Source organism: Geotrypetes seraphini, chromosome 13 (genome assembly GCF_902459505.1).
Source record: "Geotrypetes seraphini chromosome 13, aGeoSer1.1, whole genome shotgun sequence".
NCBI lineage: Eukaryota > Metazoa > Chordata > Amphibia > Gymnophiona > Dermophiidae > Geotrypetes > Geotrypetes seraphini.
This window is the reverse complement of record NC_047096.1, coordinates 49998124-50574839: the sequence shown is the minus strand read 5'-3', so window position 1 is coordinate 50574839 and position 576716 is coordinate 49998124. Positions and strand designations below refer to the sequence as shown.

The 576716-nt window shown below is 43.7% G+C and overlaps 1 protein-coding gene and 1 long non-coding RNA gene across 6 annotated transcripts; both read right to left on the bottom strand.

Moving 5' to 3' along the window:
• Window positions 1–163305: 163305 nt before the first annotated feature.
• Window positions 163306–172594, bottom strand: LOC117347841. 2 transcript variants are annotated; one of them, XR_004536854.1, is made up of 5 exons: window positions 172452–172594; window positions 166618–166766; window positions 165629–165695; window positions 164835–165040; window positions 163306–164386 (listed from the first exon to the last, which is right to left on the bottom strand). It is a non-coding gene; the product is annotated as an uncharacterized LOC117347841 (long non-coding RNA). The 2 variants fall into 2 exon arrangements; XR_004536853.1 differs by lacking the exon at window positions 163306–164386 and having other exon boundaries at window positions 164475–165040.
• A 79613-nt stretch (window positions 172595–252207) lies between these two features.
• On the bottom strand, window positions 252208–547539 carry ETS1 (ETS proto-oncogene 1, transcription factor). Of its 4 annotated transcripts, none has more exons than XM_033918930.1 (10): window positions 547521–547539; window positions 527481–527563; window positions 508606–508750; window positions 323960–324079; window positions 321855–322055; window positions 309775–309852; window positions 305851–306099; window positions 296135–296395; window positions 259303–259421; window positions 252208–252781 (listed from the first exon to the last, which is right to left on the bottom strand). In XM_033918930.1, exons 2-10 carry the CDS (start codon window positions 527550–527552, stop codon window positions 252566–252568), a joined length of 1461 nt encoding a protein of 486 aa, XP_033774821.1. In that variant the 5' UTR covers window positions 527553–527563; window positions 547521–547539; the 3' UTR covers window positions 252208–252565. The 4 variants fall into 4 exon arrangements, with proteins under 4 accessions (XP_033774821.1, XP_033774820.1, XP_033774823.1 ...); XM_033918929.1 differs by lacking the exon at window positions 547521–547539 and adding an exon at window positions 546645–546777; XM_033918932.1 differs by lacking the exons at window positions 527481–527563; window positions 547521–547539 and adding an exon at window positions 508010–508065 and having other exon boundaries at window positions 508606–508706.
• Between the last annotated feature and the right edge of the window lie 29177 nt (window positions 547540–576716).

Below are 576716 nucleotides of genomic sequence, written 5' to 3'. Positions count from 1 at the left end.
GATATTAAAATGTATATGTTTATATTTTATTATAATCCACTTGTTGAAAGTATAAAAATGAATAAAGAATTTTTAAAAAAAAGAAAGTTTCTCTGTTTTTTTCACAAAGTTTACTCTTTTGCCCCAGAAATTTTCAGAACATTCAGTTATTTGTTTATTTCAGAAATTTACACTAGTTTCTACAATATCGGGTTCAATATTCAGAAAAACTTCTAGGGAATAATGTGAAATATATAATCTTGATGTTTCAAATTATTCCTATAGCACTCCTGAATATGCCAGTATAAATTATAGAGTCAATATTCAAAGGGCTGCTTTTATAAAGTCGCAGCAGAAGTTTCTACCATGGGCCGGCAAGATAAATGATCCAATTCTCATAGGAATTCTATGAGCATCGGAGCATTAACTTCACCGGCCGGCTGTAGAAACCTCTACCGCAGCTTTGTAAAGACTAGAGAGGCTTTGAGCTGTTTAAATTATTACAATATACACTACTTAACAGGTGACAGAATGGATCAAAATACTACTTCACACCAGAAAACCATTCAAAAAATAAAGATCGAAGACTTCAGGTTATTCAGGGAGAAAAAAACAAACAAACCTCAGTGTTGCACAGAATGAGTGAAGGGCTATAACAAACCTCTACTGCAAGCCACTGACTTCTGATATTAAAATCAGAAGAGGCAAACACTTCACAGGTTAAAAAAAACTCCCATGTGCTGCTATAAATACAATCACCAAGTCCCCAATGTCTCATATTTCTTTTCAAATCAACACTACTTCAATCTTATCTATCATTTAAATAGGTAAATGTAACAAAAGTACAGTAAAACCTTGCAGTGGCGTACCTAGCATATGTGACACCGGGGGCCCATCATTTTTTGACATCCCCCATCTGTATGAAAACATGATTTTTAGTAACAAGCCACATGTCACACATGAGTACCTAGGAAAAGGCAGCATCTTACATACTGCAGTGAGCAGTACAACATCAATACACCCATTGTAAAACTAAACAAGCCAGACTAGTACAGATCAATCCTGCAGGCAATCCTAACAAAAAACCATGTCTTTCGAATACACAGAACACAGAAAACACCTTCGCCTAGTATGGAATATGTCATCACAAACTAACCCCTCCCCCTTTTACAAAACTGTAGTGTAAATTTTAGCCATGGTGGTAACAGCTCTGATGCTCATAGAATTCTGAGCATCAGAGCTGCTACCACCACGGCTGGCGCTAAAAAACGCTCCACAGTTTTGTAGAAGGGGGGATAAAATAGAAATACATAGACAAAGGTTAAATTGAACCAGCAAGAAGCTGGACTCTGCATACAATGCTCCACAGAAACAGTGACACATGTCTCCTAAAGCAATAAATAAATAGAATTTTTTTTTCTACCTTTGTCTTCTGTGGTTTCTGCTTTCCTCATCTTCTTGTAACTCTCTTCCTTCCATCCACTGTCTGCCGTCTCTCTTCCCCTATATGGCATCTTCTCTCCTTCTATGCCCCTTCCAGAAACTGTATGCCTCCCCCTTCCATATCTCCTTTCACCCCCATTGGTCTGGCATCTCTCTCCTCTCCTTCCCTCTCCCACACCTCTCCTCTGCAATCCCTTTCCATTTTTTCCTTCATTTTCCTTTTCAATTTATTTTCTGCATCTGTCTAGATTATGTTCTTACTACCCTCTCATCAATGTCCTTTTTTACTGTCTACCTAAAGCTTGCCACCTCTTTCCCTCACCCCTCCAGTGTCTCCCTAACTCAATCCTTTTCTCCCCATCATGTGCCCTCCTTTTATTTATTCCCTCCTACCATCATGTACCCTCTTTCTCCAACCCTTCCATCTAGTACCTTCTCCTCCCTCTGTCCACTTCCATCCAGCATCTGCTCCCTTCTTTCTCTCCTCCCATTTCTTTCCAGCATTTGCTCCCTTATCTCTCCCATCTGCACTTCCATCCAGCATAGGCTCCCCACTACCATCCAATGTCTGCCCTTTCTCTCTCCATCCACCCCTCTTCAATCAGCATCTGCCCCCTTTCTTTCCCTCCAATATCCTTCCCCCTTATGTCTCTCCCCTTTTCTCTGTACATCAGTTCCATCAGCACTACCCTTCCATACCACCCTGCCCCCTTTCTTTCCCTCCACCACTCTTCCATTCCAGCAATCCTGCTCATTTCTCTCCCTTCATGCAGCAAGGTCCCGCGATGACTGTAGCTGCCGGCTGCCAGTCCACCCCACTCCAACGTACTTGCTCTGGAGTGGACTCGGCATCCGCATGCTGGAAGGTCCCGCGATGACTCGTCTGCTGGCTCTGCTTTGGAAGAAGTAAGTTATGTCGGAGGCGGTGGACCCGGCAGACGCAGGGAGTTGCAGCAAAGTCCCGCAATGACTGCGTCTGCCGGATCCACCCCCTCCGACGTAACTTACTTTTTCCGGAGCAGAGCCAGCAAACAAGTCATCGCAGGACCTTCCTGCACCTCAGTGCAGCTGCCGACTCTGCTGAAAAGAAAGTAAGTCAGAGGTAACGTGACCGTTTATTTTTTTAATCAAAAGGGGACATCTATTAATTGACTGTTTATCTTTTCTTTCATTTCTTTCTTTCTGCACTTAGGCCCAACAATTGTCCCTTTCTATTCCCTCCCTCCCTCCTTCCTTCCCATGTCCTTAGTGCCCCCAGTGCCTCCTTCCCATGTCTTTAGTGTCCCCAGTGCCTCCTTCTTATGTCCCCCCACTGCCTTCCAGATTTTGCCCATCCCCAAAGCCAGCCAGCCTGCCTGCCTGCCTGCCTGCCAACCTATCTCCCTCCCTCCCTGCCGCGCTAAAGCCAGCCAGCTTGCCTGCCTACATCCTTCCCTCCCTTCCGCGGAAAAAAAAGCCTCTCTCCTTCCTTTCCTCCGGTCCGCGCCGCTGCAGTCTTACCTCTCCACTGCTGCTGCTAATCACCGACAAGAAGTCTTCTTTCCGACGTCAATTCTGATGTTGGAGAGGACGTTCCAGGCCAGCCAGGCAGTGATTGGCTGGCCCAGAACGTCCTCTCCGACGTCAGAATTGACATCAGAAAGAAGATTTCTTGTCGGCGATTAGCAGCAGCAGCAGGGAGGTAAGACTAATGTGACCATTTATTTTTTTCATCATAACGGGACATCTATTAATATTCAGTCCCGCCCTAGTAGCACCCCCAAGCCCCTCCCCCAATTTCTTCCATTCATTTTCATGTACACACAATATCTTATTAATTCATAATAGTAAACATAAAATATATTTAAAAAAACACAAAGCACATGGTACGCAGAGAAAATGTTAATTATTCGGAGAAACTGAAGGGAGATAGGTTCAAAACAAATGCAAGGAAGTTTTTTTTCACCCAAAGGGTCATGGACACCTGGAATGCGCTACCGGAGGAATTGATCAGGCAGAGTACGGTACAGGGATTCAAACAGGGATTGGACGGATTCCTGAGGGATAAGGGGATCGTGGGATACTGAGAGAGGTGCTGGGATGTAACATAGGTATAGAAAGCTAACCAGGTAATAAGTATAGAAACCCAACCAGCTCGTGCATGTGCAAGACCGAAGGGTTAGGACTTCGATGGGAAGATAGGACTCAATGGGAAACCAAGGTGGCAAGGGGGCCCCTTCTAGTGATTTAGACAGGTCGTGACCTGTTTGGGCCACCGCGGGAGCGGACTGCTGGGCAGGATGGACCTATGGTCTGACCCGGCGGAGGCACTGCTTATGTTCTTATGTTCTTATCATTTACGAGTTTCAGAGATTTTTTCAAAGATGTCAAACAGATTACTTTAAAATATGCAATGTCACCTCAGTAACTATAGAAAAATAGACACATATAGTGCAAAATATAGACAGCAGATATAAATTCTCAAAACAGACACATTTTGATTACTAAATTGAAAATAAAATTATTTTTCCTACCTTTGTTGTCTTGTAATTTCTTTCTTTCTTTTGCATCCAACATTTCTTTCACAATCCAGCCCCATCCCCTTTCGGTACAGGTCTCTCTCTCTCTTTTCCCTCTATTACCCTCCCCAGATCCAGTGTCAGTTCTCCTTTGTACCGTTGTTCCAGGTCTCCCTCTCTGTCTGAACCTCCCATAGTCCTGCATCTTCCTCCTGTCTTTCCCCTTTCATCCAGGCCTTTCTCTCTATAGTCTTTCTAATCTGCTTACAACACCCCAACCCCTTTCTCTGCCTCTTTCTCTCCTTCTTTCCTTCCTTCCTCCCAGCAGATTTTAGCATATCTCCTCCTTTTTCCCCCTCAGATCCAGTATCAGTCTCCTTCCTCTTTTCCTCCTCCTAGGTCTGGTATCTGTCTCCTCCCCTTCCCCCTGCTCTGGCATCTCTCTCTCCGTTCCCTTCCTCCCGTTCTTCCCTGGTCTTCCTTCTCAATTTATTTTCTGTCCTCAATTTCCCTCTTTCACTGTGTCTACCTATAGCTTGCCACTTCTTTCCCTCACCCCTTCCAGTATCTAACTCTATCCTCGTCCCTCAATCCAGCATGTGCCCTTTTTTCTTTCTCCTCCCCACTTCCTTCCAGCGTCTGCTGCCCCTCTCCCTCACACTTCCATTCAGTGGCTGTCCCTCCTCTCCCCTACACTTCCATTCAGTGTCTGGCCTTCTCTCTACCCCTTCCATCTACTGTTCACCTTGTGTCTCGCCCCTTCCAATCACTGCCCTCTCTGCCATTTCCATCCAATGTCTGCCTTCTCTCTCTCTCTCTCCCATATGACATCTTCCTTCTTTCTGTGCTCCTTTCATAACTATCTATCCTGTGCCCTTTCTCTCCTTTGTACATGATTGATTTCAGCTCTGCCACCTCTCCATTTTTTCTCTCTGTCACCACCCCATCCCCTATGCTCTGGAATCTCTCTCTTCTCCTTTCTTTCCTTCGCACCCCACAGTCTGGTATCTTCCCTTCCCTGATTCTCTGGCATCTCTCTCCTTTCCTTTTCTTCCATCTTCCCTCCCCCTCCATGCTCTAACATCTTCCCCTTCCTTTTCCCTTAGTCTGGCATACCTTCCTCCTTCCCTCCAAGCCCTGGCATCTCCTTTCATTCCCTCCCTCATCTTCCTTCTCCCTCCAGCTGGGTACAGCAACACTCTACCCTGCAGCTCTGGACTTCCCCACACCTGCTCCCCCAAAATTGCCATGCTTTGGTTCCTCTTCTTTCTTTCTCCCTCCCCCCGCAGGACCCTGTGGCACCATCAACTCTTACTCCCTCTAACGCTGGCCCTGCAGCTCCAGACTTCCCCACACCTGCTCCTTCCCCCCCAGATCGCTATTATTTTAAATGTTATGGCATCCGCGGCGCTGTATCCATCAGAGGAGACTTCTAACCTCGGCCTTCCCCGGAACTCTTACTGTAGCAGCCGCCCATCTAGGCGGGAACAGGAAGTCACCATTGCAGTAAGAGTTCCGAGGCAGGCCGAGGTTAGAAGTCTCCTCTGATGGATACAGCGCCGCAGCTGCCATAACATTTAAAATAATAGTGATCCTGGGGGGGGGAACAGGTGTGGGGAAGTCCGGAGCTGCAGGGCTGGCGTTAGATGCAGTGAGAACAGGAGAGCTAAGCGACCGACGTCGCTTTCAAAACCGGGCCGGCTGTGCACCCCCCCAAGGCGTGCATCCGGGGTGGACCACCCCCCCCCCCCCGCCACGCCGCTGAAACCTTGGATTTCAGGTAACTTGGTTTCAATACAAGCAAAACATTTTATTAAATTTTAACTTGATATACAAGCAATGTCTTGCAATATAAGTACATACAGTATACACACATCACATCTGAGCCAATGCTCTTCTCTCTCTGACACTGGAAGAGTGTAGTGACTGTTCTAAATGAGCGAGGTCTTGCAATACAAGTACTGTACGCATAGTATTTTGTATTAAAGTTTTTGGGTTGTGGAATGAATCGTCTGAGTTTCCATTATTTCCTTTGGGGAAATTCACTTTGATATACAAGTGCTTTGGATTACAAGTATGGTTCTGGAACGAAGCTCGCAAACCAAGGTTTTACTATACTTATCTTTGCCCATAGAAAACGAAGTCTTCAACTACTCCAATGCAAGGATGTCAGAACTCCAGTTTGCAAAATCTCTGCAGTAATCCAAACTGCAAAGTCCTAAATATAGGCAATTTTCACGCATTGCGAAGTAAGGAAAGGCTTCCTAAAAGATGTAAAACTACTTTGGGTTCCTGGCAAGGGCCCCTGTTTTGCTACCGCTGCATCAGGGGACCCTAGAACACTGCCAACCAGCAAGCGCTCAATTATTATGCAAGGTTATGCATTAGTATTCAGTGACACTTAGGTTCCCTTTTACTGAGGCGATTAGCACGGGCCGGCGCAGTAACCGCACCAAAGCCCTTTAAATCCATATGGGACTTTGGCACTGGTGCTATGCGGCACTCACTAACGCTGCTTAGTAAAACGGAGCCTTAGGTGGGCTTTTACAAAGTTGCATTATCGAGCAGCGCACACTAAGCGCCAAGCTGCCCATAGGACGGTGGTTCATCATTTAGAATGCGCAGCTCAGCAGCGCAGCTTTGCAAAAGGACCGGTTAACTGGTTAGCGCTGCTTAGGGCTACCATATTTTTCTCTGGGAAACCCCGGACACATGACCACCCCGTTCCACCTCCAACCCCACCCCATTCTGCCTAAGCCCCTCCCCCCCAGTTCCACCTCCAGCTGCGTCTGGAGGGCATAGAGCATGTGTGGATGTGTGTGATGTCACCCGCGCATGCTCAGAGGCTCTCCAGATGTGGCCGGAGCTCATCGGAGCTTCCAAAACCGGCTTCCAAATGCCGGGTTTGGGAAAGTCCACCCAGGAGCCCAGAAAGTCCTCTAAAAAGAAGTCATGTCTGGGTTTTCCCGGACATCTGGTAACCCTACTGCTGCTGAATATCAGTACTAATCATCAGGGAGAAAACTATTTTGTGGTCAGTCTGGGAGTGGAGTTGGCACATATCTCGTTAAGCGCTGACTGCCTAACGGATCTTTCTGCAAAGGTGTGTAAAGCCAAGCCACACGTACTATTCTGGCTTGGCATTTAACAGCACTGCCTCAGCGTACCTAAGTAACTGTACAAATTGGACCACATAAAACACAATTCTGTTTATCTGGTTTCTTTGAAGCAGTTAAGAACAGAATATCACTCTTAACTGGATAAAAGATGGTCCGTTGCATAAACTCTGATATCCATGCTGTACCTAGACATGGCCCATCACTGAACATCTGGTCATATCAGAGAAGAATATGGGCAATTTATTTATTCAATTTTCTATACTGTTCTCCCAGGGGAGCTCAGAATGGTTTACATCAGGGGTGTCAAACTCAATTACATAAGAGGCCGAAATCTAAAACATAGGCTAAGTCGCGGGCCATATTTTTTTATTAAGATACTTAGGGGTCCTTTTATTAAGATACCCTAACCGATTCAGCGCGCGCTAAATGCACACCTTAATAAAAGGACCCCTTAGTCTTAGCAGAAGTATAGGGTTACAACCTCTCCAACCCCACGCCGGCTCTGCGATGTAAACAAAATAAATAAAAAAGACTTTTCCTCTCTCTTTTAGGCCCTAGTTCACACCTGCTGTCTAACACCAGCTCTGGCAGGATACACATTTCAAATCTGACATATTGTAATCACAAATCAGAAAATAAAATTATTTTTTCTTTCTTTTGTTGTCTGGTCATTATTCAAATCATGTTGTGGTCCCAGGCTTCTGATAACTCACTTGCCAGGGTCTCCTTCTTTCTTCTTTCGTTCCGTTTCCCTTCCCTCCCCTGGAGGTCTGGCCTCTTTCCTTTTGGCCCGAGACCTGGCCCTCCATCTTGGCTTTCCAGTCTCACATTAAAGCAGCCTGCAGAAGATTGCTGGTCAGCCGTAGCAATCCTAGCAGGCTGCTGTCGGCCTCCGCAGCACATTCCCTCTGCCTTGGTCCCGCCCCTCCTCTGACGTACGGGACTGCGACAGAGGGAATGTGCTGAGGCTACGGCAGCCTTCTGGGATTACTATAGCCGACCAGCTGCTTTAATGTGAGACTGAGAAGTTGCATGAACCTACAGCTGATGCGGTGCTTGTACTGGTGGGCCAGTTTAAGTGCAAAGTTGAAATTGTCTGGCAGGCCAAATTTTATTACACTGTGGGCCAGATTTGGTCCGTGGGCCAGAGTTTGACATGTTTGGTTTACATAATTTATTCAGTTACTCAATCATTTTTACCTGTCTGTCCCAGTGGGTTCATAATCTATCTAGTGTACCTGGGGCAATGGGAGGATTAGGTGACTTGTCCAGTGTCACAGAGAGCAGTGTGGGTTTGAACCCATGACCTTAGGGTACTGAGGCTGTAGCTTTAACTGCTGTGCCACACTCTCCCCCTTTAAGGCACTTATGGGTTTATGAATGTGTAAAATTAATTCAGTGCGTCATGAACTTTTTAAGCTGTGGCACTAATCTCGGGGCTGCGGCTGGAAGACATCCAAAAATGCGTGGACGTTAACATGATGATGTCATCACGTCGACGTCCACGCATGGGCAGATGTCCTCCAGCTGCGGTCCTGAGCCTCCTATTGCTGCCGGTGCTGCAGAAAGAGAGGTGAGGAGAAAGAGCAGAAGTGCCGGCAAGAAGGAGAGGCGCCGGCACTGGCTGACTGACTACAGGATGCGGGAGACGTATGTGTGTGGTGGTGGATTTGGGGAAGGAAAGGGAAAGCAAGCGAGAGATGCTGGGGTAGATGGAGTGATTTGGTTGCTCAGTGCCTAGCGTTCATCCATGTTAAGCTTTGCTCTCCTCCCCCTCCCCCTATCCCCCCCCACACACACACACACATCATAGTAACATAGTAGATGACCGCAGTTAAAGACCCAAATGGTCCACATCAGTTCTGGTTACACCATTATCTTTAACTGCAAAGCTTTTGTAGTTCCTTTATTTATTCTCTCGCAAGAGTGCTTTCTCTGCTGCAGGTCTTCATCAACATTTTTTTTTAAATGATTCCTTTGTACTGCTCTGCAATACTGCTCACAAAAATATCGAATGGAACCAGTCCCCAGAGAGAACCCAGAGATGCTCTGTCAATTACTAGTATAGCTACAGTGTTCAGATGCTTTTCAAACCTGTTTTAACTTTAAGATAACTGCAGATTTTTCCTTTTCTAGTTCTAAGCTAGTTTGAACTTAGTTTTAAAGCTAGTAGGTGAAGATTAGAGACTTTTACTGTGATCTTTCTCTTGTCTGTTACACTGTGACCTTAGGGAATAAACTCATTTGATCTTCAGGCCATCTTCAAAATCACAAGTCTCTGTAGAGGGGGAGCAGAGACCTCCCCATCTTTTCCTAGTAAACAATCATGTGGTACCTCTATGCAAGTTACACATTAAATGGCTTCCCTCTCCCCCCCCCCCCCCCCCCCGCCAGTCTGTGTTTCTTGGCACAATGCAGTGCTCCAATTAAGTAGAAAAATGGTTTAGGTCATTGTATAATGACCCTCACATATCAGTTTCTACACACAGAGGCCCCAAAGTTAATTGTATTCTCATTTGTTCTGCAGTACACTGCCCTCTGGCACATGTTCAAATGCAGAGAGATAATACAAGTCAATAAGAGGAAGTTTTGTGCTCCCGCCTAAGAACAAATTGAGCACAATATTCAGCAGGGTGGGCAGGGTATAATTTGCAATGTCTACTGTGAATATTTCAAAATATATGTATATTCACTTTGAGGTCACTTTGAGATCACTGATTTGTCGTTATCAGCCACAGAGAGCTCTGCGTTCTGAGAATCAGATGTGACTTGAAGATCACCAAAAATTTGTCAATCTATGGTGTCAGTACAGGGACGAGTATTATGAAACTTGTTACCTAATGAAATTAAACAGGCCACTAATGTGTTACAAGTGACGTCGGAGGGGGCCGGACCGGCAGAAGCAGTCATCGCGGGACCTTCCAGTAACACATCCAGCCACATTGCCGTTGTTGCGGGCAGGTGGTCCGTTGCTGTTACTGCGGGGGGGGGGGCGTTGCCATTGAAAAATAGCAAGGTGAGTCGCCCTCCTTCACTGGGCCCCCTCACAGTTTTGGGCCCTAGGCACGTGCCTAGTTGGCCTAGTGATTAATCCGGCCCTGTCCACACGCATTCAGTGTCATTCCTCTGAAGAATGACTTCATACATGCATGTGAAGTCACTCATACATATTAAAACTCCTCTGTTGTGTGCTGTGCATTTATAAAGCTCCTGAAGTTTTGTATAATGGAATCATAGCAGGTCTTTTGTTGACCTGGGGTTACGTGAAAGGGAGGCATTGTATCCTCATCTGGCATAACATGTATCACTTGATCAGTGTGTATTCGACTGACCAAACATCGAAGTTGTTTGAAAACAAAAAAACCCAGAATGCTTCCATAGCATAGAATGCAACCATCATTTTGATCATATGAGGTGGTGCATTCTAGAACAAATGACTTCTCCATTTGAGGGAAACAGAGGAGCACTGAGACCAGTTTTGGATTTATAATTTACAGACTTACCAACTATATGGCATGAATAATAACGTGGAGTGGTTGATAGCAGGACGCTACAAGCATGACTGATCTGTGCCGTATAGACACAGTCAGTGTTGTCATCACATAGTCATGATAAAAAGTGCGTTGCTCTGCCGGAAACCCTGGCATTTAAAACAGTAAATCGCTAATTGATTCTTTACGCCACTAGTCTGAACTGCTGGATGGAGAATGTGAAAGCTTTATTTAACAATAGGAGGTCGTGAGCCTGAGTTTGCCCCTGATGGAGGAAACGAAACGGGGTGCTCTGTTGGGCAATCAGTTTTGAACGCCCTTTGGTAGATAAGCACAAACTTTATTATTACAGTGGTACCTTGGATTACTAGCATAATCCATTCCAGGAGCATGCTCGTAATCCAAAATGCTCGTTTATCAAAACAAAGTTCCCCATAGACAATAGTGGCAACAGCAAGGATTGGTTCCAGAACCCGGGGTTTGTACTTGTCGGGGCCGGGTGCTGCAGCGCCGTCTCCTCCGTCTGCCTCCTCTGTCTGTCATCGGAAGAAGAACCCGACAGTGCCGCTTCGGGGGGGGGGATGCCAGCCGCCGGAGAACCCCAAAGTGCCATTTCGGGGGGGGATGCCAGCCGCCAGAGAACCTCGCAGTGCCTTCAGAGAGATGCCTCCTCCATCCGCCGGCCAGCCCTCCACATCGGATGCCCCTCGCATGCTGGAGAGCCCCCACCCGAGCCCACACAGCCGAGCGCTGCCCCACCCGCACGCCACGTACAATGCCGATGATTGACGCTGTGCGCGTCACACGCAACACACAGGAGGGACAGCACCCGGCCGCACAGGCCCAGACAGAGGTCCTCCAACCTGTGGAAGGCACCCGATGTAGAAGGCTGGCCGGAAGATGGAAAAGGAATCCCCTGTAAGTGCTCGTTGATCGGGGCAGTGCTCGGTTTGCGAGTCAAAAGTTTGCTGAGTGTTTTGCTCGTCTTACAAAACCCTCGCAAACCGAGGTACCACTGTATTTATATTACATTCTACAGTTCATTGATATTTTTGCTTACAAGGCACTTTAGTGATGTCAGTGATTATTCTTGTTTAAGTCTCCATTTTTGAATGATTTATTTTGATTTAGGTATACTATATGCATGTGTATATACAGTATATTGTGGATGAATATGATGTGAGGGGCATACCTACTGTGCACCTGTGTTGGGTACACGATTTGTGGGAAAAGTCCTGGTGGACTCTGTTTGATTATTTAATAAGATCCCCCAACAACTGATAAATATCCATATTGTGTATGTGCAGTGGTATATTCGCATATTGAGGGAATTAATAAAGCTCTACCACACATTAACGAGGAGCCATAGGGCAGGTTTTTCTAGTTTAGGGCCTCATGTCACAAAGAATGATTGGAGATTTTGTACAAAGTCCAGAGAGCAAAAATCAGAAGTCTGGAGAATATCCCATATGAGAAAAGATTAAGGGCCTCTTTTATCAAGTTGAATAACGCAGGCCAGCACTCGCTACTGTCGCTTGATAAAAGAGGCCCCAAGAGTTAGATTAATAGACTGAATGGTGATTTCATAGCAGTATTATGAAGCATTATAAGAGAATAAATTATTCCCCATCTCCACAGCGATAGGTTTTATCACAGCCTATGTAGAAGAAATGCAATATGTAAATGTGAATATGAGCATGTATTTTATTCTGTATATTACTTGGATGTTAAAATTATTATGATTGATTGTATTATATTTTATGATCTTTGTTCTTTGGTACTATTGATTTGGCTTGCCACTATTTTGATGTGAGTTTTTTGAAGAGTAGTATATCCAGATTAATAAACATTAAACAGCTACAGTGCTTAAAGTAGTCTATGAACTAGTATAAACAGATGAAAAATAAAAATTAAAACCACAGAGTTAGTGATTCAAAGTAGCCCTGACGTTGGTAGTATTGTCAATGGGGAGGAGAGCCCTAAGAGAGGGAAATGTCCTGGGAGCACCCCATTCATTTTCCCAATGTGGTTGGGACAAGGCATTTCATTCCTTTTAGATCTGACGGTAGGGAATCCCCTCCATTGGGAAAAAAAAAAAAAAGGATATTAATTCTAATCAGAACTTAGGAAGTGGAGGTAACCTAACAAGTTGATTCAAACAGTGGGAGCATGTCAGTCTAGCAAATTGATAAGGAATTAATATGTTGGAAACAGACTAAACAGCCAGTATACAGACCCTTGTATACAATGACAAGACCTCAAAATGAACTCTAAAGCCTATTAGTAATTGATGAAGATTCTTTAATATAGGTGTAAATTGTATTAATCCCTGGATGGTAAGAGAGCCATAGCAGCATCACAAGGGCTATGATTTTGGTATCAACTGCTGAAGGAGAAGCTGGAATGCTGAAGAAGAGACAGGGCCATCTCTACCATTAGGCCATGGTACGACCCCCACCTGTAATACTGTGTCTAGCACTGGTCACCGTACATGAAGAAGGACACAGTACTACTCAAAAGGGTCCAGAGAAGAGCGACTAAAATGGTTAAGGGGCTGAAGGAGTTGCCCTACAGTGAGAGATTAGAGAAATGGGCCTCTTCTCCCTTGAAAAGAGGAGACTGAGGGGACATGATTGAAACATTCAAGATACTGAAGGGAATAGACTTAGTAGATAAAGACAGGTTGTTCACCCTCTCCAAGGTAGAGAGAACGAGAGGGCACTCTCTAAAGTTAAAAGGGGATAGATTCCGTACAAACGTAAGGAAGTTCTTCTTCACCCAGAGAGTGGTAGAAAACTGGAACACTTTTCCGGAGGCTGTTATAGGGGAAAACACCCTCTAGGGATTCAAGATAAAGTTAGACAAGTTCCTTCTGAACCAGAATGTACAGAGGTAAGGCTAGTCTCAGTTATTGCACTGGTTTTTGACCTAAGAACCGCCGAAGGAGCGGACTGCTGGGCACAATGGACCACTGGCCTGACTCAGCAGCAGCAATTCTTATGTTCTAAATAGGCATTTGCCTAGGGCAGCAACTTTTGAGGGATGTGAAGGAGCAGCTGCAGTCAAAGCAGAACAAATCCTGAGAGACACAACTTGAATGGGACATCAGAAGATACTTTCATCAACAGATAGGGTGGGCAGTTTTCAAATATTACCCAGATTATTTGGGGAATGGTGGTGTTGGGGCAATTATGATTGTTGGGCGAGGGGGCAAAAGTTCCTAAAAGTTAATAGGGGGCACAAGACTGATGGTTTTCCTAGGGTGCCTAATATCTTTCTGCCTGCCCTGCATTGGGGAGTGGCTAGGAGTTGGAGCATTGGCAGTGGTGAGAGACATGGAGTAGGAAAACGCCCTCTGCAGCAGAATCTGGGCAACTGGACCAAGGCTGCTGTCACTACAGGACCCCACTAAAAAAGATCTCCCTAACCCCGTTCAATGCGGGATAGCAGCGGCCATAATTTACTTAGCCTTATAAATGTAAATAACTGAGTGTGCAGGATGGTCCTCAGTTCTCACAGCTAGCCTGGGAAGCCTCCCTAAGGCACTGCTGCCACAATAGTACACTCAAAAGGGTATCACTTACAGGGCAGGATTAACCAATAGGCCAAGTAGGCACGTGCCTAGGGCCCGAAATGGTCAGGGGGGCCCGATGAAGGAGGGCATCAACATTGTTTTTTTCCAAATGGCGATGGGCCCCTCCAGCATCGATTGGCAATGCGCCCCCCCCATCGGTAATGCGGGACCCTCCCCATCGACGGAAAGACAAGCAAGCAACGCGGGTAAGAAAGGCAACGGGAACTGTAATTGTGCAAGTGGTGCTGGTTGCCCAAAGCTTCCCTTTGATGCAGCTTCAGCCTGGGCACATGGTGAGGTAGGGTGGGGCAGGGGGGCCCAGTGTACTTGTGTGCCTAGGGGCCCTTGATGAATTAATCCTTATCCCTAGTGAGAAATAAATGTGAATTCTAGTGAATGCAGATAACTTAAAGTGCTTAAAACAATTAAATCCGCTGCTCCCGGATTGAAAGGGTAGTACAGCAGCCAAAGTTCATGTCTATGCCAAGACTGGCTACAAATTCGAAAGTCACAACCTGCTGGTTCTTAAGGTGTAATAAGGCGCAGTACTTATCTGCTATGATTTAATCACCACAATGCCATAAATAATATCGCATGCTGTAAAAATCCAGATGATCTGTGTACCGTATAAGTCCAATAGGACCAGCAGCAGCACTGGATTATACCCAGACTAGCACGAAACAGGAGTTCAAGGAATGTGCATTCATTTACAACTGCATGGGAGATGCCAGTGGCATTTGCTTCATGCCATTCTTAGGCTGAAACAGGAAGACACCTGCAATTTTTTTTTTCCTTATGTTGGAAATAGTGTACCTCCTTTGTCTACAGGTATAGTTGCCAACATTTCAAAATGCTTGGGAAAGCCAAACAATACAAATTACCCCTTCCAGGACACAATGAAGGAGCTTGTTCAATATTGGGGGTGCTTGGCACACACTGATACCCACAGAGCTGAATGCTGTGTCCAGTGTTACAGCAGTAATTAAACCAAAGGGTTTCTGGCTACAGATCTCCTGCCTTCCACCTTCTATTCTCACCCCATTCCTTGTTATTCTCCTTCTCTTTATTAAAAACTCTTCTTTTTTTCTTGCCAGGCTCCTTGCTTTGGTATGGTGTAAGTTTCTGTCTGTGGATGTTTGTACCATGCTGACCCAGCAAACTGCCATCTTTCTCCTTGGCTTGTGGTTCATACTTAAGGGTTGCTGGCTGGCACTAGGAATGTGTTAGTAACAACCAACAGATGTTAGATGTTCACCCTCATCTCCCTGTCCCTGTCTCTGTGTTCACATTATCTGTCTCACTCATGTATTTCTCATTCACTACTGATTGCCCCTCTTTTTACAAGGCTTTTAATAGTACATTGAGTTATACTATGGCTAAAGAATGTGATTTATTGTGCCATATAATGTATATATAATAAAGCAACTGTAGCATGATAAATAATGATGCAGACTGTGCTTTGCTAGTAGAGAAATGACTCACCTGGTAACAGGATCTAATATGTTCTGTTCTTTTTCCCTTCAAACAGATCTTGAGCTGTTCCTCTTTTCTGTACCAGTAAAAGAACACAAGCTTTTCATCTGTCTTAAGGTGTTTTCTCAGAACAGTGCAAGTTGTATTTTAAATATTTGATGTACTGCCTTTCTCTGATGCAACCACATTAGTTGAGATATTATGTACAGGTACATTTTGCTCTCCCTAGTGATCTCACAATCTAAGTTTTGCACCTGAAGCAACGGAGGGGCTAAGTGATTTGTGCAGGTTCACAAGGAGCTCACGTCGGGTGAGGTGGTGCTGCAAGATAAGTCTACTGCTTCTTTTATTACACATTAAAAATTGAGTAAATTGGAAAAAGTTGATAAAAAGTAGTAGTAAGATAACGTTTAGCAGAAGACTGTATTGGATAATAAGAGTTCAAAGTAATAAGAACATCGCAGGAAGTTACCAATTGGGATCAATGAGGATTGTAGCCAGCCTGGGTTATGCTACCTGAGTGGCAGTCTGGAGATCCCTATACCTAACATAAGAACATAAGCATTGCCTCTGCCAGGTCAGACCAGGGGTCCATCGTGCCCAGCAGTCCGCTCCCGCGGCAGGTCCAGGACCTGTAAGTGATCCTTTACCTAAACCTTTTATTCCCTAATCATTTAATATCCTCTGTCTATCCCCTTCTCTTTCAGGAAATCATCCAATCCCTTTTTGAAACCCAATATCGTACTCTGTCCTATTACCTCTTCTGGAAGCGCATTCCAGGTGTCTACCACCCTCTGAGTGAAGAAGAACTTCTTAGCATTGTTCTGAATCTGTCTCCTTTCAATTTTTCTGAATGCCCTCTTGTTTTTGTTGTCCCCGCTAGTCTGAAGAATCTGTCCCTCTCCACCTTCTGACAACCGTGCGAGTGTGGTTATAAGCAGCCAGGATTCTTGCTTGGAATGCTATAAGGCAGGGCACCTAACTCCGCTAGTAACTCAGGGCTCCTTTTACTAAGGTGCGCTAGCGTTTTTAGCACACGCAGCATATTAGCGCACACTAACCCCGCGCTACACAGCTAGAACTAACACCAGCTCAATGCTGGCGTTAGCGTCTAGCATGCACGGCATTGTAGCGTGCGCTATTCCGCGCATTAATGCCCTAATGCTGCTTAGTAAAAGGAGCCCTCAGTTTAGTTTTGAGACCAACGTTGGACTATCAGATTGCTATATAAGATAAGTGTTGCTGATTTAATAAGGAAGTAATATTATTTAGCAAGGAAGCAACATTTATAGCTTTAACATTGATGGAGCAGTTTGATTAAAAATTAAAATTATTGAGTAATTGATATACACCAATAAAATATAAAAATATTTTAATATTAAGTAAGAGACACACATAAATAAAAGCATTTTAAAGTATTAAGGCAAAGTGAGTCGACTCACTTTGTCTTCGCGATCTATCGGGCCGATCAGTCGGAGAGGAAGTTCGGGCCAGCCAATCGCTGCCTGGCTGGGCGGAACTTCCTCTCCGACGGCAGAATTGACGTCAGGGAGAGGAATGCTGGTCGGCCCGAAGCAGGGAGAGCATGGGGCGGCGGCGGCTTTGGGGCCTGTTATCCATTGGTGGCAGTTTGGGTCCTGTTCCCCGATGGCAGCGGCAGTGGCTTGGGGAAGGGCAGGGAGAAAGAAAGAAAGGGGCAGGCAGGGAGACAGAAGGAAAGAAGAGAAACAGAAAAAAAGAAAGGGGGCATGAAGAGAGAAAGAAAGAAAGGTCAGGGAGAGAGGAAGAAAAAGTTGGGGAAGGGAATGAGGTGTGGAGGAGAGGAAGCATACAGGCTGAAAGAAAGATTGGATGCACAGTCAGAAGAAGAAAGTGCAACCAGAGACTCATGAAATCACCAGACAAGGTAGGAAAAATGATTTTATTTTAAATTTAGTGATCAAAATGTGTCTGAATTTATATCTGCTGTCTATATTTTACAATATGGTCCCCTTTTACTAAACCACAATAGTGGTTTTTAGCGCAGGGAGCCTATGAGCGTCGAGAGCAGCGCTGGGCATTCAGCGCAGCTCCCTGCGCTAAAAACTGCTATTGTGGTTTAGTAAAAAGGGAGGGGGGTGGGTATTTGTCTATTTTTGTATGGTTGTTACTGAGGTGATAGTGCATAGAGTCATCTGTTTTGATCTCTTTCAAAAAACCCCGGAATAGGAATGATAATTAACAATTCTATGCGTACAGTGTGCGTTGTGTTTTTTTAAAATTTTATTGTTGGTAGATCATTTTGACTGGTTATTTTAAAAGTAGCTCGCGAGTCAAAAAAGTGTGGTCACCCCTGGTATAGATGATTTTTCATTTTGGACAGAATGTGGACTTGGGATAATGTATGTTATGTGAGTCCTATGCACGGAGAACTGCCGATATTGTATGATATACCATCCTCCTAGTTGACCACCTGAGGGATGAATAAATGGTTCTTTGATTTAAAAAAGGAGAGAAAAAGATGAGAAATTTGAGTAATTAAATATGGAAATAGTTTATAACCAAATATTATTACATAAAATGATTATTAAATTTCCAGTAACCCTATTAGCTTGAAAGTAACTCAAAAGGGGGCATGACTGTGGTTGTGGCCAGGGTATTCTAAAAAACTGCTTGCTTAAAGTAGCAGCATTTACATCAGGTTTCAGCAGGTGCAAATCTGGTGCCTAAAGTCAGGCATGGGAATCAGCGCTAAGTGTAATTGTGAAAAGGGCATGCACCCTTTATAGAATCAATATCTCAAACAAATAAAGCACCCCTAACTGGTTCCTTATCGACTGGAAAAAGGTGCTCAGAACCGTTCTTGGTGAAAAGACCACAAACCGGAGTCAAGCCCCTGAATGTAGCTTTCTTGATAAATCATAGCACTGTTCACAGTCACTTTAGCTGGCATATAGCCACTACTATTTTTTTATAACATGTTGCTTGAAAAAAATAAAACCTTCGGGGGTACTTATCTTAAGCTGCTGAAATGTGTGCTGTTATGGATTCTCATACATTTTGCCAGATCAGGCTTCCTCAGAGAACCCATGAATACTTCAATTTTCATTGCGTGATCAACTTATCCCTCATGTTACTTCCACTTCCTGTTTGATGACGTTTCCTGTTTGGGGACCCTTTTTAGAATCACCTTTAGCACAGATCTTTTTTTGTGTGTGTGATGAATTTTGAGTACCATTTACTGAATCCAGCCTATGGCAACCTCTTTCAACAAAGTGCACACCAAACAGTTTTGTTCCCGTGATTTTAAAAAAATGGTCAATAAAACCTACAAATAAAATAAACATTTGCAGAAACAACATGAGGATTGACAAGAAATTACATTTTCTGGCTCCTCATCCATAGCCTACATGTTATATTGCCACTTGTGAAACATTTTTGGAAACTGTATCTTAACAGATTTACAATCCGTACACTAACTGGGGCAAGTGACTCTGAGAGTCATGGAAATTTCTCCTGTGAAGTAGAGTCTCTATTTTGTGGGCCAATTATGAAGGCTATACTGTATAGCTTGGCCTCACCTATTTGCTTTTCTAGAACCTTCAGAAGGCATTGCTTCTTACCTAGTAATTCAGTTGATATACTCTGAGGAATAGGATAACTGACTGTTACTGCTGATTCCATTCCATCATCTAGTAAGTTGAAAATTTTCCAGTTACTTCTTCAGTGAAGTTATAGAAGTCAAAAAGCAAACTGACATAAGAATATAAGAACTGCCGTACTGGCTTAGACCACAGATACATCAAGTTCTGAATACTGTTTCTAACAAAGGCCAATCCAGGTCACAAGTACCTGGCAGAATCCCAACCAGTAGCAGGATTCCATGTTGCTTACCCCCAGAAATAAGCACTGGGGAATCAGAACTCTACCAGCATGCTGACTTTTCCCACTCCTGTTTCTCTTCATGCCAACACACAAAAAAGGAAGAAAAAAAATGCCTGCACCAAATGACAAGAAGAACACACACACACTAAAAAAGCAGAGATGACCATGTAATCAAGCTGGCAAAAAAATTTAGTAAAATACAAATCATAAGCAATTGAAACAGTAGATCAATGAGGACTGTGTTTCGGCTATTATATCGCCTGCATCAGGGATCCATGGGAATCTTGAGCTGGTTTTGCAGTTTGCTGACCTGGCATATCGGATCTTATTGAATGCCACTTATCTTTATTTATATTTTTAAAGATTCATTAGCTTAGTTGGATATATCAAGATTCCTTTGGACTCTTGATGCAGGCGATTTAGACAAAGCACGGTCCCTGTTCTACTACTGTTTCATTTGCATATGAATTGTATTTTATTAAATTTATTTGCCAGCTTGATTACTGGTCATCCCAGCTCTTTTTATTTTTCTCTTCATGTCATGGCAGATGGTAACTCCATGGTACTTCAGTAGCATGAAGTTTTAGAAGAGCATGCATGCAGATGGACAGACAGAAAGACAGAGCCTCAGTAATAGGTGAGCTCTCTGGAACAAAACATACCATTAAAAAGTAGCTATTTGTTCACTGTGCCTGTTGTGAAATATTTTCTTGTGTATAGCGGGTATCATAACTTGCATACAACCTCATTTTCTCCAGAACCTTCTACAACTACCAGAACTCTGTTCTACTAAATGTTTCATTAAATACCTGAAAAAAAAGGAAACCAGTGGAGTAAATTCATGATGTACAAGTTTTCTTGCCAACTACAACTTCTCTGCCAAGACCAGACTTGACATGCATACAAGAGTGATAACAGAAATACAATCCCATCACAGACACCAAACCTTAGTCCTATAGTCCCTGTCTGCATTACCGGCCAAAGCTCCTCTATAGCTCTATATCATCTCAGCTTTATAGGAAACAGCTGTTGCTATGTGAGGAGGAGGATAGATAAGTGAAAGGAGGTAGGTCAGGGAGATGAATCATTTATCATTTTCATCATAATACTAGAAAGTGCTGGTGGGGGGGGGGTCCTTAGAGGAGATAATAGTGCTAGCTCTTTTTAGATATTTCATCTAGTACTTTTTGAAAAATCAGACATTAAACTCACTCTCAGCTGACAGCACTCGTACCACATGCGGCATGACACTCTTCTTTGATTGATTGGTGGTCAAATCCATTTGAGTGTCAGCATACCTCGCATATCATCATTTGCAACTTTTAAGACTCCTGAAGCAGGCCTGATGGCCGAAACATGTGCATGTCGAGTCAATGTGTCATTTTGATGTTTGAACAATAAAGATCTTCATATTACCAGACGAATTGGAGGACACTTTTTTAGTGCACATCATTCTTATCTGGACAATTCCACTCTGTTTTCTGCATATTTGTGTTTGTGGTGTTGTTTTTTCCCCTGTTTCTTTCTTAACTAGCTGTTCCTTGCCATTATGAATCTAAAACAGTAAATCATCGGTGCTGCTTTGCTGATCACCATCAAAACTGCTATGTACGCAACAGGCTGATGCATGCAAAGCAGGAGAATAGTATAAACAGCTTAAGAGCTAATCTTCATCACAAATGCATGTAGGCATCACATGCTGATATATGTGAAACATGAATACTGCATGGACACCTGCAGAAATGATTTTCATTAGAGTCCTATGCAGTGGCATAGCCAAAAGTCAACTTTTGGGCGGGTCAACAGGTGGGCGGGCACATATTTCTTCTCTCGGTTCTCCTCCCTTGGATCCTTGGTTCCCCATCCTCACACTACCATCCGCACTGCTCTTCCATGAAACTTTAAAATTAAATACCTTACTTGTCAGAGATACCTAAACCCCACCAGCTAAAGAAATTGGCAATTCCCTGAAGTTGTGTATCCCCATCACAAACTGTAGCAGTCCTTTATGCATTTTCACTTCTCACACATGAGCTGAGTATGAATGAAATCTGGATTTGGTACCCTCTATAGCAGGGATTTCAAAGACCCTCCTTGAAGGCTGCAATCCAGTCAGGTTTTCAGGATTTCCCCAATGAATATGCATTGAAAGCTGTGCATGCACATAGATCTCATACATATTCATTGCGGAAATCCTGAAAACCCGACTGGATTGCGGCCCTCAAGGAGGGACTTTGAGACCCCTGCTCTATAGTATTCCTAACTTGCAAACAGTCCACCCAATTTTCAGGGAAAGGGATTGGAACTTGTATACCACCTTTTAGAGGTTACACAACCACACTAGGAGTTTCATTCCAATTCCATAACTTTTCTGAAGTTCATTGTTCTTTCCCTTCCTGTTGGTTTTTTTTTTTTACCTTAATTGTCTTCTCTTCTATCAACAATTTGTATTTCTTTTCCCATCCTTTCCTCTTGTTTTAATATGTTTGTAAAGTTAGTCCTCAATATATTTTGTAAGGTTTAGTTTTTTTGTTTGTTTTGTTGCCCCCCTTAATTTTATAATTTTACTGATATGTTCATCGCTTAGAATTTTGAATAAGCGATCAATCAAATTTATAATAAACTTGAAACTTGAGGTACTTCAAGCATTTTCCCTGTCCTGTCTTGATGGGCTCACAATATATCTAAGGTACCTGGGGCAGTAGAGGGCCAAGTAGCTTGCCCAGGGTCACAAGGAGCAGCGTGGGATTTGAATTCACATCTTCAGGGTGCTGAGGCTATAGCTCTAACCACTGTGTTACACTCTCTTCAGAAATTTAGTGCCATGACATATCCGTCAACCAGCATTGAATTTCCAGGAGTTTTTGGCCAGCTGAGATATAGCAGGCTAAGCCGATATTCATCAGCTGTCCAGCTAAGTCATAGAGGTCAAAAATAGACTTGATTTTTACATGGGTCTATATAGCTGCTGGGCTTAGCCAGCTAGCCAATGAATACTGGTGGTGACCGGCTGCGTCGTGTGACATAGACAGTCACCAAGCTACCTGTTGAACAAAATATTCAATGGGAGATAGCTGGCAATGTCCTGCTGATTATGCTGTTCAACGGATACTATGTGCTACTCATATTTAGCCAGCTAGAAGTCATTCCAGGCTAGCTAAATAGTGCTGAATATTGGGTCCAATAACTGCAAATTTGGTAATGATATTTGATTGGTATTATTTAGTTTTGTAAATATCCAAAACATTTGGTGGCCTTAGAGAATAGGATTCACCAACTCTTCTGCTGATGATTTTTCTTTATGAATGTCACTTTATCAGATTTTCCAAAACAAAGACAAGAGTCATCTCCAAATTAAAAACATGACAAAGATGGGACCAGCACTGATTGATTTATATCCTTGGTTCTCCCTCCCAGTCCTCAATCTCAGTGTATTTCAGAATATTAAAAGGGAGAGGGGACTACTCACATAAAAAATGTATTGGCTTGGGACCGAGCCAAGGCCCAACAAAAGCTGGTAGGCCTTAGGCAGTTTCACCACAGAGTCTTCACACTCTGTTTACTCCAGTTTTGGCAATATAGTAAATGATGGCAGTTAATGTTATCTATTTTTGTCCTTATCAGGAGGAGATGCTTGATAGCAACTTCTTTGCTCCAGACTATTTCCATTTCAGTGAGAAGGCTCATGCACAAGGTGTTTGTGGCCTTTGGAACAACATGGTGAGCTGGGAGCTGCTCTTTGCTTTACATTTGTATCTCTGTTCTCCCTTTTTTTCTCCCTTCTTTGGTCTGCAAGGCATGAATGCATAGAGCCATTCACCATTCACTAAGATCCCAGGATTTTGCATCAAAAAGAGGGATTGTTGGAGAAGGAAGTAGTGCTGCCCGATTCAGGAAAAAAAAAGATTTGATTCGATTCGATTTAGCCTATTGAATTGGTTTTTCGATTCGATTCGATTTTCCTGCCCAATTGGATATTTTTTTTCAAACATCCTGGTGGGTTTATTTTACAGCCTCTTCACCCCCTTTGCCTTCTCCTAACCACTGTGGTGTAAACAAAATAAACAAAAAAGACTTTTCCTCTCTCTGTTAAATCCTAGCTCACGTTTGCGGTCTAACACTAGCTCTGGCAGGATACACATTTCATATCTGACATTGTAATCACAAAACAGAAAATAAAATTATTTTTTCTACCTTTTGTTGTCTGGTCATTATTCAAATTTTGTTGGTCTCAGACTCTGGTTGTCTTCTGATAACTTGCTTGCCAGGGTCTCCTTTTTTCTTCTTTCTCCCTGCTAACCATCCATCTTCCATCTCTGTCCTCCTCTTCCATTTCTCTTCCCTCCCCAGGAGGTCTGGCATCTTTCCTTTTTTTCGTCTCCCTCCACAGATTCACCTTTTCTTAACTATCCTTTCATCCAGCATCTCTCCTTCCTTCCCCACCACTCCAGGGTCCACCATCTCTCCCTTTCTTTTCCCAACTACCCTCCTATCCAGTATCTCTATCCCCCCCTCCACACCATCCCTTGTGTCCAACTTCTCTCCCTTTCTGTTCCTTCCCTCCCTAAATCCCATTGTCCATCATCTCTCTCCCTCGCTCCATCTCCTCTATTTTCAGACCCATTTCTTCCTCCTCAAAGTCCAGCATATGCTCATCTCTTTGAACCCCCCTTCCCTCCCTCCGTGTACTTCTATACCAGGGCCCCCCTACCCTGAAGGTCTGTCCCCCTTTGAAGGTCTGTCCCCCCTTTGAAGGCCTGCCTCCCCCCTTGAAGGCTTGTCCCCCCCCCTTGAAGACCTATCCCACCCCTGAAGGCCTGCCTCTCCCCCCTTGAAGACCTGTCCCCTTTTGAAGGCCTGCCTCCCCCCTTGAAGGCTTGTCCCCCCTTGAAACCCTATCCCACCCCTGAAGGCCTGCCTGTTCCCCCTAAAGGCATGTCCCCCCCCTTGAAGACTTGTCCCCCCCTTTGAAGGCCTGCCTCCCCCCTTGAAGGCTTGTCCCCTCTTGAAAGCCTATCCCACCCCTGAAGTCCTGCCTGTCCCCCCTAAAGGCCTGTCCCCCCCCCCTTGAAGACCTGTCCCCCCGTTGAAGGCCTGTCTCCCCCCCCCTTGAAGGCTTGTCCCCCCCTTGAAAGCCTATCCTACCTCTTTGAAGGCCTGCCTGCCTGTCCCACCCCGAAGGACTGCTCACTCCCCAAATCCCACCGGCATCCAGCTTCCACCCCCCTGGCCTTCTGCTTCCCCCCCCCCCGGCCTCCCCGCACTGTTTACCTTCCAGCCGGAACAGCCTGCAAGCAAGATCACAGTGTTAGCGATCTTAGTACCGCTTTCGGAGATAGTTCCTCCATCAAGGTCCCGCCCCTTCTCTGACATCAGAGGAGGGGCAGGACCATGACGGAGGAACCAGCTCCGAAGTGGTACTAAGATCGCTAACACTGCGATCTTGCTTGCAGGCTGTTCTGGCTGGAAGGTAAACAGTGTGGGGAGGCCGGGGGAGCAGAAGGCCGAGGGGGTGGGAGTCGGGAGCCGGAAGCCGGACGCCGAGGGGGGGGAGCCGACAGCAGCACTTCCCGACTGACCCTCCCCCCTCGCCTTCTAAAGCAGGTGCGGCAGCTACCGCTCCTGCTTTAGGGGGCGAGGGGGGGAGGGTCAGGCGAATCGGGAAGCCTTTTTTTTTGTTTTGAACCGATTTGAATCGATTCACCCGAAGTGAATCGGTGAACCGATTCGAATCGTAAATTGGACAGCACTAGAAGGAAGGTGCATAGACCAACATGATCACGAGGATCATGAGGTGCATAGACCAACATGCTCATATTTGTACTAAGAGCAGTACAAACCTGTTTCTGTCCTTATTTCAAAAACATGGTGCACCTCTTTAAGGGGTCCTTTTACTAAGGCACACAAGCCGTTTTAGCAGGTGCTAAACACTATAGCATCCATATTCTATGGACGCATTAGTATTTAGCGTGCGCTAAAACGGCTAACATGCCTTAGTAAAAGGACCCCTAAACATGCTCCTGTGTATGCTGGAGAGGTAGTCAAAGGTTGTTTTTTTATTGTTGTTTTGTTTTTATGTTCAATATTTTTATTGGTTATGATATGTATAAAACATAAATATTCACGAAACAGATTCATGTCCAATAATGAGTGAAATATAACAATCAATTAAGACAAAACAAAACAATACAGATGACAGCCCATTATGACAAGAGGACATAAACTGAAGCTGAAGGGGGACAGGTCCAGGATGAATATCAGGAAGTTCTGTTTCACGCAGCGAGTGGTGGACACCTGGAATGCTCTCCCAGAGGAAGTAATTGCAGAATCCACCGTTCTAGGTTTTAAATGTAAACTAGATGCACATCCCCTTAAGAGTGGCATAGAGTGATACGGGTAAGGGTAAATTAGATGCACATCTCCCTTGAGAAGCATACGGTGATATGGGGACTAAAATTAGGCCAGGATACACCTGGTGGGGCCTCCGCATGTGCGGATCACCGGACTTGATTGACCCAGGGTCTGATCCGGAGATGGCAATTCTTATGTTCTTATGTAGCATACCTACTGATGCAAACCGTATTTTCATTTAGAACGAGTACAGAATTATAAACATCCTACAATTATTGTCATTACAGCGATTCACAATACCTTGTCAAAGGATGCCATATTTTATCGTAAGAATGGATATGACCATGAAGCTCATAATCAAAAAGAAAAAATGTCCTAAAACCAGCCTAAGTTGGTACTTGGATGATCAAAAAGACAGGTCGTCCAAGTACCGATAATCAAAATGTATCTAAAACCAGCTTAGGCCTTTTCACTGCCTCTATACGCCCAGAGCAAAAAGGGGCATTTTTAGAGGAGTGGATAGGGCAGGAGGTGCGCGGGATGTGGGCTGACCTAGACTTAGTTGTCTGGCAGCCATAACCAAAAAACTTTGACAAGTTGTCAGATGGAACTTATACATTTTGACTTAGATGAAGTCAAAACAGGCATAAGTTCCAGATCGTCCCCCTGCACCCATAAAGATCACGCCGGCAGGAGAGATGCCCACTCTCCCGAAGTGATGCAATCTTTGCTGACAGGAGAGATGCCCAGTCCTTCCTGCTGGACACCCCCCCCCAAAGCAGTGCGATCCTTGTGACACCCCCATCCCCTTGCCAGACCATCCAGCCCACCTTGTGGAGCCCCCTCCACCCCCAACCATATTTTGTAATCATGCAAACATTGTTTCACCATAAATTGTGAGATAGTTTGGAACTATTTTTCCAGTTGGTCAGGATGGTTTTAATAGTGATAAGTAAGAGACTTTTCAGAAGTCTGACCAATTATCATTGATGGCCGTTTTCAGTCCATGCCACCCATATATAACAATAGCCAAAGTTATGTCTTCTTGGACTTCAGTGATCGAGCATATGGTTTCCCAAATTCTCAGCCAATATCTGTTGATCAGGGCACAGTTGAAGATCATGTGATCTAGGGTACAAACAGGATTTACATGACCAACAGAAATTTTGACTCTTATTTGGTAGTTTGGATAATTTATAGGGTGTCCAGACCACTTTATTCAGCATGAAATAAGCTGAATGAGAAATTGCTGAAGAGTTTAACGATTATATCGACTCCAAACAGACCTTTTCCCATGTATCCGAGTCAATTTGTTTTTCAGTATCTTTAATCCTGATATCTCTCACTGTTGACGAGGTGACAAATTTATTTTTAAGGATGAACCTATACCATGTAGCTGACTTACCTCTACGACTTTGCGCTATCTGTTCACTAAGCATCAGCAGTGAGGGTCTATCAACTTGGAGTGAGGGGACATCAGTATATGTTTTGTTTGAGTGATATAACGACAACCATTTAAATGTTGAGTGCTTGGAATGTTGTAAGTAGTTTGTAGTTCATCAAAAGAGAGCCAGTTCTTATTAGTATACAATTGATTCAGGGACCCTATGCCTGCATTTTTCCATACAGGCCAATTGCTTTGTTTTCCGTGAATTAGAATCTTAGGATTGCTCCATATGCGAATGTGATCAGTGTCATTCCACCATATCTTTGACAGCCTAGCTACTTCTTTAATTGCCAATTTGGTAGAGTGAACAGGTTCTCTAAGGTTGGCTGCATTTGAATTATTCGTAAAGGCAACAAAACATAGTTCTGATTTACCCACTTTATATGCCTCTATCAACATCCAAGGAGATGAGTATTGAGTAGCAGCTTTAGTAAACCAATGAGAACTTTGTCGTAGAATAAATGCTGGGTGGTTGAAGCAGGAGTGGCTAATGCTGTAAAAGACCATAGGCATCCTTTGGTTCCTCCATAGACACAATTCACTTCAAACATAGGCATCGAACATAAGTCCATAATGGTATATATTGAAGAACTAAGGCCAGTACTGTGTAGACTTGCACAGTCTGTGTCATGTATATGACCATTCGGTTGCATTTGTCGACATTAAATTTAATATGCCACTTGGACGCCCAGTCTTCCAATTTTCTAAGGTCTGCCTGCAATTTTTCACAATCTGCCTTCATTTTAACAACTTTGAACAGTTTAGTGTCATCTGCCCATTTAATCACCTCACTCGTCGTTCCAATTTCCAGATCATTAATAAGTTAAATAGCGCCGGTCCCAGTAAAGGACTTGACACCATGGCCTACATTTCCGGCAGCTATATTTGAGATAGCTGTGATTCTACAAATGGTGCCATTGTGTAATTGACTCACAATCTGCAGCCATAGTTTAGGCAGCCACCGATACAGGCACCATTTGCATAATCCGGCCCTAACCGGTTAAATGTTGCTGAGTATCAATATATAGCCCTGTGCAAGTGATTTAACCAGCCTCTCCTGCCTTGTTCAATCACTTTGAATGTTGACCTCGTCGAATAAGCATTTATGCGGTCAGCTCTAGCAAAATGTATACAATTTTCCAAAATCTCAAAATTAGGAGCACAAATCCTTTGAATATCAAACCCAATGGGTCAAATACCATTTTAAAATTGGAGGGATTGCATGTCAGTTCAAATCTGCATTTTTAGTGCAGAATAAAATATTTAACTTAACCCAAAAGGACTACTGCTCCAAAATAGTCTTTTTTTTAACTTGATTTCTACTTCAGATTATGAATGGTTGGTGACTTTGTGCTGCCACCCCTTTAAAGACCCCCCCCCCCAAGCCCTGGTAAAAATTCCCATTTTCCCAGAGATGGTCAAATGAACCTTGAATTAGAAGCAGATGTGTGAGTGGCACATTATTACATGAGGGACTGGAGAGAGAGAAAGGGAGGAGGAGGAGGCCTGGATAGAAAGAGGGAGAATGAAGAGTCCTGCGTGTGAGAGTGGACCTGCCACAGCCCACAGCCTCATGCTCTCATCACTCGAGGGGGTCTGAAGTCAGCCAGCCCCCAGCTCAGAGAATGGCTAATAGGAGCCAGATGGAAAGGAGCGAGGAGAGAAGAGAAGCATTGTTTCAGCTCAGTTCACAGAAATACGCATTCTGCAAAATAAAAAAAATGACAAGGGAAAGAAGAAAGGAATCATCTTTAGAGAGCTTTAGTTAGACTAATTGAGGGTAATATTTAAACATCACAGTCAGCATTGACTTCGGTGTTGCCCTATTTTATTCAGGTACCAGCATTCGGTGTTAGTAGTGTCCAAATAACTTTCAGCTCTGCTTTGGTTCAATCCCCAGAATTTTTGCCCCTCCCCCCTCCAAACAAAATGTGTTCCGCTGCCTATACATTAAGCTACATATCAATACATGTGATCAATCTGCTTCCATTTATTACTACTACTACTTATCATTTCTTTTTTTGTAATTCTGTATTTAAACGCAGCGCTGTACATTAAACCTATAAAAGACAATCCCTGCTCAATAGAGCTTACAATCTAAAACAAACATGACAAATAGGGGTTAGGGAATTTCTCATGAGGGAATGAGCAAACAGACGTGGGTACTTTACAACTGAGTGGGAGTTAAAAGCAGCCTCGGAAAAGTGGGCTTTGAGCCTAGATTTGAATACTACCAGAGACGGAGCACTTCATTAAGAAGTTTTCACGCCCGTTACCTAAAATTGTTTGCAATGTCTGAAACAAGCTAAAAAAAAAAAGAGGGGGGGGAGTCCAAAAACCTTCCAAACACAAATATAAAATGCTTTGTCTGTGCACATCTCTGATGTGATTAAAACTACACAGCTGCAGAGTAAGTGCATGACATTTACAGAACAGGATGTGTGAGACAGGTACATAGAGCAGGTAACGCCGCTCCAGAAACCACAAAAATTGAGAAGCACAACCACAAGTACATTGCAGACCCATAGGAAACCAGAGATATACAGGAGTTATATTCAGTCATAGCAGCACAAATAACTAGGCGTACAGTGCTGTCTGCCAACAACATCAACACTATTCACTTAGCCCAGATTCTGTGTACTGCGGCCAAAGTTGTGCATGCAAATCTGTGCACATTGCTGATTTGATCACACAACTTAATTGTTTATCAAGCCAATCAGCACAATAATTGCCAATTAACAAGCAGTTATTGGAAGTAATTGGCACTCAGAATTTATGTGCACAAATTTCTAAGCATATTCTATAAAGTGGTGCATATAAATTCTAGTGCATGGATCTCAAAGGGGACGTGGCCAGGGGAGGAGCATGGGCAGGTTGTGGGTGTTCCTAAAAGTTAGGAGCGCCTTCCCTGGCTTCCCCCTCCCCCCCCCCCCACTGCCGTACGTGCATGCCACTTCCCTTGCTCCGTACCTCTGTAACATTCCTGGAGTGAGCATCAACTCCCAACCTGCTGTCGCACCTGCATTGGCTTTTCTTCTGATGTCACTTCCTGGACCCGCGCTTAGGAAGTGATGTTAAAGGGAGAGCCCACGCAGGTTGGGGGGGGTTGTTGCTTGCGCTAGGAACATTACAGAGGGATGGCGGAAGGGAAGCAGTGTGCATGGCAGTGGGAGAGGCGGGGAAGGAGCATGTAGGGATGGGGCGGAGAAGAGGGTGGGGGAGGGGCACCACCACCCCAGGCACCTCTCACCCTTGCTACACCACTGGATAGGAGGAAATTAAAACCTGAAGTTCACAATAGAAACACTCACTAGTAAGTTTTTAATTAGCCAATGCACACAGGGCAGGATTAATTCGTCGAGGGCCCTTAGGCACACAAGTACACTGGGCCCCCTGCCCCGCCCCACCCCACCATGCGCCTAGGCAGAAACCGGAAGCTGCATCAGAGGGAAGCTTTGGGCAAGCAGCAACGCTTGCAAAATTACAGTTCTCGTTGCCTTTCTTATCTGCGTTGCTTGCTTGTCTTATTTTCCGTCAATAGGGGGGGCCGAGTTGCTGAATGGGGGGCCCGCGTTGCCAATCGGCGGGGGCCCGCATTGCCGATCGATGCTGGAGGGGCCCATCGCTGTTTGGAAAAAACAATGTTGATGCCCTCCTTCATCAGGCCCCCCTGACCATTTCGGGTCCTAGGCACGTGCCTACTGGGCCTATTGGTTAATCCTGCCCTGAATGCACATGGCACAAGCACTTCTGCAGCCTGTGTTCTCTGGAACCATTCATTCCCACCCCACCTCCACCCCTCTTTGTAAACACAGTCCTCATGCTCTGATAAGAGCATTTTGCTAAAGAAAAATGAATGTTTCCCTATTATGGAGGAGAGTCTAGCGGTCCAAGAATGGGCTGAGGGAATAACTCTCAAGGTGGGGCAAATCTTTGGCTCCACTGTAGGACATTAGGCTTCCAGTTTCTCAGCTACAATGGCAATTAAAAGTGTAGCTATAAAAGGTCTTAAGACAGAGGAGGGTGGTGGCCTCTGCTTTTCCAGGTGTGGTTCTGAAAAGCATCAGTCACAAACTGGGGGAGATGGATGTTGGAGAAGTAAAGACTAGCTTTCTTTCTCTTTTAATAAATAGGGTGCTTGGACTTGGCTTAAAACATATTTTCTTCCTGTGATGTTTATTTATTTTTATTTGGATTTATTAACTGCCTAAGGTAGTGATATTCATACGATAATTTTAATAAAATGTAGTGCAAATTGTAAACTATTAACTGTATATTGTATATGTTTAACCTGTAACATGTTCTAAGCAGGATAGAAAACAAATTAAATAAAAATAAATTAATTAAATATTAAATAATTAAATAGTTTGGTGAGATACAGATGCCTCCATTACCTCCAGGCATCCCTTCAGGCTCCCCCTAGGAACTATCTTTGACTTTTGGACTCCACTGTATCTGGATCTCCTTGATTTGTTTTCTGTGCGATTTTCCCATTTCCTTTTGTTTCAATTCACTGGCACTGGAACATTTCTCTCAATGTCTTCTTGCTCGGGATTACAGGCAGGGCCGGTCTTAGCAATTGCAGGGCCTGGTGCAAACTCAGTGGGGTCCCTCGCCACACTTAGCCCTTCCCTGCACAAAATGTTGACTTTTTTTCTTGACATTTTCATATGAGATTGACATGAAATGGAAAAGTACATTGCAAAGAAAAAAAGGGGGAACACAAAACCACAAATACAAATGCAAGAAAAACAGGAGTGCAAATGTCCAGATCAGAATGATGTGCACTAAAAAAGTGTCCTGCAATACATTTGATGGTATGAAGATTTTTATTCCTCCAATGATGCAATTGTACATTCAATAACTCAATAGCTCAATGATTCGACTTGACATGTACATGTTTCGGCCCTCAGGCCTGCCTCAGGAGTCTTCAATCCAGAGAGTGTTAACCAGACCAAAACGAATGGTGTATCATATCTCCGATGGTACGAAACGTCCAAGGTAGTGGAGTCGAGTCATTGAGCTATTGAGTTATTGAATGTACCATTGCATCATTGGAGGAATAAAAATCTTCATACCATCAGATGTATTGCAGGACACTTTTTTAGTGCACATCATTCTCAAAAGTACATTGCAAGACACTTAACAGGGATGAAAAGCTATACACCAAAGAGCCACAATGCATTATTTGTATCTGGTACAATATTGGTTGAAGTTGTTCTAAGGCCATATTGTTCTTTCTCTTCTTGTTTATATTCAATAAATTGATTTTTATTTTTTTTTTAAATGACATGAAAGAACATGAGAAATGAAATTGACATTTCCCTTGTCTAACATGACCATTTATTTTTTTCCTCAAAACGGGACAGGACCCCCCCTCCCCCCAGTATCTTTTTTTAAACCTGGCGGCTGCCTCCTGTCCTGATGTCTTCCGGACTCGTGCGAACTGAAGGCAGCCATTCAGTGAGAAGCGCAGGACCAGGCAGGCACACTGCTCTGCTGCTGCCGGAAGACATCAGGACAGGAGGCAGCCTCCAGGATTAAAAAAGATACTGAAGGGGGGAGGGCTGTATTTGCTACGGTACTTGTTTCTTCAATGGGCCCCTGAAAACAGACATTTCGACATCCCAAAGCTGTGCTTGGGGACAACAGAAAAGGCTACCTTAAAACGGGATTATCCAGTTCAAGACGGGACATATGGTCACATTACCCTTGTCTCTACCGTGGTTTACTTCCCCACAACCTATGGTAACGGCACTCCTCCTCAGAACATAAGAATTGCCGCTGCTGGGTCAGACCAGTGGTCCATCCTGCCCAGCAGTCCACTCACGCGGCGGCCCCAAGGTCAAAGACCAACCTCACCTGAATACATTTCAGTTTAGCAGGAACTTGTCCAACTTTGTCTTGAAACCCTAGAGGGTGTTTTCCCCTATAACAGATTCCAGAAGAGTGTTCCAGTTTTCCACCACTCTCTGGGTGAAGAAGAATTTCCTTATATTTGTACGGAATCTATCCCTTTTCAACTTTAGAGAGTGCTTTTCGTTCTCCCTACCTTGGAAAGGGTGAACAGTCTGTCTTTATCTACTAAGCCTATTCCCTTCAGTATTTTGAACGTTTCAATCAAGTCCCCTCTCAATCTCCTCTTTTCAAGGGAGAAGAGGCCCAGTTTCTCCAATCTCTCATTGTATGGCAACTCCTCCAGCCCCTTAACCATTTTAGTCGCTCTTCTCTGGACCCTTTCGAGTAGTACCATGTCCTTCTTGTACGGCGACCAGTGCTGGACGCAGTACTCCAGGTGAGGGCGCAGATCTCTAAGATTTATTAAAAGTCATAAATATATATCCTAGAGGAAAGAAGGAACAAGGGACATATGATACAGACATTTAAATAATTGAAGGGCATTATTCAAAAAGAAACAAACCTTTTCCTAAAGAAATTGTAGCGGTAGGGTGCATGATATGAAGGAGGGACATTCAGGAGCAACACCAGGAAGTTTTTTGGTTGTTTTTTTTTTGTGGAAAGGCAGATAGATGTCAGGAATGTCCTCTCAGAGGAGGTGCTAGACTCAAAAATGGAAAACTTCACACATTGCCATTTTAATCCTAAAACTTGAAACTTAAAAGAAAGCATGGCAGGTACAGCTCAAGATAAGTAGGCATGAGTAGGTTATCTGCTTGAGGTGGCAATGGGGAAGTTATAATTAGAGAATGACACAGTGACAAAATTTTCCCCGTCCCTGCAGGAACTCAATTTCCCCCGTCCCGTCCCCGTGAGTTTTGTTGCTGTCCCTGTCCCTGCCCCATTCCTGTAAGCTCTGCCTTAACCACACAAGCCTCGGCCACTTATGATTTTAACGTGTTTGAGGCTTGTGCAGATGAGGACAGAGCTTGCAGGAAATGGGCAGGGGCAGGAAAAGAACTCAAGGGGATGGGACAGGGAAAAATTTGTCCCCGTATCATTCTCTAGTTACAATCCTAAGCATCTTACTGGGAAGACTGAATAGGACAGTGTAGTTTTTATTTGCTGTCATTTTTATGTTGCTATGCAGTTAATATTCATCATAGTTTAAGCAGGAAGGAGAGGCCAGTAATTGATGTTCACACATTAGTGCCTGTTTTCTGTGCTTTTATATATATATATATAAGAATATCTAAAGGCGCAGAAGAGCGGCACCGACACGTATCAAGTTTATCTGGTGCATGCGCAGACGAACTATGTAAACTCTGATCCCACAAATTCAAATAACCTTTAAAAATTGTGTCTATCATCTTTGACAACTATGAAATCTCTCTCCATATATTGAAAAGACAAGTCTGACCACAGTGGTCCATGCCATGATAACACCACAAGTAGACTACTGCAATGCCCGTACACTGGTCTAACCAAAAAACAGTTTGCATCAGCTGCAACTAATTCAGAATGATGCAGCACCACTGACAGAAGGCTGCAAGCAGCGTGATCACATCATACTCTTTCTGCAAAAACTACACTGGCTACTAGTGCCTTACATTTGTACATTTAAATCTCTACTATATGTTTGGTTTTCAAGTCTTCGGACAAAATGGGTCAGAATACTTAAAGAAAAAGCTAACCCTTTACATGCCTCTGAGACATCTGATGTCCTCTCAAGAAGCATCACTATCTGTATCACATCATACAAAAGATATTATACAAAGTGATACCCGCCAATGAGCCTTCTCAGGAGTAGCCCCCATTATCTGGAATTTGCTCCCAGAAGAGCTATGACTATCTGTACTTTAGAAAGCAGGTGAAAGCCTAGCTTTTCCTGTAAGTCTTCAAAACATAGGGTGATTGACTATACACTCATTCTGCACCAGGACTAGCTTGCCACACACACTAACTAATGCTGGCTTTTACAAGGTTGTGGTAGAGATTTCTACTGCGGGCCAGCAAGGCTTTGATGCTCATAGGATTCTTATGAGCATAGGAGCATTTACCTCGCCAGCCCACAGTAGAAACCTGTACCGTGGCTTTATAAAAGGAGCCATAAGAAGGGGGGGAGGGGATGGAGGGCTGTGGCTCACTAGTTGAGAGGAAGGGCTGTGGCTCATTGGTTGAGCTGCTGCCTCTACACCCAGAGGTTGTGACCCTGGGCAAGTCACTTAATCCTCCAGTGCTCACCACTTTGAATGTCAGTTTTGAAATGCCAAATAGAGAATGACACAGTGTGACAGAATTCATCACCGTTCTCATCCCCATGGGAAACTGTACCATGTCATTCTTTTGTGTCTATCTCAACCTCAGTCCTTTTACACCAGCATTTTTCAATGCTAGGCTTGAAGATCAGTGGCTGTGCCCATTCATACTCTGATTCTTATGTGAGCCAAGTATAGGATAATGAAGCCATTGTGACATCACTGATATGATTGGCTCTTAGGCATTGGTGGAATGAGGCATTATGACAACGCAATATCTGCTCTGGATACCAGAGACCGTCATTCTTTAGAGTTTCTCTCAACCTCAGTCTTTCTACATCAGCATTCTTCAATGCAAGGCCTGAGGGTCAGTGGTTGTGCCCACTCATACTCTTCCCTCTCTCCTTAAAGAATGACATGGGGATGGTTCCTACGGCTATACGCAAGGACGGGAATGATGATGAACTCTATCACCATGCCATTCTCTAATGCCAAAGCAACAAAAAAAGGCAGTATACAAATCCCTTTCCCTCAATCAGTTCCTTATACTGTACCTTGTTTAGCTGTGTAAACAACTTACCTTGAGTTTAGCCTCCCATGTGTTCATTCCAACACACTCTGTACTACCCATCTTGTCCCCATTTAATATCTGCATTTGGCTCAGTATGTCATTTGAATGTTCTTTTTTTCTTTTTATATCTTTATTCATTTTGAAGTCAAAAGCAAGTGCAATCTGATTTGTGCGTATTAGCTGTTTCATAAGTTTTATACTGACCTTATATCTCATTCATTGTATTTATGTTTATATTTTGTCTTGTTATGCTGTTAACAACACTGTACGTTTTATGTTGAATTATACCATGGCTTGGATGAATGCCTTCATAAAGGTGGTTAATAAATCCCAATAAATAAATAAAAAGACCACAAAACAAACACATTCCTCCCCCTTGCTTTCACTTTTACAGTATGCATATAATTTGAATATCATTTCCCTTGAGCATTGGAAAGCTATTTTTCTGTTCTGTTTTGGCGGTATGGGATCTGCATAAGAACATAAGAATTGCCATCTCCGGATCAGACCCTGGGTCCATCAAGTCCGGTGATCTGCACACGTGGAGGCCCCGCCAGGTGTACCCTGGCATAGTTTTAGTCCCCATATCACTGTATGCTTCTCAAGGGAGATGTGCATCTAATTTACCCTTACCCATATCACTCTATGCCACTCTTAAGGAGATGTGCATCTAGTTTACCCTTAAATCCTAGAACGGTGGATTCTGCAATTACTTCCTTTGGGAGAGCATTCCAGGTGTCCACCACTCGCTGCGTGACACAGAACTTCCTGATATTCGTCCTGGACCTGTCCCCCCTCAGCTTCAGTCTATGTCCTCTTGTCCGTGTCACATTGGACATTGGACAATAACTGCTTTCCCTGCTCCATTTTGTCAAATCCTTTCAGTATTTTGAAAGTCTCGATCAGATCCCCTTGTAGTCTCCTCTTCTCAAGGGAGAACAATCCCAGTCTCCTAAGTTGTTCCTCGTAGTCCAGCTTCTCCATGCCTTTCACTAGCTTCGTTGCTCATCTCTGCACTGTTGACTTTACTGTGGGATTTCTAAAAATTGGTCTGAGGGCAGATTGGACTACATAAAAGGATTTTCCTATGGTTGACCAGTTATGTTTATTAAAATTTGATAATCCACTTTAACTTACAACAGATCAAACGGTTACATTCAAAATATAAAAGAAAGGAACTCTATAACATTGATAGGATAGACCTCAAACCACCCATACGGAGCTAAAAAAGGTAAGTACAAATGTGCCTCTGCTATATCCTTCTGAACCAGTTAATGGTGCACCAGACCTGTATCGATAGATGTGATAATCTTGTGACATCTCTATATTAAACGCTTGTTAATAGGTGCAGCACTGAATATCAGCCCATATCCTTATAACTTCCAGACACTGCAGATGACCTAGATGATCAGTGCTGATACCTGTTTATGGCCTGGAACTGAATATCTGGATCTAATTTAGCTGCTGAATATCGACCCATATATTTGCTGATCCTGCTTAAGGCAGCAGAAGTTCCAATAGGCTGTTATACAGAATATTACCACTAGGGGGAAGCCCAGGTCATTAAACCTAAGACTTGGCCTTTTGCAAATACATTCAGATGTCAAATATTTTCCCTTCTTCAAGCACATTTTTAGTTGTGTTTTTAGGTATTCAAAAAAAAGAGAGAGAACATCTGTGTCTAGTGTTCTGCTGTTAAAAATATTTTCAAGATTGTTTTTATTTTCAGCTATTTTTTTCCTAAGTATGGTTATTTTGATAGAGTGGTGCTGCTGATATATAGGAAAATAATAAAAGCAGTAACTTAGAAAATGAGAGCAGAAAAAAGACCTGAATGGTCTATTCAGTCTGCTCAATAGTTACACGTTATAAGCTTGTGGAAATAAAATATAATGTATACTGGGCTGGGGGATGTTTTACTGATGCTGGATGGGAACAGAACCTGATTGGACTATCAGAGGCGCCAGGTAAACCAGGCTAAACCAATCCTACTCTTGCACTATGGCATACATGTTCTATCTAGATTTCCATGCAAGTAACGCAAGTTCCAGCACAATTTATTTATTTAAAAATTAATATACCACATAAAAACTAGAAACCTGCATGCATAATTTAATGCTTATCATGCAAAGTTGTACACACAAGTTATAGAATTGTGACAGCTGCGTGAGTGACTTAATTGGCAAATTAGCTGCTAATTGACATTAACAACCAATAATTGCTATAAATGGTGTTAATTTATTTCCTCCTCCCTCTCGGGTTATTCTAGTCCTCTAAATTTTCTCTTCGTTTTGCCTCTTCCCTCTACTGGAGTTCCTTTCTACCTTAACTCTTGTTAACCGTGTCGAGCTTTACGAATGTAGAGATGATGCGGTATACAAACCTAAGGTTTAGATTAGATTAGATTTTGTATTTATATAATCACCTATCAAAGTTATCTAAGCGGTATGCAATTAGGTACTCAAGCATTTTCTGCCTGTCCTGGTGGGCTCACAATCTATCTAATGTACCTGGGGCAATGGAGGATCGAGGGACTTGCCCAGGGTCACAAGGAGCAGCACGGGATTTGAACCCACAACCTCAGGGTGCTGAAGCTGTTGCTTTAACCACTACGCCACTCCTTAGCCAATAATCTACTAACTGAAAACACAAAATTCATGGTTTGGACTTCAGAGGGGCATGGGCAGGTCAGAGGTGTTTATGAATGCAGGTTATAGAATAGTATCAGTTAAGCACCAAAATAACAGCAGTCAGATTTGAGCATTTACACCAGCCGTTGAGCTAGCATAAGTGCTCAGTGCTCACACTTTAAATGAGGTATGTAACTGTGGATTTTCATTAGTACACTATAATGACAATTACATGTGTAATTCCCAGTATAGAATTTGTATATCATCTATAGAAACATATAAACTTAATGGCAGATAAAGGCCAATGGCCCTTCTAGTCTGCACATCTACAGCATCCACTATCTCCTCCTCTCCTTAAGAGATCCCATGAGCCTGTCCCGCCCTTTCTTGAATTCAGGCACAGTCTTTGTCTCCACCACCTCTGCTAAAGACTGTTCTACCCATCTACCTCCCTTTCAGTAAAAAAGTATTTCCTTAGATTGCTCCTGAGCCTATCACCTCTCAACTTCATCCTATGCCCTCTCACTCTGGAATTACCTTTCATTTATGGAGTCAGTCCAGAGGAAGGCTACTAAAATGGTGTGTGGTCTTCATCATAAGGCGTATGGGGATAGACTTAAAGATCTCAATCTGTATACTTTGGAGGAAAGGCGGAAGAGGGGAGATATGATAGAGATGTTTAAATGACTATGTAATGTAAATGCGCATGAGTCAAGTCTCTTTCATTTGAAAGGACACTCTGCAATGAGAGGGCATAGGATGACTCCGGAGTAATCTAAGGAAATACTTTTGTTACAAAAAGGGTGGTAGATGCATGGAAAAGTCTCCTGGAAGAGGTGGTAGAGACAGAAACTGTGTATGAATTCAAATGGGCCTGGGATATGCACGTGGGATCTCTCAGAGAGTGAAAGAGATAATGGTTACTGCAGATGGGCAGACTAGATGGGCCATTTGGCCTTTATCTGCCATCATGTTTCTATGTAGATATTTAAACTTCTCTATGATATCTTTGTCTCCAAAGTATACATATTGAGATCTTTAAGTTTCTCCCCATATGCCTAATGATGAAGACTACCTACCATTTTTGTAGCCTTCCTCTGGACTAACTCCTTCCTGTTTATATTCTGGTGCTTTTCTTTAGTCTACCTATAGAGAATTGCCCTCCAATCTGCCCCTAATAACCTTCTAGAATTATTGCTTTTAGATCTAGTTTTTAGGATAAATCAAATTCCTTCCCCCCACCCCACCCCGGTATGACCTGTGGCTGCTTTTAATGGGGTTGAGGAAAAATTATGAGGCAAGGCATGTCCTTTGTGATGACATCACTGATAATTTCACAGTTCTGAGCATGAAAAAATGAGTAGGAAGGTCTCTTCTAACCTATATTTCCTACTGGATCTGTCATCCTTCCTTAAGCCAAGCTGCTGTCTCCTGCAGTTTCCAAATATTTAAAATACATTGGCATTTATCCAAGCTCATCATCTCTCTTTCCCCATGCTCTCTCGAACAATCCATTGGAACAGACTCGTATTTCTGCAACATTCCACCCTGACAGTTACTTTACTTTCAATGGCTATAAAATAGTTCAAAAACATTCTCACTAGGAAGTGAATTCTGAAGTGGGGGGGGGCGGGGGGGGGGACTTATTTAAGATGTTTGATCTTGCTTCAGTAGACGGAGGTTACAGCAAAAGGGATGTAGAGGCAGGATCACTCTAGAAGAGTTGTGGAATTGCAGAGGACAGAAGGGAGAAAGACAGGACATTACAAAGGTAATTCTATAAATACACAAATTTCTGCATGCATAAGAACATACGAAGTTGCCTCCACCGGGATCAGACCAGAGGTCCATCGTGCCCAGCGGTCTGCACCGTGGCGGCCCATCAGGTCCATGACCTGTCAAGTGTTCCCTGCCTCATCCTAAAAAACCTATCATTACTTCTATCCGTATCCCTCAATCCTCTTATCCTTCAGGAATTTATCCAAACCTTCTTTGATTCCCTGTATTGTCTTCTGCCCTACCACAACCTCCGGGAGTGCGTTCCATGTGTCCACCAACTTCCTGGCATTGGTTCTAAACCTATCCCCTTTCAGTTTCTCCGAGTGTCCCCTTGTCCCCACAGTCTGAAGAATCTGTCCCTGTCTACCCTATCTAAGCCTTTCAGGATCTTGAAAGTTTGTATCATGTCTCCTCTAAGTCTCCTCTTTTCCAGGGAGAACAGCCCCAGCTGTTCTAGCCTGTCAGCATACGAAAGGTTTTCCATACCTCTTATCATTTTCGTCGCTCTTCTCTGGACCCCCTCAAGCATTGCCATGTCCTTCTTGAGGTACGGCGACCAATACTGCACACAGTACTCCAGATGCGGGCGCACCATTGCACGATACAGTGGCATGATGACTTCCTTTGTCCTGGTCGTGATACCCTTCTTGATGATACCCAGCATTCTGTTTGCTTTCTTTGAGGCTGTCGCGCATTGTGCCGATGCTTTCATTATTGTATCCACCAGCACACCCAGGTCTCTTTCAAGGGTACTTACCCCTAGCAATGTTCCCCCCATTGTATAGCTGAACATCGGGTTCTTTTTCCCAACATGCATGACCTTGCATTTCTCTATATTAAAACGCATCTGCCACTTTTTGGCCCACTCTTCCAGTTTCGTTAGGTCCCTTTGCAGGTCTTCACAGTCTTCTGTGGTTCTAACCCTGCTGCAGAGTTTGGTGTCATCTGCAAATTTGATAACCTCACATTTCGTCCCTGTCTCCAGATCGTTTATAAATATATTGAACAGGAGCGGTCCCAACACCGACCCCTGCGGAACTCCGCTCGTGACCCGTTGCCAGTCTGAGTATTCGCCCTTCACTCCAACCCTCTGTTTTCTGCCCGCTAACCAGTGTTTAATCCATCGGTATTGATCCCCCTCCACTCCGTGGTTCCACAGCTTCTTAAGCAGCCGTTCGTGGGGTACCTTGTCGAAAGCTTTTTGGAAGTCGAGGTAAATGATGTCTATGGGTTCCCCTTTGTCTATCTGGCTGTTTATTCCCTCAAAGAAGTGTAGTAAGTTTGTGAGACAAGATCTTCTCTTGCAGAAGCCATGTTGGCTCGCCCTCAGCTGCCCATTTTTTTTTTCTATGTGCTCGCAGATGCTGTCCTTAATCAGTGCTTCCATCATCTTACCCAGAACTGAAGTCAAGCTCACCGGCCTGTAGTTTCCCGGGTCACCTCTTGAGCCTTTCTTAAAGATAGGCGTGACATTTGCTATTTTCCAGTCCTCCGGGATCTCCCCAGTTTTCAATGATAGGTTACATATTTGCCGGAGTGTTTCCGCTATTTCCTTTCTCAGTTCTTTTAGTACCCTTGGGTGGATTCCATCCGGGCCCGGTGATTTGTCGCTTTTCAATCTATCTATCTGTCGTAGGACTTCCTCATCGCTTACCTCTATTCGCCCCACTTATGTTATCCTGAGATGTAAATGTGAGTAATTGGCAAACAGCACCAATAATTGGCTGCTATGAATTCATTGTTGAAGTTGATTGGGAACAGTTTGGATTTGCACACACATCTTGCTAAGCATTATTCTATGAAGATCACCATGAAAATTATATAGTGCAAACCTCAAAGGGGCATGGGAGAGAAATGGGCAGGTCAGAGACATTCACCAAATACTGGGGTTCTGCACCTAAATTATGCACCAGCATTTACACCAGGTTTCAGTTGGTATAAATCCTTGCACTCAAAGTTTGGCATGGATATCAGTTCTACACACTGTTCTATAAACAGGGGCCAACTTGGAGTGCCATATATAGAAAAGCACTTTGCATAGATTTCTTTTTCAGTGAAGTTTTTTGAGCATCATTTACAATTACAGAGTCTAAAAAAGCATGGGATGAGCACAGAGGATCTTGAATCAGAAAATAATAGTAAATATTGAAGAACTAAGGCCAGTACTGGGCAGACTTGCATGGTCTGTGCCTGTATATTGCCAATTGGTTAAGTATGGGCTGGGGAGGGCTTCGAAGACTAGGATGGGTTAGATGACATGGAGGAGCTTTGATGGAGACTTCAGTAGATGGAACCTAAGCACAGTACTGGCCAGAGCTTTGGGTTCTGGCCCAGAAATAGCTTAGAAGAAAGAGAATTTAAATTAAGTTAGTAATTTAAAGAGTAGGTAAGGTTGGGCAGACTGGATGGACCATTCGGGTCTTTATCTGCCGTCATCTATAATGTTACTATGAATCTAGACCTATATGTATGAGTTAATTACAGAAGCATAGAAGCATAGAAAAATGAAGGCAGCCAAATACCATGTGACCTATCTGGTCTATCCACGCCATCTACTATTTCTTCCTCTCCCTTAAAGATCCAATGTACTTATCCAAAACTGTGTTGAGTTCAGAAACATTTTTCATCTCACCTCCTTCACCGGGAGACCATTCCTTGCAAGCATTCACCACCCTTACCATGAAAATTTTTTTTTTTGTGATCTTACTTCTGAGTCCCCTTTCACCTTCATCCTAAGCCCCCTCATTCCAGAGTTTCCTTTCGATTGAAAGAGATTTACCTCTTGTGCATTTATGCCATAGAGGTATTTGGACGTCTCTATCATATCTCCCCTCTCCTGCCTTTCCTACAAAGTATACATCCTGAGATCTTTAAGTCTGTCTCCATATGCTTTATGACGAAGGCCACTGATCATTTTAGTAGCCATCCTGTGGTGCAACTCCATCCATCCATTATATACCCTTTTATTATAGGTTACTATAATTATTAAGGTTTCTGCGCCTTTCATCTTTAATGAGCATAATAGAAGGCCTCTTCTATTCAGAAAGCACTATCAGCATTTCTTAAATTCACACCCTCTTCTCCTCCATAGCTGCCTCTAGCACTGCTTATCCCTATCAATCTATAGGAAATTTCATGAACTTAAATTTTTAAATTGCGGCAATGAAATCTCACCACCTCCTCTCCTTCTCTTTTTTTAGTGTATCAATATATTTTAGACTTTAGGAACCAGCTGCAGGTCTGTCATTGATGTCTTCAGTATGTGAGAGCTACATTAAAATCCCCTTTCTAAGAGAACACCCTCCAGAGTCTTATACAACAGAGGTGATGACCTTGTCAGTAAACAGAAGCTGTGATCCCTTATGTTTCTACCAGCCAATATATCCCTGAAAGCTACCTCTGGAGTAGAAGACTAAAAGGCTTGATCTAGGTAGTGTGGTTCCCTGTGTCGGATATTTGAAACTGCTTCTGGGGAAGAGAAAATTCATTATTGGTAGTCTTTTCAAATTATAACTGAGCAAGATAAAGATTAGAGAGCTAAAGAGATCTGCTGAGGATCACTGAGGCTGCTAGCAGAGCTGAGATTAGTATTGACTCACAGAAAGATCCATGGACTTGCCCCTGGACTCATAGGCCCAGATTTTCTATACGGTGCTGATATTGGCGGCCACCTAAAAAGCAGCCGTTGATCTCGTGATGGCGCCAAATAGATAATCGTGCCTCAGGGAAAGATAGGTGCCAAAAATATAGACCAGGATTTTCCATGCCTACATTTCTGGCGCCTTTGTCATGAATTGTAGATGTGTAGGTACTTTAAGCCGTCTAACACCGCTTCCAGCATTAGCCACTCCCCCAGTAGCGTTAAGCGACCTAAAGTATCTACGGAGGTGTGATTCTGGTGCTGATATTTTAGGCATAAGAACATAAGAAGTGCCGCTGCAGGGTCAGTGGTGTATCATGCCCAGCAGTCTGCTCACGCAGCGGCCCTTTTGATCAAAGACCAGCGCCCTAACTGAGACTAACCGTACCAGCTTACATCCTTGTTCAGTAGGAACTTGTCTAACTTTGTCTTGAATCCATGGAGGGTGTTTTCCCCTATGACAGCCTTCGGGAGAACGTTCCAGTTTTCCACCACTCTCTGGGTAAAGAAGAACTTCCTTACGTTTGTATGGAATCTATCCCCTTTCAACTTTAAAGAGTGTCCTCTCGTTCTCCCTACCTTGGAGAGGGTGAACAACCTGTCCTTATCTACTAAATCCTTCAGTACCTTGAATGTTTCGATCATGTCCCCTCTCTATCTCCTCTGTTCGAGGGAGAAGAGGCCCAGTTTCTCTAATCTTTCGCTGTATGGCAGCTCCTCCAATCCCTTAACCATCTTAGTCGCTCTTCTCTGGACCCTCTCGAGCAGTACCGTGTCCTTCTTCATGTACGGCGATCAGTGCTGTACGCAATACTCTAGGTGAAGGCGCACCATGACCCGGTACAGCGGCATGATAACCTTCTCCGATCTGTTCGTGATCCCCCATCTTTATCATTCCTAGCATTTTGTTCGCCCTTTTCACTGCCGCCGCACATAGTGTAGACGGCTTCATCGACTTGTCGATCAGAACTCCCAAGTCCTTTTCCTGGGAGGTCTCTCCAAGTACCACCCCGGACATTCTGTACTCGTGCTTGAGATTTTTGTTACCGACATGCATCACTTTACACTTATCCACGTTGAACCTCATCTGCCAGGTCGATGCCCATTCCTCGAGCCTGATTATGTCACGTTGTAAATCTTCACAATCCCCCGCGTCTTCACTACTCTGAATAACTTTATGTCGTCCGCAAATTTAATCACCTCGCTCGTCGTACCTATGTCCAGATCATTTATAAAGATGTTGAAGAGTATGGGTCCAAGCACCGAGCCCTGCGGCACCCCACTGGTGACACTTTTCCAGTCCGAGTATTGTCCATTTACCCCCACTCTCTGTTTCCTATGCTCCAGCCAGTTTTTTTATCCAAATGAGTATTTCTCCCTCGATTCCATGGCTCGCAATTTTCTGAAGTAGTCGTTCATGCGGAACCTTGTCGAAAGCCTTCTGAAAGTCCAGATATACAATGTCGATCGGGTTGCCCTTGTCTATCTGTCTGTTTAATCCCTCGAAGAAGTGCAGCAAGTTTGTCAAACAAGATCTGCCTTTGATGAAACCGTGCTGGCTGGTTCTCATCAGACCATGTCCGTCAAGATGATCAATGATGCGGTATCTTTCCGGTACCGAGGTCAGACTCACCAGTCTGTAGTTTCCCAGGTCTCCCCTCGAACCTTTTTTGAAGATCGATGTAACATTCGCCACCTTCCAGTCCTCCAGAATCGTTCCTGTTTTGAGTGACAGATTGACTATTATTTGAAGCAGTTCAGCTATGATCCCTTTCAGTTTCTTGATGACCCTTGGATGGATGCCATCCGGTCCCGTGGATTTATCGCTCTTAAGCCTATCGATCTGCCTGTATACTTCTTCTAGACTGACCTTAAACCCTGTCAGTTTCCCGTTTTCGCTTCCAGCATATAGCCTGATGGGTTCCGGTATGCTCTGTATATCCTCTTTGGTAAATACAGACGCAAAAAATGTGTTCAGTCTATCAGCGATTGCTTTGTCCTCCTTTAGCGCTCCCTTTATTCCTTGGTCATCTAATGGTCCCACCGCTTCCTTCGCGGGTCATTTCCCTTTAATATATCAAAAAAAAGGCTTGAAGTTTTTTGCCTCCTTGGCTATTTTTTCCTCGTAGTCTCTTTTTGCCACTTTTACCGCTTTATGGCACCTGTGTCTTGAAAACATCATTTAAACAATGGGGTGTTTTTTTTTTTACCGAGCTTGGGCACCTACCAGCGCCTAAAAAATCTGTGCCATTTAGAGAGTCCAGACCTTAGTGACAGAACTAAAATTAATAGAAAAGCACAGGGAAATAAGTGGATCAATTCAGGCCATATAGAAAGCATATAGAAATATGGCCTTTCTTGTCTGTCTGCTTCTGCTCATCAGCACTCACTGCACCCTAGAGACCTCGCCATACGCCTACCAGCTCCTTCCCAGTCTGTTATTATGAGTGCCCTGCTGCCTCCAAACTTTTGTTATTGATAGAATCTGGCTGTCATGACAACTGTCAGGTTTGGCATCTCTTGTTGCTCCACAGATGAGATGCCGTGGTTTCCAAAACAGGTGTGAAAATAAGCCCTTTCCGAGTAAAAGCTGTAACCGCACATTTGCAGGCCTACATCAGTCTGACTCAGAGGCACATGATCTTCTCTCCTGAGGACTTTGTGCAGAAAGCAGGTCACAATGCTGTGGGCCTCACTGCAACCCTTTGCTGTCAGGCATGCATTAGACAGCAAAGGCTCCGTCACAGCAAAGGCTTTCTGGAACTTAGAACCACAGGCTGAGAACTAAAAATTAGTAAGGTTCAAATCTGAATTTTCCCCATCCCTCTGATCTTGGAGAAGTTACTTCACAATCCATTGCCTCAGATACAACTCAACTACACAAAAACCAGCCACCGAACCCAGCAGGTTTCTTTAAACACCAGCTTCAGCTTTTAAAAGAATACATATAGCCACAATATTCAGTTGTTACTTAGAGAGAGCTGAGCAATCTAATTTAGGACAGCCCTTTGAATGGCCTAAAATAAACTGCTTCACTATGCATTATTAGCAGCTGAAAATCATTGCTATACATATTACTTGGGTAGAATACCCTCAATTCACCCTAATTCTCCTGCCACCAACTGGATAGTACTGGGGCATTTAGAAGGATTTTCTGTAGCCTTAGGAAATAATGCCAAAGGAAATCAATAAATAAGGGATTTATATATTTGAATATTGGGATCTTATGTTATAAACACACTTCGTTTTATTACTTGGGATCTATCTAGGTACATGAGATCTGGGTTGGCCACTGTTGGAAACAGTATATTTGGCTTGATGGACCTTCGGTCTCTCCCAGTATGGCAATTCTTATGTTCATATGTGATCGCTTAACTTGTGTAATGGAATGTCACCTGGGTGTGTAATTAAATCCAAATCCATATGCAGTATATTCAGCAACTGAAAACCTGGGTGTGATGTAATTTTATTAACTATATGAAATAAAACACCCCTCTTCCACAATGCATAATGTAAAGGATCATGGATTTGATATATTGCCTTTCTGTGGTATAACCAAAGTGGTTTATATATGTTATATTTGCAGGTGCTTTCTCTGTTCCTAGTGGGTTTGGTTTTTTTTTTGTTGTTGTAACTTGAGCAATGGAAGTTTAGGCAGCTTGCCCAGGGTCAGAAGGACCTGCAGTGGGAACTGAACCAGTTCCCTAGAGTCTTAACCCGCCATACTATCCATTAGGCCTACTCCTCCACCTTCAACTTTGAGAGGTCATTTGAAGGGAAACACTCTCTTATTTGTTGAGTTGCGCTCTCATAATTAAAATAAAAATATATTTCTAAGGATGTCAATTTAGAGAAAATAGCATGCAAACAAGAAAGCTTCAAAAATATACATACATAGGAATCCCCATACTTTGTTTTCCCATCTGAGATGTCCACCTGACCACACAATCTCCAGACATAACATTTGGATAACTTGTGACTAAAGATCAGTTTTTGAAAGCTGAAAAGTACATGTGCACTTTATTAGAGTGGCTTAATAAAAGTTCACCCTCTGATTTCTTTTGTTTATTTAAAGGAAGTGCTGCCCACTGTTCCCTCTAAGCTGAGTTGGAGTCCTCCGGCTACACTGATACCGTTGAGGACTGGTGCTTCAATACTGTATGTTCAGTCCCTAGGGACAGGCAGGTTCCCTGGAGTCCTGCAGTGCTTGCCTGCCCCTCACTATTGAAAATGTGATAGTGAAACTGCATCAGTGGCGTACCTAGGGTATGTGGCACCCGGGGCCCATCATTTTTTGACACCCCCCCCCCCCCATGTAAAAAAATATTTTTTGTAATGACCATGAAACGGAATAAATGGTCAGAATAGAAACAGGCAGTGAAAATTTTCTTATATTCCAAACATAACATAACATAAATTATGTCTGAATTGTCATGACATCAGAAGTACATATGGAGTAGTTGCAGGTGATGCTTGGGACAGTTCTGATTGTGTTAGTTCGGTTTTATGTGTTTTTTGAATAGAAGGGTTTTTATTTCTTTTTGAAGGTTTTGCAGTCTGTGGTCGATGTCAATTGGTTGTAGGGTTGGGGGTCGAGTGTTGCAGCTTGAATGGCTAGGAGGTAGTCGAACAGTTTTTTTCTTTTGACGTTTTTGGTTGGAGGGTGTGTGAATGGTGCGTGAGTTCTCCTATGTCTGTTTGAAGTGGATTGAATTATTTAGCTGAAGAAATTAGTTACCCCTCATCCCACACACATTAATTCTCTTCCATTTTTGTTCCCATTATAAAAAACACTGATAAGTTCCCAGAAAAAAAATACATTAAAATAAGAAGTGAAAACAAAGGCCCCTACAGATGAGAACATAACATAAGAACAGCCTAACTGGGTCAGACCAATGGTCCATCATGCCCAGTAGCCCATTCTCATGGTAGCCAATCCAGGATACTAATACCTGGTCAAAACCCAAAGAGTAGCAACATTCCATGCTACCGATCCAGGGCAAGCAGACACTTCCCCCATGTCTTAATAACAGATTATGGACTTTTCCTCCAGGAATTTGTCCAAATCTTTCTTAAAACCAGCTACACTATCTGCTTTTACCATAACTTCTGGCCACTTCATTTTTAAGTTTAGATCTTTCCTTTCAAACAGAGACCTTGCTAGATGTCAAATACAGCACAAGGTAACTTCACATGGACTTAGCTGTGCAGGAAATGTGAATCTCCTCATATACCCACCATATAGTGCAAAAATGTGCAAAGGTCTGTTTTTTTCTTTCGATCACTACATAGCCTAATGCCACACAAGCAGCGCTGTTACAAACATATTCTGTAGGTCAATGCTAAGGATAACAAAGTTTCCTTCCTTGGACCAGAAGGAGATACTGATAAACCACTGGAAGAGATCCCAACACAACACCCAAAGACCCACTCAGTGTGTGAACCAGTTGAGTGGAGTGGACTAACTGGGGGGTGGAAATGGGCCCGGAGTTTGCTCAGCAGAATTTCCCAGACCACCTCTTCCTCTCAACACATTGACACGCTGCCACCACCACCACTAGAAACACCTCACTGGATAGGCCAGCTATGCTATAAACTTTATAAAACACATTATTATATTTTCTTATAAAGCACATATTTTAACTGAACTCTCTGACATCCTCAGCCTTTCCATTCACAAAAATAGAAGGAAGAAAAGTTCCCATTTCCTGCTGTTTCATGTCCCCGGCCTATACAATATTTTTTTTCTGCAGACCCTTCAAAAGTCTGACCAAATCCTCGTTTCACTTGCATTATAAAGTTCTGAGGATGCCATCTCTCCCTAATCCCAGGTCCTAAAGTCTAAGACAGTAGCGCAAACTAATGCTGCCAGATTCAGGAAAAAAAATTTCGATTCGATTCAGCCTATTGAATTGGTTTTTCAATTCGATTTTCCTGCCCAGTTGGGTGATTTTTTTCAAAACTTCTGGTGGGTTTTATAGCTTTTTCACCCCCTTTGGCTTCTCCTAAGCACACTGGCGCTGTGGTGTAAATAAAATAAAGAAACAAAAAGGACTTTTCCTCTCTCTGTTAAATCCTAGCTCACGTTTGCAGTCCAACACCAGCTCTGTCAGGATACACATTTCAAATCTGACATATTATAATCACAAAACAGAAAATAAAATTAATTTTTCTACCTTTTGTTGTCTGGTTATATTTCAAATCTTGTTGGTCCAAGGCTCTGGTTTTCTTCTGATAACTTGCTTGCCAGGGTCTCCTTCTTTCTTCTTTCTGCGTGTTAACCATCCATCTGCCAACTCTGTCCTCCCTTTCCATTTCTCTTCCCTCCCCAGGAAGTCTGGTATCTTTCCTTTTTTTCATCTCCCTCCACAGATCCACCTTTTCTTAACTACCCTTTCATCTGGCATCTCTCCCTCCTTCCCCACCACCCCAGAGTCTACCATCTCTCCCTTTCTTTTCCCAATTACCCTCCTATCCAGTATCTCTATCACTCCTCCACACCATCCCTTGTGTCCAATTTCTCTCCCTTTCAGTTCCTTCCCTCCCTAAATCCCATGGTCCATCATTTCTCTCCCTCTCCTCTATTTTCAGACCCATTATTTCTTCATCCCCCCCCCCAAAGTTTGGCATATGCACGTCTCTTTGAACACCCCCTTCCCTCTGTGTACTTCTAAACCAGGGTCCCCCCCAAAGGCCTGTCCCCCCTTAAAGGTCTGCCTGTCCCCCCTTGAAGGCCTGCACCCCCCTTGAAGGCCTGTCCCACCCCCTTGTAGACCTGTCCCCCCCTTGAAGGCCTGTCCCTCCCCCTGGTAGGCCTGTCCCCCCACCTTGAAGACCTGCCTGCCTGTCCCCCCCTTGAAGGCCTGTCCCCCCCCCTTGAAGGTCTGCACCCCCCCGAAGGCCTGCACCCCCCTGAAGGCCTGTCCCCCCCTTGAAGGCCTGTCCCTCCCCCTTGTAGGCCTGTCCCCCCCTTGAAGGCCTGCCTGCCTGTCCCCCCCTTGAAGGCCTGTCCCCCCCTTGAAGGCCTGTCTCCCCCTTGAAGGCCTGCACCTCCCTGAAGGCCTGCACCCCCCCTGAAGGCCTGTCCCACCCCCTTGTAGGCCTGCCCCCCCCCTTGTAGACCTGTCCCCCCTTGTAGACCTGTCCCCCCTTGAAGGCCTGCCTGCCCCCCCCCCTTGAAGGCCTGTCCCTCCCCCTTGAAGGTCTGCACCCCCCCGAAGGCCTGTCCCCCCCCTTGAAGGCCTGCCTGCCTGTCACCCCCCCTCCCCCTTGAATGCCTGCCTGCCTGCCCACCCGCCCCACCCCGAAGGACCGCTCGCCCCCCTGGCCTCCCCGCACCACCTATGAAGCAGCACTACCTATGCTCCCGGCCTTGCCGTTCAGTCCCCACCACCCCCACCACCCCCGAAGGACCGCTCGCCCCACTGACCTTCCTGCACCACCTATGAAGCAGCCGCAGATGTCAGAGGAGGGGCGGGACCGCGGCGCAGGAAGCAGCACCCAAGCAGCTCAGGGATAGCTGACCTCGCGATCCTGCTGCTTGCTGCTTCACAGGTGGTGTAGGAAGGTCAGTGGGGCGAGCGGTCCTTCGGGGGTGTGGGGGGACTGAACGGCAAGGCCGGGAGCACCCCTTCAGGGCTGGCACCCGGGGCGGACTGCCCCTCCCGCCCCCCCTTGGTACGCCACTGAACTGCATCCCCCCCCCCCCCCCCCACTCACCCACACTGACAGGGATGTAGGTGGAGGACTCCAGTTCAGCTTAGAGCAGTGGTTTCAAACTCAAACCCTTTGCAGGGCCACATTTAGGATTTGTAGGTACTTGGAGGGTTTCAGAAAAAAAATAGTTAATGTCTTATTAAAGAAATGACAATTTTACATAAGATAAAGCTCTTTATAGTTTATAAATCTTTCCTTTTGGCTAAGTCTTAATAATAATATTGTAGTTTATAACTAAAGAGACATATGATCAAGAAACTGTTTTATTTTACTTTTGTGATTATGATAAACATACCGAGGGCCTCAAAATAGTACCTGACAGGCTGCATGTGGCCCCCGAGCCGCGAGTTTGAGGCCACTGGCTTAGATGGAACATTGGTGTTTCCTATTTTATTGAATTTTATTTTATTTATAGGAAGCACCATATGATTTCAAATATCTTCTTACACGAGTACATCCTAAATGGATGTGATTCCCTTTTCAATAGGAGAATGCAACCAGAATTTTTCTGTTTCATTGATTTTTTTTTCACTTTTTTTGTTTTAACATAAATGTTAACCCCCCTCCCTTTTTTTTTTCTCCCCGGTTCTATATAGGGTATGCATGATTAGGTGAAATTACACACCCAGTTATAAATTCAATTTCATGCAAAACTACCCCCCCTCCCCCGCGGAAGTGGTTTTTAGTGCATGCTGGTGTGCTTAATGCTCTACACTGCTCCCGATGCTTGGTGTCTGGAGCAGCGCAGAGCATTCAGTGTGCTGGCCTGCACTAAAAACTGCTTCAGCAGTTTTGTAAAAAGGTAGGGGAGAAGTGTTAGTATGCTTTAATTGGCCCTAATTTATAGTTACCCATGTAACTGGCTTAAATCAGTGCCTAATTTCTATTCATTTGTATGTTTACTATGGGAAAAATACCAGTGCCTAAGTTAAGTAACAAATGCTGTTTAAAATGGCATCCTTAAAGTGCCTAAATAATACATGCTGGAATCACATCTATGTAGGCACTTTAGACCGCTAAAAGCCACTATGGATGTGGCTAACACCAGATGTGGTATAAGGTGGCCTAAAGTGCCTACGGAGGCACAATTCAAGACAAAGAAAGGCACTGGAAATGTAGGCCCACAAAACCCTGGCCTACATTTCTGGCACCTATCTTTCGCTGAGGTGCGATTCTCTATAGCAGTGGTTCCCAACCCTGTCCTGGAGGACCACCAGGCCAATCGAGTTTTCAGGCTAGCCCTAATGAAATATGCATGAAAGAGAGTTGCATATAATGGAAGTGACAGATATGCAAATCTGCTACATGCATATTCATTAGGGCAATCCTGAAAACCCGATTGGCCTGTTGGTCCTTCAGAACAGGGTTGGGAACCACTGCTCTATAAGGTCCTATTACATGTAAAATTGTGCACTTATCTGTGTCACAAAGCCACTACCATGTAAAAGGCAGGTGCAAATTTTTAGTGTGTATATGTTGGTATCTAACCAATCAACTTATAGTGGGTTCATGCTTCATGACACAAATAAGTGCACTTTTTTTTCATGTTTGCAATATGGAAGAAGGCATTTCAAATACAAAAGTATACAAAAAATTTGGGACCAATGATGAACAAAATTGACTGCCAGATAATGAATTATGGCTGACTAAAAGATATGGGGCTCATAATCGAAAGAGAAAAATGTCCCAAAACTGGCCTAAGTCGGCACTTGGACGAACATTTCCCAAGTACGTCCAAGTGCCGATAATAAAAACGGGTTTTGGACGTATTTCTAAACAACCTAGGCCTACATAGTGCCGCTGAACGACCAAAGCTAAACGGAGTGTTTCAGGAGGAGTGTCGAGGGCGGGAGTTGGGCGGGACGTGGGCCAGCTTAGACTTAGTCGTACAGCATGTATAAACGAAAGTTATACAGCCCACGATCAACGGAACTTGGACGTTGTGACTTAGACCATGTAAAAGATGGTCTAAGTCACAAAAACCCACCTAAACTCACAAGATAAGCGCTGAAAACACATGACACAGATTCCCACACACTACCCCAGTGATCACAACCCCCCCTCATCTCCATAAAAATATTAATCACACCTTTAAAATTCAGCCTCCAGACCATCATCACCTGGCCGACTGGCATAGGAAACCTTAATCATCCAGCACAGAGGTGGCTTAAGCCTTCTTGGGGGTGGGTTAGGAACTCTTGCAGAGGAGAACCCATGCCCATAAGCCCCTGTAATCACTGCATTGATACTTAAACATGTGCACTCTCCTATACACCCCCAAAACCCTTTTTTACTGGCAGCCATGAAGGCTATTGGGGTGGTAGATAAGTGGGTCTAAGGGATTTTAGAGGTGGTTTGGGGGACTCACCATGACCTATAAGGGAGCTGTAGTGAGGAGAAGACATGGCACCCTTTTTGTGAAGTTCACATCAGTGCCCTGTAAGGTACTCCACTATTTAGGTGCCATGTCTGAGTGTTTAGTCCATCACTTTGCAGACCCCTCCCACGTCCAACAGGGCTTGTTCTAGGCATTTTTGACTTGGACGAAAAGTTGGATGGAAATGTGGAATAAAGAGGGACGATTTAGCGGCTTGGATGATCAGATCAGCAGGATGTATAATTAAAAGATTTTCAAAACAAAAAAATTCTGGATGCATTTTTCGAAAATGTAGTCTTAGGCTGTTTTTTTACTTTGGACGACTTGTGACTTAGACGCAAACGGACTTAGACGTCCTTTTCAATTATGCCCCTGCACATCTCTGAAGGTTCTTGTTATATTAATTATTCTCTCCCCCCAACCCCCTTTTTATCAAGTTGCGCTAGATGTTTTTAGCACAGGCCAGTGAGGTAAGTGTTTTGACGCTCCTATGAATTCTAAGAGCATTGGATCATTTACCGTGCCAGCTCATGCTAAAAACCTCTTTCACAGCTTGATAAAAGGGGCCCTATATGCTCAATGATGATTTAAAGGAAAAATTATTGTGGAAGTTCACAGTACACAGATTTACTTATAGTAAAAGCATTTGGATGTGAGCATTTACACCAACCATTGACAGGACATAAGTGCTTGTGACTAAAGTTAGATGCTAAAAAGTTGACTTACAAAAACTGGACTGCTATGCAAAGCCCACCTAGTTCATAGGCGTCGGAACGGGGGGGAGGCCCAAGAGCCATGGCATTCCTAAAAATTGGCAGCCAGAAGAGTCAATTAAGGCTCCATTCCCCCACCCACCTCCTCCTGGTCACTGTAATTTTACATTTTGGGGGCAGCTGTCACGCAGCGTCACTGCAGAATGAAGACTTTTAGGGTAGGCCTGCTTGATGCTGTGTGGTGGCAGCCAGAAGATTTAAAATTACAGCAACTGGGAAGGTAGATAGGGGAGTTGGAACCTGGAGAGAGAAGTCATACCACAGGATCCTACTGGACCTTGGGTGGAGCCTTTGGCCCCCCTCCCAAAAAATAAAAATGAAAAAGCGTTCTGCTGCCTATGACCGTCCTAGATAATGAAAAGAGCCCCCCCAAAACTTAGAGCACCTAGGCCTGGAGATAAAAGCACCTGTGCAATTTGAAGTTATGCAGATTATTTGAAAATTGCTCCCCTTGTTGCTTACAAATAAATACTTAAAATGAGATAGCCCAAAATGAACATAAAATAACACTTAATATAATCTAAATTTAGGCTCCTGGACTCTGCCAGGAACAGGAACTGCAAAGCAAAAGAGGAAGTATGTGCATTTTTAAGACATTTATTACTTATACCTCCCTCTTTCTAGCTTGGTGACTCTCCCTTCCTTCCTTCACCTGTATTCTTTCATCTACTTTTCGCTGTTTTACGTCCCTTTTCAGTTTTTTTATTCATCTTGTTTTCCTGCTCATAGCATGTTTGTCATCACTGTTCTACTATTTCTGTTGCTTCCCCCACACTGTGCATTTCTGTATTTTCCCCTCGCCCTCCTACTATTTTATTTCTTTCTCTCTGCAACACCAGCATTCACCCTCATATAAACTGATCTTTTAACTGGTGGAAAGAGGTCTGTGGACATGGGTCTTAACAGTGTGAAAAGTTTAGACTGAAAGCTGGCTCTGAGTTAAGTCCCACTGTAGTTAATTCACACATCCTCCATGTGTAAATAGTCTCCCTCGCTGCAGGACTGTGTCAATATAAACATCTCAATAAGAGTTGGTGTGAAAGGGACCCTCAGACATGCAAGGCATTAATAAGGAAGGCAAAGAGAGACCTTGAAAAGAAGATTGTGCTGGAAGCAAAAACACACTACAAAAAAGTTTTTAGGTATATTAAAAGCAAGAAGCCAAGAAGAGAATTGATTGGACCGTTAGATGACAGGTTTCAGGTTTATTAAAAATTTGATATACCGCCTTATTAAAAATTCAAAGTGGTTTTACATAATATAAAAACAGAGTATAATAAAAACGTACATGAAAAACAAATTACAAACAATGCTACAGACAATCAAACGCACTGACGAACATAAACTTACCGATACAAGATGGAGAAGGGCAGAAATACAATTTGTATGAAGAGAAAGAGAGGGGAAGAGGGATCAAGACAAAAGGAAGGGGAACAAAATATAAAAAGTCTAGAATTATGTAAAATAAGCTTAAATGATTAAAAGATGGCAAGGGATAATAGGGGCTCTCTAGAAAGACATGTTATTAGCAGATAGATTAAATGAATGCTTTGCTTTGTTCTTCACTGAGGAAAATGTAGGGGAGTTGTGCCAGAAATGGTATTCAATTCTAATGAATCAGAGAAATTCAAACAAATCTCTGTAACACTGGAAGATGTAATGGGCAATTTGACAAACTGAACAGCAGCAAATCACCTGGACTGAGTGGTATACATCCCAGAGTGCTGATAGAATTGAAAAAGGAATGAACTTGCAGAGCTATTAGTAATTTATAATTTTTCTCTAAAATCCAGCATAGTACTGGAAGCCTGGAGGTTAGCCAATGTGATGCCAATTTTTAAAAAGGTGATCCGGGAAATGGACCGGTGAGTCTGATGTCTGTGCCAGGCAAAATGGTGGAGAGTATTATAAAGAACAAAATGACAGAACATATACATAAGCATGGACTAATGAGAGAAAGCCAACGTGGATTTAGTCATGGGAAATCTTACTTCACCAATCTATTGCATTTCTTTGAAGGTGTGAATGATCATGTGGATGAAGGTGAACCGGTTATATCATGGATTTGGATTTTAAAAAGGCATTTGACAAAGTACCTCATGTAAGACTTCTGAGGAAATTAGAGAGTCATAGGATAGAAGGTAATGTCCTATTATGGATTAAGAACTGGCTGAAAGACAGAAAACAGAGAGTAGGTTTAAATGGTCAACATTCTCAATGAGAAGGGTAAATAGTGGGGTTCAGTACATTCAAACTGCATAAAATAGTTATACATACACTGGTGGAGACCTGAAAGCAGAATTATAATCAAAGGAAAAGCCTCAGAACTCCATTAGAGATGAGGAAAAACCTCCTTTAACTGGAGAGGGTAAATCATTTCGGGACAGATTCTCAATACAAAATCTGCCTTTAACGTTCTCGCTAAATAGGTTCCAAGTGTTTTAGCAGCGGATTATCAAAACGGCTTACCCAGGTCTTTTGCGAGCTTTCTAGCAGTCTCCAACACTGTTATGCAAATATTTAAATGAGCATTCCGGTGGATTCTTAAAAATTGCTGAGCCATTCTCCAAGAGCAGCGTTGGCTTTTGGTGACAAAAATCAACGACTAGTCCAGGGGTGCCGGTAAAGTGCCAGCACTGTGAAAAACACATCTCTGCATGTATTTTGACATTCAATTAAATATTTTTAAAAAAAATTTTTTATTAGTTTTCCAAACTTACCAACAAGTGCATACAAATAAACATACAGATATAAACAATTAACAGCACTTATATTTGCACAAATATTAAATATGAAATACCCTATATCCTCCCCCTTCCCTATCTGGATGTGTATGGAAAATTAAGGAATTCTGAGAATTAAGGTTCTTATCAATTAATCACTCTACAATTTAACAAATGTTTCTAATGGACCCATTTCCTTTTATATATAGGTACTATCAAATAGAAAATTAATATTCTTTTTTTTTGAAATTATAACTAATCTTTCCAAACACATCCAGAATCCTAAACTGAAAGCCCCTCCCACTCCCTCCCTTAACCCATCCCTATAATTATCTTAAAAATCCTGAATCAACCATCCCTCATTTACTGGAATTGATTAATCGATTTGGCAAATTTTTGGGTTACAAAATAAATTGGAGCAAATCAGAGGTTCTTCCATTAAATGTCCATTGTGTAAAAGGTTTATTTGACCCATTCCCTTTCCTTTGGAAGGAAGAGGGAATAAAATATTTGGGTATAATGATTCAATGAATATTGGAAGATACAATGACAGTAAATGAAAAATTTTTATTGTTGAAGGTTAAAGAAATGTGTGAGCATTGGAATCCATTAGATCTTTCTTGGTGGGGGAGAGTCCAAACCATCAAAATGATGATCTTGCCTGTAGTTTGTTACAAAATGAGTATGTTGCCAGTTTATTTTCAAAGCTCCTTTTATAAAAAACTGAATAGGATTCTTACAAAATTCCTTTGGCTTGGTAAAACTCCTAGAATCACCTTAGTATCTTTGCAAAAATCACAATCGGCGGGGTGGGGTGGGGGATAAATTTTCAAAATTTCTACAGATATCACCAAGCTTTTATTTTGTGTCAGGGTATGTATTGGATCCTTCCTGAACTCATGGAGAATCTGCCGGATTGGCTGATATTGGAAAGTCATCTTATGGCTCCATTACGTCTTACTAACTACACCTTGGGAACAATAATAATATATAATTGTGATTTATAATCAACTACATTGACATCACAATATTATAAATATTATATTAATTATTACATTAATTTATAAATAGTGCTCAGACCCACAACTTATAATGTTCAGTTGTATAAAACAGAACACAGGCTGCCATCAGACCATCATAGCACTACTTACCATATTTTTCGCTCCATAAGACTCACCTGACTATAAGACGCACCCTAAACTTAGAGGAGGAAAACAAGAAAAAAAACATTCTGAACCAAATTCTCCCTGCCAGGCTCTGCACCCAACCCCACACGCATTGCCAGGCTCTGTACCCGGTCCTCCCTCTGGTGGTCTAGTGGTAGGCTGGGACAGGGCACAGGGTGGGCAGGAAAAGGACACAGATGTCAAGGCAGATGACTTTTTAAAATATGCAATGTCACCTCAGTAACAACTATGGAAAAATAGACAAATATAGGGCAAAATATAGACAGCAGATATAAATTCTCCAAACTGACACATTTTGATTACTAAATTGCAAATAAAATCATTTTTCCTACCTTTGTTGTCTAGTGATTTCTTTCTTTCTTTCCTTCCTTCAATCCTCAGGCCCAACAATTGTCCCTTTTTCCCTCCCTCCTGTGTTCCCCTCATTGCCTTTGTTATCTCCCCCCCCCCCCACCTCAGGTCCAACAATTGTCCCTTCCTCCCTCCCTCCTATGTTCCCTTCACTGCCTTCTAGCCTGTCCTCTTCCACCCCACTCAAGCCTGCCCGCCTGCTAGTTTTAATTGCCTCCCGCTGCTTCCGCTATGAGAACACCTCCACAAAGCAGCAGTGGCAGGGAGGGACTCCTGTCTAAAGCACCAAGAGCGTAGCACCAAGAGTGAAGGATGAGCAAGGACCCAGCGGCACTTCACTCCCTATAGTGGCTTTTCACTCCCTACAAAGAAACAAATTGCTGGGAAGGGTCAGGCGGATGCAGCGATTGCATGCTGCTGGCCCAGAAGCCTTACCCCCGATATTAATTCTGACGTCAGAGAGAAGGTTCGGGCCAGCCATTGGCCAGCCCGGACCTTCAGTCCGACGTCAAAATTGATGTTGGGGTTAAGACACTGGGCCGGCGACGTGCAATCGCTGCACCCGCCTTGCCTTTCCCTTTCTCTTTTTATGGCAGCCAGGAGCAGCAGCAGGAGCAGAGAGCGTCCCTTCCTCTACTTGCAGGAGCCACCAGTAGCAGCAGTGGTGGCAGCGGGTGTGGGGCGGGCGCCGATCTAAATAAGGTAATGGGTGGGGGGGTTGGGTATTCGTTCCATAGGACGCACCCTTTTTTCCATCCACATTTTTTGGGGAAAAAAGTACATCTTATGGAGCGAAAAATACGGTATGTCTGTACCACCACATAAATCTCTAACCACACTCTGTAAATAATAACACAGTGACTTATCTCTTATGGTGGTAAACTTGCAGTTGACGGTCACGAAACAGGCACCTCTGTGTTGTAAAGTCTCATGCAACTTATTAAAAAGCTCCTGGAAGCTGAGAAACAAAAGTTTTTCCCTTTGACTTCGACTGTTTTATACACTTGAACACCATAGGTAGTAGTTCTGAGCACTATTCATAAATTAATGTAATAATTATTATAATATTTATAATATTGTGATGTCAATGTAGTTATCCATTATGTCTTTTAACCATATTTTGAGTATCAAGCTTCCTCGAATATACAAGTGCAATATTATTCTTCATTCCACCTGGAATACATTAAAATTTATTAATACCTTAACTCCTGATCCAGTACAACACTCTACATGGCAATCCCTATGGTTAAACTCCAAGATACATATCGGCGAGTCTAAAATCCTCTGGAAACACTGGTTGCAGGCAGGCATACGTACTTTATATGATGTGATTTCAAATGGGAAAATGGGAAATTTATTACAACTGCAACAATCATTTGGCATATCAAAGTCTCAAGCTTATAAATGGTTGCAGTTGAAGCAGGCCATTCAGAAGGGGTTCCCTGACTGGCGAAATTTAAAAAATCAGTATAGCTTGCCAGTCCTATGTTTCAAGGCAGATTTTCAAGGACATCAAGCTGCCAAGTGGTACAAATTAATATCTGAATATTTGGGGGGAAAAAAACCCTAAAACCAGCTTGAAAGACATTTGGAGTATAGAAACAAAGCAGCATATTTCTGCTACACAATGGCCACGGATTTGGAGGATGAGATGTACAGTGTCAGCATCTATAAGACAAACTTGGGTTTTTTTGTTATAAGAATTTTTGGACTCCAGTTCATTTGGATAATTTGGATAATAAGTTGGATAATTCAAAGTCTAATAGATGCTGGCATTGTCATCTTGTTGTTTTACTGTCCCTTGATACTCAATTTTTGGAAATCAATATGGGGAAAGATTAATATGATACTCGGTGTTTCTATGCCTTTGACATACGAGGTGCTTTTATTTGGAACATTATTGAGACCTAAGAATCCAATTGACAAACATAAAAGCAGACTTCTTTTGATTATGACCGAGGTTGCTATGCAAATGATAACCAGGAACTGGAAAAATTATGACAGGTTAAACCTTTCCTTGTGGTGGGAAACATTATGCTTATATTACAGGTATGAGAGAATGAATGCGGAACAGGTGGGAAACAATAAAAAGTTTAAAGAAGTCTGGGGTCCATTCAGGGAAGGATTAATTTGTCGATGGCCCCTAGGCACACAAGTACACTGGGCCTCCTTCCCCGCCCCACCCCATCATGCGCCCAGGTGAAAACAGGAAGCTGTGTCAGAGGGAAGCTTTGGGCAAGCAGCACCGCTTGCACAATTACAGTTCCCTTTGCCTTTCTTACCGTTGCTTGCTTTTCTTACTTTCCGTTGATGGGGGGGGGCCGCATTGCTGATCGGGGTGGGGCCTGCGTTGCAATCGATGCTGGAGGGGCCCATCACCGTTTGGAAAAAACAATGTTGATGCCCTTCTTCATCGGGCCCCCTGACCATTTCAGGCCCTAGGCACTTGCCTACTTGGCTTATTGGTTAATCTGCCTTGGGTCCATTAGAAACATTTGTTAAATTGTAGAGTGATTAATTAATAAGATCCTTAATTCTCGGAATTCCTTAATTTTCCACACACATCCAGATAGGGAGGGAGGGTAAAGGAGGGGGGAGGATGTAGGGTATTTCATTTTTAATATTTGTGCAAATATAAGTGCTGTTAATTGTTTATATCTGTATGCTTATGTGTATTCACTTGGCAAGTTTGGAAAACTAATTAAGAATTTTTTTAAAAAAAGATGACTTTCAAATATGCAATGTCACCTCAGTAACTATAGAAAAATAGACAAATATAGTGCAAAATATAGACAGCAGATATAAATTCTCAAAACTGACACATTTTGATCACTAAATTGAAAATAAAATCATTTTTCCTACCTTTGCTGTCTGGTGATTTCATGAGTCTCTGGTTACATTTCCTTCTGCTGTGCATCCTTTCTTTCATTTCTTTCTTTCTGCACTCTGGCCAACAATTGTCCCTTTCTATTCCCTCCCTCATTCCTTCCTATGTCCTAAGTACCCCCAGTGCTCCTTCCTGTGTCCTTAGTACCCCTTCCCATGTCGTTAGTACCCCCGGTGCTTCCTTCCTATGTACTTAGTGCCCCTTCCTATGTCCTTAGTGCCCCCAGTCCCTCCTTCCTATGTCTTTAATACCCCCAGTTCCTCCTTCCTATGTCCTTAGTGCCCCTTCCTATATCCTTAGTGCCCTCATTGCCTCCTTCCTATGTCCTTAGTGCCCCCAGTGCTCCTTCCTATGTCCTTAGAGCCCCTTCCCATGTACTTAGTGCTCTCAGTGCCTCCTTCCTATGTCTTTAATACCCCCAGTGCTTCCTTCTTATGTCCTTAGTGCCCCTTCCTATATCCTTAGTGCCCTCATTGCCTCTTTCTTATGTCCTTAGTGCCAACATTGCTCCTTCCTATGTCCTCAGTGCCTCCTTCCTATGTCCTTAGTGCCCCCAGTGCCTCCTTCCTATGTACCTAGTGCCCCTCCTATGTCCCTAGTGTCCCCAGTCCCTCCTTCCTATGTCTTTAATACCCCCAGTGCTTCCTTCTTATGTCCTTAGTGCCCCTTCCTATATCCTTAGTGCCCTCATTGCCTCTTTCTTATGTCCTTAGTGCCAACATTGCTCCTTCCTATGTCCTCAGTGCCTCCTTCCCATGTCCTTAGTGCCCCCAGTGCCTCCTTGTTATTTCCTTAGTGCCCATTCCTATATTCTTAGTGCCCTCAGTACCTCCTTCCTATGTCCTTAGTGCCCCAGTGCTCCTTCCTATGTCGTTAGTGCCCCTTCTCATGCCCTTAGTGCCCCCAGTGCCTCCTTCCTATGCCCTTAATGCCCGTTCCTATATCCTTAGTGCCCCCAGTGCTCCCTCCTATGTCCTTAGTGCCTCTTCTCATTTCCTTAGTTCAGCCAGTGCCTCCTTCTTATATCCTTAGTGTTCCTTCCTATGTCCTTAGTGCCCCCAGTGCCTCCTTCCTATGTCCTTAGTGCCCCTTCCTATGTCCTTAGTGCCCCCAGTGCTCCTTCCTAAGTCCTTAGTGCCCCAGTGCCACCTTCCTATGTCCTTAGTGCCCCTTCCTATGTCCTTAGTGCCCGCAGTGCCTCCTCCCCATGTCCTTAGTGCCTCCTTCCTATGTCCTTAGTTGCCCTTCCTATATCCTTAGTGCTTTCAGTGCCTCCTTCCTATGTCCTTAGTGCCCCCAGATCCATTGTCAGTTCTCCTTTGTACCTTTGTTCCAGATCTCCCTCTCTCTCTCTCTCCTCTGTTATGATCTTGCCTCTCTCTGCTCTTTCTCAGGGTCTCGCCCCCTCTGTCTGCACCTCCCATAGTCCTGCATCTGCCTCCTGTCTTTCCCCTTTGGTCCAGGCCTTTCTCTCTCTAGTCTTTCTTCTGCTTACAAATCCCCCCCCTTTCTCTGCCTCTTTATCTCCTTCCTTCCTCCCTCCCTCCTTCCTATGTTCCCCTCACTGCCTTCCAGCCTTTGTCCCACCCCCTCCCCCGAAGCCAGCCTGCCTGCCTACCTCCCTCCCTCCCTGCCGTGGCTTGCCAGCCTCCCTCCTTTCCTCCCTCTAGCGCCGATTCAAACCCCCCACCCCCGGTCCACCACCGATGCTTGCCACCCAAAAAAAGAAGGTCCAGGTGCCAGCCCACAAACCTTCCTCCCAACGTCAATTCTGGTGGAAAATGTGAGCCCACCAAAAAACAAACAACCCTACTGTACTGCTATATAGTTGCCACCTGCAGCCATAAGGGCTATTGGGGTTGTAGACAGGAGGGTATAGTGTGTTTTGGGGGATTCACCATAAACTATAAGGGAGTTCTGGTGAGATGTTTATGTGGCACCCTTTTTGTGAAGTTCACAGCAGTGCTCTTTAAGGTGCCCCTTTGCTCTGTTGCCATGTCTGGGTGGGCAGTCCATCACAATGTTGGCCTATCCTACGTCCAAAAGGTCTTGTTCTGTGCGTTTGGGACTTGGACACATTTTTGGTTCAGAATATGGTATAAAGATAGACGTAATGGTGGTATGGATGATCAAATGCTTGGATGTACAGATAGACAATTTTTAAACATACATTTTGAGAATGAACATTTTGTCGCTGCCGACTTTGGGTGACTAGCATCCTTTGGGTCCTACATCCAAATCGGACTTAGACTTTTTTAAAAACATTATGCCCCTCTATGTGTTTTTTGAATCATTACAATTAGATAATTTTCTTCAGGGATTAGATTCTTGATTAGGTTGAAGTGATTGTATTAGGAGTCAAGAAGAATATTTAGCCCGTTAATCTTTCTTTCAAAATTTTGAATTTTGTATAGTTCCTTAAATTTTCTAGATGGCAAGAATTTCTCTCACCCTTGGCATGGGCTAATATTTGTAGTATTTACTTTTGTGGTTTCGGTATATCTTTGATATTGAAAGCTTTCCAGATGTTTCCTTTGTTATTATGGGAAATATCCAAGAGTCAATTGAAAAGTTTCTGACCTAATCAAGAAAACATTTCCTCCATTTTCCCAGGCCTTTCATGCCTTCAGTAAAATTCAAAATGTCTAAACTGGAAAAAATAGTTATTTACAGCATCTATGACCACAGAATTTGAAGAAAATTTCTTCCCAGATAGCCATATTTTCAGGTCCGGAAACAAAAAGAAGTCACATGGGACCAAATCCAGAGATTACGGTGGATGGGGAATTAATTTGAGCCACAATTCATGCAATTTCGCCATCACAATTGTTGATGTGTGAGCCAGTGTGCTGTCCTGGTGGAAGAGAATTTTCTTCTTGGCAAAATGAGGATGTTTTGCCTTACTTTGGTGCTTAGACGTTGCAATAAGCCAGCATACTATTCATCATTAATGGTTTTTCCTTTTTCCAGGTAATAAAATTATCCCATGGAAATCCCACAAGACGGTTGCCATCACTGTCCCAGCCGACAGAGCTGTTTCAATTTCTTCGGAGTGGATTCATCTCTTAGGGCTCCTTTTAACGAGCCGCGCTAGCGGTTTAAAGCGCGTAATAGCATGTGTTAAACCACCGGCCGCGCTAGCCGCTAACGCCTGCCTTGAGAAGGCGGTAGTTTTTTGGCCAGCGCAGAGGTTAGCGCGTGATTAAAAGTCGCGCATGCTAACCCTGCTAGCGTGGCTTGATAAAAGGAGCCCTTAAAGTCCATTGCTTGGCTTGTTGTTTGTCTCAGGAGTATAGCGATGAACCCCAGTCTCATCCACGGTCACAAAATGCTGCAAAAAGTCACTCTCAAGATACTTTTTTGAAATGTCCAATTGAACTCATGAGCGTCGGAGCAGCGTCAGAGCATTTAGCATTCCAGGCTGTGGTAAAAACCTCTACTACAGCTCAGTTAAAGGGGGGTGGGGGAGTATATATTTTTTCCTATATTCTTGTGTAATCTTGACTTTCCAATTGTGGACTATAATGTTTAATATTACCTTTTCATCTTTAATATATTTGATCTTATTTCACATTACTGTTCATGCATTTCTCTGAATGTATAAAAGTTTCATAAATAAAAATAAAATAATAAAAAATAAAATAAAAAACTTACATGACAAAACTAGATGTCAGATTGACTTGAAAATCTAGCCATAGACATTTGTCAGTGCCATCTGCCAGACAGCTTTAAAATTGTGATGATAATTTTTCTTTTTCTTGGTTAGGCCAGAAAGTTTTCAATTGACCCTCATAAATTTCTAAAAAGTGAATTAAAAAAAAAATCTCAAAAGCAAATTGCATGACTTTTCCACATAATAACCTTGTTGCCTGACTGACTAGTCACATGACATTCTACAACACACCCTCTTACCATTTCTCCCGCCCCAACCATTTCCCGAGAAAATATAAAAGTGTAGAAACTTTTTGAAGAGCCCTCATTTATGAAGCAGATACATAAACAATTTTCTTATTTAGAATGCTAAGAAAAGGAATACTGAGGGGGGGTGGTAATTAGAATAGCATCCCAAAAAGTATAAACAAATGAGAGCTTATTCCATTCCACTGAGAAATGGGGAAGCGATAGTTTTGTCTGGTTTTATTGAGTGAAATGGCAGAGCCTGCCTGCTATTAAAAATCATGTTGCAGTCAAAATTATATTACATGTCAAAACAGATTTGACATTGCATTTTTCTGTGGATAAGAAATTGCCTCTTGTAAATAATGTTTGCATTGTTTGGTTTATTTATATAGCTATCAGCACTTTGCCTCCCACAGTCTTTCTCTGTTTTACTGCACTTTCCCATATCTGATCGTGGCGTAGCATTCCGCTGGGCCTCTCTTCCCAGGAGAGGAGAGGCAGCTAGCTAAAAAGTTTTCTTCACTGCTTTTCTGCTATATTTGGAGAACAAGAGAAATGGCTTTGAGATTCACACTCCACTCCTATTCCTTTCCATGGTCTGTGCCAGCAGGAGAACTTGTAGCTCTGCTTTCGGCTGCTTAACTGATTCCACATTCCTGAGAAAGGAGGGGGACTGTCCCACGTGTTATCATACCACCCCCCCCCCATGTTCTTTCACCCCCATCCCCAAGAAACAAAATTCACATGTTCTTTTCACTTAATTCTGTTAGCCTTTTTCATTCTCCCACTCATCTGGCTCACACTATGGTTGCTTGCGTAAGTCTAACTTGCAAACATCTGGCTACTATTACCCTATGTTTTGAGTCCTGTCAAGAGGATCACTAGCCATGATATATAGTGTCAGTAGCCCTGGAATGGCATCTGTGAGGCTGAATCCTTTTGGAGTTACCACTAAGACATGTACAGCCTTACTCTGAATTTTCTGATTTGTATTAGAACCTGTAATATCAAGACTACAACAACAGATATAGCCAATCTTCTCTCCAAACCATAATCATACGTCTACATGAACACAAACCAAGGGGTCCTTTTATTAAAGGTGTGCTAACCGATTTAGCACGCGCTAAATGTCCATAGGAATGTAATGGATGTCTTAGCATTTAGCGCACACTAATCTTTACCATTTGCTAAATCGGTTAGCTCACCTTACTAAAAGGACCCCCAAGTTATCTGTGCTATGAACCCTGAGATAATGCAATCCCTGGATATGGCCAGGCTCTTCTAAGTTGATGATGCTTATTTAATAACTGTTATTCTGAACTGTTTTATTGGCTGATAATATCGCCATGGGTGACATCTGATGTTAAAGTTACATGTATGATGTCTTTGAGTTTTTTGTTTTAGTGTATTTGTATTTTATATTTTTACTAGTTTTTTAGCCCGTTACATTAACGGGTGCTAGAATAAATGTGTAGACTTAGGCATTTATTTATTTATTTCTGTCTCTTTCCCTGGCCCCCTGTCTGTCTTTCTTTCTGTCTTTCTCCCACTGTTTCAAGACAATAGTTTCTATGCCTCCCCTATTTTTGGTATTAGAAGTTCTTGCAAAATATTTTTTTCTTCCCTTTTCACGTAGTACGGTAGTGCTACTCCTTAGGATGCTCCACACGGTCAGTGCAGCAACAGAAAGAAAGACATACAGGCGGAAGGGAAAGCAACAGAAAGAAAGACAGACAGGGGACCAGGGAAAGAGACAGAAAGAAAGACAGAGCCTCAAAATAGACCTGGTGGGCCGCGAGTTTGAGACCACTGATCTATAGCAACAGATGATCATAGTGTCCAAAAAGCACCTTATGCCTGGCCTTTTAAGTTTTCTGTGGATATGATATATCTGTTCTTCATAGTAACATAGAAGATGACGGCAGATAAAGAACAGAATGGTCCATTCACCTGCCCAACCTTACTCACTCTTTAAATTACTGATTTAATTTCATTTCCCTTCTCCTTAGCTATTTCTGGGCCAGAACCCAAAGCTGTGCCCAGTACTTTGCTTAGGTTCCATCTACTGAGGTCTCCATCAAAGCTCACTCCAGCCCATCTAAACTATCCCAACCATTCTTCAGTTCTTCATGTGAAGATATATGCACATGCATCAATTTCACTCACATCACACTTCTATTAAACATTCCTACTTTATTCCCTGATAGACTCCCCCCCCCTCTTTTTCTAAACTGCGATAGTGGTTCTTAGCACAGGGAGCCGGGCTGAATGCTCCACGCTGGTCCTGACATTCATAGGAAATCTATGAGCCTTGGGAGCAGCGCAGGGCATTCAGCACGGCTCCCTGCGCTAAAAAACGTGGTTTAGTAAAAGAGGGAGAAACAATTAAACTTTACAGGGAATAATAACTGGTACAAATTACTATTTCAGAGCTTCAAATTTTCCTGCTCAGTCCTAACTGCAGCCTCACTGAAGATTTATTTTCCCCTGTCAAACAAATCAAAAAACACCTGTAAATTGGTGCTCAAACTTTATCAATACTCAATGTTTGATTAAAGGTTTTATTCAAATAATTCATTTTTTTCCTTAGAAACTCTTTCTCACACACAAAGCATAACCAAAAACGTTTCTCTTCTTTCCTAATCTTCTACAACTCTCCCAACTGCCACAAGTCAGTAAAGGTTCTTACAGGATAGTGCAGCCAATCAGGGAAGTCCTTTCATAAGTACAGGATCTTATGCATTCTAGCTACAGTTCTGAATTTGCTTTAACCATTAAAACTTTCATTTTTGAGATAAAATCACTGAATGCAACTCCCCAGGCCTGCCCAGTTCTACCCATCCCTGCCCCATCATGCCCCAGCCCCGCTCCCAATCCCGCCTCAGCCCCCCCCCCCCTTCTGCCTGCCCGGCCGTCCCCGCTACCAGGTGGCCGGCACGCTTCATGGAGAGGTGGCTCCCTTCGCGGGGGCGGGGCGAATGCCGACCAGAGCACGCGAGGCGGGCGGCTACACGGATCGATCATCGGGGACTGCTGGAGCTGGAGCTGCCGTGCGAGCTGCCGGAGGGGGTGGCGGCGGGTGTGCTGTGGCGCTGTTGTTGGTGTCAGAGCTCGCCGCCTTCTCCAACCTTTACCGGGCCCTTTGAAAGCAGCGCGAGGTGGAGAGCAGGGAGGCTGTTGTGAGGTAATACGCGCGCATGCGCACTCGTGCGGCCACATCTCGACAGAAAAGGGATCAGGGAACACGCGTCGCGAGTGCGCATGCGCGGGCTAGCATTTTATTATTTATGATGAGTGTCAATTCTGGAAACCACTGAGTTTTTTGGCGGTATAAATTTTTTTTTAAATAAATCTCATTGAACTCCTTCTGGGGCATATTAGTGATCCATAAATACTAATGTAATGCATTTTTCCTTACATAGCTTCTCTTCTCACATTTCATTTGTCTCTCATCAATAAGCTGTTGCACATAGCCATTTTCATCCTTCTCATCTAGTTATCACAATGACCTTTCTTTCTCATCTGACTAAGGTGGGTTGGGGGTCATCAAACATACCCCCTCTTTTACTAAGGTGCCCTAACCGATTAACGTGTGCTAAACGCTAAAGCGTCCATAAACTAACATGCACGTGTTAGCATTTAGCGCACCTTAGTAAAAGAGGGCCATAGTTTCTTACCCCATCATCTTTCTTTTTTTCATTGGAGTCATTAAATAGGCCAGTTGCTTTTATCTGCTGTGATTAGGGAGCCATTGAATATGGCTCCTTTTCTGACTTTTTCCCATTCAGCTCTAACAAGGAAGGAGCCTATAATGCATAACCCCAGCCATCACTTACATCTTTCCATTTGACTTAAATCAAGGAAACATTAATACATTTCTAGTGCTTCTTCTGCATCCTTTCTCCTATTCAGGACACTACAGTCACCTGATACTAGGAAGATAGGATGCAACTCCCAAAGCAATGGGTCTAAAACCTGTCCTGGATACCCCCCTCTGTCTGTCAGATGTTCAGCACATTGGCAATAAATATGCTTACATATGTTGGAGAATCAGTATATCTCATGTATATTCACTGTGAAACCCAGCTAATGATGGGTTCATCAAGACACGTTTGGAAAACCTTGCTCTGAGGAACTGATCCCATTGCTGTTTTCAACTGATCACTACATGGAAGACATATCAGGACTTTCAGCCTTTCCCCTAGGATTTGTCAGTACAACTTTGGCAGCACTGCCTGAAGAACAGAGTCAGGCACTGAATCCAAATCAGGCTTAGTCCTAATAATTCTGCGTTCACAATGGACCTGGAGAGAGCCAAGCAGGTCTTGATTGACAGGGCTTCCATCATGTTGTGCACTTCATAATATCTTGACCCTCACAGTGACCTGTTGATCAGAATCATTTGACCTCCAGCCTCTAATGCCTATATAAGCTGAGAGTAATGGAATGGAGCCACATCTCTAATCAGCAAAGAGATTGTATGAGACATATAGGATGAATGTCACTGACCCAATTGCCTCAATACTGTCAGGAGTGATTTCTCAAAGGCAGTGAAGCTTCCTGTTGTAATTGATCTGTGAGATGGGCAGACATTTATAACTTCTCCAGGGTAATGACACTATGATGTGAGAAAGCAAATTAGTCTTGACTCTGTTTTAAAGCCTCATTACTCTGCTGAAGTGTGGTGAGGCTGGGTAAAAGGCAACTGGCCTAAGTAATGACTCCCTGAAAAGAGACAGATGATGAGAAAAGAAACTTTTGGTGAACCCCTCCCTCCCCCCCCCCCCCCCCCAACTCACACACTGATTTATAAGATAGCTGTAAAGTTCTGCTGGATGAAAATTTCTATACAGAAAGGCACAATAAGTTGGCACATCTCATCCACTGGAAACTTTCTGGATGGTATTCAGCATCAGCAATTTATTTCCGCCACTGGCTGTACTCCTGGATAACCAAAGAAACACTGTTCCGGCTATTGAAGGGTCTTCACGCGGAGCTTCTGCGTATTCATATTTTTGGATTGTTTAGCTTTTCCATGTATCTCCCACTCCAGGACTAGCAGGGAACCCTGAAGAAACACAGACCGTTTTGGGTCCAACACTTTCAATGGACTGGTTCCTGAGGGTTTTTATGTGGATTGCTATGTTGATTTTTTAATAAAATCGTTTCTCCACAGTGTTTCTTTGGTTTTCCTTAGATTTATTCTCTGTGGACTCTTTAGGGTCAATTTTTTTGTTTTTGTTGTGCTCCTGGATATTCAATGCTGGGCCCTGTCTGGGCATCGGCATTGAATATCTGGTTGCATGTTGCAATATTCAGTCATTAATCGCATAAGATAGGACTGCTTTTTATGTGGCTCAATTTATGCATTTAAGGGCTGAAAGTCAGCGACTCCACCTCTGGAATACCCACAAGTTAGTCGTGAAGAGAGAGAGCCTAAGAAAAGTCATACTGGGTCAGACCAATGGTCCATCTAGCCCAGTATCCTGCTTCCAGCAGTGGCAAATCCAGGTCACAAGTACCTGACAGAACCCCAAATATTAGCACGATTCCATGCTTCTGATCCCAGAGCAAGCAGTGGCTTCCCTCTCGTATATCTCAATATGAACTTTTCCTTCAGGAACTTGTCCAAACCTTTTTAAACTCAGATATGCTAATCTCCTCCAGCAACAAGTTCCATAGCTTAACTATTCATTGAATGAAAAAATATTTCCTGTTATCTGTTTTAAAAGTATTCCCATGTAACTTCATTGAGTGTCCCCTAGTCTTTGTACATTTTGAAAGAGTAAAAAATTTATTCACTTTTACCCACTCAGGATTTTGTAGACTTCCATCATATCCCCCTTAGCCATCTCTTCTGAGCTGAAGAGCCCTAAGCTCCTGAGCCTCTCCTCAAATGAAGGTCCATCCCTTTATAATTTTGGTCGCTCTTCGTTTTTAAATACGGTGACCAGAATTACACCTAATACTCAAGGTGAGGTCACATCATGGAACAAAACAGAGGCATTGTAATATTCTTATTTTTCATCTCTTTCCTAATAATTCATAGTACAGTGGTGCCTCACACAACGAACTTAATTGGTTCCAGGAGCAAGTTTGTTATGCGAAAAGTTCGTTATGTGAAACGCGTTTTCCCATAACAATACATGTAAAAAAAATAATTTGTTCTGTAGCATAAAATATGCTAAGATGACATAAATAAAGATAAATTTTTTGTTATTATTTTTATCTCTGTCTGTCTTTCTGTCCCTCTCACTGCCCCTGTGTCTTTCTTTCTTTCTTTCTTTCTTTCTGTCTCCCTCCCTCCCGCTGTCTGTCTGTCATTTTTCCCCATTTCCCTGTGCAGCAGCATAAGGGGTTAGGGAGTTTCTCAGGCTGGCAAACTGTCTTCTCCTCTCCCTCTCTAATGCTCCTCCTATGCTTTCCTTTTCTGTTCTCTTCCTCCTTCACCATCCCCTCCTCTTTGTCCAATCTCTCTCTCTCTGCTTCTCTCCTCCTCTCTGATTTTCTTCTTCTACCTTGCCTCTCCTCCACCCTCTGATGCTCGTCTCTCCTGATTCCCCCCTCTGGTGCTGGCCGACTCGTGGCTGGCACCCATTGGCTGCTGCGCGCGAGACCTGCCAGCGGCCGGATGCAATGGGAAGCAGTCATCTGTTGGAGGCTGTAGTCGGGAGTCAGCGCCGTTAAAGCTGGTGGTTCTGCTTAGAAAGAACCACGCGCCTGTTTGAAAACTGTCACGCCGCTGGAGCCGGGAGGCGACAGAGAGCAACCGTTGCCAATCCAGCGCGTCTCTCCCCGTCTCCTCCCTGTGCGCGCATGCTCGTTCTCAGGCCTCCCCTCCCCACCCCACCATCCTAACTCATACCTGAGGCCGTCCACCACCAACACCACTTCTGCAGCTCGCTCGCGCTTCGATACCCCATCCCCTCTGACGCGGGCCGCCTCGCTGGAAACAGGAAGTGTTTGGGGGGGAGGGCTAGATGCTGGATAATCGGGGGAAACAAGTGAGAGAGGGCAGTTAAGCGCAGTGCCTGCACGGAAGGATGCAGCCCGGGCGACTTCGTTGTGTGAAACGAAGTCCGTTGTACGAATCAAGACAAGAAGTTCGTTGTGCGCAGCGTTCGCTGTGCGAGGCGTTCGTTATGCGAGGCACCACTGTATCCTGTTTGCTTTTTTGACCACTGCTATGCACTGGGCAGAATATTTCAGTGTATTGTTTACCGTGTGTGAGGGCAGGCTGGGACCAGATGAGACAGCCACACATACTCAACAAGTTATAGTGAAACGATACTGTATATTATTTTATTCAATGTATATGGGAAGACTGCTGTTCACGTCACAGGTGGGAAGAAAGCAATATGCAAAGCTAATTCTGTAAACACAACAGTCTTTGGATAACCTGCTCTTACAGGGCCACAGCATACACAAAGGTCTCTTGACTGAGCAGCAATTCTTATGGGTTCCTGGTCTGGTCCTTGGAGAGAGAAATTTATTTTCTCCCCCTAGGAAATATATAGCAATTGAGTAACAAGGCCCGCAGAGGGGTTAGTATTCAGCTGGCAGCAATCACCTTTTTTAGAATTTGCCATCCTTGGCCTGCACTGAATATCTGGGCAATGAATACCTGATATTCAATGGTCATACCTGAGTAGTTAGGGGTTAGCTTAGGAAAGCCTTTTTACTGCCCTAAGTTAACTAGGTAGTTATCTGTTGCTAGCAGGGATCCCTAAGTCTCATTAGGTGAAAACCTGCTTCCCCCCTCCCTTCGGCAGCCACATGTGTTCCAATTGGCAGTCGGCAGCATTTCTCCAAAATGATGCCAACACCAACCCTCCACCCCCCTCTCACCCCCACCCCCCAAGTATTCACAGTTTTTGTGCATGTGCAAATACTAAGTGAGCATGGCAATGAACATGGCCTGGGGACATTGATACAGGCTGCCTCTTGGAAGAACCTTGGCTGGCAAAGGGGAAAGGGATCTCAGCTTGGGGATCTCAGCTAGCTCAGGTATTTATATTTTGAGGGGCAGAAGCAAAGAGATAAAGAAGGGGAGCAGGAGTGGAGGAGAGACAGAGATAATCTCATGCCCACCTACCAAGGGCTCAAGCACATCCAAAATTGGCCATCTGACTTTGCCACTGGTGCCCAGATAACTCCCATTTCTTCTCTGACTCAGACCTGGATCAGACCCAAGCATTAATCAAATATTGCCACAGTGGTATCCTTGGATTTCTAGCAGCATTATATGTTTTTTTTTCCCCCATTAAACATTTGACCCCCAGAATTTATCTGGGCTTATCCAGGCACTGGTCTGATTATCAGTCTGTACTCAGATAACTTATGGTTTGGCCAGGCTCAGATTTTTAGTGCTGATGCACAAATTAGGCTCGACATTAAGTACCTGGGTAAAATTCAGCCCATGGTGGTCAGCAACTTTAAATTCACCATAGGCTCAGTACCAGGGGGTAAATGAAAATATAGCCAATTTTTCAGCTACTAATAAGAGCTTTCAGGCAGTTGCATTCAGATTGGAATTCACGTTTTCAGCAAGGTTATTTACAGACATGATATGGTCTGGGTGTGAGTCCTTGTGGTTACTGAACTGGTGTGAAGTTTTGACAACACTTTAAAAACAAAGCAAACAAAAAAAAAAATAGGCTTAATCAAAGCAGAGTTGAATTAATATCTTCAAAACAAAGTTATTTCTGAGGACACTCCCCACCCCACACTTGGACTGAGAACTGCAACCATACTGAGGAATGTGAAAGCCAAGTATTTGTGAAACTTATAGATAAGAGTCTAGAATTTTATTTAAATTTTCATGCATTTGTTATAAATCAGTTTCTGGTTTGTCACCAGGTTATCTTGTGCCTCATTTTTCTTTGAGTCACGCTAATAAGCTTACACACAGAGTGCACTTGTTTACATATCCCTCCATAAAATCATATCGTTACAAGAAGTTCCTTGAGAGAACCCTCTCATTTCAGGCCGCCAAACTGAATTTTTGGCTTGGAAAAATTATGTTAGAGGTCTCTTCCTATTTTGATTTTAGAAAATTGTTAAAGACACAACTTTTCAATAGGTTGGTATCTTAATGCATCCTGTTTTATTTCTTAACAAGTTTTTTTCAGTTTTTAACTTGATGTATTTTATCTGTATTGTATGTATCAGCTCGGCCTGTTAGGTTGGTATCTTAAATGCATTCTGTTTTTTAACTGTTAACAAGTTTCTCTTATTCTAATTTGTTGTATTTTATCTGCATTATATGTACTAGCTCTGCTTGTTATGAACCGCCTAGAACTTTTTCGGTATGGCGGTATATAAGAATAAAATTATTATTATTATTATTCTATTATCAAATGATATTTTCTACTTGCAACTGTCTATTATTATTTTTCTTCTGAACTGATAGCAGCACCATGGCCAGTGATGTAGCATGCATATTTCTATGGCCTTATGATGGAATTTTCCTGAATGCTTTTATGACTTTCAAGTCATATACACTCACTAAAACAAACACATAATACCTGTATAACAACTGGACAATGCTAAGACAAATGTTACAAAGCAAATGTCTGATAGTGATGGAACCTTTGAGTTTCACACAGGTTTATACCTTCAAAATGCATGTGTGACCCTTGAGACAGGCGTGTGATACGCTGAAACACAGGTCTATATACCTATTTGGATGGATACAATAAATTTATAATAATAATAATAAATTTATTTTTATATACCGCCATACCCGGGAGCTCTAAGCAGTTCACAACAATTGAATAAGATACAAACAGTACAAGTTATATAAAAACAGCAATTAAAAGCCAGTAAACAGAGAAATACATAAAATTATAAAATGCATAAAAAGAATGTGGAGAATTTTACATAGCAAAAAATATAAAAAGTGTTAAGACCCTAGCCTAGTAAATAATTGAGTTTTTATCTGTTTTCTGAAATCCAGATAAGAAGAGGCCTCTAACACACACCGGGCAAGCCAAATATTTAGTTTGGCTGCCTGAAAGGCAAAGATTCTTTCCCAAAACCTTTTATATTGGCAAAATTTAACTGAGGGATAGGCGAACAGATGCAATCTTCGAGAACTCTTATTTGTCTAACTTAGATTGAAGTGAGAGTTTAGGTAACTCGGAACATACCGAATGTTATGTTACGCTGGCTTAGTCAAAGCGGTTTACAAGTTAAAAACTTGAAATTAAGAAAGGAACACTAAAATAAAATTAGGAAAGAGAAACACTCACAACCAAGTGGAGATAAAGACCAAAAAAAAAGTTTAACCATCATAACTAAAAAAATATAAAAAATAAATCTTAACTACAGCTACATTTAAAAGTACAAGTCTTTCTGTGTAAATCTCTGCCTCCCCCGTTGTTCCCCAGGCTCCATTCTGAAAGGATTAAAGAGTCCGGGGGATAATCAAATTAGCAGGATATGTAATCTAGGAGGCACAAAGCCAAATGCCCTTTCAATCTTGAATTTTGGAAAACTAGATTCCAGGTGAATGTACGAAGGAAGATCGTTCCAATATTTAGGTGCCAAATTTTTTTTTAAAAATACAGTTTTTCTTGTAGATTCTAGATGGAAGAGCCATTTGATTTGTGTCGATGGATCTTAATTGCCATGTAGCCATCACCCAAGATGGAGCCTGGCCTTTTAAATGAATAAGTCTTATGTTGGTCCAATAAAGTATTTTGCAACCAGATTTCATTTTTAACAACAACAACAAAAAAATCAGACTTGTGCCTTCACATGCAGAATGGTCACTGTGCATATAACATGTCCTCCCTCTTCTTTTGATAACCAATAAAGTACACAACCCATGGGTGTAATAAGGAAATGTGAGACCAGGATACCATCAGTGGGGAAAGGGAAGGGGAAATGGATTTGGACTTGTATACTGCCTTTTTGTAGTTTTACAACCACACTCAAAAAAGTGGTTTCCATACTTCAAGCATTTCCCTATCTGTCCTGCTGAGCTCACAATCTATCTAATATACCTAGAATATATCCTGAACCAGCTCAAACTGTGTTAGACTAGAACAGGACAGAACTTGTGGCTTCTCAAGAAGCTTGTTCTGTTTTTGTGTGTGTGTATGTGTGTGTCTGGGGGGGGGGGGATTAAATGCAGTGGGGAAGACAGAAGTGGTAATTTTATGATCAGATAGGTTGTCAACACCATGTCAATGGCTTTTCCCCAAACGTAGCACCTATGGCAGTCCAGTGTGCAGAAAATCAGTTCCTGAGACTCATTATAAAGTCCAAGGGCCTGTGATCATGCATCTTCAAAGAGAAATGTGATCTTGCTAGGGCCTGGGAGCCACTGGGGGGTATAAAGTTGGCTCTAAAGAAGTTGTGATGATGACAGAGTAAGAGGGAGCCTGGTTTATTTTCCTTTCACTGAAGCCCTGTTTACAGTTGTCAGGGGTCTGCAGTGACTTCTGCTGAAAGGGTCAGCCCTGGTATCTGGCGCAACCCATGTGTTTAGTTCTCATGGACATTTCGGCAAGAGCCTCTGTGGCACACATTAGATGGGAGCTGGGAATGGGCATGGTAGTTCAAAAACCATTGGTCTCCAGTGTGACTAAAAGAAGTGATACTCATCACACACTGTCTGTTCTTCTAGTATAACTCTGTATTTGATACCTTGCAATATTTGTTTTTTCTCTCTGTTATTTAAGATTCTGCCCTGCAGCTTTCTTCACACACTAAAGGCAGTTGTACCCAGCACTGCCATCAACTGCATCACATAAGGCCCATTTTGTGTAGGGGCTCTATGTCAAAAGTGAGATGTCCAGTGGAGACATTCACATTTCCATGGTGATCTCATTTAAAATCTACACACTATTGAAGGATACTCAGTATTATGTAAAACTCAAAGATATCGGCTGTTGTTGAGGAGGTGAACAACTCTTTATAATAATTATGAAAACAACTCAAAATATCTTCATCACTAGTCATTAATATATTACTCAAACTATTTATAGCCGATATATGAGTATAGGATTTTTCTTTCCTAATCTTAAGATAACTAGCCAGTAATTTACCTGCTTTATTCTGATCGGAACAATATGTAACTGAAATAAAATTAGCAAGACCAGCTCTTTTACTCAGTCCAGCGGGTTGGGAGTTGCTGCTCGTGCCAAGAAGATTACAGAGGTATGGGGGATGGGAAGCAGCATGCATGCGTGGCAGTGGGAGAGAGGGCGGGGAAGGAGTGGGGGGAGCAGAGAGGAGGACGGGTGCCTACATCCTCACCAAGACGGCACCCAGGACAGACCGCCCCTGCCCCCACCTTTACTATGCCACTGGACAGTTGGTTTAGAGTTGAAAGGTGTCCTTATGGGTGAGAATTAGATTAAAAGGTGGTTTTCTAATGAGTGAGAATCGAACCTGGTTCATTATACAGACCTACACAGAACACAAAGGGCAGCAACTTTTTTTTTTTTTTTGGGGGGGGGGAAGTAGGGATTGATAACTCAATAACCAAGGTAAGTATGTGCTTAGGGTATCAGCATAAAAAAGGACACTGGTCGTCTGAAATAAATAATGCCCAAGAAACACCTGAGAAAGACACTGGAAGGACTCCACCAGCTCCAGTGTACGAGAATGTGTCTGCTGGAAGCAGAAGGGCATGGTCGTCATGAGGGCACCTTGCTCAAGATTGTTTAAGCTAAGAAGCTCCAATCACTTCAACCAATTTGTTGAAATGTATGATCTCAGCTCTTACAGCCCCTTCCCTTGTAATTGAAACACTTCATTATCTCAGAGGCCCTCTCAGGAGTACTGTTTCTTTCTCAGAAACAGGGAGGTATTGCGCATGGAGCAAAGAGCTTCTTTTCACAGAATTTGAAAGACGATGGAAGTATATTGAATGTTGGAAACTCATAGTGACGTGCATTATATTGCGTCAGTTGTAATATGTTGCTGAAAGTCGGAGCTGGAGTTCAGTCTTTCAGTTGGAATTGTGAAGGTAGTTCTCTGAAGATGAAGTGCACTCATGTTCCTGGCGTAACTGCTCTTGGGTAAGTGCTCATTTATTAGCAGATGGATTTGTATGTATTTCCCAGTTCTGCAATTGCTTTGCACATATTCTTAACTTTAATGTTTACAAACTGCAAAACAGAATGCTCATTTTTAATAATAATAACTTTATTTTTACGTCACAATACCTCGCAGTTCAGTGCGGTTCACACAAGTAAAAAAACCTATAAAACAGCGATAATACATTTTAAAAATGCATAATATGATAAAATTACATTCTTAAAATTGACAAGTGTCATTATACAAATTTATCAAACAAGTACTTTTTCAATGACCTTTTAAAATTTTGGAAGCAGAAGAAGTCATGATCAAACCACTTAGGGCTCCTTTTACAAAGCCGCATTAGAGGCTTTATTGCATGCAACTTTTTAGCGCGTGCTAACTCCCACGCTAGCCAAAAAACTACTGCCTGCTCAATAGCGCGGCCGGCAATTAGCACGCGCTATTACGCACGTTAAACCGCTAACGCGGCTTCGTAAAAGGAGCCCTTAGGCTCTTATTCTATTTCCCTGCTTGGAAAGATAAGGTCCTGTCTAGAAATCTTTTATATACACAACTTTTTTTTTTTTTTTTTTTTAAGTTCAAAATGATTTTATTTGTTTTGTATCAACGATACAACAGTACAGTGCAATACAAGGTACCAAACAGCAGCATATACCAACATTCACTACAGATTGAGTAACATTTCTATTACATGTGAATATAGAATGTTCAAACATAAAATATATGAGATTGATCATTAATATATTAGGTCATAGTTATAACTGGATATATTTATGATATAGCACAAAATAGAGAAAGGTCATAAGCTAGTATAATCAATTACAGGTTTCCAGATAGCATGGTATTGGGGCAATGAGTTCACCTTTTCTGCGTAAACCTTTTCATATTTATTTGTGATACACAGTGTATTCCACCATGTGTTCCAATCTGCTTTTGAAAGATCTTTCCAATTATGTAATGTAATTTGTATGGCAATGGAAATCATTATCGTTAGAAGACTTATTTCAGCTTTAGATAACACCTTAGAGAGGGCTTGATCTCTTATAATACATACATTTATCGAGAGGTTGTCAGTGATGTTCAAGATATCACATATGGATTTCCAGACTTTGTCCCAATAAGTTTGAATAAGTGGACATGCAAAGAGGAGATGTTCTAGCGTTCCTTCCTGGTGCAGGCACGACCAGCACAATGTGGAGGATGTTTTATCAATCTTGTTGACCAACACCGGTGTCCATAGAGCTCTTTGCATCATGAAAAATATAGATTGTAACAATGACGCAGATTTAATAGATTTAGAGAGTGAGGTCCACACCTCAACCCAGTCAATGGCATCAGAGGGCAGACTCAGTAATTGTTGCCATTTGTCCTCTGTTTCGAGGGGACCCCTAAAGGAAGATCTCTGCATTTGTTTGTACCAAAAGGAAGCTTTAAGATGTGTATCTTCCATGCTACTTAAAGTTGGTTGTAATCCTGGAGAGTCAAGTATCACCATATCAAATGGCATAGATTTGTTAATGCAGTGTTGTAGCTGCATCCAACGATAATGTTGTGATAAAGGTAGTCCTGTTGTGGTCGCCAATTCATGAAAAGGAATCCAATCCGTCTTTGTCCTGATGTCTTGTAATGTCCATATATTACATTTTTGCCATATTCTCCAATTTATGATTTCGTTCTGAATCTTGAATTTGTCATTGTTCCATATAGGAATTGCAGTAGAATCAGTCCACATCACTTCGTAGGTGGAGTCTACCTCTTCTATAGACTTTTTATATGATGTCAAGATGATATCAGTCTTATCGCACTTAGGCAATACAGTTCCAGCCAGGTATTTTAGCCTGTATACTCCATATATTTCGCGTTCTAAGTACCACCAAGCGGGTGGATCAAGATATCTAAGGCCATAATATCCATCAGCCCAATGCCTCATAATGAATGCGTGATGATAATGTATGAAACTCGGAAAATTCACTCCACCATGGGACCTTGGTGCTTTCAATTTATGTAATGCTATTCTCGGTTGTTTGTTGTGCCAAAGAAATTTGGAGAGTATGGAGTCAATATTCTTATAAAAACACGGTGTCAAGTGAAAAGGCAACATGCTCAAAACATAGTTGATTTTGGGAGACAGCATCATTCTAATTGTTTCAAGTCGTCCCCACCATGTCAGTGTTAATGGAGACCATCGGTTAATATTGACTTTAAGAGATTCAATGATGTATTCTTCATTCAGTCGAATGGTATCACCAACTGTGGGTCCAAAAAACACCCCTAGATATTTCATGGAGGAAGATATCCACTTTAGTCCAAATGTAGTAACATCATATTTTGCAGCAGGGCAATTAATAGGCATGGCTTCGGTTTTATTTGTGTTTAGTTTATATCCCGATACCATAGCATACTCTTTTATCGTGGATAACAGATAAGGTATTGAGGTGGGTGTAATGTATAGTAAGATATCATCAGCGTAAGCAGATATTTTTAATTCACGCTCTCGAATTTGAAATCCAGATATATCAGAGTTATGTTTTATCCGTAAAATCAATGGCTCCAATGCTAGGTTGAAAAGCAATGGTGATAGAGGGCATCCTTGTCTAGTACCTCTAGTAGGGTGGAATGCAGTAGATAGTGAACCATTAATCAGCACTCTGGTGGTGGGTTCAGAATAAAGTACCTGAAGTTTAGTTATGAATTCATCTGTTATGCCAAACCATCTCAACGTTTGAAATAGGAAAGGCCATTCTATCCTATCAAAGGCCTTTTCCGCATCGAGACCTACCGCTATTATTTCTTGATCACGTTGTTGTTGCACGCTTGAGATGACGTGTGCAAATGTTCTTGTATTGTCATTGGAGTAACGACCTGTAATAAATCCGCACTGATCAGAAGATATCAGTTTGGTGATAACAGCTTGAAGTCTACCTGAGAGTAGTTTTGCGTATATCTTTGCATCCACATTAATTAAAGATAATGGACGATAGTTAGCCACTAGTTTGTTGTCTTTCCCAGGCTTCGGTAACACAATGATGGATGCTTCCGTGAATGATCCTGTTGCTCTTCCCTTATCCATAAGATGCTCTATGAATTGTAGATAGTATGGGGCTATGTCATCCTGGAACGCTCTGTAAAACTCAACAGTCAACCCATCCGGTCCAGGAGTTTTCTTTAAGGCCATAGATTTAAGTACTGCATCAAATTCTGTTGAAGTTATCGGAGCATTCAACAAATCATTGTCCAATTGCCCTAATTGTGGGTGTGGTATATCTTCCAGGAATTCCATAGTCTTTTGGATGGTACAGGGTTCAGATGTATATAGATTTTGATAAAAGTCCATAAACGTCTTGGAAATTGCATTAGTATCAGTAACTTCCATTCCAGAATCCAAACGTATGACCTTGATATTTGATCTCTCTTTACGAATCTTAAGATAATTTGCCAATAGGTGACCACATTTGTTATTTTCTGCATAATATGATGCTGATTGCTGGAATACTGTGTGAGCTGCTTTCTGGCTTAAGGAATTGTTGTATTGGAATTTCGCTTTGTTCAGTCGAATCAGAATAGAGACATCAGATGGCGTATTTTGATGTTGCATTTCTAAGTTCTTAATATCATCTACCATCATTTTCTGTTCTTTTTCCATTTTTTATTTTTGTGAGCCGAAAAGGTAATAATCATTCCTCTCACATAAGCTTTGAAAGCATCCCAGCAGCAAGGCCATGACGTATGCTCTGGTTTATTGAATTGGAAGTATTCCGCAATTTGAGTTTTCATGTGTGCACAGAATGTCGAATCCAAAAGGAGAGTATTATTAAACCTCCATTGAGAAGCTGGTATCTTAGGTAGTTTCTGTTGAAGTTGAAGGGAAATAGCAGCATGGTCTGAGACTAGGATAGGGAGAATATCCGATCTTAATACATTGTCAGACAGTGATTCGCTTATCAGAAAAAAGTCTATACGTGAATATGATGAGTGAGGAGGGGAAAAAAATGTGTATGAGTTTACATCCGAATGCGTATGGCGCCAAATATCCAGAAGGTTAATATCTTCCATCATATTGCGCAAGGCATACCAAGCTTTAGATTTTTTGTATACACAGGAAGATTTTCTATCTTTCTCAGGGTTCAAAATCAGATTGAAGTCTCCTGCTATTATCAGTTGTGATCCAGCATCTTCTAGTATCGATTCTTGTAGGGAGTTGAAGAATTCAGGAGAGTCAACATTCGGTCCATATAGATTTAGGAGACAATAATCTGTACCTGAAAATTGAAAGTGGACCTTAACCCATCTCCCATTTAAATCTGTAGTTGCAGACATTACAGAGATCTCCCGCTTATTTCTAATTAATGTGATAACTCCACATTTCTTATCAATAGCAGGTGAATAGAACGGAGGTAAAGCCCATGAAACATTAACTTTTGCAGATGCTTTAGAGTCTAGGTGGGTCTCCTGCAACATGATAATATCTGGCTGTTGACCCTCCAAGTATGTTAAGATTTTCTTTAATTTAATTTGATTATTAAGACCTTTCGTATTCAAAGAAACAATATTAAGCGTCATTATACTGTAATAAAAAAAACAGTGAGACATATATTCACATGAACAATTTCAAAATGCATCAGTGTAGTAGAAATTGAGCATATTAACATGGTATATGTATCTGGTTTGTTAAATGTCATCATGAAATATAAGACAGTACAGGTTGGCACAGCTGTAGTAAAGCACCCTGAAGCCACTATGGCGAAAGCTACTTCGCCTCTAATAGACAATGTGAGTGTGTCTGAGTAACATCAAAACAGTGACCCGAACTAGGCCATCCCACACCCACAAGGATAAGAAATAAAAAGGAACAAAATTTTCAACACATGCCAAAATACTTCCATCCCAGTACTATAAACAGAATCATACTCCTTAAGGCTAGGTGACCTTAGTGAAACATATTAAAGAACATACACTATATTTAGCCACCTATGCCTATATACATGTATGCAATACTTTATTTTAGCAAACTTCCATTAGACCTGATTTATAGGTGTGGGAGAATGATGTTCTATGAAGGTAGCCAAATCCTCTGGGCTGGTGAAGTCTTTAGTACTGTTATTAAGGGTAACCCTCATGCGAGCTGGATACATTAGTCCAAATCTGGCATTTAGAGCTTTTAGCTGCGGTCTGTATGACAACAGGGACTTGGGTCGGTGTGCAGTGGCTTTGCTCAGATCTGGTACAAACAGCAAAGTGTTTCCTTCATGTTGAATCGGGGATTTAATCTTCGCTCTCTGCATGATCTGCAAAACATGTTGGTATCTCAGCACTTTCATTACCACTGGCCTGGGTCTCCGATCAGCAGGGGTGCGGTTAGAAGGCACACGATGAGCTCGCTCTAATTCAAAAGCACATGTGAAGGTGAGATCCAGCACTTTTGGTATGAGATCTTCCAGGAATGTAATTAGCTCAGAATCTCTGCCATTTTCCGGCAAGCCCAGCAATCTAATGTTACAGCGTCGAGACCTGTTACTCTGGTCTTCCATTTCCTGCTCCAGCTTGGTAATTCGGGTAGACTGGCGGCGCAGCTCTGATATTTGCAACGTGGTCGCCTCCATTTTGTTTTCGAGGGTATCTACCCTGGTTTGAATATGTGTGAATTCTTCCGTTAAAGTAGTGATTTTATCATTTATTTCCTCTGTACTTTGTTTAGTATCTGTCACCAGTTCTTTTAGTTCCCTGATCTCGGCGAGAATTTCGCGTGTGGAATCGGCCGCCGAGACCGGAAGCGGCGTTTTCGAGGGGGAGGCCGGGTCCGGTTTATGGCGTTTGTTAATTTTTTTTTCTGCCATCTCGCCAGCCCCTTCTATTAACCTCGACAGATATTTCTAGACCCCTGAGTAAATGGCGATTTCGGAAGCACTTGGCAGCGTTAAAGATTAGCGGTGAGAGAATTTTTAAGCTGATTCTTACATGCGGGTGTAGGAGCACGACGCTCAAGCTGCCATCTCGATCGGGCTCAAGCCACGCCCCCCTACACAACTTTTTAATGATAGAAAAGTGAACAAGAAAATACCACATGTATGGTGATTAATTTCAGATAATTCAAAAACCCTCAATATACAACAGTGTTCCAGGAAAGATTCAATGCACTGCCCCTATTGTGCATAGAAATAGGTGTTGTTTAGCAACCTAAATGTAACAAAATTATTGAAGATAAAAAGAGGATGAAAGTTTTTTTTTAAATTTTAACAAGTATAATCCTAGAGATGATAGTTCTCTCAGAAAATAAATGATATTTATTTGTAATAATATTTATTTTATGATTAATTGATTACCTTTTACTCCCTAATTTTTTCGGGACCAACATCTGGTATGGGGTGGGGGTGAGGGGGCAGCTAACTTGTCACTGCTTAAGGCTCCAGGAGGTCTTAATCTGGCCTGGGGGGGTGTATCTACATATATGAGTCTATTTCACAACTGCCTATGTACCTGCCAGCTTTTCATGGGTATGTGTCACATTTTAAACAGCTACATGTACAAGGGTAGCTTATTAAGGAAAGCACAGTAATAATGCTTTCTTCTGCATTTTTGGAGTGGTGGTAGACACTAGTGAGGTCAACACCATTGATCCCAAAATAGTGGTGGTGACCTCTGGTCCAATCAGGTAGCTGCCACTTTCACGTGCCTTGAAGCAGGTAGAAACCCACATAGACATTTCTTAAAGTAGATGTACTGTATATCCCCTCATTGTAAAATACAACATACGCACCTTTGCCCAATATTTAAAGAGCCTGCTTCAAACAGCTGTGGCTGCCTAAATATTCACCAACACTTAACCAGTCAGTACTACTGAAAATTGGCACAAAATGGCCATGAATGAAGAGGACAGGTAAGGAGCAGTACCTGGCAGGGGGGCAGACCTGGCAGTTATGCTGGCACCCTCATAGCTAACCAGGTAAACTTAGGATAACTCAAAGGTGTCCTAAAATCAGCCCATTAGCAATGCTGGTGCTGATGCTGAATATCGGCCAGCATCCATATTGGAAAAAAAAGTCCCTTCTGACCCTCCCCCTCAAGACTAGAACCTTCCACACACAGCTCCTTGCAAAGCTGGACCCTCTCCCGCTCTGATAAAGGCATCCCTGCCAACTCCCCCAGCTTTCCTCCTTCCCCCCACCCCCTGGGTCTGCCCTGGTGGCTGAATATTGGCTGGGTCCACCATGACAACTTGCCCCAGATATTCAGTGTCAGTGCCTGGACTTGGCTCAGCACTGATTATATAGGACTAAGGACTCACTAATTTTAGGAAAGCAATAAAAACCGACCTCTTCCCCTAATTCCCTGTCTTTTACTGTATCATTAAAACAAAAGAAATGTATATAATGACACTTTTTGGTTTCCTGTCATTAAGAATATAAGATATGATAGATCTTTTAACTTATCAAGCAGGAAAACTTTACTGAATAATATTAACCAATAATCTAATTTTCAAGAATTTGTTATTAATAATTCCTAAGTATTGTAATGCTATTTAATAATTTACATCGTTATAATTATTTTGTAAACCACTGTGAACTTCATGGAGGTATTGGCGGTATACAAATAAAAATTGTATTGCATTGTATATTCCTCTGTACATATTGAGCTAGGTAATAAAGATTTTGTTGTAAGTCTAGCAAATTGTAAATCATTGTCTGCTTATTATGTATGTTAACCTGTAACCCTTTCAGAGCTCGTTGGGGAGAACGGAATAGAAAACTAATTAAATAAATAATTTAGCCATCAGTGGGTCAGCTGAATATCAGCCGGGCATACGTCTTCAACCTGCTCAAACCACACCCACTTGAAACTGTGTCTCAGCGATCTACATGGGTAAATAGTGGCTTTCTGAAATTGCCATTTGCATGTGTATGCTATCTTCATGTGCAAATGCCACTACTTGCTTGTGTAGATTATTCTAAAATGACCTCCTCATAGTATCACGGTATAGCGGTATATAAGAAATCAAATCAAATAAGGTTACCAGATTTTTGGGAATGAAAATCCGGACCCAAAGCCCCGCCCCATGCCGCCTGATTCATGCCCCGTTCTGCCCGAGACATGCCCCATTTCACCACCCAGCCCCACCCCCTCAACCTGGTCACTTGTCGGGAGGTCATCTGAGCATGCGCTGGTGTGATGCAATGATGTTACACATATGCGCATGGCGTCACCATGTTGCATCTGCACACGCGCAGATGCCGTCCCGACGTCATTGCTAGTTGCAAGCTTTTCAAAACCCGGACAAAGTACCGGGTTTTGAAAAGCCATCCGGACCTCTGGAAATGTCCTTCAAAAAGGAGGACATGTCCAGGGAAATTCGGACGTCTGGTAACCCTTTTATAGTACTTCCTGATTGGTTCAAACTGTGTTTACCAGGTGCAAGTTATAACATCAGAGCTATCAATCCGTGTCTTCATGATGGAAAATAAGGCATAAACTGCTTTGGACCATCAGATAGAAAACCAGGACTGACCTTACTTCCCAGAAAACACTACATGGTAATTCTATAAGTAGGTGACCCCTTTTAAGTGCCCCAGTGCTTCTAACCCCCCACCCCCCTCAGCACAGCCTTTCTCTCTCTCTCTCTCTCTCTCCAGCTCACCACCTTGACCACCCCAGAGTCGGAGATGGCTCTTTTAGTCTCCCCTATTCTTAAGTATATCCTCCAGCACTGCTATTTCAAAATTTCAGGCAGCCGGCGGCGTTAGTGAGTGATCCTGCTGCTGTCTGCCTCACCCAGAAGCCTTCGCTTTGCAGCACTTCCTGTTCCCGCATAGGCGGGCGCTGCAGAGTGAAGGCTTCCAGGACAGGCTGATGGCAACAGAATCACTCGCTAATGCCACCAGCTGCCCAAAGTTTTGAAATTACAGCACTGGAGGAGGTATGTTGGGACATGGGAGACTCACGAGATCCATCCCCAATTATGAGATAGGGGCTGGACTGGAGAGAGTGAGTCCAAAATCCGAACAAATTCCCTCCAGTCCAGGAAACCATCTGGACACCCAGGCAGTCCTCTATAAAGAGGTCATGTCCGGATAAATCCGGATATCTAGCAACCCTATGACAATAGCTTATTCTACAATGATATCTGGATGCCAAGGTTCCATTATAGAATTCTAGCACAAACTGGTATTATTGTCACCCTTAATATTTATGTACCCAGAAGTTACAGAAGCCATAGACCTGCCATAACCGCAGTTGCAAAAATGAGGCAAAAGGCATTTAACTTACAATATTCTGCAAGTTGCATGTGCAAGAGATAGTTCGCCCATTTGCCTGCCCTTGCTCCACCCATATGAACGATGTGAATTATGTGCGCCTTTACAAAATAGTGCTGTCATTTATGTACAAGGAGACCTTTACCTACGAAAGTGCTAGGATTTTGTATGTTTATTCATGCAAGTGGCGTGTGAACACAGGCATCCAGAACACAGGCATTTGACAAGATGTTAACACAACCCTAATCAGATATTTGACATTCCAATGCAATTCTGTTTTATTTTATTACCAAATCTATTAGGACCAGAGTTATGCAATAAGGACTGGGTTGACAACCTGTGAGATGGGTTGGCAACTCTGTGATATCATAATCACTGTCAACCAATCAAATGGAACAGATGTGAAATACTTGGAGATACATAACAACTCTAAACAAAATCCTGGAAATTGGAGGAGTACATCAAGATCTCCACAAAGGGGGAGAGTGTGACGCAGTGGTTAAAGCTACAGTCTCAGCACCCTGAGGTTGTGAGTTCAAACCCATGCCGCTCCTTGTGACCCTGGGCAAGTCACTTAATCCCCACCTTGCCCCAAGTACATTAGATAGATTGTGGGCCCACCAGGACAGACAGGGAAAAATGGTTGAGTTCCTGAATAAATTCATGTAAACCATTCTGAGCTCCCCTGGGAGAGCAGTATAGAAAATTGAATAAATAAATAAATAAATAAATATGCATAAAATAGATTTGCATGGACTGTCTCTTTGACTAGTTTAGTTGCTCGTCTCTGCACCCTCTCCAGCAGTTTTATATCCTTCTTTAAGTAGGGAGACCAATGTTGGACGCAGTATTCCAAGTGGGGTCTGACCATTGCCCTATAAAGCGGCATTATAACTTTCTCCGATCTACTCGAGATTCCTTTCTTTATCATGCCCAACATTCTATTTGCCTTATTTGCCGCTGCCGCGCATTGTGCCGACGGCTTCAGGGTCCTATCTATCAGTACACCCAGATCCCTTTCTTGTTCACTTTTTCCCAGAGTTGCACCTGACATTCTGTACTCGTATTCCTTATTTTTACTGCCTAAATGCATTACCTTGCATTTCTCCACGTTGAACTTCATCTGCCATTTCTCCGCCCATTTTTCTAACCGACACAAGTCGCTCTGGAGTTCCTCACTGTCCTCCTGCGATCTGATTGTCCGGCAGAGTTTTGTGTCGTCTGCAAACTTGATGATCTCACTGGATGTTCCGTTTTCCAGGTCATTGATATAAATATTAAAAAGGATCGGCCCAAGTACCGAGCCTTGGGGTACACCACTAGTCACTTTCTCCCAGTCGGAGAACTTCCCATTTATGCCCACTCTCTGCTTCCTGTTTTCCAGCCATTTGCCTATCCATCTTTGTATATCTCCCTCTATGCCATGGCTTTGTAGTTTCCTAAGAAGTCTTTTGTGTGGAACTTTGTCAAATGCTTTCTGGAAGTCCAAGTATATTATGTCCACCGGCTTTCCACTATCAATTTGCTCGTTCACGGTCTCAAAGAATTGGAGTAAATTCGTCAAACACGATTTCCCTTTCCTGAATCCATGTTGACTGGGTTTCATCAAGTCATGTGTGTCCAAGTGCTGAACTATGCTATCCTTGATCAGTGATTCAATCATCTTGCCGGGGACAGATGTAAGACTCACAGGTCTATAGTTGCCCGGTTCTCCTCTCGATCCTTTTTTGAAAATTGGCGTGACGTTCGCTTTCCTCCAGTCGTCTGGTATCTGACCAGTTCTGATTGACAGGTTTGCAAGTTTTTGCAGTAACTCTCCGATTTCGACCTTCAATTCCTTCAAGACTCTCGGGTGAATTTCATCCGGTCCAGGGGATTTGTCACTTTTAAGTTTGTCGATCTGGTAGTATATCTGATCTAAGTTCACTTCAACTGTGGTGAGGCTGTCCTTTATTTCTCCTGTAAACAGTTTCTCCACTTCAGGTATTGTTGATGTGTCCTCCTTCGTAAAGACAGACGCAAAGAAGGAATTTAGTTTGTCTGCGATTTGTTTATCTTCCTTGATGTACCCTTTTCTTCCCATGTCGTCCAAGGGTCCCACTGCCTCTTTTGCAGGTTTTTTCCCTTTCACGTATCTAAAGAAGGGCTTGAAGTTTTTGGCCTCCCGGGCTATTTTTTCCTCATAGTCCTGTTTTGCATCCCTCACCGCCTTGTGACATTTCTTCTGTTCATCTTTATGTTTGTTCCAGGCTTCGGTTGTCTTCGTGCATTTCCATTTTTTGAAAGAGTCCTTCTTTTCTTTTATGGCTTCCTTCACCTGTATGGTAAGCCATGCTGGTTCTCCTTTGCCTTTAGTTCTCCGATCTTTGGAAATCCTCGGAATGTAGAGATCTTGTGCTTCTGCAATAGTATTTTTCAATAGGCACCATGCCTGGTCTACTGTTTCAAGTTTGTCCACCATCTTCTCGAGTCGTTTTGTTACCATGGCTCTCATGCAATCGTATTTACCCTTTTTAAAGTTTAAGGTGGTGGTTAAGGTTTTGGCATGTTTCCCTTTCCCGATGTCAAGTTTAAAGTTGATTACATTGTGATCACTCGTTCCCAGTGGAACCACGACTTCTACTTCTGTTATCGGTCCGGTGAGACCATTTAGGACCAAGTCCAAGGTGGCGTCGCCTCTTGTCGGCTCTTTTACCATTTGCTCCAGGAAGCAATCCCCTAGCACCTCCAGGAACTTGGCCTCCTTGCCGCAGTTGGAGGCTCCTAGTTTCCAGTCTATTCCTGGGAAATTGAAGTCTCCCAATATAACTACATTGCCTGTCTTGCATACTTGTTTGATTTCCTCCATCATTTCTGAGTCAGTGACCTCCGCCTGTCCTGGGGGACGATAGTAAAGGCCAATTTTTGTATCTGCGCCATTGTGACCAGGAATTTTGATCCAGAGGGACTCCAGCTTCTCTTTCCTGTCTGTTGTAATCATTCCAACAGAATCTATTCCTTCCTTAACATATAGGGCAATACCTCCACCTTTCTGCCCTTCTCGATCCCTTCTATACAGTTTGTATCCCTGTAGTACTGTGTCCCATTTGTTTTCTTCATTCCACCATGTTTCTGTTATGCCAATGATATCCATGTTCTCATGTCTTGCTATCGTCTCTAGTTCTCCCATTTTGTTTCCTAGACTTCTAGCATTTGTATACATACATCTAAGTTCCCTTCGTGTTACCTTTTTGGACCTTCTACTCTTGGCTGTCCTTACAGTTTCATTTACGGTATCCTTTACTGCTCCTGTGTTATCTCCCATGTTTGCTGTGTGGTCATCCCCTCCTGTGTCTGAGTTGTCCCTTCCTGCTTGTTCTCCTTTGTTGGCTGTGAGGTCGACCTCTCTTGTGTATGAGTAGTAGTCCTTTGTTCCTACGTCGGGGCATCCTGTTGTCCGTGCCATCGACCGGTGGTCGACTGTCGGCTTTCCCCTGTCCTTCAGTTTAAAGCCTTCTCTATTGCTTTCTTCATGTTGCCTGCCAAAACTCTTGCTCCTTCCTTGTTGAGGTGTAGTCCATCCCTTCTGTAGTATTTACTTTTTCCCCAGAACGCCGTCCAGTTGCGCACGAAGTCGAAGCCTTCGTCTTCGCACCATCGTCTCATCCAGGCGTTGATCACTTGCAATTCCCCTTGTCTCTTTCCATCTGCTCTTGGTACAGGGAGGATTTCAGAGAAGGCCACCTTCACCTCCCTGATCTTCAGTTGTCTTCCGAGTGAGCGGAGCTGGCCCTTCAGCTCTTCCCTGTCATACTTCCGCCCGCTCACATCATTTGTTCCTACGTGGATAAGCACAGCGGTGTCCACTCCCCGTGCGCCATCTATGATCCTGGAGATCCTGTTGGTCACATCCTTTACTCTTGCTCCAGGCAGACAGGTGACTACTCTGTCCTCTCTTCCTCCTGCGGTGTGGCTGTCCACGTGTCGTATAATGGAGTCGCCTACGATGATCCCCATCTTCTTTATTCAGGGAGTTCCTTGGGGGGCGTAGGTCCACGTCCTTGGAGTAGGGCCTGTCTTCTTCCTCCAATGATACTCTTGAAATTGTTTCCTGTTCTTTGGGTGGGGGGACATCTTCCTGTGCTCTCACTATTCCTCCTGGTGTGCGGTTGTCTCCTACCTCGTCTTCATTTTCTTCTGTGTTTGCATGGGTGTCTTCTCTCCTCACTTGGGTTTCCTGAGTACAGTTTTCCAGCCCTGGGATCTCTACGTGGTGCTGATGGGCTTCCTCTATGAACATTTCTAGATCCTTGACCTCGTCGTTTGGGCTGTGCTCCACTAGAATCTTCTCCTGTGCTCGGATTCTGTCTTCAAGTTCCATCACTGTTCCCTCCAATAGTCTTACCTGACATTTCAAGCTATCCATCTCCATGCATCGATCGCAAATGTATGCCTGGATCCCCGAAGGGAGGTAGTCATACATATTGCAGTCGATACAGAAGACAGGAAAGCTCATCTTCTGACTTCCTTGGGCTTCCATTTCGTGACCTACTGCTGCTCTTTTTCCTACTGATCCTACCTCCCCCTTACCTTCTGACTTCCTGACTGCAGTCTTCCTATTTGAGTGAGTCTGTTTGTGTTACAGTGCCTGTACCTTTGTGTGCTTGTGTTCCTTACCTGCTGCTTCCTTGTGTTTCTTGCCTTGTTGTCTCTCTCGTGTGTGCTGTCTCTGCTCTACCTCACCTTGATTGTATGTGCGGGTTGGTTTCTTTTGTGTCTGTCTCTTCCTTCTCTTCTGTGCTTGTCGGTTCCTTACCGGTCTGTTCTCCTCGAGGATACTCGAGATGAAGATGCATAAGAACATAAGCAATGCCTCCGCTGGGTCAGACCTGAGATCCATCGTGCCCAGCAGTCCGCTCATGCGGTGGCCCAACAGGTTCAGGACCTGTGCAGTAATCTTCTATCTATATAATCTTTTCCAGCAGGAATTTGTCCAATCCTTTCTTAAACCCCAGTATCGTACTCTGCCCTATTACATCCTCTGGAAGCGCATTCCAGGTGTCCACCACATGTTGGGCAAAGAAGAACTTCCTAGCATTGTTTTGAATCTGTCCCTTTTCAACTTTTCCGAATGCCCTCTTGTTCTTTTATTATTCGAAAGATTGAAGAATCTGTCCCTTTCTACTCTCTCTATGCCCTTCATGATCTTGTAAGTCTCTATCATATCCCCTCTAAGTCGCCTCTTCTCCAGGGAAAAGAGACCCAGTTTCTCCAATCTCTCAGCGTATGAAAGGTTTTCCATCCCTTTTATCAGACGAGTCGCTCTCCTCTGAACCTCTTGAGTAGCGCCATATCCTTCTTAAGGTACAGCGACCAGTACTGGATGCAGTACTCCAGATGCGGGCACACCATCGCCCGATACAACGGCAGGATAACTTCTTTTGTTCTGGTTGTAATACCTTTCTTGATTATACCTAGCATTTTATTCGCTCTCTTAGCGGCCGCTGCACACTGTGCCGTCGGCATCATTGTCATGTCCACCATTACTCCCAAGTCCCTTTCTTGGGTACTTTCATTCAATAAGATCCCATAGATTTGCGTGCATTCCTTCTGCTGTATGCAAATCTCTCTCATGCATATTCATTGTAGATATCCTCAAAACAAGACTGCCTGAGGGTACTCCGAACAGCTTGAGACACACTGAAGCGTTGCTTCTGTTCATCTCTTGACTCGTAACAATCCTATATAAATAAATAACATTGGATCGCTATTGGAGAGGAAGGGATAGGAGATGGCATGGATAAGGTAGGGCTGGTCTCAAGTTAGGGCACTGGTCTTTGACCTAGGGGCCACCGCGGGAGCGGAACGCTGGGCACGGACCACTAGTCTGACTCAGCAGCAGCAATTCTTATGTATAATATACAGTTAACAGGTTACAATTTGTCATGGTTATAGTACAAGTTTTTGGGTTTTTTATCTTTCCAGTACAAGTTTTTATCCTAACTCGACATATACTAATGGTTAATTTTGTTTGTTCCTTGATTTTATATTTTTTGAGAAGGCTAAGATTTAGCTTCTGATATCACAGATAACTGTGTTAGAGTTTTGGTATCAGAATGATAATATTCCCATCACAGAGGCCTTTCCTGCTGCCTATGGGACTTTCAAAGTTAATTGATGGGTATTGTCACGAGCTGTGCTCTCTGTAGCTATCAAAAGACCCAATAAAAAAGCAGAAAAACAGTCTAAGGGTTCTAAGGGTGAAGACTGCAAGAACTATGAAGACGTTTTGAAGATAAGTCGGTTGGTTCATTAATTTTTCATCTTTTGGGGGGAGTTGGCTGGGGGGGTTCTCAGAGTGATTTCTGCGATTTATTCACACCTGTGAGTTATTTGAGATTCACTGTGTTTATCACTTATTTTGATTTATGTACACGTGAGGTAACTGATGATGGTGTGCAGGTAGGGGCTTATTCGCCTTTGCCTTGTATTGTGAAGCGCCGGAGAAATTCTCCCACATCACTAATATTTATTATTGATTATTTTGCTTTTGTTAGTGTTGTTTTGCTCAGGTGTTTATTACTCGGTCTTCACCCTTAGAACCCTTAGACTGTTTTTCTGCCTTTTCATTGGGTCTTTTGAAGTATTTGTGGCAGTTTGTTTTTTGGAGTTGAGTAGTGCATACTCTGTAGTTATCAAGCACCTGCATTACTAATGAAAACTAACCTTGCCAGCCCCGTCTGATATATATCTTTCAAACTAGATGAAAATAGTTTTCTTCCATAAATAGTAATGGGGCAAAGATGGAAAAGTTTGATAGCTTTTACTTAATCAGTATTACAATGGGTCTGAAGTAGGAGAACAAATTTAAGAATGATTTATTTCTTGTTAAGACAATAGGAAGGAAAAGGAATAAAATGTAAACGGATATATTTTTTTACTATTTTAAGTTATTTATATGCTACCTATCAATGGAGATTGTTTAAGTGGTTTACATTCAGGTACTCAAACATTTTTCCCTATCTGTCCAGGCAGGCTCACCGGGGGCAATAGAGGATTAATCTCAAGAATACACACAATTGACAACAATGTGTTAGATGATTCCAATTTAATGCACATTCCCCTCGACCTTTCTGTGGTATGGGCATATCTGCTAGGTTTGCTGGTCAAAATATCCCATTCCCAGAGTCACTGCTCCCCCTAAACTGGGTGAGAGTCCTCCAACTGCATTGCTGCCAATGGGGAGGGGGGGGGGGGACAGTGCTTCAATATTATGTCTTCCATCCCTAGAGGCAGGCAGGTTCTCATTATTGAAAATGTGATCATGAACCAGCAAAGCTATAGGCGAAGAACTCAAGTTTCATAAAAAAATTGGATTATATCACATTATCATGTTTTCTAAGCAATGTACAAATTAAAAATAAAGGGAATGACAACCAGTGTGTTTGAGGGAACAAAAGACTTGAATGCAGACACATGAACAGTGACATTAAACATAGGGGAAGTAGGAGGAGCTACAAAGAGTAAAGAAAAGGAGAACAAAGAGGGAAGACCAGTAGGTTAAGACATACCTGAGTTAGTGGACTCGTAGCTTTTATAGTTCAAATGTGTCTTTAAAGCTCAGCTTAGAGGGAACAATGCCCTGTTTAGGACTTAGGTGCCAATATTTAGGCCAAGAAAACCCTGGCAAGCACAGAATGATAAACGCTTCTCTCAAAGCAAACCTCTTCCTACTGTTCTCTCTTTCCCGTTTTTTTGTTCCCTCCCTCTTTTTTTTTCTTTTTGACTTCAATATATTTTTTGCCTTCTCTCCCCCCCTTCTGTTCCAGTCAGTCTTCATTGATACATGTTCCCCTTTTTAAATGTTATTTGTCCTTTCAAATGGCATTGTATGGGATCCCCCCCCCCCTGTTTTATTTCTATTTTAAGCATATTATACAATTGTAAATCATTTACATTGATTTTTTTTAAAAAAAATAAACAGTATATCAAGTGACAAATAAACTTGGAAATAGGGTGCTCTTAAGATTCGGACACCTACTGGTGCTTAAGTCCACTTTAAGTGCTACTAGGTATGATTCTATAAATGGCGCCTAACTTAAGACTGGCATGTGCTATGTGCAACATTCCTCTATGCATGTATTTTAGGTTCCATTTATAGAATCAGGGCCTATGTGCAAAGAGGGCACATGCTTTCATAAGAACATAAGAATTGTCGCTGTTGGGTCAGACCAGTGGGCCATCGTGCCTAGCAGTCCGCTCACACGGCAGCCCTTAGTTCAAAGACCAGTACCTGAATGAGTCTAGCCTTACCTGAGTACGTTCCGGTTCATCAGGAACTTGTCTAACCTTGTCTTGAATCCTTGGATGGTGTCTTCCCCTATGACAGACTCCGGAAGAGCGTTCCAGATTTATACCACTCTCTGGGTGACGAAGAACTTCCTTACATTTGTACGGAATCTATCCCCTTTTAACTTTAGAGAGTGTCCTCTAGTTCTCTCTACCTTGGAGAGGGTGAACAACCTGTCTTTATCTACTATGGGCTCCTTTTACGAAGCCGCGTTAGTGGTTTAATGCACATAATAGTGCGTGCTAATTTGCCAGCCACGCTAGCCGCTACCACCTCCTCTTGAGCAGGCGGTAGGTTTTCGGCTAGCGAGGGGGCTAGCGCGTGCTAAAAAGGTGCATGCACTAAAGCCGCTAACGCGGCTTCATAAAAGGAGCCCTAAGTCTATTTCCTTCATTATCTGCACACTATGCCCACATGAGCAATGGGTTCCCTCTTTGCAAATAGGGTGAATTCTCTTGAAAAAGTGTGTACTATTATCAGCAAAATATATAATATTATTTTTCATATTTATTCTGATATTTCACTTGAAAACAACATGCAATGATATGGGATATGTCATTGAGCTTGCCATACATCATTGCAAATGAATGTCCATCTCTAGTCTTTCTAGGCTAAGATGCCTTATCACTGCTGCTGCTAAAGATGATACCAGTCAACCCACAGCTATTTTGTTCTACAGTACTATACTGTACTGTACATTGGCCCTGCTTTCATTCAACCAGTATCATCTTTAGCAGCAGTGCAAGAACAGTGGGGAGGAAGGACCCTTCAGTTAGATGAAGCTATAGGGTAGGGGTCTGAGGGAGAGCTAAGGGGCATGGCATGGCAGTAGTCCCTAGGGGGGAGGGTGGTGCAATATAAAAAAAAAAAAACACCTAAATGAAATGAAAGGGAAAACAAATGACATTCCATTAGTTTATTCCTTTGCTTTGTTTTGAAAATGAAATGAAATCAAGAAATAATATTGACAACTCCTATCATGTTTCAAATGACAGCAACAATTTCCATGACCCAAATTTCCTTATTTTCTATGACAGTATCCTTCATGATCTTCTGTGACCAAAGAGCCGTGCATAAGATATTTCTTGCCATTCTCGCAAGGATGGTAGGTCACTAACCTTTTGATTCATTGTCTGAACGGTTCAAGCACTCTCTGGGAGATCCAGAAGAAAAACTGTGATCTTACAAGGAAACGGAAGGCAAAAAAAAAAAAAAAAATCACCTTTTTAAATTGCTGTTTCCCAGTGAGTAAAGTGTTGCTTTCCTGCTTTATCAGACGACAGTCATTGTTTCCTTTGACGTCACAAGAAAAGAGTTTTGAAACATAAACGCAGATATGTGTACATAGAAAACTCTTGGCATTGTAAGTTGACGATACCCTTTTGTCCCCTACTTAAGTCTCCGTGATTTAGACAATTGACTCAGAGTGTTGTATCCTGTCTTAGATACATACAACTAATCAAAACAATGACCATGATTCTACATCTGGTAACATATTATCTGGGAATGAGAAAAAGAGTCATTTACTGGGTACAACAGGCTAGCTTAGGCTTTACTACTGTGGAGAGGGGATGAAGTTATTGGAGGCTGTTTGTTTCTCATTTATTTCAATTTTTAAACTTCTAACCTTATAAATGGATAATTAAAACATACACCATATAAAACATGTACATTAATAAAACCAAGATCTTATAAAACAAGACACCCTGATACGAAAGTTATTATTCTGACTTTTCTACCCTTTGTAAGTACATGTGTGTTTGCAATCTTTCACCTAGAGTTAATAGGTCCCTTGTTTGCCACAAATATGATTGAAGCAAATTCCACAATCGTGGGCCTACTGCTAAAATGGCGGGTGAATACATATTTTTATTTACTAGCCCCACCCCTTTTTACTAAACCGTGATAGCGATTGTTAGCGCAGGGAGCCACGCTGAATGCTCCGCACTGCTCCCGACGCACATAGGAACTCTATGAGTGCCGGGAGCTGCGCAAAGCATTCAGTGCAGCTCCCTGCGCTAATAACTGCTATTGCGGTTTAGTAAAAGGGGGTGGTAGATTTTACTGCTTTTTTGAAGAAATTCACTCAAAATGGCGTACAGCAAGAATAAGTAAAACATAAATAATAGACAATTACAGCAGTAAAAATGTTCAAATAATAATACAAGGCATGACATAGTTAAAAGGGTTGTCCAATGTCAGTTCCCAATGTCAGTTCTCAAGGGCCACAATCCAGTCAGGTTTTCCCTAATTAATTTGCATGCAATCTATTTGCATGCACTGCTTCCACTGCAAATAGATCTCATGCATATTCATTTGGGAAATCCTGAAAACCCGACCTGGCAAGGGCCGAGGTTGGATGCCCTGACATAGTGTGAGGGAGTCTATAGGAAATGTCCATTCCCCTTAACAGCATTTCTTTGCAGTAACAGAGCCACTTTAAAATACATGCTTTGCCTAATGTAAAACATGCAAAAACTGCTAGCTGGATAGGCTTATTCATTTCTATACCAAAAATCCCTTGGACAGTTTTAACTGTTAGACACAAGTACCTAAATTGAACATGATATCAAACAGGAAGTCAATGCAGGCCTAATAGTATATATAGTGGTATAAGAGTGGGCTGGGTGCTCTGAAGTTGATGGGAAAGCATCTGCCTTTACCATGGCTACCACTTCTAGAAAAAGGCCATCTCAAGCTCTGAGCCAGCCTAGGCTACCCAGGGCCACTCTAGCATTCTGTCTGAGCAAGAGTCAGATGCTTGAATTAGGAAAATGAAAAAATAAAGGGAGTTGTCACTTATCACACAGCAACAGAATTTGTCACCGTCCCCGCAGATAACCATGGGAAGCCATCCCGTGTCATTCTATAGTGTCTATCTCAACCTCAGTGGTTCTACGGCAGCATTCTTTAATGCAAAGCTTGAGGGGTCAGTGGTTGTATCCATTTGTACTCTGATTCTTCCCTCTCTCCTTAAAGAATGACATGGGGATGATTTCCCATGGTTATCCACAGGAGTGGGGACGGTGACAAATTCTGTCACCATGTCATTCTCAGCACATCCCCTGCATTTACTGCACAGAAAATGTCTTTATCCTATGTTAAGTTTCTTCACAATTAGGGTGGATGCACTTATTGCCTCTTCTTCAGGAGGCAGTAAATGCACCCAGACTAGGCAGCTCCTTATAAAATTGCCCCCTAAGAAAGCATGTCTATAACCAGGTACTACAATTTAAGTACCCAATTACATGGGCTGTAAGCCTATTTTATAAGAAAACTTATGCATGTAAGAGCTCATATAGAAAACTAGCATTGATTTGATTTGATATGATTTGATTTATTTACTTAATATATCACCTATTACAACAAGTTTAAGAGTGGTTTACATTCAATTGTTTAACAAACTCAATAACAAACTATATAAGAATATAAGAATAGTCTTACTGGGTCAGACCAATGGTCCATCAAGCCCAGTAGCTCATTCTCACGGTGGCCAATCTAGATCACGAGTACCTGGCTAAAACCCAAGGAGTAGCAACATTCCATGCTACTGATCAAGTTTCAAGTTTATTAGCATTTTTGATTAATCGCTTAATCATACTTCAAAGCGATGAACATAAATAAAAAACATTAAAAATTACAATATTAAAGAGTAATACAATATTTAACATAGACTTAAAAACAAACCAGATCCTATTTTGATATTCCCCTTTGGGTTTTTGTTATTGTGTGATCGATCCAGGGCAAGTAGTGGCTTCCCCCATGTCTTTCTCAATAACAGACTATGGACATTTCCTCCAGGAAATTGTTCCAACCTTTCTTAAAACCAGCTACGTTATCCGCTCTTACCACAACCTCTAGCAATGCGTTCCAGAGCTTAACTATTCCGAGTGAAAAAATATTTCCTTCTATTGGTTTTAGAAGTATTTCCCTGTAACTTCATCGAGTGTCCCTTAGTCTTTGTAATTTTTGACAGTGAAAAATCGATCCACTTATATCTGTTCTACTCTACTTAGGAGTTTGTAGATTTCAATCATATCTCCCCTCAGCCAACTCTTTTCCAAGCTGAAGGGCCCTAACCTTTTTAGTCTTTCCTTATATGACAAAAAGACTACTACATCAGTCAATGCCAGAAAACGTTGAGGAAAGCAACCATGTTTTAAAAACCTTTTAAAATGCAAAATAACTTTGTAAATCAGAAATAGTTGTGGGTAAAGTATTCCATAGTGAAGGCCCGACATAAGAAAAAGCTCTGTTCGTTATAGGGGAGATTCAGTAAACAATGCTGTGATGAACTAAGTACTCAGCTACGATTTAATTGTTTTAAATTATTATTGAGATAGCTTGGTTGCTGAATCTGAAATGCTTTGAATACAAGACATAGCAATTTGAATGGCATTCTTGCAGAAATAGGCAGTTAGTGAAGTTCCCTAAGTAAAAGCATAACATAATCATTTTTTTTCTTGAAAGTAATCAAACGCGCTACCATGTAATGAACTAACTGGAGCCTTTTTAGCTCAATCTTAGGAGGACCTACATATAGTACATTGCAGTAGTCTAATCGACTGATCACAAAGGCATAGACTAATAGTATCTATATGCCAAAATATAGGCTTGCACATTTCCAGATGTACGGTTAGTGTAAAAGTATTCACCTAAATACAACAGATGCTTAAATGGCTATTTTGTAAGTGCATAAATGTTGGGCGCGCCTGTGCTCTCCCACTGTGAAGACCCTCGTATATTTACGTGCTAGTAAAGTGGTGCCCTAAAGTTCTAGAATACCCCTGAGTGTGTGGCTTAGACAAACTACCTCAACTTTCAGAAAAAAAAACAACAAAATCTCAAAACATACTTGTTTGATAAATCCTTACAATCTAAACCTCCCCTCTAAACTAAGAATGACAAAAAACTACTGTATGACTATCCTCATCCCATGAATGGACCTGGCAACACAACATCTCAGAAAACCAAACCTATTGACTTTACAAGTCTGTATTGAACTAAATTACTTTTTCTCAGATATTGTAATACCAGTGAATCTGCGCTTTCACATCTTGTAATTGAGTAAACTGCTCTTCTATGATAATGGAACAGTAATTCCCTGTTTTCTTCATGGGCCTCTTAGCTGTGAATTGGCTTAAACCTATATTCAAGTTTCAAGTTTATGTAAAATATTTTATTTGATCGCACAATCCAAATCCAATGCGATTTACACTTATTTATAAAATTGGGTTTAAAAAACCCAAAATAGTCATAATAATTAAACTAGCCAATTAGTATTATTTGCCAAACAATACATATGAAAAAGGGAGGGAAGAAAAAAAATTAAAGGATTAAATAACAATTCATAAACAAATAAATAGGGTTAGGGAAGAGCGTTGCAGGATGCATTTGAAAGAACTGTGTTAATGCTGCTGCAGCCAGCAATGAAGACACAATGCAGATTCCAAGGTGGTTAGAACCTGTCCAGTCTTTAGTGAAGATGTCAAGATTCATGGCTTATAAACTTACCCTTTGCAGCTTCGGGCCTACTACCAGAACAGAGCGTATTTTTCCTTCACAGAGCTATGCATCCCACTGTGTTTAGTTTCATTGAAAGGAAAGTCAATGATCCCTCTCAGATCAGATTTACCAGGTGTTAAGATCAATCAAGCTAGGGGCTAGCACTCCTGTATTGAATTTTCCACTACAGGCAGGGGACCTGCTGAAACAAGGATTGGGAACAGTCAGTAATAGATCTAATCGCAGCTGGGCTTTTCCTTGTCCTTGATGACTGTCAGGCCAGCTCCTTGGCTTCTAACACAATTTCTCCCACAAATGCCCCTTCCAATTTCATGGGACACATGCTCACAAAGAAAACAGCATCACTTCTAGGCTTCGATGAAACAAACGTAGAATAAGCCTGAAGTCATAATGCCGTTGTACAGGGCCATGGTGAGACCTCATCTGGAGTACTGTGTGCAATTCTGGAGGCCACATTAAAGATGTGCGCAGAATTAAATCGGTTCAGCAGACGGCTACCAGGATGATCTCGGGGCTCAAGGGTCTCTCGTATGAAGAGAGACTGAACAAATTGCAGCTCTACACTCTCGAGGAACGTAGGCAGAGGGGAGACATGATCGAAACATTTAAGTACCTCACGGAACGTGTCGAAGTGGAAGATGATATTTTCTTTCTCAAGGGACCCTCGGCCACAAGAGGGCACCCGCTCAAACTCAGGGGCAGAAAATTTCATGGCGACACCAGAAAGTATTTCTTCACAGAGAGAGTGGTTGATCATTGGAACAAGCTTCCAGTGCAGGTGATCGAGGCAGACAGCGTGCCAGACTTTAAGAATAAATGGGATACCCATGTGGGATCCCTACGAGGGTCAAGATAAGGAAATTGGGTCATTAGGGCATAGACAGGGGGTGGGTAAGCAGAGTGGGCAGACTTGATGGGCTGTAGCCCTTTTCTGCCGTCATCTTCTATGTTTCTATGTAACCATGTTTTACTCTCAATGCCAGTCCTCTAAAGGCATGCAAATTACAGTGTCATTAAAAACTAAGCAATGACAGGAAAAAAAAAACCTCAACAACATGTATTCTGCTGTGGTAATCTGCAGAGGTTTGCTGCATTCTGAGCAGCACTTTTTTTAATATTTCAGAGAATACTCAGAGGTACTGAGTCGCAGCACCATCGGCCCCAAGAATTAATTAAATATCTAAAGTCCATGATGCCTTTTCATCGATTCTGTGACAGGTCACAGGGGGCCTGGCTGATGTGGAATGGGTCCTTCAGTTAATATCCCACCCTTGGAGGATAGCCTGGCATTTGAGCACTTTTTTGGCTGAAAAAATACACTGATCATGAGAACCATGCCTCCCTTTGTGTCAGAAAGTGATCAGGGATTGGCTCACTCACTGACAGGAAAGGAGACCAAAAAAAAAAAAGTTTATGCTCTGAAATGCAATATACTGGAACAGTTCATGTAGCAGAACATAAATGTTTTTTTTAGCCATTTTAGAAATATAAATATTTAGAATCCAATATTCAAAAGAGTTTTAACCTAAGAAGAGAGGATCCTGTCTGGTTAAATCCCACTGAGCTAGTCGTCTGCCTATATTAACTGGCATTTAGACAGGTAGGGCTGCTGAATATTGCCTCTGACCACCAAGGCTCTGGTTAGTGCAAGGGTGGTCTGGGATGGAGCTTGGGTGAAGATGGCATTTAGGGCCCCTTTTATGAAGCCACGTTAAGCTTTTTTATCGCTGGCTATGGTGGTATTAGCTCCGATGCTCATAGAATTCCTATGAGCGTCGGAGCTAATACTGCTGTGGCCTGCAATAAAAAAGCCTAGCCTAGCTTTGTAAATGGGGATTAATTGGTTAAAGGTGATATTCAATCTGCCAATTAGTTAAATAATAGCATTAAGTTAGAACAGAAATTCTAATTTGATCTGTCTAGCTAGCGAGACACCGAACTGAATACTGGTCAAAGTCTGGTTAACTTCCAGTTGACTGCACTTACCTAGATACTCAGGGTCAATTTTCAGCCGATGAGTATTTTAATCACCAGTGGTGGAGTTATTTCCAGATATTCTAAGCCGGGCCCTGTCAAGGCTTTGGCTTTGAAATATCCCTTTATTTTTGAGCCAGTTAATATGTAGTCACTTAAGTCTATATTCAGCACTTAAGCAGTCATGGGTTAGTGCATAAAGATAGAACAAAATTTGATGTCCTCTTATTTATGTGCTAAACCTGACTGCTTAAGGGCTGAAATATCAGCCCTAAATGACCAAGAGCTGAGTCTGCCCCCCAGAATGCCCCCAACATAGCCAGCTTTGAGTTAGGCACTAACTGCAAATTTCAGCAGCACTTAGTCACTTAAGTGACACTGAAAATTAGTGGCTAGCCCTGACCAAATGATTTAATCAGTCAGCGACTGTTTAAATTGCTTTTAATACTTGCCGGTCAGTGTTTACAGCCCAGACATGGCCTGGGGAAGTGCTGACCTCTACAGGCTGAAAATCAGGCTCTAAGCTGTCTTGTGTTCAGTATCCCTTGCCAGTTTAGCACTGGGGAGGGGATAACTACTACTTGCAAATCCCTCCAGTTGTTTTTTCTAAACTATAGATCTCCCACATAGTAGGTATAAACCCAGACATTTATTTATTTATTCACTTTTCTATACCGTTCTCTCAAGGGAGCTCAGAATGGTTTACATTAATTTATTCAGGTACTCAAGCATGTTTTCCTGTCTGTCCCAGCGGGCTCACAATCTACCTAATGTACCTGGGGCAATGGGGGGGGGGGGGGATTAAGTGACTTGCCCAGGGTCACGTGCTGAGGCTGTAGCTTTAACCACTGGGCCACACACTCTTGTGGCATTTATCTGTTGGACATATGAGAGGGTGCTGAAAAGTTCTCAGCCCAACAAACTAACTTCCTAAATTCTCAGTTATTTTGCCACTGTAGCTGAAATGAGTGTTATCTTATTTCATTAAGTGCCAATTTGCAGAAATGAAATCCTCTGTTTTGACCTTGTTTCAGATCATTGATTGAGCAGTATCCTCATCTTGGTTGAGCAGTATTCTCTTCTTTGTTGAGCTGAGAACTTTTCAGCACCCCTCGGAAATGTACATCTCCCTTCTAAAAATAAGGAATACACAATTATTTTTGTCCCACCCTATTGCCACCCAAAACACACCCAGACCTCTTGTGATATTACATTTTTCAGTTTTAGATGTGTATACCCAGCTTTATAATGTAACTTAGTAGTTTCATTGCTTTGGTTTCAAGCAGCGTCTTTTTCACGACTCTCCACATATCAGTTTGTTCCACTTATCTACAACCATAGGACTCTCAGGGACCCCTGAACAGTGGCGTACCTAGGGGGGGGGGGGCGGGCCGCCCCGGGTACCAGCCCTAAGGGGGTGTTCCCGGCCTTGCCGTTCAGTCCCCCGCCACCCCCGAAGGACCGCTCACCCCACTGACCTTCCTGCACCACCTGTGAAGCAGCCCGCAGCAGGATCGCGAAGTCAGCGTCAACATCCCTGCGCTGCTTCCTGCGCCGCGATCCCGCCCCTCCTCTGACGTCAGAGGAGGGGCGGGACCGTGGCGCAGGAAGCAGCGCAGGGATCGCTGACGCTGACTTCGCGATCCTGCTGCGGCTGTTCATAGGTGGTGCGGGGAGGCCAGGGGGGCGAGCGGTCCTTCGGGGTGGGTCGGGGCATCAGGCCTTCAGGGTGGGGCGGGCGGGCAGGCAAGCAGGCTTTCAAGGGGGAGGGGGTGACAGGCAGGCCTTCAAGGGGGGACAGGCCTTTGGGGGGGGGTGCAGACCTTCAAGGGGTGCAGGCCTTCAAGGGGGGCAGGCAGGCCTTCAGGGGGGTGCAGGCCTTCGGGGGGGGGGGTGTAGGCCTTTGGGGGGGTGCAGACCTTCAAGGGGGTGCAGGCCTTCAAGGGGGGGAACAGGCCTTCAAGGGGGGAAAGGCAGGCAGGCCTTCAAGGGGGGGACAGGCCTACAAGGGGGGGGGGACAGGCCTACAAGGGGGGGGACAGGCCTACAAGGGGGGGGGACAGGCCTTCAAGGGGGGGTGCAGGCCTTCAAGGGGGAGACAGGCCTTCAAGGGGGAGACAGGCAAGCAGGCAGGCCTTAAAGGGGGGACAGGCCTACAAGGGGGTGGGACAGGCCTTCGGGGGGGTGCAGACCTTCAAGGGAGTGCAGGCCTTCGGGGGGGGGGGGGGCAGTCCTTCAAGGGGGTGCAGGCCTTCAAGGGGGGGAAAGGCAGGCAGGCAGGCCTTCAAGGGGGGGGCAGGCCTACAAGGGGGGGAGAAGCTACAAGGGGGTGGTACAAGCCTTCAAGTGGGGGACAGGCCTTCGGGGGGGGGTGCAGACCTTCAAGGGAGTGCAGGCCTTCGAGGGGGGTGGTGCAGGCCTTCAAGGGGGTGCAGGCCTTCAAGGGGGGAAAGGCAGGCAGGCAGGCCTTCAAGGGGGGACAGGCCTACAAGGGGGGGGAGAAGCTACAAGGGGGTGGGACAGGCCTTCAAGTGGGGGACAGGCCTTCGGGGGGGTGCAGGCCTTCGGGGGGTGCAGACCTTCAAGGGGGGGACAGGAAGGCAGGCCTTCAAGGGGGGGACAGGCCTACAAGGGGAAGGGACAGGCCTTCAAGGGGGGTGCAGGCCTTCAAGGTGGGACAGGCAGACCTTTAAGGGGGGACAGGCCTTTGGGGGGGGACCATGATTTAGAAGTACACGGAGGGAAGGGGGTGTTCAAAGAGACATGCATATGCCAAACTTTGGGGGGGGGAAGAAATAATGGGTCTGAAAATAGAGGAGAGGGAGAGAGATGATGGACCATGGGATTTAGGGAGGGAAGGAACAGAAAGGGAGAGAAATTGGACACAAGGGATGGTGTGGAGGAGGGATAGAGATACTGGATAGGAGGGTAATTAGGAAAAGAAACAGAGAGATGGTGGACTCTGGGATGGTGGGGAAGGAGGGAGAGATGCCGGATGAAAGGGTATTTAAGAAAAGGTGGATCTGTGGAGGGAGATGAAAAAAAGGAAAGATACCAGACTTCCTGGGAAGGGAAGGGAAATGGAAAGGGAGGACAGAGTTGGCAGATGGATGGTTAGCATGCAGAAAGAAGGAGACCCTGGCAAGCAAGTTATCAGAAGAAAACCAGAGCCTTGGACCAACAAGATTTGAAATATAACCAGACAACAAAAGGTAGAAAAATTAATTTTATTTTCTGTTTTGTGATTATAACATGTCAGATTTGAAATGTGTATCCTGCCAGAGCTGGTGTTGGACTGCAAACGTGAGCTAGGATTTAACAGAAAGAGGAAAAGTCCTTTTTGTTTCTTTATTTTATTTACACCACAGCGCCAGTGTGGTTAGGAGAAGCCAAAGGGGGTGAAAAAGCTATAAAACCCACCAGGAGTTTTGAAAAAAATCACCCAACTGGGCAGGAAAATCGAATTGAAAAACCAATTCAATAGGGCTGAATCGAATCAAAATTTTTTTTTCCTGTATCTGGCAGCATTAGTTTGCGCTACTGTCTTAGACTTTAGGACCTGGGATTGGGGAGAGATGGCATCCTCAGTACTTTATAATGCAAGTGAAACGAGGATTTGGTCAGACTTTTGAAGGGTCTGCAGAAAAAAAATATTGTATAGGCCGGGGACATGAGACAGCAGGAAATGGGAACTTTTCTTCCTTCTATTTTTGTGAATGGAAAGGCTGAGGATGTCAGAGAGGTCAGTTAAAATATGTGCTTTATAAGAAAATATAATAATGTGTTTTATAAAGTTTATAGCATAGCTGGCCTACCCAGTGAGGTGTTCCTAGTGGTGATGGTGGCAGCGTGTCAATGTGTTGAGAGGAAGAGGTGGTCTGGGAAATTCTGCTGAGCAAACTCCGGGCCCATTTCCACCCCCCAGTTAGTCCACTCCACTCAACTGATTCACACACTGAGTGGGTCTTTGGGTGTTGTTTTGGGATCTCTTCCAGTGGTTTATCTCCTTCTGGTCCAAGGAAGGAAACTTTGTTATCCTTAGCATTGACCTACAGAATATGTTTGTAACAGCGCTGCTTGTGTGGCATTAGGCTATGTAGTGATCGAAAGCAAAAAACAGACCTTTGCACATTTTTGCACTATATGGTGGGTGTATGAGGAGATTCACATTTCCTGCACAGCTAAGTCCATGTGAAGTTACCTTGTGCTGTATTTGACATCTAGCAAGGTCTCTGTTTGAAAGGAAAGATCTAAACTTAAAAATGAAGTGGCCAGAAGTTATGGAAAAAGCAGATAGTGTAGCTGGTTTTAAGAAAGATTTGGACAAATTCCTGGAGGAAAAGTCCATAATCTGTTATTAAGACATGGGGGAAGTGTCTGCTTGCCCTGGATCGGTAGCATGGAATGTTGCTACTCTTTGGGTTTTGACCAGGTATTAGTGTCCTGGATTGGCTACCATGAGAATGGGCTACTGGGCATGATGGACCATTGGTCTGACCCAGTTAGGCTATTCTTATGTTATGTTCTCATCTGTAGGGGCCTTTGTTTTCACTTCTTATTTTAATGTATTTTTTTTCTGGGAACTTATCAGTGTTTTTTATAATGGGAACAAAAATGGAAGAGAATTAATGTGTGTGGAATGGGGGGTAACTAATTTCTTCAGCTAAATAATTCAATCCACTTCAAACAGACATAGGAGAACTTATGCACCATTCACACACCCTCCAACCAAAAACGTCAAAAGAAAAAAACTGTTCGACAACCTCCTAGCCATTCGAGCTGCAACACTCGACCCCCAACTCTACAACCAATTGATATCAACCACAGACTGCAAAACCTTCAAAAAGAAATAAAAACCCTTCTATTCAAAAAACACATAAAACCGAACTAACACAATCAGAACTGTCCCAAGCATCACCTGCAACTACTCCATATGTACTTCTAATGTCATGACAATTTAGACATAATTTATGTTATGTTATGTTTGGAATAATGGTTACATATATGAGGTTCAATAAAAGAAAATTTTCACTGCCTGTTTCTATTCTGACCATTTATTCCATTTCATGGTTATTGCAAAAAAAAAAAAAAAATAAAAAATAAAATTTTTACATGGGGGGGGGGGGGTGTCAAAAAATGATGGGCCCCGGGTGCCACATACCCTAGGTACGCCACTGCCCCTGAAAAAGACTTTTTATTGAAACACGGACCGTGCTGGGTCCCATGCCTTCAGTGGACTAGGTCCTTTAGGTTTTTATGTGCATTATTTTATTCTCATGTGGATTATTTTATCTTTGAGTGGATTATATTATTGTACTTTTGAACTTTGACATTTTAATAAAGTCCAGTTTAGGAACATCGTCACTCCACAGTGTTTTTTTGGTTTCTCCTGTTTTTTTCTCTGTGAATTTCCTGAGGTCAATTTTCATTGCTTTGGTTAGTAGTTTATATAACATAAACATTTAAAAGCCAGTTTAATGCATGTCTGAAATGTGGATAGTGCTTCTAAAATAAGCACCATGTTCATTTTTAAAATAAGAAAAGCTGAGAAATCTGAGAAATCATTACTTATCAGATATCATACATCATACATTATGTTGCTGGCAGTCTGGTACATTCAAGTTAGCCAAAATAAAACCTTAAGGCTTAGAGGAGTTTGTTGTCCTTTATCTTCTGCAGGACAGTGATTCTGTGTTGGGCTTTTTTTTTTTGTTACAGAAGCAATAGATATTTCAAGGCCAGAAAATAAGCCTGTTTACTGATGTATACAAGGCTATTTAGGAACGCAGGATAAGTTTTCTTGGAATGTGTTGAAAAATGACAATAAATAAAGTTATTATCAGTGAATGATGTGGTAGATACTCCGCTAGTTAACTCACTTGTAGACTATTATTGATAACGGTCCATATTCTCCATTTTTGTTTAGTTTTCTTTTTATAATAATAATTATTTATTTTTATATACTACCAAACCATCAGTTCATAGCAGTTTACACAATGATATTACACTAGGGAATTGAAATACAAAGTCATAAATAATTATTAAAATAGAAGAAAACACAATTCAGAATGAAAGCACTAGGCAAAAGATACAACCTTGTAAAACTTGTAGAAGATAGTGATTACATAGTACTATTAATTACAATATAGTAAATAGAAATTATAGAATACAGTTGATTGTACAAATAATCATAAATTGATTGGAAGCTTAATACCTTAATAAATTTTAAAAATAAAATCAATTTTGTATTTCATATTTTTTGAATAGATAAGTTTTAAGATCTTTCCGGAATTGATAATAGGTGAGGGATGGAGAGATAAGAGCGTTCAAACATGAATTCATTACTCCTGCCTGGAATGCCAAGGTCCTATCAAGAATTTTTTATAACGGCATGCTTTAATTGAGGGGAAAGAGAACCAACCTGAGCTTTGGGTATTTTTTTCTTAATAGTATAAAATCTAAAATGGGAAGAGAAATAAGTTGGTGCTAAACCAAATAAACTTTTAAAACAGATACAACCAAATTTGAATGACACTCTGACTTCAAACGGCAACCAGTGAAGCTTTTGATAATATAAACGTATGTTTCTTTGCATTGCCCTCTTTATTATTTCTTTAGACTTTCTTTCTTTTTTGTGGTATAATGGAGGGCATATGAGCCATACTTGAGCCAAACCTTGCTGGAGATGATGTTTTGATCTGCAAACCCCAAGAACATTAGCAAAGAATTTGTAAACTCAATAAAAGGAGTTCTGGAGGGCAGGGAGCGGTAGATGCCCCAAAAGTCCCAGCTACTTGAGCAGACTGGGAAAAATTAATACTGCTGTGCAGTAGATATTTGACCCCCCCCCCCTCCAATCCAGAAAGCCTGCCCTGGAGACAACAACCACAGGGGTTAAGACTGAGAGTCCTACTTTCCCCCTGGGACCTATCCAAGATGTATACTGGCCATAGTAGTGATCCCAGGAGGAAGAGGTCTCAGAATGCTGTTGCCCAGGAAGCTGCAAGTATCCAAAATGGCATCTCTGCCATACTATATACGGTACTAGTAAAGCAGACAACAGCAGAGAGGGACTGCTGCTACAAAGGAACACTGCTAAGACAAGTACATATACTGTACCTGGTAAGTCCCGGATAGGAGAGGGGCTGGAGGAGAGTAGGGCTTTCAGCACCAGCAGCTGGGAAGTCTTGGGAAGGCTTTCTTGTTGGAGGAGAATGGATTTTATTGGGGGGCCAGAGGGGGATTTGAACACATGAGAGGGACATAATGTTATTTGGAACACATGGGGAGGGGTGACAGGAGGATTTGGAACTCTTGGATGGTAGAAAGAGGATCAGGCCTCTTGGGGTGGGACTGGGAGAAGGATTGGGAACTTGTGGGGGGAATCAAAAGAGTGGAGCAATGTGTGTTTACATCCTGCAATATATCCAACAGAGTTCAGTGTGATTACAACTCAAGAGACTGGACAGCGCTCCAGGAATTGCAATTTGAAAATACGAAATGTTCGAACATAAGAGCATTTAACAAAAAAGATTAAAAATATGTGTTCTCAGCACTTCCCTGAATGTCTTATGATTGCCTAACTTCCTCATACTTGATGAAAGGATGATCCACAATTTGGGTGCTTGATAAGAAAAAAGACATTGAATAAGTAAGTGCAGTCATGACAGCTAACCCATGGTGGGGTTACCAGATTTTACTCCTGCCCCAGGCCCATCCAGTTCCACTCAGCCCCATTACACCCATGTCATACCCTGTTCTACCCCAAACTCGGCTCCCAGCCTTGACCTCCTCAACCTGTTCTCATCCTTGGGACCATGTCAGGACGGCATCTGTCCATGCATGGATGCAACATGATGACATCACATGCATGCGCATGATGTCACCTTGTTGCACCCGCACATGCGCCGATGCCTTCCCAATGTGGTCCCAAGGTGGACGCTTTTGAAAGCCCAAAGTGCCAGGTTTTGAAAGCCATCCAGACTTTTCCTCTAAAAAGAGGACATGTCTGGGTAAATCCAGATGTCTGTTAACTCTAGCCCATGGTAAGGACCCCTGCACTAACTGTCAGACCAGGTTTTGTGGCAGCATGGGTTAATATGTATATTTATTTCACAACATAGACCTCCAAGTGTTGTCAGTCATGTATTGCCCTATGTTTCTCCTAAACAAGGATGTTCCTGCTGTATGTAGCACACAGACATCCATTTCACTGTGGTTACAATCAAAGCAGTTTACATATTATATGTTAGGTGGTGTCGACTCGTGTTCAAGTTTTCATGGCAGAATACAGAAGTAGACTGTCGGGCCCTTCTTCTGCATAGTATAAATTTGATATTGTTGCTGTTGTCGCATCAAACGTGATCCTCCACCTCCAACACTGCCCATCTGCTGCTGCCCATATGGATGGTACATCATTAGTCTGACATCTCCACTGAAACCTGTCCACCTTGGGAGGCCCTGCTGGTAGTAAAACTACCGCTGGCATAGCTTTCAGCTTCATAGATGTACGCAAGCCCCAGTGGCACGACAAGCCCATGTACCATGACTGAAGACATATTATACAGTATACAGGTCCTTATTTTGTACCTAGGATAATGACGGGTTAAATGACTTGCCCAGAGTCACAAAGAATCAAACCTTGTTCATTTAACAGACCTACGCAGCAGAAAAAGAGCAGCATCACATGGGAGGTTGTATCTACATACAGTATGTATGAGCTGCAAAGGGAACTGAACCCATTTCCCTTGGTTCTCAAACCACTGTACTAACCACTTGGCTACTCCTCACCATAGAACAGTCTCTACAATGGTAGACCTGTTCCAAAACACTTCAGTCAACATATTCTAACATGCCTGGAATATGCCATTGTTTTGAAATGTGTCAGGTGCATGTGTACCTTTAGCTACACATCAACCCGATAGTCAGACACAACGAACGTGAGTCATTCGTGTATGAAGCTTGACTCATTTTATACAAATTTAAAAAGGGCAGTTATGTGTTTACTCCACCTAGTCTTTGGAAGTGCCTAATGGCTCGTTGGTGAACTGAAAAGACGTAATTGCTTCAGTTTCATGATGACATGAAAGTCGACGAGTAAGCTGCAGGGTATTTCTATTGGACTAATACAATAAACTTTGGGACTAGTTTGCGAAGGCTAGTTAATAAAGACCACACTCATGTTCAAATCACCATGAGCCTTGCCCTCTTCCCTTCCCCACCTTTTCCCCAACAAAATAATTGAAGCTGTAGACTGCAAAGATAATAGAGATTTGAAACTGAGTAGTGTGTGTTCTGGATTGACCTGAGACAGGGGGCTCAACCCTCGAAAGCTCATTATGCCTGTCTTCGAGGATGATGCCAATGATATGATTTCCTTCTCTCGCAAGATTCCTCCACCCTGTGATGGGAATGTTTGGTGCTCTTGAATTGACCACAGCTACTATTGTTAATACAGTCTTTGTGTATTGTAATGTACGGTATTGTTCATACTCTATGGCCCACTTAATCAGGTCAGCCTGATGGATGCATTCCTTATCCCTCCCCCATTACTTCCCTTATTGTTTGTCAGCGTCCGTCCCTGACCTCCTGTATATTTTTAAACTCTTGCTTTCCTGTACGTTGTTGTATAGAGAGAAGTGACATGCCACCCGCTTCCTACTGGGGGGAGAGGCCTGGACTAGGCTGGAGTAGTCTTCCTCCATTTCCTGTTTACGCTGGCTGGAAGAGCAGTCAGTCACTCATGAAACTGTCTACAAGGTCCTTTATTTATCTCTAAAGAAAGAATAAGAATTAGTTGCCAGGAAGATCAGCTGGAAAACATAAAAGATGAAGCAGGATCAGAAGATAGCTACAGTACAACTAAACTCAGAACATAACCAAGCACCAACTAGATCAGAAAGGAGTTAATTTGCTTGAGAAGTGGTAATTCCTTGGACAATCAAAGACAACTTTTATATGTGAATGAGGGGTTTCATAGTCAACCAAGCATGTTTCTCAGAGCTATCTTCATACAGAAGATACCGGTGCTGCAGTTAAATACTAGGCTTTTTTCATAGATCTAAACACACTGTGGTTTGGAGTTCGCCAAGCCAAAGAGTAAAGTCTCCAACATGAACATCGGAGCTGTTACTGCCATGGCTGATGCTAAAACTGTGCTATTTGATAGTACCCATATAGGACTGAATTATCTATATTGTGCTGTAAAAATCAGTGCTGAAAAAAAGCCTAATCGCTATTATGGTGCCTAAAGTTAGATGCAGTTTATAGAATAGCATGGGAGCCATGCCTAATTTTAGGCGCATCCATTTGACCAATGGAAATATGGTACAAAACATTTAGGCGTGGATGCCCTTTATTCTACACTTGCATGCCCCAATCCGCCCATGGCGCTTCCATGTCCATGTCCATTTTTTGATGCTGCATGTAAATTTTAGACACTGATCCCATGCCTAAATTTACGCACATAAATTTAAATTAAAACCAATTAACGCTAATAATTGCTTAAGAATCAAATTATCAGCACTAATTGACATGCTATTCAATTAAGTTGCATGCGCAAATTAGGCATGTGCCCAACTTTCCATGCTCATGTCAAAATATCATGTATAGAATTTGGATATAATGTGAGCAGGGCAGGATTAATTCGTCGAGGGCCCCTAGGCAAACAAGTACACTGAGCCCTCTGCCCCGCTCCGCCATACCATGCGCCCAGGCGGAAACAGGAAGCTGCGTCAGAGGGAAGCTTTGGGCAAGCAGCACCGCTTGCACAATTACAGTTCCCGTTGCCTTTCTTACCCGCGTTGCTTGCTTGTCTTACTTTCCGTTGATGGAGGTGGTTGCCGATCAGGGTGGAGCCCGCGTTGCCGATTTGGGGGGGGGCCCATTGCCGTTTGGAAAAAACAATGTTGATGCCTTCCGTCATCAGGCCCCTCTGACCATTTCAGGCACTAGGCATGTGCCAACTTGGCCTATTGGTTAATCCTGCCCTGAATGTAAGATGACTTTGGTGCAGGTGCTAATTATATGTTTAGTTTAGGTCTACTAAATGTCGGGTCTAAACAGCTAATACTTTTTTTTATTATTAAACTTTTTATTGATTTATAATATATCGCAAGTGGTACACTTGTTTCAGAAATACAGAACATAAAATGTGAAGAAAGAAAAAAATAACATCATTAGTGGTATACAACTTATTGTCTTTCTTAGACCACAAATTACCAGGAAGATCCATTAAGTTCATGGAGAAAATAAAAGAAAACTAATTAGCGGAAAGCTAATACTTTTATATTCAACACCACTAAATATATGGGTTAAGTTTAGCACCAGCACATTAAGTTAAGCACTGCAGCCCATTGTACACATGAGCTTGATGAGAATTGGACATCTAAATGAGATCCACACTCTAATAAGAATGAAAGTTCACTGGGGGAGATGAGTGAAGTCTACAAAATCAGAAATTACAAAGACTAGGGGACACTCGATGAAGTTACAGAGTGATACTTTTAAAACAAAGAGGAAATATTTTTTTCTCTCAGAGAATAGTTAAGCTCTGGAACGCATTGCCAGAGGATGTGGTAAGAGTGGTTAAACGTAGCTGGTTTTTAAAAAGGTTTGGGCAAGCTCCTGGAGGAAAAATCCATAGTGTGCTATTGAGACAGACATGGGGGAAGCCACTGCTTGTCCTGGATCAATAGCATGGAATGTTGCTAGTATTTGAGTTTGTGTCAAGTACTTGTGACCTGTATTTGCCACCATGAAGATGGGCTACTGGACTAGGTGGACAATTGGCCTGACACAGTAAGGCTATTCTTACGTTCTTAGGTGTTTTAGATCCCTTCCCAAGTGTCACTGGTAAACAACAAATTAGGCCTACTTTTCACTAGCAATGACTTCATCCATGAGTGGGCCTCTCATTCCTTCACCTGTCAGATAGCAAACTTCCTTTACTATCTAACCAGTGCTTTAATATTTCCTTCCTAGCACACGCACATGCAACCCAGACCTTTGTATGGCCAATAATACATTAGTTTTCAAGTTTCCTGTTTTACTTATGGTGTCTACTGCCATCGGCTTGCTGCTTCCAAGGCACAGAGCCAATGTTGCTCCAGCTGGTGACAGGATGAGTGACGTTTGCAGTGACTTATGGCAAGTCTCATGGGCACCGGTGACAGATAAGCCCTATTTTTGCCAGAAGATGACGTGTCTTTTTCACCAGTTGACCCTAGAAGACTTCTTACACATATTTAAAGCAATATGATTGCAGTGTAGGTCCAATTAAAGATAATAAATAGAAATAAAACAGAAATAGCAACAAAACAAAGAAAGGAAAATAAAACAATACCTTTTTAACTGGATTAACAATTCATTTCTGACAAGCTTTCGAAAGTAGAACCTTCTTCACGTCAGGTACGAGTAAAAGATGACTATATCAAATTCTACATGTGAAACAAAATGACAGTCTCAAAGGAAAGGCTGGGGTAGGGTGGGAGGAACAAGAAATGGGGAAGGTAGGTGGGTAATGAGAAGGTGACAAAGCAGTAAATGTCAAAATATTTCATCATTGTAAAATTTATGTAATATATTTTGATATTGGAGAAGTAGCCTAGAGGTTAGAGCATTGGGCTGACAAGCAGGAAAGCCAGGTTTAAATCCCAACGCAGTTCCTGGTGATCTTGGTCAAGTCATTCAACTCTCCATTGCCTCACATACAAACATGAAAGGCAATTCTATAAATTTGCACCTACAGGTAGATGCCAAATACCTACATATGTTATAGAATACTAGCACAGAAGCGGGTAAGAGGCACCTCTAATTGGCACTTATCTGCATATGAAGTTGGTGCTATTCTCTAACAAATGTTGGCATCAGTGGTGTAATAAGGGGAGTTGGAGGGTCCAGACTGTCCTTGGCGCCATATTGGTGGGGGCGCGGGCTCCTCTCTTGCTGCATATGTAGTTTTTCTTCCCCCACCATATTTTTTTTTCACTTCACCAGTGTGAGCAGCATGTTCATCCTGCTGCCTGTGCTGGCCTCAGTTCTCCCTTTGATGTCACTTCCTGGTCCCATGAAGAGTTAGAGGTGGGGTTACCAGATGTCTGGATTTCCCTGGACATATCCTCCTTTTGAGTACATATCCGGGGGTCCAGACGGCTTTTCAAAACCCGACACTTTGTCCGGGTTTTGAAAAGCATCCTCAAATCATGTCGGGCTAGGGCGGGACTGGGGGCGGGATTAGGGCATTACAGGGTGGGGATAGAAGGAACTTGGCAGGTCTGGGGGCGGGTCTAGGGGGGTCCGTATTTTCTGATTGGAAAATCTGGCAACCCTAGTTAGAGGTACATTGGGGTAGGGATGGTGCACACATGTGGAAGGATCGGGGGCGCTACTGCCCTGGGTGCCTCCTACCTCGCTTTACCACTGGTGGACATATGTATGAGTGGAGCATGGTTGGAATTGCCAGATTCACACATTACCTGCTCTACTGCCGGAATTTGGTAAATGGACACCAGGGGTAATATGACCATACATACTCTTCAACGGGACAGTCCTGTTTTCGGACCGACCGTCCAGTTGTCCCGACCCACCACTTCAGGACACCAAAATGGAGGGGCCAGCGGCGCTAAGGCTCATCAGCGCGTGGAGGCAGCGAGGGCGGGCAGCGGCTGAGGAAACAGGAGAGGCAAAGGGAGAGGAGAGGAGGCGTTTTTTCCTTTTTTTTCAGGTCGGAGGAGGAGGCAGGGGCTAGCGACAGAGCGGAACGGGTAGCGAGAGGTAGCTCCGCCCACCCGTGCCGCGTCACAGCAGCGTCGGTGCCTGGACTCCCCCCCTTAAAAGGAGGGGCCAGCGGCGCTAAGGCTCATCAGCGCGTGGAGGCAGCGAGGGCGGGCAGCGGCTGAGGAAACAGGAGAGGCAAAGGGAGAGGAGAGGAGGTGTTTTTTCCTTTTTTTTCAGGTCGGAGGAGGAGGCAGGGGCTAGCGACAGAGCGGAACGGGTAGCGAGAGGTAGCTCCGCCCACCCGTGCCGCGTCACAGCAGCGTCGGTGCCTGGACTCCCCCCCTTAAAAGGAGGGGCCAGCGGCGCTAAGGCTCATCAGCGCGTGGAGGCAGCGAGGGCGGGCAGCGGCTGAGGAAACAGGAGAGGCAAAGGGAGAGGAGAGGAGGCGTTTTTCCTTTTTTTTCAGGTCGGAGGAGGAGGCAGGGGCTAGCGACAGAGCGGAACGGGTAGCGAGAGGTAGCTCCGCCCACCCGTGCCGCGTCACAGCAGCGTCGGTGCCTGGACTCCCCCCCTTAAAAGGAGGGGCCAGCGGCGCTAAGGCTCATCAGCGCGTGGAGGCAGCGAGGGCGGGCAGCGGCTGAGGAAACAGGAGAGGCAAAGGGAGAGGAGAGGAGGTGTTTTTCCTTTTTTTTCAGGTCGGAGGAGGAGGCAGGGGCTAGCGACAGAGCGGAACGGGTAGCGAGAGGTAGCTCCGCCCACCCGTGCCGCGTCACAGCAGCGTCGGTGCCTGGACTCCCCCCCTTAAAAGGAGGGGCCAGCGGCGCTAAGGCTCATCAGCGCGTGGAGGCAGCGAGGGCGGGCAGCGGCTGAGGAAACAGGAGAGGCAAAGGGAGAGGAGAGGAGGCGTTTTTCCTTTTTTTTCAGGTCGGAGGAGGAGGCAGGGGCTAGCGACAGAGCGGAACGGGTAGCGAGAGGTAGCTCCGCCCACCCGTGCCGCGTCACAGCAGCGTCGGTGCCTGGACTCCCCCCCTTAAAAGGAGGGGCCAGCGGCGCTAAGGCTCATCAGCGCGTGGAGGCAGCGAGGGCGGGCAGCGGCTGAGGAAACAGGAGAGGCAAAGGGAGAGGAGAGGAGGCGTTTTTCCTTTTTTTTCAGGTCGGAGGAGGAGGCAGGGGCTAGCGACAGAGCGGAACGGGTAGCGAGAGGTAGCTCCGCCCACCCGTGCCGCGTCACAGCAGCGTCGGTGCCTGGACTCCCCCCCTTAAAAGGAGGGGCCAGCGGCGCTAAGGCTCATCAGCGCGTGGAGGCAGCGAGGGCGGGCAGCGGCTGAGGAAACAGGAGAGGCAAAGGGAGAGGAGAGGAGGCGTTTTTCCTTTTTTTTTCAGGTCGGAGGAGGAGGCAGGGGCTAGCGACAGAGCGGAACGGGTAGCGAGAGGTAGCTCCGCCCACCCGTGCCGCGTCACAGCAGCGTCGGTGCCTGGACTCCCCCCCTTAAAAGGAGGGGCCAGCGGCGCCAAGGCTCATCAGCGCGTGGAGGCAGCGAGGGCGGGCAGCGGCTGAGGAAACAGGAGAGGCAAAGGGAGAGGAGAGGAGGCGTTTTTCCTTTTTTTTCAGGTCGGAGGAGGAGGCAGGGGCTAGCGACAGAGCGGAACGGGTAGCGAGAGGTAGCTCCGCCCACCCGTGCCGCGTCACAGCAGCGTCGGTGCCTGGACTCCCCCCCTTAAAAGGAGGGGCCAGCGGCGCTAAGGCTCATCAGCGCGTGGAGGCAGCGAGGGCGGGCAGCGGCTGAGGAAACAGGAGAGGCAAAGGGAGAGGAGAGGAGGCGTTTTTCCTTTTTTTTCAGGTCGGAGGAGGAGGCAGGGGCTAGCGACAGAGCGGAACGGGTAGCGAGAGGTAGCTCCGCCCACCCGTGCCGCGTCACAGCAGCGTCGGTGCCTGGACTCCCCCCCTTAAAAGGAGGGGCCAGCGGCGCTAAGGCTCATCAGCGCGTGGAGGCAGCGAGGGCGGGCAGCGGCTGAGGAAACAGGAGAGGCAAAGGGAGAGGAGAGGAGGCGTTTTTCCTTTTTTTTCAGGTCGGAGGAGGAGGCAGGGGCTATTCTCCACTTATCACTCTTTCTCTCTCTCTACTTTTTCAGATAACTGCACAGGCACCGCTCCCAAATCACCGAGGCTACAGGAATGGAGGCTACAGGAACCCAGGGGAGCTACCCAGTTTTCTGCATCGAGTGCCATATGTATGACTACCTCCCCTCCGGGAGGCAGGTATACATTTGCAATCGATGTCAGGAACTGGATAGCCTGAAGAAGGAGGTCGGGAGACTGCAGGTTCGAGTACAAGAACTGGAGGGACTGTGCACCCTGGAAGAACAGTGTTGGACAACCGTGGACACCGCCAGAGAGAGCCACATCGCAGAACAAGTTAGGGAGCTCGAGAAATTCATTGAGGAGGCCTGCAAGAGGGTAGGGGCACAGGACCACCAACACACCAGGAGGGAACCGACAGTTGGACGACAGGAATCACCAGACACCATCGAACTAGGACCTTGCGGAGGACCTGGGCAGGCAGAGGAGGAGGAGATCCATCAGAGCCAGGAGAAAGGACTAGCGAACTGCGCAGATGACACAGACCTGAGACCAGGGGCGGAGACACAGCAGAGCCCAGAGGAAGGACAAACGGACTACATATATGACACAGATCTGAGACCAGAGAGACAGTTGAAGAAGGGGAGATCGGCTATCGTGGTCGGGGACTCAATCCTGAGAGGAGTAGACAGTCATATAGCCGGAGGGAGAGAGGACAGACTGGTAACATGTCTCCCGGGGGCAAGAACAAAAGACATCATCAACAATATCGAGAGGATCCTGGAGGGAGCCGAGACGGAGGAGACAGCAGTAGTGATCCACATCGGAACCAACGACATCAGCAGGAGAAACTTCAACAGGACTACACTAACTGACCAGTTCAGGACCCTGGGGAGGAAACTGAAACTAAGGACAAGGAAGATAGCCTTCTCAGAGATCCTGCCAGTACCGAGAGCGGACACAAAGAGACAGAGCGAACTACAATCAATTAACTTTTGGCTGAGGAGATGGTGCGAGGAGGAGGGCTTCCACTTTGTTAGGAACTGGACTACCTTCTTGGGGAAGAACAAGCTCTACAGAAGAGATGGACTGCACCTTAGCACAGCTGGGACGAGGATGCTGGCACGCAACGTCCAGAACGTCATAGACTTGGCTTTAAACTGAGAAGGGGAAAGCCGATAGTCGACCTGACCTCGACACATCGGACATCAGTACTTGACAAAGGTACTGAACTGGGACAGTGCAAAAGAGGACTCGGGTCTGAGGGTGTATGGGTTGAAAAAGGACCTAAAGACGCATTGCAGGGATCGAGGGCACAAATGGACCAGGTAAGCGGCACCAACACAGAACAACAGGAAACAGAGGGGCAAAGTCATTGTGAAAAAGAGCCCAGGACTGAGTGGGAATTAGGAGAGCAGGAGGTGCAGGGGAAACAGGCAGAGGACGTCACAAACACACAACAGGAGGAGGACGAAGCTCAGGGGCTGGCAAACCATGAGGGAAACTGCAGGAATACCAAAGCACAAGGGAAACAAAGAGAGAGTACAAAAAACTGGGTCTTAAACTGCCTATACACAAATGCTAGGAGCCTGAGGGCCAAAATGGGAGAACTGGAAATCACAGCCAGCAATAAGGACCTAGACATAATTGGAGTCACAGAAACGTGGTGGACTGAGGACAATCAATGGGATGTGGCCATACCAGGGTACAAACTATACAGGAGAGACAGGACACATAAAAAGGGTGGAGGAATAGCGCTGTACATAAAAGACTCCATACCATCAGCCAGAACGGAAACAACAGTACGGGCGGATGGCCTGGAATCACTATGGGTTAAGCTACAGGGAGGAGCAGGAGCAGACATTAAACTGGGTCTGTACTACCGCCCACCTGGACAACCGGAAGAAATCGACCAGGAGATGGAGGCTGAACTGAAGCAAGTATGCAGAAGCGGAAATGTGGTGGTGATGGGGGACTTCAACCATCCTGGGATAGACTGGAGTATTGGGCACTCAAACTGCGCAAGAGAAACAAAATTCATAGAAGTCACGAGGGACTGTTTCATGGAGCAGCTGGTCACGGAACCAACAAGGGGCGATGCCACTCTTGACCTAATCTTCAACGGACTAGGGGGGACAGCAAAGGAGGTGGCGGTATTACCCCCACTAGGTAACAGCGATCACAACATGATCCAGTGCAGGCTTGAAATTGGATCATCAAAGGGGAAAAGAACCACAACGACGGCACTCAACTTCAAAAAAGGAAATTATGATGCCATGAGAAAAATGGTGGGAAAGAAGCTCAAAAGCAACATAGGGAAGACGGAATCCGTAGAAAAGGCCTGGACCTTATTCAAGGAGACTGTGCACGAAGCACAAAGCATATGCATCCCCAAGTTCAGAAAAGGGTGCAAAAAAAATAGAACAAAAAACCCAGTGTGGATAACAAGTGCAGTAAAGAAGGCGATAAGCGACAAGAAAGCATCGTTCAGAAAATGGAAAAAAGACCAAACAGAGGAGAACCAAAAAGGGCACAAAGAACACCAGAAAGAGTGTCACCGAGTGGTTAGAAAAGCAAAAAGAGAATACGAAGAGAGACTGGCAAAGGAAGCAACAAACTTCAAGTCGTTCTTCAGATACGTCAAGGGGAAGCAACCGGCGAGAGAAGAAGTGGGACCATTGGACGATGGAGACAGAAAGGGAGTTGTAAAAGAAGAGAAAGAGATAGCTGACAGGTTAAATGAGTTCTTCACGTCAGTCTTCACGATGGAGAATATAACCACCATTCCGGAACCCGAGGAGATCGTAATAGGAGACCAAGACGATAAGCTGGTCGATTTAGAGGTAAGCCAAGAGGATGTACTCAAGCAGATCGACAGACTAAAGAGCGACAAATCGCCGGGTCCGGATGGCATTCACCCAAGGGTACTCAAGGAACTAAAAGACGTAATAGCGGAGCCACTTCGACAGATATGCAACCTATCCTTAAAAACCGGAGAGATCCCGGAGGATTGGAAAATAGCAAATGTCACGCCCATCTTCAAGAAGGGCGCAAGGGGGGACCCGGGAAACTACAGGCCGGTGAGCCTGACCTCAGTCCCGGGAAAGATGATGGAGGCACTGATTAAAGACAGCATCTATGAGCACATCGAAAAAAAATGGGCAGCTAAATCCGAGTCAACATGGCTTCTGTAAGGGTAGGTCATGCCTCACAAACTTATTGTACTTCTTTGAGGGAGTGAACAGCCAGGTGGATAAAGGGGAATCTATAGACATCATTTACCTTGATTTCCAAAAAGCCTTCGACAAGGTGCCACATGAGAGACTGCTTAAAAAGATATGGAACCACGGGGTACAAGGGGAGGTCCACCGATGGATCAAAAACTGGCTGGCAAACAGGAAGCAGAGGGTTGGCGTAAAGGGCCACTACTCAGACTGGAAAGGGGTCACGAGCGGAGTTCCGCAGGGGTCGGTGCTGGGACCACTCTTGTTCAATATCTACATAAATGACCTAGAGGCGGGAACTAAGTGTGAAGTCATTAAATTTGCAGATGACACCAAACTATACAGCAGGGCTCAAACCAAGGAAGACTGCGAGGATCTCCAAAAGGATCTAACGCAGCTGGAAAAGTGGGCCGAAAAGTGGCAGATGAGCTTCAACGTGGGGAAATGCAAGGTCATGCACGTGGGGAAAAAGAACCCGATGTTCACATACAAAATGGGGGGAACATCACTAGGGGTTAGTAACCTGGAGAGAGACCTGGGAGTGATGGTAGACGCAACACTGAAGGCATCGGCGCAATGCGCCACAGCCTCTAGGAAAGCAAACAGAATGCTGGGTATCATTAAGAAGGGTATTACGACCAGGACGAAGGAAGTCATCATGCCGCTGTATCGTGCAATGGTACGGCCGCATCTGGAGTACTGTGTCCAGTACTGGTCACCGTACCTCAAGAAAGACATGGCGGTACTTGAGGGAGTACAAAGAAGAGCAACCAAACTGATAAAGGGAATGGAAAATCTCCCATATTCTGACAGATTGAAGCAGTTGGGACTTTTCTCCCTGGAAAAGCGAAGACTTAGAGGAGACATGATAGAAACCTTCAAGATCCTGAAGGGCATAGAAAAAGTAGACAGGGACAGATTTTTCAAATTAAGGGGCACCACAAGTACAAGGGGGCACTTGGAGAAATTGAAAGGGGACAGGTTTAGAACAAACGCTAGGAAGTTCTTCTTCACTCAGAGGGTAGTGGACACATGGAACGCGCTTCCAGAGGCTGTTGTAGACAAGAAAACATTAAATGGTTTCAAAGAAGGTTTGGATAGATTCCTAGAAGAAAAAGGGATTGGGGGGTATAGATAGGTATAGACCATTGCTCAGGCAATGGGCCTGATGGGCCGCCGCGGGAGCGGACCGCTGAGCAGGATGGACCTATGGTCTGCCTCAGCGGAGGCAACTTCTTATGTTCTTATGTTCTTATGTTTTCAGGGACAGCGTCCCTGTACGCGGGGACACCAGGATGGGCGATCACTTTCCCTCCCTGCCGTGCCAATTCTAACCCTGGGCTGCCACTGCTGCTTCTTGCCTTCTTCCCGACGTCAATTTTGACATCGGAGAGAACGTTCCGGGCCAGCCAATCACTGCCTGGATGGCCCGAACTTTCTCTCCGACGTCAAAATTGATGTCGGGAAGAAGCAGCAGCTCAGGGTTTGAATCAGCGCAGGAGGCAGACTGCCAGACAGCGGCGGTACATGAGTGGACGGGCAGGTAGGCGGTTTGAATCTGGGGGGGGGGGTGTTGAATCCACAGGGGGAGGGTTGAATCGCAGGGGAGGGGGTTGAATCAGGCACTGAAGGGAGGGAAGGAGGTAGGCAGGCAGGCTAGCTTCGGGGGAGAGACAAAGGCAAAGGAAGACATAGGAAGGAAGCACTGGGAGCACTATGGACATGGGAAGGAGGCACTGGGGGCACTAGGGACAAAGGACAGGCACTGGGGGCACTATGGACATGGGAAGGAAGCACTGGGGCACTATGGACATGGGAAGGAGGCACTGGGGCACTATGGACATGGGAAGGAGGCACTGGGGTCACTAAGGACACTGGACGCACTGGGGTCACTAAGGACACAGGACAGAGGCAGTGGGGGCACTATGGACAGAGGCAGTGGGGGCACTATGGACATGGGAAGGAGGCACTAGGGCACTATGGAAATGGGAAGGAGGCACCGGGGGCACTAGGGACACAGGAAGGCAGGAGGCAAGGAATAGAAAGGGACAATTGTTGGGCCTGAGTGCAGAAAGAAAGAAATGAAAGAAAGGATACACAGTCAGAAGGAAATACAACCAGAGACTCATGAAATCACCAGACAGCAAAGGTAGGAAAAATGATTTTATTTTTAATTTAGTGAATTTATATCTGCTGTCTATATTTTGCACTATATTTATCTATTTTTCTATAGTTACTGAGGTGACATTGCATATTTTAAAGTCATTTGCCTTGACAACTTTGAAACCCCCCCAAATATAAATGATAATTAACATTTTCTCTGCCTATAGTGTTCTTTGTAGTTTTTTTAATTTTAAGGTTTCCATTATGAATTAATATGAAGATATTATGTGTACAAGAAAAATGAATGGAAGAAATTGGGGGTGGGATTGGGGGCAGGGCTAGGGCAGGGTTGGGGCGGAGCTAGGGCAGGATTGACAATTAATAGATGTCCCCTTTTGATGAAAAAAATATAAATGATCACCTTAGCCAGGGAGGAAGCTGGACACCAGCCCTTCCGGACTGAACCTCCCCCCTCGCCCTCTAAAGCAGGAGCGGCAACGGCTGGCCAACAAGAGGCAACGCTGCAGCTCCTGTTTAACGGGGGAGGGGGAGGGTCAGTCACCGAATTGGGAGGCAGACTTTTTTTTAAAAATCAATTCAAATTGATTCACCTAAAATGAATCGGTGAATCGATTCGAATCGTGAATCAGGCAGCATTAGCATACAGTAGCTGAGTTTAAAAAAAGGTTTGACCAAGTTCCTGGAAAGAAAGTTAAAAGTCTGCTATTGAGACAGACATGATAGAAACCACTGCTTGCCCTTAGATTGGTAGCATGGAATGTTGCTACTATTTGGGTTTCTGTCAGGTACTTTTAACCTAGATTGGCCACTGTAAAGATGGGATACTGGGCTAGATGGACCATTGGTCTGACCCAGTATGCACATTCTTATGTTCTTATGTGAGCCAAGTATAGGACAATCAAGCCATCGTGACATCACTGATGAGACTGGCTCTTAGGCATTGGTGGAATAAGGCATTGTGACATCACAATCTCAGCTCTGGAATGTTGCTACTGTTTGGGTTTCTGCCAGGTACATGTGGCCTGGATTGGAAACTGTTGGAAATAGGATACTGGAATAGATGTAGCATTCATTTAATCTACTTTGGCCAGTGTAATGTTCTTATGTTATAGTACAGATGTCACACTAGGAAATGGGTCTCTTAAAATTGTTCTCCTTAATCGTTGAATGGATACAAATAAACAAACTACCAAAAATAACCATTCAATAATAAAAAATGAAAAAGGTCAAAGACTTCTAGCAAGAAAGGGAGGAAAAAACCTTGGTGTAGCTCACAAGTCTTGAAGGACTCGATTTAACCTCCACTGCTGGCAAGTTACTTCTGATATTTATAAAATCAGAAGAAGCAAACATATCATTGGTCAAAAAAACTCCCTTATCATATTAAGTATGAGGACAGTAAATGTCACAGTTTAAAGTTTAACAGCATAACAATACAAAATGAATTTTAAAGGTACTCATCTCAAAAAAGAAAGTCTTAAATCCTCCAAATGTGGCATAAGAACTCTGTTAGAAATGCATACCGTCTTTCATAAATCCAAATTTTCAGTGTTCTCAAAAACAATAGAAGACAGACCAAATACCAGTTTTCAATGATGAGGTACCAACTCTGGGTTGAAGTTAAGAGGTGATAGGCCCACAAGTAATTTAAGAAAATACATGTTTTACAGAAAGGGTGTTAGATGCTTGGAATAGTCTCCTAGTAGAGGTGGTGAAGACCAACACTGTGTCTGAATTCAAGAAAGTGTGGGACAGGCACGTGGAATCTCTTATGGAGAGGAGGAAATAGTGGATTCTGCTGATGGGCACACTAGATGGGCCATTTAGCCTTTATCTGCCATCAAGTTTCACTATTTCTGTGAGATCTATTTGTGTACAATGGAGGTATGACATGCAACTAGATCTCATGCATTTTCATTGTGGAAATCCTGAAAAGCAGACTGTGTTGCAGACCTCGAGGATTGACACAGAGCACCCCTCCTTTTCCCTCTATAAAACAGGAATTTGCATCATGAGGGGAGGAAGAAGGGAAGCTGGCAGCGGCAAACAGTGTTAGAACCCCAGAGCATGTGTTAAATTTGTTTACCAGCTGTGGCAGCAGCAGGAGAGAGGGGGAGAAAAGGGAGAGAAGCTTACCTCACCTTACCAGGCAGTCAGAGGCCCTTGTAGCTGTGGGTCCCAAGGCATATGGCCTGTTTGCCCCTCCCCCCAACAATCCTGTCAGTCTATAAAATACTGAGTAGAGTGGAATGGGTAAATGTGAATTACTTGTTTACTCTTTCCAAAAATACTTGGACTAGAGAACATGAGATGAATCTATTAAGTAGTAAATTTAAAACAAACCAGAGAAAATATTTCTTCACTCAACATGTAATTAAACTCTGGAATTTATTGCCAGAGAATGTGATGAAAGCAGTTAGCTTAGCAGGGTTTAAAAAAGATTTGGCTACTTTTTTTAAAGCCAAAGTCCATAAACCACTATTAAAATGGACTTCAGGAAACCCACTGCTTATTCCTAGGATAAGCAGCAACAAAACTGTTTTACTCCTTGAGATCTTGCCAGGTTCTTGTGACCTGGGTTGGCCACTATTGGAAACAGGATACCAGGCTTGATAGACCTTTGGTCTGTCCCAGTATGGCAACTCTTATGTAGTGGGTCACAACATTATGTATACAGAGCCACTGCTTGCCCTGGATTGGTAGCATGGAATGTTGCTACTATTTGGGTTTTTGTCAGGTATGTAAGACCTAGATTGGCCACCATGAAGACAGGATATTGGGCTAGATGGACTATTGGTCTGACCCAGTATAGCTATTCTTATGAGCTCCCTAGACCTTCTGTGATAACTAAGGATAAAAGATGCTAATGAGGAGTGAATTTTTGCACCCTCCATATTTGCATCCTGTATGACTTGCAAGGCTTTTTGGTATGACACTACCTCTGAATGAAGATTCTACTTCAAAATCTATCCCAAAGCATTCCAATTGCTTTAGTCTTTTTTTCCTCATTGAGATAATAGTACTGCAGATTCCAGAATGGTCTGGGAAGAAGCTTAAAACCCCCCCCCCCCCCCCCCCAAAAAAAAAACCCCAGGACTGCAAAAGTGTTTGAGGATATCCTGGGCACTCGCTCGTGCCACCTGCTGAAAAAGGTTGAGATTGCAGGTGCTATGAGCTTGCACCAGTCTCTAGCAGAATGCAAAAATGTACCATCTGCCTTCATTTTAAGTCCTTTGCTAACCAGGATTTTAACAGCTATTATAGTTTATTGCTGTTATCTCTCCCAGGGCTTTAGCAACCCAGGTGGAAATGTTCATTCAAGAAGAATAGCCTTGGATTTTCTATAGAAACACAGGATTGTTCATATTCTTTTACAATATAAAGCTAAGCATCAAACAGTGGTCTGGCGAACAATAGCATTACGTCAAAGAAAAGAAAAACAGCTGGCTGAGGAATCAGCCTCTTGATACTGACAAACTGCAATGTTTTATTTTTGTTGTTGAGAAATATGCAGGGTTGAAGCTTGGAGCCAGAACCAAGGCCCACCTGGACTAATTTGAGCCTTTTGGCCCAATTTCGACAGATGAAGCAGACACCATTCCAGATGTTTCCTAGGCCACTGCAGCTAGACTTTGAAGCCTGAGGAAGACTGAGTCCTGGTATTTTCCTGCCCTTTTGTCATAATATGGGAAAGGACTGATTTTCCTGTTGGAAAGCATTCATTCTGATATTTTGTTACCTAGAAACAGGTTCAAACAATTCCATAGTCCTTTATCTCTTCTCCCCCACTTCCTCAAATGAAGAAGGAATGTTTGTGATGGCACTGAAATGTTTTAAGACAAGAACTGAGGTCCAAATTCTCAAAACTTTAACGCGGTCGCTAAACTGGTTTTCGATGGTTTATCCTGCATGCATTTTAGTGGCAGATTATCAAAATGGCTTATCTTGGACTTTAGCGAGCTTTCTAGCAGTCTCCGACGCTGCAATGCAAATGGGCTCCTCAGTAATGAAATGAGCACACTGGTGGATTCTTAAAAATCGCCGAGCTATTCTCCACGAGCTGTGTCGGCTTTTGGCAACTAAAATCGGCGACTGGTCCGGGGGTGCAGGTACAGTGACAGCACTGTTAAAAGTGCATCTTGTGGTGTGTGCTTTGACTGTGGCTAATGAAAAAGAAAAAAAAAAAAATTACATGAAGAATCCTAAATTGTAGTTATTTTATTTTTTAGTGGGAGTAGTAAAAGCATACTTCTTGAGCATGTACATTATAGCCCCCACCGGCAGCAGGAAAGATGCCCGGTCTCTCCCGACACACCCCCAGGCAGCGGTAGAGGTGCCAAATGTCCCATGTTGCCAACTTTAATGGCTTTATCAAGGTCTTTCCCTTTTACTTTTGCCATGACCCACCAATTACCCTCTTGATGAAGCCGCTTCTGTTTTGTGAAACATGTTGGACATATTCCCCAAGCCTGATGGACAAAAAAACCCTAAAAGTGTTTGCATTAAAAGTGTTCCTTCATTTATAAAGTTGATAAAAGTTGGTGGAGGATATTTAAGGTTGAAGCAAGAAACTGAAAATTTTTTAAAGGCTGATGTCGAGGTGGGTGTGTAAAGCTCATTGCAATGAAACAGAATTGAGCAGTAAGTGACACCGCTTAAGTCTGGGAAGCTTAAGACAGGAAAAGAAGAAAACAGAGAGTGTAAAATGTGATGTTCATTACTGAGATATCCTGGAAATAGAGATGGTGACTACAGTATATGCATCTTGTCTAAAGTGCAGATTACATTGTGATTATATATATTTGCCGGCATGTACAGTGGAGCAGCCATTAAAAAAAAAAAAATTATAAGTGCAGTAAAAGAGCAACATTAACATTATCAGTTCTACACGGAAGTGGCAATTTTGTAGCTTCAAGCCAAAGTTCAAGCACATTTTACAAACCAAATCTATACATATAAGTGTTTCCAATTAAGTAGTGAGGTCACAATTTGGGATTTTTTTTTTTTTCTTTTGGGGGGGAGGAAAAAATAAACAATGGTAGATGAAGAGAAATCACTCTGTTAACCCTTCTTTTCAAGCCTTTGATGAAACAGCCACTTTTGAAAACTGTCATGATATAAGTTAAGCAGTGGCATCTTTCATCAGAAATAATTAGAATGGCGACAGGCAGGCAGAAAGTGATGCATGAAAGGGGTCAAGCGTCAGGGGCTCAATCAAAACATCCAGATATCAAAAAATCCGCCTAATCGACAGGATGTACAAATGCTCTGGATGTCCTGTAGGACTTCTAAGCCGCTGTGCATCCACATTAGAGAATGGCACGGGGACAAATTTGTCCTCGTCCCCGCAGGAACTCAATTTCTTCATCCCGCTCCGCGAGTTTTGTCACTGTCTCTGCCCCTTTCCTGTAAGCCTTAACCGCACAAGCCTCGAACACTTACGATTTTAAAGTGTTTGAGGCTTGTGCAGATGAGGATGGAGCTTAGGCATTGGTGGAATGAGGCATTATGACATCACAGTCTGAGCTCTAGAATGTGCAGATGAGGACAGAGCTTGCAGGAATGGAGCAGGGACAAGAAAATGTCATTCTCTAATCCACATCTCAAAGGAGCATGTTGGGAGGAGTACTTTGGGTAGCATTTGGGTGTGCTCTGGGCAGACTTAGAATGTTTTGCAGGGATAATCAAATGTTTTGGCCGATGTCCAGGACAGAACTTATATGTTTTGAGTTAGACCTGTTTTAAAAAGGTACCCCAAGTGACCACGATCCTGAGGGAGGTGGACAGTGACGTAGCCGGAGGTCGAGAGGACCGGCTGGTGACATGTCTCCCTTGGGCCAGGACAAAGGACATTGCCGACAGAATCGAGAGGATCTTGGACGGAGCCGAAACTGAGGAGACAGCAGTAATTGTCCACGTCGGAACAAATGATGTGAGCCGGAGGAATTTCAGCATGCCTGCGCTAACAGACCAGCTCAGGGTCCTGGGAAGGAAGCTGAAACGGAGGTCACAGAGGATAGCATTCTCGGAGATCCTGCCGGTCCCGAGGGCAGATGCAAGGAGGCAGGTCGAGCTCCAGGAGGTGAATGCGTGGCTGAGGAGGTGGTGCAAGGAGGAGGGCTTCCACTTTGTGAGGAACTGGTCGTCCTTCTGGGGAAAGAGCAAGCTCTACAGGCGGGATGGCCTGCACCTGAGCACGGCGGGAACAAGAATACTAGCAGCCAATGTAAAAAAGGAGATCGAGAGGGCTTTAAACTACAGAGAGGGGGAAAGCCGACAGCTGACCTGATGACGCTTCGGACAGCAGTATCAAGAAAAGATGCTGAATGGGCTGACTGCAGGGAGGAGGACGGGGGTCCGATGGAACTCGCGATCAGACAGCAAGGGAAACACCAGGTAACAGCAACTTGCTGGGAGAAGTCTAAGGGTAAGAAGAAAACAGGGGATTCAGGAGGACAAGATGGCACCAGGGTGCAAACAGAAGGCAATAAGGTGGAGCCACAGGGCAAAGGGGAGACACAAGGCAAGGGGGAACAAACCAAGGCCCAGGGGACGATAGCACGGGAGGGGGCTGGTACTCCCCGGGGAAAAGCGGGGAGGTGGGGTGGAGGGGACATGGGGAGGAAGAGAGTTGCGAGGGTAAAGGCGGAGGGCACAGCAGAGGCACCGGGAGCGGGAAAACGGCCCGAGACCCAAGGGAAGGCGGCCCAGGTAAAGGCAGAGGTGGAGGACAAACACCGGGACCTACAGTGCTTATACGCAAATGCAAGAAGCCTCAAGGCTAAGATGGGTGAACTGGAAGTCATGGCCAAGGGGGAGGACCTGGATATAATAGGAATTACAGAAACCTGGTGGACAGAGGAAAATCAATGGGATGTGGCGCTGCCAGGGTACAAGCTCTACAGGAGGGACAGGACCCACAAGAAGGGGGGAGGCATAGCGCTGTATATAAAGGACTATATCTACTCGATTGGGATCAATACGGCAACAAAGGCAGAGGAGCTAGAATCGCTATGGGTCAAATTGCCGGGAAAGAAGAGTGCAGACATAAAGCTGGGGCTGTATTATCGCCCGCCTGGTGCGTCAGAAACAATAGGACAAGACTTGGAAGCAGAACTGAGACAGGAATGCAGGACTGGAAGTGTAACAGTGATGGGGGACTTCAACTACCCGGGGATAGACTGGAGTAAGGGACACTCCAACTCCACAAGGGAAGCAGGATTCGTAGAAGCTGTGAGGGACTGCTTCATGGATCAACTAGTCAAGGAACTGATGCGAGGGGATGCTACTCTTGACCTCATCCTTAACGGATTAGGGGGGCCTGCAAGAGGGGTAGAAGTGGGAGGAACACTAGGCAACAGTGATCACAACGTGATCAGATTCACATTAGAAAGGGGGTCACCCATAGTGGGGAGGACCGCAACGACTGCGCTCAACTTCAGGAAAGGGAACTATGTTGCTATGAGGAAAATGGTGGGGAGGAAGCTCAGGAACGGCTTTAGGATGAAGACTGTAGGGAGCGCCTGGACCCTTCTCAGGAACACACTGCAGGAAGCGCAAAAACTGTACATCCCCAGTTTCAGGAAAGGCCGCAAGAACAAGCGGTCAAAAGACCCGGTTTGGATGACACCTGAAGTAAAGAGGGTAATCAGTGACAAGAAAGTGTCCTTCCGGAAATGGAAGAGGGATCCAACGGAGGAAAATCACCAGGAGCACAGGAAATGCCAAAAGGAATGCCACCGAGAGATTAGAAAAGCAAAAGGGAAATACGAGGAGGGGCTGGCCAGGGAGGTGAAAAACTTCAAGGCATTCTTCAGTTACGTAAAGGGGAAGCAATCAGTGAGAGAGGAGGTGGGGCCATTGGACGATGGGGATAGGAAGGGAGTGATTAAGGAGGATAAAGAGGTAGCTGAGAGGTTGAACATGTTCTTCTCATCGGTCTTCACGAGCGAGGACACGTCCAATATACCGGACTCAGAGGAGCTCATGAGTGGGGAGCAGGGGCATATAGAGGTAAGTCGGGAGGATGTCCTCAAGCAGATTGACAGACTGAAAAGCGGCAAATCACCGGGACCGGATGGGATCCACCCAAGGGTTCTAAAGGAACTAAGTCAGGAAATAGCGGGCGCAATCCAGCATGTTTGCAACCTATCCTTGAAAACTGGAGAGGTACCAGAGGACTGGAAACTGGCGAATGTCACACCTATCTTTAAGAAGGGATCGAGAGGTGACCCCGGGAACTACAGGCCGGTGAGCCTGACTTCAGTTATAGGGAAGATGGTGGAAGCAATGATCAAGGACAGCATTTGCGAGCACATCGAGAAAAATGGCCTACTGCGGACAAGCCAGCACGGATTCTGTAAGGAAAGGTCGTGCCTGACAAACCTTCTGTACTTCTTTGAGGGAATAAACAGTCAGGTGGACAAAGGGGAACCCATAGACATCATTTACCTCGATTTTCAAAAGGCCTTTGACAAGGTGCCACATGAAAGGCTGCTTAGGAAGCTGTGGAACCACGGGGTGGGCGGGGATGTACACAGATGGATCAAGCACTGGCTGTCAGGTAGACTACAGAGGGTCGGAGTAAAGGGCCAATATTCTGACTGGCGGGGAGTCACGAGCGGTGTGCCACAGGGATCGGTGCTGGGGCCGCTACTCTTCAACATATTTATCAATGACCTGGAAACGGAGGCAAAGTGTGAGGTTATAAAATTTGCAGACGATACCAAGCTCTGCGCCAGAGTTAGGACCAGGGAGGAGTGTGAGGAACTGCAAAGGGACCTCGATAAGCTGGAGGACTGGACAAACAAATGGCAAATGCGCTTTAACGTAGATAAATGCAAGGTCATGCACATAGGGAAAAAGAACCCGTTGTTCGAGTATAAAATGGGGGGGAGATTGCTGGAAGACACCGGACTTGAGAGAGACTTGGGTGTGCTAGTGGATCCATCCATGAAACCATCCGCACAGTGTGCAGCAGCCTCGAAGAAAGCCTACAGGATGCTGGGCATCATCAAGAGGGGCATATCAACCAGGACGCGGGAAGTCATCATGCCGCTGTATCGAGCGATGGTGCGCCCACATCTGGAATACTGCGTTCAATATTGGTCGCCGCACCTCAAGAAAGACATGGCAGTTCTTGAGAGAGTCCAAAGGAGGGCAACGAAACTGGAAAGAGGGCTGGAAAAGTGCCCATATGCTGAGAGGCTGGATAAACTGGGGCTCTTCTCTCTGGAAAAGAGGAGGCTCAGGGGGGATATGATAGAGACCTTCAAAATACTTAGGGGCATAGAGAGGGTGGACAGGGACAGGTTCTTCAGACTAAAAGGGACGACAGGTACGAGGGGGCACTCAGAGAAACTGAAGGGAGATAGGTTCAAATCAAATGCAAGGAAGTTTTTCTTCACCCAAAGGGTCGTGGACAAATGGAATGCACTCCCGGAGGAAGTGATCTGGCAGAGTACAGTACAGGGATTCAAACAGGGATTGGACAGATTCCTGAGGGAAAAGGGGATCGTGGGGTACTGAGGGAGGTGCTGGGGTGTTGCATAAGTATAGACAGCTCACCAGGTCGTGCAGGTGCAAGGCCGGAGGGTTAGGACATTGATGGGAAGATAGGACTTCGATGAGAAACCTAGGGGGCAAGGGGGCCCCTTCTGGTGATTAAGGCAGGTCATGACCTGTTGGGCCGCCGCGGGGGCGGACTGCTGGGCGGGATGGACCTCTGGTCTGACCCGGCAGAGGCACTGCTTATGTTCTTATGACCACATAACCACATAAAGACCTCCTCCCCACACATCAAAGCTCACTGATCGTCTCTCACTCCTCAAAGATCAGAAAACAAAAGTACATACCTGTCTCATGAACAGCAGGACCTGGTATAGGAAAGCTTAGCAGACCTACACATAGGTATCTTAAGTAGCCTGGTAAGTGGGCTAGTGAGCCATAGAAAGGAGTAGCAAGCCCCATAAACATAAGAACATAAAAAATGCCTCTGCTGGGTCAGACCTGAGGTCCATCATGCCCAGCAGTCCGCTCACGCGGCGGTCCAACAGGTCCAGGACCTGTGCAGAAATCCTCTATTTATACCCTTCTATCCTCTTTTCCAGCAGGAAACTGTCCAATCCTTTCTTAAACCACTCTAACATTTATGGTAGAAAGCGTGAACCCACCAAAACACACCCATAACTTTTACTCCTTTTACTACGGTGCGCTAGCGTTTTTAGCGCACGCAGGAAATTACTGCATGCCACACTTCTAGAACTAACGCCAGCTCAATGCTGGCCTTAAGGTCTAGCGCGCAGCAATGTAGCGTGCACTATTCCGCGCGTTAAAGCCCATAGCGCACCTTAGTAAAAGGAGCCATTACTGTACTGCCGTATAGGTGACACGTGCAGTCATAAGGGCTATTGGGGTAGTAGGCAGGTGGATACTGTAGGTTTTTGGGGTGTTTTGGAAGGCTCACCATGCACTAAAAGAAAGTTCTGATGGACTATGTACCTGACACCTTTTGTGTGATGTGCACAGCAATGTCATCTAAGGCAGTGGTTCCCAACCCTGTCCTGGAGGACCACCAGGCCAGTCGGGTTTTCAGGATAGCCCTAATGAATATGCATGGAGCTGATTTGCATGCCTGGTACCTCCATTATATGCAGATCTCTGTCATGCATATTCATTAGGGCTATCCTAAAAACCCGACTGGCCTGGTGGTCCTCCAGGACAGGGTTGGGAACCACTGACCTAAGGCGTCTCACGGCCCTTTTGGGATATCTGCGTGACCATTATGATGCTGGTCCCTCCACATCCAATAGTAGGCACAAGAAGACATGATATGTTTTCCGTAATGGGTCCTCAATTGTGGAACTCATTACCTCAATATATTAAAGACGAAAAGGACCTTATTTCTTTTAAAAAATCCTTAAAAACTTATCTTTTTAAAGATGCTTTTAATATTTAAATTTTAAGATATGATATAATGTTTCAGGCTTTTAAATTTCTCCCCTCCCTTTTGTTTTATCCTTCTTTGTTTATTCCCTATAAGAAAGAATTGTAACTTTTCCCTCCTTTCCTCCCTGTTCTATGTTTGTTTTAATTGTAAGATTCATGTTACTTCGTAAGTTTTTTTTTTATCCTATTTTCTATTTATATGACTGTACATTGCTTAGCAAATTGATTAAGCGATTAATCAAATACCAATAAACTTGAAACTTGTATTTGGAAAATGGCCCCCAAATAGTTCATTTTCCATAAAAACATTTGGGCATCTAACTTTCGAAAAGGAGAAATTAGGTTCTTACCTGCTAATTTACTTTCTTTTAGCTTCTCCAGACCAGTAGAGGTTAACTTTACGATTGGGTATATATCTAATCATGACCAGCAGGTGGAGACTGAAAACAAAACTTTGGGACAGTATATCCTAGCCCCTCCTCTCTATTTCCCTCAGTCTGCCGAATAGCCAAGCAGAACCAAGAACTGGAAAACAACAGAGAGAAAAAACAATACTCCGAAAGGAGTAACAAATAACATACCCAAAAATGCTGTTGGAAAATGCAGAGGAGAAATTCCCGAAGGAATAAGGTCCCCACAGCTCGCCAGCTAAGCCAGCCGAGCCACAGCCGCTGTTCTTCAATTCTCCCCGGCCCTAGAAAAATACTAGAACCCGCAGCAAAAACCAAAAACTGCCCGCGCAACAGCCCCAACAACAACAACAACAGACAGGGTGGGGACCTCTACTGGTCTGGAGAAGCTAAAAGAAAGTAAATTAGCAGGTAAGAACCTAATTTCTCCTTCTTTAGCACTCTCCAGACCAGTAGAGGTTAACTTTACGATTGGGACGTACCAAAGCAGTCCCTCTCACGGGCGGGACCCCCGAAGGGCCGATACCAGAACACGCTCACCGAACACCGCGTCCCGACGCGCCTGAACATCTACCCGATAATGCCGAACAAATGAATGCAAGGAGGACCAAACCGCAGCCTTACAAATATCCACCGGAGGCACGAGCGACGACTCAGCCCAAGAAGCCGCCTGACCCCTAGTGGAATGAGCCTTGAGAAACTCCGGAACCGGCTTCTGACTCAGAAGATAAGCGGAAGCAATCATCTCCTTGATCCAACGCGCAATAGTAGCCTTAGAAGCGCCAGCCCCCCGACGAGGACCCGCCAGAAGCACAAAGAGATGATCGGAGCTCCGAAAATCCCGGGTCCGCTGCACATAAGCAAGGAGGACCCGACCGACATCCAACTTGCGCAGCTGTCGTTGCTCAGAAGAACCCTCCCGACTACCCAAGACCGGGAGGACCACCGATTGATTGACATGAAAAGGAGAAACTACCTTCGGCAGAAAGGAAGGAACAGGCCGCAAAACAACCCGCTCCTTCGAAAACTCCAGGAAGGGAGCCCTACAAGAGAAAGCCTGTAGCTCAGACACCCGTCTAGCGGAAGTAATGGCCACCAAAAAGACCGACTTCAGCGTAAGGTCCTTCAACGAACAGCCATCCAACGGCTCGAAAGGAGGGCGCACTAGAACAGAAAGAACCAGATTGAGATCCCAAGAGGGAATCGAGGGCCTTATGGGAGGCCCGATCAACTTGGCCGCCCTAAGAAAGCGAATCACATCAGGAATGGCTGACAACCGCTGACCTGTCACCAGCCCCCGAAAAGCCGACAGGGCCGCCAGATGAACCCGAAGAGAAGACCAGGCCAGGCCCCTATCCAGGCCATCCTGCAAAAACTCTAGAATGTTAGGCAGAGAAGCGCGAAAGGAGACCACTCCCCGCGCTCGGCACCATTCCTCAAAAAGACGCCAAACCCGTACATAAGCCCGAGAGGTAGAAAGCCTCCGGGACCCCAAAAGTGTAGAGATCACCTTGTCGGAATATCCCTTCTTACTCAGGCGGCCCCTTTCAAGAGCCAAGCCGTAAGACAAAAGGGAGACGGGTCGAACATGGGAATGGGACCCTGCGTCAGAAGATCGCACTCGAGAGGCAGAGGAAGAGGATCCGCCACCAGATGCCTCACCAGATCCGCATACCACGGACGACGAGGCCAATCCGGAGCCACCAAGACCACCAGCCCCGGATGGCGAACAATGCGAAGCAGTACTCTGCCCACTAATGGCCAAGGAGGGAACACATACAACAGCCCCTCCGTTGGCCACGGTTGGACCAGAGCATCCAGACCCTCGGCCAGACCGTCCCTGCGACGACTGAAGAAGCGGGGTACTTTGGCGTTGCCACTTGTAGCCATCAGATCCATCAGGGGCTGCCCCCAAGCACGCACTAGCAACTGAAACGCCTCGGCGCCGAGACACCACTCTCCCGGATCCAAGAAGTGACGACTGAGGAAGTCCGCCTGAACGTTTTCTACCCCGGCAATGTGAGAGGCCGAGAGGTCCAGAAGATGCGACTCCGCCCAAACCATGAGCCGAGCCGCCTCCTGCGCCACCAGAGTGCTCTTGGTGCCCCCCTGACGATTGACATAAGCCACCGCCGTGGCATTGTCCGACAGGACTCTGACCGACTTGCCCAACAAAAGGGAGTGGAAAGCCAACAGCGCCAGCCGGACCGCCCTGGTCTCCAACACGTTGATCGACCAGGAGGCCTCCTCCGTGGACCAGGTTCCCTGAGCTGAGTGACCCAGACACTGGGCCCCCCAACCCAGGAGACTCGCATCCGTAAGGAGCACCGTCCACTGCGGAAGATCCAGACCCACCCCCTGAACTAGGTGAGGGGTCCGGAGCCACCAACGCAGACTGCAGCGCGCCAAGCCTCGCAGGGGAACCGGAACATCCATCCCATGCCTCTGGGGAGACCACCTCCGGAGCAGAGCATACTGGAGAGGACGCATGTGGGCCCGCGCCCACCTCACCACGTCCAGGGACGCCGCCATCGACCCCAGGACCTGGAGGAAATCTCGCGCCCGAGGACACCGGGACGCCAAAAGCAGGCGAATCTGAGACTGCAATTTGCTCACCCGGGCCTCTGGGAGGAAGACCTTCCCCAAGGAGGTGTCGAACAGCACCCCGAGGTACTCCAGACGCTGAGCCGGAACCAACCGACTCTTGGAAAGGTTGACCACCCAGCCCAGCGACCGGAGAAACTCCACCACCCGAGCCGTAACCCGGGAGCTTTCCTGCAACGACTTGGCCCGAATTAACCAGTCGTCCAGGTAGGGGTGTACCAGGATGCCCTCCGACCGCAAGGCTGCCGCGACGACCACCATCACCTTGGTGAACGTCCGGGGAGCCGTGGCCAGCCCAAAGGGAAGCGCACAGAACTGATAGTGCCGACCCAAGATCGCAAAGCGCAGGAAACGCTGATGAGAGGCCCGAATAGGAACATGCAAGTAGGCCTCCGTCAGATCGAGAGAAGTGAGAAACTCCCCCGGCTGAACCGCCAGAATGACCGACCGCAGCGTTTCCATACGGAAAGAGGGAACCTTGAGAGCCCTGTTGACCCCTTTCAAATCGAGGATGGGCCGAAAAGTCCCCTCCTTCTTGGGCACCACAAAGTAAATGGAGTACCTGCCCGTGCCCCACTCCGGGGGGGGCACTGGAACTACTGCCCTGAGATCTAGCAAGCGCTGAAGGGTCTGGCGAAAAGCCTGCGTCTTCCCCGGAGTCTGACACGGAGAAGCGAGGAAAAAATCCGGCAGAGAGCGGGCGAACTCCAGGGCATAACCGTCCCGCACCACCTCCAGGACCCACTGATCGGACGTGATCTCGGCCCATTTGGGAAAAAAGTCGCGCAGCCGGGCCCCCACCGGAACCAAGGGGGGCGCCGGCAAGGCGTCATTGTGCAGGACGGGAAGCGGGGGAACCGGCGGAGGGGTTCCCTGCCCCCCGACGGGCCCCCCGAAAGGGCTGCATGCGCTGGAAGAACCGACCCCGGGAAAACCCCGGAGACTGGAAAGAAGCAGCCCCACGCCCAGGGCGATACTTGCGAAATTCCCGCAAACGCCCCCGGGCCGCACCACCCCGAGACGCCGGGCGGGCACGGTCCTCCGGCAAACGGGGAACTTTCGAGTCCGACAGAGTCTGAATCAACTTATCCAAGTCCTCTCCAAATAAAAACGACCCCCGAAAGGGAAATTTAGTAAGCTTAGCTTTGGACGCAGCATCCGCCGCCCAAGCGCGCAGCCACAACACACGCCTTGCGGCCACGCCAAAAGCCATGGACTTAGCCGAGATCCGCACCAAGTCATACAGAGCATCCGAGAGGAATGAGGCAGCCATCTCAATCTTCGCTACCTCCTGATCCACCAGAGACCAGTCGTCAGACTCGCGATCCAAGACCCGCTCCGCCCACCGAAACACGGCGCGAGCGACCAGTCCCCCACAAATAGCCGCCTGGACCCCAAAGGCAGAGACTTGAAAATTTTGCTTAAGGATGGTCTCCAATTTGCGCTCCTCAGAGTCCCGCAAGGCAGAACCGCCCTCAACAGGCACGGTATGCCGCTTGGAAATAGCCGAGACCACCGCATCCACGACTGGCGAAGCTAACGTAGCCCGATCCCCTTCAGGAATGGGATACAGGCGAGCCATGCTGCGCGCCAGCCGAAACGGCGTCTCCGGCGTTTTCCACTGCTCAAGAATAATATCCCGAATATCCTGATGCATAGGAAAAGAGCGGGAAACGGAACGGATCCCTCGTAACAGAGGGTCCCCCACACGCGGAGTCTCCGGCGGCGCGTCCTCAAAACGCAAAGCCGAAGAAACCTGTTGAATAAGGTCAGGCAGCTCATCTCTCTGAAAAAGGCGCACCACGGACGCCTCGTCACTGGAGAACGGGAAACCCGACAACCCGCCGCCAGCTTCCGTCCCCTCCAGAGGGTCCTGGAATTCCTCAGAAGGGTCCAGGTCCTCCTCCAGACCGACACGTTCCTCCGACCACAAATCCTCGTCCCACGACACCCGCGGACGCTTGGACAAGAGAGGCGGCGGAGGGGACGTCACGTCAGACGAGAGAGGCAAAGCCGCAGGGAGCGCGGAGGAAACCCCACCCCCCGAGACCCCCTGGGCGCAACCGGGACCCCCAGCCGCCTGAAAATAGGCTTTGCATAATGAAAAGAAAAAATCAGGGGAAAAACCCCCCGAGGGTCCCAAGGGACTCCCTGCCACAGCAGGGGACCCAGCAGAAACCTGCCCCTGCTTAGCCAAAACAGGGGGAAGGTCACCTGAGGTGGAAGACAAAATGGAGGGGCCAGACAGAGAAGATGGCGTCTTTCCCGCCAAAACAGCTCCCTCCATAGCCTGCAGCGGCTGAGAGACCTGAATAGTCTCAGCCGCTAAAACAGGCAAGCCGGCATCAGCTGTCAAAATATCAGCTGAGAGGGAATCCTCTAAAACCCGACCGTCGGCGGCTCGGGGAATCCCTCCGTGGGCGGACGGAGAAGACCGGGCTTCTCCACCGTTCCCTGCCGACTCGCGAGGCACCATCGGCGGGGAGCTCTGGGCGCCTGCAGCCGCTGCCGACGGAGCTCCTCCACCGCACCGGCCTGAACACCGCTTGCACAGGCCGGCCGCGAGTGCCTCGCGTCTGGAGCACAATGAGCACTTTTTCCCTTTAGAAGTGCTCATTGCTCCATACGCGACCTAGCTGTAAAAAAGTGCCGGTTAGTTGAAAAAATACAGTAAAATACAGTTTTCTTAAAGGGATACAACCCTCCAGACCAGCACTACCTCAGGATTTTTTTTTTTTTTTTTTTTTTTTTTTTTTACACAGAACAGACTCCACAGGCTCTCGAAGCAATATGCCTTGCTTGATTTAGGGGGCAAGGCTTACTGCTGAGGCTCCTCTAAAAAAATATGGGGAGGTGGAGGAAGTGGGGGGAGGGACCCCGCTCGTGACCCGCCGGGTTTGACACCCCCGAGGTCGGACGAACCCCCAAACAGAGTCCGTCCAAGCTCCGTCCGGCTAAAAACAGGGACAATAAACCTCTAAACAAATTCCAACAGCCCTACCAAGGGAGATGGGTACAGATCACTCAACACCTGCTGGAGACTGAAAGAAGACTGAGGGAAATAGAGAGGAGGGGCTAGGATATACTGTCCCAAAGTTTTGTTTTCAGTCTCCACCTGCTGGTCATGATTAGATATATACCCAATCGTAAAGTTAACCTCTACTGGTCTGGAGAGTGCTAAAGAATGGATGTTTTTCCACCCCAACTTTTGGATATCTTGAGGGAAATGTCCAAAGTTGGACTTAGATACACTACTGAAAATGTCCCTCCACATGACATTTTTGTTCATTATGCCTTCTCCCCTACCTGCCTTTATATATAATACTACAATTGCACATGTATGAACAAGTAATTTCCACACAAAACGTTCTAAGTGCCCACATGAACCAGATGTGTGCTTCTACCCAACATGGAGCTATTCCCTTTACAAAGAAAACTATTCAAAATGTGACACTGCCTCAGAAACAGCAATTACTTCTTCCACTGCCAGATACTTTACAAAAGTATTCTCAACCCTGCAAAAGGCAATCAGAACCTACAAATCCAACTTACTATCAGGACTCAAACTGCGTCAGAGCTACCTGTGAAAAGACATCATTGTAAATATTACCCAGGCCTTAGAGCACCCAACACCTCTATTAGAGGTAAATTAGACTGGATTATTTGATTCTTACATAGATGCTACACACTAACATAATCCTTTCCTTCTACCACACATGGGATAGACTTTCACCTAGGACCACAAAAAACAGAAACATGCAATCAAAAACTGAAATGGAAATCCCCAAGAAAACCAGGCTGTGAAATACTGGAAAGAGAAACAGAAATGCATTTTCTTCTATACTCTCAAAATATAAAAATAGAAAATAAGCATATTTCCCAAAGATGACACATTCCTATCCTTAAAAATTTAAATGAAATGCTTTCTTTTCTACACTTATTATCTTGACATTTACTTTTCTAATCCTGTTAGTTCGTTTCTTTTCCACGTTCTTTTGTCAGTCTTCTCCAAATTCTTTTATCAGTGTCTCCTTTCCATTTATTTCTCCTCCTGTCTTCTTCTGCTCCTTCTCTATATTTGTCTGACACTTATCTTCTTTCATTTTTTCTCAGTTTCCTTCTTCGCTGCCTTTTCATTCCTATTAAGGTTTTATCCCCCATTTTTCCCTCTTCAGTCCTGTCTCCCTTCTTTTAGCTCTCCCTTACACTGACCCACATTTGCCCCGATTCCAATTCTACTCTTGTTCTCTTTCTATGTTCCCAGCCTATTCTCCCTCTTTCAATCACATCCTAGTCCCCCAAATCCTCATTTACCCTCTTCTGACTCACATTCACTCAACAGCTACAACTTCTCTGTAACTCAATCACCCTCCTGACTCCTAGGTATTTATTTTCTCTTACCTTCTACTCACCTTTCTATTTCTACATTCTTTCTGCCCTCCCACAGTCCTGCCTCTTTATAGTATTTCTCAACATCCAGATCTTCTCTCTTTTCAAGATAACTGATTTGATTTTATTGACCTTTAAGCATACACATCCAGGGCGGGTGGGAGGGGGGAGGGTTTTGCATTGGAATTTCATTCGGGGAATATATGGAGGATTTCCTGTAGATATGTACTTTTTCTGATTATCTGGTGGGGGGTGGGGGGAAATAGTTGTACATTAATGTCTATAAGTTTAATATGCATTTCATGTAAACTTATGTATATTGAAATTATTTGCACTATGGTAGTTTGGAAATTTAATAAAGATTAAAAAAAAAAAGTTGCTTGAAGACATGTTTGGACAAATATTTGTAAATGGACATGGATTTGATTTTATGTTTAATGCAGCATATGATCTATTGTAGTTTATTTTAAGACATGGGGACTCAAGCCTGCTCTGAGGCCAGTCAAGCTTTCTATATATCTGTACTGAATATGCGTAAAAGAGACCTGTATATAATGGAGATAATAACGTATAATACTGTATATATAAAATATAAAATAAAACTATTTCTATCCCGCTGTAACAGTGCAAGTGAGCTGGGGTCTGGACCAGTATTCAAACAGCCAGACACAAGCAGAGAAGGTAAAGGAAAACTTCTTTATTAACTCAAAAAAAAAGAGAAATCCTGTACCCTGTTACTTCACAGGATCAGGCATACATGGAAGAGTCTCTTGTTCAAAACATTCTGAGAGGAACCTGTAGCTGACAGGGTCCAAAGCATGATAGAATTGAAAAATAAATTTGCAGAGCTATTATTAGTCATTTGTAATTTTTCTTTAAAATCCAGCATAGTACTAGAAGACTGGAGGGTGGCCAATATGACACAGATTTTTTTAAAGGGTTTCAGAAGTGAGTCTGACATCAGTGCTGGGCAAAATGGTAGAGACTATTATAAAGAACAAAATGACAGAACATATACATAAGCATGGATTAATGAGAGAAAGCCAGCATGGATTTAGTCAAGGGAAATCTTGCTTCATGAATCTATTGTATTTTTTTTGAGGGTGCGAATGAACATGTGAGTGAAGGTGAGCCAGTTCTTATGTTCTTACTTCATGAAAGACTTCTGAAGAAATTAAGAGTCATGAGATAGGAGGCAATGTCCTTTTATGGATTAAGAACTGGTTGAAAGACAGAAAACAGAGAGTAGGTCAATATTCTCAATGGAGAAGGGTAAATAGTGGGATTCCCAAAAAGTCACAAAAAGCAAAACCAAACACCACAGCTAGTGTATCATATATTCAAATCCCACAAATAGTTGTGACTTAAAGCAGTGAAGACAAGTCAAACTTATAAATCAAGTCCAAGTTTCCAAGTTTGTTAGTGATTTGATAAAAACGCCTATCAAATACTAACCCCCTCTTTTACTAAGGTGCGCTGTTCGCTAACGCGTCCATAGACTGACATACATGCATTAGCGTGTAGCACGCACTAAATCAATTAGCACACGCTAATCAGTTAGTGTACCTTAGGGCTCCTTTTACAAAGGTGCGCTAGTATTTTTAGCGCACGCACCGGATTAGCGTATGCTATAGCGCGTGCTACCCAAAAAACTACCACCTGGCATTTTAGTGTGCACTATTCTGCGCATTAAGGCCCTAAAGCACCTTTGTAAAAGGAGCCCTTAGTAAAAGAGGGCCTAAGCATTTTACAACAATAAAATTTAGGGAACAGACATATTAAAATTCACGAAATGGAAAAACAAGGACAATACATAATAAGATATACATAGAAATGTGATGGAAAAAGGGGAGGAACTACAATATAAAATAAGAAAGAGAACAAAAATGGAAGCAACATTTGTTTTTATTTATTTATTTTTTCTTTTGCCTCACAAAGCTAGAAGAGAAGAGCATTCTTAGCTCCAACCTTGTGTGAGATGCCACCTATGTCATGTCTGTCTTGAAGAGTAGGAAGAAGAAACAATGAAACCATGATGGAGGCTGTTTAGAGTTTGATAGGGTCCAGATATATGCGAGTATTGAGATGTCTGCCAGTACATGAAATAGCTAAAAATCTTTATTGCTCTTCTTTACGATGGGAGGGATGTTATTGAATGAGAGTACCCAAGAGAGGGACTTGGGGATAATGATGGACAGGTCAATGAAGCCGACGGCACAGTGCGCAGCAGCTGCTAAGAGAGCGAATAGAATGCTAGGTATAATCAAGAAGGGTATTATAACCAGGACAAAAGAAGTTATCCTGCCACTGTATCGGGCGATGGTGCGCCCACACCTGGAATACTGTGTCCAGTTTTGGTCGCCATACCTTAAGAAGGATATGGCGTTACTCGAGAGAGTTCAGAGAAGAGCGACACGTCTGATAAAAGGGATGGAAAACCTTTCATACGCTGAGAGATTGGAGAAACTGGGTCTCTTTTCCCTGGAGAAGAGGAGACTTAGAGGGGATATGATAGAGACTTATAAGATCATGAGGGGCATAGAGAGAGTAGAGAGGGACAGATTCTTCAAACTTTCAAAAAATAAAAGAACAAGAGGGCATTCGGAAAAGTTGAAAGGGGACAGATTCAATACGAATGCCAGGAAGTTCTTCTTTACCCAACGTGTGGTGGACACTTGGAATGCGCTGCCGGAGGACGTTATAGGGCAGAATACAGTACTGGGATTTAAGAGAGGATTGGACATTTTCCTGCTGGAAAAGGGAATAGAAGGGTATAAATAGAGGATTACTATTCAGGTCCTGGACCTGTTGGGCCGCCGCGTGAGCGGACTGCTGGGCAAGATGGACCTTAGGTCTGACCCAGCAGAGGCATTGCTTATGTTCTTATGTTTACTGTGCAATGGACAGGCTTTCCATTTGAAAAGAAAAAGAAGTGAGGGAGGAGGAGGGGGAAGAACATAGGTGGAAGATGAACCCCAGGCCTCTCTGATAAAGTTTCCGATTGCTCTTCTTTAGAAAATTAAATTGAAAAGTACTGAGAGTTTTTTATTTAGCAGAAATAACATATATTGTTGAGAGTTCATTTTTACCCAACTTTAATTTGGTTTGCTATGAACTTTGGAGACCCCATGAAAAGCTATGAACTGGACTTCAAAAAAATGCTAACATCAAAAGATTTTAAAAGCATCCTTCCTCTCCCCACCACTCCAGGTACCCTTTCCCTTTTCTATTGCCCAAATAAGGGTAAATGATTTAATCTAATGCAACTAATCAATTTCTCTAGCACTTTTAGAAATGCTCAGCATTACATACACCTGAAAGACAGATTTTGCTGTGTGGGGCTTGTAATAATTCTCTTGAGCGGATGAAAGGTTATCAGAAACTTTTATATTCGGGGACTATTTCATTCAGCCTATTTTTGAAAGAATGTTTTGATAGATACCAGACTGCTTGAAAAGCTTTCGAGTATGATCATTTCCTGGCTTGGCATCTAAGAGTTTATTTTATTTCTATCCATGCCTGAACAAGTTCTTAACTCCTGCAAAGGAAGGAAAATCTTGAATGGGGCTACAAGGACCTCATGGAAATCCATCACAACTCCTCTTCCATCATTCATCAGGTGATCTATGGGGAAATCCCTTGGTATGTTTCACAAGTTTTGACAGTCCATCAATTTGCCTATACTGTATATTATAATCAGCTAGCTTGGGATATTTAGAAATTGCACAATCTAGGGCAGTACATTACGCAAGGATGAGAGCCAATAGGATAAGAAACAGGAGAGTCAAATCCACAAAAACAAGTGGATGGAATTGACCTGACTCCAGGATATTTCATACAGAATTATTTATAGTTCTGTACCCACGATTTGATTGTTTGCACTTTTGTGGACCATTTATATCAACCACGAGATTCTTAAGACTCCTGAGGCAGGCCATCCTGGCCGAAACATGTACATGTCAAGTCATTGAGTTACCTTTGGATGAATAAAGCACAGTTACTTACCGTAACAGGTGTTATCCAGGGACAGCAGGCAGATATTCTTAACGTATGGGTGACGTCACCGACGGAGCCCCGGTACGGACCTTTTTAACTAGAAAGTTCTAGTTGGCCGCACCGCGCATGCGCGAGTGCCTTCCCGCCCGACGGAGGAGTGCGTGGTCTCCAGTTAGGATAAGCCAGCTAAGAAGCCAACCCGGGGAGGTGGGTGGGTCGTAAGAATATCTGCCTGCTGTCCCTGGATAACACCTGTTACGGTAAGTAACTGTGCTTTATCCCAGGACAAGCAGGCAGCATATTCTTAACGTATGGGTGACCTCTAAGCTAACAGAGAGGGAGGAGGGATGGTTGGCCATTAGGAAAATAAATTTTGTAACACAGATTGACCAAAGTGCCCATCCCGTCTGGAGAAGGCATCCAGACAGTAGTGAGTAGTGAATGTGTGAACTGAAGACCAAGTGGCCGCCTTGCAGATTTCCTCAATAGGTGTGGAACGGAGGAAAGCCACAGAAGCAGCCATAGCCCTGACTTTATGGGCCGTGACAGCTCCTTCCAGTGACAGGCCGGCCCGAGCATAACAGAACGCAATACAGGCAGCAAGCCAATTGGACAGCGTTCGTTTAGATACAGGGTGACCCAGACGGTTAGGATCGAAGGTCAAAAAGAGTTGAGGAGAGGAGCGGTGAGCCCTGGTACGGTCAAGGTAGTACGCCAGGGCACGCTTACAATCCAGCGTGTGAAGAGCCTGTTCCCCAGGATGAGAATGGGGTTTAGGGAAGAAGACAGGCAGCACGATGGACTGGTTGAGGTGAAAGGCTGAAACCACCTTAGGAAGGAATTTAGGATGGGTACGCAGAACCACCTTGTCATGGTGAAAAACAGTGAACGGTGGATCGGCGACCAGTGCATGTAGCTCACTAACCCTCCTGGCAGAGGTGATGGCAATGAGGAAAAGCACCTTCCATGTGAGAAGTTTGAGCGAGGTAGTAGCAAGAGGCTCAAAAGGAGGTTTAATGAGGGCTGACAAAACCACATTGAGGTCCCAGACGACCGGGGGAGGCTGAAGAGGTGGTTTGATATTGAAGAGGCCTCTCATGAACCGGGAAACCAGAGGATGAGCCGTGAGGGGTTTTCCGAGGATAGGCTCGTGAAAAGCAGTGATGGCACTGAGGTGGACTCTGATCGAGGTAGACTTGAGACCAGCGTTAGACAGAGAGAGCAAATAGTCCAGTACGGTTTCCACCGCCAATGAGGTGGGATTGTGATGATGCAGGAGGCACCAAGAGGAGAACCGGGTCCATTTCTGATGGTAACATTGGAGTGTGGAGGGTTTCCTGGAGGCATCCAAAATGCGACGGACAGGCTGAGACAGGTTTTCTGGAGAGGTCAGCCCGAGAGAAACCAAGCTGTCAGGTGGAGGGAAGACAGATTGGGATGTAGCAGAGACTGATGTTGCTGCGTAAGCAGAGAAGGAAATACAGGAAGAGGAATGGGTTCCCTGGAGCTGAGTTGAAGCAGGAGGGAGAACCAGTGTTGTCTGGGCCACCGAGGGGCGATGAGAATCATGGTGGCCCTGTCCTTGCGGAGCTTGAACAGGGTCCGCAACATCAGAGGAAGTGGAGGGAAGGCATAGAGGAACCGATCCGTCCAGTCGAGTAGGAATGCATCTGGGGCCAGACGATGTGGAGAGAAGAGTCTGGAGCAGAACTGGGGCAGCTGATGGTTGTGAGGAGCTGCAAAGAGGTCCACCTGCGGAGTGCCCCAGCGAGCAAAGATGGAGTGGAGAGTGGGAGGATCCAGGGTCCACTCGTGAGGTTGAAGGATGTGGCTGAGCTGGTCGGCCAGGGAGTTCTGTTCGCCCTGGATATAGACCGCTTTGAGATAAAGATTGTGGGCTGTGGCCCAGGTCCAAATTCGGAGGGCCTCCTGACAAAGGAGACGAGATCCGGTGCCGCCTTGCTTGTTGATGTAGTACATGGCGACCTGGTTGTCCGTGCACAGGAGAAGAACCTGAGGATAGAGAAGGTGCTGGAAGGCCTTGAGAGCATAAAACATGGCTCTGAGTTCCAGGAAATTGATGTGATGTTGACGCTCCTGAGGGGTCCAGAGTCCCTGGGTGCGTAGATCCCCTATGTGAGCTCCCCATGCATAGGGGGAGGCATCTGTGGTGATGATCATGGAATGAGGGGGTGGATGAAAAAGGAGGCCCCTGGAAAGATTTGAGGAGTTCAACCACCATTGAAGAGATCGCTGAAGAGACGATGTCACAGAGATGGGATGAGAAAGAGGATCCCTGGTCTGTGACCATTGGTTGGCGAGGGTCCATTGCGGTATCCTCAGATGGAGTCGCGCCTCAGACTGTCGAGGCCATGTGACCCAGAAGAATCATCATCTGGCGAGCAGGGATGGATGGTTGGAGGAGCACCTGTCGACAGAGGTGAAGCAGTGTCTGGTGCCGGTCGGCAGGAAGGAACGCTCTCATGAAGTTGGTATCGAGAAGTGCTCTGATGAACTGAAGGCGCTGTGTGGGAAGCAGATGCGACTTGGGATAATTGATCTCGAACCCCAAGAGATGGAGGAAAGAGATGGTGTGGTGAGTGGATTGGGTTGTTGCTTTCACCAACCAATCGTCCAAGTAGGGGAACACTTGTAGGTTGTGGGACCTGAGACAGGCCGCTACCACAATCAGGCACTTGGTGAACACCCTGGGAGATGATGCGAGACCAAAGGGTAGCACTTTGTACTGATAGTGGTGATTCAGTATCTGGAATCGGAGGTAGCGACGTGAAGCCTGATGGATTGGGATGTGAGTGTAGGCCTCCTTGAGGTCCAGGGAACATAGCCAGTCGTGTTGAGACAGAAGAGGATAAAGTGTGGCAAGTGAGAGCATCCTGAACTTTTCCTTGACCAAACACTTGTTGAGGTTCCTGAGGTCGAGGATAGGACGAAGATCCCCTGTTTTCTTGGGTACCAAGAAGTAGCGGGAGTAAAATCCCTGACCTCTTTGGTCTGGTGGAACTTCTTCGATGGCATTGAGAAGGAGGAGGGATTGGACCTCCCTGAGGAGGAGTGGAGTTTGGGAGGAGTGAGAAGCTTCATCTTCTTCTCTTTCTCGTACACAGGGTAGCTTCACATCAACCCCACAACTCACCCTGAGGAACAGATTCCAGATCTTACAGGAAGGAACGGCTGACGAGAATCAGGAAGAAGCCCATCACACGACTCCAGTTCCTGGGACATCTGATCGACATCCCCAAAGGAAGCGCAGAGTAATAGTCATAGGGGACTCCATGTTGAGGGGCACCGAGGGACCAATATGCAGACCAGATATGCAGTCGAGGGAGGTCTGCTGTCTGCCTGGAGCCAGAATACGAGATGTGACAGCCTGTCTAGATAGGCTTCTCAGGCCCAAGGACCACTTCCCAATGCTGCTCATCCACGTCGGAACGAATGATACTGCCAAGAACACTCTAGAGGGCATAGCTAGAGACTTCGGAGCTCTGGGGGAGAGGCTGAAGCAGACAGGAGCACAGGTAGTATTCTCTTCAATTCTTCCTGTTAGGGGCAAGGGAAGAGACAGGGACGAACGTATTCTGAAGACAAATGAGTGGCTACAACGATGGTGCTGGGAAATGAACTTCGGATTCCTGAATCACGGGGAGGCACTACAGGGACTCCAGGGATCAGACGGACTCCACCTGACCAACAGAGGTAAGAACGTCTTCGGACACCGAGTAGCCCGCCTGCTTCGAAGGGCTTTAAACTAGGTAAGTTGGGGGAGGGTACCCATTTATATACCGGAGCAGTAAGTAACAATCCTGATAAGGTGAACCAAAACTCCACTTCTAAGTCAGAGGTAAGTACCCTTGCTGCAAAAGATTCGCTAGGAGACACTCTAATTCAGATGGGTAACTCTCTAAAGGAGTTTAGACACAAAGAGTGGAGAGCTATGTATGTAAATGCACACAGCCTAGGGAATAAATTTCTAGAACTAGAAACAGAAATAGTAAATGCAGACCTAGATGTGGTAGCAATATCCGAAACATGGTTCACTGACTCTCATGGGTGGGATATAACTATACCAGGATATAACCTGCTTCGCCAAGATAGAGAGGGTAAGTTGGGAGGTGGGGTAGCACTTTACATCAAAGAGAACATCAAGACAACTAGGATCACAGATGTCAAGTACACTGGGGAATCCATCTGGGTAAACCTGGCCAGAGGCGGAGAAAAATGCCTATACCTCGGTGTGGTATACAGACCTCCAAGACAATCTGAGGACAAAGACACAGAATTAATTGAAGACATTGAGAATATCACCTTACGGGGGGACGTTGTCCTGTTAGGGGACTTCAACATGCCTGATGTAGACTGGAACACATTCTCAGCAACAACTTGTAGTAGCAAGAGGATATTAACATCCATGAAGGGAGTACAGCTCAAACAAATGGTACTAGAGCCCACTAGGGCCCAGGCCATCCTGGACCTGATACTTACGAACGGGGAAAGCGTCACGGAAGTCTCGGTGGGAGAAACGCTGGCAACCAGTGACCATAACATGGTATGGTTCAACCTTAGAAAGGGCTTCCCTAGATCACAAACAAAAACGAAGGTACTCAATTTCCGGGGCACTGACTTCGCAAGCATGGGCGATTTCGTCCATCAGACGCTACAGGCTCAAGAAACAACTTACGAAGTGGAAGCTATGTGGTCAACACTGAAAAGGACACTACACGAAGCAACTATCCGCTACATAAAATCGGTAAATAAACAACAAAGAAGGAAGAAACCCCGTTGGTTCACTGATGAGGTCTCACACCTAGTCAAGGACAAGAAAAAAGCATTTCTTTCATACAAACGCACCGGGGAGAAAGAAGCTAACATTGAATACAAAACAAGGTCTGCGGCGGTAAAAACAGCAGTCAGGGAGGCCAAACTTCGAGTGGAAGAAACTCTAGCAAAGAACATTAAGAAAGGGGACAAATCCTTCTTCAGGTATATTAGTGACAGGCAGAAGAACACAAACGGGATAGTACGTCTTAGAACAGCAGATGGGATTTATGTGGAAACAGATTCCGAAAAAGCCAAACTACTGAACGATTACTTCTGCTCAGTCTTTACCAGCGAGGCACCTGGACACGGGCCACAGCTGGAAGCAAAGCCAAGCAAGGAAGACCCATTTCAGAATTTTGGGTTCTCACCAGCTGATGTTTACAGCGAACTGTCAAGACTCAAGGTGAGCAAAGCCATGGGACCAGACAAATTGCACCCACGAGTACTCAGGGAGCTGTGCGATGTCCTGGCGGAACCATTAACCATGCTCTTCAATCTCTCCCTAAGTACAGGGAGAGTCCCCCTGGACTGGAAAACAGCTAACGTCGTTCCTCTGCACAAAAAGGGTTGCAGAGCGGAGGCTGCAAATTACAGACCAGTGAGTCTCACATCAATAGTGTGTAAACTCATGGAAACATTACTTAAATGTAAATTAGACACGATTTTGGATGAGGGGAATCTAAGGGATCCTAGTCAACATGGATTCACTAGGGGTAGGTCATGCCAATCCAATCTTATCAGCTTCTTTGATTGGGTAACAGGAAAGCTGGACTCGGGAGAGTCTCTGGACATAGTGTACTTAGATTTCAGTAAAGCTTTCGACAGCGTCCCACACCGTAGACTATTAAACAAGATGAAATCTATGGGGTTAGGTGAGACACTAATTGCATGGGTCAAAGATTGGCTGAGTGGAAGACGTCAGAGGGTGGTGGTCAACGGCACCCTCTCTGAGACATCGGAGGTGACCAGCGGAGTGCCACAAGGCTCGGTCCTGGGTCCACTCCTTTTTAACATATTCATAAGAGACTTGACCCAAGGGCTTCAGGGTAAAGTAACTCTATTCGCTGATGACGCCAAACTATGTAATATAGTAAGTGAAAGCAATCTGCAGGATAGTATGACGCAGGATCTGCTTACATTGGAAAACTGGTCCTCGACATGGCAGCTGGGCTTCAACGCTAAGAAATGTAAGGTTATGCATCTCGGTAGCAGAAATCCATGCAAACCTTACACCTTAAATGGAGAAACACTAGCTAGGACTTCAGAAGAAAGAGACTTGGGAGTAATCATCAGTGCAGACATGAAGGCCGCCAAACAAGTAGAGAAGGCCTCATCCAAAGCAAGGCAACTTATGGGATGTATCAATAGAAGCTTCGTTAGCCGCAAATCTGAAGTCATAATGCCACTGTACAGAACCATGGTGAGACCTCATCTGGAGTACTGTGTGCAATTCTGGAGGCCACATTACCGTAAAGACGTGCTTAGAGTTGAGTCGGTTCAGCGGATGGCCACTAGGATGATCTCGGGGCTCAAGGGTCTCTCGTACGAAGAAAGACTAAACAAATTGCAGCTCTACACTCTAGAGGAGCGCAGGGAGAGGGGGGACATGATTGAGACATTTAAATACATCACGGGACGTGTCGAGGTGGAAGAAGACATCTTCTTTCTCAGGGGACCCTCGGTCACAAGGGGGCATCCATTCAAACTCAGAGGAGGGAAATTCGATAGTGACATAAGGAAGTATTTCTTCACAGAAAGGGTTGTAGATCACTGGAACAAGCTTCCAGAGCAGGTGATCAAGGCCACCAGCGTTATTGACTTTAAGAATAAATGGGATGCCCTAGTAGGATCCTTACGAGGGTCGAGTTAAGGAACTAGGTCATTAGTACTCAGACTTAATGGGGTGGGTCAGTAGAGTGGGCAGACTTGATGGGCTATAGCCCTTTTCTGCCGTCATCTTTCTATGTTTCTATGTTTCTATGGTCTGCAGGAAGAGTCTGGAACCTTAGTGAGTATCCGTGACGGATGATGTTTAGAACCCACAGGTCTGAGGTGATGGCCTCCCAGCGTTGTAGAAAGATGGTGAGGCGGCCCCCGATAGGTTGAGGCAGAGGCAGCGAGGGTTGTAGATTGGCTATGCCCTGGAGAAAGGAGTCAAAAGGGCTGAGGAGGCTTAGTTTGAGGGAGAGGCTTGGCCGTCTGGTGAGATTGCGAGCGAGCCTGAGAGTGTTGTTGTTGTTGTTGGCGAGGCCGACGAGATTGCTGCTGAGGAGGATTAAGTGGCCTAGCAGAAAAACGACGTTGGTAGAAGGACTGAGGTCTGTACGGTCGTGTTGGCGGAGTCTTCTTCTTAGGCTTAATGAGGGTGTCCCATCTCGTCTCATGAGCCGAAAGTTTTTGTGTCGTGGTATCCAGAGACTCCCCAAAAAGTTCATCACCAAGACAGGGCGCGTTGGCAAGGCGGTCTTGGTGGTTCACATCAAGGTCAGATACCCTCAGCCAGGCAAGGCGTCGCATGGCCACTGCCAGAGCAGAGGCTCGGGAGGAGAGCTCGAAAGAGTCATAGATTGAGCGTACCATGAATTTCCTAAGCTGAAGGAGGGTGGAAATTTGTTGCTGAAACAATGGAACCTTGCGTTCAGGGATATACTTTTGCAGAGCAGAAAGTTGTTGTACCAGATATTTCATGTAAAAAGAAAAATGAAATGAGTAATTGTTGGCTCTGCTAGCCAGCATGGCATTCTGGTACAGGCGCTTTCCAAATTTGTCCATTGTTTTACCCTCTCTGCCAGGAGGGGTGGAGGCATAGACACTGGAACCATGAGATTTTTTGAGAGTGGATTCTACCAGGAGGCTCTCATGTGGCAACTGGGGTTTATCAAATCCTGGGATAGGGATGACCCGGTATAAACTGTCCAGTTTCTTAGGGGCACATGGAACAGTAAGGGGATTCTCCAAATTTTTATAAAACGTCTCCCGTAGAATATCATGGACGGGTAGTTTGAGAAACTCCTTGGGGGGTTGATCGCAGTCCAAGGCTTCTAGAAAGGCCTGGGAATTCTTGGAGTCGGACTCAAGTGGGATGGAGAGAGCCCCAGACATCTCCCGAAGGAATTTCGTAAATGAGGACTGCTCGGGTTTGGAGGTGGATTCAGCCATGGAGGGTTCCTCATCAGTGGAAGAGGCATCCTCCTCGGTACCGAGTGGGGATTGCTCCCATAAGTCAGGGTCCCTGATGGCCGGCTCAGCATGGCGGGTTTTAGAAAGGGACTTGCCAGATCTCATGGATACGGTGCCGGGAGATGAAGACCGGTGCCGATCTCTGTCCCGGGAGGAGTGGTGCCGATCCCGGTCCCGAGACGATCGATGTCGATCCTGGGGCCGGGAGGGGTCCTCCGCCGCGCAGGTCTGGAGTGTAGGCTATGCAGATAAGACCGGCATCGAAGTGTTCATCGGTACCGAGGGGGTGGCCACTGGCGTAGTGGTGCGAGGCTCGGGCCGGACCGGTACCGGAAGGAGTGGTGCCAGCATGGTTGGAAGCAGTTCCTGAAGCTGGTGCTGTAGCTGTTCCTGCAATTTGGTCTGGAGGATGGCCGAGATACGGTCCTCCAATGGGGGCACCGGTACCGTTTTACTTTTCTTCGGTACCATAGGTGCCGCTCTACGCTCCGGTGATGAGGAGGCCGATGAAGAGGCACTCACCGTTATCGGAGCGGAGCGCTTACGGGACTTGCGGGACGTCGGAAGGACCGGTGTCACCGCGGTGGCTGGAGGGCGCTCGAGGGAAGTGGAAGGCTTCTTAGCCGGCTTACCTGGCGCTATCGACCCCGCAGAAGGATCAGGTGGTGTCGATGTTGACGGTGCCGATTTCGGCGGTGCCGTCGACGTCGGGATCGGATCCATAGCAGAACCGGTGCCGAAGAGGAGATTCTGCTGGATTTGTCTATTTTTAAGTGTGCGTTTTTGGAGAGTCGCGCAGCGGGTGCAGGTGTCAGCCCGATGTTCCGGACCCAAGCACTGTAGGCACCAGTTGTGTGGGTCCGAAAGGGAAATCGGGCGTGCACACCGCTGGCACTTCTTAAAACCCGGCTGAGGGGGCATGAAGGGAAATACGGCCTCCGCGAAATCAAAGCCAGAGGCTTGTATGATGGCAACAGGCCCCGCCGGGGCCGGTTGAAAAATAAAGGAAAAAAGAAAGTTTTTTTTTTTTTTTTACCAATTAGAAAGAAAACAGAAAACCGAAGGGAAAAAGTAGAAAAAAATCAGAAATAACGCGAGCGGGAAGGCAAAAAAGGAGTGTTCAACAGCCGTTGAAACCACATGCGTCTTCTTCGCTCCGCGGAAACGAAGAAACTGGAGACCACGCACTCCTCCGTCGGGCGGGAAGGCACTCGCGCATGCGCGGTGCGGCCAACTAGAACTTTCTAGTTAAAAAGGTCCGTACCGGGGCTCCGTCGGTGACGTCACCCATACGTTAAGAATATGCTGCCTGCTTGTCCTGGGATAAAAGGATATTTTTGAAATACATTTGAGTCCACCAGTCATTTTAGGACATTTCCATTCTTTGTTTTGCAAAGATGAGAGCCAATGCATTTTCCATCATGGGCCCTAGAATATGGTTTGCTTTGCTATTTATGCCTTGTTTCCAATACGGGACAGTTTAAGAAATAATTGAAGACTCATTTATTTTGCTTAGCCTACCCATTGTCATAAAGGGCTCCTTTTACGAAGGCGCGTTAGGGCCTTAATGCGCAGAATAGTACATGCTAAAATGCCCCGCACGCTAGCCACTACTACCCCCTCTTGAGTGGGCGGTAGTTTTTTTGCTAGCGCGTGCTAATCTGGTGCGTGCACTAAAAACGCTAGCGCACCTTCGTAAAAGGACATCCTTTGGACAGAGAGACTCTGCTGTTTCTTTATAGTTTTATGTTTTGTTATGTTTTTAATATTAGTATGTAGAAATTGGTTATGAATGTTTCTATTACAATCCACGTGGAGGGGCATTTTTGATAGTACAGTGGTGCCTCGCATAACGGACGCCTCGCACAGCGAACGCTGCGCACAACGAACTTTATGTCTTGATCCGTACAACGAACTTCGTTTCACACAACGAAGTCGCCCGAGCTGCATCCTTCCGCGCAGGCACTGCTTAACTGCCCTCTCTCCGCCTGGCTCCCTCTTGCCCCCCCGACTCCCCGACACGATCGGGGCAAGAGGGAGCTCAAGCCCTCTTGCCCCCCGACTCCCCGACACGATCGGGGCAAAAGGGAGCCCAAGCCCTCTTGCCCCGCCGATTCCCCAACTCCCCGACAATATCGGGCCAGGAGGGAGCCCAAGTCCTCCTGGCCACGGCGACCCCCTAACCCCACCCTGCACTACATTACGGGCAGGAGGGATCCCAGGCCCTCCTGCCCTCGACGCAAACCCCCCTCCCCCCAACGACCGCCCCCCCCAAGAACCTCCGACCGCCCTCCCAGCCGACCCACGACCCCCCTGGCCGACCCCCACGACACCCCCAACCCCCTTCCCCGTACCTTTCTGTAGTTGGCCGGACAGACGGGAGCCAAACCCGCCTGTCCGGCAGGCAGCCATCGACGGAATGAGGCCAGATTGGCCCATCCGTCCCAAAGCTCCGCCTACTGGTGGGGCCTAAGGCGCCTGGGCCAATCAGAATAGGCCCGGGAGCCTTAGGTCCCTCCTGGGGGCGGGGCCTGAGGCACATGGGCCCAACCCGACCATGTGCCTCAGGCCCTGCCCCCAGGAGGGACCTAAGGCTCCCGGGCCTATTCTGATTGGTCCAGGCGCCTTAGGCCCCACCAGTAGGCGGAGCTTTGGGACGGATGGGCCAATCCGGCCTCATTCCGTCGATGGCTGCCTGCCGGACAGGCGGGTTTGGCTCCCGTCTGTCCGGCCAACTACAGAAAGGTACGGGGAAGGGGGATGGGGGTGTCGTGGGGGTCGGCCAGGGGGGTCGCGGGTCGGCTGGGAGGGCGGTCGGAGGTTCTTGGGGGGGGCGGTCGTTGGGGGGAGGGGGGTTTGCGTCGAGGGCAGGAGGGCCTGGGATCCCTCCTGCCCGTAATGTAGTGCAGGGTGGGGTTAGGGGGTCGCCGTGGCCAGGAGGACTTGGGCTCCCTCCTGGCCCGATATTGTCGGGGAGTTGGGGAATCGGCGGGGCAAGAGGGCTTTGGCTCCCTTTTGCCCCGATCGTGTCGGGGAGTCGGGGGGCAAGAGGGCTTGAGCTCCCTCTTGCCCCGATCGTGTCGGGGGGGCAAGAGGGCTTGAGCTCCCTCTTGCCCCGATCGTGTCGGGGGTGCCAGGGACCACACGGAGTCACCCACCGTACCACCCGATTCGGGTAAGCGCAGGTATCGGTGGGTGGCTTATTTGCGGGGGGGTGCCTTATTTTACATTTTTTTCTAAAAAGGGGGGGCTGTCTTATTTGATGGCCCTGCCTTATCGGGGAAACACGGTAGAAAAAAAAATAAAAATGAACAGTTAAGTCCCAGTTTTTGCCGCTGAGACTCTGCCCTCTCTCACTGTAAAATTAGACTCTACTTAGTCTGTCTTTAAATTTAAAAAATGTGTGTTGTTTTAAAAAACAATTATGTTTTTAGATGTATCTAAATAAAAATAATAACCAAAAATTTATCTTTTTTTATGTCATCTTAGCATATTTTATGCTGCAGAACGAATTATTTTTTTTTACATGTATTCTTATGGGAAAACGCGTTTCACATAACGAACGTTTCACATAACAAACTTGCTCCTGGAACCAATTAAGTTCGTTGTGTGAGGCACCACTGTACATCTAAGTCTGAATTTGGACATTTGGGAAAATTCAGTAGTGAAAATGTCTATTTTGAAAACAGCAAGATGTCTTTTTTTTTTTCTTTTTTAATAACCTATCTAGACATTTTGGCACTTAATATGTCTATCTTTTTTGGTCATTTTCGACTACAAAGATGTCCAAATGAAAAGCTACTGGGATGTCCAGGCAGTCAGCATTCTTAGCAGGCTGGCCCCACAAGCATCTGAGTAGAGCAGAGGGGCACTAGGGGGTACTATAGTAAATGTCACAATTAAAAGTCCCAGGTGCACGTTACTATAACCTGCTTTTATTGTATGGTGAGCCCTCTAAAACCCACCCAAAATTTACTGTACCCACAATAGCCATTATGTCTGCAGGTGTCATCTTTATGTAGGTACAGTAAGTTTTGGGTGAGTTTTGGAGGCCTTACGATACAATAGAAGCAGGTTATAGTGATGTTAACCTGGGAATTTTAAATGTGACATTCACTGCAGTACCCCCTATAATGCCCCTCTACTCTGATCTGCTCAGCTGTCTATATGACCATCTGAAGCTGTAAAAGAGGCTGGAATGTACTGGTGTGTGTAGAGGGTTCTTCACATCTTTGGGTGCTGGGAGGGGGTTGGTGATCACTGGGGAGTAAAGGGGGGGGGGGGGTCATTTCTTAATCTCTTATTCATTTTTAAAACATGTTTAGCTCCAAATGTCTAAATGATACCTTGGACATTTTGTTAAAGATTGATTATCTCTGCAGACCATCCAAGTCCTAAGCCCGTCCAAAACACACCTGTAACACATCCCCTTACGATTTAGATGCACTAGAGACAAAACAACCAAAAAGACGTCTGGAATGTCAGTTCCAAAAATGACCACATGGATGTTTTGACTAGTAAGTGTGTGGCGCAGTGGTTAAAAGCTACAACTTCAGCACCCCGAGGTTGTGGGTTCTAACCCACGCTACTCCTTGCGACCCTGGGCAAGTCACTTAATTGCCCCAAGCACATTAGATAAATTGTGAGCCCACTGGGACAGACAGGGAAAAATGCTTGAATACCCGAATAAATTCATGTAAACTGTTCTGAGCTCCTCTGGGAGAACAGTACAGAAAATCAAATAAATAAATAAGATGTTCAAGAGCCAGTTTATGCAGTGTTTTGGACATCTATCTTTTTTTTGAAAATGAGCCCCATAGTATTTAGGCAGAATATGCATTTCTAAAACACCGTACCTTAAGAAGGATATGGCAATACTTGAGAGGGTCCAGAGGAGAGCGACACGAATGATTAAGGGCATGGAAAACCTTTCATACACTGAAAGATTGGAGAGGCTGGAGCTCTTCTCCCTGGAAAAGCGGAGACTCAGAGGAGACATGATAGAGACCTACAAGATCATGAAGGGCATAGAGAAAGTCGAGAGAGATAGATTCTTCAAATTTTCAAAACATATAAGAACAAGAGGGCATTCGGAAAAATTGGAAGGGGATAGATTCAAAACAAATGCTAGGAAGTTTTTCTTTACTCAGCGGGTGGTGGACACCTGGAATGCGCTTCCAGAGGACGTAATAGGACAGAGTACGGTACTGGAGTTCAAGAAAGGATTGGACAATTTCCTGCTGAAGGAAGGGATAGAGGGGTATAGATAGGGGGCTACTGCGCAGGTCCTGGACCTGTTGGGCCGCTGCGTGAGCGGACTGCTGGGCACGATGGACCTTGGGTCTGACTCAGTGGAGGCATCGCTTATGTTCTTATGTAAATATAAATAGAGAAAGGGAGGGAAAGTGATAGAGAATAAATAATTTAAATCTTAGAGAGAACATCTAAACAAAGAGGAAGCTGGGCCTAAGAAAGGGAATTGAGCAACTTTTTTTCTACAGTTTTCAGGTTCAGTGGGTTCCATCGTAGTGATCGCATAACCAGTTGGGTTATCAGCCTATCTGCACAGAAATGCATGAAACAGGTTTGTATAGATTGGATTTGCAATGTATGCAAATATATCTTCCGATGAAAACAAAAACTGTGGATACAGATGTTCTGGAGATAATTTATTAAACACGGACATATAAAACCATGAAAATTCAATTAAAAAAGTACAATGATAAAAAATACTGTGATAAAAATCCAACCGTATTTTTTATCATTGTACTTTTTTAATTGAATTTTCATGGTTTTATGTGTCAGTGTTTAATAAATTATCTCCAGAACATCTGTATCCAATTATCTCCAGAACATCTGTATCCACAGTTTTTGGTTTTGTTTGCATCGGTGGATTGTTTTCACTGTGGATCATTGGGTCTTCCCATTTTTCTTTGTTGTGCAAATATATCTTCTACATGTTCATTATAAATACGCTACAAACATGATTGGCTGTGGGGTCACAAAGACCAGTTTGCAAATCCCAAGCCTGGGTCATGGAGTTATTATTTATTTACATAAATCTATACCAGTCCATTTTTACAACTCTACTTTACATTGCAACATACATAAGAAAACATAAAACAGTACAATCATGTATCGCAATAAAAATGCATGATAAACCAAGATAATCTATAAAATAATTTACAATGCAGTAACAAAATAAAGAAAGAAGCCTCAACCTACTGTATTTGCAAAAGTTTTAAAAATCAACCTCTTGTCATATTTGATGAATAACCCTCAATACCAAAGCCAAACAAATGGATAATCAGTGTAACATAATCAGCATAGTGAAGACATGATCAACACATCGTAAATTACTTATAATCTCTGCCATTATATTTCAAACAAGCTGCAATGACTTGATTGAAATGTCAGGCAAACTTAAGTATATCAAATTACAATAATCAAAATATTTTGACAAGCACAAAAGACTTGAATTTGGAGTACAGTACCTGAAGGGGATTAAGCCTTGAAACCGCCAGAAGCGAAACATGAATTGGTGTTGGCACATTATCCTCTAAAAGGTACAAAAACTGTTTTCTACGAAATGTGCAGATAAGTGATTTTATTTTTTTTAATGGTCAAATGAAGATTATGGAAGTTCAAGAACAAAGGAGTCTCATTTTAAAAATTATATTCATCTCCCCCCCCCCTTTTACGAAGGCAGGTTAGGCTTTTTATCGCCAGCTGCAGCAGTATTAATTCCGACACTCATATAATTCCTCACAGAATGACAATTAATATTTCCTCCCTGGTTTTATATTTGCGGTATATCAAATAAATTGAACTTGAACTTGTGAATATTTATCCTAGAGTCTTTGAGCAAAAGAGACAAATATTTATACAATAACAAAAAACTACAGACAGAGGCAAAAAACAGTAAAAAAATAAATCAGTATTACACACTTGCAGTGTTTTTCTGTTTCTTCAGTAACACACTGCAGGTTAACTGTTAAGGCAGTAGATAATACAGATTAGAGAATGATACAGGGACAAATTTTTCCCTGTCCTCACAGGAACTCAATTTCCCCATCAGTGAGTTTTGGCACTGTCCCTTGCCCATTCTTGTAAGCTCTTCCTCAACCACACCCTCAAGCCGCACAAGCCTCAAACGCATGATTTTAAAGCTTCTGCAGATGAGGACAGAGCTTGCAGGAATGGACCAGGGATAGGAAAAGAACTTGCCGGGACGGGACGGGAAAATGAGTTCCCGTGGAGATGAGGAAAAATTTGTCCCCATGTCATTCTCTAATACAGATCACTTAATACCACTTTTGTGGCATGCACTTAGCACATGGTAAATGTATTGTGTCTGCATTTGTCATATTGTTTTACCATGAGTTGTCCATATTATGTTTTGCCATGTCATCTTTTACCATTCTATCACTGGCTTTTATCAAACCATGTTAGAGCTTTTTACCGCAGCCCGGTGAGGTAAATGCACAAACGCTCATAGGAACTGAATGAGCATCAGAGCATTTACTTCACTGGCCTGCGGTAAAAAGCTTTACTGCGGTTTGATAAAAGGAGCCCTAAGTTTGCAATCACTTCACTTAAATACACTTTCCCCCTCTTTTACTAAGGCGCACTAGCCAATTTAGCATGCGCTAAACGCTAACGCGTCCATAGAATATAATGGACACGTTAGCATTTAGCATGCGCTAAATCGGCTAGCACGCCTTATTAAAAGGACCCCTTTATTATGCATGCAAACCTGTAACCCATTCTGAGCTCCTCTGGGAGGATGGGATATAAAACCAAATTAATTAATTAATTAACTGCAAAGGTCAGATATTGAAAATGCTCCTAACATTTAAACAGAAGTTTAACTTTACTATGTGGCTACTGCAAACCTTTACTGCGTCTTAGTAAAATGGCCCCATTGTCACTTTCAATGCAGGCGCCTTTCACTTGCTCATTTTCAAGAAAAAAAATTACACTTAGATTTTCTTGGGAAAATTGTACATAGTACAGATATTATTGCATTGTGTATTTTAGAAAATTGTCTCTTATTATCATTGTTGATTATTATTGTAGATTATTGGTTAGTGGGTTTTTTGTTTTGTTTTTTAATAGCATTTCTTTCTATTCCATTGACTGAAATACATCCAGACTAAGCTTTTATTTATTTTAAACTATTTTGGGTTACTTCGCAAAAGCCAAAAGTCAGAGGACAGGAAGGGATACAACTGTCTGGTTTGAATCATACCTGGCAAAGATAAAAATGGATGTCTCTCCAATTATATGATGGGCAACGCATGAAATGGATCAAAAGACTTCAAAGGGTAAAAGGGAGAGTGGCTGCAGCAGCAGTGCTGGCACACAGAAGCCAGGGAGTCACCTTGAACTTTCCGACAGTAAAAATTCCAAAATTAATATCCGCTTTGAACCGGAGAGGTTAATGTGCACATTTGTAGATGAGGCAAAGAGATTAGGCTGGGTCTCTTTTAGTGTTTGATCATATTCAGGCGTGCCCCAAAAGCAGCCATATGCCCAGCACCTGATCAAGTCTATTTATAAGCTCTGACGAGAGAGAATTTATAGCTAGACATCTAATTTTTTTAATCTCCATGAAAATTAAAAACACACTTTTTTTATTCTTAGCATCTCATCTTACTGGCAAAGTTTCTTAAAGACTCCGCTCAGATTCCCTTCCTTTTCTCTTTGAGATTCCAGTTGATTAAGTCTATATAGAGCCCCATTTTCTAGTAGGGCACAGGGATTTTTTAGGCATCTTGAGGGCACAACAGTATCACATGCTCCTGGGTTGTTTTCTGGTCTAGGGCAGAAGAAACAGTCTTTCAAAACCTTAGATTTGTGAAATGAAACACAGCCAGCCCCAAAGGAGTGTATTGTTCAAAAATAAATTATTTAATGATGATACTTGAATGCAAAAAAATGGTCTAATATGCAATGCACTTAATTCCAGTATATGCAAAGGTCCATATTACTTTGAATATTTGAGATCAGAATTCATACATTCAGGTCAGGACATGCACAATTCTAGCGGTATATTTTAAAAGGCTCTGTAAAACATAGAGCCTTGTGTAAAACACCTTTAAGACATGCAGAAATGCACATATATTTGATGGCACACTCACATCAGGAACAACATTTTACAAATATTTGTGTGTGGGCAAAGGAAAGCGATTAGTCGCTCCTATGCTGGTTCCAATATCAAATGGCTGCTATTTTGATGGCAGGGCCAGAAGTGAGGGGGTACTCACCGGTGGATCCGGGAGAGGGGGGCTCTCTGATCACTGGGGGAAGGAGAAAAAAAGACTGGCCACGGAGAGGGGGGGAAGGGAGGCTCTGTCTGGTTGCAGGAGGAGAGAGTGGGTGCTGTTCAGGGGCAGGGCCAGGTCGGTCTCCGATTCAGCTTTGGTTTTAGCCAAAACCGAGCCATGAATTTCAGCTACAGATTTGGTTTGGGCTGAAACAGAAAAACCTGGTGTCAGGCAGCCTGTAGTCAAGTATCCCCTCAATCAAATCACAAACAAAAAGACCTACTTTCAATCATGTAAAAAAACAAAAAACGATCCTTCCTCAACTGCAACCCCCAACTGGTGCCATTCATGGAGAAAACAACCCCAATCCTTCCTGACTACAAGTCCCACCATAATATCACAAGGTCCTCTCCACTTCAGGCTGCCACCATTCTCTAAAGCAGGGGTAGGGAACTCCGGTCCTCGAGAGCCGTATTCCAGTCGGGTTTTCAGGATTTCCCCAATGAATATGCATGAGATCTATTTGCATGCACTGCTTTCAATGCATATTCATTGGGGAAATCCTGAAAACCCGACTGGAATACGGCTCTCGAGGACCGGAGTTCCCTACCCCTGCTCTAAAGAAAGGTTTCCTTTCACTGCCAGCTGTTCTCTGCACTAACACTATAGTAAGCTCTAAAACAGCAACTTTAAATGCTAGTCTAAACTCTAAAACAGCTTTTATTTGAAAATCAAAATAAGCAGAGTAAAATAAAATATAGACACTGAGATTATCTATTTAACGTTAAGTTTACTTTTTCAAAGCTCAGGTACATGTGCATCCTTGAGCTTCTTCCCAGAGTGGACAGTTGTTTTCAAACCCTGTAACAGAAACAAGCATCACCATTATATATTTTACTATGTTGATCACCATTTCATCTTCCTTCCTTCATCTATGTCTGTTTTCTATTATGATAATTCGGAGGTACTGCAGCTAGATTGTGAGCCCATTGGGACAGAGAGGGAAATTACTTAAAGTGCCTGATTACCGTAGATCTTTGGCTATTGTATAAGTCTAGTTTTTATTTGTTTTCTTTGAAGCCAGTGTGATGATTTAGCAGGATATAAACTCTGCATTAACCCCCCTCGTTTACCAACGCATAGTGCGGGTTTTAGCGCCAGCAGCGGCAGTAACTGCTCCAGTGCTCATAGAATTCTTATGAGCGTCAGAGCAGTTCGGAAAAGAGGGGGTAAATTAAATATGAAAAAATTTGCATATTATAACTCTATTGCCGAGAACCTAGGTTATGAAACCGAGGGAGCAATAATAATAATGGGCCCTAACTTCTGAAATTATTAGCATGAATATTGACAATACCTTTTAGGCAATTAATAGACAGTTCTGTAAAGTAAGTATTCACGTTTATACACGCATTAAAAGTGTAAATGTTTAGAATATCAGGCTAAATGCTATTTTGCAACTACCTACTTAACCCACATAGAACCAGATTTTATATATGGCACTTTAAGTTGTTTGCGAAAACTTGGGAACACACCCAATTTGTGCATGCAACTTAATTGATTAACGAACCAATCAGCACTGATATTTGGCCACTAACAAACAATTATCAGCACTAATTGCCTACGTAGCATCTAAGCTACAACCATGCACCCCCAACCACTCTCTCCGCTCTGACTCAGAAAGACAGCTCAGCATCCCCCCAGGAAGATCACTCAAAATGGAAACAGCAGGCACACGCTCCTACAGCCACTTTCTTCCACGACTATGGAACCATTTACCTACCAAGATCAGGTCACTGGACTCACTGAAGAGCAGTGAAGACCTTCCTCTTCTGCTAAGACACCCAGTGGACAGACTCCCTTTGTATACTCCTGTCTGTACCCCTCGTGTCCTTCTGACATTGTGATTTTCTTTTTGTAACCTGCTCTGAGCTTTTGAGAGGACAGGATAAAAATTTAAATAAATAAATTAGAATTTACACACATAACTTTCTATAAAGTGGTGCACAACTTTCTATAAAGTGGTGCATGTAAATTATAGTGCATGGAAATGCTGCCCAATTCACGATTTGAATCGATTCACCGATTCACTTCAGGTGAATTAATTTTAATCGATTTAAAAACAAAAATAATTGGCCTCCTGATTCGGTGACTGACCCTTCCCCCTCGCTTCCTAAAGCAGGAGTGGCAGCACTGCCTCTTGCTGGCTGGAAGTTGCTGCTCCTGCTTTAGAGGGTGAGGGTCAGTTGGGAAGTGATGGTGTCCGGCTTCCCCCCTGGCCTACCGCTGGTGTCCATTTACCTAATTCCGGCAGCGGAGCAGCCTGCAGAGAGGATTGCTGGTACTTTAGCGATCCTTGCAGGTTGCCATCGGCCTCCGGAGCTGTTTCCTCTGCCGCTATCCTGCCTCTGATATCAGAGGAGGGGCGGGACAGCGGCAGAGGGAAGACAGCTCCGAAAGCCTATGACAACTTGCATCGATCACTAAAGTACCAGCGATCCTCTCTGCAGGCTGTTCCGCTGCTGGAATTAGGTAAATGGATGGAGGGGGGACATGCAGGCCTTCCGGGGGGGGGGGAGGGGGGGCAGTCCTTCGGAGAGGAGTGCAGTCCTTCAGGGGGACAGGTCTTCATGGGGGACAGGCAGGCCTTCAGAGGTGGGGGGACAGGCCTTCAGGGGGGACAGGCCTTCTAGGGGGTGGTACAGGCCTTCAAGAGGGTACAGGCCTTCAGGGCTGGCGGTGCAGTCATTCAGGTGTGTGGTCCAGGCCTTCAGGGGGGACAGGCAGGCCTTCAGGGGTGGGGTACAGGCCTTCAGTGGGAATGGTGCAGGCCTTTGGGGAAGGGGAGCCCTGGTGTAGAAGTACACGGAGGGAGGGAGGGAAGGAGGGGTTCAAAGTGACGTGTATATGTCGGACTTTGGGGGGAAGAAATAATGGGTCTAAAAACAGAGGAGAGGGAGAGAGATGTGGACAATGGGATTTAGAGAGGGAAGGAACAGAAAGGGAGAGAAGTTGGACACAAGGGATGATGTGGAGGGGGATAGAGATACTGGATATGAAGGTAGTTGGGAAGAGAAAGGGAGAGATTGTGGATCCTGGGGTGGTGGGAAGGAGGGAGAGATGCTGGATGAAAGGGTAGTTGAGAAAAGGTGGATCTGGGGATGAAGAAGGAAAAAAGAAAAGATGCCAGACCTCCGGGGGAGGGAAGGAAAACAGAAGGGGAGGACAGAGATAGAAGATGGATGGTTAGCACGGAGAAAGAAGAAAGAAGGAGACCCTGGTAAGCAAGTTATCAGAAGACAACCAGAGCCTGGGACCAACAAGATCTGAATAATGACCAGAAAACAAAAGGTAGATAAAATAATTTTATTTTTTATTTTGTGATTACAATATGTCAGATTTGAAATGTGTATCCTGCCAGAGGTGGTGTTAGACCTCAAACATGAGCTAGGATTTAACAGAGAGAGGAAAAGTCTTTTTTGTTTGTTTATTTTGTTTACACCACAGCGCCAGTGTTGGTAGGAAAGGGAAAATGGGGTGAAGAGGCTATAAAAGGGGTGAGGAGGCTTTAAAATAAACCCACCAGGATGTTTGAAAATAGAATCGAATAAAAAAATCAATTCAATAGGCTGAATCGAATCAAATCAAAATTTTTTTTCCTGAATCGGACAGCACTAATGCATGGATCTTAAAAGGGGGCATGGCCAAGAGAGAAGCATGGGGGCTATTGCATTCCTAAAAGTTAGGCACACTGTTATAGAATATGCCTGATCTGCGAACAACTTAGGCACATGCATTTAGACTTACCCCCTCTTTTACTAATTGCTCCTTTTACTAAGCTGCGATAGCGTCTTTAGCGCATGCGGTATTTTAGCGCGCGCTAAACCCACGCTACGTGGCTAGAACTAACGCCAGCTCAATGCTGAGGTTAAGGTCTAGCGTATGCGGCAATTCAGCGTGTGCTAAGCGTGCGCTAAAACCGCTATCGCAGCTTAGTAAAAGGAGCCCTGAGGTGCGCTAACCGATTAGCGTTAGCATTAAGCACACGCTAAATCAGTTTGCATGCACTAATTGGGGAGCGCACCTTAGTAAAAGAGGGGGTTAGTTTTCATTGGCCTAAATGTCTGTGCCTAAATGTTAGTCATGCGGTCGGGCACTTATTGAGATTCTATAAACGACACCTAACTCCTTTTTGGCACCAGTTTTTTGGGGCAATATATATAGAATTTACACCATAGTGTATATTTGCTAAGGAGTGAACATAGGATCCATTGTAGATTACTAGCATGCCCTGGAATTGATATGGCTAACATCTAGGCAACCACATTTAAGCCAGCCAGATACGCATGAAACTTAGAGCATTTTGTGAGAGTACCCAAGAAAGGAACTTGGGGGGTAATGGTGGACATGACAATGAAGCCGACGGCACAGTGCGCAGCGGCCGCTAAGAAGGCAAACAGAATGCTAGGCATAATCAAGAAGGGTATTACAACCAGAACGAAAAAAGTTATCCTGCCATTGTATCGGGCGATGGTGCGTCCACATCTGGAGTACTGCATCCAATATTGGTCACCGTACCTTAAGAAGGACATGGCGTTACTCGAGAGGGTTCAGAGGGAGAGACACATCTGATAAAAGGGATGGAAAACCTTTCATACGCTGAGAGATTGGAGAAACTGGGTCTCTTTTCCCTGGAGAAGAGGAGACTTAGAGGGTCACTACTCGGGCTGGAGGAAGGTCACGAGCAGAGTTCCGCAGGGGTCTGTACTGGGACCGCTGCTGTTTAATGTATTTATTAATGACCTGGAAACAGGGATGAAATGTGAAGTTATAAAATTTACGGATGACACTAAACTCTGTAGAAGGGTTAGAACTACGGAAGAGTGTGAAGACCTACAAAGGGACCTAAACAAACTGGAGGAGTGGGCAAATAAATGGCAGATGAACTTCAATGTAGGGAAATGTAAAGTCATGCATATAGGGAGAAAGAACCCAATGTTCAGCTACCAAATGGGGGGATTAGTATTAGAGGGAAGTAACCTTGAAAGAGATTTGGGTGTACTGGTGGATTCAACAATGAAGTCAATGGCACAATGTGCAGCAACCGCGAAGAAGGCAAACAGAATGTTGGGTATTATTAAGAAGGGTATTACGACCAGAACAAAATAAGTCATCCTGCCGTTGTACCGGGCAATGGTGCGCCCGCACCTGGAGTACTGTGTTCAGTATTGGTCACCGTACCTTAAGAAGGATATGGCAATACTTGAGAGGGTCCAGAGGAGAGCGACACGAATGATTAAGGGCATGGAAAACCTTTCATACACTGAAAGATTGGAGAGGCTGGGGCTCTTCTCCCTGGAAAAGCGGAGACTCAGAGGAGACATGATAGAGACCTACAAAATCATGAAGGGCATAGAGAAAGTAAAGAGGGACAGATTCTTCAAACTTTCAAATAATAAAAGAACAAGAGGGCATTCAGAAAAGTTGAAAGGGGACAGATTCAAAACGAATGCTAGAAAGTTCTTCTTTACCCAACGTGTGGTGGACACCTGGAATGCGCTTCCAGAGAGCGTAATAGGACAGAGTACGGTACTGGGGTTCAAGAAAGGATTGGACAAGTTCCTGCTGGAAAAGGGAATAGAGGAATATAGATAGAGGATTACTGCACAGGTCCTGGACCTATTGGGCCGCCGCATGAGCGGACTGCTGGGCCAATGGACCTCAGGTCTGACCAGCGGAGGCATTGCTTATGTTCTGCTTCTATGTAGATGCCTTGGTTTCATTATAAATAACACCAAATAAGTGTACAAGCCTACAGAACTGGGACTGAATATTCTTTATCTGCAGAGATCTGGCACTGCTAGTGTTTTGACTGAAGGCCTGCATCAGGGGTCTACAGAAATACACGAATGAATATAAATTAAAAACATGTACTGTATATAATTTAAAAAAAAATTTGTTAATAACATCATGTGAACCCATACATTTTAAATTATAAATCACAATTTAACATACATTTAAAATTATAAAACATGTACATTATTACAGTGCAATGATGTAATGACAGTACATCTTTATTCTATTAACCTGCTGGTTTTGAATAAGATACCACACTGAACACTCTAATTCTAATTTTAAATATTAGTTTGTGTACTTTATTTAATTAAACAATTCAATTCACTTTATTTGATACATTATTACATACATTTCACAAATTGATTATATACTTCACAATAATATTTAACCTTTTCATATAATAAATTGACATATCAATCATCATCATATCATCTATACTAATGAATTAGTTTAAGTGAATAATATTTATTATTTGAACCTTTCAACTGATAAATTAACATATTTATCCGTATTAAGTACACTTGTTCTGTAGGCTTGTACATTTATTTGCTTACATTTGTCTGTTTGTGGATCACTTTCTGTGTTGCCATAGTTTTCATTATAAAACATGCTCCCGCTGCATGACCTCAGGGTAGAGGTCTGCACGGGAACGGGGATCGTGGTAAAATTTGCAGGTCCCGCGGTAATCCCCCCCTAACCCACGGGACTCCCATGGGGACCCCCCTCTGGCCCACGGGACTCCCACGGGGATGGAAGGCTTTGGAAGCAGGGTTTGTCCATATAATATAATGGACACGTCAGCCTTAGTAAAAGAGGGGGTTTATAAGTTAATTACCTGAACAGAAAACAAAAAAAAGGGTTCCACCAAAGAGATTCCACAAGGAAGACAGCAACGCAAACACAAAAGAAACTGTGGAATTAATGATCCTGTCAGAAGTAATTGCTGCTTTTAATGGGGATGGGCGGGAATGGAGGTAATTCCTTGCGGGGATGGGTGGGGACGGAGAGGATCCTGACAGAGAAGGGTGGGGATGGAGAGGACTCGGGTGGGGACGGACAGGATTCTGGTGGGGATGGGTGGGATTTCTGTCCCCGCGCAACTCTCTACCTCAGGGCATCTAAACTGAGGTACCAGTTATAGAATTGTCTCCTTACTCCCAGATTCTGTATAGGTGGGCCAAATTTAGGCACTCAGTTTTTGGCATGGATCACAGATCTTCCTGCAAAATAATTAGTTAAATTGGTACTAAAAATCAATAGCTAGTGTTAACAAGCACTTAATGGGCAGTAATTAGGAGTAGTAATAATTAGAGTGAATGCTCCTTAATATAACCACCCAACAAATGCATTCAGGTACACATTAATATATGAAGAGCCAACAAGCAATTTACTGTTATTAGTTAACAAGTGGATAAAAGACGTTGGATTGAACAAACAAATCCTCCGGACCCGGCAGCTTCAAATATAACAATTTAAAGGTGCAGACACATCCTCGGTCATAAAAACTCCACTGTTTTAGTCATTCTTTTGTTTGAGTTAAAAAACTAACAACGATATAGAGCATATTACAAATCTTCCACTCTTATAAATATCTTCGTAGTCAAAAAAACTCAAAACAAAAAATAGTAAAGAACTTATCTGCTGCAAAGGTCTTCAATATATGGTGTGTGCAGAGTCTAAAGATAGTAAAGAGTCCGGATCAATCTCCTACAGACCCCTCTCAGCCAACTCCCGACAGGGCCCCTGTTTCGCTATAATTACCTTTGTCAGGGGAATAAGCTGTAACAATAAGAAACCAAATATCACAAAAAACAAATATAAAAAGCAGAAAGAACAAAAAAACAAAACCTAAAAACACAGCATGCCTATAGCTTGAACCTAACGCTTCAAAAATTCTGCCTCCAAAAATGGCCGCATGGCGTACCGGAAATAGGCTTCAGTAACGTCAAAAAACGTGATGACATAATAAATAGACCTGAAACGTGATGACATAATAGCTAGACCCAAGACAACTGATTTTATCTTTCTTTCTTTAGTTTATTACTTTATCCAGCTTATAAAGAATGCTGTCGTTTCAATAGAGCTGACTAGGAAAAAGCATTCCATTCGATATTTAAATTGAGTCTTATCAGAGCACAGGTATTCAGATCAAAGATCCAGCGCTACTCCCGCTGTCTCAGTAAAATTTTGAAATTCCTACCACGAACTGGCGGGGGTGGTGGTTCTATTATCCAGCACTTCAGGTCAGTAAAAGCTTGTTGCAGAGTCAGACAATGTTCCACTAAGGGTGCTTCTAGAAGTCTGCATGATAGGCAAGATTTGTGTTCTGTCATATTTGTCCAATATATAATTTCCTGCAAGGACATTGAATTGCATATATAATACCCATGGAGTCACATGTGGTATTATACCTAAGTGAATAACTTTTATTGTCTTTCGGATTGACAAACACAGCACCCTCTTGTGTAATTGAACAAATGTGACAGTGACCACACTTAACTCAAACAAAAGAATGACTAAAATAGTGGAGTTTTTATGACCGAGGATGTGTCTGCACCTTTAAATTGCTATATTTGAAGCTGCCGGGTCCAGAGGATTTGTTTGTTCAATCCAACTTGACGCTGAGGTCTTTTCTCCACTTGTTATCTAATAACAGTAAATTGCTTGCTGGCTTTTCATATATTGATGTATACCTGAATGCATTTGTTGGGCAGTACCGTATTTTCACGCAGATAACGCGCACCCGTGTAAAACGCGCACACGGGTATAGCGCGCAGAAACCACGATTTTATGTACAAAAACTTTTGTATACCGCGCTCACGGGTATACCGCGCATGCTGCCCGACTGTCCTTTCGCCCGCCCCGACTCTCCTCTGGCCACCCCGACTCTCCTTTCGCCCTCCCCGACTCTCCGTGCGCTGTCCGGGTTGGGCCCATGTGCCTCAGGCCATGCCCCCAGGTGGGACCTAAGGCTCCAGGGCCTATTCTGATTGGCCCACGCGCCTTAGGCCCCACCAGTAGGCGGAGCTTTGGGACGGATGGGCCAATCCGGCCTCATTCCGTCGTTGGCTGCCTGCCGGACAGGCGGGTTTGGCTCCCGTCTGTCTGGCCAACTACCAAAGGTACGGGGAAGGGGGTGGGGGTGTCGTGGGGGTCGGCCAGGGGGGTCGCGGGTCGGCTGGGGGGGCGGTCGGAGGTTCTTGGGGGGGGCGGTCGTTGGAGGGAGGGGGGGTTTGCGTCGAGGGCAGGAGGGCCTGGGATCCCTCCAGCCCGTAATGTAGTGCGGGGTGGGGGTAGGGGGTCGCCGTGGCCAGGAGGGTTTGGGCTCCCTCCTGGCCCGATATTGTCGGGGAGTTGGGGAGTCGGCCGGGCAAGAGGGCTTGGGCTCCCTCTTGCTCCGATCGTGGATGCGGGTGCAGGTGGGAGCGCGTGCGAGCGGTCGTTCGGGGTGGGGGTGCGAGCGGTCCTGCTGGGGGGGGTGAATCGGGCGTCGGGCGGGATGGGAACTATGTAAAAAAAATTTTGTATACCGCGCTCACACGTATAACGCGCGAGGGGTATGCACGGTAGGTAAAAACGCGTATAACGCGCGTGAAAATACGGTAATTAGGAGTTACACATGGATCTTCCCTATACCCTATTCTATAACATGGACACCTAAATTTCAAAAGGCCTGATACTGAACCACAGGAGGCAGCCTGACTGCCTCCCATGATCAGTGTCGATCCCGGATATTTAATGCCAGAGTTGCCAGCATTGAATATCCGGGGCAAAGGTTGGCAGCTCGTACTTCGCTGGCCAAGTCTTAGCTGCCCAGCTGATAAAAATTGGCAGTGCCCAGCTATGTTGGAGAGATATCATTCAACTCCAAAGGGGCATGTCCATAGGCGGGGCATGGATGAGTCAGGAGCACTTCCAGGATTTAGCCATACCTGCATTTCCAAGTTTAACTGCTTTCAGTTGGATGCGAGGATTTATACCAGCTTTGGACTCATGCCCCAAGTTAGGCACAAAATGCTTGCTAAGTCAGTATTCTATAAAGGCTGTTCTGCACAGAGCGCTCTTTACAGAATATTAGCTTAGCACGTATCATCCCAGTGCCTAACCTTGAGCACTATTTATTGAATCAATTTCATAATGCTCTAAGTACTATTTCACATCATTTAGGTCTGTTGAAATGTAAAAATGTAGTGTATCAGAATGCCTTACCTTGAGGTAGGGGTTAAGAATTTGATAAGAGTTAAGTATACCTGTAACACCAAAAATTGATATCTCTTTATAAGCATCTCCATCAGATTTACTTCCATGACAGCAGGAGCATTAATTTATTTATTTATTCAAGATTTACTATACTGCTTTGACTGTCAAGCAGAACTCAGAGGTTTACAAACTAATAAAAACATGCAAGAAAGGAACTCCATTTTTCATGGGAATGAAAAACAATCATATCAGATGCAGAGTGCAAAGGAGAGTTTCACAGGAGGAATGAAGAGTTCTTTCTGAAATATACAGTGCTAGCTGTTCTCTTAAATATTGTGGACCATCCTCTCTCCTGTCCCAGTGGCAGCGGAGCAGCATTGTGGAGGACAGAAGGGGTGGGGCTGGAGCAGGGATAGTGACATAGCCAGGTCTGATATATTGGTGAAGCTCGAGGATAATGTGACTGTTGACTCTACCACTAGTTGTCCTCTCGTTTGCTTGTGCTGCTGCCACTGCCTGGATGGCTGTGACTTCAAAGTGAAGGGGCCACAGTCCACCCAGGTCCATTTGTGCCTACAGCTTTGCCAGGAGCTTACATATCAGGTTATCAATTGGATCCTGATTTACCAGATAGGGTTGATCCAGTCCTGGTTTACCCTACTGCATGCAGGTTTCGTAATTCTGATTTTCCTATTGTATTCCCTGAAAAAGAGTACATGTTCCTGAATGCAGTGGATAAACCCAGGACTGGATCAACCCTGTTGGGTGAATCTGGAGCTAGCTGACAATCTTCCTAGAAATGAAGGGCAGGAAAGAACCCCCGTCCATCTTCCCGTTTTCTGTTCTTGTCCATTCTTTCTTTATGAAGGGACACATTGCCCCAGGCCTATGCTGCAGGGACTTGGAACTCATCTATCTACAGAGGGAAGAAGGGATCCAACTGGAACTCCAGTAAGATGAGAAGGGGAGAGAGCACACACATTGCCACAGCATAATGGTTAAAGCTACAGCCTCAGCACTCTGAAGTTCAGGGGTCAAACCCATGCTGCTCCTTGTGACCCTGAGCAAGTCACTTAATCCTCCCCATTGCTCCAGGTTCATTAGATAGATTGTGAGCCCAGTGGGACAGACAAGGAAAAATGCTTTAGTACCTGTATAAATTCATGTAAAGCAGCCCTGGGGGAACAGTATAGAAATCTGAATGAATAAATAAATAAAAATTATTTGTGGTGAGGGAAAAGTGGTGGATGCTGAAAGGGGCTGAGGGGAGAAGCAGATGAATTATTGGTGGTAAAAGAGGGGGGTCAGTGCTTGGGGGAGCTGTATGAATGGTGCTAAATGTTAGAAGAGGTGAGAAGAGTTATGAATGTTTTATCCCATGTTTAAAATGGCAATGGCAGTGCATTTTAGTTGGGGTCATTGCCTTCAGGGTAACTCCCACTGAAACACTGAAGGCTTCTGTTTTACATCTGTTTTTACTTCACTTGAAGTCTTATGGGTCAGTGACTATGGCTAGAAACTTTATCTCCCTCTAATAGGTCACAACAGAATCATGTGAGGGCACTGATTAAATATTGACGACCTCAGCCTTCTCTTTTCCAGCCACCCTCTGCTCTGAATATATCTTCCCTACTGAAGGTTAGTGACCGCTGCCAGGCCCAAACCACAGGCTTTTTTCAATACTGAACTGCCATTGTTCTCATTGTCATGAGGTCATGACTTGTGCCCAATGGCTTGCTTGAATTGACCTGCACAGAAATGTTAAACAGGCTCGAGTGGTAAAGAGAATGGAGTAAGATAGAAGCTTTATATTTCACCCTCACAGGACATCCAGTCAAGTCTTTTGTGTCTCTTTTTTTAAAAAAACTTTATTTAGTTTTTAATGCCTACAAAATGTGCAATACAATTTATATACAAATAATGATAATTAACCAAGCACTTATAATCAATCAGTATCTATACAAAAGATACAAATTCCCTCCCCCCATCCATCATTACCATCGGGAATAATACCAAAACAAAAGATATCTCCCCCCCCCCCCCCGCACCCAGCCCCATGGATGTATGGGTGGAAAACAATGGAAAATAAAGATATTCAGTAACCTGTCTCAACAACAAGTAAATTTATAATGGAGGTTTTGAACACCCCCCCCCCCAATTACCTTCCATATGGTATTTGTAAGAGTTAAATTCTGCTACAGAATTCCTTTTTACAAAAAAAAGAGACAGGAACCTTTCTTCCATATTCGTATTTGTAGGTCATGAGTTAAACATTCATTCTTTCCCCATATTGATGCATTTATGCCTACCATGTTGAATGCACTGGCTTGCCATATAACAATTTCAACACCATTTCTAATATTTTAGGCACTACTGAAAATGCAACTTTATATGTTTAAGAAGTTTTTTGGCTGGTTAGTTGGGTGACAGGTCAAAAACGCGCAAGACAATCGTGCGCAGACAAAAACACGCAGAAAACTCAGTGCAATGAAAATGGCGCTCACAGACAATTGCGCTAAAGACAATTGCGCGCAACTATATCTCCCCGCAAGACAATTGAGCGCAGCGATAACTGAGCGCGAGACAATTTAGCGCAAGATAACTGAGCGCAATGACAATTCAGCGCACCCCTAGATGGCGCTTGGCGAATGCAGGACACGTGCACGTAGAGCACGTTAACACGTGATCACGTCAATGCGTTTTCAGTATGATTCCCTTGACTCTTTGCGTTTTCAATATGTCACATGATTGCATTTTCGTTACTATGGTTACGTTTCCCCATTATATATGTCCTCCGAACAGCCCGCCTTCCTTTCGCTGCCTGCCGTGTCTGTTATAGGTAAAGATCTGGTTTTGCTAGTACTTGATCTATAACGAATATTTGTCTTGCACGGATTTTTCTCGCCTCTGGTGAGAGCGAATGTACTTCCACATTTCTTCATTTACAGGTATGTTTATGTTTCCTGTTAGTTGTCAATAGTTTATATGATATAGTTACAGAGGTCTGATCAGTCAACCAATGAAAAGGGTATCCAGCTATTTAGAATATCTGAGTTCATTACAGATCCATAGAAAATTAACATAAGAATTGCCATACTGGGATAGACCAAAGCTCCATCAAGCCAAGTATCCTGTTTCCAACTGTTGCCAACCCAAGTCCGAAATACCTAGCTAAATCCCAAGTAGTAAAACAGATTTTATGCTGCTTATCCCAGGAATAAGCATTGGATTTCCCTAAGCCATCTCAATAATGGCCTATGGACTTCTCTTTTAGGAAATTATCTAAATCTTTCTTAAACCCCACTAAGCTAACTGTTTTCACAACATTCTCTGGCAACACATTCCAGAGTTTAATTACATGTTGTGTTAAGAAATATTTGTTTTAAATCTACTACTTAGTAGTTTCATCCCTTGTCCCCTAGCACTAGTATTTTTGGAGAGAATGAGCGATTCAAATCTACCCTTTCCACTCCACTCATTATTTTGTAGACCTCTATCATATCACCCTTGAGCTGTCTCTTCTCCAAGTTAAAGATCCCAAGCCGCTTTAGCCTTTCCTCATAGGGAAGTCGTCCCATCCCTTTTATCATTTTATGTTAGAAGATAAAGAACACTTGATCTGCATCATCGGGGTAATTCTGTAAAGAAGGTGCTAACATTTACATACCAATTACATACAAGTATGTGGGGTAGATTCAACAAAGTGCACCAAAAATTAGCAAAAAATATGGATGCTAAGGCTCAGATTCTATAAATGGCAGCTGAAGTTAGGCACCTGGATCAGCGCACCTAGCTGATCTAGGTACCTAACTTAACTTTCTTAATTAGCTTAATTGGCACTGTTAATGGAAAACACAATTAAAAAATTAATTAGCCTGTAGGTGTCTACCACTTTTAGGTAGGTGTTTACTTTGAGGCCCCTACCAGGAAGTAGGTTGAGGTTATGGGCAGATTCTGAGTGGAGTTTGGGCATGGTTTATCTTAAACGCCAGTAGGCATCTAACTTAGGTGCACTTATTTAGGCCAATAAAACGCTGGCATAAATGGAGTATGCTTAAGGGTTTCAATGCCTCCGGTGCTTATGACCATTTAGGCACTACTAGGCAAATTCTATAAATGATGCCTAGTGGATGATTGACAATTGCGCTTATCGGCTCCTAGAAGTTAGGCATTATTTAGAGAATCAGGCCCTAAGTGCTTACTGCATCTTAAAATGGGTTACCATGGGCTGTGTTCAAGCATCCTACAGTAAATTCCAAAATTTTGTGACCCATATATAATTGTTGACTGACATGGCATATCAAATAATTTGGAAGCTTGAAACTTCAGGCATTTCTTTGGAGCAATGGTGTAGTGAGGAGGGGAGGGTTGGACCGCCCCAGGCACCATCTTATTTATTTAAAAAAATTTATATGCCACCTAAATCTAAGCGGTTCATAAAGCAAACATATATAATATAAATCAAATCAACATAGAACACATAGGCAGTATATTGCATGCCACATGGTTGCCTAGCCATTATGTATATGGCATTTCATAAAACCTCCAGTCCAGCATTAAATTGTCTACCTGCCACAGATTACATGAAGACGTCAACAAATAGTTGAGTTTTTAATAATCTTTTAAAAGTGCCACAGTTCTTATAGTCTTATATGCCCCAAAAGAGCATTCCATAGCTTGACCCTGGCAATCAAGAGCATTTTTGTTTTTGTCGCTACCTAATGCACTCCCAATTCCCTAGTTTCTTTTAGCATTATTCTTCTTTCTGACCTCAAGGTCCTGCTTGGCTGATAGACCTCCCACATTGATTGGGCACTGGCACCTTTTCTCCTCTCCACCTACCCACCTCTTCAAATATTCGCCAGCAGAAGGAAGCATCTCCCATCTGCTGCTTGTGCCAGCCTCAGCACTCCTTTGATATCACTTCCTTGTTGCAGGGTCAGGAAGTGAAGTCAGAGAGAGAGAGAGCTGGTGCTGGCGCTAGCAGCAAGTAGGAGATGCTGCTCATTGCCAGTGAAGATTTGAAGATGTTAGAACCACGGAAGACTGTGAAAACCTGCAAAGGGACCTAACGAAACTGGAAGAGTGGGCCAAAAAGTGGCAGATGCGTTTTAATATAGAGAAATGCAAGGTCATGCATGTTCGGAAAAAGAACCCGATGTTCAGCTATACAATGGGGGGAACATTGCTAGATGTAAGTACCCTTGAAAGAGACCTGGGTGTGCTGGTGGATACAACAATGAAAGCATCAGCACAATGCGCGACAGCCTCAAAGAAAGCAAACAGAATGCTGGGTATCATCAAGAAGGGTATCACGACCAGGACAAAGGAAGTCATCATGTCACTGTACCGTGCAATGGTGCGCCCGCATCTGGAGTACTGTGTCCAGTATTGGTCGCCGTACCTCAAGAAGGACATAGCATTGCTTGAGGGGGTCCAGAGAAGAGCGACGAAAATGGTAAGAGGTATGGAAAACCTTTCGTATGCCGACAGGCTAGAACAGCTGGGGCTGTTCTCCCTGGAAAAGAGGAGACTTAGAGGAGACATGATACAAACTTTCAAGATCCTGAAAGGCATAGATAAGGTAGACAGGGACAGATTCTTCAGACTGTGGGGAACAACAAGTACAAGGGGGCACTCGGAGAAACTGAAAGGGGATAGGTTTAGAACCAATGCCAGGAAGTTCTTCTTCACCCAGAGAGAGGTGGACACATGGTACGCACTCCCGGAGGTTCTGGTGGGGCAGAAGACACTACAGGGATTCAAAGAAGGTTTGGATAAATTCCTGAAGGAAAAGGGGATTGAGGGATACAGATAGAAGTAAGGATAGGTTTTTTAGGGCAAGGAACACTTGACAGGTCATGGACCTGATGGGCTGCCGCGGGTGCGGACCGCTGGGTGCGATGGACCTCTGGTCTGATCCCGGTGGAGGCAACTTCTTATGTTCTTATGTTCTTATATTGGGGAGTTGCAGCAGGGAAGTGGGCGGGGGGCGGGGGGGTGTCATGACGACACTGGGTGCCACTGCCCTGGGAACCTCCTTTCCTCGATGTGCCACTGCTTTGGAGCCTCCTTCAGTTCAGCTTCAGATGATGCACTGGTAATTAATGCATTTTCAGTTTCAGGTAGCACCTTGATGAATGGTACAGAGAAGACTGAGGAGATAATGGATTGAGATTCGATTAGATGAAGAGTTCTTAACTTTGGTCTGTGAAGGCTACATATCTTTCAAGTTTTTCAGAGCAAACAAAGCGTACATGTTACCCAGTTTATCAACCATGTGTCTGCAAATATATCTGAAGAATACAGGATACGATGCTTAAGAATACCTGGATAAGATACCTTATTTAAAAAATAACCAGGTAGAACAGCAAAGACTTTGTAGCATGCAGCCAAAGTTTTATTACTAAGCTGCAAACAAATAAGTTAATTAGTCCTTTTGGGGTTTTATGATATCAGTGTGATTTTGGCTTTTTGTACAAGTAGACCTGTCAAAGATGCAGCCCCTAGCTTGGACCTTCCATTTATGGGTTGTTGGTTTTTTGTTTTTTACAAACATGGGAAGCTCTAATGGAGGGAGATGGGCAGAGATTTCTTTCCCACCATCACTATAACTATTAATTTTGCTTCCAAACTGGAAACTTCTTTTTTTATTTTTTAATACTGGTTTTGCCAATAAAAGCTGACTATCCCACTTTTTATCAGTAAAAATTTTGGAAAAAATATAGGGCTGTGAATGCCTCTGCCCTAGTCATTATCTGGGGATGAGAGTCATTTTAAATAGCATAAATCCATCCAGTTTGCCTGCTAATTGTGCCCTGGAGATTCATAGGTCATGGCGGAGTCTCTGTGCAGACCCTCCCTATTAGGGAAGTCATAGCTTTGAGCCCTGCTCCTCCACCTCTTTCTCCAAAATGAAGTCCCTGGGGACACATTAATAGTTAACAAAAGTTCATGCCCATTGCATACCCTGCAGCTTTGTTTTCATCACTACTTTCTTTGTACTTTCCATTTTACGGGTTTGCTGACATACCAGGAATCTGGAGTCTGAAAAACAGAAATGACTTACATGTGCATCGGTCTCTTTCATGCGTTTCATTCTTCTTACTCCTATATATTGGTTTAGCACGTCCATAGTGCAGGAATGTTACCCTAAGGCACCTGGGGCATCAGCTTGCTTCCAAAGCGCCTACAGAGTAATCCTGGAATTTCCAAGAGATATCTTCCTATGTCTCAAGAGATCAACATGTATTTGATGAACATGTTGCAGAACAGAGTCAAGTGCAGCCTTCCAGGGTGAAAATACTATGAGTTGACACCACAAACTGTACCACAGAAATGATATGATAGAGATAAAGGACTTCTGTAATAGCTGGATAGGAAAGGTTAAAGAGAGATGCTGTGGGGTTGTTGTTTTTGAAGGGAGCAATACTGTTTGTATTTGGATTTTATTACTTGCCTTTCCAAATCCAAGCTCAATATCAGTTACATACAGGTACAATAGCTATTTCTATATCCAATAGGGCTAAGGAATCCTTTTACTCAAGTATGCTAACAGATTTAGAGCGTGCTCTAAATTAGTGTATGCTAAATGCTTGTACAGCCCATTGTATACCAATGAGCTGCATGACACTTAGGGCATGATTCTGTAAATGGCATCTGACTCTTAGGCACTGCTTGGTGCGGTTGTAAATCAACCGCTAGGCACCGTTTACAGAATCACACCTACTAGTGACTAACTTGACTTAAGCATCACTAGGTGTCCTAATGTAGGTGCCGGTATATTAGGCCAGGGTTTTTTCTTGGCTTAATTTATCGGCACCTAACACAGATGCCTAAGTCATAACACACCTATTCTCTACCCCTAACCATGCCTACTTTTGAGTTAGGCATCATTAGGCGCCGGTAGGCACCTTGACTTAGGCGTTGGTAGGCGCCATTCCAAGTTCTGTGTGGAACTCTTAATTCAGTTCCACATGGAACTCGGCTAGTCATCCCCAATTAGGGCACCTAGCAATGCCTAACCTAGATGCTGTTTATAGAATCTGGCCCTTAATGCGCACTAATTTGTTAGCGTGTGATAAATCCATTAGTGTACCTTAGAAAAAAGACTCCTATGTTTTCTACCTGAGCCAATAATAGGAATTTAATAGGAGAAACTGAATTTGAACCTTTTTTTAAATTTTATTTTTACTTCTTAGCCTTCTGCTCCATTTACGACTAGGCTAATATTTCACTCCACTGTTTTTGGTCATAGAAAGGAAGGGGTGAGATGAGGTAAGGGAGGGGACAGATCGTCCTCTTTTAGGTAACTCCCTTATGATATCTAATTGGCGATGAATAGGGCGAATGAGCTTGTTTGCTACCTGTGCAGTTGGGCATAGAGAGAAACCATTTGTGATGACTTTGAGGAGAGCTGGTTGGGAAAGATTAAGGAGGTGGTGATGCTTTGGTACAGATCATTAATTAGACATGACCTACTATATTGTGTCCAATTTAGAGGATGTGCCTGTGAAATAATATAGACTAGAGGTGGACAAGAAAAAAGCTAGTCAAATGGTACAATATCTACACCAAAACTCAAATGAAATGAGATTCCACAACCCAATAAGAACATATGAATAACCATACTGGGTCAGACCACTGATTCGTCTAATCCAGTATTTTGCTTCCAACACTAGCCAATATCTATACTCTAATCAAGATAACATAAGAACATAAGAACATAAGCAGTGCCTCCGCCGGGTCAGACCATAGGTCCATCCTGCCCAGCAGTCCGCTCCCGCGGCGGCCCAAACAGTTCCCGACCTGTCTAAATCACCAGAAGGGGCCCCCATGCCTCCTTGGTTTCCTAATTGAGTCCTATCTTCATATCAAAGTCCTAGCCCTCCGGTCTTGCACATGCACGACCTGGTTGGGTTTCTACATTTATTTTCTGGTTAGCTTTCTCAGTATCCCACGATCCCTTTATCCCTCAGGAATCCATCCAGTCTCTGTTTGAATCCCTGCACCGTACTCTGCCTGATCACTTCCTCCGGTAGCGCATTCCAAGTGTCCACGACCCTCTGGGTGAAAAAAAACTTCCTTGCATTCGTTTTGAACCTATCTCCCTTCAGTTTCTCCGAATGCCCCCTCGTACCTGTTGTCCCCTTCAGCCTGAAGAATCTGTCCCTATCCACCCTCTCTATGCCCCTCATGATTTTGAAGGTCTCTATCATATCACCCCTGAGCCTCCTTTTTTCCAGAGAGAAGAGCCCCAGCCTATCCAACCTCTCAGCATATGGGTAGTGTTCCAGCCCTCTTACCAGTTTTGTTGCTCTCCTTTGGACTCTCTCAAGTACCTCCATGTCTTTTTTGAGGTACGGCGACCAATATTGAACGCAGTATTCCAGATGCGGACGCACCATCGCTCGATACAGTGGCATGATGACTTCCCGCGTCCTGGTAGTTATGCCCCTCTTTATGATGCCCAGCATCCTGTTGGCTTTTTTCGAGGCCGCTGCGCACTGTGCAGATGGCTTCAGTGATGCATCCACCAGCACACCCAAGTCTCTCTCAAGATTGCTTTCTCCTAACAATGCCCCCCCCAATTTGTAGTTGAACAACGGGTTCTTTTTCCCTATATGCATAACCTTGCATTTTTCCACATTAAAGCGCATTTGCCATTTGTTTGCCCAGTCTTCCAGCTTGTCTATGTCCCTTTGCAGGTCCTCACACTCCTCCCTGGAGCTAACTCTGCCGCACAGTTTGGTATCGTCTGCAAATTTTATAACCTCGCACTTTGCCTCCTTTTCCAGGTCATTGATAAATATGTTGAAGAGTAACGGCCCCAGCACCGATCCCTGTGGCACACCGCTTGTGACTCCCCGCCAGTCAGAATATTGGCCCTTTACTCCGACCCTCTGCAGTCTACCCGACAACCAGTGCTCGATCCATCTGTGCACATCCCCTCCCACCCCGTGGTTCCACAGTTTCCTAAGCAGCCTTTCATGTGGTACCTTGTCGAAAGCCTTTTGAAAATCGAGGTAAATGATGTCGATGGGTTCCCCATTGTCCACCCGACTGCTTATTCCCTCAAAGAAGTACAGAAGGTTCGTTAGGCACGACCTTCCCTTACAGAATCCGTGCTGGCTTGTTCTCAGTAGGCCATTTCTCTCAATGTGCTCGCAAATGCCGTCCTTTATCATAGCTTCCACCATCTTCCCTATAATTGAAGTCAGGCTCACCGGCCTGTAGTTGGTAAGATGGTAGGAACATTCAAATAAATACTCAAAACTATAACAAAAGTATAAGAAGCAAATATTTTTTAGATATTTGAGATCTTTAATAAATAAGATTTTAAAAAGTAAAAGTGCAGAAACTTTTTGAAGATCTTGCATAATATACAGAGACAGCCTATTGTAGTGTGCTTAAAAGTTGCTTTTAATCAGGCATGGATACCCAATGCAAATGAGGCTCCAAATAGAATATAAGAATTGTCATACTGGTTCAGACCAAAGGCCCATATAGCCCACCTAACTGATTCCAATGGTGACGCGTCAAAACCTTGGAGGACAATCCCACACCGACATTTGAGCGCAGGCATAATTCAAAACTGTGGAGGGCAACAGTGCGCTGACAATCCTGTGCCCACATTTGAGTTTAGGAGAAAAGCGTGCCGCCACTTCAGCCATCTTGAAGTCCCTTTCCTTTCCTTTTGCGCTCTAAGAGGGGTGGTGGAGGGTGGGAGGGAACCCGAACCCCCACTACACTGAAAACTCCCGAAGACTGAAAACAGGAAGGAGAATGGGAGTTTTCAGTGTACTGGAGGGGAGGGGTTCCCCCCCCCCCCCAACTGGAGCGTGAGGACTTCTAGGAATAATTTCATTGTTTGGCATGCCCAGACATTTTGAAATGTTTGTGTCTTTGACATTTAGAATAGGGTTAGTAGAGACAAAAATAATGTAATTGAAGAAACCACGGATAAGAACATAGAAGTCTATTTGTGAAAAGGTGAAGAGAAAGCTAAAGATCAAACAGAGCTTATGGCACTGAAGCAGGAATTAAATGAGGCAATAATCCTTTTGTTCCTCTATGGCTCCTTGATGGAAGCTGAATGGGAAAGAGTAAGGAAAAAAAAGCCCTTGTGTGGTGCATCACTGGTGGAGAGAGGTGAGGCCATGTAAATTGTTTTCCGATGAGAATTAAATGGAAAGGGTGGAGAGGCAATGCATGGAGAGAAGCCACAAAAACATTCCATTAGAATGTCCTTTGGGAGGTCACTGTTGGCTAAATCTAAATTATGCACTCTGGGATTTTATCTCCATTCACAAAACTTTTCCAGGGATAAAATATATTTCAGAGCACTGCAACTGCATTGTTGGCAGAAGCTCAAAAGTCAGAACTATAAGGAGGAAGCTAGAATTCTAATGGAAAGCAAAGTTCATTCTGCAAAAAGAAGAGGTCAACCTGAACCAGTTGATGTCTAATTACTGTGGCACTCCTGTAGCTTCCCTCATTCATTCTCCAGGATAGACTATAAAGACTACTGTTGGGCAAAGATAAGGGCTGTCCCTTATCTCCTCTAGATGGCAAACTCTGACCCCATTTTACACTGGGATCAATGAGAAAAGCTGCCCCAAAAAATTAAATACAATTATAATCTCTATGTAAGTACACAAAAAGTGATAAATACAGTAGAACAGGCGAACTTAACCAGGCACCCAAAATCAGATGAAGCATATAGATTTACAAGGTGCAAGACTGAAAGGGGTCATGGTTTTATGGTCAGTTTTTCTGCTTTTCTCTTACTCCTGATCAGTGGCGTACCTAGGGTATGTGGCACCCGGGGCCCATCATTTTTTGACACCCCCCCCCCCCCATGTAAAATTTTTTTTTTTTTTTTTGCAATAACCATGAAATGGAATAAATGGTCAGAATAGAAACAGGCAGTGAAAATTTTCTTTTTTTTTTTTTTTTTTTTTTTTCCAAAGTATTTTTATTGAGAATGGCAAAAGGTCCAGACAAGCAACCATGGTCTGTACAGAAACTTATACATTATCAAAAAGAACACAGAATGAGAGTAACAGCAACAACAAGCATGAACAAGCCTCTCCCAAGAGAAAATTGCCAATGAGAGGCATAGCAATACACAACAAAAGGCCAAAACTTGGGGCAAGCAAACAAATCCCACCCCAGAACCCACAAGAATAATAAGCCGGACTAGACCCTCAGCCATATTTTATAATGAAAAAACCCCCCACAAGCAACAACACCCAGACCGCTCACCAGACACACCAATCCGCACAACAAGCACCCAAGAAACACCCAGCCACCACCCAGACAAAACTACCAGACACACCTACCCCACCAAGCCCAGACCCAACCCCCCCTCCCCAGAGAGTGCAAGCGCAAAGTGGACCGTGAAAAGGGCAGCTGCAGAAGTGGAAAGCCCCAGATAAGTAGGTTAGCTAAAGAAAGCCCACAGATAGAAGAAATCAGGATAACAGAAGTTCCAACAAATGCTCCCACAGAAAATTTTCTTTTATTGAACCTCATTTATGTAACCATTATTCCAAACATAACATAACATAAATTATGTCTGAATTGTCATGACATCAGAAGTACATATGGAGTAGTTGCAGGTGATGCTTGGGACAGTTCTGATTATGTTAGTTTGGTTTTATGTGTTTTTTTAATAGAAGGGTTTTTATTTCGTTTTTTTAAGGTTTTGTAGTTTGTGGTCGAGGTCAATAGGTTGTAGAGTTGGGGGTCAAGTGTTGCAGCTCGAATGGCTAGGAGGTTGTCGAACAGTTTTTTTCTTTTGACGTTTTTGGTTGGAGGGTGTGTGAATGGTGCGTGAGTTCTCCTATGTCTGTTTGAAGTGGATTGAATTATTTAGCTGAAGAAATTAGTTACCCCCCCCCCATTCCACACACATTAATTCTCTTCCATTTTTGTTCCCATTATAAAAAAACACTGATAAGTTCCCAGGAAAAAAATACATTAAAATAAGAAGTGAAAACAAAGGCCCCTACAGATGAGAACATAACATAAGAATAGCCTAACTGGGTCACACCAATGGTCCATCATGCCCAGTAGCCCATTCTCATGGTAGCCAATAGTGCTGCCCGATTCAGAGAAAAATATTTCATTCGATCCGATTCACCCTGTTGAATCGATTTTTCGATTAGATTCACTGTTAATGACACCGCTTTTTAAGTTTAAACAAAGTATAACAATAAATTTCACAACAACAATAAATTTCACAAAGTACTTAAAAAAAAAAAAATCACATTTTTCCATTAAAGCAGTTCTGGAGACATTTGCTTGAACAGTCTTTTTTCCCAGTCCATAAGCAAGCAATATGAAAAAGATTTCCTTAATTATCTACTCAAACATTTTTGCTATTTACTTTCATTGTACCTATACTATTATTCAGTAGAAAAAATGGACTTAACTGTGCAGGAAATGAATCTCCTCATACACCCACCATATAGTGCAAAAATGTGCAAAGGTCTGTTTTTTTCTTTCGATCACTACATAGCCTAATGCCACACAAGCAGCGCTGTTACAAACATATTCTGAAGGTCAATGCTAAGGTTGACAAAGTTTCCTTCCTTGGACCAGAAGGAGATACTGACAAACCACTGGAAGAGATTCTAAAACAACTACCCAGAAATAACACCCAAAGACCCACTCAGTGTGTGAACCAGTTGAGTGGAGTGGACTAACTGGGGGTGGAAATGGGCCCAGAGTTTGCTCAGCAGAATTTCCCAGACTACCTCTTCCTCTCAACACACTGACATGCTACCACCACCACCAACACTAGGAACACCTCACCGAGTATGCCAGCAATGCTTATAAACTTTATAAAACACATTATTATATTTTCTTATAAAGCATATATTTTAACTGAACTCAGCCTTGCCATTCACAAAAATAGAAAAGTTCCCATTTCAAGCTGTCTCATGTACACTTTTCAAATCTAACATATTGTAACCACAAAACAGAAAATAAAATTATTTTTTCTACCTTTTGTTCTCTGATCAATATTCAAATCTTGTTGGTCCCAGGCTCTTGTTGTCTTGCTTGCCAGGGTCTCCTTTCTCCGTGCTAACCATCCGTCTGCCATCTCTGTTCTCCCCTTCCGTTTCCCTTCCCTCTCCCGGAGATCTGGCATCTTTCCTTTTTTTTGTCTCCATCCACAGATTCACCTTTTCTCAACTCCCCACCACCCCAGGATCCACCATCTCTCCCTTTCTGTTCCCAACTATCCTCCTATCCAGTATCTCTATCCCCCCTCCACACCATCCCCTGTTTCCAAGTTCTCTCCCTTTCTGTTCCTTCCCTCCCTAAATCCCATTATGCACCATCTCTCTCCCACTCCTCTGTTTTTAGACCCATTATTTCTAACCCCCAAAGTCTGGCATATGCATGTATCTTTGAACCCCCCCTTCCCTCTCTCCCTCTGTGTACTTTTACACCAGGACCCCCCTCCCCCGAAGGTCTGTCCCCCCTCCGAAGGGCTACACCCCACCCCTGAAGACCTGCACCCCCCGAAGGACTTTACCTCCCACCCGAAGGTCTGTCCCCCTCTGAAGGCCTAAACCCCACCCCTGAAGGACTGCCCCCCCCCCCCCCCGAAGGCCTGCACTCCCTTGAAGGTCTGCACCCCCCCGAAGGCCTGTCCCCCCCTTGAAGGCCTGTCCCACCCCCTTGTAGGCCTGTCCCCCCTTTAAGGCCTGCCTGCCTGCCTTTCCCCCCCCTTGAAGGCCTGTCTCCCCCTTGAAGGCCTGCACCCCCCTTGAAGGCCTGCACCCCCCCTTGAAGGCCTGCACCCCCCCTTGAAGGCCTGTCCCCCCCCTTGTAGGCCTGTCCCCCCCCCTTGTAGGCCTGTCCCCCCCTTGAAGGCCTGCCTGCCTTTCCCCCCTTGAAGGCCTGCACCCCCCTTGAAGGCCTGCCCCCCCCCTTGAAGGCCTGCACCCCCCCTTGAAGGCCTGTCCCCCCCTTGTAGGCCTGTCCCCCCCCTTGTAGGCCTGTCCCCCCCCCCTTGTAGGCCTGTCCCCCCCTTGAAGGCCTGCCTGCCTTTCCCCCCTTGAAGGCCTGCACCCCCCCTTGAAGGCCTGCACCCCCCCTTGAAGGACCTGTCCCCCCCCTTGTAGGCCTGTCCCCCCCCCCTTGTAGGCCTGTCCCCCCCCCTTGTAGGCCTGTCCCCCCCTTGAAGGCCTGCCTGCCTTTCCCCCCTTGAAGGCCTGCACCCCCTTGAAGGTCTGCACCCCCCCAAAGGCCTACACCCCCCCCCCCGAAGGTCTGCACCCCCCTGAAGGCCTGCCTGCCCCCCTTGAAGGCCTGCACCCCTTGAATGTCTGCACCCCCCCCCCGAAGGCCTGTCCCCCCTTGAAGGCCTGCCTGCCTGCCTGTCACCCCCCCCCCCCTTGAAAGCCTGCTTGCCTGCCCGCCCGCCCCACCCTGCAGGCCTGATGCCCCGACCCACCCCGAAGGACCGCTCGCCCCCCCTGGCCTCCCCGCACCACCTATGAACAGCCGCAGCAGGATCGCGAAGTCAGCGTCGGGTACCAGCCCTAAGGGGGTGTTCCCGGCCTTGCCGTTCAGTCCCCCGCCACCCCCGAAGGACCGCTCGCCCCCCTGGCCTCCCCGCACCACCTATGAACAGCCGCAGCAGGATCGCGAAGTCAGCGTCAGCATCCCTGCGCTGCTTCCTACGACGCGATCCCGCCCCTCCTCTGACGTCAGAGGAGGGGCGGGACCGTGGCGCAGGAAGCAGCGCAGGGATGCTGACGCTGACTTCGCGATCCTGCTGCGGCTGTTCATAGGTGGTGCGGGGAGGCCAGGGGGGCGAGCGGTCCTTCGGGGGTGGCGGGGGACTGAACGGCAAGGCCGGGAACACCCCCTTAGGGCTGGTACCCGGGGCGGCCCGCCCCCCCCTAGGTACGCCACTGCTCCTGATAACATCACCAGCTTGAGCCCATCCTCCCTACCATAATTAGTACTGTACAAAATTGTATAACATCCCAAAAGCCCTCATGCCTGCAGATGTCACCCATTTGTCAGTACAGTAGGTTTTGGGTAAGTTTTGGAGGGTTCACAACTTCCCACCACAAGTGTACTAGTTAGAGTAGGCTATGGGCCTGGGTCCCCCTTCTCTGAAGTCCACTACACTAACTACTAGGCTACTCCAGAGAACCTGCAGCTGTCATACAAGCTGGTATGTACTGCTTCATTCACATCTTAAGGGGGAGGGTGAGAGGGGGGTCAGTGACTACTGGGAGAGTAAGGGAGGCCATGCTGTCATGCCTCCAGTGGTCATCTGGTCAGTTTGAACACTTTTTTGGCACTTGTCATTGAAACAGGTCTAACCTCAAATGTCCACGTTTTGCCCTGGACATTTTCTGCAATGTTCGATTATTGCAGAAAAAAAGTCCAAATCATAAGTCCACCCTAAACTTATCCAAAATATACCCCCTTCAGATTTAGATGCATTGCAGACAAACAGCATAGAAAACCAAACTAAACTAAACTAAACCTTAGGTTTGTATACCGCATCCTCTCCACAATCGTAGAGCTCGGCACGGTTTATAGGAGTTGGGATAGAAAGGAACTGCAATGAAGGGTTAAAGGTCAAAGTATGAAGAATATTTAGAGAGCTTAGTATGCCAGAGATGGAGTAAGTATCACATTTTTGAGAATAACCAGGTTTTCAGATTTTGGACAATTTTGGCCAATTTTCTCTTTTGAAAATGAGCTTCATAGTCATCTAAACCTCTTCAGTAACCTATTACTGGAAGCCTGTTTTGGTCCACAAAACCTCCTTTTATTTCCATTTTGATGCTGGACTTAAAATTGTTATATAACCATGTTGTTCAATCCCCACTTCATAAATGTAAATTATAATGCATGTGTCTTATGGTGCCCGTTATTTCGCAATGGCTTCCTCAGGTGCTCTTATGAAACTTACAAACAAATTGTGCTCACCTAAAAAAAATAACAAAATTAACTGTAATGAGGCGTCTAAACATTAAGGTGTCCTTTTTCTAAGCAGCACTGAAATGTGGCCTGTGCTATCCCCAGCATGGGTCTTTATCATGTGTTAAAAACCACTTTTAATGCTGCTGGGGCTTTTTCTGTTTTTCCAATAATGGCCATATGCCAATTTCCTCATTAGTGTATGACCATTATAGCATATGCGGATCACACGGTTAGTAGGTGGCAATGTAGCTGCGCTAACTGGTGCAGAGCACATCTACTCTCTGTCCCCAGATCTTCCCCAGCCCTAAAAAAAATTAAAACTAATTTACAGCACATGGGTTGCGTGCATTAATGCCAAAATTGCCACAGTACACCTGTTCTAATCAGGAATCTGTGACTATCCCCCCGCCCCACCCCCCCTTTTTTTTTTTTTTTTTTACAAAACCATAACGTAGTTTTTAGCACCAGCTGCGGCAGTAACAGCTCCGGCGCTCATAGGAATTCTATGAGCGTCGGAGGTGTAACTGCCGTGGCCAGCACTAAAAACCACACCAAGGGCTCCTTTTACAAAGGTGCGTTAGGGCCTTAATGTGCAGAATAGCACACGCTAAATTGTCACGCGCACTAGCCACTACCGCCTCCTTTTAAGCAGGCGGTAATTTTTTCAGCTAGCACGCGCTAATCCGGTGCGTGCGCTGAAAACGCTAGCGCACCTTAGTAAAAGGAGCCCTATGGTTTTGTAATAGGGGGGGATATTTTTCTTTTAAGTATGTTTCCTGGTTTATGCTGCTTTGGTGTGAGCAGGTTAGAAATATTTTAAATAATAAAATAAATTTAAAAAATAATGTTGCATTGAGGTATTTCTTGTATTGCTGGTTGACAGAGTGATTTAGTCCAGTATGTTAAGCTTCAAAATCGAATGCTAGAAGGCCAGCTTGTACATACTGGTGCTTTTTCTTGATATTGAAAAGATCTAAAGAGTGAAGCCACAGTTTTTATTATCCATAGTGATTTTGAACAACATAATCTCTTTAAAATATTAGACTTATAATTTACGGGGGAGGGTTTCTTCAAATTTAGTGGTTCAACTACAGTAAACCCTCGATTTAACGGACTGCTCGGAGGAAGGGGTGTCCATTAAATGCGATTGTCTGGAAAATCCAATTATCCCTCCCTCCAGGGGGGGGTTATGCCAAGAAAAACCCTTCTTTTCCTCTGGGAAGTGGCTTCTCAGCCCCGAACGTTGCACTGGCATCACTCGAAGAGTGTTGAAGAGCATCGCTGAAGAGGATGATGAATTGCAAACTGGGAGTTGTAGTCAGGGCGCAGTCCATTAAATCCAAAGTCTGGATAAATGAGCTCTGGATAATCGAGGGTTTACTGTATATCCCTGAAGGAGGGAGGGAGGGAGGGAGGGATTGATCGGTAGCTCTGGCTCCCCACACCATTGGACCACTAGGGCAGTACCAGAGGCACACAGTGGGTCTGGAAGAGGGGTTGGGTCCAGGAAAGGAGGTTGAACTATCTGGCTGTCGAGTCAGCAAAAAGGGCACCAGGGAAGGTAGGAGGGGGTCACTACTGCCCCAGTACCGGCACTTGAATATGAACCATCCATTTATATTTGAATTAACAATTTTCACCCTTATTTCAAGGGAAAGTTGTTATCTTGGTTTATATTTGAGTATATACGGTAGTAAGAAGAATCATTATCAAACAGTAAGAACCTTAACATCCTGCCCAGGAGTGGCTCCAAGGTCCAAGAGAAAACTGCAGGGAGTGATCCAGAGAACCCAGATTCACATATTGAATATGAAACCCTGGCTTTTTCCTCTACCAGTCCTTTAAAATTACCTGGCTCTCTCTTTTCAGAAACTCCCAGCTGAATTCCACTCTTTTCCAGCAGCTCTCAGATGGGCTGTATTGGGGAGAGGACAGGGGAGAAAAAAGAGATGAGAGGCGAGAAAGAATTACTGAGAGAGGGGTGGGGGGAGAGATGAATGGGAAGGTCCAGGAGTAGAAAGAAGGAAGAATGAAGAGGGTGATGTGGAGGAGCGATACAAGGAGGGAGGGTTGGGGGAAAGAGGTGAAGAATGAGGGAATTATGAATAGTTGGGGAGGAAGAATATGTGTGGAAAGTTGAGGAATGAGGGCAGGAGGTAGAGAGGTAAATTGAAAAATATAGGTGGGATAAAAGAAGACAGGAAAAGATGAAAACCAAAGAAAAAGAAGTGAGGGAAAAAGCTAATCAATTATCTGAGGAGAGGGGTAGAAAATTCTCCCTCCACCATTAATCTGAACTTCCTATCCCTTGTCCCCCTTTAACAAAGTAGGCAAACTATGCTACTCATCAGGATGAGGAGCAACTGAGAAATTAACTATCCAAGAGCAGCGTAAGGAGTCTCCTTTACACAGGAAGTATTATTTTTGGCATTGGATGTAACATTTAGCTGAAAAGGGACCTCACATGGTGTCCAGTGGAACTTAAAAAGACTAGAAAGGGCAGGGAAAATATTTTTTTTCTCCTAGTTTAAAAGAAACTTTGTCAGCTTTTTTAAAGCATTAAACAAATAAACATTTGCCTTAAAAAAGTTTCAGTGCTGTCTGCTAGTACATTTTTATTTTCCTTTATTCCGGTTGGCAAAGAAATCAAAGACAGGTGAAAGACATGGAATTGGACATTTCATGATGGTGATCTCATGAAGCACTTACGAGATTATTATTGCTAATAGGCTTATATGACTCATATGTATCTGCAGTGATTAACTCTGCTGCTCATTTTAGTTTGTTCCTACTATGCCTGATTTTTTTGCCCTAGGTGCAGCCAATACAGGGTACAGGGAGAAGCTGCTGGGCCGCAGTTTGGTGTGCACACCATCAACTCTGCCATCCCCTGCCCCCTCTGATGCCAACTTCCTGTTCTGAGGCAGGGGGCCAGCAGAGCCAACAGCCATGTTCTGTAGACTCCAACTGAAAATGCAAACCCAAACTCACTTTGATAATAGCGAACTAGTGCATTCCAAAGTTGCCATTGGTGCATTCAGTTTGTAAGAGTGGCCTCTAGCCTTGCAAGCTTCAAGTTTTGATCTTCAAATTTTAGCCAACTCCCTAGAAGGCATAGTCAACTGGGCTCCAAATTCTTCAAGTCCAGTAATGACACTTCATATACATACACACGCACACACATACCCCTCTTTGAGGAGACTCAAGAAGAGATCTATCCATTCAAAAGAGAATTACAACCCTGGGGGTAGGAATCCCTGGGAAAGTTATATTGTTGTAGCCAGGGCCAAGGCTAGAATCATTAGTTTCTTGGCTTAATCTACCATTAAGGAGCTAATTCCTATCTCTGAGGGGAGAAGTAGTGAAGTTCAAACTATAGGGTTTCATGATGCCCCAGATATATGGAGAGCTTCAGATAATTGAGTTACCAGAACTTGTGCAGTCTCAGGCTGCATCTGAAATAAATGATGGCTCATAAGGCTTTTAAACCCAGGAGTTGTAGCTTGATATTTATTCATTTCCACTTCAGTCGCACCAATATTGGTACTTCTTAGAACCGCACACCCCTTTGGCCATACCCCTCCAGCCACATGCCTGTGATTGAATACCACAGCTCAAATGATTTAAAGACCATGGGCTGCTGGTGCTAAGGTCGCCAGGCTAGCCTAGCTCAGGCTGTACTCTCCTTGTTGTTTGTGTGACTTACCCCTAGCAATATCCATGGCAATGACTTTTCATTGGACCCAGTGACATTACATATACTCTTCAGTGAAGGTGTAGCCTGATGGTTAGATCAGTAGGCTGAGAACAAGAAAGACAGAATTCAAATCCCACCAGTTCTTCTCATGGCCTTGGGTAAGGCACTCAATGCTCTATGGCCTCAGGTAAAACTTGCCCCTCTTCCACCCCTCTATTCAGCCTACAGTGGTCAGCATATTAAAAAAAAATATTGACCATGCAGGCAACAACAACAAAAAAATTGGATATTCAGCAACAGTACCTTGATAGTGGCTGATTCTAAATATTTGGAAACTACAGTGAGTACCCAGCACTATCTGGATAGTGCTGCTATCTGGATAGCTTATCCAGAGACACCTAGGACAATTTTTTTCATGTCTTGTTATCAGGATAGTTATTCAGGTAGTAGCACTCTACCTTGGCTCTGTCACAGCACTATCTTGATAGTGTTGTGATAATCTGTAAAGATATTCAGTGGCACTATATAGATTCCTCCATTGAATATCTTTCTCAGTGGAACTTATTCAGATAAAAAGATTTTCTACCGGGATAAGTCGTGCTAAATATTTATCCCTTACATCATAAGCTCTCTGGAGACAGAACTATCTGCTGTGCTTGGATGTAACTTGCCTTAAGCTACCACTAAAAAGGCATGAAATACGAACATAAGAATAGCCTTACTGGGTCAGACCAATAGTCCATCAAGCCCAGTAGACCATTCTCACGGTGGCCAATCCAGGTCACTAGTACCTGGCCAAAACCCAAAGAGTAGCAGCATTCCATGCTACCGATCCAGGGCAAGCAGAAGCTTCCCCCATGTCTTAAAAATAGACTATGGACTTTTACTCCAGGAATTTGTCCAAACCTTTCTTAAAACCAGCTACGATAAATCCATGCATCTATGGCTGTAAGTACATGTATGTTTAAGTTAATTAGGTTTTTTGGTGTGTTTTTTTTGCATATATTAATGGGATTAGCAATACAATTTATTTTATCTGAATGGAAGAAAAGTTCCGTATTATCTGAGGTTACATGGAGGAATGTTGTTTGCTTAGTACAAAAGTACAAAGAAGTAGCTGCTGTAAAAAAAAAAAAAGTGTAACAATTCATTTTAGAAAGGTTTGGAGATTGATAGATTTGTATTGTCAATCTATTGAGCAATGAGTAAGCTGGGGACCTGGCTTTCAAGATGTCATATTGGGTAGAAGGATATTACATGTTTATGTTGTTGAACTTGTGTATAATTGTAAAATTTAATTTAAAAAAATGTGAACATAATTAGCATTTTCTATTCTGCCATTCATATGAATAGCAGCAGGGCTGTTTAATGCCATGGTTTATGACAGAAAACAAAATAAAGAGAGAAAGCATCAGGGATTTAGATTAGGGTAAGTGCTGAAGAGAACTCATGGGAAGGTGACTGAACTGCCCAGGCACATACCAGTTCAGCACATAAAAAAAGAAATCTGTAATTTTTCTGCTTCTGTCAACTTTGTTCCTCCATAAAGAAAAACATAAGTGAGTGACCAGTGGCAACACAACTGTAAGAAACCAAAAGAACAGGGCATTCAAGTGCTGAGCCTGATTTCTGCTTTTCAGCTGACAGGATGGACTTTGATGGCCTAGTGCAAGGGTAGGCAATTCCGGTCCTCGAGAGCCGGAGCCAGGTCAGGTTTTCATGATATCCACCAAGAATATGTATGAGATGGATTTGCATGCACTGCCTCCTTGAGATGCAAATCTATCTCATGCATATTTATTGTGGATATCCTGAAAACCTGACCTGGCTCCAGCTTTAGGACCGGAATTGCCTACCGCTGGCCTAGTGTGATAGCAAATGTCAATTTGGGATGCCTGGGATACTCATACAAATGAAGTTTAACAGCTGCACACTGCATGTTGGAGAAACAAATTCACCAGGAAACTACAAATTCTGTAGGGGTCCACCCCAGGAAGGTCTGGTTGAAGAGGTACATCTTAAGGGCAGACGAGTTTTTTTTTAAAAGCAGCCTTGGTGCATTCCAAAGATTTACTACTGCAAAGAAGAAAGCATTGAATGGTGTAGCATCTAACCTTGCATACAACATAGAAGAGATAGACAACCCACAGTAAGATCACTGGACGAATGGAAAAACTGACTCGGGGAGTAGAGAGTTAGCAAACTGGATAGACAGCATAGGGTTCTGGTGTACAGAGCCTTGCGTGCAAGAGTTAGGATCTTACATTGGATTCTGAAATGAACAGGGAGTCAGTGCTCTTGAAACAGCAGTGGTGCAGCATGATCAAACTTTTTGGATGTGACGGAGCACCATAATAGCAGTGTTCTGGGAATGGGCAAGAGTGGTGAGCCCTCCCTAGGGTACAAAGACCCTTAGAGATTTAAAAAAAAACAAAAACTGAAATTTAAGAATGGTTCAGTAATGTACAAGTTGATAAGACAGGAAAAATGTAGCTATCCTACCATGGATGGGGGGGAGGGGGAGAGAGCACTGAAGGGGCCAGTGGCATACCTAGCATATGTGACACCCGGGCCCATCATTTTTTGACACACACCCCCCCCATCTATATGAAAAATATGATTTTTAGTAACAATCCACATATCGCACAACAAGAGTGTACCTAGGAAAAGGCAGCATCTTAAACAATGCAGTGAGCACTAGAACACCAACACATAAGAACATAAGCAGTGCCTCTGCCGGGTCAGACCATAGGTCCATCCTGCCCAGCAGTCCGCTCCCGCGGCGGCCCAAACAGATCACAACCTGTCTGAATCGTCTGAAGGGGCTCCCCTGCCACCTTGGCCTCCCAATTTGGTCCTGCCTTCCCATCGAAGTCCCAGCCCTCCGGTCCTGCACATGCACGACCTGGTTGGTTTATACTCATTACCTGACAAACTTTCTATACTTTTGTTACATCCCAGCTCCTCCCTCAGTATCCCATGATCCCTTTATCCCTCAGGAATCCGTCCAATCCCTGTTTGAATCCTTGGACCGTACCCTGCCTGATCACTTCCTCCGGTAGCGCATTCCAAGTGTCCACGACCCTCTGGGTGAAAAAGAACTTCCTTGCATTTGTTCTGAACCTATCTCCCTTCAGTTTCTCAGAATGCCCCCTTGTATTTGCTGTCCCCTTCAGTCTGAAGAATACATTGTAAAACTAAACAAGCCAGATCCTGCACAGTCAATTGATCCATGTTTTCAAAGAGGTCAAGGCAGATGACTTTATGCAATGTCACCTCAGTAACAACTATACAAAAATAGACAAATATATCCCCTCCCTTTTTACTAAACCGCGATAGTGGTTTTTAGCGCAGGGAACTGCGCTGAATGCCCCACGCTGCTCTCGACGCTCATAGGCTCCCTGCGCTAAAAACCGCTATTGCGGTTTAGTAAAAGGGGGCCATAGTGCAAAATATAGACAGCATATATAAATTCTCAAAACGGATACATTTTGATCACTAAATTGAAAATAAAATAATTTTTCCTTCCTTTGGTAATTTCATCAGTCTCTGGTTGCACTTTATTCTTCTGACTGTGCATCCAATATTTCTTCCCTTCTTTCAGCCTCCTGTATGCTTCCTCTCTTCCAGACCTCATTCCCTCCCCCAACTTTTTCTTTTTTCATCCTGCCCCTTCTTTATTTCTCTCTCCATGCCCCCTTTCTTTCTGTATGTCTGTCTTTCTCTCTCTCCGTGCCCCATTTTTTTCTTTCTTTCTTTGTTTCACCCTGCCCTCCCCCATGCCACTGCCATTGGGAAACATGCTGCTGCTACCACTGCCGGGAAAAGGCTGTCACTGCCGCTATCGCGAACAGGCCGGCGCCAAGTTCTCCCTCCCTGCTTTTTTTCCCCGCGGGGCTGACCAACTCTCGCCGCCCGACGTGAATTCTAACGTCAGAGAGGATGTTCTGGGCCAGCCAGGCAGCGATTGGCTGGCCCAAAACGTCCTCTCTGACATCAGAATTGACTTTGGGTGGCAAGAGTTGGCCCCGTGGGGAAGAAAAGCAGGGAGGGAGAACTCGGCGCCAGCTTGTTCCCGATGGCGGCAGTGGCAGCCTATTCTCCGATGGCAGCCTATTCCCGGTGGTTGACAGTTGTGCACCCCCTTGGGGCATGCACACAGGGCAGACCGCCCCCACCCCTTGGTATGCCACTGGAAGGGACACAGTCAAAATGTTTTTGGCTTCAGAATGGAAATGGTGGAGGGCAAAAACCTAAAATGAGGATCACTGGGGTGCCCTGAGTGCTAACATATCTACAGTATTTACAGCTCTATATAGTTGCATAACAATAGGTAACACCCAGCACAGGCTCTGAATGGCCTTTTTTTTCCAGTCCGCTTACTGCATGCTTCTCTAAAGAGAAAGTGCTGGGAAAGTGTGTCAGAGTGGAGTCCTCTATGGAACACAGCTGGCGGAGGGCCACAGCCTCCGACGTAACATCTGGCCTCCAGGGCTAGCAAGGATTGACTGAAGTTCCTGAGAATCGAGTTGTAGAAGAAGCAGATGTGTGGCGTGCCGGGGAGCTGGCCTTGAGCAATTTCTCTGTGTTATTTTAAGGAATTTGCTTTGCACTATGGCAGTTCACTACTGCCCTGACATATTTTTAAACTAGTCTTTCCCATACATCTCGATCTCCATTCTCTGGGGCTTTTTTTTTTTTTTCTGTCTTTGTTATTCCACAGCGGGGCAGAGTCGCCAATATTGTTGCCAACTTTTCCTGCTGCGTTACGCAACTCACTGGGTCAGAGCATTCATCTCGTTTTATTTTCTTGCAAACTCCTTTGGCTGCTCATTCACAGTCTCATCCACCCTCCATATTCTAAAGGTGCCTGGGAAATGGCATCTCTGTTACTTGTAAATATGAATACATTTATCAGCTGATGAATAATCTCTTCCAGGCACTTATAACTGGTTACAGATGTTTGCAGATGTGGGAAGCTGAAACAAGTTGAGTCTGTGTCCGCAGCCAGCATGACTAGAATTTTGTGAAGTAAGAATGAGTTGAGCTGACCTGATGGCTCAGCAGCATGTTGGCCCTAGTTTGATGACTATATCAGAATCTTCATCTAGGGATGCTGTTGAAGCAGAATTCATGGTTCCCAAGGGAGAAGGTATCCTAATCATCCCACATTAGTGACATCTGTGGGCTGCTTTGAGATCAGACATCTACCAAGTTTCCAGTGAGAACCGAGATACATGTCTCTCAAGCAAAGAACTGCCATTGCATGAGCTGAACAGGAGCGGGAATAAAAGTGAGAACCCTGTTTTGCTTGTGGCAAATTTTGGTTTGGGATGGCCAGCCAGAAAGTTTTAGATTTGCGTCATTTCTAGGAATGATTTGTTTCATTCATTTTAGTTTAGCCAATTTTTTTTTTCATTATAGGAACAAAGTTGCTGAGTGTGCCCTCAAAGAGTAGAGTTATCAAACGTCTGGGGAAACCCGGACATGTCCTCGTTATAGAGGTGCCCAGAGAGTTTGTCCAGGTTTTGGAAGACCCCCGACCTCAAGGCCATGTCTGGAGGACATTTGCACATGCACGAACGTCGATGCAATGACATCATACATATGCACATGATGTCAACACATCGATGTCCACGCATGTGTGCAGACTTGTCCATGCTCTCATTTTTTCCGTGGTCAATTACAGATGCTAAAGCTGAACACTATGGAAACAAGACGGAAAGAATATTGACTCATTTGAGCTTTGGTGCTGGAGAAAAATTTTTTTGCATGCTGTAGACTGCAAGAAGAACTAACAAATCGATTCTGGAAGGGATCAAACCGGCTATACCACTTGAAGTCCAAATGATAAAGTTGCGACTTTCTTATTTTGGTCACACAGTCAGAAGAGAAAGATCATTGGAGAAGGGCATTATGTTTGGGACGATTGAAGGAACCAAGTAAAGAGGGCGATCTTCAATCAGATGGTTGGACGTGTTGAAAACAACCATAGGGATTACGCTGGAGGACCTTACTGAACTAGCACAAAACCCATCTGTTTTTAGATCTGTAATTAATCAAGACACTAGGACTCTAGCACAAGTTGATGACACCTAACTAACTAGGCATACACAAAGGCAAAAACTGGGTGGAGTAGCGGCAGCATTGAGAATAACTGTATAATTTATAGAACCCTCAGTTATACCAGTATGCCAATCTGTCTTCCTTCTACAGTTTGGCGTGAGCACTAGCACCAGCTCTGTAACTGGTCTAAGTGCTCGCCCCTACGATTTATCGACATAAATAGTTCCCCAAAAGTGCTGTAGTTATTTCTTACATATTGCCTGCAAGTCATTGAAGCAGTGTATATTCAGGTACAATAGGCATTTTTCTGTCCCTAGAGGTCTTACAGTCTGAATTTGTACCTGAGGTAATAGAGGGTTAAGTCAGTGGTGTAGTAATGGGGGGGGGGGCAGTCCGCCCAGGCGCCATGTTGGTGGGGGCACTGGCACCGCTCCTCCTCTCCAGCCCCCACCTCTACCCACTCATCCCCTCACCACGCATTCACCCCCCCCCCCTTCCCTGCCTCAAACAACAACTTCAATGTACTCCTTGTGATCGCCCCATCTCTCCCGCTGAAGTCACTTCTGGTGCCGCGCATAGGAAGTGACATTAGAAGGAGAGCCGATGGGGTTGCGAGGAACATGTTGAAGTTCTTGTTGCTCACAGCAGTGAACAACTAGAGGGGAAGGAAAGGGGCGTGCAGCAGGGGGAATCAGGGAAGGAGCTGGGAGTGATGGTAGACACATCATTGAAGGCGTCGGCGCAGTGCGCCACAGCCTCAAGGAAGGCAAACAGAATGTTGGGCATCATTAAGAAGGGTATCACGACCAGGATGAAGGAAGTCATCATGCCACTGTATCGTGCAATGGTACGCCCGCACCTGGAGTACTGTGTCCAGTACTGGTCGCCGTACCTCAAGAAGGACATGGCGGTACTTGAGAGAGTCCAGAAAAGAGCAACTAAGCTAATAAAGGGTATGGAAGACCTCTCATATACTGACAGACTGAAGAAGCTGGGGCTTTTCTCCCTGGAGAAGCGGAGACTTAGAGGAGACATGATAGAAACCTTCAAGATCATGAAGGGCATAGAAAGGGTAGACAGGGACAGATTTTTCAAATTACGGGGAACCACAAGTACAAGGGGGCACTCAGAGAAATTGAAAGGGGACAGGTTTAGAACAAACGCCAGGAAGTTCTTTTTCACTCAGAGGGTGGTGGACACATGGAACGCGCTACCGGAGGATGTGATAAGCAGGAGCACGCTACAGGGCTTCAAAGAGGGTCTGGACAGGTACCTGGAGGACAAAGGGATTGAGGGGTACAGATAGTAGTAGAGGTAGGTAATAGGGATAGGATTAGAGGAATAGAGGCAGTTACAAAATTAGTCAGGGACACTGTTCAGGCAATTAGGCCTGATGGGCCGCCGCGAGAGCGGACCGCTGGGCAGGATGGACCTCTGGTCTGACTCAGCGGAGGCAACTTCTTATGTTCTTATGAGCGAGAGGGTGGAGACGAGGGCAGGGGAGGGGGGCCACCACCCCAGGTGCCTCTCACTGGGATAAGTGACTTGCCAAGATCATAAAGGAGCTGCAGTGGGATTTGAACCACGATCCCCTAGTTCTTAGCCCATTACTGTAAACATTAGGCTACTCATTCATGCCTCACACTAAATGTACTCACCCTTGGAAATGTTATGATCTAGTCATCCCTCTTTGACCCCTAGAACAGGGCATCCTTAAGGGCTACAAACCTCACTATACTGGAGGAGTGGATCATTGTTAGAGAAGCTGCCTCAGCAGCCTGAGGTTGTGAGTTTAATTCCCACTGTAGCTCTTTGTGATTCTGGGAAAGTCACTTAACATTTCATTGCCCCATGTGAACTGCTTTGATTGTGTAAACCACACAGAAAAAAAGCAGTATATCAAGTCCCATCCCTCCTTTATCCTCCAGGGGAATTCATAAATTTAAATTAACCTTCCCTTTTATTAGGTGAATTAAAGCTTTAGACATGATTTATCAATCTTTTGCTTTTTCCTTTGTAAAAATTTGAAATGATCTTCCTACAGAAGTTAGACTCTTTCCCTCTCTGAAAACTTTTTGGAAAACCTTAAAAACTTATCTCTTTCAGAAATTTCTAACTGATAAATAAGAATTACAACTGATGATACCTTTGCTCTAATAATCCGTTTTCCTTGCACTATTAGTTAATTCTTTTGTAAACCGAATCGAGCCCCACTGTTGGGATGACTTGGTATACTAAGGATTGGATTGGATTTTTTAATTTTTGGGGGGCCTCTGGGAACTTTATGGGAAGATACTAGGAATGACTGCAACAGTTACCATACTGGCTTTGCACTTGCTGCACAGGTATGTAGGCACTTGCCATGTGGTAAGTGCAAACATTTAACACACTTTGTAAAAGGAGCCTCTCAGCGTCTGTTTTGTATTAAGGTCAAAATATTTGGTCCTATTGCTGTTCTAAAGTTCTGCTTTATTATATGACCTGAAGTCAAAACAGACTGGTAGACAGTGAATTTATTTCTCCAACATGCAGTGTGCGGCTATTAAAACTTCATTTCTATGAGTATCTCAGGCATCCCAAATTGTCATCTGCTAACACACTAGGTCATCAAAGTCCATCTTGTCAGCTGAAAAGCAGAAATCAGACTCAGCACTTGAATGCCCTGTTCCTTTTGGTTTCTTGCAGTTGTATTGCCACTGGTCACTTTTTATGGCGGAACAAAGCTGACAGAAGCAGAAAAGTTACAGATTATTTTTTATGGCCAAGCACCAAATTTTATGTGCTGAACTGGTATGTGCCTGGGCAGTTCAGTCAGGCAAATTCTCAGAAGACACTCAGAGGCCAATAAGCTGAGCTCCTAAATTTTGGCACTTCAATTAGTTGCCAGGGGATGTAAATTTATAACAGGCCACCCGATCTGTGCAGCAGATATGCACATATTGGCAGTAATTCTATAAAGAGGGTGCCAAGAACTTTTGTAAATGATCATGTATGTGGACACATAAGCATGCAAATGTCAACATTCTAGTGACATGCTTTCCTACATAATGACGCCAAAATGTGATGGTGTGTAGTTTGCAGGAGGAAGAAGCAGGAGACCGAAGCTGTACAGGGCTTTCTTGAAAGATAAGACATTGGAGAATAGGTTGAGGTTTCCAGTTTCTCTCGTATGAGATTAAAAAGACTAAAAAGGTTAGGGCTCTTCAGCTTGGAAAAGGGACGACTGAGGAGAGATATGATTGAAGTCTACAAAATCCTGAGTGGAGTAGAACAGGTACAAGTGGATCGGTTTTTTACTCCATCAAAAATTACAAAGACTAGGGTGACACTCAGTGTAGTTACAGGGAAATACTTTTAAAACCAATAGGAGGAAATATTTTTTCACTCAGAGACTAGTTAAGCTCTGGAATGCATTGCCAGAGGTTGTAGTAAGAGTAGATAACGTAGCAGGTTTTAAGAAAGATTTGGATAAGTTCCTGGAAGAAAAGTCCATAGTCTGTTATTAAGACCGACATGGGGAAGAACACTGCTTGCCCTCAATTTGTAGCATGGAATGTTGCTACTCTGGGTTTTGGCCAGGTACTAGTGACCTGGATTGGCCACCGTGAGAACGGGCTATTGGACTTGATGGACCATTGATCTAACCCAGTAAGGCTATTCTTATGTTCTCTACTACTACTACTACTACTATTTATCACTTATATAGTGCTGAAAGGTGTACACATCACTGTACAATTTTTTTTTTTTTTTTTTAATATCATGTTTATTAAGACAAGAAACAATGGGACAGCCACTGCCGTCAGCAATACAAAGGTAATGTGGGTACACAAGAAAACATAGCAGAGATCATGCAGTGCTATACATCGTAACACTGTGCAGAGGTAGAAACATACAGAATCATGAGATTGCAGTTTAGATTGACGTAACGCACTCCCGCTGAAAACTTAGAACTAGCTGTGAGAGAGAACAGTACGCCTCCCAGCACCTCTCGCCTATATTTCAATGAAGAGAAACCTCACCATCGTGGATCCCCAAACGATCCAATGCATCCTCTGATCATTCATACTCCAGTCAAACCATGCAGACCGCCAATCATTCCACATTCAGCTCATCACACACACTATTCGAACTCACACGGCAAGGGCATATATTCAAAATGCAAAAATTCAAATGCTCCAATGCTCTGACACTCGAACCCGTGGCAGAACAGACAATTGGAACAAAATACAAAATAGAAAAGATATAAAAGTGAGCGTAAATATGAACATCCAGTGCATGGACCAAACCTACAAAATGTTTAGGCAACCTGGGTTAAGGTCGACCTCCAGAGTGAGCAATAAAGTTTCCAGTGAGCCTGGGGTCGGGAGGCATAAGTGTCCAGTTCAAAGTTTGCTTGCAAATGCATCCGGGATATCCACATAGTATACCTCCTCAGCAGCCCAGTATTTCAGGATGAGTTGTTTGCCCACAAGGATTGCGTGGAGCAGGTACTTATGAGCAGGGAAGTCCATGCCTTGCTGTTTGAGATCAGTAACATCTCCCATCAACAGTGCAATAGGGTTCCAAGGCACTGTGCACTGTAGGATGTTCGCTAAACAGAGCTTCACAGAGTACCAGAAATGCAGTTTGGTACAAGCAAAGAACGAGTGGACATAATCACCCCTATGAGAGTTACATTTGGGACATATATCATCACGCCACAGTCCCATATGACAGCCCCGGGCTCTAGTGATATAAGACCGATGCAATATTTTATATTGTGTTTCCTGCAGGCCCGCGGCCTTCACATGCAAGTAAAGTGTTTGAAAGAGGATCCTGAGATCGTGTATTGAAACGGACATCCCCAGCTCAGTAGACCATTCTCCCCCCAGTATATGGAGGCATCCCTCCCCAGAGCTATCTCTCCCCATCTAGTACCATGTAGAAATTTTGTTCGAAGCAGTGGATGTGGATAAGAAAACCCGATCCAAAGGGCCATATCTCCACCGATCCCCATGAGCACGCACTAAGGAATGAAAATAGTGGTGAATTTGCAAAAAAGTGTACATGTGCGCAGGTGGTATTCGCCAAGCCTCCCGCAGTTGCGCAAAGGATGGGAACTCCCCCCTCCAATTTCCAATACATCACCCATAGTCGTGGCGCGTACAGTGCGGTCCCCCAGTCCCGCCAGGTCCCCCGCTCCAGAAGCAAAATTGGGGTTACGTAGAAGTGAAAGAAACGGGGATACATTGGACAGCCGGTTCTGGAGGGCACGCCACCAGCGCCACGCCTGTTTGAAAGGGAGGAGGAAAGGCAAAGTAGCAGAACGAGGCCTCGCGTCCCCTCCCCTCGTTCCATGAAGAAAGGAAGAGAAGGACCAACGCAGGCAGCAGTCCTCGAGTAAAGATTCAGGGGAATATCGGCGCGAAGATACCAATTGCTCATGTATCCAGCGAAGGAGCGTGGCAACGTAGATTCTCAGAGCGGGCAGACCTAAGCCCCCTCGGTCTCGTCTCTGGGACAATTTAATTGAGTTGATATGTGATTTCTTCCCCCTCCACACGAAGGCACAAATGATGGATTGGTAGGCGCGTTCATCCGAGTGGGAAATCCAAACAGGTATAGTTTGCAGTGGATAGAGTAGTTTCGGGAACATCACCATTTTGACCAAGGCCACACGCCCTAAGAGCGAGAGAGGCAGCGATTGCCATTGATGACAGAGAGTTTTGATCCGTCCGATGGTGGAAGAAATGTTAGCCTCGTATAACTTGCGCGGGTCTCGGTAAAGCATGATGCCGAGATATTTCAACTTTCCCGGGGCAATACTCACGCCAAGGTCTCCACACCAAGGCTCCATTGGCGAACCCCCTAACAATAGCGCCTCCATCTTATCAAAATTAATTTTCAAACCTGAGAAGACACCATAGGCTCGAATTATGGACATCAGAACAGGCATATTCCTGTCTGCATTATTAACATATAAGAGCATGTCGTCAGCGAACATACTGATTCGAAATTCATTGTTGCCCACCCTAAGACCCTCCAACTGCTCATCCTGTCGAATTCGAGCTGCCAAAGGTTCAAGCGAGAGAAGAAAAAGGAGGGGCGAAAGGGGGCAGCCCTGACGCGTGCCCCGACCCAAAGGGAAAGGGTCAGAAACTCCGCCATTCACTAAGAGTTGCGATGTGGGGTGATGATACAGTGCCAGCAACCATGCGAGAAAATCCCCCTGGATCCCGAAGCGGCCAAGTGTCCTAAAGAGATGTGGCCAAGAGACCATGTCGAACGCCTTTTCTACGTCCAGGCTAGTGATGAGTGCCCTGTCGGAAACCGCTCTAGGGTGTTGTAACACCGCTAGCACTCTCAGTAGGTTCATGGACGCATGTCTGCCGGGTACGAAACCGACCTGGTCTTCGTGAATGAGTGTGGGCAAGAATTTATTGAGACGCGCCGCCAGAATACTAGCCAAAAGTTTCACATCTTGGTTAAGAAGGGAAATTGGGCGGTCTGACCCTAGAGTGTCTAGCGGACGCCCAGGCTCGGGGAGAACAATAACATGTGCTCTATTATGAGAATCACCTGGTGGAGTGAAACTACGCAGTCCCATAAAGTATTGTTGAAGGGAGGATAAGGCTGGCGGATCTAATAACTTATAGAATTCTGGCCCGAAGCCATCGGGGCCCGGCGTTTTAGCTAGCTTAAGCTTTTTAATAGCAACTTGCAGTTCCTCTCCCAAGATAGGTCCATTAAGGGCAAGACTCTGATCCTCTGTCAAGGAGGGGAGACGAAGCCCCTGAAAGAACCTATCGCTAGTGTCCGCGTCATAGGGTTGTGCTGCATACAGATCGGAGTAGAATTGCACAAACTGCTCCGTGACAGCCGAATGAGTGACATGCGTGACGCCCCGTTTATCTTTTATGGAAGTGATAGTATGGCGAGTCTTGTGCGGGCGCACCAGGTTAGCCAGCAACCTCCCCGTTTTGTCCCCCCAGCGGTAGAGTTTATATTTGTAACAGTATATATTGCGTCTGGCTCTTTGCTCCAAGAGGAGATTGATCTTTTCTTTGACGGCGCACATGGCCTGTTTAGAGTCGTTGTCGAGTCTGGAGATGTGAAGAGATCGGAAGCCAGCAAGATCTCACGACAGAGCAAGTAGTTCCCTGTCTCTCTTTTTGTTCAGGGACGCCGAGTAAGCCAGAACATGTCCTCGCATAATCGCTTTAGCCGCCTCCCAATAGACAACGGGGTCCACGTCCGTCACTGAGTTAGTGTTATGGAAGTCATCCCATCGCTTTTGAAAAAATTCTCGAAACTCCGCATCCTTATAAAGGAAAGGGGACATCCGCCAGACCCGTCCCACGGCTTGGGGCCCGAAATGTAAGTCAAGGCCCATCAGGGCATGGTCGGATACTAATGGTGGCGACAGGCTCGCAGTTGACAGGTTCGGAAAGAGAGAAGCAGAGATGAGAAAGTAATCAATGCGGGAGTGAGACGAATGAGGGTGAGAGTAGAAAGAGAAGTCAAGTTCGGTAGGGTGCAATGTGCGCCAGGAATCTAGCAATCCCAACTCTCTAATGAGGAAGTGTACCCCCTTGTTGAAATGGCCCTTTGGCACCGGTTTAGCTGGCCTGCGATCCCACTGAGGGTGTGCTACAAAATTAAAGTCGCCTCCCAGTATAACCGGCTGAGGCAGGAGGGGCGCCAAATGACCCACCACTGATGTAAAGAAAGCATGTGAGTAAGTGTTAGGGGCGTAAATGTTGCACAAAACTAATGGTTTGCCCCAAAGTTCACCCACCAGGATAAGAAACCTCCCATTGGGGTCACCAATTTGGTTATGCAGGTGGAAGGGTATGTTCTTGTGGATGAGGATAGCCACCCCACATTTCCGAGCTGTGAATGATGCAGAATATACCTGACCCACCCAGCCCCTACGCAGTTTCCCATGTTCCGTAGTGCTCAGATGGGTTTCTTGCAGGAATGCTATATCTGTGTGTTCACGCTTAAGATAAGCTAAAAATTTTCGTGCGTTTGATGGAAGAATGTATCCCATCAACATTTAAAGATTTAACATGCAATTGCACCATTTAACATAGCAGTAATATAGAGAAGAATCAAGGAATATAACCAGAACAAGAATGGGGGAGGCCGTCCCAGCCAATGCCTCCACCCATTCGGAAAATATAGTGACACCTTGCCCTGAAGTAAATTTAAGCCCTTTAAGAAAAAACTCAGACATACAGACATACTTACCCCAGTCATACACCCCATACAAACCCCAGTCATACCAGCAATCATGCACACATTCATTCCTTGCCAATCCCCCCTCCCGGTTCCCTCCCCATTCCCCATCCCAGCACAGAAACCCATGCTAACCCAAATGTACAAAAGACAAAGTACAACTCTGGGCCAAGCCCTCAGAAAACATAACAAAAAACAGCAGAAAATGCACATTGATCAAGGCTCACATTTGTAGAGGTGTAAATACCACATGGGGGAAGAAAGCAGCATCCCTCCGGTAGTTCTCCAGCCCAGACAGTTCCCCGTGCCACTCGGTCTTCAGGCCGAGGGGGATACGAAACCTAAGGGCACAAGATGCCAGGGGTCGAAAGAGGTCAAAAGGCAGAACAGCAGACCAGCGGTACAGCTGTACAGCGGCAAAGGGGCACCACAGGGCTCTAGCACGCCAGCGCCCGCCACACCCCGGCTTCCAGATGGATCCTCTCCACGGTCAAGGAGAGAAAAAGAGTGAAGGAGGCTCCCCAAGCATCCATCACCCGGTCACACCTCCGCCAGGTTCGCAAAGGATGAAACTCCAGCAAACCAACGTGCAGCAAGGTGCCAGGTAGGTGAAAGGTAGGTGAAAGGTCAAAGCGCCCCCACGACCAGCGCTGTTCCCACCGAGTCCCTCACAATGAAACAGGGAAATCCGGGAGGAACTTCAGTAAAATGAGGGACACTCAGTGTTCATGGAAGGTGGTGGGGTGGATCCAGAGAAAAACACCTGTCAGGCACCTCAAATCACTGTCTCATAGAACAGTACACGCTCCCCCCATCAAGAGCCATGATACTGAAGGCAGAGCAGAGGGTCGGTAGTCAGGCATTCCCAGGTCCTGCTCTCGGAGGCCCCGTCAGATCTTGAATAAAGCTCTCAAGCTCGCCTGGGGTGTCGAAATAGTGGACCTTGTTCTTAAAGGACACATGAGCTCTGGCGGGATACAGCAGGGACACCCTGATGTTCCGTTGGTAAAGGGTGTTACAGTGAGGCGCCATGGCTTTGCGCTTGGATGAAACCTGGGGAGAAAAGTCCTGGAAGACTAAGATCTTCTGCCCCTCATCAGTCCCCCGCCTGAAATGAGCGAGAACCCTCTCCTTCATGGCAAAATTCAAAAATCGAGCAAGGACTGGTCGGGGCTGCTGTTCATTTTCTCTCCAATTTCCCACACGGTGAGCGCGTTCAATGAGTACTTTCTCCCCCGAGGCGCCCAGCTCCAGGATATCTGGCAGCCATTTTTCTAGACAGGCCCGCAGGTCAACGTCCCGAATAGTGCTTGGCAGTCCAATAAATCGTAAATTATTTCTGCGGTTTCTGTTCTCATGGTCATTCAAGCGGTCGAGGCAGGCAGTTTTAGCTGTTTCCAGGACTCGTAGACGTTCTTCAAAGTTCGCTGCGCGGTCTTCCTGCTGGGCCACATGGTCTTCCACTCTTTGCAGCCTGCCTGCATGCGTCTCAAGGGTCTCCCTAAAGTCTTCCATGAAGGCTTGTATTTTTGCCAATTTGTCCTCCATAACTAAGGTCATTGATTTGGTGAGCTCTTGAATTGCAGCAGCTTGAATGGTAAATACAGGCACCTCGTGGCCCTCCGCCATCTTGGACTCGGCGTTCTTCACCTTCCCTCGTGTGTCCCGCTGCGGTCTCGCCGTCATACCGCGTGCAGGACCCTTTGAAAAAAAAGCTCCGTGTGCGCCCTGCAACTTCGGGAGATCAGCGGTGGGAGATTTTTAAATGCCCGACAGTGTCCGTGTGCTTAATAGCCGAATTTTACGCCGCTTGGCCCGGAGCTGTGCAGAGGCACGTCCGCTCAGTAACGCGGCATCACGTGACCCCCATCACTGTACATTTTAACATTTAGTAGACGGTCACTGCTCTGAAGAGCTTACAATCTAACTTGGATAGACAGACATGATATATAGGGTTCGAGATTGAGAACCCAAGGTGAGAAGAGTTAGGAGTTGAAAGCAGTCTTGAAGAGGTGGGCTTTTAACTTGGAGTTCAACACTGCCAGTGAAGGAGCATGCCATAGGGATTCAGGCATTCATAAGCTCCTCATTCCACAAGATCCATCTAGAGCCCTAAGATCCTCTACCTAACATCTTCTTCACATACGTTGTCTAAAAATCATTAGTACTCGGGCCTTTTCATTTGCTATTAGTGCTCCTACAATTTGGAATTCCTTACCATCTCATATTAGGGCTGAACAAAACCTAGATAAATTTAAGGGACATTTAAAATGCTTCCTATTCAAAGATGCATACGAATGCTGATCTGGCACAGTATTTGCCTTGGTCGATTTGTAATTGATCTTTTCTTACATCCCTTCTGTTTTTGACCCTCTATGTCTTCTTTTCTTTTAAATTGTAGTTCTCCCAACTTTCCTCTTGTTTTTTACGTTTGTCATGTTTTGTCCTGTTTTTAATTAGTCTAATGTTTCCCCCTTTTTTATTGCAAAACGCTTAGAAATTATGATTAGCATTTCATCAAAATTTTAATAAACTTGGAAACTTGAAATTGGTGGTTAAGGGCCAGATTCTATAAATGGCGCCTGAGCACACCTACATTGTAGATGCTACTCTGTGTGGTTGTCAATCAACAGCTAGGCATTCTTTAGAGAATTTCCAAATTCTAGCAGTGCCAAAACATGCATAGGCATCACTAGGCATCTTAGAGATAGGCAGCAGTACATTAGGCCAGGTTTTACTTGCCTAATGTACCAGCGTCTAACTTGGACACCTAGTCACGTCTAAGTCAACCATGCCTATTCTCCACCCCTAACCAGGCTTACTTTTCAGATAGGCATCATTAGTAAAAGAACTTCATAATTGTGTACAAGCAGCCGCCCTTGACTATGGCAGATGTTTAACTTTGGAGAGTCCTTTGGCGGTGATTAAAGTTTTACTGACCGCTATCGACATTAAATCCATAAATTCAAAGCTGGGCTATGACACTGAATTTCCAGGTTTGCAGAGCCAACAAATGCATAGCTGATTAAGTGCAATATTCAGTACTTCCCCCCCTCCCCACGCCCCTTTTTTCAAAACTGCATAATCAGTTTTTAGCACAGGCCGGCACGCTGAATGCTCTGCGCTGCTCCCGATGCTCATAGAGTTCCTATGAGCATCTGGAGCAGTGCAGAGCATTCAGCATGCCAGCCTGTGCTAAAAACCGCTTCCATGGTTTTATAAAGGGGGGGAGGGGTTTAATAAGCTATGGAGCAGCATACTTTTATGGGGCTGACTTTTATGTAGTCCTATTTTTGTGGTTAATTTGACCCAATTAAGTGCTGAATATCTGCACTTAACTGGTCAAATTCTGATCCCACCCCCAAAACAGCCAGTTTTTAGTTTGGTACTGGCTGGCTAAGCACCGCTGAAAATAAGTTGTTACCCCTGAACAGGCAGTTTAAATGGGCAGGAGCCATTTCTGCCTGGTTAAATCCCTTTGAATATTGACCCAAGAGTTTTAAAGTTTTGACTGAATGCGACATGCATTAGCATGAATTCTGCAAATACATTTCTGGGTACAAAGTAAAAGTGGTCCTGGAGCAAAGAGAGGGTCAGAAGAACAAACACCATGATTTTCAGAGATCTTTACAGTGATGTCAGGAAGTAACAATGTTGGATCTTCAAGGGCTTTTCTTGGCTTGCTATTGACTTGACAGGCTTTCCTCAAGCAGTCTCCCCTCTTAACTCTGGGATATTTAGATACTTTCACTGCTGTATTGATGTAGTGGTTTTGAAACTGATGTCCAATTGGCATGTATTAGCATTACAGCTGGCAACTCACAGTTTAGCATTCGTGGCCAAATGAAAAGTTGGCAGCTCACCAGAGATGGAGCAAATGCCCCATCCATGTGCATTACTGTATATTTCTTCCAAAACCCAAGGCAGGATGATATTCAGACCACAGGAGACAGGCCCAGTGGCGTACCGCGGGGGGGGGGGGGGGGTGCGCCCCGGGTGCCAGCCCTAAGGGGGTGCTCCCGGCCTTGCCGTTCAGTCCCCCCCACCCCCGAAGGACCGCTCGCCCCACTGACCTTCCTGCACCACCTGTGAAGCAGCCCGCAGCAGGATCGCGAAGTCAGCGTCAGCGATCCCTGCGCTGCTTAGGCGCTGCTTCCTGCGCCGTGATCCCGCCCCTCCTCTGATGTCAGAGGAGGGGCGGGACCATGGCGCAGGAAGCAGCACAGGGATCGCTGACACTGACTTCGCGATCCTGCTGCGGCTGCTTCATAGGTGGTGCGGGGAGGCCAGGGGGGCGAACGGTCCTTCGGGGTGGGTCAGGGCATCAGGCCTTCAGGGTGGGGCGGGCGGGCAGGCAGGCTTTCAAGGGGGAGGGGGTGACAGGCAGGCAGGCAGGCCTTCAAGGGGGGACAGGCCTTCGGGGGGGTGCAGACCTTCAAGGGGTGCAGGCCTTCAAGGGGGGGCAGGCAGGCCTTCAGGGGGGGTGCAGGCCTTCGGGGGGGGTGTAGGCCTTTGGGGGGGGTGCAGACCTTCAAGGGGGTGCAGGCCTTCAAGGGGGGGGACAGGCCTTCAAGGGGGAAAGGCAGGCAGGCCTTCAAGGGGGGGACAGGTTTACAAGGGGGGGACAGGCCTTCGGGGGGGGTGCAGACCTTCAAGGGAGTGCAGGCCTTCAAGGGGGGGTGCAGGCCTTCAAGGGGGGGAAAGGCAGGCAGGCAGGCCTTCAAGGGGGGACAGGCCTACAAGGGGGTGGGACAGGCCTTCGGGGGGGTGCAGACCTTCAAGGGAGTGCAGGCCTTCGGGGGGGGGGTGCAGGCCTTCAAGGGGGGACAGGCCTTCAAGGGGGGGAAAGGCAGGCAGGCCTTCAAGGAGGGACAGGCCTATAAGGGGGGGAGAAGCTACAAGGGGGTGGGACAGGCCTTCAAGTGGGGGACAGGCCTTCGGGGGGGTGCAGGCCTTTGGGGGGTGCAGACCTTCAAGGGGGGGACAGGCAGGCAGGCCTTCAAGGGGGGGACAGGCCTACAAGGGGATGGGACAGGCCTTCAAGGGGGGTGCAGGCCTTCAAGGGGGGACAGGCAGACCTTTAAGGGGGGACAGGCCTTTGGGGGGACCATGATTTAGAAGGAGGGAAGGGGGTGTTCAAAGAGACGTGCATATGCCAAACTTTGGGGGGGGGAAGAAATAATGGGTCTGAAAATAGAGGAGAGGGAGAGAGATGATGGACCATGGGATTTAGGGAGGGAAGGAACAGAAAGGGAGAGAAATTGGACACAAGGGATGGTGTGGAGGAGGGATAGAGATACTGGATAGGAGGGTAATTAGGAAAAGAAAGGGAGAGATGGTGGACTCTGGGGTGGTGGGGAAGGAGGGAGAGATGCCGGATGAAAGGGTATTTAAGAAAAGGTGGATCTGTGGAGGGAGATGAAAAAAAGGAAAGATACCAGACTTCCTGGGAAGGGAAGAGAAGGGAAATGGAAAGGGAGGACAGAGTTGGCAGATGGATGGTTAGCATGCAGAAAGAAGGAGACCCTGGCAAGCAAGTTATCAGAAGAAAACCAGAGCCTTGGACCAACAAGATTTGAAATATAACCAGACAACAAAAGGTAGAAAAATTAATTTTATTTTCTGTTTTGTGATTATAATATGTCAGATTTGAAATGTGTATCCTGCCAGAGCTGGTGTTGGACTGCAAACGTGAGCTAGGATTTAACAGAGAGAGGAAAAGTCCTTTTTGTTTCTTTATTTTATTTACACCACAGCGCCAGTGTGGTTAGGAGAAGCCAAAGGGGGTGAAAAAGCTATAAAACCCACCAGGAGTTTTGAAAAAAATCACCCAACTGGGCAGGAAAATCGAATTGAAAAACCAATTCAATAGGGCTGAATCGAATCAAAATTTTTTTTCCTGTATCTGGCAGCATTAGTTTGCGCTACTGTCTTAGACTTTAGGACCTGGGATTGGGGAGAGATGGCATCCTCAGTACTTTATAATGCAAGTGAAACGAGGATTTGGTCAGACTTTTGAAGGGTCTGCAGAAAAAAAATATTGTATAGGCCGGGGACATGAGACAGCAGGAAATGGGAACTTTTCTTCCTTCTATTTTTGTGAATGGAAAGGCTGAGGATGTCAGAGAGTTCAGTTAAAATATGTGCTTTATAAGAAAATATAATAATGTGTTTTATAAAGTTTATAGCATAGCTGGCCTACCCAGTGAGGTGTTCCTAGTGGTGATGGTGGCAGCGTGTCAATGTGTTGAGAGGAAGAGGTGGTCTGGGAAATTCTGCTGAGCAAACTCCGGGCCCATTTTCCACCCCCCAGTTAGTCCACTCCACTCAACTGGTTCACACACTGAGTGGGTCTTTGGGTGTTGTTTTGGGATCTCTTCCAGTGGTTTATCTCCTTCTGGTCCAAGGAAGGAAACTTTGTTATCCTTAGCATTGACCTACAGAATATGTTTGTAACAGCGCTGCTTGTGTGGCATTAGGCTATGTAGTGATCGAAAGAAAAAAACAGACCTTTGCACATTTTTGCACTATATGGTGGGTGTATGAGGAGATTCACATTTCCTGCACAGCTAAGTCCATGTGAAGTTACCTTGTGCTGTATTTGACATCTAGCAAGGTCTCTGTTTGAAAGGAAAGATCTAAACTTAAAAATGAAGTGGCCAGAAGTTATGGTAAAAGCAGATAGTGTAGCTGGTTTTAAGAAAGATTTGGACAAATTCCTGGAGGAAAAGTCCATAATCTGTTATTAAGACATGGGGGAAGTGTCTGCTTGCCCTGGATCGGTAGCATGAAATGTTGCTACTCTTTGGGTTTTGACCAGGTATTAGTGTCTTGGATTGGCTACCATGAGAATGGGCTATTGGGCATGATGGACCATTGGTCTGACCCAGTTAGGCTATTCTTATGTTATGTTCTCATCTGTAGGGGCCTTTGTTTTCACTTCTTATTTTAATGTATTTTTTTTCTGGGAACTTATCAGTGTTTTTTATAATGGGAACAAAAATGGAAGAGAATTAATGTGTGTGGGATGAGGGGGTAACTAATTTCTTCAGCTAAATAATTCAATCCACTTCAAACAGACATAGGAGAACTCACGCACCATTCACACACCCTCCAACCAAAAACGTCAAAAGAAAAAAACTGTTCGACAACCTCCTAGCCATTCGAGCTGCAACACTCGATCCCCAACCCTACAACCAATTGACATCGACCACATACTGCAAAACCTTCAAAAAGAAATAAAAACCCTTCTATTCAAAAAACACATAAAACCGAACTAACACAATCAGAACTGTCCCAAGCATCACCTGCAACTACTCCATATGTACTTCTGATGTCATGAGAATTCAGACATAATTTATGTTATGTTATGTTTGGAATATAAGAAAATTTTCACTGCCTGTTTCTATTCTGACCATTTATTCCGTTTCATGGTCATTACAAAAAATCTTTTTTTACATGGGGGGGGGGGGTCAAAAAATGATGGGCCCCGGGTGCCACATACCCTAGGTACGCCACTGGACAGGCCGACTATCTCTTGCAGTCGATGCTAACCGTGGATATTCAACACTGGGCCATTTCCTTGTCTGGGAGGTTTTGGGCTGGTGTAAATTTAGCCAGTTAAGTCAATATTCAATGTTTACTGGTTAAGTTTATAGCGGTCAAAGACAGGACTGCTATTTGTGTGGCCTGATTTAGCCACTAAACTTGGCTGATCAGCGCTGAAAATTGCCAGTTATCAAGCGATATTGCTAGTTAATTTTTAGCTGCTAATCACGAATATTCAACAGAGATAATCAGTTATCTCACACTGAATATTCACATTTAGCCAGTTAAGCACTATTTAACTGGTCAGTGCCATTTCTGGCCAATTAAATCACTGCTGAAAGTCAGCCAGAAATGTTAATATCATAATATATAAATCCATGTTCCATATACAGATAAGCTACAGTATTCTATTAAATTTAACCAGGTGGTCAAAGATATAACCAATTAAATCACCGCTGAATCCAACAGGTTAAAGATAATCAGATACCTTGCCTGCTATTCATGCAGTCCAATTTAACTTCATAATGCTGACTGTAGGAGGGAAGGCTCAAGTCATGGTACATGGGCTTGTCATGCCACTAGAGCTTGCACACATCTGGAAAGCTGAAAGCTGTGCCATCGGTAGTTTCATTACCTTCAGGGCTTTCCAATGTGAACAGGTTTCAGCAGAGAGGTCAGATTAACGATGTACCACCCATCTGGGCAGCAGTAACCATTAACTTTTCCTCTCTCTAAGAGATCCCACATGCCTATTCCAGGTATTCTTGAATTCAGACACAGTCTCTATCTTCACCACCTCTTCCGGGAGACTGTTCCATGCATCTACCACCCTTTTTGTAAAAAAAAGTATTTCCTTAGATTACTTCTGAACCTATCACCTCTTTTTTTTTTTTTTATTTCTATTATTCAACAAAATTTTACAAGAATACATCTTGTTACATTAAATACAGGAAAGAAAAACAATACAGAAGTATTACAGATTCATACTTATAAAAAAAAATTTTTCCTTTCTTAGACCACCATAATAGGGGGATGGTCAATCGAAACTTTTTGAGAGAAATTTAAAGAGGAATTTAATTAAACGATTAGGCTTTATGTTCTAAACACCAGCTATTAATTTCTATTTTCCCTCAGTCCTTGATGATTTTCTTTACATCCAAGAATTCCTTCAGATGATTAGGAGAGAAAAATATGTATTTAACTCCCAAATACCTAACTAAGCATTTACAGGGTATGCTAACAAGAAAGTTGCTCCCAATTTTATAATATCTTGACGCATAGAAAGAAATTATTTCCTCCGTTCTTGTGTAGTCATTGCGACATCAGGATATATCCAAACTTTTTGCTCCCCAAATAATTTCTGTGAGTTTTTAGAGAATAATTTCATAATCATATTCACGTCTTGCTCAAAAACAAATGATACTAAGAGCGTAGCTCTAGCAGTATCAGTAGTAATTGTTTGTTCAAGAAGAGCAGTCACATTAGCAAATTCTATTTCATTATTTTTCCTCCTTATCTCTTTCTCAATCTCTTTTTCTCCTTCTTCTCTTCCGGGTATCTTCTTATTTGGTAAATAGTAGATTTTATTTATAGGGGGAATACAATTTGACGAAACCTTTAAATTTTCAATCAGGTATCTTTTCAATAAGTCAAAGGGCAATATACCCGGAATTTGAGGAAAATTTAAAATACGAATGTTCAAACGCCTATTGAAATTTTCAAATTGCTCCAATTTCTTATTTATAAGGAAACTATCTTTAATTGAAGCCACCTTGAATTGTTGTAAATGCAATATATCCTCCTGCATCTGCTTAGCTTGAGCACTAGAATCCCTTTTCATTGTTTCCAGTTTTAGTTAATGAGTCCAAGTTTTCCACTATTTTTGTTACCTCCTCAGATGATTTTTCAATTTTTGTCTCCATCCGCTGAAGTAAAGACCAGATGCTTTGAAGGGAGACCTCCGTTGGAGAGGACAAATCCCCCTCTCTCTTGTAGACTTCCATCAGCAGACTGTCTCCAGACGCTGTGCCCTCGTCGGGAGACCCCGCGTCTCCACTTCCGGGATCGGGTGTCTCTCGCCACATCGTTCCGGCAGTTGCTGGACACGGAGGAGTGTGGGAAACCGGAGGAGACAATGATGTTCTATGCCCAAAAGTGCAAGTGATTCCCTCTCTTCGCCGCCCAACGCCAGGCTCTCTACTCCGGATATTGCTGGTGCCGGAAGAGCTGAAAAGAAGCTTTCCATTGTTTGCTGCCGAGGGGTAGATGCCAGGGCCGGCGAGGAAGGTCCCCTGACCACCCCTTTTCTCTTCGAATGAGGCATAAAAAACGAGGTAAAAAACTCAGGCAAAAGCTAAACACTGAGAGATCTTAACGCGTCTCTCACAGCTCCTCACATCGCCGCCATCTTGACCCCGACCATAGTTGAACCTATCACCTCTTAACTTCATCCTATGCCCTCTCATTCCAGAGCTTCCTTTCAAATGAAAGAGGCTCGACTTATGCACATTTATTCCACGTAGGTATTTAAACATCTCTATCATATCTCCCCTCTCCCACCTTTCCTCAAAAGTATACAGATTGAGATCTTTAAGTCTGTCCCCATACACCTTATGACAAAGACCATGCACCATTTTAGTAGCCTTCCTCTGGACCGACTCCATCCTTTTTATATCTTTTTAAAGTTGCAGCCTCCAGAATTGTACACAATTTTCTAAATGAGGTCTTGCCAAAGTCCTATACAGGGGTATCAATACCTCCTTTTTCCTACTGATCATAACTCTCTCTATGCACCCTAGCATCCTTCTAGCTTTCACCATCACCTTTTCAACTTATTTGGCCACCTTAAGATCACACCCAAGTCCTACTCTTCTGTCGTGCACATAAGTTCTTCACCCCCTAAACTGTACTGCTCCCTCAGGTTTTTGTCACAACATCAAATTTCTACTGTGCAGAACAAAGACCCAGCAATCTACTTCTGTATTTTACCATGAAAACTTGATGATGTTGATTAAGTCACTAGGACTTGGAAACAAGTCAATGGCACTTAACAGTAGTGAAGGAACAGCCTAAAAGTTCAAACAGCAGGTTGCTTGCCCTGGATCGGTAGCATGGAATGTTGCTACTCTTTGGGTTTTGGCCAGGTACTAGTGACCTGGATTGGCCACCGTGAGAACAGGCTACTGGGCTTGATGGACCATTGGTTTGACCCAGTAAGGCTATTCTTACGTGTTCTTACCTGAGCCAAGTACAGGACAATCAAGCCATTATAACATCACTGATGAGGTTGGCTCCGAGGCACTGTATAATGAGGCATTATGACATCACAATCTCAGCTCTGGAATGTTGCTTTCATTGGGGTTCCGGAATCTTGCTATTCTTTGAGATGCTGGAATGTTGCTATTCTTTGGGTTTTGGCCAGGTACTAGTGACCTGGATTGACCATTGTGAGAACAGGCTACTGGGCTTGTTGGACCATTGGTCTGACCCAGTAAGGCTATTCTTATGTTCTTGTGCAAGTCAGTTCATTCAGAATTGCCTTCAGTACAAATTACTGATTAGATTTAGAAGTCTGTGAATGGGGAAGAAGCAGTCAAAAAGAACTCTCCATTGACTTTCTAATGCTTTATGCTTTTCACACATGCAGCAAGAGCTAATAGCAGCATGCCTTTAAGACTGTAGCAACAGAACAGAAAAAGAGACCAGCAAAAGGAGTGTTGACTCCCCTGTGGACGTAAAATATGATGTGTAGGAGGGGTGAGAACTTTGCTGCTGGACGATGTTCAAAAGCATCCCCACAGTGGGAAAATGCTAGCAAGGAATGAAGAAAGTGAAAGGAGCAAAAAGAGTTTGCTGCAAACACTTAAAATCTCTACTTTGTACAGGGAAACAACACGAGAAATAAACTATGTATTAATTTTGTCCTGAAAATGGGATATCCAGGTCAGAATGTTCATATGAGGGTGGTTTGAAAAAATCAAGTTAAACAAATTTTTTTATTTTTATTTTTTTAATTTGACAAAACCATATTTCTCTGACGGGATGGAAAAACTAGAAACTCATTGGACAGTGTATAGCTCATGATGGAGACTATCCCCCTCTTTTACTAAGGTGCGCTAACCGATTAGCACGCGCTAATCGAATTAGCATGTGCTAAACGCTAATGCATCCATAGACTAACATGCACGCGTTAGCATTTAGCGTGAGCTAAATCAATTAGCGCTCGCTAATCGGTTAGCGAACCTTAGTAAAAGAGGGCCTATGTTGAGAAGTATAACTGTTTTTAAAAAATTATTTTAACTTGATTTTTTAATGAACATTTCAAACCACTCTCGTACTTCTCTAGTATTTTACAAAAGACTCTGCTTATGTGCAGAATATGAATGTTTCAGGTCACAAATGTATTAGTATGAACAGTGGGAATATCCATTTTACATACATGCATAATAAAAAGTGACTTCACTCGGGGCTTTCCTCATGTAAGTGCTTCATCTGGTTATCCTTTTTCAGGATATCTCATCTTCCCTTATCGACTGTGGAAAAAGGGAAATATCTGCTCTGATTGTAAATAGCCTCAACAGCTCTTTCTGATAATGGCAAGTCTTTTTGCAACTCCTTTCAGCCACAGAAAGACAAGAAAATCATTATCGGCATCAGTAAGAAACAAAGGTCTTCTCCAGAAGAAAACATTTGATAAGCATTTGAAGGAGAGAAAAAACAGGACCTAATGAAAGAGAAAGCAGCTTTTCTTTTTGCTAAAGACCTTGAGTGTTATAGATATTAGAAATCATGTCCTACCATTTACTTTAATCTCCGGTTGCTTGTAGGATATTGGTGTTGATATTTCTATTTTTCATCCCAGTAGACATTTCAAGAACTGTGTTTACTTCTGGAGACTATATCCTCATAAGAACATTGGGAGGATATGATTGGTTCAAAAGCACATTACTAAAATGATACAGGCCTGGAATACAAATCCTAAGGAGATAAACCTTTTGAGATTGTAGCGGTGCTGTCCCATAGTCCCATGTGACTCAGTGAGCCTAAAGAGAAAAGGAGATTTTTATTTTATTTTTTTTTTGGGGGGGGGGAAGATTGTTCCTAGGGGGTTTCATGAATCTAGACAAAATAAAGGAGGTAAAGGAGTTTGCAATTTGGTATTTGAAAAAATGTCTGAGAGGATTCAGAAGTTGAAGCACCAAGAAGTGAGACAATAGAAAAAGCAGCAGAGACCCATGGAAGATGAAGATTATTAAAAGTCAAAGAAGAACACAGAGACCAAGTGGCTCATAATCGAAACAGAAATACGTCTAAAATCCTGCCCAAATCGGCACTTGGACAACTTTAAAGACAGCTCGTCCAAGTGCTGATTATCGAAACGGGTTTTAGATGTATCTAAAAACAACTTAGGCCTTTTCAGTATGCCCAGAGCTGAAAGGGGTGTTTTAAAAGGAGTGGTGAGGGCGGGATTTGGGCAGGACATGGGCTGACCTAGACTTAGTTGTACTGCAAGTATAACCAAAAGTTTAACAAGACTGCCTAGACGGAACTTATACATAGTGACTTAGGCGATCTAAAAACAAGTCTTAGTGCCCAGAAGGTATCCAAAGTGATCAGATAACCACTGCAGAAAACAAAGTACAGACCCCCACACACTCCCCCAGTGATCACTGACCTCCTCCCCCCCCCCACACACACTGCCATAAAAATCGGAATAAAAACATACATACCTGCCTCCAGAACATCAGCACCTGGCAAAGAAAAGCATAGTAGAGCTGCACAGAGGTGGCTTAAGTGGGCTGGGGGGTGGGCTAGTGAACTATAGAGAGGAGGACCCAGGCCCATAAGACACTCTAATCACTGCATTCATGGTGAAACATGTGCATCCCCCAAAACCCTATTGTACTGCCATATAGGTGGCACCTACAACCATAAGGGTTATTGGGGTGGTAGACAGGTGGGTATAGTAGGTTTTTTGGGGGTATTTTGGGGGGCTTACCATGACCTATAAGGGAGTTGTGGTGAGATGTTTATGTGGCACCCTTTTTGTGAAGTTCACAGCAGTGCCCTGTAAGGTGCCCCACTACTCTGTTGCCATGTCTGGGTGGCCAGTCCATCACTTTGCTGACCCCTTCCACATCCAAAAGGTCTTGTTCTAGGCATTTTTGACTTGGATGAATTTTTTGATGAGAATGGGGTATAAAGATAGACGACTTAGTGGTATGGACGATCAAATGGCTGGATGTACAAGTAGATGATTCTCAAAAAATATATATATATTTTGGACGTATTTTTTGAGAATGGACTTTGGACATGTCCCGACTTTGGGTGACTAGCGACTTAGGCCCAAAATGGACTTAAGACGTATTTTTTTATTATGCCCCTCCATGGTTTCTGAGATGAAAACTTCCAACATCGATTAACCCAATTCCAGTGCTTGTGAACTGTGTATTCATTTTATGTTCGCACAATGAAGAGTTTAATTTTTCTTTGGACAAAAATTGGACTAGATTTTGGATTAATTTGGGTGAGTTAAGAATGAGAGCAATGAAAGGAAAATATATTCACTGAACTCAGGGTACCAGAATAGTTATCCACTAAACAGAGAAATATTTTTGCTGTTTTTGGTCAACTTTTTAATGTTTGTTTTTGTTTTGTTTTGGGTTGCTTTTTTTTTTTTTTTTGCTTATCTTCCTGTTTGCTGTATGCCTTTTATTATGCTTTGATTTTTGGGTGTTTTTGTTTTGTTTTGTTTTTTAAGGAAAGTTCCACATAAAGGTGACTTGTAGGAAAAGGTACTATTGACTGGATTTGCTTTTTGCAAGAATGGAGAAGATTGTGAGTTTTTGTAATCAGGTCAAAAGGGTCCTGGGTCCATGACCTCCGCTCATCAGGATTCCATAGTTGTACAAATTTTCCTGGTAATTTTCTGATGTGCTCAAAGTTATCCCTTGTTCACAGCTAGTAATGGTCTCGTAAAATAAAAGACTATTGTGTGGTCATCTATTAATATATAGAATCAGCAGCAGCAAGAATACAGCACAGGGCCAATGTTTATCAGTGGCAAACATTGTCCAGCTAACCAGAACCTAAGATGCTCCAAATTCTTGCTATCAATCTTTTTACTAATTTGGACATTCTGTTCACACACAACTGTAAGCCTAAGTCCCCACTGTACATGCCAGGCATATAATTTTTCATTATTATTAAGCAGGCAAGTATATTCCGCCAAGTCACTTGACTGAACATACTGCCAAGCTGATCTAGACAAAGCTAAGCTGTTACACATTCAAATGAGGAAAATGATACCTCAAATGGCACAAGCCCAGAAGGTGAAGAAGAAGGTTGCTGACCTTACTTCCATCCTCTTTCCTTTCACAACTTTTACATGTTGGAATTGTGTTTGTGGGCTTCGGTGATTTTTCCACGAGGCACTCGCTACTACAGCTTGATAAAAGAGGCCCTCAGTTCATGAATGTATGTCATGGTATTTAATCTAAATACCGTTTACATAATCTCCCCAAAAGAAAATTGAACAGCAAGCACTGAACTCTGATACCATATGAAAAAGCCTCAGTTATTCAATTATTCTCTTTTGGGGAGATTTTGTAAACGGTATTTAGATTGACTATAGCCCCATTTCCTCATTTTCAAGTTTTTATCATGGTATTTGAGGTCACGTGACGCTATGCGCCGCTAGAGACACGTTCTCTCTCGGCTCCGGGACCCCGCTCCTCCACACGCGGCTTTACTTTACCGAATCGGCACACACGAGTGTTTTTTCGGCGGCGGCATAGATCGGGCACGTATGGAAAAATACGTGACTCGTTCCCAGGAGTCAGCCCGCAAGAAAATTGCTTGTTCTGAGCGCCCCTGCTCGAAGCCCCGGGACAAGAAAATGGCGGCCGCCTCAGGTACGGCTGTGTCTGAATTCACAGACACAGCATTGGCAGATTTAAAGGGCGCTATTGCTCAAGTGCTGGGACCACATATTGACACTCTTACCTCTCATATATCAAGACTGGAACATCTGTTAACTGAGACTGCTTCCCGAACTACCGAACTAGAACAACGGGTCTCTAATGCAGAAGATACTATTAACTCACACGAAATGGACATTGCGGCCTTGCAAGAAACGGTGCAGCAACAAGCTGATAAGCTTGATGATCTTGAAAACCGGTCCCGCCGCAGCAATTTGCGTTTCTTGGGCGTCCCTGAGACAATTCCGGATGCTCGCTTGCTTAAGGAATTAGAGGACTGGCTTGAGCTGGAATTCCCTGATGCTGTGACCCCGGGCTCACTCTGTCTGGAAAGGGCTCATCGCATGGGCGTGCGGCCTGCCTGTGACGCTAGACCCCGTGTGGTGATTGCCAAATTCTTAAATTACAGACATAAGCAAGAAATTCTTCATCAATACTGGCTTCAGAAAGATCCCCTGAAACTGAGGGATTCTGTTATTCGACTCAGTCAGGACTACTCCCTGGCTCTCACTAACCGACGCAAAGCTTTCTACCCACTCTGCACGCGGCTGGTGGAACTTCATCATCGGTTCTTATTTGTGTACCCAGCCTTGTTGAAGATTCAGCATAATGGCACGTGGCACTCCTTTTCGGTGGCCACCGAGGCACAGGACTTCATCAATGTACATTTAGGTTCTTCTAAAGACCCTCCATGACTGTGCTCGACCTAGCCAGGGTCTGCTACTTAGTTAGACTGCTGTTTAACTTTATCCTGTATTGATCTCCTATATTGATATTGGTGTTAAAGCTCATTATACTTAATTCCTATTAACTTGTTAAGGAGGATTGGGGTCCCGGAGGGCTTCTTCACGGACCTCTTTCATATTCCTTCAGGGATATGTTTTTTGAATTTTCTGGGATTTGGGGGTTGGGTCGGGAACAGTCCTTTGCTTTATTTTTTTGGTTACTGGGTTTTCTGTGGTTTCTACTGTATTTTTGTTTTTTCTCTTCTGCTATACAGGTTGGGTATTATGTGACCTGCACTCAGGTGAGGCTGGGCACCTGGGTGCGGATTTTACTGGTACTGTGTTGTTTGCATTGTTTTTTTGAGCCCCCTGGGTGACAGCACACTTCGTATTATCTCTTGGAATGTTTCTGGTATTACATCACCGGTTAAGTGTTCCAAGTTGTTGCGACAGTTAAAACACCATCAAGCTGATTTGGCCTGCCTTCAAGAAACTAAATTGACCGATGAGGAACACAAGAAACTGCAGAGGGGCTGGGTGGGCTCAGTGTTTTATGCTTCCTCTGGAGGGAAGCGGGCTGGGGTTTGTTTGCTGGTCCGTAAAGGGTTGAAGTGTGCTGTTACTGTATGTCACCAGGATCCGCAGGGTCGCAACTTACTCTTACATGTTTCACTACAGGGGTCAGACTTTAGACTTTTGATTACATATGGGCCTAATTCCTATTTCCAGACTTATTTTGATTCTTTGATCACTTTAGGTCTATTGGATACTTCCTACCCCTTGATAGTGGCGGGCGACCTTAATCAAGTGATGGACGCTTCGCTTGATCGCTCTGCTCCAGCTGCCTCCCCACCAGGTACATTGACTAAGGGTATTCCCTTTCTGTGCAAGTCTCTGGGTCTGATTGACCCTTGGCGGCTCCTCCATCCCTTTGAGAGAGATTACATACACCAGTCTCGGGCGCAAGGGGCTTTTTCTCGTATAGATTACTTCCTGACTTCTGAATCTTTATTTTCTAGTATAACAGAGGCTACCATAGGGCCCTTGGAAGTTTCTGATCATTGCCCTCTGTGGATTGATATGATCTGGGGTTTTCCTCCTATGGGGTCTTCACGGTGGCGGTTTCCCTCCTATTTACACACTGACCCTGACTTTCTGACGTATCTGCACACCTGTTGGGAAGATTTTCTTCTTACTAATGGTCAGCACCAATCCACCCCTGCTCTTTTTTGGGACACGGCGAAAACGGTTCTTCGGGGGGCGATTATATCTTACGTGTCAGCCCGCCGTAAAATAATATCGCATGGTATTTTACGCTTGGAAAAACAGTATTCCCGTATAAAAACTAAATTCTTGCAACACCCTACTCGGGCCCTTCGGGAAGAGCTGCATTCCACTCAGGTGGCACTTAATGCTTTGCTCCACGATCGGATTAAACGCTCCCTTTTGTATAGGAAGTGTTTTGGAAATAGAACGGGTAAATTGTTGGCTCACCTGACCAAACATTGGCAAGACGATCGTTATATTTCCCGCATACGGGCGCCTAATTCTTCTTATCACACTAAGCCTGCGGACATTGCTGACACATTTTTCCAACATTTTTCTAACTTTTATGCCTCCCCTGGCCCCTATACTGGTCCAGATATTGTCGATTACTTAGAGGATGCTGGCATGCCTAAATTTACTGCCTTGCAGAGGTCAGCTTTAAATGGGCCTATTCAGGGCACGGAGATCCAGAAGGCGATTAAGAACTTGCGATCTTGCACGGCTCCGGGCCCTGATGGGTTTACAACTGAGTTCTATAAAATGTTATCTCTGCAGGTATGTGAACCTCTTCTGGGCTACTTTGTGGTAGCGTTGGAGAAGGGTTCCTTTCCCATCCATGCCAACCAGGCCACTATTACTCTGATTCCCAAACCGGGTAAACCTAGAGATGATGTAGAGTCTTATCGCCCCATCTCTCTCATTAATGTGGACTTAAAAATACTAGCTCGCTTGCTGGCAAATCGTCTGACCCCGTTGTTACCTACTGTTATTTCCACTGCACAGGTTGGGTTTGTTCAGGGCAGGCATTCGGTGGTAAACGTTCAACGGGTATTGTTGGCGGTGTCCAAAGCTCAATCTACCTCCACTTTGGGCATTTTGGCGAGTTTGGACGCCGCCAAAGTGTTCGATCAGGTTAATTGGCATTACCTTTTTCAGGTTCTGGACTATGTAGGGGTGGGGGGCTGGTTTTGGTCTTCTCTGCGCGCATTATATTGTGAGCCGACGGCTTCGATACTAGTAAATGGCTGCCTTACTCGTCCTTTTTCGGTTGGGCGAGGGACGCGTCAGGGTTGCCCTTAGAGAATGACACGGTGACGGTTTACCCGCGGCCACCGCATTTAAGCCGCGGGTCACCGCCGAAAATGGGGAAGAAAACTAGCAGTCGCTGCGGTGACGGGGACAAGGCCATTCACCGACCGCGGAAACGGTGAACAGGTTTGTCCCCGTGGGCCAATGTACCCCCTTCTAGGAACCGCTATTTACCGCCCGACGCCCGATTCACCCCCCCAGCAGGACCGCTCGCACCCCCACCCCGAACGACCGCTCGCACGCGCTCCCACCCGCACCCGCGATCGGAGCAAGAGGGAGCCCAAGCCCTCTTGCCCGGCCGACTCCCCGACGTCCGATACATCCCCCCCCCCCCCGGCAGGACCACTCGCACCCCCACCCCGAAGGACCGCCGACTTCCCGACAATATCGGGCCAGAAGGGAGCCCAAACCCTCCTGGCCACGGCGACCCCCTAACCCCACCCCGCACTACATTACGGGCAGGAGGGATCCCAGGCCCTCCTGCCCTCGACGCAAACCCCCTCCCCCCAACGACCGCCCCCCCCCCAAGAACCTCCGCCCGTCCCCCAGCCGACCCGCGACCCCCCTAGCCGACCCCCACGACCCCCCCACCCCCCTTCCCCGTACCTTTGGTAGTTGGCCGGACAGACGGGAGCCAAACCCGCCTGTCCGGCAGGCAGCCAACGAAGGAATGAGGCCGGATTGGCCCATCCATCCTAAAGCTCCGCCTACTGGTGGGGCCTAAGGCGCGTGGGCCAATCAGAATAGGCCCTGGAGCCTTAGGTCCCACCTGGGGGCGCGGCCTGAGGCACATGGGCCCAACCCGACCATGTGCCTTAGGCCGCGCCCCCAGGTGGGACCTAAGGCTCCAGGGCCTATTCTGATTGGCCCACGCGCCTTAGGCCCCACCAGTAGGCGGAGCTTTAGGATGGATGGGCCAATCCGGCCTCATTCCTTCGTTGGCTGCCTGCCGGACAGGCGGTTTTGGCTCCCGTCTGTCCGGCCAACTACCAAAGGTACGGGGAAGGGGGGTGGGGGGGTCGTGGGGGTCGCCAGGGGGGTCGCGGGTCGGCTGGGGGGGGCGGTCGTTGGGGGGAGGGGGGTTTGCGTCGAGGGCAGGAGGGCTGCAGTGCAGAACATAAGCCTTTCATTAAGACAATCCTGGTTCGCTTTTCCAAGTTAAAACAATTAGAAAAATATTTCTGGAGTGCTGTAATAAATTAAAATTAATAGTGCTCAGAACCCCCAAGGTAACTTCAGGCATCATTTTGAAGCTGGGGGGGGGGGCGGTCGTTGGGGGGGGGGGGGGTTTGCGTCGAGGGCAGGAGGGCCTGGGATCCCTCCTGCCCGTAATGTAGTGCGGGGTGGGGTTAGGGGGTCGCCGTGGCCAGGAGGATTTGGGCTCCCTCCTGGCCCGATATTGTTGGGGAGTCGGCGGTCCTTCGGGGGGAGGGATGTATCGGACGTCGGGGGGGGGGGCATCAGGCTTTCAGGATGGGGACAGACCTTCAAGGGGGGACAGTGCAGGGAAGTCAGGGAATTTATATTAATTAATTTTTTCTCTGCGTGTTTTGTTTTTGTATAGTTATTAACTAATATTTAACTAAGTTTTAAAGTTTTAAAGAATGTTTCCTTTATACGTAAATAAAGAAAAGTGAATGGGATTGCAGTGGCGGTGACGGGGCGGTGAATGGGGTGGCAGTGGCGGTGACGGGGCGGTGAAGAGGATGGTGAGACGGGGACGGGGCGGTGACGGGGATGGTGAGACGGGGATGGGGCGGTGACGGGGATGGTGAGACGGGGACGGGGCGGTGACGGGGACCAATTTTTTCACCGTGTCATTCTCTACTTGCCCTCTATCCCCATTACTATTTTTGCTTTATTTAGAGCCCCTCCTTCGCACTATTCAGCGAGACGATGTGTTGGTAGAGTTGCCGGAAGGTTCTTCTCAACTCCGTGTGATAGCTTTTGCTGATGATTTATTACTCACTTTAGCTCAACCTCACAAATCGTTGTCGCATGCTCTAGAGCTTTTGGACGAGTTTCATTTATTTTCTGGCCTTACCCTAAATACTCAGAAATCCCTAGTGCTCCCTCTGCAACTTTCAGTTCGTGACTCGTGGCCGGGGGTTTTTCCTTTGGTTTGGGCTTCCTCTTCTATTCGATATTTAGGCATCTTTATACCCAGGGATCTGTCCACTCTATACTCTATTAACGTTCTTCCTATGTTGTCAAGGACTGATCAGTATTTGAAGGCTTGGCGCCACTATCCTTTGACTCTGATGGGTAAGATAGCCCTGTATAACATGATGATCATTCCTCGATGGCTCTATCTTTTCCAAACGTTGCCTCTTTTTCTTCAGCACAGCCATTTTCGGCTACATCGGTGTTCCTTGCTTTTATATTTATGGGGTGGCAAACGATCTCGCATTTCTTTTCATAATTTATCTCTCTCTATTACACAGGGAGGCCTAGGGTTATTGCACATTGGTCGCCTTAATGTAGCCTGTCAACTTCGCCATGTGAATGATTGGTTTTGTGAGACTAATTACTTTTCTGCTACCCAGATAGAATGTTTAGCTTTTGTTCCCTATCATTTCAGCTATCTGATTCATGTAAAATGTTTACCCTCTAGGGAACTTCATTATGGGGATTTTCTACTCTTTCCCATCCGAAAAGCATGGAAATACCTTTGTACTCAGTTAGCTATCAGACCCGATGTGACTCCTTGTCTCCCTATTGCTGGTAATGGGGACTTTCTCCCTGGTATGGGACTGGAGTCACATCCTCGATGGGCGGGAAAGGGTCTATTTTATTTGTACTATGTACTTCAAAATGATGGTTCTATTCAGCCCTTTCAGCTGTTATGTGACTCTTCTGCCTTTGGCGCTGGTGACTGGTTCCCTTACATTCAATTACAACACTATGTACATTCCCTTCCTGGTTCTGCGTTGACTGAGGCTGTACAGGAGAAACTGTCCGAAGCTCTGTGTCTTACTGCACAATTGCCTACCCCCTTACGATTTCATCATTGTTATCTGCAGGAATTGGCTGGTGACTTGGACTATGCTGCGTTAGCTGTTAAATGGACTCAGGATTTACAAGTCCCTATCTCTGCTGATATGCTAAAGCGGAGTGTTTCCTTGGGAACGAAATACTTGGTGTCTGTAGCGGAGAGAGAACGTTACTACAAATTCCTGGTCCTGGCATATTTTGCTCCGGTTAGAGACTTCCATGCTCGTCTTTGCACTACTGATCATTGTCCCAAGTGTAGTGCGCCTAGAGCGTCATTGGGTCATATGTTTTGGCTCTGTCCGGGTATACGGGCTTTTTGGACACGTGTATGTCACCATCTTGCATCCTTTAGGAACTGCACTTGGACATCTACGGACACTTTTCTCTTCACATTGAAGCCGTCCTTGCACCCGGCCCGTCCGAGTGTTGCAGCGTTTGCTCGGAAAGCTGTAGTTATGGGCATCAAGACTATTCTACAATGTTGGCTGTCATCGAACACCCCATCCGTGTCTCATTGGAAGACTCAAATGATTCAGCTGGCAGGATTTGAACGCCTGGCTATTTCTAATATGGACTCTAAATCAGGTTCCTTTTACCTCACATGCTGGTTGCCTTTTTGTTCTACTTTACAACCCTCTGTACGTAGCAGGTTGCTCAATTAACTATCTGATTGTTTGATGTGGCATTGACTATTCCCCTGGGTGGGGGGTTGGGGGGTGGGTATGGGGGGTGATATTTCTTGTTTACTGATCTTGAGTGATTGTTTCTTTGCTGTTTTTGAAATTAATAAACAGATTTAAACATTATCATGGTATTTAAGAATTCTCTGTGGTAGATTTGCAAGACTGCAGTGAATGGCTTCCAGTCACTTTTGAGGTCCATTTTACTAAAGTGCACAATCAAAGTGAATAAACCAAAAGCTGTGTGGTAATAGAGAATGACACTATCACCTTACAAACAAACGCTGTCACACAAGTCAATACTCACTATCATATATAGGTATTATAGGTATTATATAGGTATTATACCTATATAAGATAGTGAGTATTGACTTGTGTGACAGCGTTTGTTTGTAAGGTGATAGTGTTATTCACAATACGAATTAAGAGGATGGTAATAGAGAATGACACGGGGACAAATTTTTTCCCATCTCTGCGGGAACTAATTTTCCTGTCCCGGAGAATTCTTTTCCTGTCCCTTCCCCATCCCTGCATGCTCCATCCTCATCTTCACATGCCTCAAATACTTTAAAATCATAAGTGTTCGAGACTTGTGTGGTTAAGACAGAGCTTACAGGAATGGGGCAGGGACAGGGACAGTGACAAAACTCATGGGGACGGGATGGGGAAATTGAGTTTCTGCAGGGACAGGAAAAAATTTGTCCCCGTGTCATTCTATATGTGGTAAGTATTGGGGGCGTGTCCAACATTCACCCTGCCGTTACTGCACAGAATATTTCCCAATCACCACAGACATAATAATGCTTGCCTGAGTTTGGAGGTCTATAAAATTATTTTCTGAGAGGCTTTTCTCAGCCACATGCAGAACTTTAGAAAGCAAAGAGCCAGGAAAATGAACTTTTTATGTGCTTGATCTGCATGAAGGAGAAAGGTCTTACTTTCCAGGCTTCGTTGTAGATTTCATTATACAGTCCAGCTGGCTCTGAAAAACCTTTTATCTAATTGATGGTAGCAGGAGTTAAAAGGAAAGAAGGAAGGGGAAGATAGAAGGGGGGGGGGGGGGAGCATCATATACACATGTAGCAGAAAAAAAGGATGAATGCTAAATAGCTGTGTCTAAGTTATTTTGATCCGGACTTGCCTTTCTCTGTTGCTATTGTCCACAGAAACAAAGAGGGTTTTGTTCACTGCTGAATCCCAATTGCACATTCTTTTATGTGAGTTTCATTTGATATAAACTGTTTACAAAGGCAGGCTCCCAGGTGCAGTGAGTATATATTCCAAGCAAACAGGGGGTTGTTTTTATTAAGCGAGTTAAAAAAATAATAATAAAATTTTTAAAAAAGGACAGTTTGTGATTGTGTAAGGTGAAACATGCTCTGCTAAGTTTTAGTCATAAGTAGCTCAATATTTCAATGTTAAGCAGAGGCAGCAAGCATTTTTTTTTAAACATCATCTGCAGCATTGAAAAAATGTATACACTGTAATATATAAGAACACTTAAAGATACACCAATGGGGAACACCCTGAAGTGACTATTAGTACTCATGCAAACCCCATACAATAGGGAACTGTTTGTTCATTTAATAAGGGGTAGAAAAGACCTCAGAGTTCCACGGGGTCTACACTGTGGGCTCCTTTTACTAAGGGGCGCTAGCCGAAAAATTACTGCCTGCTTAAAAGGAGGTGGTAGCGGCTAGCGTGCGTGGCATTTTAGCACTCGCTAAGCACACGCTAAAACCGCTAGCACGCTTTTGTAAAAGGAGCCCTGTGTCTTACAAAAAGACACTTGTATCACCTGTCTTGTGGACCATTCTCAATCACAGGTCAGAAAAGCCTCCTAAATACACTTTTTCAATAATTCATAACACATAATACATTTCAGAATACAATAAATTACTGTACATGTCCTAATTTTAATAATTCTGCCCCTTAATATTCAAATAACAGTATCCCACATTTATCTTAGAGCTCTTATCCTAATAGGATCCAACTCATATGAGGGGGTGCTATAAAGCTCTCAACCCAACCAACCAACTTCCTAAATTTTGAGTGTTATTTTGCCACGGGACCTGATAAGAGTGTTAGCTTATTTCATTGTGCCAATTTGCAAAAACAAAATTCTATGTTTTTGACATTGTTTCAGATCACTGATTGAACCATATTCACGACATTCTTCTCTTGGTTGCATTGAGAACTTTTCAGCACCCCATCGTACCATTAATATCTGCAGCATTTCATTGTGTACTCTCTCAGTGCTGGAACGCCCCTATTAAGTAAACAAACAGTTCCCTGTTGTATAGGTTACATAGAAAACATAGAAACATAGAAAATGACGGCAGAAAAGGGCCACGGCCCATCTAGTCTGCCCATACTAATGGCCCACCCCCTAACTACCTCCATGAAGAGATCCCACATGCCAAGCCCATCTTTTCTTAAAATCTGGCACGCTGCTGGCCTCAATTACCTGTTGTGGAAGATTATTCCAGCGGTCAACCACTCTTTCGGTGAAGAAATATTTTCTGGTGTCGCCATGAAATTTCCCACCCCTGATTTTCAACGGATGCCCTCTTGTTGCCGTGGGTCCTTTAAGGAAAAAGAGATCCTCTTCCACCTCGATACGGCCCCTGACATATTTGAATGTCTTGATCATGTCTCCCCTCTCTCTGCGTTCCTCGAGTGAGTACAGCTGCAACCTACCCAGTCGTTCCTCATACGGGAGATCCTTGAGTCCTGAGACCATCCTGGTGGCCATTCGCTGAACCAACTCAACTCTCCGCACATCTTTTTGATAATGCAGCCTCCAGAATTGTACACAGTATTCCAGATGGGGTCTCACCATGGATCTGTACAACGGCATTATGTTTTGTAGTAAACTGTAATAGGTGCTACTATGAGAGTACTATGAGAGCAAGTGCTCAATGGAAGTTAAGGGTTAATTAAGCACCAAAACAGAGGGAATCAGGAACCTAAGTGCACAGGCACCATTCTATAACTGGATACCTAAGGGGCTCATTATCTAAACTGAAATACGTCTAAAAACTGGCCTAAATCAGCACTTGGACGATCAGTATAACAAGTCGTCCAAGTGCCGATATTCAAACTGGGTTTTAGACGTATCTAAAAATGACTTAGGACTTTTCAGTGCTACTGTACGCCCAGAGCAACAAAGGGCATTTTAGGAGGAGTGGTGAGGTGGGATATCGGTGGGACATGGGCCAACCTAGACTTAGTCATACTGCAAGTATAACCGAAAGTTTAACGAGGCTGTCTAGATGGAACTTATATATAGCAACTTAAGTGATTGAAAACCAGGTCTAAGTGCTCAGGTCTCCAAAGTGACCAAATAACCACTGTAGAGACATAGTGCAAACCCCCACACACTCCCCCAGTGATCACTGACCCCCCCCCCCCCCCCGCCCTGCCATAAAAATCGTAATCAACACTTTACATATCTACCGCCAGAACATCAGCATCTGGCATAGGAAAGCCTAGTGGAGCAGCACAGAGGTGGCTTAAGTAGTCTGGACTATTGGGGTTGTAGACCTAGTAGGTTTGGGGGGGCTCACCATGACCTATAAGGGAGTTGTGGTGGGATGTTTATAAGGCACCCTTTTTGTGAAGTTCACAGCAGTGCCCTGTAAGGTGCTCCACTCCTCTCTTGCCATATCTGGGTGTCCAGTCCATCACTTTGCTAGTACTTCGCACATCCAAAAGGTCTTGTTCTAGGTGTTTTTGACTTGGATGAATTTTTGGACAGGAATGGGGTATAAAGATAGACAACTTAACGGTCTGGACAATCAAACAGCTGGTTGTATACTTAGACGATTTTTAAAAATGACAAATTATTTTGGACGTATTTTTCAGGAATTGACTTTTGACACTGCCAACTTTGGGTAACTAACGACTTAGGCACAAAACTGACTTAGACGTGTTTTTTTATTATGCCCCTCCAAGTGTTCTAGTGCATAATTGCAAAGGGGGCAGCTGCATGGGCAAGTCATGGGCATTTTATTTCAGTGAATTCTTTATTGAGTACTGTCAATTTGGTGTCTAACTGCTGCATTTAGGCATTCACATTTACCACAGAGCAGGTGTAAGTGATGGTACCTAAAATTAGGTATCTTATCTCTGACTTACGATGATATTCTACAATGCTTTAAGGGCCTGGTTCTATAAATGGCGTTGTTAGGTGCCAGTGACCTTTATAGAATCACACCTAGCGGTGCCTAAGTAGACTTAGGCATTGCTATGTGTCCCAGAAGCACCTAATTTAGGGAGAGGGATTGGGACTTGTATAATACCTTTTTGCAGTTTTACACCCACACTCAAAGTGGTTTACATACAGCATTTTCCCTATCTGTCCTGGTGGGCTCACAATCTAGCTAATGTACCTGGGGCAGTGGAGGATTAAGTAACTTGCCCAGGGTCACAAGAAGCAGCATGGGTTTGAACCCACAACCTCAGGGTGCTGAGGCTGTAGCTCTAACCACTGTGCACAACTCTCCCATGCCTATCTTGCATGCTTAGTGATGCCTAAATTTACCACATCTATTCTCTGCCCCTAATCATGCCTACTTCTCAGGAGTCAGAGCGTGCCTCGACATAGGTGTTGCTAGGCGCTGCACGGATATTTGCAAGTAAGTTCAATGATTAATTAAAAGACCACTTAGGCGCTGCTAGGCATGAGTCTTCAATTGACGCTAGGGTTGATTTACAACTGCATTGAATGGCGCCAAAATTAGACACCATTTATAGAATCAGGCTCTGTGCACAGATATGCTGAAAATTCAGGGCTAGGGGTATTCTTTTTGTAGCTGCCACTAAATGTATAAGTACCTTTGAATATCTGGCCCATAATTGTACTAGCGCCAGGCTAGTGCCCACTGTTAAACAAATTACAACCCTCTGAGATTTTTAGAATCTTTTCAAAAGTGAAACGGAATATTCAGTACTCTGAGTGCAGTAACTGCTGCCTGATTCCTAGAAACATCTACACTGGACTATACAGACACATTCTTTTAAAGAAATATTCCACACGTTGCATCATGAGTTCTTTTTCCCACATTGGAAACAGACCACAGTAATCAGAGCTGTGTTTCTGTGAGGACAAAGTCATATAATAGGGTGGTTTGAAATGTTTGGTAAAACAACAAGTTAAACGTAAGGGTCCTTTTACTAAGGCGCATTAACTGATTTAGTACGTGCTAAATCAGTTTACGCACCTTAGTAAAAGGACCACATAGTCTCCTTCGAGGGCTATATACACTTAGCCCAGCGAGTTTCCAGTTTTTTTGTATCACAGGAAAAATAGCTTACGAAAAAACTGGAAACTCGCTGGGTTAAGTATAAAGACCTCGATGGAGACTATGGAATCCTTTTACTAAGGCGCGCTAGTTGTTATAGCGCAGCGCTAAACACTAACACATCCATAGACTATAATGGACGTATAAAACGGCTAGCACACCTTAGGCCCTCTTTTACAAAGGTGCGCTAAGCATTTTAGCGCGTGTTTAACATGCACTAAATCAACACGTACGCTAACTGCTAACGCATCCACAGGATAACATGCACACATTAGCGTTTAGCGCATGTTTAACATGTGCTAATATTTAGCACACGCTAAAAAGCATAGCGCACCTTTGTAAAAGAGGGGGTAAGTAAAAGAACCCCTATGTTGTTTAACTTGCCTTTTTACTAGACATTTTAAACCACCCTCGTACATGATTAATCTTTTTGTCGAGCCAATAAAAAGGTGAGAAAGTCAACAGGACAACGCTAACGGCTAGAATTCCATTCTAAAAATGAAACTCTTACAAATATGAAGATTAAAAAAAAAAAAAAAATCAAAAGTTCAAGCTTAGTTTTGTGGCCAGTGAGTGATGATTTTTCCTGATGTCTCTAAACCAGTGGTCTCAAACACGCGGCCCGGGGACCACATGCGGCCCTCCAGGTACAGTTTTGAGGCCCTTGGTATGTTTATCATAATCACAAAAGTAAAATAAAACAGTTTCTTGATCATATGTCTCTTTAGCTATAAATTACTATTAAGACTTGGCCAAAAGGAAAGATTAATAAACTATAAAGAGTTTTACCTCATGCAAAATTGTCATTTCTTTAACAAGACATTAACTATTTTTTTCTGAGGCCCTCCAGGTACCTACAAATCCATATGTAATCCAGTTGTAAATGTGGCCCTGCAAAGAGTTTGAGACCACTGCTCTAAACAGACTCAATTCAAAAGGAAGCAATTTCTAGCGCTCAGGCCTAGAGCTTTAGCAGTGGGTGCGACCTTTTTTTAAAAAAAATTTCCCTCATATTTAAGTGATAAGTATGTCTTCACATACCCAGTCCAGTTAGATAGTTTTCTAAAGGATAAACCAGTGCAGATAGTATCTTACAGCTCTTTTTAGAAGGGTGTGCTAGTGGTTTTAGTGTGCGCGCTAGAATTTTACAGCTAGCACGCGCTATAGCCTGCGCTAATCTTGTGCATGCGCTACAAATGCTAGCGCACCTTTGTATAAGAAGCCCTTTTTGTTTTCTTATCAGGGAGGATAATTGACACGTAAAATTTATGCCACACTCTGCCTGCCAAAAAGTTTAATAGTTTTTACTTACTGAATGTGATCTGCTATAATTGGTACAACGGCCAGATAACGTGGGCTAGATCATTGAATTCTTTGGGCTCCTTTTACTAAGGTGTGCTAGCGTTTTTAGCGCACACAGGAACTTACCATGCGCTACGCTTCTAGAACTAATGCCAGCTCAATGCTGACATTAAGGTCTAGCGCAGGCGCTATTCCGCGCATTAAAGCCCTAAAGTATCTTAATAAAAGGAACCCATAGTTTCTTTAGACTGTATTATTGAGCATTTTTATGCTAATTGCTGTAATTGATATTCTTTTATGTTTGTTATATAATTTGTAACAAATTAATAAATAATAATAAAAAAGCAATGAAAGTAAATGTGCAAGTGGATAGGTACAAAGTGAGAAAAAATGCACAGGAAGCCTCACTTTTATGAATAAGTTTTAATCTCACATTGTTTAAAATACGATATGAAATAAGATTACAGTATATATAAAAACTCTCCATCAGAAACGATGTGCCAGCATCAGCCACAAAAAAGAAACAGAAGGAAAAAATACATTCCTGAATACTTTTCTTTTTTTCTTTTTTTTTACATACATTTATATAAACCCTGAACATAGAAACATCGCTACATCTCTAAGCTACCTCAGTGAAGAAAGCACCAGCTTCATTATCTTGCTTTTGCTTAAATGCCAACGCTGTTCCTTAAAAAATATAAATTATATGAAAATACAAGTTGGAAAACACTAGCACAACTTAACATTCTTTTTCCAAATGTTTATGAGCTATTAAAAAAAAAATCAACATGTAGAAAACCAAGAGTACTTCAAGCTGAGGCAGTATTCCTGGTGGTATCTTTATATCTATCTCTATATATGTATATATATAAAATTTAAAAAAAATATTTAACATGTCTTTGGAATGTAGTAAATAGCTTCTGTGTACTGTATTTTTGTACAGGTTCCATTAAAACAGCACTAATAACTATGTGTGACTGAGTAGAGTGAGCAGCTGATTTACCAGCTTCAAAAATATCCACATGCTTGAGAGAAGTATGATGACTGATCCTGTCCTTTTTATGGCTGATCATAGAAATCAACCATTTTCTTCTGATCCTGATAAAAAAAGAACTACAGGAGGCAAGTAGTCATACTCACTAGATGTTATTAAACATATATATGTACATATTCTCACAAACACACACGTGTGTAGAGATTTAAAAAGCAATTTTAGGAATTGTGCACAGCAGTTTCACAGGTTTGGTATGAGCAAGGAGGTACCTATATTGTCAATTATGCACATGAATGCATTACACACTGTTTTGTAAGGCAGCACATACATGCCCTCGCATGTACCTACAAAAGGGGCATATACATGGGCAGGGCATGGGTGGTCTATGGGTGTGTCCATCATCAACACGCACATCTTGTAGAATAGTACACTGGCTGCCAATTTAGGTATACCCACATGCAGCTGCCATTGACCCGGCATAAATGGGCATACTTTCTTTTTGGGTGAACCAATGCGGATTTGTGCTAGTATTCTCCCCCAGATTCTTTATACAGCAACATAAATTGCATGTGCACATTAAGGCACACAACTAATTTGTGCACACAACATAATTGTTTTAACAAGACCAATCGACATCGATAATTGGCAATTAAGACCTAATAATTGAAATTGAGTTGACATTAATTAGAAGTTACGTGCACAATTCTATAAAGGGGAGGAGCATGGGCATTTCTAAAAGTTAGGCACATGGTTATAGAATAAGCCCAATACATGCACAATTTAGGCTTAGGCATTTAGGCTTGGTTTCCTTGGCCTAAATGGGTGTGCCTGAATGTTATGGCATGCTTGTCAAGTGTTTACATGCACGAGTATCAGTCCTTTTTATAGGTTTGACCTTTTGATATTATTTCCATCTGCATTTGCACCTTCTACAAGTTGTGTCCTTAAAATATGGAACCCCTGAGGAAGGTATCATTTTTTGAAACACAGACCATGTTGGGTCTATAGGACTTATTGTTTTCATGCATTTTGCCTGGATATTCCTTATGGATTTTGCCTGGATGTGTTTTATCTGCTGAATCTTAATAAACGTTTGCATCAGTAACGTCTATTCTACAGTATTGTGTGTGTGTGCTTTGGGTTGCCTTGCAGGCTGTGAAATTGTTGGGTCTGTTTGGTTTTGATCACGTATGGCTATTAAGCACATACTAAGCACAATTCTGTATATAGCAGGAGCCTTTTATAGAATCGTGCTAAGCGCTGTGCTGATTGGTGTCAATTTTTTGGGCACCATATATAGATTTTGGGCCTCTATGACAAAATCAGGGCAACCTCTGCACTGCATTAGGGCATCCAAAAGGGATGTGCTAGTTTACAGAGTTGCCCTCTTTATGTCCTGGAAGCAGTTAAAACATTGCCAAACACTATCCAATTAATCTATCTCAGGTATTATGCCATTTATAATGTTCCACATTCTGTCTAAACCACATGGATTCCAGATCATGTGACAAGGCACTAAACTTGGTTGTCCCTAGAATGTTAAATCATTAAAAATGAATTTGTTTAATTCAAACTGGTTAGATCATATTGAGCGACTATTGCTAGTAACATCAGGACTTCTGAAAAATATTGTTGACCTTGGTTAAGAAATGACAAAATATATGCATAGACCCTATAAATCTCATTGCTCCCTCATTGCCTTAACTATTGACCTTCAACTAAAATCCTAACCCTATATTCCAAATAAAAACATGGACCCAGATATTCAAAAACCTGTATCTGTATAATACAGTTGCTATGTGGATAACTGCATTACCTGCCAAAATTCAGAGACCCTCAGTACTTTTCAGAGAGTACCACAATATATTTTTACAGTCTTGGTACTATTGAGATTCTGGAAGAGATCAAACTGGCTATGTCACTTGAAGCCCAAATGATGACGTTACGACTGTCTCATTTTGGTCACACCATCAGAAGAGAGAGATTACTGAAGAAGGACATCAAGTTTGGGAAGATCGAAGGAACCATGCGGAGGGTGACTGGCAATCAGTTGGCTGGACACACTGAAAACAACCATGCGGATGACGCTGGAGGACCTTTCCGGACTAGCACAAAACCAGTTTCCTTTTAGATCCTCAATTCATCAAGTCACTAGGACTCAAGCACGAGTCAATGGCACCTAACAACAACTATCGAGATAGTGTTACTGAATATTCTTACATGCCACCTCATGTATCCACATAGGACCTGATTCTGTTAATGGTGCCTAACATAGGAACTGCTAGGTGTCTAGAATGGGGATGCGTAGCCGAGTTCCACATGGAACTTAATTGGTGAAGTAATTGACCATGCCATTAAAAACTCATTAAAAAATATCGAGTTCCACACAGAACCCAGAAATGCCTAAAACTGCCTACGTTGAGGTGCCTAGTGGCACCTACCTGCAAAGTAGGCATGGTTATGGGCAGAGAATAAACATGGTATGACTTAGGCATCTGTGTTAGGTGCCGGTAAATTAAGCCAGGAAAACCCTGGCTTAATATACCAGTTTTTTGGAAAGTTTGAACAGAGAAGGAGGACAAGATCCACTCTCGTGAATTGCTGAAAATAGTTCAATCAACAATTGGGACAAAAGAAAGAAAAAATTATAGCAGCTCACTCTTAGCGCTCACCAGTTCTCAGTTTTTAACAATCAATATCACATATTTAAAGATAAAGTTAATGGTAGAATATGGCCGTTCAGATTCGGGAGTTTTGCTGCTCTATCAGGGCTTTTCACTGGTGTTTTCACAGATTTTGTGACGTTCTACAAGCACATTCTTTCAGTTCTGGTGCCTGCCAAACTATTTCTCATGCAACTGCAAAATCCCTTGGTAGGTCAAAAAATTAAGATGCAGCTCTTTTATTCACTCTGAAATTTGCTTTTCAACACTGCAGCCTCTATAAGGGCTTTTGTTTGGAAGGGGAGGTTTATTAGCACGGTTGTTTCTCAACTTTATCCTGGAAGCACACTTAGCCAGCAGAGTTTTGGGGACTACTGCAATGAACATACTGTACATGATATCCATTTGCATAAGGCAGAGACCCATTATATGCAAATCAGTCTCATGCATATTCACGGTTGCAATCCTGAAACCTGACTGGCAAGAGAAGATTAAGAATTTGGGGGTGGTAATTACAAAGCAATGGTAAAATATCACATTTTGCAACAGCAAGATTTACAGTGCAAATCACTAACCTGTGATAATTCAGTACAACAGGTTAGTTAGTATCTTGCACGGTAAATTTCATTTTGCTTTGCTGCAGCTGGGAACATTCACAGCAACACAAAAGAAAGCAGGTTGACTCTCTGTCTTTTAAAGGAGCCAGTGCATGGAAACCCCCAATCAAAATCCCACCCCTGATCATTCTTCTAGCACCTACCCTGAATTTCTCTTCTGACTAGTGGTAGGAGTAGGAATGATCCCTGTCACTTCTGTCTCATTGGTGCCAAAATTCCCCTAGTGTTAAGTCTCACAATAGTACTACTGGAGGAATTTCAGTGTTAGTTTGAAACTGGGTGCTGACTTGGAAAGAATAACCAGGGAGTGTTCCTGACCCTACCACTAGTCACTAAGGCAGGGGTAGGGAACTCCGGTCCTCGAGAGCCGTATTCCAGTCGGGTTTTCAGGATTTCCCCAATGAATATGCATTGAAAGCAGTGCATGCAAATAGATCTCCTGCATATTCATTGGGGAAATCCTGAAAACCTGACTGGAATACGGCTCTCGAGGACCGGAGTTCCCTACCCCTGCACTAAGGCGACCCCTCAGTAGGTGCTGAGGAGGGAAGAAGAAATCAAGTCTCCCAGCTCCTATTCTTTAAGAAGCACCTCAGGAGCATCAGGCCACACAGAGAGGAACGATAACATTAACTTGAAGCCGATGTTGAATGGAAAGGTGAATTTACCAGGACCTCAAAGCTATATGAACTAGCCCTGAAGCAGAGAGCATTCTCTAATTTAAAAATGCATTTATTCTGAATTATTAGTATATAAAGAGATATACGTTCTGGGTTCTTTCATTAACCACAGCGTAGCTTTTAGCGCTGGCCACAGCAGTAACAGTTCCGACGCTAATGGGAATTCTATGAGCATCAGAGCTAATACCGCCGCGGTCAGCGCTAGTTTTGTAAAAGGAAGGGTACATGAATTAAAAGAGTGATCTTTGAAAACATTTTGGACACTAGTGTCACTGAGATTTTCAGTTTTATATACTGGAACTTTGATAGTCGTTTTTTTGTGGTTTGATTATTTTAAAATTAGGGGTATGTTTTGAATTCGATATTTTATTGCACAACAACTTGTGAGGTGAAATGCAACTTGTATTATTCATTTTTCATAATAAATGATGTGTTTTGCATCTCATTATTATGTAACTTGCAATGAAAAAGTATGCATTTTGCCACATAGGAGGTACGTCTATAAATTGGCGCTTGGATATACAGTATGCACCACTTACACGTGTCAGAGGCCAATAATTAGTAGCTATGCACTAAGTGCTTTCAGAGGCCAATAATTAGTAGCTATGCACTAAGTGCTTTCAGAGGCCAATTATTAGTAGCTATGCACTAAGTGCTATTCTATAAGGTAGAACCTAAGTCACGGGTTCTTAACTGCTTTTGGTTTCCACACCCCATTAACTGACATTATTCTAGTCTTATCCATGCTCATGTGCACACATACAAGCATTAATGACCAGCAAGGGCATTCAGATGGGCATAGCATGGGTGATGTTATGCACCTTTATGGAACATTATAATATTTACACTCATCTTTTGGCAATCTATATGCAGCTCTATGGCTGACATAAGTGGTTGTGCTTAAATTATTATTGCATGCATATTATATGCATGTATTTCTGCTCCTAGGCTAGTATTCTATAAGTTCCAGATTGGTGCCACTTTATAAAACTGTCCTAGTACGTGAAGGAACTGCTTTTAAAATAGCCCTTAAAATGGAAAAAAAAGTGATTCGTTATTAAATGTTAAACACAGCTAACTGCCACATTATTGGAATTGGGTTATTTTTATGCATTTGATGACTCATTGTTTCCTCTCTTGCATCAGCTTCTGAACTCTAAAATCAGTACACAATAATTTGCTTCCTTTCAGAAGGGCACAAATACAATTGTACTTAAGTGTTTTCACAAAAAATATGTTCCTACAATGATCTCAAGTAACATCCAAATGCTCTTGCACAAAGTAACACTTGCTCCGAAGGAATAAATGTGTGCCCTGTTCTACACGGTGCCGATATTCAGACCACAGAAGTTATCGAGGCTGACTCCCGTGGTTGGCACTGAGCCTGGATATTCAATGTCGGGAAGTTTCTAGTGACTTGTATTGAATATCCGTGGATTTTATTGGCTGCTAAAAGGTTAGTCGGCTATGTGATATTCAGTGCTAACCAGTTAACTTTTTAGTGGCCAAAGATAAACCAGCTATTTAATTATCATAGACACTACACTTAGCCGGCCAACGCTTTGAAGTTCATGGATAGCCAACTATCTGCTAAGTGCTAATAATCAGCTGTCATCTCACACTGAATATTGGCGCTTAGTACGATTAATACTATTTAACTGACCAGGAGACGTTCCTGGCCAAATATCAGGTGGCATATGTACAAACATATATATATTCCCTAGAAACACCCATGGGCAGTTCACATAAAAGCAGGTGTTATTTTTCAATGTGCTACTTTTCATGTATGTAAGGAAACATGCAGAAAATGCTTTATAAATTTACCCCCAAAGTTAAATTCAATTTAAAAAAATTAAATATCCAAGCAAAGTGTAATTAAGAATACAGACCTAAAAGGAAAGAATTCAACTGCCCCTCTCCTACATATGCTGGTGACTGAATATAAAGTGGACACCCCTAATGGTGTGGAAAACATGAAAGGACCTAGTGAAGCCTGAGAAATGGTTTGAAATTTGGCAGCTAAGATTTAATTCTATGAAATGCTAAGGCCAAGCATTTGGGCTGCAAAAACGGTTCCCCAAGTTTTTCCTCATATATCTTCCCTCCCCCTTCTTTCCTATCATGATAATGTAGCTCATCCCCTGCTCCCTTCAATACTTACCCATCTGTATCTTATTTGATGTTGTTATGTATATTATAATAATTTAGTAAGTCAATCTAAGTTATTTTTACCCCATTTTTCTAATATTGTACATCACTCAGTTATACAATGAGCGGTATATCAAAACAGAAATAAACTTGGAAACTTGAGAAACTTTTGTGCACGAAAGAAGAGCAGGACGTGGGTGTGATGATGTTACGGTGGCCAAACAGGTTGAAAAGGTGACGATGAAAAGTAGAAGGATGCTTGGGTGTAGGGTTACCAGATTTTATGTCAGTAAAATCTGGACCTCTAGGCCCGCCCAGTTCCACCTACCCCACCACATTATGCCCCAGCTCCGCCCTCAGTTCTACCCCCAGCCCCGCTCCCTGCTGCCTGCTCATCGGGCAGGAAGGCATCCACGCATGCGTGGATGTGACACATCACGTGCATGCACGCGTGCACGTGACATCACTGCATTGCACACGCACATGCGTGGATGATCCCTCCTGATACGATTTCTTTTCGAAACCCGAACAAAGTGCTGGGTTTTGAAAAACCATCCGGACATGTCCAGGGAAATCCAGACGTCTGGTAGCCCTATTTGTGTGACTAGGGAGAGGAATAGCCAGTAGGAGGTATTGATTTCCCTGTATAAGATTCTGGAAAGACCTCATTTAGAAAATTGTGCACAATTCTGGAGATGTACGGGGATTGACTCAAAGATCTCAATATATATACTTTGAAGGAAAGGCAGGAGAGGGGAGATATGATAGAAATGTTTAAGTACCTGTGTGGCATAAAAAGGCATGAAGCAAGGCTCTTTCAGTTGAAAGGAAACTCCAGAGTTAGAGAGCATGGGATGAAGTTAAGAGGTGATGGGTTCAGAAGTAATTAAGGAAATACAGTGGAACCTTGGTTTATGAGCATAATTCGTTCCAGAAGCATGCTTGTAAACCAAAATACTCTTATATCAAAGCGAGTTTTCACATAGGAAATAATGAAAACTCGCTTTGATACGTTCCCCCCCCCTCAAGGCCAGCGGCGCTGCTCCCCCCAGCTCGCAAAGGCTCCCCCCCCCCGTGCGAATCAGCACCCCCGCCTGAACAACTTGAACTTACCCCCCGGTCTGGCACCGGCACGCAGCCCACAGGACGTGCCGGTGCCACTTGAAGATCTTCCTGCCTCTGTCGGGCCTTGAGCATGCATCTGCGCATGCTCAAGGCCTTCTAATTCTCCATCTCGGCGAGAGGGAAAATTAGAAGGCCTTGAGCATGCGCAGATGCATGCTCAAGACCCGGCAGAGGCAGAAAGATCTTCAAGTGGCACCGGCATGTCCTGTGGGCTACGTGCCGGTGCCAGACCGGGGGGGGGGGGTAAGTTCAAGTTGTTCAGGCGGGGGGTGCTGGTTCACGCGGGGGGGGGGGGGGTGCTTTGCTAGCGGGGGGAGAGCGATGCTGGTTCTTGGGGGGGGGCCTTGCAAATCGAGTCAACACTTGGTTTGCAAGACAAATTTTGTGAGAATGATTTGCTCGTCTTGCAAAACACTCGCAAACCGAGGTTTGACTATTCTGTTTTTTACAGAAAGGTTGGTAGATGCGTGGAATAGTCTCCCAGTAGAGGTGGTGGAGACAAAGACTATATCTGAATTCATGAAAGCGTAGGACAGGCACGTGGGATTTCTTAGGAAGAGGAGAGAATAATGGATGCTGCAGATGGGCAGACTGGAGGGGCCTTTTGGTCTTTATCTGCTGTCATGTTTCTATAGCTGCTGTTTCAGTTTTGCCCATTCCTATTGTTTAGCAGAGTGAGCACAGAAGAGACTAGAAGGAGGAGTCTTCATGGGTTAAACAGTGTCCCATCCCCCCCTCTCAGTTATATTGTCACATTGCTTTATTTTACATTTTTCCTAAAATATGGGCAAGGTATTGGGAATGCGAGACTGCAAATTTAGGCTAAGGAGCAGCTGCTGCTCTGGTTGATGTTTGCCTTGGGACAGCCTGGAGTTTATAGCTCAATGGTTAAAGGTACAAAACTTCAGAATACACTGGGAGAAGTATATACAGTATATTTCTATGCAAATTTTTAGGCACGCCTGGTCAAACGGTATGTTTCAATGAACCTCAATATGATGCAAACCTGCAAATATTAATGCATAATTACTATATATTTTGCTGATTTTAACACATTGAAAAATAAAAATTGAATGTTACATGTGCAGAAATTTGGAAATCCAGTTGATTACTACATTAAAAAAATAATAAAGGCGCAAATGTAGTTTATTACGTTTTCAGTCAGTTGATGACAATTGAACACATTGATCATTCTAGCATCTCGGCTTGGGTCTGTTTTACTGTCTACTTTCAACAACGATGGGACAGCCTGTGTGCTTTGTTCTTCACAGACTCTGTACTACTGTTCTTAACTGTTATACTGTATATGCAGTAGCTTGCTTACCAATAAAAAGAGATTTGAAAAAAAAATAAAAAATAAATGGAAGATGCAAAAGCCATGGTAAGATCTGGAAAACTACGACAAAACTGATAGAGCTGCCCAAAGACTTGTTAAACAAATGGCTTGTTTAAAGATTTAACCGACATTGAGAAGTTGCTCACAGATCCACAGTACACAATTGCTTACACAGTTGGCAGAAACAACTTTCTATGACCATCGCAAAACTAATTTATCTCAGGTATGCAAAAGAAAACATTTGCTAGACCTGAAACATTTTGGAATAAAGTGCTTTGGACTGATGAAACAAAACTGAACCACAACCACACAAGGTACTTGAATGAGAAACAGAGTGAAGCATTTGAAGAAAAGGACACCTTGACAATTGGTAGCCATAGGATTGGATCTATTATGTTTTAGGGTTGTGTGGCAGCCAGTAGCAAAGAAGATATTGATCTGAATGGGTTCAGCTAACTATCAACATTTTCATGAGGCAAATGCTCCACAACTACAAAATCATTGAAGCTGAAGAGAGTGGATTACAGCAAAGCAGCAATCTAATGCATATCTCAGAATCAACAATGAAGTATCTCGTAGAGTAACAGGAAAGAAAAATAGAGGTTTTGAAATGGCTTTCAGTATCCCCAGATATGAATATTATAGAGAATTTCTGGAGTGATAACACCTTTCAACAGCATTCAAAGTGAATTAAAAATAAAATTTTAAAATTTAAACAAATATAAAGACCACAATGCATTTTCAGAAAACACCCTAATTCAAAACCATACTAATCTCCCTCCTCACAAAACAAACTACTATAAGAACATAAGAATAGCCTTACTAGGGCAGACCAATGGTCCAGTCTAACCCAGTAGCCCGTTCTCATGGTGGCTAATCTAGGTCACTAGTACCTAGCAAAACCCCAAATACTAGCAACATTCCATGCTACTGATCCAGGGCAAGCAGTAGCTTCCCCCATATCTATCTCAAAAAAAAGACTATGGACTTTTCTTCCAGAAAATTGTCCATACCTTTCTTAAAACCTGCTATGTTAACCACTCTTACCACAACCTCTGGCAACGCATTCTAGAGCTTAACTATTCTCTGAGTAAAAACATATTTTCAACTATTGGTTTTAAAAGTGTTTCCCAGTAACTTTATTGAGTGTCTCCTAGTCTGTAATTTTTTATGGAGAAAAAAATTGATCCATTTGTACCCATTCAAAACCACTCAGGATTTTGTAGACCAGTCATATCTCTCCTCAGCTGTCTCTTTTCCAAGCTGAATAACCCAAACTTTTTAGTCTTTCCTCATACAACAGGAGTTTCATCCCCTTTATCTTCTAGTTCCGCTATATCTTTCTTGATCCCAAAACAATTTCCCAATCTAGTCAGATTCATTTAGGAAGTCATCAATTTGACCAGGGGTGGCTGATCCTTTGCACACAAGTGAATCTATACTTTGTCCCATTTGCAAATCTGTAAAGAGATAGAAAAATAGTAGATGCCCTACAAACCACTTTGCTTAGACAAATATGTAAGATTTCAAACACAAAGACTTCAGCAAAATGGAGAAGTACTTAAAGGAGAAGAGTGAGGATGGGAGCAGATAAGGAAGTGGAAAGACGGTGACCTAAACAAAATAGAGAGATTCACAAAAAGAAGGACACAAAAATGAATATCACATAAAGCAGAGAGAAATGAAAGAAACCAGGGCAGGAAAAGCATGGGCAGGAAAAAAATGGCTTCTCAGATACATTTGCAATAAATTGGAAAGCCAGAGGTACAACTACATGACTTAGAGATACTGAGAGCCAATGGAGATGACCGAAAATAAGAATTGCTCTTTAGTATTCATTGAAGAAGAACCATGGATGATTGGCCAAGATACAAATGGGGATAGCATAGATACCATACCTTTCAAGGAAGAAGGAATTTATGAAAAACTTGTAAAACATAGATAAAGCCATGGGATCAGATGAGATATTTCCCAGTATACTGAGGGAATTTAGAGAGGTTTTGGTGGCTACTCTAAAGGATGTGTTTAACAGATCCTTGAGGACCAGAGAAGTGTCATAGGATTGGAAAAAGTCTGATGTTCCTCTTCACAAGGGCATTGACAGAGAAGAGGAGAAACCACATAGTGATGAGCCTTACCATTGTGATGGGAAATGTTATGGAAATGTTGCTGAAGGAAAGGATAATCAACTTTCTATAATTCAATGAGTTTATAAGATCCAAGGCAAATTGGCTTTACCATAGGCAAATCATTTCAAACAATCTGATTTATTTCTTTGGGTACAAAAGAATTGAAGTGAGGTCATGAGCTGGATTTCATCTACTTAGAGTTCAGCATAGCCTTTGATATTATTCCTTATAAGAGGATCATAAATAAACTAAGCAGCTTGAGAATGGGACTCAAGGCAATGGAAATGGAGCAGGAACTAGGTGACTGGTAGGTGACAGAGGATAATGGTAAATGGAATTCACTCAAAAGAAATAAGGTAGAGTGCCTAAAGGATCCATCCTGGGGCTAATTCTGTTCAATATCTTTGTGAGCTTTATTGGAAATGTGAGCTAGCTTTAAAATGGTGGCTTAATACTGTTTTTGGTAAAGATGCTTTAAGTCCACAAACATACAAAGTATTAAGTATTTCACAGTGGTCTTAGCCACACATCCCCTTAACAAAGCTATGAATGTTAAATAAAATAAGCTATATCTTAAAATATAATATAAAAATATATGTTTATCTAAATGGAAATTCCAATTTACAGTATCCCAAATATGCTGAAAGGCGTCCAACTTCACATTAGGATTGGGTAAAGGAGAAGAACTGACAATTTTTGTTACTTGGGCAGCTCTTACAAGGAATAAAGAAAATATTTGAAGAAGTCACTATATTTAAAAAAACAATGCTCTGGAGAAATGAAGAAAGTAAAAATTGGAAGTTCCAAAGACACCTCCTTCACCAAAAAGGTCAAGCAAATTGGGGATACTACTGCCTTAATCAATCTCACAAACATCTCAGCACAGCACAGAAACCATCTGTGGAGAATGCAAATAACATTTGTATATCTTGCCTATAGAAAATTTTTTCCAGAAATAGACCAATGTAGAAAGACCCGGGTCAATGAATCAAAGATGCTGATAAGATATTTCTAGGACTGTAGGAAGCACTTAATAATGCTTTAATATTCCCTCTGCTCTAAGGGCTGATGGCAAAGACACAGTTTCTGTAACACTGGGATAACTGTCTTCTCTCTACTGTATTTGGTAACTATTATTCTGTATTGCCCTGGTTTTGATATACTTTCTTATAAACCTTTACTTGGATATAAGCTACATATGCATGCATGCATCTTTTGGTGGTAGATAAAGATTAGTCTGGGGGAAGGGAGGGTGGAAGAGCTAGCTGATAATGCTTCCAAGGGTTGCCACCTCATTCCTGAATAGGGTGAGCCAGTCCAGGGCTGATATTAACTGAGATTCATGGCAGAAATCTGGAAGGGGGTTTCAGAGCCCTCCAACATGCTTTACCTCCTTCAGATTCAAGCACGCTTGAACCCCCTGTGGAATAGGTCCCAGGGCAACTGTCCTGGTTTAATCCAGTCCTGATTGCCCACTCACCACATGGATCTTATTTTTCCTTTTTATTTTTTTTACAAAAATTGGTGAGGCAATTGGAATTAGAAGTCCATGCATGCAATGAGGAAAAGCCAGACTGGATTCATTAATTTGACTAGCTTGCAATGAGATGACAACCCTACTTGGATAGTGTATAAAAAAAACCAAAAACCCCAAAGGGAAGTAGGGACCAGAGAAAAGTAGAGGGGAATGTTTTTAGCACCCTTAACAGGATCTACTTAAAACCTTCAAAACAATTAATCCCAGCTGGCAAAAAGCACCTGAACAAAATTAGACACATTATATTGTAGGACAAAACATTTTAAAGAAGAGATAAAACTGTTTTACTGGCACAAATATTAAAAAAACAAAACAAAATCCAGCAACAAAATAAAATACAAATATTTATTTTGGTCCCAAAGTCTTTAGCTGGGTAGCAACAAAGCAACAAGAAACACAGTCATCTGCTCTTCTTGTTTGCCAACCTACCCCATGAGGCAGGAAGCCCAACTTTTTTACTATCCCAGAATCCTTTTCACCAGGCTTGTAACTTCCTGAGCTGTCAATTTGTGCTAGTTAGGCCATAATAACCAATAGTTATCTGGGATGTTAATTGTTTCTTTCCTTGATCATTTCAGGAGTGCTCACTTGCTTGGTCAGGGCTTTTTATTCATCTGAGTCTGGCTTGACATCAAGCATGGCATGGAGTTCCTCGGGTGTATATCCCAGCAGGCTCTGCAGGTCACACACAAAACGATAGACATAGCGCTTTCCTGCTGTCTTGTGGATGATGTTCTTATCATAATAGTAGCGAAGGCCACGGCTCAGCTTCTCATAGTTCATCTTGGGCTTGTTTTTCCTTTTGCCCCATCGTCTGGCAACCTGGCAAAGGAAAAGTAAAATTATGTCAAGACCTCAAAACACACAGGAAAGGAATACGCTGTTTACTTTGGCATATGACCACACCTGCAATAGTTGGAGCATCATCACCAAAGACCACAGAGAACATGCTCTCTGTATCCTTGGTGCCATAAGATCACCTTACAGGAACCAACTTGGTGCAACCAGTACCAATGGGATTTCATTAACTCTTACATCAGACACTAATGCAAGAGTTAATGCAGATTTATATCAATTAAAAAAATTATTGAAGAAGCATCTTTTCTGTCTGATGAAATATGCTATATCTTAATAGCTTTGATTCATGTATTGACTTGTTTTATTAACAGCATGTTGCAAGTTTATTTTTGTAGTGTGCTAATGAAAGAGCTATGTTGTGATTTGTCAAGTATTTTAATATGTGTGTAACATTTGTAATCTGCTTTGGATAAAAGTGGAATAAAAATAAACCATAATCTCTGCAGCCCAGGACATTCTAAATTGACAGATGCCAGTAAGCTGACTTGGCCAGTTATCCCACTCACATTTATCCAATCAATATTCAACCAACCATGGTTGAGTTATTATTAAACACAGACCACTTTGGGCAGAATTAGGCCTCAATATTCAATGAGAGACCAAGTCCAGGCACCAGCACTGAATATCAGGAGGTATGCTGGCCACCAGATCTAATGGGGCTTGCCGGTGATATTCAGACAGGGGTCAGTATTTTCTTTACAGGCTTCAGAAATTCTTAGCAAATAGCTTTAGCCCCTAGATCACTTCCTGTAAAATCCAGACTACTTGGTTGTGGTCCTCCTTATTCCTTTAGGGAACAATTGTGAAATTAGATGCAGATTTCCAGGTACAGGTTTGCTCTTTGAAAAATAGAGTTACCAGTGCTTAGTAGGTAGCATATTTTTTGCTTCATAAGACGCACTTTTTTTCCACCCATAATTAGGTGGAAATTTCAGTGCGTCTTATGAAGCAAAGGTAACTTTTTTAAACCCCCACCCCCACCTACCCCATTGTACCTTTTTAAAATGTCCCACTTGGAGGTACGTGGGCTGACTGCTGTCCATTCCGACCGCTGCTCCCCGCCCGCCTGCTGCTCCTGCTCACTGTCCTGGAAGGGAAGGGCCAGCGTGTAGCAATTGTACATCGCCGGCCCACAAACCTTCCCCCTATGTCAGTTCTGACGTCGGGGGAAGGCTTGTGGGCTGGCAACGTGCAATCACTGCACACTGGTCCTTCCCTTTCTAGAGTTACGGCGCAGCAGCGGCAGACCAGGGGCAGAGGAGGAAGAAATAGTGGCGGGTAAGCAGGCTTTGGCATGGCAGGGAGGGAGGAAGGCAGGCTCCAGCACGGCAGGGAGGATGAAGGACAAAGGATGAAAGGCAGTGAGGGGGCACGAACTCGGGACATGGGAGGGAGGGAGGATGAAGTACAAAGGTTGGAAGGCAGTGAGATGGAGGGGGCACAAACATGGGACATGGGAGGGAGGGAATAGAAAGGGACAATTGTTGGGCCTTAGTGAAGAAAGGAAGGAAGAAAGAAAGGAGACTCATGAAATCATCAGACAACAAAGGTAGGAAAAATGATTTTATTTTCAATGTAATGATCAAAATGTGTCAGTTTTGCTAACTTATATCTGCTGTGTGTATTGTGTGTATATGAAAAATGAAAGGAACAGCCTAGCAGGGAAGGGGAGACAAGGTGCAGAGCCTGGCAGGGAGTGAGGGGGGCTGGGTATAGAGCCTGGAATATATTAGTATACAATTTGGTTCAGAATGTTTTTTTTCTTGTTTTCCTACTCTAAATCTAGGGTGCGTCTTATGGAGCGAAAAATACGGTAATTAATGCCTACCTACATTTCTACCTTCTCAGAGCTAACACCTGCCCCTTTTTGGACATGGAGAAAAAAGTACCCACACCACTAACAGTGAATCTGCATTTATAATAGGACATCTATGGCAGGAGATTATAAAACGGGCTTACAGTAGGCACTATCTGCAAAGTAAGAGAGACATTTAAGTGTGTTTATTAAAGAGAGCCCCAACCAACCCTGTAGCATGCTACACCAGTACCAATGCAGGTATAAATGTAAGCAAGTAGTCTATGGGGGCAGTTCTATAATTGGGAACCACAGGTTAGGTGCCTAGATGCAGCACACTGAACACTGTTCTATCTGGACACCACGATTCCATTACAGAATCTAGTGTAAGTCAGCAATCTAGGTGTTCCCATTTATACCGTCAACAGCAGGGGTACATGTGCCTCCCTAAATGTGGCACTTTAGCATGTAACATACAGTATTTATATAGAAATGTTGTTCCTACCTATGTTCCTTCCCTGTGGGGACCATCGGTGTGACCCGGTATGGCTATTCTAATATTTAATGAGCCAATCGGCATCAATTGGCCACTAGTTAGCAATTATCGGCACTAATTAGAGTTTACACATACAACTTTCTATGCATATTCCATAAAGCAGTGTGCATAAATTACAATGCATAGATCTGAAAAGGAGGCATGGCCTGGAAAGGGGGAGGGCGGGCCAAATGTGTTCCTATAAAAAAAATACGCTTGATCCGTGCAGAAGTTAGGCACAGACATTTCCCCAGGTTTTAGTTGGTGTAAACAGTCATGCCTAAATTTTAGTCACAAGGCCGACTGCTACGTGTTTTCTATAAGCTGTGCCTAACTTTAAGCACGGCTTAGCGCTAAGCGCATTTTATCCACGACAATTTTTGCAGTCCCATATATAGAATCTGGCTCTTAGTGTGCATTAGCACTTAACATGGTTTAGTAAAAGGGTCCTTTATTTAATCATTAATACTTATCAACCACCATTATGAAGAGATTCACCCAAACATGTTATGTGCAGTATTATATCTCACCGAATCCTCACAAATCAAAGTTCTAGGTGGGTTACAAGTGGCATATCACTACATAGAATTATATATAAAATCATACATGCTACATTGACATTCTAAAGAGTAAACATTTATTACAAAGTCTAATACGAAACCGGGCTAGCGATTTTTCAGCACAGAGAGCCGCGCTAAATGACCCTCGCTGCTCCCGACGCTCACTGAGTTCCTATGAGCGTTGGGAGCAGCGCGGGCCATTCAGTGTGGCTCTCTGCGCTAAAAAACGTTAGCGCGGTTTCGTAGAAGAGGGGGTAAGTCTCCTTAGGCCCCTATCAGGGACTTCCTTCAAAATTCATGTTTTCAGACTTTTGCAGAACAATACATATACAGTGGTTGAATGAATTTTGATGGAAAATGAGTTCCATACTTTTGCAATTTGGTAGTTAAATGATTTGCTCTGAGATGTCTTGTATTTTATATCTTTCAGAGTTGGGAATGACAGGATCATGCAGTCAGAGTTATGATAATTAACAGATCTACCTAATAGTTTAGTAAATCTGGGGAACTAATTAGGGGTATCACCATATAGTGTTTTAAATGCCAAGCAGCATACGTAGTTTGAATTCTGTTCGCTTTTCTGTCAGTAGCCAGCGTAGATCTATAAGCAGCGGTGTGACATGGTCAAATCTTGATTTGTAATATACAGTATGAGTTTTGCTGCTGTGTTTTTTATCAACTGGAGATTTTTTTCATGTATTTCACAGAAATTCCTGAAAGTAGAGAATTGCAGTAGTCCAGTATGGACAGTACAGTCGACTCTACTAGTATCCTGTAGTGTTGGAAGAAGTAGGATCTGACTCTTGCATAAGGGGCAAAAACTTGACAAACTTACATTGTAGTAATAGCATAAAATAGTAAAATGACCAAATGTCAAAAATCATACACCACTCCTTTACAAAACTGCGCTAGAATTTTTAGCGCTGGCCATGGCGGTAACAGCTCAGACGCTCATAGGAATTCTATGAGCGTCGGAGCTGTTAACGCGGTAGCCGGTGCTAAAAACGTTAGCACAGCTATGTAAAGGAGGGAGACAATTAGTTCAGAGAGGTAAACTGGGAGATAGGCTATCCTAGTAATAACAATAATATTACACAGCATCATTAGAACTGTAGAATATGCATATCAAAACAGAAATAACAGAATGTCAGCTGAATACAAATGAATACAGTGCAAGAGAACATTCATTTAACAAATATGATATTTAGCAACCCAGGAGGCTTGGGGCAGGAAGTATACACATGCTCATTAACCCATCCCCCCCTTGTAAAATGTATGTGGTCAACAGTAGGGGCACATAAAAAATTAGAAAGAAACCCAGCTCTGAGCAGTAATACCACATCTTTGACATCTCGCAACCTATCAGGTTACATGGACTTCCCACTTATTTTCTAGTCCATTGGTGTTCAAAACATGCAATATTGTAAAACAAATACATGGTAGAATCTATTTCAAAGAAACATTTTACAAAGCTATTCTATTCCAGGTTTATTAAAGCACTTTCACCCATAATTCATCTCACCTCTGAGGGCAGTTATATTTGTAGGAGTCATATCTGATGTTTGTTACTTCCAACTGGCCTATACGTGCTATAAATCAGAAATGACTTCAGACGTATGATCCTTCAACTACATCCAAATACCAAGTGAATTAATTTGGGACATATATATCCTACAAGCACCATGGGACATATAGCAGTGGTATTCAACCTAGTCCTCAGGGACCACCTGGCCAGTCGGGTTTTCAAAGACTCTGTCATTCATATTCATTGTGGATATCCTGAAAACCCAACTGGCCCTGAGGACTGCGATGAATACCACTAATATATAGGATTTGCAGGAGAATTGCTTAAAAATAAGTCCGCGGCTGGTATCATGATTGTAGCTGCGTCTGTATATAAAGAACTGTTTCAGCCATCATTCTGTGGCCTTCTTCAGGCTATACTGGAGATCTGCAGTGTGTCTTTATATATATATATAGTGGGTCCACGGACCTGACTGAGAACAGGGCAGTCTTGACCCACAGACTGCCCTGTTCTCAATCAGATCCGTGGACCCACTATCTATAATAATAAAATGTTAGTCGTGCATGCGCACTCTAAAGTCATGTTCCCTGATCTGTCGCGGACATGAGAGTGCGCATGCGCGCTTATCACGCATCGGGCTTACCACCGCTGCAGCCAGCTGAGGTCTATGATGCAGCTCAGCCTCTTCAGACAACGCCGCTCCTCCTCTTTGGGCAGCAGGCTCCTCTCACGCGCCCAGCGCCACCGCTCGGAGGCCACCGGGACAGAGCTGCGGCGCCGATCGCCTCCACCAGTCGGGCAGCCAGCCGCCGATCTCCAGTGGGCGGGGTATCGGAGGAGAGGGATCGCGGCTGCTCAGCGCCCCCGAGGAGCCCAGCAACTTTCCGCCCGCCCGGTGGCGATTCCATTAGCGTGTGCAACAGTCTTCACACACTGCTTCCGGCCCTTCTACTGCCCTGATTTGCTCTGCCGCGTCTCTGATGAGGGCAGTAGAAGGACCTGAAGCAGCGTGTGGAGACTGCTGCACACGCTGCTGGAATCACCAGGTTTGTAGTTGGGCCCGTGGGAAGGGAAAGTGGGGTAGAGGAAACGCTAATGCTGCTGCACACGGAACTGGTGTGGGTGGAGGGAAATGGAGGGGGAGGGAATGCTGCTTTGGACAGACAGACAGAAGGAGGAAGGGAGACAGAAAGAAAAGAAGAAAGACACAGGGGCAGGGAGATACATAGAAAGACAGACAGACAAAGGGGGCCAGGGACAGAGACAGAAAGAAAGACAGTGGGAGTCGCGTCAGGGGGGGTGCGGGATGTGGCAGAGGGAACTTTTCCAATGGGTGCAACTGGGCGGCTGTCGGGAACCTCTGATCAGGGGCAGAGCAAGGTAAGTGTATCATAGGGATAAGAAGGAGGAGGGGGGAGAAAAAGGAAGGGATGCCTACTGCTGGATAGGGGGAGAAGGAAAGAGGTGCTGATGGACAGGGGGGGTGACGAAAAAGGAACAGAGGCCTAATGTTGGACAGGGGGAGAAGGAAAGAGGTGCTGCTGGACAGGGGGGAGGTAAAACAAAGGGAGAAGGGCTGCTGCTGCATAAGGAGAGCAGTGAAGGGGTAGTGGTGGACACAGGGGAGGTAAAAGGAAGGGAGAATGGACAGGGGGAGCAGGCAAGGGGTGGTGATGGGCAGCCAAGGAAAAAGAAAGACAGAAAGAAAGAAAGCGGCTAAGGAGAGAGAGAGAGAAATAAATAAAGACAGACACACACACATATATTCTAGCACCCGTTAATGTAATGGGCTATAAGACTAGTATATATATAAAGACATACTGCAGACCTCACAACATACCCTGAAGAAAGCCACAGCATGATGGCTGAAACGTCGGTTCTTTCTACACAGACACGGCAAGACTTGAAAAATTGCTGCAATGCTTAAAAATAAGCTTGACAACAGCAGCTGTAATTAATATTGAGGACCATTAGTTGTATATCGTTCCGAAATTATTAGAGAGCATGTGGAAGGAGAGGCTTTCTTTTAAAGAAGATCAATGCCTCCCTCCAAATGAAGCCAGTGCTTACCTCGTCGGGGTCAGACAGTTTGAATTCCCAGCCATCTCCCGTCCAGCTGATGAATGGCTGACAGGATTTGTCAGTGAGCAACTCCAGCAGAAACTGCCATAGCTGGATGGGTCCACTACCTGTAGGAATAAGATTCACAAGGTGATGACAGCTGGTGTACAAATCAAACCCTCCCTGGTTTTCCTCCTGCAGCATATAACTAAGGGCACCTTTTACAAAGGTGCGTTAGCATTTTTAGCGCACGCATCGGATTAGCGCACGCTATAGCACATGCTACCCGAAAAGCTAATGCCTGCTCAAGAGGAGGCGGTAGCGGCTAGCATGCCTTTGTGAAAGGAGCCCTAAGCTATGGAATCTGTTGCTTGAAGATGGGATCAAGTTGACTAACTGGGATTCAAAAGAGGTTTGGAAACTTTCCTAGAGAAAAAAAAATCCATAATAAATGATTAGCCAGGTAGATCTGCATTTTGGACGGGCTGCTGCGCTGACCCGGTGTAGCTTTTCTTATGTGTATTTTTATATATATATTTTTACTGGGATAATTTTCACTAACTGCTTTTATCACATTTTCTGGCACTTGATGTGTAATTAAATTTGTTGCCAACGAATGTGGTAAAAGCAGCTGGCTTAGCAGGGTTTAAAAAAAAAAAAAAAAAAAAAAAAGATCTGGATAATTTCCTAAAATAAAAATTCCATAAGCCATTATTAAGACAGACTTGAGACAAATCCACTTCTTGTTTCTAGGTTAAGCAGCATAAAGTCTGTTTTACTCTTTTGCGATCTTGCCAGGTATTTGTGAGCTAGGTTGATCACTGTTGGAAACAGGATACTGAGCTTGATGGGCCATCTTTCCAAATATGGCAATGCTTATATTCTTATATGTTCTAAAATCTTAAAAAGTCCACAATAAAAGAAAAGGGTGGTAGATGTGTGGAACAGTCTCCCGGAAGAGGTGGTGGAGACGGAGACTTTGTCTGAATTCAAGAAAGCCTGGGATAGGTATGTGGGATCTCTTAGAGAGAGGAAGAGATAATGGTTACTGAGGATGGGCAGATTGGATGGGCCATTTGGCCTTTATCTGCTATCATGTTTCTATGTAGGCAGTTATAAAATAATCTCCTAAATCACTGTATGGCATTACTGAGGGAACTGCTCCCAATTCAGAGTTAAAACAGCCCTTGTAGTCAGAGTGTAGTCACCTCCTACCAAAACTGCAGTGTCAACAATGGTTTAGACAGGTCCATGTTGGTTAGGGATGAAGATCATGTTTAAAAAAAACCCCCAAAAACCAACCTTGACAATAGCAGGAAAGGTATAGCTCTATGAATCAACAAAAACTAACCATTCAAAATGTAGTCCAATAAATCGTACTCCACGTCAAACGATAAAAATGTATCTATTATGTGCAGTCCTTATGGAGTTTTATTTGGAGAGGAAATTCAGTATAAGGGGTCCAATACCCTGATTAGATTCACCCCAGTGGTATCTTGTATTGGCAGTTCCAAAACTGGGTTTACCACCAGACTGCACCATTTACAATCATACCCCTCTCTATAAGGTGTCAAAATTATAAACCATGTGACAGTTTGCTGGATGAACTGTCACATGCCTATATCCGATTCTGATTTTTTTTCAGTGTGATATTTTTACATCGTTTTTCATTTAAACTGTTTTTTCATGCAAACTAAAACATGAGAAATATGATTTGCAGAACCCAGAAGAATGGACTGAAGGCAGACCTAGCTCATGCACATATTTACATACAAACCCATTCAAACTGTTACTGGGTCGACCTTAACCTACCCGTCAAATGGTTAACACCTACATACATTGCATCATTGATAGAGGAAGTTTAGTTCCTAGTCACTAGATCTTACAATTGAGAATAAGGAGAAATAGGATATGATTTTGCTGGCAGAAGGGCGGAATTCCTTCCCCACCTCTCCTGTGCTTTGACATAGTTCTCAGTTTATCTGGCAGGGAAGCCACTTTGTTTCTCCTTTTGCTGCCTTTTGTTCTGAGTTAGCAAGAGTCAGAAAAGCTTGAATCAGAGTCTGAGTCGAGGATAAATGTGGCTCAACATATGTCCAGAGCAGTGGTTTAGCTGGAACTCCGTGGGAAGCAATCAATAGTTTGGGTATAGTCATATTGGCCCAAATAAACGGTGACAGAATTTAAAAAAGAACAAGATGAACACAGAGGATCTCTAATTAGAAAATGAACAGTATAAAACAAACTACAGCCGGTACTGGGCAGTCTTGTACAGTCTGTGTCCTCTACATAGTGATTCAGTTTAGGATGGGCTGGAGAGGGCTTCGATGGAAGCTCTGATTTGGAACGTGAGGACAATATTGTGCAGACTTTTTGGTCTGTATCCTGCAAACAACAGGATGGCTAGGATAGGCTGTAGTGAGCTTTGGCAGCACCCAGAGGTTGTGGGTTCAATTCCCATGCTTCTCCTTGTGACCCTGGGCAAGTCACTTAGGCCCAAATTCTGTAACCAGCGCCTAAAGTTAGGCACCTGTTTCAGAGGCGCCCATCTAGATAAGCGCCTATCTAAAGAATAACAAGCCCAATTAAGCTTTTAAATCAGCACTGATTGAAACATAGGCGCCTATTAAGAAAAACAGGATTCTGTAACAAGGCGCCTCTAAAAATTTAGGCGGCCTTCAAAAAAATAGGCGCTATGTATGTTAGGCGTGGGCATGGCTATGTGTTAGGTGCCTTCTTACAGAATCATTGCTCTTAAGCACTCAGCTAGGCGCCTATCTTTTACGTGGGTCTAGAGCTGGCCTATTTAATGGGCGCCTCCAAAATAGGTGCCACTCAGCGGGATTCACTAAACATCACCCAATTGTACTTGAATCACGCTGAACAGTGCCTATATAGGCGCCTAACTTTTGGGCGCTTCTTATAGAATTTGCCCTTTAATCCTTCATTGCCCCAGGTACATTAGATAGATTGTGAGCCCGCCGGGACAGATAGGGACAAATGCTTGACTACCTGAATGTAAAGCGCTTAGATAACCTTCATTGATAGGCAGTATATAATTAACTTAAATAAATAAATAAATATGTGCTGTGGTCCAGACACTGCAGGTGGTAGTATGACCAAATGAGTTGAGTCAGAACAAATATGTGTTGAGTTTAAATATTTACAAGGAGCACTGGTTATCATGGCCCTAAGCTGAAAGTTGAAAACCTGGAAAATTCAGTTAGAAGGCTTAATTTTACAATTAACAAGATTTACATGAAGATATTTCAACTGCAGATATGCTCAAGTGCTGCTTAATGGAAGTTTTGTAAGACCTTCATGCAAAGCCTCTTCTAATGAGGATTTGCTGTCTTCCTCCACATATATACATACATATATCAGCCTTCTAGGCGCTGTACAAATTCATAAAAACATAGTTTTCATATACAAGTTTAAGCTGACATTGCGTCACCAAACTGTAACAATAACTTTTGAAGACTTTTAAAACCAAAGACAAACAGGAACAAAAGGTAAAAAGGCAAGAGCTACAATAGTCAAAGTAAAAGAGAACAAGTAAGGAAAAAACAATAGGAGGGGCTGAACTCAATTGCCCTTAAAAGGACAGTTAGGTCTCGAAGGCATCAAGGAAGAGAAATGTCTTTAGCTTCGTCTTAAAATTATTAAGAATTGATTCTTCGCGTAAGTAATTAGGGATACTATTCCAAAGAGAGGGGGCAGTGACAGAGAAGATAGTATGGGGGTCTTTTACTAAGGCGCACGCTACATATTAGCGTGCGCTAAATGCTAACGCATCCATAGAATATAATGGACATGGTAGCATTTAGCAGGCCTTAGTAAAAGACCCCTACATTATTAACAGGACTTGATTTAATATTGGTGTTTTCATAAAGTGTTTAAGTATTAAATAGGCACACTAGTCACACTTTGAAAATACCTGTAATAAAATTCCCCTTGAGATTGCCACATAAGTTTACTTTTGAGCCTTTTTGCGTTCCATTTATTTAATGTATTTATTTATTCAATTTTCTAGACCGTTCTCCCAGGGGAGCTTAGAATGGTTTACATGAATTTACACTCCTTGGTTGCTGCTAGAGCTTTGTGCTTTGGCTATAAATACTCATTCTATAAAACTTTGCCCATACCAGCTACAGATCGCCTCTAGCCTCAGATGACTCAACCCCAGCCACACACCAGCCCAGTTTCCTGCATCAGCTCTTTTCATGGCTGGGTCTTTTCAGGACTGAAGAAAGTAGGAAAGCTAGGACCACGACTCACAGATGCCCGAGTCTAGAGACATCCGACGTTGCATAGTGATATCCCCTGACCAAAAAAACCCTACATTTATTTATTTAAGCATTTTTATACCACTTATAGTCTAAGTGGGTTTACATTCAGGTACTCAAGCATTTTTTTCCTATCTGTCCCAGTAGGCTAACATTCTATCTAATGTATCTGGGGCAATGGGGGATTAAGTGACTTGCCCAGGGTCACAAGGAGCAGTGTGGGATTTGAACCCACAACCTCAGGGTGCCGAGGCTGTGGCTCTAAGCATTGCACCACAGCAAAAGGCAGGAGAACAGTATTTAGATCAAAGTGATGGTGAGCTGGCCCCGTGGCTCGGACTCTAGTAGGGCTGTGCACAGGAACACAGAGGCTGAGTCCGGTCTTCCAAGGCTTGTTGAATGGGTCAGTGTAACAACAGCAGAATCAAAACTTGGTCCCAGGAAGGGAAAGAAAAGATGACTGCAACTATTGTGGTCCTGTGCGCGAATTCCTTGCCATTTGAATTCTTAAAGAAGACTTCAGACATCCTAAACAGGTTCTATGGAAAGGGGCAATACATGATAAACATAGCTAAATGTAATGATATATCATTTTAAGAAAAACATTTAACGTATTTTCACGTAGATAACGCGCACCCGTGTAAAACGCGCACACGGGTATAGCGCGCGGGGAACATAAATCTATGTAAAAAAAATTTAATATAGTGTGCACACGCGTATACCGCGCATGCTAAAACCTCCTCCCGCCTACTCCGAACCGGCATCCTCCCCCCGCTCGCTTACCTGCGTTTTACAACTTTTTTTTTCAATCCGATCCGGCATCCCCCCTACGAACCAGCATCCTCCCCCCCCCCGCTCGTGTCACCCCCTCTCCCCCGCGATCCTACATCCCCCCCAGCACCGCAAAACATGTCTTACCCGATTGGGCACCGGCACCGGCACCAGCACCAATGCACAGGATGTGCCAGTGCCCGAAGATCCTCCCTCGTTGGTTTGGGTTGGTTTGGGCTGGGCTGGGCTGGGCGGTGCGGTGCAGGAGAGATCCTCCTTCTTCCTGCGCCGGGCTGGACTAGGCTTTGAGCATTTGAGCATGCTCAAAGCCTAGTCCAGCCCGGCGCAGGAAGAAGGAGGATCTCTCCTGCACCGCACCGCCCAGCCCAGCCCAGCCCAAACCAACGAGGGAGGATCTTCGGACACTGGCACATCCTGTGCATTGGTGCTGGTGCCCAATCGAGTAAGACATGTTTTGCGGTGCTGGGGGGGATGTAGGATCGCGGGGGGGAGGATGCCGGTTCGCAGGGGGGATGCCAATCGGATTGAAAAAAAAAAGTTGTAAAACATGCTCACACGTATAACGCGCACGGTTTGTAAAAATCGTGTATAACGCGCGCGTTATATGCGTGAAAATACGGTAAGTGTTTTCTGATTAGAATTGCTTCTAAAGTTAACTGCATTTTACTCTTCTGCCAGTTTGTTTATATTCCCTTACTAGGATTAGCATGCAACGGCAACATCAGATTTACAGGATTGCTGGGTAGGTTTTCTTTTCTTTATTTTAGATCTCCTGAAAACATATGAAATATTTTTACAACTTGTCATAGCTGCTAGATCACAGTTAGTGGTAAAACCAATCCTGATGCTATAAAGACCACAGTCAGTTAACACAGGCATTTCTCAAGCTCTCAGCTTAATAAAAGATGTGTATCAGCAAAACAGAGGCAGGGCTGGGGCCAGAGCTAACACAGGGGTTGGTTTTTTTTAGCTTCACTGTTGACATATTTTTTTAAAATTACCTCTTCAGCATTAGCAATGATGAACTTGCTTAAAAAACACCAAATGACAAAAATAAATCTTTTTTTTTTTTTTGTTTAGAGTGAGGTCTGCAGAGTAAGAGAAAAAACGATGGAGACATGGGACAGAACTAAAGCAACGTTTCAACCTGGCCAACTAAAAGTCAGCAAAATTATAACACAAGAGTAGAGTATTGAAATTTGTCACGACACAAAGCTGCAACACCACAAATTCTCAAATAAAAGAATCCCACTGTTATGGTACATGTAGTATGGTACATAACATCCCACTGTTATGGTACTTTTTTATTTTTTTTGGCCATTTATGGTACATGTAGACCAGTGGTCTCAAACTCGCGGCCCGGGGGCCACATGCGGCCCGCCAGGTACTATTTTGAGGCCTTCGGTATGTTTATCATAATCACAAAAGTTAAATAAAACAGTTTCTTGATCATATCTCTTTAGCTATAAATTACCATATTATTATTAAAACTTAGCCAAAAGGAAAGATTTATAAACTATAAAGAGTTTTACCTCATGCAAAATTGTCAATTCTTTAATAAGACATTAACTATTTTTTTCTGCGGCCCTCCAAGTACTGCCAAATCCAAAATGTGGCCCTGCAAAGGGTTTGAGTTTGAGACCACTGATGTAGACTGTACTGTTCTCTTACAGATAATTTACATTCTAAGCTTTAGATCCTCCAGATTACATCTGTGAAACTGATTTTCCATCTAAAGAAGTTTGTTGTAGTCACCCCTTCTCATGTTGACCTTTGTGGGTTGCCTTTACATGCTTGTATTTTATTTTATTTTTAATTGGTTTATATTATATTTAAACTTTTCAATCAGAGATCCAAATCTTCTTCATTTTCCATCTTTTTCAGGCATTCAACAGAAGGAAATTTTACCCCTCCCCCCTTTTATGAATCTGGATTAGACTTTTTTATTGCTGGCTGCAGCGGTATTAGCTCTGACACTCATAGGAATTCGTAAAAGAAGGCCCTAGATAGGTTTGTTTCCTATCAAGCAGTTAAATTCTGGCATTCTTTGCCCAAGTACCTAAGAAGTATTTTACTTATGTTGGAAAAATTTAGAGAAATATCTATTTAAAAATTTTTAATTATGATTTTCCTTTTTTTACCCCAGTTTCATTTTCTTATCTGCTTTGAATCTTTTTATGGGAGTTGGTGGCCTACATAAGCCATATTACATTATATTGTAATATAGAAACACACACATCACTTTGGGAGTGTTTTAAAATGGATGTTTTGTTGTTGTTTTCTGAATTAGAAGAATATCTAATGCACATTTTTAGCTTTGCAAACCACTTGAGCGTAATTCCTCCTAATTCACCATCTATAAAGAGATTACCAATGAATTGCTAGATTTAGGCAAACTTAGTTTATTAATACTGCCACAGATCAAGTATATTTTGCTGTATTTTTGCTACATCTCATGTGTGATCTGTAATAAGGTAATTGTCAGGCCAACATTTGCAAACTTTTCAACTAGAACATTTGGTAAGAGAATGAACAGCAGATGTCCTAATCTTCACTGGAGGCAGAAGAGTTGAGAGACAAGTGGAGAACGGAGTAAATTGACCAGAAATGTTAGGTATAGGAAAATTGTTAAGTATAGGAATGGCTCCAGAGGGGTATGAAGTATACAACTTGCCAGAAAATGCCAATTGTGCCCTAGGAGGATTACAGTGGGATCAGCTATACATTAGAGAATGGCACGGGGACAAATTTTTCCCCAGCCCAGCAAGTTCTTTTCCTGTCCCTGCTCCATTCCTGCAAGCTCCGTCCTCATCTGCACAAGCCTCAAACACTTTAAAATCATAAGTAGCAACATTCTAGAGCTCAGACTGTGATGTCATAATGCCTCATTCCACCAATGCCTAAGTTCTGTCCTCATCTGCACAAGCCTCAAACACTTTAAAATCATAAATCGAAACATTCTAGAGCTCAGATTGTGATGTCATAATGCCTCATTCCACCAATGCCTAAGTTCTGTCCTCATCTGCACAAGCCTCAAACACTTTAAAATCATAAATCGAAACATTCTAGAGCTCAGATTGTGATGTCATAATGCCTCATTCCACCAATGCCTAAGTTCTGTCCTCATCTGCACAAGCCTCAAACACTAAAATCATAAGTCGCAACATTCTAGAGCTCAGACTGTGATGTCATAATACCTCATTCCTCCAATGCCTAAGCTCTGTCCTCATCTGCACAAGCCTCAAACACTTTAAAATCATAAGTGTTCGTGGCTTACAGAGCTTACAGGAATGGAGCAGGGACAGCGACAAAACTCGCGGGGATGGGACAGGAAAATTGAGTTCCTGCGGGGATGGGGAAAAATTTGTCCCTGTGTCATTCTCTACTTTACATACAAAAGTATAGGGTACAAAGGCATGTTCATTATCATCAGTTTATTCATTTTTAATATGAGGGCAAAATGGATGGCCTATGTGTCATTTACTATGTTATTACATTGCACAGAGCCTGAGGAGATTGACTACTGTAACAGCTGAGAAAGTCTACCATGCATACCTTTTCCTTTTAGTCTTAGGTCTAATGTACTGTAACATTACAAGTTTTCACAAAGCTAAGAGGGATATTAGAGAACGCCTTTCTGCTGCATTTCACATTAACATCTGCATTTTGCTACTTTGTGGTCAAGACGATCAGACAGCGGCATTCCCTCAGTGAGCAGTTCCCCCTGCCTTGCTCTGCATGCTGCTGGTTTATCGTGACTACTAAAACTGCTGGGCAAAACCCAACTAGGACATATTGGGTGGCCAATCAGTCTTATACCAGCATGATCTACTGTCTGATAAAAAAAAAAAAGGTTCTCTCTCCCTCCTGAACACCGCCCCCCCACCAAAAAAAAAAAAAAACCTTGCCATTCAAGCAGCCTTTCCTCTGATTCTCATAAATTGAAATTCTTTGTGTCTTCTGCTAAATGTCCAAACTCAGATTTGGACGTCATATCAAGTAAAATTATGTGATAGCCATTAATCCACTTTTATAGGTAATATATAGAAACAAACTAAAACAAAAGAAATAAGGTACTAGTTTAAGCATCTATCTTGCAGGCAAGGATGCTTACAACTCACCAGAGCCTATATTATGCAAGTACACTTATAGATTAATTTATTAATGCTATACTCAAACTCTGTCTCTATTCATATCTATTGGCATAGATATTTTTTAAAAATATCTATTCATTTTGAAGCCATAAGTAACTGCAACATATAATACAATCATATTACACTATAAAAGCACTTAAATACAATTAAAATTGTAATCTATGACAAATAGATATATCACCCCCCCCCATAATTATATTCAAAAAGTACATTCAAATTAAGAAATTAAAAATATGCTCCAACCCACTCTGGACATGTATGACCAAAGAGCAAAATCAACAATCACTCTTTGCAAAACTTTGTCAATAATTCCCAAATCTTCAGAAACTTTTTGTAATGTCCCTGTTGTATAGCCATAATACATTCCATTTTAAAAACATGACAGCGATGCATACTTTTATGCCCGTTGGTATTTTATGAAAGGTCATTCACATACATATATGGTCAAATGCATGTGAAAATAGCTTTTATAAATTACCTCTTTGGAGCTTATGAACGAGCACACAAAACAGTCTGCTCCTTTGGCATACTCCTTCAGTGGCGTACCTAGAAGCAGCCTTTTTATAGTTAGAACATGAGTATTAGGCACACATAAGAACATAACACTTGTCATACTGGGTCAGACCAATGGTCCATCTAGCCCTGTATCCAGTTTCCAACAATGGACAATCCAGATATCAAGTACCCGACAGAAACCTAAAAAGAGTAGCAACATTCCATGGTACCAAACCTAGGGCAAGTAGTGGCTTCCCCCATGTCTGTCTGAATAGCAGACTCTGGACTTTTCCTTCAGGAACTTTTCTAAACCATTTTTAAACCTAATTATGCTAACTGATGTTATCAAATTCTCTGGCAATGAGTTCTAAATAGAGAGCTGCACGGGAACGGGGATGACGGGGATCCCGCGGGTTCCCCCTTCGGGTCACGGGGATCCCGTGGGGATGCCCCCTAGGGTTGCGGGGATCCTGGGACGCCTCCTAGGGTCGCGGGGATCCTGCGGGGTTCAATGTACTCGAGCTAGTCTTCTTTTTCCTACCTGCCCTGCCACAGCACAGAGCCGATTGGAACTCTTCCATGATGTCAGCGCTTAAGCCCTCCCTCCCTCCGATGTCAGCGCTGACATCGGGGAAGACTTCCGGTTGGCTATGTATGCTGGAGCAGTGCAGGCAGGAAATAAAAGTCGAGCCTCGTGGCTCGAGCTCCATTTTGCTTGCAGATGAGGGCTGGGAGGCGGAACACAAAAGGGGGGAGGGAGTGCGTTTTTGGCACAAGGCATGAAGTTGGGAGAGAGGATGGAGGAAGGGAGGGAAAGAGGTGGGAAAGGGAGTGCGTTTTGGACACAAGGCATGATCTTGGGAAAGAGGATGGAAGAAGGGAGGGAAAGTAATGTTGAGGTGGGGGAAGGAGTGCATTTCTGGACACAGATGGCATGGCCTTGGGAGAGAGGAAGAAAGGGAAAGAGATGGTTGTGTACATGGGAACGGAAGAAAGGAAAATTTTTGGTCATAGGGAGGAGTGAGGTACAGATGAGAGGGAGAAATATTGTGGTGGAAAGGGAACAGTGGGACAGATTGAAATGGATGCAAGAGGGAAGAATGTTGGACATAGTGGTGAAGGGAATGGAGGGAGAGATGTGGTATGGTGCTGGAGAGGGGTGATAGAAGGAGAAATTTTGGGCATGGGGCTGGTGGGCAGGCATGAAAGATGAGAAAGGGATAAATGCTGGACCATGGTAGGAGGAACCAATGGACAGCAACAGAAGAATTTACAGAAGATGGGAAAGCGGAAAAAAGAAACTGGGACCAACTTTATGGAAAAATAAGTCTCCAGACAACAAAGGTAAAAAACGGAATTTATTGACTAAAATATGTTAGCTTTGGGAAATGTATATAGCAGATGTCTTCGTTTTGTGTTCAAAAGAAAAGGAAATGCATTTCTGGTTTTATTTCTACAGTGTTGAAGTACTTGCTGACCCTTGTTGTGACTGGTGGGGATCCCCAAGCACCGCCAGCAGAGGACCTCCTCTAGAGACAGCCAGAACTCCCCTCCACCAAGCACAGCAGTCACTGGCAACATCCATGAGCCACTGAGATGCCAGCATCTGTGACTCAGGGATGCTACTGCTGCCTGCCAAGCTTGGCAAACGGGACCCCCGGCCAACTGCAAAGGAAGTCCTCAGCTGACAGCTTGGGGGTTCTCATCAGCTGAATATTTATATTTTATATTTACATTAGAGGTTCTGGTAGAAACCCATTTACAAAGTATGTATTCTTTCCAATTAATATTTCCAAATTAATAAAGACTCTTTGCTTATTTGTAAATGGGTCTCTACCAGAGCCTTTATTTCAGTAGCATAATTAAATGAAATAACTATTTCTGAAGTTTATAGGGACGGGTGGGGACGGAGGGGATTCCTCGTGGAGACGGGTGGGATATTGGTGGGGACTGGTGGGATTTCTGTCCCTGCGCAACTCTCTAGTTCTAAAGTTTAACTATTCGGTGAGTAAAAAATATTACCTCCTATTCTTTTAAAGGTATTTGTTTCCATGTAACTTCATTGAGTTTCGCCTAATCTTTCATAGCACTTTAACCTTTAGTTCAGCGAGCTTTGATTGGTATTGCTTTCTGTTGGATTGAAATAAAGGAACTCTTTAGAGTACGAGCAGTTCTTTGACCTTTGTCTTTTTAGTAAGTTTTCTCACTATTCTGTTTACCTTGCTAGATATTTAAAACAACAGTACATAAATAAAGGGTTATTTAAAGTATTGTTTTCTGAAGTAAATGTATCACTTATCATGACAACTTATATAAGAACAAGTAGGGGGTACCTTGATTCAGGGTAGACAAGGTAACCCCCTACATTAAATAGTTTACTATAAAGGGCCCTCATAACATTTATTTCCCTCTGTACCCCACTGTCCCCCTTTGTTCAGCATACACACACTCTTCTCCAAGGGAGCAGCTTCTGGGGAAGGGATGCCATCATTAAGCTCCTGCTATTGATTTCCTTTTTTCCAATATGAATACTAAGAGCTCCAACTACCAGAACGAAGGAAGTTATCCTGCCACTGTATCGAGCAATGGTTCGCCCACATCTGGAGTACTGTGTCCAATACTGGTCGCCGTACCTTAAGAAGGACATGGCGATACTCAAGAGGGTCCAGAGGAGAGCAACAAGGATGATAAAGGGCATGGAGAAACTTTCATATGCTGAAAGGTTGGACAAGCTGGGGCTCTTTACCCTGGAAAAGCGGAGACTGAGAGGGGACATGATAGAGACTTATAAAATCATGAAAGGCATAGAGAAGGTGGAGAGGGACAGATTCTTTAGACTAGCGGGGACAACAAAAACAAGAGGTCATGCAGAAAAACTGAGAGGAGACAGATTCAAAACGAAAGCAAGGAAGTTCTTCTTCACTCAACGGGTGGTGGACACCTGGAACGCGCTTCCAGGAGAGGTGATAGGACAGAGCACAATACTGGGGTTCAAAAAGGGACTGGATGACTTCCTGGAAGCGAAGGGGATTGCAGGGTACAGATAGAGCAGTGGTCTCAAACTCAAACCCTTTGCAGGGCCACATTTTGGATTTGTAGATACTTGGAGGGTCTCAGGAAAAAAAATAGTTAATGTCTTATTAAAGAAATGGCAATTTTGCATAAGGTAAAAACTCTTTATAGTTTATAAATCTTTCCTTTTAGCTAAGTCTTGATAATAATATTGTAATTTATAGCTATAGAGACATATGATCAAGAAACTTTTTATTTTACTTTTTATGATTATGATAAACATACCGAGGGCCTCAAAATAGTACCTGGCGGGCCGCATGTGGCCCCCGGGCCGCGAGTTTGAGACCACTGAGATAGAGGGTTACTTACAGGACATTAGGCAAATAGGGTATGAACGTTTTAGGTTAGAAGCACTTACAGGCCATGGACCTGGGGGGCCGCCGCGGGAGCGGACTGCCGGGCACGATGGACCCCTGGTCTGACCCGGCAAGGGCAATGCTTATGTTCTTAAGTATCTCTCTAAGGTTAGGATTACCAGATGTCTGTGTTTCCCCAAACATGTCTTCTTTTTGAGGACTCTTGTCAGGAGTCTGGGCGACTTTTTTTGTTTTGCTACTTTTGTCCAGGAAAACCGAACATCTAGTAACCCTAAAGTAGCAGCACCTATCAAGAGTCCCCCTCCCCTCCCCCCCGGCGAGATCTGGTGCTTGCTCACCGTTCTTTTCAGGGGCCCCGCTGTAACTCTTCAGGCCAATAGCAGCATGAATGAAGTAAATACACTGCCTTCAGTGACCCGGAAGCTTTCACTCTGCTACTGCTTCCCACCTATGGGGGGACAGGAAGCAATAGCAGAGGAAGAGCTTTAGGGAGAGCAGGGGCTGCTTTTTTTTTTTTTTTTTGACAGACAGCCAGGCAGGAAGAGGAGCTATGCAAGCAAATGATCTTCTGAGCAAGCACCAGGCACAGTTCCTCTCGCTTTTACCGGTGATGCTCCGCATGAATAGCATGCATATAATTTGCATGCTATTGTGCTGAGCATCGCTAGTTAAAAAAAAAACAAAAAAAAACACTCCACCTTTGTGCATCGAGGCCCTAGCCTTAGTACTATTAGATACTCCATCTCACCCATGATCTTATTTACCGCTATAGTATGTCAAACAATATATAAGTACTTCAAGTAGAAAAGTATGTCATATTGTAAGGCCAAGTTAAAATGCTTTCTTTTTAAAGATGGGGTGGGAAGGGAGGGAGATAAGATTTTATGATTGGTATTATTGCTGTATATTAAGTGATATTCTCAATGTGCAAATGTGTTTATGTATTATCACACTTATTGTATGTATAAAAATGAATAAAGATTAGATCCCTTATTCAAGTCCTATAGTGTCCAACTTTAGGGGCCTCTTCTATTAAACTGTGCTAACAGTTTCTAGCACGGGGAGCCGCTCTGAATGGCCCGCGCTTCTCCCGACGCTCATAGTGCGGGCCATTCAGCGCGGCTCTCTGCATTAAAAACTACTAGCACCGTTTAATAAGAAAAGGGGTTAGATATTTGACTTTTTCCAAACCCCTCCTTTGGTGTTTCCCTTATATGTCTTATTTACTATTAAATATTGTATTTCTATCCCCGCCTTCCCTAGCGGTTCTGTTTCTCTTGTAAGTCATGTCTATGGCATTTAGTTAATTCCCTTGTATATTATATAAATAATAATTTTAGCATTGTACATCGCCTTGAATATATAATTAGATGATAAAATCAAATTTTTAAATAAATTTGAAATCCGTCTTGATTGCACATTATGTATGTTCACCTGTAACCCATTCTGAGCTCGTTGGGAAGTACGGGATAGAAAACAAATTAATTAAATAAATAAAATATATAAATGCGGCTGGGGTACCAACCAACTCATTTACTGAACACCCTACAAACTTATATTACCAAAACAGTACTACGGGCTCCTTTTACACACAGGAAATTACCGCACGCTACGCTTCTAGAACTAAAGCCTGTTCAATGCTGGCATTAAGGTCTAGTGCACGCTATTCACGCGTTAAAGCCCTAGCTCACCTTAGTAAAAGGAGCCCTAAGTACTAACTTGATAGAACTAGAACCGCAGCATTTCTACCTAGGAAAATGCGGTACAGCACATATACCACAAGATCCAACTTAGAGCATCACTATGCCTCATAAGGGGGACAAGCCAAATTCTACAGATGCCTACACAGAACCTACATACTAACAGTTGACCTTAGTCATACATGTAAAACATACAGATCCCATCAAATACAAAATAAAGGACAATTTAGAAACAAATATGCAGACAAATACTAAAATGACAGCCCCACGAAGTCTATCTGCATAAAGTGCAACACTATAGAAAAAGAAAATATGCAAATTAACCCCGCTTTTTTTTACAAAACCGCAAAAATGTTTTTTAGCGCAGTCCAGGGTGCTGAATGTTCTGTGCTGCTCCTCACACTTATAGAGTTTCTATGAGCGTCGGGAGCAGCTCAGAGCATTCAATGTGCTGGCCTGAGCTAAAAACTTCTTCCATAGTTTTGTAAAAAGGGGGGGAGGGGTGTAAAATACTAGAGATGCACACTCTCAAAGGCAACATATTCCAGTTACTACAATGAAGATAGGAAAAAAAAAAAAAAATTTTCCCCTAATTCTATAAATGGCGCTTTGAGTTGCACATGCAAATTTGGACACACACCCAATTCACATGTGCAACTTAATTTTTTTTTTTATAAATCTTTATTAATTTTCCATATGAAAACAGTGCATTGAATTATACATTCAATGGACTTCAAGACAGCACTTAAAATCGTTCAAAGAAATACTACAAAACATTTCCCCCCACCCTATTCAAGAACCAGAACTCTTTCATTTGATCAATTAATACAATAAAATATAATACCCCCCTCCCTCCCACCCCTCCTCCCTGGATGTGCAAATCGGTATTACAAAATCTCAAGCATATAAGTGGTTGCAGTTAAAGCAGGCCATTCAGAAAGGGTTCCCTGATTGGCAAAGTATAAATAATCAGTATAGTTTGCCGGGCCTATGCTTCCAGACAGATTTGCTAGGGCATCAGGCTGCCAAGTAGTATAAATTAATATTGGAATATTTGAACAAGAATCCTAAAACTAGTCTAAAAGATATTTGGAGCATTGAGATAAAGCAGCAGATTTCTGCCACTCATTGGCCACGGATTTGGTCTTGGAGGATGAGATGTACAGCGTCAGCATCTATGAGACAAACTTGTTTTTTTCTGTTACTTAGAGTCTTTTGGACCCCAGTTCGTTTTATTGTCCTTTGATACTCATCTTTTGGAAATCAATATGGGGACAAATTAATTTGATTTTGGAATCTTCGATTCCGTTATCTGTGGTACATTGTTGTTACCTAAACCTCCATTAGGTAGATATAAAAGCAGACTATTTGCCATAATGAATGGAATAGCCATGCAAATGGTTACTAAAAACTGGAAAAATTGTGATAGATTTAATTTTTCCTTTTGGTGGAATTCTTTATATTTATGCTATAAATATGAAAAAATTAATGTAGAAATTTTGTGTAATAGTAAGATATTTAAATTAACGTGGGATCCGTCGACAAATTTTGTTAACACGGATTAGCTGGATTATCCTATTCGATGTGCAACCTAGTCCCCTCATTAAGAGTCATCTATTCTAGGAGAGACACGATCTTTTCCGTCACGGCTCCCCAAATCTGGAATTCGCTCCCAACTAATATAAGGGAAGAAAAATTACTTGGCAAGTTTAAAAGTCTCCTGAAAATCTGGCTTTTTAAGGATGCTTTTAACTGAGATATGCTTATTTTATATCCCCAGGATACTCGTTAGAGTAATAGCAAGGTTGATAAGCGAAAATTGAGTGGGTAACCTTCCCCCAATCCTTTTGTTTCATTACCATGCCTTTTTTTTAATTTGATTTACAAATTGTATTTAATCCTTTATTTATTTTTCCTTTTTGTGTTTGTCTGGTACACAGGTGTGTGAATTGTCTTGTTTGAGTAAGGTGTTTTTTCTTTTTTTTTTTTTTACCCCAATTTTACTAATACTTGTAAATTGCATTGAATTAAGGTTTTGTGTTCAAAATCAAAACTTTATTAAACTTGGAACTTGGAAACCAATAGCTTAACAAGCAATTATTAGTGTTAACTGCTTTTAATTTAAAATTATGCGCCTAAATTTAGGCATATGATCCACACCTAAAATTTAAGTTAGACATCAAAAAGGGAGCACAGAAGTGGAAGAGTCATAGGTGAATCAGGGTAGTCCTCATAGTTACACATGTAATTATAGAATGAGGGGCATCTGCACCTAATTTTAGGTGTGAGGTTTTGTACCATGCAAAAGACAAGTCAGGTTAGGAGAAGGGACTGCAGAATGTTCCCCACTATGGACATAAAGGGCACATTTTAATGATCCTATTACACACACACTAGGGGTCTTAAGGCCAACACTTTTTTATTTTGTTTAATTATTATTATTATTATTTTGCTGTTGGTATTTTGGGGTGTGCGGGGCAACATTGTAAAGTCATGACACTGGAAATACCCCAAATTTCACATTTAAAACTAATGCATATCTCTATTACACATACAAGAACTTGAAAAACTCCTCACATTCTTCCATATTTTTCACTTTCGCTGTCTAAGCAAAAGTACAATATAAAATTCATTAAAGTAAGAGTTTTCTTTATACAGTAAAACCTTGGATTGCAAGTAACTTGGTTTGCAAGTGTTTTGCAAGACAAGCAAAACATTTTATTAAATTTTAACTTGATATACAAGCAATGTCTTGCAATACAAGTACATACAGTATACAAGCGTCACATCATCACAACTGGTTCTTTTCTCTCTGACGCTGCAGGAGTGCAGTGATTGTTCTAAATGAGCGAGATCTTGCAATACGAGTACGTATAGTATTTTGTATTAAAGTTTTGGGGTTGTGGAACGAATCATCTGAGTTTCCATTATTTCCTATGGGAAAATTTGCTTTGATATATGGATGCTTTGGATTACAAGCATGCTTCTGGAACGAATTATGCTCGCAAACCGAGGTTTTACTGTATGTTGTATAGACCAGTGAAAAAAATCCCCACTTTAACGCTTTCTGAATTGTACTTATTTAACCAGCAGAAGTGAAAATTATAGTCTTACTAGGCCTAGGGGGTTTGTGTAGGGGTGTGTGTTTGTGTGTATAAGAGAGATTGCTTCCTTGCAATGTCACAGACAAAACAGTTAAAGCAACAACTATGCCAGCTATGAAAATGCCAAACTCCTGCTCAGTGCATGAACTTCTCCCATCAAACGTGTATTGATTCACTGCCTAACCCTATCACATACACTCTGATGAAATAAGTTTGCACATCACCACCATCAGTGTTCCAATGCCAGTTTCAGTAATGTGAAAATGATCTGGCGAAAACCATTACCACCCTAGATCCTACCTGAAAAGCTCTGATTTATTTTATTTAACAGATTTTAAAAATGGAAAATACCACATTAAAACAAATCAGAACAAAATCCCAAATGCAGCACTGCCTACGTTTCCATTTATCCACTTTGAACCTCTCCTCCTGCCCCTGTCCCCACAACTCCGAATGTCTAGGAATTTATAAACCATGCATTAAATCTTAAAATCAAAATCAAACCCCAGAGCACCACCAATATGGCATTATTGCTAGCTGGAATATATGAAAACGCACACCAAACCCCCCTCCCCACAAAAAAACAACAACCCATCAGCAGTGATGTCAATGCTATTTAGGACAGTACAGTAAGATCAAGTATTTTAGCAAAATAATTAAACTTGCAATTAATTTTTTTTTAAACTTCAATTACACTGAAAAAAATAGTAGATCTGTTGGCAACATGAGTTCTAAGTTAAGCTTAACAAAAGCTAGCATTATGTACAGAAGTCATTATTGTTGAGTTGGAAGATGATCAGTGGCCCAAAAGGGGTCAACTTTTTTACAACTTCCTTATGACCTTTGTCTTTGTAGACAGTAGACACCCAAGGGCCTAGAGTTTTCTTTCTATTTATTTAGCAAGTATGCAAATGAGGTAAAAACCATTTCAAAGACCAATCAAAGCATACCAAGCCTTTAAAAGGGAGATGGACACTGATCTACAGCTGTAGCAATACAGCTAAAGACAACCAAATCTTCAGCATAGTTCTGAATGCCTTTGAAGCATGCTGTGTGCACTTACATTTCCATTCGTTCTCCGAGCTGCCAAGCGTCACTGTGGGCAATGTGCGAGGGGCAGGGCAGGCACCCAAAAACAGCTGATACAATCAGAGATAAAGTCTAAACTTTTTTGTTCATACTCAAGAGACTGTTTTCGTGCTATCACACCCATTTCGGAAAGATCACCTACTTCTCTTTTTTTTCCACAGCTATGATCCGTACAGTTCTAAAACACAGAGGGGCTGATTCTGTTATTGGCGCTTAAATCAGCTGGCACCTAAAAAAATAATTTTGTGCCGGCCGCATGGCAATCGCACTTAGGCTCTGTTTACAGGATTGCAGCTAGTGGCACCTATGTAAAAACTTAAGCGCCTGAAATGTAGGTGAGGGTTTTAAAGGCCTACATTTTAGATGCCTAAGTTTTCAGAGAATCACGCTTAGTGGCGCCTAAGTCACGCCCCGCCCATAGAAATGCCCACTTAGGCATTAGGTGCCGCTAAGCACCATGCGATAAGCACCTATCTTTTATAGAATCAGATAGGCACCTATCATACAATTAATTTTTTTTTTTTTTTTTTTCGATTATAGAGGCTATTAAATGTATTTTGCAAATTAAGTTATGAATCAGCTCCTGGCAGCCTCAATATAATATCTGATCTCTATTGAAATGAAGTCCCCAGAGTTCTGTGTTCAACAGCTGATGCTTCATGTGAGCCTGAGCAAGTTACTTCACTCCCCATTACCTCAGGTACAAACTTCAGGACAGATTCACTAATGAGTCTTAATATGCTTTAATGCAAGTTAAGCACTTTAGTATACAGATCCCAGTGACAACAATGAAACTAAGGTTAAATTATGGTAAAGTGCATTAAGGGGGATCAATGAAAGGGTGCTAAGTGCATTAGTACACACAATCAGTGCACATTAACCACCAAAGAACTCCCTTAGGATAACGGGCATCTTTAGCACTTAGCGCCCTTTCATGAATTCCTCTCTTAATCACATTGACACACATTAATATGTTAAAGCATGCTTGTAAATATAGCCCTTATATTGTAAGCTTCCCAGATATAGGGAAATAACCTATTGTACCTGAATGTAGGGTACCTTGAGCTACCAGTAATAAGGTGTGAGTTAAAACCAAAGGAAACCAGTAAAGAGAAATCCAAAATTTGGGCTCCTACTGTACTTAGTTGTGCTGTCTACGGAAAGTAATTGTCTACATTCACCTTGTTCTATGAGAAATGAACGTCCAAGTGCTGGCTACATCTAGCATGAACATTCATTTTACAAACTGATTTGTCCAAACTATGAACAAAGCAAAACAAAGAATGTGGACGTCTTTATGGCAGCAGGGGAACAGCTATGTCATAAAATGGAGGAATAGCTTAATGGTTAGAGCATCCAAGAGAGAATCTAGACAGAGAAGTTTCAGGTTCAAATCCTACTGTAAGTGTTTATATTTTCTTTTTCTTTATTTATTTTATATAGTTATGAGCCCTCCTCCCTCTTCCAGGAACAGAAAAATACCTATTGTGGCTTCTTGCACTCCATCCAGTGCAGAATTGTTCCATTGGAGCATCCTTCTATAACCTGGACATGCCAAGTTCTAGGTCTAAATAAAGCCTTTCATCTTTTTTTGACATGGATGTCCCTTTCTCTTCTACAATCAAAGTTGGATGTCTATATTTTTGGGCCCTTCCTAATTAGGCCCAAAATATGTCTAGACTATGCCCCCTCCCCATATGGATGTACTGCAGTTTTAGACAAAAGAACACCACAGAAGCATGGTAATTGGAATTCCAGAGAACAAAAATGTATTACCACAGATAAAGAGGATCATTTCCCTTATATGGAAGGCTGACCTCTAGTGGTGGCATCACAAGTCTACCACTAGAGCTGGTGGCAGCGTTTTTAACTCAGGCAGCTGCCAGGGGCAGCAGCAAGAGGGCATTGTGGTAGAGACAAAAAGTGTGACAGAATTCAAAAAGGTGTGGGATGAACACAGAGTCTCCAATTAGAAAATGAATTGTATAAAAAACAAAACGTAAATGGTTGCATGTATGTTTTTATGTTGAGTGCTGTTTACGTGACAACTGACTGTAAAGAACCAATGCCAGTGCCGGGCAGATTTCTAGTCTTTGTCCTGTATATGGCATCCAGTTTAGGATGGGATGACAGCAAATCCAGTAGTTGGAGCCTACGGACAGTACCAAGTGGATTCCCATGGTCTATGTCCCAAGAAATGCCAAAGAGAGACCATGATCAAGCATTTTATATCACATTCATTGTCAGTTTAATCATGAATTAATATAACGAGTGTGATTGTTGGGCACAATGGATGGACCATTCGAGTCTTTATCTGCTTTCACTTACTATGTTACTATATAATGTGGGTCCCAGTTGAACCCTGGCCGAGACACACAGAAGTTCAGGTAGTCAGCAGCAGTTCAGTCAGACCTGAATATTCAATGCTGGTGCCTGGACATGGCTTGGTATCAAATATCTTGATTTAATGTAGTGAAAAACACGATGCCACTGGCTAAATATTGACCAGATTGTGTTTTAGGTCCGGTTAATTGCAGTCAGATGCTTCAGAACTTTAGTACTGCAAAAACAATATTTGCCACAGCAGAAATCAAATTAACATTAAGATCATATTCTATGGTTTTATGACTCCCCCATATAGCACTACAATCCTTAAGCAACACCAGAGAGTTTAACATTAATGATTAGCTGAGCCTAAGAGGGTCAAATCTACCATCCCAGTCCACTTTACAGTCTTACTTTTCATAAAATTGAGCATTACTGTCCAAGCATTTATATCCAGCGGGAAAATCCAGTAGTTTAGCTCATCCCAATTGACCTAAAGCTGTCTGCTAACCCTACTAAATCCAGCCTAATGTGATCCTTCCAGACTTCCTGTAGTAAGAATAGTATTCATGGTTCTGCCAGAGACCCTGCTCTGTCTAGCTTGATGCTGAAGAAGGCCACTCTTGTTCAACTGCCCCTTCTTCTCCCTGGGATTAGATGTTGACCTCAGTGAGGGCATACAGCAACAGCCGTAAAACTCCTGGGGGAATGGATGGCACAAACTGCCTTTGTGAGGGCCCACATCTGCAACTGCCAGCTTCCATTGCATCAGCCCAGACAAAGTTTGGCTGAGCCTTTTTTGTTTGGGTTTTTATGTTCAGTTTTAGAAAGGAAGGAGAGAAGAAAAAAAATACACTAAGAGCCAAGGCGAGCCTTTGAGACATGTGTACCCTCCACAAGGCACAATGACCTTTGTCTCGTGGGGTGAGAAAGACTAAGAAAAGCGTTAGTCAAAAGAACTCACATGCTAAATCTGACTCATAATGGAGGCCCTGTCTTGCCATAGGCAGTAGGGAGGGTCCTGCAAGAGAAGAATCAAGCATGTCACACATTAGGAATTTGCATGTGTCACTGGGAAAAAATGCTTCATACTCTGATCCTCAAACACTACAGAGGACCCCCTGTTATGAGTGAGGAATCTCCCTGATGGTATGCTCCACTGAGATACCAAGAGCAGGTGGGGGCTGGGCCTGCAGCACCAGAATCTGAAGGCAAATAGCACTTACCAAAAATAACTTCATTATTAATATTAATAGCAACTATTTCTATCATGACTTTCATTTGACAATGCAAGCATACAATGATGTTACTTCAAGACCCACACACATCCTTAAATGAGAATCACAGGGTGCCTGAAACATGGAAATATATGCCGGTCTTTGTGCTCACAACTGGATAGTAAAGGCTTTGTGCAGGGATCCTGAGATTATGTACCAGTCCTTCTGCTTTTATATAAAAATTAGTATCACTCAAGGACAGCTGAATCAGAACAAGAGCAGAGAAGGGAACAGAAATGAGAACCAGCCTAGGTAGGCCAGCGTGATGTGTTTTTTCACTCAACACAGACTACTTTCCCACATACATCAAGGTGTATTTTTTTCTATCATTCCTTTCCAGGGGGAAGAAGGGGCAGTTAAACAAGGGTGGCCTTTTCTGCACCAGACCAGACAATGCAGGGTCTCCGGCAGAGCCTAAAGACTATTCTTACTTCAAGAAGTCTGGAGGGATCACAAAGGGCTAGATTTAATAGGATAGGGTTAATAGAAACCTTTAGGTCAACTGGGATGAGCAAAACAAGTCCTGGATCTGCTCTACTGTGTACAGTATAAATGCTTAAACAGTAAGGCAGAATTTCCTTAAGAAAAAGTGGGACTGTAGTACTAGTCATTTCTTTCACTGGGTATTCAGAGTTGAATTGAGGGACAGCATGAGATGTGGTATTTATATTTCAGCCTTTGACAGTCCCCCACAGGAGGCCCTAAAGCAACCAACTGGGTTAGATATTGGTTGGGTGGAAGATGATAAAAGATAATGATAAAATGTTGTTCACTCAGGAGGATAAGAACATTATTAGTGATGTGCATGAGGGATCATTCCTTGGAACAGTTTGTTTTAACATTTTTATAAGCATTATTGTGGAAGGGATGTTGGGTAAGGTTTGCCTCTTTGTGATACCAGCACTCACAAAATAATAAGTCAAAACAACAGAAAACCCTTATTAGTTTCAATATTAAGTTTAAAAGGAGAGAAGGCTCCTGGTTATTAGTTGTCTCTGTGAACCATACCAAAATCTGCAATAGGGTAGATACCCTGGAAGGTGTGAATATGAGAAGGAATCTAGTAAAGCTTGAAGAATTGGTCTAGAACAGGGGTAGGGAACTCCGGTCCTCGAGAGCCATATTCCAGTCGGGTTTTCAGGATTTGTTAGAAAATATTTAATGCTATAAAATGCTGGGTCATACATTTTGGCAGAAAACCCCCCAAAGGAAAAAGGTACATTATGGGAGTAAAGTACTTCTGTGCATGATAACGGGGAGGTGAGGGGGGGTGTCATATCTGATTATCTTAAGAAGGCCAAATAGTTTAAAAGGCAACACATGCTAGAAGGATACTTAGGGAAAGGAATGGCCTCTGGCAAGACCTCAATTTGAGTACCATATTTCCCCATATATAGGCCGCGGCTCGGGTCTCCAGCGATGCAGGGCAGTTGCGATCTCTTCGGCATCCGGCCTGCTCCCACACAACTTGCTGAATGGCTGACGTCAGTTCTCGTATGTCCCGCGAGAACTGATGTCAGCCATTCAGCGGGCGGTGTGGGGCCAGGCTGGATGCCGAGGAGATCATGGACTGCCCTGCACCGCTGGAGACCCGAGCCACACGCCATCTGCTGTCTAGCAAGGGGGCTCTGAAAAAGGTACAGGGGTGGGAGTGGGGATGATTGTAAAAGGCAGGTAATGTGCCGGATGATAAGCCGCGGCTAATACCATGGGGCGGCTTATCTTCAGGTTTTTAAACATAGGTCGCCCTTTTCTGCGGCCTATACATGGGGGCGGCCTATATGCAGGGAAATACGGTACTGTGTACAACTCTTGAGACTGCGCCTTCAAAAAGAAGAAGGATGGAGCTGGTCCAGTGGATGACTACTAAAATGTTCACATACTGGACTTTCTATACTGCCTTTTGAGTGGACACACCAAAGCAAATTATAATGTAATACTAGGAAAATTAGTAAGTCTTGGAGGGCAGAGCTAAAAGATCTCAAAATGTATGCTCCAGAAGAAAGGCAGGGGAGGGGAGATATGATAAAAATGTAAATTCTTCCATGAGATAGATAGATAATAAAGTCTTTGAGGACAGACCTACATACATACAAAGGAGGTCGGCCTCTTTCAATTAAAAGGGGCCTATGATGAAAGCAAAAGAGGACAGACTCAGGGATAATGTAAGGAAATACTTCTATATGGAAAAGGTTTTAGATAGAATGGAACGACCTCCTGGTGGAGGTGGTGGAGGTTTTTGCATCCTTTACAGTCAACGTTAACCAGTTCCAATTTCCTTTTGGTCATTCAAAGTCTGATTTTTCCACATTTTGATTACTGTAACTCTTTGCTAATGGATGTTCCTAAGAAATATCTGAAATCTTGACAGGCAACTCAGAACTTTATGGTAAAGTTCATTTCTGGAACTTCTAGATGTGAACACATTACTCCTGTTCATAAAGAATTGAATTGGTTGCCAATTGAGTATCATATTCGGTATGTGCATGGACCACAGTTATGGAACCAATTACCTATGTAATTGTGAGAGCTTGGTGATGTTGACTGTTTTAAGCCTCTTTGGAACGCAAACGATTTGTGGACCTTGATTCTAGTGCGGGAGAACGCTTCCGTCTGATTTGGGAGCCTTTTTGGAGGGACCTTACACCACTTGCGAGAAATCGTCTCTTTAATACGTGATTCATTTTCTGTTCAATTGTATTTTGTGCCTCTCTTGGGTTGTGTTGGTAGGGGAGGGGGTTTGTTTCTGGTGCTCTTATACTAAGAAAATGGTTGTATTTTGCTGTTGCTGTTCTTTTATACACTTTGTTCTAATAAACACATTTAAATATAAGACTTTTTTGAAAATGATTTTTGTTTAGGGAGGTATATCAATGCTGATTTTTTAATTTTTTTTAAAGATATTAAATAATTGTTGTTTTTTATGTATTGTTCTGTTTTAAATTAAGTATGTATGTTGAAAACCACCTAGAAATGTTGAAAGTGCGGAATACTTTTCTAAAAAAATAAAAATAAAAATGAAATCAAGAAAGTTTGGGACAAGCACAGAGGATCTCAAAGGGAGAGGAAAGATAATAAAAATTAGTAAATGGTATGGATGGACAGACTGGATAGGCCATATGGGGGTCTGATACTGAACTGCAGGAAGTAGCCTGGCTGCCTCCCGTGGTTGGCAGAAATCCCCGATATCCAATGTCAGGGTTGATGGCATTGGATATCTAGGACAATGGTCAGTGGTTCACACTTAGTTGACCTGGCTCACACTTAGTTGACCAAGATGATTTTCATTGGCTGGCCAACTAAGGCTACTGGCCAAAAAATAGACCAAATAGGCAGGTCTGGGTGCTTTAGCCAGCCAGCTGATGAAAATCAGTAGTGATTGGCTATGTTGCATGACATAGCTGGTCCCTGGGATGTCTGGCAAGCCTGATATTCATTGGGAAAGAGCCAACTATCTCCCTCTGAATACTAGCAAATAGCCAGCACAATGGGGCTATCCAGCCAGGAGCCATTCCTGGCCTACTAAGTCCTGCTGAATATCAGGGGGCTAGTTTTTATCTGCCTTCATATTCACGGTCTGAATATGAGGGGGGGGGGGAGTAATTTTATAATGGTGCAAAACTTTTAATGCCTCTCAACAATAATTAATTAAAAAAAAAAAAAAAAAAAAGAGGGGACTGGCATGGTTTGGTTCACCACAAACTGACTTTCCTGAACTTATTTATTTTTTAAATTTCCTCTTTTTTTCTGATAATCCTACTTTTAAATGCTGAACACATGCTCCACTAGCTAGGACCCGTTAAGAGAGAACGATCACAGTTCCAACCAAACCAGAACCGCTACTCTGCTTTGGCCTTGCACCTGGCAACTTTTCTGTCTGTTAGCTTCAGTTTCAGATGTGTAGGCAGCAGCACAAGAAGGTAAGAAAAAACAAGACAGTTAACCTCTAAAAGACTAAAAGCTACTCACAGATATTTACAGAGCTGTAGGAGTAAAAACCTAAAGCAAATACATTATAGAGAGATGGGGTGCCGGGCCCAGGGGTTTAACAGACATGCGAGAGCTCCTCTAGTGTTACAGTAGAAGAGAACAGAGTCCACCCCATGGTGTTTTAAAGAGTTGGAGGATTACAGAGTGTTACAGCATGAGATGGGGTGGGTGAGGAAAAGAGGAGCAGAGGCTTCCTATGAAAGGGGAAATGTGATCACTGAAAAAGACACAAAATGGCCTAGTTCCCCTTACTTTTCATGCACTATTCTTTCGTGAAGAGCAAGTACCTTCCCAAAGACTGAAGGCAATTAATTCCCATACAAGTACTTCAAGGCCTGTTAGACTCTGGCCTCCTACTCATACAAAAGGGGCTTAAAATTGAATGTCCCACTGCTAATAACTTCTCGGCACCTGGATTCCCCTCAGAAAGTCATGTAATAACATTGCTCCTTGCCAATTCATTCATCTCCTCATGAGATATGCCATGCCAAGTGTCCCTTTCACCTATCCTAGCCTCTACTCTTCAGAACAGGCTGAAAAACATCCTCTAGTGACCTGCCACTATTAGTCCGAAGCTATGTTTTCATTTGAAGTGATCCTTATGGGAATATTGTGGCTAAACTATACACATTCACTATTGCCTACCTCTACTGTAGAACTCTGTGGTATCAAAAGAAACATATAGCCAGCTTCATTCCTGGTGTTGATCTCCAGCAGCTTTCCAGGATCCCCTGTGTTTATACCAGGCTTGCTTTTTTTTTTTTTTTTTTTTTTAATTCAATTTTTCTATACTGTTCTCCCAGGGGAGTTCAGAACGGTTTACATGAATTTATTCAGGTACTCAATCATTTTTCCCTGTCTGTCCCGGCGGGCTCACAATCTACCTAATGTACCTGTTAGTGTTTTTTGTCTTCACCATTCCAGTTCAGAGGCCAGTCCATGCATTCATCACCCTTTCTGTGAAGACATTTTCCGATGGTGCTTCTTTGAGTCTGGAGCCTAATCCCATGAACTCTTGCTCTAGAGCAGCTTTTCCTTTGAAGAAAGTCTGCTTCAGATGCATTGTATCATTTGGATTAACACCTACCCTATATTTCACATAGGGCTAGATTCACTAAACTCACCTAAGCGATCTGATCCGTGGCCGAGTCTTCCTGGGCAACCGATTCACCAAGCCTCCTCATGCAAATTAATCCGATTGGAGGCACGCCCCACAGCGACCTCCATGGATTGCTGCAGAGCGATCCAGACGCATGCACAGACCATCCTCTTTGCTGTAGATGATATCTGCGCATGCGCTTGCTCTCGCTCAAGGTCAAAACACAAGGGGGAGGGGTAGTTGCACTCGCTGGACTTCAGAGGAATCATTTTAAGTTTACTGCTGGACTACCTATCATTTTAAACACGACAGATGCAGCCAGAATGGAGCAGAACTTATGCAGCCCCGCTTTAAATCCACGGGTTAAAACCACGGGCTCGCACTGCATTGTGTTTTGTTTTTTTTATTTTGCACAAGGGAGATGTGTTTTGTCTTATTTTATTTCAAGGCGGTAGGGCTGAGATTTCAGGGCGGCAGACAGCAGGACAGTTGGCAAGGACATGAGCGATTGGTCCTCAGCAGTCACTTCTTTTTGGATTGGCCAGCCTAGTTGGTGTTTCTGAATTTGTTTAGTGAATCACTGCCTTCCTACTTTGCATGCCATTTCCCTTCATTTGCATGTGCGGATCGGATCGGATGGGAGGTTGATCGGCCAGGAGGTTATTGAATCGGGTCAGGGTTGGGAAACGCTCGCAAACTGGTCAGGACACGATCGGTGAGCTTAGTGAATCTAGCCCATAGATGCATACTATTTAGGTTCTTAATGGTTATACCTCACACAAGTCCTCCCCAGCACCAACACTACTCTAAGAATTCTTTACTCCAAGTGTGGGTATTGTATAATATGCATTGCAATTCACTAAGAATGATTTATCCTTGGGTACCGCAATCCCACTTTGGCTCCACCTATTCTCTGTCACTTGGAATAACTAGGCATATCTCACATAAAAGTAGACAAAGTTTTCCTAGAATCTAATTTTATGCACATAAACAATGGGGTAATTTCATGTTTCACAATCTAGTAGCTTCAAGGTTACCTTCCCCACCAAATGCATAAGCAACAATAATTCTTCTACACAGCTAATGGAGGTTTAAAGATAACATTCAAGGTTACCAAATACTCAGAAGTCTGTACATTAGGGTGGTCCAAAAAAATTAACACATTTTGTTTGTCCACAAGACTAATTTTATTCATATAAAAACAAAACACGCAAAATTTTACTTATAAACAAGTTTAGAGATCGTCCCACCTTGCTGCTGTTTTTTTTTAACTACCGTATTTTTCACTCCATAAGACGCACCCTAGATTTAGAGGAGGAAAAACCAAGAAAAATATATTCTGAACCCAGCCCCCTAGAAAAATAGACAAATATACTGCAGCAGAAAGATTTTGATCACTAAATTGAAATACTACCTTTCTTGTCTGGTGAGTTTTGATTGCACTAGATAGTTCTTTCTTTCTTTTTCTTCCTTTCCTTCCTTACTTCCTCAGGCCCAACAATTGTCTCTTTCTATTCCCTCCCTCCCTTCCTCCTTCCTTCCTGTCCTGAGTTCTTACCCCTCCCCCTCACTGCCTTTCAGCCTTTGTCCTTCCTCCCTCCCACACCAAAGCCTGCATGCCTTCCTCTCAGCCACGCCGATTCCTCCTCCCTGGTCCGCCGTTCGCCAACTGCTACCGCAACTCCACGAAGCCTGCCTTCCTCCCTGCCACGTCGATTCTTCTTCCCTGGCCCGCCAACAGACACTGCAACCGCTGCAGAATGATCCCTCCGAGCTCCACCACCCCTCCCTTCCCTGGAATTAGACTTTTTAGCAGGCGCCATAAGGAGCACAAAAAACCCCTTCACTAAATCCTGGTAAACCCCAACCTACCAACACCCCATACCCCAAATAACCAGAGGCTCAACTCTCAGACCATATATCAGTGCCACTAGCACACCCGCACCATGCTACATCCTCCCCTCCCCCCGTGAACACACACACCTGAACTCGCCACAGGAACAATCCTCAAGGCCCCACCCCAGGAACTGCAGCACTGTCCACGTCTCAGGAGTCCAAAGATCCCTCCACAGAAGATCAAAAGCCGGCTCCTCTGACCAAAACGAGGCTCCTGCACTCCTGGACCGCAACACACTCAAAATGAGGCTCCTGCACTCCTGGACCGCAGCATACACCCAACACCGCTGCCCACACGGCAGCGGCTGACTCCTGCTGCTGACAGGGCAAAGTGGCTGCTGACTCCTGTGTGCAACTCCACAAAGGGCCGGCGGCTGCAATCAGGCCCACAAGCCTTCCCCAGACATCAATTCTGACGTCAGAGATAAGGTCTGGACCAGCGATTGGCTGGCCCGGACCTTTTCTCCGATGTTGGGAATTGACATTGGGGCAAGACTTGTGGGCCCTTCTCTTCCTTTCCTGCAGTGGTGAGCAGGTAAGAGGGCAGTGAGGGGGGTGGCACAAGCAGCAACAGAACTCTGGGGGGGGGTGCAGAGCTGTATTTGCTCCATAAGAAGTACCCCCTTTTCCACCCCCTTTTAGAGGGTAGAAAAAATGAGTCTTATGGAGCGAAAAATATGGTAATGCGGTATACAAACCTAAGGATTAGATTAGATTAGATTAGATTGTGCACTCGAGAAATAAGAACCGCCTTTAATGCAGAAGGAGACTTCTTTCGGTGAAGAATAAATTCCTTCTGTTCTTCATCTTTTGTCAAAGAATCATTATATTTTTCAATGAGGCTTATCCCTTGTTCTGCTGCATCATTAACAAATGTCAGTTTGGATGCCCGATTCCAAAGTTCCTTGAAAACTGAATTGTCAGTCCACTCTGTGAGATGTTTCTTTAGGAATATTTTTGCCTTTCCTCATACCTCGCTTTTGTCATGATTTTCTTTTCCTCATGCTGCCTCTTTCTTCATTCTTTTGCAGTTTTTTGAAGGTCAACTCCAATCATACAGGAAGAAAACATGTTCTGCCTTTGCTTCTATAGGAATTCTCATTCTTCATTTTTAAGTTCAATCATAACATCTTTTTTTGAAATATCAAACTACTGAGTTCACTTTTAAAGATTTTCTTCATTCTGTCTATCACCTTCTCATTGACGAGTTCTGTGTTTCTTTAGGGACAAATACTCTTCGTGTAGTTTCTTCAACTTCCTAACACACGATTCTATGTGTTGTGTTGGTATCCTGGCTTAATCCCATACCCAACTTATAGCTTTCCGGTAAAGGTTTTCCTTCATTATAGTGATAAAAATGACTGGTCAAAGAACATCCAGTTCATGTGGCAGTCTAGCAGTTGACAGCTGACAGACTGACTTCCCATGAGTAAGACATACCAAGTGGACAAAAATAAGCCTTGTGGGGACAAGATCCGACAAGGTTGATTTTTTTGCATACTACTGTGTACCACCCTACCATCAAATATTTCTATGCTTTATAGAGAAATCACCTCTATCAAATTATTATATCCTTGTTGAATTACTGATATTTTGCAATTGTGCATAAAATGCTACTAGCTCTTTTCAGAAAAACTTGTCTTCCTGTAACAAAGACCTTGCACTCATCCCTTACTTAGTACTCACAACTGAAAAATAAATCTCTGAACAATGTGATTCTTCTCAGGCTATTAAATTGCATTGGTTGTAAAGGGTTCTGATTTTCACAGAAAAGAACTTTGCCATGACTAGGGTTGCCAGATTTTCCAATTGGAAAATCTGGACCCCTAGACCCTCCCCCCCAGTTCCATCCATCCCCATCCTGTAACGCCCTAATCCTGCTATAGCCCTGCCCCCCACTGCCTTCTCTTGCCAGACAGGAAGGAAATCCACATATGTGTGGATTCCTCTCTGCCCGATGCAATTTGAGGAGGCTGTTCAAAACCCCAAGCAAGTGCCGGGTTTTGAAAAGCCATCCAGACCCCCGGACATATCCTCAAAAGAAGGACATGTCCAGGGAAATCTGAACATCTGGTAACCTTAAAATCAATAAAAAATGGTGCTAGATGGATCTTTCTTCATTGACTATGAGACAATTATAGGAAAGTTCTGTCCTTCTCAGAAATTACCCAAGACCATGGCAAACTAAACTAAACTATACTGCGCCATCTCCACAAGTGTAGAGCTCGGCACGGTTTACAGGGTTAGGTTGAAAAGGAGCTACAATGAAGGGTTATAGGAAAGGAGCTAGGAAGATAAAGAAGGACAGGGTACTAAAGAGTGGGAGGTGTTAGATTTTTGAAAAGAGCCAAGTTTTCAGGTGTTTGCGGAAGGATTGGAGGGAACTTGAAACTCTGAGCGGGGATGCGAGGTTATTCCATAGTTCTGTGGTTCTAAAGGGGAGGGATGTTCCTAGTTTTCCTACGCGGGATATACCTTTTGTAGAGGGGAATGATAGTTTCAGTTTTTGGGAGGATCTAGTGGAATTAGGGTTAGAGGAATTCCAGAAGAGTGGGATAACGGGAGGGAGGATGCCATGTAGGATCTTGAAGGCTAAACAGGCACATTTAAAGAGGACTCTGGAGTGAACTGGGAGCCAGTGAAGTTTGGACAGGAGTGGGAAGACGTGGTCGAACTTGCCTTTTGCGAAAATAAGCTTGAGGTCCCACTGCTTCCAATGCTAGGCACCACTCAGATACATAAAGACCTGCAAATAATTCACTTTTCAAGATTACCAGAAACCAAGTTGCTCTGGTTTTAAGTTGTTAAAAGACCACTGGTATGCTTTTATCGATGTTATTAGCCTTGCACCTTACCAGGCTCCAAAAAAAGAATATGTTAATGAGAAGGTAAGAATTTCATTCTGGCAGAAACCAGCTTGCATTCAATGCTCTGTTAAAAAGCAGGTCTATTTTCTTTTCTTTTGGTTGCTGCTGTTTTGAGCAACTGTTATCTGTTCCCACATCTTGACCTAATTTTACATGTTGCCATGGGAGTGCAACCGAGGTTGAAGCAGAAGCAGCAGCATCTCTCTGGGAACAGGAGGGAGGGTGGCTACAGTAACTTAGCAGGAGCCTAGCATTTGGCATTTACTCCTTGGATTTCTAAAGCCATAAGAATCACAAAAAGGCATTTAAGGAAATGCAGACTTTGGCATCTGTACTGACTTTAGTAGAAAAATATAGTGCCCCATGAGCAGTATCCTGGCCCGAGGCTTGACCTGCCTTTTTTTGGTTTCTTGACCTGGCATCACAGCCAAGCCATCAATGATATTTTGAGGTAGCTCAATGCTTTTCACTTTATTTTGTTTATGAAATATACATAGTCTATAAAAACCCCAAACTACAACTCTCAGAATGCATGAAAACAGGACACAAGATGGAGGAGAGCTATCCTTCAGTAAAATTTTCAGTGCCCTTCCTCCATGTTTCTATTCCTTTTGCCATTCTCTTCTTCTAATGCTCCTTGCTACCATCATCCCTTTGCTTCTCTCTGCTGCCCTTTTCTAACTCATGGTCTCCTCAGTCCTTTACCCTATTTCTTTGCCCTACACCCACCGCCAACCCCACTTTTTTTAAACCTTCACCAGGGCTTCATTATTCTGGGTGAACAGCCTAGAAAGCAGTTCAACCACTTTTTCTTCAGACTCCAAAGCTATAGATAAAGTTAGACAAGTTTCTGTTGAACAAGAACGTGCGCTGGTAGGGCTAGTCTCAGTTAGGGTGATGGTCTTAGACCAGAGGGACGCTGCATGAGCGGACTGCTGGGCATGATGGACCACTGGTCTGACTCAGCAGTGGCAATTCTTATGTTCTTATATGTTCTGTTCCAGCCTACAGGGAAGAGGGGAGGAGGTGAATTTGGGGCACAGCAGAAAACGTTCATTCTGCTCCCTAATCTTCTCCTGTTGCTCTTGATCTTGGATTGCCCACCCACCCTTCTTTTGGCTCCACAGTCCCACTTCCATGTTGTCTACAAATTAAGCTCTGATCTACACCAGGCACTGTTTCTGATGCTGTGCTCCTGCTCTCTAATCTGTCTGCTCTATGCATCTCGCTCCCTCTCTGTTAAGCTCCTACCATCCCCTTATCTGCCTTCTTCAAATACTTTCTCTACTTTACTTCCTTCTCAAAAACCCTTTCAGAGTGGAGGAGTAACCTAATGGTTAGTGCAATTGCTTTGAGAACCAAGGGAATGGGGTTTGATTCCCCCTGCAGCATACTGTGACTTTGCACAAGTCACTTAAGCCTTCATTGCCTCAGGTACAAAATAAGTATCTGTACATAATATGTAAACTGCTCTGATTGTAGCCATAGAAAAGCATGTATATCAAATCCCACTCCCTTTCCTGTTTTTAACTCTCCTCTTAGTGATAGTTCCTACTTCTTTCATTCCCCCCTTGCCACTAAAGATCGTGCAGATGAGATATATCTGCATGGCTCAACCAGTCTGCTCAATACCATGCAGTGTCATGAATTTGGGCTGTAAAATCCCAAGGGAGCACTACAGTAAGGGGTGAAGTACTTCCATGTGCTCAAGGAAGAGCCAGATTTGGGGGTGATAAAATCTAAAGAATTTATGATGAACAAGGCAACAGAAGAAAAAAGTCAGAAGAATGCTTAGGTGTACGTACAGGAAGCCAAATAGCCAAAGGGGAAAAAAAATTAAAGATAGGAAGATCTCATTTGAAGTAGTTTGTGTAGCTCTGGAGACCAAATCAATTGAGAGAGTAACTATTAAAATGGTCAACAGTCTTCCCCATATATCATATGAGGATGGACTTAAAGAGCTAAATATGTACTTCCTGAATAAGAGGCAGGAAAGGAAAGATGTGAAGGAGACATTTAAATAACTCCAAGGTACAAATGCACAGGATACAGGTCTTTTTCAGATGAAAGGAAGCTCTAGAATTGTAGGTCATAGAATAATGGTAAAGGGGCAGACTCATGAATAACTTAAGGAAATATTTATCTAAGCATAGTGGACATGTAGAAAAGCCTCACAGTGAAGTAGAAGAGAGAACATAAGAATAGCCTTACTAGGTCAGACCAATGGTCCATCATGTGCAATAGCCCATTCTCATCGTAGCAAATTCAGTACCTGGCCAAAACCCAAAGAGTAGCAACATTTCATGTTACCGATCCAGGGCAAGCAATGGCATCCTCCATGTCTTTCTCAACAACACACTATGGGCTTTTCCTCCAGGAAATTGTCCAAACCTTTCTTAAAACCAGCTACGCTATCCACTCTTATCACAATCTCTGGCAATGCGTTCCGGAGCTTAACTATTCTCTGAGTGAAAAAATATTTCCTCCTATTTGTTTTAAAACTATTTCCCTGTAACTTTAACGAGGGTCCCCTAGTCTCTGTAATTTTTGATAGAGTGAAAAAATCGATCCACTTGTACCCGTTCTGCTCCACTAAGGATTTTGTAGACTTCAGTCCCCTCAACTGTCTCTTTACCAAGCTGAAGAGCCCTAACCTTTTTAGTCTTTCCTCATATGAAAGGAGTTCCATCCCCTTTATCATCTTGATCACTCTTCTTTGAGCTGCTATATCTTTCTTTAGATGAGGTGACCAGAATTGAATGCAATACACCAGGTGAGGTCGCACCATGGAGCGATACAGAGGCATTATAACATTCTTAGTCTTGTTAACCATCCCTTTTTTAATAATTCCTAGCATATTGTTTGCTTTTTTGGCCACTGTCGCACATTGGGAGGAAGGCTTCATCGTATTGTCTACAATGACACCCAGATCCTTTTGTTGGGCACTAACCCCCAAGGTGGACCCTAGCATCTGGTAACTGTGATTTGGGTCATTCTTCCCAATGTGCATTACTTTGCATTTGTCCACATTAAATTTTATCTGCCACTTAGATACTCAGTCTTCCATTTTCCTAAGGTCTGCCTGCAATTTTTCGCAATCTGCATGCATTTAAACAACTTTGAACAGTTTAGTGTCATCTATAAATTTAATCACCTCACTCATCGTTCCAATTTCTAGATCATTTATAAGTAAGTTAAATAGCACCGGCCCCAGTACAGATCCCTGTAGCACTCCACTGTTTACTCTTCTCCACTGAAAAAAAATGACCATTTAACCCTACCCTCTGTTTTCTATTTGATAACCAATTCCTAATCCACAAGTGAACTTTGTCACCTATCCCATCACTCTTTAATTTTCTCAGCTTTCTGAAAATCTAGATATACTATATCAACCGGCTCACCTTTATCCACATGTTTATTCACACTTTCAAAGAAATCAAGCAAATTGGTGAGGCAAGATCTCCCTTGACTGAACCCATGCTGACTCTGTCTCATTAATTCATGTTTGTCTACGTGTTCCACAATTTTATTTTTTATAATTGTTTCCACCATTTTGCCCAGCACTGAAGCCAGGCTTACCAGTCTGTAATTTCTCAGATCTCCCCGGAACACTTTTTAAAAATCAGCGTAACATTGGTCACTCTTCAGGAACACAAGAAAATATGGGACTCAAGAAAATATGGGACAAACACTGAGGATCTCTCCAAGGGAGAAGGGTTTGTAGATATTGGGCTGTTGGCCTAGAAGGACAGATTGGTGTTTTTCGGCTATCATTTTCTATGTTTCTTTTCCTGGTTAATACCGAAGACTCTAGTAAATCTCCAGTATTTACCAATTTATTGACAGCTTAGGATTCTTCACATTTATCAAATGATTCCTTGAATTCTAATTACTTTTTTGTCTTCTCCACCTCTATTAAAAGGCCATGTCATATATCTATTGTAAAATATTTTGAATGCTTCTTCCAGAATCTACTTCTTAGAGCCTCATCGCTTGTTCTAAAGCATCCTTTCCTCTGAATTTTAAAGACACTAGCATAGGTAATTCCATTACTCTGCAGATATAAGAAAATATAATAATTGTTCAAGAAAATGCCATCAGTGTTCCAATTGATATACTGTACACCGGCGTGCATGACCTGAAGTTTGCAGGGAAATTTCTAACCATCTCTACCTTTTTCAAAACAAGATTATCTGCTGAATCCATGGAAAGCTCAAACAAATATAGTATATCCCAAAAGCTCACCAAAATAAATTGAAGGAATGTGTTAAAATAAAATATTTATGAAATAGAAGGAAGCTGCACAATACCGCTATGGTTCATATTAAAATTATCAAGCAAGCAGCAAGTGCAGAGGACAAAATTAACACAAGCTTACCTGTGTATCCTGCAAGGGCAGCAGCAGGGATGACTGGCTTGTCTTTGTTAAGATCAGCTCGGTCCCGGACATAGTCCTTGAACGTGCCTTTTGGCTTGTGGTTCGGTAATGCTGCTGGGTAATCCTCCGACTCAAAGCTGTCATAGGAGGGGACACGTTGGAGACTGCTGAATGAGGACTGGCTGTTCCAGGACTGCGTCAAACGATCACAGCTCTCATAGCTCTCGATGCTCTCGAAGGAGTCCTGTCCACCAAGTTTACCTGAAGGGACAGAAGAGGAACCTTGTGATGTACGAACATGGTTCCATTTTAAGAAAACATTTACAATTTATTTAAAATGTGATATATTGCCTAGCCCACCAGGATACAGGCAGTGCACAAAGTAAAAAGCAAAATTAATAAACAGAAAAGAATGCCATAAAATAAAATATCAAAGACCTACGTCACTCATACAAAGAAAAAAAGAAGAAAATGTTTGTATAAACATCTACCTGCTTCCCAGTGCATTAATAAATCTTCCAGTCAACATTGGACTGAATATTATATGCCAATTCAAAGTAATACACCTTCAATAATGTCTTAAATTTCTTCAGTGTCACCTCAGCCTGAATAATTTGGGGCAATGAATTCCACAGTGCAGGAACAATCCATGCTCATGTGTTTGCATGGGTGGAATCCAAACAAGCACTAGCAACAACTGGTGTGACTATTTGATGGTCTTGTAATGATCTTAAAGGAAAACTGTCTGGTCCAAAGAGCTACAAGCAGAGGTTCAGCATAAGGAGTAGAGTAGCAGCCTAGTGGTTAGGGCACCAGGATGATATTTCCAGGGGAGCCAGGTTCCAATCCTGCCACTGCTCCTTGTGATCTTGTTGTGCCGTTGTGCCAGTTACAAAATTAGATTGTAAGCCCTCTGGGGAGAGGGAAATAACTAGTGCACCCAAATGTAGCTCACCTTGGGCTACTACTGTTAGACTCCAAACAAATAAATAAGGAACAAGAATAAGGTCATATTAAGAACCAAGTCAAAAAGAATAGGCTAAAAGTGATGCATATTACTTGTAACTGCATGGACGGGATTTAGCTCACACCTTTTTCCAGTTGTAGTTTAAGGCGAATTACACTCAGGTACAATGAGGATTTTGTCCCCAGTGGGCTTACAATCAGTCTTATCCCAGGTAATAGAGGGTTAAATGACTTACCCAAGGTTCAGCGCTATCTAACATTTATGTTGCATCAATAGGGCAGGTTCTTGAGGGGCTGGGAGTGCACGGCCGTATTTATGCAGATGATATTAATTTCTTTTTACCTGCAATAGAGGAGGTGGAGTATGCGCAGAGGAAACTGGCAGAGTGTATGGAGAAGATAACAATCTGGATGCATAAGAATAAATTGGTATTGAATTTGAAGACAGAAGCGATGTTTATTAGGAATGATGAATTACTGTTGAATTTGGGGGAGTTGAGGCTACAAGATGTGACTTTCCCTATTTCATCCTATGTTAGAATATTAGGAGTACATTTGAATGCACAGCTCACTACGCAGATGGATATTTTGCTTGTTATTAAGGGAGCTTTTTTTCAATTAAGATTATTGTCTAGAGCAGTGTCTCTCAAACTTTCTCAAGCCAGGGCACACTAAAGGTAGTGGCCATGGCTTGAGGCACCCAGAAGTGCGTGGACGTTGCCTTGATGACATCACGCATATGCTTGACATCATCACGTCTCTGTCCGCGCATATGCAGAGGCCCTCCAGATGGGCCCTGAGACGCCAGTAGGGGGTGCCAACAGGGAAGAGAGCTAGAGAGAAGGAGAGGCACTGGTGCCAGCTGATTGCCTCCAGCAGTGTTTCTCAACTATTTCAAGCTAAGTACCCCCTAAGTCTAACAAATATCAACTGAGTACCCCAACCACAGACCTCCCTAGGGTCACCTATGCTCTGCTCCAGATCTCACCCCCTTTACTAATTGTAATGCAATTTTTTCCATTCATTTTTCATACACACAATATACACAGCAGATATAAATTCTCAAAACTGACACATTTCAATCACTATATTGAAAATAAAATCATTTTACCTACTGGCGATCCTCTGCAGGCTGCAGGTGAGACTGGGAGGCCAGGGGGGAAGCCGGAGGATGCTAGAGAGAAGGGGGAAACATGCAGGCCTTCGGCGAATCGGGCAGTGCTGGCGCTGTAACGCGTAGGGAAGTCAGCTGACAGGTGCCTCTCTTCCTCCTCAGTGTGCCGTGGCACACTTGGAATCTCAGGAGGCACACTAGTGTGCCTCGGCACACAATTTGAGATACACTGGTCTAGAGCAGTGTCCCCACAAACTTTTCGGCTGGAAGGCACACTAAACCCAGTGCCCTGGCTGGAAGGCACCCGGAAGTCGCGATGTCGTCATGCACATGTGTGATGTCATTATGTCGATGTCCATGCATGCGTGAAGGCCCATCCGGCCCTGACCCAGTACCGATCGCTTCAGTGGGGGATCATGGAGGAGGGGAGGTGCGGGGAGAGGAGGAGAGATGCCAGCAAGAAGACTAGTCATCGCTGGCTGACTGCCTATAGGACGTGCCTCTTGCTGCGAGCAGCACATCTTATAAGCAGTCAGCCCGCACCGGCGCCTCTTCTCTTTACCGGTGTCTCATTGGGGCACAACTGGAATCTGCTCTGGCACACAAATGTGCCGCGGCGCACAGTTTGTGATGCACTAGTCTAGAGTGAGATCTATGATGTCACTATCTTACTTTCGAACTGCGGTACAAAGCATTGTGGTGTTGAAATTGGACTTCTGTAATTCATTGATGATGGGTATTGCGAAATTTAAAATCGAAGCGCTACAGGTGGTGCAAAACGCTGCAGCAAGAATGATTACGGGAGTAGCTTGGAATGATCACATTAGGCCAGCATTGAAACATCTACACTGGTTGCCAATTCAAGCAAGGACTGGGTATAAAGTTCGGACAATTGTACATCAGGCAATTTATGGGGTGACACCTTAGTATTTAATGCAGACATTGAAATGATATATACCTCATTTTTTTAGTCTTAGTATGTTTATTGAAAGTTTTATACAAAAGTAAAGCAGAAGAAAAGAACAAAAAACAGCATATCCATAAATATACAACCATCATACACACAAAGAAAGCATGCCATTAGACAGTGGAAACAGACTGATTTGTACAAGTGTCGGAGAACATTGACTTATATGATATGAGAGCAGACCATTTCTTCAATGAAGTCAATTGAGTGTTAGATAAACATTCATATCTATTTGTGAGGCATAGTAAGTCCAACCACTGCACATGAGAGACCTTCGAAAGGTCTTTCCAACAGGTACACACAATTTTCAAAGCTGTTGCTAACAGTGTGTCTAATAGCTGACAGGAAGACTCAGGCAGAGTGGAGGAAAAGAAAGTACAGTACCTTTCACTATTATAATTTTAAGGGAAATAGTGTCAGAGATGGGCAAAATCTCAGTGATAGTAGACTAGATGTCCATCCAGTATTTAGCTATGTGGGAGCAATCGAACAGGAGATGTTTGAGGTCACCTATGTGCAAACCACAGGACCAACAAGAGTTCGGAAAAGCAGGGTCAATTTGGTGGAAGCGCAAAGGGGTCCAAAGGGCCCTATGAAGAAGGAAAAACAGGGTCTGAAGGATAGATGCCGATTTGGAGGATTTGTGAAGAGACTTCCAGAGAGAATTCCAAACAGAGTCAGAAATATCAATATGGATGTCAGATTGCCATATCGAGCGAAGAACTGTGAGCTTTGGAGATCTACCGGTAATCAATTTAAAATGTTTGTAGATTTGAGAGGCGATGTGACCACCAGCGTGTATTTTCAAAGAAAAATCAAAGATAAAGGCTTTATCACGATATATACCTCTTAGATCACCAAGATCTCAGTCTGCAAAGAGGTTATCATGTGTCTCCTCATTTTCTCTATGTGGCTTTTTGTCACTCTCTCTTTGTTTTGTAACTGCACATTGTAACTCCATAACTGTAAATCTGTAACCCGTTCTGAGTTCTTTGGGAAGGACAGGATATAAAACCAAATAAATAAATCGAAGCCCCTGGTGAGACATATTTTAAGAAAACACAACAGCTATTTCAGTAGCAGGACCACAAGTCCACGTTTGTGGAATGCACTGCCAGGATATTTGAGATTATATAAAGCTAAGATTTCTTTTAAAAAACAATTGAAAACGTATCTATTTGTTAAAGCTTTTTATTAGCTTTGCAGTGCTAAAGTTTTTATATAGCTTTGTAATGTTCAAGCTTTTTATTAGTTTTATGGGTTGGTGGGGAGGAGTTTGAAAAGAGAACGTTTTCGTTGTGATATGTCTGTATGCATTTGACTATGTGTGTTTTACTGTAATCCGCTTAGGCATTAAGCAGAGAAGACATTTTTTAAACAAATAAATCACAACCATTAGGTCCATATTGCCTTGGGTGTGCAAAACACACATACACAATTCCTTTTAGACTCCACAGGTTTCCTGACCCTTTGGGCCACCAGCTCAAATTGAACTAGGCCACAGTTTGTTCCGAGGTTGAAAAACAGGAGCAACTGAAACTTTTAAGGGCAACTGCAAATGAAAGAAATCAGGGGATTTGTACAGGGCAAAAAATAAGCTGGCTGATACTGAAAATAACGTAACCGGCCTGAAACAGCTGTCGACAATTTATTTATTGGGATTTATTATTCACCTTTATGAAGGCAGTGTACAGTTAAATTACTTGTTTAAGGCTATCAGGCCATTTAACCAGTTATCTTTGCTGAAAATGACCAGTCAGTACTGAATTTAAAAGCAGATAACCTGTGGGTGTTCAAGAGGTGGAGTCAGGTAAAGTGCCAAAATTAGGCCACATAAATATCAACCCTATCTTTAAGTGTTTTAGCTTATGCTGTCAAGGGTTAAATATTCACTTAGTTGGCCTATGTGTTAGCCAACTCAAAAAAAAAAAAAAGGATATTCAATGGTACCGATTATCTGGGAACACCAGCAATAATGGGCAACAAAACCGCTGCTGGCTGAATACTGGGGGGACAGTTACCTACCCCACCTACTAATAGTTCTGGGATTTGTTTTATAAGGCAACGATGGGAAAAGCTAAGTCCTATCCTTAACTAGAGGTTCAAGGAATAAAGCTGAATCTAGCTGAATGGTGCCCAGAATAGCACACAAAGGAAAGCAACGCCGTTGGTAATAAATGCAAACACAAAGCAAGTCTCAAATTATTTTCTGGGGTCGATATTCAAAGCGGTTTAACTGTTCCTGGCCAGAAAAATCACACAGGGCTATCTACTGATATTCAGTGGCATAACACCAAAGACCGCTAAGCCGGCCGTTTTGCGGGTGGTCTGGCAATAGAGTCAGTTAAGTGCCAATATTCAGCACTTAACCACCTAAGTTAAGTGGCCAATCTGAACCACATAAAACACAGTCCTATCTTTATATATTGCTGCTTAGGTGGTTCTGTGCTGAATATTGCACTTAACTGTATCATAAGAGATAGCCAACTGCATAAACCAGATTTTCAATGTCAGTGCCCGGACAACGCCAAGCACTGAATATTTATTTTATTTATTTCAAGACATGCAATATTCAAAAACCTGAACAATGACTAATATTTCTGTTTTAATTCATAAAAATGCCTGAGAAAACAAACGTGCTTTTAAAATTTTTTCTAAATGAATTCAAGGACTCAATCTTTCTCAATTCCTAATACCCTAGAGGAAAGGAGAGACAGGGGAGATATGATTCAGACGTTCAAATACTTGAAGGGTATTAACGTAGAACAAAATCTTTTCTAGAGAAAGGAAAATGGTAAAACCAGAGGACATAATTTGAGGATGAGGGGTGGTAGATTCAGGGGCAATGTTAGGAAATTCTACTTTACGGAGAGGGTGGTGGATGCCTGGAATGTGCTCCCGAGAGAGGTGGTGGAGAGTAAAACTGTGACTGAGTTCAAAGAAGCGTGGGATGAACACAGAGGATTTAGAATCAGAAAATAATATTAAATATTGAACTAAGGCCAGTACTGGGCAGACTTGCACGGTCTGTGTCTGTATATGGCCGTTTGGTGGAGGATGGGCTGGGGAGGGCTTCAATGGCTGGGAGGGTGTAGATGGGCTGGAGTAAGTCTTAACAGAGATTTCGGCAGTTGGAACCCAAGCACAGTACCGGGTAAAGCTTTGGATTCTTGCCCAGAAATAGCTAAGAAGAAAATTTAAAAATTTAAATTGAATCAGGTTGGGCAGACTGGATGGACCATTCGGGTCTTTATCTGCCATCATCTACTATGTTACTATGTTCCTTTGGAATGAAAATCCATAATTGAGGTCCCTTAACCATAAAGATCAAGTCCCTATATATCTCCAATCTAATTATACCAGCAGCAGCTAAAAAAAATGCCAATTGTTCCAGCTGAATATCTATCCTTAAATGTATAAGCTGATGGAGTCACTTTCCATAGCAGCAGAAAAGGAGAAAGCAAACTCATGAAGGGCAATTCTATTAGCTAAGTGCTAAAATATACACACTCATTGTGTGCATAAATGTTGTGAATGCTACCATATATGGTATGTATGTGTAAGAATGCCATCTTAACACTATTCTATAAATATGGCCTAGTGGTTAGAGCTGCTGCCTCAGCACCCTGAGGTTGTGAGTTCAATCCCAGCCTGCTCCATGTGACTCTAGGCAAGTCACTTAATCCTCCTGTGCTCCAAGTACCACAGTTAGATTGTGAGCCTGCTGGGACAGATAGGGAAAATACTTCAGAGTACCTGATTACTATTCAATGTATTGCACAGTAAACCACGTTGGGTGAATCTCTTCATGAAAAGGCAGTTAATAAATCCCAATAACCCATGAAATCAGCCTATAATCCTTTGTATTTTGTTCCTCAGAAACTGTTTTGGACTCCTGTCAAATTACAGAAGGATCAACCAAATTTGTCCACTCTTTGCTGGAGGTGTCATCTCTCTACAGGTACTTTTCAACGTCTGTTATCTGACTGTCCATTTGTATCCAGTTTTTGGACTGAAGTATGGGACATTATAAGCTCCGTTTTATCGCTTAATGGTTCCTTACAATATGCTACAGTTGTGTTATGCTCTGTCATCCTTGTTCTATCCCTTTCTAAACATTATTACATTTTATTTGATATTAAAATTTTTTTGTTACACTAGAAGAATTCTTCCCTATCCATTTTCCAACGTTGGAACATGCTACTTAACATCTACCAGTATGAACTCCGTATTGTGGAGCATCGACAAATGAAGTATATGTCGCAACAGATTTGAAATCCCTTAATTCTATATTGTTCTGGATAATGCTCTGGGTATTGCATATTAATGCTATTGTGGAATTTTTCCTCTTCATTCTTTGTTTGTTCATTGGCTTCCCATTAAGGCTTTGCTAACCTGTACACTTCTCCCTCCGGATTCGCGGGGGATAGGGGCAGAGCCGGACCGCGAATGGTGAAAAACCGCGAATATCCAGCTCTGACCCACCCCCGCCTCTCCCTCCCACCTTCCTGGCCTTACCTGGTGGTCTAGCGGGCTTTCGGGGCAGGAGCGATCTTCCTACGCTCCTGCCCTGTGCAGATCGCCATTAGGAAATGGCTGCTGTGAGTTCCCGTAGTCTCTCGAGACTACAACGGGAACTCCCTACAGCTATTTCCTAATGGCGATCTGCACGGGGCAGGAGCGTAGGAAGATCGCTCCTGCCCCGAAAGCCCGCTAGATCACCAGGTAAGGCCGGGATGCCGGGGGAAGACTTAACAATGTTTTTTTTTTCTTTTTTCCCCCTCCCCCAAAAATCACGAATATGTGAAATCGCGATTGCCGAAACAACGAATGGGGAGGGGGAAGTGTATGTTTATCTACTACCAGCTTTCTGTGCTACTTGCATAAGAATGTACCATTTCTATTTTGGGACTTATTGCCCTTATTTGCTCATCTTTTGTTTCTATTTTGTTTTCTTCTTACCTCAAAACCTCAATGATTGATCTTAAATAAATCCCAATCAATAAATAACGTGTATATGCAAAGGGGGCTTGGGCACGTGGGCAGGAAGTAGATAGGCCTCCCGCTTACACATGGAACTTTTGCTTTGATAGAATACAGAAAGTTTCACACATCTCTGCTGCATTTGGGCACCTGCACTTATACCAGTTCTATGCCTGGTATAACAGCTCACCAATACTGGTTATGTTGGCACTCTATATTAGAAGCTAGCCGAATGCTAACAAAAGTTGACCCATGAGGCTCGGGAGGACATAGCAAGATAGAGCATGAAGGTCACGTCAAACAATCTAAAAAAACAACAAACCCCAACCCTCCAGACATTTGTGTTAAATACAGACTTACAGTGCAGCTGGCACACATCAAGTATGGCCATGCAAAACTGGCGTGACAAAGAAGCAGTTAAACATCAAAGCCAACCTATCATAAGAAAGTTGGTCTCACAACCAACAGATATATAGATGGGGAAGGTTTAAATCAGACTAAACCTTTGGTAAAGAAATTGCTACAAGGTGGGAGCCTTCTCGCTCAACTCTTCTGTTTGAGGCACTTCAGTTGACACCACCTCTCCCCTGAGGTTTCTGTGGGCTGCAGCCTACAGAAAATCAAGCTGGGTATTCAAGAGCAAAGCAGCCGCTTTCTCAGGCAAAATCAACATTTACACACATATAAAAAAGGTCACACGCAGAAAGTGTGAGAGAAAAAAAAACCTAGCATGATAAGGGCAGCAAGCATGGGAGAAATCACGAGGGTCTGAGTGAGAGAGGGGGCGGTTGCAGAAAGTATGTAAGGTGCAAAGAACCAGGCGACACAGAGACGATGATAGCACAAGAGAGGATGAGACAGACAATGCTGCAACACACCCAGAGGAGGCATGAGTGTGTATCAGAGAACGAGACAGTAGCAGAGGGTGCAAGAGAACACACAAAATAAAAACAGAACTCCAAAAATTGAGAGGTGAGAGAAGAGATCAAATGTCACTGAATTCAAGCAGAAAGAAATGCACACAAGAACCAGAAAGACTCTCAGTGACAAGCTGCAAGAAATGGTTCATGGCTGTCCCTCTGGGCTCAGTACATCTGGTTCATTTGCCTATTAGATATTCACGTTTGACCATCGCATGAAAGACGGAGAAACAAAAGCAGTTAAGTGGTGAGCTGCTAGCAAAGCATCTGAAAAAGAGTTAAAAAAAAAGGAAGAACTAGAAAAGGTATGAAAAACCAGTATACATATAAGATCTTAGCAAAACCAAATGTTTTGCATATAAAGAAGGAAAAACAATGTAAACTAAGCTGGTTTGAGACACCCCAGTGCACAGTACTCCAAAGCAGGCTTTCAGTTCCCCCCTCATGCCAGAAATGATATGCTTTTGGTGATCCACATGAGGTTGGTGATCCATGAGCTTCATGCATGTACCACAGCCCCAGGCTAAGGCACCATCTTTGGTTCTCCATAACTAGCTGCATAAAGCTCTCCGTGGAGCTCAAAAACTGAAGCCATGAGGTCTCAAGAATTAAATGATTGCTGTGCATAATATGAGCACACTCAACATTCAGTCATTTCATGTAGACAGACGCACATCCATTGTACAAAAGCCCTACTATTTTCAGAACCGAGACTGTGACTTTTTGTGACATCATTTCCTCTGACAGGGTGTCAGGTCCCACCTACCTCGACTAATGCGCCCCACACACATATGGTCGGGTGACACAACCTCCTGCTTGATGGAGAAGAAGTCTGCCTGTATGGGCTCTGTTTGCAGGGGATCTCGGAGGAGAGGTGTTGGGTAATCGCTTTCATACTTGAGGGACAGGAGTTCCTCAGAGCTGATGGGATGGAGGGTCTGGTAAGATTCTGTAATGAAGCTGGGCTCAGAGAACTCAGAAGGAGGCACACACTGAGCATGTTCAATGCCATAACCTACATGGGGGAAGGGAGAGGAGGAAGAGAGTGCATAGTCAGATAAGACTCTCAGAACAGCAAAATTAAAAGGTTATCATCCCTCTCTCTGCAACAGAAATGTAGACAGAAACAGAGACTGAGCATGTGAAGGGCAAGTTTATAAATGGCGTCTATATTTAGGTACTTACAATAAAGAAGTCTGTATTTTATAATACAAGCATTAATTATCATACAAAATCAGTAATCTTTATTGCATAAATATATCACACCACAAATATAACAACAATCACAAGCCATTTATTTAGGATTACCAGATTTTCCGACTGGAAAATCCGGACCCCTAGACCCATCCACGGACCCGCACAGTCCCACTCATCCCCACTCCGTCATGCCCTGGTTCCACCCTGTCATGCCCCCAAGCCCGTCCCAAGCCCTACCTACAATCCACCCCCCCCCCCCCTGCCTTCTCTCGTCGGACAGGACATCCGCGCAAGCAATGAGATCACACGCTGTATCCTATACGAAGGAAAGCTTCTCAAAACCCGAACAAAGTGCCGGGTTTTGAAAAACTGTCTGGACCCTCAGACATGTCCTCAAAAGGAGGACGTATCTGGTGAAATCTGGACATCTGGTAACCTTACATTTATTCACACTAATTTACAGAATAGGTACACCTATGAATGGAAGCTATATTATTAATTGGTAATTATGTATGTAGGTGCTATTCTATAAACAGTATGGCCAAATCACATACTGAGACTGTGGGACAAAGACAGCTAACTCCTGCGATCGACTCTGAGCCTGAATATTCAATACCAGGCCATTTCTGATGACTGGCACTGAATATCCAGGCTGTTTTTGGCTGGCGCAAACTTAGCCGGCTAAGTCAATTTTAAGAGCTGGCTGGTTAAGTCAAAGCGGCCAAAGATAAGACAAACTATTTGGGTGGCCTGATTTGGCCGCTTAAAATCAGCAGCAGTTGCAAGATATAGCCGGTTTCAGCCACTAAGCGCTAAAATACAGCAGAGATAGCCAGATAAGTCTTCTATCGCCCGCTGAATATTAGCGCTTAGCCAGCGCTTACCAAACGTCTCCAAGCTGGTTAAATAGCGCTGAATAGCTGGCAGATAGCGTACATCTGCAAGGAGTCATTAACGTGGGAAGATCATGGGCATGTTGTTTAGTTCACGAATTCACAATCACCTTAAGTTTTTTTTTATACTAATGAATCTCCATAAGTAAATAAATAAATAAGTGTATATGAAAAGCTCAGACCCACCAACCAACCTCTAGTGATCAACACGATGTTGATCACAAGAGCTTGGTTGTTGGGTCTGAGCTTTTCACATACACTTATTTATTTATTTACTTATGGAGATTCATTAGTATAAAAAAAAACTTAAGGTGATTGTGAATTTATGATATATATTTGGATCACCTGATTTTATTCAATTTATTTTTTTAATTTATTTGGAGTTTCATGTTGTTTAGTGACACACACAACTTATAGAGTACTATTAGTTGCACGTATCGTGAAAGACATCTATGCTTGCCCACTTGCCATGGTAGAGTTACGCTACTATTCTCTATACACTTAGGTGTGCCCCAAAGCTGTTACAGAATTGGTACTAAGCACGCCCCTTTGTGGTGTCTAGATCAGTGTTTTTCAACCTTTTTTGGGCAAAGGCACACTTGTTTCATGAAAAAAATCACGAGGCACACCACCATTAGAAAAAGTTAAAAAATTTAACTGTGCCTATATTGACTATATATAAATATATAGGAATCAAATAAACACAAAGAAAGTATTTTATAATGCTGCCACCGCCACTGGGGAATAGGCTGCCATTGCCGCCATCGGGAACAGGCCGGTACCGAGTTCTCCCTGCTTCTCTTCCCCGCAGGGCCGACCAACTCTCGCCACCCGTCGTCAATTCTAACGTCGGAGAGGACGTTCTAGGCCAGCCAGGCAGCGATTGGCTGGCCCAGAACGTCCTCTCCGACGTCAGAATTGACGCGAGTGGCGAGAGTTGGCCGGCCCCACAGGGAAAAGCAGGGAGAACTTGGCGCCGGCCTGTTCCCGATGGCGGCGGTGGCACTCAAGTGGCTAAAGAGCCGCAGTTTGCCGGCCTAGGGACAACACTGGAGGGTGGCCAGCTGTGCACCCCCTTGGGACGTAAACCCGGGGTGGGGCAGACCGCCCCCCCCCACCCTGGTATGCCACTATCTGTACCTCACTCCCTCCCTATGACCAAAAATTCTCCTTTCTTCTATTCCCCGTGTACACAACCATCTCTTTCCCTCCCTTCCTCTCTCCAAAGTCCATGCCTTCTGTGTCCAAACACTCATTCCCTCCACCACCTCAGCAGCTCTTTCCCTCCCTTCCTCTCTCCCAAGTCCATGCCTTCTGTGTCCAAAAACCCATTCCCTCCCCCACCTCAGCATCTCTTTCCCTCCCTTCCTCTCTCCCAAGTCCATTTCTTCTGTGTCCAAAAACCCATTCCCTCCCCCACCTCAGCATCTCTTTCCCTCCCTTCCTCTCTCCCAAGTCAATGCCTTCTGTGTCCAAAAACCCATTCCCTCCCCCACCTCAGCATCTCTTTCCCTCCCTTCCTCTCTCCCAAGTTCATGCCTTGTGTCCAAAACGCACTCCCTTCCTCCTTTTGTGTTCCGTGTTTGCCTCCCAGCCCATCTTTGCAACTTTCTCAGCAAAACGAAGCTCAAGCCGCGAGGCTTGTCTTCTGCTTCCTGCCTGCCCTGCCGCGCACAAATAGCCGAACGGAAGTATTCTCCGACGTCAGCGCTGACGTCGGAGGGCAGGCTTTGCTTAAGCCCTCCCTCCGACGTCAGCGCTGACATCGGGGAACGCTTGCGATCGGCTATATGTTAGCTGCAGGGCAGGCTGGAACAGAAGACGAGCCTCGCGGCTCGAGATGTATTGAACTCCGCGGGTCCCCCGTCCAGCTCTCTCCTGTCCACGTGGGGCGGACCGCCCCTCTCCCTAGACTGGTGGTACTGCCCTGATGGCGGCCCTAACCGTACGGCACACCAGGCAACATCTCGTGGCACACTAGTGTGCCGCGGAACAGCGGTTGAAAAACACTGGTCTAGATAGCACTTTACAGAATTGCCACCATAGTGTTTTTCAACTTGAATACAGATACCCAAGTGTAGATGGCAAAAGATCTACTGGGGTATCCCAGGATGATAAAAGGAAAGCACAGGCCAGAAGCCTGCAAACGTTTTCATCACCAACTAAATTGTAGATTAAGTTCTAGTTCACTGATAAAAATTACAAATCAAAAATAAATGAAAATCAGTTTTATGAGAAGTGGTACAAATCAACACAATGATGGCGTGACTGAACATGATCTTGGAACAGCACACATCAGTCCAATGTCGTTTTAAATACAGTAGGTGCTGGACCTATCTTTCCCCTTTTTCTCAAGTTTAGACAGTATCAGTGAATTTTCAGAGCAGTTATTGGGATTCCAGTAGGTCATTTTACTCTTGATATGTTAATTAAAAACCACTAACACCAAAGTAACTTGCACATTAGACTGGTTTATCATTAACGTATTTATGAACATTAATGTTCGTTAAGTAAATGTAGCACAGCAGGCTTAGCTGTAGCCTTCAAGGGACGATACCACCGAGTCTTGGAACAGAAATACCAGTATAACTCAAACTTACTGATGTAATAGTCAGAGGGGTACCGGGAGTCTGGATATTCAGGATTTCCACCATTGATTTGGTAGGGCTTGATGTCCTCTTTAGAGAGAAAAAAAAGAGAGAAGGAAAGGAGGGAACAATTGTCAGGAAAGTGTTTTACTCTTAATAAAAGACAGTAAATAACAATAAATAAACAAATACAAATAAAACCGCAAAAGATAAAAATAGATCTAATAAATAAATTCCAATAAACAAACAATAAATAAATCTCAATAACTAACTAACCAACCAGTCTTCAAGATCTAAAACCTTATGCCACCATTCTCCCTGTCTTGTATCTCATCGTTTGATTGTAAGTTTAAAGTTATTTATATATTTTCAATATGGATTCCTCATCAGCAGTGTGACATCAATGGCTGATGTTTGGATAGCTGTGTCCCCAAAGCAGCCACCAACCTATTCTAAGCAGGGCAGGATTAATTCGTCGAGGGCCCCTAGGCACCCAAATTCACTGTGCCCCCCTGCCCTGCCCCACCCCATCATGCGCCCAGGCGGAAACAGGAAGCTGCGTCAAAGGGAAGCTTTGGGCAAGCAGCACCGCTTCCAAAATTACAGTTCCCGTTGCCTTTCTTACCCGCGTTGCTTGCTTGTCTTACTTTCCGTCGATGGGGGGGGCGCCGCGTTGCCGATCGGGGAGGGGGGGCCCACGTTGCCAATTGATGCTGGAGGGGTCCTTCGCCATTTGGAAAAAGCAATGTTGATGCCCTCCTTCATCGGGCCCCCCTGACCATTTCGGGCCATAGGCACATGCCTACTTGGCCTATTGGTTAATCCTGCCCTGATTCTGAGCCCCTAGTGCCGCGAAGCATTAAGATCATTATGCAAGACAATGGCAGCAGACTCCTTGTGTAAATTGCTATTTTAAAGAGCCTCCATTTACACGTGGGGATCCACACCTGACAGAGATTTCAAAGGGGGTGTGGTTTGGGTGGAGCTTGGGCAGTGCAGAAAGATACATGTGTATTCTCTATTTTACAAAGGGATTTTGGTTTATACATCAGCTTGGCTTGGAGCCATGCACAAATTTTTAAAATGCTCAGTTTGATCAAACAGGGATTAAGGAAGGAAATCAGTCAGTCAGTCTCTTTTCCCTCTCATAGTATATTTAAGCCTCCAAAGAAAAAGCAAATTAACATTGGTGACACTTCACATGTAAATTTTAAAAATGGCGGCAGCTATGTGTGGAAGCACGGACACTTCCTTGTGGAAGCTTCTGGGCTTGTGACACTGATTTTATTCGCATGTATATCTCTGAAATGGCTTCTCCTAATTTATGTGCCAGCAATCACATGTGTTCTCCTACAGGAATTGTGTTTTTTGCTGCTGGGATTGCTGGACTAGGCATCTGCCTAGGACCTCACAGTTTGTGGGAATGATGGCACATCATTGTCATGCACTAGGACTTTCTTCCTATAGGGTCTTGTATCCCTTGCCTCCTCCCACACTGGTCATGAGTTAAAAAAGAACAAATGCAAAAAACAGACCAATGCTTGTGCCACCCATTCCAAAGCAACTTCCTGTCACAGGAAGGCGGGACACAGCAGTGCTTCAGCATGGGCCAGTACTGTACAACATTCAGTCCTCTTTGACCTCCAGATTGGCATGGCACGAGGTGGAGGGGAGGTGGTCCCAGTAGTGGTCTGGAAGCGGAGGAGGAATGGAAGATGGGATACTAACCAATTGGGGTTGGAGGGGCGGAAGAAGAAATGGGAGATGCTGAACTATGAGGGAGGGAGGAAGGAAGGAAGGAAGTTAGTATTAGGCACTTGAGCTGCCCTATGAAAGAGGGACGCATAGCTGAACTTTTGCCTAGGGCATTCAATACACTTGGGCCAGCCCTGCAGATATCAGCATGATCCAACCTGCATGTCTCAATCCTAATCTCTATGTGAAATGGACCTTCCTGTAATGCATACAAGTACAGAAACAGCACATAGAAACACTACCTGAGCAGTCATAGCCGCATGCAAGCAACCCCGAGGATCTACATAACAGCCACATTTGTCACCAGAAACTTCACAAAGAGATTGGGGCACCGGAGGATATGAATTCATCGCTGATACAGCTGCATTGTTAACATTCCTTCTTCCTCAGTGAGCTGTGGGCAGCCAAGATTCAGAGGCCACTGCTTAACCACAGAGATATTTAGAAAGCAGCGGGTGTCTGGCTTCCCTTCCAACTGAAGTCTTTAAACCAAAGGCCACTTCTCAGTTGTTCATGCTGTGTTCTATTGGTTTCTATCATCTAAGTGTAATGGTTTCTATCATCTAGGTATAATCCACCCCCCCCACCCCCACAGTCTAACCTGTTCCCTGGATGTCATCTCTCTGCAGAGCAAGAGAGGAAATTTGTTTTTTTTCTCCACACAAACACATAGAATATTAAATTCACTAGTCACTTACAGAAATTGCTACTCGCTCCTTCAGTTGCACATATCTAACCACACAGACTCAGACCAACACATTTAGACACAAGTATGCTTGTGAGTGCTTCTCAACACCACACTCTCTCTCTCCCCACCCACACCCCACTTAACACCTCAAACCCTAACAAAGTAAGAAAAAACAAGAAAGGGAGACCTAGAGAAGAAGCAACTTTAACCTATACCAGAGCTTTCCAAACTCTGTATCAGGATCCCAAATAGGATCTATGTGAGCTTTCCATCATTAGTCTACATCACCAGGGGGGGGGGGGGGGTTATACCATTTTACTTGGTTGCAATAAAGAGATCACAGTCACAAAAAGATGGAGTATATACCTTTGCATAGATGAAGAACACAGCAGCTGATGCAGAAAGCCATGTGTGGCAGCTGAATGCATGGCTTCTACCACAATATTAAAACCATGTGATGCTGTAAGCTAATGAGATGCTAATTTAAAGAGCACAGAACTTGCGTGCTAATCAAGGGAAGCCTGCCAGACACATGTGCGCAAAGGCTCCGTGGGGAGCGCAGAACATAAGCGCCAGTACATATCTGCCCCTGACATTCATCATATCTTTGATGTTCACTCTCATTATTTTTAAATATCTATTATTTTTTCTTCTTTTTAAAATTTTATTGTTAACCGGCCAGATACCTGTTGATGGTCGGTATATTAAAAGTTAATAAACTTGAAACTTGATCATATAAATATTAATCTCACAAAATTATCATACACAACGTTTTTGTGAGGCTGATAACTCTATGCAGAACAACAGGTGGAGACGTGCGCCGGCACTTTCACTAAATACATATACATGAGCTGCTGCCTTTTAAGTTGGATAAAGCCCTATAATCCTATGGCACTATCTTGAATATGTACTTACAAGTCCCCTCAAACATATAATCAATCACTATTATAGGACTTGTGCATATCACCCCTCTCTTTTATCTTTTAAAGGACGCCTCAGCCCCACCACTCCACCGCTGTATTAATTCTCGTTAGCAGGAAGAATTACGTGGCACTTCATCATTGGCTGTGCCTTTAAAGTTTTTTCATTTTTAGTACAGTGGTGCCTCGCATAACGGACGCCTCGCACAGCGAACGCTGCGCACAACGAACTTTATGTCTTGATTCGTACAACGAACTTCGTTTCACACAACGAAGTCGCCCGAGCTGCATCCTTCCGCGCAGGCACTGCGCTTAACTGCCCTCTCTCCGCCTGGCTCCCTCTTGCCCCCCCCCGACTCCCCGACACGATCGGGGCAAGAGGGAGCCCAAGCCCTCTTGCCCCCCCGACTCCCCGACACGATCGGGGCAAGAGGGAGCCCAAGCCCTCTTGCCCCCCCGACTCCCCGACACGATCGGGGCAAGAGGGAGCTCAAGCCCTCTTGCCCCCCCGACTCCCTGACACGATCGGGGCAAGAGGGAGCTCAAGCCCTCTTGCCCCCCCGACTCCCCGACACGATCGGGGCAAGAGGGAGCCCAAGCCCTCTTGCCCCCCCGACTCCCCGACACGATCGGGGCAAGAGGGAGCTCAAGCCCTCTTGCCCCCCCGACTCCCCGACATGATCGGGGCAAGAGGGAGCCCAAGCCCTCTTGCCCCCCCGACTCCCCGACACGATCGGGGCAAGAGGGAGCTCAAGCCCTCTTGCCCCCCCGACTCCCCGACACGATCGGGGCAAGAGGGAGCCCAAGCCCTCTTGCCCCCCCGACTCCCCGACACGATCGGGCCAGGAGGGAGCCCAAGTCCTCCTGGCCACGGCGACCCCCTAACCCCACCCTGCACTACATTACGGGCAGGAGGGATCCCAGGCCCTCCTGCCCTCGACGCAAACCCCCCCTCCCCCCAACGACCGCCCCCCCCCAAGAACCTCCGACCGCCCCCAGCCGACCCGCGACCCCCCTGGCCGACCCCCACGACACCCCCAACCCCCTTCCCCGTACCTTTCTGTAGTTGGCCGGACAGACGGGAGCCAAACCCGCCTGTCCGGCAGGCAGCCAACGACGGAATGAGGCCGGATTGGCCCATCCGTCCCAAAGCTCCGCCTACTGGTGGGGCCTAAGGCGCCTGGGCCAATCAGAATAGGCCCGGGAGCCTTAGGTCCCTCCTGGGGGCGGGGCCTGAGGCACATGGGCCCAACCCGACCATGTGCCTCAGGCCCTGCCCCCAGGAGGGACCTAAGGCTCCCGGGCCTATTCTGATTGGCCCAGGCGCCTTAGGCCCCACCATTAGGCGGAGCTTTGGGACGGATGGGCCAATCCGGCCTCATTCCGTCGTTGGCTGCCTGCCGGACAGGCGGGTTTGGCTCCCGTCTGTCCGGCCAACTACAGAAAGGTACGGGGAAGGGGGTTGGGGGTGTCGTGGGGGTCGGCCAGGGGGGTCGCGGGTCGGCTGGGGGGGCGGTCGGAGGTTCTTGGGGGGGGCGGTCGTTGGGGGGAGGGGGGGTTTGCGTCGAGGGCAGGAGGGCCTGGGATCCCTCCTGCCCGTAATGTATTGCAGGGTGGGGTTAGGGGGTCGCCGTGGCCAGGAGGACTTGGGCTCCCTCCTGGCCCGATATTGTCGGGGAGTTGGGGAATCGGCGGGGCAAGAGGGCTTGGGCTCCCTCTTGCCCCGATCGTGTCGGGGAGTCGGGGGGGCAAGAGGGCTTGGGCTCCCTCTTGCCCCGATCGTGTCGGGGAGTCGGGGGGGCAAGAGGGCTTGGGCTCCCTCTTGCCCCGATCGTGTCGGGGAGTCGGGGGGGCAAGAGGGCTTGGGCTCCCTCTTGCCCCGATCGTGTCGGGGAGTCGGGGGGCAAGAGGGCTTGGGCTCCCTCTTGCCCCGATCGTGTCGGGGAGTCGGGGGGGCAAGAGGGCTTGAGCTCCCTCTTGCCCCGATCGTGTCGGGGGTGCCAGGGACCACACGGAGTCACCCACCGTACCACCCGATTCGGGTAAGCGCAGGTATCGGTGGGTGGCTTATTTGCGGGGGGGTGCCTTATTTTACATTTTTTTCTAAAAAGGGGGGGCTGTCTTATTTGATGGCCCTGCCTTATCATCGGGGAAACACGGTAGAAAAAAAAAAAAATGAACAGTTAAGTCCCAGTTTTTGCCGCTGAGACTCTGCCCTCTCTCACTGTAAAATTAGACTCTACTTAGTCTGTCTTTAAATTTAAAAAATGTGTGTTGTTTTAAAAAACAATTATGTTTTTAGATGTATCTAAATAAAAATAATAACCAAAAATTTATCTTTTTTTATGTCATCTTAGCATATTTTATGCTGCAGAACGAATTATTTTTTTTTACATGTATTCTTATGGGAAAACGCGTTTCACATAACGAACGTTTCGCATAACAAACTTGCTCCTGGAACCAATTAAGTTCGTTGTGTGAGGCACCACTGTATTGTGTTTTTATATCTTTATGTCTCACTTAATAAATAAAGTTCTTTAAACATTTATCTGTGTACTTAGCTTTTCCATCAGCCAACGCCTGGGAGTCTGACCCGACATGGCATGTTTCGCACCCAAAGTGCTGTATCAAGGGTCTCCCTGTGAAACAGTGGAAAGGAACTTGTTAAGTGCCATTCACAACAACCTCCCCCACGTCTCCACGGATGACACGCACGCTCTCGGTGAGTTATTAACAGATTATGAACACAGGGGTAAGATAAGTTTTTAAGACGTGGGGGAGGTTGTTGTGAATGGCACTTAACAAGTTCCTTTCCACTGTTTCACAGGGAGACCCTTGATACAGCACTTTGGGTGCGAAACATGCCATGTCGGGTCAGACTCCCAGGCGTTGGCTGATGGAAAAGCTAAGTACACTGATAAATCTTTAAAGAACTTTATTTATTAAGTGAAACATAAAGATATAAAAACACAATACTAAAAATGAAAAAACTTTAAAGGCACAGCCAATGATGAAGTGCCACGTAATTCTTCCCGCTAACGAGAATTAATACAGTGGTGGAGTGGTGGGGCTGAGGCATCCTTTAAAAGATAAAAGAAAGTGGTGATATGCACAAGTCCTATAATAGTGATTGATTAAATGCCTTTTAAGTTGGTGGCATTTGTTTCGGTTACTGTAAAAAGACAACCTGGGCTCTTTCCAACTATTCCGTAGACACCTGAAAATTTTGCTATTTTCAAAAAGGTAAAGTTCCGCTTCCCCCTACCACCAATTCCCACTGTATTTCCCTTTTAACTTTTGAAAACCATGTTGAGCTCTATATTTATAGAGAAGATGTGCTATATAAGCTTAATGTTTAGTTTAAACTCCCCAAAACTGTCACTAAATACCCCTGACCAACCCTTCTATGGTGCTTCAGACCTGACACAAAATTTATCATGTTGAACACACATTAGAAGCCACTGTTTCCTTCTGTGCATTGTGAGGGAATATTAAATGGCCTGATTACTATATATTTTAACATAGGGTGCCCCTATGTTTACTATGGGAGTTAATTCCCATGCTGAACTCCTCTCTGCACTGTGCAGCCAGTAACTTGCATGTACACCCCATGGTAACCTCATGCATTGGCCTCCGCTTCTGCCCATGGTAACCTCGTGCATTGGCCCCCTTCTGCCTTGGCAACACAGTACGAGAAAGTGAAACTCCAGTTATCTTGTACTGGAGCAATCTTTAGAGGGGGCCCACTGAATGTGAACAAATTCTGTAAAATGCACCAAACATTAGGTGTCAAAATGTTGGGCATGGACTGTGGCGTAGTAAGGGAGCAGACTGCCCTAGATGCGGTCTTCATGGAGGTGCGCCAACACCTACATCTCTCATCTTCTCTCCCCCCCCTGCATACTTCTTTAAATGTTTCTTGGCGCGAGAAGTATCTTCCACCTGTTGCTTGCATTGGCTTTGGCTCCCTTCTGATGTCACTTCCTGACTGCGGGCCAGGATGTGATGTCAGAAGGGATCCGAGGCCGGCATGAGCAGCAGGCAGAAGATGCTGCTCATGCCAGCAAATCTTTCAAGAGCTACACAGTACGTAGGTGGACACTCAAAGTGGAGGGAAAGAGTGTTTGTAGGGGGAGGGGGGTGATGCAGCGATGCTGGACGCTACCGCCCCAGGTGCCAATTTCCCTTGCTTCGCAAATTCTATAACAGGATCTGGGTGCTCACTTTTTTTGCAGGACACTAGTGTAAGACAGTATTTACACAGCAACATTTTTGTGGGCCCGCTTAACCAATGTCTATGGTAGGAGTAAATGGCCTTCATGCATGGGGAAAACCCTGTATTAGGCCACTTTTTACTGCAGCTTAGTAAAAGGACCCCTTTAAAAATTTCCAGCAGTTAAGTTTTTTCAAACAAAAAAAAGAAGTTCACAAAGCAATGCCTTATCCAGAGAAGGCAGAGAATAATTTTTAGCCCATGATTCAGCATCTGATTTAGCAGTGCCAATTTCAGGTGAATACATTCAGCTGAAAATGAGTTTAGCTTATGCAGCTAGGTTTGTGCTGAGTAGGAGATCAAATTTAGCTGCCTAGAACTGAAGCAGCTGGAATGTGGCTCATGACTGCAGAACACTTAAAATTACAGTACCTAAATTAGGAACCTAGTGCTGAAAATTATCATCAGATATTTAGACTTCCTTACCCTGCCCCCGTGTACAACTAGGAAATTCAGTTCCAAAAAATGACTCCCCCCCAAAAAAAAAAAGCAGGGGGTAGGGTGTGACTTTTTTTTTAAAATTTTGAGGCTTATTGACTTATATACTGAAAGCTATTGAAGCACTGTACAAACGGGTATAGTATGTATTTTTCCACCCCTGGAGGGCTCACAGTATAAATCTGAACCTGAGGCAATGAAAGTTAAGTGACTTATCCAAGATTACAGGAAGCCTCAGTGGGATTTGAACCCAATGCCTCTGGGTTCTTTCTAACCACAAGCTACATCTCCCTGAAGAAAAGTCCTACGAGTATACATAGACAATTATTTTTTTATATTGTGGATTATTATATATTACATATACCGTATTTTCACGCAGATAACGCGCACCCGTGTATAACGCGCACACGGGTATAGCGCGCAGAAACCACAATATTATGTATAAAAACTTTTGTATACCGCGCTCACGGGTATAACGCGCATGCTGCCCGGCTGTCCTTTCGCCCGCCCCGACTCTCCTCTGGCCACCCCGACTCTCCTTTCGCCCGCCCCGACTCTCCTCTGGCCACCCCGACTCTCCTTTCGCCCTCCCCGACTCTCCGTGCCCTGTCCCGACTCTCCATTTACCCGCCCTGCCCTGCCCCCCCCCCCCCGGCAGGACCACTCGCACCCCCACCCCGAAGGACTGCCGACTCCCCGACAATATCGGGCCAGAAGGGAGCCCAAACCCTCCTGGCCACGGCGACCCCCTACCCCCACCCCGCACTACATTACGGGCAGGAGGGATCCCAGGCCCTCCTGCCCTCGACGCAAACCCCCCTCCCTCCAACGACCGCCCCCCCCCCAAGAACCTCCGACCGCCCCCTCATAAATGCTTTTATTAGAAGCTTATGGCTTGCCCACTAAATATCCTCCCTTCTGGAAGACACAGAATAGAGTCTAATAAGAGCCCACGAGAAACAAAAGTTTTTCTACATAGTTCCCACCCCGCCCGACACCCGATTCACCCCCCCCAGCAGGACCGCTCGCACCCCCACCCCGAACGACCGCTCGCACGCGCTCCCACCCGCACCCGCGATCGGAGCAAGAGGGAGCCCAAGCCCTCTTGCCCGGCCGACTCCCCGACAATATCGGGCCAGGAGGGAGCCCAAACCCTCCTGGCCACGGCGACCCCCTACCCCCACCCCGCACTACATTACGGGCAGGAGGGATCCCAGGCCCTCCTGCCCTCGACGCAAACCCCCCTCCCTCCAACGACCGCCCCCCCAGCCGACCCGCGACCCCCCTGGCCGACCCCCACGACACCCCCACCCCCCTTCCCCGTACCTTTGGTAGTTGGTCGGGTTGGGCCCATGTGCCTCAGGCCGCGCCCCCAGGTGGGACCTAAGGCTCCAGGGCCTATTCTGATTGGCCCACGCGCCTTAGGCCCCACCAGTAGGCGGAGCTTTGTGACGGATGGGCCAATCCGGCCTCATTCCGTCGTTGGCTGCCTGCCGGACAGGCGGGTTTGGCTCCCGTCTGTCCGGCCAACTACCAAAGGTACGGGGAAGGGGGGGGGGGGGGGCGTGGGGGGCGGCCAGGGGGGTCGCGGGTCGGCTGGGGGGGCGGTCGTAGGTTCTTGGGGGGGCGGTCGTTGGAGGGAGGGGAGTTTGCGTCGAGGGCAGGAGGGCCTGGGATCCCTCCTGCCCGTAATGTAGTGCGGGGTGGGGGTAGGGGGTCGCCGTGGCCAGGAGGGTTTGGGCTCCCTCCTGGCCCGATATTGTCGGGGAGTCGGCCGGGCAAGAGGGCTTGGGCTCCCTCTTGCTCCGATCGCGGGTGCGGGTGGGAGCGTGTGCGAGCGGTCGTTCGGGGTGGGGGTGCGAGCGGTCCTGCTGGGGGGGGTGAATCGGGCGTCGGGCGGGGTGGGAACTATGTAGAAAAACTTTTGTATACCGCGCTCACGCGTATAACGCGCGAGGGGTATGCGCGGTAGGTAAAAACACGTATAACGCGCGCGTTATATGCGTGAAAATACGGTACATACATATCCTCATCCTTTCCAGAAGCTGCAACAGCACAAGCTTTGGGCCCAAACCACAGAATTTCAGAACTGTGTGAACAAATTGCCTTGCAGTCTGAGCACTTTGCTGAAAGCTCACATTTGGTTGCAGGTCATGCTTCAGACACGTACAGCTGTGACAGCACATACGTACGTAGGCACACCAGCTGTGCACATACGTAGGCACATCAGCTGTGCAATCTGCATACGAACCCATTCTGGAAGCCTTTCCCCAGGGCAAGGACTGGTAGTGCCTTAAGGGCATGTAAAGAAAGTGTCATATTATCAGAGCACAGCAAAGTAACACTGAGGTACTTTTTCTAAGCTGCAGTAAGAATTGACTGTAACACACCCTTACGTATGTCTTTCCTGTGCGCTAAGGCCATTTTTACCTGATTTTCTCTTTCTTATCAGTGGATATTCTATCCCAGCAGGGACGGATCTCACATGGGTCTACTGGGCCCAAGCCAAAGGACTCAAAGATCTGGGGAAGAGGGGGGGAGCTCTCTCATTGTCAAGTTGGGCTTTGCTGGTGTTTGTGTTTTTCTGGAACATGATAAATCTACTTATAAACTCTGTGAAACTCTGACATTTATCATATATTAATGCTTCTTTCCATATCCTACATTACTAACAGTAACTTGACCAAGTAAAATATTGTCTTTTCTTCCATCTACCAATATCTACAGAGACTATATTTCATACTCTGCAACACAGTGGATGAGTTTTCATGGAGAAAAGCAAGATGAAAGCCTCTGTGAAGAATCTATATTCTAGGTTTAAGCTACCATATGGCTCCAGAAAAAGGAAATCAATTATAATGCAGTCAAAAAAAGGAATGTGTTCCACTGTTTAGAAATGGCTGTATAGCAGATTAATAGTAGAGTTACTGGTGGAGTACAAAACAGTGGTATGAACAACAGAGGACACAGATTTCAGCTAAGTACTGAGTACTGAATTTTCACTTTTCCGCAATATTGCCCTTGAGATATATTACTTACCAGACCACACAGACACAAGTGAGAGTTCAGTGGGTCTATATATTCGGGGTTCTTTTTACAAAGATGCATTAGGGCCTTAACGCGCGGAATAGAGCGTGCTAAAATGCCATGCGCGCTAGCCGCTACCATCTCCTCTTGAGCAGGCGGTAGTTTTTCGGGTAGCATGCGCTATAACGCACGCTAATCTGGTGCATGCGCTAAAAACGCTGGCGCACCTTTGTAAAAGGATCCCTTGATCAAGTTTGGAATTTCTTTGCAATAATTTTGTTCTGTGGAGTTTTTTTTTCTGACCAATGACGATATGAGCTCATATGGTATCATTACCGAGCGAGCGTATGATATTGAGATCTTTTATTCCACAGTTTGATGGTGAATGAATAACCCAAGTAACTCTCACTTGGGGTGTCTGAGTTGGATGTCTGTGAAACACATTCCTTTTTTTTTGCCTGCATTATAACTGATTATCTTACGGTGTGTTGGTCCGTAACACTATAGTGGTATTCCAGAAACAGGAAGACAGATTGAGACATCCAGGTTTTACTTCTATTGCTTTCATCCATTGCTTTTACTTCATTGCTTTTAATGGAAGTAAAATCCGTATGTCTCATTCCATCATCTTTTTTTTTTTTTTGGGGGGGGGACTATATGGTAACCCTATATAGGCCCTATGTCTACATGAGCAACAGGCCTATTATTAATCTGTTAGACAGCCATTACTAATTACATGTACAACAGCCAGTGAGCTAGATCCTTGATGTTATACACATATTTGTTTAACTTTAAAAGATGACTTGATGTTATATACGAACTCGTATACATTTTAAATATTCACACAGGTGCATGTATATTGTGTTCCTTGTGTGATGGATAGTAACACTATGCACTTGATAATTTGTGGCTGGGAAGAGAGAGTTGGCGCAGAGGCCCATAAACATATGAACCATCCCTGTGTCTCAGGGGATTGGCGGTAGACACTTACCTTTCTGCAAAATCTCCAGGTGCTCCCAGAGAATGTCTCCCACAAAATCTGGGGCCAGCTCCAGGAAGCAGTCCTTGCCTAGGGCGCAGAGGGCAGCACCACTCATGCAGAATTTCTGGAAATCTACTCCCTTAAGACTGAACTCATTCACAGCCCACATCACCCAGTCCCTCACGTGAGTATCCGTCCACTGCCGGGGGTCTGTTTCAAAGTGGGGGAAGGGAATGGAATGGAATGGAAAGGCGGGGAGGAGGAAAGCAGAAGAGATACAGAAGTTATTACACAGAAATACTGGCCAGGCTTACATCCCAGTCCTAACACTAGACTAAAATACAAATGGACCAATTTGAAAAAGGGAATTAATACATTAGCCACCCAATCGGCAAACACATATGGGGTCAATACTCAGCTGGAAGTACTCAGCATTTTGATGACTTTTGCCAGAGTTAAACTAGGCATTGAAGTTCAAGGTTTGCGGAGCAGGTTAACCCTCCACCTTTCATTGTGGAGCAGGCTAACCCTCCACACCCCTCATATGCCTGCAAAACTGTAGTAAAATCAGAAGGCCAATAACTGAACTCCACTGGACCAAGGTTAAAAAAAAAAATCATGAACTCACTGGTAGCTGGATAATTCATAACTTGCCTATCCATTATATGTGGGTCAGGTTAAGAACAGGGTGCGGGAGAGCCAAAAGGTTATCCAAATAGTAGCTAAATATCACTGCTATCTGGGTAATTTATCCATTCAGTGCAACCACAGTCACCAGGCAATATTTATTCACTGCTACTATTTATATACACCTGGATTCTATATAGGTTGCCCAAATTTGGGCTGGAGCCACTGTTCCCTCTAAGCTGAGCTGGGGTCCTCCATCTACAGTCCTACCAGTGAGGGGTGCTGTTTCACTATCACATATTCAATGGAGAGGGACAAGGGAGCTTTGTAAGACTCCAGGGAAGCTGCCTGTCCCTACCAATTAAAAACACATTTGAAGCCCCACCTCTTATGGACAGCAAAGCAACTGGAGGTCTCCCGCTCAGCTTAGAGGGAACAGTGTATGGAACCCAGATCCACATGCAAACTAATAAGTTAATGAGGCTGTTAATAGTCAATAATTTGTACTTATTGGCACCAGTGGTGTAGCAAGGGTGAGAGGCACCCGGGGCAGTTGCACCCCTCCCCCGACCTCTTCTCCGTCCCCCTACACTGGCACGAGTAGCAGGTTGGGGTTGCTGCTCATGCTGTGAACTTTAAACAGGTATGGGGAAGAGAAGTGGCGTGTACGCATGGTAGTGGGGGGTGAGGTGGTGATGTCACCCGGGCGGACTGCCCCCCCTCCCTACTGACTATGCCACTGATTGGCACTTATTTGGATTTATGCACAGATCCGCCCTGTATCCTACACGTCATCTACATTTTATAGCGCTCAACTCAAAAAGGCATGGCCAGGAGGATCAAGGGCAGTTCCAAGAAGTTAAGCATGATGTTATCAACTATTATCAACTGCATGTCCAGCTGCCATAAGTTGGGCAACAGCATTTACACCGGGTTTTGGCAGGCGTAAATGCCAGCACCCAAAGTTAGGTGTGAGATCAGTGCTAAGCTAGCATTTTGCAAAGGGCACAATTTCTTAATGCAGACCTTCCTGGTGCCTAATTTTGGGTGCCATTTATAGAATTCTTCCCATAATGCCACTGAATATTTGAATTAAGTTAAATGCCAATGCTTAACTAAAGATGGTGTCAGCACCAGCTGAATATTGAGCTTTAGTATATAAGCTGCTAGAAATGAAGAAGGTCATTTCATATTGAGACATCCCGTTTGAAGGGGAAAGTCAGTAGAAGAGACAGACTGATGTTTGGTGACTTCTTCAAAATTATTTTTACTATAACATTTCATACTATATCCGAAGCAAACTGACAAGCCTATGTGAGATGACAGAGAGATGGGGGTTATTTGTTACGTAAACCTTCCATCTTAATTTTGTTGGCTAGGTTGGTTGCGCACCAGCTATATCTAATACAATAAATCTGATGACCGCATCACAGCAAATGCAGGATTAATAGTGTCCTTTTATGACTTGCTCCATCCTCATACATTACCTATAGGGATCCCCAACCGCTGCTGCTCTTTGGTGAAACCGCTAAACGTTTCCTTTAATGCCTGTGACATCATCTCTTTGCTGCTGGGTGTTAAGAGTGGCACATCAGCACATTCCATGTCTAAAAGATGAAAGATGAGGGATGGAAATATTAGAACCAAGCTCTATATTACTCATCAAGAAAGAGAAATCCAATGCCATATAATGTACTACTCAACAAAGCCCATTACTCTCTATACTTCTCCCTCCGTATTTGCTGTGATAGGGGATTAACAGACCCGTGAATACAGAAAAACTGCAAATAACTTTTTCATATGTTATTCGCTGTTTTCAATTAAAAACTATCATGAATATGGTGAAACCACGACTAACATGGTGAGAGACCTGGCCTGTTCCTGAAGGAGAGGCAAAACATGGTGAAGAAAGTACTGGGAATCAGCGATTTTTCTCTGTAAACGCTTGGAATCAGTGATTTCTCTTTGCAAGCTGAAGTAATTTGGGGGGGGGGTGGGGGGAGCCAGCAAGCTAAAAACATTACATTAGTGATTTTTATTCCGCCATTACCTTGCGGCTCAAGGCGGATTACAGACGAGGATTTCTGGACATGTCCAGAGGTGTTACAGAGTAGAGCAGGTTGCTTCAGAGGATTGAAATGTTTCATACGATGTTAGTTAGTCTTCATGGATTACTTGAATAGCAGGGGTTTTATTTCTTTTCTGAAAGTTTTGTAGTCTGGGGTCACAATTAGTAGACTGGAGAGTAGATGGTCTAGTTTTACTGCCTGTGTGGCTAGATGGCCATTGTACAGTTTTTTCCGTTTGATGTCTCTGATTGGAGGGTATGTGAATAGTGTCTGGGTTCACCAGACACAGGAGAACATCAATAATCTATTATGGACAAGTAGACTAAGCTTAAAGCCAATGAAATTTGCAGATTTTTGTACATGATTGAGCTATCTATCCCCATTGGCCACAGGTGTGAAAAATGGGTTAACCTTCTTACCCATAAGAACATCCAATTATGCTTTGTATAAACATTCTTTTCATGATTTGTTTTCACTTTCCTGTTTTTTCTCTTCATGGAATGCTCTTTGTTTTAATATCAGAACCATTTAAAAATTCCTATATTTAGCTGTTTTCATCCAGTCATGTTTTTCTATTTGTCTTTTCCAAGGTCAATAAATGTTCAGCATTTCTTCAAAAGAAAGGTGTTCCATCTCTTTTACCATGTGTGTTGCCCCTTTGTGAACCTTTTCCAGCTCCATAGAGTTCCTATGAGCGGCGGGAGCAGCACGGGTCATTCAGCGTGGCTCTCTGCGCTAAAATCTGCTAGCACAGTTTAATAGAAGAGGGGGATAATCTTTTTTTTTTTTTAATTAGTTTTTAAAGAAGATTGTGAAGAATTGCAGAAGGGACTTGTGAGACTAGAAGACTTCATACTTAAGTCACATAATTCCATTTGTGATTTAGGGCCTCTTCTACTAAACTGCGCTAACGGTTTTAGCGCAGGGAGCCGTGCTGAATGACCCGCGCTGCTCCCAATGCTCATAAGAACTCTATAAGGGTCGGGAGCAGTGCGGGCCGTTCAGTGCGACTCTCTGCGCTAAAACCGCTAGTGTGGTTTAGTAGAAAAGAGGGTTAGAAGCCAACTCAGAAATATGGGGCGAATGCTGTCTGGCCCAGATGATTTGTTCTTCTTCACCTTCTAGATTTGCAGTTATTTGCTTTAGCCATTTCAAATCATCATTATTAAAGAAGATTTCTGATATGTGTATGATCCAAGCATCCTCCTCAAAAAAGACTGAGAAAAAAAAATAAGATTTCTGTTATTACTGAATTTTACCTCAACATTTCTTTTACTAGGGATGTGGATTTGGTCTGTGCCTTCAGCTTTGGAAATTTCATGCTATCAATGTTAAACTTTACTTATATTAATTGAGAGGGTTTTTTTTTAATAGGGTGAAGTATGTAAGCATGTTCTAACAAGCATAATTCTTCCGTTTTTTACATGTAATAATTTCTGAAACATGCCAAAAAATATATTAAAAAGTTTAAATCAAGCAAACAAAATATTGAAAATGAACATTTTTTTTCTGTGTATATTCCTTGCTAATCTTTTGCTCATCTTGCTGTCCAACCAAATCCTCCATGGGCATTTTGCTTCAAATATACTTGTAAGAATTGAAAGTATTACTTTCTGCCCCTAAATCCAAATTTAGGCATAGGCCATATAAGAAACTGCCTATGACGCCAAATTTTGATAGACAATGGATCATGCTGCTGCCTCTGTCAAACCTCAATCAAATCCTACTGCCACAAGGCCTCTGTCCTTTTAAGCACTGATCCCTGAACAGTAGCAACAACTCTAAGGGATCCTTTCAATAAATCTTAGCGTGTGCTAATGGACATTAGTAGGCTGCACGCTAATGTCTGTTAGTGTGCACTAAGCTTTAGTAAAAGAGCCCCTTTGAAAAGTATAGGCAGTTGCATAGCTGAGGAGGCTGGCGCCCGGTATCGCTGTGCCATGTGCCCCTCCCCTGCTCTTCCCCGCACTCCACCATTTGAACTTGCTCCGGCCCCAACTCATGTCACATCCTGGTCCTGCAAACATAAAAAATGCTGACTGCTGCAGCCCTCATCAAAGTACATAACTTACATTTTTATGCATTAGCCTAAGCCAAACATTAACACAGGTTAGGAACTAAGGTGCCAATTTTGCACTCAAAGCAGCAGATGCTGAAGTGATTATTTACCCAAGATCACAAGAAACAACATGGGCTCTTTTGTTAAGACATGTTACTTTACCACTAACTTGTGCTATCTTTTTTAATACAGATACCATTTTATAGAATAAGATCTAGTTACTAATAATTGGGGTTATCAATACAATAATACATCTTAAAAGTAGCCGATGTTGATAACTGCCCCCCCCCCCACGTAGCGTACCTACCTTTTATGTTAACTTTACTTGATTTTTGTAGTTTCTCCCTCTTTCAACTTATGCCCGTTCTTTTTTTTTTTGTTACATAATATTTGTCTTGTAACCTATCTCAAGTTTTATCTATGTAAGCCTTTGTCTTTGGATCCTCATTAGCACGTACTTGTACACCGCTTAGAAGTTTGATTGAGCGGTATAAAAAATTTCTTAATAAACTTGAAACAGAGTCTCTTTTGAGAATATACACTCTCATCAACAGACTGAATTATTTATGCTGGTACACTGAGATTAGCGATAACAAATTTTCTAACATGGCCATGTTGGGTATTTTGCATCTATAGGATAACATTTTGTTATCTACATCAGATCTTCTTTTTTGTTGTTCAGTTTTATCCCCATCCTTCTCCAGCTCCATTTGCCAGTCAGGTAAAATGCACCTGTGCTGTGCCAATGCAGGTTTTTACATGGGTAAACACTTGCCCTCCCGATGGTTTTCTCATCTGTTCTTCTAGCTCTCAAGGACCACCCAGGGATCTGTCAACAGGCTGGTTAGGCAGCATTCCTTGTTTCACGATCCATGCACGCTTGGATTAGCTGGAGAAATCCTACTGGTATCACTTTCCCTCTCACCCATTCATCCAAAGTATACATATAATGCAGGCACAAGTCAGATGTGCACACACTGATGAGAAGCACGTGCAGCCAACGGCCACACACTAAACAGCATGCACACAGCTTCCCCCTTCACGCAGAAGGTGTGGGGGGAAGCAAGGAAGAAGAGAGGCACGTGTGACCCATGGAAGCAGAAGAGGGCACAAGGGTGATCCATGAACACACCATAGAGATGTACTTGTGCCTCCTGGATGCAGACAAGAGGCAGATATAATGGAAGTAATTCTATAAGGAGTCGCCTAAACTCAAGTATGCTGGTATTCTTGTCGCATATGCACATAAGTGAACACATTAGCATGTAAATGACAGCACAACTATGTACTTTTTTTGTAAGTATATCTTCAATAGCACCTATTTTGCAGGTAGGCATTCACATGCGCAAAGTCTGAGTGGAGCTTGAGCGGAGTACACATTTGTGCACATAATTTATAGAATGTTATAAGTTAAGCACATATCTCCTGAATCTAGGCACAAGCATTTACACCAACTATATGGTTTAGCATAAGCACTCATGCCTCAACACATATGTGCATATACACTTGGTAATGCTAATATTCTATAAAGGAAAGTGCGTACCTACTTTCCTCTGTAGAAAAGGCTCAAAATAAGTGCCCTCTATTGCCCAAATAATGAATAGCTCCACCTGAGCTAACCAGCTAATCGGTGCCAATAATTGGCAATTAGCACCTAATATTTGAGGATAATTGGCACTAATTAGAAGTTATGTACACAACTTTCTAAGTACATTCTATAAAGTAGTGTATGCAAATCCTAGTGCATGAATCTCAAAAGGGGGCATGGCCAAGGGAGGAACATGGGCGTTCCTAAATATTAGGTGTACTGTTACAGAATTTGCCTGATCCACTTACTACTTAGGCACAGGTATTTAGGTCTAGTTTTCATTGGCCTCAATGGGTGCACCTAAATGTTAGTCATGCGTACAGATAAAAAACGTGATTTTATATGCAGTGAGTACTTTTATAGAATTACGCTAAGCGCCATTACGGTCTGCACCATATATAGATTTGGGGGATACATGCCTAAATGTAGCCACCCCTTTATAGAACTGGCCTTCACATGCATACACATGAATAATAACACTATTAGGGGCATTTTCAAAACATTAAGATGTCCAAAACATGGTATAAATTGGCAATTGGATGTTTTTCTTGCCAAAACGTCCAAGTGCCGATTTTTGAAGCTGACTTTCTGGATGTCTAGCTAGGCTTCTTAGCTGCTATGTGTCCAGAGTTCAAGGAGGCGTGTTGGAGGCATGATAGGGGTGGGCTTAGCACTTGGACATCTTGCGGTGATCATCAAACCTTTCCCAAGTTGTCCAGGACAGAACATAGATGTCCAGAGCTAGACCTATTTTAAAAGAGTCTAAGTGCTAAAAAGGAATCCAAACTGACCAGATGAGCACGGGAGGGATTAAGTAATGACCCTCCACATTCGCCCACTGGTCAATGAACCCCTCCCACTTCACAAAGATCTGAATGAAAAAGTACATAGCTGTCTCTAGAACAGCAGTACCTGGTATGGGAAAGCCTAGTACAGCAGCACATAGGTTTCTTAAGTAGCCTGGTGGATGAACTAGTGAACCATAGAGCGGAGGACCCAGGCCCATAACCCACTCTAACCACATTTATAATGGAAAGTGTGAGATGACAAAAAAAGCACCACACCAAAACCCTACTTTACTGCCTTATAGGTACCACTTGCAGCCATAATGGCTATTGGGGTGGAAAACAAGTAGGTATAGTAGGTTTTGGGGGAGTTTTAGAGGGCTCACCATAAATAGTGAGAAATACATCTGGTACCCTTTTGTGAAGTTCACAGCAGTGCCTTCTAAGGTGTTCCACTGTTTGGTTGATCTGTCTGTTGGTATATCTGTGTGGCTAGTCCATTATAATGCTGGCCCCTCCCATGTCCAAAAGGTCTGGATTTGGATGTTTTGGTGAACAAAAAGTTAGGCATCCTAAGATTGGACATCCTGATGGCCAAGACATCCAAACAGGTCATTAAAAAAAATTGGACATCTAGTGGTTTTGAAAATGGATTTTTCCCCATCCTGACTTCTGGACATCTTGTGGGAAACGTCCAAAGTTGGACTTAAACATACTATTGAAAATATACATACAAAGAGACACGTGAGACAAAGCGAGCAGCAGTCATAACATACACATTCTTATATCCTATTTTCTATAAACTGCATGTACACACAGCCAATGCCGAAATACTATTTGATCATCTATAACAAAAACAGCTACTACAAGACTTCATCATACAAACCAGGAAAGAAAAAAAGCAGGTACTCTGGTGTAACATAGCAATGACAAAATCCCATATTCTTAAGTACAGATCAATTCTTACTGTTGCTGTTAAGCCGAGATAATAACCACATCTGCTGTGCAGAACAGATTTTGCAAACTCTTAGACAATACTGTACAATTTGTAAAGCTTATTTGAGAGTAAGTCCCTTCACAGTGCATCCAGTACCCAAACAAAAGCAAACCAAATGGTGTGAGGAATCACTATTCTGCAAATCTGGCTGTGGCTTTGTAGAACTAGTAACTGGAGTTTAAAGGCTAGGGGAGTCCTGGAATAGCATGCCACAGAGCCCTCAAGCCAAAAACAGTAGGAGAGGTCAGAGAAGGGAGAGAAATTGACCTCTCCACCCACACTGCTGCTCCCTGTCCTAGAGCCTGATGGATGGACAAAGGGGTTAGACATTAACACAGTACAGGTTTTGACCTTCTGAAGGGAGGTTGCTGAAGACACTTGTCACATTGTCCCTTTCTTTCCTTCCTTTGTCTCATTAAACACATTACTTTATTCCCAGATTCCTGGCAAGAATAAAAAGCAATACAGCGAAAAAATCACAAAGGCCTTCAATGAACAGGAACTTGTCTTTATTGACCCAACACGAGCCATGTTTCAGTGTACAATGCCTGCATCAGGGGTCAGCCAATAAGCAAAATACGATTACCAAACTTTGGGGATCAGAATCAGTCCTAAAGCCCATGCACAGAGAACAATCTCTTAGGCCTAGATTCACTAAACTCACTGGTCTGGATTGTTGTTGGGTGATTCGTGATCGAGTTCTGCCGGGTGACCGATTCACTACAGAGTCCTCACGCAAATTATCTGATCGGACACACGCCCCACCGCGATCCCACGCACCACTGCAGAGCAATCCCGACGCATGCGCAGACCATCTAGGTTGGCTGTAGATGCGATCCACGCATACAGTTGCTCTCCGCACAAGCAAGGTCAAAACAAAGAGGGAGGGGTGGCTGTAGTTTGAGTGGACATTTCAATTTAATGGAACAGAACACACTTTAGCCAGATTATGGACAGAACACACTTTAAACCCACGGGCTCAAACTGCACTGCGTTTTTTGCAGAATATATGGGGAGTAATGTACAGTTTTATTTTTTATTTTGAGGGTTGTTTTGTAACCTCGATACTGGGATTTCAGGGCGGCAGAGAGCAGGAGAGTCAGCAGGGACAGTAAGCGACTGGTCCTCAGCAGTCGCTTCATTTGGGATCGGCAAACCCAATTGGTGTTCCTTCTTCTGTTTAGTGAATTGATGGCTTCCTACTTATGCATGCCATTTCCCCTCATTTGCATGGGCGGATCAGATCGGTTGGGAGATTGATCGGGCACAAGGTTTGTGAATCGGGTCGGGGAATGATCGCAAACTGGTCAGGACACGATCGGTGCATTTAGTGAATCTAGCCCTTAGTCTTGTGTTGCTTCAGCAGAAAAGTGAACGTGACCCCTCCCTCCCTCCCCCCCCCCCCCCCCCACACACACAAGACTAAGAGATTGTTCTCTGTGTTCAGGCTTTAGGACTGATTCTGATCCCCAAAGTTTGGCAATTGTAGTTTGCTTATTGGCTGACCCCTGATGCGGGCGTTGTATGCCAAAACATGGCTTATGTTGGGTCAATAAAGATAAGTTCCTTTTGTGCTTTTTTCTCCATCTTGTGTTTGGTGTGCTCTGACCCTCTCCGTGCTGATCAAGAATAAAAAGCATAAATAGGTTCTGTAAGGACAATAAATGCCCTCTCTATCTAACTTCTGCTAGGATTAAAATACAAGGAAATATCTGCATTGACATACGAGAGACATCCAAGAACATCTGCTTCTTCTATCCACTAGGGATGGGCACCCAAAACATTTTCATGTTCATTTATTGTTGTTGTGTTTTGCTTTCAAAATGACCAGCGTCAAGAGTGCACACTATACAGTACACAATCAGATTCCATAAACGGCGCTCAAAATTAGGCACCGGAAAAAAATGGCACCAAGCCTAGCAAGTCAAATAGATACTGCCCCTTCGCATCTCTATGTGGGCAGGCCTGCCGGTACAGTCCCAATAAAAAGGGGCATTTTTTATTTGGCCTGTTCTGCCATCGCCTGAACCTGCTGGAGAAGGATTACTTTGGAATTCGGTTAGTGGATCCAGACAAGCAGCGAGCCCTATTTTTGCTGTTTTGATTTACTGCTTTAATATTGTTGACTGAGCAGACCGTGTAGGGTCCCTTCATTGCAGTGTATCACATATGTGCAGACTTTTGCTGTATCAGCTTTACCGTGCGCCATTTTGGAATACCTTTTTGCTATTTCACATGCTGGAATAAACTCACTTGATCTAGTACATTGGTTCCACTTCTTGCCTGGTTTATGGGGTTGTTTTTTTTAATCCCTACAATGAAGATGTCACAGCCCTACAGGCTCAGCAAGAGAGCTGCAGTTGTGAGTTTGGGTTAGTGGAGCCCAAGGCCAGAAAGGAAGACAGGAACAATGAGGGTCGTATCCACAAGAAAGAGCTGGAGTTGGTTTTGCTGTAATAAATAATGAGCAGATAGAACAGTAACATAGTAACATAGTAGATGACAGCAGATAAAGACCCGAATGGTCCATCCAGTCTGCCCAACCTGATTCAATTTAAATTTTTAAATTTTTTCTTCTTAGCTATTTCTGGGCAAGAATCCAAAGCTCTACCCGGTACTGTGCTTGGGTTCCAACTGCCGAAATCTCCGTTAAAACCTACTCCAGCCCATCTACACCCTCCCAGCCACTGAAGCCCTCCACAGCCCATCCCCCACCAAATGGCCATACACAGACACAGACCGTGCAAGTCTGCCCAGTACTGGCTTTAGTTCAATATTTAATATTATATTCTGATTCAAATTGGGGATGGGCTGGGGAGGGCTTCAATGGCTGAGAGGGTGGAGACTGGGGTGGGGAGAGACAGAAAGCTGGAGGCCTTGCTAGAGAAATAGAGAAAGCTGAGAGTTTTCAGTCCTAAGGAGAGGAAGAGAGCTGAAGACGAAAGAAGCAGTGAAAGCTGTGGGAGAGAAGAAAGCTAGGGGGTAGGGGAAGAGAGCTGAAGGCAGGGCTGACTATAAGGGAACAGGAGGTACAGAAGTTGGATGAGAAAGATTAAGCTCATGAGAAGTTTAAATTAAAGCCAAAGTGTGGAAAGAACTAAAAAAAGTTGAGCTGGTAAGGTGGTCCAACGCTTATGGGGGAAGTAATCGGTTCTGGGCTTTCTGGGAGGATGGGCTAATGAAACAAATAAACTATTTACAAATTATGCATTATACTGAGGCCTAAAAAAAAAAAACCAAAATGGTGCCAGAATTGCGCCTCCATAGACCGCCTAAAGCCACTGTGGGTGTGGCTGACACTGGAAGTGGCGTTAGGCAGCCTAAAGCACCTAAGGAGGCTCGATTCACTTCAAAGGTAGGCACCAGAAACGTAGGCCTGGAAAACCCTAGCCTACATTTCTGGTGCCTACCTTTGCCGAAAGCACAATTCTGTACCCGGCACCATTGTACGATTGAAATGCAATTGGCAGTCGCTTTTAAGGCAGCTGCTATCAATGGCGCCAGTTACATAATCTGGGCCTTACAGCTTAGAATGTGAGCGTCAGTAAGGGCTCATGCACCACTTGGGAAATTGGTGCGTGATCATTAATAGGGAAAATGAGGCCATTTTACCGTCACAATAGTAGTGGCCTCAGACTACGGGAAAGCCTCATGCTGAAGATAGTACTGACCACTTTTTAGTACAGCTTAGTAAAAGGACTTCATGATTCTGCAGATATCTTAAGGGCAAGCCCTCGTCTCTGCCCCTCACCCCCCACTCTTTTATCGTTTCCCCCTGCTGCGCACCCCCCCCTTTTCTTCCCCGTAGCTCTAGTTGTTCGCCACAAGTAACAACTTCAGCATGCTCCTTGTGACCCCATCGGCTCTCCCTCTGATGTCACTTCCTATGCGTGGCACCCAGAAGTGACATCAGCAGGAGAGCTGACGTGGTTACGAGGAACACATTGACGTTGCTGCTTGCGGCAGTGAACAACTAGAGGTATGGGGAAGGGGAGGACGTGCACGTGGTGAGGGTAGGAGTGGGAAAAGGCGGAGTGGGCGGAGTAGGCGGAGTGGAGGAGGGGTGCCGTGTCCCCACCAACATGGCGCCCCCTTGCTATGCCACTGAGGGTAAGCATTTTGAATAAATAAAATCTCCTTCCTAGGTTTTATTGATTTTTAGTTCCAGGTCATGTAGTCACAAAAGGGAGGGAAATTTTCAAAACACAATTTTGCCCAGGTAATTAGACTGTCTGAAAATTTGCATAGGGATCAACACCATTTGAACGTTAGGGGGGAAAAAAGGTTTGAAGCAAGGTTAAAGTCAAGGGGGGCATGTGCTTTTGCATTTTCAAAAATTACACAACACTTTTCCCAGTTTATACTAGCAACAAAATTTACCTTAACCTGTAAGCTAAAAGCTCTCCAAAAAACCCATCCGCACAAAAAAAATGGATTAATGAGGTGAAGAAACACATGACATTTAAGCAGTTCCTTTTTAATAGCAAAAAAAGGTTGTGGTACTCAAATATCAGGCCATTCTTCAGGAATGGGGTGATCACTGAGAGACCCACCACACAGCAGCCCGAGCCCCCTGCAACCAGCCACAGAATCTATGAAAAGGCAACACAGAGTTTGCAGAACCTGAGCTCTTTTATTAATAATGGAGGACCATGGGTCATTTTTATCAAGCAATAGAAAAGGTACTGAAACTTAGTGCCTCCTCAAAAAGCTCTGCATTTAAGCAAAGGGGAGACAAGATGCCTTTAAAAGAAGGTAGACCCCTTAAAAGCTTTCCTAAAGAAAAGGTGTGAAATTTGAAAGGAAAAACTTGTTGCAGGTTTCTGGGTCTTGCTGCATTTTGTCAGGTAGAACCAATGTTTCAGCTATCATGTTGTGGCTTTCTTCAGGGTATGCTGTGAGGTCTACAGTTTGTCTTTATATAGTAGATTCTCAAACCTGATTGGTTGGGGCTTGAGGTGAATGAGGCAGGAAAGCCTGTTGGTCGCCAATTTGAATTTTGGTGGGAAAGTCAGTTGGTCTCTTTTTCCCATAGAATGGAAAAGTCTCTGCTGAATTTAAACCCATGAAGCTGGGTTATAAGTTCTCTCAGCTGCCAGCTGTAAAAACCCTAAGAGAACATATAACCCAGCTTCACGAGGAGAACATCTTTAAACTCACCAGAGACTTTTCCACTCTATGGGAAAAAGAAACCAACTGATTTTCCTAGCAAAATTCAAATTTGTAAAAGCATGATGCCAGCTGCGGAAATCCTGAGAGAACATAGAAAGGAAAAAGTTTCAATGACCTCAGCCGTATTGAGTACAGAACAAAATGTCCAGCTTTGTGTTGTATTTCTAGGAAGGGAATGCTGAAGCAAAGTTATGAGATTGTGAATAAATGTTATAAAATGATTTGCTGTAGATTAATTTAACGGGTCCATATTCATACAGGAAGGAATTTAGTAAATGGTGATGAAAATTAGTTACCAAGACTTGAGCTCTATGCTCTATCCTATAAAGGGTACACCTCCTTTATAGAATAATGTTCAGTTTGGACTTCGTGCCTATCACTTGGATGTTGTACTTATGCCCGCTAAGAGGAGGAGTAAATGCCAGTCCTTAGGTATGCTTCAGGCAAATTCTATAAATCGTCATGCAAACTTTTGGAATGGTCACATCTCCTTTTCAGAGATGCACAATTGAAGTTAGGCGCTATGCTGTTTTAGAATAGCACAGAGAGATGAGAGTACTTATTTTTAAGACTGCCATTTAACAGGAATCCTCTCTTGCCTGTTTACGCCATGCTGAATACCTACCCATAATGCTTTAGTAATGTTTATGACTAACATGTATGCCAAATACTCTCCACTTTATTCCTCACTACACATATTCTAGTATAGGATCTCTCTCTAAGTGATTTTAAACCTTCAGATGGGATAATTATCGGGAATGGTTAGGCAGAGTAAAGATACAGACCAATGAGAAACCTGGAGGAAATTTTGGCTTCAAAATAAAAACTCCTTTTAATGGGCACTCCAGTAAAGAACAGGTATGTACAGAAGAATAATGATGGACACAATGAGACAAATTGTCCTTAAAATGAGGTCACATGCTTTCAAAACGAATCAAACTTTATCAAAGAAACAGTTCTTGCTCTCCAGTCTCCAGTTGAAAGAACAACTCCTTACTGATTAAGACAGTGTCTTTCTCTCCTCTGTGCTATTCTGTGGTCCTTGCCTGCTTCACTCAAAGTATCTATAGGAAAAGATTTAGCCCAAAGTCCTTCTTCTCCCTCGGGTGACAAATTGTACTTCAGTGATCTCTTTTTATGTATTCCCTCCTTAATTCTCTCTCGAGTGTTGTGGTTTCCCTTGTAGTGACCAGGTGAAGGAGAAGTCCCTAGGTGGGTGTATTAACCCATAATGCTTAGTGAAAAGTGCAATAGCACTCAGCAATTGTACTGCCTCTAGCTAGAAAATCTCTTCTCCCCAATTGGGACAGTCCGTCAGCAGATTCATTCTTGACTCTTCCTACAGAGGTTGAGGATTTGGTCTCCTTGTGACTAGATCCCTCTTCCTTTGGACAGGGGGCTGCTGTAAACCAGGCTGGCAGCCTCTGCTCAGTTCACTGAATGGGAATACTTCTTTCCCCTCCTATACACTAAGCACAAATGAACTGCTGGTAATCAAGCTAACAATTCCTGTGCTTACTTATCTTCCTGCCCCCACCCCTTAGTCCCTAAGTTAGGGAACTAAGGCTAGGAAGGCCTTTGGGTGGGGTTCCCCACCTAATGCTAGTTTACATTCTCCTTATTGAATACCCTCTGAGGGAGGAAGGCAGGCTTAGATCCTTCCTCAATTCTGAGATTTATATTTCCATCCAAATGTTCCAGCTCAACTCCTATTGGGCCATGTTCTCAGAATTGACCTCCTATCAGTCAGGTTTGGCTGCACTGGTCTGGAACAGGGACCCAAAATATTTCTCCTGGAACTGCACAGGAAGGTACCTTTCACATCCTGCTACACACAGATATAAGATACTTCTACTCAGATTATGTCATCAAATCAGTTAAATTAAAAACAAACAAACAAACAAAAAAACACTTTCTAGGTCTATTCAACAAAGTTTTTGATGAGTAGACCTAATAATTTACACATGACTTGTGGTCAACTTCTGCCATCTAAGGATACCATTAGCCATCCAGCAAAACAGACCCCCGAGTTCCTCTCAGAAACTGCCACATGTCAGACACATGAGCTGGTATTTCTCTTGAAGGAGTAGCATGGAGATTCACCTCCCTATGATTTCATGGTAAAATGAAACACCATCCATCACATCACTGGTTCATATGCAATCAAGGTCTTATGAGAGAGGGTGCAATACTCCTTAGACCACTGAGCTGATAACAGATCTCAGTATAAATGTGAAAACAAGCCCTTACACTTTTTTATGTAAGCAGGAATGAGAAGAATGGGCACATTAAGAGCTACTGCAACCAAGATGCTTTCCTACATTAGTCATTAACAAACAGGAAATGCCTGACCCAAAGATCATTACTACAGGCCTAAACCAATTTGTAAAAAATAATAAACTGAATAAGGGAACAAAGGTTGCTGGGGGAAGGTCAGTTAATAGAAGCTTCCTAATGTCCCAGAAGAAGAAAAAAAAGATCCGTTTTCTTTGGCTTATTGACTGTAACCTCCCCCCTCCCCCCCAAAACACACATTCTGACAATGATAAAAAATATTTTCTTCAGCATCACAAGGGAAAGGTCATATGGATCTAAGATTCTTAGTAGATCAGGGAAAATCAGAGTGGAAGATGGGAAAGTTTTATAGTTTATTCCATCCCAATTTATAGATCTTCTGTCTAAGAATCATTATCCACACAAAGATTATGAAAATTGAAATCAGCTTCTGGAATCCCGGACTGTGTGGTTTCACCACAGGTAGGTCTATCAAATCAATCTAATTTCTTTGACTGAATGACCAAAGAGCTATATAGGGTACTCAAGATGGAATTGTTTGCAAAAATTTTTTTTGAAAAACATTCTAAATAAAGGACTTGATAGTTATTTGCTAAATGTTGTAACAAATCCCCCTTTCCCCTCATAAGGAGGCCTGGCTCCTCCCTGTCTGAGGCCTCCCCAACAAATTAACTTGATTCTCCCTTTACGCTTGATCTTTGTTACCCATGCCTCCAGATATGGTTAAACCCTACTACTACTTATCACTTATATAGTGCTGAAAGGCATGCGCAGCGCTGTACATTTTGACATTTATAGACGGCCCCTGCTCAGAAGAGCTTACAATCTAACTTGGACAGACATACATGAAACAGACCACCCTCTCTCACTATGATATTCCCCTCTGTAAACGCTATTTCAATCTCTCAGGAAGCTCCAATTTTCATGTATTCTTTACCCATGGAATTCCAATTAGTATGTAATTTTTTTCTATTTTTAGACTTCTTGTTATTCGCTGACTGTCCAGCCTTCTTTCAATGTAAACCGCCTAGAAGTCGCTTGACTATGGCGGTATAGAAAAATAAAGTTATTATTATTATTATATAAGGTTGGGGATGCAGAACCCAAGGTGAGAGGCGTTAAGAGTCAAAAGCACTCTCAAAAAGGTGGGCTTTTAACTGGGCCTTGAGCACTGCCAGAGACAGTAGTAGTAGTAGGGATTCGGGTAGCTTGTTCCAAGCATATGATACAGCAAGGCAGAAGGGGCAGAGTTTGGAGTTGGCAGCCAAAGAGAAGGGCATAGAAAGAAAGGACTCACCAGTTGAGTGGAACTCATGGGGGTGGGGGGGGGTATCATAGGGGGGAGATGAGTGAAGAGAGATAATAATAACTTTATTTTGTATACCGCAATACCATAATGAGGGGCAGCTGAGTGAGTGAGTGCATTTATAGGTAAGTAAGAGGAGTTTGAATTGACTTTAGGAGAGGGGTAATGTGAGTAAAGCGGCTCTCCCGGAATATGAGTCATGCAGTGACTTCCAGCCCTCTCTGCCCTTCCCTGGTTTCTCTCTCCCTACTTCCAAACAAGATCTTCGGCTCTCTGGGTCCTAGCTTGCACACCCAAATTCTCTCTTCCCCTCCCCTTTCCAAATTTGTTCTCTGTCCTTTACAGCAAGGCCCCGTTTCAACCAATGAACATAAACTTAAGTTGCTCTGTTTCACCCCACACAGCACAATGGGCCATGTCCACCTCCTCTGCTACCCAGGAATAGACTGCTTACATGAACTACCCAGCTGAACAATACCCACACAGTGTCCCAGGGCAGCAGAGGACATCACTGCATGATCTGCACTCATTATTCTATGCTTCTTGTTGAGTGATTGGAAGGGGAGGGAGAAGGGGAAGGGAGGGAAGGGGAAGGGAGAAGAAAACCATGCAAGCTGCTGCTGCTGCCTGCATGTGCCTATATAGACTTCTGCACAAAAAGAGCATTCAGCATTGATGTACTCCCGGTGAAATTCTGTACAGGTTTGCACAGTCAACTTGTAACTACATTAAAAAACCCTTGCCATGGGCCCTAAATTGACCTAGAACAGTGTTTCTCAACTCGGTCCTGGAGTATCCCCTTGCCAGTCAGGTTTTCAAGATATCCACAATGAATATGCATGAAAGACATTTGCATATAATGGAGACTGGCAAGGGGGTACTCCAGGACTGAGTTGAGAAACACTGACCTATAAGACCAGTGTAATAAGCCATGAAATAGAGATACATGATGTGCAAACACACACAAAAAATGTTGTATCCAATGCAATAAACAAATCACATGCAAATGATGTAGGTGTGTATACATGGAAGATTGCATTGATTACCATGGAAACATGAGTACACCCAGCATGTGCTAGTAGCAGAATCCAAAATTTGCACAAAGATTGTACATGGATCTGGAGGAGAATATGTATTCAAGGGAATAATTTTATAACAGGTTTAAGAGGTAAAGTAGGTGCCTACTTGGCACTATTAAAAAAAATAATAATAATACTTAGTACCTAATTGTTCTATACTGTCTGATACCAGGACCTCTAGATTGTTTACAAAAGAAAAGCATTTAAGTCTAAAGGTATATAAACACAGTTAATCAGGAAAATTTTAAATACTAAAACATATTTTCTAAAAAGTCATTTTTTTAGTAATTTACAAAAATGCATATTGTTCTAACCTTATTTCTACAGAGAGAAAATTATGCAATTGCTACAAAATAATTTCTTTTGAGAAGACGGCAATCAAAATTTGTGACAATAATGACAAATCTAATTTTGTTACAATACAACCAACTATCCAGTCTGTTTCTATAACAAAAACTAAGGGGCCCATTTACTAAAGCGTAGGGCTCCTTTTACAAAGGTGTGCTAAGCATTTTAGCGAATGCTAACCATGTGCTAAACACTAATGCGTGCAGTTAGTCTATGGATGTGTTAGCGGTTAGTGTGTGCTTATATTTAGCACACGCTAAAACGCATAGCGCACCTTAGTAGTGTTCGCTAATGGAATTAGTGTTTGCTAAATTAGCTTCTTAGCATTGAGCACGTGCTAAACTTTAGTAGAAGAGCCCCTAAGTAAATTAGGCCTAGCTTCACTAAACTCATCTATCCGATCCGATCTGTGGACGATCCGTGTCCGAGTCTTCCTGAGCGACCGATTCACTATGAGTCCTATGAATTCACTATGAATGTGATCGGAGGCACACCCCACAGTGACCACATGGATCGCTGCAGAGTGATCCAGACGCATGCGCAGACCATCTTCTTTGCCTGTAGATGCCGTCTGCGCATGCGCTTGCTCTCCACACAAGCGAGGTCAAAACAAGGGGGGGGGGGGCTTTAATGGAACAGAACGCGTTTTAGTCAGAGCTACAGAACACACTTTAGCCAGAAACAGAACATGCTTTTAACCGTGGGTTAAAACCACGGGCTCGTACTGCAGGGAAGGGCGGCAGAGAGCAGGAGAATTGGCAGGGAAGGGCGGTAAAGAGCAGGAGAGTCGGTAAGGACAGGGTGGCAGAAAGCAGGAGAGTCGTCAGAGCTTGCCTTCTTGTGCTTTTTGCACAAGGGAGATGTGTTTAAAATGTTTTATTTTGTTGGTTTTATTTTTGTTTTGATACTGGGATTTCAGGGCGGCAGAGAGCAGGACAGTCGACAAGGACGTGAGCGACTGGTCCTCAGCAGTCGCTTCTTCTTGGATCGGCAAGCCCAATCGGTGTTCTTTCTTCTGTTTAGTGAATCGCTGCCTTCCTACCTACGCATGCATTTCCCCTCATTTGCATGTGCGGATCAGATCGGGTGTGGATCGGATCGGTCAGAAAGTTAGTGAATCAGGTCGGGGACGCAAACTGGCCAGGACACGATCGGTGAGCTTAGTGAATCTAGCCCTTAGCCAGGTAAATAAGACTCACTCCATTCAAGATTTTGTGTTCAAAACATTACACTTTAAATTCAATGCGAGCTCTAATTAGTAACCAGTGTACCAATGTGCAGTGTTAATGTTTTTTTTTAAATTTATTTATTCATTTTCAATAATACAATTCAAGATAAACTTGTACAGAAAGCTTTTAAGTCAAAAAAAATTTAAAAAATCCAACAATATTATAATAGCTTCAAAGGTATTAAGTTAACTTAAATCAGCTCAAGTCCACAAAAGATCCAAAATGTAATTTATAAAACGGAAACTAGGAAATATTAACTAAGGAAAAATGATCGGTGCTGGGGCCGTTACTCTTCAACATATTTATCAATGACCTGGAAAAGGAGGCAAAGTGCGAGGTTATAAAATTTGCAGATGATACCAAACTGTGCGGCAGAGTTAGGTCCAGGGAGGAGTGTGAGGACCTACAAAGGGACCTGGACAAACTGGAAGACTGGGCAAACAAATGGCAAGTGCGCTTTAACGTGGAAAAATGCAAGGTCATGCATATAGGGAAAAAGAACCCGTTGTTCAACTACAAATTGGGGGGGGTATTGTTGGGAGACAGCAGTCTTGAGAGAGACTTGGGTGTGCTGGTGGATGCATCACTGAAGCCATCTGCACAGTGCGCAGCAGCCTCGAAAAAAGCCAACAGGATGCTGGGCATCATAAAGAGGGGCATAACAACCAGGACGCGGGAAGTCATCATGCCATTGTATCGAGCGATGGTGCGTCCACATCTGGAATACTGCGTTCAATATTGGTCGCCGTACCTCAAGAAGGACATGGCAGTACTTGAGAGAGTCCAAAGGAGAGCAACGAAACTGGTAAGAGGGCTGGAACACTGCCCATACGCCGAGAGGTTGGATAGGCTGGGGCTCTTCTCTCTGGAAAAAAGGAGGCTCAGGGGAGATATGATAGAGACCTTCAAGATCATGAGGGGCATAGAGAGGGTGGATAGGGACAGATTCTTCAGGCTGAAGGGGACAACAGGTACGAGGGGGCATTCGGAGAAACTGAAGGGAGACAGGTTCAAAAAAAATGCAAGGAAGTTTTTTTTCACACAAAGGGTCGTGGACACTTGGAATGTACTACCGGAGGAAGTGATCAGGCAGAGTACGGTACAGGGATTCAAACAGGGATTGGACGGATTTCTGAGGGATAAAGGGATCGTGGGATACTGAGAGAGGTGCTGGGATGTAACACAAGTATAGAAAGCTAACCAGGTAATAAGTATAGAAACCCAATCAGGTCGTGCATGTGCAAGACCGGAGGGTTAGGACTTCGATGGGAAGATAGGACTTCAATGAGAAACCAAGGTGGCAAGGGAGCCCCTTCTGGTGATTCAGACAGGTCGTGACCTGTTTGGGCCGCCGCGGGAGCGGACTGCTGGGCAGGATGGACCTATGGTCTGACCCGGCGGAGGCACTGCTTATGTTCTTATGATGCAAATCAACCTATATGGACATCTAAATTATTCTATACTCCTCCTTTCTTTTCCTTCTCAAGCCGAGATAGAGATAGGAAAGTTGTCAGCTGGTAGGCTCAAAGAAAACATATTTTTGTGAATTATATTGTATAATATATTTGCAAGGATATCGGAGGTAAAAAGTTGCTCCAAGAGCTATAATTCCCGGTTTTAACATAAGAAATTATTTTCTTCGCTTTTGTGTGTCCCTAGCCAAGGTGCAGTGTTAATGCTGCCTTCTTCCAGCAACAATGGAGTAATTCTATCAAACTTTGGTTTGAACAAAATTACTCTAATAATGGTGTTTTGAATGAATTGTATTCAAGATAGTGAGTTGTGTGGTAACCCTAAATAAATAGAGTGCTGTACACTTCAATAATCCAAAAAAGAAAAAGAATCAGGGCTTGAGTTAATTTCTGCAAGTGATTTGCAGGAAGCTAATTTTCTATACACCTTTTTGGCCTCCCGTATGGTTTCCTTATATCCTCTCATGAACATTTGGTAAACATCACATTACTTGTGCTCATATCATTTCAGTTCAGTTTTTACATATTTGCTGTTTCCAATGTCAGATACCTACATAGGACCAAGGTTTGAATTTTTTTAGGATTAAGGACATTTTTTCTGGCTCCACTCTTATCATCGATTCAATAATTTCATTCCAAGTTCAGATGGATTCACCTAAAGACAACTGTCCAAAATAAACAGCTATGAGGTTACTTCCTCGGGTGTCAGTACCTTTCACACTTTATGAGGATACTCTATAGTTAACAGTGGTCATAATATGAGGTTGAGGGGTGGTAGACTCAAGAGCAATGAAAGGAAATTCTTCTTTACGGAGAGGGTGGTGGATGCCTGGAATGTGCTCCAGAGAGAGGTGGTGGAGAGGAAAACGGTGACGGAGTTCAAAAAAGCATGGGATGAACACAGAGGATCTAGAATCAGAAAATAATAGTAAATATTGAAGAACTAAGGCCAGGACTGGGCAGACTTGCACGTCTGTGTCTGTATGTGGCCGTTTGGTGGAGGATGGGCTGGGGAGGGCTTCAATGGCTGGGAGGGTGTAGATGGACTGACGTGAGCTTTGACGGAGACTTCAGTAGTTGGAACCTAAGAACAGTACCAGGCAGAGCTTTGGATTCTTGCCCAGAAATAGCTAAGAATAAAACCCCCAAAAAACAGAAAACAATGAATTTTTAGATTGAATCGGGTTGGGCAGACTAGATGGACCATTCGGGTCTTTATCTGCCATCATCTACTATGCTACTATGGGCTCCGTTTACTAAGGTGCTTTAGCATTTTTAGCGCATGCACATAATTACCACGTGCTAAACCACATGGTATGCTTCTAGAATAAAGCCAGCTCAGTGCTGGCATTAAGGTCTAACGCGCGTTAAGGCCCTAATGCACCTTTGTAAAAGGAGCCCTATGTCTCTTCCATGGTTGATTTACTGCAACTGGAAACTGAATTATGGTAATTAATAAAATAGAATTGCAACAATGAAAGTAGGCCACAACTTGACAGTTACCAGAGTTCCAGCAATTTATGTTTAAGAGCAAGGCTTCAAGGAATCCAAGGCACACAAATTCAAGAAGGAAGGGAAATTTCCAGACACCTCTTTTATTTAGCCCTGCTGCACAGCAGTGGGTTTATAGTACGAATGAGCTGCTGCTTAGGGTTCATAGACAGTGAAGCGCAAGACGTCAGCGTGCCGACAATTCGGCGCAAGACAGAAGCGCGTGGGGGAAAAGGTCATTTTTAAAGAGCTCCGACGGAGGGGGGAGTTTGGGATGGCAACCCCCCCACTTTATTGGTTTGTGTTCACGCTGCTGTTGGAGGGGGGCTCAGGGGGTTGGAAACCTCCATTATAGCGAAAACGGAACTTTTTCTGATTTTTTTCAGAAAAAGTTCAGTTTTCTCTATAATGTGGGGGGTTTCACCCCCCACACCTCCCCGCAACGGCAGCGCAAACACTAACCAATAAAGTGGGGGGTTGCCACCCCAAACCCCCAGTCGGAGCTCTTTAAAAATTATTTTTTCCCCCGCGTGCTTCTGTCTTCCGCCGAATTGTCGGCGCGCTGGCGTCTGGTGCGCGATTATCCCATCACCGCTGCTTAGTGCACAACTTTTGTCCAAATGGTAGTGTCCGCCTGAAGAGGCTTATTAATCAATTTAGAAATGATGGTCCGATTTAGCTATGCTGTCCACAACTATGCTTATGGTCCCGTTTTTATTTATTTAGTTAGAACTTTTAAACTCTAGATTAGGATCCTGAATGAATATATGCTTTCTTATTAACTTACTGGAGTTTGTCTTCTTGCTAATGTTTGCTTTGGAGATTATCTCATTTTGTAAATCACTTAGGGCCTCTTCTATTAAACGGCGCTAGCAGTTTTCTAGCGCAGTTTAAAAGAGAGGGGGGGTTAGATTTCGTCTTTTCCAAAATTTCACATTCAAAAATTAAGGCTCCCTTTTATCAAGCAGCATTAGGGTTTTGTCATCGCCGAACGCTGTGGTAAAACCTCCGATGCTCATAGGAATCCTATGAGTGTCATATCTTTTAATGCAGCAGCTTTTACATTAGATAGATTGTGAGCCCATTGGGATGGACAGGGAAAATACTTGAGTACCTGATTGTAAAACCACTTAGATAAACCTTGATAGGCGGTATATAAAACACCTAAATAATAATAATAATAAAAAAAATCCCTAACTCGGCTTGATAAAAGGGAGTCCTAATACACATAAACATATGCAATACCTACATTTCCAGTGCCTAGGATCTTTGATAGCCGTGATTCTGTAAGAAGCGCCTGTCTATGATTGACATGTAGCAGGCACCACTATTCTAGGGGCCTGCAGCTATGAATTTGATCTTATACCTACAGAAGCGCATATTTATTTATTTTGTTTTCTAAAGGGATGCCTATGGACGCCCAAGTCCGGTGGGGGCATGGTTTGCGCCAGAAGGGGTCTTAGGTATCCCTATGCACTTTTGTAAGTGTGAGACCAGCTCCTTAAATGTAGACCTTTAAATTGCTGGCCTACATTTAAGGCACCTGTGTTAAAACAAACCCAGTCACAATCCTACAAATGGCACCAGTGCATGATTGACACATGATCGGCGGCCGTTTCCTAGGTGGCTGCTGATACCGGCACCGTTTACAGAATCTGGGCCTCAGTACCTTTATAATCATTGACCACCACAGACGGAATATCGGACCACGGCTATCTAATTTAAAAATATGCACTGTTAATGCTGCCTTCCCTCCAGGCAAATTTCCTTTATATAAGCTAACCTTCTCTTGGTAGGCTTCACACAGGCTTCTGCCGATGCACACAGCAGACATATCCAGATCAAAGTAAAAGGGCAAGCTCCACAGCAAAGCCAAACTTCAGTTGTGCACGTGTGTTAAGGCCTGCGACCAGAGTATGGGAATGTGCGTCAGAGAGCAGCAGGCGTCTGCCCAAGTTTCACTTCTATAGCCCCTCCCCCCTCAACGAGCCACAAGCTGTTTCTCATCTTTAGTTACATATTTCCATGTGGTGCCTTCAGTGTTCATTGGGAGCATGTGTGCGCGCTGTGAGTCATCTTTAGTATTTCAGAAAGCCAGTAACCTTGGAATGGCAGAGGAATGAGTGAGGTCACTTCTGATACACGTTTCACATGCAGAAGCTTCTCTTTTCAGTTGCTGAAATGTGTGCAACGATTCTAGTGTTTAGATAGTTGAAAGAGGCCATACAAGATACAAGAGTTTTCCAAAATACTTGATAAAATGACTACAGTTAGTTCCCGATACAGCTACAAGAGTTCTTTGCTGTGCAAAGACATAAGACAAGGTAATATCACTGTTAGTGCAATACCATTGACTCCCAGTCTATTTTAAATCTTTGTACAAACATTGGGGCTGATTCTCCTTGACACCTAACTTAAATTGGCAAAATACCCTTAACAGCTTCAATAATTGGTTTAAAAAAATGTAATTGGGCAATAGGTGCCTATCCAATTCTCTAAAACGCAGGCGCCTATCACAATGCGCTTAGTGGTGCCTAATGCCTCAGTGGGCGTGTCTATGGGCGGAGCATGAGTTAGGCGCCGCTAAGCGCAACTCTCCAAAAATGTAGGTCTTTAAAACCCTCGCCTACATTTCAGGCGCCTAGGTTTTTACGTAGGCGCCGCTAGCTGTGATTCTGTAAATGCCGCCTAAGCGTGATTGACACATGGCCGGCGCCAGACGATTCAGGCGTCATTTATAGATCCAGCCCCATTGTGTCCTTGTTTGCAAGGCCCTATATACACAGGTTTTCCTGCTTTTCATTCATCATTGACAACCATGCATACTCCAGCAAAGGTCTTGAGCAGGTTATATGACAGATGCCTTGATATTTCCCCACCAAAGTATACCCATCTTAAATCTATCCTTAGAGATTTTTTTTCTCTATGCTGCACCTTTACTTTGGAATTCACTTCCTGTATCCTTACACACTGAACTCTCTTTCTGCAAATTTAAATCAGGGCTTAAAACAATATTTTTCTCACTGTCCGGTATGAAGGACTTAATATTAAGCTTGATTAATTCAATATCACTCCTTCCAACAGCCAGAGATGGGATGAGAGCTGGTCTAAAACTCTGTTTTATATGGATTTTTGTTTATATGTTTTATGCCTGTGCTACTTTTATAGCTTTTCTATCCCTTATACAATGGAGTTCCAGTCCTTTTTAGTGTTTTATTGAATTTGTAATCTGCTTTGATATATCATGAGATATCCACTTATATTGGAGGAGGTATCCCTTATAGTGAGATCTCACATTTGCAGTTACAGGCCAGTTCTCATGGTGTACATGTTACCACTTGTCCTTTACCAGTAAGAAATTTAGATTACTGTTGAGGCTCAAAGAAAACATATCTTATCTCAGAATGAGTAACTACACATTTACAAGGGTATCTCAGGATGAAAGTAGCTCCCAACTGCACTACCTGAGGTGGATATGAGGCTTCTGAAACCTTCAAAATCGCTAATACATATCTTCTAGACATATCCTGAGCATTAACTGAAAATGCTTTAGGGAAATGTATAATCCTGAAATTACACCTTCAGACAGCATTCTCCATCGTCTCCTGTTTTAAACATAAACTTCCACTGCCTTTCACCCATGTCAAAGCTTGAGCCTCCAATGAATTCAGCCTGGGTCTCATAATCTGAAGATCTATTTTCCAAAGTTGAAAGTCTGCTTTTAATATCTGTTTTCCGAGAGAACCAGTGTACAGATGGAGGAGAGTGTTTTGTATCTGATTGCCCAAGGAAAGTTGCAGAGTAGAAATAGTTTCCCAAATAGATTCAAAAACCTTCAGTCTTTGCAGTGGGGTAACTTCCATTTCGGTACCCTCTGCGGAAATCTAAGTACCTGAACCTCCAGTTAATGGAAAATCTTTCACAAGTTCCATTCCATGTTGTTTCAATTCCTCAGCCAACAATTCAACTGACTCACTCTGATCCAACAAAGCTGCGGGCTCCTCTCTGGCCTCGCAGCGCTGGTGCATGGGTAGAACACCTTGCTCCGGTACGGCTTCCACAATAGCCTCTGTTGATCGAGGTTGTGTCGGCGGGATCTGCTCCTTTAAGGGAGAATATGCACACCTCTTCCAGCATGCTTCCTCCTGCTGAAGCTCCCTCCGGTTTCTGCACACCAGATCTGCACTCAACAAAGGCGTCCATTGGAAAACCCGGATCTTTGATTTTCTCTTCACCATTGGTAAAAAGGAAAGGAAATCTTGACAGCATCTCTGTGAGCTTTTCAGGCATCCATCTTAGGTAAGCTCCTCCCACAAATGACTCATTTCATTCATATATTTGGGGGGTAGGAGAGAGTCAGTGACTACTGGGAACATTTGGGGGGGGTCATGACTTTATCTTTCCCATGGTCATTTGGTCAATTTGAGCACCTTTTTGGCACTTATTCATTGTTAAAACAGGTCTAGCTCCAAACATTCAAATTGTTCATTGGATGTTTTCTAAAATGTTCAATTATTGCAGAAAAACATCCAAATCATAAGCCCCGTCCTAGCCCCACACAAACCCATGCCTCCAATATGGTCCTTTCAGATTTAGATGTACTGCAGACAATCACCATAGAAATCCATCCACAAAATATATTTTACAAATAGCACATTGGAAGGTTTGGCAAGATAAATTTCCATCTGACTCTCCATGCTACTTATTGGATGTTTTCCTTTTTTTTAAAATGGTCCTCGTAATGATTTGCTGTAATCCATACTCATTATAAGCAGGAAATAAGTGATCGTCTCTAAATCCAGAATATACACTTACAGATACAACTGGCTCACCATCCTGAGTCTGATACAGCCGCTACTAACTGTGATGTCAATTTGTCCTATCAAGCTTTCTCTTCAGAATCTAATAAGACCCTGCCTCTTGAACTGATTTTTCAAAAGAAAATAATGCCATAAAAAATGATAAGGGTTTCAACTGATTCAGACATGTTGCAAGTGGGCATAGCTCGTTACTTCTCATCTAATCATATATGGACAGAAAGCAGTGGATTAAAGATCTCACTACACTTAGAAGTTTGTGGTCTGGAGGATTCAGATGCATGCTACTATATTAACGTGCAAATGAAATTAAATTCTGAAGAACCTATTTCACTTAAAAAGAGAGTCAGAGGGACAATCCTTGCAAAAATCTTCTTAATAATCTGGGACTAGAGCAGGAGTTATCCCAGATAACCAGCTATAAATGGTCTAACAAAAAGGAACAGAACCAGAATGTCAAGGAGCTTTCTTTGAGAGAGTGTGGCATAGTGGTTAGAACTACAGCCTCAACACCCTGAGGATGTGGGTTCAAACCTCTCTCTGCTCCTTGTGACCCTGGGTGTCACTTAATCCCCCAATTGCCCCAAGTACATTAGATAGATTGTGAGCCCACTGGGACAGACAGGGAAAAATGCTTGAGTACCTGAATAAATTCATGTAAATCATTCTTAGCACCCCTGGGAGAACAGTATAGAAAATTGAATAAATAATGTGGAAAGTTTCAGCCTCTGATAAGCAGAGCTGGTATTGTGACATCATAATGCCTCATTCCACCAATGCCTAAGAGCCAGCCTCATCAGTGATGTTGCAACTGGCGGTGCTATTTGCAACTGCTCCGTGATATGTGGCTGATGGCATTATTGGTGGCTTGTCGCCCTCCTACTTCTACTGATCCCCGTTCCTGATGAAGGTGACGAAACGGAACTCTGTTGAGTGGAGATTTCTACAAGCAATATTTTGCTATTCATTGTCAAGCTAAGTATTCATTCCTTCAAGTTTTGGGCTAGTGTGCAATCAGGTTGCAATGGACGTTATGTAAGACTTTTTGAACTATCACAAGATATACGAATTTCATGAATTCCAACAGGGGTTTCTTAATGACTGAATTGATTTTCAACAGGTTTTTCTAACAACTTTATTTAATGAACTGTTGGTATCATTCCATGAACTGGTGCCATCATCTCCTAGTCCTTTAACTCGCAGCGTAATTTTGATTTATTAATTCGTACTAGGAAGGAATTGATTGATTTTGAATACTTGGATGAACTTTTTCTTAGTTTACTATTCTATTTTGCACATATATATATTTTTTTATTTGGGGTTTTTTTTTCACTTTTTATCTACTTTTTTCATTCACTGTTTGATATATCGTTTTTTAATTCTAGCACAGGCACTTTTTATGCCATTGACACTTTATTTCAGCACAGGCACTTTTTATGCCATTGACACTTTATTTCATACGTCTTGGGAGATTATTCATTTTACCCCAGGAGTGAACGGTTGAAAGGTATTTATTTATTTATGCTTGAGGTTTTTTCACTTACAACAAAGGACAACATGATGTATGAGGCAGTCCTTATCTAGACGTTTGTCTGGGTGATTTAAGTCATCAGTAAGTCACTGCCTGAGCCTTAAATATACACCGGGTGCCTTTTAAACGGCTCATACTGATGTACATTGGATTAAGGGCGTTTTGTATTAGAGGTTTGTTTAACAACATTATGTAAAACTAAGTTTCATTATTATTTAAACTTTTCCTTTCAATCTTTCCCTTCTGGGAAAATTCTTATTGTGAGCCAATTCCTTTTTCTTTTTGTAACACTAAATGGAGCACATTTTATACACATTATAATTGAAACTATAAAATTGCAAAACCAACAAAAAAATTTAAAGTTCTTTAAACTATGTATGGGCATTTGTAACAACAGTGAAACTAAAGTAGATAGAATAAAATTGTTAATCAATGAGATGGAGGTGCTTGTTTTTGAATACAAATTAACTCATAACACAGCTCGATAGTTGACAAGCAAGCATGCATTTCATCATCCACCATTTGCAGTTGTTCTCTTTTTTTTAAATTTAATTTGTCAGAATTGAAAATCCAAGTTCGCAAAGATAAGAAGATCCAAATAGTAACATGGTTGTTTGGGGAATGACTGTGGAGTGTTTGCTGTCTGCTTGTTGTGGTTTGAGGCCGAGTGCTTGGGGTTTGTGAGTGTTTGATTGGGGGGTTTTGTACTTCAAAAACAAAATGTCAATTTTGTTGGGCATCCGGCAATTCGATTCCTGTTTGTGACTCCTTTGCTGTCATGGGTTTCTAGCGTTGGTTTCTATGCCTGATCTGTTTGTTCTGATCCTGGTTGTATGTTTCCTTTGCAATTGCTAATAAAGACAATATTAAAAAAAAAACTAAAATTACTTGCAGTTAGTTTACAGGGTCCAATCACATCAAAGAATGATGCTTGTCTGGGCAATTGTATCCTTACGCATACAGATGCTCATAACATGGACAGACTCTTGCGTAAGCAACGTACATGTCATCTATTCTAGTGTATACTTATTAACGACATTTTAAAAAATAAAGTAAAATTCTGGAATCTCTCGTGGCACACCTTGAATCTCTTTGGCGCATACCACTGTTTGAGAGACAATGGCTTAGAGCAGGAGCGCCCACACTTTTTTTGCTTGCGAGCTACTTTTAAAATGACCAAATCAAAATGATCTATCAATAATAAAAAAATTTTTAAAAAAACACAAAGCACACTGTACATAGAGAAAATGTTAATTATCATTTGTATTTGGGGGGTTTTCAGAGGTCAAGGCAGATGACTTTAAAATATGCAATATCACCTCAGTAACAACTATACAAATATAGACAAATATACCCCCTCCCCTTTTACTAAACCGTGATAGTGGTTTTTAGCGCAGGGAGCTGCGCTGAATGCCCCTCGCAGCTCCCAACACTCATAGGCTCCCTGCTCTAAAACCCACTATCGTGGTTTAGTAATATAGAGTACATCAGACACATAAATATCAAGCCATTATTGTTAGCAAATACCTTGTGACATATAAAAAAAAAAAATCACAACTCCCCCCAAAAGCCCAGAGATTGCACTGTATGCAAAAGTTTTAGAAAATGATCCATGTTGGCTGTGATTTCACATTACATCATACAGGCAGACAGAAGAGCACCTCGCCTTGGGACAGGCAGACAAGCAGACAGGCAAGGGAGGCCAATTCTTTATTTGAATCAAGTAGTCCCAACAAGAATCCAAGTTTCAGCATTTAGAAGACGCCTTCCTTAGGGGAACGCTTGGATGGTAAACGCTGAATACAAAATGTACTTGTGCAGACTCTGCAAAGAAATATTTTGATATCATTTGTGAAAGGGTGGTAGAAGTATGAAATGGCCTTCTACTAGAAAGGGACTGGAGCAGAGTAGCAGCCTATAAAGGTCAGCACAGTTGTATTTGATTCCCACTGTGGCTCCTTAGGGCAGTGTTTCTCAACTTGGTCCTGTTGTACCCCCTTGCCAGGCAGGTTTTCAAGATATCCACAGTGAATATGCATGAAAGACATTTGAATATAACTGAGGCAGTGTATGCAAATCAAGTTTATGCAAATTCAATGTGGATATCCTGAAAACCTGACTGGCAAGAGGGTACTCCAGGATCAAGTTTAGAAACACTGAGCTAGGGTGTATGGCATTGCATCATAAATGAACCTAAGTAGATTAAATGAGTTTATGCCATTATCTGCTATCATATTATTCTTAGATTATACTGCATCAAGCATGTTTTATCTCTAGAGTTCAGAGAACTTCTGAGGAAAAAATAAAGAATTTCAAACACAATACTAGGGACCTGGATTGGCCACCATGAGAACGGGCTACTGGGCTTGATGGACCATTGGTCTGACCTAGTAAGGCTATTCTTATGTTCTAAACCTCATTCCCAAAGTTTAAGAAAATAAGAAGAAAAAACCCTTCTCACAGTAGCTGTGGTTCAGAGCAAGTGGACATGTTTGACACTCAATATTGACATCATTATGACATCCTCAATACGCATCTAGATGGCAGATGGCAGATTGTCACAAAAAAAAAATAGGAATATGTGCTGGGATACTTGACCATGTGAAAGATGGAAGAAGTGCCTTTAACCACTGAGCCACAGGAGCTTCCTTTTAGGTAGGAGTAGAGAATGACACGGTGAAAAAATTGGTCCCCGTCACCGCCCCGTCCCCGTCTCACCATCCCCGTCACCGCCCCGTCCCCGTCTCACCATCCCCGTCACCGCCCCGTCCCCGTCTCACCATCCTCTTCACCGCCCCGTCACCGCCACTGCCACCCCATTCACCGCCCCGTCACCGCCACTGCAATCCCATTCACTTTTCTTTATTTACGTATAAAGGAAACATTCTTTAAAACTTTAAAACTTAGTTAAATATTAGTTAATAACTATACAAAAACAAAACACGCAGAGAAAAAATTAATTAATATAAATTCTCAAAACTGACACATTTTGATCACTAAATTTAAAATAGTTATTTTTCATACAGTTTTTCAATCACTAATCTTCCACCACCCCTGGGGCTAGCAATGCAAAAACAAACACGACATGTACTTTAAATGCTGCCGTGATTAGCATAGTGACCGCGGCTACGGCTGCAAGTCTCCCCTCCCCCCAGCGATCACGGCAGGAGGGCACCCAACCCCTCCTGTAGACCCCCCCAACGGCCCTCCCGACAATCGCAGCAGAAGGGTACCCAACCCCTCCTGCCGGTCCTCCCAATGGCCTCCCCTAAGATCGCCGGCAGGAGGGTACCCAACCCCTCCTGCTGGACCCCCCCCAACGAACCCTCCCACCCCGGAACCCCCTTAGTCTTACTTTCCAAGTTGGACCGGACGGCTCCTCACACGTATGGCCAGCAGGCTTGCCTCCGTCCAAATGAGGCGGGCCCGCCCCTACCCTGCCCAACCCACAGGATCCTAGGGCCTGATTGGTCTAGGCACCTAAAGCCACTCCCGCTATAGGAGGGGCCTTAGGTGCTTGGGCCAATCAGGCCCTAGGATCCTGTGGGTTAGGCAGGGGAGGGGAGGGGCGGGCCCGCCTCATTTGGACGGAGGCAGGCCTGCTGGCCAGACGAGCAAGGAGCTGTCCGGTCCAACTTGGAAAGTAAGACTAAGGGGGTTCCGGGGTGGGAGGGTTCGTTGGGAGGGGTCCAGCAGGAGGGGTTGGGTACCCTCCTGCCGGCGATCTTAGGGGAGGCCATTGGGAGGCAGGGGAGGGGAGGGGCGGGCCCGCCTCATTTGGACGGAGGCAGGCCTGCTGGCCAGACGAGCGAGGAGCTGTCCGGTCCAACTTGGAAAGTAAGACTAAGGGGGTTCCGGGGTGGGAGGGTTCGTTGGGGGGGGGTCCAGCAGGAGGGGTTGGGTACCCTCCTGCCGGCGATCTTAGGGGAGGCCATTGGGAGGCAGGGGAGGGGAGGGGCGGGCCCGCCTCATTTGGACGGAGGCAGGCCTGCTGGCCAGACGAGCGAGGAGCGGTGAAACACAGGTAAATAGCGGTTCCTAGAAGGGGGTACATTGGCCCGCGGGGACAAACCTGTTCACCGTTTCCGCGGTCGGTGAATGGCCTTGTCCCCGTCACCGCAGCGACTGCTAGTTTTCTTCCCTGTTTTCGGCGGTGACCCGCGGCTTAAATGCGGTGGCCGCGGGTAAACCGTCACCGTGTCATTCTCTAGGTAGGAGTTCCTGCCATGTGAGATGATACCTTAGGAGAACATAGCCATTTCAGGGTAAAAATACGTTTCCCTCTGGACCCTGGAAATGACAGAGTGCAAATGAAAATGACAAAGTCTACAACCCATACTCTCTTGTGAGACCAAAAAGAAGTTGTTAAGGATCGGGGGGGGGGGGGGGGGGGGGGTTGAATCTGAACTCCTTACCTGTGAAAGATGGAAGAGGTACCTTTATTTATCTAAAAAAACAAAACCTACATTTTAGGTGAGATTGTAGATACTGAGCGGCATGCAATTCTGTAAATGGATGTTCATATTAAAACCACGCCCATCACATTAGGCGCAGATTTTTCCGATGGGCATCTATGAAATTCTGGACGCCTATTTTGTGAATCATGCACAGCCTTTGAATGTCTATCTTCCAATTATTGCTCTTTAATTGTGCTTATTATTCAATTTATTTGTATACCTTAGTGGTTGGACGTCCACATTGTTGACACCTAACTTTAGGCGTCCTTTACAGAATTTGCCCCTCAGAGCTAAACCTGTTTTAAAAATGTCTAAAGTCGGATTTAGATGTCTTGTTGAAAATGGTCCTCTATGTAACACAGTAAAAGACGGCAGATAAAGACCTGAACAGTCCATCCAGTCTGTCCAACCTTACCCTCTCTTTAAATTACTGATTTAATTTAAAAGTTCCTTTTTCTTAGCTATTTCTGGGCCAGAACCCAAAGTTCTGCATGGTACTGTGCTTAGTCTCCGTCACCGCTCACTCCAGCCCATCTAAACCATCCCAGCCCTCTCTAGTCCATCCTCAACCAAATAGCCATATACGGACATAGACCATGTAAGTCTGCCCAGTACTGGCCTTAGTTCTTCAATATATACCATTATTTTCTGATTTCAGATCCTCTGTGCTCATCTCACACTTTTGAACTCTGTTACAGTTTGTTAAATATATTTTTTCAGAAATATTACAGTAATACATCCTAATGGTAAGTCAATCGCTATTTCCAAGCTATATGTATTTAAAAAAAATTCTAGACAGCCCTCCCAGTGTATGGGTAAACACACACACTTAAGCTTTGAGAAGGGGTATGCGCTTTCATGCACTTCTGCATTTTTTTAAACTATGCTTTATCATATTTACATAAAATTATACATAAAGCAATACAGACTTTAAAGAAAAAAAAGCAATGATTTCCAATAGTAGATCCCTTAAAGAAATATACAAATCTCATATAGGTGTTCAGAATGAAGAGAGAAAGGGATAGAAGCAAAACTTGAAAAAACTTAATGCTAATTACTGTATTTTTTTTGCTCCATAAGACGCACCAGACCATAAGACGCACCCTAGATTTAGAGGAGGAAAACAAGAAAAAAAAACCATTCTGAACCAAATTCTCCCTGCCAGGCTTTGCACCCAACCCCACACGTCTTGCCAAGCTCTGCACCCTGTCCCTCCTCCCTGCCAGGCTCTGTACCCTGTTCCCCACTCTGGTGGTCTAGTGACTGGCAGGCAGGTAGGGACAGGGCAGGCAGGCCTCTCCCTCCTCCCTCCCTATTTTTAATTCAGCAGGGCAGGCCCCGCCCCCCCTCCCGAAACCTATTTTTAATTCGGCAGGCCCAGGCCCCAGCCCTCCTCCCATTACCTTATTTTAATTCTGGCACACTCCCTCGCTAGACACAGCTGCCTCTCTAGCGGCAGAACGGCGCACAAGACTGCCTGCCTGGTTAGCTGAAGCAGCTGCCTCCTCTTCTCTTCTGTAGTGGCAGAGCGGCGTACAAGACTACCTGTCTGGTCCCACACTGGTTCCCGTGAGAACTCAGCGCTAGAGAGGCAGCCGCGTCCAGCAAGGGAGGGCACCAGAATTAAAATAAGGTAACAGAGGTGGGGGGTATTCGCTTCATAAGACACACCTTTATTTCTACCCAATTTTTAGGAGAAAAAAAATGCATCTTATGGAGCGAAAAATACGGCATACTTTTGAATACACAGCCACCCTAAACGTAATAGTGGCTGTGTATTCACACCCTTAACACTTCCATAAAAACATATTTATTTTCTTATATACCTCTTGCAAGACCAACAGCTATTATAGTTGTGTACATGTAGGTACAGTAGGTTATTTTTCTGTCCCTGGAGTGTTCACAATCTGAATTTGTATCTGAGGTAATGAAGGGTTAGGTCATTTGCCCAAGGTCAAAAGGAGATGCAGGGGGATGTAAACCCAACTCCCCCGATTCTCAACCATTAGGCTACTCCTCCATTCGTTGCTAGTTCCCTAAAAGGTTACAAAGCACTTACAAGGACATACCCTTGAACTTGCGTAGCTCTACATAGATCAGGAAATATAAATCATTTTTGCTCCAGAAAGGCAATTTTTTTAAATGAAAAAAATAAAAAATTAACCACATTAATCTTATGACTCCAGAAGGACTATGACAAGGGGAGCAGCTCTGTTAGAAGTTATATCAGAGGAAGATCCTAGAAAAACAGAAATATCCATGTCAGTTTTTACTAACATATCCAGCCCATCTTCCATGACATTCCTTACTAAGGGAATTGCAGACTTTTGCAGCTTTTGATGTCTATTCAGCGGAGTTATGTGCCTCCCCCTCAGTTTTTAGGCTGTCCTATTTGTCTTACAACGGCACAGTTTTTTCATGTTACAGTATTTGTTTGTAGCCTAAAGTAAGCTATGATTTCTTTGCTACAGAGAAGTTATTGTATGATTTTTTTAATTAGAATATAAATTACCTTGATAGGTTTCTTTTGAGCTGGGAGTGCTGTCTAGAAATCTTTGTAAATACATATAGTTTGGAAATTGAAATTGACTCACGATTAGAATGCTTTACTGGAAAACAGCTAACGTCATTCCACTCCACAAAAAGGGATGCAGGACGGAGGCCGCGAATTACAGACTGGTGAGTCTCACATCGATAGTGAGTAAACTTATGGAAACACTAATCAAACACAAATTAGACACGATCCTGGACGATGAGAATCTACGAGATCCCCATCAACATGAATTTACAAAGGGAAGGTCCTGCCAATCCAATCTAATCAGCTTCTTTGACTGGGTAACGAAAAAGCTGGATATGGGGGAGTCCCTGGACGTCGTGTACTTGGACTTCAGTAAGGCTTTTGATAGTGTCCCACACCGCAGGTTATTAAGCAAGATGAGTTTGATGGGATTAGGAGGAACATTAACTGCATGGGTTAAAGACTGACTCACAGAGGTAGACTTCAGAAGGTGGTGGTGAACGGTACTCTCTCCGAAACGTCAGAAGTGATCAGTGGAGTGCCGCAGATCTCGGTCTTGGGTCCGATCCTATTTAATATCTTCATAAGGGACCTGGCACAGGGGCTTCGAGGTAAAATTACATTATTCGTTGATGACGCCAAACTATGCAACATAGTAGGCAACAGCACAGTGCCCGACTATATGACGCAGGACCTACACATACTGGAACAATTGCCCATAACTTGGCAACTAAGTTTTAATGCCAAAAAGTGTAAGGTCATGCACCTTGGCAGCAGAACTTATGGTGAGACCTTAGCAAGAACTGCAGCAGAACGAGACTTGGGAGTGATCATTAGTGAAGACATGAAGACTGCCAATCAAGTGGAGAAAGCTTCATCCAAGGCTAGACAAATGATGGGTTATATCCGAAGAAGTTTCATCACCCGGAAGCCCAAAGTCATAATGCCATTGTACAGATTCATAGTGAGACCTCATCTGGAATATTGTGTACAATTCTGGAGGCCACATTATCAAAAAGATGTACTGAGAGTTGAGTCGGTTCAGCGAATGGCCACTAGGATGGTCTCAGGACTCAAGGATCTCCCGTATGAGGAACGGCTGGGTAAATTGCAGCTATACTCACTCGAGGAACGCAGAGAGAGGGGAGACATGATCGAGACGTTCAAATATATCACGGGTCGTATTGAGGTAGAAGAAAATATATTTTTTTCTTAAAGGACCTACGGCAACAAGAGGGCATCTGTTGAAAATCAGGGCTGGGAGATTTCATAGCGACACCAGGAAGTATTTCTTCACCGAAAGAGTCGTTGATCATTGGAATGATCTTCCACTGCAGGTAGTTGAGGTTAGCAGCGTGCTAGATTTTAAGAAGAAATGGGATAAGCATGTGGGATCACTTTAAGGAAGAAATTAGGGGGGTGGGTCATTAGAGTGGGCAGACTTGTTGGGCCGTGACCCTTTTCTGCCGTCATTTTCTATGTTTCTATTTCAGAAAAAAATATGTCCTTAGTGAGACAGAATATCTGACTTTTGCAAAAATTAAGAAATCTAAGGTTTCTAGCTTTTAAATTCTCCATGTTTTAAGCTTGACAAAGTACCAAGCTATCCTTTATACTGACCAGTACAGTGCTAGATATAAATGTGATTGGTAATTCAATTAGGAAGTGGCTCTTTTACACTCCCATTTTTTTCCAACTACCCCCCTTAGAGAAGGAAGAAAAACTAGCCATAAAACCCTGAAGCAAACAGTCAGTATGCAAGACTATCTTGCAGATACCAGCAATGATAGACCTGCAAAGGAAGTTCTTAGCACTCAAAAGTATCAAGAATAAGAATTGAAATTACTTATGAAAGACTCAGTTAAACACCAGAACTGCTAGCCACTTGAGCATCAGAACCCCAAGGGAATTGAAGGCCTCGGATGAGGAATGTATCAGGACTTTGGAAGAGGGATCAGAGATACCCATGAAATGTGAGAGGACGTATGTTCTCACATGGGAAGTATAGTGCTCCCCCCTCCCCCTCCCGGTCATTGGCAGTTGGAGATTCACGGTCCCGGTCCTTTGCAGTATTTTCCGACCGCGAATGACCGGGCAGGAGAGGGCAGCCGGAATGCCGGCGATTGAAGGAAATCACTCTCGGTATACTCCGACCGCCTCTTCCTGCACTAAAGTCAGGCCTCACTAATCAGGAGCTGCTTTAAAACGCAGCTAATTTCTAAGTGAAAATGATGTGCGTGCTTTATACTATGTGGAGTGTTAACAGAATTACGCCAAAACGTATGAAGGCAGTTGAATAAAAATTATGACATTACACAATGGAAAAAATATATGTATTTCTGTGCAAAAGAGAGCAAACTGTATATTTTATTTATTTTACAAATTTCTTTCACGCCTGACACATAAGTGGGTTACAACTGAACATACATAATTCACCAACAGACAAACATAAAAACAGTATCACACATCACCCCTCTCTTCTATTATCAATAACTCAAAGTAGAACTCATGCATAAACAGATGCGTTACAGCAATCGCCTGAATTGCTCAGTATTTTTACATGGTCGTAATCTACCCAGCAATGAGTTCCACAGTCTTAAGCCTCCCATTGAGAATGCAGCTTGGCTTGTTGACACATAATTGACTAAATCTACCAGAAATGGCATTGCTGTTTCTGAATACCATGGTGTCTGCCCATATAAAGACTGACGAGTTAACATCAAGACTTTATACTGAACCCTACAACTTACTGGCAATCTTCCAACTACATAGAAACAAAACATAAGGGCTCCTCTGGATTTCTGTCAGTTAGAGATGAGTGTTGTCTGCAAATTCATACATAACAGCAGGGGCTTTCCAAAAATACAAGGACCAGGGACATGCAATGAAGCTACTAAGTAGTAAATTTAAAACAAACTGGAAAAAATATTTCTTCACTCAATGTGTAATTAAACTCTGGAATTTGTTGCCAGAGAATGTGGTTAAATGCAGTTAGCATAGCAGAGTTTAAAAAAGGTTGGGACAATTTCATTTTTAAAAAAGTCCATAAGCCAATATTAAAATGGTCTTGGGGAAATCCACTGCTTATTTCTAAGACTGCTTATTTCTAAGACATAAAATCTGCTTCACTGTTTTAGGATCTTGCCTGGAATGGCCACCGCTGGAAAAAGAATACTTGACTTGATGGACCTTTGGTCTCTACCTGTATGGCAACACTTATGTTCTTAATGAATAATACTTGTAGGACTTGGATCTAGATAACATGCAAGTTAATGAACCTTCTGGCCCTTATTTACTAATATTTTGCATGAAAGAATTAGGGCACATTAGGTACAAAACACCAGTAGTTACTGTTGGGGACTTGCCCAGTATTTTTGGTAGGGTTGCTGAGCAGTTATTGTAGAACAAAGTTATCTACTGCACATTAACAGGGAAATTCTATAAAAGGAGCCTAAAGATAGGTACCAAATAGGCTCCTAAGTTAGGCACCTAACTTAATTAGTATATTGGCTTCAATTATGAGCTTTAATGCGCTAATAATTGAAAAAAAATTTAAAATTAATTGGGTGATAGGCGCCTATCTTCTTAGGCGTGATTCTACATAAGATAGGCACCCAACTCCAAAGTAGGCGTGTTTAGGGGCGGAGAAGAACTTAAGCGCCATTAGGAACGATTCTCTAAAGCAGTGTTCTTCAACCACCGGTCCATGGACCAGTGCCGGTCCACAGAAATTTCCTGCCAGTCCACAAGGCCAGCATTTGCATCAGGCCCAAAACAGTGTTCTTTAACCGTCGGTCCAAGGTGCGATCAATACGGCGTTATATTCGAGCCAGCTCCCTCTTCCTCACTGATTCAGTGCACAAAGCCATCGGCAGTGGCTCCTACATGTGTCCTGCGCCTGAACAGGAAAGCCTTCTCTCCGATGTTGCAACGTCGGAGGGAAGGCTTCTAGATGAGGCACAGGACATGCAAGGAGCCGCTGCCCACAGCTTTGTGCACTGCATCAGTGAGGAAGAGGGAGCTGGCCTAAAGGCATAAAATGGCCAAGCGGGAGCAGGCCAGAAGGTAAGGCATAGCATGGAGGGAGAGAGACAATAAAGGTAGGGGGGAATTATTTTATTTTTGAATTTAGTGATTGAATTATGTCAATTTTGAGAATTTACATCTGCTGTCAGTGTGCTTTGTGTAGTTTAATGTTGTGGTTAACCATTATGTGTTGTTAATAAGATTATATTGTGTATCTGTGAAAAATGAATGGAAAAAATAGTGTTACAATTAGTACTATTATGGGGGCAGGGTCTTGGGTGGAGATTGGGTAGAGATGGGCGGGATCTGGCCCACGACTTAGCCCAGTGTTCTTCAACTGCCGGTCCACGGACTGATGCCGGTCCACAGAATAATTATTTTATTTCTGCCGGTCCATAGGTGTAAAAAGGTTGAAACACACTGCTCTAAAGTACTTAGGCACCTATAATGGAGGCTTTTAAAACCCTGGCTTACATTGTAGGTGCTTAAGTTTTAGTTAGGCATAATTCTGTAATGGGCTCCTAAGTGTGATTGGCATGAAATAGGCGTCTAACTTTAGGTGCCTATTTTTTTAGGCACCCAGTTACAGAATCTGTCTCTAACTGCACATCTGAACCCAGAATGCAGTTAGCTATACCTCAGGGAGTACTTAACCTGTAATATGGCAGATAATATGGCATTCATTATTGCACCACATTAACTGCAAGGCTCAGTCCCTGACTTTCTGCCTCCCCACTAAAATGTCATTTTCCACACTAGCTGTTTAACGTGGAGGTGCGGCCTAGTGGTTATAACTGCTGCCTCAGCACCTTGAGATTGGGAGTTCAATCCCAGCCTGCTTCTTTTGATTCTGGGCAAGTCATTTAATTCCTCCATCGCCCCAGGTACAATAGATTGTAAGCCTGCTAGAAAAAGTAGGGAAAATAGCTGATTACTATTCAGTGTATTGTGAACTGCTTTGAATGAATCTCTTCATGAAGAAGGCAGTTAAAGCCCAATAAATAAATAAATAAATATGTTTATGTATTTATTGGGCTTTATTAGCAGTTAACATGGTGCCATCCTGTCAGCGCAATTCAGTTTCTGCATTAAACAATTAAAAGCAGCTTAGGGCTCCTTTTACTAAGGTGCGCTAGGGCTTTAACATGTGAATAGCGCGTGCTACATCTTAACGCCAGCATTGAGCTGGCGTTAGTTCTAGAAGCGTAGCACGCGGTAAAGTCCTGCGTGCACTACAAACGCTAGTGCACCTTAATAAAAAGGAGCCCTTAATAAATCAGGTTCTTTGTTGTTAAATGTGTATACTGAGAAAAACTGGGATTCTCTTGAGTCTAAGCAAGCCTGACAGACTGAAGTTGGAGAAGTTGTCCGAAGCAGTTTCCTTTCCTATGCCAAGTCGGCTTCTGCCTAGACAAATAAGCCTATCGGGAACTCTGTTTACACAGGCTGGCCCAGAAAAAGCTCTTCCCTCTTTCTACACTGTTTGGAGAAGAGGTATCTCTCACTCCCACACAGGAAGCATGGTCAGGTCAAATAAAAACAATGTTTTTACTGGGTTCTGTTAAATGGAGGGGGGAGAGAAGGACCTGTATACAGTAAAAGGACTATGCAGTTACCTACAAGGGAGAAATAGTCAACGCTTATGCTTCTCCTCCAATGTAGTGTATATTATTCAATGCTGAAAATAAGAGCAAGGATGCTTTATTGCTAAAACAGGCCAGATGTGAAAGAGAAGAACTAACTCACTCAGAAATTATGTCAAACATCGCAGAGAAGATCAACATGATATCTTCAAGAACCAGATCGCTATCAATGACCCTATGATAGGATACTTAAGAAGAAACTGAACCCAATGCAGGAATGTAAGACTTCAGCTTAACACGATCAGACACTTTAGAATGAACAAGAAACCCTGGTCCGGTATACGAACACACTATGACTCATACATTTGCACTGCTTCTTCCCTTCTGATCACCCTAAATCATCAGTCTGCCCTCCCTCTCCCCCATTCATACTCACTGGATTGCATTTCATGATTAACATAGTTTCTGGCTATGTTATTTCTGCTCACTCACAAAAGGAGAGGTGCTCCCAAATCTAGCCAAGAAATGTACAGTATTAAGTTAATTAAAAAAAAAAAAAAAAAAAGCCAACAGCAAGATCAAAGGCCTTGACTCTACTTTTAAGCTTCCTCATAAGTAACCAGCAGCTTTGACTGGGAGTAGAATCTACTTGATCTCACTGCTTGGAAACTGAAGAAAGGTATTGACTGAGCCACTTGCATGGCCTTCACATTTGACTAGAAATGAGGAAAGAAATTATGGCTTCTAGATTTTATTAACCCCTAGCTTTTATAGATCATTAATACAGTCTAAAATTATCATATACAAAAAAGGTGTCACCTTAAAGAATATGGCCACTCCTGTAACTTCATATCATCTAATAGATTAACCAATGTAATTACCGCTGTGGCAGGTGCTAAAAATCGTGCTACAGTTTCATAAAGGGGGAGGGTTCATTTAATAATAAGCGGCTAATTGATGTTAACAAGCAATAGGCTATAATTGGCCTAATTTGTACTAATTAAGCAATTAGCAGTTACAGGTGTAACTGTCAATCAGTATGCTATAAGTTGTGTGCTCAAATTCCAGAACGCACAAATTCAAGGAGGTGGCAGAGGCAGGTTAGAGGTCGGGTCAGACAGTTATGTGCATGGGTTATAGACTATTATGGTTAGATTCACTAAATATAGCGACTCAATTGCTGTTGGCCAATGCTCTGGCTGATTTTCCGACAGCGACTGATTCACTATCAAGTTTGCATGCAAATGATTTGCACAGAGGTGCAAATCATTTGCATGCAAACCCACTGACTCGCTGACCCAGTGAGTGACACAATGCAGAGCCCTAACAGTAGTGACAGGGAAAGCAGCCTCCTGTTACTGCTGTCAAGGCTTCTACTTTTTTTTTAATGGAACATATGTTCTGTGTGCCATCTGTCCCATTAAAAAATCCCCCCCCCCCACGCTCGCACTCCCCAGCCACCGTCCCCCCCCCTCAGAACCCCAAAAAGATGGCAGGAGAGATACCCAGTTGCCCACTCCCTCCTGCCCTGCAGGCGCAAGCCCGCTCTCTCCCTCCTCCCCCCCTTGAAAAAAATGGCAGGAGAGATGCCCACTCCCTTCTGCCTGGAAAGACCTTCCCTCCCCCTGAAAAAAAACAGCAGGAGAGATGCCCACTCCCTCCTGCCTGGAAAGACTTCCCCCCTCCCCTGAAGAAAAAGGCAGGAGGGCTGCCCACTCCCTTCTGCCACCAGATGCCCCCCCTCTTCCGCCCCCTCCCCTCCTGGCCCCCATATCTTGAAGTTGGGAGCAGGAGGTACTGAAAACACCTCCTGCTCCTGCTGCTCCCACGACGACACTGGACCTTAGGCCCCTCCCCAGTGCATCGTGTGATGCACAGGGAGGGGCCTAAGGCCCTGATTGGCTCATATGCCTCAGGCTCCTCCTCTGAGAGGGGTCTGAGGCGTCTGAGTCAATCAGGGTCTTCCTTAGGAAGGAGCCTAAAGAAGTCCCTGATTGGCCACAACAAATGGTAAGTTTGAAGTCTGGTAAGTTTGATTCTGCTTTTGTTCATTTTGGCTCTTTTGCTGGCTGTCTCAGTTATAGTATGACCACATGTTTCTATGAACCTTGAATCTATACAATGACTTAAGAAAGCAATATACTGTACAGTGAAGCTATCTGCATAAGGCCAAGTATCTCTAAGACCTGTGTTTGCAGGCAGGTTCTAGTGACTTCAGCACTCAGATGTTATATAATGGAGTAGATATTAAAATGGCTGTATCTCTCTATAGTGACTTGGTGAACCACAGATGTTTGGATGAAGCTTAATTGCACTGCATTAACCTTGCCCAGCACACCCACACAGGGCCTGGGAACAAGCCTGCTACGTGTCACAGAAATATCTGGTTTATTATTGCAAAAAAGGGGGGTCATCCTGGGTTCAGAGTGATTGAGAATTAAAAAAAAAAAAAAAAAACCCAGCCATCACATTTTAGCAAACATAATCTCACCCCTACCCTGCTCCCCTTCCCAACTAAAACAGTTTGAGGCAAAGAACAATGAAAGTATATTTATATCCACCAGTGTGGAGCTCTCAGAGCTCTTCCACATAAAGTGGCTGGCTTTTGGACATATTTTGGCTACTGGTCCTGGAATTTCAGCATGTTATGACATCAAGTATAAATGAGGAAACATATAACCTATATCTGATCAATGGGACATGTACAGCCCTGCGTAAACCTTTCAGCACTTTAGAAATGATAAATAGTAGTAGAATATAGTCTGATTTAATTGTATTTATTTACAGCACCTTTGTAATAAAACTGAGATATGCTAGCACTGACTGTACAAAGAGATCCATTTCCATGGAAGCTTTCTGTGGAGAATCAAATAGTGATCACATGTTTTAAGCATGTGTTTTTAACACTAAGACACAAATCCAGGCAACAGATGTTAACAAAGTGAACCAGCACGACCTTTAAACAGAAATACCTACTTAGCTTTAAAGAATGTACCAACTTAGCTTTGCAGCTGTGTATGCTCCTTTAATGGTCTTTTCCAGAGACTCCTTTTGTTAAATTTTGTACTGCTCTCCTCCTCTGATTGTACCTTAAGAACACTCCCCCCCCAGGCACAATCTATCTAAATGGATCCCCTACATCAGTCCTCTCATTCAAGTTTCAAGTTTATTATGTTTTTATATACTGCCTATCAAGGTTATCTAAGTGGTTTTACTATCAGGTACTCAAGCATTTTCCCTATCTGACCCGGTGGGCTCACAATCTATCTAATGTACCTGGGACTATGGAGGACTGAGTGACTTTCCCAGAGTCAGAAGGAACAGAACGGGGTTTGAACCCACAACCCCACGGTGCTGAGGCTGTAGCTCCAACCACCGCGCCACACACTCCTCCACCATCAGAGACCCCACCTGATGGATAAAACCGTGAAAGTTATTGAACAATAAGAAATGGGTAAAATGTCAGACTTGTCTACACTCAGGTCCAGCCGGGCGGCCTTGGAAAGGTTTCTCTTCCCTGTTGGTTGTCATTGAGCAGTGGTAACAGGAAAGTAGCCTCACATATCACTGCACAGAAGTCTTGTCTCCTGAAGACGTTTGTAGCGAAACACCGTCGTGTGTTGAGCAAGGCTGAAAATGAAGGCTGTTAAGATCGTCAAATGATTTCATTTTCCACATCTTGTCCTCAGAAGCAATTATAAAAGACTACTTAAAGTTCTAGCTCTGGATAAAGCGTAATACCAATATCGACTAAGAACTATTTATTGTGACATTCTATCCATTTCTTGTTGTTGAATAACTTTCACGGTTTCATACATCTGGTGCTTCAATATTTAGTACAAAGGATTAACATTGCCTGCAAGCCACCTCACAAACAGCATTGTAAGGAATCGCAGCTCGGGAGCATCAGATTGCCAAGCTGTGGCCCACTGGGCCACATGTAACAAGACTCACATTATTTCTCTCATCACTCTTGATGGTTACCCCCAATCATGTTATCCAACCTTTCTGCAGGTGGCCCCGATGGATTTGGGATGATTTGAACTTGGATTCCCCATGCCACATAGAATGGCACAGCAGGTTAATTCAGAGAGCCAGGTCATGTCTCAATTTAAATGCTGTACTTGTAACCAAAATTGTTCAGATAATTTTGTTGTTAGATGAAACAATACTGTATTTCTTTTGTTTACCCAATTTCAACTGAATTCTAGGATGAGAGGATCCGTGAGCAAGTAAACAGAACTCCTCTATTAAAGAGCGACACTGTATAAGCCAACATACTATGGCTGGCAGCTTTGAAACATCCTTGCAAATGTAGATGGGCATAAACTGGACCAAGGAGCCTTTATGCCATCATCTCAGTTAATAGCCTTCATGCCTCCTCCTACGTACTGCTGTCATTTTGGCTTTTATGGCTCAGTAAATCAGAAGCTCTGTGCCAGGCATTAGAAGCCAAGGCATGCAGACTGGAAAATGAACAGCATCACCAATTTAGATGTAGCATGCCCATAAGAAAGAAAATGTACAAAAATGGGATCTAAGAAGGAAAAATGTGAGAAGAAGAAAATATGAGAAGAAGAAAAAATTACTCTAGATGTACTGAAGGGGATAGACTTAGTAGATAAGGACAGATTGTTCAGCCTCTCCAAGGGCACTCTCTAAAGTTGAAAGGGGATAGATTCCGTACAAACATAAGGAGGTTCTTCTTCACCCAGAGAGTGGTGGAAAACTGGAACGCTCTTCTGGAGGCTGTTAACGGGGAAAACACCCTCCAGGGATTCAAGACAAGGTTAGACAAGTTCCTGCTGAACAAGAACGTATGCTGATTGGGCTGGTCTCAGTTAGGGCACTGGTCTTTGACCAGCGGACCGCCGCGTGAGCGGACTGCTGGGCATGATGGACCACTGGTCTGACCCAGCAGTGGCAATTCTTATGTTCTTATGTAAATAAACAGCAGTCTTAGAGGATTCAGCTGAAGAGGGGAAACAAAACTGGTGACAAAAGGTTTTGAAGAGTAACACCATACTTGTGCTCTGTATAAAAAAACTAACCCAAGTATAGCTGGGTTATGTGGCATTAAGTAAAACTCAATATAGGGGAAAGAACCCTACTTTAAATCCATAAAGAAAAAGTCCTACTTTGACCTACTTTGGGGATAGCTTTCTACATGTCGCCTACAGTAGACTGGGGTAGGGTTAGCAGATGTCCAGGGCAGGTCAGTGGCAGCAGGCTCACCTCATTGCTGTTGCCAGCTGCCCAAGGATTAAATTACAGCGGCTGGGCCCGGGAAGGAGGTAGGTGGGCGGGGGGGGGGGGGGCAGTCATGAGGAGGGAAGGGAGGAGGCTGGAGAAACAGTATGAAGGAAGGGCTGGAGAAGCACTATGGATAGGAGAGAGTGCTGGAGAAAATAACATGTAGTAGGTTAGTGCTGAATGGGAGGGGAGAGAGAGAAAAATAGCAGGACAGGAGGTTGGAAGGAGAGAGGGGGCATCAGGTTAGGGTTTCAAACAGGAAAGGGGCTTCAGCCGGAGGGGGTCTCAATCCAACATTCCGGCCATTAAGTTGGAGGAGGCACAGAATGCAGTGCTGCACATGTCATCTTCTGCCCCTCTTCTGGGAGGACCTGAGGCAATATGGATTCATTAGAGTCAGGTCTTGTTAGACAATTCTGATCAATTTCTTTGACTTGATGACCAGAAAATTGGATAGACGGAGAGCACTAGATGAGGTGTATTTATATTTTAGCAAAGCCTTTGACAGTGTTATAGTACAATATAGGGTCTTATATACCTCAATTTTCTGTAAGTTCCACACAGATGCCTAATAAATAAACTGAGTGCCCTCATTATGAACCTCGAAGTGATGGACTGAGTCAGGAACTGGTGGTGTGGAAGGTAATAGCGGGTTGTGGTTAATGGATATTGCTCTGAGGAAAGGGATGTTACTAGTGTTGTGCCTCAAAGTTCAGTTCTTGGGCCTGTTCTTTAACATTTTAGTAAGCAATATTACTGAAGGGCTCACTGGCAAGATTTGCCTCTTTGCGGATGATACCAAAATCTACAAATGAGTAGACATCCTTGATGGTGTGAATAACATGAGGAAGGACCTAGTGAAGCTTGAAGGATGGTCTGAAATTTGGCAACTAAGATTTAATGCTAAGAAATGCAAGGTCATGCATTTGGGCTGCAGAAGCCTGAGGAAACTACCGTTTAGGGGCGAAGAAGTTTTGTGCATGAAAGAGGAGTGGGATATGGATGTGATAGTATGTGATGATTTTAAGGTGGCCAAACAGGTTGAAAAGGTGACGGCGAAAGCTAGAAGGATGCTTGAGTACACAGGGAGAGGAATGGCCAATAGGGAAAAGGAGGTATTGACGTCCCTGTATAAGACTCTGGTGAAACCTCATTTAGAATATTGTGTGCAATTCTGGTGACTGCACTTTCAAAAAGATATAAGCAGGATGAAGTCAGCCCCGATGAAGGCAACTAAAATGGTTGATGGTCTACGTCATAAGGTATACGAGGACAGACTTAAAGATATAATAATAATAATAACTTTATTTTTCTATACCGCCATCTAGGAAGCGACTTCTAGGCAGTTCACATTGAAAGAAGGCTGGACAGTCAGCAAATAACAAGAAGCCTAAAAATAGAAAAATTACATACTAATTGGAATTCCATGGGTAAAAAATACATGAAAATTGGAGCTTCCTGAGATTGAAATAGCGTTTACAGAGGGGAATATCATAGTGAGAGAGGGTGGTCTGTTTTAGTCAATGAATTTGTCGAATAGGGCTGTTTTAATTGATTTTCAGAATGCATTGTAAGTCAGTTTGGGTTCATTTATGCAGTTTCTCAGCCAGACTTGCTGTCTATTCGCTTGGAACATGAAGGTTCTATCCAGGAAGGATTTGTATCTGCAGCCTGTGATCTTTGGGTATGCAAAGATATTTTTGTTTCTGGTTGTTCGTGTGGGGTTGTACAGAATGAAGTGAGTTTCCAGGTAGGAAGGTGCTAGTCCCCAGACTGGTTTGAAACAGATACATGCAAATTTGAATAGTATTCGCGCTTCTATTGGTAGCCAGTGCAGTTTTTTATAGTAGGGACTAATGTGGTCTTTTTTTCTCAGTCCGTAGATTAAGTGAACAGCGGTGTTTTGTACTAATCTCAATTTTTTTTACTGTTTTTTTGTGGGATACTCAGGTAGATGATGTTACAGTAGTCAAGGATGGATAGGATCAGCGATTGCACCAGCAACCTGAAGGATGTTGGGTCAAAGTATTTTTTAATGGTTCTCAGCTTCCACAGCGTTTGAAAACATTTTTTCACCAGTATGTTTGTATGGTCAGCCATGGTTAGGTGTGTATCTAGAGTGATATCCAGTATTTTTATGGTATTGGATATTGGATATTCGTGGTTGTTTATTTTCAACGATGTTCTCGTAATCTTGTCATTGGGGCTTGCCAAAAAGACTTTTGTTTTCTCTGTGTTTAGAGAAAACCTATGTGGCATAAATACATGAGGCGAGTCTTTCAATTGAAAGGAAACTTCAGAATGAGAGGGCATAGAATGAGGTGAAGAGGTGAAAGGCTCAGGAGTAACCAATGGAAATACTTTTTACAGAAGGCGTGGTAGATGCATGGAATTGTCTCCCAGTAGAGATAGTGGAGACAAAGACTGTGTCTAAATTCAATAAAGCAAGGGACCTCTTAGGGAGAGGAGGTGATAGTGGATGCTGCAGATGGGCAGATTGGATGGGCCATTTGACTTTTATTTGCCATCATGTTTCTACAGCTGTTAACCCCAATTTGTTTTCTGGCAGCTTGTAGGCTCCAAAGTTACACAAATTCCAGAAATCCCCTCTCCCTAACACCAATTGAAATGGAAGTTTTCTGCACTGTTAAAAAGAATAACTGGCTTTTTAGCCATACATTGGAGCAATGCTATAGCAACCCTCCCCACAGCATGAGAAGCGGAGGTCATATTTCCTACTTATACCTCCTAGTGGGATCAATAAGCAACACCTTCTGTTTTTGACTTTTCATCTCTAGTTCTGTCTCTGTGCAAGAAGATATATTTTACCATCAATGCCAAATTTGTCCTTATTACCCCCGTAGACACTGTTGGATCCCTCTCTGATCTCAAAGACATTCAATTCAATATAGCCTCTCCAGGAAGGGGGGAGGAAATGTATCAGTGGTCCAGAGGGTTGTCTGTGGAAGGAAGGACAGGGAGTTTGCTGCCCCAGGTATGTGCCTGTGCTTAAATTCAGGCTTGATTAATGGTGGGGAGGGAATTTGTTGCAGACAGTGTCATGCACTTGACCATGACATTGAAATGACAGGGGCTCAGCTCGGAGCTTTTCCCAAAAACTTACTGTGTGACTACAAAGAAATCAACCTGGGTGCAGCCTGTGGTTCCCATCCTCCCCTCACTGCAAGAAGGTACGAGAATACCCTTGAGAAAAAAAGAGGCCCAGGAATGGAAACTACGCACCAAGGTTATATAATCAAATCCACGTGTAATTTCACTTACATTGCACCTGTTTCAATGAAGGTACAAAGCATACTGGAACTTTTGGTATGCTGATGGATTCTGATAGGAGCACTAAGCTCCACAGGGAGGCTCATTATTTCTTTTACCATCTCATCCCAATCCCGGCTCTCCCACAGACCCTCTGTGCGCGAATCCAAGTAATCATTTTCCCTGTGCTTCATCTTGATTGTACAGTTTGGCATTCACTTTATCCAGCAGTAATTAGGAAATAAATTGCAAACACATTTGTCCCTTTCTCACTATAAACCTCAAGCAGAGAGAGTTACCAATTTATACTTATAAAATCCTTTATTCCTGCTTGTAATAAAGAGCCCGAGAGCTAGTCTTGACAGGCGACTATAACAGTGGGCTGGATGGCCCAAGTTGGTCGCCCGTGGAGAGACTGCTAAAAAAGGCTTGGAGGAAGGTAATAGGGAAAAGTGGGGGAGAGGAGGTAGGTGAGGAGGAAGAGGATTTCCCGCCGGATGGCAAGAGGTGATTGGCTGGGAGAAGGGAAGCAGGGCATGATGGGTGGGGGATATAGTCTTCATGCCTCCGAGGAACAGTGTGCTTCCCGGTCCCTCGGAGGCAATTTTCCCTCCCACCCTCCCCTTGTGTTTATCAGGTTCACTGGGGAGATTTGGGGTTTTAGGGTTGTCGCAGCGGCAGTAATCCCTTAGCTACAAGGTTTTGGCTCATCAAAAGATGAGCGGGTATTGGTAGTCAGCTCTGTTGAGTGGCGATGACGAGGGTCAGGTGACCCTAAAAAGGGGGGGCATGGAAATCCATGCCTACCCCCTAGGCTCATCAGAGCAGTTAAGGGAAAATGAGCTCAAATGAGCGAATCTGCATGGGTGCATGTGGCATTGAATAGGGCATGGAGGTCCATGCCACCCCCTATGCTCTTGCTGAGGTGGCGGAGTCAGGGGTATACAATTTGATGGCACGGAATGGGGTATGGAGGTCCATGCCACCCCCTAGGCTCTTGCTGATGTGGTGGAGTATATAATTTTGAGTGCTTGTCAAATTGCAATGTTTTGTAGCTCAGGAGATGAAGCAATAAACAAAGCTGCGGCCTGTTTTTTTTACCATCAATAAAGTGTCTGTGGTTTATTTATTGTCCACATTATTGCTGTGATTAGATGAACTTGGGTAAGAAGTATAGCGAAATAATTTGTGATGAGGGGTGACCTTGGCCATTCCAGATCCATATGTTACTGTAATTAAATCATTACTTGGACCCAAGCAAAAGAAGCCTCGGGATCAGAAACAACAACTCTGCATGACAGCCACATGCCACCAACCCAAAAAGCCCATGAGCTGTAGCAGGAGGGTGTGGAAAACCTCAGCCGAGATCAAAGATCTTTGCAAAGAAAGAGCCTGATGGTGGCTTCTGCACAGCAAGCAGAGCAAGCTGTTTCTGGTATCTACCCGATCCATCTCAGTGATGTACAGCCCCATCAGGTGAGAAACTCTCATTTGTTAGTGAGGATTTATAGATTTACAGAACGATGTAAGATAGCAACCACCGAAGATGCTACAAGAGAACAGATTTCCGTATCTTGGCCAGAAGGATGATAAGAGTCTGGGAAGGGAGAACATAAGAAAAACCATGCTGAGTAAGACCAAAGTCCATCAAGCTCAGCATCTCAGCTCCCAACAGGGGCCAGTCTGGGTCATAAGTACCCAGCAGATCGCATAGTTCATTTCCAAAGGCTCTTTCAAGTTCACCTGGCTAACAGAGTTTTCCTCCAGGAACTTGTTCAAGCTTCTTTTGAATTCTGCACTGCTGGTCTCCTTGACCACATCCTCTAACAAGATTCCACAGTTTAATGTTGTTTAACCTTTCAAAACCACCAAGTCCTTTCCACACCTACCCCCGCTGACCCATCTCTCTCTCCCATCTGAGCGAGACAGGAATACCTTATAACAAAACTGGCAACATCGGCACTCGGCAGCAATCTACACAGGCTGCTTTGTGGCCTTCTATTTCCTAGGCGTTCCTCTGATGCGTTGCTGATGACATCATCATCAGAGGAACGTCCAGGAGATAGAAGCCTGTGTAGATTGCTGCCAAGTGCCGACGCTGCCGGTTTGTTATAAGTTATTCCTGTCTCGCGATTCGGATGGGAGGGAGAGATGGGTCAGCAGGGGGGGAAGCGCTGCTGCTGCTGGTGACTAGGACTTATTTTCAGGGGTAGGGCTTATATTAAGCATCATATTCCCTCCCATTTCGAATACTACAGCAGCAATCTCTGACACAAGAGTGGAACTGATTGGGGGAAGGGCAAGTCACAGAAACATGCTCTGTTGGCACCAATCAAATTCAGATCAGTATTGTCTCAGGCCTTCAAGGAGTTGGGTGAATCCCCAGCTCTTGAGCCTTGCTTTTTTGGTTTGTTTGTTTACTTTTTTCTTGATGCAATTTGACTAGTTGAGAAGGCTGTCTAATCAATAAATCAAACTGCATCAAGCAAAAAGTGAACAAACAAACAAAATAAAAAGGGCTGTTGAGATGGGAATAATCAATTTATTAAATATAACATGAATAAAAATATCTAGCAAGCCTAATAGAGTCTATTAATCCTTTTTAGTGCTGGACCCCAACACGGTCCGTGTTTCGGCTGGAACAGCTTTCCTCAGGAGTATATGACTGAAGCCTCTCAATAATCTGTACAAAAGGTTGCTGTTCAAATGTAGAACCAAAAAACACTGGGTGTTTGGGGTTTTTTTGGGGGAGGGGGTTATGAGTATTTAAAATGTGCCTTATATGGAGACCCTCTCTATCCTTCACAGCTGCTAACGCCCTACGTTACCCGGAGAACCTTAAGATCCTTCTCCCAAATCGTTTAACAACCCCTTCCTTCCAAAAAATATTCCATGAACTTTCAAGGCCTGATTCACTGGAACCGTGAACAGATTTCTCTTGCCAATCTCTTTAATGATGCCCATACCTAGACCCAGTTGCAATAAACTCCATAGAAGGTATACATGGTGAGACAGTAGACCCTACCTTTTGTATCCAGTTTTACTATCTAACTATTGTAGTTCATCCCCACCTTCTTGTCATAACCCCCTTAATATCCATAGGCTTAGATTGTAAGCCACCCGGCTGTCTTTGCAGTAAATTCTAAATAAACTTGGAAACTCTTGGATCTCAGTCTCAGGAACTGACTATAGGGCAGGTTTTTTAGCCTTCTATGACAACTTTCAAAGTATAGAAGCTTGTCGACATCAGAGTTTTTTATATACCCTACCCTTGTCCTTTTTTAATAAAATGTCTAAAAAAGGAATCTCATTATAATTAAGAATGAATTTCAAATTTTTGTCCAAGCTATTAATCCATCTATCAAAGTTCAATAACTGTTCCCTAGTTCCTTTCGAAAGTATAAAAACATTATCTAAATCTCTCTTCCAGATCAATAATTGTTCAGAATAGCCACTGTTGATTAAAAACTTTTTCTCAAATTTGGCTATAACCAAATTGGTGATTGAAGGGGCCATTGTGTGTGTCTAAGACTTATTATTTTAGTTTATCCGACACAAATGAACACATTTTGGGAGGAGAATCTGGAATGTCAATTAGAGCCTTGAATGATTAACAGTTTCATTAATTTGATTTCCTGAACTGTGGCCACTCTTCCCTCTAAGCTGAGCGGGAGTCCTCCACCTATAGTCCTACCAGTAGGGAGTGCTGTAGTTTCACCATCACATTTTTAATAGTGAGGGATAGGCAAGCTCTGTCGAATTCCAGGTAATCTGCCTATCTCTTACGACTGAAAACACAATATTGAAACACTACCCCCACCTCCACACACACACTTGCAGCAATGCCGTTGAAGGACTCCTGCTTAGCTTTGAGGGAACAGTGACTGTGGCACCATTCCTAGGGTTACCATATTTCAGGCCGTAAAAATCCAGACACATGGCCCTGCCATGTTCCGCCTTTAACCTCACTCCATTCTACCCCAGCCCCTCCCTGTTTTTATCTTTGGCTTCACCCTGTTCTGCCCAGCCCCTCCCCCATAAACCTCCTCTCTTCTTCCCTGACAAGCTCCAACCACGTCTGGAGGACCTGGAGCAGGCGTGGATGCCCTCCAGATGCGGCTGGAATTTGTTGTGGCTTTCCAAAACCCAGATAAATTGCCGGGTTTTGGAAAGTCCATCCAGGACCCGGACAATCCTTTGAAAAAAAGGACATGCCCAGATTTTTCCAGATATCTGGCAACTCTATTAGTGAGATTCTCCTCATTCACTTTACGTTATTTTTCTCTTGTGTACACAAAAATATATATACTGTATATATATTTTTAAGAGCAGAGTTTGGAGCCATACAGTTCAGCATAGCTTTGTTTTCCACTTACACTATTTGCCTGAAGCACATACACTTCAGCGGTAGGTGAGACATTAACATCACTGTTACAAACCTCTTGGCAGAAACTGAGAGAATTTCCTTATACATAATTTCAGAAACAACACTGTCTACATTCTCAAGACACTATGGCCCTCTTTTCCTAAGGTGTACTAACCGATTAGAACACGCTAAACGCTAACTCGTGCATGTTAGTCTATGGACGCATTAGCATTTAGCGGGTGCTAATTTAATTAGCACATGCTAATTGGTTAGCGCACCTTAGTAAAACAGGTGCCTTTCATAGATCTTGAGGTAGTATTTGAAGAGATTTGACCAGTACCTAAACCAGTAATTCCCATACCTGACCTTGGGCTGCAACTGGGAAAAAAAAAAGTTATAAATTGTTTTAAACATGTACTATTTCAGAGCTGTATTAATCCAGGATACATATATGATTCTCCAAATTCAATTAGAAGAAAATGAAACCAGTCATTTATAAGCTAGTCTCAAAACTGGAAAAATAAATAAAAAACGTTTTTCAAAAAAGGTTAAACGCCTCCTGTTAAACCAGCTCCTGCCATTTGTCTGCTCCCACTCACAGAAAGATGAGGTCGTGGGAAGATTTTTTTGTCCTCTCTCAAGAGGTAACTAAAACCTACATACGGTTTCATTTTAGGACACAATGTAATTTGTTATACATTCATTTACCCTGAAGCCAGAGAATTCTGTGGCTTTTCTAGATTTCTTTTTTGAAGAGGGAATTATGATAGCATAACAGAGACATGCCAGGGTAATGAGGATTAAAAGATAAAGAAAGAGTTTGCTTTTGCTTTTAAAAATTAAGCAGTGTGTGATTATATTTGGGGTTTCAAAATGAGTAATTGTATGCTTTGGGAATTCTTTTTTTATTTTTTTTAAGTTGGAGTCTGTAGGACTGTCAGTTTCCAAAGCCATATTCAGAACTCTACAACCAGCCACGTTTTCAAGATAGCCATAATGAATATGCATGAGAAAAATGCATAAAAAGGGGAAGTTTCAAGAAAGAATATATAAAAATAGGTGCCGAGTATAGGTAGAACTCAAATCTTCTACGGACAAGAGTAGTTTCTTCTAAAGAAATGAGAAAAAGGAAAAAGTGGAACCACTTCAAAGTAAGGTGAGAATCTGCTCAAGTGTAGTATAACAGTGCTTACCTAAATGTAGTTGAATGAATGTTTCAGGAGTGAAGTATTTTGGCTATTTTTCTGAGGTTCAGAGAAAAGGATCTTCAGGATAATGTAGGAGGCCTAAGCTAAATAATGTAAAGTCCTGGAAAAAAAAAACACTTGGCAATCTGACCCCTACAGGTATTATCATGACACTATTAGTAGGGTTTGGCCAGCACCATTTTAAAGTCAGCAGCCTTAAAGTCAGGAGTGCTGAGAATCTCAGAGATAGGCGGGAGCCAGAATTCCCTGAGCATGCACAGATGCTCAAGGTCCAGTCCGGCAAGCAGCACGATCTTCGGGCACTGGCACCTCCTGCGGGTTGGTGCTGCGTGCCGGTGCCAGATTGGGGGGTAAGCCTTCAGTTTGGGCAGGCGTGGGGGGGGGGGGGCACGCATTCACGAGGGGCGGGGCAATGGCAGTTCACGGTGAGGCGGCATTTGCAGGTGGGAAGGCGATGCCGGTTCGCGGGCGGGGGATTCGCAAATCGAGTCAACGCTCATTTTGCGAGTCACGATTTGCGAAAATGTTTTCCTCTTCTTGTAAAACACTCACAAACCGCATTACTCGCAAACCGAGGTTTGACTGTACTATCATATTTCTTCAGAGAAAAAAAAAAAAAAATCAATTGAACAACAGTAATTTGAATAGATTGTAATATTTTCAATATTTGTTTAGAACAACTTAAATAAATGAACATAGCTCTTCATTATGTTATGGGGTCCTTTTATTAAGGTGCACTAACCGATTTAGCGCGCACTAAATAAATGCTAAGGTGCCCATAGAATATAATTGGTGCCTTAGCATTTAGCACGCACTAATCTTTAGCATGTGCTAAATCAGTTAATGAAAGGCCCCCCTATGTGATGGTCCTTTTACAAAGCTACATGAAGCACTAACATGCTTTCTGTGGCATCCCTCCTGAAATCCTTCAACTTAAAGGTGCAGGGGAACAGGAGGTTCTTGGGGAGTGGGGGGACCCCATACCAGGAGGGAGTGGGCATCTCTCCTGCCAAGGCTTAGGGGTATGTGGAGGGTCTGGGTGGGGGGGTGAATCGGACGTCGGGGGGGGCATCAGGCTTTCAGGGTAGGGACATGACTTCAAGGAGGAAAGGAGAGTCGGGGCGGGTGAAAACAGAGTCAGGGTCTCCAGAGGAGAGTCGGGGCGGGCGAAAGGAGAGTCGGGCAGCATGCGCGGTATACGGGTGTGCGCGGTATATAAAAATTTATGTACATAAATATGTGTTTTTTGCGCGCTATACCCGTGTGCGCGTTTTACACGGGTACGCGTTATCTATGTGAAAATACGGTATAACGTTATAGCAAAAGCAACCCAACTTAAACAAAACACGAGCCTCCATTGGCAACCACTGCAACTCACAATAAAATGGAGTCACATGACCATATTTTTAAAGACTGTAGATCATTCTAACCGCTGTATTCTGAATCAGTATAAGTCTAGCCATGTCTTTCTTGGGGATTGTTAAATATACAATATTACAATAATCCAAAACACTCAGTAATAAAGACTGTACCAGAAGTTTAAAAGCAGAAAACTCAAAAAAAGGTTTAATGATACGCATAGCGTGTAATAACCCTTACGTACCACAACATCCATTTGTTTTTTCATAGTCAGATGCTGGTCCAAAATAACTCCCAATATTTTAATTGTTGGTTGAATTGTATACAAGATAGAATTTATACTAATCGATGGCTCATGAATAATCTTATGTGGCGACACAACAAAAAACTTTGTCTTAAGTTTGAAATCCTGCATCCAAGAGTTCATCAATTTCAACACAGACTCAATTTTTTGAGAGATACGAGATAGAACTGTAGCACAAGGTATGACAATTGTGATATCGTCAGCATAGCTAAACAGTTCTATACCTAGATTACTCAAACTGTAACCCAAAGAGGAGAGAGATAACTTAAATAATGTGGGGAAAGTGGGGAACCCTGGTGTACACGACTCAAATTTTTCTAGGTAAAGGAAAACTGATTATTAAACTTAACTTGATATTGTCTGGATTCCAAAAACCCTTTAAACCAGTGTTTCCCAACCCTGTCCTGGAGGACCACCAGCCAGTTGGGTTTTCGGGATAGCCCTAATAAATATGCATGAGACAGAGATTTGCATATAATGGAGGCGACAGGCATGCAAATCTGCCCCATGCATATTCATATGCTATCTCAAAAACCTGACTGGCTGGTGGTCCTCCAGGATAGGGTTGGGAACCACTGCTTTAAACCACAGGAGCATTAACCTGTAGGCCGAAAGCATCCAAACAAGCCAATAATTTGGTATGATCTACCAAATCAAAGGCATTACTTAGATCGAATTGAAGCATCAACGCACTGTTACCCTTACTCAGTAGGCTATTTAAATGGTCTAATAATATAGCCAACACTATCTCAGTGCTAAAATAAGTTCTAAAACCTGATTGAGAATCATGCAGTAGAGAATGTTGCATAAGATATTTAATGAGCTGAATTTCAACAAGACCCTCCATAATTTTTACAAAAAAGGGAATGGATGCAATTGGTCTGTAATTAGATGGTAATGAAGTGGATTCTTTGATGTTTTTAATTATTGGCGTAATAATTATATTACCTTCCTCATAGGGAAATATTCCTGTTTCTAAAGAGTCAGCCATTCAAATAATTTCAATTTAAAGCTTAAGGTTAGGAGTGCAGGGATCGAGCAGACAATATGATGTTGCATATTTACAAAATCATTTGGAAAAAATCATCCCATTCTGGGTAGTCAAATGTAGACCAATGTAGATCTGCGCAAACTTCTTCTTCTATTATACTAAGATGATAACCAAAAATTTCTGAGCAAGACAAGCAAGAAGATCTTAAACTAGAAACCTTGGAACAGAAGAAATTTGCTAGGTCGTCAGCAGAGGGCAGAGGCAACCATGGAGATTGTGTTTTTTTAGTTACATCAAACACAATTATTGACGAAGTGGAATCATTTTTTTAACGTTGGTACTAGTATTTCCTACTTTATTTGAGTAGTATGCTTTTCATTTCTCTCTTAGCAATGATTTATAATGTAAACTTCCTTCCTCCAATTTTCTTTATCTGTAGCTGATTTTGATTTTAGCCATTTCTTCTCAAAACGGCGTACTATTCATTTCATTTCTAATAACTCTGCATCGTTAACTCTTCAGATGGAAAATACGTTTGATTCTTAATAGTAACGGGTTGCAATGCCCGTTCTCTTTTAGAAAAAAGACACAAAAACAACACAAGGGAGGGAGGAAGGGTGGGAAAATTTGCTCAGACAGACCCTACTCTACCCTTCCCTATCTCCTCACAACTCATTTCAAGCCTGCCAAAAACACCCAACCAGTCCTATCACTGTTCCTTCCTTCTCTCTACCTCTACCTCCAAGCAGTCCCAATCCTTCTAACATCTTCCTTCCACCCATTACCCCCTCCTTTCCACCCTGCAATTCCTACCACCTTGACCCCCAGACTCCATATGAAATTTTTCTAATTTTCCCCCTACCCCCACTTCTCCTACCATTGCTTTTGCCAGTGACCAGCTCAGCTAATGATATCTTCCACCAGATAACTCTGGTGTCTTCCTTACAACATCACTGTAACAGAAAAGCATTGGGATCATGACCCTAGCAGAACTATGGAAAACAAAGAGGTTATGACAGATAAAAAGCTGGATGCAAGAAAACCAGACACAGTGGTCAAAGACAAAAACACCAGAACAGTATTAATCATAATGGTGTCAGTCCCAAGTAATTGCTTTGTGAATTGTGTTGAGAGAAAGAAAAAAAAAATCCTCAAGTATCAAGAAATGCTGTCTGAGGTCAAGAAAATGACAGAAAGAAACAGAAATATTTCCCATCATTTTGGATGCCACTAGCTTGATAAAAAAAATTTCCAAACACACCTGGATAAGTTGGCTCTACATGTGAGAGACTGAGATCGCACCCTGCCATGACTTAACAGTGATGTTCATACACATAAACATACACACACGCTTTAAAAAAGCAGCTCATATCAGGAGATTTCTGCAAAATAAAGCCATTCCTGCCTCTGTTGGTCATACCTCAGTCACCTTTATCCATCATGCTTTCTTCCATACAATTTTACACCTCCGTGTGGATAAAAAGCGGTCATCTTTTATGATGGCCAACCTCCAATCTCCAAGTTCACTCTTCAGCTATCCATGCTGTGTTTCTGATTTACGTGTATCAATGATATCTGCATGTAGCAGAGAAAAGATCTGCTTTTCAACAGACCATACTACATTTATGACCTTTGGGACCAATATTTAAAAGTGTCTACACTTCCCCCTCTGTATTCGCAAATTCTGTATCTACGGATTTGCTTATTCGTGGTTTTAAACTAAAAAATGCATTTTCATTTTTCAGGCTATTTTAAGCCCTGTAAGCCCCCCCCCTTAAGCCTTATCTGGTGGTCTAGCGGGTTTTTGGGGCAGGAGCGATCTTCCCACCCTCCTGCCCCGTGCAGATCGCTCACAGAAAATGGCTCAAGAGACTATGGGAGCTCAAGGCAGCCATTTGCTGTGAGTGATCTGCATGGGGCAGGAGCGTGGGAAGATCGCTCCTGCCTGAAAACCCGCTCGATCACCAGGTAAGGCTTAAGGGGGGGGCTTTCAGGGCTTAAAATAGCCAGGGAAAGTGGGGGTTAGGGGCAGAACCGGCCCGAATATTATTCGCTGTTTTTTAATATTTGCGGGCTAGCTCTGCCCCTAACCACCACAAATACGGAGGGGGAAGTGTATTTGAAAATGTAGGAGCCATGAGTATTTCAGTACCAAAGACCCTCCCCATATACTGTTATTCATAATTAGAATTATTTTATCACACTTATTGTAAGTTTGAAAATGAATAAAGAATTTAAAAAAAAAAAAAAGAATTACTATTAAAATGAGAGGTGGAATTGGGAGGGAGGGTGGGTGGAAGGAAAGGGATTTAATGTTTCATATGTAGAATTGAAGTGCTTTTATGGATTTTATTGTGTTACATTTTATGCATTTTTCTGTATAAAACTAAAAAACAGTATAACTATAAAACTAAAAAACAGTTGAAACTTAGAATCACTATTAATAAACACTCTTTCCCAACAATACATCAAAAGTCTATGAAAAATATATATATTTGTTCCAAAAATAAGAAGTGAATTCAGTGTAAGGGGGTACAAAAATGAATTCTAGTTTTACCCCATGGTCTTCCTTTGGGCTATCCCAAGCTGTGGGGATATGAAAATGAAATCTCATGTCTCTTCAGAATTTTTCTCAAGGGTATTTAGAAATCCAGACCTGGGACCTCAAGGATTGGATTTAGAAACCACACTTTATCTTATTCCAAGGTCTTCTTTATCTTCTTGAGAAAGTGATTTCTGGTTCACCCCTCCCCCCCCCCAAACATAGCTTGGATAAAAGATAGAAGCATGTTTTATGATCTCATTGGCATTTATGACATTCTAATACCAGTTCAGCAGTTTGTTCCATACCTTAAATGAAATGTATTAGAAAAATCAGAGCTCATCTTCCTTATGGATGAAACATGCCTGACCCCCTGACACCAGATACACACTGAACAGGAAACAGACTAGCAGCTGTTAATTAATGCTCCGATCTTATTTCCGGACTATCCAGTTAATTTGTTTTTTTTATTTAGAACAGGCTTCTGGTCCATCTAACACTGTAACAAAGCTCTTCTTCATGGGGAGAACCAGTAGAAATTGGACTTTCTGCTAACCTGTAAAGCAGCCGCATACAGGTTGAAAAGGAAGAGAATTTGCAGGTTCTAGCCACATGAATTTGCCTTGATGGAGATTCAGTGGGTGTCGGGATTATGGCTATGATATTGCTGGATTTTGCAGACAGTTTAAGAAAATCCCCGATATGCTTTCCCTGGTGGAAAGGAGCATGCAACTTTTAAGCTCATCATTATTTCATAAATACATAGTTCTAACTGCACTTTAAAAAACCTGGTGTGTTTGAATAATAAAATGTCAAGCCAGTGGTTCCCAACTCAGAGCCCCAAAGAAATTGGATTTTCAATATATCTATTATGTACATCAGTGTATCACAAACTGTGTGCCGCGGCACATTAGTGTGCCTCCTGAAATTTCTGGTGTGCCGCAACACACTGGCGAGGAGAGTTGTCCACACCGGCTGCCTGCCTATAGGACGCGCCTCTCGCGGTGAGAGGCACGCCCTGTAGGAAGTCAGCCGGCGCAGATGACTCTCCTGGCCGGTGTCACTCCTCCTCTCCCCGCACATCCCGGATCCCTCCACCGGCGGATTGCGGCCAGATGGGCCTCCGCTCATGCACTTGATGTCATCACATCGACGGCCATGCATTTCCGGGTTCCTTCTAGCCGGGGCACTTGATTTAGTGTGCCACCTGCCGGAAAGTTTCCGAGACACTGATGTACATGGATGAAAAGACATACTCCCCCTAATTACATACTCCTCCCAAATTACACACTCAAATTTGGGTACATTTCCAAATTCTGATTGCAATTTAATTCTGCATGCTAAATGAGTCAAATAATCAATGTGGTGCTATTTCGCAATCATTTGAATTTATGTGTGCATCTTTATAGTCACTATTCCATAAAGACAGGTGTTTACATTTTTCTGCGTAAATCCAAAAATAGGGAGTAGACATGGGAGGGTTTACAAGATGTGTTATAAAATTGGGGGGATCCATGTCTTAATTAGGCACAAGGATTTACACCAGGGTCCAGTTGGTGTAGATGCTCACACCCAAAATTGGGCACATATCCTGGTGTTTATTGCTATTCTATAAATACCCAAATATGAGCGTCGGTACACCGTCAAATGCGCTCAAGATAAACGTGCGCTGACAAATACATGCAGGACAAATATGTGAATGACATATGCGCGCAGGACAAGTCCGTGTGCATTTGTCTGCGTGCATTTGCCCTGCGCGCTTTTGATGGGTCACTATGAGCATCATTTATAGAATAACACTCAGCGTGCATTTTTGGCCACCCAAATTTGGGTGTCATTTACAGGAGTGACTCAATTTCTTCTGCTATATACCAATCTCTCATATATATTCATTGCAGATATCCTGGAATCGCAGTTGGCTGACAGTCCTTGAGGACTCATTGTGGAGAACCGCTGGAGTAAACACAGGAAAAAAACACATTTAAACTACAACAAAAAAAACATGCTCTCAGTAAATTCTCTTAAATTAGGACACTCCCTGTGGTATCAAGGAGTCTTCAAGGTGTAATATTCAGCCTACAGTCATGGTCAGCATTTTCAGGCAGAATTTGACCTGGCTATTCAAAGCTGGGTCAAATCCGGTAATTAGCATAGACTATCTGGGTCTTGCCAAACTATCATAATTTATACAGGTACCAGCTGATATTCGGACCATGTGAGAGACTGAGATCACACCCTGCCATGACTTAAGAGTCCATGACTACACACATCCTTTAAAAAAGCAGCTCATACCAGGAGATTTCTGCAAAATAAACTAAACTAAAACTTAACCTTATATACTGGGTCTTCAACCAAAGGAAGCTCGACGCAGTTAACAATTAATTAAAAATAAAGTAAACTGAAATAAAAGAGTTAGTTTTCAAAATGCTTAGCGAATAAATAAGTTTTTAAAAGTTTACGGAAGAGTTGGAAGGAACTGGGACACCTCAAAATTAGGGGAAGCTCATTCCATAGTTGGGGAAATTTAAACGCCAGAGAGCTGCTAAAATTCCTAACTCCTTGAATTCCTTTCCTAGAAGGAAGAGAAAGTTTAACATCGATGAATGCCTCTCGCATATGAAAATCTATAAATATTCCATAGCAGAGGAACAAGAGGAGCAAAGACACCATGTAAAATTTTAAAAACAATACATAAACACTTAGGGCTCCTTTTACTAAGCTGCGATAGCGTTTTTGGCGCACGCAGGATTTTAGTGCACGCTACGCGGCTAGAACTAATGCCAGCTCAATGCTGGCATTAAGGTCTAGCGTGCGCTAAAACCGCTATCGCAGCTTAGTAAAAGGAGCCCTTAAACTGAATTCTAAAATAAAGCCATTCCTCAATCACCTTTATCTTTTGTCCATCATACCTGGATAAAGCTATTACCCATTCTACTCCACAACACATATGGAAAACCCATTCCAGGACCTGACTTCCCTTTAATTAATAAAAACCATACTACTGACCAGGGAAATTGTAAACCAGAGTCCTGTGGTACCCTTACTTGATCTCAATGTTAGATTTTAAAATTCTTAAACGCTCTTCCTGCTCTTCCATTAGTCTGAATCAAAATCTGAGATGTATAGGATATCCCCAATGAATATTCATTAAGCATATCCACTCTGCCTATGAATCAGCTTAAACTTGCATAGCTTGTTCACCTGGAACTCAGATCAATTTATGGCTCTCTAGAAACAGGACTGTATTTCCAAATTAAGCAAAATTGCTGTGCTGTTTGTGAACGGAAAGACAGAGATTTCTGTGCCTAAATTGATGCACACAATTTTTAATTAAAACCAATTAGCACCAATTTCCCATTAAGATCCCATTTGGCTTGTTATTCAATTGCACTACACAAGTAGACTGGGCATGCACTCATATTTGCACATGCAATTTTTAGTGCTTTTTATAGAATTTGGAGATTAGTGATTAGAAAATATCAGGATTTTGGAATGGACATCTGCCAGAGCTGGTATTAGACATGGCTGTGGGCCAGCACAGAAATTTGGGAGGGATCCCCAACACCCAGTACTGAGCTGTGACTTCTTGAGGTTCAGGCAGTCTTAGGGCCCTCTCTGACTAGGGGGGCCAAAGACAATTGTCAAGGTTGCACTCCCCACTCTTCCCCCCTCCAAACCCCCCCCCCCCCAAAAAAACAAAAAAACAACACTATCCTGACATCTTCTATCTTCAGAAATTGCACTGTATAGGGGGGAAATGTGTCTTTCTAGTTCTCTGGTATTTATTACTTACAAGGTCTGACTTCTTGGGGTTTCAGTTTAATTTCTGTCTACATAGTTCTATTTCTAATTTGTGGTCACTTGTTCTTCATTTGGTACCTATGTTCTATGTGTGTGACCAAGGCCACGTAGTCTGATAACATGAATTTTCTGTGAACCATTTTGTAGTTTTCCCAATAAATGTAGTGATGCTCTAGAGCTCACTGTAATATTTAGGGCACTGACCTTTTGTAGGTATGGCACGTGTTTTGGTAAATTTGTTCTATGTCTTGAGTGACATTTTTTGTAGAGTTTTGTATTTATTTATTAAATTTTTTTAGCCCGTCCTCCCAAAGGAGCTCAGAATGGGTTACAAATCAGGTACTCAAGTATTTTCCCTATCTGTCCTGGTGGGCTCACATAATATTCCTTGGGCAACGGAGGATTAAGTGATGTGCCCAGTATTTACAATGTGTTGAGAGGGTTTACACTTCCCCCTCCATATTGGTTGGGTCTTCTCTGCTCCTTTTTGTGTCCATCTTGGCTTTGTGCAGAGTTTGTAGCTTCTTTTCTTGTGGGTCACTTTAAAATTTATCATTGCAATTTCATAAAAAAACATTTAGTGCAGTTTCACAAACTTTGCAAGCTGGCGGCACACTAAACTGGGGGCCGTGACTTGAGGGCATCCAGACGTGTGTGGATGTCGATGCGATGACATCACACACACGTGTGATGTCATCATGTCGGACATCCGCGCATGTGCGGAGGCCCTCCAGATGGGGCTCATAGACGCCAGTGAGGGGAGGGGGTGCTGAAAAAGAAAAGGTGCTGAGAGGAAGTGCGACGCAAGGGAAGAGGAGTGGCGCCAGCGACGGCTGACTGCCTACAGGATGTGCTTCTCGCCACGAGAGGCATGTCCTGTAGGCAGTCAGCCGATGCTGGCGCCTCTCCTCCTCCCTGGCATATGGCGGCACACCTGGAATCTCACGAGGCACACAGTTTGCGATACACTGGTTTAGTGACTCAACCAATTATGCAAACATAATCCTGGCGAATAAGGTGGAAACTGAAGGCTGTCCTGACCAAAAAGCAATTTCTCACTTTGTGATCCGACTCCCAATCAATCCTCAGCTAGATGGATTTGTAAAAGGCAACTAAATCACTTTCATTTATCGTCTAAATTTTTAAAGAAATAATAAATCCCAAAACCCAATGAAAGGCACCTGGGAAAAATTTAAGTCAGTCCCATCCTCTCTAAATATTTATTCTTTCAATAACAACACTAGGACTGCTCATGTAAGCATGGCAGTAAGCCAGTGGCATCAGAGTTCAGTGCTCTTCCAGATGGGGGGTCTGTAGAGGTCAAACAATGACATTCCATACTGCATTCCTCCTCCCCTCCCCAAAATAAAACCCTTTGGAAAAGAATGGAAATAAATTCTCAGCAAAATGATGCATTCTGAATCTATGTGCATCTGCTCTAAATCAGAACCAAGGTTGGGATCGGGCACCCATCTTCATTTGCAACTACAATACCTTCTCTTAAATTCCCCTTTCCCCATAACACACCTGGTCTGGTCATTATACCACAATGGTCTCCAAACTTTTTCATGTAAAAGGCCACAATGTGAATACAAAAAAGTTACGAGGACCACCAAAAGATTTCAAGTTTACACATACTACTAATTTTGTAAACCACCTTGATCTACTTGTTCAGACTGGGTATTAAACTTTAAAAAATAAAACTAATATTGATTATACAACACTTCAAGGATATGTTTTAAAAAGAAAATTCACTTTATTTGGATTGTCAACAGTAACAAATTCCATACATGAGACACCTGAGTAGCACAAGTAGGAGATCGTTGCTGTTACTAATCAGGTGGGCAAGATTGAAATTAAACACATTTATAGGATATGAAGAGTATTTCAATCAACTGTTTAAGGGCCAAAATGAAGGACTTCAAGGACTGCATGCAACTCTGGGACCATGCATTGGCGACTGCTGTTATAACACCTGTTCAGCCACTAGGTGTCACCTGTAAGCAATAACCACAACTTTCCCCCATCCCAAGAGCTGTGTGCTGCCAATACAGAAATCCCAAATGAAATCAAGGTGAATCAGTTTTTCAGTAGGGCAGTGCACTGCACTTCACTCTCCACCCACAAAGAATAAATGCAGCTTGCAATATATCTATGCTGTATCTGTTCTGTGGTGGACCAGCATAAGAAGCATGACTGCTCAGCCAGTGCCCCAAATTCACAAGTTGACTGTGCCTGTTATGGCAGGTCAAAGAAAGAACAATCTAAGCCTAAAAAATACCAAGGAGCCCAAATTCATTTTCCTGTGGCTTCTGGAGATCCATAAGCACAAAGCGCCAAATTCTATAAATGGCATCCCAATTGTAGGCGGCAGTAGGCGTCCTACAACTGTCTAACCAGGCCAATCGGGACGCAGGTTTTTTTTTTTAAAAAACACATACCTCGAGACATGCTGCCTACACTATAGGCAGCCTGTCTGTCGTGGTTGAAGAAGACATGTAGAGATGCTTAAGCTCGCCCAAGAAGTGGCCTTGGGCGAGCTTAAGTGGCCCCAGGTGTTTCCTTAGGGCTGCGATAGGTCCCTGAAATGTAGATCATTGAAATGCTGGCCTACATTTCAATAAGACGCAGTCACTAAACTGATTGTGATAAGGAAATCTCCCTGCAACGATCAGGGAACTCAGGGGGGGGGTGATGCTTCAAGGGGTGATGGCAGGAGGAATTGGACACTCCTCCTGCTGTGGGCAGTCAGGGAGGAGGCTGGGGGTTCCAGCAGGAGGAAGTGGGTATCTCTTCTGCCGGCCAACTTGAGAGGGGCTTCTGGGGTTCCCTGCCACTCAGCTGATCGTGGCAAGGAGATTCCCTTGCCGTAATCAGCTCAGCGGCAATGCGATTCTCTAAACAGCGCCTGTGACATGGACACCACTTAGAGAATTGGTATGGTTAGGCAGGGTTAGGAGTCTGACTCCGCCCACAATATTTGCGTGCCAGTACATGCTTTATTTATTGGTCCTGCTTGCGGCGCACGCTCACTGATGCTGTCCCCACCTCTCACAATGCCACTGGAACTGCATAATTTCTGCATAATATTGATCTTATCAATTCCAGATCGCTCAAAACCAAACACCATTTGATATATGACACCATAATAATAAATAACCTTGATCTTCTTTTCATAACAGAAATTTGGCTGGCTGAGGGTGAAGAAAGTTACCTTGCCTTTTCTTGTCCCCTAGGCTTTACCTACCAATACAACCACCGAATTCTCTCTGGGTAACAGCTCTTTAGAATTCATGGAGTTTAGATCTAAAGCTCACTCTCCTTCAGGCTATTTGCTTCTTTATCTCCTCCCTCCAATTAGTTGCCAAGCTCTCACACACCTCCAATCTACATTTCTAGATTTCTGTGTTTCTTCCCCGAATCCTATTATTCTAGGTGACTTTAATATCCGCTTTGATGACCTTAACGCTTTCACCTCAGAGCTTCATACTCTTTTAAATGATTTGAGCCTCTGTCCACTAATAACTGATCCTACCCACGTCGCCGGTCACACCCTAGATATGGTACTTATCCAAGCGTCTCAAAGCAACTGCTTTCAAATTTCCTCCATTTCACAAGAACCTTAGTCAGACCACTTTCTAATCTCTTTTCGGCAACAAATTCTAAACCATTCAACAAATCTTAATCCCAAAACAATCACCGCCAGAAATTACAGCAAGCTAGAAGCTACAGCTATTTTGTCTAATTTCAAAAGTAACATAGAAGACATGTCAAGTTTCACGGTCAATGACAAAATTTCCATATGGAACCAGGCTATTACAAAACTCCTAGATTCCTTAGCTCCTATCACCACTTTCATGATTCCCTCCCGTAAACTTAAAAACCCATGGTACTCTACAAAGCTAACCCTGATCAAAAAACAACTGTGCTCCCTTGAGCGAAAATGGAGGCATAATAAGACATTCACTAATCTCAATAAGTTTAAGAAACACGCCGCATACTATAAGTCCGAAATTAACAGAACAAAAAAATAATACTATTCCAAACAAATTAACAAGGTCAAAAACACTTCTGCATTATATGCAATAGTCAAGTCTCTTACAACAAAGAAAAAAGAAACAAATAGGAGCAACCAAATTCCATCGGCCCAGTCTCTTGCTACCCATTTCATCGATAAAGTTAAAAAAATTAGAGATTCTTTTTTGCTGATAGGTCATAGTGACAATAAACTTATTCCCCCTCAGTCCTAAATATCTTACTGATACAAATGCTTCAACAAACCTATCTTTCTCTAAATGCTCTCGGTTTAAACTTCCGACCTTGCAGGATATTCAAAGATGCCTTAACACACTAAATATAAAAGGGACCCATACAGAAATTATTCCACCTTTCTTCCTGAAACGATTCTTTTCTATTTTCGATCCATACATCACTGACTTGATTAGATCTAGTTTAACCACAGGATCCTTACCCAAAATCTGGAAACAAACAATCATTTACCCAGTTATCAAGTACCATAAAACTAGTATCCAAGAAATTTCAAATTACCGGCCTATAACTAATTTACCTTTTCTGGCTAAACTCACTGAAAAAATTGTCTTTTACCAAGTCTCAGACTTCATCAAAAATACAAAGGCTTTATATCCCAATCAAACTGGCTTCCGCCAACACCACTCTACTGAACTCTCACTTATAGACCTAACTACAAAAATACTTTACCATCTCGACCACCAATTAGTCCTTCTTATCACCTTAGATCTCTCTTCTGTGTTTAACACCATTGACCATAACCTGCTATTAACATCATCAAAGGTAATCTTTAACGGAAAATCACCCAAGTCTTTCACACTTAAGCATTGTATCCTGCAAAGCTCTATTCTATCACCATTGCTTTTTAATATATTCATGTCCCCCCTTTTAACTATGGGTCAGTCTATTGGCTTCACTATAATGTGCAGTTAATTCATTCAAGTCAATCTTAATGGCCCAGAGCAAGTAGCATCCATTAACCAGAAATTGGAAAAAATTAAAACATGGTTAGACACAAATAAACTGTTCCTTAATATTAATAAATCGAAAATAATGATCTTTCCCTTCAAAGATGGACTAACTTTACAGGCCCCCTTAAGACTTGAGTCCTTACCAATTAAAACTGTGCCCACTTTGAAGTTGCTAGGAGTCACCTTTGACAATAAACTTACATACCACAATCATATTAGTACAGTTGTGCAGAAATGTTTTCATCGTTTAAGAATAATCTGTTCTCTTTCAAAACTACTTGAACCTGCTTCCTTAAACACCTTGATCCACTCTCTTGTGGTCTCGTGTATTGATTACTGTAACTCCCTTTATAAGGGAATAACAAAAAAAAGGAAATACGACACCTTCAAATTGTACAGAATACAGCTATTGAAATTATCCACTATGCAAAAAAATATGATCACGATTCACCTCTTTTATTCAAAGCATACTGGTTACCTGTTGAACACAGAATCAGCTATAAAATCCTACGTTTAACCTTTAAAATCCGTTTCAGTAACCAGCCAGAGTTCATTGACAGACTTCTAATTCCTTATAGTCCATCTAAATCACTCCGTTCCATGTCTCAGAATCTTCTTACCATACCATCTTTAAAGTTAATCAACACATTGAGATCTAATAATTTCGCTGTCACCGTACCCTCCCTTTGGAACTTGCTACCCAATTTCTTACACGAAGAATCCGCACTAAACCAATTTAAATCCAAGTTAAAAACCTTCTTGTTCCAGGATGCATTTGGATAATAATAATGCATTGGACTAAATAATGCTTGCCTATTTTTGACCCCCAACCTTTCTTTTTTTCCCTCCTCTATGTTCTTTTCTCCAAAGATTGTAGTTCTTGCCCATTTTCCCATTTGTTTAAAGTAAGTCTGTATGTCATGTCTTTGTTGAACTAATATATCCTGGTATTATTTAGTATCACTAATTTTTAGCTTGATTTTATGGCACTTTTACTGTACACCGTCTAGAAGTCTGATTAGGCGGTATAAGAAATTTTAAAGAAACTTGAAACTATAGGACGCCCATGTGCGATTCTCAAAAGCTGCTTAGGCGGCTGCTGAGACCGGGTGTCCTATACAGAATCAGGCCCAAAGTGTGTAGGTTTTGCATAGGGTTGCCAGAATTTCCAATCGGAAAATCTGGACCCCTATACCCACCCCAGGCCCGCCCAGTTCTACCCATCCCCGCCCTATTAACGCCCTAATCCAGCCTCCAGTCCCACCCTAACCCTTTCCCCGCTGACTGCTCTTGTCGGGCAGGGAGGAAATCCGTGCATGTACGGATTTCCTCCCTGCCCGATGCGATTTGAGGCGGCTTTTCAAAACCTGGACAAAGTGCCGAATTTTAAAAGCTGTCTGGACCACCGGACATGTCCTCAAAAGGAGGACATGTCCGAGGAAATCCGGATGTCTGCTAACCCTAGTTTTGCATAATGCCAGTTTTCACATTAGGAGATACATATACCAGCAGAGGAAAAACCTCGATAGGCACTTCATAAAACGCCCTCCTGCTTGTACCATTAAAATGCTGCCTTACCTTTATTGCTAGGGTCTGGATTAGAGAATGACACGGTGACAAAATTCATCACCGTTCCCGTACCCACGAATAACTGCGGGAAACCATCTTCATGTCATTCTTTAAGGAGAGAGGGAAGAATCAGAGTATGAATGGCCACAACCACTGACTCTCAAGCTTTGCTTTGAAGAATGCTGGTGTAGAAGGACTGAGGTTGAGACAGACACTACAGAATGATAGTCTCTGGTATCCAGAGCAGATATTGTGATGTCATAATGCCTCATTCCACCAGTGCCTAAGAGCCAATCACATCAGTGATGTCACAATGGCTTCATTATCCTTGGCTCCCATAAGAATCAGAGTATGAATGGCCACAACCACTGACCCGCAAGCTTTGCTTTGAAGAATGCTGGTGTAGAAGACACTAGAAAATGACATGGGATTATTTCCCGCGGTTATCCGCGGGGATGGGAACGGTGATGAATTTTGTCACCGTGTCATTCTCTAGTCTGGATTTCCCCGGACGGCTTTTCAAAACCCAGCACTTTGGCCAGATTTTGAAAAGCTTTCCTTCGGGGAAGAGGGCATGTGCGTATACAATGCGATGACATCACGCACACATGCACGCATGCATGTGCGTGAAGTCATTGCATCACATCTGCGCAATGCGTGGATGTCCTGCCAGACAAGAGCAGGCAGCGGGGGACGGGGTGCGATTGGTGGTGGGGCTGGGGTGGGCTTAGAGGCAGGAATGGGTGAGACTGGGCGGGCCTGGGGACGGGTCTAGGGGTCCTGATTTTCCAGATGGAAAATCTGGTAACCCTATTTATTACAATAACCCAGGTCTTAGATGGGGATATATTTATCCCTGCCTGAGGCTAGGGTCACACATTTAAAGCTACTTTACATTTGTGAAAACATTGAAAATATAAGTATAGCACACACCATTTTTGCTCTAATTTGTAACAATGCTCCCAAAGAGTTTTAACAGCCACAGCCAAATTTTAGTACCTAAAGTTTCCTGAGAAAGTTACTTTTAAAGGGTCAGTAACCCTAGTGTTTGTTTTCAAACTCACTTTGACCCAGGCCACTTAAGAGAATCGCAGAAACACACTAGAGATCTGCATGGGAATAGGGATCGCGGGAATCCCGCAGGTCCCACAGGGTTCCCATAGGAATTCCCCCCTAATCCACGGGACTCCCACAGGGACCCCCCTCTGGCTCACGGGACTCCCATGTAAAAACCACGTATAACGCGCGCGTTATATGCGAGAAAATACGCTAGTCTCAGGTAGGGCGCTGGTCTTTGACCAGAGGGCCGCCACGTGAGTGGACTGCTGGGCACGATGGACCACTGGTCTGACCCAGCAGCGGCAATTCTTATGTTCTTATGACAACCCAGCAGTCAGAGTCGCTAGTTCTCAAAGACGCAGGCATAGAAGTTCTCCTGACGGCATGGGGAAAAAAAAAAAAAAAGACTGCAAGATATACTAGAATGAAACCCTCTTGAGGTCCCTTGGAATGGAACAAGCTACCAGTAACTATTCAGCATCAGAAGAAACTGCATGTGTTTAAGAAACTATCAAAGCTGCATTTATTCTGTCTTCAATGAGATGACAGCATCTCATTGAAGACTTCAGCATTTGGACTTTTTTGCTGTTTACATATTGTGTTTGCATTTGTTTTTTTTAACTATGTATGTTACATTGTAATCCGCCTTGGATAAAGATGGAATATAAGTTAATAATCCATAAATCATTCCTCTAATTCAGTGTGTTCCTATGAATAGGTTGAGTTCCAACAAGTACAACAGTCCTTGGTTCCATTTTTAACCCCTTCTTAGCCACCATCTGTCATTATAAACAATATGCTAATAATTTGCAACATCGATTTATTCAGAGGGGTTATCCGTATTTTGTCATTAAAAAGGCATACAAAAGAGAATGGCTTAATTGCGATTTTCAAGCCAACAAATGTGATTTTCAAGCCATGCTCCTCTCATTCTTATCAAGTACGTTCTATAATTATGAAATATTGGCACATTTTCGGAGTGCATGATGGGCTGCAGAATGCCTCCAAGTTTGCCTTTACCAGTAGCACGAACTTGGGTGAATTATTGATGCTCCTAAGTATGAGGAGGAACGTAACCCTTGCTATTACAGATCTTAATGCTGTTCCTTTTGTGCTTATGCGATTGAAACTCAAAGTATAAGAAAACCACGTAGTGATCAAATGTTTTATTTACGTCAATGTACCGATTGCAACTCAGTTGCAGTTATATATTGCATCATTTGCCCTTGTGAATTGTATTACTGTATATAGGACATACATGGAGATTGATTAAAACATGTACTGCAGAACAGCACAGTTACTTACCGTAACAGGAGTTATCCAGGGACAGCAGGCATATATTCTCACATGTGGGTGACGTCATCTACGGAGCCCCGATGCGGAAGCATTTTCAAGCAAACTTGATTGAAGATTTAAGTTTGCTCTGCTGCTCCACGCATGCGTGCCTTCCTGCTCCACTAGGGGGCGCATCCCCTCGTGGTCTCCAGTTCACTTAACTAGCAAAGAAGCCAACCTCGGGGAGGTGGGCGGGTTGTGAGAATATATGCCTGCTGTCCCTGGATAACACCTGTTACGGTAAGTAACTGTGCTTTATCCCAGGACAAGCAGGCATGATATTCTCACATGTGGGTGACCTCCAAGCTAACTGAAAAAGGGATGGAGGGAAGTTGGCAATTTAAGCAAATAGATTTCGCAATACCAACTGGCCGAACCGGCCATCGCTTCTGGACAGTGAGTCCAGACAGTAGTGGGAGGTGAAAGTATGAACCGAAGACCACGTGGCAGCCTTGCAGATTTCCTCAATAGGTGTGGACCTGAGGAACGCTACGGAGGCTGCCATCGCTCGGACCTTGTGTCCCGTTACTCGACCATGCAGCGCGAGACCAGCCTGAGCGTAGCAAAAGGTGATGCAATCGGCCAACAAGTTGGACAAGGTGCGCTTGGAAACTGGGTGGCCTAACCGGTTTGGGTCGAAGGACAATAATAATTGTGGGACTTTCCGGTGTGGTTGAGTGCGTTGGAGGTAAAAGGCCAACGCTCTCTTACAGTCAAGAGTGTGAAGCGCCACCTCTCCGGGGTGAGAGTGGGGCTTGGGGAAAAACACGGGCAAGACGATGGACTGATTGAGGTGAAAATCAGACACTACTTTAGGCAGGAACTTTGGATGTGTGCGGAGTACTACCTTGTCATGGTGGAAAACAGTGAAGGGTGGGTCCGCTACCAGAGCCTGTAGCTCACTAACTCGCCGGGCGGAAGTGAGTGCAAGCAGGAAAATCACCTTCCACGTGAGGAATTTAGGATGGCATTTGTCTAGGGGCTCAAATGGAGGTTTCATTAGTGAGCCAGAACCACGTTAAGGTCCCAAACCACCGGAGGGGGTTTGAGAGGAGGGTGGATATTCAGAAGACCCTTCATGAAGCGAGAGACTAAGGGGTGGAGCGAGAGGGCTTTTCCTTCCAGGGGCTGATGAAAGGCCGCAATCGCACTGAGGTGTACTCGAATGGAGTTGGTCTTTAGGCCAGAGTGAGATAACTGTAGTAAATAGTCAAGGACCAGAGGGACGGGGACCGACACCGGGTCCTGGCTGTGAGAGGAGCACCAGGCTGAGAATCTGGTCCACTTTTGAGAATAGCAGGTTCTCGTCGAGGTCTTTCTAGATGCCTCCAATATCTCCTTGACTGATTGAGACACGGGGAGAGAAGTCAGGGGGAAAGAAACCAAGCATTCAGATGAAGAGATTGAAGATTGGGATGTAACAGCGAACCCTGACTCTGTGATAGTAGAGAGGGAAACCGAGGCAGAGGCAGTGGATCTCTGACACTGAGTTGAAGTAGAAGGGAAAACCAAGGCTGGCGTGGCCAGCGAGGAGCAATCAGGATCAGGGTGGCTTTCACCGTTTTCAGGTGGACCAGCATCCGCAGGATCAGAGGGAACGGCGGAAACGCGTACAGAAACCTTCCCTCCCAGTCGAAGAGGAAGGTGTCAGCCTCGAGTCGGTCCGGGGAGTGTATCCGGGAGCAGAAGAGGGGCAGTTTGTGATTGTGGGGGGATGCGAACAGGTCTATTTGCGGCGTCCCCCACTTTTCGAACACCTGTCATAGGGTCTGAGAGTGCAGTGACCACTCGTGTGGCTGGAGGAGGCAGCTGAGTCTGTCCGCCAGACAGTTTTGTTCCCCTTGTATGTACACCGCTCGAAGGAAGGTGTTGGAGATTGCCCATTTCCAGAGGCGCATGGCTTCCTGACAGAGGGGCCAAGACTCTGTCCCCCCTTGTTTGTTTACGTAGTACATTGCTACCTGGTTGTCGGTTCGGATGAGAACCACCCGGTCGTGAAGCAGATGTTGAAAAGCTACAGCTGCGAGATAGATGGCCCGGAGTTCTAGCACGTTGATGTGACAGCGGCGGTCTTCTGCTGACCACATCCCCTGAGTGCGGAGGCCGTCCAGGTGGGCTCCCCAAGCGTACTCCGACGAGTCTGTGGTGAGTACCTTGCTGTGAGGAGGGGCGAGGAAGAGCAAACCTTTGGAAAGATTTGAAGAGTCGGCCCACCAGCGGAGCGATCGTTGCAAGGAAGGAGTCACTGTCACGGGACGATCGATCGGGTCCCGGTCTTGACGCCATTGAGAGGCCAGGGTCCATTGAGGGATTCTCAGATGGAGACAGGCGAAGGGTGTGACATGGACGGTGGAGGCCATGTGGCCCAGGAGAGTCATCATCTGTCGAGCTGATACCGAGGTCATCAGTGAGATCCTTCGGCTCAGACTTACTAACGCCTCTAGACGTGGAGGGGGGAGGAAGGAACAGAGGCGAACCGTGTCCAGCGTGGCCCCGATGAATTGTAGGGACTGCGAGGGCCGTAGTTGGGATTTTGGGAAGTTTATCTCGAACCCCAGACTCTGTGGGTAGATAATAGTCTGTAGGGTCACTGAGATAACCCCTTCCCTGGACGGGGCTTTGATCAGCCAGTCGTCCAGGTAGGGGAAAACCTGAAGACCCTGGGAGCGTAAGGTAGCTGCTACCACCACGAGGCACTTGGTGAAGACCCGAGGTGACGATGCTAGGCCGAAGGGGAGGACTCGGTATTGTAGGTGCAGGTCTCCCACCTGAAAACGCAAGAACTTGCGGTGAGCGGGGTGTACTGGAACATGTGTGTACGCCTCCTTCAGATCGAGGGAGCAGAGCCAGTCGCCCTCGTCGATCAGGGGTAGAGGGTTGGCAGGGAAAGCATCTGAAATTTTTCCCGTATCAGAAATTTGTTGAGGCATCTCAAGTCTAGTATTGGGCGAAGGTCTCCCGTTTTTTTCGGTACCAGGAAGTAACAGGAGTAGAAGCCCTTCCCCCATTGGCCGGGGGGAACCTCCTCCACTGCTCTCAGGTGAAGCAGATCTCGAGCTTCGGAGGGGAGTAGGGGTAGCTGCGTCCGGTTGGGAGGGCAATTCCTTGGGGGGTTGTCTGGAGGAATGGTCTGAAAGTTGAGAGAGTATCCTGATGAGATCACGCCAAGGACCCATGCGTCCGACGTGACTTGTTCCCAGCGAGGGTAAAAGACCTTGAGGCGACCCCCGATGGGAAGGAGGCCTGGGGCTAAGGCGGAGGGGGCCCGCCCCCTTCCGCGTGTCCCGTCAAAAGGACGGGGACGGTTTGGTAGTCGCAGGCGCTTGGGACTTGGGCGGGGCCCGATGGTGGGCTTGCGGGCGCCTGGGCGGAGGCTGCGAGAAGGCAGGAGTGGATTTTTGTGGGTAGCGGCGCGGAGGGGCCCTGAACGGCCTGGACGTGGATGGTTTTGGCTTTTGCCGCACGAGGGTGGCAAACGAGCGTTCGTGTTCGGAGAGGCGTTTTGTAGCCGCCTCGATAGTGTCATCGAACACTTCTTTATCCACGCAGGGGAGGTTAGCCAGCTGGTCCTGTAAGTTGGGGTCCATTTCGACCAGGCGCAACCAAGCTAGTCCGCGCATGGTGATAGCAAAGGCTGCCTCTCTGGAGGAGAGTTCGAAGCCATCGTAGGCCGCGTGGAATAGATGGAGGCGTAGGTTGGAGAGGGACTCTGCAATCAGGCTAAATGCTCCTTGGCGGGAGGCCGGTAAGTCAGTCTCAAAGGCTCTCAGTAGTCCAATGAGATGTTTGAGATAGGATGTGAAGGTGAAAGTGTAGCTTTGCATCCTAGAGGCCATCATCGCATTTTGATATAGTCTCCTGCCGAACTTGTCTAGGGTTCGGCCTTCTCGGCCTGGGGGGACTGCTGCTGAGACCCTGGAGGGGTGAGCCTTCTTCAAGGAGGATTCTACCAACAGCGACTGGTGGGAGAGCTGCGATTGTTCAAATCCCGGGAAGGGTACTGTACGGTACTTAGCCTCCATTTTGGAGGGTACTGCTGTGACCATATAGGGGGTCTCGAGGTTTCTGAAGAAAGCCTGTTGGAGTACCGGGTTAGGCGGTAAGCGAAGGGACTCTCTGGGCAGTGATGGCATATCCAGCTCCGCTAGGTACTCTTTAGAGTATCTGGAGTCAGACTGGAGGTCTAAGTCCAAAGCATGGCCCATGTCCTGGACAAAGCGAGAGAAGGATGGGCGGGATGTTCCCGAAGCCCCTTGCGGGGTCGGTGAACGAGACCTCCGTCGGGTGGAGAAGGATGGGGAGGCTTCCCTCGAGTATCGAGGCTCCTGCTCCGATCCACGCTCCAAGACCGGGGAAGCACTGTGAAAGTGTTCCGGGGTAGTGGATCTCCGCCGTCTCGAGGATCCCCTCGGAGACGATGCCGGGGTTCAGGGTACCGATCGATGACGAATCGGTGACCTCGACCCGGACTCCCTCGGTGAAAGTCTGAAACCTCGGATCGGAGCCCTGGTCCGAGGGGGAGTTCGGAGGATGCGCGGGTTGGAGAGTGATAGCTCCGTCACCCTCAGCGGTCCCGTACGAGGTGTAGGTGAACAGCCTCGTAGAGTGGGGGAACCTCGGGCCTTCTTGGAGGTACCGCGGTTCGAGGTTTCTGTCATTTTAGCACGACGTTTCGCCCCGCGGCGGTCTGTGGAGGGAGAGCGCCTCGGGTGTCTCGGCGAGGAGTCCGAGGAGGATGGGATGCGGCGAAGCTTGCGCACTTTTCCTCGAGGTGGCTCGACGCGAGGCTCAGGCTGGTCTGGCACATGCGGGGTCGAGGTCGAGGCCGGTTGTAGATGGGCCATTGCAGCGGACAGCTCCGATGAAATCATCGCTCAGAGTAAGTCCTGGAAAACGGGCACGGACAGCATCGAGGTCATGTCCACTGCCTCGGTGCGCTCCACCGGGGGCGACCTCGTATCAGAGTATTCCCGTGTGGTGGAGGCACAGCCCGAAGGCTTGGAGGGCTTCGCCGGGGCTGTGAGCATGGGACTTCCGCCATGCGTCGCCGGTGTCCCTGAGGCTGGCTTCTTCGTTGTTGTGGAACCTGAAGAGGGAAGAGGGGACTTACCCGGAGCCGAGGCTTTCTGTTGTCCCAATGACTTCGGATTCGAGTCTCGAGGCGATGCCGAGGTATTCGGGGCCGACCTCGAGGCCGAGGTAGAGGGTTGGTCGGCGGCGAAGAGATCCGCCATGCGGGCTTTTCTTCGGCAGAGGGCCCGGTTCTGGAAAGTAGCACACTGGGGGCAGGAGTCGGTTGGATGAGCGGCCCCCAGGCAGAGGATGCACCGGCGATGCGGGTCTGTGATGGAAAGAAGCCGCTCGCACCGGGTGCACTTTTTAAAGCCGGTCAAAGGCCGGGACATAGAATCGAAAGTGGCCGCGGCTCGAGTAGCCACGCGGCCACGGGGACCTGGAAGCCTCCAGGTCGTTCAAAACGAAGCAGGAACAAGTTGAACAAGAAAAAATTTGCGCACAGCGACTTAATCGAGAAAAAAATAAGAAAATCGTGGTGCTAGAAGGCAGTTGGGGCAGAGTCTGAAAAAACACGACTTCTAGGCTCAGCAGAAAATTTTGGACTGGAGACCACGAGGGGATGCGCCCCCTAGTGGAGCAGGAAGGCACGCATGCATAGAGCAGCAAAGCAAACTTAAATCTTCAATCAAGTTTGCTTGAAAATGCTTCCGCATCGGGGCTCCGTAGATGACGTCACCCACATGTGAGAATATCATGCCTGCTTGTCCTGGGATAAATTTAAGTACAATAAGGACTAAAAAAACGGAGGCTTCTCCAACTGATCACTTGATGCAATATGGCCATCAGTTGGATCAGTTACGCTTTGTAGTTCTATTTAAATATCAGCATGGTGGAGGCAATTTTTCATGTTTCTTATAATTTAAAGAACAAAGACTGATTTTTGAGTGGAGCACTATTGCCCCATTAGGTTTAAACCATGAGACTGACTGGCCAGTGATATAAAAGAATGGATGGTTATGTTACCATGTTAGACGTGGCATGTCCAGTCAATCACATAGGACAGTAAGCAGTATTCGAATGATGACTTAGTACTTTTTGGAGTTCTCTGTATTTTATTGCCAGTTAAACATGCCCCACGGATGGCGTTCTTAATGGTGGGCTGTCGTATGTATATGTATAGCTTATTTTTGAGTATTTACGTATATTCATTGATTTTTGTCTTTTATTTTAGTTGATTATGATCAAGATGTGATCGATTCGGAACTTGTGGAGCTTGACTACGGCAAACGTTAAGAAATTTTCTTTATTCCTCCTGAAGAAGCTTTGGGAAACTCAGCCCAAGTTGAGGAATAGTTTGGATTTTTTTTCAACAACATTGATATCTCCGTACAGTGGACCACATTCAGGCACACATCTTTTCTGAATCTATCCAAGGGCTACAGTGTTTGAAGGGGATGTACATTTATCCCATATAATTTTCCCAGAATCTTCTCGAACAGGGATAGCCTAATCTGGCTCAGATCCCACTTCTGCTCTTTGTGATCTTGATCAAGTCACTTAAACCCTTCATTGTCTCAGGTGCCAACTTAGAAACCCTTTTATTAAAATGCACTCAAATCTGAGCTTAGCACATTTTATTTTTTTATTTATATACCACTTATAGCCTAAGTGGTTTACATTCAGGTACTCAAGTATTTTTCTCTGTCTTTCCCAGTGGGCTCAACTCTACCTAATGTACCTTGGGCAATGGGGGATTAAGTACTTGCCCAGGGTCACATGAGTCTTTCCTGTGGATTAAGTTCTGATTTAATGTTGTATATTTCAGGGATTTTTCTTTTTTCTTTACAGGTCATGTGCTAATGGAAACATTAGTGAATGAGACCGATACTTAACTAACACAATAAATAATACTCAAAGTTAGGTGCCAGGATGGGCTGACTGTATGATACTACATTGTATTCTCTAAAGCAGTGGTCTTCACTAATTTTTAAGCAAGGGCCATTTGGGGTCCAAAAAGGCTGAAGGAGAGTTGGCAAATATCTTCCTACTTGGGGCCATGAGGTCAATAGCGCTTCTCAACATTAAATATCAGCATGGTGGAAGCGATATGTCACATTTCCTATCAGAACACCTGGCCTTGGTCACACAATGCAGAACACAGATGAACCCTATGCAAATACAGGACCACAAACTAAAAGACCTAATATACACAACTGAAACCCATGATGCCAGACTCTGCATGCAGTACAACACCAGAGAAATAGAACTGCATTTCTTCCTAAACAGTGCAAAATATAGACAGCAGATGTAAATTCTCAAAACTGACATATTTTAATCACTGAATTGAAAATAAAATCATTTCCCTCACCATTATTCTTTGGAAATTTTATTTTCCTAATCATATTTCCCCAGACTCTAGCTGCACTTTCTTCTGTCTGTGCTCTCAACTCTGTTTTCAGGACCTTCTTATCCATTTGCTGTTTTTCTGTCCTTCACTTTCTTCCATTTCTCCGTGTCCTTCTCAATCTGTCTACTTTTCCTCGCCATTCATGAGCACCATCTCCTCCCTCTCTCTCCCCTTCCCCATCTTTCTTGCCACAGAGTAGGGTTACCAGATTTTCCATATGGAAAATCCCGCCCCCCAGGCCCGCCCAGTTCCACCCATTCCCACCCCATCACAACCCAGCCCTGCCCATGCTGCCTGCTCTCGTCAGGCAAGACATCCGTGCATGCGCGGATGCGACACATTGACATCGCACACATGTGCGCATGCATGTGACATCATCGCATGCATGCGCGGATGCCCTCCTGCTTGACGCAATGTGGAGGTAAGCTTTTCAAAATCCGAACTAAGTGTTGGGTTCTGAAAAGTCATCCGGACCCCAGGACATGTCCTCAAAAAGAGGACATGTCCAGGGAAATCCGGATGTCTGGTAACCTTAATCACAGGGGTCTGGCATAGACTTCCCCTTCCCTCCCTCATCTTTCTTGCCACAGGAGGTCTAGCATCTTCTTACCCTTTCCTCTCACCCCACCCCCATCGGGATCCAGCACTTTTTGTTTCCAGTACTTCAGTCCTGAACTCTTTGGGTCACGGGCAACGTGAATAAATTAAACACGTTGCCTTCGGTGGTCTCTGGAAGCTTTTCCTCTGCTATTGTTTCTTACTGCAGGAACAGGAAGCTATGGCAGACGGAAAGCTTCCGGGGCCACCGAAGGCAGCATGTTTACTTCATTCATGTTGCCCGCAGCCTGAAGAGTGCAGGACTGAAGCGCTGGAAACAAAAAGTGCCTGATTCCGATAGGGGTGGGTGAGAGGGATGATATTCTACAGTCTGCGCCAGTGGTCTCAGAGAGCCACCATTGGCTTACGGACCTTGCAATGAAGACTACTGCTCTAAAGGGCACATTTTGCACCTAACTTGCACCAAAGGATGATATACATTTTAACACCTAACTAATGGCAGCTAGATAAGCAAATGCAGGTATTCTATATTCTGGCCATACCCCTTACCTGGTTATGCCCCTCCCATGACCACACCCCCTTTGGAGTTTCATGCTATGAAATTTAGGCACACACTTTGCTTACACGGATGATATCCAACTTGCTCACCCTGTCAATCTTTATGATCCTAAAGATATCTTATCCATTAATCAGAAATTGGAACAAGTTAGCAACTGGCTAAGCTCAAATATGCTCATCCTCAGCATGAGTAAAATAAAGTTATGATCTTTCCGGTTAAGGAAGGCCTTTCTCTATCCTGCCCCATAAGTCTAAAATCTGTTTCTATCCAGACAGTCACATCCATTAAGCTTCTCGGTGTTATCTTAGACAGAAAATTCACATTTCACGAATAAGTAAGTTCTGTAGTTAGAAAATGTTTCTATCGTCTCCGTATGATAAGATCCCTCGCCACTTTACTAGATCAATCGTCATTAAATATTCTCATTCATTCCTTAGTCATTTTAATGTTTGGACTATGGCAATTCATTATACAAAGGAATTACAAAGAAAGAAATAAGACGTCTTCGAATCATCCAAAACACCGCTGTAAAAATTATTCCAAAAGCACGTAAATACGATCATGTCACACCCCTTCTGATCAAAGCTCACTGGCTTCCCATTGAGCACCGAATCACTTACAAAGTAATGTTACTGACCTTTAAAACAAAAATTGACGGCCAACCAGAATTCATCAACAAGCTATTGATCCCTCACACTACCCATCGTACTTTACGTTCCTCAAATCAAAACTTACTGTCTATCCCTTCATTAAGATACATTAACACTATGCGTACTAGCATTTTTTTCTGTTATGGCCCCTACGATCTGGAATTCGGCACCAAATCACATAAGAGAAATTACATCTCTTGATAAATTTAAAAGCAGTTTAAAGACCTTTCTTTTTAAAGATGCATATGATGTAGGATGGTAATGAAAGTCTTCCATTAGCCTTGTATTTTCAGATAATTTGCCTATTTCCCCTTCCATCTGTTTTACCCTCTCCCCATCCTTTTCTATCAAAATATTGTAGTTCTGCCCAGTTATCCCACATATCAGTAAGTCATTGTTTGTCAGTGCATCTGATTGTTGTATTTAAATCTGTTTTTAATGGGTTTTTTTTTTAAGTTTCTTTTTTATACTATGTAAAACCGCCTTGATATATTGATAAGGTGGTATATCAAATTTTTAATACACCTGAAACATGCTATAGGATAGGATGTAGGGCAGATCCATGCATAACTCCTTCCAATTCTAATGCCTTATGCTAGAAACCTAACAGCTCTCTCCTGAGAGTTCCTTGCTAAATCTAAGGCTGTGAAAGTGGAAATCATTTCAGCAATGCATGCTCAGGCTGTGTTTTGTTTCCCTGAACTATATTTAGCAGACAAACGTTTTTCTTCCCAGAAAGTTAAAAACAGTCAGCGTTGTAAAAACTTGCGGCTTCAAGTCCAAAGAATGCAAAACAGCTGAACTTGCAAACAGCCCCACCTGGGTTGAGCCACAGTGCCTCTTTTCAAACTGCCAGGGCGCTAAAAAGTCTGCAGCAGAAACCTCTCGCACGTCTTAAGGTTAGATGGATACAATAAACAGCTGCTGAGAACTGCTAGCGTGATTACCGTCAGAAGATACAAAACCCTTTTCTTTTCTTTTTTTTCCTTCCTCCTTAACGCTCAAGTTGATGAGACAAGTTTTCTGTCCCTCTGAAGAGAACAAACAAGGCTGCATACCAGGCTCTTGTATGCAAAGCAGGAAAACTGAGTTCAGGGACTGTGGCTGTGAAGGTTGCGCTAGTTTTGAGGAAGGAGAGATCAGAAAATGGAGGGAAATCACAGATAATGGTGAATGAAAGCTTGTGACACTTGAAATCCAGCTGAGGTCTGTTCCGAGACAACTAGTAGACCAAAAGGAGCTGGAGGAAACAGCTGATGAAAAAGCTTCTCAAAATGCAATAAGGTAAATTAAAGAAGATAGGAAGTTGCAGAGAAGAGAACAAAATATGCAACTCTTCATTAATTACCTTATTGCATTTTGAGAAGCTTTTTCATCAGCTGTTTCCTCCAGCTCCTTTTGGTCTACCAGTTGTCTCGGAACCAACCTCAGCTGGATTTACCCCATCCCTAAGTCTTTGAGGGCTGCCTCTAATTGCCATGCACCCAGCTGCCCTGTAACTCCCTCCATCACCATCTCAGCAAGGAGGAAGCCTCCATATGTGAAGAAAAAGAGGGCCAACTCAAGTTCTCTTACTATGCGCCAAGTCCCGATTTAGAGAAAACACTTTCATATTCCCCAGGGATGCAGCACTATGTCAATGCTACACATGTCTCAGGAGACCTGCAACCTTGTCAGCTTTTCCAGGCAGCAGATGCGCCTGTGGTTTATTAGGCATTTGAGTCATTCACTTTACAATATATGACAAACTCAAACTGAAACCAACCAAGATAAAAAAACTTAAATTTAAACCAGCACTTAACTAGGTTCTTACACAAAGCAATCTTGATTGTTTCAAGAGTCATAATCCTAGGTCTCCTTTCTTTTTCTATTGTTTATGGGGTCCTTTAACTAAGTTGCAGAAAAAAGTGGTCAGAGTGCGGAAATTGGGCACATGTACAAATTTCTGTGCACAAATGTTTAGAGACATTTATAGATTTAAGCCATAGGCGTGTGCATGACCTAAAACAATTTTGGGGTGGGGTTTTTTGGGGGGGAGGGGTCATTCGAAACATTTTTAATGTGTGCATTGGAAGCACACATTAAATTGTACCTAAACTAAACTAAACTAACTAAAAACTAAGCCTTAAGTTTATATACCGCATCATCTCCACGGAAGTGGAGCTCGACACGGTTTACAAAGTTTAAAAATATAGGAAGAGAGAGGAGAAAGATTTACAAGAGCATGTGAATAGAGGAGGATGTGGACAGGGTAAGAGATATTAGATGTTAGAGAAAAGCCAGGTTTTCAGTTGTTTTCGGAAAAGTTGGAGGGAGCCTAGGTTCCGCAGCGGGATAGTGAGATCATTCCAAAGGCCTGTGATTTTGGAGAGAAGGGATTTTCCCAGTTTGCCAGCGTGGAGGGTGCCGTGTAGAGAGGGGAAGGATAGTTTATATCTGTGAGGTATATATAGGTATATATATATCTATATATATACCTAAAAATCAACATGGATACAATCAATTTATGCACATTACAATTTTAGACACTCAAACATACATCATTACCAGCCAAACTGAAGTCTAGGATCTCAGAAAGCAGCTGCTAAGGGGCTGGGATTTGAGACCTTCACGTGTGATGAATGGACTGATACTTGGATGTGTGAGGGAGTTCAAGGATCAGCTGGGAAGTGGCTGGAGATGGGGGCAAGGAAGGGTCTTCTTGACCCAGCAATTTGCTACCATTCCTTTGGGCTTACAGTTGAGATCAAATCAAGGTTGAGATCTGGCACCAGGAATCTTCATTCACAACTATCCAGGAATTTGTTTCCTTGTGTTTTAGATCCTCTTCCAAAACACTTTTAGTCGATCATTGAAGTGAAAAATCCCTGTATTGGAGTTATACCAGGAATGTTTCAAGTCATGGGATCTAAATCTAGCCACAAGTCTCTTCAATTAAATACAACTAGGATTCCACCCCACTCCACCGCCCTATAGTGTAGCCAGGACTGATTTATTTGTACAGACACAGGGCAGTGCTGATATTGAAACCACCTCCTCTTCTCTCATTTGCCCAATTAGACCCAACTATGATTATACCCTTGTACTTCACTTGTTGAAGACTGCAAATGCTATGTCCAACGCATCCTCATGACTGGGAAGTTAAAAGATCTGTATTAAGAACTGAACCCAGCTCTCTCTGTATGGCAGTGCAAAGCCAGGCCACATCTGGGACATCTCAGAAAGCTCCGTATCAGTAGCATGTCTGACAGTTCAGGAAACAAAAGCAAATGGGCTGATTTGGAGGTCAGAGAGCAGTGAATGAGCTCGAGTCTGGCAGTAAAGGGAATGGGTTTGGGTATGATTTAGTAAGCATGTTCATCAAAAAGGTGAACAGTAGAACTTACAGATATGGAACTATCCAAATGAAAATGGCTAATAATGCATTCAGATATAAAACCTGAACATATATAATGTGTACTAGGTAACATCACATCTGCATAAACTGATTACACATTGCCTATGAAGTGCTGAAGTCCAGTTTTAATTTTTGTCAGTGAAGGGCTATTTTATTTCTATTCAACAGCCTCCAGCAAGATGTTTAGTGAGGAGAGTAGGGGAGGGGGAATCAATCAATGAAATGCCATGATTGTTTCCCATTTCCTATCTACATTTTACATGCTGGACTCATGATTGTCCGGCCATACAGTTCCTTCATCAAAGGACCCGGTTTGGATGTCAACTGAAGTAAAGAGGGCAATAAATGACAAAAATGTATCCTTCCGGAGATGGAAAAAGGACCCAACGGAGGAAAATCACCAGGCGCACAGGAAATGCCAAAAGGAATACCACCAAGAGGTTAGAAAAGCGAAAGGGGAATACGAAGAGGGGCTGGCCAGGGAGGCGAAAAACTTCAAGGCATTCTTCAGTTACGTAAAGGGGAAGCGACCAGCGAGAGAGGAGGTGGGGCCATTGGACGATGGGGATAGGAAGGGAGTGATTAAGGAGGATAAAGAGGTAGCTGAGAGGTTGAACACGTTCTTCTCGTCGGTTTTCATGAGCGAAGACACATCTAATATACCGGACTCAGAGGAGCTCATGAGTGGGGAACAGGCCGAAAAATTGGAGCACATAGAGGTATGTAAGGAGGATGTCCTCAAACAGATAGACAGGTTAAAATGCGGTAAATCACCGGGCCCGGATGGGATCCACCCAAGGGTTCTGAAGGAACTAAGACAAGAAATAGCGGGCACAGTCCAGCATGTTTGCAACCTATCCTTGAAAACTGGTGTGGTACCAGAGGACTGGAAATTGGCGAATGTCACACCTATCTTCAAGAAGGGATCGAGGGGTGACCCCGGGAACTACAGACCGGTGAGCCTGACTTCAATTATAGGGAAGATGGTGGAAGCTATGATCAAGGACGGCATTTGCGAGCACATCGAGAGGAATGGCCTACTGAGAACAAGCCAGCACGGATTCTGTAAGGGAAGGTCGTGCCTAACGAACCTTCTGTACTTCTTTGAGGGAATAAGCAGTCGGGTGGACAATGGGGAACCCATAGACATCATTTACCTCGATTTTCAAAAGGCTTTCGACAAGGTGCCACATGAAAGGCTGCTTAGGAAGCTGTGGAACCATGGGGTGGGAGGGGATGTGCACAGATGGATCAAGCACTGGTTGTCGGGTAGACTGCAGAGGGTCGGAGTGAAGGGCCAATATTCTGACTGGCGGGGAGTCACAAACGGTGTGCCACAGGGATCGGTGCTGGGGCCGTTACTCTTCAACATATTTATCAATGACCTGGAAAAGGAGGCAAAGTGCGAGGTTATAAAATTTGCAGACGATACCAAACTGTGCGGCAGAGTTAGGTCCAGGGAGGAGTGTGAGGACCTGCAAAGGGACCTGGACAAGCTGGAAGACTGGGCAAACAAATGGCAAATGCGCTTTAACGTGGAAAAATGCAAGGTCATGCATATAGGGAAAAAGAACCCGTTGTTCAACTACAAATTGGGGGGGGCATTGTTGGGAGACAGCAGACTTGAGAGAGACTTGGGTGTGCTGGTGGATGCATCACTGAAGCCATCTGCACAGTGCGCAGCAGCCTCGAAAAAAGCCAACAGGATGCTGGGCATCATAAAGAGGGGCATAACAACCAGGACGCGGGAAGTCATCATGCCATTGTATCGAGCGATAGTGCGTCCACATCTGGAATACTGCGTTCAGTATTGGTCGCCGCACCTCAAGAAGGACATGGCGGTACTTGAGAGAGTCCAAAGGAGAGCAACGAAACTGGTAAAAGGGCTGGAACACTGCCCATACGCCGAGAGGTTGGATAGGCTGGGGCTCTTCTCTCTGGAAAAAAGGAGGCTCAGGGGAGATATGATAGAGACCTTCAAGATCATGAGGGGCATAGAGAGGGTGGATAGTGACAGATTCTTCAGACTGAAGGGGACAACAAGTACAAGGGGGCATTCGGAGAAACTGTAGGGAGATAGGTTCAAAACAAATGCAAGGAAGTTTTTTTTTACCCAAAGGGTCATGGACACTTGGAATGCGCTACCGGAGGATGTGATCAGGCAGAGTACGGTACAGGGATTCAAACAGGGATTGGACGGATTCCTGAGGGATAAAGGGATCGTGGGATACTGAGGGAGGAGCTGGGATGTAACACAAGTATAGAAAGCTAACCAGGTAATAAGTATAGAAACCCAACCCAACCATGTGCAAGACCGGAGGGTTAGGACTTCGATGGGAAGATAGGACTTCAATGAGAAACCAAGGTGGCAAGGGAGCCCCTTCTGGTGATTCAGACAGGTTGTGACCTGTTTGGGCCGCCGCGGGAGCGGACTGCCGGGCAGGATGGACCTATGGTCTGACCCGGCGGAGGCACTGCTTATGTTCTTATGCTGGTTTGAGGTTAGAGAGACAGTGATGAATTTTAAGGCACTGAAGTTGCATTTTACTTTGGTTGCATGCATGGAACTGTTCCTTGATTCATTAAAAATCTATATCTGATAACAATATTTTCTTTTATTTTTTTATTTGGGGGGGGGATTTATTTATTTATTTCAAGCATTTTTCTCTATCTGTCTCAGGGGGCTCACACTCTACTTAATGTACTGGGACAATGGGGGATTAAGTGATTTGTCCAAAGTCACAAGGAGCAGCATGGGACTTGAACCCAGAACCTCAGGGTGCTAAGACTGTAGCTCTAACCACTATGCCCACACTCCTAGCACTAGCCTAACTCTATTTATTTATTTTTTTAAGGCAAAGTAAAACAAAAAATGGTTTTGTTATTTTTCATTAATGCTGTCTTTAAGCTTACTTTGCTTTGTGTTAACTTTTTATTAATGGACAAATTAGACAGATGGGCAGACTAGATGGGCCATTTGGCCTTTATCTGCCGGAATTTTCTATGTTTTTTGTTGAAAACAAAAACTGTGGATACAGATGTTCTGGAGATAATTTATTATATACTGACATATAAAAACATGAAAAAGGTACAATAATAAAACATACAGTGGTAAAAATCCAAACGGACCCTACACGGTCCATGTTTCGGCAAACACGCCTTCCTCAGGGGTCCTAAAAGGAAGAGCTAATAATGAATAATGATCCCAAAAGTTGGATTTTTATCACTGTATTTTTTATCATTGTACTTTTTTCATTGAATTTTCATGTTTTTATATGTCAGTATATAATAAATTATCTCCAGAACATCTGTATCCACAGTTTTTTGTTTCTGTTTTCATCAGAGGATTGTTTCCACTGTGGATCATTGGGTAGCCCCATTTTTCTTTGTTGTCTATGGGGTTTTTTTTCCATTCTATTAGGGAAATTTCTAATAGGTCCTATCTGTTATGTCTGCTTTGCCTATTATGAGAGACTTTTGCATTGTATCATTTAGGGCTCCCTTTACTAAGGTGTGCTAGCGGTTTTAGCGCACACTACAATGCCACACGCGCTAAACGCTAACACCTCCATAGAGCTTGCATTAGTATTTTTCATTTAGCGCATGGTTTGTGCGTGCTAATCTTTTGTGTGCACTAAAAACGCTAGCGCACCTTAGTAAAAGGAGCCCTTAGACTTTTGGGGCGGATTCTATAAAAGGCGCCTAACTTAATTGGCAAAATACTCTTAATAGCCTCAATAATTGGTAAAAAAATAATAATTGGGTAATAGGTGTCTATTCAATTTTATAAAAGGCACCTATTGCTTGACGCTTAGCAGTGCCTAACACCTAAATGGGTGTTTCTATGGGCAGAGTATGGCATAGGTGCCCGTTAGCATAATTCTCCAAAAACTTACCTTGTCTTTTACGAAACTGCAATAGCAGTTTCTAGTGCGGGAGCCAAGCTGAATGGCCCGCACTGCTCCCGACACTCATAGGAACTCAATGAGTGTCGGGAACAGCACGGGCCATTCAGTGAAGCTCCTTGGGCTAGAAACTGCTATCCTAAAAGGAGGCATTAGGTGACTAAAATGTAGACCTTTAAAATCATGGCCTACATTTTAGGTGCCTAAGTTTCATAAAAGGAAACATTAGGTGACTAAAATATAGGCCTTTAAACCCATAGCCTACATTTTAGGTGCCTAAGTATCATAAAAGGAGGCATCAGGTGACTAAAATGTAGGCCTTTAAAACCATGGCCTACATTTTAGGTGCCTAAGTTTCATAAAAGGAGGCATCAGGTGACTAAAATGTAGGCCTTTAAAATCATGGCCTACATTTTAGGTGCCTAAGTTTTTACACAGGCCACCGCAAACCGCGATTCTGTAATACAGCGCCTAAGTGTGATTGGCACGCAGCCAGCACCATTTTTCTAGGCACCAGCCAATTTAGGCACCATTTACAGAGTTTGCTTGTAAACAACAATGGTGGATCCTATGGCATTACCACCTTTGTTTCAAAAGATTCCTATTGATTTTCTTGATTCTTCAGTTGAAGTACAAGCAACTTATGAATGAGGTTAGAATACTTAGGTCTAAATTTATGACTAAATTTGTAAAATTATAATAATTTATATTTTTTTAATCTTTCCTTTTGTTCATTTACCTTTACACATCCATGGGGGTGGGGGGGTTGGAGGGGGAAAATAAATATTGATGGGGACATTTGGGTAACTTTATTCTTCATTTATACTATATATTATGTTATTTTATGTTGTTATTATTATATGTAGGATAACTGAAAATCTTAGTGTAATGTATGTAATATCTACTGTTTGTTCATTTGTACGACACTGTTTTAGATTAAAAATCAATAAAGATTTTAAAAAAAAGGGAATACTTATGTCCCATGGTATTTGTTGGGTAATTTATTTATTTTATTTATTTAAAAATTTATATACCGCATATAACTATGTGATTTCCATATCACATACATAAAATCTTATTTCCCTGCGATTACCACATATGACAGACATGTCTAAACATCATTAATCGTCCCTGTTATAAACAGGAATAGAACACAAATTCAATCAACTCAGAAATACAATCAAACTTTAAATCATACATTGCTGTCAAAAGAGTTCTAAAAGAAATAACTGCAAATGGTTTCATGCCATCCTACGTCTTTTAAGATATCAGGTTAATAGAGCTGACCGCTTGTGGAGAAAACATAAGAGAAAAGAATTGTTAAAACCCTGTAAAAAACATTACCTACCTCTTATTATCTTAAGGAAGTTCATAAGAAATTTAAGTATTATTCTCTATTGATACAGCAAGATGACTGCCCTCCCTTTAAATTGTTTTCTTTGTTACATCAAGGATGGTAGGAAACAAAAAAACTACTGAACATCCCCCTTTTACAAAACCGCAGAAGTGGTATTTAGTGCAGACCAGCGCGCTGAATTGTCTGCATTGCTCCTGACGCTCTATGAGTGTTGGGGAGCAGCAAAGCAAACAGCGCACCAGCCTGCGCTAAAAAACATTGGCGGTTTTGTAAAAAAAGGGGGGAAGTTAATGCCAGATGTGGATTATTTGGCCGATTACTTTTGCAACAAGGTGATAGATCAATGATCCAATATTATTGGTTCAATGAGTAATCAGATTTCACTGTAGGTCACTGAAGCCAATGAGGAAGATGTTATTAAATAATCTACTTTTAAACAGGTTTTGATTAAAGAAATTGAAAAATTATTCAAAAAGATGAAGGCTAAATAAAGCAATAGACCCAATTCCTCCAGATTGGTTGATAACTCCTAAGCATGGCTTGATACACTTAGGGCTCCTTTTAATATGGTGCGCTAGCATTTTTAGTGCATACACAAAATTACCGCGCGGTACGCTTCTATAACACCAGTTCAATGCTGGCGTTAAGGTCTAGCGTGCATGGCAATTTAGTGCGCGCTATTCCGCGCATTAAGGCCCTAACGCACCTTAGTAAAAGGAGCCCTAAGTAACATGTATTTTGAAAAAAAGCTTAGAAAATGCCTTGGTTCCAACATCTTGGAAACACGCAGCAGTGACACCAATTTTGAAAAATGGCAACGGAGACCCTTTAAAATCAGAAAACTACAGGCCCATTTCAAAATTACCATTTTGTGCAAAATTGATAGAGAGGATAAGTAAGTGTACAGCAATTAACAGAGTTTGTGACAGATAATGGTATCTTGAACCCCAGACAATCAGCTTATAGAAAAGGTTGCAATACTGAAACAACCGTGTTGAAATTGTTAAGTGGCCTGAGAGGTAGTCTAGATCAGTGTTTCTCATCTCGGTCCTGGAGTACCCCCTTGCCAGTCAGGTTTTCAGGATATCCACAATGAATATCCATGAAATAAATGTGCATATAATGGAGGCAGTGTACATAAATCAAGTGTATGCAAGACTAGTTGGAATCCATTACAGCCATTCAGAGAGCGGGCTCTGCATGGGGCAGGAGCACAGGAAGATAGTTTCTGGCCCGATTCACTGCTGGACCACCAGGGAACTGAAAGGTTATGCAGGGGAGGAGGGATGGAAGTAAAGGTTATCACAGTCGGCCGGGACAGGAGGTGGGAGGGATCCTTCTTCTCCTGGCCCACCACTTGACCACCAAGTCTTACAACAGGCCTGACGGAAAACTGCAACAAAACCGGGAAGTGAGCGGTGGGGTTGGGGGGGCGCTGACCCAAATATAAACAGAGATCCCCACTTTTGAGCCATTTATTGGCCCCAAAATTTCAGCTTATATTAGAGTATATACGGTACTAGGAATTGGCACTGTGCCAGTCCTTGACAGAGTCCTATGCAAACATCACACTGATACATAAAGCATAAATATAGCAAGGCCAATTGAAGAGTGAAAGCTCAGAACATGAGGTTGTGAACCTTATACATTTAAAACATGAACAGAGCATCCTAAGAGCCGCGTTCTGCTGTCAAACTGATACATGTATGGCTCTCCTGCCTACACCAAAGGAACCCACCAATAAATGCAACCACCATTCCCTCTACGGTAGAGGATGCCTGGCCCTGCCCCGCCCACTTCCCCCGTGAACTTCCCTGAGCTTGGAAGCCTTCACAAATGCGTGGATGTGTGTGGCGCAGTGGATGGAGCTACGGCCTCAGTACCCTGGGGTTGTGGGTTCAAACCCCGTGCTGCTCCTTGTGACCCTGGGCAAGTCACTTAATCCTGCATAGCCCCAGGTACGTTAGATAGATTGTGAGCCCACCGGGACATATAGGGAAAATGCTTGAGTACCTGATTGTAGAACTGCTTAGATAACCTTGATAGGCGGTATATAAAAACCTAATAAACTTGAAATTTGATTATGTCGCATGCATGCACATGTGCATATGATATCAGCATGGTGATGGCCACGCATGCGCAAAGGATTCCAGATGTGGCATCCAAGCTCAGTTCCAGATGTGGCCTCCAAGCTCAGTATTTCCAAAACCCAGACAAATTGCCAGGTTTTTGGAAATCCCTCTGGGCACCCAGACAGTCTTCTAAACAGAGGACATGTCCAGGTTTTCCCAGACGTATGGTAACCCTATTCTAAGGTGAACAGGGGTTCTCTATCTAGAGTCCTACCGGGGGGTTACTGCTGTTATACTACCACATTTTCAATAGTAAGGGACAAGCAAGTTCTGCAGGACTCCAGGTAACTTGCTTATCCCTAGAGAGATTGTAAACCCAGTACTGAAGGACTGTCTCCCCCACTGACAACAATGTTGTTGGAAAACTTCCACTCAGCTTAGAGCAGGGCTGCAATCCAGTCAGATTTTCAGGATTTCCCCAATGAATATGCATGAGACCTATTTGCATGCACTGCTTTCAATGCATATTCATTGGGGAAATCCTGAAAACCCGACTGGATTGTGGCCCTCAAGGAGGGACTTTGAGATCCCTGGCTTAGAGGGAACAGTGAATGCAACCTAATGCAGCTCAAGGTCTGGCCTGAACAGAGGGGAAGAACGCTCTCCTAGGCTTTTGAGCTTGTGATATGTTTATTTATTTACTGCCTTTTCATGAAGAGATTCATCCATAGCAGTTTAGAGTACATTAAATAGTAATCAGGCACTCTTTTTTCCCTATCTGTCCTGGCAGGCTCACAATCTAACTTTGACACCTGGGCCAATGGAGGATTAAATGACTTTCCCAGAGTCACAAGGAGGAGGCTGGGATCAAACTCATAACCTCAGGATACTGAGGCAGCAGCTCTAACCACTAGACCACCTCCCAGATAACTGGCGTTTCAGCTAAGGCAGGGGTGTCCAATGTCGGTCCTCGAGGGCCGCAGTCCAGTCAGGTTTTCAGGATTTCCCCAATGAATATGCATTGAAAGCAGTGCATGCACACCGATCTCATGCATATTCATTGGGGAAATCCTGAAAACCCGACTGGATTGCGGCCCTCGAGGACCGACATTGGACACCCCTGAGCTAAGGGATCAGATAATAAACACGATACTAAAATTGAGGCTAGTCTGATACATTGTAATCCTATGTCAATTTCAACATAACACTTGGAAAATCCTTTCTGGACTATAATGGAAATGATTCTGTGAGAAAAATAATTCCCGAGTTCTGCACTACTCTCTGCTCTGTTTTCTCAATATGTAAGAAAAAGCAATAGAGACAAGATTATTTATGCCGCGCGTTAGGGCCTTAATGCACGGAATAGCGTGTGCTAAATTGCTGTGCATGCTAGCCGCTACCGCCTCCTTTTAAGCAGGTGGTAGATTTTCAGCTAGCACTAATCTCCTGCGTGCGCTAAAACCGGTAGCGCACCTTTGTAAAAGGAGCCCTAAATTAGTTTTGGGTTTTTTTTTTAAACATTATGATATGCGAGACAATTTACTCTCCTTTCTAAGTGTCTCTTCATGCAAGTACTTGGTTGGCTCCATATCTTTTAAATTTCCAGAATTCTCTGCTCTTAATCAATCAAATCATTGTTATGTGAACAGCAACTTGTACAAGAAAGAACTTAATTAATTCATGCAAAATCTCCTTTTCTTTCCAAAAGTCTAACAAATCCTATACAGTTTCCAGATCTTGCCCTGGAAAAACTGTACAAGTCATCCACCCCCCCCCCAAAAAAAAAAACACACAAAAAAACACAACAACAAAAAACAACAACCCCAAGGTACAAAAGTGTAAAGGAAAATAGGAACTGGAAGTCTCAACCTACTCCCCATGACTTATCTTTCATGAAAGACCTGTACACCTTGGTCTCCTGCTCCTTCCTATTTTATACAGAGGAGCACATTGCTGCCAGCGAGTCTGTTCTCTGAGCCTGAAGCTCCTACCCCCTTCCTCTTTAGAAATGTGTAGGTTAGTATGTAAAAACCCTAGAATTCATTATTAGAGAACATCCAGCCATAGTTGCTCAGGAAATGGCAGTATTCCACTACCTGCACCTGCTTCCAAGCAGGGAGCCAGCAAGTCTTTTTCCTATAAATATAACTGAGGAGTGGACTCAGGACCCTACAAACAGATGGTAGAGGGATCTGGAATAAATGGTGCACATCTTTTAATAAGAAAGGGGGGGGGGAAGAGACATAAAGCTATTAGGAATAAAAATGAGACCGAAAGACTAACAAAAAACAGCCTGACTGATTTTACAAACTTAAGGCCCATTTAGTAAGATGCATTAAAACATGCAAAGCTTGTTTCTTAGCCTGTTTTAACACAGGACTTTTCTGCAAATTAAGCCCATTTCTAACCTATCCCTAAAATAGGGCTTTTTTTTTTAAAAAAAAATTATTTTTGTATTAGCATGCAAGTCCTGCAAAAATATTAACACAGGAGCACGTACCACCTCCTTTTTAGGAGGTGCTAATTACTCTTGTGTTTAGCGTGTACTAAATGGATAATACAGATTTAAGCAAATACACTAATGGACAAACATTCTCCTCTCACGACAAGCCCCCTTCTGAAAAAAAATTACAGAAAAAAATAAATAGCATGCAATTAGCACACACTGACAGGCAAATTGAGCACTGACCTGTGAGGTACCACAAAGATTGATAAGGTCGCCTAATTCTATACAATATCTAACTCAATTCACTAGCCAAACTGATTCGGTCAATGGACAGTCAGTTCTACATCTACAAGGATGACGTACAGCTACTCATACAAACTGAACCTGATTTATCCACAGTCCTGAATAAACTGAATATCTGTCTAACATCAATTCAAGAATGGGCTAAAAACAACAAACTTTGCCTGAACCCACGTAAAACCAAGCTTCTATGGGTCCCTAACACAAGTGGGCACTGACATCAATATCTCTTTGTGAAAATACAAAAACTCTCCCTCAAATCACAAGTTAGGAAACTTAGAATACAGCTAGATTCAACAAAGTCTGATCCCCCAAATCCAAGCAATCTTCAAGAGCTGCTTCTGTCATTTGCAACAACTACACTGCCTCTCTCCTTACATTGGGAAGGCAAGTCATATCTCAGTTGCGCATGCTATAACATCATCAAGACTAGATTACTGTAATGCACTCGTACACTGATCAGACTACAAAAGGTCTGCACCAGTTCCAATTGATTAAGAATGCTTCTGCAAGACTAATAGAAGGTAGCAAGTGACACAACCACATCGGACCATTTTTGCAAAAACTTCACTAACTACCAGTACATTACAGGGCTAAATTTTAAACTTTATTGCTCCGATGCTCAAAAGCTTACCATGACAGTAAGACTCACTAAGACTTACTTCTGGCGCAAGCCTCTTATCTCATCTTTGCTTCCACCCTATACTGCCCATTAAAAAATAAAGTAATACTCTTCAGGCAGTCACCACTATTAAAATTCTGGGGGTTGTATTCGATCCGAGACTGTCTTTTCATGAGCACATCAGTAGTGTAGTAAAATCAACATTTTTCAGATTACGGCAAATTCGCTCGGTCTCTAAATGGCTAGAACCCAAATCACTTAACATATTGATCCACTCATTGGTCATCTCTAAAATTGACTACTGTAACGCTCTCTTTTAAGGCACTGCTCAAAAGGAGATTAAGCGCCTCCAACTAATTAAAAAATGCCGCTATTAAAATTATCATGAAAGCAAAGAAATTTGATCATGTCTCACCACTGCTCAACAAATCTCACTGGCTTCCGGTGTCACACTGAATAAAATACAAAATATGTTGACTAACCCTTAAATCTCTGCTCTACAAAGCCCCAGCTTTCATTGATAGGGTCCTGATCCCTTACTTCCCCACCAGAACACTTTGATCCAGTGATCAACACTTATTGACTGTTCTTCCACTTAAATCCATTAATACTCGCAGACAATACATTTTCTCGGTTACGGCTCCTCAACTGTGGAATTCCTTACCGATTTATCTAAGGGAAGAAAGACATATTCAAGGGTAAGTTAAAATGCTTTCTTTTTAAAGATGCTTTTGACTGTTAGATCCCTTAGTCAGGACTGCATATTTCATTTCAGAATCCCAACTTTTTTTTAGCCAAATTTTAGATTTCTGACTGCTTTTAAACCCCTCCTTTTGTTGTTTCCCTTAATTGTCTCATTTACTATTAATTACTGTATTTCTATTCCTGACTTTCCTAGTGGTTCTGTCGGTTTCAAGTTTAATTTTATTTGATGTATCGCTTATTACAAACTAAGCGATTAACAAAGTATAACAATCATCGTTAAATTATATAATATTGAACACTAAAGGGGTAAAATGACAGTATTATAATATTTCTTTAACTAAAGGGAATTTGACTCACAAAACAATATTGACAGACTATAACACATATGGAATGAACATAAGGATTTAAAGTTACAAAAATATTTTCCCTAAAAAGGGAGAAAGAGAGGTCTGAAATGGGAGGGAAAAAACAATGGGGAGGGATTGAAGGTTCTCTGATAGAAATTGGCAGTGAAGTGAGTTTAGAGATCAAAAGAAATTTTAAAAAGAAATGTTTTTAAATTAATTTTGAATTGGTTTAAATTCTTATTTTTCCTGATATATAAAGGAAGAGAATTCCAAGTAAGAGGAGCCACTACAGAGAAAATATCGGTCTCGTAAATCATGTTTGTGTCATTTGTATTATACCCTAATATGTTGTAAAAAAAATTTTTAGTATTGTACATTGCCTTGAATATATGATTAGGCAATTAATCAAATTTTTTAATAAAGTTGAAACTTGTAGCATACTGTGCCATACTTTGTACTGTAATCTGAATATTTTTAATGCTGTAATTATCTATTGCTTAGGGCTTTATGTAAATAAATAAAACATAAATAAATAACCATTAGGGTTACCAGACATCCGGATTTACCCAGACATGCCCTATTTTAAGAGGACTGTCTGGGTGGCCAGACATCTTTCTAGAATTTCAGCAGCATGTCTAGGGTTTCCTCTCGTGTCCCCTACCTACCTCTTCTACTAAAATTAAATCTGTGGGCCGGCCAGCAGTGTCAACGAGATGAGCCTGCAGCCATCGGCCTGCCCCAGAAGCCTTCATTCTACAGTGACTTCCTGTTCCCGCGTAGGTGGGACCTCTACAAAAAGGCAGTAAATAAAGCCTAATAAATAAAGGCAGTAAATAAAGCCTAATAAATAAATTACTGCTAAACACTTTTAGGGTATTTTGCAATATTCCTTTTCTTGTGCTTTCAGCACACAATAGGGCTTAGCACACTTTAGTAAAGGTGACCCCCTTGTAATTAATATTGCTCTAATGAGCTTAACTATAACAGGAGCTAGAGCCATAAGTTAGCATGTTCTCATCTGTCTCTAAAGGCTTTGAAACCAACAGACAACAGTGGAGGTTCGAGAACAATGGCGTGCAATTTTATTCAACAAATCATAGTCTTGTGCGGTGGCTCGACACGCACAAGGTTTCTCTCCTGGTTTCTTCTAAAGGCTTTGAGCCAACTTTTCCAAAATTTGGCAGACTGAGGTGGACTGGTATTCTGAGCCCTCTTGGCTAAATTTCAGGCAGGGAAAAATGCTACTTCTCGGAAAATGCTAGATCAGTAGTTTATCAGTCTCGTCCTCATTCCTTCTTCATCTTTCCTTCCCCCCAGGGCTATGGAGTCGGTACACCAAACCATTAACTCCAACACTTCTATTTTTCTACTGTCTGATTCCTACTGATACTAGGCTTTAAATTGTTTGTACTGGCTTTAGTTCAATTTTTATTAGATCCAGGATAAAAAAATATAGGCAGTTGGTAGTGCTACAATCTGACCTGTTGAGTGCTTTGGATCTGGTTGATCATACTCTTATTACAGATTTAGTCAAATTTTGGTATTACAGATGATGTGTTCTCTTCTTTTTCTGGAGGGGGGGGGGTTGGTAGATAGCTCATATCAAGTTAAGATGCAAGGTGAATTATTTGAACATTGGTTGGTGCGGTGTGGAGTGCCTTGGGGATCCCCTTTGTCCCCCCACATTGTTTAATGTGTACAATCACTTTGTCTAAATTAGAATCTCTGGGTTTGACATCACTGATTTATGCTAATGACATTACGTTTCATCTTCCAGCATTACAAGACTGGGATAATATGTTGAAATGCATCACTTTTTGCATAGATACCACCAACCAATGATTAACATTGCATAAGTTGAAAATAAACAAGAGAAAAACTATGAGCTCCTTTTAGAAAGCTGCAGCTGCTGCTCTGGTAATTGCTCCAAAGCCCATAGGGGTTTAATAGGCAGAGGAGCGTTAGCTGTGTGACAGCCGCTAGCTATCATGGCTTTGGGGTCCTTTTACTAAGGCACTAGCCATTTTAGCACGCACTAAATATTAGCAAGCGCTAAAGTCTAACGCATCCATAGACTATAATAGGCACGTTAGCTAATATTTAACGTGCCTTAGTAAAAGGACCCCTTTGTATAAGAGGGATAAATTCTTATTATTGGCCTCTTCTAGTTATCTGTGGACTAATCAAAAGTTTCACGTACCAAATAATCCTCACAATTTTGAGCCCTCTACAAAATTCTTGGGAATTTAGGTTGACAATCAATTTTACATGGAACTTCAGGTCAAAAATATGATCAAGTTATTTTTTTTTTTTTTAATTCTTTATTGATTTTCAAACTACAAATGCGCCATAAATGAATCACATATATGTACATTGTATAATAAGTGCAGCAAACTTTCAAATATTACTGCAACAAAGAATTTTCCCCCCTCCCTCCCAGCTAATATACAAACAAATAACTCAAAGCTTCATGAAACCATTCATAAAATTCCATTCCCTTCCCTACCCCCCCCCCCCCCCCCAGGATGTGTACATTTACTTGCTTATAAAATAAAATAAAATTATTCCTCTTTACAGTATTTAGTCAATGGCTCCCACACCTCTATAAAATTCTTCAATCTTCCCTGTTGTATGGCCATACAACACTCCATTTTATATGTATAACACAGGGATTCCCACCTATCCCAGTTTTTCCAATTTCTTAAAATAAGCTGCATGGCAACCCCTGTCATCACTAATAGAAGCTTGTTATTCATTGATAGTTGACTTTTGGCTCTCATAAGAGTACCAAATAAAATGGTATCATAAGATAAAGCCACTAGATTCTCTAACATGTTATTTACTTAATCCCAAATAGACCTCCAAAAACTGAAACAGATTAGTAAATTTCTGGATGCTCAAAAATGTATTCCGATAGTTCAAGCTCTTATAATGTCGCAACTTGACTATCTGTCTGCAGGATGTTCCAGGTTTCTATCGAAAAAGTTACAAATTGTTCAAAACACGATTATGAAACACCTTTTCTGATTTTTCTGACTGTAGAGGGCAAAATTAGGTTTCAAATATGCATGATGGTGTTTAAAATCTATCATAGCCTGGCCCCTCAATATCTGATGGACATGTTTTCATCATCTATAATATCTACCCCCTCTTTTACTAAGATGCGCTAGGTGATTTAGTGCGCGCTAAATGCTAACAAGTCCAAGAACATAATGGATGCGTTAGCATTTACCATGCACTAAATCAGCTAGCGCACCTTGATCCCCTAATGATTTTGAACTTTAAAATGATTTGAAATTGAACTATCCATCAGTTAAAGGTATTACTGTATTTTTCGCTCAATAAGGCGCACTTTTTCCACCCCCAAAAAGGGGCTGGAAAAGTGGGTGTGTCTTATGGAGCAAATACACCTCTCCCTCCCCCCCACCTTTTTTTTTTACTGGTGTGGCCAGTGCTGGATGGCTGCCTTTCTCCCTAGAGAGTGGCGCATAAGGCAGGAGCGCAACCTTTGCGCTTCCTGACTGGTCCCGCTCAGGCTGCGATTGGCTTGCCATCAGTTCTTGTGATTCGTAAGAATATTGCCTTCTATAACTATCAGTTAAAGCAGCAACATTAGAAAAACATTTTCCTTCTTTATTTCATTTCCAGAAAATCTCTAAATAGAAAGAGTACACTTGTGGGCTTACAGCAGGGCGTCCCATGGTAAAATCCCACTGTGTGCATGCTTTCCAAGCGGTATAGCTGGGGGGGGGGGGGACATGGGACACATCTGTATTAATCAGTTAGTGACAGTGCTTCCGAATTCATGTGTGAGCCTTTACCGCCTACATAACGGGAGGTGGTAAGTGCCCATGTGTGGCCATGACCTAAAAATCAGCCATTTTCCAGCTGTGGCAAAAAGTGGCCTTAGTGCACAAGGAAGACCCGCTTGAGCAGGAGTCTCAAAGTCCCTCCCTGAGGGCTGTAATCCAGTCGGGTTTTCAGGATTTCCTCAATGAATATGCATGAGATCTATGTGCATGCACTGCTTTAATGCATATTCATTGGGGAAATCCTGAAAACGCGACTGGGTTGCGGCCCTAAAGGAGAGACTTTGAGATCCCTGCGCTTGAGGGTGTGCTCCGGCCACATTTTGCTGCAGTTTTGTAATAGGTCTCCTTTGAAACCTAACAGTATCTAGGTTGGGAGGGAGGGAGGGGGGAATATGTCTATATTATTATTATTTGTTAGCAATAAGTGCTGTTATTTGGTGCCAATTGTTGTATTTCTGTATGCACTTTGTGTATGTTTTTAAAATGAATAAAGATTTAAAAAAAAAAAAAAAAGAAGAAAGAAACCTAGCAGTACAATTGTGCCAGTGGCTGTAATGGAGCATTCTTCTCTGTACAACATGCACACTGCACATGACGCATAGCTTCAGAAACAATGACACCATTGGTTAAAGCACCTGGCTAGTAAACAGGAGATCCTGGATTCTTTATCCCACCTCAAAGTCCTCTTTTCACTTACTCATCAGTAATAGAGAGCTGTTTAGCTTTACAGATCAGGTATAGAACAAAAATAGAGAAGAGTGATAGGTTTGGAAACATTCACTTAGGGAGAGAGTATGGGCACAGTGGTTAAAGCTACAGCCTCAGCACCCTAAGGTTGTGGCCTCAAACCCATGCCGCTCCTTGTGACCCTGGGCAAGTCACTTAAGCCCTCCCATTAGGACACCGGGATAGCCAGGGAAAAATGCTTGAGTACCTAAATAAAGTCATGTAAAAAAATTGTTCTGAGCTCCCCTGGGAGAACAGAATAGAAAATTATTTAATTAAATAAATAAAATAGCTGCAGGGCTGGAGGGAAGCAAGGAGAAAAGAGGGCTGCCAAAAAAAGAGGCCACACAAAGATTTACAAATAGAAAGGGAGACTGAGGAAGAATGATGGGATCAGGGAAGAGAAGCGCTGGGATTAGAAGTCATTTTGGGTGGAGTCAGTCTGTAAAAATGTACTGACTCCGCCTCCAGTTTCAAAATATTAACTTACAATATTATCTGACAAACCATTTTACACTTATATTTACCAATACGTTAGATCCAGGGCACAAATATATAAAGCCTAATATCAGGAGTTAGAGTCAGTCAGTCAATATAAAAAATAGGGGAGCTGGAGTCAGTATACCGACTTCACATCCCTGGGTTAGACTCCATTCCAGTTCCACTAGTTTAAAAAGAATAGATTTGGGAGTAGCCCGGGGGGGGGGGGGGGGGGGGTGTTTAACAGTAATGGATTGAGAACCAGAGAAGTAAGGTTTAAACCTCACCAACAATCCATGTGACCCTGGGCAAGCCACATACAACAACCCTCAGGTACAAGCTTAAGGTCTGATATTATGCCGGGGGCATTTTGCTTTCCACCAACAGATTTACTCCCAGATATTCAAAGTCAGGAGCTGTGTAGGCTTCAGTTTTGAATATCCCATTATTTTTGAGACGGTTAACATATAGCCTCTTAAGTCAAAATTTAGCACTTAAGTAGCCATGGACTAGCAAATAAAAATAGAACAGACTTTTATGGTCCCATTTATGTGCTAAATCTGGCTGCTTAAAGGCTGAAATATCAGCCCTTTTGCGGCCAAGTGCTGATTCTGCCCCCCCTCCCCCCCCAGAGTGCCCCCAACATAGCCAGCTTCAATGGCACTTAGCTGATTAAGTGCCATTGAAAATTAGCAGCTAACCTGCGAGTGATCTAACTGGTCAGTTGCCAGCTAGTAAATCACTTTGAATATCATCCCCTTAGGTCGTAAACTCTCCAAGGACAGGGAATTATTAAGCATACTTGAACACAGTTCAGCTTCCGTTACTATGTTAATGTTTATTAAAATGTAATATTCCGCCAAATCTTACAAAAGTTCTAAGCAATTACATACAAAATACATAGATAAAAAGTAAAAAAATAATTCTGTAGTATAAAGAAAAGACCTAGGGCTTCTTTTACGAGGGTGCGCTAGCGCACGCTAATGCCTCCATAGAGCTTGCAGTAGTGTTTCTCATGTGGCAGAGGGTTAGCGCGTGCTAATCTTTAGCGCACGCCAAAAACGCTAGCCATCTTAGTAAAAGAAGCCCTAGTCTCATCATTCAGAACTAAGATACATTCAAAATCCATCCATTCCAGATAGATAAATAGATTTTTTATTTTTTTTTTTAATTTGTAGGTTCACTACCTGTGAATCTCTCGAATTAGCGAATATATTCATTTGGAAAGGAGTCGATATCAAAAAATATGTTTAGAATAATTTTTGTACACGTTTTATGGTTTAACTCAGTGTGAATGGCATGAGTTAAATCCCCCCCTCCCAATACACTGATATCTTAATCATATAAAGAACACACCGGGTCATTTCAAAAGCAATCCCAATGAATAAAACAGTGTCTCGGGAAATGCACTCCTATAGAAACTGTCCATCTGCTACATGTATATTGAGTAAACTTAGACTTAAGTTCACTCAGATGGAGTCATCCGTGTGGTAGGCTTTGCATTTCCGTACTGTATACTTTTGAGAATCCCAAGCACGTGCATGTAAGTTAACCCGGAAAATCCATGCATGCCAAAGAGAAGAGGTAAAATGTGTGCACAGACCTTCTCTGGACTATTTTTCAAAGTAGAAGGATATCCCCCCCTTTCACTTTGAATATCCAGTCGTCTGCACAGAGAAATTATACATGCACTTTTTACATGTACCCAAAATTATAAAATTACCCCTGTACTGTGCTCCTTGAAAGGGCAAAGACTGCAAGAGGTAATATCTGACAGTCACGGGAGTGGGGGGGGGGGGGGACTTATTAGCTTAATGGTTACTCCATTGGGCTGAGAGCCTGGGAAACTGGGTTCAGTTCCCACTGCAGCTCCTTGTGATCCCAGGCAAGTCATTTAACCCTTCAAAGCACCAGGTTAAAAAAAAAAAAAAAAAAACCACGCACAAAAAAACCACTTACATTATGACTCCACAAGAACAGAGAAAGCACCTGCATATAAATATATGTAAACCACTTTGGTGGTATCACAGAAAGGCAGCATATCAAACCTATGAGCCCTCTGTCTTTACCCTTTACATTTCCAACTTGATAAGTCTAATACTTGTACATACTCATACTTATATACAGAAAATTAGGCAACCCAAAAGTTAAAAGGGAACAGGAGCTGGTTCTTATGTTTAAGGTCAATAGTGGTCACTGGGCAGCAATTCATAGTCTAAATTCTAAAACATCATTGTACCACATCTGCTACTATTGCAGTCCATTGTGCAGCTAGAAAGCAACTCAGCCGATGTCTAGGGTTCAGAGGAACTTTTTTTTTGATGATATAGTTTGCTCCAATTCAATCTAGAGAAATAAACATACCAACTGCAGCCACCAAAACAAGGGTTTATGTGCCACAAAGTCTTTCCCCAAATGGTGTCACAAAAACATCTTTGGTTGTATCTACATCACCGCGAAAGCAAAATCAACAGCGCTGGACCCATAGCAGACACTGATCAGCGCGGATGATGAGACTCACATTTTCTCCCAGCTCAGACCAAAAAAGGGAGCCGTGAGTCAAGCAAGTGTTAATCTAACTAGAATGTAAGCGAGCAAAGGGGGGGGGGGGGGGGACACCTTTACCATTTTTTCCCGACGGTCTGTTCTACCCCCACCCTGCCCCAGCAGAAGCCATCTATCAGGGCCCAGTTCCTAAACGTATGGATCTGGTCCACTCCTGCGTCCCAATCAACATCCTCATTTGATTCAACCGGCGACGGAGCTGTAGTGCCTAAACTTTTTTTTTTTTTTTTTTTTTACAGCAGACTGTGCCAACCCCCAGTCCAAGTTCAAATAAAACTAGCAAGCATCAACTTTTTTTTTTTTTTTTTTTTAAATAGAGAAAACAAGGGCAACAAAATGTTCGCAACTGGTGCAAAGACAGGCAACACCCCTTACTCAAGAAGGTTCTTACACTCAGCCCCCTCCGCCCGTCTCCTTAGGTGCACTACTATGCCCTGGGTGCAGCCCTCTCTTGCATACTGACTCACCGGGATACGAGAAGGGCTCCAGCTCCACTTTCTCCGTCTTGATGAGCGTTAAGGTGGGTTTGAGGTCCACGGCTGCCTTCATGCTGGCTGCTGGGGAGGGGGGCGGGAGGGGGGGAAAGAGGGTGTCGCGGCTCCCCCTAGCCGGGGAGGATTCGGGCTCCCGATCACTGCGAGAAAACCGTGGGCGCTTTATGCCGATGGCGCCGGTCCCCTCTTTCCCGGGATAGAAGCCTCTCGCGCTCTCCCCCCCACTTTGCCTTTTGAAACCGGGGCGGCGTTTCGTTTCGTGCTCGCCGTCGCACAGCTGGGCAGTAGCGAGGGGAGGGGCTCAGCTCACTGACAGCGCTAGGGGGCGTGGCCAAGCGGCGGATTCATTCAGAAGAAGCCTGTCTGCGGCCAACCTCCCCCGAGACGGAGGGAGAAGGTGAGGTGAGAAGACAGACACGGCACAGCGGGAGAAACTGGGAGATCACAAAGCAGCTACAGCCAGGGGGGGGGGGAAGACAGTGGTAAGAAGTCTGAGCAGAATCTGAGGACAAACTCGGGACGATCAAGCGAAACATTCTCAGATCCAGAGCCCAAAGGGGCGACACGTGGAAGCTGAAAGAGCAGGTCTGCAAGCGCAGCAGTTGTGATCTACACCAGTGGTTCCCAACCCTGTCCTGGAGAAACACCAGGCCAATTGGGTTTTCAGGCTAGCCCTAATGAATATGCATGAAGCAAATTTGCATGCCTATCACTTCCATCATATGCAAATCTCTCTCATGCATATTCATTAGGGCTAGCCTGAAAACCCGATTGGCCTGGTGTTCCTCCAGGACAGGGTTGGGAATCACTGATCTACACGACTGGATACAAGATCCACTTACCTGAAAAGCAAAGGGACCCAAGAAGAATCTGGGTGATCCAGCAGGAATGACTGAGGCGTCATGAATGTAAAACAAGCACGATTCACACATATGATTGAAGCATGAATGGAAGGGGAGGGAAGGGGCTGCTGTGAAACAGAACAATACAGCTAAAGATGTAAACAGCAGGAACTTTGGTGAGGGGCGGGAAAGGGTGAGAGAGAAAGTATGGGACATGGGAGAAGGGCTCCAAAGGAACATAGCAGGGCAAAGCCAATAAATAAAATTGGGCTTAAAAGAGATAGGAACAAAGTGTACTTACACACACACTCTCTCTCTCTCTCCATATATATGTATATATAGGTACACACACAGTATATGAAGGTCTCACACATTGGGGGCGATTCACTAACCTCACGGATCTGATCCGTTAGCGATCCAATCCGTGAGGTTGCCAGCCGATGGTTCACAATGCGATCACATGAGGGCGATCGGAATCATGCCCCCAGCTGATCACATGGATCACTGAACAGCGATCCCAACGCATGCACAGACCATCTTTTTGCCTGTAGATGGTCTGCGCATGCTTACAGAGCTTTTGAATTTTTATTTTTTTACTTCGCGAGCCCGTAGTATTAATCCGCTTTAAACCCGTGAGCAGGAGAGTCAGGGCAGAAAGCAGGGCAGTCGGAAAGGACCTGAGCAGTGTGATCGGCCAGCCCAGCCCGAGTCCCTCATTTTTTTTAGCCTGCCTATATTTGCATGCCTTTCCCCCCTCATTTGCATGTGTGGATTGGATCGGGAGTAAGGTTAGTGAATCGGGTTGGGGCCACTAAGTGATCGCAAAGTGGTCGGGACACGATCGGTGTCCTTAGTGAATCTAGCCCATAGCATTATAAAATAGAAAGATAATAGATGATAAATTGAAACTGGTGTTCCTGAATGTAGCTGTTCTGAACAATCCAAAAGACTAATAAAATATCTTAAAGACTGTAACACATAAGAGCATAAGAATTGCCATACTGGGACAGACCGAAGGTCCATCAAGTCCAGTATCCTGTTTCAACAGTGGCCAAACCAGGTCCAAAATAACTGGCAGAAACCCAAATAGTAGCAAAACATTCCAGAGCTCATAGTAACATAGTAACATAGTAGATGACGGCAGATAAAGACCTGAATGGTCCATCCAGTCTGCCCAACCTGATTCAATTTAAATTTTTTTTTTTTTTCTTCTTAGCTATTTCTGGGCGAGAATCCAAAGCTTTACCCGGTACTGTGCTTGGGTTCCAACTGCCGAAATCTCTGTTAAGACTTACTCCAGCCCATCTACACCCTCCCAGCCATTGAAGCCCTCCCCTGCCCATCCTCCTCCAAACGGCCATGCACAGACACAGACCGTACAAGTCTGCCCAGTAACTGGCCTAGTTCAATCTTTAATATTATTTTCTGATTCTAAATCTTCTGTGTTCATCCCACGCTTCTTTGAACTCAGTCACAGTTTTACTCTCCACCACCTCTCTCGGGAGCGCATTCCAGGCATTCACCACCCTCTCCATAAAGTAGAATTTCCTAACATTGGTCCTGAATCTACCACCCCTCAACCTCAAATTATGTCCTCTGGTTTTACCATTTTCCTTTCTCTGGAAAAGATTTTGTTCTACGTTAATACCCTTTAAGTATTTGAACGTCTGAATCATATCTCCCCTGTCTCTCCTTTCCTCTAGGGTATACATATTCAGGGCTTCCAGTCTCTCCTCATACGTCTTCTGGTGCAAGCCTCCTATCATTTTCGTCGCCCTCCTCTGGACCGCCTCAAGTCTTCTTACGTCTTTCGCCAGATACGGTCTCCAAAACTGAACACAATACTCCAAGTGGGGCCTCACCAATGACCTGTACAGGGGCATCAACACCTTCTTCCTTCTACTGACTACGCCTCTCTTTATACAGCCCAGAATCCTTCTGGCAGCAGCCACTGCCTTGTCATACTGTTTTTTTCGCCTTTAGATCTTCGGACACTATCACCCCAAGGTCCCTCTCCCCGTCCGTGCATATCAGCTTCTCTCCTCCCAGCATATACGGTTCCTTCCTATTATTAATCCCCAAATGCATTACTCTGCATTTCTTTGCATTGAATTTTAGTTGCCAGGCATTAGACCATTCCTCTAACTTTTGCAGATCCTTTTTCATATTTTCCACTCCCTCTTCGGTGTCTACTCTGTTACAAATCTTGGTATCATCTGCAAAAAGGCACACTTTTCCTTCTAACCCTTCAGCAATGTCACTTACATACATATTGAACAGGATTGGCCCCAGCACCGAACCCTGAGGGACTCCACTAGTCACCTTTCCTTCCTTCGAGTGACTTCCATTAACCACCACCCTCTGGCGTCTGTCCGACAGCCAGTTTCTGACCCAGTTCACCACTTTGGGTCCTAACTTCAGCCCTTCAAGTTTGTTCAACAGCCTCCTATGAGGAACTGTATCAAAGGTTTTGCTGAAATCCAAGTAAATTACATCTAGCATATGTCCTCGATCCAGCTCTCTGGTCACCCAATCAAAAAATTCAATCAGGTTCGTTTGGCACGATTTACCTTTTGTAAAGCCATGTTGCCTCGGATCCTGTAACCCATTAGATTCAAGGAAATACACTATCCTTTCTTTCAGCAACACTTCCATTATTTTTCCAACAACTGAAGTGAGGCTCACCGGCCTGTAGTTTCCTGCTTCATCCCTGTGACCACTTTTATGAATAGGGACCACATTCGCTCTCCTCCAATCCCCAGGAATCACTCCCGTCTCCAGAGATTTGTTGAACAAGTCTTTAATAGGACTCGCCAGAACCTCTCTGAGCTCCCTTAGTATCCTGGGATGGATCCCATCTGGTCCCATCGCTTTGTCCACCTTCAGTTTTTCAAGTTGCTCATAAACACCCTCCTCCGTGAACGGCACAGAATCTACTCCATTTTCTCGTGTAACTTTGCCAGACAATCTCGGTCCTTCTCCAGGATTTTCTTCTGTGAACACAGAACAGAAGTATTTGTTTAGCACATTTGCTTTCTCCTCATCACTCTCCACATATTTGTTCCCAGCATCTTTTAGCCTAGCAATTCCATTTTTTATCTTCCTCCTTTCACTAATATATCTGAAAAAAATTTTATCTCCCTTTTTTACATTTTTAGCCATTTGTTCTTCCGCCTGTGCCTTCGCCAAACGTATCTCTCTCTTGGTTTCTTTCAGTTTCACCCTGTAGTCCTTTCTGCTCTCCTCTTCTTGGTTTTTTTTATATTTCATGAACGCCAACTCTTTCGCCTTTATTTTCTCAGCCACTAGGTTGGAGAACCATATCGGCTTCCTTTTTCTCTTGTTTTTATTGATTTTCTTCACATAAAGGTCCGTAGCCATTTTTATTGCTCCTTTCAGCTTAGACTACTGTCTTTCCACTTTTCTTATGTCCTCCCATCCTAACAGCTCTTTCTTCAGGTACTTTCCCATTGCATTAAAGTCCGTACGTTTGAAATCTAGGACTTTAAGTATCGTGCAGCCGCTCTCCACTTTAGCCGTTATATCAAACCAAACCGTTTGATGATCGCTACTACCCAGGTGAGCACCCACTCGAACATTAGAGATACTCTCTCCATTTGTGAGGACCAGATCCAATATCGCTTTTTCCCTTGTGGGTTCCGTCACCATTTGTCTGAGCAGAGCCTCTTGAAAGGCATCCACAATCTCCCTACTTCTTTCCGATTCCGCAGACGGGACATTCCAGTCCGCATCCGGCAGGTTGAAATCTCCCAACAGCAGAACCTCCTCTTTCCTTCCAAACTTTTGGATATCCACAATCAGATCCTTATCAATTTGCTGCGATTGAGTCGGAGGTCTGTAGACCACACCCACGTAGATAGAAGTTCCATCTTCTCTTTTCAGAGCAATCCATATCGCTTCTTCCTCTCCCCAGGTCCCTTGCATTTCGGTCGCTTGGATATTGATCTTTACATAGAGAGCTACTCCTCCACCTTTATGACCATCTCTGTCCTTCCTAAAAAGATTATATCCCGGTATGTTTGCATCCCATCCATGTGATTCACTGAACCATGTCTCTGTGATAGCAACAATATCTAGATCTGCCTCTAATATTAGGGCTTGCAGATCATGAACTTTGTTGCTTAGACTGCGAGCATTTGTGGTCATTGCTTTCCAGCTATTTTTCAGCGATAATCTCCTTTTTCGTATGGATTTTTGTGTCGTTTCACTTTCCGTTGCAATACTAAGAAATGAGTTGCTGATATTGCTTATGTTGCAGCCTTTACTACTATCGCATCTTTTCTTTTGCCGGGGGTGGTCTCTATAATTGTCCTTCGTACATACACCACCCCCACCTTCTAGTTTAAATGCCTAGAAAAATATTGTCTAAATTTCTCTGCAAGGTTTCTTTTTCCTGCTGTAGTAATATGTAGCCCATCAGTGCAATATAGCTTCTTGTCCTTATATGTATTTCCCCATCCTCCTATGTACCTGAAGTCTTCTTGATGACACCAGGCTCTGAGCCATCTATTAAAGTCCTCTGTGTTTTTCACTCTTTGCTCTCCTTTTCCATATGCAGGCAGTATTTCAGAAAAAGCTAAAGTCTTTACAAAAGGTTTCACGCTCATATCGTGATGTCATAATGCCTCATTCCTCCAATGCCTAAGAGCCAACCTCATCAGTGATGTCACAATGGCTTGATTGTCCTATACTTGGCTCATATAAGAGCATAAGAATTGACATAATGGGACAGACCAAAGGTTCATCAAGCCTAGTATCCTATTTCCAACAGTGGCCAACCCAGGTCCCAAGTACCTAGTTAGATCCCACAGATATAGCTTGGTTGCAGAAGACTAAACTGACAGAAAATACCATACCATATACAGTAAAACCTTGGTTTGCGAGCATAATTCATTCCAGAAGCATACTTGTAATCTAAAGCACTCGTATAATCAAAGCAAATGTTCCCATAGGAAATAATGAAAACTCAAACGATTTGTTTCACAACCCAAAAACTTTAATGCAAAATACTGTTGATGTATTTGTATTGCAAGACAGCGCTTGTTTACCAAGTTGTAAAATTTAATAAAATGTTTTGCTTTTCTTGCAAAACACTTGCGTACCAAGTTATTTGCAATCCAAGGTTTTACTGTAATTTCTTATATCCCACATTTTTCCACTAGGAATCATTGTGGTTTACAATATAATTACAAAGACATTTGGTTGGAGTTATAGTAAGACTTTTGGGATCCTACATGGGTAGACCTCAGGTGAATTATAACAAGAAGAGATGTCTTTTGGATTTTACTGAAGTTGAAGTGGGTAGGGAGCTGACACAAACCTACTGGTAAGCTAGTCCAGACTTTGGGTACCTGAAATTTGAAGGCAGAGGTAGACTCAAATAGCTTTTACTGTTGAATCTTTTGGGGAGAAAGAAAGGCCAGTTTGAAGCGATGTGTTGAACCTGAAATATAAAAGGATAGTGCAGAAAGGGAATGGTGACGAGTACCAGGAAAACTGATGAATTTATTGTGCATTAGTAAATATATACACACCTCAAAGGTAATTCTATAAATTGGTGTCTAGGCATCAATAATTGGAAGTAATGTGCAAAAAAGTGTACTAGGTGCTGTTTAATAAAGTAGTACCTAAAATGCTTAGCATATAAACATGGATGGAGCATGGACAGGGTGCAGGAATTTATTAAGGTAACAGAAAATAAAAAAATTAAAACAAATACATGAGCAGCATAAAATACATCCAAAGAACTGGTCCTTATAATCATGATGTACCGGACCCGACATGGTCCGTGTTTCGAAGAAATACTTCTTCCTCAGGGGGTTCAACAAAGAATGGTATTGTAAACAAATATAAATTAGAATACACAAATGCCATGCATTACCAAAATTATGTGCATAATGCTATGGAAAAAGTGAAGAATGGAATTGAGGCCCAAAGGTTAAATACAAAACCGGCATGAATGAAAATCTGAGGGTCAGACATGGAAAGTGATGTCATATAAAGTATAAAAAATAATAAAAAGATATGAAGTGCATAAAATAATAAATAATGAAGGAATAAAAGAGAGAAATAAAGAAAGGCATGCTAGTCTAGTGACATGATTGGAAGAACGTCAAAGAAAAGAAGGAGAAAACATGTATATGGGTATGAGAATATACATACCCAAATGAAGAAAGAGGTAAAAAAGGCCATGCTATAGTCTGGTGACATGCCCAGTCCCTCCTGCTCTTTAGGCCCACCACTCCAAAATGGCGGGCCTACCCCTTCCTGGTGCATCCTGGGATGCATGGGGAGGGGCCTAAGACCTTGATTGGCTTGACTGAGACAATCAGGGAGGGACCTTAGACATCTTGAGCCAATCAGGGCCTTAGGTTCCTCCTCATGCATCCCAGGATGCACCGGGAAGGGGAAGGCCCACCATTTTGGAGTGGCAGGCCTGAGAAGCAGGAAGGACTAGACATCCCTCCTGCTGTCACCTAATTTCCATTTATGGGGGAAGTTTGTGGGTGTGGGGGCAGTTTGAGGGGGGGGCAGGGGGCAGACCATCTTCTTTGCCTGTAGATGGTCTGCGCATGCTTGCAGAGTTGGAAACTTTTTAATTTTTTTTACTTGTATGTTGCAAGCACATGGTTGTAACCCGCTTTAAACCCACAGGTTAAAACCATGGGCTTGCACTGTGGGGAAGGGCGAGCAGGAGAGTCAGGGCAGAGAGCGGTGTGGCAAGAGCAGGAGAGTCGGAGCAGAGAGCAGGAGAATTGCGGCAGAGAGCAGAAGATGCAGTTTACTTAAGTCGGCAGAGAGCAAGGCAGTCGGAAAGGACGTGATCGACTGGTCCCCAGCAGTCGTTTCTTTGTTGATCGACCAGCCCAGTCGGTGTTCCTGATTTTGGTTAGTGAATCACTGCCTTCCTACTTTGCATGCCGTTTCCCCTCATTTGCATGCACGGATCGGATCGGAGGATGATCGGCACAGAGGTTAGTGAATTGGGTCGGAGGAAAATTGGGTCGGTACACGATCACAAACACGATCGGTGGGCTTAGTGAATCTAGTCTTATGTATCCCAAGCCACCCTCCTAGAGCTCCTATCCTGCCCACTGTATTGCAGCCAAGCAGGAAAGAAAATGGGCAAGACACAATTTTGGAGTCCCTGCCTCCCTTGTGTCCTGTGTGGCCACACTGCAGGCACATAGCTCGCTACGGTCCTGGCTAGGTCATACAGAAAGAGACCTAACAGGCAGGGAAAAAAAAGTAAAAGTGTTTCTATTGGTTGACTGGTGAAGCAGTTCTGGCGTCTCCATATCAGAAATAAGTTAGAGGTAAACTAGGGAATGGCAAGCAAAACAGGGGCGTCAGTTCCTCCAATTTTGGTGCACTGGTGGGGATCCCCCAGGCCTCGCAGCTGAAACATTCCAGAGCTTCTTTATTACATGTGCAGCCAACACAGCAAGCATGTTGAGACCTCTCAGGTGGCATGTCCCATTCAAGTTCTTGCAAGACCAAGGGCAGAGCATGTAGCCTGCAAGATTTCAGTGTGCCAGCTGCAGGTTAGGGGAGGAAGACAAGGAACAGAATGGCAGGTTCCTGTCACTGATGAATGAGTCAGTGATATAGGGTGGCAGCAAAGGGGGAGAGGATGACAGGCCTAGTGATCCCTGTTAACTTTGGGTCCCTAATAAAATTATCTCAGGCTACGCCAATGAACCAAAACAGTACTGGGTCTGCAGCAGAAGTTATATGAGATAAGACTTCAGGATCTAAGTATATAGACCTTAGAGGAGAAGACAAGGCCAATTTCATATTTGTTTAGAAAATATCTAATGTTGCTAGATTGAAGGTATGGGAAATGCATTGAATTTGTTAAGTTGGGATAGCTTAGGACAAGGGTGGGCAACTCCGGTCCTCGAAGGCCGGAATCCAGTCAGGTTTTCAGGATTTTCCCAATGAATATGAATGAAATCTATTTACATGCACTGCTTTCAATGCATATTCATTGAGGAAATCCTGAAAACCCAACTGGATTCCAGCCCTCGAGGACTGGAGTTGCCCACCCCTGGCTTAGGAGAATGTTATTTTTATGAGGATTTTATTTTTGCTATTATTGTTCCATGACAACTTAGGTCAGTGGATCCCAACCCTGTCCTGGAGGACTACCAGGCCAGTCGGGTTTTCAAGCTAGCCCTAATAAATATGCATGAGAGAGATTTGCATATAATGAAAGTGACAGGCATGCAAATCTGCTCCATGCATATTCATTAGGGCTAGCCTGAAAACCCGATTGGCCTGGTGGTCCACCAGGACAGAGTTGGAAATCACTGACTTAGGTGGTTTGGCTTTTTGTGAATGATTATATTAGCTTTAGATGCCTTGTTTTTGCTAATTGTAATTGCCAAGCGTATTGATCTTTGTCAATTGTAAATCACCTTGATTTATCTTTGTATAGGCGATTAACCAATGTGACAAACTGAACACATTTTTTGTGTCTGTATTTACCGAAGAAGATGTACACAGCATACCGGAACCCATCAGGCTATATGCTGGAAATGAAGATGGAAAGCTGACAGGATTGACGATCAGTCTAGAGGAGGTGTGTAGGCAGATTGAAAGGCTTAAGAGTGATAAATCCCCGTGACCGGATGGCATCCATCCGAGAGTCATTAAGGAACTGAAAGGGACCATAGCTGAACTGCTTCAACTAATAGCCAATCTGTCGATCAAATCGGGAAAGATTCTGGAAGACTGGAAGGTGGCAAATGTTACGCCGATCTTCAAGAAAGGTTTGAGGGGAGATCCGGGAAACTACAGACCTGTGAGTCTGACCTCAGTACCGGGAAAGATGGTAGAGTCACTGATAAAGGACAGCATTATTGATCACCTTGACGGACACGGGCTGATGAGGACCAGTCAGCACGGTTTTAGCAAAGGCAGATCATGTTTGACGAACTTGCTGCTCTTCTTTGAGGGAGTAAACAGACAGATAGACAAGGGCGATCCAGTTGACATTGTATATCTGGATTTTCAGAAGGCGTTCGACAAGGTTCCGCATGAACGACTACTTCGGAAAATTGCGAGCCATGGAATTGAGGGTGAAATACTCACGTGTATTATAAACTGGCTGGAGCATAGGAAACAGAGAGTGGGGGTAAATGGACAATACTCGGACTGGAAGAGCGTCACCAGTGGGGTGCCACAGGGCTCAGTGCTCTTTAACATCTTTATAAACGATCTGGACATTGATACAAAAGCGAGGTGATTAAATTTGCGGACGATACGAAGTTATTCAGAGTAGTGAAGATGCAGGGGGATTGCGAAGATCTGCAACATGACATAATCAGGCTCGAGGAATGGGCATCGACATGGCAGATGAGGTTCAACGTGAATAAGTGTAAAGTGATACATATCGGTAACTAAAATCTCATGCACAAATACAGGATGTCCGGGGCGGTACTTGGAGAGACCTCCCAGGAAAGGGACTTGGGAGTTCTGATCGACAAGTCGATGAAGCCGTCCATGCAATGTGCGGTGGCAGCAAAAAGGGCAAACAGAATGCTAGGAATGATAAAGAAGGTGATCACGAACAGATCAGAGAAGGTTATAATGCCACTGTACCGGGCCATGGTGCGCCCTCACCTGGAGTAATGCATACAGCATTGGTGAAGAAAGACACGGTACTACTCGAAAGGGTCCAGAGAAGAGCGACTAAGATGGTTAAGGGGTTGGAAGAGCTGCCGTACAACGAAAGATTAGAGAAATTGGGCCTCTTCTCCCTCGAACAGAGGAGATTGAGAGGGGACATGATCGAAACATTCAAGGTACTGAAGGGGATAGACTTAGTAGCTTAGGACAGGTTGTTCACCCTCTCCAAGGTAGGGAGAACGAGAGGGCACTCTCTAAAGTTGAAAGGGGATAGATTCCGTACAAACATAAGGAAGTTCTTCTTCACCCAGAGAGTGAGAGAAAGCTGGAACGCTCTTCCGGAGGCTATTATAGGGGAAAACACTCTCCAGGGATTCAAGACAAAGTTAGACAAGTTCCTGCTGAACAAGAACGTGCGCTGTTAGGTCTAGTCTCGGTTAGGGTGCTGGTCTTTGACCAGAGGGCCACCGCGTGAGTGGACTGCTGGGCATGATGGACCACTGGTCTGGCCCAGCAGCGGCAATTCTTATGTTCTTATGTGAGATGTAATGTAATGCAATATAATACAGAGGAGATATAATATACAGAGATTCAATAACTGTGGTTGTTTTGTCTATATTTTATTTCTTGCTTGAAGTGCTTTATAAAATAAAACAAAAACATATCAATGTTAAGACATCATAGAAGTTATTGACTCCCTATATCAGTTCCATTTTTCAGCCCATTACCCAAAGACCCATAGCTCACCCATATGAAGTATCTACAGTAAGCACAACTGGATAGGTTAAATCAACAATTAAACATCCCCATGCATATTGTAGCAGGATTTGCTTATCCATACCTACTCTAACTTGAAATTATTTTCATGTACCTTTTCTGATTTCATTTGCAAATTTTCCCTAAATTAGTCACCATGGCTTCTATCTAACGTCTATTACTCTACCTTATCTTTCTATATGTTTCACCACTGTTTACCCCTTATGCTGTCTATTAAGATGTTTTATTGGGGAGGATGGGATAGAAAATGAATGAATGAAATAAATAAATAAATATTCTGTGCTATGTTAACACTGGAAGTAGTAAACCATGGTATAAGATGTCCCGTTTTGAATATTGTTTTACTGCTGTAATTGTCTATTGCCTACGGAGCTTATAATCAAAATATAAAGACATCCAAAAACCATCATAAGTCGACACTTGGGTGTCCAGTTGCCGATTTTCGAAGCTGACTTTCTGGACGTCTTGCAAGGCATTTTGCCTGCTGTGCATCCAGAGTTCCGGGGGGGGGGGGGAAGAGGGGGTTGGGGGTTGGAGGCATGTTATGGGCGGGCTTTGGACAGGTTAGACTTGAGGTGATAAACTTTTCCCAGAACATCCTAGACGGAACTTAGACCTGTTTTAGAAGTGTCTAAGTGCCACAAAGGTTCCTAAACTTACCAGATGATCACTGGAGGGATTACATAATGACCCTTCCACCCCAAAAAGATCTGAATAAAACAGTCATACCTGTCTCTAGAACAGCAGCACGTGGTATGGGAAAGCCTAGTAGAACATCACACAGGTGTCTTAAGTAACTTGGTGGGCTAGTGAACCATAGAGAGGAGGAGCCAGACCCATAAGCCACTCTACCCACTACCATTTATGGTGGAAAGTGTGAGGTTACCAAAACCCTACTCTACTGCCATATACTTGGGTAGGTGCCACCTGTAGCAATAAGGGTTAATGAAGTGATAGACAGGTGGGTATAGTAGGTTTTGGGTGACTCACCATAAATGTATAAGGGAGTTATGGTGAGATGTATTTCTGGCACCCTTTATATGAAGTTCATAACAGTGACCTCTAAGTTGTCCCACTGTTCTAGTGGCATGTCTCTGCAGCCAGTCCATCACAATGATGGCCACTCCCACATCCAAATGGTCTGGATTTGGACGTTTTCAACTTGGATGTTTCTGTGGTCAAAAATGGAGTATTTATTTATTCAATTTTCTATACTCTTCTCCCAAGGGAGGTCAGAATGGTTTACATAAATTTATTCATTTACTCATGTGTTTTTCCCTGTCTGCCCTGGTGGTCTCACTATCTAAGGTACCTGGGACAATTGGAGGATTAAGTGACTTACCCAGGATTATAAGGAGCAGTGGGGGTTTGAACCCACAACCTCAGGATGCTGAGGCTGCAACTTTAACCACTGCCTTCCACACTTGGGTGTCCTAAGGGTTGGATGTCCTGTGATTTTATATATATATATATATCTAATGGTTTGGCTTTCGAAAATGGACATTTCTGTGCTTCTGACTTTGGAGGTTTTGTGGGAAATGTCCAAGTTGGGCTTAACACTCAGTTTATTCTTATGAGTTATGGGAGTTCAGATTCCACCATTTCAAACGAACTTGGCGGGAGTGGTGCTCTTCATTATTCCCTTTACAATTTTTTATAGCTTAATTTCAATATCTTTATAACTTATATAGTTTAAAAATTAAACTTATCTTTAAGTCCTTACGGTTCCCCTTCCCTACGCGTTTTGAATGTCTTTATCAAAGGTCGGGGGAACTAAGGATAAGCAAAAGTTTGTTCCATTTCTCACTGCCACTTGCAGTGAGAATTTGATAAAGACATTCGAAACGCGTCGGGAAGGGGAACCGTAAGGACTTAAAGATAAGTTTAATTTTTAAACTATATAAGTTATAAAGATAATGAAATTAAGCAATAAAAAATTGTAAAGGGAATAATGAAGAGCACCACTCCCGCCAAGTTCATTTGAAATGGTGGAATCTGAACTCCCATAACTCATAAGAATAAACTGAGTGTTCATTGTTGGGTGGAATTTTCACTATATTGGTGTAATACAGTCAAGTTGGGCTTAGACATCCTTTTCAAAAATGGCCCTCTATGTTTAACTTATTCTTGCTGTATGCGGCCTTGGGTGAACTTCTTCAAAATGTGGTAAATAAATCCAAATAAATATGTAAACAATATTTATGTGATACTCAAGGTTAAAATTCAATTAAAATCAATTCAAATAGCCAGGCCTTAATCTCTTCAGCACAATTCCAGAGATTAGGAGCACAGTAAAGAAAGGTCTGCTATCTCACATACAATTTTATTTGATTTATGTTAGGAATGGTCAACAATAGCTGCACCAACTACGCTTTTCAAAGGACAGGAAGCTGATATGAAGCTCCAAGAAGACAGACTAAGAAACAACATCAGGAAATATTTTTTTTGCACGGAAAGGGTAATGGGTGCATGGGATGCAGTCCTGAAGGAAGAAGTGAGCATTTATCAGCAGACAAGAAGTGCTAGAAAACAAGGTTAAGATATGAAGCTGAAACACAGAATATTCAGGCCTGACAGCTTGACTACCACATTGACTAGGCGCACTTTATAGAATTTGGGGATAAATGCCTTGTAGCCCATTTTGTTCCTTCGGGGGCTACAGTATACCATTTTTATACCTGAAAAACACTGGGATCATGACCCTAAACCACTGCAGAGAATGACGAGGTTGGGATCACCTGGAACATTCCCATTTCAACTGACAAAAACATGGATAAAGAGAATAACTTGAGAACAGTATTGATAGTGTTCTATTAGTTCTTGAGGTGCCATTAGCAAGTTGCACTATTCACTGAAAGTTAAGCTGTCTGCAATCCGCATTATTCAGTTTGCATAATAATTGACTGCTTCACGTGCATTTGCATACTTCACAACAGTGGCGTAGTGAGGGTGAGAGGTGCCCTCTTCTCCAACCCCCACCTCCTCTTTCCCAACTCCTTCCTGCTGCATGCCTGGGCCCTTCCCTTCCCCCGTACCTCTTTAATGTTCCTGGTATGAACGCATCACCAACCTGCTACTCATATCAGCTCCCCCTCTAATGTCACTTCCTAGGCGTTGGTCCAGGAAGTGATGTCAGAGAAAGAGCCGAAGCTGGTGCCAGCAGCAGGTTGGGGGTTGCTGCTCGAGGTGGGAACGTTAAAGAGGTAGGAGGAAGGGGTACACACGTGCGGTAGAGGGGGGCATTGAGGAGGATCGGTGCCAGTGTCCCCACCAAGACAGCGCCCGGGACGGACTGCTCCCCCACCCCTTATTATGCCACTGCTTCACAAACCTCTGTTATTTAATGAAAATTTTTTCATTAAGCCGGGTTGCTGGCAAATAACGCAGGTTGCATCTTAGTAAAAGGACTCCTATGCTTGTACCTGAGGCGACGGAAAGTGAAGTGACTTGTTTAAGGTCACAGCAGCAGCAGTGGAAGATGTGGGGTTTTAAAACCTGCTCTAACTACTTTTTGTTTTGTTAACAAAATACTGATCCATTCCACAGTGACGTGAATGTGTTGCCCTGGGATGAACAAAGTGTGAAATAAGAATGACCCACTTCAAGCACTGCAGATTCTGCGGAACGTTTTATGTGTTAAAAATAACCAGGTGATTCACACATCAACTTGTTGGTTAACTGTTAACAAGAAAAAAGAAAAAAAAAAAAATAGCTGAGAATAAAATAAAGCCAAAATTCTGCATTTCTTAGCAGCCCAAATGAAGAGAAGACATCAGTCACACATAGTCGACGGTTTAAACTGATACTGCTCTGCACCTCCAGATGACTAACTTACTTTTATCTAGGTTTGTAGGGGCAGAAGGATATGAGGAGAAATATATGTGGTCAGGCATCATAATGTAACAGCGAAACTAAACGTTTGAAACTAGAAAGAAGAAAAAAATCCCTTGCGTTCATCTTACAGGGTCAGCCGTGGTCAGCGTGCAAACTGCCATGCTTAATTAGAGCAGATAGCTTGTTGCTTAGAGCCAGACGTGCTTGCAGCAGCCAAGGCAGTTCTACTCTGAACTGATGAGGAAGATAAGATCGCTGAATATCTACAGAGTGCAATGTGGAAATTCTTGTGCAGGCTAACAATATGATTATTATGGCTCTTCTCCGTAGAATGTTCAATGAATGTCTCAGCACGTGGAGGTTACGTGGGTTTTTTTTTTTTTTGCTGAAGATCACTCATTGAGTGGTGAAAGTAGGATTTGAACCTGGATCTTAAAGGTAGTCCTGAAAAATACTGTGAGACATTTCTATTTACTAATGTAAAAAAACATACTTCAGTGAAAATATTTTAGGAACTGAAATGAAAGAGTTTATGGGGAACCCTTTGCCATATATCTGTTTTGCAAAATCACTACTTTTGGCTATGGGAAAGGTCTGAAACTCACATGTCAAAACAGCTATTGGGAAAGAGGGACAGGACTTGATTCAGTGACATAGCAAGGAAGAGTGGGGGTGCGGCAGACCGCCCTGGGCATCATCTTCACGGGAGGCACTGGTGCCCCCATCTCCTCTCCGCCACTCCCCCCCCTTCACCAGCACGAGTAGCATCTTTCACTTGCTACTTGCACCAGCCTTGGATCCCTTCTGACATTACTTCCTGGTCACAAGGCCAGCGAGAGCAGCAGGTGGAAGATGCTGCTCATGCCAGTGAACATTTTAAGGAACACAGGGGTAGTGGGCGCTCAAGCAACAAGGAAGAGTGGGGGGTGCATGGCATAGCGATGCCAGGCACCACCGCCCCAGGAGCCAACCTACCTCGCTACGCCACTGACTTGATATACTGCCAGTGGTTATATTCAAAACAATTTACATATTATTTAGAGATATGGTAGAATGCTAATCGTTCGAACACTGATTATCCAGATGTCCAATTATACAGATTGCTTTGGGGGTCTCAGTTTATATATGAGTTCCCCCCTCAAAGTACCATTCCTGTCATCCTCCCACTAGTGTTCCTTCTCTGCTTCTGCTGCCATCAGCATAGCACAGCCCAGCGCCCTCCCCCCAAAAACCCCAAACAAACCAGGAGATTTTCCCCCAGAAGAAAAGAGAGCGTTCTCCCTACCTCCCTGAACCATTATCCCCCTTCATGTTCCCCAGAGGAAGGACCCCAAGCCTACCTTGTTTCCTTGGTGGCCTAGTGGTGTCACTGAAAGGGCAAGGGCAGGAGCAAATGGGAATTGCTCCTACCCCAGTGCGCCGCTAGACCACCAAGGAAACAAGGTAAGCCTAGGGTCCTTCCTCTGGGTTCGGGAGGGGGGTTGGTGGTGTCTGTTCAGGGAGGTAGGGGGAACACTGTCTTTTCTTGTTGAGGAAGGGTGGGGGGCGCTGACAGTATTTTTTAACAATTGTTATTAAAAACAAACAAAAAAATAATTAATGTCTAATCATCCAGATTTTTTATTCTATGCTCTCTGCCGAGGTTAGTCTGGATAATCGGCGTTCTACAGACTATTCCTCCACTCTGCATTTTCCTTGTAATAATATAGAATTTCAGAAAACTCATGCTCTCTCTCATCCCATTCCTATCTATTTTGATGGTCTAAAAATCCTGACACAGTCTAGTAGTGAAAGGATCAATAGATTGTGAAGATGCACAAGTCGCAGACTGAATCAATGAAAGACTTACGTTGGCTCCCAGTGAGACTCAGAATGCAATTTAAACTGTTCATGCTTACTTTTAAAACTCTTTCTGGTATTGCTCTTATGAATCTGAAACAAACATCGCAACTCTATGATCCAATCCATTCTTTCAGATCCATAGGTTCACGGTAATTAGTAATGCTTCCACTGTCAAAACTTCATTATCCGGGCACCCGGGATGGTGCTTTGTCCATTGTTGGGCCTCTTTTCTGGAACAAATTGCCCGGCAGCTTCGTTATCTGTCCTGTATTACTGAGTTTAAGAGAAGGTTAAAAACACACTCATTTATGCAAGTCTAGGTCACATGAGTACAAAGAGTAATGGGAAGACAGCCAGTATTGAAGGTTGTCTTTGTATGTTTGCTTCTGTAACTAAACTAAAGCTTAACTTTATATACCGGGTCATCAACCTAAGGAAGCTCGACTCGGTTTACAACAATTAGTTAAAAACTAAAGAAAGTTTACAATGATTAAATAAAAATTAAAGAAAGTAATAGCAAAAGTTTCAAAAAGATTAGTTTTCAAAATGTTTGGCAAAAAGAAAAGTTTTTAGAAATTTACGGAAAGTTTGGAAAGAACTGGGGTTCCTCAGAATTAAGGGGAGTTCATTCCATAGTCGAGAAAGTTTGAAAGCCAGAGATTGACTCCTTTAATTCCTTTTCTAGAAGGAAGGGAGAGTTTGAATTGTTGGATGCCTCTTGCAAAGGAAAATCTGTAAGTATTCCATAATAAGGGAACGAGGGGAATAAAAAAATGCCATATAAAATTTTGAAAGAGATGCAAGCACATTTGAATTGAATTCTAAGATAAACCGGGAGCCAATGAAGACTCAGGAGCAAAGGGGTCACATGGTCAAATTTACTTTTTCCAAAGATCAGCTTTGCAGCTACTTGCTTAGTTAATAAGCTATACATGTAAAAATAGATGAGTCATGGGTAATGTAGCTCCTCACTGCCTCAGGTAGAAACTTAAGAGATAGTATTCAGTGGAATTTAACCAAGTAGGAAGACTGGTAGGCTATCACTGATATACAGCTGCACTAACCAGTTAGTGCAGCTGAATGACAATCTAGACCAGTCATTCCCAATAAATGGGTTGGGAATGGTTGGTCTAGACCAGTGTTTTTCAAGTCGGTCCTGGAGTACTCGTTTGCTAGACAGGTTTTCAGGATATCCACAATTAATAGGCATGAGATTGGTTTGCATACATTGCCTTCATTGTATGCAAATCTTTTCCTAAAACCTGACTGGCAAAGAGGTACTCCAGGACCGACTTGAGAAACACTGGTCTAGACTCGAGAATGACACGGAAACAAATTTTTCCCTGTCCCCACAGGAACTCGTTTTCCCTTCCTGGCGAGTTCTTTTCCTGTCCTTGCCCCATTCCTACAAGCTCTATCCTCATCTGCACAAACCTCAAACACTTTAAAATCATAAGTAGCAACATTCTAGAGCTCAGACTGTGATGTCATAATGCCTCATTCCACCAATGTCTAAGCTTTGTTCTCATCTGCACAAGCCTCAAACACTTTAAAATCATAAGTAGCAACATTCTAGAGCTCAGACTGTGATGTCATAATGCCTCATTCCACCAATGTCTAAGCTTTGTTCTCATCTGCACAAACCTCAAACACTTTAAAATCATAAGTGTTCGAGACTTGCACGGTTAAGGCAGAGCTTACAGGAATGGGGCAGGGACAGCAACAAAACTCATGTGGATGGGATGGGGAAATTGAGTTCCTGCGGGGATGGGAAAAAATTTGTCTTCCTGTCATTCTCTAGTCTGGATGACTACAGCATTATCCAGTTACTGCTTGGGTTTTCTGAGATAGAGTCAGAATGGAACCAGGCCATACCCAGATAATAGAACAAACAAATATAAAGGAAAGAGCTTTAATTCAAACAATCACATAGTTTCATAGTTTATTTAAATTTTGATTAAACGCTTATCCAAAGGTACAAAGCGTTGTACATAATAATTTAAAATAGCTGGGAGACAAACATTTTAAATAATTAGACATACAACAACTAATCATACATACTTATGGCCAGAGAACTTTAGGAAAAAAGGGAAGAACTACAATTTCTTAGAAAGAATACATAAAAGGAAAATACAATAGGAAAGGGGAAAAAGTTAAGTAATGTGGAAGTATGTACTTGTGTAAAAAAAAATTCAGTTATAAGCGTCTTTAAAGAAAAAGCATTTTAGGTTTCTTCAAGTTTTGTTCAGCTCTAAGGTGTAAAGGGAGAAAGTTCTAAATTAAAGGGGCAGTGACTGAGAAAATGAGAGTGCGTCAGAGAATACGTCAGAGGCAACAACTAGAAAGGTAAAAAAAATATAAATAAAACCAAAAAAACACACCTCTCAGTTAGAGAGATTCTGCAAGATTTGCTGTAAGGCCAAGCCAATCTTATTATTACTCTATAGCAGTGTCTCTCAAACTGTGTGCCACAGCACAGTAGTGTGCTCCAAAGAGATTCTGGGTGTGCCATAAGAGATTCCAGAATTTTATTTTATTTTTTAAAAATTCCCTTCATAAGTATACACTAGAATAGATGACTTGTATGTCGCACACACACACGAGTCTGTCAATGTTATAAGCGTCAGTGTACGTAAGGATACAACCGCCCAGACAAGCATCATTCTTTGACACGATTGGTCCTTGAAAACTAATGGAAAGTAATTTTATTTTATTTTTGCAGTAGTTATCCTAACTTCAGCAACAAAGCAATCAAGGCCTTGTTACCGTTTGGATCGTCTTATCTTTGCGAACTTGGATTTTCAGCTCTGACTGAAATTAAATTTTTTAAAAAGAGAACGACTGCAGATGGTGGATGATGAAATGTGTGTTTGCTTGTCATCCATCGAGCCACGTTTTGAGTTAATTTGCACTTAAAAGCAAGCACATCCATCACATTGATTAGCAATTCTAGTCCATCTCCTTTAGTTTCACTGTTGTTACAATTACCCATACATAGCTTAAAGAACTTTAACCCCCTCCTTTACAAAGCCACACTAGAATTTTTAGTGCGGGCCACAGCAGTAAGAATTTCAACGCTCATAGAATTCCTATGAGCGTCGGAGGTTTTACCGCCATGGCTGGCACCAAAAACACTAGTGTAGCTTTGTAAAGGGGGGCCTAAATAAATAACTCAAATTTACTCTCCTTTTACAAAAACTTAGCACAGTTTTTAGCACCGGCTATGGCGGTAATAGCTCCAATACTCATAGAATTCCTATGAGCGTAGGAGCTGTTACCGCCATGGCTGGCGCTAATAGCCACACTACGCTTTTGTAAAAAGGGGGAGATTTAATTTTTTGTTGGGTTTGCAATTTTATAATTTCAATTATAATATGCCACGATAAACATTTGCTCTGTTTAGTGTGTCGGAGCTAACAAAGTATGACAGACACCGACTGCTCTATAGAAAAGTGTGCTTTTTTTTCCAATTCTTTATTATTTTCAATACTTTCAATAAGTGTCACAGTAAATACAAACAATTTATATCCATATCTCACACTTAATAATCTTATAATATCCATTTCAGAATTATATCCCTCTCCCCCCTAAACAATCACAATATCCATACATAAAATATCTATAATCACCCCCATATCAGTTATTCAAAAATCCATCCCCCCACCTCCCCCATCCGAATAGTGCATATTTAAAGGGAAAAACACTATTTAAACGTTACAATATTTTGCTAATGGTTCCCAAATCTCCTGAAACCTCTTAAAATTCCCTTTCTGAGTGGCCAATGTCCTTTCCATTTTGTACATATGACACAGTGAATTCCACCAAAAACTATAATTAAGCCTTTTCCAATTCTTTCAATTGCTTGTAATTTGTTATATGGCGACTCCTGTCATTATTAATAAAAGCCTGTTGTTTTTAGATGATATTTGGCTTTTAGCCCTCATGACCATGCCAAATAATACCATATCATAGGACAATGCCACTGGATTTTCCAACAGACAATTAATTTGGCCCCTTATTGAATTCCAAAATGCCAAAACAAACGGACACTAGAACAATAAATGATCTAAAGTCCTTGCTTCGAGATGACAATGCCGACATCTATTTTGAGAAGTGTGCTTTTTAGTTTGCCTTAGGTAAAACATGGCCATGTCAGGCACATGCGATTGCTTGAACTAAAACCCTTTCCATTACATTATGGGCTCCTTTTACAGAGCCACATTATTTATTTATTTAAAAAGATTTCTTAACCACCTATAACTAGGCAGTTTTAGAAAAAAAACCAGTCATATTATAAAAAACAAACAAACAATAAATACAGTAAATCCTTTATATCAGCCATTATTTATGGCACTCAGCAATATATCAATACAAGAACATTCATAACCCAGGGTAGACATTTATTGAAATGCTTCTACAAATAATGTATTTTTTAGGCATCTGATGCATTTTCCTTCTGATACAGTTTGGTGTCAAGAGAAGTGATATCATGTCAGAATTTTTTTTTTAATATTGTGTAATGGTTTAATGAGAAACGGACCATGCCGTGCATAACACTAAGGGCTGATGCATCAAAGGGTTTCCCCAAATTGCAGAAAGAAAGAGAAAGTCTTTGATGATTCAGCCTGTAAGTATGTCTGGAAAAAGGAACAAAGCAAAATTTAGAATGGGAACCAGTAAGATGTTCCCATATACTTTTGAAAAAGTAGGGAATGAGCATTTGTTTTGAACTTGACACACTGTTGTCACTGCGACAGTCTCCAGCTCTGTTTCTGAAGGAATCAGATTATTGTACTCCTGTTTTTTCCTTACATGTTTTCTTCCATATGACCAAATATATTTCTACCCCAAATCCTTCTTGTGTCAAGTAAATTTTTGGTCTTGCTGTCTTTTTATGTAATGCCATTTACTTAAGTTTTTATCTTCTTATTTATACTGTTTATTGGCGTATTTTATTTTAATTGATTTCCTCTTTTTTAATCTGTAAATCGCTTAGAAGTTGTATAAGCGATGGCATCAAATTTTAATAAAAACTTGAAAACTTGTTGTTCAAGTTCACACAAGAAAGACACAGGTTCACACCAACTGTAGTGTAACAGTACTAACTAGGCATCTGGTTTCATCCCTGCATTTGCTCCTGAACCTGATTGAAGGACTGGAATATATTATGAGAGGAAGCCACAGAGGACCTGCCATATACGTATTACCACCATATAACATAACATAAATTTTTATTTATATACCGCAAAAGCCTTTCGGTTCTATGTAGATATATTTACAATCTAAATCAATACTTCTGAACTTTTTTCTGGAGGCATATCTACTCAGCTGGGGTTTCAGAACTACTGGGCCATGCGTACCAACAGTTAAACCCCCAACCTCTGTCACAAGTGCCCCCAGGAGTGCCAAGGGAGTAATGACTCTTATGGCTGGTGGATTAAACTTTGTCTCTCAACAGTTCCAAACAAAACATACAGAATTTTAAAAGATTGCTTAAATGGCATCTTTTTTGCCAGATGCAATACAGGGCATGAGACTGTGTTGTTAATAAGGAAGAGATGATGACAGTAAGGTGCTAGTCACCTATGTATTTTATTGTCTGACCAATGTGAAGGGGAACGTTCCACCTGTAATGATAAGTTGGTTCTGTTCCCCCCTAATTCCCCATATAAAGTGCTTCAACTATTATAAGAAACTAAGGGGCTTATAATAATAAAACAAAATCTAAAAAGTGGCCTAAATGGGTATTTGGATGATCAAAAAAGCCTGATTGTCCAAAAACCCATAACCAAAGCTGGTTTTAGACATATTTAAAACCAGCATAGGCCTTTCCCCTGCCTCTAAACGCATAGAGCAAAAAAGAGGTGATTTTAGAGGAGGGGAAAGGGCAGGGGGGTGGGCCGACCTAGCCATAGTCGTACAGCAGATCTAACCAAAAGTTTAGACAGGTTGCTTAGTTGGCACTTATACGTTTTGACTTAGACCAAGTCAAAACAGGTATAAGTGCCAAAAAAGGGGCTGCCGCGATCAGCTCAGTGGCCCTGGCAACCTGCCTACCCACCACCGAAACGATTGCAGCAGGAGAGATTGCTATCTCTCCTGCCGCGATAGCCGATCACCTCTCTACCCAAACTGCCATGACCCGCAGCACCCTCCACCCCCTCCCCGATCGGATCGGATCGGGCAGGAGGGATCCCAGGCTCTCCTTCCCCAATGCAGCCCCCCACCCCAATTGGATCGGGCAGGAGGGAGTCCAACCCCTCCTGCCTGAAGACTCCCCACCCCCACCCTTACTAAGATACGGGCAAGAGGGATCCTAGGCCCTCCTGCCCACGATGACCCCCCATCACTGCCCCAAACCCCAAATCGGCCCCCCCACACCTCCCGCTGACACTGCGACCCCACCCCTATACTTGGAAAAAATAGGCCGGATGGATGGGTCCCAAGCCCATCCATCCGTCAGTCCCAGCATCGCACAAATGGTTGGCTTTAGGGCCTGATTGGGCCAGGCCCCTAATGCCCTGCCCACAGGAGGGGCCTTAGGTGCCTAGGCCAACCAGAATTGGCCCAGTTGCCTTAGGCAGGTGGAGGGGTTCGGGGGCCAATTGGGGGGTGATCGTCGTGGGCCTTGGATCCCTCCTACCCATATCTTAGTGAGGGTGGGGGGGTCTTCGGGCAGGAGCGATTTAGCTCCCTCTTGTCCGGATCGTGTTGGGGGGTGGGGGTTATTCGGACAGGAGGGGTTGGGCTCCCTCCTCCCGATCTGATCGAGGGTGGGTGGGAGGCTGCCTGGTATCCTCCTGCCCGATCCAAATGGGGGGGGGAGAAGCTGCGTCAGTGCAGGATGGCCTGGGATTCCTCCTGCCTGATCCTATCGGGGGTGGAGGGGGATGGATCGAAGCAGGAGAGATTGGCTCTCTCTCCTGCCACGATAGCGATCAGAAGTGCTGCACTTCCCATGATCGTTATCACGGTAGGGAAATGAGCCATCTCTCCTGCTGCAATCGTTGCTGGGGGGGGGGGGGGGGTGGTGGATTCTGTAACCGGTATTCTTTTTGACAGACACCGGTTACAGAATCCAGCTTTTAGGTGAAGGACTGGCCCCTCCTTCGCCTAAAATGTCTGGTTCTGGGCCTTTGGGACTTAGGCGCTTTTTTTTGTTTGATAATGTGTTGCAAGTGTAGACATAGTGTTGGTATGGCCGTTTAAACTGCTGAACATAGAGGTAGGCCATTCTCAAAAATTTAATTGTGGCTAATAAAATTAATAAAACAAAACAACAAAGGTAACCAATTGGTGATCAGTCTCTTTTTATTGTAATGGACTCGACACGATCATGTTTTTGCTTCAGGAGTCTAAAATGTAACATGTAATAAGAATATACAATTATATCAGCATCCCCTTACTTGGAAAAGAATCATAAAACATTGATAAATCATATATAATCCATGTATAGCAAGATCAAAATCATCATAAATGAGTAATCATAAAACATAAAAATAAGCATAAAATATCTATAATAATAAAACGCTAAGCGCGCATGTGCACTGGCACCGCGTGTTCCCTCATCCCTGATCTGTCGGGATGTGCCGGCAAGAGTGCGCATGCGCGCTTATTACGTCACAACAGCCTCCCTGCTCTCCACCTGGCGCCGCTGCTGTAGCTGCTTTCAAAGGGCCCAGTAAAGGTCGGAGAAGGCGGCAATCGTGAGAGGAGCCGCCGGAGCGTTAAACTGGTCGGGGGCTGGACAATGAGGGAAGAAAGAGAGGGAGAGATGTTAGAACCCAGGAAAGAAAACGTGAGAGAGATAATGGACGAATGAGCAGGAAAGATAGGGAGAGAGAGATGTTGGAATTGAGGGCAGGAAGGGGGGAGGGGTGAGATTTTCAGTCCTTAATTGTGTGATTAATTGTGATTAACATTTTAAATGGAATATAACTAATGAACAAAGTGCATGTTAATAATGGTACATCACTCTAAGGGAATCAAATGCATGTATCTGCATTAATGTAGCTCTAAATATGATATATGAAGAGCAGAAGATGGATGCTACCTTGATGAAATAATTGTAGAAGTTAAAGATAAGAATAAACCTCTGTAGACACAAAGCAACTGTATCAATGACTCTACAGCCAGGGTACTAACAGGAATTACCAAACCTAGCCATGTACCGTATGGAAGACATTTGAAATAAAGACAATCAGCCACTTTGAAACAGACACAAAGGGACTTAAACTTTCAAAGTGTTTGATTATCTTTGTTTCAAATGTCTTCCATACACAGCTAGTTTTGACATTTCCTGTTAGTACATTGATACAGTTGTGTGGCTTGGAAAATGATTTCCGCAGGTCTGCCACCTTCTTCGCAGTGATGTGCTCCCTTGTGTCTGTGGAGAGACTCTGGTTTCTCACCTATTGCTAGACAGAACCCTCCGGCAGCTGTAAATTCAGCTCTTTGGATCCCTCAGTTTTCTCACCCCGCTGCAAACACGTCCTTCCCTCCCCATCTTTTCACCTTTGCAAATACCACCAGTGCAGCCTGCAACGTTCCTGCATGCTACGTCAATGTCATTCTTGGCTCATGATGCACTGACCAGATGAATACAGCAGAGCTCTTGAGTACTAGTCACAAACGTTATGTTAGTCCAGTAAAAAGGGATCTCACCTAGTACAATTATTATTTATTTAAGCATTTATATATCATTTATAGCCTAAGGACTCCCTTTACTGAAGTACGCTAGCGTTTTTAGCGCACGCACAGGATTAGCGCGTGCTAGCCAAAAAATTAACGCCTGCTTAAAAGGAGGCAGTAGCGGCTAACGTGCGTGGCAATTTAGCGCACGCTATTCCACACGTTAAGGCCCTAACGCACCTTTGTACAAGGAGCCCTAAGTGATTTATATTCAGGTACTTAAGTATTTTTCCCTATCTGTCCCAGGGAGCTCACAATCTGACCAATGTACCTGGGGCAATGGAGTGTTAGTGACTTGCCCAGGATCACTTGGAGCAGGCTGGGCTTGAACCTGCAACCATGTAGTTGCAAAGTGCACAGCTATTTTTACTACACATGGTTGCAACTAATTTACATATTTGAAATTGTACTGAAGCACATGTGCAGAGTGGTAGCATAAACTGGCAAAAAGTCTGGGGGGGGTTTTGCATACAGAGCAATGAAGAGGATAGCTTTAGAACAGGGGTCTCAAAGTCCCTCCTTGAGGGCCGCAATCCAGTCGGGATTTCCCCAATAAATATGCATGAAATCTATGTGCATGCACTACTTGGGTGAAATCCTCAAGGAGGGACTTTGAGATCCCTGCTTTAGAATGTAATGACCTCTTTTAAAGCAGGAGTGATTTGCAGGGTGATGAACTGAAGCCTATAGATGAGGGTGTGGGGGAGTTTCAGTTTCTACTTCAACCAGAAGAGGCTGTGATACTCTCTTAAATCGTGACCTACTCACGTCCATGCAGAATCTGTTGTTACTTAAAAAAAAAACTGTACAGCAGGAAGAATAGATACTCCATGATTTAAAATAATTGGGTCATCGTAGATGAATGAGAACAAGCTGGCTGAGTTTCATAAATGCTTTTGAACAGAAAGATGTTTCTCGCACCTAATACAGTTCATTCTTCATCAACATCAAGAACCAGCACTCACATGCTATTTTTTTAATCTGTGCATCACTACAGACTTCACCTAGTTTGTATCTCTTCCCACTCACCGCCCACATCCCCCCTGCCTGTTTGTCATTAGGGCTGGATCTGAAACTGAATGGTTGAAGGAAACCTTTCACCTCTAGGTTGCTGGTTCAAATCCAAACCAGGTCAATAGGAATTTAGAAAGCTGGCAGATGTGAAATGAGTTGCTAATTTCAGTCCAGTTCCTGATGGGGTTCCCAGCACCAAAATCACCATCATAGTTTAGCATCATGTGGCAGTCTCAGTGTAAAGGACAAACATTTCAACAGCATGAAGAGAGAATTACCTTCTCACCCCTTGGAACTGATCTGTCCAGCACAGGTAGGCTGAGATACATCCCTACGGCAGTGTGCAAGAAAGTTTCTATTGCTTCTGCCTGTGTCTTACATGTGCTGTATGTCACAGAGAATGACAGTGACATACTTCATCACCATTTCCATCCCTGCGGATAACTGCAGGAAACCATCTCCATGTCATTCTTCAAGGAGAGAGGGAAGAATCAGAGTAAGAATGGGTACAACCACTGAATCTCAAGCCTTGCGTTAAAGAATGCTGGTGTAGGACTGCAGTCATTAAAAAATGACACGGGATGGTTAGAACATAAAACCGTAAGCGTTGCCATACTGGGACAGACTGAAGGTCCATCAAGCCCAGTATCCTGTTTCCAGCAGTAGCCAACCCAGGTCACAAGTACCTGGCAGAAACCCAAAGAGTAGCAACATTCCAGAGCTGATATTGTGATGTCATAATGCCTCATTCCACTAATGCCTAAAAGCCAACCTCATCAGCGATGTCACAATGGCTTCATTATCCTATATAGCTGATGACCCAGCGTTGCCCGTGTATTTAATTGTAGCAATAACACTGTAAATGGATTCAAATAAAGATACTTTATAGTGGTGAATGAAATTATTGTTTTACAGCTTAATAAAAAGTACAATATTCAAATTATGTGAAATATTTGACAAAATGAATACAATACAACTAACGCAAAACGTGATTATAAACAAAAATTTTAGTTTCACCTCCAGGAGCAAGAACATATAAATTGATGGGGGAACCCACCCTTGAGCAAGTAACATAGAGGTGTGGGCCGAGAGACCCCCAGAACATATCACCCCAGGTAGGGAGGGATCTGCATACCAAGTTTACTTAAAATTGGTCAAGCCGGTTTTGAATAACTGTGAGAATGGCAGCTTTTTACATTTTTTCCATTGACATGAATGGGAGAAATGTGCTTTTCTGTTTGTAGCTCCGCCCACGTGTGCAGGTGGGCCGCAAGACCCCCAGAACATATCACCCCAGGTAGTGAGGGATCTGCATACCAAGTTTCGTTAAAATCGGTCAAGCCGGTTTTGAATTACTGTGAGAATGGCAGCTTTTTACATTTTTTCCATTGACATGAATGGGTGAAATGTGATTTTCTGTTTGTAGCTCCGCCCACATGTGCAGGTGGGCCGTGAGACCCCCAGAACATATCACCCCAGGTAGTGAGGGATCAGCATACCAAGTTTCGTTCAAATCAGTCAAGCCGTTTTTGAATCACTGTGAGAAAGGCAGCTTTTTACATTTTTTCCATTGACATGAATGGGTGAAAGCTGATTTTCTGTTTGTAGCTCCGCCCACGTGTGCTGGTGGGCCGCGAGACCCCCAGAACATATCACCCCAGGTAGTGAGGGATCTGCATACCAAGTTTAGTTCAAATCGGTCAAGCCGTTTTTGCGTGATCGCGGCACATACACACACACATACATACATACACATATACATACCTCCGATTTTATATATATAGATTTGGCTCACATAAGAATCAGAGTATGAATGGGCACAGACACTGACCCTCAAGCCTTACATTGAAGAATGGTGGTGTAGGAGGACTGAGGTTGAGATAGACACTAAAGAATGACAGTCTCTGATATCTAGAGCAGATACTGTGATGTCATAATGCCTCATTCCACCAATGCCTAAAAGCCAACCTCATCAGCGATGTCACAATGGCTTCATTATCCTATAATTGGCTCACATAAGAATCAGAGTATGAATGGGCACAGACACTGACCCTCAAACCTTACATTGAAGAATGGTGGTGTAGGAGGACTGAGGTTGAGATAGACACTAAAGAATGACACGGGATGGTTTCCCGTGGTTATCCGTGGAGACGAGAACGGTGATGAATTTTGCTGGTTATTCACTCACAAAAGAAGCTGAATGTGGTTTTTAACATGAGACTATAAGATCATAAGAAAAGCCAAACTGAGTAAGACCAAAGTCCATCTAAGCCATAGGTGTCAACATTTCAGAATGATTGATGGTGTTGAACAAGCCTTATTCACCTCCGATATGTGCATAAACTAATACTTAAATATATATAACATAGAAGAGTGGTTAGAGCTGCTGCCTCAGCACCCTGCGGTTGTAAGTTCGATCCCAGTCTGTTCTTTCTGATTCTGGGCAAGTCACTTAGCACTCCATTGCCCCAGGTATCACAGTTAGATTGTGAGCTAGCCAGGACAGATAGGAAAAATATTAAGAGTACCTGATTAGTGTTCAATGTATGTTAAAATGTACAGCACTGCGTACACCTTCCAGCGCTTTAGAAATAATAAATAGTAGTAGTAGTGGGTAAATATTCAAGAAAAGTTGGTTAATAAATAATACCACATCAAACCATATAGCTCAGAATGGTTTACAGATCATAGTTCAATAGTAATTATATGCATTTGCAGAATAGAGATGATCAGAATTAACATTTTAAGTATTTATTGAACAGCCAAGTTTTAACTTTTTTTGGAATTGTAAACAATCCTGTTCTAATTGAAGCTCAGTTAGAAGAGAATTCCAGTATCTCAAAGGAGCAAAATAAAATGTCTTCTTACAAGAAAAGAGTTTTGGAGAAAGAGTAGCATAGTATGAAAGCTGGAATGACAATCAATTGATAGGGGACAAAGGGGCTCATTTTTAAAAGAGAAAAATGTCCAAAAAGTGGCATAAAGGGGCAGATGAATATTTTTCTCTCCAAACTCTTCCAATTTAGAATATGTCCAGGGTACAATTTGAATGTTTGGGGCTGGACCTGTTTTAATAACAAATAAGTGCCGAAAAGTTGCCAAAACTGACCAGATGACCACTGGAAGGATATAAGCATGACCCCCCCCCCCCCCCACACACACACACACATACACTCCCCCAGTGGTTACTGACCCTCTCCCAACCCCCCAAATATGTAAATCAAACAGTATATATCTGCCTGTATGACAGCTTCAGATGTTCTGGGCAGTCCCTAGTAGAGCAGCAAGCAGGTCTCTGGAGTAGCCTGGTTGTCAATACAGTGGGCTGCAAAGAAGGGGATACAGGCCCATATCCCACTCTAATGCTTGTGGTGGAGCATGTGAACTCACCAAAACCCACCCAAAACCTACTAGACCATCATATACTGTAGGTGCCTACTTCAGGTATAAGAGCTACTGTTGTGGTGTACAGTTGGGTCCAGTAGATTTTGGGTGGGTTTTGGAAGACTCACCACACAGTGAGGGGGTTATGGTGAGATAAGTACCTGGGACCTGGAACCGCTGTTAATAGTTCATGCAGTTTTGTGCGTCAGAAATGAAGTCTTTAGAATCCATTTTGTACTTGGCCTGTTTTTCCTTATTAGGCCTAGTTTCTCGGTCCTGTGCCTCAGAGGTCTCATGAGGGGTCCTCTCTCAGACCTTTTATGTGAAGTTCATTGCACTGCCCTCTGAGGTGCCCCACTGTTCTGTTGGGATGTCTGTGTGGCAAGTCTACTACAAATGCTGGCTCCTCCTACATCCCAGTGGCTTGTTTTGTGCATTTTTCTTTTGGATTTGTTTTTTTTTTTTTAATGGTACAAAAATTTAGAGGCACATCTGAAAAATAGATGTTTTGCAGTTTTGAAAATCGGCGTGTTTGGTGTTGGATTTTTATGTGTCTTCCACAAAACATCTAAACTCAGATTTAGACATATCAAAAATGTTCTTCCATATGAGATAGATAAAGAGGACACATTCTGTAATGAATTTTAAACATCTAGCATAGAATCTTGAATTCAGTTCTTGCCACCACTACAAGCCAATGTACAGATTTCAGTAATGGTATTTGTTTTTGTGAAATTAGGAGATTATATATAGAATAAAAAAAATCAAATTATTTCTTTTTTGTATTTATTTACTATTATGCTTTGAGTATTCTTTGTTACCATAACAAAACTTTTTTAAAAGGTTCCAAAACAAATTTTTTCCCGTCCCCACAGGAAATCAATTTCCCCGTCCGGTCCCCGTGAGTTTTGTCGTTGTCTCTGCCCCATTCCTGTAAACTCTGCCTTAACTGTACAAGCCTTGGACACTTATGATTTTAAAGTGTTTGAGGCTTGTGCAGATGAGGGTAGAGTTTGCAGGAATGGGGCAGGGACAGGAAAATAATTTGCTGGGATGTGATGGGAAAATGAATTCCTGCGGGGATGAGGAAAGATTTCTCTCCCATATCATTCTCTAATACTAACCTCTAGTTTAGTAATACCGTGTTTCCCCGATGGTAAGACACTGTCTTATTTTTTTTGGAAGGCCAAAATATGCTCTAGGGCTTATTTTCGGGGGGATGCCTTATTTACCCTTTCAATGTCTTTCCACCCTCCCTCCACTCCGGCCCAGCCCAGTATGAAATATTTCCTTTTGTTTCCCTCCCCTCTCTCTTCTCCTCCCTCACCCACGAGTCCTGCATCTGGCCCTCTCCCTTCTACCTGCACCTGGCAACACCCCCCTGCTCCGCGGCTCTCTTCAGCAACTCGTCAGCAGCGGTGATCAAGACAAGCTGCCGACATCGAGGCCTTCCCTCTACGAGTCCTGCCTTTGTGGAAAAAGGAAGTTGAAACAAGCGGGACTCGCAGAGGGTAGGCCCCGACGTCAGAAGCTTTTGTCGATCGCTGCTGCTGAGTTGCCGAAGAGAGCCGCGGAGCAGGGGATGTGGCTGGAAGCAGGTAGAAGGGAGAGGGAGATAGGAAGGCTGTAGATCTCCGGAGCATGACACCGACCCCGGCCAGGATGATTTCTTTTTCAGGAATGCAACTTACAAGTCCGGTGTCGCGGCGGGAAATAGCCATGCTGAGCAGTGAGCTCAGCACTACACAGATGAAAGCTTTCATCTGTGTACGTGCTGAGCTCACTGCTCAGCATGGCTATTTCCCGCCGCGACGCCGGACTTGTAAGTTGCATTCCTGCGTGACACACTACCGGAGCCACGGCAAAGGTGGAAAAGAGCCACATGCGGCTCTGGAGCCGCGGGTTGCTGACCCCCGCGGTAGACGGAGGGACCACACGGAGTCACCCACCGTACCACCCGATTCGGGTAAGCACAGGTATCGGTGGGTGGCTTATTTGCGGGGGGGGGGGGGTGCCTTATTTTACAATTTTTTCTAAAAAGGGGGGGCTGTCTTATTTGATGGCCCTGCCTTATCATCGGGGAAACACGGTACTACCATAACGGGACTTGACCAGAATAATTCTAGCTACAGTATTTTGTAAAAATGGAATCCTGGTTAGTTTATCTTGCATAAATGTCTAAGTACGCATAAAACCCAAGTGCATGCAAATGGCAAAGAGGCATGGTTAGCATGTTTAGGGCAGGATAAAGGCATGGCAAGTTAATAAGATATTTATTCCTCAGTTCAGAAAGGAATAAAATGCCTGTACATACCAAACAATCAACATCTGCTAACAAGGACATGTAGAATTCAGAAACAGCTACTTCTGAGCAGCATTCCACTGGAGGAATTGAAAGGAGGTTGTGCTCTAACCAAGTGGTTTTTGTCTCCCCAATGTCAAACTGGCAAAAGAAACTGGTCAATGTGACCAGTACTGGGATAATAACCAGTTATGTTTTCCAAGGCTGCAAAGATTATGTGCTGGCTTTGAACCTGTCAGTTTTTTATATGTTGATTTTTCTTAAGTGGATATTTGTGCACACAAACATTGATATCTTCTGTATTTTAGAACAGGCTGTAAGTCAGAAGATTCTGCTCTAAAATTTGGTGAAACCTAAGATGCACTAACCTGCACATCTTTGTTTCCCCGTCCCCACAAGTTCTTTTCCTGTCCCTGCCCCATTCCTGCAAGCTCCATCCTCATCTGCACAAGCCTCAAACACTTTAAAACCATAAGTGTTCAAGGCTTGTGCACTTAAGGCAGAGCTTACAGGAATGGGACAGGGGCAGTGACAGCGATAAAACTCACAGGGGCAGGGAAATTGAGTTCCTGCGGGGATAGGGACAAAATTGTCCCCGTGGCATTCTCTATTTCTACTTCCAAGACCTGTCTAAAATGGGGCTGCACAGTGCACACAAATTGCCCCTCCCTGGACACAATGAAAGAGCTTGGGATACTGAGTATCTCTAACTCAGTATCCCATTCCTATGCATCCAGACCAGCAGTGGCCAGTACAGGTCACAAGCACTTAGCACATCTCCAAATGTAGATCTGCTTTTCATTTCCAGGGATAAGCAAAGGCTCTTGGCATAAAAATGTTTTATTAGTCTTTCCTAGAGTTACCAGAAGTCCGGATTTCCCCGGACGGCTTTTCAAAACCCGGCACATTGTCCGGGTTTTGAAAAGCTTTCCAGCTAGCAGCGACGTCAGGATGGCATCTGCGCATGCGTGGAAACAATGCGGTGATGTCACGTGCATGCATGCAATGTCATTGTGTCACACCAGCACATTCCCAGATGTCCTCCTGACAAGCGACCAGGTTGAGGGGGCAAGGCTGGGGGAGGGGCAGAATGGGGCATCGGGTGGAATGAGGCGGGCCTGGGGGCGGGGCCAAGGGTCCGGATTTTCATTCCCAAAAATCTGGTAACCTTTCCTTCAGCAACACACACAAACTTGGGAGGAGAGTGCGGCCTAGTGGTTAGAGCTACTATCTCCGTACCTTGAAGTTGTGAGTTCAATCCCAGCATGCTCCTTGTGACTCTGGCTGCATCACTTAACTCACCATTTCCCCAGGTACCATGGTTAGATTGTGAGCCAGCCAGAACAGATAGGGAAAATAATTAAGAATACCTGATTATTTAATGCACTGCATACCACTTTGCATGAATATCTTCATGAAAAGGCAGTACATAAATCTCACTATGTTAGTTGCCTTGATCACATTTTCTGGCATTATATTCCACAGCTTAATTATGTGCTATGCAAAAAAAAAAAAAAAAATCACACTTCCTCGGACCTGACAAGTCACCATTTTGCACAAACAATAACTCCTCAAAAACTGCCAAAGGATACTTAAAAAGATACACCGTAAAGGCAGGAACAGTCTGAGAATTCCAAGAGTGAAGAAAGCTACTCAGCCACACTGAAGCAGTAAATAAATCAACCAACTATATAACAGTATAAATAAATTTAGGGAAAGGAGGCAATCTCAGTGTGGAGGTCAGCGAAGGGAGACAAGCTCCAGCGCTTCACGCATAAGACAAAGGTGATTCATCTCTGCCTGTACACCATCATGGATTGCCCCATGTGTGCAAAATCAATGTGCAAATCAATATCACACCACAATAAAGTGTAAGTGACGCTGAGAGTGAAACAGGTAGCAAAAAAACACTCAAGGAATCCTCCCCATCCAACTCCCCAAAAGATAGAAACAAGGCCACAGCCGACTTAGCTTGAATTTAGCCAGGAAGATGCAGATGACAGACGCAATGTCAAGTTCTACCAAGCCCGATTTCGGGAGAATGAAATCCCTTCATCAGGAACATTGAGCAGAATCAGGGTATGTTCTTATGACTGTGTATTTCACCCAGTCATAAGAACATAAGAATTGCCACTGCTGGGTCAGACCAGTGGTCCATCTTGTCCAGCAGTCCACTCACATGGTGGCCCTTAGGTAAAAGACCAGTGCTCTAAATGAGTCTAGTCTTACCTGCGTACGGTCCAATTAAGCAGGAAGTTGTCTAACTTTGTCTTGAATCCCTGGAGGGTGTTTTCCCCTATAACAGCCTCCAGAAGAGCTTTCCAGTTGTCTACCGCTCTCTGGGTGAAGAAGAACTTCATTATACAGAATCTATCCCCTTTTAACTTTAGAGAGTGCCCTCTCGTTCTCCCTACCTTGGAGAGGCTGAACAACCTGTCCTTATCAACTAAGTCTATTCCCTTCATTATCTTGAATGTTTCAATCATTTCCCCTCTCAGTCTCCTCTTTTCAAGGGAGAAGAGGCCCAGTTTCCCTAATCTCTCACTGTACGGCAACTCCTCCAGCCCCTTAACCATTTTAGTCGCTCTTCTCTGGACTCTTTCGAGTAGTACTGTGTCCTTCTTCATGTATGGCAACCAGTGCTGGACGCAGTATTTCAGTTGAGGGCGTACTATGGCCCGGTACAGCTGCATGATTTTATAAATTTCAGTCATATCCTCTTCCCAGTCTTTTCTCAAAGCTGAAGAGCCACAACCTGTTTATCCTTTCTTCATATTCTATCCCAGGCTTGTCCAACTTATGACCTAGGGGCCAGAACCCAACCCTCCAAGTGCTTTTTTCTGGCCCTTAGAAACTTAGCAAGTCATCTAGTGCTTATAGCAAGATTTATAGGAGCCAACTCTTGAAAATGATTGAGGATGCTGAACTGAAAACTCACAACAAATTTTCCCTCACCCAGCAAAGAAAAGCAAAATACTGTACATCTGGTAGTGAATGACCAACCGGTACCTAAATGTCAAGAGTAGGGTTCCCAGATTTCCTCTTTAAAAAAAAAAAAAAAAGAGGACACCTGGCCCATGACCTGCTCCCCACCCCCCCCCCAGAAAAAAAAAAAACTCCCCAAGTTCAGGGCTGCGTCTGTACGGATGTCAACACAATGACATCATGCGCATATGTGTATTCATGTGACATCATCACGTCAACATCCGCACATGTGCAAAGGCCCTTCCAGATGCGGTCCCGAGCTCGGGGACTTCTAAAACACAGACAAAAGCAGGATTTTGGAAATCCTTCCGGGCACCCGGATGGTCCTCTATAGAGGATGTGTCCGGGTTTTCCCGGACGTCTGATAACTCTAGTCAAGTGCAGGGCAGGTAATGTGGGCAAATCAAAAGCTAGGATCCTGCCACTCTCTCTTGCCTCTTGCAATTTGTCAGCATCATACTCTCTCTCTCCATTCAGGCCCTCTACAGCACTTTTCTCCAACCAGTCCCTCAGTCTATCATCTATACCACACTTTTTTTCCTTCAATTTTCTTTTCACATTCCCCTAATTTTTTGTTCCTCCTTGCTTCGCCTTGTCCTCTTTCTTTCCCTCCCTCCTCCCTCTGCATTTTTTTTCTCCTTTTACACAGGCATAACTTGATGTTTTATATTTGGGAGCAGGAGTTTAAAAGCTCTATTCCTACTCCACTCCATAAATCTTTTTTTTTAGCCTTTACTGCTCCTCATTTCACTTTGACCCAGACTTCTGTTTCCCTACATTCTCCAGCAAGCTGCAATACAATTTTCACTAACCAATGGTTAAGCTCTGCAAGTTAAGCTCACCCATCCCTTAACTGCTTCCCACTTCTCACTTTCCTCCACAGCTAAGACTTCCTTTTCTTAGTAGGTTTAACTCATCTTCAATTTATGACTCCCTATTAACTGCTCTCCCTGGCTCCAGGTGCATTCCTGTATTCTCCATTCCTTTTTGCACTGCAGCACTTCCCCTAGTACTTACAGATTCCATGCCAATGACCACCCTTTGCCTATAGAATCTACATGAAATTCTTTGCTATATACTCACCCCGAGCTCTGGAATTCCAGCAAGGATCACAATTTGAAACCTCAAAGATTACATGTCAAGTGGAAAAACATATTCCAGCAGCCCAGGGCATAGAAATATGCACTCATACTAAGCCACTATATTTGAGCTGTCTACATGATATTGTTCCAGTGGCCAAGGAACAAATCATTCAGCTCAGGGAGCCAAGTTGAGATCTGGGAGATGGCTGCAGAGTTTTACTAAGAGCCAAGAACAAGGATTTAGCAATCAAGAAACACACAATATGTCCCATGTCCCTTCTCCCTCTCCCTCCAACTTTGTTAATGATCTCCTGCTACCTCTTCCTACTGCTGTTGTGTTACTTTTTTAGGCTCACATAACCCAGTGCCCATTTCTGCTTCCTGTGGGATAAAATGGGGAATAATATTTTTCATTTTTGTGAGGAATTGGAAAAACGCTACTCTCCATTCCTCTCCAGTTCAATACCAGAGCTGCCAAGAGAAAGTAAGTTTTAAGAGAGATTTTCAGTTCATGGAATTCCATGCTCGTTCCCTTTCCCCATTCTTTTAATTGAATACCTTATTTATCCCTATGACTGCAAGGTTGGAAGAAAAGAGCAGATACTCAAAACTGACCCAGCTCATTTAGCAGTGTAATACTTTCCTACCTAGTGATTCTTGGGCTCACTCAACTAATTGATTAAACCATGCCTCCAAAAATTTGAAAATGATCTTTTCTTTGCTTGTTCTTGATCTTTTCTTCCTAGTTTCACCTCTTCTGCCACTTCCATCCCGTCAATCTGATCCTCTCTCCTCAGAAGCCTTTTCTCAGCCCCCTGCTCTTTGAAACCCCACCCCAACACACACACACACTCACAGTTCCTCTCCCTATTGGCATCTGTTCTTCTCTCTTCAGCCCATCCTTCACCCACTTATCTTTGAATCATAACCCATGCCCTCTCCCAGCTTGAATTCACTTCAGCTTTGTTCTTCCTTTCATAGTCCTTGTGTCTTTCCTCAGCCTCTCTTCCCTTCACAACCCATCTCTCTTCTATCTCTCAGTGTCTATGCTACTCTTTGCTTCCTCATTCCTATCCCAGACCCTCCCTCAGCACTACTCCTCCTCTCTATGGTAGACCTAAGATAAGAAGCCAGTCTGACCTACACTGCAGCTCTTCTCTGATCCCTGCTATTATCCCATTGGTCAGATATTCCTTGGTCAGCCATCAGGCTGCAGGGGAAAGCAGGACAAGTAGCTTAGGAGAAACCAACCTTCCATCCTGCTTTTCCCTGCAGCTTATTGACTAGCTAAGGAATGTCTGACCAATAGTGACTCCTAAGCTACTGGTCCTGCTTCCTATGCAGTTTATTGGCTAGCTAAGGAATGTCTGACCAATGGGCTGCAGGGGGAGGTGGGAGCAATAGCTACAGAGACATTGCCTTTCTTCCTGTATTCCCCTAAAGCTCTACATTGGGAAGATTTCAACTCTGATGTCTGGGCAGTATTGGGGGGTACTCTACAACCCACAGAGCTGGCACTTATGACAAAATTCCAGCTTCTCCACCATGACTCAGATCTCTGTAAGTATGAGCTGAGCAGTGCCATAAGTTTGGATTGGTCTCATGGTTTTAAATTTCATGAGACTTGAAACCATGAGACCAAACTTAACTTCTGGCACCATGTAGCTTAGACTTGCAGAAAGCTGAGTCATGCTGGGGAAGCCCATTGTTTGTCCTGCAACTGAAGCCAGGTGAGGGGAAAATGACTAGATAAAGCTTGGGGGGAGGGGTACATGAGAGACAGCAAGTAGACTGGATAAAGGCTGTGGGTACATGAAACAGAGATAAAAACTAGCTGGGAAAGGACGACACACTTGTATTTTGCCACTATTTAACAAAGCATAAAGCAAAATACAGTGGTCCATGTGTTGGCCCTCCAAATGTTACAAAATATGAAATGTGGCCCTTAGGGTTACCATATTTTTGTCCGGAGAAACCTGGACACATGGCCATGCCCTGTTCTGCCTCCATCCCTGCCCCGTTCTGGTTCTAGCCTTAGCCACGCCCCCCACAAAGCCTTGTCTTTGTTTTCCGACCTGCAGACTGCATCTGGAGGGTCCCCGAGCATGTACGAATGCATGTGACATCTGCACATGCTCAGAGACCCTCTAGACATGGCCAGGAGGATGGGGCTTTATAAAACAGGACAAACTCCCGGATTTGGAAAGTCTGTCCAGCGACCCAGACAGTCCTCTAAAAAGTGGACATGTCTGAAACCCTACCCTGATAGAAAAAGGTTGGACAAGCCTGTTATATCCTCTTGATCATTTCTGTCTTCGTTCTCTGAACATAAGAACATAAGCAGTGCCTCCGCCGGGTCAGACCATAGGTCCATCCTGCCCAGCAGTCCACTCCCATGGCGGCCCAAACAGGTCACGACCTGTCTGAATCACCAGAAGGGGCCCCCTTGCCACCTTGGTTTCCCATTGAGTCCTATCTTCCCATCGAAGTCCTAACCCTCCGGTCTTGCACATGCACGACCTGGTTGGGTTTCTGTACTTATTACCTGGTTAGCTTTCTATACCTGTGTTACATCCCAGCACCTCTCTCAGTATCCCACGATCTCTTTATCCCTCAGGAATCCGTCCAATCCCTGTTTGAATCCCTGTACCGTACTCTGCCTGATCACTTCCTCCGGTAGCGCATTCCAGGTGTCCACGACCCTTTGTGTGAAAAAAAACTTCCTTGCATTTGTTTTGAACCTATCTCCCTTCAGTTTCTCCAAATGCCCCCTCGTACCTGTTGTCCCCTTCAGCCTGAAGAATCTGTCCCTATCTACCCTCTCTATGCCCCTCATGATCCTGAAGGTCTCTATCATATCTCCCCTGAGCCTCCTTTTTTCCCAGTTCTACTACCGTATATCCTTTTTGAGGAGGGTGACCAAAACTACAGTACTCAAGCTGCAGTCAAAGCAGACACTTGTACAGAGGCATAATATTTTCCATTTCTTTTAGAATAGCACAAGAGCTTCCATTTGTGTATAAAAATTACAAATAACACCACCCTGCCCCCCAAAAAACAGTCAAAGTATGCACTTGAAATATAAAAATGTATAAAATAAACCCAGTCAGTTCAAAGCCTACCACTTTACCCAGCCCCTGAGTCACCAGAGAGATTATTAATTCTACAAAACCCTAGCTTTATTATAGTGAAAATAAAACCACTTTTAAACGTTCTTGCTGCAGATTAAATGATTCCTACCCAACCTCCATTGGTTTTTATTCCACAGCAAGGGTTGGGTGCAGAGAATGTTGTCACTCTTTTGTGAATTAATCAAATTTCTAGAGTAGAAGGAACTCAGTACACATCCCTAAATGTCGAAGAGTTCATAAATTGGTGTTTACCATTCTCCCTGGTTTGCTAAATGTTTTACCACATTATTTAGGACACAACCAGGTTGTGCAAACTTCTCTGAGGTGGGGCTGTATGTGGACCAATAAGTGCTATAACTGCAGGGAAAGGGTCAAAATGTGAACAAGAATGAAGGCTAGTCCTGATTTTAAACTTACAGCCCAAAGCAGTGCAGGATTTATAATGCCTGATCCTGCCTATTGAAATCAGCGCTGCAAGTCCCACAATGCCCCTGATGTGGTGGGCATAGGATTACCAGATGTCCAGATTTGTCTGGGTTTTGAAAAGCTTTCCCCAAAATCGTGTCGTTCAAGAGGGCTTCCGCGTATGCGCAGTTGCCCTCCTGCCTGACCAGAGCAAGCAGCAGGGGCAGGGCTAGGGCGGGATTAGAGGCAGAAATGGGGCGTAATGGGATGAGGATGGGTGGGCGGGTGGGCCTGGGAGCAGGTTTAGGGGTCTGGATTTTTACAAATGTAAAATCTGGCAACCCTAGGTGGGCAGAAATCTAGGAGATTGAGAGGGGACATGATCGAAACATTCAAGGTACTGAAGGGGATAGACTTAGTAGATAAGGACAGGTTGTTCACCCTCTCCAAGGTAGGGAGAACGAGAAGGCACTCTCTAAAGTTGAAAGGGGATAGATTCCGTACAAAGATAAGGAAGTTCTTCACCCAGAGAGTGGTGGAAAACTGGAACGCTCTCCCGGAGGCTATCGTAGGGGAAAACAATCTCCAGTGATTCAAGACCAAATTAGATAAGTTCCTACTGAACAAGGTCGTACGCTAGAAAGGGTAGTCTCAGTTAGGGCACTGGTCTTTGACCAAAAGGGCCGCCGCATGAGCGGACTGCTGGGCACGATGGACCACTGGTCTGACCCAACAGCGGCATCTCTTATGTTTTTATGTTCCTATGACTGTCCCAAAAAACTCCAATTTGAAACTGGATAACTTGGCATCTGTGCCAAAAGTGTTGCAGCCTAGTAGTAATTGATTCTAGCTGTGCTGGATGCCCAGAAGAGCAGGAGAAAACTGTCAGATCAGAAAAAGGACAGAAACTGAAAAGAAGGCAGGACTACTGCTAAGATTTTGCACTTTCAACATACTGATTTACAAAGTGGGGGGAAAAATAAATGAACAGAAATAGTTTCTCGAGAAGAAGGGTCCCAGGGAACCCTGAAGAGTCTATGCTTGGCTGCCCAATGCATGCCTGTTTCACACCTGTTTGCCTTTTTTTGTCTCCTTTCTAAAAGTGCAACAAATGAACAACTGCCAGACAGTTTAACTTGCTTACTTCCCTGCAGAAGGTTTAATTAACCACATTCAAAGCCAGCAACTTAAGGCTAGATTCACTAAGCAAACCGATTGTGTACCGCTCGGTTTGCGCTCACTTTCAGACTACGGCTCGATTCACTAACCTTCCTCCAGACCCCATCTGCACCCCATTCGATCTGTGCATGCAAATGAGTAAAAAGGCATGTACATTTCTTTAACGCGTCAATTCATGAAACCATTTCATCCAAACCAACTGGCCTTTCCTGTCCAAAAAGTTACGACTGCTGAGGACCAGTCATTTACATCTTCGCCGGCTATTTCTGCCTAGCAACTGACACGTGCATGTGAAGAACGCCATTAAAAATCCCCTACAAATCCCCTACAAAAATCCAAAATATATCCAAACTTTTAAATATATGTAAACTTTCATGTACATAAGCATTAGAAATATATATATTTTTTTGGGAATGCGCTTAGCGAGCGCTGGAGAGAATCTCGGCTTTTTAATACACATGGTGAGAAAATCACGGATTAACCCCGTGCTCTCCTTGCGCATTTCAAATATCAATGCCAAATAACAAAAAAAAAAATTCCTAACTTTTAAGGGCCAGCTATCCCTCCCCCAGCTAGATTGTCGCGCTCATATGTGTCGCTAGTTGTTGCTTCGTGCTTCACGGCAGATATAGCTAATGACGTCCGCGATTAAACCATGCCCCATTTCTACGCAGTGAAGTCCGAAAGAGCTAGCGCATGCGTTATGAGCTTCAAAACCAACAAGGATACAGTGCGCACGCGCGTCGATTGATGTTTCAGCGCTAATAGCGGCGTGTTTACGATTGGATCATTTGCATAGACAAGCTTTACTGAATCAATTGGCTACAATGACTCAGAAACGGATAGGACACGAAAGGATAGATTTCGGGACTTTAGTGAATCCTGCCCTTAGATGGGTGTCCAGACTGGCTCTCTGCAGCCTACTCAAAGGCCTCATCCATTCACAGGCGATATGAGCTAAGAAGGAGACCTACTAACCCCCTCCAGCTGATCGGCATGGCACCACTTATCATTAATGCAAAAAATGTTTTCAAGTTTTACAGCTGGGATTGCGTCTTTGAATAGGGGATAGATTATCTTCTGATATTGCTATCACTGGAAGCATAGATAAAAAGAACTGCAACAAGTGACTTTCCAAATTTCATTGTCAAAGGTAATATACAGTATAGTAATCAATTTAACAAGGCCTGGACTGATTTCAGGTTTTACACTTGTTCACTGTTCTTGGTGTGTGCATGAATGTATGACTTAGAAATGTTTTCATGAATGTAATAAAACAGCACGCATACTCCACTCAAGAAAATCAAACCCAGTGGTACAAATTTGATTTCTGGAAGCCAAAAAATAGTCTTAGAGACATTTGGAGTATCGAGATAAAACAGTATATTTCTGTGTCTTGTTGGTTACGAATTTGGACTTGGAGGTTGAAATGTACAGCGTCAGCATCTATGAGACAAACATGGTTATTTTTATTGCATAGGATTTTCTGGACCCCAGTTCGTTTAAATAAAATAGATAATTCTAAATCTAATAGATGCTGGCATTGTCATATTAATATAGGGACTTTGGATCATCTGTTATATTTTTGTCCTTTGATATTTATATTTTGGAAGTCAATTTGGGGACAAAGAAATTTTGTTCTTGAAATGGATATTCCATTAACATATGAAGCCTTAATATGTGGAATGATACTACATGTTAAGCACACTTTAGACAAATATAAGAGTCGTCTTTTTATGATCATGACAGGTATAGCTATCCAATTGATCACAAGTAACTGGAAAAACCATGACAGACTGAGTTACACTTTTTGGTGGGTGAATGTGTGTACTACATACAGATATGAACGTGGAGTGTGGGGGATTTAGTAATTCATTTAATAACGTGTGGAGCCCATTTACTAAATGTTTATTTATCTTTTCTTTTCTTCTTCTTATTTACCTTTACACATCCAGGGTAGGGGGTTGGGGAGAGGGAAATAAATCTTGATGGTTACACTTGGGTAATTTACTTCTATCATTATATATTATGTCCTATGTTATGTTATTAATAAAGGAAGGAAGGATGGGAGGATTTGATTGATATATGTGTTACCTGTATAGTTAATATGCAATGTATGTAGTACTTATTGCTCTTTTGTTTGTATTGCACTGTTTCGTTTCAAAATCAATAAAGATTTTAAAAAAAGAGCCCATACAGAAATTTGCTTGATCAAATGCAAAGCTTGGCTTAAAAAAAATATAAAAAGCCTTCCTATTTATGACAAGCCTCTAACACCTCAAGTGGTAAATTCTTCAGCAATGTGAATGCCCAAAATGTCAATTCTAATAGTCCAGGTTCAATGATGGCCAACATTTTGCCTAACTGCCTTGGGAATCAAAGACTGTGGATTTACGTTCAATAGTGCACTAATGGCTCCTTTTATCAAGCAGAAGTCGAGCCTTTTGCTGCTGGCCGGCATGGCAAATGCTCCATTCAAGTCTTATAACTGTCGGATCATTTGCCTTGTAAGCCCGCAGTAAAAGCCTTAATTTTTCTTGCCTTTCTAACTTCATTTGAATAGTTATCTGTGTAGCAGAAGCTGTTAATTCAGCACTAAGGATGTCTGCTTGGATTCCACAGTGCTAGGAAAAACCCTGCAGCGTCCTCTCTTTAGAAGACTGTCTGGGTGTCCAGAGAGGTTTCTTTTAGATTGGGGGGAGTTTGTCTGGATTTAGCCGGCTCTCCTGACTCCCCGATCTACCTCCTTCCTGGCCGCTGCATTGAATCTCCAGGCAGTCTGGCAGCAGCAACAAGGTGAGCCTGCTGCTGTCGGCATGTCCCATAAGTTGCTTCTCTGCAGGTCCCACCTACACAGAAACAGGAAGTCATTGCAAAGAAGCAACTTCCAGGGCATGCCAAAGGCAGCAGGCTCACCTCGTTGCTACTGTCGAGCTGCCCGAAGATTCAATGCAGCGGCCATGGAGGAGGTAGGTAGAAGAGATGGGAGGTGGAGAGAGAAAGAGTTCATGCAGATTCTGCTGCAGGAAGGAAAGACAGAGAGATAGAGAAGCACCTATCGTGGGTTAGAAGAAGAGACAGACAGAGAAGTATTCGTGGGGGGGGGGAGGGAGTTAAGGGTTTGGAAAGAGAGAGAGAAACACAGAGGTACCTGTTGGGGATGGGAGTTGGAAGGAAAGAGAGAGAGAGAAGCATCCATGGCAAGGGGTTGGGAGAGATGCTACCATGGAGAGCTTTTAGTGAATAGAGGGTATAAAGGGAGAGAGAGGCAGATTCTGGGATGGGGGGGGGGGGGACATTGAGAAAGATGATAGATTCGGAGAGCGGACAACGAAGAGAAGAGAGAGATATTAGTTCTGGGGTGAGGTACAGGAGAAAGGATAAAGAAGGAAGAGAAGCTGGACAAGGGCAGAATATGGGGACAGGGATACAATGGCATACTAAGGAGGAGGCGGGAGGGCAGGGGTATGGTCCACCCTGGGTGCAGGCCATAAAGGAGTGCTCCTGGGGTCGGTGTCATGATCCGGGAACTTCACTGCTTTGCCAGCGTCGAGCCTTCCTCTCTGCCGGATCCTGCCTTCGCGGAAGCAGGAGGAAGGTCTGATGCCAGCAGAGCAGCGAGTTAAAGCTGCTGGCAATGAGAGAACGTTCTGAACAGGCTTCTTGCAGCCTGCCAGGGCCTTCCCTCTGCTGCATCACTGATGACATCACTGATGACATGGCAGAGAGAATCCCAGGTGGAGCAGGCCGCAAAAAATCTAATGGTGGGGGGCTGGTTGGATCCGGAGGTGCTGCACAGAGAGATGGAAGGGAGGGATGGAAAACTGCTACACAGGGGGATAGGAGGGAGGGATGGCAAGCTGCTGCAAAGGGGGGGGGGAGAGAGAAGAGAGGAAGATTTGTTGGACATGAGCTGGAAAAGAGGAAGGGAGATACAACAAAGAGGTAGAAAGGAGTGAGAGGGAGAAATCCTGCATATGGTGGAAGGGAGCGAGACGTGCATGGAAAAGAGAGAAGGAAAAATGTTGAATATAGGGTGGAGGGCAGGGAGAGATGGTGTATGGGGAGAGAGAAAGAAATGTTGCACATGATAATGGAGGGGAAGAATGGAGAGATGCTGCATGGAGGGGAATAGAGAGGTTTGACCCAGGGTACAAGGCAGATACAGAGAGGGATGGTAGACAGTGGGAAAGAAACAGAAATTTTGGATATGGCAGTGGAAGGGAATGTACAGAGATGGAAGATGGATGGTGAGCATGGAGAAAAAAGAAATCATCAAATGGGCAGGAGACCCTGGCGAGCAAGTTAACAGAATACAAACAGAAACCAAAGCCTGAGACCCACATGATTTGAATAATAAAATGACCAGACAACAAAAGGTAGAAGAAATAAATTTATTTTCTATTTTGTGTATCCTGCCAGATCTGGTGTTAAGACAGTAAGCGTGAGCTAGGACCTAAAAGGGAGGGGAAAAGTCTTTTTTGTTTTATTTTGTTTACACCACAGCACTGACATGGGGTTGGAAAGATTGTAACCCAATGTAATGTTATATTGTAACACTGTGAATGTTAAACTGTAACCCGTCCTGAACTCTCTGGGGAGGATGGGATATAGAAATAAATAAAATTACTAGAAATATTTTTTTTATATGTGTGGAGGTTAAAAAATAATTGGCCCTGGGTGTCACATACCTAGGTCCACCACTGCAGGGATAGAAGAATGGCCCTGGAGGCAAGGGAAGGAAGAAGAGACAGAGTTGGAGCTGGACTGGTACTACCACTACCATTAATAATCCTTTCTATAATGCTATTAGACATAGGCAGGCACTGTACACATTCTATGAAGGCAAAAGGATAGAGAGGAACATGGGAAGGGGGACTAAGGAAATGAGTGAAAGGTGGGGGTGGGGTATGGGAGGAACTGGGGGAGGAGTTATGTGTCCTTTTTTTTCACAAATATGATAACCCTACACACTATTAGTACCAAAACCAATGAAATAATATTTCAAGTCTGACCTCATTGGCAGGCAGGTAGTACTAGAGCAAACCATTGGTACCTTTTACCTTCTCTAGAAAAAGAGAACATCTATGAGAAACTGAGAGTGCCATAGTGCAATCAGTAGAAGGAGCTGATAGTAGAAGGAGACTCCATCTGACTATAACACTATCTCAATGCTGAAACCTTGTCTTTGGCTCTCTCCTAAAGAATGACATGGTGACAAAATTCATCATCGTTCCCGTCCCCGCGGATAACCACGGGAAATCATCTTCATGTCATTCTTTAAGGAGAGAGGGAAGAATCAGAGTATAATTGGGCATAACCACTAACCCGCAAGCTTTGCTTTGAAGAATGCTGGTGTAGAAGGACTGAGGTTGAAATAGGCACTACAGAATGACAGTCTCTGGTATCCAGAGCAGATATTGTGATGTCATAATGCCTCATTCCACCAGTGCCTAAGAACCAATCACATCAGTGATATCACAATGGCTTCATTATCCTTTGCCACAACCACTGACCCACAAGCTTTGCTTTGAAGAATGCTGGTGTAGAAGGACTGAGGTTGAAATAGACACTAGAAAATGACATGGGATTATTTCCCACGGTTATGCGCGGGGACAGGAACGGTGATGAATTTTGTCACCGTGTCATTCTCTACTCTCTCCAAATCCTCTTTGGTCATTGATTCTAATTTCTAGGGGAAAGCCTTTGCAATATAAGAAAGGTAAACCTATTTACATAACATGCTACCCAAGCTTAGGGTTACCAGACGTCCGGATTTCCCTGGAAATGTTCTCCTTTTCGAGGACAAGTCCGGGGGATCGGACCACTTGAAAGGAAGCTACATTCACAGTACGGGAAGGGGTGAAGTCAGAGAAAGTTCCTGTATCCTGCTGCTAGTAAAGCTTCTATGAGAGTTACTGGGCTCTCAGAGAGATAGTGGATGGGCTATTGAAAAAGCAAGCGAGGACCTAAATGTCCTGGAGAACAAGATTGTCAAGAAGGAGTAAGCATGGGTAAAGGATGGCGGGAAAAAGTGAGGAAGCTGCTGCAACCATGGGAAATAGCAGATAGCAAGTGCGAGAATTTTACATGATGCTGAAGGAGCCATGGAGAGGTGGTAGGGGTCACTCACTGAATGGGAACAGTATGAAGAAGCATAGGTGACTCACAGGGTGTATTATTGGGGCATGTAGCCCAAAAAATTTGTGAAAGGCTCATATTTAAGAACTGAAAAGCATAACACAGATGTGTGCTGACATTTTTGTTTTTCATTTGGACATATGTACAAGAAGTTGCACTTACCACAAAACCTTGTGGGTATGCATCCAGCGTGCCCCACCCCCCACCCTCACCACATTTTCTGCACACAAAATTTATATGCAATTAGCTTCTTGCATGCTGCAGTATTACACTCACGGTAGAAGCTATACGCTCAGACCTCAGCCTGTGGCTCTACCCTGAGCCTTTCTACATCGCCTCCTAAGTTAGTGCAATAAAAACTCTCCTACAACTCTTTGCTGGTTTTTGCTTCTCATTTAAGTTCTGATTTTCGGAGCCTACCCCTCTCTCCCTCCCCACCCCCATCCCACACATGAATCTCAGAGAGAATGGTGTATCCTCCATTTCTAGTTAGAACTTTAAAGGGCTTGCAATGGGTCCTGGCTGTATTCCCCAGCTTTCAGGTTTCTCCTCATTCAGCTATTATTCAGACAGCAGCAGTTCCAGACACATATCTGCTGTTGTACTTCTCCCCCACATAGAAAAGAAATGAATAGAAAGATTTACAAGATGGACTGCTTTGGGCTTTGGGAGATCACAGGTCCCATGCTGGGCCTAAACAAAGCCCCTGCTCTTTCTTGACAATTAGCCCAGCCAAAAGAGCATCTATCTCTCTCTATTTACACCACCACGTGCCTGCCTAGCAACCCATTGTAAAGATAGTTACAAAAAAAGTTACTCCTGCTGCCCCCTCAATTTTCAATCACCCTTTTATTTGCATTCTGTCTAGCTAAGGAGTTCCCCTTAGAATAATTTCTGGACAAAAACTTCTTTTTTCTATAGTAAAACGGACATTTTGCAAAAAGTAGTCTTGTTAAACAGCATCATGAAAGGCATTCGAATCATTTAGGGCTCCTTTTACTTAGCTGCGTTAGCATTTTTAGCGCACGCAGCATTTTAGCATGTGCTAAACCCGCGCTACGCAGCTAGAACTAACACCAGCTCAATGCTGGCGTTAGCGTCTAGCATGCGCGCTATTCCGCGCGCTAATGCCCTAACGGGTTCATAGACAAAATTGTGCGAGACAACGGCGCGCAGACAACTGAGCGCAAGGTTGATGGCACGCCGAAGAAAAGCACTATTTTAAAGGGTTCCGACGGGGGGTGTTGGTGGGGAACCCCCTTACTTTACTTAACAGACATCGCGCTGGCATTGTGGGGGGGTTTGGGGGGTTGTAACCCCCTCATTATACTTGAAACCAAACTTTTTGCCATCGGAGCCCTTTAAAATAGTGCTTTCCTTCGGCACGCTGTCAACCTTGCGCTTAGTTGTCTGCGCGCCATTGTTTTGCGCTATTTAGTCCCGTCACCGCCCTAACACGGCTTAGTAAAAGGAGCCCTTCATATATTCTAGTTATTTTCAAACACATTTTCAGAGTGTTTGTATACATAAGATCCTTTTGAAAGTTTGTCTTGACAGCACGTTCATTGTGTGCGCGTGACGTAGAGGCTATCTCGTCAGGTTAGCAAGTAATGTACGCTAATCCAGTGTGTTTTAAATGGTAGCGCTTCTTGCACGTTTTTGTAAACGTCGGCAAGAAGAGAGACGGTGTCCTGGATTTTGAAGTTTTATGACAGGTTATCAACTTAGTTTGCCATTCTAAACAGCGTATTAGATGCCTTTTTAAGTTATGGTGTTTACCCTTTTGAACTTTTGAATACATAAACTTAATCCTTTCACTGTTTGTTTGTTTGGGCAGTTAAAATATTTAAATCCCTTCAAGCCAAGCATCAGGTCTCCTGACGAAGTAAACAAAATGTGGTCCATGTTGGGACCCGGGACCCTGGAATCTTCACAAGATAAGTGTACTACACATTACACATTTGAAAGAATAGAGATGCAAGTGAATTTCATTGGATATAAAATATAAAATGTACTTTTATTATTTTTCAACAATTACCAACACATGTGCAGTGACTGGGTGGTAGCTTCCCCTATAGGGTAATTCCCCGGGGAGCTACACAATTCTGAGCATATGTGAAAAAAATGTTGTAGTTCATATCAAGTAGAGCAGGGGTGCCCAATACGTCGATCGCGATCGACCAGTAGCTCAGGAAGGCAACGTGAGTCGATCGCGGAGCCCATCCCGGGCTCCATGATAGACTCGTGTTGCCGTCCTGATCTAAGGGCCGATCAGCCTTCCTCTCCAGTGTTATCCCTAGGGCCTTTTAGCTGGGCGGACTGTCCAGCTGTCATCTGCCGCTGCTGAACATTAAACCCCCCCCAAAAAAAACCGGCTTGGAGATTTCAGCCCGTAGCGAACTTATGCTCCGGGCTCTAACGTGTGCGTGCCGGCTTCTCTTCTCTTCCCTCCGAAACCGGAAGTTATGTCCGGGGGGGGGAGGGGGAGAAGGGAAGCCGCCACGCACATGTTGGGAGCCCTGAAGCAAGCGTTCGCTATGGGCTAATGCGAGAGACAGGTTAGTGATGCATTTGTTCTTCTTGCTGCCGGGTCCTGCCTACTTTCTGTTTCCGCGAAGGCAGGACCCGGCAGCATTTCCCCCAAAAGGTTGATCACGATCTTGGGCTGATCAGCCTTCCTCTTCCCAACAGCAGAATTGACGTCGGGGAGAGGAATGCTGGTTGGCCGAAGCAGGGAGAGCTTGGGGCCTGTTATTGGTGGCGTTTGGGTCCTGGTCCCCGATGGCAATGGCAGTGGCAGTGGCTTGGGGGAGGGCAGGGAGAAAGAAAGAAAAAGGGCAGGCAGTGAGACAGAAGGAAAGAAGAGAAACAGAAAAAAAAGAAAGGGAGGCAGAGAGAAAGAAAGGGCAGGGAGAGAGGAAGGAAAAGTTGGGGGAGGGAATGAGGTCTGGAGGAGAGGAAGCATACAGGCTAAAAGAAGGGAAGAAAGATTGGATGCACAGTCAGAAGAAGAAAGTGCAACCAGAGACTCATGAAATCACCAGCCAAGGTAGGAAAAATGATTTTATTTTAAATTTAGTGATCAAAATGTGTCTGAATTTATATCTGCTGTCTATATTTTACACTAAGGTCTCCTTTTACTAAACCGCAATAGAGGTTTTTAGCGCAGGGAGCCTATGAGTGTCGAGAGCAGCGCTGGGCATTCAGCGCAGCTCCCTGCACTAAAAACTGCTATCATGGTTTAGTAAAAAGGGAGGGGGGTATATTTGTCTATTTTTGTATGGTTGTTACTGAGGTGATAGTGCATAGAGTCATCTGCTTTGACTTCTTTGAAAAACCCTGGAATAGGAATGATAATTAACATTTTCTATGCGTACAGTGTGCTTTGTGTTTTTTTTAAAATTTTATTGTTGGTAGATCATTTTGACGGTCATTTAAAAAGTAGCTCGCAAGCCCAAAAAGTGTGGGCACCCCTGAAGTAGAGTTTGTTTTGATTCACTCAGCACACGGAATAATTGGTGTTCAGCTCTCTAGTTCTGACCATAAAACTCCTCCCTTTGACATTTTGAAGCAAGTATTTTCCTACTGCCCCCACTCACTCACATACAAGCTATTACTGCCTGCACTTTTCTCTCTTACTAAGGAGTTGCAAGATCCAGTTGAGGGGAGAGGAGGCAGTCATGGAATGTGATTGTGACTCTGGGAGAAGAGGGTGAAAAGACAATAAAAATAAAAGAAGTAAATAGGATCCATAGCAGGAGGTCTCACAAATATATCTTTGCATTGGGCTCAATATAGTGCAGCCTTGGGTTGAAACTTAGGGAAATACCTACTGTACCTGAATGTTACCTTAAGCAACTAGTGAAAAAGGTGTAACTTAAACCCAAATCCCTTTTCTACACTACCCTACATCAATACCTAAAATCCCCCTGTTCTGCCTCGGCAGCTTCATGGAGTGTGAGCAATGCATTGTGTGCAATGTAGTCTTGTGCATGCTGCAGCCACTCTTGCTTACCTGTATAAGCTTCACTGCCAGTGATCTTCTTTCTTAAGACCTCCTTTTTGCTTTCATCTAAGCTTGAGTCTTTTGTCTCACTGCTGTACTCCCTGGTCACCTCTACAACCTTTGCTCTAGTGGTCTGCAAAGGTATGACCTCTCTCTATTACCTTTGCCAAGCTCTGTCCCTATTGGTCTCTTCTCTTTTCTCCTCTAGCATTATAGGTATTCCCTGAGGTCCCTTTGTCTCAGGGGACAGTCATGCTTCTGCTTCCATCTGAAACCCATGTGGCTTTAACCCCTCCTAACAGAGGACCAGTCTCTCTACCTTAAGCTATCCGACCACAGGCATGAATAATTCAGCATTTCATCTCTGGAACTTGGAATACCTTACTGTCTAACTATTCTCTCACCTCTGCCACAAAGCTTCTGTTCTTCAAATCTTCACCTCCAGCTGCAATATTCAAAAATCTACAACTATGAGTATATCTACTATAATTCAGGAAATTCATCCAGTCTTGCAAATGATCTAACTGACCTTTTCAATCTATCCCCGGATCCTAATGCCTCAACTAATAATCTATCTTGTAATTTTACTGGGTATGCCCAGATCAACTCTTTTGTAATCCGCCTAGAACCGCACGGTATTGGCGGAATAAAAGACACTAATGTAATATAATGTATAATTATTCAAAAAAGTATATTTCAGAAAATTACAAGGGCCTCCCGTGTGTATGTTGGTGTCCTAAGTTTAACTCTGGAAAGCATAGCATGTGTCTGCTTAGAGAGTCCTGGACTGCACATAACGCTTTATGAGGGGGTGTTAAAAAGTTCTTAGCCCAACCAAGGAAGAGAATGATATGAAATAATGTCAAAAATTAGAATTTTGTTTCTGCAAATTGGCACTTAATGAAATAAGATAACACTTTTCAGCTACAGTGGCAAAATAATGCTCGGAATTTAGGAAGTTGGTTGGCTGAGCTGATAACTTTTCAGCAACCCCTTGTATGAGTCTAGAATATATCCAGCCACAAAATCAAATATATTATATAGATATAAAGTAATAATTTACATAATATTAATAAAAATTACATTTTAATATTTAACATGAACAATTATTCCAATTTATACATATATGGCATAGTTTTTTTAAATTTAGTTATTTGCTCTATATACCGCCTATCAGGGTTAGCTAGCCAGTTTAAAATCAGGTACTCAAGCATTTTCCCTATCTGGCCCAGTAGGCTCACAATCTAACGTACCTCGGGCAATGGAGGATTGAGTGATTTGTCCAGTATCACAAGGAGCACTACCCAGAATGCTGAAATTTAGCCATAGAATCTACTCCTGAGCTGCAAAAGAAAATTAGGGACACTGGTAGGACCTCACCTTCTGCCCCCTAGTGCTCAACTGGGTCTTATCACTGTCCTACCAGACTGGTTAACTGATAGAAATAAAGTCTCACATATCTCCTGGACAGGGTCAGGAGACTGTCAGAGGAGCACCCGGAAAGGGACCTGAAGACCCATCCATGCCTTGCAGAGCTGGAATGGAGTGTAGAGCATTATCATTATATCACAATCGAGGCTTTTCAGTCTGATCAAGTTTTGAGCAGGTCAGGGTGAAGCAATTTTGTTTAAGAACTATTGTGCTTATAAGAAATGATCTTATCCTGTAAGGAAGAGAGGACAGAAAAACTCTTTATGGGGTGTAGTTAAGAATTCGAGATAAACCAACACACACAAAAAGTTTATATAACCTTCTCCTTCTAAACTCTGAGTGCCTCAGAAGGAGACTACTCTAAAAATATCTCAGCTTTTATAAACAGCTCAAAAATCTTAATGAACGCAGAGACAGCCAAGCTGGGGAGTGGAGCATTTAAAGGCTTCTTGGCACGCATGGGGGACCCCTGATAAGATCATACCATTTTACAGATGAGGAATAGAAGAGGGAGGAGGAAATAGGCAGATTTCAGATGTGTATCTAAAAATGTATCTTGAAATAATGTCTGTTTTAAAAATCAGCAACGAAACTTGCATAGCACAGGCCTTAAATCAGGTTTTGATTAATATCTGCCTAAACCCAGGAGTCTTAATTTGCATAATTTTTGGAAGTCAGAATATAAATTGCAATGATAAAATAGGTCCATTTGGGGGAATCAGCTTCTAATCTGTGCAGTGTGGAAAGTAGGTCAGTGGACAACAGTGCTCAGAACCCAGCTTCTCAGCCTCTCCATTTCCCTAGGCCTGACTAGGCCCTGAACCTTTCTGGGACAAGCTGACAACTGCATTTTGATGTATCTAAACTTCTTGAGCTTCCGAGATCCTAGGCAACCCCCACACAGGCATACTATATGGCTCCAGCTAAACAGAGAAAGGCTGATTCTGTTCTGGGTTTTCTCTGGGACATCTAGGAGTGGAAGAGTCATCTACTGGTAAGAACAGTAAGCTGACAACCAGGAAAGCCAGTGTTCACATCTTGCTGCAGGCTTTTGTGATCCTCAGCAAGCCACTACCTTTTCTGCCTCAGGTACAAAATCAGTTTGTAAAGACATCTGGGGACAGGAAAATACCTATGCTACCTGAATGTAATCCACCTTGAGATACTAGTGAAAAGGTGTGAACTAAATCCAAATAAACAAACCTTGGGACTTAAGACTTGAAGTTTTAATTTCTCTGAGATAAGTACACAGATTGGAAACTGTAGACTTCTAAGGTCTATGGTCCAGAAATAACAAAGAAAAAAAGACTGTGACAGTAACAGTTCCGATGCTCCTAGAATTATTTTTTAATTTTTCCTCTCAGGTTTAGAGGCATAACTTATTCCTAATGATCCAGAGAAATCTAGTTAGTCCCTGATTACCAACACAAATACTAAGTTTAGGCAGCCAGAACATTTTTGTTTTGTATCATTTCCAGCAATGCTCATCTTATTCATTTCATTTGTAAGGAAACAGCAAGGCAAATGATCTACTATATCCCAAGTGGAACAGAAGACAACAAGTAGATCACATAATGGAAAAATGCTCATTTAATCAAAATGCTCCCAGGAACAGAGCCCGACGTGGCTGCGTTTCGCCTACAAGGCTGCATCAAGAGCATACAACCAGCTGGTGTCAAAAACAGCTTCCACCAATGCTGAAGAAATAGTCCTGGGTCTGTAACAAGGCTATGTCCGCAATTCCCAAACAAATGTATGCCACTTGTATGTTGAACAAATTTCTCTCTGTGAATGTTAATTTAGGATGGACAAACTGTATTATATGAATGCCACTATAACCTAATTATTAAGTATGTTACCTTGTAAGCCGTTCTGAGCTCTCTGGACAGGATAAAACAAATAAAATAAATAAATATGTTGGGGGGCATACAACCAGCCAATTGTTACAGACCCAGGACTATTTTTTCAGCATTGGGGGAAGCTGTTTTTGACACCAGTTGGCTCTATGCCCCTGATGTAGGGTTTCCAGATAGCCCCCCCTAGCCCCGCCTCCAGACCCACCTAGTCCCACCCATCCCCACCCATCATACCCCATGATCCCACCCCCGATCCCGCCCCGGCCCCACCATGCCTGCTCTTGTCGCAGGCAGGAGGGCATCTACGCGTGTCCGAGGAAATCCTAACCTCACGCAGCCTTGTAGGCGATACGCGGCCACGTCGGGCACCATTCCTGGGAACATTTTTATTAAATACAAGATTTTTCTTCCTACGATCTGCTTGTTGTCTTCATGTTAATTTGATCACTTTTTCATCATGGGAGCAAAGTCCTTCAGTGCGCACTCCTTTGAAAGCAGGTGCATTATGTGCAAAGAAGGTACACTCTCTCTGAAAGACTGCATTCTATGCACACATGCACAATGGCCCGCACACACTATTATTGGCAAAGGATAAAACATGAATTTTCATGCTTTTTTTTCTGCTCGTTTTTGCTTGATAATGAAATGGAATGACATGGGATAGATGATTTGTATAATCAGCGTGCCTAAGTAATTGTGAGAGAGTATATCATATACTGCTTTGAGAATAGTCTGACTTCGATTACCTCTTTATCCCCTCTCATATAATGTTGATCACCTAGACCCTCAGAAATGCCACCAAGATACTCAAGTGTATTACATAGTATCTGGCTTTATGCATTTGATCTTCATTATGCATTATATGAGAGGGGGATGAAGAAGTAGTCGAAGTCGGACTATTCTCGAAGCAGTATGGGATAGATCATTGACATATTCCATATAAATGTCCATCCCTAATAAATACTTGACATTGGGGCCTTTCATAGTTATCCCAGAAAACTGCAGTATCTGGTCTGGTCCAGGGAAGTTGGGAGGCAAAAGCAGCTAGTACAGAACATTCCCAGCCAGGGCTCATGAGCTATGCTCACAGAGGGACAGCTGTGCTATCAAAATAACCAGAAATTCAGCTGTCAAAGCACCGCTAGTAAGCACCTTTGCTGGCAGTGGTGGGGTTAACCCCATTGGAGCCTGGGTGATGCAAGAATTTTTGCTTTATTTCAGGGAGGGAAGTGTGTGCCTGGCTGATTAGCAGTGTGGCTTCCTCTTTTCCCATAACCTCAAGACCTCTATGGCCCAAGTGTTTACTTTCTGAAATAAAAAATCTGCTAGTGTTTTGCTTTTTTGTGTGGCATGTATATTTTGCGAGAGGGGTCCTGATGGGAGGGAAAGAGGAGGTACTATGAACTGGTGAAAGGGAGGTAGTAGATGCCTTCCATCTCTTACTTGCTCGCTCCCTCTCCCCTCACCCTAGTCTTCCTCCAGCTGTAGGCTTGCAGCTGACACTTTGGCATGGAAGCAAATAAAAGGCCAGTGCTTATTAATGAGCGAGTTCAGTCTCTTGTTCAGACAGCTACACACACAGAGAACATCTGGACAGAGACTTTCCCCTGCTGATAGCAAGAGAAAGAAACAGGCTGTTTCAAGAGTCCCAAACATCTCAGATCCTTAACCCCTACCTCTCCCCCTTGCCCATCAGCCATCTCTGTTTTACAAAACACAAGATAGCCGGTATTCAGTGCTATTTAGTTGGCTGGGAATGACACCTGGCCAGTTAAAGAGCACACAGCCATAGCCTTCAGTAAAGGGCTATCTTTATAAGCGATTTTTCAATAAAATTCTCGATTATAAGACCATAAGAACTGCCATCTCCGGATCAGACCTTTGGTCCATCAAGTCCGGCGATCCGCACATTCGGAGGCCCAGCAAGGTGTACACCTGGTGTAATTTTAGTCACCCATATCCCTCTATGCCTCTCTTAAGGAGATGTGCATCTAGTTTGCTTTTAAATCTAGAACAGTGGATTCCGCAATAGACTCATCAGGTAGAGAATTCCAGGTGTCCACCACTCATTGCGTGAAGCAGAACTTCCTGATATTTGTCCTGGACTTGTCCCCCCTCAGCTTCAGTCCATGTCCTCTTGTCCGTGTCACATTGGACATTGTAAATAACTTTTTTTCCTGCTCTATTTTGTGATAGTATCAAGCAGCCCCCTGGGATAAAAGCTTTAGCAATTTGATCTCAAGTTCTAATTCCTATTTAAATATCAGGAAATTGTTAAAAACTTATCTCTTTAAGAAAACTTTTAAACAGCTGAATTGTAATTCCCTTGTGAATGCACAGTTTCTTTTTAAAATTGCTGTAAACTGCACTGAACTATGAGGTAGTTGCAGTATAAGTGCTCCTTTTACGAAGGTGCGCTAGGGCCTAACGCGCGCTAAATTGCCGCTTGCACTAGCCGCTACCGCCTCCTTTTGAGCAGGCGGTAGATTTTCGGCTAACGCATGGTATTCCAGTGCGTGCGATAAAACCGCTAGCACACCTTCGTAAAAGGAGCCCTAAGTAAATTGTTATGTGCTGCAGTGAGGGCTTTCAGGGGATTCTATGAATCCCCAGCTCTTCAGCCCTGCTTTTTAATTTTTTTGTTAGGTTTTGCATAATGCAGTTTGATTTGTTGAGAAGGCAGCCTGCTGAACCAGTGAAATCGCATCAAATAAAAATAAACAAACATTTTAAACAACCCAGGTCTCTTGGGCTGGGAATTTTCAAACTGGCACTGACAATACTGATCTCAATTTGATTGGCCGAGCAGCATCTGTCTGTTGCCTGCTCAACCAATAAAATTCAAAGGAGTGCTCTCAGGGCTTTTAGGGGGTGGGGGCAAATCCCCTGAAGGCCCTGACCGCACACCACCGCAGCTATCTCCCACTGAATATTTGTCTTAGCAGATTGGCCAGTGACTGGCTATGTTGCGTGACAAAACCAGTCATCACCAATATTCAGTGCTTGATGGTTAAGTTAGAACTAGAGAATGACACGGTGACAAAATTCATCACCGTTCCCGTCCCCACGGATAACCGCGGGAAACCATCTTCATGTCATTCTTTAAGGAGAGAGGGAAGAATCGGAGTATGAATGGCCACAACCACTGACCCGCAAGCTTTGCTGTGAAGAATGCTGGTGTAGAAGGACTGAGGTTGAAATAGACACTAGAAAATGGCATGGGATTATTTCCCGTGGTTATCCGCGGGGACGGGAACGGTGATGAATTTTGTCACCGTGTCATTCTCTAGTTAGAACCACCTAACGCTTAGCTGGCTTGCCACTGAATTTTGGCTTAACCAGCTATGTCTTGGCTGGCCAAAAATAGCCCAGAAATTCAATGCCGATCACTGGATACCACGCTGGCACTGAATTCTGGGTTTGCTGCGGATCACAGACAAAGGAGATTGCCATCAATCTCCATCAGTCTGAATATTGGGGGGGAAGGTGCTTAAGAGAATGCCAAATAAGTTAAGAAATGGAATATGAAATCGAGAATCTCCTGGATAAGTTATTGTCTTTGCCAAGCTATGTGCACTTGGGAACTAAAGTAAGCATTATCCGACACCCAGAGAAAATTTCCCCTCGTACCTGAATAAGCTGGACCTCCTTTGCGACCCATTGATTGCCAACCACACAAGACATCCGTGCAACCTGTGCTGCCTGTTGTGATCCTTCCATGGCCCTGAGTGAGCATGTGTATGTCAATTGGATAACTGAGGGAAGGGGGTTATAGGAATCGGAGAGATGCTCCACGGTGAGAAGCACATGTGCCAGTAAAAGTTTGTTGTGGCACCTTTCCTGGTTTGGGCTTTTCGATCTAGACTGTGTTGTGATTTAATCAAAAATACCCATCCTCTTATTTTTTCTTTGATAATGTGGTATAGGGCAGACCTGCTGTATTAGGAAGACAACCTCACTCTCGCAGCTGAAAAGGTTAATCCTGCTCTGTTTTGCTCCACAGCATGTATGTTGTAATTGTGGGACCCGATACTCAAAACAATTTAAAAGTCCAGGAGAGGCTGTCTGGGATAACCAGGCTGAAAATGTCAGACTGGTATTCAAGCTGAAACCGGCTATTTTGGAGGCGTTCCAGAGATGAGTCAGCACTTAGCCAGTTAACTGTCAATATTCAGGATTTAATCGGTAAAGATAACCAAATATCGATAGGAATACTAGTTAAGTGTCAAATATCGCATATAACTGGCTATGTTTTACTCAGCTGCCTATATCTGTAAATTCAATACTGGAGCCTGGATATAGCCTGGGCACTGAATTTCCACAGGCATAACGCAGCAGCAGTCAGCAAAATGTTGATCACTGTCAGCTAAATATCGGGCCTGTGGTTTTTGGGACCAAATCAGTGTTCTTTACTAATTTTTAAATCAGGATCACTTTGGATCCCCATGAACTGAAGGAGAGTCACCAAATATCTTCTCAAGCGAGACCGTGACACTTCTGACCAGTGTGTGTCACTGACATCGACCCCACCAGCCCTCTATTGAACTTTGAATTGAGGGTATCCTCAAGTAGGTGGCATACTCTTCATCTACTGAGAAATGCTTTGTCGTTCATGCATGCCGCTTTTACTCCCATCCACTTTCCCCTTTCTGTCAAGAGCTTGAGTAGAGAGGCAGATAAAAAGCTAGAATGATGATGAAGGCCACCCCAAAGATCTCCAGGAGCCTCCATTGGCCCCTGGGCCTTGAATTGAAGAACACTGCTATAAATTAATGCTTGCAATGGGTAAAATCAGGAGTGGACCAGCCTGTTCACGAGGTTCCCAGCATGACATTGTCTCCAGTGTCAAGCTTGTAATGATTCATAAAGCTTAGCTGGAGGCATCGAGCCAGCACTTGAGACAGAAAGAGCTCATTCATATCTTTCCTTCTTTATTCATGCATTCATTCACTCTGAGAATGCTCTTCTACTCAGAACTGTTTGTTCTAAGAGTTCTAAGAGGGGGTAAAACATTTGGTGTGGGGGAAAAGGGAGAGACAAGTTGGGCATGAGAAAATTATCTATAAGAAGTGCCCATGTTGGACATTAAGCGAACAGCCTTGCTTCGTTTCTCTTTTTAAGTTTAAGTATTAAGTTTATTTATATACCGCCTATCAAGGTTTTCTAAGCGGTTTTACAATCAGGTACTCAAGCATTTTCTCTATCTGTCCCGGTGGGCTCACAATCTATCTAACGTACCTGGGGCTGTGGAGGATTAAGTGACTTGTCCAAGGTGACTTGTCCACGTCACTCCTCTGTTTCTTCCCCTTCTTATCTCTTTTAAATTTACTCACTGACTTCCAGTCTGACTTGGTTTTTACCTCCTTGCAAAATCCCCTTCTTCCCCTGTGTACATTTGTGTTGAGATTCTATTTTTAGTGTAACTCGACAAACACTTTTTGGAACTTACTGCCAACTTATTTGCCACTAGAACCCTTCTTTTCAAAGTTTAGGAAAAGATTCAAAATGTTTGTTGTTTTTACTGATGCCTTCAGAAGTTGACTAATCTAAGGAGCACGAAGGACCGGCATAGTATGATGATCTGCGCTGCAAATTGCACAATATGTTTTTTTTCTTTGCTTTCTTTATTTCTATCTATTATTAGCATCATTGGAAACTGCTGTTATTATAATGCTGCTATCACTCTATTTCTATCTGTTATTAATACTATTGTAAATCTCTATGGCGGTATATTAGACAAACTTAAACTTGAAACTTGTGTGTATCTATGTATATCTATGTTTTCTTTTTGGGAGGGGAGGGGAAGGGGAGACCCTCCCTCCCTTCTCTTCTGCTGCAGAACAACAAACTGTTTTATTCATACTGACTGCTGAAAGCCATGGAAAGTACAGGATTTCTCCACTCCAACCAGTCAGTCCAGCAGATGTGTATTCCCTGTAAAAGAAAGTTCATTCATCTCTCTGGATCCAGTAGGAGGGGGAAATGGGCTGGGAGGGGTGGTGTCCAGAGGAGGGGGTAGAGCCAAGAAAGGAGTACTGGGAAATGGAAGAAGGCCAGAGTTAAAAATAGGATAAAAGACCATGAAAAAATGCAGAGCATTTTTTTTTTTTTTTGTTCTCAGTGTTGCTCGGAAAATTTGCTGCAGCTGGAGAAGCTATTGCTTTTGATCGATGCTGGACTTCCCCAGGGAGCACTGGAAAGAAGCCCAGAAAATCCGGGCAAAAGGTTCATTCTCCAGAGATCTCTGAAAGGGTGTAATACAAATCAGGCCCATGCGTGCACATAGAACAGGAGTCTTGACCAGCACAGGTCTCCTTGGGCAACCAAATCTGAGAAAGGGGAGGATAGCCAATATGGCTAACTCTCCATTTCCCATGTTCTACCTTCACTACAGAACAACTGAGAGCGGCTTTCATACCAAGGCATCTCAAGCTATTTCATAGTCACCTATAGGGGGCAATGTCCTTTAAACCACCTAGTACCAAAGTATGCATGTATATTTTATATGTGTGTTACCTTATGGTGAATTTTCAAAAAGGAACGGACCTTAGTGGCAATTTTCACTATGAGATAGATGGCAACCCAGAGGAAAACACTAGGTTGGGAGTCAGCTTCATTTTCTGGGTGACACTCAGCACAAATAGCATGCAAATGATATGCAAGCTATTTGTGCTGAGTACTAAGTTGAAAGGGCGAGGAACTGTGCCTGGTGCCTGTTCACAAGAGTTGAGCACTAGGTACAGTTCCTGTGTGCAAGCCCAGTGCAGTGCAGGGCTGTGATCACAGAACTCTGGTAAGCAGCAACAAGAATTAAAAAAAAAAAAAAAAAAGTCTTTTAGCTGCAAATGAAGTTCTTTTACTGTGGCATATTCAGTAGTCTTTTTTTTTTTTTTTTTAAGTTACACATTGGTATTAGATGCGACTGTTAGGAATGGGATACACACGCACATAATACACTCATATCATACTAACACATATAGGCACACAACATATACACACCAGAAATGCAAACTGCTCAAATTAATGTAAACCGCTCCTACCAAGGAAGTCACTGATAGCTCAAGACCTGCTAGAAAAGTTTGACCAGTAAGAGGTAGGCATCAAATAAGGGATTCCAAATACTAGATGGATATGCCACTGAAAATACCATAGATCAGGGGTCTCAAAGTCCCTCCTTGAGGGCCGCAATCCAGTTGGGTTTTCAGGATTTCCCCAATGAATATGCATGAGATCCATGTGCATGCACTGCTTTCAATGCATATTCATTGGGGAAATCCTGAAAACCCGACTGGATTACGGCCCTCAAGGAGGGACTTTGAGATCCCTGCCATAGATCTTGTGCAAGTTAGTCTAGCCCAGTGGTTCCCAACCCTGTCCTGGAGGAACACCAGGCCAATTGGGTTTTCAGGCTAGCCCTAATGAATATGCATGAAGCAAATTTGCATGCCTATCACTTCCATCATATGCAAATCTCTCTCATGCATATTCATTAGGGCTAGCCTGAAAACCCGATTGGCCTGGTGTTCCTCCAGGACAGAGTTGGGAATCACTGGTCTAGCCTAGACATGGGCAACTCCGGTTCTTGAGGGCCGGAATCCAATCGGGTTTTCAGGATTTCCCTAGTGAATATGCATTGAAAGCAGTGCATGCAAATAGATCTCATGCATATTCATTGGGGAAATCCTGAAAACCCGATTGGATTCCAGCCCTCAAGAACCAGAGTTGCCCATGTCTGAGCTAGACTAACTTGCACAAGATCTATGACAGGGATCTCAAAGTCCCAATATAGCCTCAATATAGCTGGGACTAATAGTAAATTACTATAATACAGGGGTCCCCAAAGTCCCTCCTTGAGAGCCAAATCCAGTTGGGTTTTCAGGATTTCCCCAATGAATATGCATGAGATCTATGTGCATGCACTGCTTTCAATGCATATTCATTGGGGAATTCCTGAAAACCCAACTAGATTCGGCACTCAAGGAGGGACTTTGGGGACCCCTGCTGTAATACATTCTGAATGCAATGAAAGTAAAGGCTGATAGCTATTCAACAAGATTGTCAAGTAGGATGGACAAAGCCCAGGTTCTACTTATGCCTCTATGTCGTGGCATGCAGCAATTTCAAGTAGGTGTGTTCTGGGTGTGTTTCAGACCGTCATTCAAAGTGTCCATGTATTCTAGCTGGAGGAGTAGCTTAGTGGCTATAATCATTCTATAATCTTGCATGCAGATGTTTGTGCCTTGTGTGCAATTTTGTACACAAGGCACAAACATAGAGGGCCATTTTCGAAAAGGGCGTCTAAGTCCAATTTGGATGTTTCCCACAAAACATCCAAATTCTGAGGTACAAAACCATCCATTTCAAAAGGAGAACTACTAGACATCTAATTTTTTTTTTTTTCCTACTTGGTCGACTTCCCCGACAGGACATCCAAAGGGTGTCCAACCTTAGGACATCTAACTTATACCCATTTTTGACCCAGAAACATTCCAAGTCCAAAACGTCCAAACCCAGACGGGAGCAGTCAACATTAAAATAGACTGACCATATAGATATGTCAACAGAGCAGTGGAACACTTTAGAGGGCACTGCTGTGAACTTCACATAGAGGATACCAGAGGTACCCAGACATTCAGCTAGGCAGTTTTTAAATATATATATATTTTTTTTGGAACATTTAATAGTTCAGCTTTTGACAATGGATGTTTCTGTGCTTCCGACTTTGAATGTTTCATGGGAAACGTCCAAGTTGGACTTTGGCGCCCTTGTCAAACATGGCAGGGTTGGGGCAGAACTGAATATTAATAGATGTCCCGTTTTGATGAAAAAAAATAAATGGTCACGTTAAGTTATAACATAAGAACATAAGACAAATGCTGACTCAGACCCAGGTCCCAGTGGCTAGTCTAGGTAACACATAGACAGAGGACCCCAAACAATGAATCAGTTCTTTATAGCTCATTTCAAGGCATAAGCAATAGCTTTCCTAAGTCTACCTAGCTAAAATTATTTTATGGACTTCCTCCAACAACTTTCCAAATCTTTTTTGTGTCCAGTTATATTAGTAAGTTTGATCTTGCCCTTATGCAAATTCCACAGCATGAAAAAATAGTTTCTACATTTGTTTTCAGTTTGCTGATTGTTAGATTCATGATGTGTCTCCTTGTATTAATGTTGTTTGAAAGGCCAAATAACAATCTCCTATTTAACCGTTCTACCTTGGTAATGCAATGCTTCTTTGTATAATCTGACCCCAAAATATCCACAAAGAAGAAAATCCAAAGAAAACCAAAAAAACTCTGTGGAGTGACGATGTTCCTAAATGGACTTTATTTGAAAGTGTCAAAGTTCCAAAGGTACACTAAAATCATCCACATAAAATAATTCCATCCACATAAAAGTAAATCATCCACATAAGAGCCTTAAAGGACCTAGTCCGCTAGGGATACAGGACCCAACACGGTCCGCGTTTTGACAAAAAGTCTTCTTCAGGGGTCCCTGGGGGTCCTATAAAGGTGTGTACGTGGGAAACAATTGTGTGGTGAACCGGAAGTGAGACACTGCTTGCATTTGTATAATCTAAAATGATATGCCAGCAGAGAAGCATTGCTTTATGGGTATGAAACTGGACTCTTAGCATTCGTAGCATTTTTAAGAATGTTTGTTAATCAATGGAATTAACTATAGAGTTTACAGTTTATTGAGATTTATTATACTGCCACATACCAGCTTGCAGATCTAGGGTGGGGTCTTAGGCACATGGGCCAATCAGGCCTTAGGCCCCTCCCCAGTGCATCCCACAATCCACTGAGAAGGGGCAGGCCCGCCTCATTTCGACGGAGGCAGGCCTTCCAGACGGACGGTAGAAAAACCCATCCGTTCATCCAACTTTTAAGATTAGTGGAGGGGTCCAAGGGTGGGTGTTAGCAGGGTGGGGTGTCTTCACGTCGTGGGTCTTCCGGCAGGAGGGGTTTGACACGCTCCTCCCAGCGAACTTTGGGGGGGTGGGCATCCCTCCTGCCTTGTTCGTTCAGGGGGGGGGGAGACTGGTGGCCACAGTCACAGCCGCTATACTTATCGTGGCAGGGAGATCACTTGCCGCAATAAGTGTAGCGGCCACGTCTACATACAATGTAAGGTTCAAGGTTCAAGGTTTATTAATATTTGATGTATCGCTGAATCTGTTTACAAAGCGATGCACACAAGTAAAAAAAAGAGATAAAATTATAGAGATACAAATTAAAATTCATTAACATCCAATTTAAGACAAGACAGACTCAAAATGATGACCTACATTGTAAGCATCTCCCGCTCTACTAGTGACACACGTATGGCCACCTAGGTTTACCTAAGGTGACTTCCGGGGCAAACCACGCCCACGGCTAGCCTTAGGCGAACCTAGGCTTCCCTAGGCTCCCAGAGGCACCTCCAATGTAGGCGCGCTGCCTGGGGAGCATTTTTTTAAGACAACGTGCGTTTGTAGAATTTGGGCCCAATTGTACATAGTACAATTTTTGACAAACTTGTGGCAAATCAGGAACTCTCAGTGAGTGCCAGCTAAGGCCAAGCAGGCCACTATAAATACAAAGGCCGCAAGCTTATGCTCCTGCACTTTGTAGCCAGGAATAGTAGCATTAAGAAGACAGTACTCTATTATCATAGATCAATGTTTACATGGTACGTGAACCAAAAACTGTCCCACCAATTGCCAATAAATTTTAATAATAGGGCAGGACCACCATTTGTGCTGAAAATCACCTATATGTCCATATTATCTCCAACAAAGGCCTGAGTAGGTGCCATACAATTAACATCATTTATATGGTGTACAATATCATTTATAATACATTTTGTATCCATTTTCTTTGAGGTTTGCTGATATTTGAATAAACATTTATAGATAAAAGCCCAATTGCTATCCAACCTAGATGTCCATATATTTCATTCCCATTGGATTTATAATAATAATAATAATAATAATAATAATAATAATAATAATAATTTTATTCTTATATACCGCCATACCCGGAGAGTTCTAGGCGGTTTACATCAGTTACAGTAGTATCTGCGTTGACACGCAGATTTACAAACAGTTTGAACAATTTTAAACAATTTATCAGCAATACACAATTTATCAGATAGAAACAAATGTTAAAGCGGGGTTTACAGCATTTTATCATGTAAAGACAATTTATCCGATATAAATAGTTTATCGGATATAAGCAGTGTTAATCGAACTTAACAGAGGATGACTGGCGGAGGGGAGATAGGGGGGGAGTGGAACAATTAAGGGGAGGAGAAGAGCGGGGGTGGGTGGGGGGGCGTGTAGTAATGTAAGCGGGGGGGGGTTGTTAGGGGTCTTGTTTGCCGAATAGGTAGGTTTTGAGTGATTTTCTGAAGCCGAGGTAAGTGGGGGCCTCGAGTATCATTTGTGCAAGCCATGGGTTGAGCTTAGCTGCTTGGAAGGCGAAGGTTTTGTCTAGGAATCTTTTAAGGTGGCAGAAATAAGGAATGCCGACCTGGATGTGGTGGCGATATCCGAAACCTGGCTCACAGACTCCCACGGGTGGGACATGGTCATACCGGGTTACAACTTGCTTCGCCGGGACAGAGAGGGTAGGAAGGGAGGGGGTGTAGCATTATATACTAAAGATGACATTAAGGTCACGAGAATCTCAGATATCCAGTATACTGGGGAATCCCTTTGGGTTAATTTGGCCAGAGGGAAGGACAAATGCTTGTATCTTGGCGTAATTTACAGACCCCCAAGACAACAGGATGACCTGGATATGGAAATAATCGAAGATATAGAAAATATCACCTTGCATGGGGACACAGTATTGCTAGGTGACTTCAACATGCCTGATGTGGATTGGGTTACACTTACCTCTGCTTCCGGCAGCAGCAGGAGGCTATTAAACTCTATGAAAGGAGCAAGCCTCAGGCAACTGGTGTTGGAACCGACAAGGGATCAGGCAATACTGGACCTGATACTTACCAATGGAGAAAGTGTCACAGAGGTCTCGGTGGGCGACACATTGGCCTCCAGTGACCACAACATGGTATGGTTCAATATCAGGAAAGGTTTCACTAAATCTACTACACTAACCAAAGTCCTCAAATTCAAGGACACAAATTTCAAAGAAATGGGAGACTTCGTTCACCAGGCGCTACAAAGCCAAGAAGAAACTGATAACGTGGAAGACATGTGGTCGACTTTGAAAGCAACCATACAAGAAGCAACAAACCGCTATGTAAAATCAGTAAGTAAACGGCGAAGGAACAATAAGCCACAGTGGTTTACTGTGGAGATCTCAGACCTGATCAAGGAGAAGAAAAAAGCATTCATCTCTTACAAACAATCAGGGAAGCAGGACTCTAGAGCAGACTACCTGGCCAAATCAAAAGCCGTCAAAACAGCAGTCAGGGAGGCTAAATTCCTCATGGAGGAGTCTCTAGCAAAGAACATCCAGAAGGGAGATAAATCCTTCTTCAGGTATATCAGTGATAGAAGAAAAAACTCAGGCGGGATTGTACGTCTTAGGAAACCAGACGGAGACTATGTGGAAAAGGATTCGGAAAAAGCCCAACTATTAAATGAATACTTCTGCTCAGTCTTCACCCGAGAAGCGCCAGGGCTCGGCCCTCAGCTACAGACAAGGGTTGGCTCAGTTGACCCGTTTAGTAACTTTGAGTTTACGCCCAGCAGTGTCTACGGTGAGCTGTCAAAGCTCAAGGTTAACAAAGCAATGGGGCCGGACAACCTGCACCCCAGGGTGCTTAGGGAGCTGAGTGATGTCTTGGCGGAGCCACTGTCCGCGCTCTTCAACCTCTCCCTTAGTACAGGCAGCGTCCCGTTGGACTGGAGGACGGCTAACGTCATTCCACTCCACAAGAAAGGCTTAAAGATGGAGACAGCAAACTACAGACCAGTGAGTCTAACATCGATAGTGAGCAAACTAATGGAAACTCTAATCAAACACCAATTAGATAAGATCCTGGATGAGGAGAATCTACGGGATCCCCAACAACATGGATTTACTAAGGGGAGATCCTGCCAATCCAACCTGATCAGCTTCTTTGACTGGGTAACGGGGAAGCTGGATATTGGGGAGTCCCTGGACATCGTGTACCTGGACTTTAGCAAAGCATTCGATAGCGTACCACACCGCAGGTTACTGAGCCAGATGAGTTCTATAGGATTAGGTAACACATTGACGAAATGGGTTGGGAGCTGGCTTGGAGGTAGGCTCCAAAGGGTGGTGGTGAACGGCACCCCCTCCGAAATGACGGAGGTGATTAGTGGAGTACCACAGGGCTCAGTCTTGGGCCCAATCCTATTCAACATCTTTATAAGAGACTTGGCAGAAGGGCTTCGAGGTAAAATAACATTATTCGCCGATGACGCCAAACTGAGTAATGTAGTGGGCAAATGCACAACAGACGAAGATTCAGTGCCCGACAACATGATGCACGACCTACTCCTGCTGGAGCGATGGTCTAGGACATGGCAACTCAACTTCAATGCCAAAAAATGCAAAGTTATGCACCTGGGCAGCCAGAATCCATGCAAGTCTTATACCCTTAATGGCGAGATCCTAGCAAAAACGATAGCAGAACGAGACTTGGGGGTAATCGTCAGTGAGGACATGAAGTCTGCCAATCAAGTGGAGCAGGCTTCGTCCAAGGCAAGACAAATCATGGGCTGCATACGAAGGGGTTTCGTCAGTCGTAAGGCGGAAGTCATTATGCCATTGTATAGATCCATGGTGAGGCCCCACCTGGAATACTGTGTGCAATTCTGGAGGCCGCATTATCGCAAGGATGTGCTGAGACTGGAGTCGGTGTAAAGAATGGTCACCCGGATGGTCTCGGGACTCAAGGATCTACCATACGAAAAACGGCTAGACAAATTACAGCTATACTCGCTCGAGGAGCGCAGAGAGAGGGGGGACATGATTGAGACGTTCAAGTATCTTACGGGCCGCATCGAGGCGGAGGAAGATATCTTCTTTTTCAAGGGTCCCACGACAACAAGAGGGCATCCGTTGAAAATCAGGGGCGGGAAACTACGAGGTGACACCAGGAAATTCTTTTTCACTGAAAGAGTGGTTGATCGCTGGAATAGTCTTCCACTACAGGTGATTGAGGCCAGCAGCGTGCCTGATTTTAAGGCCAAATGGGATTGGCACATGGGATCTATTCACAGGGCAAAGGTAGGGGAGGGACATTAAGGTGGGCAGACTAGATGGGCCATGGGCCCTTATCTGCCGTCTATTTCTATGTTTCTATGTTTCTATGAGTTTTAGAGACGGGAAGGCGAACAACTGAATTCTACGGGATTTCTTGTTTGTGTTGTAGAGGCTAAAGTGAGAATTGATGTAACTTGGTGCTGAACCATTTATCGATTTGTAGCAGAAGCATGTGAATTTAAAGAGGACTCTAGATTCAAATGGCAGCCAGTGAAGTTGGTGGTAGAAGGGGGTGATGTGTTCCCATTTCTTAAGGCCGAAGATGAGACGCACCGCGGTATTTTGGATTATTTTTAGTCTCATGGTGGTTTGCTTTGTGGCGTTGAGGTATATGATGTTGCAGTAGTCAAGGATGCTGAGGATGGAGGATTGTACAAGTAGGCGAAAAGAGGTGTCGTCAAAGTATTTTTTTATGGTGCGGAGTTTCCACAGTACGGAGAAGCTTTTCCTGACCATGAGATCGGTGTGGTTTTCTAAGGATAGATTTTTGTCCAGAGTGACTCCCAGTATCTTTAGCGTGGGCTCGAGGGGGAAAGTTTGTCCTATTAGTTGAATTGAAGTGTCCTTGATTTTGTCCTTGGGGGTGGCTAGGAAGAATTTTGATTTGTCGGGATTGAGTTTCAGTCTAAAAGATAACATCCAGAGTTCGATCTGGTTGAGAATGTTTGTAATGTAGTTGAGTCGTTCTTGTGAGAAATCGGTTAGTGGGATGGCTATTGTGATGTCGTCTGCATAGATGAAAGATTTAAGTTTGAGGTTGTGTAGAAGGTTCCCTAGGGAGGCCAGGTAGATATTGAACAGGGTGGGTGACAGGGGGGAGCCCTGAGGGACCCCGCAGGTATTGTCCCAACTATATGAAAACAAGTTGTTCTTGAGCACAGTGTAGGATCTATTTCTTAGGAACCCCTGGAACCAGTTGAGGACCTGGTCGGAGATGCCGATGTGGGCCAGGCATTCAAGGAGAATGGAGTGGTCGACCAGGTCGAAGGCACTGCTCAGATCAAGTTGTATAATCAGGGCGCTTGAGCCCTGGCTAAAGAGGGTGTGGAGGTGGTCGAGAAGGGAGGCTATGATGGTTTCAGTGCTGTGGTCTGCGCGGAAACCTGATTGATTGTCGCTTAGGATGTTGAATTTTTCAAGATATGCAACGAGTTCCGCCTTTACCATCCCTTCTGCTATTTTGGTAAATAGGGGGATGCTAGCAATTGGTCTATAATTAGCAGGGGAGTTTGATGGTTCTTTCGCGTTTTTTATAATTGGGGTGATCATAATATGACCATGCTCTAACGGGAAGTTTCCTGTGGATAAAAGTGAATTGACCCAGATCATCATGTTTGCTTTGAAGTGGGGCGGGGCGGCTTTCATGATGTTTGGTGGGCATGTGTCCAGTTTGCAGAAGGAGTGTGTGTATTTGTTGTAGTAGGTATTAAATGTATGCCAGTCGATTGTTGCGAATTGTTTCCAGCTTAGGTCTGTTCTAGTTCCTATGTCTGGGTTCGATATGTCCGGGTCCAGGAGAATGGGGAACAACTCGAGTGGGTTGGGCCTGGTAGGTAGTGTTAATCTTAATTTTTGAATCTTGGTGTTATAGGGGTCTGGGAGTGCCTCCCTCCCCAAAAGGGCCTGATACAAATGAAAGATGCCCTCTCTTCCCAGGCTCTTCTTCAGGGCCTGATTCAAGTACTATTTAACCGGTTAGAAATGGCCGCTGACTGCTTAAATAGAGGTTTTATAGCTAACCACAAATATTCAGTGGGAGATTACTGGCTATTTCCCACTTAAAGTGCACAGTTAGCGCCTATTGCTAAACTGGCTATATCATGTGACTTATCTGATTAGGCACAAATATTCAGCACTAAACCTGAAAAGATTAGCGGTTAAATCATAGCACATAAATAGCAGTCCTATCTTAAACTGCTATAACTTATCCAGTAAGCCACTGAATATTGGCTTAACCAGGGAAGTATTTAGCAGCTAAAAAACCCCAAACCAAATATTTAATGCTGGTTGCCAGAAATGGTCTGACATTGAATATCTGGGTTTGATGCCGGTAATGGGCACTTCAAACATAAGAGTTGCCATACTGGGACAGACCCATTGCCCATCAAGTCCAGTATCCTGTTTTTAACAGTGGTCAACCCAGGTCACAATTACCTGACAAGATCCCAAGTAGTAAATCAGATTTTATGCTGTTTATCCAAGGAATAAGCAGTAGATTTCTCCAAGCTATCTTAATAATGGCTTATGGACTTTTCTTTTAGGAAATTATCCAAACCTTTTTTAAACCCTTTTAAGCTAACTGCTGACAAGTTAACGTGGGAGAAACAAATTTGTCAGCAGTGTTTGAAGTTATTGTGGCTGTCAATTAAGTTTCTCAAAAGACTCTTTGTAACTATTTATTTATTTATTTTAAAAATTTCTCTACCATTTAGAACGAAGCGGTTTACATGAATGACATACATAAATTATAAAAGAGCATAATAAAACAAACAATTGTAAAAACATTTTTGCAAAATAGCAGCAAAAGCTTGAATAAAAAGATCATGAATAATTTTTCAGTTAAACCAGAGAAAATTACTGACTAGATAAAAGCGTCTACAAATAATTCTGTCTTTAGCAATTTTCTAAATAGGCCCCTTTCATGACAATTTCATATTTGGCCCACAAGGGAATTCCATATTTTAACTCCTGCATAACAGAAAGCCATTTTACCAGTTTCCACCAACCTCGGGTTAGCATTCGATTTCAGTAAAGCTAAATTATCAGAATGTAATGGTCTGCTTGGTAAATAACTAAGCATGTTCTATTTAAACAATTCTGGAATGATTCCATACAAGAATTGGTGACAGATCATTACCACTTTATATTGTATTCTGCAAACTACTGGTAAACCAGCGTTCCCGCTAAGCTGCGCTGGGGTGCGCTGGCGCTCAAAATATTACCTCGCAGCGCACAAGTTTCTCGTCACAGCGCACACAGTGTAGAGCACAGTTCTTCAACCGCCGGTCCGCAAACAAAATCTTGCCGGTCCGCGAAGGATTCGGTCCCCGCCGCAACGAAAGGCCGGCGTCAGCTGACTTGCAACTTCCTGTTGCAGTCGCTGTGCCGGGACTCCTGCCTTCCACCGCGTTTGCCTCCTGCCTTGTCTCCGCACCTCCAGACCAGCAGCGGCAGCTGTGTATGCTTTTAACTTCGGCACAGAGCTGCCCCTAATCAATAGTTTAGCGCGGTTTCATAAGGCAGCCTCGGGGCCTTTGCTAGGCCGGCCCACATCGCATCATCGAAGCGGGCCGGCTATCAAAGGCCCCGAGGCTGCCTCATGAAACCGCGCTAAACTATTGATTAGGGGCAGCTCTGTGCCGAAGTTAAAAGCATACAGAGCTGCCGCTGCTGGTCTGAACTCTTGGGCCGCTGAAGGAGGGCAAAAAGCAGCTGTCCTGGAGATTTCCCTTCCTCTCGCCTTTACAGGTTCCTTTTTTCCACCTTTTTTTTTTTTCCTTCAAACGGCAACGGGCCCCAGCATCGACATCAATCAAGTAAGTTCCACTGTCAATCAAGCGGTTCTGCTCGGCCAAAGCTTCCCCTGTGACATGAGCCACCCTCAGGGGAAAGAAAGTGACCCACAAAGGTGAGGGGAAGGGGGGCAGATGATGGAAGTTGGGGGGGGGGAGAGAGAGAGAGAGAGAGAGAGAAGGGGCAGATGATGGAATGGAGGAGATGAGAGAGAGAGAGAAGGGGACAGATGATGGAAGTGAGAAGAAGGGAGAGAGAGCAGAAGGCAGATGGATGTCAGTTGAGAAGGGAGAGCAGATGCTGAATGGAAGTGGGGAAAGAACACATACTGGATGGAAGGAGGAGATAAATAAAGGGGGAAGAAAATAGTAAGATAATGGAGGGGTGAGGGAAAGGGGTGACAAGCTGTGTGTAGACACAGTGAAAAGAGGGAAACGGGACTAAATAGTAAGAAAGAATTTAATTTAGATGGAGGCAGAAAATAGAGAAGGAAGACCAGAGAAGAAAAGGGAAGAGAGAGCAGAGAATGATCAGATCTGAGTGGAGGAAATGAGAAGAGAGATATGCTAAAAACCACAGGGGGGAGGGAAGGATAGAGATGCCAGACCATGAGGGGAACAGAAGGAAGATGATGGATGCTAGACCAAATTGGGGGGTGGGGGGGGGCAGGAGGAGAGATGGCAGGGAAAGACAGACAGTGAATGGAAGGGGCAGATGCTGGACTGAAGAGACAGAGAAGGTTATCATGCTGCTGTACCGGGCCATGGTACGCCCTCACCTGGAGTACTGCGTCCAGCACTGGTACTTTAAGAAGGACACGGTACTACTCGAAAGGATCCAGAGAAGAGCAACTAAAATGGTTAAGGGGCTGGAGGAGTTGCCGTACAGCGAAAGATTAGAGAAACTGGGCCTCTTCTCCCTTGAGCAGAGGAGATTGAGAGGGGACATGATAGAAACATTCAAGGTACTGAAGGGAATAGACTTAGTAGCTAAGGCAGGGAGAACGAGAGGGCACTCTCTAAAGTTGAAAGGGGATAGATTCCATACAAACGTAAGGAAGTTCTGTGGTAGAAAGCAACATATTTATTTGGCTCATAACTTGCTGGCGCCCGATATTTTTAGCTCACAGTGAAAAAAGTTTGCTCACAACACCCGCCCGCTTAGAGGGAACACTGCTGGTAACCAGTGCAGTTGTTGGAGATAGGGCAAAATATGGCCATATTTCAACAATCCAAATATCAATCTTACTGCTGCATTTTGAGCTACCTGTAGTGCCCCACACCTTGCTTTTGTTATTCCAAGGTACAGGGCTTTGCAGTAATCAAAACCATAGCCTGAACTACTGTATGAAAATCATAAGGCGATAGCATGGGTTTTAATCGATGTAACAATGCATTTGTGCAAAACATGCTTGTACTATCTTAATTACTTGCAACTTCATTGTAAGATAAGAATCAAGCCTTACACCTAGAATGGTAATAGACTTATTTACAAGAATAACATCATCAATAACTTTCACTTCTTTCGGCCACTGATCATTAGACTTTCCTACAAACATTGTTTCAGTTTTGTCCACATTTACCCCCTCTTTTACGAAACTGTGATAGCAGTTTCTAGCGCAGGGAGCCGTGCTGAATGGCCCGCGCTGCTCCCGACGTTCACTGAGTTCCTATGAGCGTCGGGAGCAGCGTGGGTCATTCAATGCTGCTCCCTGCGCTAAAACTGCTATCGCAGTTTCGTACAAGGGATAGTTAGTTTCAGACCTTGTTCTCTCATCCACTACAGAGGCTGCACAAGCTTAACAAAACATCTTCAAATAGGAACAGTTGTTTAAAAGGAGTTAACACTTATGCTCCCTGAAATATGGCCCATGTCAGAACCAGATATCAGATAAGTGGTTTTTGAAATTGTTTTTAAGTTAATGCACCAGTGGAACTGTAGTTTTGGGATGTTTACTCCATTTATGCCATTGGAGTCATTTGACGATTGGGACATGTTTTGTGAAGTGAATGTAAAAAGAAAACCCAAAAATATAAAAGGAGGTAATCAAAAAATGAAACCAATAAATAAAAACCCTATAAAAACAATCCAAAATCTGAAAAGTAAAAAATAACCTATAAAGTGAAAAGTGTAATGAGACTAAAGATTTCCTAACTACAAGTTGTTTCAACTGAGAGATTTCAGTAAAGGGGGGACCCATATTAAATTGTCCAGGTTCACTCAACAGTTTTTCAAATGACTGCCCAAATTTGGGTGCTTTATGAGTCTATTTCACATATCATACCGTCTATCAGATTTTGGGGGGGACGGGACAAATCTAATGTTCATAATAAAAAAAAAAAAAATACAACAGAGAGTAGGGTTAAATGGTCATTTTTTTCAATAGAGGAGAGTAAATAGTGGAGTGCCACAGGGACCTGTACTGGGACTAGTGCTATTTAGCTTATTTATAAATGATCTGGAAATTGGAATGACAAGTTAGGTGATTAAATTTGCAGATAACACTAAACTGTTCAAAGTTGTTAAAACGCATGAGGATTGTGAAAAATTGCAGCAGACCTTAGGAAATTGGAAGACTGGATGTCCAAGTGGCAGATGAAATGCAAATGCAATGGACAAATGCAAAGTGATGCACATTGGGAAGAATAACCCAAATCACAGTTACCAGATGCTAGAGTCCACCTTGGGGGTTAGCATCTAAGAAAAGGATCTGGGTATGCTGAAACCGTCCACCCAATGTGCGGTGGGGGCCAAAAAAGCAAGATGCAAGGAATTATTTTAAAAGGGATGGTTAACAAGACTAAGAATGTTATAATGGCTCTGTTTCGCTCCATGGAGCGACCTCACCTGGAGTATTGCGTTCAGTTCTGGTTCAAAGAAGAGCAACCAAGATGATAATAGAGATGGAACTCCTCTTGTATGAGGAAAGATTGAAAAGGTTAGGGCTCTTCAGCTTGGAAAAGAGATGGCTGAGGGGAGATATCATTGGAGTCTACAAAATCCTGAGTGGAGTAGAACGGGTACAAGTGGATTGGTTTTTCACTCCGTCAAAAATTACAAAGACTAGGGAACACTTGAAGTTACAGGGAAATACTTTTAAAACCAATAGGAGGAAATATTTTTTTCACTCAGAGAATAGTTACGTTCTGGTGTGTAAGAACACCTAGCGTAGTTGGTTTTAAGAAGGGTTTGGACAATTTCCAGGAGGAAAAGTCCATAGTCTGATATTGAGAAAGACATGGGGCATGCCACTACTTGTTCTGGGATTGGTAGCATGGAATGTTACTACTGTTTGGGTTTTGGCCTGGTAGTAGTGAGCTGGATTGGCTACCATGAGAATAGGCTACTGGGCTTGATGGACATTTGGTCTGACCCAGAAAGGCTATTCTTATGTTTTTAGAGAGAGTCCATGCAATAGACCATGTAAAAGTAGAATATTTTCAAAAATTAAAAACAAAATTAAAAAGTCAAATATAATAGTTCATCAATTCAATGACTTAGCTAATCCACTGTAAGTCTGAAAGCTGCTTTTGTAGGTTAGGAGGAAACAGGCAAAGAAAGTGACAGATGATATACTGAGAGGATTTTCCCAACTTAATCAAACTGAAACCTGACTGCAGTTATAATCCATGAAGATAGAGGAGACAGAGAGAGACAATATGAGGGTGTTCTTTAAAGGGGGGAGAGAAAGGGGGGACATGATAGAAACATTTACATACATCATGGGCCACATCAAAGTGGAGGAGGAAATCTTTTTTCTAAAGGGTCCCACAGCGACAAGAGGGCATCCACTAAAACTTAAGGGGGGAAGATTTCGTGGTGACACCAGGAAATACTTCTTCACCGAATGGGTGATTGATCAATGGAATGATCTTCCCTGCCAGGTGCTCGACTTCAAGAGTTGATGGGACAAACAGGTGGGAGTACCACAGAGTTATGCTCAATCGATAGATACTCCAGGGAGGAAGGGTCCTTGAGTGAGCAGACTAGTTGGAGGGAGGGTTCTCAAGTGGGCAGACTTGTTGGGCCGTCGGCCCTTTTCTGCCGTCACATTCTATGTTTCTATTTTTAGGTGCTAATAAGACAATTGTTTGGACTATGTTCTGCAATTTACTCCCCCATTTGCAAAAGCATAGCACAGTTTTTAGCGCCAGCCACGGCAGTAATAGCGCCAATGCTCACAGGAATTCTATGATGTTACCGCCATGGCTGATGCTAAAAACAATGCTATGCTTTTGTAAAAGGGGGGGAATCGATTGTAAGCTCTTTTGAACAGGGACTGTCTCTTGCGTTTTTAATGTACAGCGCTGTGTGCATCTGGTAGCGCACTAGAAATAATAAATAGTAGAAGTAGCAGCAAAGGAAACTAGGCATCTACTTTTCTTTATAGAAAACTACTGCAACAGATCAAGTGCACACATATAATGTAGGTGCAACCACTCACACAAGCCATGCAACTGTTTGCACTTAAATTAATAAAACATGCATGTAGTCTATAGCATTATTTGACAATGATTCCCAAGTCAGTCCTGGAGTGCCCCCTTGCCAGTCAGACTTCCAGGATATGTACAATGAATATGCATGAGAGAAATTTGCATACCAAGGAGGCAGTGCATGCAAATGTATCTCATGCATATTCATTGTGGAGATCTTGAAAACCTTGCCCATCTGTGGACCTCAAGGACCAGAACTGAGCAGCCCTGCAATAGAGGCACTGTATGCAAATCAATCTCATGTATATTCATTGTGGATATCCTGAAAACCTGACTGGCAAGGGGGTACTCCAGGACTCACTTGGGAAACATTGTTCTATGATTTAAGGCTTGTAACGATGCACGTCACTCAGACTCCACCCATGTTTATGCCCACCTGCAAACTACATGCCACTGCATTCAGGTGCTGGGTTATAGAATAGATTGTAGCTAGAAAACTGGTATTAAAGCACATATCTGACCATATTCTGCAACGAGCTCTATTTGCATATGTTCTTAATGCCTAAATCCTGACACCCCCTGTATAGACTTATCTCCTTATATGTTCAGAGAGAGAAGAAAAGGGATAAAGAGGCAGGTAAAGATATATACAGTATATATGCCAAGGCAGCAACACACAGATAGGCATATACCTACAGAGTAGGAGCAAAGTCAGGAGTCAAATTTAGGGTGGGCCTAAAAATTCATCTTTCCCGCTCCCTCCTTGCCTCCTCTGGTGCTCCTGTCAAACCAAAAGAAATACCTGAGCTGGCAGGGATCCACAAACCCCGCCAGCCGAAGACCTCCTCCCAGCGGAAACGTACCTTATGAAGCCAGCATCAGTGTTTCCCAAGCCATTGGCATGGTCAACTTCCATGCACGTGTGCAAACTGAGCTTGTGCAATAGGTGTGGCGACAGCAGTTCGGGAACACTGCCAGTAACTGCACAGGATGTAAGTGTGTAACTGCTTCTGCTGGGAGGAGGTCTTCAGCTGGCGGGGCTTGCAGATTCTTGCCAGCCACGCCAATGAAGCACTGATTTGCCCAGGCCCACCCGTGGCTATGCCACTGCTACAGAGACAGATAGATCTCAGCTACAAAACAATCAGTATATGAAAGAAGAGCAGAAGAGTTAGGGCCAGAACCGGCCCGCGAACATTAAAAAAATGTGAATAATATTTGGGCCGGTTCTGCCCCTAACCCCTGCTTTCCCCAGCTATTTTAAAGCCCTGTAAGCCCCCCCCCCTTAAGCCTTACCTGGTGATCTAGCAGGTTTTCAGGCAGGAGCAATCTTCCCACGCTCCTGCCCCGTGCAGATCGCTCACAGGAAATGATTGCCTTGAGGCTCCCATGGGAAGATTGCACCTGCCCCGAAAACCCGCTAGACCACCAGGTAAGGCTTAAGGGGGGGCTTACAGGGCTTAAAATAGCCTGAAAATGAATTTTGTGGTTTAAAACCGTGAATAAGCGAATCCGTAGATACAGAATTTGCGAATACGGAGGGGGAAGTGTATTCAAAAAGAACTGTTTCTCTGCTCTCACCTCTGCATCTACAGTATGATTAACAAAACCTACCTTTTCTCAAAGTATCTGGCCAATTAGTTTTATGTGTCTTTTATTTTTATTTTTATTATTAATCTTTTGTTAACTTATGGTTACGCGATAAGAACAATGTTATGTTATGTTATATTCAGTAGGACTAAAAGAGAGCAAGTCTAAAGATCTATTGAGCAAATCAGCCTTTTAGCAATAATACAAGTGACTAAATTTTAATGCTAGCACTAATTTATAGAGATTTACAAAAAAACTTAATTACCAAGTAACCACAGCTCACACAGCATTAAAAAATCTCTCTCTCTCAACACTGAGCCATTGACATACGAGATGGTTTTATTTGGAACATTATTGAAACCGAAGAATCCAGTTGACAAACATAAAAGCAGACTTCTTTTAATTAAGACAGGGATTGCTATGCAGATGATAACCAGGAATTGGAAAAATTATGACAGGTTAAATCTATCCTTTTGGTGGGAAACATTGTGTTTATATTATAGGTATGAGAGAATGTATGCGGAACAAGTGGGAAATAATAAAAAAAATTCAAAGAAGCCTGGGGTCCATTGGAAACATTTATTAAATTGTAGATTGGTTAATTGGAACAATCCTTAATTTTTGGAATTTTTTTTATTTTTCCACACACATCCAGATAGGGGGGAGGGGAGGGAGGGGAGAGGGTATTAGGTATTTTGTTTTTTATACTTATGCAATTGTAAGTGCTATTAATTGTTTATATCTGTACGTTTATCTGTATGCACTTTTTCTTCAGTTTGGAAAATTAATAAAGATTAACAAAAAACACTGAGATAGTGTCTGTCTGTTAGCAGATGGCAGGGTGTTGCATACGTGCCTCAGTGCACTGCAGCAATGTTTTCTGCAGTACAGACTCTACAAGCAGTTCAGATCAGTAGGATGCAATAATACACTGTGTCCTCATACTATACCCCAGCACACATCATCAATGATTCTCATCCTCTCATTATATAGCAACACCGAGGAGGATCATAGAATTGACAATCTTCTCCTAAAACAAAGCAGTGTTGAGGAACACACAGCATGGGTGACCTTCATCCTTTCAACAGGACTTTTCCTCCTCTTCCCCTCCCCTGTAATATGGCACTCAAGGCACACGCAGCACCTCCTTTCAACAACTTTTCATCCGCTTCTCCTCTCATATTATATAGCACACTCAGTGTACAACAGCACTGATAATCCTTATCCTTTCAACAAGAAGTTTCTACCTCTTCTTCTCTCATATTATACAGATGTTTCAATGAGCATGGGATCACATAGCATTGATGTGAGCTCTAATGTGAGACTCTAATAAAAAACATTAATCCTTTGGTGTCTGTGGAACAAAACATGCAGTTAGGACCACTAGTTGGCTCAGCCTATGAACCTTGCCTTGTGACACCCAAGAAATATGAGCCTTAGGAAGACTGTATAAGTGCTGAGAATGAGCTCAGTGGCTTCTGGGACTGAAATAACATCAATGCATCCATCTTCTTTGTTAAAAGGTTCAAAGTTTGCCTATGACTTCAATAAGAAGGACAAGACACATGGGGGGATTTCTATACATTAAGTACTATTCTATTCTATTCTGATCATTATAAAATAGTGATAATGCCAGATCCCACAAGCACCAGACATATACCTCCTGAAGCCTGGTGTAAAATCCAAAATTTGCAATATTTTGGAAAACCATGACCTGCCCATATGCATCACATGGGTAACGTGCTATGAGATTTAGATGCCCAGTGTTAGAGAATAGCACAGCCAGATGCATATCCAAATCTTATTTGGTGATAATTAACATCAATTACTGGTTGTTAGCACTCAGTTATTGATGGTTAACAGCTCTAAAGCCAATTATGGGCTAGATTCACTAACCTCCGATCCATGGCTGATCCGTGTCCATAGGGCCTGCAATCTAGCCTGAGGTAACCCTAAATAAAGTGCATTGCAAAAATCAAGTATCGACAAGACCAAGCAAACAGAGCTGAATATCAGACGGTCGATCTCTGATTTCATGTTGCTTTTTTAAATTATTTGTTATATTAAAGCTCAGTGCCTATTATTCATATTTGAGGTTTGTATTCAGCCACATATAATTTTTTCATTATTCGTATTCAGCCAAATAGTGAAATATGCTATTCGGCACAGCTCTAGGCCCTCTACCCAGCTGTAGTATTGTTCCATTTCCATTTTTAAAACTTTTTTATTAAATTTTTTGTAAAACTATACAAACAGGAAAAGAAATAACAGATCAGGGAACATATACATACTTGAGTGTAGTATTGTTTAGTGACTCATCTAACAGAGGAATCATCATGGCTACGCTAGTCTGGATTTCTCGAGTACTGCTGCAGCTCGCTGCTGTCTGCTCCTATCACTGATGGTGTCTAATAATTTGACACAGGATATCGGACCATCTGCTGAGGTGGGTTTGTACAACGTAATAAGAGATCCAAGTAGCAATGTCCTACCTGCACTGAAGAGCTCCAAACCCGTAGGCACTTCTTGAATGGCTGATTCTTCCCAGGCTGGATAACAAACCTTCTGCTGGTAACAGCTGGACTGAAATCCACAGCTCATGCAAGGATCTTCATAGGCGTTAACCAGGTCATGCCTCTGCACATAAAATATCTCCGTTATATGAATATTTTACCATGCTGCCTAATATGGCATATTATTTGTATTGTGTTGATGTTTATTCTATGGGCTCTTTTTACAAAGGCACGCTAGTGGTTTAATGTGCGCAATACCGCACGCTAAACCGCCGGCCGTGTTAGCCGCTACCGCCTCCTCTTGAGCAGGCGGTAGTTTTTAGGCCAGCACGGGGTTAGCGCGTGATGAAAAGTCACGTGCGTTAACCCCGCTAGCGCGGCTTAATAAAAGGAGCCCTATGTCTGTTATATGAATGGTCTACTGTGCCATTTCAATATGTTTATTTTTGTTGTATTAGGATTTAATTTGCCTTATTGTTTTTACTGTTTTAGACTGAGATGTCATTTTGCTATTGTTATACTGTTAAACAGAGCTGCATTTCGATAAAAAATTTCCATCATAATTAATTGTGTGATTAAAAATGTTTAAGCCCAATTTTATATATGCATTCTTTCTTTCTTTATTTCCTTCTGCAGCTCTTTGTGACTTTAGGCAAGTCACTTAACCCTCCATTGCCTCAGTTACAAAATAAGTACCTGTATATAATATATAATCCACTTTGATTTTCACCACAGAAAGGCAATTTTGATATATATCAAATCCCAACCCCCATTCCTTTCTCTAAAGGACTGATAATCTCTCTCCCTTCTACCTCCAGACCTAACATAGTAACATAGTAGATGACGGCAGATAAAGACCCGAATGGTCCATCCAGTCTGCCCAACCTGATTCAATTTAAATTTTTTTTTTTTTTTTTTTTTTTTTTTCTTCTTAGCTATTTCTGGGCGAGAATCCAAAGCTTTACCCGGTACTGTGCTTGAGTTCCAACTGCCAAAATCTCTGTTAAGACTTACTCCAGCCCATCTACACCCTCCCAGCCATTGAAGCCCTCCCCAGCCCATCCTCCACCAAACGGCCATATACAGACACAGACCGTGCAAGTCTGCCCAGTAACTGGCCTAGTTCAATATTTAATATTATTTTCTGATTCTAAATCTTCTGTGTTCATCCCACGCTTCTTTGAACTCAGTCACAGTTTTACTCTCCACCACCTCTCTCGGGAGCGCATTCCAGGCATCCACCACCCTCTCCGTAAAGTAGAATTTCCTAACATTGCCCCTGAATCTACCACCCCTCAACCTCAAATTATGTCCTCTGGTTTTACCATTTTCCTTTCTCTGGAAAAGATTTTGTTCTACGTTAATACCCTTTAAGTATTTGAACGTCTGAATCATATCTCCCCTGTCTCTCCTTTCCTCTAGGGTATACATATTCAGGTCTTCCAGTCTCTCCTCATACGTCTTCTGGCGCAAGCCTCCTATCATTTTCGTCGCCCTCCTCTGGACCGCCTCAAGTCTTCTTATGTCTTTCGCCAGATACGGTCTCCAAAACTGAACACAATACTCCAAGTGGGGCCTCACCAATGACCTGTACAGGGGCATCAACACCTTCTTCCTTCTACTGACTACGCCTCTCTTTATACAGCCCAGAATCCTTATTCAGATTATGCTGATGATTGTTCCTGGACAAAACCACCTGCAATCATGAAGATACCTCTCACAATGGGAACCAAGACCTTCACTAACAAGGTTTCTACCTACCTCTCCACTAGAGGGCTGCTAGATACTACTGACAAAGGGTGGACATGACACCCTCCTATTAACCTAACTGTATATGTCCGAAAAAAATGAAAACCAATATACAGTATCTGAACCAATTCACCAGAAAAATTGGAATTTAAGGTACAAATGAATCTTAATGAATTACTTACTCTACATAGGGATCTTTAAAGGGGGCATTTCACAATGAGGATTTCATGCTTATATACCAGTGTATGTGAGTAAAGCCTCCTACAAAATTACCCCATGTGTAAAAGTATGCATGATAACAAAAACTTTTACATGACTTGGATGTAGGTGTGTGCAAGAGCATAGCCTGGGTACAGAATGGTTGGAGTCACAGTTCATATGCTGTTGGGTTAATAGTCAGCCTATTGTGGTAAGCGGCTTGTAAAGTACTTCTAGTCACCACAAAACTAACCCCAGATATTCAATACTGGGGCATGGCTCCTGGCACTGAATATCCAGGTATGTTAACCGGCCACTAATCTCAATTTTCAAATCTAATCAGTAACGCATATCCTTGCAGTATAGAGGATCTTCAGAATGCTGTTAGATGCAATAGCTTTGAATCATGCTGCTCAGCTCTTCATCGATCCCGCTTTTTTTTTTTTAATTTTCTTTTTATATATATGTTTTGCTTTAAATTCAAAATAACTTAGGGCTCCTTTTACAACACTGGGCTAGCGGTTTTAGCATGCGCTTAGCGCGTGCCAAATGACCGTGCGCGCTAGACACTAATGCCAGCATTGAGCTAGCGTTAGTTCTAGCCGTGTAGCATGGGTTTAGCGCATGCTAAAATTCTGTGTGTGCATAAAATGCTATCGCAGCTTAGTCAAAGGAGCCCTTAGTTCAATAATCCAAAATACTTCTTAATCTGATTAGATTTGAAGACTGTTATTGAATAGAGCCCAGTCTATTTGTGTAACAGCTAGAAGTCAACTGAGCATTGGTTGATTAAAACCTATGCCCAGGTATCTTGCCGTGTAAAGTTAGTACAGCATTTTTATGACTTTATGCAATGTTTAGCTAGTTAATGTTCTGAATATTGCCACTAGCTAGCTAAAAGTAGGTTTTGCCCAAGCTTCTCCCTGTACTGCCCCAACCAAGCCAGTTACAGAATGGCTAGTTAGCGGAGACATTCATTTGCACTGCCTAGTTATAAGTGCCACAATCAAGAGTCAGTCAGCTCAGTGGGGTTTAACTGGAGAGGAGCCTCTCCAACCTGGTTAAACCCTTTGGAATATCAACCCAATTATTTAAAAAATGCATGTCAGTTGTCTGATCTTTTGATGGCTAAGGAAACTGAAGGGAATTATTGTTACTCTCCCATGATTAGCACATTCTCGCTGTAGGGTTCCTTAGTTTTATTCTGCTACTTGATTATTTTCTAAAGGTTTACCTAGCCTGTTTTCTTTGTTTCGTGTAACTTCTTCCTGAAAGAATCAATTTGCTTTTCCTGACTGGTAATTGTTTTTTTTTCTTTGCATATTTTCCATATCTGTATCACGTATATATTACTTGAACTATGTGATATATCTGCATTAATAATAATTTTTAAAAAATACATGTCTACACACAGACTTTCATGAATTTATATTTATACCTACTCCTGAGCAGGTGTCAATGTGTCCACACAAAACAGAAAGGGATACCAAAGTGCAAAGTCTTAAGAACTGGAATACAGAACACTTTAATTCTAATCACCCAACATGGCTCGTGTTTCGACTCGAAGCTTGCGTCAGGGGTCTGAATGTGTTGACCTACTTCTGGCATGCATGATCAACAAAGTCTCAAATAGATGAAACAAAATTGAATGACTTCTTCACGTTGTCACATGAAAGCGCACTTGACATACTAAATCAGCCGGTCTTCTCAATGCACTGTCAATTTGCTAATTGCAGTTCTGTAGTCTGCAGACAGTATGTCGAGAAGACCGGCTGATTTAGTACCTCAAGCACACTTCTATGTGACAGTGTGAAGTAGTCATTCAGTTTTGTTTCATGTATATAAGACTTTGTTTTTCTTGCACGCTAGAAGTAGGTCAAAGATACATTCAGACCCCTAACGCAGGCTTCGAGCCAAACCACGGACCGTGTTGGGGCGTTAGAATTAAAGTGTCCTACATTCCAGTTCTAAAGGCCTTTTGTGCTATTTTTTTTGTCATATGACAGGTGTCAATGTGTGCCAGATTTGTTTTACCTGCGATGTTTGCAGGTATTGTGCTGCTTTCCATAAGGCACCTTTGGCTTCCCCACCTCAGTGATCTGTAATAAGATTACCCTCAAAGGAGGTAATTTTAACAAGTCACTCTCAGGCTTAAGTAGCCACATACACACATAAATAACTTTTATAAAATACAGACAGGTGTAAAAGGATGTGCTTTTAGGCATCTACAGGGGTGGAATCTGGACAGAGTTTACAGTTACGCACATACTTAGTCTCCCTGTGTACATGCTTGAAGTACACACGTTTACTTACACCAAGTATAACATAAGAATATAAGAATTGCCACTGCTGGGTCAGACCAGTGGTCCATCGTGCCCAGCAGTCCGCTCACGAGGCCCTCTGGTCAAAGACCAGCACCCTAACTGAGACTGGCCCTACCTGCATACATTCTGGTTCAGCAGGAACTTGTCTAACTTTGTCTTGAATCCCTGGAGGGTGTTTTCCCCTATGACAGCCTCTGGAAGAGCATTCCAGTTTTCTCCCACTCTCTGAGTGAAGAAGAACTTCCTTATGTTCATACGGAATCTATCCCCTTTCAATTTTAGAGAGTGCCCTCTTGTTCTCCCTATCGTGGAGAGGGTGAACAACTTGTCCTTATCTACTGTCTATTCCCTTCAGTACCTTGAATGTTTCTATCATGTCCCCTCTCAGTCTCCTCTGTTTGAGGGAGAAAAGGCCCAGTTTCTCTAATCTTTCACTGTATGGCAACTCCTCCAGCCCCTTAACCATCTTAGTCACTCTTCTCTGGACCCTTTCGAGTAGTACCGTGTCCTTCTTCATGTACAGCGACCAGTGTAAGTCATCATGCCTACATCCAGGATGCATTCATTGCCACATGCACTAGCATTTTATAATGACAGGTAGGCACCTACTTGTCTTTATAAAATAGTACCTACCTAGAAAGGTGGCTCTGTAGGTGCTTACTGTAGGTGTTAAAATTACCCACTAAATAGCCAGTGATACAAGGGATCTATGAAAAGCCAAATAATCTAGGAGCTATGTCAAGGATCTAGAAACGAGCAAAAGTAGGGTTACCATATGGCTCAAGAAAAAGGAGGATGGATTGAGTCATTCAGTTTTACTTCCACTGAAAGCAGTGGAAATAAAACCCAGATGTCTCAATCCGTCCTCCTTTTTATGGAGCCATATGATAACTCTAACAAAGGTGTCTAGGAACCAAGCCAAAGACTTAAAAATAAGAAAGGTTGGTTTAAAGTAATATAAGGAGCACAAGAAGAAAAAGTAAAAAAAAGGAAGTCCAAAAAGCAAGAAACAATCAAAGGAACATAGGGAAGCCACCTGCAGCAATAAGCGCTATTGGGGTGGTATACAGGAGGGTATAGTAGGTTGGGGGGGCACACCATAAGTTATAAGGAGGTTATGGTGAGATATACAGCTGGCACCCTTTCTGTGAAGTTCACAGCAGTGCCCGCTAAGGTGTCCCATTGCTCTGTTGGGATGTCTATGTGGCCAGTCCATTACTATGCTGCCCCACCCACGTCCAAATAATTAGGATTAGGACATTTTCAACATAGATGTTTTTCTGATCGAAAATGGGGTATAAAGTTTAGTGGCTAAGATTTCTAAGTAAATAATATGTATATTTGGACGTCCAGCAGTTTGCCATTCGAAAATGGCCATTTTTGTTCCTCCAACTTTGGACCTTCAGATGAAAACATCCAAGTTGGACTTACCGTATTTTCGCGGATATAACGCGCGCGTTATACACGTTTTTACCTACCGCGCATACCCCTCGCGCGTTATACGCGTGAGCGCGGTATACAAAAGTTTTTCTACATAGTTCCCACCCCGCCCGACGCCCGATTCACCCCCCCCCCAGCAGGACCGCTCGCACCCCCACCCCGAACGACCGCTCGCACGCGCTCCCACCCGCACCCGCGATCGGAGCAAGAGGGAGCCCAAGCCCTCTTGCCCGGCCGACTCCCCGACAATATCGGGCCAGGAGGGAGCCCAAACCCTCCTGGCCACGGAGACCCCCTACCCCCACCCCGCACTACATTACGGGCAGGAGGGATCCCAGGCCCTCCTGCCCTCGACGCAAACCCCCCTCCCTCCCTCCAATGACCGCCCCCCCCAAGAACCTCCGACCGCCTCCCCAGCCGACCCGCGACCCCCCTGGCCGACCCCCATGACACCCCCACCCCCCTTCCCCGTACCTTTGCTAGTTGGCCGGACAGACGGGAGCCAAACCCGCCTGTCCGGCAGGCAGCCAACGACGGAATGAGGCCGGATTGGCCCATCCGTCCCAAAGCTCCGCCTACTGGTGCGGCCTAAGGCGCGTGGGCCAATCAGAATAGACCCTGGAGCCTTAGGTCCCACCTGGGGGCGCGGCCTGAGGCACATGGGCCCAACCCGACCATGTGCCTCAGGCCGCGCCCCCAGGTGGGACCTAAGGCTCCAGGGCCTATTCTGATTGGCCCACGCGCCTTAGGCCCCACCAGTAGGCGGAGCTTTGGGACGGATGGGCCAATCCGGCCTCATTCCGTCGTTGGCTGCCTGCCGGACAGGCGGGTTTGGCTCCCGTCTGTCCGGCCAACTAGCAAAGGTACGGGGAAGGGGGGTGGGGGTGTCGTGGGGGTTGGCCAGGGGGGTCGCGGGTCGGCTGGGGGGGCGGTCGGAGGTTCTTGGGGGGGGCGGTCGTTGGAGGGAGGGAGGGGGGTTTGCGTCGAGGGCAGGAGGGCCTGGGATCCCTCCTGCCCGTAATGTAGTGCAGGGTGGGGGTAGGGGGTCGCCGTGGCCAGGAGGGTTTGGGCTCCCTCCTGGCCCGATATTGTCGGGGAGTCGGCCGGGCAAGAGGGCTTGGGCTCCCTCTTGCTCCGATCGCGGGTGCGGGTGGGAGCGCGTGCGAGCGGTCGTTCGGGGTGGGGGTGCGAGCGGTCCTGCTGGGGGGGGGTGAATCGGGCGTCGGGCGGGGTGGGGGTAGGGGGTCGCCGAGGCCAGGAGGGTTGGGCTCCCTTCTGGCCCGATATTGTCGGGGAGTCGGCGGTCCTTCGGGGTGGGGGTGCGAGTGGTCCTGCCGGGGGGGGGGGGGCAGGGCAGGGCGGGTAAACGGAGAGTCGGGACAGCGCACGGAGAGTCGGGGAGGGAGAAAGGAGAGTCGGGGTGGCCAGAGGAGAGTCGGGGCGGGCGAAAGGAGAGTCGGGGTGGCCAGAGGAGAGTCGGGGCGGGCGAAAGGACAGTCGGGCAGCATGCGCGTTATACCCGTGAGCGCGGTATACAAAAGTTTTTATACATAATATTGTGGTTTCTGCGCGCTATACCCGTGTGCGCGTTTTACACGGGTGCGCGTTATATCCGCGAAAATACGGTAGATGTTTCAAAATTGCCCCTCATTATATCTTTGTTATACAGAAGTAATCCAGAATGAATATGTACAAAGATATATTTGAATATTCTGGCACCCCAGTATATTGTATGCAGTTATTTCTCATATAAATTCAGGATATATGGATATCCTGAACATTCCGCAGTCTGAGGGTCCTATGGGCAGGTGTAGGAAGTCCTAGCCTATGATACTGCCTTCTTCAGCCTCTTCCTATCCTCCTCTTTTCCTCACCTCCTCTTCCAATACCCTCCAGGCTTAACTAACCCAAAACAGTCATGATACTCTTCAAACCTTCTAAAAGGCCTGGGGGAAAGGCAAGCAAGCCTAAGAAATAGGAGACCACATGCAAAAGACCAGTGCCCATAGGGTGCTATGCAGTCCCACAGAAAAGTATTTAAACAATTAATCAAGATAAGGGAGCCAGAGCTGTTTACATCAAAACTGTGCATCGTAAAATCCACTCAGAGGTGGCACAGTGATACCCACATACTATTGCAGACCTTTGATCCAGGGGCACAGAAATTGTTTCCAACAGCAGAGGATGAGAAGAACTCCTGGTAAGGAACCCCCCCTGCTGGGTTTTCCCCTGACATAACTGGGGATAGATACTAAATAATAGCCCTTCCCTTTGGTCTGCAACAGAGTAATTTATCAGGTTAGAGAGGAAAAGAAAAGCGCTTCAAAGGTGATTCAGGCAAGCCAAAGGTAAACTAGTATTAGATAGGCAGACACAATAGCTGAGCAGCAAGTGCTTGGCACTGTTGTGTGGAAAATCAGGGTTCACTTCCCAGCCCTGTCAATGCTTGGGATTCCCTTTAGGGATGAACTTAGCTATTGTTCAATGATGACATCTGTTGGCTGAAAATGAGGGTACACATGATCAGTGGCTTCCCAGTATAGACTATCACTGAAAATCCTGGATCAGGGAAAGTTACAGACACAAAGTTAATACCCTAAGTCAGGGGTGTCAAATGTCGGTCCTCGAGGGCCACAATCCTGTCAGGTTTTCAGGATTTCCTCAATGAACATGCATGACATCTATTAGCATACAATGAAAACAGTGCTTGCAAATAGATCTCATGCATATTCATTGGGGAAATCCTGAAAACCCGACTGGATTGCGGCCCTCGAGGACCAACATTTGACACCCCTGCCCTAAGTAGTTGTAAATGAATACCCTTAGAGTTATTGCTCAAAAGAGTCTGGTGCTTGTAGAGCTAGAAGTCTAAAGGATAAAGTTTTGCTATGTCCTCCTCATCTGTAGAAAGCATCATCGAGCACACCTCTGGTCAGTTGAAAGGCAGATTTTGATGTCTAGACCTTTTATTTGGAGGGGGGAGCTCCTCCACAGACCTGAGAAGGTGGCCCAGATCCTTATGGCAATCTGCATAACATGGCCCTGCAAAGAAGGCAGCCCCTGCCAGACCACCCCACAGCAACAACAGCGGCAGCCACAAGACCCTGAGGATGAGGAGTCCCCTCATCCCCATCCACAGAAAATGACAATAAATCAAAACAGAAGTAACAACAAACCAAAAAGCTTTTCTCTCTATGACTGTACTAATAAATGTCAGACAGAGGAAGTGAAAGCCTGGGTGCCATAAAGAGTCAGATTTAAAATTACCGGCAAAAAGCACACATACAAGTTCACTTGCAAAATTTTAAACAGCAGCCCATTTGCTTAAAGCTTTAGTTTTCTGCAGCTTCTGAAAGAACAAAAAGTGCAATGGATTTGTTTTAAATCAAATTCTGTGCAAAAAATTACTAAGGGATTTTTGCCACTCCTCACCATCCCCCTAACTGCTAAATTTAAGAATTGGAAACAAGTAACTTTTGGAATTGGCCCATATCCTATGCAATGCGAGTGAAAGTTTATAATATATCCCATCTGGAAGCCCTTGGTTCCTGCGGAAAACCATGTTGTCACGGATTTTCTAAGGATGATGTGATATCCTGACATAACAGGAAGAGGTACTTCCCTCCCAGGGTCAGCATCTGCCTCACTACTTCTTCCAGGTCATAGAACTCAAGCCTGTTAGAGTTCAAGCTTCTGCAAACTAGGCTGGAGCTTATGACATAAAATTCTTCTGGCTGCTGACAGATGGACCAGAGCTGGCAAGTGTAAAAAGAATCATATGTCTTCCATAAAAATCTGTGACATGAATAGCCTTTGCAAGAAAAGCAGACAGAATTCACTAGGCTCCACCAATACTCACAACAAAAATGAGAACAGAAAGGAACATACCTATCTCTAAAACAGCAAATGTTAAACCGTTTAAAGCAGGGGTGCCGAACCCGCGGCCCACGGGCCGCATGCAGCACCTTGAAGAATTCTGTGCGGCCCCGCACACGATGCAGTGTTTTCCTTTGCCAGCTCCCTCCTCCGTCTTGCTGCAGTGTTTGCTTAAAGCCGCGAGCAGCGGATCCTATGTGCCTCTTGCGGCTGACCCAGAAGTGTTCCCTCTAACCTTGCGACATCAGAGGGAACGCTTCCAGATCAGCTGCAGGAGGCGCATGGAAGACGCTGCCTGTGGCTTTGAGCAAACGCTGCAGGCAGGGATTTTGCTCCAAGAGCCGCAAGTTCAGTGCCGCCTGTAACTTCACCCAGATCCTGGGGAGCCCATAGTGACTGAACATCAACACAGCCACTGAGGAGGAGCTGATGACCCTGCCAGGGGTGAGCCGGGTTCGGGGCAGCTGCAGGTGGCATGTGTGCCCATCGAGCCCTTCCCCGGTGTGCACAAGTGCCGACCCTTGCTGCGCGTGGCCACGTGGAACCTACAGCGCTGCTCCATGGACAAGGCCAACAACCCAGTGCTCTGCATGACCCTGCTGGAGAATGGGTAAGGGATCAGAGGTATTAAGCAAATGCTTCACTTGGCCATGAGGGGTAATTTGGGGGGTGAATGTTGCGCTGCTGATGGGTGTGTGAGGGGGGGAGAAATGCTGCTTCTGCACAGGGAAGGGAAGGGGTGAAGAGAAATGCTGCTGCTGCTGCACTCAATTGGGGAGAGAGAGGAAAGGATGAAAAGGAAAAGGGAGAGGAATGAGAGATGTCAAGTCCATGGGAGGGAGAGATGCCAGGGCATGGGAGGGGAGGGAAGAAGACAGATGCCAGTCCATGGGAAAAGGAAGGAAGGAGAGAAAGGAATGAGAGGGGATGCCAGATAATGGAGGGGGAGGGGAAGGGGGAGTTGGAAGGAGAGGAGAGATGCCAAGACATGGGAGGAGGGAAGGGAAACTAAGGAGACAAATGCCAGACCAGAGGGAGAAGAGTTGCCAGAGAGGAGGTACCAGGGCATGGGGGGGGGGGGGGAGGAAGGTGGGAAAAAGAGATGCCTGACCATAGGGTGGAGTGGTTAGGAAAGAAGGAAAGGAGAAGAAAGAGATGTCAGAGCATAGGGGAGGGATGGGGATAGAAAAATGGAGAGCAGGTGAAGCTGAAATGAATCAAATACAAAGGAGAGAACGGGCACAGGATAGACAGTTTATGGAAGGATCATAGAAAGAGGGAAGATATCATATGGAACGGGGAGAGAGCAGACAGAGAAATGGAAGGGACAGAGAGAGATAGGGCAGACAGTGGATGGAAGGGGCTGATGCTGCATAGAAGACAGAGAGAGGACAGATGCTGTCTAGAAAGAAGAGAGTGAGGATAAGATGGGGATTTGTTCAGAGATGGGTTTTTTTTGGGTGGGAGGGTATTAAAAGTAGTGCCAGATTGAGCATGGGGGGAGAGCTTATGGGACCAGAAACAGAGGACAGACAGAGATGGTAGGCAATGGTCTGAAGGTAGAGAAGTTAGACCTGGGGTAGTGTGGAGGAAGAGGGAAAGAGATACTTGAAGGGAGAACTGTTGGGAAGAGAAAGAAAGAAATGGTGGACCTGGAGAAGGGAGGCAGGCAGGCAGGGGAAGAGATGGGATGGGGGACAGTTGGGAAGAGAAAGGGAGAGAAGTTTGATCTGGGGATGGGAGGGAGAAATGTTAGGCCTGTGGATGGAAAGCAGAGAGATGCAGCATCTCTCTCTTTTTTTCCTCCATTTCGTTGTTCAGCATCAAGGGGGGATGGAAGAAGAAAAACAGAAAAGAGAGGGAGCAAAATGTTGAACCATGGAGATAGAGGAGGAGAGATGGAACCATGGGAGGGCAGGAGGGAAGAGAGCTGGGATAAGATGATGCTAGGGGATGGAAAAAAGGGAAGGCGTTATAGCCTGACCAGTGGAGAGAGGGAGGGGGATTCTGAAACTGGTGAGCCATGTGGATGAGGTCAAAATGGAGATGACAAGATGAGTGAGAGAGTAGTGAGTACAGTGGTAGAAATGTGGTAATGGGGAGTACATAGAAGGGAATAGGAGGCTGGGAAAAGAGTGAAATGGAAAATGGGAGAGGTAGAGACAGAGAAGATGGAGAATTGAGAGATAGCTGAACATTTAAAAAGAAGAAGGGTGAGAAAGAAGGCAAGATTTGAATAGAAAGAGGCAGAAAAGAAAAAGTTAAGAAAGCTGAAAGGGAAAAATCAATACATTGCAGACAGGCATAAGAAGGAAGTGGAACAAGAGAAGAGGAGGAAAAAATGGACAGCAGATACTGGAAAGAGAATTAGTTGAAGATAGAGAAAAAACAGAGAGAAACTGGGACCAAGATGATGGAAAACAAAACATCCAGACAACAAGGTAGAAAAAATGGTTTTATTTTGAATATATTAACAAATTTATTTTTGTATTCAGTGCTTAGACATATACAGCTGATTTGGGGGAGGGACTAGAGCCCAAAATTAGTGGATGGGCACCAAAGTTTCTTCCTGCCTGAGTGCAATTTATAAATATTTGAGCTAGTGGGGATTCCCAAGCCCTGCCAACTGAAGATATCTTCCTCCATTCTGGCAACTCAAAATCTCCAAGCTTTGCAGCCAATGGCAATATACTCAAGCTTCCCCTGCTTTCATGCAGCCTAAGCTCATAGTAGGAGGCTCAAAAAAGCAGTAATATTTACCCTGATTAAATGATCCTCCATGTGCGCTGCTGGCAGATGATTCAGCATCCCCGCTCTGATGAGCTCACCTTTGAAGAGGCTCACCGTAGCTGTAATTGAAGTGATTGAGGGAACCAGGAGCACGCATCCCTGCTCATCAGAGTGGGGATGCAGAAGCCTGTGGCTGCTCCCACTGTCAGCGGTGCACGTGGAGGATCACTCAGGGCAAATATTACTGCTTTTTTGGGTTCCTCTCCACAGTGTCCCTTTAATGAAGGTTTATTATTAGATACATACATCTTCTATATTAGTGATTGCAAATTTGGGACCTGCTCAACCTTTTTTTGGCTCATCAGCTAGTGTTAGTGTTTGTGCGACCCCAGAAAAATTACAGTTCCCGTTGCCTTTCTTACCCGCGTTGCTTGCATATCTTACTTTCTGTCGATTGGGGGGGGGGGGCACGTTGCCTGATTGGGGGGGCCCGTGTTGCCGATCGATGCTGGAGGGACCCATCGCCATTTGGAAAAAACAATGTTGAAGCCCTCCTTCATCGGGCCCCCCTAACCATTTCGGGCCCTAGGCACGTGCCTACTTGGCCTATTGGTTAATCCAGCCCTGTATACAGCACAGATAACAGTAATGCAAGCTTCCTTCCTGCACCATGCCACAGAACAGGTGTCATAATGAAAGATAAAACATTCACTTCTTCTTTCACTAAACCTCTTGCCTAAAGAGCTCTTTTACAAAGCTGCAGTAAGAACTAACACATGCTTACTTAATACAGCAAAAATTGGTTTACTGCAGGGTGTGTAGAGGCATCCCGTGATAATTATGTGATGTACACCTGATACTCCTATACTAAAAGAAAAACCAAATACATATACAGTGTTCCCCTGCGAATTCGTGAATTGCGGACTCAGTAATTTGCAGTATGCTCCAACCTCCTCTTCCTGCACTAAAGTCAGGCTATACCAATCAGGAACTTTGTATCAAAGCAGCTCCTGATTGGTGTAGCCTGACTTTAGTAACAGGAAAAGGTGGTCGGAGCATACCGCAAATGATTTTCTGCACCCGTCGGCACCCCAGCTGCCCTCTCCTGCCTTTTGTCAGACGCAAAACCGCATTTGCGGTTTTTGAAAATTCACGGGTGTTCCTGGAACAGAACCCCCGCGAATTTCGGGGGAGTACTGTATATTATTAGTGCTGTGAGCAGGTCTGAAGATGGACAGTGGGAGTGTTTTGCACTAATCAGTACATGGGCATTGCCATGGACTAACTGATAAGCACAGGTTTAGCAGATGAGCCCTTACCAACTAAAGTTAGCGCCTACCCATTAACAACATAACATAAGAGTTGGCATATCAGGACATCAACCCTAGCATCCTGTTTCCAAAACTGGCCAACCTAGGTCACAAGCACCTGGCAAGATTCCAAAGAGTAAAACAGATTTTATGCTGCTTATCCTAGGAATAAACAGTGGATTTTCCTATCTTAATAATGGGTTATGAACTTTTCTTTTACCCATCACCCCCCCCCCCCCCCCCCCATTTATTAAGCTGTGGAATTCCTATGAGCGTCAGAACATTTAGCGCTCTGGGCTGCGGTAGAAACCTCTACTATGGATTAGTAGAAAAAAAAGGGGGGGGTGTAATTAACAATATCACTATCAATATAGAATATCAAGGAAAATAGGAAAATATTACAGATTCCAAAAATAATTAGAAAAATATATATCAATATTCAAGCACAAAAAAATTGAAATTGGATCCAAGATACAGGGAAAATGAAAAAAGATCAATAAACATTCAAAAAGAGGCGTTACTAATCATTCAAATCTCCTCCAAGCTTGGCCTAAACAGCAAACATATGAGACTTATACAATGACATTAACATCTTCCTTGGCTTTAAGAAAACTGAAATTGTTTACTTTCATGCAAAATCACACACAAGGACATCTTAAAAGAAAAGTTGCACTTGTACCCTGTCTCGAAATGCTTGTATCCTAGCTTGAAGAGCCAGAAAGGTCTTACGGTGAGCCTGAGTCACTCTTGCCAGATCTGGAAAAACTCTTATTTTAGATCCCCAAAACATCTCTTTTAAGAATCTGAAGAAAAGTCTTATAGGGGAAAACACCCTCCGGGGTTTCAAGACAAAGTTGGACAAGTTCCTGCTAAACTGAAATATACGCAGGTGAGGCTGGACTCATTTAGAGCACTGGTCTTTGACCTGAGGGCCACCGCTTGAGCGGATTGCTGGGCAGGATGGACCACTGGTCTGACCCAGCAGTGGCAATTCTTATGTTCTTAACAGTATTGCGGTCCATCTCAAAAGTAAAGGAGACCATCAATGTCGTTCTTTGTATCACAACTACTAGGGAAGATTTTAAAAAATGATGTCAAATTCATTACTCCCTCTTTTGGGGCACATTGTACTATGCCCTCACCAACACCAGAGACCAGAATGCATTGTGCTCTGGTAATGGGGGGCAATGAATCCTGTGGCATTTTCATAACTTCCATCAAATTATTATTATTTTTTTTAATCTTTATTAAATTTTCAATGCTAATACAAAGTGCATAAAATTACACATACATTAATAATCAGAATCAGCACTTACAATCAATCAATAACAATACAAAATGAATTCCACCGCCCCCCCCCCCCTCCCTTCCAGTACATCCAATCAAGGAATCAAACTAAAGAGATATCCCCCCCACCCCTACCCTTCCCTGGATGCGTGAGTAAAACATTAGGAAATTAAAGGTAAGAGACTACTATACCGAAGTATAGTTAATGGATGTTAATGGACGTTAAAAGTCGTTAATGGACCCCAAATTAATCTGAATAAATTATTACGTCCCAACATATCCGAGTTCATTTTCTCATATTTATAACATAAGCATAAATTCGCCCACCAAAAGGAAAAATTAAGCCGATCACAGCTTTTCCGATTCTGAGTAACCATTTGCATGGCAATCCCATCACCTCAAATAATTTTAAACGTATGAGAAACAAAAGGAGATTTGGAAAAGTTCAGCAGTCTTAAGCTATGTCTCCTTATCTGATTCTCTAGATCAGGGGTGTCCAACCGAGGGCCGCATGCAGCCTTGTGAAATATTTTGTGTGGCCCCGGTCGAGGGCAATACAGTGTTTTCCTCTGCTGCCCCCGGGTGTTTACCGTCTTGCCGGCTCCCTTCTCTGTCTTTGTGCAGCATTTGCGCGGCCCCAGAAACATTTTTTTCGGCCAATGCAGCCCAGAGAAGCCAAAAGATTGGACACTCCTGCTCTAGATGTTCCAAACGTCGATGTGTATAGTTTTTATCTGTAAATGAGACCGGTGGCGTAGTAAGGGGAGTGTAAGGGGAAGGCGGTCCACCCCGGGTGGGGTCTTCCTCGGGGCACTGGCACCCCTCTTGCTCTCTGCCCCTCCTTTCTACTCCTCCCCCTGCTGTGCACACGCCCCTTCCTTTCCTCCTCCCCCATACCTTTTTAACATCGGCTTCTGGGACCCGCACCTAAGAAGTGACGTCAGAGAGAGCGCTGAAGCCGACGTGAGCAGCAAGTTCATGGCTGCTCAGGCTGAAGATAAAAAAAAGGTGAGGGAGGGGGTGCCACTGCCCCAGCCTCCACTCACCCCCTCCTATGCCACTGACCGAGACCGTCCCCAAACTTTCCAAGGTCTGAACTTTTAACTTCAGGGATTGAATGTCAACAACTTGTGCTTGTGATAGAACCGCTTCAGATAATAAACCCATATCATTAGTTGTCTCTTGTTAAAGCTTCTCTAGTTAAAGTTAACACAAAAGGATGCATGCCCTGTATTGCATCCCAAAGTGACTTCAATGTCGCCACACTGGATTTATCAATTACCCACAAAGCAGATATAGAGGCAGTTTGGTTCACTACTCTGGCAAGATTACTCACTCTCTCCTGGTGAAGGATCCTGGAAGCAACTTGTAACAAGGGATCTTCCATCTCCCAGAATACCCCTGTGCGTCGAGCAGCAGTTTGAAAGGGCCGTCATTGAGCCCTGTAGAATGGGAGGTGCCCGTGCAACCAGGAAGCAGTCTCAAGGCAATCCAGATTCCAGGGATGACCCAAGATATAGGAGCGACATCTGGAAACATTTTGAGATTCCAACGTCGCCTGCTGCAACACAGGGGTAGAGGTTGGAGCTGAGGGATTTTCCCAAACTATAACCCATCTCTTGCCCATCGCAACGGGCAAAAGAATCTCAGTTGAGGATCAGCAACGTCAGGAAACAGGAGATCTAAACAGGTCACCATCTTGGATCTCTTTTAACCAGTTCTTAATCCACAACAGGGCATTACCTCCTATACCTCATAAGAACATAAGAATAGCCTTACTGGATCAGACCAATGGTCCATCAAGCCCAGTAGCCCATTCTCACAATGACCAATCCAGGTCACTAGTACCTGGCCAAAACCCAAGGTGTAGCAATATTCCATGATACCAATACAGGACAAGCAGTGGCTTCCCCCTTGTCTTTCTCAAAATGGACTTTTCCTCCAGGAACTTGTCCAAACCTTTCTTAAAACCAGCTACGCTATCCGTTCTTACTACATCCTCTGGCAACGCGTTCCAGAGCTTAACTATTCTCTGAGTGAAAAAAAATTTCCTCCTATTGGTTTTAAAAGTATTTCCCTGTAACTTCATTGAGTGTCCCCTAGTCTTTGTAATTTTTGACGGAGCGAAAAATCGACCCACTTGTACCCATTCTAGTCCACTCAAGATTTTGTAGACTTCAATTATATCTCCCCTCAGCCGTCTCTTTTCCAAGCTGAAGAGCCCTAACCATTTTAGTTTTTCCTCATACGAGAGGAGTTCCATCCCCTTTACCATCTTGGTCACTCTTCTTTGAACCTTTTCTAGTACCACTATATTTTTCTTGAGATAAGAAGACAAGAATTGAACACAATACTCCAATTGAGGTCGGACCATCCCTTTTTTAATAATTCCCAGCATCCTGTTTGCTTTTTTGGCCGCCACTGCACATTGGGTGGAAGGTTTCATCGTATTGTCTACAATGATACCCAGATCCTTTTTTTGGGTGCTAACCCCCAAGGTAGACCCTATCATCCGGTAACTGTGATTCAGGTTATTCTTCACAATGTGCATCACTTTGCATTTCTCCACATTAAATTTCATCTGCCACTTGGATGCCCAGTCTTCCAACCTCCTATTCTATGACTTTCTAATTTCCTCAGAAGTCTAACATAGGGTACTTTGTCAAATACCTTTTGAAAATCCAGATACACAATATTAACTGGCTCACTTTTATCCACATGTTTATTCACCTTTTAAAGAAATGTAGTAGATTGCTAAGGCAATATTTTCCTTGACTAAATCCATGTTGACTTTGTCTCATTAATCCATGTTTAAGTATATGCTCTGTAATTTTGTTCTTTACAACAGTGTCTACTATTTTGCCCAGCACCAACATCAAGCTCACTAATCTATAATTTTCCAGATCACCTCTGGAACAGTTTTTAAAAACTGGTGTTACGTTGGCCATCCTGCAGTCTTCTGGTACCATGCTAGATTTTAAAGGTACCATAATTAAATTGTGAGCCTACCAGTACATATAAGGAAAATGCTTAAAGTACCTGATTACTATTCAATGTATTGTGAACTGCTTTGATATCCATGAAGGAAAGGCAATAGATAAAAAAAATTACTAACAATAGCTCTGCAAATTATTTTTCAATTCTGTCAGTACTCTGGGATGTATACCATCTAGTTCAGATGATTTGCTACTTTTCAATTTGTCAAATTGCCCAGTTCCATGTTCCAGTGCTACAGAAATTTGTTTCTCTGACTCATTAGGACTGAATACCATTTCTGGCAACAGTATCTCCCCCACACCTTCCTTGATGAAGACCAAAGCAAAGAATTCATTTCATCTTTCTGCTATGGCTTTGTCTTCCCCGAGTGCACCTTTTGCCCCTCAGTTATCTTGCAGTCCAACTGATTCTTTACCCAGTTTCTTGCTTCTAATACGAGCACGAGTGTACCTAAAAAAGTTTTTACTATGTGTTTTTGCCTCCAACGCAATCTTCTTTTTAAGGAAAACAGAAAAAAAAATCAAACATTTTACCCCAGCAATAAAAATGGGCTTAGCGTGCGGAAATAACCCACATAAGGGTTCATTAAGGCCACTTTTTTACTGCTGTTTGGTAAAAGAGCCGCTAAGAGTTTCCAGATTTTGGTATATAACCCTTTAGAAACACTGTACATGCAGCTACCTCGGAGGTAGAAAGTCTAGATACCAGTTTTGATGCCAGACTTGTATTAGGGGAGAGACTGAAAGGGAACAATCACAGCTAATTAAATAGAGGCAAGAAGAAAAAAGGTAACTCTCCAGGTAGATGCATGGGCTGAATATGAATTCTTGAGCCTTGGAAATGCTTTGGAAACATAGGTTACTGCTGTAATGCTTCTCAATATTGTGCATTCTGAAACCTACCAATATAATGTTGACAATTAAGAAAATCTGCATAAACTCACCGCAGCTCCAAGATGGGTCAGGGGATAGAGTGCAGAGTTCCCTGCAGCTGTGTCTACATAGTAGCTCATCATCGTCACACAGTCTGTGGGAGGGGAAAACAGGTATTAGAGGTGTTGACAATGTTACATTAAAAATATGTCCATCCTGGAAGATGCTAACTGGCTCCACATTCATCTAACAAGGCTAATCCAGTCCTGGATTTACTCCACTGCATGCAGGGACATGTAGTTCTGATTTCTCAGTTACACTCCTTAAGAAATGAAAGGTCACAGGTCTGCATGCAATGAGGTGAACCCAGGATTGATGTCCAGTGTTGGGCAAACTTGAAACCAGTTGGCAACCCTAGCAAGGTTTCTGTTGATTTAGCCACGACTAATGGATAACAATAGGAATATACAATGATGAGCAGCGACATAAGTTTTAGAAAGGGTCGCCACCTCATCTGTGTTTTAAAGGGAGATTTCTGTTAAGTCCTGGGTGTTACACCTCCACGCTAGTGTACTGTGGGATTTGTGGTCCTTGCTACTTCCATTTTGAATTCTGCACCACAGAAATCACAAGCCACCAGGAGGATGGTGTTAGAAAGCCAAAACTGGCCTGAGGTCTTCCCTTCAGACGCCAGATTACTATGCATCCCTGTAAATCCCAACTTTTTATAAATACGCAACTGGAACTGAAGCTGTAAATTACACACTAGAAGCTCAAATGTAGAATTAAAACAAGTATCTTAAGCAGGTGAGCCCTGCAGCTGTTCTTCCCCCGGCAACTCATGTGTCATCAGGAGTCCAGGGTCTGTTGTGCTCCTGCCTGTTGCAAGCGAGTCTATGGACCCTGGTACTGGGAGATCTTCTGTGACCAGCCTGCTCTCCCATCCTTGCAGATCGGATGATTGTTGCTCCACATGGACTGAACTAAGTTCATATTTTTTTCTCATTGGAATTATAATTTACTTTGACGTACTTTGGGCTTATTATATTTAGCCAATTTTGTGGAATTCATGCATTATTCATCTTCGTGCTAATCTATTATACCTTTTCCCTCTCAGGTACTTCACATTTTTACATGTTTGGTGTTTTATTTATCTCTTTCTTTTAATATATAGGGCTCCTTTTACAAAAAGGTGTGCTAGCGGTTTTAGCGCACGCTTAGTGCGCGCTAAAATGCTGCATGCGCTAGCCGCTACCGTCTCCTTTTAAGTAGGCGGTAATGTTTCAGCTAGCGCACGCTAATCTTATGCGTGCTCTAAAAATGTTAGTGCACCTTAGTAAAAGGAGCCCATAGTTTATATACAATATAACTCTAGTTATATTGTAATCCCAATTTTGGGACAGATAGAGAAATCCTATGCGCCTTTCTAATTCATACAAATGTTTTTTGTTTTTTGTATTTACATTTTGTAATCGCTATATGTTGGCTACGTTTTTTTCTTGCTGTATTTACATTCTGTAACCACATCGAACCGAAAGGCATTTTGCTAGATGAATAGACGGAAGAGAACTAGGGATAGGGTGTGTATATTGGCATGGAGTATCAACATATTGACATTTTTCTGAAAAACTTCTGTCAAAAAACCCCAATTTTTGCTGTTATTTGAGGAATGGTCATTGATTTCGCCTGAGGATGAGGATTGTTTGTTGCTTTTTTTGAAAATAGCTAATTGCAGAGCGTATTGCAAATCATTGCTTAAGAAGATTTTATGAACACTTTTTCACTTTGGGAAATGATTTTATAGTTTAAAATATTGGGGTTCCACATTAGGGATCTCTCTCGGTCTTTTTGTTATTCTGGACCTTGCACACTTTGTGGAATATACAATGGAGATCCCATGAAATTACTTGTACTTCTCCAGTCACCTTTAAGATAAGTACTTCATTTACTTTCCTATGCTTTACTGAAACGTGCATGCTATATTCATTTTGATAAAACTTTATTGTGGGAACAGGTATAGCAATGATGGTTCCCATACCATTGGTCCAGTTTAAAATTTGACCGGTGAGTAGGAGCACTGAGCACACTGATATTTATAATTATATTTATTTTATTTTGGGCTATTGATTGTTGTTGTTGTGGTTGTTTTTTTTTTTTTTATGAACATCTTTTGATAATTATAGTTGCACTACTAGTAGGAACTATTATAACAAGTGCTGAGTTAAGAATTATTTTTCAAATTTTGAAAGTCATACGGACTAGCATATTTTGGCATATGATGATGTGCTTTTGTGGTCTCCACCTCCCCCTGGAGATGCCTATGGAAGGGGAGTGACATTTCCCTGTGTCCAGAGTCCTTCTGTCACAGGAAACAGGGCGTTGCCAGGATTAGGAAAACACATTTCCTCAGGAAATAACAAGGAACAGGCAAAACCTGGAAGGGCCTGGCAGTTTCTTTATTTAAACTAGACCACCTCAAAGGCTATTTGTTTTATCTTACAGTATGAACAATTCCAGATTCATAAAGCCCCATAAAAAGACATGTGCATGCATTCGACTCATGCATATTATTAGCTGTTTAAAAGAAACCAAACCTGCTCAGCACCAAGCACTGATGAACCCAACATCCACTACTACAATAACCTTGTCAAGAATCAACAGGGTTGCTGGAAGAACCAACACACCAAGATGATCTAAGCCATGCTACAGGCTTAGATCATCACAACAATATCTTTTTACAATTTCCTCTGTTAGACAGTTATTCTATGACACACAGCTCCTGATTGGTGTAGCCTAACTTTAGTACAGGAAGAGGCAGTCAGAAAATACCACGAATGAGTGAGACCACGAACCGCGAATTCGAAGGCTACTAAAATCGTGTGTGGTCTTCATCATAAGGCGTATGGGGACAGACTTAAAGATCTCAACCTCGGAGGAAAGGCAGGAAAAGGGAGATATCATAGAGGCGTTTAAATACCTAAATGCAAATGCGCATGAGTCGAGTCTCTTTCATTGAAAGGAAGCTCTGGAATGAGAAGGCATAGGATGAAGTTAAGAGGTGATAAGCTCAGGAGTAATCTAAGGAAATACTTTTTTACAGAAAGGTTGGTAGATGCGTGGAACAGTCTCCCGGGAGAGGTGGTGGAGACAGAGACTGTGTCTGAATTCAAGAAAGCTTAGAATAGGCATGTGGGATCTCTTAGAGAGAGGAAGAGATAATGGTTATTGCAGATGGGCAGACTGGATGGGCCATTTGGCTTATATCTGCCATCATGTTTCTATGAAAATGCCCAGTTAGCCTCGGAGAGGCAATCTCCTGGCCATTTAAGCCATTTTGAATATCAAGTCTCAAATGTTCTTCTAATTGTTCTCTTGGGGAGAAAAGGAGATAGTAAGTGCTGCAGATGGGCAGACTAAATGGGATATCTGCTGTCATGTTTCTCTGTTTCTATGAATAACCCCCCTCCTCCAACACCACCACCTTTTTACAAACCCGTGTTAGAGGTTTCTACCTCAGCCCAGCGTGCTAAATTCTCTGATGCTGCTCCAACGCTCACAGAATTCCTATGAGCGTCGGAGCATTTAGTGCCCCGGGCCGCAGTAGAAACTTCTATCACGACTTAGTAAAAGAGAGGGCAAGTTAGGATAAGAAAAAAGAGACATGTAGGGAAAGGGGATGGAGCTTGATACACTGCCTTTCTGTGGTTACAATAAAAGAAATATAAAGTGTACACTACATCTCACACAATATAACAGAACTTTGACTAAAATTTAGGCAGAATAACCTAAATGAAGTAAAACATTTTTTATAGAGTAAATTCATTGTAAAAGAGTTTTTAGTAACTACACTTCATATTGGTACTTTGTTGGACCTCCTTTGGCATTGATTTTGGCACGCAACCTATCAGGCACTGATTGTACCAAATTTGCAAGCAATTCTCTGCTGATGTTATGATGCCAGACAGAAATTATTTTTGCTTTCAAATCCACTGCACTGTTGAAACTGTTTCCATATCATCGTCTTTAACAGACACCAGAGGTTTTCTACTGGTGACCGAGGTGGCCATCTGAACACCTTCCAGCCTTGCTGCTGGACAAACTTCTTCACAGCTTTGGATCTGTGGCAAAGAGCATCATCATCTTGTAGGCACAATTGAAACCCTGGAAAGAGTGAATTGGCAGACCAACACATTTGCTGATCCAAAACCTTCAAGTGCAAGGCACTGTTGCATGTTTCACCCTTTTTGAAGGAAGCAAATTTGTCCAAATCCTGAAGCTGCAAAGTTGCCCCATAATATCACAGATGCCAGACATTTGACTGTTACAAACACACAAAGGCTTCATACTTTTCAAATGCTTAATTTAAGGTCTATATCTTGAAACATAGATTATCTAGTAATGTATACCTTAAATATCCCACTCACAGACCTCAGCAGTACTACTGTGTATAGGATAACATTTTACATACAGATTAAAAACACCAACCTCTTCATCGGTCTATTTTTTATAAATATTAAAAATATTCTTATAAAGTGACTGATGGCAACACAAAGTTGCAGCACTCCCCAGCCTTTCTCCTCACACGTAGCTCGTGCAGGCCACTGAGGATTACAATGTGTGCTTCATCTGTAAATAAAACACGCTGCCAAAAATCTGGACTCTTCTTTATGTACTTCTTAGCAAAGTTCAATCTCAGGTGCCAATGTCGTTGCGTCAACAGGGGGTTTTGAGGAACAGTTCTAGATGTCAGCCCTATTTGCTTCAAGTAACGTCTGATGGTGCTGGATCCTACTTCTAAACCACACTGTTGCACTTCATGGTTCAGTTTTTAACTGGATGTGGTTAGCAATCTATGCACTGTGATCTCTATGGTATGAAATTGGCATGTAGTTGCCTTTTTATGCCACCCACAGCGTGTGACATATCCAAAGATACTGACCCAGTTTCATGGTGTTTCTAAAAGACAACCCATTCCAAAATAATAAAAACAATTTATAAACATATTAGGAAGTAAAATTAGGAAAATAAACAGTCAAAACCCAGTCCAGTCCAAGAAAAAATCTGTTGCCCTAGTTTCATAATGGATGATATAGCTCCAACTGAAATGCCCATCTGATGTGACATCTGATAGAAAGACACTCTGGCTTGCACGCTATGGACAATAGCATGCTTCAGATCCTCTGAAATGTCTTTTGGGAAATGCACAGGCATGTTTATCAAGAGGAAACTATTTTATTTTAATATTTTTATTAATTAATGAAAAAAAAATACTTAAAACACTAAAATGTCTTAATATCTTTCCAACAAATCAACACACGATGCTTCAGAAATCAACAACGAAAGAACCCGGATTATGTATTATGGAAGAGGTGTCAAAAACCAATCAGTTAGAATGCACAACTTTGTTCTGACTTAAGAGTTCCATTACAGTTCAGATATGGCCACACAAAGACATAAAAACAACTCCAAACAACCCCAAGCAGTGCTAGTTATTTTCAGGGACACCGTTTGAAAGCGCAGGACCCGACACGGTCCGTATTTTGACAAAATGTCTTCTCAGGGGTCCCTAAGAATCCTATGGTGGTAGATACATAGAAAGACTGATAGGTGGAAAGTGAGGTGCTGCTAAACCCTACGCTATCAGAGGACTAGGTCTTATAGGTTTTTATGTGGATTATTTTATCTTTATGTAGAATGTTTTATTGTGTATTTGGAACTTTGAGTCTTTCATTAAAGTCCATTTCAGGATCATCGTCGCTCCACAGTGCTTTTTCGATTTTTCGTGTATATCATTAAAGACATACTTATTTTGTACCTGGGGCAATGAAGGTTAAGTGACTTGCCCAGAGTCACAGGAAGCTATAGCAGGAACCAAACACAGCTCCCCAGGTTCTCAGACCTCTGCACTAACCACTAGGCTACTCCTCCATTCCACTGGCTCTACCAGATGGCCAATATTCTGCTTGTGGCAATCAGCATTTTTATATCCATCACCAGTTGTATTCTCAGTTATTCAATGCTGGGCTATGTCCAGCCACCTACAATGAATATCTGGTTATATGTTGGCCACTAAAACTTATGTAGTTACGTGCAATACTCAGCTCATAAGCTGAACTGCTTAAAGATAGGACTGTTATTTGTATGGCCTAATATAAGCAGTTATCTTATGCTGTTAAAAGTTGTATATCAACACTTCACCACATAAGTTCCAACTTCGCTCTTGGAATGCCCACGTTAGCCAATCATCAAGGTGCTAACTGCAACCGGTTAAGTGCCACCAAATATTCACAGCTAGCCACAGACAAGTGATTAAACAGACAGGAGCTTGTTTGGGCTTTTTAAATTGTTTTGAATATCAGGTGGCATTTATTCTACGCATGTCACTGGTGCTGAAGATCGGATTTTAATTGAGACACAGCAGCTAGCGATTTTAAAAATACGATGTATTTTACTCCAGCAGACTAGTTAATACACAGGAGCTAAACATTGAAAAAAACCTGGGATACAACTGCATGCACAGAAGTCCACTTTTCAGAATGATTGGGGGGGGGGGGGTGATTCACTGAACATTAATTATCCCTCCTTGGACTAAGTCAGGGGTAGGTAATTCCGGTCCTCGAGAGCCGGAGCCAGGTCAGGTTTTCAGGATATCCACAATAAATATGCATGAGATAGATTTGCATCTCAAGGAGGCAGTACATGCAAATCTATCTCATACATATTCATTATGGATATCCTGAAAACCTGACCTGGCTCCGGCTCTCGAGGACCGGAATTGCCTACTCTGGACTAAGTGAAGGCATCTGCTTGGTAAGGGAGGTGCTGAAGCACTCATGTTTGTATGCATATTAGAAGTGTGCACATTAAGGCACTATAGCAGGGTACCAGCCTTCTTTCCCTAGATTACAACTTTTTCCTGGAGTCCTGGAGTCTAGCACTGAAAGGCTATGATGCTAATCAAGTGAAAGGATCCTTGCTGACCTCTTGCTAATGCCTCTGCCTCCATTTCATGAGCCAGTTCAAAGTGCTTTTCTACTTAGTGATCAGCCTAGACAGCTTGCGAAGCTTTCTTTGTTGCTTAGATGAAAGAAATGCTGAAGAAGATTGTTACAGAACTCCATCCTAGATGAGGAAGTGCTACACAACTGATCGTGCTTAATAAAAACTTGAGGAGAACATGGAAAATATGGCTCGTTGAATTCTTACCCATTCCTTTGCAAGTAAATACATTGGGGGGGGGGTGGAGGCTGATGGATGGATGTTTGTGTGTTGGTATATAGGTGTATGCCAGTTTGCATGTATACTACAGCTGTTGGAAACAGGGCAGGATTAACCAATAGGCCCAGTAGGCACGTGCCTAGGGCTCGAAATGGTCAGGGGGGCCCGAAGAAGAAGGGCATCAACATTGTTTTTTCCGCACTCCTGCCCTGCTCCCTCCTTTCAATCTTGTGGCTTGTGGCCAGTGGCACACAGGCATGCAGGAGTGAGCTTCTCGAGCTCCCGCCCGGCCCAGCGCTGCTCTCTCAATAATCTAATCGCAGCATTTTGCACTGTTTATAAGCACTTCAGCTGACCTAACCCAATACCTGTATATACTAATTACCATAATCTAAATTTGACAATACAAAGGCATGAATTAACGTGTGCAATGATTTCTCATCCAAAAAATCTCAAATGGCTCTAAGCTGTCTTAATGCCCCAAAACGTTTAGCAACCATGGATGAAACCTGCTCCTCAAAGCTTAGATGACAGTCGATTATAATCCCCAAGTATCTGAAACTATTTACTAGCTTTATACTATAATTACCACTAGACCACCAGAGGGGGAAGGGGGAGAGGTACAAGGCAGGAAGGTGGGACATTGTGCAGAACCTGGCAGGGAGGGGGGGACAGGATGCAAAGCCTGTCAAGTAGTGAGGGGGCTGGGTGCATAGCTTGGTAGGGCAGGGAGGGAAGGGGGCTGGCTGCAGAGCCTGGTAGGGAGGAGGGCTCGGTTCAGAACTTTGCAGGGCAGGGAGGAATGGAGGCTGGGTGCAGAACCTGGCAAGTAGTGAAGTGGGCTGGATTTAGAGCCTGGCAGGGAGGGGAACTGGCTGCATAGCCTGGTAGGGCAGGGAGGGAAGGGAGCTGAGAGCAGAGCCTGGCATGGGAGGGCATGAGGGAGGGCACTTGATCCTGGCAGGGAATGGCACTTGAATATTAAGCCCCCGTCTTATATTCAAGTCAACCATTTTTCCTCCTTTTGGGGGGGAAATGGGGGTCTTGACTTGGATTCAGATTGACTTATATTCAAGTATATACGGTAAATTTATTTTGTATGCAGTATGCACATGCAAATTAACAGATTTACCACAGGATGCCTCAGCACATCCCAGGTAGATATCACTAGCTTGCTGTAAGCACACATTAGTGCTTTCCACAGTTTAGTAAAAGGACCCCTTATTGTATTTAAACTTGTTTGGTCATTATACTATTGCTATGCTGCTAACAAAATTGTAAGTTTACATAAACACACTTAATAAATTCCAATAAATAAATAAAACTAGCCAGTGTAGTATTTTGGCTTCCTCGTTTTAAGAGGACACCTCAGGGGATCCTAACAAAGACACTCACTTCTTTTACTTTAGTGTAAATGCTAAGAAGCCCCCAATACTAAATGCTAAGAAGCCCCCAATACTTTCCAACCATTTCTCTCAGGTGGTGTCTTCCTCATTTTACTACTTGCGACAACTCCAAAAAATAAGGAACTACTTTTCAGGACTTTGCCCAACTACTCTATGCCGTAGCACTCTCCTGCATGGATTACTGCAATGCGTTATTCAACGATCTCATGGTGAAGAATGTACGACATCTCCAGTGTGTTCAAAACGCAACGATCATGCTGTCTCCCAGGCTCTAGCATCAGCACACTGGCTGCCCGTAGCCAAACATTGTGTCTTCAAGGGCCTGATGCTAGCGTTCATACCCTTACATGACATGGCGCCGGGCTGCGTGATGGTTAAGTCTCTATGTGCTGAACCAGTCCCTCCGCTCCCAGGGTGAAATATGCCTCAAAACGCCCCTTGGTCGTACCCTTTGACTGCAAACCGCCAACTGATGGTCCTACTCCCACTTCACACCGAGCCACTGGAATCGACTGTCCCTGCAGATCAGAACCCTTGAAGAGCTCCTCAGCTTTAGGAAAGCGATAAAAACATACCTTTTCACCTAAACCCCTGCCCTTGACCAATCGACTACAAAGAAATGTATATTGTTACCAGAACCAATATGTGTCACGTAAGGACACTTGTATTGTAAAATCTTGCACTGTAACTATGCCTAATCTAACATATAAAATATGTTTCTCAAATTAGGATAAAACTTGTGCTTAACATAAGAACATAAGCAATGCCTCTGCTGGGTCAGACCCGAGGTCCATCGTGCCCAGCAGTCCGCTCACGCAGCAGCCCAACAGGTCCAGGACCTGTGCAGTAATCCGCTATCTATACCCCTCTATCTCCTTTTCCAGCAGGAAATTGTCCAATCCTTTCTTGAACCCCAGTACCGTACTCTGCCCTATTACGTCCTCAGGAAGCGCATTCCAGGTGTCCACCACACGTTGGGTAAAGAAGAACTTCCTAGCATTTGTTTTGAATCTGTCCCCTTTCAACTTTTCTGAATGCCCTCTTGTTCTTTTATTATTTGAAAGTTTGAAGAATCTGTCCCTCTATACTCTCTCTATGCCCTTCATGATCTTGTAAGTCTCTATCATATCCCCTCTAAGTCTCCTCTTCTCCAGGGAAAAGAGACCCAGTTTCTCCAATCTCTCAGCATATGAAAGGTTTTCCATCTCCTTTATCAGACGCGTTGCTCTCCTCTGAACCCTCTCGAGTAACGCCATATCCTTCTACTGAAAACCTTGCACTGGCAAATTGTAACTGGTAAACTATATATTATATATATTAATATTAGACCTCTAGTATGTGTCAGGTTAGGATAAAAACTCATATTGTAAACTTGTACTGAAATTATGCATATTTAACCCGTAACCCATTCTGAGCTCTTTGGTGAGTATGGAATAGAAAATGAATTAAATAATAGGCTTCTTAGCATTTAGCATGTGGAAATCAGCATACACTAAATCCATTAGCACACCTTAGTAAAGGCGCCCTAATTGAACAGCAATCAGCATATCGCACTGCAGTTTGTCATTTTATTGCTTGTACTGGGCTATAATCAAACAGGACATGTGTCATGGATAATTTGCATGAGATAAACACTCCAGGTTTTGTAGTTCTAGGTAACATTTGACAGCCTCAAATAAGGATCCATGTATGTCAGACAAGATGAAATGTGTACAGTGAATTTATAAACATCCAGACATGTATTTTAACCAACTGTAAATATTTCATTGAAATTGATGCATTCATCCAAGTAACCCCATGCTAGTAATGGTTGAGCTATTTAGTCTCCTTTGAATGTGACTGTAAGGAGGAAATGGTACATGATTAAATTTTCAGTGTACAGAGGACATTTATTTATGTCCAGTCAGAGCAGGAAACGCCGACTCAGCGGTGACCTCACCGAAAAGTCTCTCTTTAACATTGACACTCCGTACTCAATGGTATTCGGTACTCATCAGTAACTCATCCACCGGATTTAACACTTTGTCTCAAAGTCGTAATACACAGGGGACTAGGTTCACACAGTTCTTATTTTAAAATTCTGGGAATGCATTGGCTCTTGCCAGCCCAGCTGAATTAAATATTTTGGCTACATTTTCCAAGGCAGCTGGATGTCTAAAATTGTACAGGACCCGTTAGCTGGCTAGAACAGGTTTCAAATTGAGTTTGACTCTTCTTACTTTAGATGTCATAAATTAGTTGTCTAGAATTGTGGTCTTGCAATGGGACATGCTGAGCAAATTATCAATATGTGAAAGATCAAAGTCCTTTTGTTATGATACCAAAGTATTGGAGTGTCTAACTTGATTCGCCTTTCATTGTCTGATCTGTTTTGATATTTTCTATGGATTAAAAATCTGCCCTATTTTTGTATGCACAGCCGTGTAAGACAAATAATTCTACCACAACTGAAATGAAACTGCAAGTTTATTAAATAGATTCTGAATTTTGGGCACATTATTTCATGAGCGTACAGGAGAATACCATGGAATGTACACTCAAGTCTTATCAGCCACTCACATCACTGGCATTAAGATCCTGATTCTATAAAGTCCATCGATGTAGGCGCCTAACTTAATTAATAGACTAAATCAGTGCTGATAAATTGGAACTTGATACCTCATAATTGGACTTAATTGGATGTTAAGGACCTACCAATTTGAGGAAGGCGCCTAGTCCAAGAAATCTATCACAAAATAGGCGTGGTTAAGGGGCATCATGGGCGTGTTTTGTATGTAGGCACTTGTTTTGGACAAAAGTACCAGTAGGCGCCTAACTTAAGCGGAAGTATTTAGGCCTAGAAAACCCTAGCATAAAGTTAGGATGCCTAGCGATGCCTAAGCATGCTTAGGTGGTGTTAAGCATGATTCTATATAGCGCACTTAACATTTATAGAATTGCACTTCGCACCGCCCTAGTTAGTACCTAATTCTTAGGCATAATATATAGAATTGGCATTTGGCAAGAGCACACCCAATCCAGTTAGTAATAAAAGAAAAGTCAAAGTATGCTTGCAAACACCTGGTGCCTAACTGAAGTGTTTTAATTTGTTTTAACCCTTTCAGGACCATAAGGATCGTAGGCCAATTTTTGTGGTTTTGACGACATTTTTATGGTAAAAAGGGCTTGCAGATGCCAAAAAATTGATTTTTTTTTGTGAAATATCATTATTTTTATTTAAAAAAATCACACTTCTGGCTTATGGACAGTGTGGCAAGTGAATCTTCTCGTCAATCTGGCAACGACGCTAATGAATGAATGTCAGAACCAGTTTGTTTACATAAAGGCAGTATCCTATGGAATCCGTACATATCAAATTTAGAACTGTAGACTATCCCAATCAAAATTTATAGGATTTTAAAGTTATGGGACAAATATGTCCCTTGGTCCTGAAAGGGTTAAGTGGTGCAATAGATGATTGCATCATTAAAAACCAATTAAAAATGGAATTAAAACATAATTAGGCACCCTCCAGGACAAGCACCTAAGTCCATGGTGTGTAGTGGTGCCTAGTGATGCCGAAACCTGGAGGTAAGCATGTTTATGGGCAGCTCTGGACTTTGGCATCACTGGGCGCCAATGGCCACAATTTTACAAGGACTCTAGGCACCAGAAATGTAGAACCCTAGCCTACATTTCTAGCGCCTAGGGTCCTTGATAGACACAAAATGCAGCAGTCAGACTGATCTTTGGGCTGAGGAAGTTTGACCACGTGACACCCTACTACCGGCAGCTGCATTGGCTGCCAATGGCGGCGCGCGTAAAGTTTAAATTTGCCTGCTTCTGCTTCAAAGCACTACACGGACTTCCCCTAAATACATAACTGACCTTTTCTTCTTCTCAGCCAACAGACACAAGAGAAGTTCACATTCCAATTTCGTTTCCCCCCTAGTTCGAGGTTGTAAACTGAAAAAACACCATGAACACCTTCTCTCACACCAGGCAGCATCGTGGGGGTAGAGACCTAGAACAATTGCTTTTGCCCACTACTTATGGGGAATTTAGGAGATGTCCCAAAACACACTTGTTCCTAAAGCATCTAGACAACTGATCCTCTCTTCTCTCTTCCCTCTACAGCGATTAACTTGTCCTTTTGATCACTCTCTCCTCAACAATGAATTTCCTGTCCTATTAATTCTCTTTCTTCCTCCCCTCTTAAAGTCAATTCAATTTGTTATCTTTGCTTAATCTTCTGTAAACCGCATAGAACTTCACGGTATTGCGGTATATAAGCTGTTATTATTATTATTATTAAGCAGTACCTGTCCTGATTGACACTTTAAAATGGCATTTGAAACAATCCAGTCGTTTCCTTTTTTTCTTTCTTGCTAATACAGTTTTTCTTTTTCCCTGTATCTTTTGTTGACTTTCCTTTTATGTCCTTCCCTCTAATACAGTGTCTCACAAACTTTCCGGCCGGTGGCACACTAAATTCATTGCCCCAGCCAGAAAGCACCCAGAAGTGAGTAGATGTTGATGCCATGACGCCACGTGCACAGAGGCCCATTTGGCCATGACCCGCTACAGTCGAGGGATCCAGAAGGTGTGGGGAGAGGAGGAGAGACGCCAGCCAGGAGGAGAGTCATCCGCACCAGCTGACTTCCTACAGGATGCGCCTCTCACAGCGAGAGGCACATCCTGTAGGCAGTCAGCTGGCATGGATTAATCTCCTCCTCGCCAGTATGTCGCGGCACACCTGAAATCTCAGGAGGCACACAATTTGCGATACACTGCTCTAATATATTGTAAATCTTTCCCTCCCTTTTTCTTATCCAAATTGTGTCTGTTTTGTTATGGTCGATTTACCCTGTTTGTCTTTATTGATTTTATAATTTTTTATTCCTTTTTTTTTTTTACTGTAAACCACTTTAGGGCTCCTTTTACGAAGCCGCATTAGTAGTTTTATCGCAGACACCTTTGTAGCGCACGCTAACCCCCGTGCTAGCCGAAAAACTACCACCTGCTCAAGAGGATGCGATAGCGGCTAGCATGGTCGGCAAATTAGCGCGCACTATACGCGCATTAAACCGCTAACACGGCTTCGTAAAAGGAGCCCTTAGTTTAATATGTTTGTTAATAATTGCGGTATATCAAATAAAATAACTGTAACTGTGACACGCGGCAAGAGCCACTTTTCTTTACAGAATCAGCCCCTCAGAGGCTCTTTTATTAAGTAGTGTTAGGTACTAATGCACGCATAACACAGCAAAAAATTGAGTACTACGGAACATGTTACAGCATCATGTGGTAATTTTAGAACGCACGTGTGCTAACCCTGCGCTAAATAATTTTGAGTATTTTATGAGGGGATGTTATCATGCCTCAAAGAAAGCAAACAGAATGCTGGGCATCATCAAAAAAGGTATCACAACCAGGACAAAGGAAGTCATCATGCCGCTGTATCGCGCAATGGTGCGCCCGCACCTGGAGTACTGTGTTCAATACTGGTCGCCGTACCTCAAAAAGGATATGGCGGTACTCGAGGGAGTGCAGAGGAGGGCGACTAAACTGATAAAAGGTATGGAAAATTTCTCATACGCTGACAGGTTAAAAAAGCTGGGGCTGTTCTCCCTGGAGAAGAGGAGACTTAGAGGGGACATGATAGAAACCTTCAAAATCCTAAAGGGCATAGAGAAAGTGAATAAGAACAGATTCTTCAAACTGTGGGGGGCCACAAGCACTAGGGGTCACTCGGAGAAATTGAAAGGGGACAGGTTTAGAACAAATGCTAGGAAGTTCTTTTTTACCCAGAGGGTGGTGGACACATGGAACAAGCTTCCAGAGGAGGTGATAAGCCAGAACTCTGTACAGGGGTTCAAGAAAGGTTTGGATAGGTTCCTGGAGGTTAAGGGGATAGAGGGGTACAGATAGAACTTGAGGTAGGTTATTGAATTGGTCAGTAACCACTTCACAGGTCGCGGACCTGATGGGCCGCCGCGGGAGCGGACCGCTGGGCAGGATGGACCTCTGGTCTGACCCAGTGGAGGCAACTTCTTATGTTCTTATGTTCTTATCAGGGTGGATAGTGGCTGTTCCTGCATCAGTTAGTGCATCGACATTATCACATGCTAACTGGTTAATGCATGGGCAATGCGGGAGCCCTTACAATGTACAAAATAAGTGGCAGTAAGTACTACAGTGGTAACTTAAAGAAATAGCCGTGCGCTAATGACAACATTAACACATTGTTAATGTAAAATAATAGAAATTCAGAGTCTTTATGACCACAGTACAAATGGCTTTGGCAATCATGCTTATTTTTACTGCACAGAGTCAGGCATATAATGAACAGTCTTTTGGTTCCAAAGTCCTGAGGTGGGCCTGTGGCTGATAGGACTGAAGACATGGATCATGGTTTCTGACTACTAAGCCCCAAACACAGTTGTTTCAACAGCTTTCTCCAGTCAGGCAACAGGGTCTGGCCCCCCAGCCAGACTTCAGAGCAACTTACAGGTGTTCAGCAACAAAACGGATATTGGCTTTCCTCAGCTAAGCAGAGTATCTAAGTGTTGTAGTCAAGTTGCATACGGAAATCACCTCTTCCTCCTTTTTTGCCCTGGGCCTACTCTAGGTATTTCTGGTCCAGCCTCTTATACGGTCTGGTTCCTGTCTCCCTGACTCTAGTTTCCCATGTCACTTGCCCCTGGGCCAACTGGAATCTTAGGCCTCTCTGTCAGTGCATTCTGGGCCATGAGGTGGGCCTAAGGGATTTGACCTATCCAAATCTTAGGCTACTCCCAGTATGCACTGGGAGAAAGGCCTAAGATTCCAGTTGTTCCAGGGGCCTAAGGCCTCTCCTATGGGAGGGGCATTAAGCGCCTGGGCCAATCAGGGCCTTAGGCCCCTCTCTGGTGCATCCTACAGTGCACCTGGAAGGTGGAGGCCCACCACTCTGCCAGCCAGAGGGAGTAATCATCCCTCCAGCCGGCCAACAAAAAAAGTAATGGTGGGATCCGGGTGGGCTTCGGGGGTGTTGGGGGGGCATACCTGCAGGGAGGGTTCCAGTTCTGGCAGGAGGGACTGGGCATCCCTCCTACCGGGGGATGTCTCAGGGGATGGCAGTATTGGGCACTCCTCCTGCCATGGACATTTGGGTGTGGGGTGGGCTGCTTCGGGGGTTCCAGCAGGAGGGATTGTGCATTCCTCTTACCGGTCGTCTTCACATGGGGGGACGAGTTCCTGCCACGGCTGCTAAACTGATCACAGCAGGGAGATTCCCTTGCCGCGATTGGCTCAGCGGCTGCATCTACTTGAAATGTAGACCAGCATTTTGCTGGCCTACATTTCAGGTGCCTATCACGGACCTAGAGAGACGCCTAGGGCCGCCTAAGCTTGCGTAAGGCCACTTCCGGATGAAACCATGCCTAGCCTTAAGCAAGCTTAGGCAATCCTATGTGCCTCCCTAGGCTCACAATAATGCCTATAATGTAGGCAACCCTCCTTGGGGTGTGTTTTTTTTTAAAATGTGCATCCCGATTGGCTGGTTAGACAGTGAAAGGACGACTACCGCTGCCTATAATTGGGATGCTGTTTATAGAATTTGACCCTAAGTGCTGACCTTTTTGGTGCCAATTTTTTAGGTAACATAAATAGAATTTGGGCCTTAATGCATGGTAATGTGGGACTTTTGCATGTGCAAAGCCTATTTCTACTACAGCCATGAAATCACTATTTTCCTATTAATTTTAATTTTTTTTAGAGCATGTGCTACAGTAAGCACAGAGCAACTGGAAAAAAAAAAGTAACACTTTACCGCTTCCTATTTAGGGATCCCACATTAAGCACACATAAACCAATTAGCAAACAGTAATGAATCTGCTCATTCCCTGCCCATGACACCCCCTCCCTTCCCACCAGCCCAAAAATGTTTTAAAATAAATTAGCATACGATTACTGCATGCTAACAGCAAACCTAAGGGGAGTGCTTTGCTGAGTTCTGCATTCAAGCGTTTTATCCATATTAAGTGCATGTTAGGCGTTGGACGCAAACTGTAAGCTCTCAGGGTACAAGAAAATACCTGAATGTAACTCACCTTGAGCTAGAACTGGGAAAAAAAAAGACCTGAGCTAAATCCAGCATCCCTACCCTTCCCTTAGGCGTCAGGTTCATTACTGTCTTAGCACAAGTATCTCATTTTGGAGATTGTTCCCAAGAATTTCAAAGCAAAATGTACATCCACTAGACCAGTGGTTCCCAACCCTGTCCTGGAGGAACACCAGGCCAATTGGGTTTTCAGGCTAGCCCTAATGCAGTGGTTCCCAACCCTGTCCTGGAGGAACACCAGGCCAATTGGGTTTTCAGGCTAGCCCTAATGAATATGCATGAAGCAAATTTGCATGCCTATCACTTCCATCATATGCAAATCTCTCTCATGCATATTCATTAGGGCTAGCCTGAAAACCCAATTGGCCTGGTGTTCCTCCAGGACAGGGTTGGCAATCACTGCACTAGACTTCAGGCTAACAGCAAAGCTTGGGCACCCCTTGGTGACACTTCCAACCTGAGCTAATCTACCAAAAGAAGCCTTGCTGTGACTGCAGCAAGGGAGAAGATAAAACCAGGTAAAATTAACAAACATGTACAAAACAAAAATGTCATCCAAACTTATGAAATAAATTATACTTTGACAGGCAGCTCTGGAAGCATCCCGTAAATACTTTTCCTGGGAAATAGTATGGGCAGGAGTTATCAACAGTTAAGATATGTTACTGTACTGTTAACGCCAGATAATAGTAACTAGATCTTATTGCATAAAATGAGACCTGTGCTAAAATAGAGCAAAGAAATTGGCCCTGGAAAATCCACAGAGAAAAAGTCCAAGAGAAACGTTTCCAGCGGACCAGGTCCTTAAGGTTTTTATGTGGCTTGCTATGTTGATTTTTTAATATATATTTTTAAATAAAGTCCAACTCAGAAACATCGTCTCTCCACAATTTTTTTGTTTCACCTGTGCTAAAATGACATGAGTTAGTGACAAAATAATACATCTTAACAGTAGCCCACATTAATAACTACACTCCTAAATGTAAAATTCAGAAATATCAATGAAGACACAAAAGATTAAGAGGGAATAGATAATTAAAAACAAAACAAACCTTGACTGGCCTACACAAACTGGCAAGCTTGATTACCCCCCCCCCCCCCTTTTACAAAACTGAAAATGCGTTTTTTAGTGCTGGCCAGTGCACTGAATGCTCTGCACTGCTCCCAAAGCTCATAGAGTTATATGAGCGTCGGGAGCAGCGCAGAGCATTCAGCACGCCGGCCTGTGCTAATAACCATTTTTGTGGTTTTCTGAAAAGGAAGGGAGGGGAGTTAAGTTATTTTTCATTTTCCAATGTGGCCTCTAAATTAATTTTCATAATGCATAAAAGCACCTCTACATAGGCCCAGGTAGCATGGTTTCTATTAAGCCAGCAAAGACTTTGAAGTACAGGTTACAGACAAGCTGAGAAAGACAGAAGGAAGCCTGAATTTTTCAAGCATTGTTACACATTTTTAAATTTGATATGAAATCATGCATAGATAGATAGATATATATGTAAAATACACATACGTTCATTTATTTATTTTACAATACGCTTTAATATGTATATAAACTTGTAACCCATTCTGACCTATCCTGGGAGGACAGGAATGGATATAAAACCAAATAAATAAATGTACTTTGTATTAGATTATCAAATGTAATATATTCACAGCAAAGAAAATTACTGTTTTATGAAATGCTTAACAATGAAATAAAACACACAGATACGTTTAATGCATTTTAGGATTTCTGTGAGCGAAATGCCTTCAGTTAATTTCACAACTTCTACAATCATAAACTTCCAGCTTTGTTTATAACAAAAAGATTTTTTACCAAACCTTAAATTGATTAGGGATGGTAAAGATCCTCAGAGGGTTACACTACCCCTGTAGTTCAGGTGAAACAAATCACTGAACCCAATCTTCATTGGATCAAATCTTGATTAATTTTTTTGTTTAAATCTACTATTTCATTAGTATAAATATAGCTTTTTTTTATTTTGTAGTATATCTTTTTCTTAAAGTACTTAGCTTAAATGGCTTTAAACATGCCTATTAATTTCAAGCACTGTTTCAGAGATTCCTAAGAGACAGCTTTACAGCCGATGTCCCCCAGTACTACAATTTATAAAGTATTATTATTATTAGGATTTTTTATATACTGCCTATCAAGGTTATCTAAGCAACCAAAGTTTTGAAGGATTTTTACAAATAGCCCTAGGAGATATCTGCGCTACAGGAAGCTTGCTTCATTGGGTAACTCTGAACTTGTATTTAATTAATACATAATTAGTATTCATCTTCTTAAACCTGAGACAGAGCTTTAGTAAAAATCAAGCATTAGCTTAGGACAGTTAGCTAGTTCCTGCTAAGCTACAAGATAAAGTCTGGGTCCTTAAGTAAATCATGCAGTTTCAGAAGGTATGAGACGTCCACTATAATAAATAAAAATTGCATTTATGGAAACCGATTTGCATCTCTAATACCTTCTAACAGAAAATTAGGCTGGTGGCATTTATCAGAAATATTCAGCCTTCACTTACTGGTTGTCAGCACGGAGCGAACCTCTGAGATTTCCACACTTGCCTGGAGTTTCTTTCCAACTATTCTACCTGCAGGGAATCTCCGGCGCTAAGGGGGGAAATGGAACTACCACATTAATCCTAATAGATCCTCCTTTGAAAAGAGGATCACAGGCAGGAGTGCAGGGAGGTGAGCAAGAAGAGTGAGTGACTATATCACAGTATTTCTGACTCGATTTGTTTAGCAACTGCAGTGCTGGGAACTGGTAGTTGCAGATCAAGAGCTGTTTCGGGATCTGGCTATTCTGTGGAAGATAAGGATTCAACAGGGCAAGTTCTGCAACCATGCTGGAGGGGGATCAACGTTATTACACTGCAACCTGTATTAATCTATAACATAGGCAGTGGTGACACTATGTCCCAGCTCTGGTGCATCACACAGTTTTCAAAATAGTAACAACTTGACTGCAGTTTTATTATACAATATAACCAACGGTTAAATGCTGCACATTCAGAAAACTAGGGTACCTACATAAGAATATAAGAGCTGTTATACCTGGACAGACCCAGGTCCATCAAGCTCGGTATCCTGTTTCCAACAGTGCCCAACCCAGGTCAGAAGTACCTGGCAAGATTCCAAAGAATAAAACATATTTTATGCTGCTTATTCTAGGTATAAACAGTGGATTTCCCAAAATCCATGGCTTATGGACTTTAGGAAATTATCCAAACCTTTTTTTAAACCCTGTTAAACCAACTGATTTCACAACATTTTCCAGGAATTCCAGAGTTTAATTACACCTTGAGTGAATAAATACTGTATTTTCTTCTGTTTTAAATCTACTACATGCCCCCCTAGTCCTAGTATTTTTGGATAAAGAAGTGATTCACATCTACCTGTTCCAATCCACTCAATATTTTATAGACCTCTGTAACCCCCTGTTTCTCCCAGATGCTGGCAAGGGGCACACAAAATAATTTTTATTTGTTGAAGACCAGAGCAGGAGCCAACTTCCACAGCTGGGTTACACAAGCTTGCACCAGACCACTTCTTTCACTCCAGAATAAAGCAGACCACACCACAGGTAAATCCAAAACTCCAACTTTCTTTAAACCAGGAAGAGGCACATTCTTGAACAGTTGCTTTCATACACAGTCCAGCTATGCAAAGATTATATCTCTCTTTCACTCCAAGATGTTAGTTTTAATTTCCACACTCCAGTTATAATCATGGGCTCTGACTAACAGAAGCCAAAACTCTTAATCAGATTTTACACTGGTCAGTTGGTGGGTTCTGCCCAAAAGACAAATCTCCTGCCCAAATCCAGTTCCTAAATCTCCCCTGGAATGAGGTCACAAACAAAAACCACACTCCAGAAAGTCCCAAGAACTGTCTGGCTTTCTCAATGGGTTTTTTCAGGCTTCTGGAACTTGTTGGAACCTTTGTCCTGAGTTCCTGGCAGTTTGCAGAGGTGCCTGCTTGTCTGAATGTAATTTATGGTTCCCATGGAGACCCAGGTACATAAGCTTTTTTTTCAAACTCCCTAAGTCACAGGTGTCAAAGTCGGTCCTCGAGGGCCACAATCCAGTCGGGTTTTCAAGATTTCCCCAATGATTATGCATGAGATCTATTAGCATACAATGAAATCAGTGCATGCAAATAGATCTCATGCATATTCATTGTGGAAATCCTGAAAACCTGACTGGATTGCAGCCCTCAAGGACCGACTTTGACACCCCTGTTCTAGAGAGAACAAATTCAAGTATCTTTATCATTACATATCTCTCTCTATGTTAAGATCATTGTCTAGTGGGCTACAGTTTCTTACATCTTTACCACCCATAGTTTTACTCCACTTTTATAACCCTAATTGAACACTAACCATGGACCCTTCAAAGGTCTAGCAGGCTACTAGGGGCACTGTTGTGTGATAGCTTAGACCAGGGGTAGGCAATTCCGGTCCGTGAGAGCCGGAGCCAGGTCAGGTCAGGATATCCACAATGAATATGTATGAGATAGATTTGCATGCACTGCCTTCTTGAGATGCAAATCTATCTCATGCATATTTATTGTGGATATCCTGAAAACCTAACCTGGCTCCGACTCTCAAGGACTGGAATTGCCTACCCCTGGCTTAGACTCCCTCCACCACAATCCCAGGGCCATGAATATTGCTGCTGATTATTCTTGATTTTTAACTACAGTGAGTAACACTTGAATCTATGCTATAGCAAAAGTGCTTGAGTGACAGATATTCAGCTGACCATCAGCTGTTTAACTTTTCAGGACAGATTGATCTTCATACTACATCACCATGAAGACAAATCTAAACACCACAGTAAATCTAATACTCTCCCTCATGAACCCAAACTAGTTGAGCTTAGCAGGCTCTTCTGGTCCAAGCACCAGATCAGGCGTAGGGAACTCAGGTCCTCGAGAGCCGTATTCCAGTCGGGTTTTCAGGATTTCCCCAATGAATATGCATTGAATGCAGTGCATGCAAATAGATCTCATGCACCAGATGAACTCAACAATGCTGGCCCAGTTTTGGTTTTGCCCCTTTCATGCTTTAAGTTTCAGTCCGGAGAAGCAGGATTATGTCTTCATGCCTTGAATGGGACAAATAATACATCCATTTCCATCCATTTTGTTCATTCATTATCATCTACAGTTCACACTCTTACATTTTACATTCATATTTGTAGGACCCCCTGAGGATCAAAACACGGACCGTGTTGGGTCCTTATTTTATACATATGTGGATTTTTATTGAACTTGGACTTGCATTGGGTTTGGACTTTTATTGCATTGATTGAATACAGACCTACATCAGGAACATCTTGTCCACAATTTTCTTCGGTTCAATGAAGCAAAACCAGAACTGCTTCTGCATCTGTGGATTGACATAAAAAGCAGAAGGTCTTACAGAAATTAAAATTGATAACATAGTGCCACTGTTAGCATTCTATCCCAAATCAGAACAAGTTCAAAATATCAATAAAGAAATTAAAAAAAAAAAAAAAAGAAGAACAAGTTTTTACTTCGTGCTCGGTGGTTGAACTTCCATATCTGCTACGAGTGGAAGGAAGGTGCCAGTAAAGCGCCATGCATTAAGAAATAATAATCCCTGGCTTCCCTAAGCTAGTGCTTCCCAAACTTTGATTCAACATGACCCAGCTTTAACACTTACAGATTTACATTACTCCAGATCTCCCCTCCCCTCCCCACACTTATCCAACACATGAAGACAGCAGCTGTTGGAAGCAGAAGCTAAAGCCAGCCTACAGCCTATAAAGCTAGTTCTATAAGCTGATACCTAAATTTAGACACCAATAGTATGCGTTACAGAATACTACTATTTATGTATAGTTTTTCTTTTTTATATTATCACAGGGCTAATTTAATATATTTCTTGTTTCTGTGTATGAATGGGAAATTGTAGTGAGATATCTAAGGAACCAGGTGAAGAGGGCTAGATATGTTGAAAACAACCATGGGAATGACGCTGGAGGACCTTACCGGACTAGCACAAAACCGATCTCTTTTTCAATTCTGTAGCTCATCAAGCCACTAGGACTCGAGCACGAGTCGACGGCACCTAACATATAGGGCTCCTTTTACAAAGGCACGCTAGCGACATTTCATCACGCGCTAACCCCCTGCGCTGGCCAAAAACTACCACCTACTCAAGAGGAGGTGGTAGCATCTAGCACGTCCGGTGGTTTAGCGCGTGCTATTACGTGCGTTAAACCGCTAGCGTGCCTTTGTAAAAGGAGCCTATAGTGCTCAATGGATTCTCCATAAATTAGAGTGTCTGTTTACTTATTGTTGATTAGATTTGATTTTTATGCATATTACTGTATCTGTTTGATGCTATGTAAATTTAAAAGAGAATAAAAAAAAATTACTGAAAATTACTTGGCGCTATTCTTTTACTGGTGCATATGGCTGCAAGGGGGTGTGTGCAAAGGCAGAGCTTGGGCATGTCATGGGCATGTCATCAAGCAATGTACTTATAGAATACTATCAGTTGCATGCATTGCTCACAGTGGCGAAGATTTTATAGAGAGAAGGGAAGGCTTGAGTGTAGCAAGGGGGTAAGGAAGGGGTGGGGTGGGGGTGCAGAAGGATCAGAGGGCAGAGAGGATGGCACGGGGGAGGCGCCACTGCCGTGGGCACTTCCTACCCTCACTACGTCACTGCCTACACCAGTCTTTGATATGACATAAACTCAGGGCAGGATTAACCAATAGACCAAGTAGGCACGTGCCTAGGGCCAGAAATGGTCAGGGGGGCCCGATGAAGGAGGGCATCAACATTGTTTTTTCCAAACAGCAATGGGCCCCTCCAGCATCGATTGGCAACGTGGGCCTCCCCCCCCTCATCGACGGAAAGTAAGACAAGTAAGCAACATAGGTAAGAAAGGCAACAGGAACTGTAATTGTGCAAGCGGTACTGCTTGCCCAAAGCTTCCCTTTAATGCAGCTTCCTGTTTCCGCCTAGGCACCTGGTGGGGTGGGGCGGGGCAGGGGGCCCAGTGTACTTGTGTGCCTAGGGGCCCTCGATGAATTAATCCTGCCCTGCATAAACTGGCATACCTAAGTTTTGGCATGCCAAAGTGGCTTTGTACTACTGTTCTATAACAGCTTACATTTACTCAGAAGCCAGATTTGAGCCAGATTCTGAAAGCTCCGGCAACTGGGTAAAAATACCATGTCGGCAGTGGCGTACCTAGGGGGGGGCGGGGGGGGGGCGGGCCGCCCCGGGTACCAGCCCTAAGGGGGTGTTCCCGGCCTTGCCGTTCAGTCCCCCGCCACCCCCGAAGGACCGCTCGCCCCCCTGGCCTCCCCGCACCACCTATGAACAGCCGCAGCAGGATCGCGAAGTCAGCGTCAGCATCCCTGCGCTGCTTCCTACGACGCGATCCCGCCCCTCCTCTGACGTCAGAGGAGGGGCGGGACCGTGGCGCAGGAAGCAGCAGGGATCGCTGACGCTGACTTCGCGATCCTGCTGCGGCTGTTCATAGGTGGTGCGGGGAGGCCAGGGGGGCGAGCGGTCCTTCGGGGGTGGCGGGGGACTGAACGGCAAGGCCGGGAACACCCCCTTAGGGCTGGTACCCGACGCTGACTTCGCGATCCTGCTGCGGCTGTTCATAGGTGGTGCGGGGAGGCCAGGGGGGCGAGCGGTCCTTCGGGGTGGGTCAGGGCATCAGGCCTTCAGGGTGGGGCGGGCGGGCAGGCAAGCAGGCTTTCAAGGGGGAGGGGGTGACAGGCAGGCAGGCAGGCCTTCAAGGGGGGACAGGCCTTCGGGGGGGGGGTGCAGACATTCAAGGGGTGCAGGCCTTCAAGGGGGGCAGGCAGGCCTTCAGGGGGGTGCAGACCTTCGGGGGGGGGTGTAGGCCTTTGGGGGGGGTGCAGACCTTCAAGGGGGTGCAGGCCTTCAAGGGGGGAAAGGCAGGCAGGCCTTCAAGGGGGGGACAGGCCTACAAGGGGGGGGGGGACAGGCCTACAAGGGGGGGGACAGGCCTACAAGGGGGGGGACAGGCCTTCAAGGGGGGGTGCAGGCCTTCAAGGGGGGGTGCAGGCCTTCAAGGGGGGTGCAGGCCTTCAAGGGGGAGACAGGCCTTCAAGGGGGGGAAAGGCAGGCAGGCAGGCCTTAAAGGGGGGACAGGCCTACAAGGGGGTGGGACAGGCCTTCAAGGGGGGGACAGGCCTTCGGGGGGTGCAGACCTTCAAGGGGGGAAAGGCAGGCAGGCCTTCAAGGGGGGGACAGGCCTACAAGGGGGGGGACAGGCCTACAAGGGGGGGGACAGGCCTACAAGGGGGGGGACAGGCCTTCAAGGGGGGGTGCAGGCCTTCAAGGGGGGTGCAGGCCTTCAAGGGGGAGACAGGCCTTCAAGGGGGGGAAAGGCAGGCAGGCAGGCCTTAAAGGGGGGACAGGCCTACAAGGGGGTGGGACAGGCCTTCAAGGGGGGGACAGGCCTTCGGGGGGGTGCAGACCTTCAAGGGAGTGCAGGCCTTCGGGGGGGGGGGGGGCAGTCCTTCAGGGGGGGGGTTTAGGCCTTCAGAGGGGGGCAGACCTTCGGGTGGGAGGTAAAGTCCTTCGGGGGGTGCAGGTCTTCAGGGGTGGGGTGTAGCCCTTCGGAGGGGGGACAGACCTTCGGGGGAGGGGGGTCCTGGTGTAAAAGTACACAGAGGGAGAGAGGGAAGGGGGGGGTTCAAAGATACATGCATATGCCAGACTTTGGGGGTTAGAAATAATGGGTCTAAAAACAGAGGAGTGGGAGAGAGATGGTGCATAATGGGATTTAGGGAGGGAAGGAACAGAAAGGGAGAGAACTTGGAAACAGGGGATGGTGTGGAGGGGGGATAGAGATACTGGATAGGAGGATAGTTGGGAACAGAAAGGGAGAGATGGTGGATCCTGGGGTGGTGGGGAGTTGAGAAAAGGTGAATCTGTGGATGGAGACAAAAAAAAGGAAAGATGCCAGATCTCCGGGAGAGGGAAGGGAAAGGGAAGGGGAGAACAGAGATGGCAGACGGATGGTTAGCACGGAGAAAGGAGACCCTGGCAAGCAAGACAACAAGAGCCTGGGACCAACAAGATTTGAATATTGATCAGAGAACAAAAGGTAGAAAAAATAATTTTATTTTCTGTTTTGTGATTACAATATGTTAGATTTGAAAAGTGTACATGAGACAGCTTGAAATGGGAACTTTTCTATTTTTGTGAATGGCAAGGCTGAGTTCAGTTAAAATATATGCTTTATAAGAAAATATAATAATGTGTTTTATAAAGTTTATAAGCATTGCTGGCATACTCGGTGAGGTGTTCCTAGTGTTGGTGGTGGTGGTAGCATGTCAGTGTGTTGAGAGGAAGAGGTAGTCTGGGAAATTCTGCTGAGCAAACTCTGGGCCCATTTCCACCCCCAGTTAGTCCACTCCACTCAACTGGTTCACACACTGAGTGGGTCTTTGGGTGTTATTTCTGGGTAGTTGTTTTAGAATCTCTTCCAGTGGTTTGTCAGTATCTCCTTCTGGTCCAAGGAAGGAAACTTTGTCAACCTTAGCATTGACCTTCAGAATATGTTTGTAACAGCGCTGCTTGTGTGGCATTAGGCTATGTAGTGATCGAAAGAAAAAAACAGACCTTTGCACATTTTTGCACTATATGGTGGGTGTATGAGGAGATTCATTTCCTGCACAGTTAAGTCCATTTTTTCTACTGAATAATAGTATAGGTACAATGAAAGTAAATAGCAAAAATGTTTGAGTAGATAATTAAGGAAATCTTTTTCATATTGCTTGCTTATGGACTGGGAAAAAAGACTGTTCAAGCAAATGTCTCCAGAACTGCTTTAATGGAAAAATGTGATTTTTTTTTTTTTAAGTACTTTGTGAAATTTATTGTTGTTGTGAAATTTATTGTTATACTTTGTTTAAACTTAAAAAGCGGTGTCATTAACAGTGAATCTAATCGAAAAATCGATTCAACAGGGTGAATCGGATCGAATGAAATATTTTTCTCTGAATCGGGCAGCACTATTGGCTACCATGAGAATGGGCTACTGGGCATGATGGACCATTGGTGTGACCCAGTTAGGCTATTCTTATGTTATGTTCTCATCTGTAGGGGCCTTTGTTTTCACTTCTTATTTTAATGTATTTTTTTCCTGGGAACTTATCAGTGTTTTTTTATAATGGGAACAAAAATGGAAGAGAATTAATGTGTGTGGAATGGGGGGGGGGTAACTAATTTCTTCAGCTAAATAATTCAATCCACTTCAAACAGACATAGGAGAACTCACGCACCATTCACACACCCTCCAACCAAAAACGTCAAAAGAAAAAAACTGTTCGACAACCTCCTAGCCATTCGAGCTGCAACACTTGACCCCCAACTCTACAACCTATTGACCTCGACCACAAACTACAAAACCTTAAAAAAAGAAATAAAAACCCTTCTATTAAAAAAACACATAAAACCAAACTAACATAATCAGAACTGTCCCAAGCATCACCTGCAACTACTCCATATGTACTTCTGATGTCATGACAATTCAGACATAATTTATGTTATGTTATGTTTGGAATAATGGTTACATAAATGAGGTTCAATAAAAGAAAATTTTCTGTGGGAGCATTTGTTGGAACTTCTGTTATCCTGATTTCTTCTATCTGTGGGCTTTCTTTAGCTAACCTACTTATCTGGGGCTTTCCACTTCTGCAGCTGCCCTTTTCACGGTCCACTTTGCGCTTGCACTCTCTGGGGAGGGGGGGTTGGGTCTGGGCTTGGTGGGGTAGGTGTGTCTGGTAGTTTTGTCTGGGTGGTGGCTGGGTGTTTCTTGGGTGCTTGTTGTGCGGATTGGTGTGTCTGGTGAGCGGTCTGGGTGTTGTTGCTTGTGGGGGTTTTTTTCATTATAAAATATGGCTGAGGGTCTAGTCCGGCTTATTATTCTTGTGGGTTCTGGGGTGGGATTTGTTTGCTTGCCCCAAGTTTTGGCCTTTTGTTGTGTATTGCTATGCCTCTCATTGGCAATTTTCTCTTGGGAGAGGCTTGTTCATGCTTGTTGTTGCTGTTACTCTCATTCTGTGTTCTTTTTGATAATGTATAAGTTTCTGTACAGACCATGGTTGCTTGTCTGGACCTTTTGCCATTCTCAATAAAAATACTTTGGAAAAAAAAAAAAAAAAAAAAAAGAAAATTTTCACTGCCTGTTTCTATTCTGACCATTTATTCCATTTCATGGTTATTGCAAAAAAAAAAAAAAAAAAAAAATTTTACATGAGGGGGGGGGGGGGTGTCAAAAAATGATGGGCCCCGGGTGCCACATACCCTAGGTACGCCACTGCATGTCGGGAGTGATTTTTTTTAAAATCTGGCGATGCTCATCACAGTAGCTTTCAAATCATATGCATGATATTTGTGTGGAGTAGCTCCAGTAAAAGGGGAAGGAATTGTGCCTGGTGCTTGCTCAGAAGAGCAAATCAGTAGGCACTCTCTTTCCCCTGTCCCTTGCCTGCTGCAAACTCTTCTCCCCTGTCCACAATCAGCTGAGCTGACACCAGAGCCATAATAAGCTAAGCCGCTGGAGCCACTATCAGCCGTGCCAGCTCAGCTGATCTTGGCTCTTCTCTTTTCCCCTGCCAGCTCAGCTGATCGTGGGCAGGGGAGAAGAGCCCAGATCAGCTGAGCCGGCAAAGCTGATAGCGCCTAAGCCAATTCGAGAGGACCAGTCCACTTCTGGCAAAACTACACTGGTTGCCAATAAGAAGTGGAATACAGTTTAAAATTGCCTATATGGTTCATAAGGCTTCATATGGAGAAAACTCTACTGGACTGACATCCACCATTAAAATCATGCATTCCTTCTATACTTCAAAGAACTATGAAACTCTCTTCCAAGTAGCTTGCGACAGATCTCTTCTTACCTCCAATTCGGGAAATCGCTAATGACATATCTGTTCTCTCTGTAATCCCCAAACTTAAACTTAGGGCTGCTTATACTAAGGTGCGCTAGCGTTTTTAGCGCACACACAAGATTACCGCCTGCTTAAAAGGAGGCGGTAGCGGCTAGCGTCCTTAGGCGCTGTTGTAAATGCAATCTAGGCACCGGGTTTTAGGCGCCTAGATTGTAGGCACCTCTATACCCCTGCATTTTTTGTTTTAAACAATTTTAAGGAGGGTTTTAAACAGCTTAAGTTAGGCGCAGGCAGGGTGCCTGCTAGCATCTAACTTTACTTGCAAAAAAGTTAGTGGTCAAGATTGATGGTGTTTCATGATTAGGGACCCAGCCTTGAAAAAGTGTTTTATCGTGAAACATGTTGGCACAAGTAGTCCCTACAGCGACCACAAAATGCTAAGTCTTTTTGACTAAATATTTCTTAAAGCTTTATAAAAATTAGAAGAATTTGGTTATATGTAGTTTATAAAAACAATATTTATATAAAAAAATTTAAATTAAGTGTAAACTAAGAGCTCCTTTTACGAAGCTGCGTTAGGGCATTAATGCGTGGAATAGCGCACACTACATTGCCACTCGCGCTAGACGCTAACACCAGCATTGAGCTGGCGTTAGTTTTAGCCGGGTAGCGCATGGTAATATCCTGCGTGCGCTCCTTAGGGCTCCTTAGTAAAAGGAGCCCTAAGTTGATCCAGGGAAGATTCTGCACATCAAGCTTAACGTTATGAAAAAGTTTGAACGTGGAGTGGTACATCTGAGGATCAATTAGCATTCTGGTGGCCTGGTTCTGATATGAATCTGGCTTTTTTGAATATGAGCATCTAACTTATGGCATCATTTATAGAATAGGGGCCTTAGTTGCTATCTATTCCTTCTCTGTTATTAATCTAGAAATGCCATTTAAAAGCACCTAATTATGTTCTCAGGTCATTACCCAAGGTTGCATCTACCACACTGTAAAACATCAACGTTTAAGCCATACCCTTGGCCTCTGCTCTGTGCAATTAATGTAGAAATATGCAAGAGCCAAATAAAGAAGTAAATTTCTATAGGACAGAGATTTATATTCCCTTTCCTTCCCCTTCCCCATCCACTTGACCCAGCCAGGATATCTTTACTGTAATGAGGAAGAATACCACATGCTGAAAAACTGTACCAACTGAAACTGGTTATTTTGTTTAACACAATAAAGACTTTATTCAAGGTATTAATGATCTCAAGTTCTCTTCATTTCCCCGGTTGAAGTCTCCATTTTTTGTTTTTTTTACTTGCTGAAAAACTTCAGATACTTTGTCAGATAACTGAGTTTCACCAGAGACAAACAAGTATCACTAACCAATCTTTTTTTTTTTTAATTCCATTTCTTCTAGAGTTTGTAGTTACTGTTATTTTGAGGTGAAGAATGACTGGAAGCTCCCTTTTGTGAATGTACCTTGATTAGAATTCTAAAATCGAGGGGCTGATGAAGAAAACTACTGGGTGGTAAGAGGGTGTCGGTGACCACTGGGGGTATAAGAAGGCTCATGCTTTAATCCCTTCAGTGGTCATCTGGTCAGTTAATTATTGAAACAGGTCTAGCCTATAATGTCCAAATTGTGCTCTGGATGTTTTCTAAATGTCTGATTATTGCAGAAAAACATTCACATCATAAGCCTGTCCAAGTCCAGCCCAATTCATACCCTCTTGAGCATTTTAGATGCAGTGCAGATGACCTGCTTAGAAAAAACCGCTAAAATATGGGTTTTGAAAATAGTGATTTGGACGTTTTAGCCAGAAAAACATCCAAATGCCACTTTAAGCCTTTTTTTGGGACCTTTTTTCTTTTGTAAATGAGTCCCATAGACACTTTTATGGCTAGGTCATTGTCCTCTGATTTAATTTTCTTCATTAAAAGGCAAAAGATGGTTATGAATATTTGAAATGATTTTTTGTCATTTTAGGCTGCCAGATTTTGGAAAGAGAACTCTAGGTTATTTTATTCCTCTTAACCTATTCTTTTGGAAGAATAAGGTTAGGGACTTGTATACCACCTTTGTGTAATTACACAACCACATTCAAAATGGTTTATATACAGATACTCAAGCATTTTCCCTAACTGTCCCAGTGGGCTCACAATCTATCTAATGTACCTGGGACAGTGGAGGATTAGGTGACTTACCCAGGGCCAGAAAGAGCAGTGTGGGGTTTGAACACACAACTGCAGGGTGGTGAGGCTGTAGCTCTAACCACTGCACCACAAGAGTTTACTCTTTCAACTGTTTGAAATACAAAAGGTTTAACTTGTTTATGTTCCCTTTCTTTAATCTAATTCTATCCTATATAATAAAACACTGACCTGCGTGCTTCCGTGATCTCTGATCTGTGATCAGTAGGTCCGTGGCCAGCAGGAGTGTGGATGCGGCGGCCAGGCAACTCGGAGATACACAGCACAGCCGGCGACTCCCCCCCTCCCACCCTCACTCACCGCCAAAGCCTCCTCCTGCCCAGCTCACCCACGTTTAAATTAAGAGAAAAGCGCTGCACCGTGCTAACGCTGGCCTCTATGGCCCGCCCTCTCTAACTACTTCCTGTTTCCGCTAGGGTTGGCTGCAGTGGATAGAAGATGCCGAAGCCAGCGGTAGCACGGTGCAGCGCTTTTCTATCAATTTCAATGCGGCGGCTGGGAAGGGGGCGGCGGAAAATGCTGCTGCTGCACAGGGAAAGTCGGGAAATGCTGCTGCTGCTGCTGCACAGGGAAGTGTGTGTGTGTGTGGGGGGGGAAATGCTGCTTCTGCATAGGGAAGGAGGGAAATGCTGCTGCTACACAGGGAAGGGTGGGAAATGCTGCTGCTGCACAGGGAAGTGTGTGTGTGTGGGGGGGAAATGCTGCTGCACAGGGAAGGCTGGGAAATGCTGCTGCTGCACAGGGCAGTGTGTGTATGGGGGGGCAGGACCGCGGGAAGGGAAGGGGGATAAGGGAAATGCTACTGCTGCACAGGGAAGTGATGTGGGGGGAGCGAAAGCTGCTTCTGTGGCTGCTGCACAGGGAAGTGGGGAGGGATCAAAATGCTGCTGTACAGGGAAGTAGGGTGGGGGAAATGCTGCTGCACAGGGACATGGAGGGGGAGGGAATGCTGCTGTGGCTGCTGCACAGGGAAGTGTGGGAGGGGGGAAGAAAGACAGACAGCTAGCACCCGTTAATGTAACGGGCTAAAATACTAGTTCAATATAATGTTGTCCCAGAGTTTTGTTCTGGCTCTTGATGTCATTTATTTATTTATTCATTTTTATAGCTCGTCCTCCCCAGGAGCCCAGAACGGTTTACAAGGATACATACACATAGTTTTCAGGAACAGAGATACATACATTACAGAGTCAATAACATGCTACAGGATCAAAAGACAAATCTATAGAATCAATAACTTACAACTTATAGAGAATGTGACTAAGAGCACATGCTTTGCAGAATCTAAGCAAATAAAGCATAGAGTCACGGATGGGTATTAATGTATCTGCAGTGAATGGTACGTTGAAGCAAGATCTGTCAAAGTTTGAGACCAAAATTGATCCGGTCCATGAAAAGAAGTGTTTTTACTGCTTTTCGGAAGGTCAGTAGGTTATCAATTGCCCAAATGGCAGGAGGGAGTTGATTCCATAATTTAGGTATGCTATAGGAATATGATTGCTTTCGGGCTGTCTCCCGGTGGAGGCTGTTTGCTGGAGTGTTGGAAAGTCTGAGTTCCCATTGCAAATGGAGGGACTGCTGAGAGTGGTATACCCTTCCGCAATATTGCTTATAAAAATGTTAAAAAGAGCAGGCCTAAGAACCGAACCTCATGGTAAAGTACTGGTAAAATCCCTTTCCTCAGAGCGATCTCCATTGACCACTACCCTTTGTCATCTTCCACTCTTATCAGCCCTTGACCCAGTCCCTCACTTTGGGGCCCATATTGAAGGCACTCAGTTTATTTATTAGATACCTGTGTGTAATACTGTCAAATTGCTTTGCTAAAATCTAAATACACCACATATAGCGTGCCTTCCTCTTCTCTATCCAATTCTCTGGTCATTCAATGGAAGAAATTGATCAGATTTATCAGACAAGACCTGCCTCTAGTGAATCCATGTTGCCTCAGGTCCTATAATCCATTGGATTCCAGAAACTTCAATATTCTCTGTTTTAAAACTGTTTCCATGAATTTACTTACAACAAAAACCAGACTTACAGGCCTATAGTTCCCTATCTCTTCTTTATTTTTACTTTTGTGGAGAGGGACCACATCTGCCTTTCTCCAGTCCTCCAGTACTTCTCCCAATCTAGAGAAGCTTTGAAAAGGTCATCTAGCGGAGCTGCAAGGTTTTCCCTAAGTTTCTTCAGTACCTTTGGATGTACGCCATCTGGTCCCATCACTATGTCCACCTTCAGTTTAGCTAGCTCCTCATGAACACAGTCCTCTGAAAATCCTTCAGGGTCTACCACACCTCCATCCCTATTTATTTATTTATTTTAAAATTTTCTATACCATCTAATTCCTAGGTGGTTTACAATATATCCACATACATAATACCTTAAAACAGTACAAAAGAGGGAAAAATAATCAAAATTTATATTATACAGTTAATCCTAGATCAGAACATAAGAATTGCCGCTGCTGGGTCAGACCAGTGGTCCATCGTGCCCAGCAGTCCACTCATGCAGTGGCCCTTAGGTCAAAGACCAGTGCCCTATTTGAGTCTAGCCTTACTTGTGTATGTTCTGTTCCAGTAGGAACTTATCCAACTTTGTCTTGAATCCCTGAAGGGTGCTTTCCCCTATAACAGCCTCTGGAAGAGCATTCCAGATTTCTACCACTCTCTGGATGAAGAAGAACTTCCTTACATTTGTACGGAATCTATTCCCTTCTAATTTTAGCGAGTGCCCTCTCGTTCTCTTCACCTTGGAGAGGGGTGAACAGTCTCTCTTTCTCTACTAAGTCAATTCCCTTCAATATCTTGAATGTTTCGATCATGTCCCCTCTCAGTCTTCTCTTCTCAAGGGAGAAGAGGCCCAGTTTCTCTATACTCTCATTGTACGGCAACTTCCACAGTCCCTTAACCATTTTTGTTGCTCTTCTGTGGACCCTTTCGAGTAGTACTATGTCCTTTTTCATGTACGGCGACCAGTGTTGGACACAGTATTCCAGGTGGAGGTGTACCATGGCCTGGTATAACGGCATGATAACCTTTTCAGATCTGTTTGTGATCCCCTTCTTAATCATTCCTAGCATTCTGTTTGCCCCCCATCAGACCCCATAAGAAAGCATTAACAAACAATTTTGTTTTGAGGAGTTTTCTGAAAGTTTCTCTATTGGCTCATTTCCTTAACTGCCCTACCATCAAATTCCATAATTTCACCCCAGCACAACAAAAAGTCATTGCACTAATTTCTATATATTTCGGATTAACATTAGCCTTTACCAGAGCACAATTTTCAGAATGTAACAATCTTTTGGGCTGGTAAATGGTCATTTTACTCTTAAAATACTCTGAAATTATACCATACAAAAATTGATGACAAATTATCACAATCTTATATTGTACTCTAAATGCCACTGGCTGCAGCATTTTGCGCCATTTGCAGTACCCTGTACCTTGTCTTGGTCACCCCCAAGATACAGGGCATTGCAATAGTCAAGCCTCGATAAAACCATTGCCTGCACTAAAGTGCGGAAATCTAAGAATACCAACATCAGCTTCACTTGAAAACATATCTGTACAGTCTTTGCCATTTGACAATTCATTGTAAGGCCTGAATCAAGTCTAAGTTCTAAAATTGTTATTGATTCTCTCACTGGAAGAACTGCATCCATTATCTTTAATTCCTTTGGCCACCTATCCTGGTACGTTTTCCCTACCAACATCACTTCTGTTTTATTGACATTCAGTTTCAAATCCTGCTCTCCCATCCATCCAACAATGTATGTCATGTAATTACTCAGAACCTTATTTAACTCAGTTCCCCATACATTCACTGGGAAAAAAGAAAATTATATTGTCTGCATATATGTCTTCTGTGGTCCTGTTCCCAGTTCATCGGCTGCGAACACAGAACAGAAATAATTTAAGCAATTCAGCCTTATCTTTATAAGTTTCTACATATTCCTTCCCTTCACCTTTGAGTCTCACAATACCATTTCTGCACTTCCTCCTATCACTAACATATCTAAAAAAATGTCTTGTCCTCCATTTTACTGTCAGCTATTTTTTTCCCTTCCATTTGCATCTATGCTTTCCTGACTACTTGATCAACCTCTCTTAATTTTTCCAGATATTTTGCCTGTCTTCCTCTTTTGCAATCTTTTGTAATTTATGAAAGCTAACCTCTTTTCCCTTACCTTCTCAGCCACTATTTTTAAGAACCAAAGTGGTCTTCTTTCATCTTACTTTTACTTACTTTCCTTACAAAATGGTCAATTGCCATTACAATAGCTCCTTTCAGTTTTGCCCACTGTTTTCCTATTTCTTCCAGATGTTCCCATCCAGACAACAACTCCTTGATACAATCCCCCTCTGAACAAAGTTAGTTCTTTTAAAGTCTAGAACCTAACAGGCAGGAGATCTTCCTGCATAGTTAACTTGCTTGTGCCTGCTTATCTGCTGATGTTTAGTAGCACTTAACTGGACAGTGTTACAGAATATGAGCACTAACTGCTCTGCACTGTCTGGTTAGTACACGGATGATCCAAGGGAGGAGCTTAAGCAGAGCCTGAATTTAGCCAGTTAGCAGTGATATTCAACCCACTAAGTACTGTAAGTGTCTAAAGCTAGTACAGCAAGAAGCCTATCCTAACTTCAACCATTAAGCCAGTGGTGTAGCGATGGTGAGAGGCGCCCACAGTGAGGGTGACCCTCCCCCTGCATTTTTTCCATACCCCCACCCCATCCTCTCCTGCCCTAAGCACCCACGCCCCTTCCCTTCCCCCATACCTCTTTAATGCGGGTCCAGGAAGTGACATCAGAAGAAGGGCCAACGCTGGTGCGAGCAGCAGGTTGGGGTTGCTGCTCGCACCTCAAACATAATAGGTATGGGGGAAGGGAAGGGGCGCGGGTTCTTGGGGCAGGAGGGGATGTGTGGTTGTGGGGGGGTGAGGAAGGAGCAGGAGAGGACAGGTGCCGGTGCCTGGGGTGGACCGCCCCCTGCCTTCCTCTTTTCTACAGTACTGCATTGAACAAACCTTGCACCAATCTGAATATTGGCCAGTGCTCAGTTAACTTCCTGGTAGTGTCATGAAGTATTTCTGGTGCTTCTTCCTTCTCCTTATCCTGATCTCCCTGGCAACTCTCCCCCAAAACAAGTTTTAGGAATGATGGCACAGATGTGATCATTATTGAGTTTAATTAACAAAATCTTAGGTGGGGGAACTCTAGAAGCCTAAAAGTTTATTGAGGGGGTGCACAGCAGAAAGTTTCCCTAAAGCAATGTTTCCCAAGTTGGTCTTAAAATACCCCCTTGCCAGTTAGGTTTCAGGATATCCACAATTAATATGTGTGATAGAGATTTGCAGGTCAATTGCGCTCCGAGAAAAGCACTCCGACAATTGTATGCAGGGACAAGTGCATGCAGAATGACTCCTCAGGCCCCATCTCTTGGAAGGGGCTTGAGGTGCCTCATGCCCCTCCAAAGGGACGGGGCCTGAGGAGTATCAGCAAATCATGGCCTTCATGTTAGGGTAAGATTTATATCATGATTAGGGTTCCCATAATCATGATATAAACCTTGCCCTAATACTAGATAGCAAGTGAATTTTTAAAGTGTAGTGGGGGGGGGGGTTCCCCCCCACCCCATCCCTCAAAAAAGAGGGTTACTTTGTAACCTTCCAAAAGACAAAAAAGTATCCACTGCCACAATTGTCCTGCACGCACTTGTCCCTGCGTGCAATTGTCAGGGTGTTTTTGTCGGAGCGCAATTTTCCTGCGCTCATTTGACGGGTCACCAATGGAAGCAGTGTATGCAATTCAATTCCATGTATATTCATTGTGGATATCCTGAAAACCTGACTGACAAGGGAATACTTCAGGACCAACTTTGATACACTTGTACTGACCCTATTTTTAAGGCTGATGACGGAACTGTTGTGTGAGGAAGAAACAGGTTAATCAGGAAAGACACTTCCCACCACATCCCTCCTGACAAGTACCCTGCTCTGTGTCTGAAGGGGAGTTAAGCTGAGGGGAGGAGAACAGCTGAAAGATTTACTGAGGACCATAAATTGACTAGAACAGTCCACATATCAAAATAAGAGGATAAACGTCAGTAGAACTTGGCAGCGTCAATGCTCTGTTCTTTATCAACCAAAGCTATCTAAAAATATTTCCCCAAATGTCCCTCTTACATCATGCAAATGAAGTTTTAAGGCATCCTGCATGGGACTAAATGAAAATTTAAAAAAATGTAACCAAAGTTCCTACTGCTTCTTACAGCCACCTCCCCCCTCCCCCCCTTCCAACACTTCCCCATCAATGATAGGAAACATTCACTAAATATAGACCCATTCAGCAAAACCAAACTCCTCTTTGGACTATTATGAAACATCTGCTGACTAGTTTCCTCCCACAGTTTTTTGGCCTTTGAATCAAAGAAAGTAAGAACAATGCATGAATTTTAGCATACACACGTTTTCCTATTGCGCACGAACCAGAAACATGAGGTGGAGAAATTTAAAACGGCTCAAGAAAAAACTAAGGCAGGATCAAACAGAACTAAATACTAGACAAACATAATCAAAATAACAACGAGAATTCCCATTAGAGGAAGGGACCTATGTGGTCTTGAATGCTCACACCCAATGGTATTTTTGTGTTGCTGCAACAGAAAGTATAACAGTCAGCAAAGAATCTGATTTTGTTTTCCCATGTTCAAGACAACTACCCTCAGAAAGTAAAGGTTAAGAACATAAGAACATAAGAAGTTGCCTCCACTGGGTCAGACCGAGGTCCATCTCGCCCAGCGGTCCGCTCCCGCGGCGGCCCATCAGGTCTGCGACCTGTGAAGTGGTTTCTGACCACTTTTATAACCTACCTCAAGTTCTATCTGTACCCCTCTATCCCTTTATCCTCCAGGAACCTATCCAAACCCTTCTTGAACCCCTGTACAGAGTTCTGGCCTATCACTTCCTCCGGAAGCGCGTTCCATGTGTCCACCACCCTCTGCGTAAAAAAGAACTTTCTAGCATTTGTTCTAAACCTGTCCCCTTTCAATTTCTCCGAGTGACCCCTAGTGCTTGTGGCTCCCCTCAGTTTGAAGAATCTGTCCTTATTTACTCTCTCTATGCCCTTAAGGATTTTGAAGGTTTCTATCATGTCCCCTCTAAGTCTCCTCTTCTCCAGGGAGAACAGCCCCAGCATTTTTAACCTGTCAGAGGGAGTCTAACTTTTGTGAGACTGGCTTGTAGTTACTAGGGCTGGATTCAGTAAATGGCACCCAAAGTTAGGCTCTACGCAATCGTCAGTTCTATAAAGGTCGCATAGTCACTGATTCTATAAGTGACGTCCAACTCCTAGGTGCTGTTTGGTGTGATTGTTAATCAACCGCTAGGCACCATTTATAGAATCATGTCTAGCAGCACCTAAGTGTTCTTAGGCACTGGTAGACATTACATTCTTAGGCTCATTGCCATTTAGGCCAGGGTTATCTTGGCCTAACTAAGTGTGCCTAAGGTAGGCACCAACCGATGCCTAAGTTAATCCACACCCAAACTCCACCCTTGAATCTGCCTATAATCATGTCTATTTGCTATGTAGACACCGGTAGGCGCCTTGATGTAAACGCCTACCTTGAAGAGGTATGAACCTACTGGCTAATTAATATTCTTCAACTGCATCTCAATGTGCTGTTCCCTGGGTGCAACAAAAAATAGCGAAAAGTGTAATTCCATTGTCTTCAACTGCACCTCAGTGGCATAGTGAGGGTGAGAGGCATCTGGGGTGGTGGTGCCCCTTCTCACACTCATCTCTGGCTCTCGCCCCTTCCCCAATCCCCCCTGCTGCACGTACACCCCTTCCCTAGACCTCTAGTTGTTCACCGCCGCAAGCTAAAAGAACTTCAACATGCTCCTTGTGACCCTGTCATCTCTCTCGCTGATGTCACTTCCTGTGTGTGGCACCCGGAAGTGATGTCAGCAGGAGAGACGACGTGTTCACGAGGAGCATGTTAAAGTTGTTGCTTGCGGCAATGAACAACTAGAGGTAGGGGTGGAAGGGAAGAGGGGAACACACGCGTGGCAAGGGGAGAAGTAGGAAGAGGCAGGGACGGAGAGGAGGAGGTGTGCCAGCACCTCCCACCAACATGGCACTCGGGACAGACCGCCCCACCCCTCACCTTTCCTTACCACGCCACTGCTGCCCCTCAATGTGCTATTTCTCAGGTTCGACAAAAGATAGCAAAAAGAGTAATTCTACTGTCTCTCCACTCAAAAGATATAATTTGATTGTTTCTCAAGACTCTCAACTTTACAAGTCTCTCGAGTCTTAACTCCTGAGGATGCGACAGTGGAACAAAGTCTTGTTTAGGTCTGAGAGGCTTGAGAAACAATTGAATTATATCTTTTGAGTAGAGAGACAGTGATATTACACTTTTCACAATGTAGAATGGAGCAAATCTGGATAATGGATTATTAATTTATTGAAAAACTGAGGGCCTGCTTTACAAAGCCACGCTAGCGGATGCTGCGCGGTAACAGCCCAGAAGCCCATAGAGATTTAAAGGGCTTCGGGGCTCTTGCCGCGTTGCTTTGTAAAACAGGCTGTGAGTGACTGATCTGTGGGTGAACAGAGAATTTTTATTTAAGCACTTTACTGCATTACAATTGTAAATTAAGCATATCGTTTTTCTGTTTTTTGTTCAACATTTAAGGTAATTTTAAGATGTAAGTATGGTTTATATTTAATAAATGAATGGTTTTGTGAATAATGCATGTGCTAACAGCCTAAAAGGGATCCAAGCGGTTTACAATATATGCTGCTATTATATAATGCTGCTATTATATATAAGTATAGTAGAGTGCTGCAGGGATCTATACTGGGACCAGTGCTACTTAACTTATTTATAAATGATCTGGAAATTGGAATGACGAGTGAAGTGATTAAATTTGCAGATGACACTAAACTGTTAAAAGTTGTTAGAATGCATGATGATAATACATGCTGGTCCTGCCATAATGATGTAGGTACTCTTGAGCACCTAATTTTTCATTGCTCTGCGATTAAAGTTTTTTGGAACCCTATATGGCGCACTGTATCCAAAATATTTGACATTCAGGAACCTTTTTCTTTAGCTATATTAATATATGGTAATATAGGTTTATCTTCCCCACTTCATGATTTACCAGCGAAACTGTTACGCTGTTTATTGATCATTGCTCTTAAACTGATAGTAACCAATTGGAAAAATGCTGACAACTTGTCTTACAACTTGTGGTGGCATGAAGTATGTTTAATAATGAGATATGAGAGATGTTATGCGATAAAGTTTGGTCATGTACACAAACATGAGCAACTCTGGGCGCCTTTAACTGAATTTTGCAAATCCTAGTGGATATAAGTCAAATGGCAGATGAAGTTTAATGTGGACAAATGCAAAGTGATGCACACTGGGAAGAATAATCCAAATCATTGCTGACCTTGGGGGTCAGCGCTCAAGAAAAAGATCTGGGTGTCATCACGGACAATGCGATGAAACCTTCCACCCAATGTGTGGTAGCGGCCAAGAAAGCAAACAAGATGCTAGGAATTATTAGAAAAGGGATGATAAACAAGACTAAGAATAATGCCTTTATATCACTCAATGATGCGACCTCACTTTGAGTATTGCGTTCAGTTCTGGTCTCCTTATGTCAAAAAAAGATATAGTGGCACTAGAAAAGGTCAAAGAAGAGCGACCAAGATGATAAAGGGGATGGAACTCCTTTCGTATGAGGAAAGACTAATGAGGTTAGGGGTCTTCAGCTTGGAGAATAGATGGCTGAGGGGAGATATGACTGAAGTCTACAACATCCTGAGTGGTATATAATAGGTACAAGTGGCCCAATTTTTTACTGCATCAAGTTTTACAAAGACTAGGGGACACTCGATGAAGTTACAGAATAATACTTTTAAAACCAATAGGAAGAAATATTTTTTCACTCAGAGAATATTTAAGCTCTGGAATGCTTTGCCAGAGGATGTGGTGAGAGCAATTAATGTAGCTGGTTTTAAAAAAGGTTGGGACAAATTCCTGGAGGTAAAGCCTATAGTCTGTTGTTGAGACAAACATAGGATCGTTGCATGGAATGCTGCTATTATTTGGAAACTGGGCTGGATGGACCATTGGTCTGACCTAGTAAGGCTATTATGTTCTTATTAGTGCATGCTATCTGTAGCAGGACCCATAGGAATAAAATGGATCCTGTGGCAGATAACATGTGTTAATCTTTAGTAAAAGACTCCCTAAAAATAAACAAAACAGATAAAAACAATAAAAACAAGATCAGTTAAAAGCAAGCTGGAAAAGACGTTTCTTTCATTTTGCAATATAAAAGGCAGGGCATGCTACTGAGAAGGACTTTTAGCTAGAGCACTGGCTGCCAATTAGATAGCATAAAACCTTAACAGTGGTCCATGACACACTTTTTTTTATCACTGGCCATGGTGGTAAAAGCTCCAACACTCATAGAATCCCTATGAGCATCAGAGCTAATACCACCTAAGCTGACGATAAAAAAGCCTAATGAGGCTTCATAAAAGGGGGCCAATGACGCAATCCCTTCCTGCTTATCATCAATGGCTGTGCTGTATGTACCTTCTAGTCCACTTCTCTTGTTAACAGATGGAAGAATGGCCATTCCTCATTTCTCAAAAGCTCGTCTGACTTCTACGCAGGATTGTGCTTTTTCTTTGGCAAGTTCCAGAGTTATGAAATAAGTTGCCTTCTGAGCTCCCTAATAAAGCTTCTTTAAAGAAATGTAAAAGTCTTTAAAAACTTATTATTTTAAGTTGACCTTTGGCTTTCCTGATTAGTAGCTGCTTTGTTTGCTGGAGGTTTAATGCTGATGTATGTATGATGATGTAAATGACTCTTGCTAGTGAATTTGATTGTTTTTAATCTCCTGTCAATGTTATGATGTTCTGTTCTGTTCCTTTCCATTTTAGAATGAGTTTTAAAACATTTAGATCTTATCTGAAATATAAATGGTACAGTAAATTTTTAATGAACGATAAACTCCACAGCCAGCTGAGTTGTTAGGACATCCACAATGATTATACATGATATATATCGTATATCTATCTATCTATATTATAGATATACTGGAAATCTGATTACTGAAGGGATCAATAAGATAAGGTTGAGAAACCACTGACCTATTCCACTTTTTCTTACCCCCCCCCTTTACAAAACCGCACAAGACGTTTTTAGCGTTGTTTGGCACGCTGAACGCACTGTGCTTCTTTGATGCTTATAAGAACTCTATGACCATCGCAGCAACGCAGAGCAGCTTGCCGGCGGTTCTAAAACCTCTTGCGCAATTTAGTAAAAAAGGGGGGGGGGTTTAATTTCAGTATCGTTTATTCCTCTGTGGCCTCAACTGGGAATGTTTCCATCCTTTTAGTGAAGAAATATTTTCCTGTCATTTCTGTCTACTGCCTTTGAGCCTCATATGCTAAACTTTTCTACAACTTATTTTTCAGTCAAACATACTTCTTGTGAATTATTTACATTTTAAATCATTTAAGCCTCTCTAGCATATCTCCTTTTCTTTCCTTTCCCTAGGGTTAATATTAAGGTTAATTGGCACCCATTAACATTTGTGCAGGCAGCTGGTTGCATTGGCTATTCTATAAGGTATGGTGTCTAACTCAACAAAAACTTCAAACTGAGATGAATGGGGGTAAAGCTATGCAAAACACCCCATTAATTGAAAGTCATATACTAGTTAGGCACCTCAGTAGCACTTACAGGCGAAAGAAAAAGACTCAGATTATTGGTGAGGTGAAACCACCCTCTACCAACCCAACATCAAAGGCAGGAAAAAAACCTTTGCCCATCTAAATATGTATAAAGCAAGGATATTATTACCTTTGGATATTCTAGCCATTAGTCAATCTCCCTAGGTATGCTATGGGCAGCAGACAATCATTTCATGGCAAACAGCACCACTTCTTCAGGGCCTCAAAGGCCTTCAGAATCTTTTCTGCTCTAGAGAACACAAAGGTGCCATATTTTTCAAATTCAAGATGCAGAGGAAGCATTCAACTATTAGTTAGCACAGGATTAGAGCCTAGTTGCTCTTTCTTGGTATTATTTGGTTTATTGGACATTTCATGTGATATTATTGTTTTTTGTAGGATAGCTATGTTGATTTTGAGTAGGGTTCCCAGATTTTATTCCTGTAAAATCTGGACCCATAGCCCCGCCCCCAGGCCCAACTTCTACCCAGCCCTGCCCTGATACGCCCAAGTCACACTCCATTCCACACTAGCCTCACCCCCAGCCCTGCCTCCCTCAACCTGTTCTAGTCCTCGGGTCCACGTCAAGAGTGCATCTGCTCATGTGTGGATGCAATGCGATGTCACATGCACGCATCCACGCATCCACAGATGCCCTCATGACGCAGTCCTGAGGTGGAAGCTTTTTTTAACCAGGACAAAGTGTCGGGTTTTGAAAAGCTGTTTGGATGCCTGGACATGTCTGGTAATCCTAATTTTGAGGCCCTGAAGAAGTGGTGCTATTTGGTATGAAACGATCATTGGCTGCCCATAGCATACCTAGGGAGATTGACTAATGGATAAAATATCCAGCGTTAATATCCTTGCTTTATACATATTTCTATTGGTGAACGTTTTTTCTGCCTGTGATGTTGGGTTGGTAGAGGGTGGTTTCATCTCACCAATAAAATCTGAGGCTATTTCTTTCATCTGTAAGTGATACTGAGGTGCCTAAACAGGTTGTGATTTTCAATTAATGAGGTGTTTGGGGGATTTTGTTGTTGCCTAACTTTAATAATGCATAACTCAAAGGGGACATGGCCATGGGATGGGCATGGGTGTGTTAGAGGTGTTCCCCAAAATTACAAGGGTTCTTACAGAATACTGCCTCAGCACACCTTACTTGGGCATCTTCATTTACACTAGGTTACAGCAGACATAAGTCAGACACCCAAGAATAGTGCCGGAATCAGCGCTGAACACAGTTCTATCAAGGGCACCAATTTTTAAGTGCCATTTATAGAATTTATATCCAATGCACGTCTCCAGCAGATCTGGGAGGGAAAATCCCAAATTTCCCATCAAGCTCAATCATGCTGAAATCTGCTCACTTCAGGATTGACTTCTAATTTTAGGTATTTTTATGCACCCAATAATAGCAGAATGGCACATTTTACAGGCCAGAGTGAGTTTATGTGAGGAATGAAGTGTATCACACTGGAAACCTACCAAGTGCTCTGGAAATCTATATAGACGTGCATGTACTGTATATAATACAATGGATTGCCCTCTAGAAATCCCTGTGCTCCTCATGATCTATGAGTATGTAGTATGCTTTATGGTCTTGCTGGGCAGAATAGATTTATTAAATGTAAACCAGTATGTGGTAACAAAATATTGACAGCTGGGCTGCAGCACACATCTGGAAAATTTCTCAGCACAGTGTCCATCCTCCTCTCCCATCCATAGTAAAGTAGTACCAAGCAGATGTGTCACAGCACAATTCTGCATCTGTTAACTTTCAGTTTTAAAACTACTTCCTCCAGGTAATTTTTTAAAAAATTGATTTTTACTGGACCATGCAGGTTCTCTGGACTGCATCAGTTTGATAAAGTGATTTATGTATAGCAATCCTACCCAGAAACCAGGAGCAAACTTGTTACAAAAAGAGCTCAGACGTCTGCAAATCATTCACAACATAGTGATTAAACTCATAAACAATGCAAAAAAGTAGGATCATGTGACACCACTACTGATTAATGCTCATTGGCTTCCAGTCTCCCACAGAATCACATATAAATTATTGCTATTAACGTTTTAAACTTAATTACATTTCCCCATCCGCATTTGCAGTGATAGGGGAACAGCAAGGCAGCAAATAGAGAAAAACCGCGAATAACCTGATCTGTTCTCCAGTGAAGAAAGTGATGCTGAGAGGATCGATTTTCTCTGTGCATTTCCGGGAGCAGCGATTTTCTCTGTGCAACACTGGGAGCAGCAATTTCCTGTGATGTAAATTTAGGGGCAGGGCCTTCGATCGAAAAACCGCGAATAACTGAAACCGCGGACTGCGAATATGGAGGGGGAAGTGTATCCTGCTCCACGAAATTCATAGACAGACTTTAATTCCATATGCCCCATTGAGATCCCATAGATCAAGCAATCAGCATTTGCTTCATACCTATGGGAAGTTGAGTCTTAAAACATACTTATTTAAAGATGAATTAGGTAATATTGGATTTATTCCATTCAAGTCCATCTTTTATTTGGAGACAGGTTCCCACCCTTTGTGTTTTTTCCCTACATGTCTTTCTATCCTATGCATTTTTGTAGTTCTACCCTTAACTCTTTGTATCTTAAAGTAAGTCTGTCCTTGTCTAAAAATCTGTATTCCCTTGATTTTAATTTAATTTTTAATATATGTCGCTTAGAAATTTGATAAGTGGGAACAAATTGTTAATAAACTTGTAATAAACAAAGGGTCAAAAATTAGAGCCCAGTTGAAAAGCTCATATAAGAGAGGCATCTTTATTATGAAAGTTTTTTTTGAGACTGAATTAAGCAATATTCTGTGGAGTTAGTGATCAAAGTTTTTATAAAATCACAATGACTTGAAGGTGAACTCTTCACCCAAGGGAGGTATTCAAGCCTTCCCTACAGAGTTCCATATCTCTGAGTATTTTTATAAACTTTATTTTGATCACTCTCCATGAATTTTGTTACCAATGCGGGTCAGTTCAATGATTTTGATATCATAGCCTATTTCTGACCTCAGGTCTGTAATCATTGTCCCTGAATTTCACAGCAAATTTATATTTCATACCAAAAGTACAAGTTTATGATACAAACTTTCCAGTCATTTGACACTCAAGAAGCTCCTTTTGTAAGACTTCCAAGAGTAGGGTCTGCCAGGATAATCCCGTATAAGATTCCAATAATAGTCTGCCATCATGTGTGCATCCTGTCTTCCTTAATATCTGGCTTCCATTGTTTTTATGTTGGCCTGTGTAATTAATTATCGGCAGTAATAAGCAATAATATTTAAAGACCTAATTGTTCTTTATCTTCTGAGGACAAACGACAACTGATTATTCCAAGTGCTACATCTTACCATTATGTAGAAACCCGGAATCAGACATTTTCAATCACTAGCCCGTCGATAGGAAATGGACTTCCGAGTTCACTGAGATCATGTATTTATTTATTAACATATTTTTTACTGCTTATTTCTAGGCAGCTTACAAATAGCAACATTCATAAAATAACTAAAAACATACAAAAACAAAATTTATACAGTCAATAAACATTTCAAATCATTCAGTAAGAGCAATTTATCCACAGCGCTCTATTGTATAGCAATCCAGAACCACAGCAAAGAAGAATCATCATTTATTACAATGCTTCTACAAAGAGTGTAGTCTTAAGCATTTTCTTGAACTTCTGACTATCAGTGAGAGTTCTTTGTGGTTCAGTTAACTTGTTCCACAGTGTTACTCCTAGGATGGAAAAAGCAGAAGCTCTCGCATTCTCATAGTGCACTTTTGAGAAGTCCATTAAAGACAGGGAATCCCATGATAGATGACTTTGAACACAAGTACAAGCGTCTTAAAAATAATTTGTGAGCGCACAGGTAGCCAGTGGAGTTTCCTCAACTAAGGTGTTATGGACTACATAACACCTTAGTTGAGGAAACTCCACTGGCTATTTTCTATCACCACAAATTAACCTTGCAGCAACATTTTTTTTTCTTTATTTTTTTTGACGGCAGAAAAGGGCTATAGCCCATCAAGTCTGCCCACTCTACTGACCCCCCCATTAGGTCTGGGTGCTAATGTCCTAGTTCCTTATCTCGACCCTCGCAAGGATCCCACGTGTAGTCCATTTTCTTTCTCAACAAATTTCTCAGTCAATATTCTTAAAGTCAAGCTCGCTGGTGGCCTTGACCACCTGTACTGGAAGCTTGTTCCAGTGATCTACCACTCTTTCTGTGAAGAAATACTTCCTGGTGTCACCATTAAATTTCCCTCCTCTGAGTTTGAGCGGGTGTCCCCTTGTGACCGAGGGTCCTCTGGGAAAGAAGATGTCGTCTTCCCCTTCGACACGTCCTGTGATGTATTTAAATGTCTCAATCATGTCCCCCATTTCCCTGCATTCCTCTAGAGTGTAGAGCTGCAATTTGTTTAGTCTTTCTTCATACGAGAGACCTTTGAGCCCCGAGATCATCCTAGTGGCCATCCGCTGAACCGACTCAACTCTAAGCACGTCTTTACGGTAATGTGGCTTCCAGAATTGCACACAGTATTCCAGATGAGGTCTCACCATGGTTCTGTACAGTGGCATTATGACTTCAGGTTTGCGGCTGGCGAAGCTTCTATTGATACATCCCATCATTTGCCTTGCCTTGGATGAGGCCTTCTCTACTTGTTTAGCAGCCTTCATGTCTGCACTGATGATTACTCCCAAGTCTCGTTCTTCTGAAGTCATAGCTAGTGTTTCATTTTGTATCATTTGCAGGGCTTTACACTGTATTGTTGTAATCCCTAAATAAAGGGCATTACACTAGGCCAGTTTTGATAAGACTATCATCTGTATCACTATACGGAAGTCATGTCGACATCACTGATTTTAAACGTCTTAATAATCGCAACTGAAAAAAAGCAGCCTTAACTACAGACAAAACTTGATCCTTCATGCTGAGAGTAGACCAACCAGACTCCTAAGATTTTCAATTTTTGTTGTATCGGTAAGATCTTGTTGCAAATCTTAATCTCTCTGGGCCACTGTGGATCATCTTTTCTCTCAATCAACATAAGTTCCGATTTTGCAAGATTCAAAACCAATTTATGTTTCATCATCCACTTGTTCACACTTTTCATACATCTAGACAATCTTTCATTCAACTCACTTTTCCAATTTTGCATTGGGAAGAAAAATTTGAGTTTAAAGACGATATGCCACTCCTATATTCCGGAGCCTATCGCCTAATGATGACATATACAAATTAAAGAGTAACGCACTAAGGGCTGAGCCTTGGGGTCCACCTCTAATCATTGGCATGCTATTAGATAATTTACCATTACTTTGCACTATAAACGTGCAGTCTTGAAAATACGAAGTAAGCCATTGTAGTACAGTTCCTCCCCCCCCCCCATTTCCTTCAGAATCTGCAGTAGGATATGGCTTTCCTCTGTGTCAAAGGCAGATGACACATCCAATGAAACAAAACAAACAGTAATGTTTTCATCCATCCATCTTTTCAATTGATCTACAGTAGTCACAAGTAGTGTCTCAACACTATGTCCTGTACAGAATCCAAATTGGTGACAATCAAGAATATTTTCTTTCTCAACAAATTCCTCCAGTTGGTCTAGATCAGCCTTTTCTATAATCTTTCCTAAAAAGATGGATGCTTCACAATTTTAAAAGTATTTGAAAACTCAATTTTTCTTAAAGTGTTTTTAATATGATGAGGTCTACTCTATATTATATAATAGGAAAGGGCCCCTTTACAAAGCCGTGGTGGCTATTCCCAGCATGGCAACTATGGGCTCCTTTTATTAAGGTGCGCTAGCGGTTTTAGCGTGCGCTACAATGCCACGCGCACTAAACGCTAATGCCTCCAAACAGCTTGCGTTAGAATTTTTCATTTAGTGCATAGTTTGCGTGTGCTAATCTTTTGAGCACGCTAAAAACGCTAGCGCACCTTAGTAAAAGGAGCCCTATGATGCAGCCCATGCAATTCCTGTGGGCTTTGTTGCATTTGCTGCACTGGGATTCAATACTGTGGCTTTGTAAAATGTCAGTTATCTTGATACCCATTTTGGTTAAAGGGAATGGGACTTGTATACTGCCTTTCTGTGGTTGCACATTCAGAGCAGTGAGCAATGGAGGATTAAGTAACTTGCCCAGGGTCACAAGGAGCAGCACTAGGATTTGATCCCACAACCTCAGGGTGCTGAGGCATCAGCTCTACCACTAGGCCAATAAACTTTACATTATTCTAAGATACACAAGTAAATTCTTGTGCATGGATCTGAAATAGGGGCATGGCCAAGGAAGGGTCATGGGTGGTCATGGGAATTCTAAAAACTGCACAGAATATGGTAGATCTATGCCTAATTTGGGCACAGGTATTTATGCTAGATTTCAGTTGGTATAAATTAGGCATGAATCCCGGTGCTAGGCACTATTCTATAAACAGCGCATATAAATGCAGCCCTAATGTTGCATGGGTATAAGTAGGGTTACCAGGTTTTACTATTGCAAAATCCAGACCCATGACCTCACCCAGTTCCATCCAACCCCGCCCTGTTTTATCCAAGTCACGCCCTGTTCTGCTGCAGCCTCGCCCCCCCCCCCAGCCACGCCTCTCTCAACCTGTTCTCATGCTCGAAGCTGCATCGGGAGGGCATCTGCCCTCGCGCAGGTGTGA

Bases quoted from the DNA above. Each gene is read 5' to 3' on its own strand.
- ETS1 (XM_033918930.1), bottom strand. From the start codon at position 527,552: ATGATGAGCTACTATGTAGACACAGCTGCAGGGAACTCTGCACTCTAT. The intron at 508,751-527,480 runs GTGAGTTTATGC...TTTTATGTGCAG, and splicing joins TGACCCATCTTGGAGCTGCG to AGGCATGACCTGGTTAACGC. The intron at 309,853-321,854 runs GTAAGTGTCTAC...TTCTCTCTAAAG, and splicing joins CCTGGAGATTTTGCAGAAAG to AGGACATCAAGCCCTACCAA.